The sequence below is a fragment of the Crotalus tigris genome, unplaced genomic scaffold (assembly GCF_016545835.1).
Source record: "Crotalus tigris isolate CLP2741 ecotype Arizona unplaced genomic scaffold, ASM1654583v1 scf7180000018824.943158, whole genome shotgun sequence".
In the NCBI taxonomy this organism is placed as follows: domain Eukaryota; kingdom Metazoa; phylum Chordata; class Lepidosauria; order Squamata; family Viperidae; genus Crotalus; species Crotalus tigris.
In genome coordinates this window covers 357,493-857,500 of record NW_024097214.1, presented here as the reverse complement: position 1 = coordinate 857,500, position 500,008 = coordinate 357,493, and the positions used below count along the sequence as shown (strand labels likewise).

The window sequence follows — 500,008 nt, the reverse complement described above, 5'->3', positions numbered from 1 at the left end:
CAGCTGTAGGGGTTAACTACTATCTGCATTGGGGCAGGTAGTCTGGCCTTGATCCTGAGACATGGTAAAAGGGGTTAACGATGGCAATGAGTTTGATAGCAGTATACTTTTCCCCCACTGAATAGTCTGAATAAGCCTTTTCACACTAAATGACAGTATCTATCTGCTATTAAAGTTCTCGTTTTGGAGCACAGCTTTTAAACTACGCTTACTAGAAATGCAGTCAAATTATTCTCAAACACCTAGATTGAATGTGTAAAATTGATAGTTGAGCTATACTGGAAGAGCTGGCATAATTCAGCACTGATCAAGTGCTAATCACTCCACTAGAACCTATTTCTAGATAAGATAGGGATTTTTTAAATGTAACTTTGAATATATCTTTACCAAAAGCCCACAAACCATCAGTTTCCATTCCTGATGTATTCTACACTAAAAGACTTAATTCTGCCCAGGACACAGCTTTACTTTGTAATAAAATTACTTCCTGTAAACCTATCTGCATTGTCATCTCTGTTTAACAGAAGTCAGGGGTTCAATGTTAACTCCAAATGCTAATTGTCCACTACTATATAATAAGGCAATTAAGTGAAATTGTATGCATAGAATAATAGAAAACTGGGCAACTGTGATATTACTTTGCAAAACAATGGGTAGCAGCAATACTTATGGTTATATTATTTTACTAAAAGGTTGCTGTAATTAGGCTCTGAAAACAGTAAATAACTGGGGCTAGTAAGTATTTGTTTTAGCTAAATTCCATGATAAGCTGTTGGAAGAAAGCTTTCTTTATGTGGCATGAGAATGTTTGTTTTTCTATGCCTCAGCCTAACATTGTGCACAATCTTAACATTTAGCCTAAAAAACTTGACAGTAATGAAAGAATCAAGATTGTCATTTTCTGAAACAGAAAATCATTGATCTTGCTATTCCTCACCCTTGTTACATTGCAGCATATAATAACATAGTTGAAAAACACTTATTTCACTTCTAAAGAGAAAAGGCAATGAAAGTCACATAATTTATATCATTTTTACTAGATATCTCCATTTTAGTTAAACTATCTTGGAATTCCAATACATGTCCAACACATACAAGAATACAAATAAATACTCTCATACAACATTTTAGTTTTTAAATAAAGAATAATTCCCACCTAGGGCTTTCACAATGGATTTGTTACAAATCAAACAGAATTTTCCATTTTTCAGCATCACTAAGATCCAGTTTTATGAAAATATAAACTCGGGAACATACAATGGGTAAGCACACTCCTTTCACTATCTTGCAAAATACAGTCGTCCCAACTATAGTTTTCCAGACCAAATGCCTCAACGTTAGTATACAATAAAACTTCAAAAATAAAGCTCAAAAAGCATGCTTTTTGCTTATAATCAAAGGGCGAGTCCAAATTGTATTTTGGTTTGAGTGGATCAGTTAAAATTAATGCGACAAATCAGCTACAACTACAATTGCATTACTTATAAGCAGTACTAAGTTGAATCCAAACAGGGCATTGAAACCATAGACAACCTGCAAGCTTCAAGAAAAAGCTTCTGGATAACTTCTGGATAACTCCCATCTCTGAATGCAGCTTAGCCAAGAGAGTGTTTTCAATCTTTGCCTTTAAATGGGCACAAGTCAACTGTATACTCAGATGGTGTTTTATGCACATGAAACCATAACAGTGGTCTGGCATCATAGCAACTTCTGATGAAGAATCTCCCATACCATTTTTTTTCGATAATAAGGCATATGAAACTGCAAAAAGAAACTCTGTTAACATATTTCATACTTCCATTTAGCAAATACGCTATTTTATTTTTGCTTTCCTTAATAACAAATGTTCTCTCAGTAACTGACAAAGCACACATGCACTAAAAGTCAAAATAAAATAATCATTAAAAATGAGAATCACCAGCCCAGGATATAGAATACAAAAGACATAAAATAGCTATTTGACATAAAATTAGTAAAACTCTAAGTCTATAACTTCTTGTGTCTAAATTGTTAAGTATCTAGAAGAAGACAAATTATTTGCCTAGCTGTTGAAATATGGGCACTAAGTAAGATTCCTTTGGAGATTGCATTCACAGAATACATAACCTAGCTTAGAAAGCTTCCCTAATGTTTATTCACTCTAAGAAGACACTAGGGAAGGGACAATCATTTAGATTTTGGCCTCAAGTCAATAAAAGTCAAAGCCAATATTTGCATAGGGCTGGAAAAGACCGGAAGCCAGTGCAACTATTAAGATATTGGCATTTCATGGTTGTATCAATCAATACCGTTTTAAAAGGTTCCTCTATTCTACCCTCTGAACATCCCAAACTATTTTCCGGAGGTATCCTTACATACAACACATTACAATAATCCAACTGGAAAATCAGTTTGTTCCCTCTTATCCAGATATGGGCTACAACTGGTATATTAACCAAAGCTGATAATTGGAGCTTTTAATCATTGAGACATCTTGTGCCTTCAATGATAACATAGAATCCAGAAATGATCCAAGCTGCACATTTGAATTTTGGAGGAAATTTAACTTCTACTACTGCCAGAACAGATTAACCACTACTCAACTAGTCAAATTAATCACCTTTAGATTACTGCCTCCTTACTACAGAAATTAAGTTTTAGTTTCTAGCCCTCATCTAAACTGTTGTCTTGTACAATACAGGTCACCTATTGTCCTCTCAAATTAAGTAAAACAGATAATATCAATCTACATACCAATAACATGAATAGCGGCATAGTGTTTAGTAGGTACTTCCCAATATGAACACATTACATTTGTGCTCTGGGACCGTCACTGGCTTCCAATCAATTCTTGTATGCAATTCAAAGTGCTAATTTCACCTTTAGAGCCTTTCAAATTTTGGTACTGAAGCATCTCAAAGGCATCCTCCCCTCAATTTCAACTTGCTGAATACAAAGCTCCCAAGAAAATCTATTAGTGGTTCCTCTTTTCTGAGAGGCCACTGCTTTTATGTGGTGGTGCTGATGCTGTGGAATAGCCTGCTGTCTGAAATCTGATCAGCTTCCACTTTGTTAGGCTTCAGGAAATTATTAAAACAGTACTTTTTAAGACTTACAGATGTAACTGACTATTTTTACTGCTTTTTAATTGCTTGCTTTATAATTTTATTCATGTTTTATTTACCCTTGTTATATAAAATCATTTATACTATACACATTTTATTAAGATTGTAAGTCAGCAAAAGTTTCATGGCAACAGATTTTTAAAAAAACTAATACTTGATTCAGAATACCATGTCTACCGGTATCAAAATCACAGTGAAATCCAAAAGAGCCAATTGGGTGATATTCGCCATCTCCTTCTTACATAAGGGAAGCCAAAATAGTTTCTGTCCCAAAATTAATCCAAAGATGAATCCAGACAATTAGTTTCATCTAAAAATGCTTGAAAATAATCAGTAATTCCAACCATGAGCATCTTATTTAAGGGGATAATAATAATCAGTCTACTGTTTCTATCACAGCACTAATAACAAATAAATATCTCAAGAGATAGAACAGCAAGAAAATTATTTCCTAAAGTATTTCAACTCACCTGTGTAAATGCAATGGGTTTATCCCTAGTGACAAAGTCTGCAAATTTGCAAGTAAACATTCCACAGTCACTGCCATTTAATTGCTGCGGAATTTCCTAAGATTGAGAAAAGGGAATATGCAGGAAATCTCATTAACTTTTTCTTGTTTTATTTAAATTACAGATCACTGAAACCTAAGAGCAGCAATTCTATAACAGATCATCAATTAAACAGGCATCTAAATCGATTGCTCAATTTCAAAAAATTATATAACTATCTGTACTTTAAGGCAGGGCTTTTCAACCAGTGGTACGGGTACCATCTGTGGTACATTGGCACCTGGCAGGTGGTACATGACCATCCTAGAAAAGTAGTAGCGGAGGAGGGGAATGAGCTGAACCGGTGGCAGCAACACACAAGCCTGAGCGAGAGATGGCTGGAGCTGCAGGGCTGTCAGGGCTCAGCGGAAGCGCCAGGATCAGCACCAGGCTCCAGCTGGAGCTCGGTGCTGATCCTGGCGCTTCTGCTGAGCCCTGAAGAAGCACCAATCAGCTGGAAAGCAGCACTGATCCTGGCTCTCCTGCTGAGCCCAGAAGAAGCGCCGATCAGCTGGAATATTGCAGCATCTCTAGGGTCTTGTGATTTACATTCAGATGCTTGGCAACTGATTCATATTTATGACGGTCACAGTGTCCCAGGGTCATGTGAAGTGACCAAAACCTGATGCAATCACCCAGCAGATGGGGAGAACAAAAACCAAACACCTCCCACCCCACCCCCGCTGCCAATCCTCAACAGAAATGCTCACAACGATGAAAACCTTGGACAGGGGGAAGAGCACCACCGGGTGGGGAAGCAAGTGTCTTGCTTGGCTGTGGCTTGGGGGGAATTTTTTCCAGTGCCATTGTAACTTCAAATAGTCACTAAGCGAACTGTTGTAAGTTGAGGACTACCTGTACTTTATCACATTTTCCCTTTTTTTTGGTCATCAAGTTTTTGACACCTTGCTAGGCGACTGGTGGTACTCGGATATTGCCATATCCTAAAAGTGGTACAATGGGTGAAAAGGTTGAAAAGCCCTGCTTTAAGGAACAGGAAATTCCTAAAGATGGACAATATAATATATGTTTATTCATTCAAATTTACAGGCCACCTACATCATGATAAAGTAACTTTGGGTATCATACAATAAATCTTAAAAACAATTCATCCATAAAAACGATTATTAAAAAATGAAAAACCCAAGTCTAAGAGAGAACAACAGACGTTAATAACCATGGAGCCACTTCAATATCTCATTGGTCTCCTGGGATCTCCGGGCCTGATGGCATAACCAGATTTTGCGGGACTTCTGGAAATTCAACAGTGATAGAGCCAGGTCATTTCAGGGAATTTCCATAAAGCAAATGGCATTCACCAAATGCAACTCTCATACGGACCCAGAGCATGCCTCTTCTGCTGAATCTGGTTGGATGGGCAGATACATTCAGGGAGAGATAATCCCTCAGATAACCCAAACTATGCCATGCAGGGCTTTAAAAGTCAAAACCAGCACCTTTAATTGGTCCCAGAACAAACTGATGACTAATGCAGCACATGGAGCAGAGGTGTAATTTGTATTGCTGTATAGATACACATTAATGCCCCGCACTGTTGCATTTTGCACCAACTAAGTTTCCGGATACTCTCAAGGGTAGCCCCATGAAGAGGGCATTACGGTAATCCAACTGGGAGGTGACTAGCGCCTAAGTGATCGTGAGCAGAGCCTCCGATCTTGGAACTGGTGCAAGTAGCACACAATATAAAGTTGTGCAAAGGCTTTCTGTCTGGTCTGAAAAACCACGTCTGCACCTGAAGATTCAGTTTAGCTGATTTTTTGTTAAAAGCCTACGCAAAGGATTCTTCTCAACAGTCAGAGTTAGAGTCAGATAAGAATCAAGGGTATTCAAGGGGGGTTAGTTCACTTCTGGCTATCCTCCTCCTGGATCTGCCAGTCCTTCTCCTACATTTTCCTTGCTATGACTGACACCTGCTGTTCAAGCACAATTCCTGAGTCCAGGAAGACTCCGAGATTACACATGGAATCTCTTTGGGGCAATGCAATCCCATCCAGCAGCAAAAATAGAATAAATCAGGAACTGGCAGGCCCTCAAATCCCAAACCACTCAGTCTTTCCAGGGTTCAGTTGAAGTCTGTTTTCCCCATCCAGACTCTCATAGCCTCCAGGAAATGAGATAAGATGTATACAGCAACACTTAATTTTCCAGAGGCAAAGATGAATAATTGGGAATCCTCAGCGTACTGATGACACCTCACCCCATGGTGACAAATGAGCTCATCCAGCAACTTCACGTGGATCTCTCCCCTCCCCCCACATCACCACTGACTGGAATATCACTTGATATTTTAGAAGCTTTCACCCGATACAAGACATTTTATTTTTAATAAACAAATGTAGGTTTATGCTGGAGATTCAGAAACTACACAAATGTCCATTTAAATAGAACTTCACTGCATCTATATGTTGCACTTAAATCAGGTCTGGATATAATAATCCTAGGTAAGAATCTATGATTTAGCAAATCAGACCTGAATACCCTCTCTTATCCATCACATCTTCCCTTATCTCTGAAGTGCTGTTGTTTTTTAAACCACAGACCCATTTCATGTGCAGTAAGGAAGCTGTGGTTTGAAGAAGTCACCACTGAAGTACTGAAATCAGTATTGGGGAAATTGGGGGGGGGGTTGTGAAGACTAAAACATTTATTCCTAAATTAATAATTGAATCTTGCTGAAATGACCATTTTAGAAGTTTAGAACTTCTAAACTTTTAGATGCGCAGTAGAAATGAAAAACACAACAGTTGCACATACATGAGGCTTCATACTGTAAAGTATCCAAGACGAAACATTAATATCCAGGTTTTTCTTTGCTTTACTTTCCTCTTGCAGATATTGTCTGTTCAATAAAATCATAACAAACAGTGATAACATTTTCCTAAGAATTAAGATCATCACTCTTCAGAGGTAATAAAGTTTTGCATGCTGTATTTTTAATACATAAAAAGTAAAAAAATATCCACCCAGTTTACAGCAATCAATAGAAGTAATGGTTCATTTTATCAATCTAATAGAAAAAGTAAAAAGGGACATTTTTTGTACCATTAGACATCTACTTACAACAATCTCATACAGATCCTGATGCCATTTTGTCCCATTGAATCAAAATATTTGATAGTTTTTCTTCTCAAATCTATAACCTACAACAAAGTGAAGATTTTAGTAGAATCTGGCAGGTAACCATCACATTATATCCTCATCACCCAAAGAATTTCAGAAAAGCTAAAATGTTATTTACCACTAATGCCCAATGTAGTCTGATATGAATAGGCACCAAGATTATGTCATGTTGGAATAAGTCAACTTCTTTGGTCCATCTTTTTACTGCATTATAGCCCATAGAACTTAGCTTGGAATAGAAGAAAGTGCTAAAAGCATAAAGTACTGGAAATCCTGGCATTTTATTTCTCTCAACCAGAAGATTCATATAGAAGTTAATGACCTATATCAAAGAGAAGAGACAAGATAAGAGGAAGAAATACACAAACAGATACATATACATGTGTGTATGTATGTATATATATATATATATATATATATCTTCTAATATACTAATAAAATGCAATTAATTCTCAGGGCTATCTTTATAGAGATATTCCCGCAAAGCCTTTACTGGAATATTTCTATTCCTGAAAAATAGCCCTGAGAATTAATTGCTTTTTATTAGTATACTTGAAATAGTGTATAGGCAGTTCTCATTTAATGACTGCCTTGTATGGCGATAATTTGCGATTTTACAGCGAGAAAAAGTAACCTTGTGACCAATTCTGACATTTATGACCTTCAGAGGCCTGTAAAGAAAAATTGAAGTAAGATCAGAAGCATCGCTGCGGTTCCACTTAACAACTGCTTCACTTAATAAACAAGTTGCTGATCCCAATTGTGATTGCTAAATGAGGACTTCATGTAAGACATACAAAGGGCTCAGGAAGTTACAATTCAATAACACAAAAAAGGGAACTGATCCAGTCCAGAAGCCAGTTCCAGTTCCTACCTGCCCTGTATAAGGTGTGATGAAACAAGCTTAAAAAAACAATCACACTTTTGGGACACATTTTCCTTATTTAGGAAGAAGATGCACAGTGGAGAAATTGTCATGAAGCTGATGAAGTGGCACTATGCTGCCTTTCCATCTGTCTCTTATGAGGGAAATTAAAAGCAGAAACGGACTGAGATGACCTCACTCAACATTTTGCAAGCCAGATATACTGGTCTGATGGGCAATTCAGGCCTCTAGATCAGAAGCTTTCCAACCCTGTGATAGGTCATTACAGTTATTTCTACAACAAAGGACTAATGAAACTTAAGCTACTAATGAGAAAATTTATTTTACCACATCATTGAGCCATTGCTGGTTTCTTAATGTTTGAATGTCTCTTCGTGTAATATTCAGCTTGAAGGCACTAGTCAAAATTTCATCATCTTGACCATAGCTCAGAGCATTTGCTATCTCTGTTTCCATATCCTGGAAAAACATTTTATACTATGAAGGTCATAAACAGTTAATATTAAAACTAAATTTACACATTTTGAGGAAGTAAAGTGAGGATAGAAACAAGATACTCAGATTTTGTTTTATCTTGTAAAGAAAAAAGTGAATACAATTATCTTATTTCTAGCATACTTTATACCAGTGGTTCTCAACCTTTTTAATGCCGCGACCCCCCCAACCGGTCATAAGTCGAGGACTACTCAACCGGTCGTAAGTCGAGGACTACTCAACTGGTGCAACCCCGTTTGCAGAATGGGACTTTTGGCGGGCTCAGCAGGGCAGAGACAGCCTGGACAATTCCTATTGGCTTTTGAAAGCCAATAGAATTAGACTCTATTCAAGAGAGTCTATTCTATTGGCTTTCAAAAGCCAATAGAATAAAAGGGAGTAGCACAGCTAAGGAAAAGGGGGAAAAAATGGCGGACTGCATTGTTTGGCGACCCCCGTGAAATGGTCGTTCGACCCCAAATGGGGTCCCGACCCACAGGTTGAGAGCCACTGCTTTATACTGAAAATAACAGTTTGGATATAATCTCGTTTGAATGACTATTTCTTGAAATAAGTTACATTCCTATACTGGGGACAATAAAGACAGAAAATATCTGGAGCTAATTTCAGATAAACTTAGTCCTTTAATGCCTACCTCTGTAAACTCAGGAAAGCACTCTGTAGCCTTTTCCAAACTTAGATACTTTTCTCTTATTTCAACCAGAGAACGTCTTCTGTATGACGATTCTTTCTGGACCAGGCTTAATCTAAGTGATACTTCTTCTGATAGATCATTTCCCATCAAAGGCTGCATTGAGTTCTAAAGAAAATGGAAAAAAAGAAACTGTAAAATCAAACTCTGTAATTGGATTGTTCATGGAAAGGAATCCTCCAAAAGACAAAGAATCCCATCAAAAGCTTCTTTATAAAACAACCAACTAGGAAATCCCTTATCTTTTTACGCAGTGAACTCCTGAGGCTTGTAAGAGTTTTAGCTTATAAACTAAACTTTAAAAAGGGAGGGGGAGAAGTAATGAGTTTACGGTTCCCTGAGGTTGAGACATGAGATATAAAAAAACGGCTTGATTCTTCCCCTGCACCATGAGGTTAACTCTCAAGGAAGAAAAAAAGTTTAAGGGTTTACTTTTTCCTTTTCTCACTCTTGGAATATGCCCAGCTCTCCTGACACATAATAAAATCCTCAGGTTTGGGGCTTGCAATTGCTTCTTTAGTACTGCAGGCAACGGCATGGAAGGTTTTAGCAGAGCTGAACACAGGAAACTACCTCATAACAGACTGTTCATCAAGTCCAGTATTACCTATTCCAACAGTAACATTCTAGGCGTCTAAGTCATGATCATCCACATCATATTTGAACTGATGTGAACTGGAATTCATCAGGGACTGAACTTAAATCTTATACCTGCAAATAATGAAATTCAGGTCACTGAGCTATAGTCTCCTATTTGTTTCCTTTTCTTCCCCACTCCCATCCCTCTCCACCCTTCAGCAACAAATATTTTAAACCACCCTGAACCTATAAAACCAATTTCCTAGAATGGTTCCTGACTGTACAATTCCAGCTGGTTTGGAATAGAATCCTAAAAAATACACTCAGATCTGTTACAAAAAAATCTGAACAATTTCAGTAAGTCATTAAAAGAAACACAACCATCATTCTGGTTTTTACTCTACGTTATACAATTAACAATGCAGACTATCCATGTCCAGATACAATAATATACTTCTACATCAGTGTTTCTCAACCTTGACAATTTTAAGGCGTGTGGACTTCAACTCCCAGAATTCCACAGCCAGCAATGCTGGCTGTGGAATTCTGGGAGTTGAAGTCCACACGCCTTAAAATTGTCAAGGTTGAGAAACACTGTTCTACATGAAAAGCAGGAGAACACTTTATTAGTGCCGTGTATATTACAATATTAATCTGTTGTATTGGAAATAAAACAACAACTTGTCATCTGACAATTTTACTAGTCAGAACTAAAAAAGTTGTCAGACTCCAAGATGTTCCTTAGAAGTAAACACATACCTGGCTATAACATTATGCCAAGTATTTAAATCTTAATTTATTAAGATTGACAAATGGTTCAAGAAGTTCACAAAAGTTACTCAAGGGTGGTTAAGAGATTTTAAACAACAATCCCCTCCCTCCCTCAGATTATCCCAGCCCCTCCTTGAGATAATGAGTGTGCTACAGGTCCTCTCTATTAAACAATGTGATCTTGCAGGACTAGGAAAGTATGACATTGCTATCACAAACCCTGCCCTCTGGAACAGCATCTCCCTCACAGATATGGACAGTGCCCTCTTTCCTGAGGTGTAGGAAGGACTTTAAGATGTGGGGTTAACATGTTTGTGGAGGCCTTATTGTAGTTTTTTGTTGTTGTTATGGTTGTTTTAGCCTGAGTTGCCCTTTTTATGTTTTAAACTGTTTTTAGGATTTTGTAAGTGACCCAGAATCTGTTCAAGTAGGTGGCCATAACAATTTTAAAGAAATAATAAAAAATGGAACTCTACCATTATAGAGTATAATAATAGAATCTTAAAACCTTAACAGAGATTCTCTCTCCCTTCTCTTATACCAATCAGAATCAAGCTAGGGCAATCTTGATTTTTTTTCCTTATTCCTTTCTCTCTATTTGGGCTAAGCTAATATTTAGATAACAGTAATTGAATTCCTTCTTCAAGGCCATCTCTACACAATTCTATACAACTAATTGTTTTTCTTTATATTTAAACCAGGATTGGGGGGGGGGGAATCCTCTGTAGTATTTTCTTCAAACCAGTAACATTAATTTGGAAGTTTTTTATCTTGTCCCATTATACAGCAGCCCACTGCCATCTTGGAATTTGTCTAAGGCGCTGGATTTTGAGGAAAATAGTTCCTTTTTAATTAAATTCTTAGTAGTAACATTGTGATTCGACAGCTCTGTAATTTGTCTTTCTCAAAGTTAATATTTGCATTTTAATATTTAAAATTAGGAAGGATTCTTCATGTTTTTAAGTAAGTTTGATTTTTTTTTAAAATCTCTGGTGACATTGCTCTATTTCCCAAGGAGGGAGAAAAGTGCTTGTTTTTTTGTATATTTACCACAGCACAGGGTGTGATAGCCCTCTCCTTCTGACACATCAGCAGTAAGAGCTAGGATACCAGATGATGCTACTTTAGAAGGTAATGACAACAGGATTTATCAAGCCACTACCCTAAAGCAGAAGATAGAACCAGGCTGAGAAAACCCAAAGGCATTCTGACACAGGAGATTTGAGACTGTGAGCTTTCTATTCTATGTACTCGTTATTAATATTCTTAGGAAAAGGATTGAAAAGAAAAAATTAAGGTTCTGAAATGAAAGGAAAATAATGCTTGGCTGAAATTTTTCAGAAGACTGTTCTGAATGGTATTTGAAAATTAATGATGGCATTCTAAACAGCTTCATTGTAATGCATTTCATTTCTTGTAATTATTTTAATGACATTATGTTGGCTAAAATTTTAATTGAATTCCAAAATAATTATTAATAAAATTTAAAAGAAAAAAAGACAAAAGTGTCACAATAAAGAGTGCATCTCACCTCTTTTTTCTGTATGAATACCTTTTCATGTTCTGTTGTTCTTTTTGCTATTATTATTGATCTGATAGAAACACGGAGACAAAGAGGTTACTGGGAATATTACAAAAGTAGAAAGAAACACTTTTATTATCAGGAAGAATTTTACAAGCATTTTATACGTGCTAAGCTAATGTAATCCTACAGAATAACCTTATAAATGTCAATTATAGTGGAATACAAAGAATGAAACAGAACTAAATTATACATTGTTCAGTGGCTCATCCTTTCACACAAAATGTTATTGCTGAAGAATTATAAAATCACTACAGCCATATAAAAAAGGATCTAGGATTAAAAGTTTGGTTAAATATTTAAAATCTGTAAACTTGTTAAATAGTACAGTGATGAGAGAAAGTCTGTTAACACATCCGAACCAACTATGATCCTGCAACCCTAGGATCTATAAATGAGACGAGACCTTCATGTAGACTATCTTATTACATAAAGAGATTCTGGTTAAAAACCAAACCACAATACCATGTCATGATCTACTGAACACTCTATGCCAATACTCATTTTCTTTGAGTCTGCTCTTCATGACACAGGTTTGTGAAAGTGAATGATATTTTGATCGAGAGAGACTCTCAGAACTTGAAAAATAGTTGTCAATGCTCATCAGAATGGGAAGCTCACAAAATTACCGTCAATGGTCCGATAAAAAAGTGTAAAAATGGAGAAAATGCACACTGTGATTAATTCCCAGTAATAGTTATCCAACAAAATTCACAAGAGCAAGGCATGTAATGTTCCAAAAGGCTGCAAAGAATGCCAGGTTAACAGCAAAGGATTCACAGGTCATTCCTCCATAGCCTGATGCCAGCAGTCATAAATTTACCATACGCAAAACACTGAACAAAAGTAATTTACAGGAGGATATCAAGGAGGAAATCGCTACTATCAGAAAGCACATCGCTGCCCATTTTAAGTCTAAAAAAGACTTTTGCAATGAAAACCTGATTCTGCAGTATGGTCAGACCAGTTGAAAGTAAAAGTTTTATGCATTAAAGAGAAACATGGTATTAGGAGAGAATCAAACCTTGCATTCCAACAAAAGAACTTAACTCCAGCTTTGGAGCATAGCAGTGGAAATGGTATGGTTGCAGCTGCTTTGCAGCCTCAGGATCCAGAGACTTTGCTCTCATTGAGGGAACAATGAATTCATTGAGGGAACAATATAATTTACTAGCCAATTCTACAGGAGGATGTCAGGGTATCTGTCTGTGAGTTGAATTTTAAATGAATTGGACTCACGCCACACAACAATAATCCTAAACAGAACAAGTAATAGAACGGCTAAAGTAGAAGAATTCTGTATTTTGAATTGGCTGAAACAAAGCCCTGGATTTAATCCAATGAAACATCATGGCATAATCAGAAGCAAATAGTTCATGCGAGAGAGCCCAAAGATATCAATAGATTAAAGCAATTCTGTAAGAAAGACTGAGCCAAAATAAATACTTGCCTGTTGATGTGCAGATCTGATTATCTGGGACAGAAAATGTTAGGTGGAATCAATGCAACCAAAGTGCCACTAGTTATGTATTCTAATACTTTATATACTTTCAATGTGTTCACAAAAAGTATAACGCAGAACATTGTTTTCATGCTGTTTGTTTAACCAGAATCTCTTTATCTATTAACAGAACTCAGGTAAAGCTGAGATCTCAGTGTAAGTCATAGTACTACACGATAGTTCTAGAGTTTATAAATATCTAATTAATCTGTGTTTCACTGGAAAAGTTCCAGAACAGCATCATCAAATGAAATGTTTAAAAACTATACATCCACTATGTTTTCAAAATAAAAAAAAATCAACTAGGTTTTTATTTTAATTTGTCTCTCCAAATTTTATATGTTGTAAGTATGTACTAAAACTAATATGTAACACCCAATTTCAAATTTGCTTCACTGAGCCAGAATGTCTCAGTAGAGTAGAGTAGAGTGGAGTGGAGTGGAGTGGAGTGGAGTGGAGTAGAGTAGAGTAGAGTAGAGTAGAGTAGAGTAGAGTAGAGTAGAGTAGAGTAGAGTAGAGTAGAGTAGAGTAGAGTAGAGTAGAGCAGAGCAGAGAAGAGCAGAGTAGAATATGGAAGGGACCTTGGAGGTCTTCTAGTCCAGCCCCATGCTCAAGCAGGACAAGTGACTGTCTAGCCTCTTCTTAAAAAACTCCTGTGATGGAGCGCCCACGATTTCTGGAGGCAAGCTGTTCCACTGGTTAATTGTCCTCACTGTCAAGAAGTTTCTCCTTAATTCCAGGTTGCTTCTCTCTTTGATCAGTTTCTAACCATTGTTTCTTGTCCCTGCCCTCTGGTGCTTTGGTGAATAACGTGACCCCCTCTTCTTTGTGGAAGCCCCTCAAATACTGGAATACTGCTATCATGCCTCCCCTATTTCTTTTCTTTAGACTAGCCAAAGCCAAGTCCCGCAGCCGTTCTTCGTATGTTTTAGTCTCCAGGTCTTTGATCATCTTAGTTGCTCTTCTCTGGATTTTTTCCAAACTCTCAACATCTAGAGCACAAATGCTCCTGGCTCATGGCATAGATAGAAGCCAAAAGAGGACATACAGAATAAATGCTCTCAGTAGCACATAACTATTTAGATATGAGTGTTTTGTACTTCCACTTATGACACAATGCTAATTGGCACTACTCCTGAGAAAAGGACAAAAACAAAACCTGATGCACAAATATTTTCTGGGTTCTTATCCTCTCTTAAAACCACAAATTATAAATCAATGCACTTTCACTTACCTGCTCATATCATTATTAGAGCCCAAGGGACCAAAGTTCTTGATTCCTTAAAAAAAAGGATACAATAAACATAACTCAGTTGGCCACCCTGCACATTGGTGATATTTTAAAGGAGCATTGGTTGTCTCACACATTTTACTGATGTATTCTTTCAGTTCTTAGTAATTAGCCTAGAAAAGAAAGCTTTTCAAAAAAGAATTCAGTTCTTGATGCAAACCAGTAACTCATGTCCAATAAAAAGAAGCAATTTTGTTCGATCTGCTGATAATGAAAAAAAGAACCCTGCTGGGGAAAAAAAAAATAGACAGGAGGTACAAATGATTTCAGATACTATTGTTGAAAACCTGGGATGCTTGAAGATCAGACCTTGCTAAAAAGGGCTACTGATTCAGAAACAAGACTTCTTTTTCGAGCCCATTTTCCTTTTCCTCACTTCCACCCATATACTAGCTTCTTCTCATTGACAGCTACCTCCTACCTTTTCCTCACTTCTATGGTTTTTTTTTCTTTTTCTGCTGCTTCTGCTGAATTCAGTGTGAGATCAATTTGTGCATATAAGAATGATTGTTATCTATAGATGAGAGATTAATTATGTTTGTAGAGACATAGACATTTTAGTTCTTTTTGGACAATGGCTTCTGATATATAGATACATATATGCAAAAGTGCATAAACTTGTATGACAGATATGCTTTAATATTAAAAATTGCTCAGAATTAAATTTTATATATTTAAAATAGTACCAAAGATCAAAAGGCACTGTTACTCTTTTTCAGGCTAACACATTTTATTTAAAGGCATATATCTTTGTGAACTACACAACTTTAGATGCAACAAAATTTACTGAAGCTTGTAACTTTCAACAGCGTTGTTTGAGAAGGTCCCACCGGATACCTTTTAATTTTTAGTCAACATAGACTAGCATAACTCTCTTCCTCCAAAATATTACCAAGAAATTGAAATCATATCTTTTGGGGGGGGAAGTATTTATCAAAACGGGAACAGGATTACCTAGACATCAAAACATTTTTGCCAATAAAAAATTCAAATATTTAATTCAAATATTTTATTCCAAAAATTTTATTCCAAGAATAAAATACTTGGGGGCCAGTGGACACATTTTAAATTTTGACAACCCATTAGAATGATAAATATGATCAACAGCAAAAATCCGACTTTTTTATTCACTTGATTTATAACCTGCCTTTTGTCTAAGAGACAAAGAGTAGTATTATATAATGCATTCTCCTGTAATTTTCTCTTACTATCACTACCCTATAAGATAGGTGAGACTGAGAGGGAATAACTGGCTCAAAGTCACCCAGCAAGCTTCCCCTTTCCAGGAAGGATTAGAAACTGTGTCTCCCTGATCCTAGTCCAATCCCGTCTCACGAAAAAGCAAATTAATGAGCATCCTTTCCGCTACTCTCTCTAGCCCACATATAGGTAAGTACCCTTAGGTGTGTGTGAGGTGCAGCACAGGTTGGGTACATTAGAGGTATGGCATGGGTCAAGGAGGGTGCACCAGCGGTGTGTGAGTGGCTGGCGTGAGCATAGCAGGGAAGATTGCAAATGGCGATCTTATGAACACCAGGCACTGCAAGCAATCCTAAGTGCGAACCTGTTGCCAAGTGCCCAGATCACAATCGTATGACCGCAGGTGGTGGGAAGGCCGGAATTCCGAGGACCGTTCATAACCACCATTCATTCAGCATCGCCGTAATTGAATGAATGATTGTAGGTTGAGAACTATCTGTGTTGTCATTAACTTTTCCTTTTTTTAAGTTAAAGGAATCTAAAAAAAATAATTAGATGAAGCACAAACTTGCTGACAGTCAAAAGTGATGTATACAGGCAGCAACATAAGAATCATCTTGCCTAGTTCAAATAAAAAATAATATACCTCCTTTCTTATTCTTTCGCAAATAAAAAGTAATAAACTTCATGGCTAGTCCCTACAGTACTAGCATCAGGACTGCAGGCCAGATTCAAAGTGAAAAAGAAAGCCCAAAAGAGGCAATGTCAGACCACGTGCATTTTTACTAGGAAAACTGCATGAATGTGTCTGTGAAGTTATTGGAAATTGAGGCTGACTTGAAAGAAATACTACTTTTTAATAAAGTTTATAGGATACTTGCTACTATTAAAATGCAGTAGAGTTAGACAATGCTTTGATTTGATTTGAAAAAGGTCCTGGAATACATGAAAGAATCTTCCTCTCAGCAACCATTCAACCGTGAAAAAATGCAGCTCCTTTAAGGAGTTGCAGAAAGATGCTAGATCCACATGCATCCTTCCAAACAACCTCTTCCAAACTGAATCTGCATTCCAATTAAGTTAAGAGGGATAGTTAAGATGACAGAAGTCATTTTAGATGTAGAAATAGAAAATTTAGAGATGGAATATACCAGTGTGGGGTAGTATTTAAGCTGCTGATTATGGATTTACATCCTCACTAAATGGCTGGGCAAGACACTGCCTTTCAACCTCGCATTCTTCATTTGGTAACAATTGTGTGGAAAAATTAAACAATGAATTGCAGTTCTTGAAGAAAAGATAGCATAAAAAAAACAAATAAGTTAATTTAGATAAGATGTTGAGATCATTTGGACTAGTAATTGTTATCTAGAAATAATAATAATAATGATGATGATGATGATGATGATGTTGGAAGGGACCTTGGAGGTCATCTAGTCCAACCCCCTGCTTGGGCAGGAAACCCTATACCATTTCAGACAAATGGCTGTCCAGTCTCTTCTTGAAATCTTTCAGTGTTAGAGCATTCACCGCTTCCAGAGGCAGGTTGTTCCACAGGTTAATTGTTCTAACTGCCAAGAAGTTTCTCCTTAGTTGTAGGTTGCTTCTCTCCTTGATTAGTTTCCATCCGTTGCTTCTTGTCCTGCCTTCAGGTGCTTTGGAGAATAGCTTGACTCCTTCTTCTCTGTGGCAGCCTCCAATCCCCTAATCATCTTTGTTGCTCTTCTCTGTACTCTTTCTAGAGTCTCAACATCTTTTTTACATCATGGTGACCAAAACTGGATGCAGTATTCCGAGTGTGGCCTTACCAAGGCATCGTAAAGTGGTATTAATACACATGATCTTGCTCTATCCCTGTTAATGCAGCCTACCACTGTGTTGGCTTTTTTGGCAGCTGCAGCACACTGCTGACTCATATTTAGGTGATTATCCACTAGGACTGAGATCCCTCTGACAGTCACTAACATTGAGCAAGGTACCACCTATACTATACCTGTACATTTGGTTTTTCTTGCCTAAATGTAGAACCTTACTTTTTTCACCATTGAATTTCATTTTGTTAGATAGCGCCCAGTGTTCAAGTCTTCCAGATCCTCCTGTATCTTAAGCCTATCTTCTGGAGTGTTAGCTATTCCTGCCAGCTTGGTGTCATCTGCAAATTTGACGAATTCCCCATCTATCCCCTCGTCCAAATCGTTGATGAAGATGTTGAAGAGCACTGGGCCCAAAACAGCACTGGGGCACCCCACTACACACTTCCCTCCATGTAGATGCGGTTCCATTGAGGACCACACGCTGAGTACAGATGGTCAGCCAGATACTAATCCATCCAGTGGTGATGCTGTCTAACCCACATTTTTCTATCTTAACAAGTAGTAGGTTGTAATCTACTTTATCAAATGCCTTACAGAAGTCCAAGTAAATTATATCCACAGCATTCCTCTGGTCCACTAATTTTGTCACTTGGTCAAAGAATGCAATAAGATTTGTCTGGCATAACCTGTTTTTGACAAACCCATGTTGGCTTTTAGTAATGACTTTGTTTGTCTCTAGGTGTTCGCTGATTCGTTGTTTGATTATCTTTTCCAGAATCTTCCCAGGTATTGAGGTCAGGCTGATAGCTCTGTAATTTCCTGGATCCATTTTTTGAAAATGGGAACTACATCAGTTCTTTTCCAGTCCTCTGGTAGTTCCCCAGTGCTCCAGGATCTTTGAAAAATATAGTTCAGTGGTTCTGAGATCACATCTGCCAGCTCCTTGAGAACCTTGGGGTGTAATCCATCTGGTCCTGGTGATTTGAACTCATCTAGGCTGGACAGGTGCTCACTTAACATTTTCTTGCCTATCTTAACTTGTGTTTCTAGTTTATCTTAATCCACTGGACAGATAACTTTAAGATAATAACTCATTTTAATCTACTCAAATATAGCAAAGAAAGTAAATGCATAAGAGAATTTTAAGAGGGAAAATACTGTAGAAGGGTTAAAAATACAACAACTGGAGATCATTTTTATAAACTAACAAGGGCAAGTGACAGACCCTGAATTATAACATATCAAATGTTTACCAGTATGAAATGTCAAGGCAAGGTTGTAAATAAAAAAATATTGATAACTAAAGTACAAAGATAAATATACCATTCACATTTTTAGAAAGTTTCAAATCCGTCATTTAATATTCCATTTAGATTTTAACTTATTTCACTGCGATATATATTTATTCACTACTATTACTTACCATTTCTTGGCATTTCAGATGAAGGGATGAGATCAAACTTTAAGGATCCGGTGGCATAATCCTGAATACTTTATTCAATGCATTTGAAAGAACAAAACAATTAATGTTTTGTTAAGGAAAGAAGTATTGACAGTAAAGCATGATATTGAATTTAATCTTCATTTTATATATTGTATATCAACAGATTTAATACTGGCATTTAATCATTAATAGAGTTATAGCAGGGGTGTCAAACTCGCAACGTCATGTGACGTGTCATGACTTTTGTTCCATTGCTGGCAATGGGGTGTGTACGGTTTCGCCATGATGCATCCGGGCCTTGGGCCGGCAGTTTGACACCCCTGGGTTATAGGTATGCCATAGATTTAAAAGATAAAACCCTTTATATAGATAACAATATTCCACATTTTAATTTGAGTTAATATCACATGTATTGTAATAATTGCAAACAAGTTTGAATTTATAACAGCTTTAAATTTGGCTTAAAAACACTTATCTGCAGTTCAGAGATTACTTCTTAAAGAAACAGGTTAAATATGATCCTGACTTGTTTTTCCACATGTATGGAGAAGTGAAATGGTAAAACAGGACCCCTAGTGGACATTCTAAATCATTTAAGTTATAAATTAAGCTTAGAATGGAATATGAATGCAACCAATACTACTGCATCATATAGTTTAGGATGGTATTTCTAATTCTCAATATCCAGCATGCAAAATTCCAATTGCTTTACTAGTTTATTTCATTGCCTCACTTTAAATATTATTTTTCTGCAAGAACTTACTTATGGTAATTTGCTACTGCAGCAGAAGAGTGAATTTTAAGACTCTTTTCTTTTCCTTGCTTAAGCAGTTCTTTGTATTTCTCTTGCTCCAGTCTCTGAACTCCCTAGGATAAAACAATTATTACAATTATTTATCTTTAAGAGCTTAATAAACTTGATACTTAAAATTCATATTTTAAGCATACCCTTTTGTACTGTGCTTGAGATTTCATTCTATAAAACAGGGGAAATCATTTTATCTACTTCCTACCCACCAATGTCAATGTAGGAACCAGGCAACCCGACTGCTAGACACTCCAGCCTCAAGCTGCTGTTTTTGAATGTGGGTCTCCCTGTCTAAGACATGACTGTAGACGAGAAGACAAAGTAGCATGTGTTTCTGAGACCTAGCTGGATGAATGAAAGCTCCCCCTTCCTGAGATTCCTTCAGCAAAGTTCTGCACTTGGCATCACTCCCAACTCCAAGGCAGAGGAGTTGGCATGTACCCGAAGATCTTTGGCATTGTGATAAACACTATTCTACAGGTTTAGCAGATATGATGTTAGGATTGTGAGGCAGGGCCAAAGAGGACTGAGAATTGGAACTAGCCTATACTGTAGTCAATGGGGCCACAATTACAGAGGGTTTCGGAGGAAACAGATTATCTGGATCCAGGTTATCTATCTGCAGACTTGGGCATGGGATGGAAATTGCAATGGCTGTTCGTAAAGAGACTTGGATGTATGGAACTAAACTATCCTTATCCTCTTGTTGTGGGGAAAATGGGAGTCAGGACAACAACCCTGTAGTGATACATTACCACCAAAGCCCAATGATGGATACAAAAGTCCTGTCCTAAGGTCTGGTAACTGTCAAGAGTTTGGCTGGGGAAAAAAAAAGCTGGGAATCAATTCAAACAAGATACAGTAGATATTAATGCTAAGACTGTAATGTATTTTATTCTTGAGGACTGTGCTTCCCCAGATACAACAGGCTTACAGATGGGGTTCTCCTGGACTCATCGCTCCTGCTTGAGGAATGAGGAAGTCAAAGCCAGGAAGTCTCTATTCAACTTTGGCTGGTATGCCGGTTGCACTGAGGTTACATGCCTGAAAATACTATAATTTGCTCTGTAGAAGCCCTGGCTCACTAGTCATGATACTGCTATGTCACACCACTACTTTGGGAGCTGAACTGCAATGTATTTCTGAGTACAATTTATAAAATGCTGATATGGCCCAGGGCTTAGGCATCTAAGACACCATCATTTCTGTATTGATTCTGCCTGTCCAGTCAGACAGGCAGCACCTACTAAATGTCCTCACCTATCAGAAGTTATTGTAAGAGGGGAACTAATGGTGGATGTTCAAGGCATCAATAGAAAAAGATAGTTAATATTTGTAATAACAAATGGCTAGATTGGAAAAAGGTAATCGATCATTAGTCAACGGAAAAGCACTGTCTTATGAGTCCTGAAAATAAATGCCTAAATCTGATTAAGTAATAACCGATTTACTTAAGCAAGAATAAAAAAATTATTTTCTGCAAGTTGTTCTCTTTTGGTCTAGCCTACTTTGCAAGACTGTTGGTGCAGGGAAAATAGGCGGAGTGAGCATTATGCATGCCACTTTGAATTACGCAAAATAAAGGTGGATGTAAAAAGTATATAAATGTAACAAATAAATAAAATAAAAATTATTTAACATTGATCGACAACACTGTTAAAAGTTCCTAAATATTTATTGCCGTATAAATTTGACATAGTTGGTTGCAATAAGCAATTAATATGTTAAGAAAGTATCAACCATCTAGACCAAAGGTAGTCAACCTTGGCTCTTTTATGACTCGTGGACTTCAACTCCCAGAATTCCTGGCTCAGGAATTCTGGGAGTTGAAGTCCACGAGTCATAAAAAAGCCAAGGTTGATTACCCCTGATCTAGACTAACCTTAATCAGAAAGATTTAGCAAATGTATATACATCTGAGTGTACCTGCATTAGTGTGTCTGCGCACATATGTATACAAAAAACCACACATGTAAAAGATTAAATTGGACTATTTCCTTAAATAAGCACCGCAGTATTAATACTGCCAATATAATTATGGATTCACTGCTAGGCATGAACAGAATGTCAGCAGCTTCTCACAAAGATCCAAACAATTGAGCCACTTGGAACATACTCATACACCCCTCCCCCTCCCCACACACAAAATCAGTTACAAAAATGAATGGCCCAAAATCACACTTACAAAAATGAGAGACCAAAGCCAAGAAAAACAAAGTACAAAATACTTTGTCATGGCAAGAAATATTAGTTTAGCGGTGCTTGGAAGTGTCTCAAAATTCTACACTGAATAAGTATTACATGTATTCTTCCAATTCTTACACTGAACACAGAAACTATAAATTTTAATATAATTCAATCAATTTAACATACATTCTGCCTGAAACAAACTGCTTTCGCATTACTGAATCAAGTTCCATATTCAAATATTTTGTAGTAATGTATCTGCTATGAAGGATGATTTAAAATGCAACTTTATATATCTGCAGACTTGCCTCTTCCACTGTATAATGAGGTTTCCTTAGACACCTTCCAGACTCCAAAGAAGCAGCTTCTAATGAATGTCTGCGGGTAATATGCCTCCATGGCCGCAAATCCTCTTGAAGCACATTATGACTTTTCTTGTTACTGTTTTTGGAAGTAAAGTCATCTCTGATAGAAAAAAATAATAAAAATAAATCTGCATTTCTATTTGGATAACAACATGTCGTTTTGAAAAAGGTACGTATTTGAGGATTGCTAAAGAAGCATTATTCTTATTTATATTATTTCAGTCACAATAATTCAAGCTACTGGTATTTTGCGCATAAAAAAATGTCGGAGAAAGCATAATTAATTATAGCCCACCTTCCTGAGATTTCACACATTTCCCTGATTATTCAATTAATGTTAAATAGCCAAATGTACAAAGAGTTGAAGTTGAATTCTATATAATTTAGAAGCAAATTTCCTGTAGTATTTAATCTGTATTGATAAATGAAAACTTCCTGCAAGACAAGTTTATGTCTCATATATAATGTTCAACAATGTTTGTAAGAATATGCATTAATTCTTCTTGCATCCTACATTGAGGATGAAGATAAAGCCACATTGATCTAGTGGTTAATGCACCAGGCTAGAAAGCAGGAGACTGAGTTCAAGTCCTGCCTTAGCCATGAAAGCCAGTTGGGTGTCTTTGGCCAATCACTGTCTCTCAATCCAGCCCACCTCAGAGTTGTTGTTATTGGGAAAATAGGAGGAAATGTATTGGCTATATTCATCGCTTGAGTTGTTTGTGTAGACACACACACATACACACACACATATATCCATCCATATCCAAGTAGCATGGTGGCCTAGAGGTGAAGCGGCAGAAGTTTCTCTATCAGGGCATAAAGAGAAAATATCTGCTGCAAACTCCATGTAGGCATCAGGAAGGGCATCTGGCCAGTAAATGCTCAGCTCCATTCAGTCACCCTGACTCCACCCTAAATAAGAGGGATTAAGGGTCATACAAAAGAGAATAATATATATATATATATATATAGAGAGAGAATTTTATATATATATATATATATATATATATATATATATAGAGAGAGAGAGAGAGAGAGAGAGAGAGAGAGAGAGAGAAAACACACACACACACACACACACACACACACATATTTGTTCTGTTATATATATTATTTTAGTAATTTTTATTATTTTTGCAAACAACCCAAAGTGGCAAATATATAAAATACATCTGTGTGCATGTGCGTGTGTATAAACAGAACACTGCATCTTGAAACTTAGTAAAGACTTCTGAGTCTTTTATTCCTCAAAGTTCTACTTAATAAATAAAATATTCACCTCCATAAAGGAATGTATATTAGGAAATATCTATTTTTCTTCTCATTTTTAAAACAACGATCACACTTTTAACATTAAATTAGAACAAGGTTGCAGTGCAACGAGTGCAAAATGCTTGAGATTACTATCAATCCCAATGGAAAGTAAGTATTTAGGTAGCTGGTTAGAAAATGTTTTCTAAACTGCAATACTAATTTCAGGAATGAAAGAAATGATATACTAGTATATTATTAGCAATATACCAATGGCACTGATATATTATTGGCAATATACCAATGGCACCAGTAAGTCCATACTTGAAATACTGTGTCCAGTTTTGGCCATCATAATACAAAAGAGCTTCAGACTTTAGAAAGAGTGCAGAGAAGAGCAACAAAGATGATTAGGGAATTAGAGACTAAACTGTATGGTGAACAGTTGCAGGAACTGGGAATATCTAATCTGATGAAGAGAAGGACTAGGAATGACAGGGTAGCAGTCTTCCAATATTTAATTGGCTGTCACAGAGAGGAGGGGATAAACCTATTCTCCAAAGCACTTGAGGGCAAGATAAGAAGTAATGGATGGAAGCTAATAAAGAGAGAACCAACTTAGAATTAAGGACAAATTACCTGTCAATAAAAACAATTAATCAGTGGAATGGCAGAAGTTGTGAGTGCTCCATTACTGGAGGTTTTTTAAGAAGAGATTAGACAGCCATTTGTCCGGAATGATACAGGGTCTCCTGCTTGAGCAGGGATTAGACTAGAAGCTCTCCAAGGACCCTTCCTACTCTATTATTCTGTATTTTGTAATATGCCACATTTTTGTACAATGCTAGGTTCAACACTAATTATTTATGTTACAGTAGACAGAGAAAAAACTCCAAAGGGGAGTACTGTAATGACCCCGTGTTCTAAGAATTTAATTGTCTGTTGGCCACCAGAGAAAATTAAAAGTTTTACCTCATATAAGTCACTGGAATACGAGAGTCAGATGCTACATCTGGATGAATACAGGTACCATAACTTGCTTTTTTATCTATGGAAAAGATAGATTCATCACAACTAATTCCAAAACAATAGTATTCATTTTAATCTTATATGGCTGTACTCCAAAGAATTATTCAAGTCTGCCATATCAAACACATAGCAAAACTCATCCTCACTGGCAGATGTATTGGCTAAGAATATTTATATGATGCAATCCAATGCCAACAACTGACTTATAAGGAAACTGCAGCGTTCTAGAACACTTTTCATCAATTGATTAAAAACAAAAAAATATAAGGAATACATACTATAGCATGGAAGAACTGGAAAAGCTCAATATATACAAAGCACATATGGGAAGGAAGTGGTAAAAGAAACGTCCGTAACTATTTAAGAATATTCAGTGTAGACCCAATACCTATAAGCAATGGCCTACAATGTATAAGAGTAAATTACATCTTAGTGCAAGTAAAATAATAGCACAAACTAATTTAAAGGAATTATAACATGAGCTTCTTCTTAATCAAAATCAGCATATATTTTTTTCAATTTATAATATGCCATATAAGAGTTAAGTACTTCACCAAACAAAAATAATTACAACTATTGCAAAGGAAAATGAATACACCTATTAGAATAGTAGGATCTGAAATATAGCCAGAGTATCTATTGACTTACCAAAGTTACACATCTGCATCTCACAGTTAGGTTGCATCTGCTTATCAGCCAAGGCATCAGAAGCATTTGAAAAAAACTTGAAAATATTTGCATTAGTGTTACTCTAGTTATGTCAAACGAACAAAGGCCCTCAGCCACAAAATCTTGGTGGTCTTAAACTATATAGGTGTGATTAATAGGGACATCAGAGACTTCTCCCCTTAAGATCCACTAATTCATTCTCTAGAAGAATAACATACTTGCTTTACCTAAGTAATGTAGACCAATACTCTCTGAGCTGCCACCAAAAAGCATTACATATAGAAGAATGTTGCTTTCCTGTTCAACTCTTAATGAAAGCTTTTTCCCACTCACTAACGTTCATTTCTCATGCATTCATTCAGCAGCTCTATAGTCAGTCTTAAGGATCAGCAAGAAGAGTACTTGTTTGCTTTCTCTGTTTATTCTGAAGAAGCAAGAGGAAACAGAAGAAGATACCTTTGCCCAGAGTTTGCTTTGCTGCTTGTGAAATATGGCAGAGGTAGTTAAGATAGTAACGCTAAGACTGAGGACACAGGCTGACATCAATTCCCAGATACAAAAGTTCACTTGGTGACATTGGGCCTCTATTTCTCACCCAACTATTTTGACTGGGATGTACTGGAGAAAATATGTATGTTAGCTTGAATAGCTTACAACTTCTGGAAATGATACATTCCATTCTCTCTCTAATTTAATCATGTTGCTATTCCAGAAGACAAAAGATCACAGACCCAAGGATTTAATTTGCAAACAAAATGTTTGCACTTTATTTTTATCTTTTCAAAAGGCACACAAACCTCTTTTGTGGTTTCAGCATATTGATCTCCAACTTGAAAATATTTAGCTGTTAAGTGGGATGGTAGCTTAATCAGACTGACAATTCCTTGAGTGAATATACCAAAAATATCTGGAAAAAGTTAAAAGTATTAAGCTTATAGTCAGAAATGCTGACCTTCAAAGCAAAACATCATATTTATAAACAAAATGACTCCCGCGTTCATTTGATTCAACTTTGGCAAATGTAAGAAGAATATTTGGAATAAAATTCATGCAGCATGATTTTTTTATTCTGAATATTATTCTTACATTTGCCAAAATTCATAGGTAGGTCCAGCAATGTCTGCAGCAAACTTTGAGACCCAAAAACATACATAGGGTGATGTCATTGACTTGTCTTATTGTACTGGCAGGATGCATTTGATATGATACCATTTAGCACTTTCCTGTTTATAAACATTGTATTGACTTAAGAGATATATTTATGAAAGTTCCTGTTTTATTCTAACATTCTACAATCTATTGAAAGTACTAATGTTGGGGGGGGGGATTGTTTTCTATCTTGGTTCAAATGTGATATTCATTTTATTTATTCATTCATGGTACATATATAACACCAAATTCCCAAAATGATTCAAAATACTGAATTACTATCTTTTTATTAAATCCATCTCATCTACAGTTATATAAAAAAATATCCTAACTGTGGGGATCTTCAAAAATTCATTATAAAATTAAATCATGAGCAATGGCTGCTGCTACTTATTGTTAAAAGTCCTTCAGTAAGGATTTGGACTAGCAGATACTTGCTTGTTTTAGAACAGGCTTTTTATTATATTGCTTTATAGTAATTCAACACTTTACTCCCCCTGTTCCACTTCCATATACCAGATAAGACAACCTCCCCATATGGACATTATTTTTAATAAATTTTCTTTTTGTTCTAATTAAATTATGTATCAGTTTCCTATGATTATATAGCAATGTTCCTTACCTGCAGTAAAGCAGCCTTATGGCTTTAGATGTTAATAAATTAGCTGTTTCGAGTTCAAAACTGTTCACATATTTCCAAAAGTGTTATAGCATTGTTGCAAGCACTCAGGAAATGTTCTAAGTTTGAAACAGCGTTGTTTTGAACTTGAAACATTTCTAAGATGATTAGGCAGCAATAAGTTTAATGAGTTGAACATTCTTACTTTTAGGTCAAAACAGTTTTCATAATTGTTAATTATTACAATTTAGATTAAAATCCTTTCAAATATTTATGAAGTTATATTTCAGTCATGAGAAACATCACAGAAAGTAGACATTACCAAGTTTTTGTCTTTTTGTTTGCTCCTGATCAGGCTCTTCTACATAGGACTGAGAACTAAGGAGAAAAATAAATCTCTTTAAGGAACAGTAGTGCTGACTAAAGAACTGGTTCACAAAACTATAAATTAAATGCTCATATTTTTAAAAATTCTCTACATCAATAACTGGGACATTATATGATCTATGATATTCATAAAATAATTCATTAATAGTTTGTAACAAAAAGAATTATGTGCATGTTTAAATCACATGACTTTTTCCAAAATATTTGCTCTGAGATTGGCAGTACTATCCTGGGAGTTGAAATGCTGTAATCGTTCATTCATTCATTCATTCATTCATTCATTCATTCATTCATTCAATTAATCTTTATGCTGCCATTTCCCTGTAAGTTAACTCTGGGCAGCTTACAGATTATAAAATGAATAGAAAAATAGGTACGATATATTTCTCGATGTGGGCCCCTTCCTTTGGATTATCTTCTCTGCAGAGATTAGGCTGGCCCCAACTTTGACACTCTGAAACTCTGGTTTTGCCAATAAGCCTGGGGAACCCAGAGTGGGATGGAGCCAATCAAGTAGCTCATGTGATTTCTTGTTGTCACCAGGAGGGTTGGAAATTATAGTTGTTATTTTTTTAATATTGGTTTTTTTTATTGTTTTATAAGCCTTCCAGAGTCACGGAGAGTCATATACACTCTTCTAAATAAATGAATATTATAATATTAAAACAAATGAATATATTAAAACTTGCAGATTAAAATGTAAAAAATTATATAAAATCCAAAATTAAGAGACAATGGACAGAAAAGAGGTCCTCTTATCACTGTTAACTACTTCCAGTGGTGAGCACCCCAAGCCAAGTTTTAATACCCCTCTGGGAGGCCAAAATGATGGGAGCAGTTCTCCAGTGGTGGAATATTCCACAGGGATGAGGCCATCCTGAATCCACATAAACATGTCTTTCCCTCCTCCTCTCCCCACAACCTCATCCCAATTTAAATCTTACCTCAGTTTAGTAACTCTATGCATTTGATGAAGTGAGTTGCAGCTTATAAACTTGTATACCTTTTAATAAAATTGTTAGCTGGAAAAGGTGCTACCAAGACCCTCTGTTTGGGGACCTCACCATCCCGCCAGAATTTTCCAATTCTGTGAATCCATCCACAAAGAGGGAATTTAATAAGGATCTAAGAACCAGTTTGGTCTAGTGCAGGGGTCTTCAAACTTGGCTCTTTTATGGCCTGTGGACTTCAACTCCCAGAATTCCTTAGCCATAAAAGGGCCAAGTTTGAAGACCCCTGGTCTAGTGATTATTAAGGCATCAGGCTAGAAACCAGGAGGTGTAGTCCCAGCTCAAGCATCAAAGCCAGCTGGGTGACTTGGGGGCGGGAAGAATATTAGGTATTTTCGCCACCTTATTTATACAATTAAAGAAAGCGGGGTAAAAATAAATAATAACTGCAAAACAAATATATGAAGGAAAAGTGAATGAGTCGAGAGGAAAGGAAGACCCAGTAAGTCAAGGCTAAAGGGAGCTGACGTGACGCCCACTTTAACTCTAGCTCGGGCTATCATGCAGGAGGCGTTCAGATCCTTTCCCGCTTACGTTGAGTCTCTCTCGATTCACGCCAAAGCCTATAAAATCTTCTGAGCAGCACCATGGAAGTAATTTGCCTTTACCTTGTTCCGGGAAGCTTTTCGATTGCCCGGACTAGCCTACAGCCCTGAAATGATTTCGTGCTCACCTGTGATATCGTCTCTTCCGCGGTCGAGGTAAAGAAGGCTCCACATCCCGGTGACAAGAGGAAGGTGAGAATACCCAAGAACGCAGAGTCTCACAGACCCACTTGTACATAGGCCTCAGCCTCCACGGCCAGGCCGGAACTACGTCACAGATGACGCGTACTAAATAATAGAAGCCCTTCCCTTATCACCGAGAGAGGCCCTTTTTAAACATTCCTCTCGGTCCGCGCAGTTGGAGTAGCTGGACTCAAGAATGGCCTCGTTCTAGCAATTCGGACGGAGCTTCGCTTCGGTTTACTTCGCCGACATCAGGCAAGCAATCAGGCACCCTCAGCGTGACTTCCTAAAGTCCTAGAACAAAACCAAACGCATTCTGGTTCAATATAACTCGTCTTGGCTTCCAAACTCTGATTTTCTGATTTGTGGTTTATGAGTCTATATGCATTAAGCTATTATTTGAAATGTCATGATTAAACATTGGTTTAACGTAAATCATGTCTTTAAGTGTCTGTTCTTCTGGGCGACTCTTAATGCTTAGAGCGGAATCGTAGGTTAAGCAGATCCGATCCTGCTCACCTTGACTCACTCGTTCATTTATTAATAAAGGGGTGGCCTACAACCAATAAAACAGCGAACCAACAGTAATAAAATTAAACGCTTTTCCTGAGATTAGTCCAGGTGCAGCTGTGTGTCTCTAGACAAAGAACTATCAAGTACAGGCAGAGCACGACACCTCAGGTTTTAATATCCTATAAAGTAGCGTTTCTCAACCTCACCAATTTTTAATACTCAGCGTTGAAGTCCCTACATCTTAAAAGTTGCCGATGTTGAGAAAGGGTGCTATAGAGAATAGTGGTGCACCGACCAAGCTTCTGTATGTACTCTTTGTACAGGAAGTTTCGCCATTTACTTAATCTATGGAAGGAAGGAGAAACTGTGTCACTCGCCCGAGTGTGAGTTGTCAGTTCAAAGGCCGTTGCCTTTAGTTCCTGCTCCTCTTGGTGTCCCTTATGAGCGGCGGCGATGCGGTCATTGGTGGGCTTCTTGCTGGTCCTGGCAGCAGCCACGTCGGGCCTTTATTTGCTAACTGCCTGGTTGCCTGGAGGGCCGCGCGGGGGAAGCGGGTGAGTTGGCTGTCTCTTCTTTATTTCGGGCTCGCTGTCATGCCGGGCGCTCGTGTCCCGAAGCGACCAAGCGAGTTTTGGTTTAGCGGCAGTCAGGCAGTTGAGTTCTGCAAGCTATCTTAGCTCCCGGTGGATCTCAACTTTCAAAGGCCGAAGATCTGGATTTTTGCTGAAAATGGCTAATGACGTTGAGAGCCGACTGGAAAATACATCGCCATCGAAATTTTGCAGACGCGGCAATGGTGCTGCTGAGGACTCCGAAGTTGTTATGAAACCTAATCGCAATAGCGCGTTTATCTACAGTGATTTGACGACCCTGCTTTGAACGACGCTGTTGTTTGTCGAAAGGCGATTGAGTGATTGCAGTACATTATATCCTTCTGCTTTGTATGTAGGCATTAGATTTCCTCTAAGCTGATTTTAAAATGCTTTTAGCATAGTTTATTCAATTTTAAGGTATCTTAATTTGATTTATCCAGCAAGGGTTGTCCTTTGTATTATAGTTTGAGATGTCATATATGTATGAATCTTGCTCCCTCACCTGGCCCATAACATTCTATGGGAGGAGAGTAGTTGCATAATAAGAATTAGGTTTAGAAACACACCATAAAGTATTTCTAAGGATCCTCAGTAATTATTTCAGATACCTATTCTTGCTCTACCTACTACCGGTAAGAGCAAGTTTCTCCTATAGAAGCACTGAATAAAAACAGCATATCTACTTACCAACCAACATCTTTCCTAAGTAATTTAAAAGGAATAGGTCAAGTCCAGCAAAGCAATAAATATAGAATGAAATAATCTTGGTGTTTTGTTTACTTTCTCTGAGAAAATCAAGAACATTTCCTACAGTAGTTTCTGTAGGATTTTTTTTCTTCGATTCAATTGTATCTGATTCTTGGAGATTATCTGGAATTTCTTTCTTTTCCTCTGAAGTATATGTCACTTTTTTTCTTCATAGGTCATCTTTTTCTTTCATATGTTATTTTTTTCTCTAAACTATATGACTTCTCTTAGGAAAAAACGTTCAGCATAGCACCATTTAGGCATACTGATACTCTAAGAATTTAAAAAAGAATAATGCAAACAAATTTGCTAAATTTAAATGCCATTCAATTTGCAGTGATTCTGGGGGTATAGAAAATATTGTAAAAAATCTAATATAAGAAAGAACATTAAACAAAAAGGAACGAAGATGGCAAAGATATCTAACCCACATAGGAACAAACAAGAAGGGCTTCATGCTTGCCAGAAGCCTGGACAAAGAGCCATGACTTGAGAGCCTTTCAAGTCAACATATAATAAATTCATTATCACAAAACACATGATGTCTATTAACTTTGATGTTTTTAAAAGGCTTCTAGATCAGTGGTTCTCAACCTTTCTAATGCCGCGACCCCATAATACAGTTCCCCATGTTGTGGTGATCCCCAACCACTTATACATCACCAAATGCCAGGGGTGTGGCCAAAGAAAAGGGGGAAAAATGGCGGACAGCCTTGTTTGGCGACCCCCGTGAAATGGTCGTTCGACCCCAAATGGAGTCCCGACCCACAGGTTGAGAATCACTGTTCTAGATAGACTCCTGGATAATTATTCTATCAAAAGCTGTTGGTAATAAAGATTCAGCGTTATATCTTGATTGGGTGTAGCATGTCTTCATATACCAGTACCAGGAGAACAGTAGTGTGAGAGAACTATCTCCTGCTTCCAAGAATACCAAAAATGTCTAATTGGCCACTGTAAGGAAGAAAATGCCGGACTAAGATGAAGATGGTCTCAACCAATAGAGCTGTTCTTATAAGTATTGGGGTTTATTGAAATGAAACAATATATGGCATGACTAATTATACAGCCACAGTTAAAGGAAACACATTGTTTAAAGGTACAGTATAACTTTTGTTGTATGGACATCACAAATGTACAGAGCTTTTATTTTTTACATTTAAATTATAGTAAGGGTCTCATAAATTCCTTAGATGATTTGGAGACAAACTTTTAGTTTTTTTAATGAAGGATGCAAGGAGGTGGGGGGGAAGATAGTTATGAAAGATGATTGGAAATTTTGCTCTTTATGGTAAACATTACTAGGATAATTCAACTGGAATTTTGGTCCATTTTCAAGTTTATGAAGCTTAATATCTATTGCTTGATTTTCTATTAGTTTGAGCAACTGTATTTCAGTGATTGTATACTTCCAATAGAGAGCCATTTTGGTATAATGGTTAAGTCATCAGTCTAGAACTTAGAAGAGTGAGTTTTAGTCCTATCTTAGGCATAAAGCCAGTTGGGTGACTTGGGCTGGTCATATTTGTCAATCCTAGGAAGGAGGCAATGGCAAATCACTTCTGAAAAAAATCTTGCCAAAAAAACTGCAGGAACTTGTCCAGGCAGTCTCTTGAGAATCGGACATGATTGAATGGAAGGAAAAGAAATACTTGTAATAATGTTAATAGCTGTTTGTTTCCAACACAAAACCCAGTCTCCTATCTTTTTTTTTATAGTCCTGCAGATGTTGTTATTGTTAAAGATATATTTGTCTTGTCGGAACTAAAATAGTACAAAATGTTAATATTTTGTTTTTAAGATGACTTTTGATTTGATGTTTCCTTTTAACCTCATTTTAAAAAACAACTATTATAAACATGTTAAGTAGCAAAAAAAACCAAATACCAATATTTGTAAAATTAAACTGATTTATTTTCTTGAGAGAGCTCCATGTTGCAATAAACCTGTTCATCTTCAAGGCTAATCTCATAATTATCCTCTGTTCCTTCTTTTAATCCAATCATTTTGCAACTAAACTAATTATGTTCTTTCTTTATCAGGTCATTAAAATTCCCCTCAGATCTAGAGGAACTACAAGAACTTGCAGAGTTTCTACAGTACTACAATAAAGAGCACCATGCATACGTGATTCTGCTTTTCTGTAGTGCTTACCTGTACAAACAAACCTTTGCCATACCAGGCTCTAGCTTTCTGGTATGTATATATGTCATAAAAGTCATAGATTGGTTTTGCAGCATGTTGCAAAAAAATTATTGCCATACCTATATTGTTAGATATAAAATTTATCCTTCCATAACATATACTTGCTGCTATTTTTATGGAACCTTTTCATGAACATATGTAGAAATATGAATATTATTTTGTCCATTCATAGGAAAACCCCTTCAGAATATAATATGTAGATGTGTGAGAGAATATTGTCCTGGGAGCCCTGAGTTTTTATTGTGATTTTTAGGAGGTGCTGTTTTTATTGCCTTGTGAATTGTCCAGGGTTGTGATTACAATATAGACAGCCGTATCAGTCTTATAAATAAATGTTCCATCTTGCTGAAAAGTCAGAGTATATATTTTATATTATATATTTTATAAGTGTACTTTTTAAGCAATCAGGATATACTAAACTCAATGAATCATCTGTCAGAAGGTGGTAAGGTTAAAAAGTAGATACTAGTCATAGTATTTCCAGCCAGCATGCACAAAAGAGACAAAGAAGCAAGCTTTCTTTGTAGCATCTGTTGCCACAGAGCAGAATTTCAGATGAATCATAAAAATAATTATTCCTTCTCCTCATCACCATGACTTCAATTTAAGTTATGTTTATTGGGGTTCATTAAAAATGGTTCATTATTCTTTAATTCTGAATTATTTCTACTGTTCCATTTACCATTTCAACCTGATGTGAGTTTTTTGAGTTACTGGGAGGTAGAAATGGAGGACAACCAGATCATTTTATTGAGGAACAGTAGAAAAATTCTTGGTGGACAGTTGTATAATAGCATATTGAGGCTCATAATATAGTATACTGTATTATATTAAGAGTAGCAAACATCTGTGTTTTATACCCAGTTTATGGATTTGGCAGAGACATCATTGACCACTGCTATTAATAGTATGAAGTAAATGGACCAGGCAAGGCTGTTCTTACATTCTTATGGTTCATAAAGCCCTTAATGCTTTCCCCACAGTTTTTAATAGACTGGATCATTATCTAGTTTTGCTCTAACAGAACATCCTTGCTGGGGCTCTCTTTGGACCATGGATAGGACTTCTGTTATGTTCTACTCTGACTTCTGTGGGTGCTACTTGTTGTTATGGACTATCCAGAATTTTTGGGAAAAACTTTGTTATGTACTATTTTCCTGATAAAGTCACCATGCTTCAGAGGAAGGTAAGAAAAAGCTAATTACAATTAAATTTTATTTAGTAATAGATAAGAATTGTATATAATAGAATTCAACTGTATATGGCTGCACCTAAAATATCTCAATTTCAATTTCTGGCATTGCAAAAAAAACTCTTATCTGAAAACTTGAAGACCTGCTCCTAGTCAGTATACAAAATTTGAAGCTAGATGACCCAGTAATCTAGCTTGGCAGAAGACATCTTGCCATGCTTCTGTGATCATATTCTAGCCGACAAAGTTTACTGCTAGCGATTTAACATGCACTGACTGAAGTTCTAAAATATTCCTTCATGAGCTTGTTACATAGTTTTATAAGATTTTAACCATCCATGTTATAAAGTTATTAGTAATCCAAATTAGAAGAATAAAAAAATGATTGAGAGCATAGGGCCACAAATTTGTCTTCTGTAGGCACTTCTTCAACTCAAACTTGTTTTGTGCAATTATCTACATAAGCCAGGAAAAGATGCAATTTCTTTAGAATAGAATATCTTTACTGTCTTTGTGTATCTCACAATGAAATTAAGTGCTGTCCACAGTGCACACTACAAACAGGTAAAAAGCACAAGTAAAACATACATTATATGCACACATCCTTCACATTCTATTCACCATTGCACTGGCCCTAATATTGCACTTCAAGGTTGCACTATATGTAGTATTTAATGTGGTTACAGCCCTGGATAAAAACTATGTTTCCGCCTATTTGTCTTCGTTTTATTATCCTGTACCATCTGCCAGATGGTAATAGTTCAAAAAAAGAATGTCAAGGATGAATCTTTAAGAATGTTTTGAGCTTTCCTAAGACCGCAGGAACTGTATAGTTTGTCCAGAGGGGAAGAGAGGGCAGCCAATAATCTTCTGCGCAATAATAATGACTTTAAAAAGTGTGCAGTAAAATTGCTGCATAGACCTATAGTAAATGCTTTTTGCTAGTATGGGCCTATACCTAATCAATAGAACACAAACAAGAATACCATGGTAACTATATCTTCCACCAGCAAACTGTTTCTTTACTTTGTTTATGTCAGTGGAAAATGTGTGCTAGTCTTAGCTCCTAACTAGTAGCCCACATTTGGAAGGACTCCTTCCAGTCATAAATGGGTCCAAGCTGCAGAAAAAAACTCTGCTTTTTAAAGACAGAAGGAAGTTTTCGGGCATTCTTCCTCCCTTCACTGTCTTTCCTCAGGCTCCTCAGATTTCAAAGGAGAAGGGAGAATTATCAGAAATACAGTATTCTTCCCTCGTCCCCATTCTCTTGTGGACGCATTCCTTAAAAGAACAGAAGAGATGATAAATAATAAGTTGATTAATTGAATATTATTTAGAACATGTTTGTATTACAGTACTATATAACCTTTGGGAGAAAAAAGCAGGTGTGGAAGAAAGCAGTTTGATCATGTCTGGTTTTTATCTTTTTTGGTGGGGCTTCCTTTGACAGGTAGAAGAAAATAGACATTCCTTGTTCTTCTTCTTGTTATTTCTGAGACTGCTCCCCATGACTCCAAACTGGTTTCTGAATCTTGCATCTCCAGTCTTGAACATCCATGTAACTCAGTTTTTCTTCTCTGTTCTCATAGGTAAGAACAAAAGCATATTTACATCCATATTGTTTAGTATTTTATTTGGTCTTTCTTCACTTTTGCATTATGCTTGCTTCTCATTATTTCTATTATTCAAATTCAGTGATTTTTTTTTTTGCTTGCAGTACATGTGGAATAATGGTATGGATGTTTGTAAGTAAATGGTGTGAATGGAAGAGATGGATGAATCAATGAGCCCATCTTCTCTCAAGTTTCTGGAGCTATAAACTTTTAGTGTTCTTTGAGATAAAGCATGAACTGAACTGATTCTTGAAGAAGAGGTGGGAAGCATTTCTGCCTGGCTATGGCAGCTTTTCACAAATGCAGATAGCAACCTCAGCTTCAATGAACACACATTGGATTTCTTTTATATGTGTCCATTAGGCTGCAGAAAGCAAATACATAATTTACAAATCACATAGCAAGAACATATTTTTGCTAGGATTCCCTTATATTTTGCCAGAAAGTGCTAACAGAAAAACACTGATTTTTTTTGTTGAGTATATTACTTCTTATTGTGAGAATTGAAAAGTATCTCCAATTTAATGCCATAATTTCAACAATTCTTAAAGTGATTAATAAAGAAAAACTTCATCAGTACCATTTTTATAATGGTACTGATGAATTTTATACCATTTTATACCATTTTTATAATGTGATTTAAGATGTTAAACCAGGTTGAACAAACTGTAAATCTATCTATCTATCTATCTATCTATCTATCTATCTATCTATCTATCTATCTATCTATCTATCTATCTATCTATCTCCAGGTAAGCAGAAGTTTCCACCTTGTTCATGTGTAGAGAACATCTATACATCAAACTTGCAAATTCTTTATTTTCTCCAATGGCATTTGTAAATTTATGCTTTTTCTCCTCCTTTGATGCTCATATCTAGTCCCCTCCATTTGTATAGTCAAGCCTTTTTTTCTGTTTGCAAGGTAGAATTTATAAGAGTTTGTGAAATGTATACATTTTTCTAATCTTAGAATTATCCTCTTTCACTTACAGGATTGACTCCCTATAATTTTATCTGTGTCCAGACAGGCTCAGTACTTTCACAGATATCTTCCTTGGATAACATTTTATCCTGGAGTAACTTATTCAAGATGTTGGCTATAGCCACGATGGCATTAATCCCTGGGACTCTTATTAAGAAATTCAGTCAGAAACGTCTCAGTTTAGACAAAAGTGAACAGAAAATTTACCTGCTGAATGGAAGAAAATACAACTGAATAGACTATCCCTAAATGTGGAATTCTATTTAAGGGAGAATTGGAAAATAGGTATTTTGAATCAGCAGTTCTGTTGTCATTGAACTTTGGACTTCTTATTGCTGTTTTAGGCATCTTCTTTTGCTAATGTATAAAGATGAGTCTTTTAAAATACTGTTTTTTAAAAAGAGCTGAAACTAGTGTGTCCCATTTTATAAAATTACTGGTGATCCAGTTCATCCAGAAGTCAGAATTTGAGGGACCAAATGGACCTGCATCTATTGATTTGAGGAAATCTAAATCCTAGCATCACTGAGGAAGCCTGAAATTGCTTGCCAGATGAACAGCATTTGTTTTGCACATGAAGCAGTTACAGTGTTGTATTTGGGCCAGATATTGATTTATTTAAATAATGCCAATGATGAATTGTGTTTCCTCCCAATGTGAGGAATGCAGTGAAGTTTTGTATTATTTCCTTTCACCAGTTGAAACATCACAGAGAAGAAAAATGATATAGAGGGAGCTACAGTCACGCAGGAATGGCTTGCCTCTTATCTTTCTGAGCATTAAATTTTTTAATAAGTATTTTATGATTTCTTGTATAAGGTAACATGAAATGTCTGCGGGGTATAGAAGACTTCAGATTAAGTCTGAGGAAATTTTCATTCTAGCAGTATGGAAAATTGCATTTTTCATTTTTCAAAGTAAAATTATATTAAGCAAAAAATATACTTTGAATATAATAATTGAAATTGTTATATTGTTTACTCAGTCCAGTTTTCATAGTTGTGAAAATCCTCTTATAATATGGCACTTGTTCTTAATCCAAGTGTTAGTTAATGCCATTTTCCCCTGAATTTCCTATTTGAAAATGGCCTTGGTCTTGCTTGTCTCTGCATCAAGCTGCAGCTTCTTCAGAATTCAGGAAAGAGCCTTGTTTGGTCCTTTTTATACTACAACAAAGAAATGGATAGAAGACAAGGTGTTAATGAAAGTATTAAGGGGTTGTTGTTTTTTTGCCTGATGTCTGCAGTGATGCAAGTTTGCCATTTTAGAAATCAACGCAAGCAGAAAGTTCAGTATCAATTACTGGACTTTCTGTGAATATTTCCCTAATTTATTTGAGGTGGTCTTTGCTATACTCTAAACCAGAAGTGGGGAACAATGGCCCTTTTATGACTTATGGACTTCAACTCCCACAACTTTATAACTTGTACTTCCTTGGCTGGCTCAGGAATTCTGGGAGTTGAAGTCCACAAGTTATAAAGGGGCCATTGTTCCCCACATCTGCTCCAAAAAAAGGTCACATTGTATTAAATGTATCAGTCTTAGCAAACTTCTTAGGATGGTTGCTGTTGATTCTTTGTACATGTGGTATGCCAAGAAAACAGTAATAAAAGCTGATCTGAAGAATACACTGTGGCAAGTTATAACTGATTATCTGGTTTGCATCAGCAGGAGCAGCAATTCTATCTTAAGCACTATATTTTTTTTTCAATAATACTTCTTGTCATCATGAAAATCGTAATGTTTATTTTCACAGACATTACATATTTATCAGATAAATGGTAGTGAAATGACTTTATGAAGTGCCATATGAGTCTGTATAGCTCTAACCAGGTCTTGATCAGCTCCTATCTTTCAATTGTGCACATTAAATAATGAAGAAAAAGCACTGCTTGACTTTGTTTCAAACTGCTCATCTTTTCCTTCAAGCAAGAAACAGTAGGCTGGCATGCAGGAGGCTTAATTTAGCTCCAGCTATATTATGTTGTAAGGCTGGCACTTTTATACTCAGGAGATAGCAATAATAGGCTGATGTTAGAATAAGTACTCCTTAACACAGGATATAGAGAGGAATATATTCACATTCATGTTGTCCTTTAGTAGCAAAGGACATAACTAAATTGAATTGAAAGCTGAAAATGTCAAATCCTGCAATAAAGTAGCACTTATACAGAATAAGTTATATTGTATTACATTTCCTCCACCCAAAACAATCAGCAAACCACCTCCTTATAGTTTGAAACCTATAACTACTGTTCAGAAAAAAAGGATGATTTTTGAATACACACAGATACGCCTTTGAGTCATACATTTATGTTCAATATTGAAGCTGAAAACATAATGAGGTACACTGGCTTTTTATTCCATGCATCTATTTGATAGTCATTTGTTCCCAATTGTTATACACTGTTCAATACAAAAAGAAATCACGTTTGCCTCAAAGTAGAGAGAAAAGACAGCACAGAAGATAAAATTATAATTTTATATGACATATAAACATAATAATTTTCACTAACCATTAGCCAACGTATCGATTGTACCGTAACTGGACCCAGGAAGTAAGAATAGAGTGTACGAATCATGAAAATACGCCAAAGAAGGCTTTTCAATCAAAAGCTATCTCTGGTTTGCATTGCTTATTCTTATGCTTCGCCACTGTTAACCCCTTAATCAGGTAGTTACAATATTGTAATGCCCTTGCACAGAACAATCATAACACAGCAAGAAAAGTCACACTAATTCACACATGGCAATACTGTGTCATAAACTAAATGAAATGATTTATGGCTTTTGGTTTGAAAAATTTAAGAACTAAATCTAGATTCTGCTATTCCTTTGTAGTCTAAGATTCTATCAAAGAACTAATACAATAACAGTACTATTTCCCTTTCTTATTACAAAATTGCATCATTTCTTGTGCTAGCTGGTTCTATGAATTCAATATAATATGTGAAAAAATATCTTGGCTCCCTTTTCTTCCAGCAAACAGACCTCTTGCTTCCCAGGAGAAAGGAGAGTTAATATTCTGTTTCCTACTATCTATTCCCATAGTTCTGAACATTTTTCTTAATATTTAATGCTGTGAACTAATGCTCCAGAAATCAAAATAGTACTTTTCTATTGGGGCGATAGAATACAGCAAGCTTTTTAAAATGCCCAAATTTACCTGAGAATTGTTTCCATGTTTAAAAGAAATGTTTAATTTTCACATTTGAGAGAAAGCTTTAAAAAGGTAACCAGCATATACTAGAAAATCAACTATGTATGTTGGATCAATATTTAAAGTGGAATTTGTCAACATCCAAAGTTTAGAGTTAATTATTCTATCATTCTTGAAACAAAACATGCATACATCTGTTGTAATAATAGAACAAGCAACATCTCTGCTTAGAGTCAGGTTACATCACTGTTGAATATAACTATTGCCTATGTACCTAACTTTATAACAGAAGGAGAACTTGTTGTATTGACTGTTTTCCCACAGTGATCATAATATGTAGCCCAGCTGTCAGTTTAACTATTGTCAACAATAACACTGCTTAATTTGGATCCCCTTGCAATTGTGAGACTATATTTATTAAGACATAAGACATTTTTAATTTGTGCTTTAGGGAATGCTTTGAAGTTAGAACTGATATATAGTACAATTGAACTGGGAAAAGTAGGATTGCACTTATGATTAAAATTTCAGTTTCAAAACTTTTTCTACTTGTTTACAGCTGAACAAACTATTTTAGGTATAATTTGATAAAAATGTATTTAGAAGAATCCTTTTATTGTATTTAATAACAAACCATGGATTTCTAGCCATTTGGAATGTTTGTAAATTGATCAATAACAAATATTAAGACACATCCAAAATATCTGCTAGATATTACATTCTTAGAACCCCCCAAATTCATTTTGCTTCTTAAACCAGTGTCTCCTAATAAGTAGAGCTCTTTGGGTATGAGCAAGTTAAAACACTTTTTTTTTTTCCAGTGTGATGAGATACACAGGCTACACATTAGCAGGAGAGTGTAAGACTGAAAATTTTACTGGATATGTATCCTAATTATTTCTTGAATCACAAAATAAGTCTCTTGAAGAATTGCATTGTGCAGCAGGTCAGTGCAAATACCAAAAAAGAAACAACCAGTATCTACCGGACCCAAGAAAGATAATTAAATTGGACACATTCTGCATTAATGTAGAGACTTATTCTGGGGAAAAACTACTTTATTGGTAAAAGACATGCTTTGCATGCATAAGATTCCAGGCTCAATATCTGCAATTAAAAAATTACAAGAAAATCCTTCATTTAGGATCCCAGTTAATTTTTGCCTGCCAAATTGATAGTTCTACACTACTGTATTCTTTTTCCAGGGTAGCAGGGTATTAGAATGGAACTTCTCATAGAAGAAATATTGGGGTAAAGTTAGCACTGAGATAATAATCCCAAGTGCTTTGTATTGGAAAAAAGCATGCAGCATTTTGTCAATCCTGACACTCTTATTTTGCCATTTTTTTAAAAAGGAACGTTCTTTTCCAAATTCAGAGCTATCCATGGGCTGTTAAAACTCCAACCTGAAGCCATAGGGAGAACATGTCTTTATTGCTAACACTACTTGCAAAACAGATACTTGTTTGGAGATTATCCTCATAATGCAGACACAAAGTGCTGATAAGAGTGTTTATGAAAGAGTGAACCTAAATAGAGAAAGGACAGTGTGATAGTTGTTCCTGTCAGTTTTTAAAAATGCTTAGATTAAACATCAAATAATGTTTCTGAATTAGGGATTTTCCATGGACTTGGTAGATGCTGCAATCTTCCTAGATAGTTTGGCCCATATGTAATTGGAATGGCATTAATGGGGAATGTAGTATCAACAGCATATTAAGTCTCCCTAAAAAAGTAGTTCCTCCTTGGGGAAATAGGCAGAGAATGCACAAAAACCAATTTTGTTCAGAACACACAAAACTCGGTTCAATTCTGATATAAAGCTTGAGGAATCTTATTTTAGCAGGAGATGCCAGTTCAAGTGAACAGGTCTGAATTATTTCATATTTCAATCTGACAATATCTCACAGTGTTATGGATTGCAAGAGGGAACCTAATGCATGCTGAAGCATCATATGATTTATTTCTTATATACTTACACTCATGGCAAATGCAATTTTTTTTATCAGACTATGCCATGTTTATTTTCCATAGGTTGCTGCAATTGAGTAAAATCAGTGTGGCCTATATAAGATTATTAAATTGCATTATACATAGAGCACTTTGGTTACTATTCCTCCTGGGATATAATCCACAACATAGCTGAAGTACATGCTGCAGTACAACAAGCCCTATCATTAATCTATAGAAATTATAATAAATAATAAAATAATTTATGATTCATGTAGTCCAGCTACAGAATTTTAAAGTATGGAATAATTTAACTCATACAATACTGTTCTTTAATATTAGTAAAGAATTTTCCTACATTTTGTCACTAGGCTATTAATGTTTTTTAAAAAATCATATCAAATCAAATGTAAACAAACAGCAGCACAATATCAACCCATGCTTGCCTTTCATTCTGCAGATGAAGTGAATGGTGTAATTGATACTCACTTAAATCCTGCTACTCACGCCAAAGGCCTTTCTTTCTTAATGTCATTCTTTAGCCAACATGATGGAAGGAAGCATTGAAACTTAATGATTAACACTTTGATTCGAAAACCGGACTTTAGTGTTACGAATTTTGCTCTTCTTGAACATTTTAATTATAGGAAATAGAATGAATGGTAAACCATATTTGTAAAAAAGAAAGAAGGATATCAGTCCAGAATCCACAATATAAATATGACTTAATATTCCTTCAAGCCCAACACAAAGAACATTTTCACGAATTGTCATTTTTTAAAAAAAGTTATGTAACTTTCCATCAAGCTTAATAAGTGACCAGTTCTCTCCTATTAAAACCGTATCACTGAAACAGTAGGAAGACAAATTGTGTGGCCTAGCTGGACTATCCCCCAGCTGTAGAGGGAACAGTTCTAATTTTTTCCTTCAGGATATATAAAATATATCTTCCATGGCTTGTAAGTTCTTCAGCATTAATTTGATACATGTATTTTTAATTGAAGGAACCAAATAAAAGGCAACATATAAAGAGAACAAGCTAACAGAACAAAACAGTATGTGCATCTATCCATCAATCTTTCAATCTGTCCTCACAGTAGTATGATAATATAAATGCTGGAGAGAAGCTGTAAATGTAGTTGTAAGATTTTGCAGTGAACTAATAAAATAAATTTTAAAATGAAAACAATTAGTTTCCATTTTCTTATGCTGAGGAACAGCATCTCAGATACTTTTTCCTTGGAATGTGAATACTTTATGTTGAAAAAGTTACACTGGTTGTACAAATGACTTTTTGCTCATAGATTATCTCATGCACTGTTTTAGTGAAATCAATGAAATTGCTGTGTTTTTAAACCGTCAGCCCTTCAGAGCCACATGGCCAAGTAATAACAAATTCTATTCTGTCTACATATGCTCCCTTAAAATTCAAAATGATTCTTTTTCAGATTTCTTTCTATTTTTGTAATGAATTATTTTCCCTATGGACAGTGATCATCTTATTCAGTAAAAAGTGTTAAAATGCCAAAAATATGATACAATAGTTCAATTATTCAATAAAATACATCCCTGCCATTCATGATTGAAATGCTCATTGAGAAACCAATTCATCAGAACATTTCTCCGAAGATTCAAGTTATTGCAGATCATTTAGTTGATGGGGTGGAGGAGCAACTTCTCAAAGACGGAATGAAAAAGTTTTTTCTGAGTGGAATCAAAATGCCAGTTGATCGGATTAATGAGGCTAAAGGAGATTTATCATTACAAGGTTGCAGAGCTGCAGACTTTACTGGTTCTCACAGTCGCATCAGAACAGTCTTCTTCTGAAGATTCGCCACCCGAGTCTCCAAACTCCCCAGGATTCTGTATTACAAAGTAATAGAAGCAATTCAAATTATTTATTGGCATTTCAAATATACAATATTTTTATTTGACAGGTAGAGTGGTTCCCTTCCATGCAAGCTAAAAATATACACAAGCCACTGATAGAAATCACCGTTTATTTCCCCCTTCCCCCATTATCCACTATCTATTCAACACTGCTAAAAAAAACCAACCCTCTGATCATCTGGAAAAGCTGTCTGAATGTTGCAAATGACTGCAGGGAGTGGGGAAAGCTATTTCTATGAACTTCCTAAGGTTAGTTTATTTTAGGATTTAGCCAAGACATTAATAAAATCATTTAAGAAGCAGGTAGGTGATCAAGCAAAATGATTTAATTAAACATAGGCAAACGGGGGTATTCCAGATGTTGCTGAATTCTATTTCTCATAAGCCATAGCAAGTATGCTCAAGGGTGACAGATGATATAAATTTCATAGGATCACACGTAGGTCACCCCTGCATTAATTGGTTGACAGATCTGGTTACAGAACATCTAAATATTGTGTAATATCCCTAAATAGAGGAGAGACAAGGTTTCTAACCTCATAACTATGATCCTCTGGACATAATTTGCCAAGTGACATCTGTGTTTTTACCCTGCGTACAGCACTCTCCTTATCTGAAAGTCCATCAGACTGAGTAGATATCTCAATGGGGATTTCTGGAGTTTGTGACAGCATGTCATCGAACTTCTCAGCCAAACAATCTTCCCGCCTATTAGCCAGCTCATCCAGACTGTTGGAATGGTCACTGGTATTGCCCTCTTCCCCATCAGACACAGAGAGGTTCTCGGAACTAAAGGTTGAATAGGACTGGCAACTACTGATGCAACGATGTGGCCTGCAAATCCATTAATACTTGAGTCAGTTTTGATTGAAATGCTGCACACAACTGATTTTATATACTGTATATGAAAATAAAATGACAAGTAGAAAGCCAACTTTGACAATCTTAAAAAATATTGTATATATAATTTCAAAACTATTATGCATAAAAATGTAATTAATGTTCCTCTTCATGAAGAATGCACATTCTGTTTCAGTCTTTCTTCTGCTTTTTTTAATAACTGTAAACTATTCTAAATAATTTGGAAACTATCCTACAGCAAAATGCACTCTCTTTATTGTACTCTGGTATGATAGAGAATTGACAAGATGGGGTTTAGGGTAAATGAATCTAAAGAAATTCACAAATGAAAACTGCCCATTTCCTTTTGGACCTGCAGCTTGCTGCACCACTGGAAATCATTTTCAGAGACTTTCCTAAACTATGAGGAAAATTGGGAGGTTTTGGAAAGAGAGAATATTCAAATTAAATGGCTCTATGTTCAATTCTTCCATTCACAAGTACCATTCCACATTGCTCAGATGTCAGAGGATCAGGGAGGGCAATGGGGAGAGAATAGTCAGGAAGCCTCATTAAGTTAACTCATTTTAGAAACAGCTTTATCAAATGACAGCAGCAAAAAAAATAATTGCTATTTTTTCTGTCAGCAAAATAATAAGTTTATAATTATTCCTGAACATTTAGAATAGTAAACCTGAATCTTCATTTTTTATGTTATCTCAGATATCATTTAAATTTATGGAACATGCTAAATGCCACAAAAGAGGATTTTTTCTTAATGTTGAAATGGGTCTCATTAACATACACACTTTTTACCCTATTTTCTAATATATGCAACAAATTTTCCAATCCGTATACCTTAAATGCACAAAAACAATCATGTAACAGTACATGTTTTATTTTCTTACAAATAACCTTTGCTTTTTTTATCCATTTTTTCCAAATAGTGCATTTTGATATGAACAAATCTTACTCATAATCTGCTCTAAACTTTATATCCAGAGTGATACTTAGATGACAATTTTTATCTAGTGTATTTTCCTTTTTGTTGAAAAAACCTGGATACATTATCCATAATCTCCTAATTTTTTTCTTTCTCAAAATTCATTTATCTCTTTCTCCAAATTTTGTCATATCCAGCTTTTTTCCATTAAGAAAAAAAAAAAAACATTAACAGCAGTAATTCTCAGTATCTGCTAAAGTTTTGAATATACACCCTACATCTCAACATTACAGTTAATCTTAAATAAATCAATAACTATCAAATGGATGGCTGGAGAATAACCACCAGACCTATCTTTAATTTCTCTGAGGATATCAGTTCCACTGACTAGATCCAGATTTGCATAGAATGAGCATGCTCCAGGTCCCTTCCCTGAAACACTGCCATCTAGTGAGACTTAGGAAATATGCCTTTTAAATGACTGCTCCTACCTTATGGAATATACTCCCCCCAGCAATCTGGCAAGCCCCCACATTCTTAGCCCTGTGGAAGGCCATTAAAGCTTGGCTCTTTACGTAGGCATTGGAATAGAGTAGTGGACCTACAGAAAGTTGTTGTTCCTTGGGAGGTGGAGCTGGTTATTTTAGTTTTTATATGTTTTTTATACTCTTATTGCTATGAGCTGCCCAGAGTTGGATGATCATTCAAATCTATTAAAATGATAAAAAATATGATAAATGTAAATCAAGTTATATTTTTTGGAGTGTGGCCAGATACATACAACTCAAGGACCAATGTTGGTCCTCAGCCAGAAAAAAACTGTATACAATTATGTAAAACATTTTTACTATAGTATCCAAAACATTTTGAAACCGAAATATTTTGGGCCTGAATCTCTGTATATTTCTAGTTTGAAATTGGTTGCTCCAAACATCAGGTTAAAGTACTCTCTTTCAAGGTCAAACAATATTTCTAATTTGAAATGACTGAAGTTGGAAAGAGAATATTTCAAGTATTCATTCTGAATACATTTTGAATTTGAGCCATTGTGTACAACTCTGTTTTGTACTCTTATACCTGTTAGGCTCCTTCCAAATAAACTTAAAATTATGATATGAAATTCACCAAACTTTATGAGACATTCTGCAAATACTTAACAAAATATAGTTAAAAAAACAGGAAAAACGTCTATGCAAGTTACAGAAGAAAAGCTATGAAAGAGACACAAGAAAAACAAGGAACAGCTGGGAAAGTCCTATACTTATCCATAAACATTCCTTGTTTTCCTTGTGTCTTATTATTTTTATTCTTTATTCTGAGAATGTTTGTAAACTGATAAATATATCTCGGATATACATACTAGTGTGTGTGTGTGTGTGTGTGTGTGTGTGTGTGTGTGTGTGTGTGTGCACGCAGACACACAGACCCAGATCCAGACACACACACACACACACATATACACATGAACATCTTTGCAGTTATAGGCAATAATCTTTAGGTCCCCCAAAAGGATCAAAGTAGTACTTTCCAAGCGGTATCTTTTCTTAAGAGTCACTTGTACATGTACATATTGGTAGACACAGTAGAAAGATCTTTCCTGATGATTTCATCTGAACATTTTATAATGGTAAGTTTGCACATATAATAAACTGTAATTTTTATTTTCATGTCTGTCCATATCCCAGTGCTTATCAATGACATCAGTGATGTGCAAGTTTGCTGCTGAAGGAAGCAAGTGGTGTTGTATCTGCCTCTTACTTGCTCAACATCTTATGTCTGATACAATACAAACATTTGACCATATTGTTTTATCCCATATACTTTGTTTCTAAAATAGAGATGGGGAAGCAACTCTTTGGATGAAAATCTCAGCTAACATTGTCAAACTCAAAAATTTTCTTTATGCAGAAATGAAATTAAATCATATAAAGATTCCTTAAATGAATTGCTATTAAATAATTCTTAAAATGTCAGACTGGGTTGTTCTACCTCTGTCTCCGTGGAAATTCCACTTCACTATCCACTTCTCCTTCTTCTTCTTCTGAAGAATCATCACCATTCTGGTAGGCAACAAAAAGAATTGTTATTTGCCAAATAATTATAAATATGAAGATTCCAATTTAAAAGTAAGCCTCACAAATATGCAATTTTCAGGAAGAAAAATCTTTAAATTTCATTCTATTCAGCCTAAACTATAAAACCTTGAAACAGTATAATTTTACACAGTATGTATCTTCCATAAAAATAAAATTTACAGCTCTCAAAAACAAACAAAAAAAAGAAACAGTATAATTTAAGCAAACGGCATGAATGAGAAAATAGAACACAGGTAAACAAGATTATTGTTTCAAGAATTCTGAAGGCCTCACCTTCGGAATGGATCGAGTTTTACCCAGCAGTCCTGGAGTGCTTGCAAGATGAGAGGAGCCAAGAGGAGACACTGACCTGTGGCTGCTGAATTCACCTTCTTTATTCTTTGCAGGAAACTCCGAATTTGCATACGCTGAATCATACAATGGTCCTTCAGGTTGTTCTAGCCCTTGATCAAGTGATTGTTGTTGATTTGCATCATTTGCTCCCAGTCTGCACTGAGGACAGAGACTATATGTATCTGTTTGACAACATTCCCAAAAATCAGCTTTATTCTCTCCATCTTTCTTTACCTCCAGATTTCTCCTTGAATCGGCTTCCACAGCAGCAGAGATAAGATCAGGGCTAGAGCCAGACATCCTCCGTTGCGCATGATTGCTAAGAGGGCTGCGTAGGGCAGCAGCAGGACCAAAGTATCGTAGGTTGTTAGCACAACTGGCTATATCTTGTCCGTGTATATTAAGTCGAAGATAATTATCGTGATGATGGGGATGGTGGTGATGATGGTGAATTGGCTGGCCCAAGTCATCCTGTGCAGGCTGATTTTTCAAGACTCCAGTAAACTCATTGTAACTGCCTTTGCTATTTCCTCGCCGGTGGCGTGGTTTGCTGCGGTAACGTCCCTTGCTACTAAGTGTTGTCATTTTGGGACTCCCTGAGAGAGGAGAGCCGCTAGGGGCCACTTCAGTGTTGGATATGCCATCAGATCTCAATAAGTCAGGTCTGGAAAAGAATGCAAAATCATTCAAATTATAGGTAGTCTTGCTTTCCGACCATTCACTCAAAGTCATTTGAAGTTATAATGGCGCTGAAGATAAGATAAAGAGGTAAGATAACCTTTATTGTCATTTTTTTACTGTGGGCACAACGGCACATATCAAAAATGAAATTTAGTTGCCCACTCTCAAAGTGAAACACATACATGACACACACCTAAAACATACTATGTACAACATATGTATAGACCCACATCGCTACATATACATAGCAAATAAATATTAAATACTGTCCATCTTGAATATATAACGGAAGGAGGAAGCTTGAGATTTCACAATTAAACTATGACTGAATCTGGATGTTCTGCTATGGATACCACGAAGCCTCCTCCCAGAAGGTAATAAGGAAAACAGGGCATGAAGAGGATGTATAATGTCCCAGATAATCTTATGGACCCTGCTCGAGCAACACTTCTGTGCTATGTCCTGGAAGGGAGGGAGGGAGCTGCCAATGATCTTTTCAGCATTCTCACCACTCTATGCACCGCCTTCCTGTCTGAAGCAGTGATGCTTCCAAACCAGACTGTGATGCTGTATGACAGAATTCTCTTGATTGTCCCCCTGTAGAAAGTGGTCAGGACAGGGAAAGGAAGATGTGCTTTTCTCATGCAACGCAGAAAATGCATGTGCTGTTGTGCCCGCTTCATCTGGAGAATTATCACAAATGAACAAACATATGTGTCGCAGGATAATGTTGCAGGATCCAATCCGGGTTGGTCACTGAGTCATCACTAAGCATTGTCATACTTAACAATCCACTGTGGTTTGCTTAATGGATGCAGTCAGAATTGATGTCATAAGTCAGACAGAGTTGTGTGATTTTTTTTACTTTTTAATTGCATCACTTGGCAATAGAATTACCTGCGCTAATTGCAGTTGTTAAGTGAAGACTACCTGCAATATATTCAGTTTTCTTCATAAAGATCTATGGGGGAAAGTGTTGAAATTTGCATCATGATGTAAAAACCATTAGTTACATCTTGCATCAGATATCTGACACAAGGATAAAAGGATGGAGCCTGCATCATAACATTGCCCCATGGGTGTCATCATTTTAATATAATTTTGATTGGTTAAGGAAGCCTGTGGCTTTATTATTATTGCCAATGAGTCCACTTATATGTTTAGAATAAAGAAAATTAAATTGCACATATTTAATTAAAAATAAAATTATGGATATCATATAGGAAAGTTAACAACATGAGAACTAGGAATGGAGGCATAGAACCACTTGGGATGTAACCATAGATCTTTGTCCTTTGGAATGATGTCCACCGAACACTGAATTGGTTGGTTCCATCCATGCAGCCTTTAGAAAAGCAATTAAAACCTGGCTCTTTCCCCAAGCAGTTGGTTGAGATACAGTGTATTTTAGTACTGATTGCCATTTAATTATTTTAGTTTGCTTTAGTGGTGCATGTTATTTGTCTTTTCTTTTCTTTTGTATTTTTATTTAATGATTTTATACACCATCCAGAGTCATGTGGTTTGTGTTTAGTATCCATATAAGTGTTTTAAATAGCAAATAAAATGTGTTTATTTTCTCAATTTACAACATATCTTACTGTCCAAGCTTCAAGACCCCTTAATCATTTTATCTGGTTATTTGAACATATCCATTTGTGACTATTAAGTTCTTTTCAAAGCAATTAGATAGCAAACTATACATATTCATATATTACTATCTAATTTATTGCACATGTCAGCACCGCTTCAGCGATCAGAAATTGGTATTCAAAAGAATTCAGGAAATTATGAAAAGTAACCCCCTTGAATATACTATAGTTATTTGCCTCACCGTTTAGTCTGCCCCCCAGATTTGTGGGAGAGTCCTCTTCTCTTCATTAATTTTTCCATTGCATTAGCATGGATTATTGGTCTGACAGGATGACGCTTGTAAGTTCCAGGATACTTTTTTTCCACAGCTTGTTCCCGTCTAAATGTAACATTAAAAAAACCAACCTCTTAATCTTCTCTTAATCAAAGGTTATTCAAAGATTTACAAACTGCTGTGAGCAAAGTATGTTAAAGTATATACCTGGCAGTTTGGAAAAGCCTAATTATCCTATAAGGTAGGCATGTCAAACTCGCAACGTCATTTGACGTCGCGCAACATATCGGGCCAGTTTTGCCATTGCCGGCAATGGGATGGGCACAGCTTCCGTGTGATGCATCCGGCCCATGGGCCAGCAGTTTGACACCCCTGCTATAAGGCATCAAGCAAAGTTGTCAGAAATTCCAGCTATGCCTCATATCAATATGCAGTAACCCAACAGAATTATCATTTTCTGCAAATGAATACATCATTCTTATTCACAACTTTGATCAGGAGAAAAAAGTGCTTAACAAGAAGAATAAAGATTCTCCCAATTTTGGAGTCAATTACAGAATTCTTATAAAAACTAAACGTAGATGGATATATGTACTTGAGGAGCTCTTTTTCGCGAACTTCCAACTGTAACATGATGGCACTGAGTTCCATGTACAGATTATTGGCTCTTTCAAGTTTTCTTTCATAATGTTCACGAATGTCCAAGGCATGCCTAAGAAAAGGAAAGAGCTGACAGTCTCTGCTGTACCATCCTATAACCAACAGCATATACTTATGCAGCATTATTCTTAAGCACGTTAAGGGTAACTTTTAAAACAGACAAAAGTTATGAAAACATTTGAATGCTGTCAAAACAAAAACATGGTTTATTTAGAAATAGATAATAGTATTTGGTCTCTTTGTCAAAATACAAGAATTCAGGTTCACCTAGTAAAAACAATTAGCCTACAGTTCAAACCAATAAAAACTCAGTACTGACAGAGTAAATCAACCTTTCCTAATCTGACAGTCATTGGGACTACAGCACCCAGAAATTAAGGAAGTATAATCTCAACATATCTGGAAGGAACTGAATTGAAAAGGGCGGATTAAACAGTTTAGGAAGGGCGTATTTACTAATAGACAGTTGCCATGCTAATTAAATGCATCTCCCAGGTTCAGAAATTATGTATTTGAATACCAACTGCTAGAACCAGAGTTGTTTCCTTTGTGTGCCTCTTTTAGAATTTCCAGATATGACTGACTGGCACATGTGGGAAAGGTATAATGGATTCTTAATTTAAAACCAGTAATCACCTTAACATCTTAAATAAATACAGACCTGAGTTCTTCTCTTCTACGACGAATAAGTTCTTCATCTAACCGGTGTATACAAGTTCCTTCACTTTTAATCTTTTCAAAGTGCTTCTTTACTTCTTCTCTCCATTCAGCCTATTCGAGCAATTTCACATTTAGATGGTTATACCTCATAACTCAGAGCTTTGGCAATTACATCATGAAAAGTTACATTGCACTAACATATGAGAAAGAAAGCTGAGCTACACTCAACTTGTTTTTCAGCCTTGAGTTACTTATACAAAATAATAAAGGTGGGACAAAAATCTAATAAATAAATAAAATATAATCAAGATACAAAAAGTATGCATATTACAAAGAAAACAGGTAAGGAGTCCCTGAAAACATTACAAGAAGGGATCTCCCAATGAAGCTAATTGAAAGGGGGGGGAAAGCACTATTTTGCCCAGTGTATAATTAACTTGGGGAATTTACAGATTAATATCATTAGCATTAGACATATGAGGGTTACTAACATGGACCTAGAAAATGAATCTGTTATGTACTGTTAGTCTTGAATAATCAATTATACATTCAAGATATAAGTAGCAAATCTCCAAATACCAGTTGCAAGACATCAGTAATAGGAGAGAGGTATATATCTGTCTCCTGCTTATGAGCACCTCAGAGGCACCTAGTTGGCTACAATGAGAGATAAAACGCTGAATTAAAATGGACTTTGGCCTGATCCAGCAGTCTTTTCTAAAGTTCTTATGACAAGCTGACAGACGGAATCTGTTGCTATCAATAATTATTGAATTACCTGAGACTTGAAATAAGTCTCCTGAGGGGTAGCCAAAACATCAGCAGATGCTATGTCAAGGTGCATAAGCGTCTGTCGAAAAGAAGGTCGATTCCGTGGCTTGCTTTGCCTGCCAAATTAAAGAAAACAAAAGGGATACCATCCAGTAAACTAACCTTAGCCTAGTTTTTTTTCCTTTGAAAGTAAACTTACAGAAGAATATTAATTTCTATATCTATTAGATTAACCCAAAAGGGATGAATTCTAACTAAACAATATACCGTACTAAAATAACCAAACAATATATTTGCTGCTTTTCTCACTGTGTATAGTCTTTTTATGAATGGACAACTATTCTTTCTTCTTTTAACACTCTATAGTCTGCCTCTCCTTTATTCTTTTAGCATTTTTATGTTTTCTATGCCACACTAATACCTCAATATTCACAGCATTCCTACTTCATTGCTAATTTTTACTTCAAGCTACCTAAATGTACACTTTACACCTGGACATTGCTGAATGGACAGCAACAGAATAAAACATGATACATATTGGAAAAGTCAACCAGGATATTTCCATGTGCAAATTGTGGAATGTAATGCCAAATGTTAGTTTCAAATATTTGGGTTGAACTTAAAAAAATTAAATGACCCAGGACATATAGTTGAAATGTCAGGTCAATGTAAGTTAATTGTTTCAATATATTTAATTTATACAAAAAAAATAGAAAAGCTCAAAAAGGCATAAGAATCATTGTGAAAATCAAAGCAGGAAAAATGAATCCCAAAATTTCAAAGAGGAAAAAATATGTGAAATTCAGAATACAATAGTCATGGCAAAAACAGAGAATAACAACAAAGGAGTCAAATAAAATTACAGAGTGTTGTACCAGAGGCAACAGATCAGTGCAAGATATAGATCAAATTCTCTGGAATTATTGAAAGCTTCACAAGAAGAGAATATGTTGACAACTTTATATTAACAATTTTAAAAATGTTTAACATTTGAAAATAAATAAGAATACAAAGAAAATACTAGCATGAATATTTAAATGAACTCATAAGGTAAAAATATAAAATTTCCCCTGCCAGTCATGTCCAACTCTAGGAACAATGTTGATCTCTGATTCACAGCCAAAGAGCCTGCATGTCTGAAGATGCTTCTGTGGTCATGTGGCTGGCATAACTATATACCAAAGGTGCAGAGGATGCAGTTACCTTCCTAGAGAAGTGGTAACTATTTATCTACTTGCATTTACATGCTTTTGAACTTCTATGTTGACAGGAGCTGAGCAGGTAATGGAAGCTCACTCAGTCATGCAGTACTTGTTCTGCAAGAATAAATCCGTCTTGGATAAAATGAAAACTGACCACAGTAGTTCCTTAAAACAATAATCTTCAAGCAGAAACTCACATTAGGCATGCAAATGAACAAATGATGGACTAGGAAAAAAGAACAATTATACTTGGCAAAACTGAAGGGAACAGAAGGGAAAGACTATGGATAAGATGAATAGAAAGGATCAAGGAGATCACCAAAATGTTCTTAAAAAAGCTATGAATTGTGATTAGATATAGCTTAAGATGATAGCCATTTGTCCATACAGGTATTGGGCCTGATTCAATGACATTTATCTAATTGTTGACTACAGATCAATCAAATAAATCCATAAATTGAAATAAATTATATTTACTATTGCATTTTACATGGTAATTTATATAATGCATTCATTGTCAATGCTGCTAACATCGGATGTTCTTGCTTTGACAACAGATGGAAATGTAGCCATCTTTTCTCTTTCGCTTTTAGAGTTAGATGATGCTGGGAGGGGGGGATGTGGATGGGAGTCCAGTTAGTCATAACAACAATAACTCAGCTGGTGGGAATCAAGGTTATTGCAAAGAACTGATAAAGATTTGGCCGGGCTGGAGAGCTGGGGAGAAAGCCCCGGATTCAAGCTAATTGGGGAATGTGATTTATGACTGTTAATTGGAGGAGGGACTTGTGCTTTGCTACTTTGTGGGGGGGGGAGGGAATTCAGTTTTTGGCTTTAACTATGTAGTACCGATGCTTTGTTTCTCAAATAAAAAAATTCTTTAAGGTAAACAATGCCTCAAAGTTCTTTTAAAGAGTTTCATCTGTCAGAACCATGACATTCATATTAATACTCATTCTTCTCAGTTTTATACAGCCAACAAATGATTTAAAATCATATTGTTGTAATTTATGTAAAAACAAATAAGATTATATTGTTAATAATCCATTTTACTTCCAATATCCAATTTCTATCTATATTAAGATACAGCACGAGGAAGTACAATAACAATTAAATAAATTTTTACCATGATTGCTTCATAAGGATCTTGAATCCATCTGGACAAGTGGAGGGTACAGGAAGATGCAAACTATTACTACCTACACCCCAGATGATGGCTGAAGAGTCTACATCTTTATATGGAATTTCTCCAGTGAGAAGCTCCCACAAAACCACTCCAAATGACCTAATAAAAATAGAGAAAAACAGTATCACAAGCAGGAAAATAATGAAATTTTATTTATTGTCAATAACCAGCAACGTAGTTAGGGTTTATATGTTCTAGTATTGTAACTATTTTGCCTGTTGTCTATGGAGATTCTCAGTCATTCAGGTCATGGTTGTCCGAAGGTACTTTTTCGAAAGGCAATTGGACTTTCTTTGTTTTGCCTTTTGCCTTCGAAAGTCCAGTTGCCTTTCTCAAAAGTACCTTGGGACAACCGTGACTTGAATATACAAAAGCAGACTCATATATAATAAAAGCAATAAAGCCCTAAGGATCTGCCAATTAAAATTTACAGGTATAAAAACAAATTGTTAAGATACATGTTAGATTCCTTACAGCAGAATTATTTTGCAGAAAGCACAGTACAGAAAGAAAGCTTAATAAAAAATAAAATCTGCCAGCAACCACAAAACATGGAAACATAAAGTAATGATTTTTAACAGAAGTACTGAAATAGGTGAGTAGTTATAATAGTATTACTTGCCATATATCTACTTTTTCAGAAACAGGTTCATTACGAATCACTTCTGGGGCCATCCAAGCAACTGTTCCTGCAAAGGACATTTTTGTACTCTTATCGCTGAGTTCTTTAGAAGTACCAAAATCAGAAATTTTCACCGTATCATTGTGGGTAACTAATACACTGAAAAGAATAAAATACATAGGAAATCACACGAGAGATTCATAGTAATTCCACCTTTATTTCAATTTCATTTATCTCCTTATATTTTATAAACTCTGTCTACTTACTTGGGTGACTTGAGATCTCTGTGGATAATTTTATGGAGGTGTAAATAATTCATTCCGCTAGCAATTCCAGTGGACCAGTCTACAAGCAAACGAGGTGTTATCTTTCTACCTGCTCGCAACACTTCGTACAATTGTCCATGTGCACAGTATTCCATTATTATGCAGTAGCAGGGTGCCTGTGTACAAACGCCCCTAAGATAAAAAAGAACAATAGATGTTTTAAAAATCAAAATCAAAGCAATGGGGAATTAAGAAAGAAACTAATAAAGACAAGTTTCTGATTCACATTTCTACAGAATAATCAAAAGCACTTCCTAAGAAACTACTATTGCTTATTTGCCATTTGGTCAAATTACACCTAGTATATACAGAAAATTTAACAGTAAACTAGTAAATGATTTCCCTCAAGAACAAATTACATACATCCTTGAAGTGCATGAAATTGTACTGACTGCATAATGGTAAATGCTTTTTTTATGCTCAGCAATGACATTTTGATGAGAAAGAAAAAAAATAAGTTCATTATAATGAAAATTCCAAAGATTTCCTCAAAACACAGACATTTATTATTGTTCCTGGCTAGAAGTGTGCAAAATATTTCAAAAGAACAGAACACTAAGAATTGTTTGAACAACATTAGAACATTTCCGCTAAAGTTTGAAATAGTCAAGGTTTCAAGATTGGGATATTTTCATTTCAAAAAGCTTTCTGCATTTCTATTCATGAGTAATAGTCTTGTAGTGACTATTATTTAAATAATGGGGAAGCAACTATAATAGTTCTCTAAAAGATTTCAACAATATTGTTTTTAATATTTTCAACAATATTGTTATTAATTGAAAGAACTCATGCATATGCTATTGCAAACTACTTCTTACTATAGCAGAAAATCCACTTACAACAAAAGTAGTAATTCTATTGTATTACCAGATAACACTTTTTCCATTAAGAACTAAAATTCAAAGAATAAAGGAAACTTCAGTACTGTACTCTGAATGGCTTTAATCCAAATACCCATGTTTCCCCAAAAGAGGTACCAGGTCTTACTTTCGGGGGATGTCTTACTCACCTCCGGCACCAACAGCCCCACCCAGCCGGTCCATTTCTTCTGGGGCCGAAGGAGCAGCTTCATTCTGCAGCTGCATTCCAGCCTGAATTTTGCAATCAGGCATTTTTGGAAGGCCTATGTAGCCAACTACCAAGCTATGGATTCAATCCATAGCTCGGTCCTTGCAGAATCAAGCTATGGACTGAATCTATAGCTCGGTTCTCAGCTGCACAGGCCTTTAGGAAAGGCCTCTAACTGAAAAATGCAGGCCTGGCTGCAGAAGAGGCCTCAGAAGAAGTAGGCAGGCGAGGAGAGGTTTGGCTGCAAGGTAAATGGGTGCAGGATGCATAGGGCAGATCCATACACCCACCCCTGCCCTAGCTTGATTTTTAAGTGTGTGCCTCACCCCAAAACTAGGCTTATTTTTGAGGTAGGGCTTATATTAGGCCCACCCCAAAAAATCAAGCTAGGGCTTATTTTCGGGGTAGGCCTTACTTTCGGGGAAATAGGGTATGAAGACTTACAGCATTAGTTTGAAAAGGTAGCTCTAGAATCAGAATAATTCACCTACTTGAAAGCAATGATGTTTGGATGTTTCAGCTTCCTCAGGTGTTTGATATCAGTTTCACTCTGTTCTCTCACTTTCTTGATGGCCACTTCTTCTGTTCGAAATTTGCCTAAGAAAACAGCTCCTTGTGCTCCACTGCCCAACCACTGCAGCTCAGATATCTCTTCAAAAGGAACCTCCCATGTATCTGATAATAAACAAGCACAATTATTTTAATTGCAAGTAACTGCCTAATGACAAACAACAAAACAATAGCTCATCTAGTATCTTGGTAGTTTGCAGGCTTTTGAAGAACATGCAAAATGTATCTTCAAAAGATTTTGCTTCCTACATAACAATAAATGTGTAGTGGAATTCTAAAACATGATTATTTTAATTCCATATAATGGGTTTGGGGAATTGCTTAACTGAATTGATCTTGAAGCCCTGCAAAGAAATAATATTTTTAAAAACACCTCCTATCTGCATTATGCCTCCATCAGCAGCAAGGTGCATTAGACAGAAATCAGGAAAGTCTCTTCTCTACCCAAATCACAAAGTTTGAATCAGAAGACTATCCTAACTAATAAAAGAGAAGTCACTTGTGACTGAAATCCAGTTAAATCTTCAAAATGTATTTTTTATTTTTATTTTGGGGGGGGGTAATTAGAACAATGGAGTACAATTTATATGGTCATTTCATCTATATCCAGAGGGAATTTTTTTAGTCACTCTGGTCAACTGCAAGATAGAAGGACATAGAAGACCCAGATGTTTTAATGAAGATAGACAGTGAATTACAAAGAAAACTTGCTTTCTAATTTACCTTTGATTCCCAGGGAGAGGGGATTATAAAGTCCTCAAGCAGCTGGCTCCAGGAAATAAACAGTTTCCATTCATTTGAAAGCTATGAATACTATTCCAACTGTGCATTAAGCTTTTTAAAATAAATGCAGAAAGTATAATTTCTGAGTAAAGTTTCTTTCTGTTCCACTAATCTATTTATTTTATCTTAACTACAATAACAGATGCTTTGACTTAGAGAAGCTTATATGATATGATGAATTATTACATTATAACTTATCTGAGCAATAAGAAAAATGATTTTGTCAAAGTCAGGGGAGTCCATTATTTGCATGGAGTGATTCCTAACAACTATTAGCACACTGAGAGCAAAAAAGACAAACCAATAATGAATAACTAGACCAAAACAATATGTATCAGAGATGAATATCTGCTATTCTTGGAAATGTCTAAATATAAAACGTATATGATAAAATTACATATAAATATAAAATGACACATACTTCTTTTCATAATTCTGAGTTTTAAAGTGTCTGCAAATTAATAAAACTCTAGTGAATATCTTCCTTTTGCCATGAAGCTTTTGGTAGGGGCAGGGATAGGGGAATAATAAAAGATAGTTTTATTTGCAGAGTTTACCTTGTTGTTGTAGTTTGTAGTCAGTAGAATAGGCTTTTCCTATAATATTCCATACGGGCTTTAAACAGCCAAAAAGTCCTTCAAGAAATCCACCATTTCCACTTCCTGTCCTATTAAATTGAATTTTGATATCTTCAGTTCCATGGTGGTTCTGTCCACTTATATTGTTACCATTGCCCTGATGAACAGTAGTTTCTAAATCATCTTGTTCAGTTAACTGGAGCACACTATTTTCAAATTGGTCCCTGGAATCTTCACTCACACTGGTTAATACTGTTGTGGCCACTGGACTATTTATATTGTCTGGTGCATTGTTGTGAGGTAAGCCCCTTTCTCTTCCATCTTCTACGACTTCAGATGAAGGATGGACACCAGAGGGTATACGTTCCCCATGCATCCCACTGAAACTTTCATCTTCATCGAGACTCTTATTGATAATCGTTGTAGAGGAAGACCAGCTCAGGAGCTCCTGAGAACTGGTCATTGTATTGTGGGTATGCATGTGTATGGAGCAAATAGTCAGATATACTGCTTTAGAAGAAATGAATGTCCATCCTTAGTGCAGGAAGTGGCCACAGCACCTGTAACAAAACCAAGGAACAGATTACAAGAATCATACAATCAGGGAGCACCTCTGGTGAGGACATGCCAAGCTGAACTTCCTCCAAGGAGTGGGGATGGCACTGCAGCCTCTTATAAATCTGGCTATCTTCCTTCAGTGTGGCTATCCTATAAAACAGGAACTCAGAAGCAAGGCAGCACAGTGTAAGTAACATGTAAGAAATAACTTTGTGATACAGTGAGGTACTGAGGACTATGCTTAGAACATGCATCTTTTGGATTGCCCACAGATTTAAGAATTAGATTTAAGGATTTTTTTAAATATGCAATTATTTTATTTATTTACTAACTTGCTTGGCTTTCTAATAATCTCCAACCATTCAATTATCAGCAGGTTAGAAAATGAACTAAACTATGCTAATTTTGTTAAGATTACTGCCAATATTTTAAAAGAGGCATTTGGCTAGTGTACCATTTATGTATGATAGGGCATGTTTCATATACTGTCCCCGGGAAGATAAAATTCTGCCCTTACCTCTTTTAGAAGAATGTTAAAGACTTCAGCTGACTTCATGACTTTTGCCATCTTATATTCTTATGTTTATTCTTTGCCTATTTTGTTTTTGTGATTGTTAAGGTGATTCTTGATTTATGATTTTGACTTTTTTTTTTAATGTACCATGGATTATAATTATTGATACCATAGAAACTATTGAGAGTCCTTGGATTGTGGTAGGCAATAAATAGTTTAATAGATAATAATTTATTATATTAATTTGATCCAATTTACAGGTTTAAGTTTCAAAACTAAATCAACTTTCAAAAGTATCCTCTTTATAATCAGCTGCCCTATTATTATGGCTGAAGAAGCCTAAAATTTAACATTTAACATTAAATGTGTTTTTCATCAAAACCATAAATTTAAATTAATTTTATGACAACTAACATTTGGGATAGCATTTTACATTAGTTTCTCACAGCAGAGTATGCTGAGTAGGTGCATATTAATCAACAGGAATGGAAGAAAGAAACAATAATATCAGGTGCTCAGCAGAACATGCCTCGGCTTGAAGAGAAGCTAATTTCTCCAAACACTGCAAACAATCAGTTTTTATATTGTTGCCTTCTGTTCTAGATACAGTATTGAAAAGACAATCCTACTAATATTTCCAATCAGAGCAATAAACGCAGGAAAATGCTTGGTGTGGTTTCTTAAGGACAAAGAGAAGCTAGAATTATCCCCTTTAAAGTAGTTATCTGACATAGCTTCTTCAATATCTATACAGTATTACAGTAACTCTACAGTACTTTGGAGCTTATTCTTCAAGGGGTGCAATGCACTGCCCTTCCTTTCAGGGATAATTCACAATGAATTTCTACTGACCTCAATAGCTCCTACTGCAAGCAATTCCCAGAAGGGGCACCACATTTTGACCATCAATAAATAGAAATAGATTTGGATTATATATGAAGTACAATGCTAGAACGGAAGTTTACAATTCATTTTTTTTAAAGCTAACAGTGTAATGCAAAATATCTGCTGTTAAAAAGAACTGCTTGCATATGAATGAACAAATCTACCCATTAACGAAAATAGTTAAAAATCAGTTTGTTTATAAAAATGAAACATCTTAAGAAATAAATGTGTAACTCAGAACTAAACCGGATAGCATGCTTTTTCCCTCCATCCAAAACATACTGTTAAAACTGTTAATAATGTTAGATTTTAAACTGTATTAAAGGGTTCTGAAGCCATTTCACCAGACAATCAGATTACATTCTCACAAAGGAAAAGAGGGAGAGGGGAGGAGGGTAGCTTGCTGTTCTGAAATCAGTTGCAGTTATTTCTCTTAATATTCTCATGATAACCTGCATTTCAACTAATTATTAAAATTCATTCTGTTCTGTTTTAGAAATGGATAAAGATTACTGCATAATATGCAAATTGCAAATTCAATATGTCTATAATAGCTCCACAGAGAAGTAAAATACAGACTGTTGCCCAAATACAAAAATATTCTTAGCTTTAATATGTCTTCCAACATTTTTTCTAGTGTGCTGATAGACAAATCTATCCTATCTTTTGAAATGAATGATTAAAACATAATATTGGTCCATCTGCAAACACAGACCTTGAAACAAGACAGATTTTTAACCAATATACTTACAATGACAGGAACATTATACAACTATGCTCCATGTCCTCATTTAATGGAGAGTTAGCAGAGATAAACCTGCTCAATAAAAGACAGAAAGGAAATTCCACCCACACAATCCTGCAACCCCACTGCAAACACAGAAGCTACTAACGTCACAGATTCATGAATGGATGCCTACGAGGCTGTTTTAGGTCTCCGAACAAACCCTGCGGTGGTGTGTGCCTGGGAAGGGGAGGGAAACAGAGGAGCAGCCAATCAAAGGCAGGCAACTATAGCTTGCCTTTCTTCAGAGGAACCTCATCACAGAATGGAGAGTTACCACCAATCAAACCCAGGCAACACCGTCTCAAAGGGTTATCAAATAAACCCTGCCAGCTGGAAGGGGTGCAGAGCAAATAGAAACAGATGACAACATAAACAATTCTAAGGCATAAAGGCGAGTATTAGAACATATGGAAAGCATAGAATTGTCGTTACAAAGCTGCAAAACAGAAAAGCTCTATACTTCCACTATATAGTGAGCATAAAAATAAACTTTCTTAAATAGGCTTTGTTCACCACCTAATGTATATTTTGTTCATTAATATATATATATATATATATATATATATATATATATATATATATATATATATATATATATATATATATAGGTCTTTGGTTGTTCGGGTTTTCTCCCACGTAAAATTGGAAGTGTCTTGGCGACGTTTCGACGAAGTCCCATTCGTCATCTTCAGGCTGGTGCTTTCAGCTTCGTGCTTTGAGCAGCAATGTGTGGTCTTAGCGAAGCCAAAAAATAGCAAGGCAGCCCAAAATCTTAAACCCCTCTGCAACTCAGACTAACCTGAGCACAACCAAAACATACACTCCCCCAGCCAATCAGAGCACAACCAACCCCCCAGCCAATCAGAGCACAGCCAACCCCCCAGCCAATCAGAGCACAGCCACGCCCCTAACCAATCAGAACACACCTCCACCCAATCAGAACACAGCCAAGCTCCCACCCAATCAGTTCATACCCCCACTGGCAGTTAAAAGGAAGAAACAGCTAAGACCACACATTGCTGCTCGAAGCACGAAGCTGAAAACACCAGCCTGAAGATGACGAATGGGACTTCGTCGAAACGTCGCCAAGACACTTCCAATTTTACGCGGGAGAAAACCCGAACAACCAAAGACCTACATACCAACACCCGCGAAAACCTCAGAAAACAAATATATATATATATATATATATATATATATATATATATATATATATATATATATATATATCATAATATAGTATATTTATCAAGAACACTCTCCATTTTGTTTTAAAATTGCATATACAGCCCATGAAATGTAGTAATCTTAAAATATGTATAGATTAGATGTCTATCTAAAAACACCTTTTTGTTCTAGCACTGCACAACCTTCTAATTTAATGTCTAGTGCAGATGAAGATATTCTTTAAATGCCAGTTCCTCCAAAACCACATACAGCATTTGAAAACCTCATTAAACAGGTTTTGCATCTACTGTGTATGTCTGTGCCTCTGTGTATTACATGTCATAATTTTCATATTCCTTTATGACCAAAAAAAGAACGAATGGATAAACCTATAACTGACAACCGTATTACAGATATTATAAAGAAGACCTGCTTAAAGATTATACTAGCCAGTCATAAATTCCACCCTAGCTAAAAAAAAAACAACCCTCCACGCTGCATAAAGTATACATTGCTCCCTGAAATTTATGGCCACCATACATCTTGCCTTCCAGAACTCCACCTCTTTTCCTCATCCCTGTCAGTTTCTTTAAAGAAACAATTAGATTTGGTCAAGATTGCATGCCCCAGATGCACAAAAGCAAGACGACATCTGTGGGAGAATTGTGTGGCTTTCCACTAAGTTTTGTCTGTTCCTAGTGAATGGATAAGAAAAAGATGAAATGGAATGTATTCCGGATTCTAAACATAGAGCTAAATTTATGAGTATGTCATTCACTGGAAAGGTTATTCCAAATCAAAGAAATAGAGGGAGAGGGCAATAGATATCCATACTCCACCTTTTGTATTCTAGTTCCTTATGAAATTCTTGCACAATACTTGCCTCTGTTAATTGTAGTTACTATCAACAGCTCCAGAATGGAGACACTTAGGTTCTCTGGTGCTGGGAAGGAGAGGGAGGAACTTTCCAGCTCTATCTGACTCTGCCAGATTTATACATTGACTTTGTTGAGATACCAGGCCCATTTGCAAGTAAAAGAGACAGGAGGAAGTCTGTAGCCATTGATTCTAACACCCGAAGTGATATAAAAGAGTTTATAGTTGTCCTTGAGGAAGGAATGAATGAGCTACCAAGCAGAAAAGCTGAGACTTCAACAAGAGCTATTACGCAGTCCAGAGGTCAAAGCATATCTGAGAAAGTCACTCCAAATAACCCTACCTTGATTTCGTTTACCATATGATGAGATAGAATCTGGTCAGCCTTGCAAGATTCTGTTACCTTACAACAATATAGTGTCTTTCCTAGTATCCCTGGAGTGTTTGTTTCTTGGCCTGGCCTTCTTCAAAGGGCTGAAATTAAGCTATACACATATTATGAAAAAATAGAGCAGATAAATTGATTTGTATAATTTGGCAGACGTTTTCTAAAGTTAGGGATATAGACAAAGAATTTTTAAGGTTTACAGATCCTCGTAGAAGGATAGTAAGTATATGTGGTAACACAAATAAGGTCAACAACAAATGAATGCAGAATGAAAGTAGAGTGAATATAAAAATAAATGATTAGAACAAAATAAGTATATTACAGCAACATGCTCTTTCAGAGAGAATAAATGAGGATCAAATTGCCAAACAAATTTATGAAGGAAAAGTGAAACAATCCAGATGAAGGGATAGATTGGAAAAGCTGAGGTTTGGTGAAATAAATGAGATTCCCAAGAAGACAGAGGTGAGAAGTTTGAAGGAAAAAAGACAATAGTTTAATGTTTCTGTGTTGTTGTTACAAACACGGCTTCCAGGGATAGAAGCACATTGAAATATATAGAAACCAGATTTAGTAGGATTTCATTTTCTTTTCTCTTATCTCCTGCCTTTAATTTTTTTTTTGCTTACTATTTCTTATTTTTTTCTCTGCATAGTATTTATTCTCCTGGAACAGCATGACAGATATGAATACAGAAATAATTTATTAGAAATACAACTGCTTATCAATACTATTTTATAAAGCAGCAGTTAAACATGTAAGAAAAATATGAAATATTTATCAACATAGACGTTTGGACACATTGATAAGCTACTGTTATCTGAACTGGTTAAAAAAACTGTTAATCTACGTCTATTGATACTGAAAAAGTCTTACTCAAAAGAATGAGAAAATCCACTTGTTCGTTTCTCAAGAAAAACCTTTGTTTATTTATTAATCCCTGTACTTGATTCATTTTCTAGCAAATTCAGATATCAGTATAACAGTCAAGTGAGTTAGAGACAAGGTATTCTATTTATTTAAAAAAAATATTTGTTGTCAGGCTATATATTTCTGTTCCACAGATTACCTTCAATTAATAAACTTTGTCCCATCAGGGCTCACTTGTGTGACTTTTTTTACACAATTTATCTGATTTCAAAAGCCTTGTGGATTTTATGTCCAATTCAGATTTATTTAATAACAACTGCTGGTTATTAAGCTTTATTTAAGGGTACAAAGATTGAGTTTAGCACACGGGAAATCAAAGAACATTAGGGAAGCCAAGAAATTGTGTTCTATGTGTTATTTCCTTATGTATGAGTCTCTGGCAAATCGTCACATTTTCTTACTATCAATTTTCTTTGCCTTTCTCTTTGTTTTCTAAGGATAAGTATTATAATAGATTACCAACTGCAGCAAAACAATTTTACAATCAGCACTATACAATAACCTCAGTCAAGCCACTTTGGTCAATGGAAGGTCTTCAAGATTGATTTGTAAGATTTTACAATAGAATGTCAATCCAATCCTATGTGTGATTGTTTTTTTTAAATGCTCCTAAGACAAAAAATGCAAAGGAAAAATAAAAAAACATGAAAAGGAGAAATGCACAACCCTGATTATTTTGGGCAATGGATTTATTAAAGAGTTTCTAGGTAATATCTAGAAACAGTTTGCACTTGTAATAATTGAATTCAAAGAAAACTATTTTTCAAAGCTAAGTTCACTCCAATTGGCACAGCTCAGTTTAGTTAGTTAACTCACTGTAGCTCATGCTTACCTATCATTCAATCTTGTTTCAAAGGCCCTTCTAAATCTTGTCAATACTTTTATATCCAACTTATTTTATTTTATCCTTGATTACAACTAGATCTTTCACTATATGTTATTATATTAACACTACTTAAGGAAACAGTTATAGTTCATCACAATGAATTCCCCCATATTTATTTAAAATTTTCCACACTGATATTTTTTTTGACGTAAAAGAGCCAAATATACAGTATTTAAAAGCAATTTTTAATCTGAATAAACCAAAAAGAATTCCTATCCTAATTTGGTTTGAGCTGACTAGGTAGGGGTGCCATACATTTTCAATAATTTTATAATTATTTATTGTTTTGTGGTATTTATTCAATTATACTCTCTACTTACATGTTTGTTTTTTCAGTTCTCTAACCAAAGTCCTTCATATAATATACATACTATATTAATGTCAACTTAAGTTATATTCTTACTATAAGGAAGCCTTGATTAGCAAGATATTTAATCGCATAAAATAAATTCTAATGAAATTCCTTTAATAACTTGTACAAGTAGTCCTGGACTCACAACAGTTTGTTTAGTAACCACTGGAAATTATGACGATACTGAAAAAAAGTGACTTATGCCCATTTTTCACATTTACGACCACTGCGGCATCCCTATGGTCAAGTGATCAAAATTCAGATATTTGGCAACTGACTCTCACATTTTTGACGGTTGCAGTGTCCCGGGATCATGTAATCATTTTTTGCAACCTTCTGACAAGCAAAGACAATAATGATGCCAGATACACTTAATAATTGTGTTACTATAACTTAATAACTGCAGTGTTTCCCTTAACAACTGTGGCAAGAAAGGTTGTCAAATAGGGCAACTCACTTAACAAGTGTCTTACTGAGCAACAGAAATTTTGGGTTCAATTGTGGTAAATCAAGGACTAGCTGTACATTTACTCTTCAAAAGATGGTTTATGTCTCTAGAATTTTACACAGAGTAAAAAGTAAACACTTACCATTCTCAAATTGTGAATTCCAATACAAAGGCAACAATTCATGGCTCATTTTATCGCATTCCTGCTGATTGCATTTGCCTGATTCTTCCTCCCAAAATGTAGATTTGGGCAAACTAGAAGGCAATTTCAACAAGTTAAATGTATGTAGAATCAGCCAAATATATTACCATATAACATTGTCAGAGTTTGTTTTATTTATTTATAACTTATATATATTATTTTTATGCCACATTTCTGTGTGACATTGTTATATTATACACCTCTAGATCATATAGAGTATTAAGGTACATTTTATGCAATATAAAAACATATATAAAAACAATCAAATATATTTCATTTTATTCATAGCTGGGAGTTCAGGGGCCTCTCCCAGGTCATTCTGCTGGGACATGATTTTCTTGTTGGAGCAGTGACAATGTGATCTGAGAGATCATAGTAAAGGTCAGATCACACCCTAGTCACTTTGAGATCCTCTTGCACTACCCCCCCCCCAATAGAGAGACTGCACTCATTCAATTGTCCACACTCGATGACTAATGGATCCAACTGGATTTCAAAGGAAGTTGGGGAGGCAGGACCGCACCTAGGAAGCCTCTTCTGACCCATCACTTCCATTACACCCCATGATTTGCAGAGGAGTTAAGAGAGTTGAAAAGGGTCAAGAGATGCCTAAAGCACCACTGAGGGAAAACAAAGAACGAACTTGACCAAACATGAGTTAAAGTTGTTATTAAGGTCTACCTTGTGGCAGTAAGAGTAACCTAGCATCAATATTTTTCTCTAATTGCACCCGCAGAATGCCCCCCATTGGTCCCATTTAGGGTCACCCTCACCCTAGAAAGGGGGGGCAGATGTCCATCTGAATTCCCATGCAGAGGAATTCTCCAGGCATAAAATCACTCGGATTTGTTCCAGTTGGATACCAAGTGCCCAGAGAACAGAACTATCTATTTATCTGGGAACAGTTTAATTTTGTGGACAAGGGTCAGTGGAATGCAAATGCTACCACCTATGCATTAGATACATGCTCCTCCTGCCTGATTAAGGCTGCTTGGGAGGTATCATGTGGTGGGTCCAAGCAACGGGGAATTTATTATTTTGGAGGTGTTCCCAACTCCTTTTAATGAGGCACTTGTTTTCTTCCTATTCAAGAAGCCATCGCTGAAACCTACCATTCTGGACAATTTTTGTCCAATTTCCCACCTCTCCTTTTTGGGAAAGGTGGTTGAGAAGATGGTGGCACTGCAACTCCAGAGGATCCTGGAGGAAATGGATTCTTTGGATCCCTTTTCAGTCACGTTTCAGGTCCAGATATGAGACCAAAATGGTACTGGATGATCTCTGATAAGAGTGGGACGGTGGTGGTACATATATCTTGTTCTTCTTGATCTCTCAGTGGCTTTCGATACCATTGACCATGGTATCCTTAGGAAATTGGGGGGCGGCAGAGTTTTGTGCTTGGTCACCTCCTTTCTCTCAGGCCAATCCCAATCAGTATTAATAGGAAGTGAGATGTCCAATTTACCACCCCTGCTTTGTGGGCTATCACAGGGCTTGATGTTTTCTCCACTCCTTTTTAACATCTACATAAAACCTCTAGATGAGATCATGTCACCAAGGGATGAGGTATCACCTAGACCAGCGGTTCTCAACCTGTGGGTCGCGACCCCATTTGGGGTCGAACGACCATTTCACGGGGGTCGCCAAACAACACAGTCCGCCATTTTTTTCCCTCTTTTCCTTAGCTGTGCTACTCCCTTTTATTCTATTGGCTTTTGAAAGCCAATAGAATAGACTCTCTTGAATAGAGTCTAATTCTATTGGCTTTCAAAACCATTAGGAATTGTCCAGGCTGTCTCTGTCCTGCTGAGCTCGCCAAAAGTCCCATTCTGCAAACGGTGCTGCAAGTTGTCTGCAGCGAAGGCTAGCTGTCTGGAAGTTTCCACCCCTCCCTGCTGAGCAATTACTAAAAATGTAAGTAAAAGAGGGCCAGGGGTGGGAGGTGGGAGGCTGGCGGGTGCAGGGAGGGTTGCTGGCGCGCGTGGGGCCCAGCGGGTGCCTTACCTCCCTTGGGCTGGGCCAGGTGGTGGCCCAGCCGTTGGTCGGCCTGCTCTGTCTCTGCTGCTTGCCAGCTACGCCTCGGCCGGCGCAGGGGGCGGCACCACGCATGTGCAGCGCTCCTGGGCAGGGAAAGTCCTCAATTTACGACCAGTTGGGTAGTCCTCGACTTACGACCGGTTGGGTAGTCCTCGACTTACGACCGGTTGGGGTCGCGGCAGTAAAAAGTTTGAGAACCACTGACCTAGACACACTGATAATACCCAGTGTATCTGTCCCAGATGAAATCTGTGATGTAGTCAGTGGTGGAATTCAGCCACTTCGCACCAGTTCAGCAGAACCAGTAGCTAATTTTTTGTTGCCCAGGCCAGAATGGACTTCTGGAAGCAGCATCCACACAGAGAACCGGTTGTTCACATATTTGAATCCCACCACTGGATGTAGTGGATATTTTTTTGCAGTGCCTGGAGGCTGCAGAGGCCTGGATGAGGAATGACTTCAGCTGACCCCTTGTAAGACAAAGTGGCTGACATACCCAGTGCATAACTTGGAGGTCATCTCGGACTAACAGCTCTTGCTCAAAAAGCAAGTGGCAGCCATGGCTACGAAGGCCTTTGCTCAACTCCATGTTATGTGCCAGTTCGCCCTTCCTGAATAGGGAGACTCTCCCCTCGGTCATCCATGCCCTAGAGTCATTTCCTATTTGGATTACTGCAACATGCTATCCTTGAAAAGTATCTGGAACTTTAGCTGGTACAAAATATGGAGTTATATTTGGTGCTCAAACAAGGGCACCTATAACACTTCTGCTCTGCAAACTGCACTGGGTTCCAGTTTACTTCCAGGTCCAGGTTGTTGGTTATGACCTATAAAGCCCTACATGGCATGGGGCCAGGCTTACAGAACTGGCTTCACCTCATTACATTGGTCCTTCCCACCCAGATAGATAGGAAAGGTATGTTACAGACCTTGTCAGTTAAAGAATTTTGACAGGCAGGGTCTATACTTTTTCCAGAAGTGAGGCGGGCCCCCACTCTCCTGGCTTTCCAAAATTGGGTTAAAACATGGCTCTGTGACCTTGCATGGAATGGAGCACAATGTGGGGTTAGTTTGTGCATGACAGCCCATCTTTTGCCTTTGTCAAATAATTTTAACAAGGTCTAATTATTCTTGCCTCCTTAACATTTTTTTTTTAAATTAAAATTTCTAATTCTAAAATTTTAACTCTAACATTTTAATTTTTTATATGTTTTTATATTTTGATATTTTATTGCACAGTGCCCATAGTCCCTCTTGGAAGGAAATAGGCAATTCAGAAATGTAAAAAATAATTAAATACATAAAAATAAATATTAAGTTATATTAAAACATTCAAAATATATATACTAGTAGCCATTAGTAAGAGCGCCAGTTTGATGTAGTGGTTGAGGCCAGGCTAGAAACTAGAAATTGTGAATTCTAGTCCTGCCTGGGCCAGTCACTTTCTATCAGCCATAGAAAGGAGACAGTGGCAAACCACTCCCAAAAAACCTTGACAAGAAAACTGCCAGTCAAAAACTAACTTGACCACACCAATTTTTTAAAAAGTCATTGTATTGGAAAGATGGCATTAAACATAAATTAAGGATTTTTCAGTGCAATTAATTTGAAATAAAGATGCATGTTTGTCTCTAGAAGCAGAATGTTTTCAGTATCAAAACTATAGCATACAATAGTGTCTTCCTGGTTGATACTGAATGCCAATACGATGCAGCAAGCACCGTGGTTCCTTGACTTCTTCATATAAAACAACCATGTTGCTTTGTCTCAGGCTGCTTGGAACGCCTCCCAGCTTTCTCCTGCAGAATTTGTGCTATGAAAGATGGCTAAGAAAAGCCTCATTTGGCCAATGTTGTGGAAAACATTTAATGCACCCTCACAAAGCATTACTCAAAGCATTTCTAGGTTTGGCACTTTAAGCAAATGGTGCAGGATTCCTCTAACTGTGCATTGAAGGTGCCTAACTAATGCCCCCCCCCCCCGAAGATCATCCAGACTGGATAGCTTCACCAAGTAATCTCAAACTCATTGAGCTTAAAATTACTTCAACCAGTACTTATGGAAATGGAAAATTTGACAAAGCAAATTGTGTGACCAGACTGAAGCAAATCCATTGCTTAAGATAGGCATACTATTTCCTGTATAGTGTCTTACTACCTGTCCTACGCATTATGTGATTCTGGGTTTCTTTAATTAATATTTTATCTGTATTTGTGTGTGCATGCATAAAATTTGCAAAGTATTGCAAAGAAAATTATAGATATTTTAATCCATCAAAACACAGATTCCCACGGAGTAGTAAGGTCGGAAAAAACATGATTTATTATCTGAGTCTGTGCTTCTTTTCTAATGTCCCTGATAATATTTTAAGATAATGATGATGCAAATTGTATACTATGCACATCAGTTGCATCACAGATAAAAATTGCATAATTTGTGCTTTTTACATATTTTTGTCACAAGATATGCAATGTCATACATTTTTACTGGAGCCTCACATGCTTAGGTAACTTTTTCTCTATTTCTGCTAGGAATCTACATCTATATTTTATTAAAAGGACCTATTTTGGTAAATCCATCTTAAAAACCTGCTTGTACAAAGTGGCAGCATAGATACATATATTATGTTATTTGTGGGTCAATGGATGTGCTTGTGGGATTTTTACATAGGATATATTTTTCCTGAGTGTATTTGTCAGAGCACTATTATTGTTTGTTTTCTACAATAGCTATTTTTGTTATACTTTATGGGGACAGTATTTAAGTTTGGAAGTTATGACTCAGTAAAAGTGAAGTCATGAACTACTGCCAAGAGCATAAGGAATTGGAAAAAGAAGCAAGAAACTGTAATTTAATTGAATGTTTTAACAGGTTATGCAGCATATTGCTGCAAATTAGGAAAAGGTTTAAACTAAAAATAAATCAAAATTTCAGGTTCAGCTATAAACAGTATAACCATTATATATATATATTGACAAAAATCATTTTCTTAGTCAGGTAAGCTGAGAACTTCTAGCTTAGTATTGTGTGTTGATTAGATCTTTTGAACAAAGTTATAACAGAAAATATAGAAAATAATACATTTTTGCCACGGCATAAGGAATATATTTGCTAGCATTTAAAATTGTATAAATTAATTGCAAGACAAAATTTTCCTTTAAAAGTATAATAGATGAATACAGGATCAGAACAAATTAGAAAACATTAAAAATACATTCTTATTTTATAATGTTACTTCTGTTTTGCAAGGCATACTGGAAAAAGCATTACAAAGTGTTCCAGAGATGAGGTAGAATTTGAAATTTTTCGTTACTACTTATTTGGGTAGTCAATGTATTTGCACCACTTCCAAAATACAGAGTCCGCAGAATGTACCAAATGCTTGATAGCATTTTTAATAGGAAGGCACAAAAAGTTCTATCTTTCCTTTTTTACAGTAGTACTCAATTTCAAACATAACCCCATACCTTTAATCTATTTCAGGTATTCACTAACAATATGCAGAAGAAGTAAAAACAGGCAGTGAGAAAATGCACAATACTGCAAGTAATCTCCAATTCATTTATTTTCGCCCCAGGTTTCATGTCAAACACAGATGAAATCTTGGATTTCTTTAACCCAGGTCTTGTTATCTTTGTTGCTGATTACTGCATCAAGTTTGAAGGGATCCAAAACAAGTATTTTGAATTTGAATGAATTTGAATGAAATAGTATCAGGAAGCCTTAATAAAATAGGGTATAAACTACATTAAAGATATGTCTAGTATGGTCTGCATTTCTTCTGCAACAATTGTGAGAATACAGCTAATGTGGGCCAATTTATATTCAAACTTCAAATCATGTTCTATTACAACAAAACTATTAATCAACAAAGTTTCTTACTCATACATGGCCATATTTTATCTTACTTTTGCCTTGGAGGAGTATTTGTTATAATGCTATTATTGCTAGGAAGTAGCGCTATTATTCCTTCACATCCCAAAGTTTTGTAGAATAAGGATGTTTAAGTGGAATTTATCACTAGCATGCATTTTATTCAGCAGATAAAACCTTCTGTATACTACCTAGGAATTAGCCCCACTGAACTTAGTAGAACCTATCACTGTATAGTTTGAATTACTCTCCCCCCCTCCCAAAGGGGTTTTTAAGACATTCCCTATACTACAGAATAACATATTGTGGGATGTGTACGGTTGTATAACATATTTTTATTCTCAAATATCATCACACCTCTACCTCACACCCCCCCCCCCCAATCAGTAGAATACGGGCAGACTGCTTTCCAAAAAAGATTCCTAACTATGAAAACAAAAAACAAATGTTACAAACGTGCTTTAGTTTCTGTCTGATCAATAACGGACACAGATGATGCGCGCCTAATGGTGAGAATCTGCAGAGCCGGTGCTGCAATGACTACGGCGGTCCTGCCCCTACCACGTAGCCAGGTATCCATGTCAAAGGTGGAAACACTCCTTTGGCCAACAAGACACGGCAAAGCCCCAAGGAAAAAAAAACAGCGCAGGCAGCTCTGAATATCCCAAAGTACCTCCTGATGCCCCACGATCAGAAGCTGCTATGCCTCAGCCATCACAAGAGAGACGCACATTCCCGAAGAGCTCATTTCGCGGCGCCCGTTACTTACCGCCTGATTGCCGTCTTAAATCGGCCACCGTCGGCCATTGGTCCTCCTCCCACCTGCCGGGTCGTCAACATTGCATCACTTCCGGCATCACCTGACAGAAAAGAGTACAGCTACTGCACTGCCTCCTATAACTTCGCTTTTGATAAATGTACTTCCGGCTATGCCCTCACCCCGTAACTAAGGTTGCAGGAGTGTTGTGATCCTTTGCGAGCGGTGGAATTCGGGAGTGAGGCCTGAAATGCTTGAATTGAATCACTGTTAACGTAATGCTAAGCCCGGCAGGCTGTGCTTTCTCTTCACTGTAATCCCGGTGATATATTTGCATACATAAACCCGAGATATCCTCCTAGTCTCACAAACCAGTGCAAAAGATGCTCTCTTGTCCTCCAAGTCAAAGGGTTGCTGCTATTACCGTATTGTACCCCGTTGTCTGAGTTAGTGTTTTCTGTCCGTGACTTTGAAAACGAAAATCCTTAAACCTAGAAAAGGGAAGTGTTGAATCAGGTGTTTTGATTCCTCATTGCTGATTTTCATATTATTGAAAAAAATATCAAGCCTTTACCTATGTGTGGCTTCATCTCTCCACTCGTAAGTTTTACAGTGTAGCTTCCACGGATGTCAAACTCATCACGTCACGTGACGTGTCGTGACATAGCGCGACTCTGCATTGCTGGCAATGGGGTGGGCGCGGCTTCGGTATGATGAAAGCGGCCCGCGGGCCGACAGTTTGACACCCTCTACTACTTGATAAGACAGGTGAGGTAGAATGGGCCTCAGCAACGGTTGTTAACGTTCCCCTATGTGGCTGGTTCGATTTGATCAGTTGTCAACCGGGTGATTTAAAAAAAGTCTGCACTTGTTTTGTGTGTTCTGCATCCTATAACATGTCTAGCTATTTCTTCCTCTTGAATGATTTATCTTGTGCATTTTAGGAGATGGCCTAATATGACTTTAAAATACTTTTTTAAAAAAACCCAAAGAAACATTAAAGACGGCATCAATATTACCATTTTATTTCCATTTGTTTAGATATATACAAGCCCTAAATCACTTATATCTCTAAGCTCTTCACAATTATCCGAAATCAGGAAAAAAAATCCTAGAAAATCTTTTTGAATAATATAAAAGGCATACGAAGGCATTTACAAGAGAAACCCGTATGATATATCATCCTATTTCTATTCCGTTCCACTTCGTATTTATATGTATTTTGCATTGACTTCAATGGAACAGACAAGTGATCTTGTAATTTTTCAGCCCCCATTACTGTTCTTTCTATAGATCTCTTTGCTAGAAAGCCGCCCCGGTGTAAAACCATGCTGACCGCCCTATTTTAAATCAAAATAATTTCAGCATTAAGCCGACTCTACAGAATTTGGATTGCTCTAAGCATGCACTGCCTTCTGTCAGGATTTCCTGCTCCAGTCGGAACCTCCCTCTTAATGCGCGCGCGGTTGTAAAACAGCAACGCCCACTTGTCAGGGTCTTGCTTTCTCAGGCTCGGCCACCCTTTCCCGCTTATTGCCCGAATAAGTTTCCAGCATTTGTTGTCCTTCTGTTCGGCAACGATCTATCGAAATTTATGGCTGAATACGTGCGGGGAGCTCCTGAAGTGTCAGTGATTCGAATATGTAATCCTCCGCTCAATACAATCAGGTAATTATGGGGAAAGACTGGAAAAGTTACCAGCATAGACCCATACCTGTTTAGTCGGAAGTGAATAATCGTGTCCATGAAAAGTTCTCGAAAAAGTGAAACCTTGTACACCCCTTTGGGTTAATTTGATGGGTCTTAATTAAGTATCACCCCAGTTGGATGGATTTTCAGTGTTTCCCCGAATGAACCAATAGTGCTATATGCCACTGAATTTGCTTGTATTTGATAGACGTATGCAAAGGAATGTTTTCAGATAACTAATACACTTGCATATTTGGATTCAGTTAGATTTATTCCATGAAAAATACATAGGAATCAACTTTATTGCTTGCTATTATCTTTTTCTTAAGTTTCTTTCAGTCAAGCTTGGTTCCTGGTGATTATATTAACACAGCAGTGTAATTTACTTGGCCACAGGGCAGAAATGTTTGCTTTTTCTCTAGCCTATAGCCCAGGTATTTTTGTTGTTTGTTTGTTTGTTTTGGACTAACATCCAAGTACTAATCATTCAAACTATGCTGCACACTGGATTTGAGGAGGAATAGCTACTGGAATGCAAATATTCCACCTGCCAGTAAATTCTTAAACCAAGTCTGGGTTTTTTTCTGAAGAATCTAGAACAAACAAAGAAATATAACAAAGAAACAAAGAAATATAAGACCGTGGGAGAAAGCATCGAAGTTTCACATCCTACACAGTCATCACATGGGCTCCCTATTTCCACAATAGCAAAACTGATGTTTAACTAAGTCGGAGTTGGGCAATATGGAAATTCATTTTTTGCACAGTGAGTTTGAACTTTAAATAGGGCATCAACATTGAAAACAGTATATATTATGGCCCACCTACTTAAGATTCTTCAACCCTCTGTGAGAATACAACCAATCTGAGCCAGTTTAGATGCCAAGAAAAAAATACTTTAGTTCAAGTTTATTCATTATTAATCAGCTAATGATCCAAAACTAAACTCTAACTAGACCAGGACAGCAATCATTCCATGGATTTTACCTGTGAATATGTAAAAAAGTGTTAATCTCCAACAGTTCCTACTTAGAAGTTATAATTTTTTTAATCCTGTACCTATTCAATTGCCTTTTATTTTATTTCATTTTTTTCTGAAAATTGTTTCTTAAAATTCTATTAGGATTAGAGATTAATGCTATTATTTAGTGCTCAGTCACTTCCCATGGTTAGGTAGTTATTTTGGTGCTACCACGCATAAAATTACAGATCCAGCACTCTATGCACAACCTCAGAAGTAAGAGTAAGCCCCACTGAATTTAGTGGAACCCTGTCACCAAAATGCAGACCATATAATTCAAAGTATAAAGAAGCTTTTAAAGAATACTATTAGTTCATTCTTATATAATAACATCTTGTGAGACATATCTGATTATATTATACTGTATATTTTTATTTTAAGAAAATTTTGTACATTATTTGGTTTAAATGTAAAATGTGATCCAATAGTTATGCAAAAATGAAAATTTATTTTGCCCAGTTCCAATGGACTTATCAACTGTTGATATTCTACTGCTTAAGTAGCAAAAACAATAAAGTGAGTCCATTGGTATAGCCTAAATTAAAGATAAATTTTAAAAAGAATATTATTGTACTTTCAATTTTTCTTGATACAGTAAAATGTGGAAAATAATTATATTTAAAAGTGAAGTAAATTATATAAATTCCACTTTCAGAATATACAGTAATGTTGGCACAATAATGATTATGCAGGGGGAAAATATCATGGAAAGAGTTCTGGTTAATATATAAACCTTGGTGTTTTTAGGACTTTGGATTCTATTCAGCTGACTCAGAGCAGTAATCCCATTATGAAATGCTCAGTTACTATGTATTACTAAATGAACTGTTTTTATTTTTCAACCTTAATAAAACATTTGTAGCATGTATTCCAGATTTTGCATTTTGTTTATGATATGAAGATGCCCTATTATATGCCAGACATTTTAATATGTTATATTCAACTAATTGAAATATTTGTGAATTCTTAAATATGAATTAAATAATGAATTAAAGTATAATTTAAGTATAAATTAAATATAGTAAATTAAATACTTTATAGGGCAGTGATGGCGCATCTTTTAGAGACTGAGTGCCCAAAAACTGGCCCGCCCCCCCAGCCCGCCCCCTGCTCCACCCGCCCGCAGGGCCACTCACCATAGATCACCCAGGCAGCCTTGCAGCACCATGGCGGCCACACCGTCCACCCACACCCTGCAGCATCATCTGCACATGATGGGGTGTGAGGGCAGAGTCTTGTCCCTGCTGCCTGGCTGCCATGTGCCTGGCTGCGCTGCTCCACGTGGGCTGTGCCTGGGCGGCCTCTCCTCCAGGCGGGCTGCTGGTGAGGAGGGGGCTATGGAGGGAGTCGGGGCTGGGGCAACGGCACACATGCATGCCAGAGGTTCGCCACCACTGTTATAGGGTGTGAACAATTTCAGTTAAGGCGTTCACTTTTTATTATTGCAGGAACATGTTTATACTGTATGATACAATACTCTGAGCAAAATATGGCATCAATCATACATACTATGTTAATTACCTATTAGTCTAGAGTCAGATGACATACATACCGGTAGCATATTAAAACTTGTCAAAGTTTCATAATTAGTAACTGATGTCCCAATCTTTACAGTGATTGGCATTTTTATTTTGTTTTGTTTTAAATTACAAAATAATTAAATGAAGTTGGTATCAAACTTATTGTGGACAGGATGAAAATTGGCATTGCAACATGTAATGAACAATACACATATCTTTCATGCATCAAAGATCTGGATTATGAGATTACCTTCAATTTCCATTAATCCTGGAAATGATAAAAAAAATCATTCAATTCTTTACTTAATATACGATAAATTCTTGCTAGTGTCATAGCTACCTCTAGTGGCAATTTTAATCTTCTCAATCTTTGTGTATTAACAATGTATCAGATTTATGAATTATTTTAAGAACACAATTTTTAGCAAAAGGCAAAGAGAAGTCTAAGCCACACAGAAGAAAGACGGTACAAGAATGCAGGGATAGGTTTGAAACAGGGGCAGGGAGTGATAAATAAAACAATTGTTATCATTTTTGATGTTGCAATATATATTAAAGAATACATTGCAGTATATCTTGACCTTGATAAGCGAAATAAATAGAAAATGACAAATATATAAATATTATGTAATTCTAACCATTGAAAATAAATATATTATCATATTATGACTATCAGTGTAAGAGGCCATTGTACTGAAAGTGTACATGAAGTGAGAGCTCATGAACCAAAGATGTAAACTATACTTATTAGAGCTACATTTCAAAAATCTAGATAACCACTAAATGGCAGCAAGAAATTATTGTTTGCTTTATTCCTTTGCTGAAGTCTAATTGTCCAGATTTGTTTTAACCTGGATCTGTTAAGTCATTTTTAAAGAGCTGTCAAACTACAGCATTACTTCTGAATGAATCTGTTTTATGGACACTGATTGACCTTTCAAGTAGATTATTATTGTTGAAGTAAATTGTCAAGATTTTGTCTTGTATCTCAACCTATTTGAACTATTACTTGAAGAATTCTTTCTTTTACAGTATATTGACACTTAGGCAGCTGTATCTTTTTTCTTATACTGTAAATGACTGTTTTATTTTAGTTCTGTGACATTACGGGCTTTAAAACAAGAAGTAAATCGTGCAAACGTTGACCCCACTGTGAAAGCTGTTGTGATTTGTGGAGCAAATGGGAAATTCAGTGCAGGTAAGAACCTTTGATTCAATTCAATTTTGTTATAATCACTGAGAAATATTCAATATTCATACACATCAAAGACAATACAAACAATGATACAAAAATCAAATAAAATTAAGTAACATAATGGATTACTAATTCTATTTGATACCCACCTAACCTGATAAATAGCCAAAAAATTTTTTACAATTTCTCATGTCTGCAAGTAAATAGGTTAAGGTAAATCATCCAAGCAACTATGAATTCTGCAAATTACACAATGCTACAAAGTATTGCAGAAGTTTTCAAAAGAAATAATGTAAGGGCAGGAGCCAATGTTTCTATTATATTTACTCTAGCGTCATATGTTTCTTCAAAAATTGCTAAGGGAAGGATTTTGAAAGATTCCAAGAAATTCTGTATCATATTTTGTTTCCAAATACGTTACTATCTACACCTTAAAATTCCTATTTCCAATAATTGCACTTGTAGAAATTCTGTTATAATCAACTTTATATCGCTATACATTTTTCTTTGCCTTCATGCTGTTTTTGCTTCATAATATCCTGTCCTCAGAAGCATCTGAAATATTCTCCCATCAAAACCACAACTTGCCCACTGGCTCCAATGTGGACTAGTATGATGCTCACTTTCACAGTATAAGATGTGCTGCCTTAACATAGCCTCCATCTTCTTAATGTTCATTCTGATAACCAATGGATGAACAAAAAGATCAGAATACCTTCCCACCAGCAATAAACACCCAGATGAACATAGATTAACATCAAGATTAACATGAGACCAACAATCCAGAAGTAAATAATTTCCCATTCAAGGAACTGCCCACCAAGCTAAGAGTAAACAGCCCAACTAATAAGGTCTTGGTTTATAGATTAGGTCATTTGGGATTTTTTCCCCCCAATGGATCAGAATCTCATCATTCTATAGCACTTAGCTGAATTTTTAATTCATATGTAGCGTTACCTCCTCAGAAGCCGCCAAAGCCCAGGCCCTCCCAGCCCTGCCCCCCTTCGTCAAGCTCTGTCGCTGTATTCTCTAGGGATTGGTAAGGTATCTCTTCTAACTGGAGCTCAGGCAGAGTTAGGAAGTAGCGGGCTCTTGTCATCAAGAAGGGGCTTCCAGGAACAAAGATGACCAGCCCCCCCCAGCCCCAATAGTCAATGCTGTGATGGTATCCAACCGGCCAAGGCTGTTGTAGCAGCAATAGTTAATGATTCCTCAACGACCGTTCAAGATCAAGTGGGGTGGAGGAAAACCCTGGCTCCAGGCAGTAGTAGAAACAAAAGCAGTCAGTGTGCTATAGTAATGGCTTGCCCCCCCCCACAAAGTCTAAAACTTGTACAAGCAGCAGTAGTCACAGTCCAGGTAGCCTCCAGGCTTCACAGCAACAGTAGCTACGATCAGTCTCTTCTCTTCTTCTGTTGCTTTTTCTCAGTCAGGTCTCAGCGTCAAAACCCTCCCCCCTTATCTTTATTGTTTAAAGTCCCAGGCTAACAGCCCCAGCCACTTCCTTTCCACACACTCTCACCTCCATTTGAGATATCCTCTTTATGAAGGAGAGCAATAAAACTCCACTCCCCCTCTCTCTCTTTCTCTCTCCCCCTCCTCCACACAAAGGGGTCATCTTAAAAACTCCAATCCCTCTTTACCTTCACCTGATGAACTCCAACAGCCACCCCTTCCCTTTCCTTCCTTCCCTTTTTCTATCCTTTCCCTTCATCCACCCCTGCCACACCCAAAACCAGCAGCAGCTGTCCCAATCTCTCCCTTCCCAGCCAAACTCCTGCAAACACTAAGATAGTCCCGCTACACACATATTTAGACATTTCCATTTTCTTCTCTGCTTTACCTTTACACTGGACAATAGTATCCTCTGTTGATTATGGATATACAGTATTAAATATTTCAGTTTGTTTCCCTTCAGAGTTGGGAAATGTGGTTCATTCCACCCATAATTTCATCATTCAACTGCCCCATATCTCCACCTCTACCATGATGTACTGGATCAGAGTCTATGTTTCCTCTCTTCATTATTTATTCTTGTAGAATTTATATCTCTACTCTCTCTTTTTTAAAAAAAAATCTTGTTAAACATTATTTTGAATCTTGTGAATCTCGAAAAATTAGAATATCATGCAAAAGTTCATTTATTTCAGTAATGCAACTTAAAAGGTGAAACTAATATATGAGATAGACTCATTACATGCAAAGCAAGATAGTTCAAGCCATGATGTGTCATAATTGAGATGATTATGGCTTACAGCTCATGAAAACCCCAAATCCACAATCTCAGAAAATTAGAATATTGTGAAAAAGTTCAATATTCTAGGCTCAAAGTGTCCCACTCTAATCAGCTAATTAAGCCATAACACCTGCAAAGGGTTCCTGAGCCTTTAAATGGTCTCTCAGTCAGGTTCAGTAGGAATCACAATCATGGGAAAGACTGCTGACCTGACAGTTGTGCAGAAAACCATCATTGACACCCTCCATAAGGAGGGAAAGCCGCAAAAGTTAATTGCAAGTGAAGTTGGATGTTCCCAAAGTGCTGTATCAAAGCACATTAATAGAAAGTTATGTGGAAGGGAAAAGTGTGGAAGAAAAAGGTGCACAAGCAGCAGGGATGACCGCAGCCTGGAGAGGATTGTCAGGAAAAGTCCATTCAGAAGTGTTGGGGACTTTCACAAGGAGTGGACTGAGGCTGGAGTCAGTGCATCAAGAGCCACCACACACAGACGGATCCTGGACATGGGCTTCAAATGTCGTATTGCTCTTGTCAAGCCGCTCCTGAACAACAAACAACGTCAGAAGCGTCTTACCTGGGCTAAAGAAAAACAGAACTGGTCTGTTGCTTAGTGGTCGAAAGTCCTCTTTTCTGATGGGAGCAACTTTTGTATCTCATTTGGGAACCAAGGACCCAGAGTCTGGAGGAAGAATGGAGAGGCACACACTGCCAAAAGCACCAAAACCTGGTTCAATGACCGTGGGATTACTGTGCTTGATTGGCCAGCAAACTCGCCTGACCTGAACCCCATAGAGAATCTATGGGGCATTGCCAAGAAAATGATGAGAGACATGAGACCGAACAATGCAGAAGAGCTGAAGGCCACTGTTGAAGCATCCTGGTCTTCCATAACACCTCAGCAGTGCCACAGGCTGATAGCTTCCATGCCACGCCGCATTAAGGCAGTAATTGCTGCAAAAGGGGCCCAAACCAAGTACTGAGTACAAATGCATGCTTATACTTTTCAGAGGTCCGATATTGTTCTATGTACAATCCTTGTTTTATTGATTGCATGTAATATTCTAATTTTCTGAGATTGTGGATTTGGGGTTTTCATTTGCTGGAAGCCATAATCATCACAATTATGACAAATCATGGCTTGAACTATCTTGCTTTGCATGTAATGAGTCTATCTTATATATTAGGTTCACCTTTTAAGTTGCATTACTGAAGTAAATGAACTTTTGCACGATATTCTAATTTTTTGAGATTCACCTGTATATAGTTATCTTGGATTTTCCTTGTTTAGTAGCTACATTCATAAATTTATCGGGTAAAAATGTTGATTAACTATACAAATCCGAAAAGCAAGAACTACATAGATTTCAGTAAGGTATTCTAATGTCAGTCTTTGGTAAATACAGAATCTTGGAAACTATCAGAAGAATTTCTTAGCCACATTTATCATGAATAATTTAAGGCAACATCTCTTTCAATTACTCAAAATACTTCTCAGATTTCTTCTTACCTTGGCTGAGTTGCTATCTACAAAAAGCTCACCCTTTATTTCCTCATTTTTAAGTCAATTTTCACTCCCATTCTCAGCCTTCCCACATTCTTTCTCAAAATCCCACTTTTTCACACTGCAAAAAAATGACATATATTGTACACTAATGAAGTTTTTTATTTTTATATTTGAATTGAGTTGAGTTGTACAGAAATTAACTAAGCAGAATCTTGTATCAAGATTACCTTCCCCATTTGAAGTATGTCAATCTACAGTACATTTTGGTTCTATACTAATTTGCACAAGTCTTTAATGAGGTGGTTACTTGAAGCAATCATGGATTCTCAGAATTTTGTTCAATTTTTTTAGGTGCTGATATCAGAGGATTTTCCGTTAGTAATCCAAAAGATATACGAAGTATAGAATCTGTAGTTGCTTTTATAGAGAAGAGTGAAAAACCATTTGTGGCTGCTATTGAAGACATAGCTTTCGGAGGAGGCCTGGAGTTGGCACTGGGCTGTCATTATAGGATTGCAAACATGAAGGCAAGATGTCTTTAAAGTATAATTTCCAACCTATACCCTAGCTAGGGCCCCCTGATATCTATGTATCCTTCCCAACCAAGTACCTGTGAATTATCAAATGTTCTATTAAAAATTTAAAGATATCAATCCCAGCATACTAATATATGAAGAAACAGAAGATTATGGACACTGGAGGCAGGGGAATAATACTTCATGTTGCAATTACTTTATGCGGTGTTTGCAAGGTTGTGCCATTGTGTGCATGGTATCATTGTGGTTTACTGTAGACTCTATTTCAATAAGATTAATAACTCTAATGGAATCAAAAAAGAACTTATAAAATGAATAGTATGTAATCAAGGCAGTGGGTACTTATTATAGAACAACAGAGGTAGTCCTAATTTAGCAACTGCCTCATTTAGCTACCATTTGCAGTTACAACAGTACTGAAAAAGTACTTTATGATCAATTCTTGCATTTATGTCCTTCACAGCTCTGTAAAACAAAGGAAAGCTTTAAGTAAGTAAGATCACTGTTTCACTCAGTACCTACTTTGCTTAATGACTGAGGTGTCAGTTCCAATTGTGATCACTAAACAAGGATTCTTGTAGGAAAAAGAATACAAGAGGCACTAATATTGTGAAGCACACTCTCTTTTAGGGAATTGTTCCAGTCAAAGATAAGACCTCTTAAATTCCAGTTTCATGAACAGGAGATATAAGTATGTACCATATTTTCCTGTTAAAACTATGAGGAATTTAAAATGCTCAATATAGCTGGAACAAGTCTATAAGTAGTTACATGGTGAAGCCTTTATAGGAATCTCTTAACAGCAGTTATACAATATATTATTGTTACTACTTATAAAAGTAATATTTTTGTTTTATGCTTAGTATACAACTATAGCCTATAAGACCACAATGGGGACCAAAATTTCAGTTGCTAAGCAATGCAGTAGTTAAGCAGGTCATCGCAGTAAACTCATTTTACAACCATTTTTACCACAGCCATTAAGTGTATCATGCAGTCATTAGTGAATTTGGCTTTCCCCATTGGTTTTGCTTGTTAGAAGCCAGCTGAGAATATTGCAAATTGCTATTACATGACTGAGAGATGCTGCAACTGTTGTAAATGTAAGCTGATTGCCAACCAACCAAATCACAATCACTTGATCAAGTGCAACAGTTGTAACTTCAAGGACAGATCTTAAGTCACTTTTTTCAGCACTGTCATAATTCTGACCTGTTGTTAAACAAATGGTTGTAAGTTGAAGACTACCTGTAGCACAGAGCAATGGTCCTCAACCTTTTCTTCACCATGGACCCCATTTAAATACCTTTGTGGCCATGGCCATGGCCTTGGACCCCCAAGACTTAAGATTTAAATCATAAATTAAATAAAAAGGTAATTAAATGAATTAAATACAAAAGTAATAGATTTATTCCTGAGAAAGAAAAACCAGTTTAGGTATACATAATCAAGTTATACATTGAGATACATTTAGATGTATAGCTTGAAATTGGCTATAATCTCAATCATTAGGTATGGAAAAATAATAAGGCTGTAAGGACCCACCCCACTTTGCATCTTAAGAAGACAGAACTCTTGGAATAGTTCTTCCAACAGGCATCCTTTATTAAGAGAAAATGGTTGCAGGTATTCTAGACAGGACTTGGGGTCCAAGCTCTGCCATTCAAGGTTTTAAGGGGTTCCCCAGTAGCCCCACCCAATCACCCCCTTCTTCCAGCGACAGTCTCAGGCATTACACTCCCACCCCCTTTTCCTTACTGCCGGCTGGATGGAGACTTCAGAGAGGAGTACATGAAAGGCAATAGCCCCATTGTTATGGTTAGTCCTTTTGGTGATATCCACATCCAGTCCCTTTGAAGTGTACTGAAGGAAGTGAGGGCCATAAAGCCCCTTTTTTCACCCCCTTCCCTTCATCATATGACAGAATCCAGAGAAGGCAGAAATGGGGTTTTCTATAGTTGATAACTAGAGATGAAATATAATTGAATTCTGATAAAGGCCTTGTGTTAGTTTTACTATTGGTGATTTGTGTTGTCAATATTGCAGAAAAATTATTTGCGCTTTTCAATTGTTCAGTCATTTCTGAAATTTCATGAGTCATAAACAGTGGTTCACATTTCATTACATTATAGCTTAGTTTAATGAGGAAACCCACTGATACTAGTTTAATGAGAGAACCCCATTGTAAGACTTAAATAGGAATCCTTTATCACCTTTGGTATATTTGTAAAAGAATTAAATAATATTGGATGAAAATGAGTAATGTAATTTAACAAATTTTGATCATTAATGTACAATTTAGACTGGAAATTTTGTTAGATTTTATGGATAAGCCAGTGGAAAAATCACAGTGTTTTGTTATATATGATAATATCATAGTGTGCCTTTTGTATGCTGAGTGTTAGAAAGGCCTACGATACTCGCAATAAAGGAATGGTTAATAAAGGTGACAAAGCTGGAATCATTGAAGGAATTCACCTACAGTTGAAAGTCTTTTGTGGAAATTTTGCAGGAGATGGAAAAAAACAAATTTGACACATGGATTTGATAATTATTAAAATTTAAAAATGGGAAATTATTTTTCTCCTTTTCTTTGGGGGGGGGGAAACAGACATTATAGTATACTCTTAAATGAAGAGTCAAATGTAAGCATTCTTTATATCCTTAGAGGATGAAGTCAGAAGTCATTCTTTGGATATATTTGGATTTTCCTTTCTTTATACTTTTTCACACTTCTATCTCTAGTCTCTTTTTATTCTTCATCATTTTTTGATTGTTAGTTTAAGTTATTTTTATGTTTATGCTTTGTAAAATTTAATAAAATTATTTTACAGAGAAATCCACTTAGATAAGTAAGATTGTGTTACTGATCCAGGAATCAAAGTTTGCATGATGATACACCAACCATAATGTATAATTTTAAATATAGAAAAGGATTTTGAAATACAACTTTTGTCCAGATCAGTTGATCTTTTCTTACATTATACATATATATCCACATATAGGCTTACATAGAGCAGTTTTTTAAAAAAAAAGTTAGAGGAGAAAATGCTATGTTTTATATAATGTAAATATTTACAAATATTTCATCCTCACTTCAGGCTCAAGTTGGTTTGCCAGAAGTCACAATAGGTTTACTTCCTGCAGCTGGTGGGACTCAACGGCTTCCACGATTGATTGGGGTACCAGCTGCACTTGATATGATCATCACAGGTAAATTCTTTCATTTGTGAATACACATGTGTTGTGTGCAAATAATATATGGCATATTTGCATTTGTTGCAGTTTTTATGTAATACCAAATATGCCTGCCAGAAATATAGGATAGTATCACTACAGTAAAACATGCTTTAAACTTTCTGGATTTGTTAGATTCATCATCTGAAATGTTAGCTAACAAATCTTAGGTAGCAGCTAAAAAAGATCTGATAAATTAGCAGCACTTTAGATAGACTTTTCACTAAGATGTATACCTGAAAATGAGTGTGTTGATAGAGGAATTTCAGCTTACTTTTAAGACTATCACTTTTACTTACAATCCTACAGAGAAGACTGGAAAATATATTTTTGGGAGTTCTAGGTTTGGCTTTCAACTTTATTTTGAAGAGACTGTGCTTCTCATGCAAATACATGATTTCTGAATGTTCCTAGATTTAGCACTGTTCTGTTACAACATCATTGTATTCTGTCTCATTGCTGGACTTATTATGTAGTCAACAAAACCTGGGTGAAGCAGTGAATTTCTTGGATGTTATTTTTAAAACTTTAGTACTGCTTTGGCCTTATATTGATTATCATTTTTATTTAAAAAAGGATATAAATTAAAAGTTTGTGTTTTGCTAAAATATCAGTGACAGCTTGTTTGTGCCATTCAGCTCAAGAACATCAGTTTTGTGATCTGACATTCAGCATGGTGTTAAATAGGTATGAACAATCAGAAAACTACTTAGTTAATCTTTGAATGACATTGACAACTGAGAACCTAGGCCAGAGCCAATTATTTATAGGCTTGTATTTGCCTTTACTGTCACCTGATCCCTGCTGATTTGTTAGTTATAATTCTATCACGTAGTTATCAATTTGAATGTTTCAGCACAGCAGCCCAATAATGAGCTGACAAGCATCCTTATTCTCTAGGTGGTTGCTGTGGGACAAAAGGTACCTGTAGAACAGACATGTCAAACTCGCGACATCATGTGACGTCGCAAGATGTATTGGAGCTTTTTCCCCATTGCCGGCAATGGGGTAGGTGCGGTTTCCTGGTGACACATCCAGCCCACAGGCCAGCAGTTTGACACCCCTGCTGTAGAATATCTGGCCCACTTGTGCCTTACAGTTTAGTAGATAGTATTGCCTTGCTGACCCCTTTGTGCTTATAATGTTATTGGATTTCTCTTTCTCTATTATTTTAATATGCTATTCTAACACATGACTGTGGAGTCAAAGATTTACCAATTTTGTTTAATGCTGGAGGCTCCAAACTTGTCAACTTTAAGAGTTGTGGACTTCAACTCCCAGAATTTTCCATGGCTAGCTGAGGAATTCTGGGAGTTAAAGTTCACACATCTTAAAGTTGGCAAGTTTGGAGACCCTTGGTCTAGTGTGCTTAAAGTAGTCTACTAATAACACACCTTGAAACTCCCAAGGAGCAGATGGAATTTAAGTGAACCTTAAATGAAAAAGTCATATTTCTATTTGCCAGGTAAACATGTGCCAGCCACTGAAGCACTGAAACTGGGGATCTTAGATGAGATTGTTGAAGAAAATACAGTTGAAGCAGCTATAAAGTTAGCACAAAGAGTATCAGGTAAGAACATTCAGTTGTACCGGGCAAAATATAATACAACAAATTCCCAGAAAAAAATACCAATCAGTGGAAAGAATTATTTAGCTGATGTTACCATTGGTTGGAACAAGGTTTTTTTAATTAAAAATTGTAGTGTATTGCTTTAGGAGCTGGGGATCAAGCAGGGAAAAGTTAAAAATAGCCAGATATGTTATAACTGAAAATCAGATTTATAATCTGTGTCTCTGTCTCTCTCTCTCACTATCATTTGTTGGCAATGTCTGATAGCTTTTTGATAAATTGATCTTTTATAATTCACTATATTTGTCATGGCATCCACTTTGCGAATAGGCAATTATTTTATAATAGCATTCACAAATACTAGTTCTACAAAGTAGGAAATGATCATTTTAAAATGTTTTTCTTTTCCACCGTTTTTCACACTTACGACTGCTGCAGCAATCCCATAATGATGTGATAAAAATTTGGATACTTGGTAACTGGTTCATATTTATGATGGTTACAGGATCTCAAAGTCATGTAATCACATTTTCCAGCATGATGAGTGTAGAATCCACCGGTGGGTAATCTCAGCCTTCCTGCTCAGTTGAGACTAAGTCAGAAATCTGCCACACCTCCTTCTGGGTGGACCTTGCCCAGTTTTTGACTTAGTCTTATTAACTTAACTGCAGTAATTCTCTTAATAAATATGGGCAAGAAAGGTCATAAAATGAAACAAAATTCGATTAACAGCTGTCTCACTTAGCAACAGAAATTTGGGGCTCAGTTGTGGTTGTAAGCTGAGGATTATGTGTTTTATAAATGTGGATAGTAAGGAAGATAACCTTGACATTAGTTTGCAGGATCTTTGCCAAAGTCCAAGGGGATGTAGCATTTTTTAAGTCTGGAAGAGCATATTCAGAAGTGGTCAGCCAGATGCCTCCCTAATTCATTGACCTATGAGAAAGGGGAAGAGATAAAGCTCAATCAGACTTACAAGACTCTGTTATTATAGCCAATTTTTATAAAATTAGCTTTAATGTTCTTGTGGTATTGATTCCCTGGTCTTTTGAATAACAAAGCACTGGTTTCATCAACATGTTTTTCTTAAGTATCAAGAAAATAAGCTAGATCTAGAAACTGTATTTTCCCACATACCTATAAATTGCCATATTTTTCACTATTCCTCTGAAGAAGACAGTGATTAATGACATATACTTCATACAAACAGGCTTCCTTCCACATTTAACCAGTTAGCTTGTAAACACACTGAAGTGATGATTCTATCTATATTTACTAGGTTTTAATCAGTTGGCATTTCTTCTCAAAAATACATATTGGGTTGCCCTAGGGATTCACTTAGATACATGGAGATACAGATGTCTCAAATGCAACTTGTATTTCAGGAAATATTATTTTTAATTCAATTAAATCTAGTGTGAACAAACAAAAAATGTTTGACTTGGGTGGATAATGTTTTGCATCAGTTGCTTTTCTCAGCATACTCTGCAGTTTGTCCACATGATGGCACCAAACTTTGAAAAATAATGTCGCTTTCTGTCATCATTCTCAGTGTTCATGGAAGCAATAAATGGCAGCTTATCTAAGTTCCAGGAAGGCAACTACTGTGCCATTATTAAATAAAATCTGGACAATGGCTGGCTTCATATTAATACTATAGCTATTCTAGACTTCTTGATAGAAGAGAGGAACATAACAAAAAATAATCCTGTCAGTTTATGAATTCTGTGTGTAAACTAAGCCAGGAATGCTTCAAGTCTTACCTTTATTACTGTAGCAATCTTTACATAAATCTTCATATTAATACTATTTTCATTTTATAAAAGCTGTTTGCAGATAATCAGCAATTATCTCCAAACATGCCAACCATGAAGTAGTGCATAAAAGGAATACACTGCCTCACCAAAAGCAAGTCCACTCATCCCTATTCCATATGAAAAACTAATAAAATACTGTAAATTGGTTGCCCACACACCATCTACGTTCTTATTTCATCTTGTATGCTTTTGTCTTGCATACAAAAATAAAATAAAATAAGCTCACAGAGATTTCCATAGGAGCAAGGGAAAATGTTTCAAGCTGCCTCTTTCTTTAGAAGAGAGAAATCGCAAGGACAAGGCTGCAGGGTGACACAAGTGTTCCTGTTAATGGGGAAAAACAGTTTCAAATGCCCTGCAGATGGACCAAAAATAAATCAGTTCAGTCGTTAAATACATCTGATGTCACAGGGTCACGACAAGCTGATGCATTATAGAGAAATGTTACCACGTCTAAGACAGTTTTCTAGAAAGGCACATTTTGCTGGCATTACCGTAGTTTTACTGTCTTTACCAATGGTGCTTTAGGAGTGAAGAGATAGGGAAATGTGGTTTATCTACCTAGTTGCCAAAGTCTACAAAATGGTTACCTGCCATTTGGTTTCTACAAATAGACATGGATTGTAATTTACATCCCATAAGTTTTATGATTCTTCAAATCATATAAGAAACCTTTTTTTTCTGAACATCTTATTTGAAGTCAAAAATAGGAAAACTCCAGGAAAAATATTTAAAACCTTTCCAGAAATGTATATCTTTCAGGGACTCTTGTTCTATAGAACATAAGTACAGTAATACTTTTTTCCAAACTGATCCAGGACCATAACTTATTAAATTGTTTTAATATTTATTAACTATGGTTTAAATTTCAAGATAATTTAAAATATATGAAATAGTTTTGTTTATGCTATTTTCCCTTTTATACAAAAGGCAGTCTCTATTGAAATAATGTTTTAAAGTTCTCCAGCACTGAAGATGGAGAATCCATCAATGGGTTTAGATTGTGTTCCTGCCCAATCAGATCAAGTCAGCCAAACTTGCTACGCCTGTCCTGGGCTAGGGTGTCCCAGTGTCGACTTGATCTTGCCCAGGACAGACATGCAAGTTGGCTCTTAGGCAGGTAGACTACCATTGGTGGATTTTCCATTTTATCTGAGTCTCCTGGGCAGCACTGAATTCAGCGCTGTTCCAGACTGACTTCTAACATTACAGTTTCCCTTTTCCTCTGTTTTAAAGGCAGCTCCTTTTTCCTCCCCCTCTCCCTTGGCAGCAAAGCCCCATTTCTTTTGGTATCACTAAGACTTACCTTCCTCTCTCCCCATGCAGCACTGGGATCAATGCTGCAGCTCCCCTGCGGTCCTTGGTCTCTGCTTAAACCTGTTAACTTTCTTTTTTCGTTTGGAGGAGCCTGAGGCCGCAGGTCCAACAGCCAGACGCATGCGCGCCATCAGCTGGGAGGTGGATGTTTGAAGCGGCATGCATTCGGAGGGTGCTCGGACGAGCCCCTCTTGGCCTCTAAATGCGGCGGCCGCCCTCTTGGGGGTCGCGAACCCCCATTTTTGCCGGCAACCACTCCAAGGCCTGCAAGAACCGGATTGTTAATTTCCAAGCATTTGAGACCCGACTGCCATTCTCCTCACGCGGCCGCCATTTTGCAGACCACGTGGCAGCTCAACTCCTTTCACCCAGGAAAGCAGCTGGAGGAGGGGGCTCCCTCCTCCACCCCTCTGCGCCCAATTAGTCATAGGCCTCAAAAGGGGGGACAGGGTCAGGTAGACCACAAAAGGGGAGATTGAGACAGATCCAGCACCTTCTCCCTAAATATTGGAGTGCAGGCTCCAGAGCACGGCCGCCATTTTGGGTGGCATTTTCTTCCTCGACTCTGCTGCGATACAGGCCTCAAGGCCTTAATCCTCTACAGACCACAGTTAAAAAGGCGTGATCCCGCACTCCTCAAGTCCAGAAGTGCAGTCTTTAGAGTACGGCCACCATTTTGGAAGGCATTCCTCTACTGTTATACAGGCTTCAGGGCCTTGCCCTCAATAAGACATTCTCTCTTCTACTTTTCTCTCAAGATCTTGAGCCAATGTCTCCAGTCCTGGTCACCTCATTGCGGGTAGGGACTTTGCCATCTCACAGGCCTGTCCGGCACATAAGCCCCGTGGCCATCTCTCCAAGCCGCTGGCCAAGCAACACTGCATGGCCACAAACGCGACTGGTAACTCACAGTACCAGTCTGGTGACCAGGGAAGCAGGGCGACCAGTACATCGCCTGCTCTTGGCTCTTTCCTTTCTCCTGCCTTCTTAAACAAACCTGAGGTACCCTCTTGTGCACCTGTGTCACCAAGACAATATGGTCCCTACGAACAAGGATACCTTACCTTCCTCCTCGAGCCGGAAACGACACAGGTCCTCCAACCAGGAGGCCGCTGGCAGGATCTCGGCCAAGGCCATTTCTGCCGGGAAGACCTCCAAAACGGCAGAGAAACAGGCCAGCAGAAAACATTAGGCCCTGGAAAAAGAATTCTCTAAAGCTCAGAAGCAGGCCAGGGTTGGGGCCGAACAGGCCGGGACCCCTCCTTTTGACTTATCTTTGGGTCCTTCTACTTCCTCTCAGGGGGTCTGGTCACCAGGAGAACTTCTCTCTCCTTCTGTTCTGCCTGGCCAAGATCGCGATATGTCTCAATCCTTACCGGTTCCACGAACCCAGCCCCCGGCTCCTGAAGCCATCTTCACTTCCACAGCCGCTGGACTTAGGGCAGCAGAACCAGTACCCTTCTCCCCAAGGACCACCTTCAGGCGCTGATTGCTCAGCTGGTAGAGAGGGCTCTCGAGGCCAGGTCGCAGATGCCCAGGGCGGAGTCGGTTATTTTTCTCCCAATCCCCCTATCAGCTACCGCGGCATATCAGGAGCCCTCTTCCCCGTCCCAGTCCTCATGTACCAGGCCTCATCCCCCCAGGAGTACGATCCAGAGCTAGATGCCCCATGGTCAGATGAGGAGGAACCTTCCCCAGAATCTCCATCATTTGGAGGTCTGTTTAATCCTTCTCTTTTTCTACCCCTGCTCCACAAGGCCAGCTCCACGGCCCATATCGGGCCCAATCACTCTACACCGGCAACAGCAACCACAGCAGAATCAGAGGCGGATCCAGTCTTCATCAAACCGGTAACGACCCAACACCATGTGCCCTGCCCGCCCCTCTTTCTTAATGTGGTCCAAAAACGGCCTCCCTGGGCACCTTTCCCCTTCCCAGTGAGAACGACAAAAAACTGTTCAGCGTGGCCCAGGATTTAGCTGATGTGCTAGAGGTGCCCACAATGGATGAGCCTCTGGGTCCCCTCGTGTCCCCCACTGCTACATCAGGGGGTATATTGGAGGCCCTGAAGGCAAAGGATCGCAGATGGGAACTCACGTTCCACAGAACTCATCAAGCTGCAGTATGGGCTATTAGGGCACCCATTTCAGCATCCTTCTTTACTAGGTCCTCTCTCCTTTGACTCCGACAGTACAGGCCAGGGTTCCCGCAGAGGATATCTGCACAAATTAGGACCTGAGCAAACTAGTGGCAGCCGCAGAATATGCTTCCGACGCAACCCTGCACGCCACCAGATTTTCTTCCAGGGCCTGGCATCTAACGTGACAGCATGTTGCATGCTCTGGTTAAAGCACTGGCATGCTGATGCGAAGTCTAAATGGCGCTTGTCAGCAGCCCCATATCAGGGAGGTAAGCTATTCAGGGAGGCTCTAGCGCCATACCTCACAGAAAACAAGGACAAACGTAAGGTGCTCAACCATCTCATTAAACATGCTGATAGACTGGCCAACCCTAGCCCGGAGACAGTCCTTTTGGTCAGGAGCTAGTCCTAGCTATTCCCAGTCCATCAACCATCCTTTTCCTGCCAGGGCAGGACCACCCGACAGAACGGTTTCCAGACCCAGGCAACAATTTCAGAGCAAGCGGCCCTTTTGATGGGGCGGCCGCCTGTTCCGACGGTCCAAGTGACTCTCAGGTGGATCCTCCCATAGGGGGCAGATTGTCCCTCTTTGTTCGCCAGTGGGAGGCCACCACCACGAACGCCTGGGTCCTGAACATGGTCTGCCATGGTCTGTCCCTAGAATTTGTCTCCAGCCCTCCGGGATGTTTCTTATCTTGTTCTCAGTTAAGAAATACCACAAAAGAAGGACTAATGCAAGAGACCATTTGTCACCTCTTGAGCATAAGGGCCATAGAACTGGTGCTGCTGGGTCAGAGAGGTCGGGGATTTTACTCCATCCTCTTTGTCGTCCCCAAGGCCTCGTGGGGATGGATGGCCATGCTGGACCTAAAAGGGTTAAACTTTCATCTTACATACCGAAAATTCAAGATGCAAACTCTCCAGTCCATCTTGGGAAACGTAAGAAAGGGAGTCTTCCTGACATCCATCAACCTCACGGAAGCTTATCTCCATATCCCCATCTCTCCCGACCACCGCCAGTTTCTAAGGTTCACCTACAGGGGTCACCATTACCAATACAGGGTACTCCCGTTCGGCCTGTGCTCAGCTCCAAGAGTCTTTACCAAGATCCTGTCAGTTCTGGCCACTCACCTGAGACTGGTGTCTGTCCAGGTCCAGTGTTACCTGGACGACATTCTAATCCAGTCATCATTGATCCAGGCCGCTCAGTCGGACCTCGGACTGGTGATAAGGGTGCTCCAGAATCATGGATTCTCGGTAAATTTCTCCAAGAGCCATACGGTCCCCACAGCCGGGCTATTACACCTAGGGGCCATCATAGACACAGTAGAATGCCGGGTCTATCTCTCCCAGGAGTGCCGGCACAGCATCCAGGAGTTGATCCTTCACATATGCAGGGAACGAACGGTGACGTTGGCCATTCTCTCCCAATTACTAGGGAAAATGATTTCGGCTATAGCAATCGTCCCATGGACCAGGCTTCATTCCAGGAACCTTCAGTGGTTCCTGCTCCCCTTCCAAAGACTGAACACCAGTTCCTCCAATCGAAGGGTAAGAGTCCCTCATCGCATCTTGCAATCCCTCAGGTGGTGGCTCTCGCCGGCCATGCTCAGGGGGGTCCTACTTCAAGGAAACTGATCGACTCACCCTTACAACCAATGCCAGCCTGTTCGGCTGGGGAGCGCACCTCTGGTCACAGTGGGTCCAAGGCCGCTGGTCCCACTGAGACCTTCAGCACAATATCAACTGGCTGGAGCTCAGGGCCATACACCTGGCACTCCGTCACTTCCGCAGCATGGTAGTGAAGTGTCACGTATTGATCCTCACAGATAACATAGCGGCAAAGGCCCATGTAAACCAGCAAGGGGGCACCCGATCCCGTGCACTCTTGACCGAGGCCCTTCTGCTGGGCTCCTGGGCAGAGAACAATCTTGCCTCTGTCAAGGCAGACCACATTTCAGGGGAGGCGAACAGTCAAGCAGACTTCCTGAGCAGGTCGACAGTGGACCACTCGGAGTGGTGCCTACACCTGAGCATCTTCAGGGAAATTTCTGACCGTTTTGGCTTACCGATAGTGGATCTGTTTGCCTCTCTGGCGAACACTCATCTACCAAAGTTCTTCACCCACTTCCCATCTGCTGGAGCGGAAAGGACGGATGCTCTCCGATGTCTTTGGCCGGAGGGACTGCTCTACGCCTTTCCTCCTCTCCCTCTTCTTCCGGCGGTCGTCTGCAAGCTCCTTCAGGAGAGGGCGGAGATTCTTCTAGTGGCCCCGTACTGGCTGCGGATACCATGGTTTGCCGACCTCGTGAACCTTTCCATAGCAACCCCATGGAAGATTCCTCTGGATCAGGTTTCACTCAGCCAGGGGACCCTTCTTCATCCGGATCCCCAATGGCTCTAGTTAGCCTCCTGGCACTTGAGTGCAGGATCTTATCCCAGGAGTCCTGCTCGCCAGGCGTCATTACCATGATCCAGGCCTCCCGTCGGCCCTCTACCAATCATATTTATGAGGCCACATGGAGGAACTTTTTTTCGTGGTGCACGAACCATCACTTGACCATACCAGACTTAACAATCCCAAAAATATTGGACTACCTTCTGGAGGGTCTGGAGAGGGGCTTGACCCTGAACACGTTACGCAGACAAGTCGCTGCTCTCTCCACCCTACTTACCTGTGACACCGCAGTATCCCTTGGTCAACATCTATTGATTCACTCATTCATCAAGGGTTCCACAAACACCAAGCCCCCTTCTTCCAAGGGTCAGAAGGTATCCTCCTCCGTGATTGGCAGGTGGATCAGGGCGTGCATTTCAGGGGCGTACCAGTCTGAGTCATTGCCGGTTCCACGACATGTCATGGCCCACTCAACCTGTAGTGCATCTACTTATGTGGCTTGGGCCACTCAGGCATCCATTGAGGATGTTTGTAGGGGGGGCCATGTGGTCTTCACCATCGCCCTTTATACGCCACTGTAAGATACATAGGTTCACCTTGGCGGAGGCTTCCTTCAGCAGGAGAATTCTCCAACAGGTTGTACCTGGTGTCACACCGGACCGGCCTGCTCCCCTCCCTCAGGGACAGTAGGCTTTGGTTTGTCCCATTGGTGGATTCTCCATCTCCAGTGCTGGAGAAGGGGCGTTGTCTTACCTGAACACTTTTTCTCAGCACGGAGATGGAGAATCCACTCCCGCCCTCACAGGTTATTTAGGCCTAGGGTTAGATTCATGAGCCAACACTTCTTTCTGCTAGTCAATGGCTTCACCTGCGTCGAGACTGGGACACTCTAGCCCAGGACAGGTGTAGCAAGTTTAGCTGACTTGATCTGATTGGGCAGGAACACAGTCTAAACCCATTGATGGAGTCTCCATCTCTGTGCTGAGAAAAGGTATTCAGGTAAGACAACACCCCTTCTTAGCAAACATGAAAGTTACAATTCTTTTAAATTTAAATTGCTATATTTTCTGAAATACTCTTTCTGTGGAAGAAATACCATTAAATCATTTTTTAATTAAAAATGCTCAGCAACTCTCAGGGTTCTTTGAAGAGCAACTTATTTCATTGCTCTAATTTTGGTAGAAGATAAGGAAAAGAGGTTTAGGGAGGCCAGACTGATGACTAGATTACTATACAAATTGAATTCTTTACATTAATGCTGATCTAAATTGCATTTATTTGCATTTCCAAAGAAACATAGCATTAGGCAATACAAGTAGTTTTTTAATTTACAACCATGAATGAGCCTGAAATTACAATTGTAATTCTTGCTGGTTGTTAAATGGGTCATCACATGACTCAACCAATTTTACAACATTTTTTGCTATGGCCATTAAGTGAATATATGATTGTTTAAGCGAATGCCCAGATAGTTAAAAAACCCATTGTCTGCAATGAGCATTTTTTGCCAGAAACTGGAAGCAAACACCAGTTTCCCCCCCCCAAAAATATCATAAATTGTGATCAAGTGACTGCAGGATGCTGCAAACAGCCATAAATGCAGGCCTTTGCTGAGAGTCCAAAATGCAGTCACATGACCATGAGTGGGGTGTCTATCAGAACCTTGAATATGGGTTGTAAGTACCTTTTTCGAAGTTTCGGTCGTATCTTCAAATGGTCGCTAAGCAACCAGCTATAAGTTAAGGACTACCTATAAACTGCAATCCTAACCACCCGCTTAAAGTAAATTTCACTGAATACCATTATCACAACACTGTGCATGCATACTTCACATCACAATATGTACTACTGTATCCAGTGGCATTAAATATATTTAAGAATGGGCAATAAAGCATTTACATTGTTACTGGTTTTCTTGTACAGAGAAAAAGAAACTGATTTCTAAGCTAGCTTGTTTTATGAGATGATTTGTTTGCCCTCTCTAGGTCAGCCATTGGGACCTCGCAGACTCTCTCTGAAACAGACTCCCAAACTCCCTAATATGGAAGCCTTTCTATATGATGCACGTGTGAAGGTGAAGAAACAGGCTGCAGGATGCCTCTCACCTGAAATGTGCTTTCGAGCTGTGGAAGCTTCAGTGTACTTGCCCTTTGCGGAAGGAATTTGCAAAGAACAGGAGTTTTTTCTCCTTCTTTTGACTTCAGGCCAGGCTAAAGCATTGCAATATGCTTTCTTTGCCCAAAGAATTACAGAAAAATGGATGTTGCCCAATGGGGCATCCTGGAAGACTGCATCTCCTCAACCAATCCGGAAAGCAGCTGTGATAGGTAAGATTGTGAGCATCTTTGAATTATTCAAAGTTCAACTGTTTTTGTGTTGGGGAAAGAAAATGTTTTCTATAGAAAACATGAAGAAGACTATGCAAACACTACATAGTTACTTTAAGGTACCTAGTTTGCACTTCAAGCAGTGCTTAATTTCATAGATAAATTGCAGAACTAGATTGTTAATTCCTCTTACAGTCAGTATCCTTTCTTCAGAAGCTCAAACATAACACAGGTTAGAGGAAAGACCATGATTCTATTTGCATTACTAATAATTGTAATTAACTAAAGATGGATCAACTAATCCAGTTTTCCGAGATCACATACTAAACAATACACTAAACAAACAGATTTAGTGCACACAACATTCTGGGCTATGTGTGATTGGTTAGTGTAGTGTCCATTGGATCATGCAAACCCAGAATAGGGTTGTAAACAAATCTTTTATTTTAAATCTCGCAACTGAAAAGGGACAAAAGGCAGTCTGTGACACACTAAGTCCCTTCTGCATTTTATTGCTTTTAAATAAAAAATAGCAGTTGATGAAGAATAAACTTTTTTGGTGATATGCAGCAATGAAAGAATTTGTAATTTCTATTATGCAGTTTTGTCACTGTAAGAATAGAGATTGTTCTGCTTTCCTTCATGCCACCCTGGGTAGAATCTCTGTAGGGGGAGTTAGCAAAGAGACTCTCAAAAATTGTTTTCTTCCCTTAATTCACATATTTAATCATTAATCTCAAAATGTTGTGTTGACACTTGCCTTTTAAGAAGTTTTAATTTTCATTGTAATGATCCACTGCTTCCATTTCTCCTTGCCTATCCCCAGGAAGATAATGCACTCATCAATTTTTTATAAAGGCATTAAAATTAAAAAAACCCCTCTCTTTGATGTACTGTACAGTTTCTTCAAAAGCTCTTTGTTGCTCTGCATATTGATTGTTTATACTCAGTGGGAAACTCTTCCCTAAGTAGCCCAGTCCTTGGTAGTGCCCTCTTTGATTTTAAGAGAGTGACAGTCATGTTATACTTTCACTGTTCTCCCCACTCTTTCTACCCCGCAGTCTGACTGCTATATACAAGATGTGGTTTGCTGCAGCGTGTGCACGCTGAACTCTCTGAAGCTCACCTGAGCAGGAGGCAGTCTTGAGGGAGCAATCTTCATCTGTCTCTTTCCCTCTGCAACTTTGCAGCCTTAATTATACTTCTCTGCATGATTTATATCCCTTTAGCTTAAAAAGTGGCAAATTAAATCTGTTTTCAACCTTGAACCCTTTTAAGTTGCTATGACTTATTGGAGAACTGACATTTGTGTGAAGTATTGTGGAGTCTAAAATTCAGTATTTGTGGAATATCATTATTTTGCTCCATAAATGCACACATAATATGTATGAGCCTAATTTCCCTTACCATGCAGAAGGAAGAGTCTTCTTTATGAATTTCATGGAAAGTCACTAGTGATGAATATGGAGAAATACTATCTTAAAGAAGCACAGATACAATTTCAGATTTTTCCAAGTCACTATGTGGAATGAAGCAGAGCTAGTAGATGTCATGGCCCCATTGGAGCCTGGTTCAGAGGAGGAGGAGGAGGAGGAGGAGGAGTTGGAACCAGGCCGTCTGACAGGATTGGCATTTCTCTTCTAAAATGTTTGGAGTGGCCAGGGGCTGAGGGCGATGTTGTCCTAAGCCCCTCAGGCTTTGGGGGAAGTGGTCAACCAGCCTGCCCTCACAAACACAGTACAGCAGGGATGTCAAACTGCCGGCCCGTGGGCCGGATTCGTCATCCAGAAGCCATGCCCACCCCATTGCCGGCAATGGCAAAACCGGCCTGATATGTTGCGCGACATCACGTGACGTCGCAAGTTTGACATGTCTGCAGTACAGGATTGGCTGCTGACAGACATTGGTAGTGATAGGCAGCAAATCCCCTCTGATATGGAACAGCTGCCTCCCCCATTTGATCCAAGAACATGGAGAGCAGAACATAGGCAGGTCAGAGAAGGGCTGTGAGGCTACTCAGGAGAAGGAGCACCTGGAGTGGATTGACTTAAGGAGAAGACGTGGGGAGTTAGTCTTTGTCAGGAACAATTATTTGTTTTGGCTTACACTTGCCTTGCCTTGACAACTGCCTTTTGCCTTGTACCTTGACTTTACCTTGTGCACTATAGTTTGCTTTGGGGACTCACTTAGCCGGGTGGACTGGACTTGGGATCCTGGACCATGCCCTGTAAGCATGCTCCTACTCTATGGACTTTCTTTGTTATAAACGGGCTGTTGTTTGGGGGACTGAGGGTGGGTTGCCTGCAAGATGGCATGGAGCCTTATCAGTTGTTGGAGGGCTGTTTGTTGAAACATTTACTTAGAGCAATAAAGGACTCTCTAGAGGCCTGCCTTGCCTTGATGACCTGTCGTAACAATAGAGGGTCTTATATCAAGCTAAGAGCAGGTTACTATATGGAATGAAGCAGAGCTAATAGAGGGCCTTATATCAAGCTAAGAGCACTTTAATGCAAAATGTATGCCTTGCTTAGTGGACTGATGCTTTATAGTGCATTGACTTTGAACACGGAGATAATTTAACAAAGCAGACCATGGCTGGAAGAAGCATGTGGTGACTGCTAGTTTTTTACATTGTCAACTGGTCAGCTGGAAATGCACTAACTGCCTCTTGTTCATTATGTTTTAAAGTCTGCAGCAGCAAGAATGACTATGAATCAGGTTAAAACTTGTTTCTGAGGAACAAGGAATTTAATACTAATTCTAGGGGCCATGTTGTAGAAGTATCTAGGAACTGCTCAGAGTTGTGTTTTAAGAAAGACGCCATGCAAATCTTTTAGAATAAATACACATTAATGTCTAGCCATATCTGTACTCACGTTTGGAAACCTCTTAGCATATTATCAACAGAAGATATATATAAAGAACTTAGATAAATATTAGTATTTTGACTGAACAATTATGGTTTGAGTATATTTTAGGCCTCCTGAAATGTCCACAATAAGCTTTCTGTAATTACTCAAGAGCATGGATCATTATGTGTTGATACAAGCCCGATATATTGCTTCAAGCTAATAGAATCAGAAAAGCTTCTGGGGCACTGGTAAAATACATTTTGCTAGATTGATTGCTGCATGAGCATTTCTGGTGCTTGGCTACACAACAAATTGATCTTTTCTTGTAATAAGTAAGCACGCAGTAACCTAGTACTAGTTCATAAAGCTTTGTATGTTGTGTGTACCAAATATAAATTTCATTTCTACTTCTTAACTTAACTATGTACTAATATTAATATTCATTAGTGCTTATAGGTTTTTTAAGAACTGGGACTGGGCTCTTTGATTTGAACTTCTGTATAAATACTTTTCTCAGCACTCAAGTAGGCAAGAAATTGTTTCCAGAAAATAAAATACTTTTCTGTCCCCACTAAAGATGAAATTATATTTAATGTGGAAGATCCATAAAAAGGGGCATGTGTGTGTGCATGTTTTAAAATGTGATAGTTACCATGGAAATCAATGATTCAGGCTGGGATTAAGCTCTGGGGAAACAGGACTCAACCTTTTCTCCATTTATATTTTACCAATTACAATTTCTTTCTCAGCTATTTAGGGGCTTCTGAGTTTTTGGAAGGAAGACATTCTTCTAAAAGGCCACACGGGTTTTGAAAAAATGATTTAAGAAAAAAACTTCTAACCAGCAATAAATGAATGGGCTCAAACCTCACAATAAGCCATGTTGCATGCAAATCATGGTTTGTTGAATGACCCATAAGTGCTGAGTTCATACACTATGTTAAGAAAACCTAAACAGGTACAATCTGTTTGTAACCAAATTACAGTAATGGGTGAAAATGACTGTTAACTATATTCACATTTCATATAAATTTATTATATGGTTCGTTTAGCATGTTCTGCAAATCCAGCTTTCTGGATTATAATTTATGGTATATGCTTTGGTGATGCTTTTCTTAGCCTTAGGCCCTTCCAGATACTCAGAATTCAGTTCCCGGAATTCTCTACAATGGTGATGCTGGCTAGGAATTTTGATGTTAATGCTTATAGATCTGGAACTTGGGAAAGACCAGTTTTATGTCCTCGTATGAAATAAATCATTGTGATTTATTCAACAAACAAGCAAAGTCTTTGCTAGGAGATGAAGTTTCTTACATGGAACTCCAACGTAGTTACAGAAACTTACTGCTCTTGGTGCCTGCCAGTGTTCTTGTCCCCTTGACTTTTTACATTAAAAAAAAAAACACCTGTAATGCAATGAGAAGCTACACATTGTTTCATAATATGAATTTCTAAGAATTGTTCTGGACCCTAAATTAACTTTCTTAGAAAATAAAAAAATAATGAGAGACTGCAATGCAATGCATTATTTAGAACAATGGTCCCCAACCTTTGTGGCTTACGGCCCAGCACGGGGGATAGGAGAACTGGCCATGCAAACAGTGGGCTGGTACGTATGGGATGCACACGGCCTGCCGGTCACACAAGTCGAGCTGTGCACACACATGCACCGGCTAGCCGCTCGCACATCCTGATCTGGAACTGGCTACAGCCCGGTAGTGGACCGCAGCTTGGGGGTCGAGGATGCCTGTTTCACTTACCCTGAAAATGGACAAAGATAAACAGGATTAATAGAAATGAATATCTGTACTTATGGTTTGTAATTGATCATATTCCAGTAACTTTATTTTTGAAAATCACCCAAATTGCCATTTTGGTAGTATGTTCAAATATCATCAAAATTCTGATTATATTGCCAGTCTAAAAACTTTGGAGATCTTAGAACAATCCACTTTTCTTACATGTATAATATCAATAGTCTCTGCTTTAGTATCAGATTTAACTGAGGAATGAAAAATTTGCCTGTAGTATTACAGTTTAATAAACATTGGCCAGAATATTCTAATAATTGCTTCTTTTCTCTCTCTCTTTCATCCAAAAGGTTTGGGGACAATGGGCCAAGGCATTGTGGTATCTCTGGTGAAGGCTAAAATTCCAGTTGTGGCTCTGGAGAAGGATAAGAAGCATCTTGAAATAGGAAGGAAAGCTATCAAAGCTTGTTTAGAGCGCGTAGCTTTAAGAATGCAACAGAATGGCAAAACACTGGATGTCCATGAATCTAAATTACTTCACTTCACTCTGGATTTTGGTGCACTAAAAGATGTAGATCTAGTTATTGAGGCTGTATTTGAGGATATGGTTCTGAAAAAAGAAATATTCTGTAAATTATCAGAAGTCTGCAAGCCAGAAGCCTTTTTGGGCACTAATACTTCTTGCCTAGATATAGATGAGATTGCTTCTGTTACTAATCGTCCCCAGCAAGTCATTGGTACTCATTTCTTTTCACCAGCACATGTAATGAAGCTAGTAGAGATCATTCATGGGCAGCATACATCACCTACTGCTATTGCCACAATTATGAACCTGGCCAAAATTATGGACAAATGTGGTGTTCTAGTAGAAAATTGTTTTGGCTTTGTTGGGAACCGGCTATTCAATTCTTATAATGAACAAACATATTTCCTTTTAGAAGAGGGCAGTTCTCCGGAGGAGATGGACAACATTCTGGAGGAATTTGGTTTCAAATTGGGTCCTTTCAAAATATCTGATCTTGCTGGGCTTGATGTGGGCTGGAAATCTAGAATAGGGCAGGGCTTGACAGGAGCCAACTTACCTCTTGGTACACTTCCCCGCCAACGAGATGGTAGACGATATAGTCCTCTTCCTGATATCCTATGTGAGAATGGGAGATATGGTCAGAAAACTGGAAAGGGCTGGTACCTATATGATAAACCTGGGGGAAAGATAGCAAAGTCTGATCCCTGGCTTCATGATTTCCTTCAAAATTATAGAAATGCTCATAACATTACTACTCGCACCATTACCCATAGTGAGATCTTGGAGCGTTGTTTGTATTCACTTGCCAATGAGGGTTTCCAAATATTATCTGAAGGAATGGCATCTTGCCCAGAAGCCATTGATACCATCTATATAAATGGTTATGGGTGGCCCAGACATAAGGGTGGTCCAATGTTCTATGCTTCTGAGATTGGGCTGTCTAAGATTCTAACAAAACTGCAAAAGTATGCTGAGGCTAATCCTGACATACCTAAACTACAACCCAGTCCCTTTCTGCAGAAACTCGTCACCCTTGGCAGCCCTCCATTGAAGAACTGGCCATCACTTGTGAGATCCCAGCAAAGCAACTTATAATTAATGCTTCCTGAAAATTATCTTCTGTACATGCAAGTGGAAGGATTTTCTTTTCCTATCTTATTCTAAAAAAGCTTCGGGATGCATGCAAATGTTCTCATGGGTCATTTTTAAGCTTTCTTTATTGTTAGACTGTTTGCATTGTTTTCCATCATTGTGAAGCCCATGCATCTCAGGGAAGACCTGATGAAAACAATGCCTTTCTAATATGCCTTCGCATTTAATGGAAGCCTGGATGATTTTGTAGATGATTGGGAGAAAGGATACTTGCACTCATGCCGTTGCCACTCTTCAGTAAATGGCAGAATATAACCTATGATAAGTTCAATGAAATCCTTTTCTTCTTTGAAAGAAACTTACCAAGCAAATTCTCTTTCATCAGATGAAATGAGAACTGATAGGAAAATAAAGCATAGAATATTTTTTCTACACACAAGTTATCATTCAGTATAAACAGCCTGTTTCTTATTCAGATTTTTCAACTGATTGATTTCAGGCTGTAGTCTGAAATACAGCGTACTATAGAACAATATCACTGTCTTTTCTGATTTCAAAAATGACCTTACACCTTCTATCTCCAAATGATAAATTGTTGCTCACAAAGTGCTTTTTATCATACCACTTGCTTGAAAGTACATGCTAGTAATAAGCTGCCCTGTCTCTGAATATACTTGATCAAACCATCTTACAAGAAGAAAAACAAATATCGATCTGAAAGATGTATACTATTTTGGAAGTAAATACATTCCTGGGCTGAGTATATTCTTTGCTTTTGCTCCACTGCATTCTCCCAAGCCATTGTTTTTACCAGTTGGACCTCTGAATTCTAGTAAAAAAAGTCAAACAAATCACTGTTAAATCTTTGTACCGTACACTATTAAATTAGTAAAGCAAATTTCTCAAACTTGGCACCCTCCAGTATGCTCTAGCAGGTAAGGTATTGGACTGAGAAGATCCATGTACATGCCCATCCTCAGCTAGGAATCTGCTCTGTTCCATTGAACCAGTTGCTATGTTTCAGCCAACCTAATAGGCTAATCAGAAGAATTGGAGGAGACTGTTCTTATATGTGCTGCTGTGATTCCTGGAGAAAATTGAATATTCTGACACATCTGGAAGATACCAGGTTGGGGAAAGCTGTCCTAAATTTCTAAGTAAGATTTGTGAAATTGTATAGTTTTTCAAGCTTATCAACTTGTTAGCTCTTTTTTGTTCATGGAAATAAATATGTGTCTTCCTCAAGTTAATGCTCCATGAAAAATGTTAATTCTCTTAACTCCCTGATTTCTGAATATCTGAAGAGAGTTAGCTTGGAAAAGGCTGCTGTATACCAAGTACCGGTATACAAGTATACTATTGGTTCTAGGACATGCAATACAAGGGAAGATATAAACAAGGTGATTAAAAAAAATAATTCTGTGTGACAGAAAAAAAACAAGAATACTTATTGTTTAATTAATACTGGCAAGGCCTCAACATTTATAAGGTTGTTTTGTTTTCAAAGCTGCTATTTCTAGAAATCAGGAAATTAAGATCAAGTGCTGATATCCAGAACCACCTTCTTAACTGAAACATTTTATTAACCCCCCTTGTGTTTTTCTGTAATGTCCCTTTTTTTCCCAAATGTTACAGAGAGAAAATCGCCATGGAATTAACCCTCACGTCATGTCCCATTTACCACAGCCTGAAGATGCATGGTTGTTTTTAAGGGATGTGTACTCATGATGTCTTCAGGTCTTGCCAATCCTGTGCTATGAGAGCCTGCAGTCATCTATTAAAATTCTTCCTTTCCCCCCCTCCCCTAATGTAGGCTTTTGCCTTATGAGCAATGCAATGCTTCAGTGATGAGGCTGGCAATTGCATCAGAGACGGAATACTCCCAGTTCCTATTGACTGTTTAAGCCTGCTGTACATATGCCCTTCCCCATCTGGTCACTGCCTTATTTCTTCATTTGGTCTTGGACTGCAACTAAGACTGTATAACTAGCTTGTACAGAGTTGATTTGTTGGCCTAGATTTCCCCCCTTTTTTTAACCATAGGATATCAATTTCCAAGATCAATAGTTGCAGGAGATTAATCAATAATCTGGTTAATGGTTAGTGTGGCATATGAAGGGAACAAGCAGGAAGGAGCAGTTAAGACTACTCTGTCCTGATTGACAGGTTACTTTTGTTTTGAACAAAAGATTATCTCCTAGGATACAGTCTTACAGCAAAAAAGAAAAAGGAATTGGATTACATAGTGTAGCACGGGAGACATAAAAGATGAAATTGGAGAGACCATGTGGAATACCCCAATATTCCACACTATATGTTATAACAAAAAATTGAATTAATTAGTTTTGCCTACACCAAAAGGAAATGCAGGCTGAATGGGATAAGGATGCTAGAGAATCCACTAATTATTACCTTAAACTGCATTAAATTATTTGGCTAGACTGTGAAGACGGTAAAATCTACACTGACATACTTCTTTGCTGACATAAGGATATGAAGAATATAAATTAACATGGTCATCAGGCTGGGTCCACTGGCACATGAGAAATCTAATTTGTTGAGGCAGCATGAGATTAGTGATTAGAATAGCCTTCCGCCAGATGATTGCACCATCAAATGAGACTACATTAACTAGTTACTGAACATTATTGGAGTTGTAGCTACCAGATATGAGAAGGCTGAGTTAAAACATAGCGACTAAATTTATTGAGTGAACTCTCATTCTAACTTATCTCGCAGCATCTACATGGATGAGCCCACTTCTACACTTCTGAGTATCATAGTGAAAGTGATGAAAATGTAGTATGCATTCAATAAATAGTAATAATTCATATTCCTATATCCCATGCTAAGCAACTTAGAAATGTCTAACTCTATTCATTGGTTTATTATCATATATATGCACATGTTTATGTACTAATATTAATCTGTTAAGATCTTGGAACAAAACCTTAACCTTTCACCTCCCAGTGTGCATTTTTAGTTCAAACTAATTTGTGAAAGATATTTCTTCATTACCTTTTGGCTCTCATTATCTTTCCAGGATGTTGAAATTCAACCTTTGAGAGGACCCTGTACTTTCAGACAGGAATAGAAAAGATGATTTCTTAAACTATGGCTTTTCCCATCATGGATTACAGTAATGAGAAAACATGTATCTAATAGTACATAGTGTCAGTAGCATGTTTTCTCACTGTGAATTTCTCAAAATTTTACAAGCTCTCTCCCAAGGCTGGAAATGGTAATGTTTTATCCTCCACTATTTTCTTTTCCCTCATTGTTGGACTTCTGATGTCTTTTAACTAAAGCTACTTCAAATCCATATCCCTCGTCTTCAGATCAATGGCTGAATTAATGTACAAATGTGCTAAGTCATAACATAAGCTCTGTTTGTGTCCAGGATATAAAATGTTCTACTATAGTGCTACATGTATCCTCCAACATGCTCCTTTTGTTAGGCCCTTTTAAACATATCATGCTACAGGGCATGAGTTGCAAAGTTTTATGTCAGCTGAAACCATCTCAGGCCCTGACCCTTACAAGCAGCTTGTCCCAGTGGGAATATATTGGCAATTTCTTGAAGGTGAGTACACATGACATCTATTGATTGGCATATAGGTTAAACCACCACCCCCCCACACACACACTTTTTTTTTCTTTTTTTGCTACACAGGAAGAAAATCAAAACGTTCCTAATTTTTGGTGGTGCTGTCCAGCTTAGCTACCGCCTTTGATTTACTTGTAAACTAGTGCCTCTTCTCCCACAGGCTATTCTGATGGGATGCCTGCCCCCTTCAATAACAATCAGATAAAGAGACAGAGCAAGGGCAAGAGGCTCAGAAGAAACCTCCTTGGCTTCTTTGACTGTAAAAGAATTGAGGGGGGGGGAGAACTGTACCTTCAAACTTGCAAGATTTTTGTCAATGTAGCTTTACAAAAAAGTAGAATTAGCACATCTGACATGATTCCTATCTGGTTTACCCTGCAAGGCTGACAGAAAATTGTTCACCCTGTGATGTACTATTAGCTTTATCTGACACACATATACTGAATCGGTTAACACACATATGCCTCTTCCCGGTTATTTCCAGAGAAGCTTGTCCGACCTATTATCTGCACCATAGTCTGGCAGGAGATAATGAGACCGCTTTTGCAACAAGGAATATTTCTTTGCACTCTGCTTTTGAAGTAGCTAAGGCATAAAATCACAGTTTCAATTAGACTATCTTTTATAATTTATTTTCAAAGTACATAGCCTGTTCTTTTTTTTCTTCCAAAAGTGGATAGAATATCAACTCAGTTTAATCCCTGCCACAGATGCTTCTGACACATGCTTACTGTATCAATAGACACTATCTAGATAAATAGTGTGGTGATAAATACTTGGCAATTTCTGATAGTGATTTTGCTTCAAGAATATTTTTGTTCAAGATCACTTTGTCTAGTTCCAATGGTTATGTGGGATTACAAAACAATTACTGCAAATACGTACACTCAGACCCAAATGGTGTGACAACTTTTTATCCCCCCCCCCATACCATCAGTTTCTCACAGAAATTATTATTGATGAGAAAAGTACCTATACAAAACCCAATTCCATAACTCTTTCCTACTACATCTTAACCAACCACACCTCTTATTACTAATTTTTATAGTGCAGGTCTATGAACAGGGTCAAAAGCCTCCATTTTAAGATTATCAAATCACAATCTTCTTTCTCCATGAAGAGCCAGTACAACTATGTAGATTTTTGATCAGGAAAGCATTTGCAAGGTTTCATTACATCACCAGTTCCCTTCTCATTTGGCAGGTAGGAAACAAGAGGTCTGGTTTGCCCACTGTTTGAAAGATACATTCTATACTGCAGGACTTTAGCAGTGAGTTGTCTTGAAATTGAGAGATATGATTCTCGGCCATTCTAGATTACTTTATTGAGTGAAGTTAATCCAGACCATGACTGATTCAGTTTGGAGTTAAATTTAAGCCCCTGTGAATTAATTACTTAGGTCAATTAATCCCTATTTGCTGTACTTATTACATACATATTATATTTGTAGTAAGAACAAGGCCTGAGAGTGTGACCTTACTCTGTTGCTTGGACATCTGAGAAGCCTTCTGGGTACAATTGATTTGAATAGATCAAAACAGTACAGAAATTCATTCCTTTTTGCTTCCTATCCAAGTAAAAGCTGGCAGCTTCCTGGAAAAAAAATGGCTAATACTTATTGTTTGCAGGGAATGTAACATATGGTGTAGCTATGACTGCAATTAAGAGGCTTATTCCTCCATTTTATTAAAATATTAGATAAAAGTCCTGACTGATCAAATTCATGATGAAGGTTATGGTCAGGAGCATTTGTTAATGGCCATGAGACATGGAATATTGGAGATTCAAATCTAAGGGGAGTAAACAGTGCAAAACATAAAGTGAAGTGAGGTGGTGAGGGGAAAGGGAAGGGAAGGGGAGAGAAGAAGAGAGAGGAAAGGAAAGATGTAAAAGATCTGAATTATTTGTTGATACAATGTATTTTTAGGGCCACTTGACTGTGTAATAGCTCTGGACAGCTTAAACATTTAAAAAGGAAAAAAAATCAGTATCAAAAGGGAAGAATGAAAACTCTCTTACTCACATAATGGCCAACCAAAAGGGGTCCATCAACCATCTTGGACCATGCCTTGAAGAAAAAGTCAGCTTTTCAAGATTTGTTTAAAAGCACAAAGGATAGGGGACATTTGGATCTCTTCGGGATGGTATTCCACAGGGCAGTGACAGTGATAGAGAAAGCATACCTCCTAGTCTTGCTAGATGATATTATTTAATAAAATGGGACCAAGAGCATATAAATTCATCTGTTCATACAGGATATAAGGAATACAAGATCAGAAGTTGGCCTGCTCTTGTGCAGTACAAATGAAGATGATTGTAACAACTAAAATGTGTGTCATTAAATACGAATTTTATTGTAGTGGGTGTACATGAAAGTTGGAATTCCTTTGTTGATGATAGTTGCCTATTATGATCCACCGAATGGTGATAATGGCAGATATTCTCTAGACATGATTTTGGGGAGATATTATGCAACATTCTGAATGATTAAGATTATGGGGAAATGTTATTCTGCAAAGTAAACATGAATGGATAGATAGGTCAAAGAATACAGAAAAAGCATTGGGCCATTCAGAAATTATAAAATTGGATTTTCATACATGCTCTACTCATAAATCTATTCTCGTTTACCCATGGCAAGGGAATGAATATCAATCTAATCTAAAAGTGTAATCAATTTTAGGATTTATGATGAAATACAGAGTAAATTAGTGAAATATGCAAAAGTGATATGATTCTGAATGTGAAATATCATTTCTTGGCAATGTCAAGAATGGTCTTGAAAAAAAATGAGTGTGGGGAAAAAAGAAAATGAAAATAGAACATCTACAGAAAGAAAAGGTATGCATTCTGTGTGACAAAGGATTAGATGATAGATTAATCTCCCAGTGGAATGAAGGAAGAGTTGACATAAGGAAATATGATGTGAAAATTATTTGGAAAAAACTGAAAAATCATATCACAGAAGAAGTTATATTGGTGGGAAATGGTGCATGGTGAAATAAAAGATGATGTAAATATTATTTAAAAGACTGATTGCTGAGGATGAGGGAAATTTGTATTACAAAAAAAAAAACCCAATAGTGAGGAATGTAACCAAGTAGAACAAGGAAAAGTTATATTTAAAAAAGTAGAAAAAATGCAGTGTGATTTTGGTGGAAATTGATAAAAATTGTTTTTGGAATGGGCAAAAAGGATTGTTTTTGTTGGTGGTGAAAATAACATTTTGAGGATGCTGATTGTGTGAAAGTCCATTAATGGCATACATTATTTTCCTTTTCTCCTAAGAAACAAATATTTCTCTGGAAAACTACAATGGACATGGCAAGTGAGGAAAGACCTATGTAGTAATCCTTATCTATGAAACCCCTCTATGCCCCATAATCTCAGAAGAACCTTTTTAAATTGCATCATGATCATGGAAAATATATCTTTATATGCATAGTGAGGCCACACTTGGAGTACTATTCCAATTCTGGTCACCATGATACAAAAAAGATGCTGAGGCTCTAAAACAAATGCAGAAAAGAGAATGCTTACAGGAGATCTGATAACAGTCTTCCAATATTTGAAGGGCTGTCACAGGGAAGAGAATGTTGATTTATTCTTCATAGCACTTGGGAGTAAAACAAGAAATAATGGGTATAATTTCATCAGATGGAGATTCAACCTGGAAATAAGGAGGAATTTCCTACCAATGAAAATGATTAATCAATGAAACAGTTTGCCTTCCTAATTGATAGGTGCTACTCCATTGCTGGAAGTTTTTGTTTTTTTTTTAAATTGGACAACTATTTGACTGGGATAGTACGAGGACTCCTGTCTTTGGGCAGGGGATTGGACTAGAAGACCCCCAAGGTCCCTCTCAGCCCCATGATTCTATGATTACTATAAGCATTTTCTAATACAGGGGTTCCCAACCAGGGGTGCTCGCATCCCCCTGAGGGTGCGAGCAATATTCCAGGGAGTGCAAAAACTTGGGTTTTCAAAATTATAGTGTATATGCATAATTCATTGCTGTTATTTTGAACTTTTGTAAGGGGTGCGAGAATATATCTATCAGAAACGTTCTAGAGGTGCAGGGTATAGAAAAGGTTGAGAACCACTGTTCTAATAGTAGAAATATTAACTCTTTTAATCTTTCATCTGCTGTCTTTTCTTCTTTTTAAATTGCACTAAAACATGTAAATTAAATTAAAGCATGTAAAAATCATGTTTACTTTTATTGTTTTATCCTGGCTGTTAATCATTAATGAAAACCAATTTAGCTAGAGAAAGATAGGATAAAAAGCTTCATTGTTCAGAAGTGCTTTCTGCGCAAAACATCTGGAGCAAGCGAGCATCATTTCACCAGTGAAGGCTGATGCTTAAGTGCTGGTGAATCAGGTCATAGAGAATAATGTACTAAGGGAGCAGAAGACAGCTTTATGTAATCTATTTCCATAACCTCCGGTTTTCTGCTCCAGTGAACTCCATGGCACCAGTTTAAGGAGGAAGACGTATCAACTGGCCAGAGAGAAATGGTTTCATTCATAAATACTAATGGCACATTTATGAAATCATTTGTTTTAAAAATATGCAAGTATATTATTTATCCTTATTTATTGCAAGGCTACAGGAAGATATTTACATCGGAGGCCTGTCTACTGCTGAGCAGCAGACCTGAGGTATCCTGATGGGTCCAGACACCAAGGTGGGGAGGTGGAAGCAAACTGGAAAGATTGGGGGGGGGGGTGAAGCAAACGTTGGACGGCAGCTCTGTGCCCGGCGGGTGTATTAAAAGAGAAACAATTGGTCACAATACGTTAAAATCCCAAAGGATCTAGGCCTTGGGTTGTGTGAATGGTGGGAGATGCCTACGGTTTCCAAGGGGGCTGCGCATGAACTTGGGAGCGAGAAGCCCTAGTAACCGTTCGATGGAGAGAAAAGTACCCCCGGTCTTTTGACTGGCTGCGATCTGTCCCTCCTTTCGCCTCGCCCACAGGAGCTGTCAGTGAGCACTCGCTCCAGACAGAGGGCGGGGAACGCCGACTGGTTTAATCTCCCGGGGAGGATTCCGCAGCTCTCCTAATCCTCCTCCAACCTTCCTCCTCCCGCCGCTCACGAGCACTTCAGCGGAGTCCCCACGGCTGACTTCCCCTCCCTCATTTTCCCCGCCCCGTCGCTAGCTGGAGGGGGCGGGCTGGGGCTGAGGCGGAGCTGGGCGGCTGGCCAAGGTGCCTCCAGGCGGGGCCGGGCTAGCCCGCGGCGCCGTTTCCCCTGGCAAGAAGCGCTGCTTCCCGACCCGCTGCGCTTTGTGTGCGCGCAAGCGGGAGTGACTCGGTGACAAGGCGGGAGCTCAGAGCGGGCGGCAAGTGAGGGAAGGCGGCGGCGGCGGCGGCGGCGGCGGCGGGAGCAACAACACTATGAGCGGGGTTGGGGCGGCGGCCAGCGTCGCTGCCGCTTCTATTCCGATCGGGAAAAGCGAGAAACTGGATGAGGCTCAAGCTCTGGCCCGCAGTTGCGCGGGAAGACCCGACTTTCAGCCTTGCGATGGGTTGTCGCTGTGCGCCACACACAGTCACGGCCGCTGCTTCCGTCTGCACTGGTGCTGCCATCTGGGCTGGTGCCATTGTGAGTATGAGTACAGAGGGCGAGGAGGCTGGGATGGGCGCGGCGGATGGGACGGGAGAAAGCAAACCAGAGGAGGGATTCGGGGGGGGGGGTGTCCCTGCAAGCTGCTGCCTTCCAGATGTTCCGCTCTGTTGCAAGGAACCCCTTGGCTGAAGGCTGCAGATTCGTGGCAAGGCAGCGGGCGGGCGGGCGGGCGGAGGTTTGTGGAGCCTTCGGAAAGGGAGAGAGATTGGCTAATCACACCGGGGATGGAGAAAAATCGGTAGTCCTGAGGGGAAAACCTAAACCTTTTGGTGGGTTTCGGGTTGTGGCTTTTGCTCTAGAAGGAACCGCTTCGAGGAGGAGATGGGCTCTTGCCTGATTTCTTTTTCTCTGATGCCCGGAGCGAAGATTTGACGAAGGATCAGTAGTGACAAACAGCATGGCATCCGCAGCCTAGATGGATGTCTGTGTTCTCCTGGGGAAGAGAGATCTGAGTGCTTTTGACTAGGACAAGCTAAGGAGTGGGCTGATCTGCGGTGTGTTGAGTATGAGTGGGTAGGTAGGTAAAATGTATAAGTGTAGCTGGGAGGGCTCAGCGCCGACCGCGCCAATCAGCTGAGCGGCGCAATCGGCTGAGTGGTGTGGGCATCCCGGGGCCCAGATCGCCGCGCAACACCGTAGCGGGGAGGACGCATATAAAGAATATTCCTATAAGGAATACATTCCTCCTCTTCCTAGATCTTAGTTAAGCCCTCCATAGCTATTAGAAGCAGCTTAGCTCTTTTTTTTTTCAACTATAGTATAATTGCTGAAATCATATATTCCTGTATTAGACAAGAAGTAGAGGCATCCTTCAATACTATGGACAGTGAAACCTCTTTCAATCTTTTCTTTATTTAGAGAACATGGATGGCCCTCCTGATGCAGCTCCAACCAATATCAATGTTGAGGGAGGATGGAAATTGTAATTCTACATTTGGAGGGTGCAGTTCTCTAAACCTTGAGCCAACTGTTGTAGTTTGCATAGAATAATGTAAATAGTAGTAAGTGAAGCTTGCTTTTGGATTATAATAAAAAAGCCATTCACATTTCTTCTATGGCTGCATATGTAATTTGATATACGGTTTGAAAAACTAGCCTGAGATTGTCATGGAATGGTTTTATGCATAATACTAGCTGTCTAGTTTTCAAGTTACTGTTTTCACTGATTCCCTTAGTTTGAATGGATTACTCTTAGATAAAGAATGTTGTCCGCTTATCTTTTCTTGGTGTTCAGATTAAATTTTCCAATTGACTAACAGCTCATTAATGGTTTTTTATAATCTAGAGTAAAAGATGGGACACTGGGGAAAAAGTTGTAAACTGTAAACATATATAATTTACTTCACACTTTTATCTGCAGTGGAAATGGCAATAAACAGAAGTAATACTATCCGTCTGGAACTAGTCACAAAACAAATGTCAGCAGCTTGCTATAACCACTTCATTATCCAGAGCCAAAGAACTGGAAGTCAGTGCATGGAGCTTGTTGTAGCAGATAAATAGCACTTTGTTTTCTCTGTAAGGATGCCATTGTTCTCATTCAAAGCTCCAAAGGTTTTCTCCCCATTCATAGGGACACCATAATCTGCTAGACTCAAATCCTAGGAGTCATGCAAATTATATTGTGCAAATGATTTTGTTTTCTGTTTTAAAGGTATTTTTCATTTATAAATTAGAAGTTATTTTGTCTCCTTCTGAAAGCTGCATATCTAAATAGAAAGTATAAAATTATCAGTTAATTCTACCTGTCCAAATCTGAAATTCTACTTGTTTTGGTGTTTTCATCAGTTTTTCTTTCTAGCAGTGCATCAATGTGCTAGCAAATGGCAATAAAACATACAATTCTTCTGAGAAAATGGGTAAGGGCAGGATGAAATTTGACATTTTACTTATGTCTAGATTGCAGAAGTATCCTGTTGGTTACTCTTCTTGAATTATGTTACCTTCCCTTCTAGTACCATGTTCAGCATTAAACTATGTCTGAGCAGAGCAGTTTTTTTTCTAAAGAATGAATTATGTAATCCATAGTAGTGTTCACTGATTACTCAAGACAATGTTTTTATTTTCAGGCTATTGAGCAATCAAGCCTATCTGAATTTGCTGCTTTAATGCTTCTGATCAAATGGCTGAATTTATTTTTTCCACTCTTAAACACTATAGTCACAGCAGGATTGGGTGCATCATCTAAAATCCAAATTGTATTAGACTGTGTGATAGCATTCATAACAAGTGATCCCATATATGACTGAGCTTAGAATTTCTGCACAGTCTCTTTCATGTACTCAATTAAAAACATCACAGGTTTTCTTTTATGATGTATATCCCAAGTGGAAATCGCAACAGACATTATGTCAGATTTGGCTTTTTGCTTTTGGTAATATTATACTCCATTGAGGCCAACTGATTGTGTGCCATTAAGTTAGGGCTGATTCTTATCAAGCACACAGAGAGATTTTCTCCATAATGATTTAACCTGGTCTTTTAGATCTCCCAGTGGTGTAGTCATAGCTATTGGAACTGAGTCAATTCACTTTGCTGCTGGTTATCTTCTTCTCCTTTCTTCCACTTTTCCCAGCACAAGTCTCTTTTCCATGTACTGTATCACAGGGAATACCATGGTTTACACTATTCTGATTTTTGTAGGTATAGGTAGATCATGGCATCTGATTATCTTTTCCAAGATCTTTGTGGCTGCTCTACCAAATGTTTGGGTGCGGCATATTTGACTGCTTGTTATTTTACTGATGATGGTTGATCCTACAATGCAGAAAATATTTAATATACATTCAGCATATAGATTGAATAAAAAGGGGGAGATTATATAGGCTTGTCTCACTTCTTTGGCAACCTGGAGTCAGTCTTCCTCATTATGTTCTATCTCTACTATGGCTTCCAGTTCTATGTTAGGCTCCTTATCTGGGATTCTCATTTTTCTAACTATATTCTACAACTTGACATGATCAACACAATTGAATGTATTCTTTTACGATTAAAGAAGCACATACTGATTTCTTTTTCATATTCTTTAGCTTTCTCAGTTATCTAGGCTGCATCAGCAATTATGTCTTGTGTTCTTCAGCCTTTTTAAAAATCATCTTGAATATCTGGCATCTCTTTTTCAGTGTAGGGCAGGAGTCTTCAAACCCGCCCCTTTTATGTCTCATGGAATTTAACTCCCAGAATTCCTCAGCCAGGCACACTGGCTGAGGAATTCTGGGAGTTGGTCCATGAGTCATAAAATGGCCGAGTTTGAAGACCCCTGATGTAAGGCCATCTAATCTTCATCAGATGATCCTGAGGATTATTTTGTTAGCATGTGAAATTAAGGATTTCTGATGAGACTCACTAAACTTTGCATACTGTAGGTGAACTTATTTAATTAATGTCTTTGTTGCCCTAAATGTAATGATTGAGTTGGCATAAATCGCAGAGGTAACAGTTAATATCTTCAAGGCAAGAATGGTGTCTATAGTGGTTCCAGATTAAGCTCTTCTCATTTCTTGCTAGAGCTAGAAAATAGGCCTGCCTCAAACATGAACACATTTACCAGGAATTGTAAAGACTTTGAACTAAATGAAGCAATAGTTGTATTCAAATCTGAATTAGAACATCTTCTCTTATTCCTGGGATAGACTCCATATGCCTGTATTAATTCACTTATTTTTGTAAACATAGATACTTGCCAGTGAACAGGCAAAAACAGTGTATAGAATGGTATGTCATGTTTTGCATCCCTCCCTGGGATAGCTGCAGACACAAAGTGAAAACAGCAAGGGATGTGAATGTCTTCTTACAGACATTACAAAAGCAACACTTTCTAGGAACTTCAGTTTAAAATGGTGGATGATAATTATAATTTTCAGTTAAAGACCCTGGGTTTGGTTGGTTTGGGGTTTTTTTTTCTATCTAATGTGTGAATGTTCTCTTAAGAAATGAAAATGTTCAGAAATCTAAGGAAGACTTTGAAGTATCACAAAGTCTTCCTTTGATTTCTGATTCTTTTTTACTTCTTGAGAGAAACAGATGCAAATAGTTATAAAAACTTCTTATGGATTTAGCACTTAAACAGAGTCTCCTTGGGAATATTTCATAATGAAATATATTTTAAGTCAAATTACTTGCAATTTCCAGATGTGGGTGATAAATAATCAGAATACATGTATATATTTATTCAATTACCATTAATTGTTTCTGCTTAGAGTTAATTGGACATGACTCGGTTTTGTAAAGTTTCCAAGGTACAGCAAAGGAAATATTTTTACTTTTTTTTGGCAAAGTTATGACTATTTTTGCAATTGTAATATACACTGTCTTTAGGACCCCATAAATTGTTTTCCAGTCTTTTTATAAAAAAAAAAATGCATGCTAGCTTCATACTATCCTACTATATGGCCTCAGTATGCCTACAGCCTGGCAATCCTTCTGCAACCATGGTATGCTGAGCAGAGAGATATTAGCTACCAACTAAGAGTTGATTTGGGAGCAATTTCATAACATATTATTTTAAGTGATCTCTCAATTTTAATTTTAATTTATTATAATTAGAAATGTAGCTGAGGCCAAACTAGAATTAGAACTTTTAATATTTGAATAAACCATAGAACAGAAGTTGATGGTTGGACTTAAACTGAAAGACAGATGGAAGTAAAACTTTCATCTCATTTTGCTAATTAATCTCCCAGGTATTAATAAGTATGGTTTATAAACCTGAGGTTCTTATACTGTAATCCTACTATTTATGTGCAGCATTTCTGACACAGTGATGGTTTCTGATTTTTTTGGTATGGAACATTTTTATAGGGAAATTCTATGATGTAAATGTTTATTTATTTAAAACACTTTTTTATTGCTCACCTTGTAAAACACAACTCTGAATGGCTCATGACAACAATAAAAACCAAATACAATAAAACAAACAAAACCTGAGGCACCTGAACCACAGTCTCTAGCCCATGAAACAATGCAGGTAGTTAATTTAAAAGCCCCAATTTACTATTGAGTTGTAGCAGAGTAGGGAATATGTAGCTCTCTAGATGCCAATAAAATGCATTTTGCAAGCATCCTTAATCTTGAAGGGCTGCTGTTTATGAAGATTTGGAAGACCAGTTGTTCCCATTCCTGGATTATGAGGTTTATGCTAAGAATACATTTTAGGATATTTCTGATATACTTTTGGTCCCTAGAATCTGAGATAACCATGTTATTAAAATCTGATTTAATATTTTTAGATTGATATCCCACCCTTCATCTTGAAGGACATAGCATACCCTCCTCTACTTTTTTTTCCCACAACATCCACCCTGTGAGATAGACTAAACTGAGAGAGAGTGGCTAGTTCAAACACAAAAAACCACTACACCACACTAGCTCTCACAGAAGTATATTTTTGGTTGAGACAATGGAAAATGCAATTAATTGCATCAATAAGATAACATAAATATATCAATTCGCAATACTAAATATTTTTGGCAATAGTTTGATATAATTTTTGGGAGGTAATTCATAGAAATGTTTCCCATCCAATAATTTACACACTTGATTAATAATAATATTGTAAATTCACTAAGATATGTGAAATTGATCAGCAGATTCTTGACATATGAACATATAGTAGTTATAAATTGGAAGCAAGTTGAATGAGGAAACTGTTAGGAATCAGTTAGAATTTAACTGATCGGGCAAATATCTTTTTCACAGCTCACACCTGTTTATGTTATTCTGTACTTCCATTTACATTTATAATGAAGGAAAAGGAAGCGGGGTTGTTCAATGGCAAGTATGAACAGATGTGGAACAAAAACAAGGATTAAACTCAAACCTCCATTTCATTTTTCCATAGAGAAGGATTAATTTTGCATAATACTTTAATTTTTACTTTAGAGTTTGATAATAGCTTTTTTTCTCCAAGTAAGAACCTTTTTTTCTGTAAATGCAACACAATAGAATGCAAAAAAATGATACATTTCCTCTACTAACTTTTTCAAATATTATCTTTTATCAATCCACTGCTAAAAAGCAGCCTTTTAACATATTCAACTTTATGCAACTCAAGAGATTTCATATTAGAAATTACTTTGGTTACTTGTAAAACAAATACAATTGTACAATTGTAGATACCTGTTATTTTCTTAAGACCTTTGTGTATATTTTTCTCTCTCATCTATCCACACATACATACATATACATGCATGCGCACGCACACACACACACCATACACATATACACACAGAGAGACACAAACACTTTAATATACTTCTATGTTTTGGAGATGTAATCATGATTTTATAATAATCATACCAAGTTTCCATTGTAGAACCTATCTTGCAAAGGTATTTAGTGACTCTGAATTCAGAAAGCATTTTTCACATGTATAAAATTATTTGAGTTCATGAAATCTTTTGAAAGACTATCTGGTCTGTTTCAAGAATGAATGCATTTTAAGAGTAATAGGGACCACTCTCACAACACATCAGCTCAGTATTTACTTGAAGGTATTCACTGCTGCTACTCAGATTGAAGTGCTTGTATAAAAAATGCAGTAATTCTTTATTCAATGTATAATATAATGGGTAAATGGTATTTTTCTTAAATCCTTCTACTAGTTAATGAACATTACAACATGGCATATTATTTTTTCACTCTAATATACTATTATTTGAAAGTATTTTCAATTTTTATTTTGATATTCTGAAAAAAAATAGATTTAACTATTTGCTTATTAAATTATCCTTTTGTGAATATTTTGAACAGATTGAGGTCATGGTAAACCCTGTTAACATTTAGCAGAATCAGTCCTGACATGGAACTACTAATGTGATTAGAAAAAATAAAACAACAGAAATGAGAATTAACATAATGTCTTTAATTTTTACTTCAGAATCTCACATGTGATCATCTAATATTTTAGTTTGGATTTAATTTTATGTGTGTGTTTCTGAGTAACTAAAGTTGTCCTTAAGGATTCTTAAGATTCTTCACATATCCATGATTTCTCAAATGTAGGTAAATGTGCAAGTTCTTATTTTACAAGTTATAGAAATATTAAAACTCTTTACCTTTAAAACCCCAAAGATGGCAATATCAAATGATGCAAAAGAAAATTTTTGTAATACGTATCATCCTTCTGTACTGGTAATACTAACTGACCATGGTAAAAGAACATTAAATTAGATGGAATTTTTGATTGAATAAACAAGGAAATTCTTTTCACACTTATGTTGCACTTCTGAAGCTTCCTGTCTTACTTTTTCATAAATGTTGCATTTTTGCTCTAGAAACCATAATGTGGAATTAGAAATCACACATCCTATACTACTTGACTCATATGTGTCTGAAGATTCCTCAGAGACATTGTGTATTTAATGTAAGGGGATATATGGATAGTTAAAAGGTATGATATTTGGAATATATTAATTTAGGGAATATATCTTGAATTTACTTTGATTGAGAGCTAATCTGAATATTAAAAATAATTACGTGAAAAGATGATAAGCATTTAATTTTTGTCAATTAATGCTCAAATTATTGGGTTTCAGCATACTGATAATATCTGGCCCTGTGCTGCAGTGTAACCTCATCCAGCATTCCCATGTAGACATTAAATTGATGTAGCCTGACAAAGCAGGCCTCAGTGGATTTTCTTCTCAAAAGATATGTTAAAAGATTGCACTGTAAGTTGAATAATTATGTTAATCTTCATAATTCATATAGCAATCCTGTTGTATTCAATTGGACTTCTCTCTTAATAACAACTGGTAGGGTAACAGGTTACATCTACGATAACGTCCACATAATTAAAAATATTGTTAAAGAATATGATATTGTTTTGTATATGATATATGCATATGAGAGCAGATAAGCATCATCTTATAAGAAATATTCTACACTGTGGAAGATGTTGTGCATAGGACCTTATTAATTATGTTTGGGATGAAGTCAGTTTCCTCTCCAGTTCCTTCAGTATTGCACACAAGTATTAGAGACTGTGTGAATGTATATGTTAAAGGGAATAACTATTGGTACAATTGTAAGAGTCTTGCCCTAACCATAAAATACAGGCCATGAACCTCTAATACCCAAACCAAGCCATATGCATGATGCAGAAAATTGTCCATTTTTGCTAGGATTTCTATAGGTAGTGTATGTACCTGTAATAATACAGTTTAAAGCCATGGGTAACATTTTCTAAGAAGGGCTAGAACAGTGGTAATGAACCAATGGCACGCGTGTCAGAGGTGGCACTTAGAGCCCTCTCTGTGGGCACACGTGCCATGCCCCAGAAATGGCAACCGTCCCTCTTCAACCAGCCACCCACTAACTTGCCGAGGTCCCACATGGCTGGATGCATCCCAGCATAGCTGGTTTCCTTTCCCCCGTCCCATCCCTCGTGGCCTCACATGCTCTCTTTTTCCCGGGCATGACCCACTGTATCGCCTCCTCAGCTATCGGCTGGCTGTCCAGCTCAGAGGTGGCTTCTCTGAACTGCTGGCGGAGAGCCTCCCTGGCCCCTGTCTTGCCTTGCCTTGCGACAATGGCACTCCCACCCTGCCACACCTGTATTAAAAAATAATTCTGTAAAACTGTATTAAATCAAGTTAAGTCCATCTTTTCATTTTTTTCTGCTTCAAAATGGCAAAAATGGCAAAAAAACTAGGCCATTAATTTTTAGCTGTTTTGTGTCAGGGGATTATGGTACTGTAAAAATGTCACCTGAGGCTATACAGAGCTATAGGGCCTCAAAAGTTAGTTGATAACTGCAAACATTTCAAGGACAAGTAGAATGGCCCAAAAAAGTGATTATAGAAATGACTCATTGGGCTTTTCTTCTTTGCTTTGCTGCGCAGTAGAAGTTTATTGGAAGTTCACATATTCTGAAACTGGATCTCAGCTGACTTTGCTAAATGCAGGAAATCCAATAGCATTAAAAGTTCACCATAATTTTTAATGGGAAACTGGAATTTATCAACTAATGCTGTGAAGCTTCAGTTGATTAGCTCAGCCATATAGCACATATATTTATGGCGGCTTCTTCTAAGGAAACTAGACCTCTTGTGAACACATGAATCCCTAAAGCAGGGGCCCCCACCCCCGGTCCATGGACCAGCACCTGTCCATGGCATACTAGTAACTGGGCTGCACAAACAAGTGAAGCTCCATCCACGGGATGCAGGCAGCACATGAAACCGCACCCCCCTTCAATCCGTGGAAAAGCCTCTCTCTCCAGTCCCTGCTGCCCAAAAGGTGGGGGGCCTCTGCTCTAAAACATTTCACTATTCAGAAATTGAGTCAGTGTGCAAAACAATACATTTTCTCACTTTTCACAGTCCCATAAGCTCCCCTCTTTCCCCCCTCCCATTGTCTATCTTGAATCCAAAAAGTAAAGTATCTCTTTGGAGCCATAAAATCATCCACCGTTTTCCAGCTTATGTTTACATACTTTAATGTTCAAAAATTTTATCTGCAATATTATGGAGGTTGCTCTTGACACAAACATTAATTCTTACTTTCTCTAGTAGGTTACTTTGAGCTTTCATAGAAAATAACTTTTTCCTGATGGGTTTAAAGACACAATATTGAATTGTTACCTCCACATAGAAAAACAAAACATTTTTTTATGGAAAAGGAAGCTCAGCTGTGTTTATCATGTTTGTATTGGTAAGCAATACTTTAATTTCATTGCAGTGCAGGGGTGGGAGGAGAAGACTGTTCTACAGGGAACCCATAATCTAATTGATCCTTTTAAACATCATAGAATCTCAGAGTTTTCACCTACGAAAAACATTCGGTCCTTTTTATGCCAAATTACAAAAGGCTTGTGGAAGGCAGGATATATTTCATGGAAAAGTTGTTTTATTTTTAAATATACTCTTCCAAATTGCATTTATTTTCCAATTACTTATAAATATTTGCCCATCTTTAAATAATCAAATCTTAGTAATTAACTGCTGCTTATCTGCCTAGTTATTGGAGGGGTTTATAAACAAATCCAGATTTTTCACAAGCTGCTACCATATGTCTGCTATTCTTAGAGTTACTTTTATATCAGTATGTCATTCTCCACTGTCCGATCAGAAAACGTATCCTTAGTTTCTACTTTCTACAATATCAGAATGAGCATGCATTTATATTGGATCATTATCAAAATGTATTCTACCAGGTGCCCTCAGTCATCAGAATATCTCACTGGCAACTAGAAAAGAAGGTCTTGATGATGAATCCCTGCATTTGGACTTCCTTCTATTTTCCAGTGATGCTTGCCTGGCAGCCATTTCCTTATCCTGCCACCGGACAAAGATATTTTATTCTGTTTTTCTAGTTACCTGCTCTAAGCTACATTTTTGGTTATATATATTACAGTTTTTAACTTCTGTTTTTCCATATCACGTGTTTATCACATGTACCCTAAAGCAAAGGCATTTGGCTAGCATTTGTAGTTGTAAACGAAAAGGAACTGTGTTAGTGTAGAATGCACTTTCACCAATCTGAAATAAAACGTGTAGTGCCATCAGTTGGATGGTAAAGAGATACAGTTGTCATCTTTCTCTTTTAATGAAAGAATAAATATAATTTCCATTTATGTGGACAATCGTGTTTTTCAAACTTGGCAACTTTTAAAATTTGTAGACTTCAGTGCCCAGAATTCCCCAGCCAGCATGCTACATTATTTGTGATAGGCTTGGTGATTGTACAGGTGCTTCCTCACAAGATTTTTTATTACACAAATACTCTACCTTTTTCACAGAATTAACAGCAGTTCAGGCAAAGTTGTTTTCCATTTGTAACCCTCCCAGTTTTCCTCCTGTTTCTCTCATCAGTTTTCTTTTCAGAAAAATCAATTAAAAGAATAATAAAATAAAATAAAATACCTACACAAATATTTGTATTGATACGAGCTATCCTACTGAAAACAAAAAAGTAATATTTATGTTTTCTTACCATGCAAAATGAGGGTTATTTTAAATAATTATAAAATTGGAGCCTTCTACTGAACTACTGTGAGGTAAAACAATTTCAGTGCTATTCTGAGGAAACATGCACACATGGACTGCATGTCCATTTGTGCATGTGCCTTGTCAGCAGGAAATGCTGCCTGTGTTATGGATACAACTGAATTTTAAAAGGAACGTGGAAGAAAAGAAAGTGAAAGAAATTAAACATAAAAGCAGAATGATAACAGGAAGAGAAACTATGACTCTTGTTTAAAAACATGTTAGAACAGGGGTGTCAAACTCAATTTCATTGAGGGCCGCATCAGCATTGCGGTTGCCCTCAGGGGGCCGGGTGGGTGTGGCCAGGGTGGGTGCAGCCTACTGAGTGGGCATGGATGGAGTGTGTGTGGTCTACTGGGTGGGTGTGGCCAGCTCTACATTGTTCGTGTCAATGGTGCCTGTGGGTGCCTGGGCAGGAGTGGGATAGATCTGAGGGTCTCTGGCAGAAGGGGGTGGGACCAGGGTAAGTGCCAAGGCATGGTCCATTGGAGGAGCCTCACTGTTCCTCTCAGGCCATGCAGGGGAGGGCTTATGGAGCTAAGACTGAATGTATTTCAGTATAGATGGCCACCACAAAATTGTACATTGGCTCCCAGCTGGCTTGGGCCAGGGCCAAGGCAGCGGGGGCCATTCCCTCACTGTCTCCAAGGCAGCGGGGGCCGTTCACTCACTGTTTCCACTGTTTCACGGGCCACATCCGGCCCCCGGGCCTTGTGTTTGATAGGTCTGTGTTAGAAGATTACCCAAAAGAATGAATGGAAATTGATATAAGGAAAGATTATATGGAAGCTGTTTTGAAAGAGTGAAAAAATGTTAGACGCTGGCATAGTAAGGAAATTTAAATAGTAAAAGGCAAAGAATGAATTGATGTTTGGACATGGTGGAAAAATGGGTGCTTTATAAGAATAGAAAGGTATACAATTTAGCTGAAATGAATAAATTGACTTCTTTGGGGAAAAGTCATTTACATTTATTGGTGACTGGTAGCCAATTATGGACTTTCTGCATAAAATCAGAAAAATGATTTTGGGATTTAGGTTTTTGATGATTAGGGTAGATTATAGAAGGAATACTGTTTAATGTAACCTTAAGAGAAAGAGGTCTAAGTATGTTTGTACTTATATCTGCTATGATGACCATCAGAATCTTTTTCGTTCTTTTCTAATTTTAACTGTTTTAGTTTATGGCACTTTTTGCTTTCTCTTCATTTTTTTCCTTCATACTTTATATTAGTTTGTATCAGTCTTCATCTTTTTTTATTTAAACATTTTAATAAAAAATATATTAAAAAGAGGAAGATATAGAGAAATTTAGCAATTGGTTGTTATGTATGTTATTTTTTTCCTTTTATTGTATCTCCCTTTATTATTTTATTTTAATCTGCTACTTTATACTTTATGCTTTTCTGTGCTTTGCATAATGTTGCTTCCACTGACTTTACTTTCTTCTAGGTATTGAAATTATTTTTATTAGAACATAGAATAAGAAGGGCTACATTCATAAGCAGAGCAGAAGAATGTGGTTCCTTTGAAAAAAGACAGAAGTCAGCAATATCTCTACCTACTCCTGCCTCTGCACGGCTTATCATGCTTGCTTCCAGTATCTGAAAGTGTCACTACTACTCTACATTTATTTTTCACATTTCTATCCCCACTGCAACCCAGAGATTTTCAGCTGCTTCTGCAGATTATAAAACCCAAGTAAACTTTTATGGTGTAATATCCACAGAAACAGTAAAACCATACTATCCAAATATAAAACTACGAGCAATAAAAACAGAAAGTAAAGATGGCATGATCAGTTCAGGAGAGGACCAGCTCTGTCTTTTAAAGCTTCTGAAACATCAACAAGGACCGAGCTGCTCTGAATATAACCAGGAGGCTGTTCCATAGAGTCAACATGCCATGGAAAAGTAGCAACTTTTCATTGCAATCCCCCAGACCTCCCCAAAATGCAAGAACAATAACAGTGTCCCTCTCTTTGATCTAATTGTTCAGATAGTACTGGTTGGAGAAGGTGATACTGCAAATATCCAGGCACTGAGTCTTAAAGGAATTTATAAGTTAAAACCAGCACTTTAAATTGTACCTGGAAATCAATTAGCAACTAATGCAGAGTCCGCAAAACCAATATTATATGCTCTTAACAATGCCAGAAAGCATGTGGGGCCATTTTGGACCAAGTGTAATTTCTAACCAGGATGGAGCCAAATATAACATTACAGCAGCTCAGTTAGGTAATAATAAGAGCATAAACTACCGTATGCCTACAGTAGTTTATGCTCTTATTATTACCTATCTGAGCTGCTGTAATGTTATATTTGGCTCCATCCTGATTAGAAATTACACTTGGTCCAACCCTCGGGTAGGGTTGTAACTGATGCACCACCAAAAATGGGCATGGTCCCCTCTGGCCATAGTTTCTACCTGCTGTTCTAGCAGGGGCTGGGAGACCAGAAGGAGCTCCAAGTTGTGAATCTGCTCCCTGATAGGTATTACTTGCCAGTCAAGGAACAATTCTTGGGGTAACAGAGAACCGTGAAGTATCAGCAGCAAAATAATCTTTCTCAGCTGTTCTGTGTGTGTTTTATTATGGTTCATGGCAGAGTCAGCCAGATATTTAGATTCTATTGAGCCCTTCCCAAGGACCAGGGATAGGCAGATTTTGTTTGATGGTATTAAAGGTATGTTCAGGATGTAAGTTGTTCCAAGTAAAGCTGCCTTTTGCAATTGGCTGATTGTGATTTTGTCAATGATGATGGTATTTAGTGGTATTCCTGATGTTTAACACCTGAGGTGCTTGATACTATTATTTTTGCTTTCTTTTGCCACAGTCATTCTATTTGCAGGTTTTTGTATTCTATGAGTTTCTCCAGTTCTATCTCTTTTATTCTGCTGACTCTAGATCCTCCCAGGATATAAGCTATTCCAAGTAAAGCTGCCTTTTGCAATTGATTGATGGTTCTTTTTTTATTTCAATATCCTTTTCCTTGATCCTGCTTTTATATGGTATGGTCAATGCAATCCTATTATATTCCTACTTGGCATAATTATCAGAATACAAGCGGCTTTCGAGGCTTTAAAATCTCTTCATTTCCTGTCTTAAAATGTCTTGTTAACAACTGGAGCCACAACAGTCCCTGGTGGCACAAAGAAAAAAAATAATGTTCTAACAAAAGGCTGTTATATAATACTTTGCCTAAAACAAAGCAAATAATTTCAAGATGTGGGCAGGGGGATGGGGGAAATCTACTATTTTACAGAATATTTATTTTCTGTGATTAAGAGGAAACAAATGATAAGTATATGGAAAAAGCCAAGGAGCTGCCAGCCAGATGTCTTCAGGAGGCCTATAAGCTAAGCATATTCTTGTTTTAGACTTTTGGCACCTGGCATTCAATAGTACTAGAACAGTGGTTCTCAACCTTTTTAATGCCGCGACCCCCAACTGGTCATAAGTCGAGGACTACCCAACCGGTCGTAAGTCGAGGACTTTCCCTGCCTGGGAGCGCCGCGCATGTGTGGTGCCACCCCCTGCGCCGGCCAAGGCGTAGCTGGCAAGCGGTAGAGACGGTGCAGGGTGACCACCGGCTGGGCCACCAGCTGGCCCAGCCCAAGGGAGGTAAGGCACCCGCCGGGCCCCACGCGCTCCAGCAACCCTCCCTGCGCCCGCCGGACTCCCACCTCCCAACCCTGGCCCTCTTTTACTTGCATTTTTAGTAGTTGCTCAGCAGGGAGGGGTGGAAACTTCCAGACAGCTCACCTTCGCTGCAGACAACTTGCAGCACCGTTTGCAGAATGGGACTTTTGGCGGGCTCAGCAGGGCAGAGACAGCCTGGACAATTCCTATTGGCTTTTGAAAGCCAATAGAATTAGACTCTATTCAAGAGAGTCTATTCTATTGGCTTTCAAAAGCCAACAGAATAAAAGGGAGTAGCACAACTAAGGAAAAGGGGGGAAAAATGGCGGACTGCGTTGTTTAGCGACCCCTGTGAAATGGTCGTTCGACCCCAAATGGGGTCCCGACCCACAGGTTGAGAACCACTGTACTAGAACAAGTTTTTTTTCCATGATCTAGTTAAATTCTACAAAGTAAAATTTGATTCTAATATTTTTTTTCATATATCTTTTGTAGGTAAATATGTTTATCAGCCTATGACTCCAGTAGAACAGCTTCCAAGCACTGAAATACCTGTTCGGCCTCGAGGAACCATAAATACTATTCAGATAGCTGTCTCTCTCACAGAACACTTTTTGAAGTTTGCACCTGTCTTCCAAGCACCATTACCACCAGACTCCCCACGGTTTTGCACAATTTCAGACCTATTTATTGACAATTACCGTGTGAAATGCATCAATGGGAAGATGTGTTATGTGCAGAGGCAACCTCCTGCTCTTTCCTATAAAATGAAGCCCCAGGAGGTCCCCACACGCAACGCCTTAATTTTGAGAGAGAATAATACACCAAAAATAGATCATTGCTCATCCCCTTCCAGTTCTGAGGATTCTGGGATCAATGCTGTTGGGGCTCATTACGTAGAGTCATGTGATGAAGACACAGAAGAAGGAGCAGAGCTAAGTTCAGAAGAGGATTATAGTCCAGACAGTAGCTGGGAGCCAGATGAGTGTCCCCTTCTATCACCCTCACAGTGTGAACTAGAAGTAATTGAAACCATAGAAACCACAGTGTGAAAGTCTGAGCTGGGAGCTAGCTAGGCATATTAAAATAACACTGGTTTTATAGCATTTATACTGGCATTTTTGACAGGTCCTTTTTTTCAGTGTACTTGATATCCCTCAAGGAACACAGTGACAATATTTAGCCATCTGTGAATTAATTCCTTGATACTCATTCTACCAATGAATTTCCAGGAGCTCTCCTGTATAGCTGAAAAGATACCAGAATGTACATCTTTAGTTACAGACTAACCCTCATCATGATAAAGATCAGCTAAATTGCAATGGTCAGGTTATTGTAAGCAAGTGATTTTCAGACTTTGGTCCCTAGTTACTTTAGCACAAAACTTGGATCCCAATATGATACAAACACAACACTTTTCCCCAAGAAGGACATTTGTATGTTTACCGGCATTCTGTTATTATCAATCAGTCCAATTTTATTATGGTCATAGACTGTATAACTGTTACTATATTATGTATGGCATTATGTATGGTAGTCTAGGTATCAGTGGCTTACACCATGTCCTACAATCTTTTCAGGTAACCTGTGGTATAACATACTACTGATTAAGAACCCTCTTTGAAAGTCATTATCTACTCTGAAATAAGCAATTGGCTGAGGATTTCTCATTTGGAATAAGGATTTAGCCTTTTGTGCATTTGCTGAATATCAATAGGAGGTTAGCCATACCTTTGATGAGCAGAGTTAAATCCGTAAGCAAATATTCTTTATGTGTATTATTTTATGTAGGAGACAAGAAGCCATGGCTCTCCTCACTCGCTCAGATGTTAGGTACATCTTTTTAAATGACTTGCATACACTAACCTTTTTTTGCCAGCTACAGAGTAACTCAGGAGATTGCTAGCATAAGCACAATACTCAGCCAATATAACTGAAACTGTTTCTACAATAAGAACATGTCAGAGAGGCTTGAATTAAAATCCTTCAAGGGATACATTATTACACTGCCAACTGACCATTATATATCATTCCACTGATATATAATTTGACCCTAAATATTTAAATTACTTTCTATATTAAAACAGAGAACAGCTGGATTTTGTTATAGAAACAAAGCATATACGAAAGAGCTACTCATCTGAAATAGGTATATTGTGACTGCAATTTCAGTGTATATTCTCATAATGAAAGTTAGGATTATTTTTCAGATCAGCCAAAAATATAGCCTGGCTTGGTATTTACCCATCATAAAACAACAAAACGAAATAGGAAAAGAAAAAGAAAAAAAGATTAAGCTTTTTGCTCCCAGCAAAGGGCAAGCATAAACTTGTGGTGTTTAGGAAAATCAGGAAAACTAATCAGGATATGTAACAGTATCTGTTTTAAAGAGATTAACACAGCCTTTTTTGTTATGGATATATTTAATCAATGCACTTCCAAACTGAAGAATTGTAAATGGTATATTAACTGATTTAAGAAAGTATTTCAGTATGGAACTAGGGCAATAGAATTTAATAGTTCCATTTATTAATCTGTACATTTGGTGACTCGGTATTTACATTTAGTACTGGGTCTATTCTACTTATCTATTTAAATTATCCATTTGTGCGCAGTAGGTTTGACTGTAGCTAGATGAAAAAGGTGTCATGATAGTTTTAGCCTCTAACATACAATATTTTGATTTAAAGAAACAATCTGGAAAAAAAACAGTGGATTATTTTCTTCTAGCTTTGCTTAATCATTGTTTATGTTATTCAATATAAAACAGTGAAAGTGTATAGCGGAAAGAGATCTTTATGCCCCTGATGTATTCGTGCCTCCATTTTAAGTTTACACAATATGGTTATCCTGCCAGAAGAGGCGCCCTGCTAATCAGTTTAAAGATTATGGCCCTTTGAACTGTAAATGTGCATTTTTTTCCTCTATGTTTTAAAATAAGAATTTCAAATACTTAAATAGTCATATACCAGTGAATGAAAATGTTTTACCTCCTAACCTTTTTGCGTTCACCCATATGATACATAACTAGTTTTTTTCCCTGTAACATTAGGGCATCTGTTAATAAATATAGCCCTGTTTAATAATGGTTCAGTTAATTCACTTTCCATTAAGTTTATCTAAGAATGGTAACATATAAATATGTACAGTTGTAGCTCTCAGTATTAGATTATCTTATGCTGTGTTGTTGAATGCTGCTCCTTATATACAGTCTTGACACATAACTAATAACTAATTTTTATACATACACTCAGACATAGGCACTTTTAGAAAATATTTAGACTGCAGTGTATTATGAATGACTATAAAATTAATATGTACTTTAAAATATAAAATATTACCTTAAGAAGTAAAACAAACTATTTATTATGATGATACTAAAATGTATTTCTTGCCCCCACTCCCCCAAAAAGAAAGAAAAAACAGTTTTAGCTATTATAACAGGTAAATCCTTTCTTAGTAGTTCTGAAAAATTACAGAATTCGTCTAATTTTTAAAGAGAACACTGTTTCCTTATAGAAGTGTTATCTTGGGATTCTTAAAGATTTTCTCAGGTGATGTTAAGAATTCTTATGAATTTTATAGAAGAAATTGCATAAAATACGATTACATACTCAAATTATTTGGAACTCGAGATTTAAAATACAGCTTGTCTGGTTGTGTTAGTTTGTGGCTAACTGTCTAATGTTTTTTTTTTTTTTTAAAAAAGCAAGAACTGGGAATTTTGGCAATCCCAGAGAGGACTAAAGAGGAATTGGAAATTACATTTGAGAGCAGAAATGGAGCAGGTTTTGAGGGAACACTTTAGTTATGTTTATTATACTGAAGAATTGTGATATTGCCACTGTTTTGTAGGGTAGAAGGCAAAATGATTTAAACAGGCTAAGATTAGATGAATGTATTCTGAACTGAGAAATGAAAGCTGGAGAAAATCAGTACAGACATTCTTGATCAGACTATTAATGAGCAATAGCTGCATACAATATTAATCTCCTAAAATTACTCTGTTTCAAAATCTTAAGCACAACAAAGTTGGCTTGTTTCTGGCTTCCCTGGAGATTTCCTCAGTGTAAGCCATGCAGGATTTGGTTGGCTGATTTAGCACATAAATACTGTGTTTCAAACTACTTTCAATAGCACATGATTGTTTCATGTAAACTTCTCACAAAATAATAAATGTGAAGATTGTTTTTGCACAACCATAGAGTAAAGTGGATTTCTTTTCCACAGTTTTGTGGCACTACAAATGTTCATGTCTTAATGTGAAATGGTGTGTTTGATGTTATCTTTCATCATATGTGAATGTACATGGGCATGTAGAGTAAGTTGAATTGGACATAGCAACCATCACTTGAGAAACAAGAGTCAAGGAACAGGTTACAACTCTGTTTCATTAATACCACATTATATAAAGTTATTATATAAACTTCTTGAAAGGAGAAAAATCCATTGAGCAGGGGGCTGGATTAGAAGACCCCCAAAGTCCCTTCCAGCTTCTATTCTATTCTATTCTATTCTATTCTATTCTATTCTATTCTATTCTATTCTATTCTATTCTATTCTCATCAAATCTGGGCACTTTGGAGATGTAAAGCTAAAAGAATCTCTTTTTCATGGATGCTTTTCAAGATTTTGATTTTTTAGGGATATTAAACAAGTCACTTAACTTATTTTAAAAACTATTTTAGAGAATAGCAGGACAAAATGTACAAAAAGTCTGGGCCACAAACATTAAATGGCAACACAATTTTTGAATAACATCCTTGATTTCATATAAAATCAAAATTATTATGGTGTTGCAATATGCTATAGAATATTATATACTAGTACATAGCAAAGAAGTGAAACTGCAAATGGCCTCAAAGCTTATTGCATGGAAGATCAGCGTGAATTGTATATTGGAGAGAAATCCTCATCCCATTGTGACAGGTACATATAAAATAAAAGGAACTAGTAATATATTAATATATTCACAACCATTTTCTACTCTTGGATCTCAAACTTTTGTTTAATATAAAGGTTATGTAGAAGCTTCTTGGGAAGCCTAAAGGCAGAACATAAGCATATTAATTCTCACTGTTGCTTCTCACCAACTGAAATATTAGAAATATATTGTTTCTAATTTCAGAGACAACATATGACCACCAAGTAGCACTGATAACTCTATTCTGTTAATTATTATGACTAATCATCTACTTTAATAGCCATCACCTTAACTCATGGCAACAAATTCCATAATTAAACTATGTGAGTTAAGGATTTCCTTTTGTGTCTTCTGAATATTTTATCATTCTACTCATTAAGAATTTTTAATGGGAAAAGGGAAAAAATCTGCTTCCAAAACTATACGTTATTTTTCAAAACTCCAGCATTCATTTCCTTCATCTGAAGAACTGCTCACACACCTGGTTGATCTTTTCTAGAACTTTTCTAGCTCTGACTATGCTTTGTAAAATACAGCAAGCTGAATTTTTTAAACAATATTTTGTTTTTGACATATCATACTTTTTCTTTTATTGGTTGATACTCTAGTATTATGTTCTTTTCTTTTTGGTTTCTGATTGTAAATAAAATAAAAACAATGTTCAAAACATGGATATGACAGTTTTTTTCATTACAATAGCAACTAATGAAAATTTTGACCATTTACGCACGTGAAATTTTTACTGAAAAGGTAACAAGTTTTAAGTGTATCCAGATACCTTTCCCTCTTTTATATATGCTAAATATGTAAAGCAATCACCTTTCTTTGTCATGGTTATTAAGCAAATCAGTGCAGTTAAGTGAATCATGCTATCATTAAACGAATTCAGTTTTCTCTATTGACCTTCTTGTCGGAAGCAGGCTGGGAAGATCGCAAATGGCAATCAAGGATTCCAGGACTCTGCAACCATTGTACATACATGTCAATTGCCAAGCACCCAAATTTTGATCGCTTGACCATGAGGATGCTGCAACAGTCCTAAGTACAAAGATCAGTTGCAAGTCGTTTTTTTCAGTGCCCCTGTAATTTCAAACAGTTGTTAAGTCAAGGACTTTCTGTATTCTGAATAATCTCTCTTAAACTGATTACAAAACATTGCAAAGTCTATGTAACTTTTGAATTATATAGCTTGATGAATGCTTGTGAATTATTTCATCAACACGGGGATCAAGGAATTTTTATCAGGTAATCTTTGCCTATTTCAGTAACAAAGCGAATCCAAAAGTCTTATCTGCGCAGTTACTGAAGGAGGTAACTGTGTTTATGATGAACAGTTCATACAACATTGTCCACATAAACCAAATAAAAAAGATTAAGAAATAGGAATGCATTCATTCCAATAATTCTAAAGTCATTAGTATGTATGTGTGTGTGTATTAAAAATGTATTTCCTTAGAATACTGGAAGTACAAAATAACTTTGCAATGTTTCTTAACCCACTGGTTTTTTCTTTATGTAATAAGCTATAGACCAGACAACTCTTTTAGCAGGAATATTGGCAAAGTAATTAGTACATAAATTCATAATTTTTGATAGCCTCTAATTCAGGGGTGTCAAACTCAATTTCATTGAGGGCCGCATCAGCATTGCGGTTGCCCTCGGGGGGGCTGGGTAAGTGCGGCCAGGGTGGGTGTGGCCTCCTGGGTGGGCATGGCTGGAGTGGGTGTGGCCTACTGGGTGGGCAAGGCCAGCTCTACATCGTTCGCGTCAAGGGTGCCTGTGGGGCCTGGGCAGGAGTGGGACAGATCTGAGGGTCTCTGACAGAAGGAGGTGGGACCAGGGCAAGCACCAAGGCATGGTCCATTTCTTCATTCCTCACAAAGGGTGACACCTCCCTAGCATGCACCCGGGGATGGGGCCGACGCGGCAGGGGCTGGTTCCTCGCTGTTTCTAGATGGCCTTGTGGAGCTAAGACTGAATGCATTTCAGCATAGATGGCCGCCACAAAATTGTAAATTGGCTCCTGGCTGGCCTGGGCCAGTGCCAAGGCAGCGGGAGCCATTCCCTCACTGTTTCCAGGATGGCTTCACGGGCCACATGAAACCACTTTGCGGGCCGCATCCGGCCCCCAGGCCTTGTGTTTGACATGTCTGCTATAATTGTAGAAGATAGGTAATGTGGAAGTGGACAGAAGCAGATATGAGATTTTTGGTCTCTCATTGAAAAATGTGTACAAATATGAGGTTAACAGCTTTCTGACAAAATGATAAATGAAGAAAAAATAATAAACTCAATCATGAAATAGTCTAGTATAAATGCGCAAATAATTCTGGTTTTTATATATCTTTTAATTTATACTTGCTCCTGTCTACAATATGGAAACTGGAAATCTCATGAACAAATAAAGTAAAATTATCAAATGGTAAGTAATAGAAAGACAAAAGGTTATTGAATATCATTTACAGGAACTAGAAACATTTGTTTTCAACAATCTGCACCAGATTGTTCATTTCTAGGGCGAAGATAAGGAGGAAAAAAACAACACTGTAATCTTTTAGTCAATTCATAAAGATAAATGGTTAAGGTTCAGGAAGCTGGCAATATATAATGGAAGAAGGTATCTTTTCCATGCAACTTGGCAGCAAGAGAGCAGCCATCATAAATGAGTAATGTGCTGATTTCTTTTGGTACACTGGAAACAGTAAGCTCTCTGTGGAAAAGCTGGCAATCATGAAAGCACTCAAAATATACACAAACTGGCATCAAATATCTAGTTGGCTGTGTGGTGTATTCTAATGTGCTTCGTTAACAGATTTTCTCATTTATGATGTTAGTATGTTAAATTTCCAACGAACAGCATCTGTCACAGTAACATTTCTTCAGCTGCAACTGGAGGAGCTAACAGATTTTCAGGAGTAATTGAGAACAGAGGAAATACATTAGAGAAAGCAATCTCATAAAAGTTCTGCCAGTTCTGCCTTGCTTTTCTCTGCATTTTAGCCTTTTATATGTGAAGTTCCATTCTTCATTCTGAATTTAAATGAAAAAAAAAGCATAGGCTTCATAGAGCAGTTTATAGCTTTCAGCAAAATCCACTGGACACGAGGACTAGAATGCTTGACGCTGATGTTCTGTTTTGTTAAGGGTCAAAACACGAAGATTGTATTGTTGCAGTTATTTATAAAATACATACTGCTACCTTTTAGTTTGGATCCACCAGCAAACATTAGAAGTATTTTTTCACAATACTTGATACCCAAGGATTAGTCTTCTAGAAGAGGAGGAGGACTGAGATGAAGCTGAAAGGTCTCATTTTGGAAGATACTATTCAGGGCAGAATCCCCCTGGGAGAATTGGACAAAACCATGTTTTTCACCACCATGATCTCGAGACAATTCAGTCAAAAGTGCCAACTACAAAATAAAAGAAATATGGCTATTGTAAATGATAAGGTTATATAGGCAGTGCAGAAACAAATTATTTCAAAGAGGAAAGATCAACATTAAACTTTCATTAAAATCACAAACAATAACTTTTGCATTTTTCTTACCAATTATGTTAAAATATTCTTGGCTATATCACAATAAATATGCATGTAAATTACACATACGTAGGAAAACAGTCCTAGTAGAAGTCAGATGTGAATAATAGTTTTAGCTGGAAAAGACAAAAATAGCTTTGTGACTATATCCAGGATATAGATATATACTGCATTTACATTAGTTAATTGAGTATTATGGCATTTCAGGATGATTGTTATGAAAACAAAGAGTGTTTAAAGAATAAAAATGTAAATACTGAAAGTATGAACCATTTCTGAAGGAAACCTCAGACATTCTACCAATCAGTGTCTGTCTGATGCAGAACAATTGAATGTTTTATTTAAAATATTATTGTGCATCAAAAGGCATGGACGAAGACAGTCAAAATGGGTCAAGGTGCTGGAAAAACCTCCCTTGAGAAAAGGTAGTTTATCTAGGGCTGTTTAGCTTAGAAAAAAATAGTTAAATTAATTATGGTAAAGTTGAAAAAAAATCAAGCAAGGTTTAAAGGAAATATAAACAGAGAAATGTTTCATCTGCTCTGACAGAGCTGTATGCTTTTCAAAGACAGTTGCTGTTGAAAGAAAGCAGAATAAACAATTTCACTTACTGCATTTCCTGCTTATGGGCATCAAATAAACATTTGGTTGGTCACAATAAGATGTAGAACCTGATAGGACATTGATTTCTTTCAGTGTATTTTTTTTGTCCCTGCCTTGTTTATTTTCCATCCCAGACAAACACAGCAACAACAATGACCTTTATGATATCTCAGATATATAATGTCTGAAAGAATGTCAAAGTTTGATCCAGTTTGTATTAAAAGGAAAATATAAAATTACATTACCCTTGATGTTCCACGATATAGACGACAGAGCTGGTCAAAAGCCTGAGCTTGCTGAGGATCCAACAGACACTCTGAACTAGTCTAAAAATTGAACATCATTAACTTAAATAACAGAGTGGAAAGGGACATTTGCACTTCTGAGCCCAACCTCTGCTCAGTGCAAGAATCCAAATTAAAGTATCCCACAGTATCCAAACCTTGCTTGAACCCACCCACTGTCAAACTGCTCTTGCTGTTAGGAAGCTTTATTTTCTAATATTCAATTAGAAACTATTTTTCTACAACTTTTATGTATTTTCTGTATTATACCTTTTGGAATAATGAGAAATACCAAATTCACATTCTCATATAGACTGGGAATCCATAACATTTATCAAGAAACTGGCATACTTTTATAACCAAATTCAAACAACATGACATAATTCCTTAAAGGACTGAAGGTGAATAATGCTGTAAAGACTATAGCCAAAGATTATGCTGTACTCTTTATGACAAACTTCTAAACCTTTTTATCTGTATTCTTTATAACAAATGAACATTAATTATCAATGTAATCTCTCCTATGGAATTTCAGTTACATTAGGACTTTGTCAGGTTTCAATAAGTCAATGAATTACAAAACTTAATTACCTCCTTGAAAATAGGGAGGGAGGGAGGGAGGGAGGGAGGAAGGAAGGAAGGAAGGAAGGAAGGAAGGAAGGAAGGAAGGAAGGAAGGAAGGAAGGAAGGAAGGAAAAAATCTATCAAAATCAACACCATGGGAAAACAATGTGAGTTAGATACCACCACCAGATGGGTTTGCAGTTGGCTGACCAATCACACTCAGCATGTACTCCTCAATGGAACTACACGTCCATGGAAGAAAGCACCCAGTGGGGTACCTCAAGGTTCTGTCTTGGGTCCAGTGGTCTTCAACATCTTCATAAATTATTTATATAAGGGAACTGAAGGGAAGCTCATCAAACTTGTGGATAACACAAGGCTAGAAGGAGTTGCTAACACTTTAGAGATAGATTCAAGATTCAGAATTCAACAAGATGCAGTTCAGTGGTGAGAAAAACAAGGCCCTGTACTTAGGCAAGAAAAAACTGATGCACAGGTATAGGATAAGCAGTACAACAATAGTGTCTATGAGAGGATCTAGGTATTCTGATGGACCACCATTTAAGTATGAATCAGCAGTGTGCTGCAGCTGTCAAAAAAGGCAATATAACCCAGGCTGCATCAATAGAAAGATAGCATCAAGATCATAGTAAGTGAAGTAGCACTCTCCAATGCACTAGTAAGGTACAACTGGAATACTGCATCTAGTTCTGGTCATCCCAATACAAAAAAGATACTGGGGCCCTAGAAAGAGTGCAGAGAAGAGCAACAAAGATATAAAGAATCTGGAGACTAAATTGTATGATGGATGGCTAAAAGAAATAGGTATGTTTAGGCTAATGAAGAGAAGCTTTAGGGGACACCTGATAGGAGTCTTTCAATACTTGAAGGACTGTCACAGGGAAGTCGGGGTCGATTTATTCTCCACAGCACTTGAGATCAGGACAAGAAGCAATGGGTGGAAGCTCATCAGAGGGAGATCCAACCTGGAAACAAGGAGCAATTTCCTGACAGTGAGAACAATTAACCAACAACAACTTGTTTCCCTGAGTTACAGGTGGCCCATTGCTCAAGAAAAGATTGGACAATCATTAGTCCAGATGGTATAAGGACTCCTGCCTTTGGGCAGATAGTTGGACCAGGAGACCTCAAAGGTTCCTTCCAGCCCCATGATTCTGTGAATATTAATTTTATCTACTAAGTATTAACTATTCCACCCAATATTGTGTCATCCACTATATGATAAGCTTTCCCTGAACCCCAGATGGTAAGTAATTAATGGAAATTCTGGAAAAATATATTGAAGGGTAGAGGACTCAAAAACAATCTTTTTGAGAATCCAATTTTATACTCCTTTGACAAAAAAGCATTGGTAAATGTTCCTTGTCATGATTTTTGAGGAAGTTCTGTATCCACTTGTCATGCCATCAAGCCCACAGTTAGCTATCCTGCTAACCATCATGTCAGAGATTACTGTGCCAAATGTTTTGCTAAAGTCAAGAAATATTTCAACACAATTCCCACCATCTATTGAGAAAGTTACCTAAACAGAATATGAGATAAGAGTACTCTGGCAAGATTTGTTCTTGACAAACCCATACTGACTTCTAACAAATACTGCATTGTTTTCAATGTACTTTTAAATTAATCTCTTTTAAAAGTACTCTTTAGATGAATCAAGCCTGGTATCAAGCATTGATACCAGGGAAGATTCCATTCCCTGGTATCAATGTCAGACTAAATATTTTGCAGTTTGTTGAACTCTCCTTCTCCTTTGAAGAGAGAAGACATTTGCCCTATTCCAGGTATTTGGGGATTCACCAACCTGTGGTAAAAGATTTGTCAAGGATACTTAATACTTAATAAGGGTTCATCCAGATAATAATAATAATAATAATAATGATGATGATGATGATGATGATGATGATGATGATGGAAAGGACCTTGGAGGTCATTGAATCCAATCCCCTGCTCAGGCAGGAAACCCTACACCATTTTGGACAAATGGCTGTCCAGTCTCTTCTTAAAAACTTCCAGTGTTGGAGCATTCACCACTTCTGGAGGCAGGTTGTTCCACTGGTTAATTGTTCTAACTGTCAGGAAGTTTCTCCTTAGTTCTAGGTTACTTCTCTCCTTGATCAGTTTCCATCCATTGCTTCTTGTCCTGCCTTTAGGTGCCTTGGAGAATAGCTTGATTCCCTCTTCTTTGTGACAGCCCCTGAGATATTGGAACACTGCTATCATGTCCCCCCTCGTCCTTCTCTTCCGTTAAACTAGACATACCAATTCCACCAACCGTTCCTTATATGTTTTAGCCTCCAGTCCCCTAATCCTCTTTGTTGCTCTTCTCTGTACTCTTTCTAGAGTCTCAGCATCTTTTTTACATCTTGGTGACCAAAACTGGATGTAGTATTCCAAGTGTGGCCTTACCAAGGCATTGTAAAGTGGTATTAATACTTCACTTGATCTTGATTCTATCCCTCTGTTAATGTAGCTCAGCACTGAGTTGGCTTTTTTGGCAGCTGCAGAACACTGCTGGCTCATATTTAAGTGATTGTCCACTAGGACTCCGAGATCTCTCTCACAGTTACTGCTATTGAGCAAGGTACCCCATATATTATACCTGTACATTTGGTTTTTCTTGCCTAAATGTAGAACCTTATCTTTTTTACCATTGAATTTCATTTTGTTAGATAGTGCCCAGTGTTCAAGTCTGTCCTTCTGTATCTGAAGCCTGTCTTCTGGAGTGTTGGTTATTCCTGCCAGCTTGGTGTCATCCACAAATTTGACGAGTTCCCCATCTATCCCCTCGTCCAAATCATTGATGAAGATGTTGAAGAGCACTGGGCCTAGAACAGAGCCCTGGGGCACCCCACTACACACTTCCCTCCATGTAGATGCGGTTCCATTGAGGACCACACGCTGAGTCAGCCAGCTACGAAGCCATCTGGTGGTCATGCTGTCTAGCCCATATTTTTTTATCTTATCGAGTAGTAGGTTGTGATCTACTTTATCAAATGCCTTACTGAAGTAAAAAGATATTCCTTGGCTATATTTTTAATCTATCGTTCTTTTCACAATTTCCTGATGGAACACATAATTGTTGTTCCTTTTGAACATGATGATCAAATAAAATATTGAGTGGCTCTGCCCCCCCTCCCTTTTGAGTTACACATATTTTGCTATCTTCATTGAGCAGCTGGTATATTGATTTTTTTCTTTTCCTTTTCTTTTGAACAAATCTAAAGAAGCCATTTTCATTACCATCCTTTGCTAATCTCAGCTCATTCTGAGATTTCTTTTTTCCTGATACCAGCTCTGCAATTCAAGGCTGTCTGTAATTTTTCTTTGTGATTTGGCCCTCTTTTTATTTCCTATATGTATTTGTTTGTTTTTTAGATCTTTATGAATGCCCTGAACAATCCTTAATCTTCTGGTTGCTATATTTTGAGCAATCATCTTTTAAAAAATATTTAAATAACTAATGTAACCCTCCCCATATTGTAAAGGACTTCTGAACTGACATTTCATTTAATATTTCTCCTAATTTATTCTCCAAAACTAAAAGCAATTGAATGTGTGAATTTAACAGTGCCCAAGTAAATATGAAGTTACATGACTTTATATGTTGATTCCAAATTACCATAGTTAAGTAATATCAGGCCTTTTCTTTATAGAGTTCTATACACAATAATAATATAGAATAATTGGTTCCTATCTTCAGACAAGATATGTCTTCCCCTTTGCTGTATTTTATTTGTACATATTAATCTGGTTATTAAGAATATTGAAAGTAATTTTGTTATTGCCATGGAAACAAATGCTGCAGGCATTTTCTTTTTTTAAAACTAAAGGAAAGCTCTATAGGGAATGGCTTAGAATATCTAGCATCCATGTTATTCTGCCAATATTAATGCTCACACTAAATTAGGATATACCTTTTGCTTAAGAACCATCAACTGGCCAAGCAACTAATAGTTCCATCCAAGAATATTCTTGCTCAGAATGTTTATATATCGGATTGAATTTAGATTGAATCCTATTTATAAAAAAATGATTAGTTTTACACTATATAAACTTTTCTAAAATTTACAAATATAAATACAGTAGCATGTAAAAGCTGAAACCACATTCTGAATGTAAACTATACAATACTTCTAGGAACAATTTTTTTGATCAAGTAATCTGACAGAGACATACATTCTTAATTCTATGAATGGCAATAAAAAAGGTTTGCATTATAAAGTTTCCACATCTGTTTTTTCGAACTTACAGACACGACTGCATGTTGTACCCAGTCACCCTAATAAATATCATTTTTTTTTCATGAGAATAAGAAATAGGTTTTGATGTTACACCATTCTGGTTCTGAGGATATACAAAGTTCATTATCCTGAAGCTCAGCTGATCCAATCTTGATGGTCCTTGGAATCAAACTCAGCTCAACTTTGCATCAGGAAAAGCTTTTCTAAAGAAAGATTTGAGGAATGAAAGTCTGGCTCTCCCTCTGGAGGCCTGGTTCCATTATAATTGTGTGCATTTTAGGGAACAAAATGACAGTCATCCTTCTTGCACTCAGGGAGGAAAAGTTGACTTCTGCATATCCATTTAAGAGACATGCTGTTGCTGCTACTTTCGCTCTTGGCTTGGGCCAAAATGATTTTTCTGCCGTCTGTCATTTCAGAAACTGTTCTTTGACTTTTCCTAGCTGCCTGCAGCTTTTGTTGGAAGCAACCTCTAAATTTTTTTGGTTCCATCCAACTTCCCTCTTTGCCTTTCTTGGTCTGAACTGGAGAGGAAATATTATATGAGGCATAAAAATACACTTCCTGTTGTTTAAAAGAATTCAAAAGACAGACTGAGCTGTAGACAGGCAAATCTGTAGGAAACCATTGTTGAAATGCTGCCGTATGAGAGAAAATGTGAAACTTAGAAATACTCTTAAAATAAAGTTCTTCTACTCAAAGTAACCCTTACATGACCTCCAAGGTCCCTTCCAACTTTATGATGATGATGATGATGATCATCATCATCATCATCATCATCACACAGTCAGCCAGATGTTCAGACTGGGTTTGGCATTTTGTCTACTTATCGAGTCCTTACCCAGGACCTGGGATAGGCAGATGTGGATGTTTGATGGTATTACAGATATCATCGCAGGATGGAAGCAGTTCCTAGTAAGGCCGCCTTTTGCAATTGACTAATGGCGAATTTGTCAATAATTATTATTATTATTATTATTATTAAACATTTATAGCAATCATTTTTCTACACTTTATTTTCCAGCCTGTTTGCTGAGCAGGGTGCTCACAGAAAATAAAGGAGGGGGAAGGGGAGAGATTCCTGTCACTTCCCATATAGACCTCAACACTACTTCAACATTCAAAGTGACAGTAATTTTCAGAAGAGGAAGAACCACACTGAGGAACTATACTCCAGATGCTTGGTGGCATTTTTTAGCATCAATCCATGTTTTGATCAAAATAAATAAAATAATGGAAGTCTTGAATGTATATGTTAGAAAACACACTTTAGAAGAATACACTAGCACTATAAGCAATAATAACAAAATGACCATTTTGGCTTCATTAGATGTAGAAAAAGCCTTTGATAAGGTGTAAATTAAATTTTTGGAGCAAGTTATGAAGTAATATTAATTTCCAATCCAATTTATTTCCTGGATAAAATATTACTATTTTATAACAATATAATTATTTCCCCTATAATGAAGACAAGATACAAAATGTGTCAAGGATGACCCTATCTACTGTAATATTTAATTGTGTTGGAAACTCTGGCATTCCCAATATGACCATCTGTCAATATTTGAGGTATACATGAAGCAGAAATTGAGAATAACTTGCTCTTATATGCAGATGAAACTTCAGGCTTCCTAAATCAATATTAAAAATCATCACAAAGATTTATGACAATGGTACAGAAATATGGTAACTATTCTAGCTATACAAATGAGTAAGACTAATTGCCAACTGACAAAAAAGAAATCTATGGAATTTATTGTTCTGATTCTATTAAATACTTGGGGATAATTATTCCTAGGAAGATACTTCATTTAATAGATATACATATATTTCGAGTTATAGATCAACATACTTATGACTATAACAGGAAGAATAAATGCCATGAAAATAAATGTTTCAAGAGTGATATATATTTTGAGAATGTTGCCCATCATATTTCACCTCAATATTTTAGGTCAATTAATAAGTTAATGGTTAATTTTTTTTACAAAATTGTAAAATGCAAATGTCACAGGTTTCTTATGACCATGTTGGTTTTAATTATCCTGATTTTAAAATACACCATAACAGATATTAACTTCTGTAATGGTATGTAATTCTACATTCAGAACCTATGACACATAAGATATTCCTCAACTATTACTTAAGAGAATAGCCTCTTCACCAGATTATACTGAAGCTTTGGATATATAAGTGAAAAAGTCTCTCCCTTAGCAACTTGGGAGATAGGATTTCCAATGAAGATGGCCGACTAAATACATACTCAGGGAGGGATCCCTGAAGGAGTCTTCCCTCGGCTGTAGCTCTTTAACTACTAACTGAAGGGACCAGCATTCCTTCAGTTTTTATGACCCACCCGGATCAGGGGGAGTCTAGGAATTACCCTTCAGGAACCTTGGATACAGCTGAGCTCTGCAAGCAATGTCAGGAGCTGTACTTCAAAACTGCTGCATGCCAAATGCTGGGGAAGAGGGGCTGCAATCTGTTTGTCATTAAAACCGCCATTTTGAAATTTATCTTTCAAATGGACAGTAAATTATGCCTTTCATTTCTTTAAGGACTATTAATCTTTACTAAGTTAAGTTAAAAGAGGCTACACCTTTTTGAAGACCTGCATCATTTTGGGGATTTCTTTAGTGTTAAAACAACAAGGAAGAAGGCTGCTAAGGCAAGCCAAAATAAAGAAGTGTGGAGCAAAAATAAAAAAAGAAAGAAAAGCTGATGGAGAAACATAAAGACTGAAAGCTGTGGTTTTAGTTTATTATTGTAGTAACTTATAACTTGGTCTGCTTTGCTGTGGGTGGCTAAAACTTTCTGATTTTTATGATTTTTGAACTACTAGCAATTCCTAAATAACTTACAAAAAAAAGCTATTATTTGACCGAAGAGGGAGTTAAAATGGAGGAGCAAATTATTAGAGATATATCTGAAAACTCTCTAAATAAAATCCACCAGTTCGTTGACCAGCTATGCTCCAAGGGTGATTAAAAAAAACCTTCTCAAACTATTTTAAAGATGCAAACATGAGTAGAATGTTACCAAACTACTGAGACAACTTTACAAGAAGCTGAAAATGCAGAGGAATTAACTGCAATTTTGGAATATAAACCTGACCACAACTTTTATTATGATGCTTTAAACATAAATCTCTCAACACAACTGAAAGAAAAACTTCAAGAAAATCTGCAACTCTTAAAAAGACAAGTTTGAGACTTTTTCTTTAAGGACATTAATGAGGTCGAGAAATTTTTGATAAAAAGGGAGGCTTATAACTACTTGATAAACTTTCCAGAGAAGAAAAAGATTTTACTCCATGAAGACAAGCTGGAAGGAGTGATTTAAACTTAATGAGTTAACTGGATGTAGGATGCATTTTTATTTGCTTGATATTTGTAACTGAAAGAAAGTCTTAATCCAAATACACACACACACACACACACACACACACACACACACACACACACACGTGGGATTTAGCCGGTTTGCACCAGTTCAGCCGAACCGGTAGCTATATTTTGTTGAGTTCAGAGAACCGGCTGCTTCCAGAAGTCTGTTCTAGGCCTGGGAGGCCTGGAGGAGCAAATCATTTTCAAAATCTTCAAAAACTATAGGGACTTTTCCAGGCAGTCGCCAGGAATCAAAACTGTCATGTACATGCACACACATGAAAAACTAATGACTTCGAAGAAGAATTGATTTAAAAGCTGAGGGAAAACTTTTTGCAGTGGAGGAAATATAAGTAGAAAATGGGATATTCGCTCTTAAACAGTTAATTAGTAATCTCTTTTGACACAATACAAAATAAATATAGTTTATAATAAAATCAATAAATAAGAAATACATATAGTTATAATATCCCCACTAAGGTAATCCACTACATTCTCTATTGGTACTCATTTATCAAATTCATCTAAAGAAAACTGATATATTCTAACTGAGCATTTTCTACTTTGCTCTAACAGCTAGATTACTTAAAAGCTTCCGATTTATATTAAAAAGCTTGCAATTGACACAGGAGTCAGCACTCTGATAAAACTACAAAGTATGCAAATGCCATTTTGGAAGGCATTTAGAAGAAACACTTAAGCATCCCTCTTTATGTTCAAATTTTCAATCAAAAGCATATTCTTTCTCTCTTTCATACTCGCATCTACAAATACAACCACTCATGGAAAGGATTTATCTTTGTTTATAGAAATTCAGATGTGAGTAGGCACAGAATCTGGGCAAGGCTTAGCACATTTCTGCTCACACAAAATACCTATTATTCTTTGGCATGTGATTGTATAATTTTAGTGGCATCACTAGTAATAAAATACAATTCTTCTCCTATATAAAGGTTACTTCACGGGAAGGGCACTTTCCCATATTTATTTGCATGTAACTGTTATGTACAATTTTCTTTCTAGGTGTTATATAGGTACTCAAATCAGTTACATACATTAAATAAGTCTAAATCTAGACTTATAAATATAATAATTAAATAGACTAACAACATGAAATAAATAGTTATCAGTTGGAGAAAACCAATGCTTACAGAAGGCATAAAGAAAAACCACTTTTATCAGTGATTAAAAAATACATCAAACCTTTGGTTTTCAATGAATCAGGAATGTATGCACTATCCACTCAAACATGCTAGCATTTAAACATGATAAGGACTATATCAACAATATTTTGGATGGCTGATACAACATCTGTTTGAGACTACAAGAACAGTTTCATTTTTGTAGCACTTGGCCTGAAGAAACATCTGATGGTGTTCTTTGGGAGGCTTTTGAACCTGTGGATCCCAAGGAAATCTGCTGCAATCTTAGCTCAGCTACTTGCAGTTAGAATGCCCAGTTCACCTGCCTAATTAAAGCATTTATGAAAAAGTCAGGAATTGAATCTGGGTTGCAGTTAACATCTCTTGGAGGGAAGGAGCAATGCCAGAAGTCCTCAAAAACCAACCCCCCCCCACTAGATTTACCTACTCTTGCTCATTTAAGAAGACAAAACCTGAATCCAACAAAACTGGACAACTTTCATCCTAACTCTAACTTTCTTTTAGGAAATGTTATTGGGAAAGTAATTTTAGAAGGATATTGAGGATATGGATTTTCTAACTCTTTTCTGTATAGACACAGGTCTGGGCATGGATCAGAAACCCTCTTGGCCAACTTAATTGATGATTATAGCAGGGACTGGATGAAAAGTGGTATGAAATTCTTTCCTCCAAATCTGTTAATGGCATTATTGCTGTTGACCACAATATCTTTCTGTGGATGCAGACTGTTATGTAGGCTCAGGTCCTATCTCAGTATGCATGTCCGGAATGTGTTTCTGAAGGGAAGGGGGGAGGGAGGCATTCTATAGGTACATCATTATGGAATGTCTCAGGGTTTACTCCTGTCCCGTTATGTTCAACATCCATGTGAAATTGTTGAGAGAGACCTTTCAGTGGTTCAGGGTGAAGTATTTTAATATGCAGATGACACTCATATATATATATTATATTTTTCTACCCTGGGCCCAGACTCGTTATGCAATGCTTTGGAAGATATGACTTAGTATCTGGAAGCTGTCAGGGTTTGGATGAGAAAAAAAAAACAGATTTAAATTCAACCTGAAGAAGACAGAGTGGCTCTTGATTTAGAGGCTTATTCCAGGGTTGTAAAATTGATGGAGTTATGTGCTCCCAGAAAGAGCAGGCAGGCAATCTAGAAGCTTCTGGATTCATAGCTCCTGCTCAAAGAGCAGGTGAAGACTATGGAAAGAAACTTTGTCTGGTGCATCAACTGCGGCTTTACCTGGAAAAAGATGCACTGAAGATGGTCATTTGTGCTCCATCATCTCTTGATTATTTTACTGTAATTTGTTATATTGGCCACCTAATGAGAAGGAAGGACTCACTGGAGAAGAGCCTAATTCTGGGAAAGATTGAGGCAATAGAAGAAAGGGACGACAGAGAATGAGGTGGCTGGATGGAGTCACTGAAGCAGTAGGTGTGAGCTTAAATGGACTCCAGAAGATGGTAGAGGACAGGAAGGCCTGGAGGAACATTGTCCTTGGGGTTGCGATGGATCGGACACAACTTCGCAACTAACAACAACAATGGTTGAGAACCATTTAGAAACGTCAACTGATCCAGAATGCAGTAGCATGCATGCTCAATGATCAATCACTTACTCCAATATTACATTTCTGCTGCAGAGCTGCACAGGTTACTAGTAGGTTTTGAGTATAATTCAAGATACTGGTTATTACCTATAAAGCTTATTGTGGTTTAGGGGTTGTATATTTTAGAGACCATCTTTCCCCATAGTTTCAGCCTTTCCTGCCCATACAATTAGGGAGCTCCTGCTAAGAGACAGGTATAGCATGAGGGGGACCAATGGTACATCAGCTCCCCTCCTCCGGAATAGCTTATCTCCTGAAATATAAATTGTCCCCCTACTGATGGTGTATACATGGATGTTTGGGCAATTATCTGTACCCCATAATGCTATTTTCCATAAATACATAATTTAGTCATTTACTTTTGTGGCTATTTTGATTAATAATTATTCTTATTGTAATTTTTGAAAACTATCTAAAGTCTAGCTGGTTTCAAGAGGCAGACCAATCACTCAATCAGTCAGCATATCAATCTTTTAAGAATGGGTCACTTCTTCAAATCTTACCTGAGCAAGTGATACCGGAGTTCTTTTCTTCTTCTCCACGGAAGTCAAACTTACTTTCTCTCCTTTATGACTTGCACTGCATTTAAAGCAAGTCCACCTCATCTGTCCTTTTGTTTCAGTGCCACACTCTTTACTTAGCAGACAAAGAGAATGGTACAAATGGCCACAACTGTTATAAAAATAGATTATATATATTACATTGTATGCATACATAACAAATATAAACCTGAATACCAACATCTTAAAATGTATAATCAAATCTAAATTTTTTACAATAAATATTACATTTCTAAAAAATATCTTAATATTTAAGCCATTTTTAGACATTAACAGTGTAATGTTATGGTTCCTTATTCAGAATTTCATGCAACTTCCTACCACATACATATTCAATGGAATGCACTCTTAAGAAACCTTCTTTCTACACTTATTGCCTGCTACATCAGATAGTACCAAATCTCATTTATTTTATTATTATATTATTAGTAAGGCTATAGTTTGGAAGTGATCGAAAAGGTGCACATATACATACATCAAATTATTAGTGATATAGCAATACAATACTGTGTGCTCAGTATTAAAATTCCTTATCTTATTCATTAATTAGTAAATCTGAGCTCTCCAAAGTCTTCAAGTTCTTCCTTGCAAACCCACTCATTGTTGAACCTATTCACTAATCTAGACTTACCTGAAGACTATAATTTGGTCACCTGTCTGTTGCCTTCTCTTGTACTGTTGCAAACAAATACAGCAATAATCTTGTTTGGGATTTAGCCCTCTAGTCATAGATGCTTTTAAATTACGTAAAGACCAGTGGAGATCACGGTTAAGTAAGCTTGTTGTTGTCTCCAAAAGGGTCTAGACAGGCAAAAGAATAATATAGAAATCATTTAAGTTGTAGCTACATTATATACATTTTGCATGTAGAAAAGTATCTTCTTGTGAATATTAATGCAAGATAGAAATTACATATCTTAATTCCTAACCAACCTAGCCGACAACCTTGTCACCCTAGGAACTAGACATAAAGCTATACTGGATTTAATCCTTACAAATAGAGAAGAAGTGATAGAGGGAATCAAAATTGCCAGAACCTTGGGTGAAAGTGAACACATCATACTGGAGTTTAATATAATGCAAACACTAGCAATAGAAAACAATCCAACCAATGTTTAAATTAAACTTCAAAAGAGCCAAATTTAACAAATTAGAGAGAACCTAGGAAAGATCCCATAGATGAAAGTCTTAAAGAGGAAAACAACCCAAGAAGTGTGGGAAACCCTGAAAAATGTGATCACAAAAGCCCAGACCAGCAGAATACCATTGAGAAAGAAAAACAAGAAATCCAAGAAGAAACCAGCATGGCTGCACAAAGATCTATCTAACAAACTGAAAAACAAAAAGGAAAAATACAAATAATGGAAAGAGGGGCACATAACTAAGGCTGACTATCAGCAGACAGCCAGAAGATGAAGTCAGGAAAGCAAAGGCTCAGAACGAACAAAGACTTGCAACAGAAATCAAGGATAATAAAAAAAATTCTCCCAACATATTAACAACAAGAAAAAAGTCAAGGAAACTATAGGCCCACTAAAGAGAGAAGACGGCAAGGAAATTACAGGCAACAGGGAGAAAGCAGAGCTGCTTAACTCATACTTTGCGTCAGTCTTCACACAAAATGAAACTATAGCCCAACATACCAAAAAAACCACTGCAAAAGACATACTAGAAACAAAAATTAAAATAAGCAAGAAAATGGTAAGAGAACATCTATCCAACCTTGATGACTATAAATCACTGGGACCCGACAGATTACATCCCAGAGTTCTGAAAGAGCTGGCAGATGGTATCTCAGAATCGTTGCACCACATCTTTCATAAATTCTGGAGCAATGGGAAAGAACTGAGGATTGGAAAAGGGCTGATGTGGTCCCTATCTTCAAGAAAGGAAAAAAAAATGGACCCAGAAAACTACAGACCAATCAGTTTAACATCAATACCTGGGAAGATCCTGGAAAAGATAATCAAAAAACAGATCTGTGAACAACTAGAAGCAAACAAAGCCATAATTAGTAGCCAGCACGAGTTTATTAAAAACAGATTATGCCAAACCAATCTTATCTCATTTTTCAATAAAGTGACTAAACAATAAAGTGACTAAACCAGCAAAATGCAGTGGATGTAGTATACTTAGATTTCAGTAAGGCATTTGACAAAGTAGACCACAACCTACTCCTTGGTAAGCTAGAAAAAGGTGGAACAGACAACATCACCACCAGATGGATCTGTAGCTGCCTGACAAACCGTACTCAACAAGTAGTCCTCAATGGCACTACATCCACATGGAGAGAAGTAAGCAGTGGACCACAAGGTTTTGTCTTAGGCCCAATACTCTTCAATATCTTCATAAATGACTTAGATGAGGGAATTGAAGGGAAACTCATCAAATGTGCAGATGACACCAAACTGGCAGGAGTAGCCAACACCCCAGAAGACAAACTCAGGATCCAAAAAGATCTTAACAAACTTGAACAATGGGCCCTATCCAACAAAATGAGTTTCAATGTGGGGAAAAGCAAAGTTTTACATTTAGGCAGAAGAAATCAAAGATACAAGAACAGATTGGGCAAGACCTGGCTTAAAAACAGTAACACTGAGAGGGACCTTGGAGTCCTAGTAGACGATCACTTAACCATGAACCAGCAGTATGCAGCAGCAGCAAAAAATGCTAATACAATCCTGGGTTGTATAAACATATAGTCAAGATCACGCAAGGGATTAATACCGCTTTATAAAACCCTAGTAAGACCACACCTGGAATACTGCAGCCAATTTTAGTCACCATATCACAAAAAAGATGTTGAAAGTTTGGAAAAAATTCAGAGAAGAGCAACTAAGATGATCAAAGGCCTGGAGACTAAAACATACAAAGAACGGCTGCGGGACTTGGGTTTGGCTAGTTTAAAGAAAAGAGTAAATAGGGGAGACATGACAGCAGTGTTCCAGTATCTGAGGGGCTGCCACAAGGCAGAGGGGGCCAGGTTGTTCACCAGAGCTCTAGAGGGAAGGACAAGAAACAATGTTTGGAAACTGATCAAAGAGAGAAGCAACCTGGAATTAAAGAGAAACTTCCTGATAGTGAGGACAATCTACTAGTGGAACAGCTTACCCCCAGAAATCATGGGTACTCCATCACTGGAGATTTTTAAGAGATTAAACCAGGGGTGTCAAACTACCGGCCCACGGGCCGGTTTCATCATACCGGAGCCGCACCCAGCCCATTGCCAGCAATGGCAAAAAAGCTCCGATATGTTACGTGACGTCACGTGACGTCGCGAGTTTGACATGTCTGGATTAGACAATCACCTGTCTGAGATGGTATAGATTCTCCTGCTTGAGCAGGGGACTGGACTAGAAGACCTCCAAGGTCCTTTCCAGCTCTATTTTCTAATATAAATTATATGCTAGCCTATCTTCCTAGCAAGTTCACTATTTCTTCTGTATTACAAATCTTCCATACTATCAAATGACTCATTTGATAGCATATTATCCCAATAGTTTAATTTTAAATTTTGAAGTACTGATCCAATATGACAGGGGTCCCCAACCCCTGGTCCATGGACCGGTACTGGGCCACAGCATGCCAGCAACCAGTCCGCACAAACAAGCAAAACCCAATCAGTGGGATGCAGGCAGCACACAAAACCACTCACTCTCCAGTCCGGGGAAAAACCTTTCTCCACAGAACTGATCCCTGGTGCCCAAAAAGTTGGGGACCTCTGCAATATAACACTTCTGCTTTCTGATTTAATTTTTTGCCATTTTAGTTAATTATTTCTACAGCACTTGATTTTTTCCCCCCAATTACATAGGAAACATTACATCTGCTCATCCCTCAAGATTCAGCAGAGAGAACATGCTGTGAGTCCCTTTGACTAGGGATCTATATTTGACACTGAAAGAAAAGAAGCTGAAGAACAAGAAGACCAAAGAATACCTGATCAAGAAAAATCTCCTAGAAACAAGAAAGATTAAGGAAGCACTGGAAATAATAAAGAAACAGATAACCATTACAGCCAAAAAGATCAGCAGATATGTCCCAAAGGTGCTTTTTCAAGAGGCAACTGGACTTTTTTTTCTTTGAAGTCTTCTCACTTCTCATCCACTAAGCTTCTTCAACTCTGATCAGATGGTAGGGAATGGAAGGATTTATATAGATATGAAGCTCAAACTGCATACTAAAGGCAAAACCTCCCAATTTCAGTTGAATCAGAACTGTTTTTAACATCCATCAATGGAAACACTGCAGTGAATCAGTCGACACCTGGCAAAGAAGAAACAGTCCTGGGTGCAACTATTAGACAATCCAAACAAATACAACAAAAATTCAGCTTGGGTAAAGGATGTGGGTAAAAATAAAAAAAGCTGAATGAAAGAACTTGTAATAATAGCAGAAATGGTGATAAAAGGGTAAGGAAAATCAATAATTGGCCACTATCAGATGAAGATGAATTGCATGGTTTTTGGTTGAAACATCTGACAGATCTATGCCCATTCATTGCCAAGTAATTTAACCTCAAAGAGGTAAAACTAAAAATTGGTTAACATCTGGCAAAATTTACCTGACAATGAAAGATCCAGCAAAAGGGCAGCACCAGACAACTGCAGGATAGTTAGCAGCTTACCAATGACTTTCAGACTGCTAACTGTTGTGGTAGCTCACGGATGTCAAACTCGCCATGTCACGTGATGTATCGCGACTCTTTTTGCATTGCCGGAAATGGGGTGGGCATGGCTTTGATATGATGAAACCGGCCCGCGGGCTGGCAGTTTGACACCCTTGTGGTAGCTGATACAATTCAACAGCATAAGCTCTTTCCACCTGAGCAGAAAGGAAGCAGCCTAAACAGCAGAAGGACAAAAGACCAGTTCTTAATTGACAAGATGATTTTGGAATACTGCAAGAGAAGGAAAGATCAACTTGAATGTAGCTTGGATTTATTACAAGAAGGCATTCAGCTCTCTACTACATGATTGGATAAACAAGTTCCTAGAAATAACATCAGAAACTTTCAGTGCAAAAATCAATGGCACAATGGAAGATACAATTGCTGGTCTAGGCTAGGAGAAGTTAATATCAAGAGAGGAATCTTTCAAGGAAACTCACTATCACTATTTCTACTATTACTGTTGGCATTGCACTGATTCCCTTGTCAACAATACTGAACAAGTCAGGCGATGGCTATCAAACATTAAAAATATCTGCCAAACTATTCCACCATCTTTAAATAATTTGAAGCTGTATGGAAAAACACCACTTCAAATGGAATCGCTACTCAACGCTGTTCAAATATGCAGCCAAGACATTGCAAAGGAGTTTGGATTGGATACATTCAATGGGAAAATAGTGAAAGCTGAGGGAATCAAAATGCCCTATGGAAATAACAGCATCATTACAAATACCTGGGAACCTTCAAACTCACAAGATCAAACATGCTGAAGTCAAAAATGTTAGAAGTAAATACATTGTAAAAGTGAAGAAGATCTTAAAATCCAAACCTAATGAAGGAAATACCATCAAGGCAATTAACACCTGGGCAAGTCCTGTCATTAGGTATACCTCTGGAATAGTGGTCTGGACTCAACCAGAAATAAAAGTCCTAGATGAGAAGACCAGAAAAATAATAGCAATGAATCATGCCCTTCATCCACACAATGATGTTGACAGACTCTACTTGCCAAGAAAATAGGTGGACATGGAAAGTTGCAAGTACACCAAACAGTTGAAGAAGAAAAAAGGGCAATGGAAGAATATCTGAAGGACAGTGAAGAAAATGCACTGAAGCTGGTATACCAGGAAGGCTTACTGAGTACTGAAGAGACCAAATTAGCCTACAAGAAAGACCAAATTAAGACTAGAAAAGGGACATGACAAGGGAAAGTATTACATGACCAATACATTTAAAAATAGCAGGCCAATCAGATAATAAAACCTGGCAATGGCTAAGAGAAGGAAAGCCAAAGAAAAAGATAGAAGGGCTAATTCTGGCCATACAAGGCCTTAAGAACTAATGCATACAAAACCAGAAATGAAAAGACAGCAACAGACAACAAGTGCTGCCTCTGCAAAGAAGCTGAACAAACTGTGGTCCAACTAGTTAGCTGCTGCAAGAAGAACGCAGAGTACAAACAACAGCATAGTAATTTGTGCAATTTGCCTGTACACAAGAACTGGTGGGATCATAAAATAGACAAAGTAATACAAAATGAAGAAATGTAAAGTGCTCTGGGACTTTAAAATTCAAACAGATAAGCAACTGTGATATAATACCCCAGAAAAAGAACTGGAGAAAAACATAAAATAAAAAGATCTCCAAATAAAAGTAGAACATCTGTGACTAGTACTAACAATAATAGGCACTTTTGGTGTGATCCCAAAACTCTGGAACACTACTTGAACATCATCAGCATTGAAAAAAATCGTTGGTCAAATGCAAAAGACAAATTTACTCCTAACAGCTTATATTCTGCAACTGTACCTTTAACACCATCAAAGAATAATATTCCAGGTCCTTGGGAAGGACTTGATAGGTGGATAAAAATGCCAGAAGTCTAAACATCTGGCTGACTATGCACCAAAATATAATAATATTTGTTTTATATTTATTTATTAGTTTTAGCTCTTTTGTTTTAGCTCTTTTGTATGCTGCCTAGAGTCACCTGTTTGTGAAATGGATGACCATATAAATTTGGCAAATAAACATTAAAAAAGAAAAAATATTTAATGTGTTAATTCTATTGAGTATGGATGAATTCAAATGCAACCAGTTTCCCAAACAGGCATTGTCTCCAAAGGAACTTTTATTAGGGGCTAGTGACAGCAGGGAATCAAGGCGAGGTCTGAAAGAAAAAACCCGTGAAGCAGTATATTAAAAGCAACATTCAATACTGTTAGCTGTTGTTGGCTAAAACAACAGTGGTGGAGCTCCAGTGATTCCCATAACTATACACAGTTCATTCTAATTTATTTCCTGATTTGAAGACAATGCAGTATATCAGGGGTCCCCAATCCCCGGCCGTGGACTGGCACCAGTCTGTGGCATGCCAGAAACCACTCTGTACAAACACGCAAAGCCCCATCCATGGGATGCAGGCAGCACAAGAAACCATGTCCCCTCTCATCCACACAAAAACCTCTCTCCATGGAACTGGTCCCTGGTGCCCAAAAGGTTGGGGGCCTCTGCAGTATATGATATTAAACATCTCTCTTATTTACTGTCTATAATACAGTAAAACCAGATTCAGGTAGCTTTAGAACAGTGGTTCTCAACCTGTGGATCGGGACCCCATTTGGGGTCGGACGACCATTTCATGGGGGTCGCCAAACAATGCAGTCCGCCATTTTTCCCCCTTTTCCTTAGCTGTACTACTCCCTTTTATTCTATTGGCTTTTGAAAGCCAATAGAATAGACTCTCTTGAATAGAGTCTAATTCTATTGGCTTTCAAAAGCCAATAGGAATTGTCCAGGCTGTCTCTGCCCTGCTGAGCCCGCCAAAAGTCCCATTCTGAAAACGGTGCTGCACCAGTTGAGTAGTCCTCAACTTACGACCAGTTGAGTAATCCTCAACTTACGACCGGTTGGGGGGTCGCGGCATTAAAAAGGTTGAGAACCACTGCTTTAGAAACTCTTCTCCTCAAAAACATCTACTTATGTTTTTTGAATCCTAATGTTCATGATGGCTGACACAGGATTAGCTTTCTTGTACGAGGCGACTGTGGATGTACTGTACTTCTGGGATGACTGATGATAAGGCAAAAATATAAAGAAACAAAGAGAAGACTGAAAAGATATAGTTGCCACAGTATTGGGCCAGAAATCTCTAGTTGATAATTTCTTACACACATATAGAACAGATCAGTTTCATTTACTATAATTTATATCTCTGTTAGTAGAAGAACTGACAAACATCCTCCTAAATGGTACTATTTTACAATTTCTATTTAGCATCAATGCAGTTGGTGGAATCTGAAGTCAATTCCTAAATTTCAGACCAATGTAAGAATACAACATATACAATCAAAGCTTTGGTATAAAGATAAACTAACATCTTTTTCCCATAAATGAATAGCTTCATCCTTCTTAAAGAATTGGAGAGGCTGTAGCTGATCCACAGTTCAGAGGAATCTTAACAAGGATGCATTGTACCTAAACTACTTTAAGCCTGATAAGTGAGGATAAAGACTAAGAATCAGTGAGTGTTGGAGAGGAGGAAAGAAGAGAAAGAGAGGTGATCTGGAAAGAAAAAGAGGGGCAACTGGCAGATTTTTAAAGGGGATTCATGAAAGGTTCATTCAACTCCATCCATTCCATTCAAGGGAAATAAAAATCCTCTCTCAAAAAAAATGCATAAACATGTCCCAGGCCAAATATTACTAGATGAAAAACAGTCTTTCACTGATTAAATATTTCCACTGATAATAAAACCCATACATTGTTTTTAAGTAGATAAACATAAGCAAAGATAAACATAAGCAAATATAATCTTATTTGTGTAATGGGTTACAGTGTACAATTCTAAAACTTTTTACCTTAAATTAATTTCCATCACCAAGTTTGGAAATAATAAAAAGCTGTACTTAGATAAAAAGATACTGAACCCCACTGTGAAGCAATACAAAAATTAGTCAAGATTCAGGAAGCTGCATTTAGGAACTGAATGCTTACAGACTATCTAAATCACCTATTAAAGTTTAATGAATTTCATATTTTCAAGGACAACTTTTCAAATCCCAATTCAATGGCAAGGGCAAAATATTCAGTTGAATATAACCTTGCTATAAGTGGCGAACAGCCAACTAGGATTTGAGAGAAATAATGGTGCCTTGCTTTTCTACACTTATTTTTGCTTTTAAAAATCTAATTACACAGCTCATTTACAAAAAGGGAGATACAGTGGAAGTAGAATTGAATTCTGAAAAACTAAACCTTATGAATGCAATCTAACTCTATTTGTTATTCTGTTTGTATTGATAAACAAAAGATGGTAGGTAAAGTCAGAGCTCACTTCATCAAAGATGATGCTGGCAAGTTTACCTTGAAGTTTACCTTGACGTTATTTAATGTGAACAACCAGGTAATTGCCCTTATTCATGCTCACATCAAGATCCAGGACCAGCACTGGGTACAGCAGTAGTTCTCAACGTTTTTAATGCCGCGACCCCCAACCGGTCGTAAGTCGATGACTACCCAACCGGTCGTAGGCCGAGGACTACCCACCTGGTCGTAAATCAAGGACTTTCCCTGCCCGGGAGCGCCGCGTATGCGTGGTGCTGCCCCCTGTGCCGGCCGAGGCGTAGCTGGCAAGCGGCAGAGATGGCACAGGCCGACCACCGGCTGGGCCACCAGCTGGCCCAGCCCAAGGGAGGTAAGACACCAGCCAGGCCCCATACACTCCAGCAACCTTCCCTGCGCCCGCCGGCCTCCCACCTCCCACCCCTGGCCCTTTTTTGCTCAGCAGGGAGGGGTGGAAGCTTCCAGACAGCTCGCCTTCGCTGCAGACAACTTGCAGCACCGTTTGCAGAATGGGACTTTTGGCGGGCTCAGCAGGGCAGAGACAGCCTGGACAATTCCTATTGGCTTTGAAAGCCAATAGAATTAGACTCTATTCAAGAGAGTCTATTCTATTGGCTTTCAAAAGCCAATAGAACAGTGGTTCTCAACCTGTGGGTCGGGACCCTATTCGGGGTCGAACAACCATTTCACGGGGGTCGCCAAACAACGCAGTCTGCCATTTTTTTTCTCCTTTTCCTTAGCTGTGCTACTCCCTTTTATTCTATTGGCTTTTGAAAGCCAATAGAATAGACTCTCTTGAATAGAGTCTAATTCTATTGGCTTTCAAACGCCAATAGGAATTGTCCAGGCTGTCTCTGCCCTGCTGAGCCCGCCAAAAGTCCCATTCTGTAAATGGTGCTGCACCAGTTGAGTAGTCCTCGACTTACAACTGGTTGAGTAGTCCTCGACTTACGACCGGTTGGGGGTCGTGGCATTAAAAAGGTTGAGAACCACTGCAATAGAATAAACGGGAGTAGCACAGCTAAGAAAAAGGGGAAAAATGGCGGACTGCATTGTTTGGCGACCCCCGTGAAATGGTCATTCGACCCCAAATGGGGTCCCGACCCACAGGTTGAGAACCACGGGGTACAGGCACATACTTGATGGTACAGCCATTTACTGTATGGAACTTCAAATATGTGGTGATCTGCTTAATTGGTGTCCAGGAAGAGTCAAGACAGAATTCATATAATTATGAATATGAATTGGCCTAATTTGCACTTAATGAACCAAATATATTTATCTGAACATAGTTGTGTTGCTAAATTTTTCACTGCACTTTTCCAAGTAAGGTATGTATTGGAAGGAATTGCAGCTCAAAATGTATGCAATCTTTGTGCATGAAACGGGACAAATTTGTGCAGAAAAAAACCCTGTATGTTATAGAAAGCAAACAGACAATGCAATATTAAGTGACATGTTAATACAATGGTTTTAGCTTGCCAAAGTTTTCTTGGTTAAAGCTCTTAGAAACTGATAAGGAACAAAGAAGATTTACAAACTCTTAAATTTTGGACAATGGCAATTTTAATCAACAAGAAAAAAATCTCACATTGTACTTACCTGATCATAGTTAAAGCTGTCTAGCATACCCAGCACAAGACTCTGAATTTCTCCAAGTTTTCCTCTTCCATATACTGGATCCTGTGTGAAAGTTATTAGAAGGTTATACAAATCAACATTAATTAAAACAGATTAAAAAGAAGGCTTGACTGTTAAATATTTTTCCTCTAATTACAATACAAGTGTACTCATGTCTCTTATCCAATAAAACTGACAAAATGTAAGAAATAAACAGAGCTATAATTTCTAAAGAGAGTTCAGTTTTTTTTTCAACAAACATATTTCTATGTTCATAAATCTGAGGAGACAAATTCAAAAGAGGAGGCTTTTGCGAAAGGAGATTAAATCTCCCTTCATGGATATACACGTGATTTTCTGCTAGTAAAGGTTTTCTTAGAACACGTTAACAAAAATAATACCCCATCAGAATGTTTAAGATCCTGCACAAGGTCACTTTGAATTAATGCTGCTGTAGAAGAATTGTGTCGAAACTTACTTTGGGGGGTTTCTATCACATCATATCATTATCATATCATAACTTTATTTTCACTTTGAATGTACACCAGTCGGCATACATCAAAATGAAATTTCATTGCATACAGCTTTCAAAGGGTCACCATCTCTGATATACACTCCTTGTTCGTGGCCAGCTCAAGTTTCAGATCGTCCATTTTAGTCTCTAGGGAGCGAACGATGGCAAACAGGAAGATGGAAATGGAGCTCCATGTGGATTAGCCCTCAAATTAGCTTGTATTCCTGCATGACAACCTCGCCTCCTTTCCTTTTTCTGATCCTGTCTCTTCCACATTTTCCTTAAAGAGGCCTTGCTTCTTTTCGTCCCTGGAGCACGCTGCCGCCACCACCAACTCCTCCAAAAGCCTCTCTCCCATCCTCTGGGCTGCCGACAGCCTCATCCAGTTCTAGTCTCCTATGAACTTGCTTTACCAAAGAAGGGAAATGTCATAGTGTATTTCCTTTCAGAGGTATTTCCTTATCTGATTTCTCAATGCCTTCAATAATGACAGAGCTTCTAATGTTCTGCCTTCACTAGAAGTTGGGATACATTCAGAGATGTATTGGCTCATGCTGAAAATAGCTCATGTTGAACTATACAGCACAATCAAGCATCATTACAGGAAATGTTTTATGACATTTTGTATTATGTCTGTAATGCACATGGAATCTACCCTATAAATATTCTACAACCTAAAGTATCCTATAGGCTTTCAAAATGCCTTTTCTTTTGCTGCATCTTCTCCTCTCAACGTACAACTTAGTGCTGCAATATTAAGACATAGATAATCGGTGTTATCGCTTGAACAGGTTCTAAAAAAGGGACAGATATTTTTTTCTTAAAAAATGCAATATTTTTTAAATTCCTGAACATATTCTAATGGCAATGAAGCTTTTTAAGGGGGGGGGGTCATATCTGGTTTTAAATAGATACTTTCCATTCTATTTTTTTCAGCATGCATAATTTAAAAGCAGCAACTCAGAAAGTACATCGTGCTGCAACACTATATCAATTATGGAGAACAACTGGGAAATCTGAGCTCTTAATGCAACATGTACCTGATCCATGACATACAGCAAACTATTTTTATCTGCTAGATAGCCAACTTCTTGGGGATACTTTCTTGGAAAGGATATGTCAAAGAAAAACAGACTTGCTAGAGCAGTGTTTCCCAAACTTGACAATTTTAAGGCATGAGGACTTCAACTCCCAGAATTCCATAGCCAGCAACGCTAGCTGTGGAATTCTGGGAGTTGAAGTCCACATGCCTTAAAATTGTCAAGTTTGGGAAACACTGTGCTAGAGTATTGAAGACAGAAATGTAAAGAAACAGCTGCTTAATAAATTTATGGCATACTTTTGCATTTATAGATCACTTCAAGCTTTTTTAAAATAAATACATAGTGGTAAATTGTTTGATCAAGGCTATTATAGTACACCATAGCAGGTTGCAGCATCGAGCCAAACCTTGCTGACCTTGTAAAAACTAATTAAAATCAGACCGTCCCACAAAGGGCCAACTACTAGAAAACCTCAAGACTAGACTGTAGTACACTTTTCCAAATCATCAAAAAAGATCTTGGAAAAAGATAATGGCAAACTACTTCCAAATACTTAGCAAGAAAATATTGAAAGTATTCACAAAGTAATCATTAATCAAGCTTGATTTAAAGGAAAGAGAATAAGGCTCAAAACATGTCAGATTGTATGGTGTTCAAGTATATCATATATTGAATGCATTTAATATGTTAGATAAGTACCACTATAATTATTTTCATCAGTACCCGATAGCAATAACAAAAGTGATGCTTTAGCAAGGGGACGTATGCTATTTTCTGGATATTTTCATTAAACAAGTAAACAACAAGATCAACTGTAGGAAAAGACTTCTGTAAACATAACTAGAAACTGAATTGTATTTCTATGACTTGTACACCCTTAATTAATAAGGTTATTTTTGCATGCAAGTGGTTTTTGTTATATGCACATAGGAAAAAAAGAGCTACATGACAATTTAAAATAAAACTATAACCAAACTGAATTAAAGGATAGAATAACAGATATGTCTTCTCTTCTGGAAAGATATCTTTGCAGAAAAACAATTGTAAACTGTATGATGCTGCGATTAGGCTCACAGAGTTTCATTTCTTCAAAGTATCAAATGAATAGCAACTTAACAAATATATTATCTACCCAGTTGTCATGAGACAGTATAATAAATCACACGCTGGGAAACTGAAGCACTCCACAAAGCAATTATATGGCTAATATAAACTGGAAAGCCAGTAGGCTTTTGTTGGAATAGATTTATTTAATCACAAATCTGGCAATAAAAATGCTTTTTAAAATTTCATTTCCAGCAGGAACTCTGATTTAGTAAGAAGTACAAAGTTTTCCAATAAAATAAAATACTTTTGACAAAAGTGTTTGCAATGTCTTTAAATGAAAACTCTATTGGATAAAAAACTGACAAATAACAATTCTTGTACTACATCTAAAAGGCAAAGAGAGTTTACTAAAATATGTTGTTTATTTTATGTTTCACTTCAGCATAGGAAAGAAAAATAAGGAAAATACACCTCAGGTTTTTTTTAACTCACAGGGTGGTCATTGGTGAAGTGTTAAGAAAGCAACTAACACAGTTTTGAAAAGATACTTTGACTTTCCAAAGACTGAGATGTCAGAAACAAGAAACATGTGCTCTATTATGCCAAAATGCAAACAAAACATATAAGTTTAAAAATACACTGAGTTTCAATCTCAATTAATATTTAAAATTTTAGTTACATTAAAATTCTCATTTGGACCAATTCTGAAATTAATCCCTACAAAGCCTACATAATCTCCTCAAAATTCCAATCTGGTACAAGTATGTCTGATTAAGTTTTTGTTTTCCTACTGTACAAATAATCATTTATCTAATCTCCTCTACCACATTACTCACCAAATCAGATGCAAAACAGAATACAGAATACCAGAGTTGGAAGGGATCTAGTCCAACCCCCTGCCCAAGCAGGAGACCCTATACCATTCTAGGCAATTAAGTCAACAGCCAACGATTTAATACCCAGCCATCGACACCCCCCATCAACTACTAAAAAGTTACACACAACCAGGAACCATATAAATAACCCACAGAGAATAGCTCAAAGCACACACTCTGCTAGAAATTCTCTGAGGATGGGCTCCAGCATGAGTCTAAAAGCTCGGAAGACTAAACTTCTGGTCCCAGTGACTGATCCAGATTGGATCCTGCAACATTATCCTTGGACATGTATATTCACCTTCGTTTGTGTCCAACCTCTTCTTAAAAGCCTCCAGTGATGGAGCACCCATAACTTCTGGAAGGCAATCTGTTCCACTGATGAATTGTTCTCATTGTCAGGAAATTTCTCCTTAGTTCTAGGTTGGATCTCTCCTTGATAAGTTTCTATTCGTTACTCCTTATCCTGCCCTGGTGCTTTGGAGAATAGGTTGATCCCCTCTCTTCTGTGACAGCTCTTCAAATATCGGAAGACTGTTATCATGTCTCCCCTCATCCTTCTTTTCATTGCACCAGACATACACAATTCCTGCAAATGTTCTTCATATGTTTTAGCCCCCAATCATCTTTGCTGCTCTTCTCTGCACTCTTTCTAGAATCTCAACATCTTTTTTGTATCATGGTGACCAAAACTGTATGCAGTATTCTAAATGTAATCTTACCAAAGCAGCATAAAACGGTACTAACACTTCATGTGACCTTGATACTATCTCTGTTGATGCAGCACACTGCTGGCTCATATTTAAGTGGCTGTCCACTAGGACTCCTAGATCCCTCTCACAGTTACTGCTGCGGAGCCAGGTACTATCTATTTTATCCCTTTGGTGCATTTGGTTTTCTTGCCTAAGTGTAAAACTTTACCTTTCTCACCACTGGATTGCATTTTATTCAAAAGGTACGCAGTACTGCTCTGGCCTATTTATGTTATTTCCAATATCAGTATGAATTTAAAGCAGTACCATGCTTCAATCAAGCCAAAGAGAATGCAACATAAAATGTAATTTTGCAATGCATATTAAGAATTTTTAAGGTAACAATATTATTTCCTATAACTCACCTGTAAGATTCTCTGCAAAATTAATGGCAGAGCAATGAATGTTGTCATATTGTTCAATACTTGCATTGTTAAGTTCTTCAAATCTAAAGAACAAATATAACAATAAAACTCATAGCAATGAATGCAATTTAAGTCTGTTATTTTTGTCCCAATTAATAGGAATGATATATGTGGCTAGTGGATTTTTCCTTTTGTGAATAATTGAACTAGAATCTCTTTAGTGTCTTGACTCAGGGGTAAGCAGCCTTCTTGGCAGCAAATAGTACAATTTCACAGAATCATGCAATACAAAAAATAATGGTAAATATTTAATAATAAAAAGTGACAATAAAGTTGTTGTTATTATTATATACAAGTTTTCAGTGATTTCACTACTGAGATTTGTGGAACTTGATAATGCTGAAATTTTAAGCAATCTCATTTGAGAACACTGACATTTTGCAAGATATGGTGATCCTGTGAGATGTTGGGTATTTTTAAAAATGTTTACAATTAAATTTGCATTTAATTTTAGTGTTTTATACAGTGCCTTCATATATACCTACCTCAGCTAAATGTATTTCAAATTGATGATATTTTCAAAAAGATTTCTCAGAATTCAAATTACCTTTGCAAAGGGTAGACTAACGTAAATGCCACTTAGGTAAGATGAATAATGTAGAAATTTGATAAATAAATAAATTCAATATGGTAGCTACCTTTAAATGCAAAAGAATATAGCTCCAGAAACTTTACTGATGAAAAATGTTGCAAAAATCATGCTTCATATCAAGTAATTGCAGGCTCAAATTCATGATTTTATCACAGAAAAAGGAAAAGTAAAGAAATGTTATTCAGAAATATATTCCTGATATCACACACAAGTAGCAACATTAATTCACAGTCTTTTCGTTATTTGTCATTTTGTCTTGAATATCTTTCCTTGGACAAAAAAGGAGACAAAATATGCTTACATTCAGACAAACGAGGTTGCAGTGCAGATCTTTGGGGTGACAACATTGTCTCTAGGAGCGGAAACCACAGTGCCTAAAAATAAAAGGAATCTCAGAATTGCACAAAAAATAATCTCCATCAGTTTCACACAGAGTATCTTGCTTCTGTTCCTGGATATGCCAATGCCTGTACCTGTTGCAAAGCAGCAGCAACACCACTATAAATTAAAAAGAACATAAGTAACTGGTTTATCTACGTGATCAATGCAATGTACCTCCCAATGCAGTGTCCCTGTATTGGAAGAGCTATTTTAGAGACTGCCTGCTGCCGCCATCATTCCCAGCCTCCCAGTTTGCATTTCATAACACACCCAGGACATTTTGATTGCACAATTTCTCTATCCCAGCCAACTTCACTGCTCACATTTTACAGCACACCTTTTGGAGTCAGGTCTAGGAGGGAAAGGCATGCTGATTTTAAAGTGCCCTGGGGATGATTCTGCTATAGAATATATAGTGTAGCATGGCACAGTTCAATAGTTTTTCAATATTTCCTATTAAAATACAAATTAGTTTTCTCTGGGCTTTTTATAGGATAATAGAAGAAAGGTATTTCTAGTAACGGAGAAAAACATGTTATGTGCCTGCAATTTAAAAGAAAGGCAGACCTCACATAGCTTTCTCTTCTACGGTAATTGAGTGGAATTACCTTAATTCAGATTTTTTGCTTCTTACTTTATGAGTCTAGAATGTGGACTACCAACAATAGTAGATCAGAAAGATTTGGGGTTGTACTTATCTCAACAGGAAATAATAGTAGTAGTAGTAATAATAATAATAATGATAATGATAATAATAATAATAAAGTTGGAAGGGACCTTGGAGGTCATCTAGTCCAACCCCCTGCTCAGGCAGGAAACCCTATACCATTTCAGAGAAATGGCTGTCCAGTCTCTTCTTAAAAACTTCCAGTGTTGGAGCATTCACCGCTTCTGGAGGCAGGTTGTTCCACTGGTTAATTGTTCTAACTGTCATGAAGTTTCTCCTTAGTTCTAGGTTGCTTCTCTCTTTGGTTAGTTTCCACCCATTGCTTCTTGTCCTGCCTTCAGGCGCTTTGGAGAATAGCTTGACTCCCTCTTCTTTGTGGCAGTCCCTGTGATATTGGAACACTGCTATCATGTCCCTCTTGTCCTTCTCTTCATTAAACTTCTTGACTTTAAAAAACATGGGCAGGAAAGTAGATGAAAGACATGATGATAGCTACAAGTCTACCTTAATATTACAAAAAAGTGGCTACATGGGAAACAAAAGCATCCCATTTTTAAAGCCAGAGTATAAGGGAATACTTACTTCTCGCTTCTGCTGATTAAATTTGTGTGAATTCCTCTGGCAAAGTGCAATTGTTTTTGCTAAGATATCTTCAATATCTTTTAATAAAGGAACTTCTGCTGAAACTTGAATTAAGATAGAAGCAGTGATTATTCTGTAGTTAACTTAAGGCAATTAAAATCTATATAGAAAAGTACTAATCACATAAACAATGAATGTGTGTGCATGTAATAGCTCCTTGGAAATGAGAAGTAAAAATTAATAAATGTCTATAAAGCCTAGTCTTGATTCTGACCGAATAACACAAATATTTTGATGTAACACTTGAATTTTGTTCAACATGCACTTGCTTCATGAGAAACAAAATAAATCTGTTTTGAAACTTACTTTTATCTCCAGAAGTCAGTGTTGAAAGTTTGGTTTGTAACCACTAGGAAAAATAAATTTTGTGTTATTTGAATTCACATGGCATTTTATAAACTATCCATAAGTACCTATTCTATTCATCTCTCATTCACTAACACTTTCACATTTTTTTCAATTTCTGTGGGAATTGGTCATATCTCTGTACAGGGCAATATGTGAGGTACAGCAGAACTAGATATAACTATTTTACTACCTTCAAATAGTCACCCGAAGATTTTTAAATTAGTTAATTCTTCTCTGGACTTTCTGGAACAGAAAAAGGACATACAAACTTTATTTCAGGATTTTAAAAAATTTCCTCCCTTACTGGATCAATTAACTTGATATTGCATCAATCTATTCCAAAGATATATACATGCAGTTGGTAAAAACCATGTACACATACAGTCTCCAAAGTGATTTTGGCTATACTAATATTAAACAGAGAAGTGTGTGTGTGTCTGTGTGTGTGTGTGTGTGTGTGTGTGTGTCACTAAATAAACCCTCAACTTCAGCTAAAGAGAAATTTACAAGGTATCAGAAATATGCCTGCCACAAAACACAGTTGCTCCTTACTGATTTGTCACCTTACATTCCATGATATTATATCAGATGAGTGAAGCTTATCTAATATCATTACAATGATATGACAATGCACAGCATCTTGATTTCAGGTAAGAAGTAAACTGGGCTAAGGGGAAGTTATATGCAGCTTCCACTTAGGAATAGGACCTCGTATTTCTGATAAAAGATAGTTACACAATCAGAAATTTTATTTCAAAAAGGCACCATGCCATCTCTGTGTGCCAACAGCGTATGCTTTCTGTCCTTTCTCACTGAAGTACAGGTAGTCCTTAACGTATGACTGGTCACTAAGTTATAACTGATCCCCCCAAAGCTACTTATGATCAGGTTTCAAAGTTATGGCCACTGCAGCATCCCTGCAGTCATTCACCCTTATAACCAGTTCCAGGGAAACTGCAGCATCAATCCCCGACTGCCCATCTCTCCCTCATCCTACCCCTCAGGTTCCCCACAGGTTTTGGGCCTGCTTCCCACCCCACTGTTCCATATGCTCCTTCCCACCCCCCATCACTAATCATTTACTTATCTTTTACCATAGATCTCTTTCTCCTACGAGTTTCAGAGCTTGCATTGGGGAAGGAAAGCAAGCTGTTCCATCCCCCTGGTGTCTCTAGCTATATCCCAGAAGCGAGTGCCATTTTCACAATGGCCACATGCAGTTTAGGGACAGAATAGCTTGCTCTTCTTCCCCAATATGCTTGCTGGCTGAGCTGGGCATGCTTGGGTTCATTACCCTCAAGCCCACTGCTTGCAAGTCCTCTACTCAGTTGCATTGGGCTCCATTTGCTCACCTTTGCCAGCTCCACTCATTGCCCAAAGCAGCTCAGCAGTGGATTTGCAAACAGTAGCTTGAGGGCAAATGCCAGCGGTGGAGCCAGCAAAAATGAGTTGTGTTGGGAGAACAGCAGTGCTGGCTTTGCTCACTGCCTTTCACCCAGCAGAGCTGAGCAGTGGACTTGCAAGCAGGAGGCTTGAGGGTAAAAATCAACAAATGGAGCCAGTGAAGGTGAGTGAGAAAAATCCAATGCAGCTGAGCAGTGGACGTGCAACTAATAGACAAGAGGGCTATGAAGTCATGTGGGCCACACTGGGGACAGCAGCCATTAAGTGAGGCCATCACATGGGGCATTTTATTTAAAGGCCATCACTACTTTCATCTGAAATGGGTAGGATCCATTACAGTCACTGACTGAGGATTAACTATGCTCTCAGTAAGAACTGCAGTGACCAAGTGGCAATTCATATATTTACACACATAATAAATCTCACAGGGCTTATAAGCATCTGTTTTCAATTTTAAAATTATGATCAGACGTGAATAAAAATAAGAATCATAAAGTTTCTTCTAAAGATAAAAATCAACTTGGCAGCTCATTTCAGATTTAGCATATACAGTAAATCCAGTGAATTCTAGATTTTTAATGAAGACAACATCGCCCATCCCCAGTGTTAATTTTTGGTTCAGATTAATTTTTTCCCTAAATAAAAAGAAAAAAAACCCTCCATATTTCATAGTGGAGTTCCACTCTCTTATACCTCAAGCATAATTAAGAAGGCACCAGGAATGTCATCTTTCTTTTCAAGCAAGTAAGACGAAGCCTCGTGGAGCTGATATTTTTGGGTGACCTGCATAAAATGCCAAACATTAATTTTAGCTATTTGTATGCAGAAAACATTCACTACTTGGATATTTTGGGTCATTTTTGGGGATACAGCCTCCTATCTCTTATTTTACTAGGCTAAAAATTTCCTGCACAATTAACCTTCTATATTTTTCATTACAGTAGAAGAAAGGGAAGCAAATTAAAGAGAAGGAATTTCAGAGGCAAGGTTAGTTACCTTGCACCAGCTTTATCCTTTTTCAATTGCTTTTTTCATTTTTCATGAATGAAGGCAGATACACCTATCCCAGGATGATGTTGCAGGATTCAATCTCGGTCAGTCACCAGGACCTCAGAGGTTTTAATCTTCCGAGCTTTTGGACTCTGTAGCTGGAGCCCCCGTCCATGGGGAATCTTCTCCCTCTCTGGCGGGATGGGCTCCAGCTCAGAAGACAAAACCTCTGGTCCCAACGACTGACTCAGATCATTTTTAAAAAAATATATATAAAAGGAAGTTATATAGAATTCTGTAATATGTACCAAGAGTCTCTGATGTCCTACCTCTTATAATTTCAGACACCTTATCTTTATGATTCAGTAGCTGTGGTTTCCTATACTGTAACAATTCAACATTCCATTGCCATAGAAATATAACAAAGTTTTGAAGCAAAAAAGGGATCCCATTTTGATTGGACAAAGCTCATTCTAAAATTATACCAAGCTAAACGAGGGTAATCTAACAAGTGCCTGCACAGATTTTTGACAACTTAGATCAGGGGTGTCAAACTGCCGGCCCACAGGCCGGACGCGTCACGAGGAAACCACGCCCAGCCCATTGCTGGCAATGGAGAAAAAGCTCTGATACGTCGCACAACGTCACATGACGTCACGAGTTTGACATGTCTGACTTAGATGGTCAGGTCATGTTCAAGTTACAATGGCTTGGAAATTTCCTATTTAGAAACATTTAGCTGTAAACTAGTTCAAGTTAGGCATAGTGAGGGAGTAGGCCTCATCTCAAAGGCTGCACAATTTCCTTTTGCCTTGTGCTAGACAACCACATATTAGAGATGGATATCTGAATTTTGCAAGTCTACGTATGTACATTGATACAAATAAGTTTAGTTTCCAGAAAGTCTAGAACATAGGATTACTATAGGAGCTGGAACCCTGATAATGTTCCAACTCCCATAGATGAAAGCTTAGAGAAGCCCGTGCTTAACACACTGAAAACAGAATAGGTTTGGGAAAAATGTATGATGTGGTGGAGATGGGGCCTACAATATGGCATTAACTGTGTAAAGGAATATAATTGTGTAACAATGTAAAATAATATAATTGATTTGAATAGTAGATCTTACAAAACTGAATTTAGCTTCATCCTATTCACAAACAATACCTGAATTGTCTCTTCCAGCCTATAAGTCTCCAGAAATTTCAAAGTCTCTAAGACCTGGTCAGCATCATACCGACATAGCAAATCAATAAACTGTTCAGTAATAGAGGGGGAACGTTGAAGCAATTCTTGATTGATACCTTCCCTGGAATAACAAATAGCAAACCATTTTTTAAGATTAGTTAGTAAAATATCCTAAACACTTCAGATACAGATATTAGATATTATGATAAATACATAAAACCATATTGAAATGTATTCATATACAGAGAAAATATGTATTAAAATTCATAATTATGGACATAGCGTCCATAATTTTTCAAATGAGAACTCTATGGAATATAGTGTTACAGATGTTTCTATACACAATGCCACTATTTGGTTATACCATTCAGTATATGCTGTTCCTGCCTGCATTGTACACCAAAGCACTGAGCATAGCAGCACAAGAAGCAGGGGTCTACCACACTATGTGTTGGACTGTTTCCAAGGCTTTTCTGCATAGTTTGCACTCCAGATCCTGTCTGGTGTGATAAATCCCTGCTTCTATAGATGTGGTGCTTAGTGCCTCTCTTGTGCTGTTAGGATCAGTGTTGTCTTTTAGTCCAGCCCTTTCCAGCCACTAGAAGGGTTTCCAGTGTCAGACACCTCAGTTATCTGTCAAGGATACATCCCATGCAGAATCTTGTCTTGCTAGGGCACTTCCTCTGCTTCATCCCATATCTGCTCTTGCCCTAGGCATTCTTTCAACACCCGTATTTGGGTGCTATCTTATTGATGTACTCCTGAATACTCTGAGGACAATGGCTTTGACACTCATCAGACCCTGCCTGCCCTCTTTCTGGATGGCGTATAGCCTCTGGGTATGAATGTTGGACTCAGAATGGAAACCTCCATACATTGTGAGGAACTTCCAAGTCTTCACATTGGTAGCCTCCCTGTCCTCCTTTGACCAGCTCACTATACCAGCAGATATCTGATGACTGGCAGGGCATACTAGTTGACAGCATGGATCTGTAGCATTTTTCTAACAACCTGACCTCCAATATATCCTTGCTCAGTTGCCTCTCTCAGAAACTGAGCTGAAATTAGCACTATGGGTAGCAATAACATCCATCCCAAAAGCAACAAATAGATAGCTAAATAAGGGCTTGGCCACTCTTTTAAAATGTGCAAAAGCACAGGTGCAGAAGAAGAAAGGAGAGGACTTGCTATACAGAATTGAATTTGGAGTGCTTGGTTTCTGAAAGCCTGTAGGGTTGAGAAAATCGTATGACTGGCTTTACTGATTTCTCTAAAACTGTGAGAAACCAAAGAATTTGTATTGTTAAATGATGTACGAAAAAGAAAAAAGACAGGCAAATAATAAGAAATTGAAGCAAATTGTGACTTAATTGTAACTTCATTCAGGCAAACATAATTAGCTGTATTTTAACAAAGTGAGGAAGTAATATAGATTGATTTTTAAGTTACTATAGACTTCATTAATTTGACATCTTCCAGATATGTTGTAATTACAATACCTAAAATTCCTTGAGAAAGACATACTCTTTGCTATTGTTTGAGAAAAACTTAATAATGATTAGAACAGAAGATATTCCCAAGCAAAAATTTGCCTTCACTTCAGGGTATACATTATTTTACTAAAACAGATTTCATTCTAACAGCCTGTTGTCTTTGTAGCAGAGAACTTAATGACAGCATATTCTGCCAAAAAAAATCTCTTGTGATGTAACTATATTGAAAGGAATGGAATTACAAGGAGATTAGTTTGCAAGATTTAATTTAACTGAAAATCTGTTTTAAAGTAGACATAAATTGAAATGGGCAAGGGAGAAATGTGGATCTATAGGATTGCTTTGATAAAGAAAGCCAAGAACATTTTTGCCCATGACCAAATGAGCAGTTGTACCATTTATGCCCTTCTTTCTTTCAAATACAATCTCTTACAGATATTTCTCACAGTATTTAGGATCCCTATAACAAAGATTATACAAAACTGAGAGCCAAGACCACCCCTGACACAGAAATGATTACAAATGGCTTTATGAAATGCTTACTTATCAATTTTTTATAGTGCATCTGCAATAGTGATATCTTATACAACAGCCATTTATAGTAGAATATATATGAAGAAAGTGATATATGACTAATTTTTCTTTCCCAGTGGTATGTATGATGTGATATTTATACTTGCCTTATCAAAAATAAATAAAATTGCTTCTATACTCCATTGTAGCAGTATGGAAGAATTTGTTACTATTGAGATTCAGAAGGGAAGTCAATTGATTTCACCATGAAAGGGGTCCAAGAACAATAGAAACTACAAGATTCATTGTAGATGGAACATTAATTAATGACAATCCTCATCAGATACCACAAAAGTCCAATCTACTTGATAAAATACCATTCCAAGCCACAAATTTGTTTCTTCAGATTAGGATTTATTTTTAAAAAGCAACTATATAGGTTACAGCCAAATAAATGAGATTCCAGGAGTTAAAATGTATACATACCTTGGATCAAGGAGACTCTTCAAAAATTGGAAAAGCAAATGCTCATCCTGACAAGCAAAGGTGGGAAAGCAAAGTGAACACAATGTTTAAGATTCAACTATTCTTAATATTTTAATAGATTTGGTGATTCAGTCTGGCTTATGATTTCCCTATAAATTTGGTATACAGGTAGTCCTCAACAGTTCATTTAGTGACCGTTCAATGTTACACGGGCACTGAAAAAGGTGACTTTTGACCGTTTCTCACACAACGTTTAAAGTATCCCCATAGTCATGTGATTAAAATTCAGATGCTTGGCAACTGACTTATATTTATGACGGTTGCAGTGTCCTGGGGTCATGTGATCATCCTTTGTGACCTTTGTGCAAATTCAATGGGGAAGCCAGATTCACTTAACAACCAGGGTACTAACAACTGCAGTGATTCACTTAACAACTGTAGCAAGAAAGGTCGTAAAACAGGCAAAAGTCATTTAATAAATGTTTCACTTAGCAACAGAAATTTGGGGCTCAATTGTGGTTATAAGTTGAGGACTGCCTGTACTAAATGTATTATGAATATGAATGACATTCAGGAGTTGTAGAACAGAATATTCCAAAGCATTAAATCCATTTAGTATTCATTGGCTAAATATAATAACATGTCTAGATTCAAAAGCAGCTGCTTCTACAAGCACATTTCATTATTCAACATCCTCAAGCTATTTTAAATTGGTACAAACAGCAGGTATTCAAATATATGACAGCGTAACTCAAGCTTCCTATTATAGCCACTGTCTGTCACAGAACAACTGAATACTGTTGGGAATTCTGGAATATATACAAGAATATCTTCTCAACTGATGTTCAACCTCACACTCTGTGTGTCCTCCACAATGTGTTTAATCTTCCCTAAAGATGCATTATGTATCAGAAGAAAGCAGACCATTTAATGCAACTTGTTTGCTACTGCCAATGTTCTCACTGGAGGAACACCAATAAGCTTTAATCTATCAGTCCATTAAAAAAAACATTATTTTTAATAAATCAAGGGCAGACTTCTTTTAAATATCTTCCTACAAAATTCCAAATACAAAAAACCTTGTTGCTGAGAATGAATTTTTTAAGACAGCAGCATGAGCTTAGATACTGACAATTCTGCAAAATTTGATTTGTTGTTATCCTTTGTGACAACTCTCCTCAGAAATTATGTTTATTAAAACCCCATGTAGTGCCCAGTTGACTGAGCAATCTGTATTATTTTAACTTATCCTTGAATTCTGTTATTTGACTGTGTTGTTTACATGTTCTCTCTTGCAATGATTGCTATTTTTGGTTTCACAGATGTTTGGGTTTAGTCTGTGGCATGTTTCTTGTTTGTTTGTTCTTTTATTGTTAATGACTGGCCTAAAAGGCTGAAACGATCCTCAATTTCTATATCTTCATTGTCAGTTCTAAGGCTGGTTGCTGTACTGTTGTCATTGGTTGGTATTCATATTTAAGTTACATTTTTGACTGTCAGAATAGAGTCATCAGCATAGCACAAAATAATTGAAGTTTCTTCCTCCAATTTCAAAACCACGCTCATTTTCTTCCAATCCCTTATTATATATTTACTGTATAGGTTGAATAAATAAGGCAAAGAATATACAGTCTTTTTTCATTTATTTTCCAACCTGAAGCCAATCTATTTCATTATGTTCTGTCTCTATTGAGGCTTCCTGACTTGTATATAGATTTCTTATGGGAACAAAGAAATCTGGGATTCCCATTTTTCTAATCACATTCCATACTTTGACATGCTTTTTATAATCAATGAAGAACAAAGAGACTTCTTTTTAGTATTCATTGGCTTTCTCTCTCCATTTTTTAAAAACTCTATTTTTATTTTATTCAAAAGAAAGTTAAAATACAAAACTCCCAAAAAACTGAAACCAGCCCCCCACAAAACAAACGCCATTTAAAAAAGTGCACTGAAAAGAAAAACAACAATACATATACACATATTATCCCCCCTAGCCGAATTCTGATTAATACATTACTACAATATTGGTTCCCATCGCTTGCAAAATGGAACCCCCAAATTTTTAAACTGATAAATCTATTTTCAAATGAGGTTGATTTCAATGATGTTAAGTAGAGTAATTACCATCAATGGATTATATACAGGCCTGTCATCTATATACTATATTAATGGCAAAATAATTAACAGGAAGAACAATAATAATAAAAAAGACGAGGTTAAAGTTTCAAAGCCCTCTGTTAACAAACTGTTTTTGTTGTCAATTCAGAAAATTTTACCATGGCATTTTTTTCTATCCCAAATCATCTCAAGAGTTAAGAGTAATAAGTCCTGGATTGAATATCCACGTTCATTTCTTAATGCCATTTCTTATCAATTATTGTCTAAGTAAAAATAGTAATTCAATCTCCACAATCAGTCTATCTTCCCAAAAAAGTCCAGTCATAAGTGGTTTCCAGTTAAGTATAATAAATCCATTCTCCAATCTCCCTCAGTCCTCTTAGGAAAAACCAATTTGTCACTTCTCTGTTCAGTCAGGCTTCTTGTATTGTAAAAGAATGCAGGCTTGAACTTCAAAGAGACATATGTGATCAGCTCAGTTAGTTCTCCATCTGTACAGTTCATATGTCTTTGGTCTGCAGCTTTCCTGTACTATACTATATTTCAATGCCTTTCTATTTTTCTTTGATATTCCTTGCTTTGATTACTGTGTTACTACTAGTGTCCTTTAACATACCAATTCAAGACTGAAACCTCCTTCTGAGTTCACAAATCTTTTTAAAGACTTTGTTTTTCCGTGTCTGTTTCCATCTTCAACATATATTGTTGTCATATTGTTTTTTATATCTTCTAACAGCTCTCTGAAATTCTTTGTTAAGTTCTTCCCTGAGATATTTTTCTTTCTTAGCTCTGGTATCTCTTCTTAACCATATCTATGGTTTGTTCCGGCAACGACTTTGCTCTTTTTTCTGTTTTTTTTTAAATCATTGTCAGTCTCTTTTCACACTTATCTTTACAACTTCTTTAAGTTCATTCCACAGTTTTTCTTGTTCTCAATCAAAGTAGTTTAGGACTACTGTATGTACTCTTTAAAATAGTAGAATACATGCTCAAGATCATATTGTGGACTGCCTTTCTTCTTCTTTAGCTTATCTCTGAATTTACACAAGTAATTTATGATCTGTTCTGCAGTCAGCACCTGGCTATGTGTGATGCTATAACAGAGTTTTTTCATCTCCATTTAGCAATCATATGCTTAATTTAATTTTTATGTATCCTAGCTGGCGATGTCCATATATACAGGCACTGTTTTATAACACTACATAGCTTTATTAGTTATGAAGAAATTGTTGGAATTGTAGAAATTAGTAAGTTGTTCTACTGCTTCATTTTGGTTTTCTAAGCCATACAATCCAAAGTGTAGGAGATTTGCATGCATTTCTTTAGAAAGTGGTATTGTACATTACTGGTAGAATTCATCCTGGTTTAGAGTTTGACCAGTAATGAATTTTGATTGTTGAAAAACAGTAGCATTACAGAAGCATAAAAAAGGATGAGTGAGAAAAAAAAACAAGGGATTTTAACTCCTCTGATATGTTTGCAAATAAATAATTGCAACTTCTTTAAAAGAGCTATAGAAAGATTTTGATAGGTAATCTACTTAATTTTAACAGAAATAGATGAATCTGGATTCGTTGAAACTGGCACAGTAAATCAAGATTTAAAAACCTGACCTTTGTTAAGTGATGCAGATTTTGTAGAATAGAAGCATATATAGAAATACAATCTAGGAATTAATTAGCTACATAGTCATGGCTAAATGTTTCTGCTTACACAACAAATCTAAGAGGAAATCAGAAAGATAGTTATAAAAAGAAATATAGATAAGAGTATTACTCTTAATAACTATGTATCCGATAGCTTTTGTATATAGATACATGGGTGTGTATCTTATAATGGTAGCATGGGTGAGTTCTTATTGTTTCAAAAAAAATCTACTCCTTTAAAATATAGACAATAGATTTTTGCACTGTGAAATTTCATATAAAAAGAAACCATAAGATTGGATGTGATTTGGCATATAACAATATGTGTTCTAAGTTGTTAACAACTTTTCTTTAAAATGAGAAATGTATCTTTAATGTCATTTTTAATGCATATTTTATGCTGTTAAATTTTTGAGCATTCTCCAGGCTTGTCCTGTTGTAATTTAAAAAAACACAACACAAAATGAAATGAAATGAAATATAAAGCTGACAAAAATCAGGAAGGAACATTTAACAAGTTGCAAGGGAAGTAAAAAGATCAATACACAAGACATAAATATCACTTGAAGTTAGCTTCAAACACAGTTCTTCTAAAGGCATTTCAGGATGCTATAGATTTTAGCAATATGTTTTACATCTGGGCTCATTTTATGAACTGCTCTGTAAGTGTTCTATGCAATGGAAGGAGCTGAAATTATGGTTAATACAGAAGCAGGGGAAAAAAATCTTGTCGGTTAACCAATAAAAGGACTTTCGAATGAAAAGAAAAGGAGGGAGAGGACAGAAATGTGAGACTGATTGGGATATGGAGAGCAGGTCTATTTAATCTGTTATATTTGTATCAGTTTGTTGCCTCAAAAGACCTAGTATCTGTGAGAGGAATCTTGGAGTCCTAGTGGACATTCACTTAAATATGAGCCAGCAGTGTGCTCAGTTGCCAAAAAAAGTAACCGCAACCTCAGATTTCATCAACAGAGGTATAGAATCAAGATCACTGAAGTGTTAGTACCAGTTTATAATGTCTTGATAAGACTGAACCACAGTTTTGGTTGCCATGATATAAAATAGATGTTGAGGCTCTAGAAAGAGTGCATAGAAGAACAACAAAGATGATTAGGGGACTGGAGTCTAAAACATATGAAGAACGGTTGCAGGAATTGGTTGTGTCTATTTAATAAAAAGGATTATGGATCACATAATACTGTTTCAACATCTAAGGAGTTGCCACAAAGAAGAGGGGGTCAACCTATTCTCCACAGCACCTAAAGGCAGCACAAGAATCAATGGATGGAAACTAATCAAGGAAAAAAGCAACCTAGAACTATGGAGAGATTTCCTAACAGTTAGAACAATTAATTAGTGAAACGGCTTGTCTCCAGAAGTTGTGGATGCTCCCACACTGGATGTTTTTAAGAGTTTGAACAACCATTTGCCTGAAATGGTATAGGGTTTCCTACTTGAGCAGGGGGTTGGATTAGAAGACTTTCAAGGCCCCTTCTAACTCTGTTTCTTTCCTATCTTATTTTAAGCCTCATTTTTCTAGCCTCACAGGAACTTAGGTGAGCTAACAAAATTTTAAAAACAGAATGCAATTCAAAAATAAAATAAAATAAATACTAAAATAAATTAGCCATTAAAAGTTTGGCAGAAAAGTTACATTTTCAGAGATTTTCTAAATGCTGAAAGCAACTCTTATGGGAATGTGTTTTATAACCTGGGAACAATACAAGATATGGCCATTTCATGAACTGACAGTAAGAACATCTTAAAGTACTTCTGCAAATTAAAATATCATGGTTGATGCTGCTGAAAGCTATAGAGAAAGCTGGAGAAAGAACAGAACCATGTTCCCACATTTAGCTTCCAGCATAGCAATCAACATGATCAAAATATTGCCATAATGATCCAAAACTGACATAGCATTCAAAAATCCAATTCAAATGTAACAAGATGATCAACAGCATTCAAGTACATCTGGATCTCTGAGGCAAGTACCTTTTCAATCTTCTTTCCCAGAAATGGAATAGAAGAAATAGGGGAAACAAACAAGAAATAGGGGAGAGACGATAGCAGTATTCCAGTATTTGAGGGGCTGCCTCAAAGAAGAGGGGGCCATGTTATTCACCAAAGCACCAGAGGGCAGGACAAGAAACAATGTTTGGAAACTGATCAAAGAGAGACGCAACCTAAATTAAGGAGAAACTCCAGAAATTGTGGGCGCTCCATTACTGGAGATTTTCAAGAAGAGGCTAAACAGTCACTTGTCTGAAATGGTATAGGTTCTCCTGCTTGAGCAGGGGCTGGACTAGATGACCTCCAAGGTCCCTTCCAGCTCTATTCTATTCTAATAACTGAGAGTGGCCCAGATCAAGAGAAGGTCTCTTTAACAAAGGTCTTACTAGGCAAACTTAGCCAGAGGGGAAAAGTCAAAGTAAGTATTCTGTCAAGATCTCTCTCTCTCTCTATTATCTATGTATAAAATAACTCAAAGTAACAGGTGAAGTAGTTGCTGAAGATACTTCTCTTTAGTACATTGCCACTTGTAAAGAAACAGTTTTTGAAGTATGTGAATGCAGAATAGAAGCATATAATGCAAATCTATATTATAGTTACTGTTTGTTTATATCCCTTTATTATTTTTACAAATAACTCAAGGTAACGAACATATTCAACACACTTTCCTCTTTCAGAGGCATTAGCCACTGTATAGAATAGGTATAGAATTATAGATTTGGGTCCAAATTTTGAAAATATATTCCAGTAAAAAGCACATCCAAAGACACTACACACCAAGTAACAATTTTTTCACTACAACAGAAGTGAGAAAGAAAACAGCAGCAAACTGTATTGTGATAAGGGACAGAAATATTATTTTGTAAGAAAAATTACACTTTTCCCCTAAAAATCCTGCTTCTTTCTAATGTACCAGTCTTTGATGCTAAGATAACAAAGATACATCAGTTATTGCATTTGTATGTGTGCATATGTACATGTGACAATGGAGAGGGAAACGTACTTTAAATCAGTTGATTTCTACCTTTGAATCATAGCTGCAAAATGGTTTGAAAAATGATCTGTTCAAGTTCAACAGAATTACCCATTCATACAAATATGTGGCAGTAAGCAAAGGTTACTTTTGAATACCTGGCTTTTTGTAAGCAAAGCTCATTGTGTTCTGTGGGATCTTGTATTGTTCTACCCAGATGTAGTTATGTTCGTTTAAAAAAGAAGAACAGTGAAATTAGTTCATAATATTTCTAACCCATAGGTATCAAATGTGATTAGGATCAGAGTCTAGGATGTACAATTAAGCTTTCATTTTAAAAAGCTGGTAGCAATATTTCACTTGGAGTTTCCCATGCAAAAGTATCATAATCAAAGTAGAAAGCACAGCTTAATTCTGGGTCTCTTTCTATGCCACCGGGGCTTCCATAAAACCACTTCCCTTTCAACCAGTAAATCCATTCTTGATGCTTGTAGTGATCTTTGGGAAAATGTACGTCCCTTCCTCTGCAGCAAACGTCTTTTTTCCCTTTCAACCAATAGATCGATTCTTGTTGCTTGTAGTAATCTTTGAGAAAATATAAATCTCTTCCTCTGCAGTAAACGTCTTTTTCTGTTCTCCTTGCAATGTAGTTGCTTTGTATTTTGAGGTCTTAGTCTTTGCTTCTTCTGGTTCTCTATGTTGCTGAAGAAAGGATTGTCAGATGAAATAAATTCCACTGCTATCTCTGTAAATTCCTCTTCTGGTACATTTTGATTTATACCATGATCAGTTGTAACCTGGACATCAGTTTGGGCAAATGTAGTAGAATCTCTGGATCTTAATTCCAAAGTACATTTTTTAAATGTAGCACAAATTTCTGCAGTGGCCTCATAAATCTTTTCCAATATAAGTGCACAGTTCAGTTGTATCTGAGGTGTCTCATTTTAATATTAATGCTTAAAAGGAAATCTCTTTTTCTTTTTTGTAGAGGCTTTGTTTAATGTAAAAACATCCACCCCCACAGCTTCACAGGTGTACAGCTTATCTTTAGTGTTTTGGAATTCAATAGAAGAATAAACAAAGTTGCAATATTAAATTTTCGCCACTAGATGTCCTCAGTGAGTTAAGAAAGTCTTTTCCAAAGATCAATTCTTTTTTTTCTGTCTTTTAGAGTATAATATATATATATATATTAATATATATATATATATATATATATATATATATATATATATATATATATATATATATATATATAGAAATAGAAATGGTAAAGTTCTTAAAAAGAAAGAAGAGAGAAAACCTTTTCCTTCTTTTTTTCCTTTTTAGTGTCCAAATAAAAGTAAAATATAGTCTTTCAGTATTTGTAAAATGCCTTTCTTCCCAAAGAAAGCAGAAGCCGCCTTTGCAAGCCAGGGAAATAATTTCAATAGCTCTTACAGGTACACAAACGAAAAAAGGCGGAAAAGAGAGAAAAATAAGAAAAAATTCTCACCCGAATTCACCACGGGGGCACTCAAAGCTTAGATGTTGTATGACTTACGGTCTGAAGCGGCAGGGCGATTGGCCATTTTACTGGCCAATCTTCTTCCCTGTCGGCCCTTGGAGATTCGCCCGGACAGCTGGAGGAGCCACCGCTCCTCCTCAGCTGGACAGCAGCTTCCTCGACGGAAGTTGCACCCTCCAGGGCGACTTTGGACCCGTATAAGGGTCCACTGACGGAGGGAAACCTAGCCGACGAGGAGAGAAGTCTCCCCGTGCGACTAGTGACGCCGCGAGCCGGAACCGAAAGAAAGAAACCCAGAATTAGACTGAAAACGAAATTTAAAAATGTTTAATGGAGTAAAAGGCAATGTTGATTCTATGGATTGTTTTAAGGATAATGATCTAGAACCAGAACTAAGAAAAATGCAATTATATATATGCATGTTTAAATTAGTAAGTACTTAAACTGATTAGGTGATTTTTGTGTATAATAATATGATCTGATAAGGTATGATAATTAATTGGATGGAATTTGAAGTTTGTGTAATGAATTGAAAGGAATTAAGGTTTAACATTATTATTATTTTTTCTTTTTTCTTTTCTCTTAATTAAATCAGTTATAACTATGTACATATGTGTTTAAATTAGTTAGATTTTTTTTTGTTGATGTTGTATGGAATGGTTTGGATAAAAGAACCTTGGCTCTATGGATTGTATTAAGGATAAAAAAATATATAATCATATACATATACATATACATACATACATACATACATACATACATATATATATATATATATATATATATATATATATATATATATATATATATGTTTGTGTGTGTGTGTGTGTTCTGGAGTTGAAAAAAAATGTTCTGTCATGAGAATATAATTTTGAAGTGCTTAAATTGATTAGGTGATTTTTGCCTATAATAATATGATCTGATAAGGTATGACAACTAATTGGATATCTTGAAGTTTGAGTAATGAATTGAAAGGAACTAAGGTTTAACATTGTTTTTTTTAAATTAAGTTAGTTATCACTGGAAGAAGAAATGAATGAGATAAGAAGAGGGTTGAGAGAGATTAAAAACTTTAATATACATGGTAGAGATACTTGAAGTGATAATTTGTTGATGTAAAACAATATTTGACTATGGTAATTTTAAATTGATAAAGCTTTAAAACAGGTGGAGTAGTAACAGAAACTTAAGCTAGAAATGGAATATATTAAATCTATTATGTTATTTGTGAGAAATAGAGAGATGATAGTGAATGTATTAAGTTAAGCTGTTTATGTATGTTTTTCACCTTGAATTGTTTGTTTACCCAAAAACCATGGTCTGTCTAAAGTACTCTTTGTTAAAATAAAAAAAAACCCAATAAAATATATTTTTTAAAAAAAGGTAGAAAGCGCAGCAATATATGGAATTTAAGGTCTTGTATGCCTTAATTCAGGAAAACTTTCATTATGGGGCAAATACTACCAATAACTTGGGAAAACACATCTAGACTTTTGAAAAATAGATTTTTCTAAGTTTAGGAAAGTGAAAAATTATTTTTTGTGATAAAACACAACATATCAATTTAGTTGCTTAATAAATCTTTACCTGTAGATTCTGAATTATTTGTTCAATCTCATCACTGAAATGAATAGAAATAAGATCTGCTGTTTTAAAGGGACTCACTGATGTCAACTCCTAAGCAAAAGAAAAAAAAAGTCTTTACAGATCCATGAATGGCAGGATTAAATACATAAAACTTTAATTCAGTTTGTGATATTTCAGAATTTATTGTGAATTCTATTCCAAATGTTTCTTTTTATATCAATAAGATGGGGTGATAAAGGACAGAGATAAGCATTTCTGTGATTACAGTTTTTTTTCTTCACTGAAGAATAAACATTGCCTGAGGATATCAAATCCTCTTTTCTGAATTTTCCATAAGAGTCTCATTGGCTTCTATGTATATTCAAGCAGTTTCTTCTAGCTTTATACTAAAGAAGCATTCAGTAGGAAAGTGTTTTCAGAACCCATGGATTTTACCACAATTAATTAGCTTTCATATACATTTTTATATTAAATTTCAATGAAAGACTATAGTCCAATTAAGATTAAACCACTGGATGCATAATTGGTTAGTATTGCTATTTTATACATATTTCCTTAAAAATTCTATTGGAAATATTGTGATTTAAATATATATGAAGTATATTTATATTGGAAAACTATTGTCAAGGGTGGACATTTTAATACATTACTAATTTGCAGAACCAGTTTTTAAATATGTATCTGCAATCTGCATATATAGTTTCCATCCAATTTATGTGGTTAACAACTTAAATAGTAATTCATGCTTCCATATTTACTACCTAAAATAAGAATGACTACATGCATAGTAATTAGGCAAACCAAGAAAGCTTGTGGCTGTTCTTATATTTTCAGAAGAGCCCTAGAGGCTAAAAGGGATTTGGTATTTTTCTTCCCTCCCACATTCATACATCCTATTTACTGCTAATGCTTTGCTCTAGCTGTAGTCAGCTGAGACTTTTTATTAGTTTTTTCTCCTCTTATAACCCCCAAATCAGAACAAGTCATACTAAAAATTTTAAGAACAACTGTATCTCTCCTTATTATGTTTATGTTTATACATACTAATTTGGGGTTTTATTTTTTGGGTCATTGTGCAGCATTATCCTTCAGGAACATCCATACACCAAACCTGGAGTCATATATACAGCAAGGCTGCAATGGTGTCCCAGATTGGTGAGACTTTCAGTTTGAACATTTTGAAGTCATCATCTTTCCTTATCTAGCATGATCTCTTCAATGTATGAAAGGCTTTCTTCTTTAGAAAACATACCACTAGGGAAATGAAAAACTATGCATCTTATAATCCTTGAGGACTATAGCTGGAGATGGTCCTTGAGCTATGAAAGCAACTGGGACTGGAATTTGTGTCACTAAGCATTGCGACATAAAGCACAACATCACATAACTGCATTCATTTATCAATACCAATTCCTGCAGTCCATGTTGCTGTTGCTAAGCAAAAGAATGGGAGTCATCAAGTAAGCATCTCCTCACAAATTCCTGTCATCTTCCAACAAACAAATTCAGTGGGGAAGCCAGTATAAGATTGCTGGTCTCAAAGGCTTGCAAGCAGGCCAGCAGTGATGTTGGATGGGAAAGAGAACAAAGGTATGTGGGTGGCTAGAGGGTGTCTGAGTGGTGGCATGTCATAAGTATGGCAGGTGTTGGGTGGCTGCTGCTGGGCGGAAGAAGCTGTGTGAAGGTGCAAGAATGGCAAAGGAGGTACAACACAAGTGCAGCGAGGCTTGGGGAGAATATCTGAGGGTGCATGAGTGGCAAGATAAAATTGGGTAGCAATTGCTAGGTGGGAGAGAGTATGCAAGGGTATGTGAATGGTAGAGGAGATGGAGCACTTAGCATGGTTTGGGGTGGCTATTTCTGGGTAAGTAAAGATGTGTGAGGATACTCAGTTGGGGAGGGAGGTATGACACAAACACAGCAAGGCATGTTGAGTGGCTGGTGCAGCAAGGCTCAGGGAGGGTGTCTAAGGTGTGGCAGGAGAGGCATGGTGCAAGTACAGAGAAGCTAGTGGGGCAGACATGCAATCTTCCCTGCTGGTTTTCCCATTGACTTTGTTTATTTGAAGCTGGCAGTGAAGGTCATAGATTCTCATCAAGTGACCTTGAGAGGCTGCAACTGTCATTGAGCTGGTTGCCAAGCACCCAGATAGTAATCATGTGATTGCAAGGGTGCTGGAACAGCCAGAGCTTTGCCTTCATAATAACACTAATTGTGAATATTGAGGAGACTTTCAGAGAATAAGAAACAACAGAGAAAGATGAACCATGACTTTTTAGAGTGAATCTTAAAATTCCATTAAGAATAGTCTTGTTCATCTGTGAATATTTGATTACAAATGCTTTTAAACTATTTTGTAAAATGAATGTCTTAAAGAACCAAAGTGTCTAACTTTATGTCAGTTAATGCATGAAGTTTTCTATCTCAAAAGTAATTATTCTTAATCAGATCAACTCCATTTAGACACAAAATTAATTTAAAGACACTTGGGTTCTTATTCTGTTTTTTCCACTTATATTAATTTATTAGGATATATCAGCTCTACTATTACATATTTTATGTAATAGTAGAGCTGAATTTTAAATATATAATCACCTTATTTAAAACATACCTCAATATGTTTCATAGTTTTCTGCCACACAGACTGCTTTTCTTCTGTACTATATCCAGGAATGGAAAGGATATTGTGGATATAGGAGAAAACTTCTTCCTTTAAGAAATATATGGAAAAAGTTACAAAAAAGAAAAATACATTATGGAAACATTCTCTCAAATTAAATGATTGATCCTGCTGAAACATGGCACTGAAAAATGTATCAACAAGGCATTGCAAATGTATCATTTAGGTACCATTTTAGCATATTTCTATAAAAAAATCTATTTTTAAAAAGCAAAGTCCTCCACCCTCAAACATATAGAAAAACTGCTGAAAAATGAAATAGATTTCATCTGAATTTTCTTCTATAACTTGTACCATGTCATGTTTACCTTTCTCAAGGGATCATGCAAGTAGCAATCTATTATTCTATCATAGCGATGTTCCCGTTCATACATAAATTCACAGATCTGGTAGCTGAAATAAAAGAATTATAGCTGAGTGCTTCTTAGACATATGCATTCTTAAAAAAGAGCAGCTTTATAAAACATGTCCTGTTTTTCCTAATATTTGATGTTATTAATACGCTGCTTATTAGACATAAGAGAACCAGTTTGGTGTAGTGGTTAAGGTACTAGACTATAAACTGGAGACCATGAATTCTGGTCCCACCTTAGACACAAACAACTCGGTGACCTTGGGCTAGTTACTCTCTCTCAGCCCTAGGAAGCAAGCCGCTAGAGCAGGGGTCTTCAAACATGGTTCTTTATGATTTGTGGACTTCAACTCCCAGAATTCCTCAGCCAGGCACGCTGGCTGAAGAATTCTGGGAGTTGAAGTTTACAAGTCATAAAAGAACCAAGTTTGAAGACCCCTGCGCTAGAGAAAAGCCTTTTCAAGAGAACTTGTCCAGGCAGTCACCAGGAGTCAAACATGACATGAAGGCACAAGTAATATTAGACAAACTAATAAATAGATTACCTTGAGCAATTTTTAATGTCATACTTGATAAATGTATCACCTGTCATTTTTTTAAAAAATCAAAAATTTATCTGATGAATAAGCAAAGCCTTCTAAATCAGTGACATCTAACATGACAGCAGAAAAGAAGGAGGGGACTCACATGTGTTTCCTTTACCTAATCTATGGGGTTGCTGTTCCTATCTTTCCTTAACCATTTTTTTAAAGAAGTTAACTACAATTTCTGTTCTACTTGCCTCCTTTTTTGCTGGGAATATCAGTTAATTGTAACTAAGAAGGAGCTTAGTTACTTGACACTAGAGAAAATTAAAGAGAGTTCAACTAGCACAAGAATTTTATTATATGAATTACATGCAGTATTTATATTCTTTCTTTTTTAATTTAAAATTCACAATACTCAAGTCAGGCATATTTAAAGCAATACTAGTACCAAAACTATGAAAAAAAGAAAAGGGAGGAGACAGGCCTGATAATCAGGCAAATCCAAAGAGAACAAATAACAAATGTTTTATATTAGCAGCCTACATCCCTGCTAAAGACGTGAGATAGTACAATTTTTTACATTGTTTGTTCAATCAAAATAGCAATTAATAGGACTTAAATGAAGCTCAGATCACACTGGAGGTCCAGTACTGCAGGATTAAAAATAGTTTCAAAGGGTCCAGAAACTGTCCCTCATCACTGTATGCCTCTCTACAGAATGCATTTTTACTTTATCAAATGGAACTTCTATTTCCAAACAGTGGAGGAGGATCAAGTATTTGCTCGCTTTTTTTAACAGTAAATTTTGGAAGAGCTTTTACTTTAATCTGACAATATTCTGTATTTGATAAAATGTGTACGCTTTCCTAGAGGCTGTCTAATGGTATCTGATAATGTAATCAGTATCTTCAGAACTGCCAATTTCTAGTGGATTCTGCCTCTCATTAACATTTAAAAGATGATGTCCCTGTAGAAGCTGGCTTTCACCATTGCAGCTTCCTGACTCTGATACAGCATCTTTTCCCAGCGATCGTACTGTCCTTTGGGTTTTGTTTCTGTGAAGCCATTAAAACTTGGCAATTCAACAAGCCTTCAGTATGTGAAGGATGAAATGGATCATTCTTTAAGGGGGAAGAATGTTTGGTTAAAGTGTTATGACTGGCACTAAAAATTTGATCGGGGGGAGTCTTTTTTATGGTTATTGTACAATTTTTAACCTAATTACTGAACGAGTTATACAAGCTGCTTAGTCAGGTATGAGTAGAAGTAAGCCTTGTAAAATAATACAGGACAAATAGATTTATAAACAATCATTCTTCCCCTTTTGTTTTCCAAGCTTGAATTGCCTGAAACTCCAAAGCAGAGATTTTGTAGAAGTTTGCTTGCCATAATAAAGTAATTGCTTCAGTCAGATTTGGATTTTTAATGGGGAAAAAGAGTTACAAATGCTCTTTAATTTCACTGATAATCGAAATTTATGGTCAGTTTATTGATGGAATTCCAGCACCCTAGTAAGGGCTTAAGAGCAGTTTTAGTTTACAATTTATATTTATTTTGGGGATATATAAAGGTTTAGAAAACTTAACTGTTTATATTATTTTTAACATAAACATTATCAATTAATTTCATTGATAAATTGGTTTATGCAATATAATCGAAATGCCATAAATGCAATATAAATAAAAAGCAAGTTTGGTGTAGTGAATAAGGTGCTGGCCTAGAAACCAGGAAACTGAGTTCTGGTCCTGCCTTAGGCATGAAAGTCAGCTGGTTGATCTTGGGCTAGTTTCTCTCTCAGCCAACTCACCTCACAGGGTTGTTGTTGTGGGGAAAATAGGAAGAGGAAGGAGAATTAGGTGTATTGGCCTCCTTGAGTTATTTATAAAGATATGGCAGGATAAAAATCAAATATATAAAAGGTACCATGTAAAAATATTTAAACTGATTATAAATACAATTGTTAAATGGATATAGGTAAAATAACTCTTGTTGGCGTATACCAGGGGCGTCAAACTGCCGGTCTGCGGGCTGGATGCGTCATGCCGAAAGCGTGCCCACTCCATTGCCAGCAATGGGAAAAAAGTCATGACACGTCACATGATGTTGTGAGTTTGACACCCTCGGCATATACAATGAAATCCTACGGAATGAATAATTGGAAAGACCAATTTCTTTGTGAATATAGAGCTGAACCTATGTCATTTTCCAGTTTATATTAAGCCATTTACAATTGTAAAAATGCACCTGGGCAGGGAGTTAATCAGACAAACTTGTTCAGATATTTTAATCTCTACAGCATAAATGTTGCTATGATTTCCCAGCAGCCTGATAATAGAATCAGACAGTTATAAAAACAAATCTTAAAGCTAACAGACCGAGACTGTTTCAACATCTGGAGAAGTAAGATGTAGGTCAAGTTGTAATCACCAGAAATTTAATCTCATGGCCACAATTTTATACAATATAGTGTGCTAAGTACTGAAGTGCATCTGCAGCGACAAGGCAATGAGGATGAACACAGATTTCACAGCTGAAAGCAGTTGCCAAGCAACCATCTCATGTATTTTTTTTCTTCTGGTTCTATTTATCTTCTGCAGATAAAGGATTTCTGCCTCAATTTGGATCAAGTTAAAGAAGCAAAAGATTCCATCCCAACAAAAAGAAAATGAAATTATAAGAAGAGTACTATGATATATGGTAACATCCTCACAGATAATCCTCACAGATACACCTTTTAGAAGGCCAGAGATGTAGGATTCTCTTAGTTAAGATGCTGACATAAAAATGAGATAGATTTCAAATTATATATACTGTATTCAACTGTTCATAAATATAATAATTATAAGTATTCATAAAAAAGTGGCTTCGGACGTAGTTAAAACAGGCAGACATTGATGTATTGACCAGGTCTAAAACATTCTCTCTTAGCTAACTTGAGTGTTACAGAATACCTTCAAGTGACATGATGGTATCATTTATTAGGAGATAAATATGATTAATATTTTGAGCTTTTTAAAGTGCATAAAAATTGGGAATAGGGGTAGAAGACAAAACATCCTATTTCTATCCTTAACTCCCAAATCTATGAACATGCCTCCAAGTGGCCTCTAACTTCTATTCTTATTCTTAATTCTCAGGAAAAAAAAATAACATCCTCCACCAAATCTGTCATTTTACTGCCAATGTTAGTGGCATAATCCTGGTCAATGCCATATTTGGCTTTTAATATAAAATCTAAGCAACCTATCTAAGTTTATTAACATTAATATTTTGGAGATCATAGTTGATATAAAGCTTTTTCCTTAATTTTAAAGGTTTTAGTTATCAAATTTATCAAAGTGTTAATAGTAGCCAGTCAACATAAATACCATTGTACTCAATAATGCAATGTATCATTTGTATTTTAAAATAATGCTATTTTTTATAATAATACAATGAAATATCTTTTTTTAAAAAAATCCTGGATTTATCAAGAGTGGATGTAAAGGAGTAAAACAAATTAGAAAAGGCACAGAGAAACTTACAATTCAGCTTTTTCTGCCATTTGAATGAGTCTGTTTTCTTCAAATTGCACTATACCTCCAGCCTGAAGCAATTCTAAAAGAACCTATTAGCACAATATAATTATAAATATTGTGTTAAAATCCTTCAGAGACTCCACAACATTAATCCTGTACAATAAAAGATTATGCCTCTATATGAACAAGCATCAGACATCAAGGAGTAAATTATATTCTTCCAAGCTTTGCTTGTTCATTGCAATATACATATTTACATAAGTAGAGACTTTCTTTCTGACATGAAATTTAATTTTGGAATTTCTCAGTTACCGCCTGAGGACAACATATAATTTCTTTATTCTTAGGTATATATCTTGATCAAGGATGAAATCAAGGAGAAGCTATAATTTTTGAGTAGTTGATTAAACGTGATCATGTTCCCAAGCCTGATCAGAGTATTTACCTGCTTCATATAATATGAACTGAGATAATTTTCCTCTCAACCACAATCTGCACCTAGACTGACACAATCTCATTTCCTTGCCTTAGCCCTCTAGTCTTGGACAATTGCACATCTCCCCTTTTTCTTCCTCAACTTCAATTGAATAATCAAGTCTAGAAAAAGAGTAATTGTGCCCCAAATTCGCTACCTTTCTGATATAATCCAGCACTGTTATCTCCACTACGGAGGATTTGGAAAAACCGAAGTGAAAATCACACTATGCACATAGAAATATACACCTCTAGATAATGTAACCTACTTCTCTTCAATCACTCTCTAATTATTATCTATGACAGTGGCAACCAAACTATGTAAATTATATCATAATGTAACACCAGACTGTGTCATTCTGGGCTATATTTAATCATACTGAATCTCTGTAGTTCTGATGTGAAGAATCTGAACTGCTGCAATTTATGTGATTCTGAAAACTATTAATCTACACGTTCTTAGCAGTTTTCTAGATGCTGATTGTTTCTCAGTGTGGAGTTCTAGTTTTAGCATTTCTGCTCTGTAGTATGGTCATTTTTAGTAATGATCTTCCTTCCTTAACCATGAATCATTTTCACAGCATGAATAATATTATCCTAATGATTCATACCTGCTGTCTTTCAGAATGTCGTGAATCATCATCAGGACTGCAGAGAAATTCAAGGACCTAAGCAAAAAAGAAAATTATATTATATACATATTTCTGCTCCATTTCTCAAGCACAGTATCACATTTTACAAATTTATCTACTGTAACATTTCCCACTAAGGAAAGGGACATAGAAATCATGGCAACATTTGGGAATAGGAGCCCAGCTTCTAAAATACCTTGATGCTGTGAAATGCAAATTCAACATCAAAAACCCAATACAACATGTGTTTCCTCTTTTTAAGCATCTCCCAGTTGTCCCACATATCCTTTCTAAAATCATTGCATTCATATCTTCATAATTTATCTCAGTCTTTCTGAAACAGTATATAGAGTAATTATAAACTAGATGGCATTACACTCATGCAATCATTTTATAATTCAACATAGACTTTGTCCATTTTAAAATAAAAACTCCATCCAATTATGGTTCTTCCTATTACCTGGTCAAATAGCATCCTATTCACAAACAATGTGTTATTTGGCTTAGCAAGCTGTTGAGCAAGGAAAGTAAAAAGACATCCAACTTGTGATGGGGTAAAATCAGAGTTCTCCACCATAACCTAGAAGGGAGAAAAAACAGATATATTTATTAATCACAACAATTTAGGTTAGCAATAGTGACGAATATCTGTAATTTAGGTTAGCACATATCTTCTCCTGAGATGGAAAGCACAACAAAACCCAACACTGTATTTAATAAAGTGGTACAAAAATTAATTTAAAATTTTCAGAACTTAATTACTGTAAACATGTGTTCCGAGATACACTAAGCCAAAAATTTTAAAGGGAAATTTTAATTCATGTAAGATTTCTAAGACAATGTTCCCCAAGCTTATCGCTGTAGGCAGATATAGCTGTGTCACTAAAAGGAAGCAGTGTTTTTCTATCTTCTAGGTTACAGGGACATTGTTCTGAACTTATCAGTGGAATAACACTGGGCATTGCTTGAACTATCTATAAAACAATTCAACTGCCATAAATAACTGAAGAATGGGTAGAGGCAGGGAGAGATGGAAATGAATAATATGGGAGGAAATTTTATCCATTGTGGAGCAATGAAGCATTTTATCTTATGGAACACAATATTTCTTCAATTCTTTACAACAAATCAAAATTTACACCTCATGTTTCTGATACTTATTCCTTTATTATGCAGAATATATTTTGATATTATTTACATTTTATAAACATTATTACTTATATGATGTTGTAGAATTTAATATCATATTTCATGAAAACCACAATACATCTTTTAGATATATTTTATATATTTTAATTTATAATTGATGACAGATTGGCAACATAGACATAATTATGTGGAATGGTCATATCGTTATCAACCACACTCCAAGATACAGATATTATGGTCCACTTGCATTCTACATGGTAAACAGCACATTATGGCAAAAAACAATACAGTATATAGAGATATTAAATAGCTATTTCTTGGAAAAAGTAAAAATAATATGAACATGAGATTTGGAGTAACATAATCATAAAGGTGACAAAGAAGACAGCCATGCGGCCTGACCTCCTTCTCCAACATGAGGTCCAGAGAGCTTCAAAAGGTAAGTGTGCGATAGGTGATGCTATGTAGGGAGTAGGCCAGTGATGTCGAACCTTTTAGAGACCAAGTGCCCAAAACCTGGCCCCGCCCCTGCTCCAATCCCTGCCCCGCCCCTGCTCTCCCCCCATCACCCACCCCACCTGCCCGCAGGGCCACTCACCACCTCCAGGGCCCGCTGCAGATTGCCCAGGCAGCCCAGTAGCGCTATGGCAGTTACACCCTCTGCCCACACCCTGCAGCATCAACCGTGTATGATAGGGTGTGAGGGCAGAATCTTGTCTATGCTGCCTGGCTGCCATGTCCTTGGCTGCGCTGTTCCAGGTGGGCCATGCTTAGGGGCAACTCTTCTTCGGGGGGGCTGCTGGAGAGGAAAGGGTTGCGGGGGGAGGTGAGGCTGGGGCAACAGCACGTGTGCCCACGGAGAGGGCTCCGAGTGCCGCCTCTGGCACCTGTGCCATAGGTTCGCCACCACTGGAATAGGCCCTAGGGTCCCAGAGGATGGGATGACAGGAAAGACAGGCAGGGGGCCACTGCAGCATCCCTGCGGGCAGTTGTAAGGGCAAATGACTGCAGGGGAGCTGCAGCGGCTATAACTTTAAAAGTGGGGTCGTAAGTAACTTTTGGGGGGGTCTGTCTAGGGGGCATTAACGGGTCATATCTCAAGGACTACCTATAGAGGTGTAAAATGTTTTGACCCAAACTATGCAAAGTTACATCAGATCTTGTACAGACATTCCAATTGTACTTGGTATCAGCTCCTTAAAGGGTCTCACCTTTTCCTGGGTTATGCAAATTCTGAAAAATTATATTTATTAAATTTATTTCCTTACCTATCATTCAGGAACTCAAGGTGACATATATAGCTCTTCATCTCCAATTTTTTTCTCCATAGCTTAGCCATAACTGATATCATGATATAAATTTGAAATCAAGCAGAAAAAGGCATTGCTCCTTTATGGAGATGCCAGTTGTAATAGTAAGGATCAACAGGATCTGAGACACCTGATCTAAATATTATGCATTTATATGAATAAGATATTAGTGAATGTAGTTTGTTCATGTTTCATCAATCAAAACAATAATTTATTGAAAAGAAATAATGAAGTAATAATGAATAAATAAGCTGTAGAAAAAGTTTTTCATTTTAGTACTTCAAAGTAAAGATTTTACACATATTTTCCTATATTTACCATTAAAACAAAGGAAATTTACCTTGAGTAATATGTCCACAATTCTCTGTTGGTATTCTACAGCTTGCTTGTCATTCTTAAAATCTTCAAATGTCTTTATCAGAAAACAACATTGGAAGAAAAAAAGCAAAACTTCACATGCCATTTCTTTATACCTTCCAGCATTCAAAATAAAAACTTGTCTTAAGAAATTACAATATACTGTTCATCAGTTTTGTGAAGAAGCTACAATTATGTCTGAATCAAGGTGACAATGGATCACCACCAACTAAAAAAGAACTTATAAGCAAGCTGAAATTATCTCAGAGACTATTCAACATTGGAAACTATTAACTGACTCTAGCTTTCTCAATTTTCCATTCAATCTAAAGGGTTGCATGCAATATTATGTCACAGTATGTTTGTCAAAGCTATTGCAAAGCTGTTCATGCAGAACAGTGGGACCCCTTGTATAGGTGAACCTGCCCCCAAGGTAGGTTTCAAAGACAATACTACATATTTTCAGCACCTTTACTGAGGTTGGAAAGGACAGCACATTTGGGTGGCTAATTAAGAAATAATGTAACTATGATGTTATCCTCACCCTTCTTTGGGGGGGGGGAGAGGCAAAGCAAGTAGCAGTGTAAGCAAGGGAGAGTAGGACCCTGATGCAATGCTACTCATCATAACTCTGCTTCAGACTTCCTTATCTTGTCCCAATTAAGGACCAATATACATTTTGTAAACAATAATGCTGTCTGTTGTCTTGTTAAGTTCCTTGCAGGAAGGGGAATCATGGTAAAGGACAATACTGACCATAAGAGAGGAAATCAAACAGAAAATGTGCATTCAAGAATGAATTCAGATTATTAACATGAAAAAAAACAAGAAAAATGCCATCTTTCTATTCCATCCTTTTGAGTGCTTAGACTCTAATCACTAAGCCTTAATCATATATCTCCAATTCTTCTTGAACATTAAAAAGAGTAATTAAAAGAACATGACTGTGTCTTTTCTGTTCTTGTATATAGTGATAGGATAGCCTCTAGTTTTCAGAAGCACCAACTGCATTCTATCATGTGTTAAAATCAACCTCTCCAAACTTCAATTATGATGAAGATGCAAATCCCAGAATTTTGATCCTGGTGTTTTAATGTGTCCTTCAACACATTTGGAAAATATCCAGCTTGGAGAAGGTACGGTATATTTTATTTTATTTTTTTAAAATTCAAGCAAGGAATAAAGTAATTATAACACTGGTAAAAGTGGTCACCAATATAATAGAACCAATAAAACAATGACAATTACTACTTGAAAAATATTTATACTAAAATATAAATTTACCACATGCATTCAATCCAGGCAAAATGATTAAGTTGAATAAATTTAATGTTTTTACAATGGTTGTCAATACTATAAGAAACTAATGAGACTACAATTTAGGTGCAAGCTGAAAAGCTTTTTATTCAAATCCACATCTGATGGCTTATGATGGTATTAATCTATTATTAATGTCCATTGGTCATTTTTAAGTTTATAACTTTTAATATAATTAATTTATTATATTATGAGAGTTTGGAAAACATTCAGAGAAGAGCAACTAAGATGATCAAAGGCCTGGAGACTAAAACATACAGAAAATGACTGCAGGACTTGGGTCTGGCTAGTCTAAAGAAAAGAAGTACTAGAGGTGACATGATAGCAGCTTTCCAGTACTTGAGGGGCTGTCACAAAGAAGAGGGGGGTCACGTTATTCACCAAAGCACCAGAGGGCAGGACAAGAAACAATGGTTGGAAACTAAACAAAGAGAGAAGTAACCTAGAATTAAGGAGAAACTTCCTGACAGTGAGGACAATTAACCAGTGGAACAGCTTGCCTCCAGAAATCGTGGGCGCTCCAACACTGGGGATTTTCAAGAAGAGGCTAGATCAGTGTTGGCGAACCTTTTAGAGACCAAGTGCCCAAACTGCAACCCAAAACCCACTTATGTATCGTTGGGTGCCTGGTGGATGTAGCCCATTGGATGGGCATGGCCCATTGGGTGGGCATAGCTTCAGTGGTAATGGCAGACTGGGTGGGACTAAAAAGTTCAATCAATCAATTTCAACTTTGCAAGATCTTTTTTTTCCTGCGAGAAGTTGAAATTGATTGATTGATTGAACTTTTTTTTTTTTTGCACACGGTGGCGAAGGCCTAAAGCAAAAAGATTTTATAAAACCCAGCTGAAGGCCTAGGACTGAAGTGAGGGCGTGCATGCCCACAGAGAGGGCTCTGCGTGCCACCCGTGGCATGTGTGCCATAGGTTCACCACCATGGGGCTAGACAGTCACTTGTCTGCAAAGGTATAGGTTCTCCTGCTTAAGAGGGGGGCTGGACTAGAAGACCTCCAAGGTTCCTTCCAGCGCTATTCTATTCTATTTTGAGAATCATGCATTGTCTGGAGATCCCTTCTATGATAGGTGCCAACATTTAAAATTAAATAATTTTTTATTAAATGGATTCCCAAGAGAACAAATAATTATAATTAACTTTTCCCAACTCAGTACTCTACTTGCACTTCTTTTCCTAGAATCCCCAGCCATGTGCAACCAGGCAGATAAAAATATACTATCTACTCCTTGCTTGATAGCCTTTCCAACCCACATAAAAGATTATTTCAAAAATCAGGATATCTTGCTAAGCGAGGCAGGCAATGTTGCTGGTGGGAAAGGAGATTCTCCAGAATTATCAGATCATCCTACATAGGTGTCCTTCTTAGATTTAGGACTGATTGCTTCTACTCTTCTTAAACCAAACCTATTCTATTCTACTCAGTGAAGTTCTAGTTAGGTTGTATAGCAGTTTTGGAAGACAAGGCAATTGTAAGGAATGAGAGTAGTGATGCAAAACTCCTACAAATCAACCCTATCGATCTAATCTGGATCCAACACATATGTTTAAATCAAAGGGAGGCTGTGCTACCACAAGCAACCATCCATTCTCATTTATATTTCCTCAAAAGTCCTTCAAATCATTAAAGAAGCATAATTTATCACTATTTTCAGAAGAAACAATAAAAAATAGGTACACAAGGCTTTAAAGTCTCCACTTCCCACATGAACCCACTCTAAAAATTCAGCAATTTCCATTTGGACAATGCTATGTTACCATGCCACCATAATCCTCGATGTTAAAAAGTAATAATTGCTCTCTAGTTGCCAGAACATTGTCCACCACTGTTTAAGCTCATGCAAGAGATGAAGCTTTCTATCTTTGTAATCAGTGTTTCCACTTACCAGTGCAAGAACGTTAAGGAACTCTCGTGTATCAAAGTGCAACAGTGTACGAACATAGGGATAAACTTCTTCGTCTATAGGGGCCTCAGTTGAATGTAAACGAATGAGGAATTCAAAGACCTGCAATGCAAAATGAATATAGATTTTGCTCAATCTAAATGCCAGAATTAACACTTCCAAGTATATTGATTCCAGGAATTTTTCACAGGAATTTTCCAACGTCAGTGATTTAAAACAAAAGAATAGACAAGATGTTTTATGGTTACTTGCATTAGTTTTCTCAATCACTAGCACTTAACTGCTTCACATTGGTATTTGAAAGATTATTACTACTGACTTCCTAAAAATGAATTCTGGTAAAATACATAACTGCATTTTCCTTTCAGTTTATTTCTCCAGATTAACCTTTATATACATAATCTCTACATGAATTAGTTCATGAGGATAAACAAGAACTTAAGATAAATCATTGCTAGCAGGATTTAAAACAGAAGAAAAAAAAGAATAATTTGCTGAAATACAGGTCAAACTTTGCAAAAAGAAAATGTCAAACCTGTAAGGAAATTTCAACATCATACTTACATTAATTTACCTTTGATGTTCCACTTGTATTTGATCAAACTTTCACAGCTTGAGAATCCTGCTGTGATTGATCTCCAAAAAGAATATTCCAAGACTCTACTTGATCTATTACTACTCTACTTGATCAAAACCCCAAGAATTAGAAATTTTCTTTGATGGGCACAAAAACAAAAAGTTATGTCCTCTAAACTTTATAGTGCAAGACTTTGGGTAACAAAGGACCCATCAATACACTCCCTCGTGCTAACTTACAAATGCTCTGAAATGTATGCTAAACTTTTTGAGTGAAATTGACAGCACTGGGTTTAAAATGATACTGCACTTCAAAGCGCCTTAAAACAAATGCAGTTCCCTTCCTAAGCAATGGAGGAATGCTGTAGTTTAGAAGCATGGACTGAGAAAATCCCTTTGTCTCATCTCAGGCTAGGGTATCTGGGCTATGCTAAGAACAGAAACCCACTGTGGACCATGTTTATGACAACACAGACTGAAATTTCATAGCAGTATGACTTTATGTCAAAGTTACAGGCATAGGTGTGAACATTTTTACAGTAGAGAGTTCCAACTGATTAAATACAAGGTTATATATCAGTTTGTACAGTAATGTATAAGATCGCGGTATCTTATGCGCAATGCACATAAAAATGGGCAAAGCTTCAATCACACTATTGCAGCCACATTATGATTTCTTTGACCATATCATGTGTACATTGCAAGATATAACATTCTGAAGAGGTATTCATTCATTCATCAGCCATTCATTCATACATTCGATTGCGATGCACAAATTCATCCACTTCCTGTAGTTAATATGCCATTTAAATATAACTTGCAATCTTTCATTTCATATTCACAACCACCTTAGTTTTGGATACATTCTTTGATATATACTCCCTCCTCTATCATACCTAATATTAATGACCACTCATTCAGATTCATATATTTATCTCTATATATCTCATTATCAACATTGGATGGGCATACAAAATTACATGTACAATTATTTCCAAACCAACCATTTATTTCCAAACCAACCAATTATTTCCAAACCAACATCTCTACCTTTATGAAAAGATTTTTTTATGTGTTATCCATAAATATATTTAAGCAATATATATTTAAACAATTCAATGCTGAAACATATTTAATATATTTAAACAATTCAATGCTGAAACATTTGCTAACTATTCCATTTATTTTCCCATGTGCTTTAATTGTACCATACACTGCACTAGGACAGTCATTAAACCAAATTTTTGTTCCATTCCAAAATTCAAGCTTAGTATGTTTATTGCAGACATATTGTTAATAAAGCATATCCTACATTTATATATTCTAACAAGTATAAAGAATATATTTCTAGTGTTATACTCGATTTCATTTCAAAATTCAAATAATTTTATGCTTGTAATAAAAATATTTTAAATAAATATTTTTGCTTCTTTAACTTATCAAAATGATAGATTGTCAATAATTTTAACTAATACTGTACAAATAACATTGTATCAAAACAATATGTTTTAAAATTTACAACAATATAATAAAAAGGGAAAAAAATAATAAAAATATATAAATAGAATGTTCAGGTGAAACATGAATTTTTAAAAATGTGCTATATCTGCTCTCACAATTTATACAGTAGTGCTTCACTAGTATCACGGTTTCAGAGTGTCTTGCTCATATATGAATACAATTCTAAACATGAAACCGCAGATTAGGAGGTTAACCTTAGAAGATTGTTAGTTCTATGATAATTGGGGCCAAAATGAATACCACTTAGTGATAAAGGAGATCTACCACAAAATTACACCTCTAAGAAAATGTTAATTTCTTATCAAAGATATCAACTTGCATAATTTTTTCTTTTCTTAAAGTATATTTTTTTCCTGGTGATTTTTATAGAAAAAGGCTCACTTGGTTTTTAATCAATGGTACTAGGTCTTCGGGAATATTGCCCAATGGGTAAGCTCGGCCTGCCAAACAGCAGCTGTAAAGAAATACAGATAAGAGTGGTTCAGGCACCAGGCTAGAAAGCAAGAGAATATGAGTTCAAGTCCTGCCTGAACCATGAAATCCAGCTGGGTGACCTCGGGCCAGTCATTCTCTCTCAGCCCAATTCACCTCACAGGGTTATTGCTGTGGGGGAAAACAGGAGGAGAAAGGTGTGTTGGATATGTTCGCCGCCTTGAGTTGTTTGTGAAAATAATCAAGGTGGGATATAAATGAATAAATAAATAAAAATAAATTTTATAATCTCTATTTTTGCAAAATAGTACCAGAAGTATAATCATACACAATAAAAAAGCAAAGAGGAAAAAATAAGATAGTCCTTTCTTGAAATAGTTGAAAGACGGTAGTTCTTATTCATATACAATATGTACCCACCTATTTATTTTTGTATGTAAAATAAATTTCAATGAGCAATCTAAATATTACTGGAATTACTTTTTACCATTAGAACATGGCATGCAACCAAACACAAAATCCTTCAGTACAGTAAACATTTTGCCTTTAAGCTACTACTAGATTCAGTTAAAATTTTGACATCTTAGCACAGGAAGTAGAAGGGAGCAGTAGTACTTTGCAAGAAAATCAGCTACTTCACAGATTAGCTCTCCCACATATCTTACAACTAAAAACAAAGAAATATTTTACAGTGTCAGTGAACAAACTGTAGTTCACTCAAAAGTGTTCAAATACAGAGGCAGTTGGATCATAGCAGCAATATTATCAACTTTGTATGAAAATATATTTTAATTTTAGGTATTTTCTTTAACTTTGAACCCATACAGAATCCCTTCTTTTCTCTAATCCTATGATTAGATCAATATGCAAAGACTGATTCAGCAGCTTTTACTGATTCATTAATTATATACTAATGAATCAAATAAATACTTTTAAAGACTAACAATTGTTAATATATAAGCAAGTTAATATCGCCATCTAGTGTTCTATCTAGATTGACTGAGATTTAACCTTTCAGCCAAGACATATTTGTATATAGTAAATATTCCCATATACAGGATTGCACACCCTGCAAGTCATCAGAAACACACCAGCATATTTTGTTAATGTAATTTTTTGTTTGCCCAGTTCAGCCAACAAAGGTACAGAAATAATCATCAAAAGGAGGACAAATACTTGGATTGGAATCTCAGTCAGTCTCAGACGCAACCTGCAGTTGTATGTGTACTGACAAACAGGTCAGTGAAAGATGGAGCTCCCACTCGTACTATGACTGTCACAATATACCATCTTATTAAGCAATCCATTACTTAATTAAGGCTTATAGGACAATGTTCTTGCTCCCCTTAGCTTTCTGTCATGCACATCAGAACATATAGGCTATGATTATAATGATAAGATCTACAGGAAAGGTCTCTTGGCACAAAAAATAGAACATGCTGAACAGTCTAACCTGGAATAACTATAGGAAAAAGAGATTTCTCTCTCAGAATCTTTGCAGACTCCCTTTCTGATCTCCATTCAGAAATGACTTATCAGTTATGATGTATCATTGAAAATGATATGATGTATCGTTAAAATCATCACCAGTATAACAAATTGATGATTTTCTAATGAGGTTTTCCTGTAGTCAGTGTTTATCAATGGTGTGTCATTTTTACTATACACTATTGGTTTTTTTCAGTGGTTTTTTTAATTGTAAACTCATTACTACTTAAATTAATTATATGCACCCACTCCATTAGATTCTGGATGTCTTACAGATATAAAAACAATAGAAGCCTTTAAACCATACAATACCATGGGCAGCCCAGTCTAAAACAATCATAACAATAATTCTTTTAGGAGTACACACACATACAATCCCAGTTAAACTACTGAAATATTGCATCAGCATAAACTGCAAAGCAGGATTTTTCTATTTCATATGGCGATATAACATATATAATTTATGCTGTTGAAAAAGGCATACCTTATGTAGACAAGCAGTTTGTTGCCCATAACGACTTGCTCATCTAAAAAACAGCAAAAAATATATACATAATTTTGAAAACTAAACACACTTACTAAGAGATCTAATGTATGCCGACTTATTAAAGCCATATACCAAAATCAAGATCCTATTACTTCTTTAAGTTGATAAGTTGAAAGATATCTGTGCCAAATTCAATGTATGCAAATATTAAAATATTCCCAAAAGTTCATGCTGAATACAATTTTCTAAATCTGACTGGATAATAAACTCTACTCTTACATGTAATAAATATTATAGCTATCATTGTATAAAAAGATGCAGTACTTTGGGTTTTGAGAGTACAATTCTATCCATTGTTTCAAAAACAACTATTATACAAAACAGTCTAATATATATGCCCATCTACCTTAGCATCTTTTCCAATGAATAACAGTAGCCCTCATGAAGGATTAGCAAGTTTTTTAACTTTTGTATGTCTAAGTAAGATTGGGACTCACACAAGGCTACATATTTCTCAGATAAATGTTATTCTCAGGACTCTCCAGTGAAATAGTTCTCAGACACAAGAAACCAATTACCAATAAATGAAAACTGTCAGGTTGGGAATATATTGAATAAAAAAATAGTAATGAATCCACAATATAAGAAGAAAACCTTCCACAAACAGTACTGATAAGGCACAGTATACCTGAGAGAGATTTTCCAGCACTAAGGGGATGAGCAATGGCTTTGAACAATTTCTAAAAAATATAAAAAGGAGGAGTAGGAGAAAAAGTTAGCACACCAACACTTCTTTTGTGATTTCAGTTTTTCATTCTTGAAAATTATTACATACTAAACATTGTCACACGCTGTCACATACAGACTTGATAGTAACATAGAAAACTTTGCAAAAGAAAAAGTAAAATCTACAAAGGAACTTAAACAGACACTGTATCAAGGATCCTGCAAGGATGGAAAGAGACATTTCTTGTAGTTCATCACCCCATCTCCTCCTCCATGGACATCATGTCTTACAATCATTTTACTATTTTGAGCTTTCAACACTTTCTTATAGTCAAAAACACAACAGTTTTTCCCATGATCTCAACAAGTGACCTCATATTTTTTTCCAGAAAGTTTTGAAACTGCTCATTTATCTAAAATGAACCTGCATTTAATGGGGTATTTTAATTTTGAAGATTTGTATGATATTCAGTACATTGGTTTATTTGACTATATTTATTTGATTCTCTCTCTGTCTCTCTGTTTCTCAAGATCTATAAGCTATTTTAGCTAATTGCATTAGGAAGAAAAGGAATTATTAAAAGAATAATCCTAATTCAAAACCATCAATTAGCATTCAAGATACATCTTTCTACCTCCATTGGAGTAATATAGTCATTCATTCCACTGTTATAGACATATATCATGGCATCATACAGGTGGTTTTCCCAACACATAAGGACAACCTAGAAGCAAAACAAAGTTTAAGATTTTAAAATGTGCTAAAAAAAACCACACGCAAACTGGCCTAAGGACATACTTCACTTCAAGGTATGGAATTTATTAGCAATATTTATATAGATACAAGACATAAAAGGACTTCCTTTGCCCATGAGAAGAAAATTCATAGCTTGTGAATTGTATCCATTTCTCAAAACTCGTCAAAAACCTCAGCCTTTTTTAGGAGGCCTTCAACCTATGACTTCAAAGTCTGTATCTTCTCTGAATCCCTTTTCTTATGGGTTGGATAATCTGTATTCATCAGATCTATATAAATGGAACTGAGTTATCTGTAGATACATTTCAGTATTTGGTCCAATGCATTCATCAAAGCAGGCCTCAAGAGCAGCTGGCACTATTTGGGCCTTTGTTACACAAGTTCTATACAGTTCAAAGTTCCTATGACTAAGGAATTATTATAACAAACTTCCTCTTGTTGAAACCACAATCATCCCAAAATAAGATTTGGGATTAATCAAGTGACAGATTAAAACATAGCATCTAGTTATCAAATACAGTGGTACCTAGGTACTTAAATATTTTGAAATTCATTGAACCATTTTGACATAAACATTTTGTCCCAGTATTAGTTTGTTTAGTATTTATCACATTTCCTCGAATCAATTAATGATGGATACCGAGGTACCATTGTTCTTTATAGCACTAAGGAAACATGCAACACAGAATTCTTTGAATATTCCTCATTCATCAATAATATGTTATAAACTACTAAAAATTATCACCTGTTGTATATCAAGGCTGGTAATATCCATATGTACAATGCAAGCTTCCATGTTTGCCATTAAATTCTTATCTTGGAAATGAAGTAGCAAATCCTTCATAATCTGAGCTGTGATTCCAACCAATTTATCACTTAAAATGTATGGCTCAAGACATTCTAAAAACACTCCCTTTGCTACAGAATTTTCACTCATCTTGTCATACATTTGACCGAATAAGATATCTCTGTGGAGGAAAAGACATGGCAAGTATTTGACAGAGATTATTCCGAAAATCTATAGTTTATGTGAGCTGGATAAATTTTTAGCAATATATCTGTTTTTAATAATCCGCTATTTTGTACAAAAACAATTTCTAAACATAGTACTGTTATTCAAAATTATGCAGGCAGGACATACAGAGATATGTTTACCTTAAAGAACAATTATCCATTAGGATTATGGCAGTCCATTAATAAGATGCCCTTGAAGCACACATCCTCTTGAACACTGGCCTAGCCACTCTAACACCCTCCCTAGGTTCTGTGAAAATACACAGAAGGTTCAGAGGAATACTTCAAGTACTGCATGAAGCACTTTTCCAAGTGGTATGGCACAGGTAGATTAGCTCTCACTCTTATTAAATCAACCTAGAAGACTAGTACAGACTGCAATCCAGATGCAGCCTACTGCCAGAGTTCATGAGGCATGCTCTTACTTACATTCGCTGAAGCAGAAGACAGTAATCAACAATGACAGGGACCATAGTCTGCAGAAAAAGAACATGGAAAATCTAACTATTTACATATACCAATGGCCTCTCCTTAGTACACCAAAAGATTCTTAATGGGAGAGATAGACTTTTAGATAGTCAAGGGCTATGCCTATCTTACCAAATTTAGCTAATACCCAAATCTTAAATAAGTAGCAGTTCAGTAATGTATTTTGTACTGCTTTACAATTTAGATGCTATATTTTGGATCAATAGCAACTTATGAATACTTTTCAAGAACAGATTAAATATAGGCTAATTTTTTGGTTTACTATATTGTGTGAATACCACCAACAATTGCCAAGGAACAAAATTATAGTAAACTACTTAAGGCTGATGGCCTGAATGGACTGAAAACAAGGCTTCTTATATTGATATGTTACCTAGTTATTCAACATTAAAACATCCATGTAAAATGGTATGGGTATTTCACATTTAGTCATCTGTAACGCAACTTGTAGTCATCTCTCCTTTAATCTTCATCTTTTTTCTTCAAATTACAGTCAATGTTATGTATATAATGTTTCTCTGGAAGCTCTTGGTCTTTGAAAGACCGTAGGATTCTTTGCTAAGAAGACACACATCGTGGTAGTTTTATTCTTGTCCTCTATCTCAGTGGTTCTTAACCTTTTTGAACGAATCGCCTCCTTGAGCCAATGAGGAAGTTGTCATCGCCCCCTCCCCCAACATAACCTCTCAATCACAACATAGGAAATAATTCTTCAATTTATCCAAACACTTTTTTTTGTTTTCTTTAAAATTGTCATCAGGACATATCAATGCAGTCTTTTCCCCATATTTCAGCCGTGTGAAAAATTTTTGGTGCCAGCCATCACTTTATTCCCAAACTTTGGGATACATGTATTTCATTATTATCTTATTTATTCAAGACACTTAAATGTAGTGAAAACTGAAAACAAAATTCAATTGCAAGGAAGTAAAATGCCTGAAAAGAAAAACAGTAACATTTAATGATTGCATTACAAGTGAAATTTAAGATGCAAAAAGAAATATAAAAAGGGCATAAGAACAAACCGCAATGCAGGAAATAAGAATTTCAAGACCAAAACTCTGAAACTAAATTAAGATTTAAGGAAAATATATATAGTCACGCACACTGTAAAAAGAATTAAAAAGACACAAAGAAAAATATAATATCAAACTGGAGTGCACGCTAAAAAAGTACAATACAATATGTTTTACAGAACCACTCAGCATGCGATGTTTTGAAAGAAGTGCTCCCCCCTCCATCAGATATACAGTGATTCACTGTATGAAAAATGTCTCAAAAGTGTCCCCAAAACTTCTTGCTCCATTGCCCCCATATCGCCCCCTTTTTGGTCCTTCGCCCCGTGTCGCCCCTTTTTGTTCCATCACCCCCCTGAAAAATGAAATCGCCCCCGGGGGGCAATATCGCCCAGGTTAAGAACCACTGCTTTATCTAAACAATGTATTTTCCTTCTAATTCCTCAAGCAATCAAATCTGTTCTTACTATCCCTTTATTCTTTTCTGTTTATTTTACATCTTCCTACAACTATATATGCTTATGAAGTCTCTCCAATATGAATTTTCCATTTGTATGATAAATTGGACATGAAACAAAAATATGTGATAATATTTAGTGCCTAAGACCACAATTTCTTTTTCCTCTTGAAAGTAATCAAGAGGAAAAGTTATTATTGCTCCTGCGTATTCTTTTTAATACCCCCTTTGGTAGTAAATCTAAAGTAGGATACCTGAAAATGTTGCTCCATAACTTGGATTTTACCCTGCTCAGGACATTTCTTCATGGTTCGATCAGCACAATGAATAAGAATTTCAACCATCTATAAATATAAAAGATTATAGTATATCTATAGTCCTAATATAATGAGACATTTCTGATTTTAAAAAGTACTACAAAAACATTGGTACAATACTTTTTGCCCAATAAACACACGTATATTCTATGAGGAAGTTTGCTTCAGGCATATTTTGAAATTATTTCCCAAGGGCTCATTAAAGTGGACTTGAAGGCAAGGCAAGGAAAGACAAAGTTCACCAATTTCCCAGACTATCTTCAGGCTTAGATATTGATCCCCAAGAGAAGTAGAATGCTCTCCTCCCCTTCTTTGTTTCTGATAAAGTGACAAAAGGGTTGTGGAATCAATTTTCTGAATGCAGATGGAGGATTCCATTCCTGCATTCCAGGTTTGCTACTGCAACCTCTCTTTCTACCCTAGAGGACTTAATTGAGAAATTTTGTTCTAGCAGCTCCTAAAAGACAAGGCCCAAAAAGCAGCTTAATAATAAAGTTTATTCTCCCCCCCAAAAAAAGAAGTTTCTATAGAGGTTCAAAGGAGCAAAGCAGTTCTACTGGGAATATAGCAGGAAACATGAGTACTGAGGAATCCAGTGCTGTACTTGCATGAGGGCTGGATTCCCTATAGTTTGTCCTATTTTTTTAAGGCATAAGACAACTGTATGCAATTCATACGGAGCAAGCTCAAAGAGCAAAATCCATCTGCCAAAAGCAAATTTTATATTGACTTGGAATTTTTGTTCCTGGTTTTAGAGAAAACAATTTTGAAATCATTTCATAATTTCTGTGGAGTTTGAGAGAAATGTTCCAAATCTATTTTCTAGTAATAGAAATTTGAACTGAATGTGAGCATATTCAGTCATAAAATCATAAATAAAGGAAACTGCATTATGATACTATATTCTACAGTACCATAATGCAGATGCTTCTACACTACAGGAAAACACCTTTGTTTCAGTTTTTAATTCTGCAGTAATACTGAAGTAGTAAAACTTTTACACTTAATCCAATATTAAACTTCTAAGTGACTGCATACAGGATTCTTGTAACAACTCAAAGTAAGACAATCCTGAATTTAAGATAATTTTCCCACTTATAAAAGAAAGATTAGATCAAAAACAGTAAAAAAAAATCACCCCTCACATTTCTTCTTTACAATACTGTTAGAGCAGAACAATTCTCTCATTTGAAAAGTAAATTATTTGGACATTGAAGAGTCTTCCTTTCTAGTTCAGTGAACTAGACACCAAGTTCAGAGAGGAGAAATACAGGATTAAACATTCTTGAAGCTCTATTGCCTCAGTTTTATCCTCTTCTTTGCTGTTCAAAAATGAAGAAATTTAATAACCATCTATAATGTGATTGTTTGACCTAAATTCTATTAAAATATAACATGTAAAGATGTAGCTATACAAACAAAGATCAGTTGTAGGAAATTACATGGCTAAAAATCAACTTTTCCTCAGTGAAATCCACACATACATATTTCTTAGAGGAAAAAAATATACAAAAGGAATTTAATTCTAAAGCTGAAAAGTAAAACTCACTCTGTCTGCAACAACAGCCTTCCGTTTTTGTTCATCTCCAGATAAGCCTGTTTCAAAAACAGAAGTCTTTTAATTTTCAAAGCCAAGGTACAAACAGAAGTATTTTTCTTATTATCTCCTATAAAGTTTTAAGTATAATAAAAAATGTTCAATGTTTTATAATTAATATAAACTATCCAGGTATAATTGAATTACTATAGTAGAAATGAATTTATATGCTATTTCTTATGTTTAATAAATGTTTCCAGTCTTATAACATACTGAACTCAGAAAATGGAATTTTTAATATTATGATAAATGGTCAAAGACAATATTATGTCTATTTACATAATGTATGCTAAACTCAGAAGGAGTGGCATACAACTTGAACTTCCCAGTTTTTAAAACTATCACATAAGATAGCAACCATTTTGATCATCTCTAGCTATTCACATACTATAACTTACTTTATGTCCTTTTAAAAGTGATATGCAAAAGCCTTGATTGTCCAAAGCCTTATAATGACACCATGGCATTAGATCAGACATGTCAAACTCGCCACGTCACGTGATGTCACGCAACATATCGGGACAGTTTTGCCATTGCCAGCAATGGGGTGGGCGCAGCTTCTGTGTGACACATCTGGCCCGTGGGCTGGCAGTTTGACACCCCTGCATTAGATGATTGTGATTTCGTAGGTAAGATGAGTAAAGGGTACAGTACATGAAGTAACAAATGACAGGAAGAAATGATGGCAGCCAAGAACAGAAAAAAATGGCTGTTACTAGAGGTAAATACACTTACCGACAACAGCTTTGGCTTTCCCTTCATGAAAGGACCAAGACAAGGCCAATGCTTCATTAAGACACTCTTGTTTCAGAAGGTGATCGATCCTCTAACATAAAAAGTACAAAAATTACATCAGAAATATAGATAAATAATACTCAGTGAGAACATGGATAATATAAACTTAACACAAACTTGCAGTGAACCTGTTTTTGTCTTCAGCATTCTCAAGGTTTGTTCTGAAGAAAATAGTGTTTTCTTTAAAATTAAAATTAAAACCAACTAGCTAATACTGTTTTAAAAACAGTTACTAATCTGGACAGATTTAAATGATAAAATCACATATTTGTTTTGCTGTTTGTTGATACTGATTCAAATTAATCAGTTTTAACAATCACAATTTAATTATATCCCTCATCTAAAGATGGATTATTCTAAAAAATTCCTCTCTTCTCACTCAGACTGAAATTTAAGCAATGTTTAAAAATCATTTTAAACTAAAATATAACCTAAAATCAGATGTGCAATACAGCCATTAAAATAATTATATATGTCTATTTTTCAATTTGAAATAAATGAACAAGACAAATTCCAAGTGGAATTAAATTGAAAGATTATCAGTAGCAGATAATGGCTGACTGGGGAATGCTGGGAGTTGAAGTTCATATCTTAAAGCTGCCAATTTTGAGAAACATTAAACAGTTATATTAATAAAAATTATATACTGAAGTCAGGATACTGATACCTTTTTCAACAATCTGTACATTTAATCTGAAAATGTTTTTCATAGACAGCTCTATTCATGAAGCCATGAAAAAAAAGTAACTTGTTCCTTCTCTCCTCACTTACCTCCCTCCAGGTCCTCAGTGTCAAAACATGAACAGACTGAAAGCAGACAAGGGGAAATCAGGTGATTAACAGATATTTATTTAAGAGTATATAATTATGGCATCTTAATAGTACAAGGATGGTGAATAAACTTTTCACACATATGCTAAATAGTTTTCTCCTATTTTGGACAGGGAATTATTGAAGTTGAAATCAATGTATCTCAAAGATATCCAGATCAAAGATCACTATGCTGAACCATTTTTCAGTTGTTGACAAAAACAATTTTGCTGACAATAACAATCCCCAACGTCGCATAATCAAATATTCTTCTTTCTCTTTCCTTCTCTAGAGCAGCTGCAATAAAAAGTTCAAATGCCATCATTATTGATTTTGCTTAATTCAAGCTTGCTGTGTTACCTGAACTGAACTGTAGAAATGTTCACATTGTGTTATGAAAATTAAAGGACAGGAGACTTAACTCAGCTAAAGGTCTGATAAGTAATAAGCACAATGATAAAGAAAAATTAACCTGGACAAACTTACCTTTGTACCCAAATAAAAAATCTGACCACCACAGTTGCTGATTGACTGATAGCAAGCCTTCTCACCCACCAGTGCCTAAGAAACACAGAACACTTTTATTTAATGCAGGTGTACATGGTTTATATTGTTATTGGGTAAAAGTCAGGTATAAAGAATATCCAATCATTTAAAATATACTCTAAACGAAGTAAGACAAGTAAAATATTTTAGCAGTTCATCCTCAGTGTCTTTGAATTTGTCACTTACATAGAACATAAAATGAAAAAGAGGTTTTAACTGAAAAACAAAGCTATATTCAAAAATATAATTTAATTTTATAGTTTAATTTCTTTGGTCAGACTGTACATGTCAGCATAATCATATTCCTGTAAATCCATAATTCAAGTAAATATTACCTCTAAAATTACATCTAAATATTACATTAACATCTAAAAATCATTTAGAGACTGGATGTACCTAGCTTCAAAGAGAATTTTATGCTAGTGCAAACAACAAAATTCAATAAAACTGGTTAATTTTTATGGTGACAGGATTTCAAAAGTTATGTTTGTCATAAGGGGTACAATGGCTATATATCAACAATACGTTGTAAAATATATAAATGCAGCTACCATGGAAAATGATATTAAAGCCATTTCCTATACAATGCTTTGAAAAAATAACGCCTTTTATTATTACAAGTAATAAGAGTGGCATATCACCTTACAATATAGCAGGACCCAGCTTACATAGTACTACAAAGCAGATACAGCAGCTATGATACATAGAGAGTAAAAAAATTATACCTGTAAAATTTCAAGACATCTCAAATTTCAGAATACTACAAAAACAAATAGAATTGAGCCATACCAGTGCTTGGCTAACATTGCCTCCTGTTGCCAATGATTTGAAGTGGCTGCTATTATATACTAACTGAACTTCTGATATCTCTACAGTCTCAAGTTCCTCCTGTGTGTGACGATCTATCACGTGTAACTTTTCCACACTGTCTAGAAGCACAATTGTATGGGAGTTTATCCACTAGAAGAAAGCAAAAACAAGAAATTGATATTAAAACAGTGATGCCATTGTATATTAAAAAAACTTCCAAACCATAATATTCAAATAGTGAAGCTAGCAGCACTATACAATTAGATCTGAAGGTTGTACAGTAATGTCACAGCAAAGGATTCAGAAAAGCTGCATCAAGAGAAGTACATAAGCAAGACCTTGCCTCCAACACTATGTAGAATTCTAGGCACTACATGTTAAGGGGGGGGGGGGTTCAGACAATCTGGAAGGGATGTAAAGAGCGACAATGAAAATGATCAGGGAACTAGAAATTAATTCCTATGAGAGAAACTGAGGAAGCTACACTCAGGTCCATTAAAAATATAAATAAATATAGGTGTATGACTTAAACAGCCACCTCAAGTTAAGATCAACTTATATGGCATTTAATTATTGAAAGCTTAAAAGTTTACACTCAGTTTTGTGTCTTAAGCTGTCCTACTAAAGATACTGCACTAATATAGGTTCCGACCATTCTTATCAATTGACATAGTGACCTTGCTTTATTAGGTGTATTTTTGCATATCCATATAATTTCATCCTAGACTTATACAAATATTTTTCTTTTCTATTACTATAAAGAACATAAGAAATTGTTATATTGCTGCCAAGTAGAGTTTGGAAACACAGGAAAAATGGTGTAAGTGACAAAAAAATGTATCCAAAAATTGCATTTATTATTAAATAATTATTCAGAAAACAAATAAAAGTCCTCAGTCTGATTTTTACAGACATCTCAAGTTACTTTGAGATATACGCTACAGATTTTCTTTCAAGTTAGAAAATATTAGTATTTTCTACTTAAGTATAAAATGTGAATACTTACTGTAAAGTTGATTAAATCATAATGCAAATGTAGCTGCTTCTGCTTTGTAACATGTATTGCTCCAGATTCATCTCTTTTTACCTAATGAGAAATTTATCTCATTATTCTTTGACATGTCCCTTACAAATAAAGGTTCTTTGCTATTAATTTTGTAGCTTACTAACCTTTATAAGTTATGTTATATTTAAAGATAACTACAGTTAGTACATTTACATAATGGAATAAAAAGACAAATGCAAAATATAAATTATAGTGTAAAACAATTATTCTAGGCATTTTTAGCATGAATTTCCTAATAGTCGAACCTTATGATTTGCAATAACCTTTGTTAATAGGATCATTCTAATTTTCAACGAACTAGCACACATGAATATCATTTCAAAATACAGCCATTTCCACCTCAAGAGCCATACGCAGAAATTATCTTCCTTTTTTTTTTAAGGGAAGACATCTACAAAAGCAAATTTCAAAGTTTATGGATAGTCCGAGCCTTACCAGCAGGAAATGGACCACATCTCCTCGACAGAAAGCAAGCACTGGATTCACAGACGTTTGGGCAGCAACAAAATACCAGGCAAGCAGTGGAACACTAGATGGTTCCATCTTAAAAAAAAAAAAAAAAAGGCAGGGGAAGGGAGGAGATTCAATTGTTACCACCACAGAAGAAAAACAGAATGCCACACATGTAAAATGTAAGGTCTTCCTGTCACTTTTAAATTCAGCTGAGTCCCTGGCAACTTCATCAACTGGAGTTTACCACTGCCCTCTTTTGGCATTTTCTAGGCAGGCTTAGTATTTTTTTTGGGAGATCTTCAATCCAAGTTTTCAAAAGCCACCAAAATCAACTAGATGCTGCTACCAAGGTATAGCCAAAACAATCAAATTTATATTTAAATATTTGATGTTTTCAGAAGAGTTGCTAATAATTACATAGCTTTCTTCTATTAAAAGTGATATAATTATTTAATTAGAGTAGGAGTAAAGTATGTGATATCTTAAATTTTAGCTTTTATAGTTAGCAGTTTAAAATATTATTAGGTCAAACACTTCAGAAGATGTTCTAATCCCACCAATTTCAATTAATTTATGTATACTTAGCAGCACATGATCAGGAATTAAGGCAAATATACATGTCCCAGGATGTATATTAAGCACATGATTAAGATATCTACAGGAGGACAGAACAAATACAAATGATGTTCATATAAATCCAATAATGAAGATCAGATTAAAGCAGGTATCCCCAAGCCCTGGGTCATGGTCCGCTACCGGTGCATGGCCTATTCGGAATTGGTCCACGGAAGTGGCTGGCTGGAGTGCGTGGGTGCAGCTCAACTTGTATGAATGGCGAGCCGGTGGGGATTCACACACACACGTGCTGACCCACTACTCATGCAAGTCGAGCTGCGCGCACGCACACTAGCCCACCACTCTCACAGCCCAGTTCCCCTTGCCCCCCCCCCAGTCGGGCTGCCAAATCACAAAGGTTGGGGACGCTGGCTTAGAGTACAGTATAAACCAAATACATAATAGAAAAAGAATCCTGTAGTAGAAGGATCAGTACAATTTAATATAGATTGGCTTTTGGGGAAGTTTAGAAACATTATGATCCACTCATTTCCCAAGCTAGATTTTCCTGAAATTTCACTTTCAATATTTTTTAAAAAAAGATGGGAAAGGTCTTATCTGATCTTCTAATTAATTGCTATTTTCAAATCATTTTTATGGCTGCATATTTCACTGTTGCTGAATTTTATGCTTAATATTAATGGAAGTTTCCACTCTTTAAATGTTTACAGGTAGTCCTTGACTTACAACCACAACTGAGCCCAAAATTTCTGTTGCTAAATGAGACAGTTGTTAAATAAATTTGCCTTATTTTACAACCTTTCTTGTCACAGTTGTTAAGTAAATCACTGCAGTTGTTAGTAACACAGTTGTTAAGAGAATTGGGTTTCTCCATTGACTTTGCTTGTCAGGAGATTGCAAAAGATGATCACGTGATTCCGGGACACTACAACCATCATAAATATGAATCAGTGTCTGAATTTTGATCATGCAACCAGAGGGAAGCTGCAATTGTTGTAAGTGTGAAAAACAGTCATAAGTCACTTTTTCTAGTAGTATTGTAATCTTGAACAGTCATTAAATGAACTATTGTAAGTCGTGGACTATCTGTATTTGTACCAAAATGTTTACAATTCTTGGGATAATAGGAAGAGTATAAATATTTAAAATAAATAGCCCTAAAAACATAAGCAAAAAATTAACAGAATTACTCACACGACCATATGGGAATGTCATCCACACTTTCAAAGATGGCTTCAATCCAATCACAAGAATCTGAATTTCATAATAGCAATAATAATATAAACATTATCTTTAACTTCTGCATTTTACCATCTTTTTCAAAAATTAATTTTAAAATGGGGTGTTTATGGAAGGTAGGTTACCTTTGTTAAGGAAGCCATAGCTAGCAGAGAATATTGGGTGATAGGATGGTCTCTCAGCTCAGCCTTTGCATGTAAAGGCTCAATGCAGCAAACCTCTCCCTTTGAACCGCTGAACAAACAGCGAGATTCACATGTTCTCACACCCATGACTCTCCTGAATCACAGAGAATATGACAAATTTAGGTACACGTCATACAGCAATTTATTTAAATATAGCATTTTTTTTAAAAAAATGTGTAAGCCATAGAATTTAAATGAGATGGACATTATTTATTTATTTATTTATTAAAATTTATAAACCGCCCCACTCCCGCAGGACTCCGGGCGGCTAACAATAAGAACACAATATAACTTAACAAGACAAACAATACAGTAACATTCATCCAGGGGTCAGATTTTATAAACCCCAGGCTTGCCGGAAAAGCCAGGTCTTAAGCAGCTTGCGGAAAACCAACAGGGTTGGTGGGAGCTGGTTCCAAGACGTGGGCACCATCACAGAGAAAGCGCTCCCCGCGGCCCCGCCAAATGGCACTGCTTAGCCGACGGGACCTGAAGGAGGCCCAGCCTGTGGGATCTAACTGGACGAAGGGAACTATGAGGTAGTAGGCGGTCTCGCAAATAGCCTGGCCCTGAGCCATATAGAGCTTTAAAGGTAATAACCAACACCTTGAATTGGACCCGGAGACCAATAGGCAACCAGTGCAGCTTGCGGAGGATAGGTGTAACATGGGTGTACCGAGGAACACCCGCTATCACTCGCACGGCTGCATTCTGGACCAACTGTAGTCTCCGAATACTTTTCAAGGGTAGCCCCATGTAGAGCGCGTTGCCGTAGTCCAGGCGTGAGGTGACAAGGGCATGAGTGACTGTAAGGAGAGCCTCCCGGTCCAGGTAGGGTCGCAACTGGTGCAACAGATGAACTTGTGCAAAGGTCCTCCCAGCCACAGCTGTCAAATGATGTTCCAATTTCAGCTGTGGATCAAGGAGAACACCCAAGTTGCGAACCCACTCCGAAGAGGGTATATTTTCCCCTGCTAGAGTCAATACTGGACAGTTAACATGATCCTTGGGAGGCAACATCCAAAGCCACTCGGTCTTGTCAGGATTGAGCCTAAGTCTGTTAACCCCCATCCAGACCAGGAGTGGTAGGAAAATTGTATCTGAGTCCTGCACTTAATATAATTTTTCCTTCTGATTGACATTCAGTTTGTAATTATTTACTGTTCTAAGATGTAATACTATATCAAATAACTAGAATATTACGTCAAATATGCTATTCAAAAATATCTAGTACTATGTCAAATACTTAAAGAGTATTCCCCATCCTATGTTGTGTACTTGACTTTTATTTCTTAAATTTAAAGTATAGGGAAATGTTTCTCAATTTTATTATTTTTTTGTCTGTTTTATACTGCCTTTATTTTTTTTATCAGTTCAAGGCAGTGTATACACTTTGTGCTCCTACCTTCTATTTTTCCCCACACAACAACTATGTGAGGTTATTTGGACTAAGAGTGACTCTTATTTAGAATTCACAGGCTTCTGGTTTCTAGCCTAGCATCTTTTAGCCCTATACCAAATTGGCTCTCCATGGCCAACTGGTGATAAAGCCATTTCTCTGATTGATTTCATTTTGTTATTTCCAGTAAACAGGTTAAACTTATCAAGATAAAATTGCATTTTATTTTTCTTCTAGATTACCAATTATCCTATACATCATGGGATTTGCTGTTAATATTTATTGTTGTGGTAAAAGACATATATAATGACATCTGTAAACTTTATAAGGTGGCCACCACACAGATGTCATTAATTACTGTCTCTTTTAGGATTTTTTTTTTTTACTTCCAGTCTAGCTTGCAGGTGCTAATAATCTATGTACATACTACCTTAAAGTCTTCAAAACCTTCGTTGTAAGAATTCCATATGCCTAGGCTTTGAGTGTGGCACCTGCGACAACTCCAGGGTAGTGGGGTGGCAATTGTTATCCAGGAAGCCTTAGCAACTTGCATAGGCATTACTCCGTGGATAGCCAAATAAGAGGCCCTATGGCTAAAGTTGGGCTCTAGGAAGCAGGTGTTTTTGTTGCTATTGTATCAGCCTTCCTTTTGCACCCTGACTTGCCTGCTTAAAATGCTTGGTTGTCATTGGGTTGGCAATGGAGTCTAATAATTCTGGAGACTTTGACTTGCTCTTATGTGTCATACAAGTGGGAGTGGCTCAGGAATCTGTGGCTACCATGGCATGAATCTGAATCAAGTTGTCAAGAGCCTGACTCACAAAAGCAATCACACATTAGATCTGGGGGATTTTTTGTTTGTTTGTTTCAAGGCAATTGTGAGACAATTTGAAGGCTGAAGGTCATCAGTCCCTGGTCATTATTCTCTGGTTGCTTTTCAGACTGCTTGTCATACAAATGTACAGTACCCCTCCAGAGATCTATTAGATCAGTCCATCCCAAGATCTGAAAAATTCAGAGGAAGTTTTGGGATTTTCCTGAAGGCCTGGTAGGCAGTCTGACTGAGACTTTAGTTCCTGCCTAGAATGGGTCTCAGGCAAGGCCTTGGATCAGCTTACCCCTATGTAACCTCTATGGGACCCAGGAAGCATGCCTTTTCTTTAACAGCACTACTGGAACAACCATCTCCAATTGTCTTGACCCTTAAAGTTTAAAAGCCACGCTTTTTCCTCAACGTCTGAAATAGGGTGAGGTTATGTTCACCCAAACACACCCCAATATCTTCCATTGCTATGGAATATGTTTGTTCTTCTCTGTTCTGATCGTTTCCATTTTGTTTCACTTTCAAGTACCATGGTTGTATATGCTGCCAATAGTCACTGTTGAGTTGGTGACCTTACAAATCTAATATCAAAGAACTGAATAATATAATAAAATCATATATTCTTACTTGAATGACAGTTCAAATACTGAACCACCACTATCATTGCAGATTGCGAGAGTTGGATCATCTGTAAACTAAAGAAAATATTATTTTCCTCAATTCTTTCTTTTTTTGCATTTCTCCCAATATGACTTTTCTCTTATACTAAGCATGTACCTATGATGTCAACTACAATGAAGCAATTCAACCTAGGATTAGAACTGTATCAGCTCCTGTAAATGAACACAGTTTATTTTGGTCAAAAAAGCTTAATCTCTGTAAATCTTTTTAATGCTACCCATATAGTTTACAACAGCAGCCCCCAACCTTTTGGGCACCAGGGACCGGTTCCACGGAGAGAGGTTTTTCTGCAGACTGGAGGGAGTGGGGTTTTGTGTGCTGCCTATGTCCCATGGATGGGGCTTCACTTGTTTGCATGGCCGAATTTCTGGCATGCTGCGGATCGATGCTGGTCCACAGAGCAGGGGTTGGTTTACAAGATAGAACAATTACCTTAATGTGCAAAATTGCAGTTCCTGGAGGATGTGCTTCTATTATTGATCGCAACAGTTTTCCACTGGCCAGATCCCACATTGTAATCTATAAGCAAAATATTATTAACTTTCTGTAATGCAACTCTTTACTATTAAAACATGAAAAGTATAAGACATTTTCCAAGCCATCTATGGATAAAACGTATGAAACTAAAGATTACTGAATGAAATTATCCTTTTTATTTCTTTTCAGAGAATTCTATAATAAAACATATGATAGATACAATAGAAAGAACAGTGGGAAACATTTTTCAAATGTTGATGAATAACAGTTTGTTATTGTATTGGAAATTATCCTTCTCTAATCATATTGACTCTGTAATCCTTTATATATTTATCTGGGGCTACTGTATATGTATCTGTTTAACTGTTTAATTGTATTGCATATGAATTATTACCTGTCCTTTTGCAAAGCCACACAGAAGTCTTGAACAGTCATTATTGATGCTAAGAGCAGATATAGCCCCATACTGTGCACCAACCGAGGTATTGCCCAGGCAAAGCCGAAGAGCCTGGTTAGGATCTAAGTAGAACATAATTTTAGTTAGCAAGAGGAAAAGAATTACCAAGTATGTAATCAATTGACATTTCAAACTTAGAAAAGAGTAAATCCATACAAATTGAATTGGCTCAGTTTAAAGACATGCTCAGTTATTCATACCATGGTTTATTGTTGCAGATTTGAATTCATCATGAATAATAGAATGTGCTGTTAAACAAAAGCAGGGTGCTAGAAGAATACTGAGAAATTAAGTAGCAGAGAGTTCCACTGATAACAAGCTCTCCATCCAAGGCAATTGTATTTAAAGTGCTCATAAACATAAATATCTTGATTGATAGAGGGTAGAATGGTTCCGTTTCTGTCTAAACTGTGTTTTGAAGAAAAGGAAGCAAGAGAGTCTGCCTCGTGAGCCCAGAAACTAATTTAACTAACGATAGGACAAGTGAGAAACAGACACAGGGCCACCCTCCTCTAACCTGTCTTTCATTCTTTGCTCTATTGGTCAAATAGGCAATTTCCAACATTTTGACAACATGCTTTCACATTTTTTTTTACTTTTCTGGCCTGCATAATCATAGTTTCTAGAGATGTCTAAGCTGGGCTTGAACTTTAAGATAAACAAAGCTTTTGCGGAAGGCAAAAAGTGAGAGCAAACATTACACAATGTAGAGATGAAAGCTATCCAGCTATAACTAGAATATACTATATACATCAGTGAGAGAGAAAAAAATCCCAGCCTTTTAATCAGTGTAGTAATTCAAACAATTTTGAAAAATACATCTTTTGATATTAGGTTAATTAACAGCTATAGGTTAGTAGCCAACAGTAGATGATTGTCTCTACACAGTTTTGCACAAAATTGTTTTTAAGTCCATTTCAACTGAACTTCAAGAGTAATTTTGGATGATAACTGCTCCAGTCACACTGTGAGTGACACTCAGTAGGGCGACAAGTGGGGAGGGGGGTGGAGAGTGACTTATTCTTCCTGGATCTGATGCATATTTTTTAAAAAAACAGTTAATTATAGTGTCCATCAGATATGTTGTTCTAATGTCTAATATTTTTCAATCTTAAACTTACAGTATCTTTCTAAATTTGCTATTGACCTAGAAACCATATTAGATATACCCAACTGTTATCTATGAAATTGCATGAAAGATGAAGTATCATAAAAAGATTTAGTAGTGTATTCTTTATGTGCAACACTATGTACTTTAAACTCAATAAAGATCAGGCATGCATATCAGGGCTTAATATTTAAATCCAAAATGGCACCGTCATCAGACAAAAATAGGAGGATACAAGCTGATTGAACAGAGGCACTGCAGCAGTGGTAAGATTCAGCCAGTTCGCACCAGTTTAGCAGAACCGGTAGCTACTTTTTTGTTGCCCAGGCCCAGAATGGACTTCCGGAAGCGGCATTCACACAGAGAACCGGTTGTTCACATATTTGAATCCCACTACTGCACTGCAGATACTACCCGACAGTCAGCTCCTCTGCAAGCAAATAAAGTCTCAAATGCAAAGCTAAGTTTTATTTTGCTGTAACTGCTAACATCAAAAGAAATGAGGGCAATTTACATTGTTAAAAGACAGAACACTTAAATCACCAGAAATTAAATGTACAACACACAAGTCTTACATGCTCACAACTATCACACAAGACATACATTTTAGTCTCTACCTGCTTTATAAAGTATATGCAAGAACTTTTTTAAGCTTTCCAGAAAAAAAGATATAAAAACGCCAGTATTGACATCTACATCATGGAAGGTCTGTGGGGAAGTTACAATAAAAATGCTTCAAAGAACAAATTTATTTTTATTTATAATTCCAGATTGTCTGCAAGAAGTTATTTCCTCAACTTTTAATTCCTTTTTATTTATCTTATTTTTCTTGGTTTAAATTATTGTTCTGTGGTGATAAATTACAGATACAAAGCTGAGAAGGCAGGCAAAAGCAAGATTTCTTACTCCCTCCTTTATGTCCAAGAAGTCACAGAAGCTGCTATAGAAAAAGCTAAATGCATTTCTGGTCTATAAAAGACCCACTAGGAAAGAAAGAAAATTCTGTAGAATTGTTTCTTTAAAAAGATCTTGCTTTTCTGATTTAGCCTTTTAGAACTGAATCTCAGCCGATGAAGACTGCAGTTGATCAAGTAAAACAGACTTGATAGGAAAGAAAAAAATATTTGAATCTCTGAATCAGAAAATTTTAGATTTAAACGCCTTAGACTTTAATTATTGATTCTCATGAAAAAACCAATTATTCAATTAGCAGATTCTGACCAATAATGCATTGCAGGTATTGAAATAATATCAAAAGGAAATAAAGATATTCTGGATGAAATGACTACTGTGTGCATAAATAATGGGACTCATTTGACAGCAATTAATTTTTATTTTCCTTTTTGAACAGTTTTTTTTGTCCCCGGATACCAGGCATGAAGAAAAGATTTGATTCAGAGACTGAAGAAATATGGATTAGACTGGGACTGTTTTTTTTTTCTTAAGAGAATACTTTTCATATACTTGAGAGGGAGATGGGCCACTGTGAGTTTCTGTAATATATCCCTTCCGGGATATTCATTGTGGAAGACCCTGTGCTAAAAGTTTTTTTTTTTTTCATTTATAGCCTTATACACTTTTGCTTGATATCTTTTTTAAATATGTTGCTAATTTACTAGTGGCTCTGACATAAGGTTCCGATAATATTATTTTTATTATCTTTTCTATACAGTCTGCTTTTAAAAAATGCAACAAACTTTGGATATCAGATTATTAGCCAATAATTTAGAAATACAGTTTAAAAACTGGATGAGAAGTGGTAGTTTTAGTGGATGCTGAAAATCCCTTTAACACAGGTAGTCCTTGACTTACAATAGTTCATTTAGTGACTGAAGTTACAACAGCATTGAAAATAGTGACTTATGACCATTTTTCACACTTCCCAATGATCATATGATCAAAATTCAGATGCTTGGCAACTAACTCATATTTATGATGGTTGCAGTGTCCCCGGGTCATGTAATCACGTGACTTTCTGATAAAGTCAATGGGGAAGGCAGAGTCACTTAGCAACCATGTTATTAATTTAACAACTGATTCACTTAATAACTATGGCAAGAGAGATCATAAAATGGGTCAAAATCCACTTATCAACTGTCTTGCTTAGCAACAGAAATGTTGGGCTTGGTTGTGATTGTTGTTGTTAGTTTCGAAGTCATGTCCGACCCATCGCGACCCCATGGACAACGTTCCTCCAGGCCTTCCTATCCTCTACCATCTTTTGGAGTCCATTTAAGCTCACGTCTACTGCTTCAGTGACTCCAGTCAGCCACCTCATTCTCTGTCGTCCCCTTCTTCTCTTGCCCTCCATCTTTCCCAGCATTAGGCCCTTCTCCAGTGAGTCCTTCCTTCTCATTAGGTGGCCAAAGTACTTGAGTTTCAACTTCAGGATCTGGCCTTCTAAAGAGCAGTCAGGCTGTGATTGAGAACTACTTATATAGAGCAGTGCAATGGATTTCCTTATTTACTATTATTAAATGGATTATGTGGCAGTCCAATCTCACAACCAGTTTTTTAGAAGTAAAATTATTTCTTCATCTGTCAGAAATCTTCAAAAGTCACCCTTTATTACCTTATATTCCTTTGCTTGCAAGAATAGGAATTGATCAGTCAGTTTGTCGCCTAAGCTTAATGTTGTGTGCTGGGAGAGAACAACTGGTCCAAAGTCACCAGCTGGCTTTCATGCCTAAGGAAGGACTAGAATTTAAAATCTTCTGATTTCTAGCCTGGTGCCTTAATCGCCAGACTAATCTGTCTCTCTCAGAGTGTTAAATTAATTGTATACTTCATATGAAGTTATGAATTAAAAGTATATTTCATACACTTCATATACTTTCTGAGTCCACTAATATAACTATAGAAATCAGTGAAAATTGGTGTACTTCATTCTTTAAAAAAAACCAAAACCTAAAATTAAGTTATAATTTCAACACTGAAGGCTACAAAACATATCTGAAAGATCCTCAGAGAAGTACAATTTGTTCTTTATCCTTATGAAAAAATTACACTCTGGGATGGCTCAGCTAGGAAATTCTAAGTACAGGTAATCCTCAACTTAAGAACAGTTCATTTAATGATCGTTTGAAGTTACAACAGCACTGGAAAAAAAGGACTTATGACTGTTTTTCACACTTACGACCACTGCAGCATCCCCATGGTCACGTGATCAAAATTCAGCCACTTGGCAACTGACTCATATTTATGACATCACCTTTTGTGACCTTTGACAGCAAAGACAATGGGGAAGCCAAATTTACTTAACAACCATGTGACTAACTTAACAGCTGCAGTGATTCACTTAACAATGATGGCAAGAAAGGTCATAAAATGAGGGAAAACTCACTTAACTGTCTCACTTAGCAACAGAATTTTGGGGGTTAATTATGGTCATAAATCGAGGAGTACCTGTAAATCCTTTTTTTTAGTACATGAGCTATTACAGGATATAATATTTGGGATCAGCTTATTGCCAATTAATTTTAAACCAGGTATTCTTAGAAGAATTTGAATTGTTAAAAAATGTAGAATGTTAGAATTCATGGTTAGAATAATTTCACTACCCACTGCTGGAAGAAAAAATGGAAGTATACATATCTATAACATCCCTTTATAGCCTGTTACAATATCTCTAATTTTAGAGCACTGTTGTATTGCAGCTTAACTTGTTCATGCAGATTACATGCAAAATGCATCATACTATACCTTTGCCTTCTCAGTCCATAAGGAAAAACATTGAAAGAGAAATGCCAAAAATAATTATGGAAAAAAATCAACAGTAACCATAGCCTGTTATTTCCAGTAAAATATCTCTGTTCACTAACAGAACTGTTGAAATCAGTTTCTCTTGAGGCAAAGAGATTTCAATGTATTTGTAAGAATGAAAATAATGCATCGCATACAAGATATCGTTGAAGTCACTAACAGAAGCAATGACCCAAAGCCACCTCTTATTTCAACATATGCTTATTTTTAATCCTGGAAACCAAGAAATCTTTAAATAAGATATTGCTTACATGTAGCATTTTCTATTAAACTCAAGATCCAGATAATTGACCATATTATTTTATATGCTAAGATATATTTTTGCTGACATTGTTATTCAAAAATTCCCAAAGGTTCTGTTCCCATGACACGGTTACCCATAGATAACTGTACCATACTTTACACATTTATCTCAAATGTCTGCAGTTGCATGATATATCAATCAATAAGCTAATCTTAAAGACAGTGCGTACCATACTCAAAGCTAAAACAAGGATTTGGTGCTTCAACGTGCTGTGTAAAGAAAACTAAAGTAAGCTTCTAGTATTTAAGAGATTAGCAGGCACTCATACTTACCAAATATCAAAGCTAGACCATGGGATGTTCCGACTGCTATAAGACTTGATGTTGCCTAAACCAAGCAAAGAATAATTAGATTGAGAAGCAATATATACTTGATGTTGTTCAAACAGTTCACAAATATTAAAAACCATAAATAGAAACTGATTCTAGAAGCAACAAATCTGGGGTGTGTTTGTAAAAAGATTCAACATTAGCTAAAGATACCTTATATTAGGCATACCAAAATGAGAGCCAGTTTGATGTAATGGTTAAGGTATCAGACTTAAAACTGGGAGACTTGAGTTCCAGTCCTGTCTTATGCACAAAGCCAGTTTGGTGACTTTGGGCCAATCACTTTCAGTTGTGAGGAGGAGGCAATAGCAAACCACTTCTTAAAAACCTTTCCAAGAAAACCGCAGGAACTGATCCAGGCAGTCTCCAAGAAATGACTGAAACCCCCCACCAAAAAAAAATCAAGTATAAAGAATTCTATAATTCTTTTCAAACTTACAATTGCAGTGGGTAAACCTGCATCCACTTTGGCCTACAACAATAACAAAAGAGAGAGAATGAAAATATTAGCAATTGTTTTTAAAATACAGAATACCTAAAATGATATAACTTTAGACTTGCAAGATCCACTTTGTTTTTTTTAATCTGAATTCCCAAGTCTATCAACCAGTCCAGAACAAATTATACATACCTGAAGAATCCTGAGGCTAGGAAAAAAACTGAACAAGTCTCTCACATTAAAATCATCCCTGGTACCAGCCTTTATTTTAGCAACATAAAATAAGGACAAAGTAGAATATATTTGATGCAGTTGTCTAATTAAAAATAAAAAAGCACTGAGATATTAATCAACACACCCAAATAACTTTCTGTCCGTACATGGATTAGGCGATCATGAGTAAGTAAGACTATAAAATCTCAAGACTTGCAGTAATAAAGAAATTATTTTATTCCATTTTACTGTATTATTGATGTTTATTTGCCAGAGGGGCAAAAAAGAGACAAAAGAAACTTACTGCTGCAGATACTATTTGGGTAGAAATACCCTTCAAAAGTGACAATCGTATAACTGAGCCATGGATGGAGAAAGAATCGCGGAGTTTCTTCTTCCTATATAAACAATAAAATTAAAACAGCATTTTATTTTATTTTGCAAAATGAACCAATACTATAGTTTATAACAGTTTGACAGAGTCTATGTTTTTTTTAAAAAATAATCATATAGAATCTCTGTAATATCTCTGAAATTATACCTCCATAATCACAGTGACTAACATGAGGGTGCAATATTCGGCACTTCTATAGTGTTTAAAAGAATTATGATGCAATAGTTGCTAATAATCTAATCTAGACTCTGAGTCAATATTCATAATTACAATTCTGATTCTTAAAGTATCTAACTGAATTAATCGGCCAACAGTTACCTTTTTAGGTGTGATTTATCTCCACTATCAGAGCTTGCTACTGAAGAAGTATCATATGAATGAGTGTCAATGTTATCAATGTTCAGAAGAGAAGGATCCTCAAGAACAAATGGCTCTTCTTCATCATCAGTCTAAAAGAAATAATATATAATTTTCTATAAATCTATATCTATACTCCAGTACAGTAATAGTATCATTTAAGCTAGTATTGATTATATCAGATTTGGGAATTTTTGTATTTCCCAGGAACACATAAAGCACCTTGCTGGAGATAGGGCATAAACACAGGACTTGCTTATGAAACAGTACATTTCGGGGGGAGGGGGGGGAGACAGACAAAAAAAAACCATAAATAAATACAATCCTTATTAAATTAGCATGCATCTTTTAGGGGCCCTGTTTTCATTTACTAAAATAGTTTGATCATAGCATTATGGTATATTCTAGCAAATAAAAAATCAGATGTTTGTGGCAGAAAAGGTGAAAAGGAAATGAATACCACATTTGGCAACTTACTTCATTTAAAATACTTTCTAATGTTGGAGGAGTATCAACTTGAGGAATATCAAATTCTTTGTCATCAATCTAGATGAAGAAATGAAAATAAATATCTTTAAACTTTATTTTCAGGATGTAAGCTGTCAGCTTTTCATAGCACAATTTATCATACTCATGACTATTCTCTTTCTAAAACTGACACTTTCTAAAGAAAGTTTTCAAAAGCATATAAATAAAAAATCTGAGCCAGGGAATGGTAGAGGCAGCTTCTGAACTTTTATAAGTAGACCTTGACTTATGACCACAATTGAGCCCAAAATTTCTGTTACTAAGTGAGATATTTGTTAAGTGAGTTTTGCCCCATTATACAAACTTTTTTGCCACAATTGTTAAGTTAATCATTACAGCTATTAAGTTACTAACAGCACTGTTAAGTGAATCTGGCTTCCCCATTGACTTTGCTCATCAAAAGGTTGCAAACGGTGATCACGTGACTCCAGGACACTGCAATTATCATAAATATGAGTCAGTTGCTAAGGGTCTGGATTTTGACCATGGGGATGCCTCAATGGTCGTAAGCATGAAAAACAGTTATAAGTCACTTTTTCAGTGCTGTTGTAACTTCAAATAATCACTAAATGAACAGTTATAAGTTGAGGACAACCTGTATTTATGCAGCACTCTGAAGCCCTGTTGGCTTGCCTTTTTAAATGTGGGTTCACACTTCATTAAAAATCGTTTTGCTGCTTGGTTTAGAAATATCTTGTGAGAATTCAGCACTGTGAATGAATTATGGTTCAAGATATTATCTGAGAGAGCCACCTGATGTAGTGATTAAGGTACAAGGCTAGAAACTGGGAGATCATGAATTCTATTCCTGCCTTAGGTGTGAAGTCAGCTGGGTGACTTTGGGCCAGTCACTCTTTCTCAGTCCTAGGAAGAAAGCAATGGGAAACCAGTTCCAAAATTTTGCCAAGAAAACAACAGGGAAGAATCCAGGGACCAGCCAGCAGTCAAAAATGACTGGAAGGCAGAAGAAAAGGAAAAAGGAAAAAAGGAAAACGTATTTTGAAAGGATTATACTTTAGGCAACAAACTATGCTTAAACAAACCATGGTGTAGCATGTGATATGAACAGACTAATTTTTAAAAAATAATTATCTGGTTATTAACCAAGACTATTCTTCATATGTATGGCTACTTACAGCTTCTTTATGCTCTGTTATACAAAACACATACAAGCAGTACATATATGCAATATCACATTTCAAATAGTCATGGCAAGAAAGCTCAGTTACATGCATGGCATTCTGTATGTGTATATGTGTGTGTGTGTCTATCTGTGTTTCTCTGGTTTGATCCAAATGTTTAAAGAATCAGCAACATTAAAATGTGATTAATAACAAAAATGTGAAATGAGTTATTCTAACAAATAAAATTTATTCCGGCCATTATTATGAACGCTATTATGAACATGTTACATTCTGTAATATGAAAGACAACATAATAGATATCCCTCCCCCCCCAAAAAAAGCTGTGAAAAATGCAGAATTGTTTTCAAATAAGATCTGTTCTGCAAATAGTAATATATACCTACAACTTACCAGCTCACTCTTTGATTCTAACTCTTTGCTCAATTCAGTAATAGATAATTTGGGAGAAGGGGCTTCTTGTTGACTTGATGCATCTGTCATAGAGAAACAGCCTTGATCTGAATCAAGGCTTTGAGTCCCAGTTTTGAAGGCTTCTTCCATCTTTCCTATTTCCAGCAATAATAATCAGCCAGTTGATAGAAACTTTAAAGTGTTTCTGCCCAGCACTTTAATTGACATAGCCTGCAATTAACAATATAGAAACAATTTATCATTTATGGCACCTCTAATTAATATATCAGTACTTTTACAAATGCAAATTGTAGAACAGTGATAGTAAAGTAATAGTAAAGTCCATACATATTACTATGAACCATATGTGTTCTAATATTCAGACGTCAGTTGTGACACTACACCCCCGCAGTAGTTTCAGACACTACATCCACAGGAGTGGTTTCAGATGAAATACCAATGTGCCTGGGCAAAAGTGGAGGGCTTCATTCATTCTTTCAACTTTTATATCGCCAACTCTTATAATATTTTTAGTGATTAGCAGTGTTGTAGCATATAAAACATGTACAGTAAACCATAAAATATCCCTGGTAGGCAAAATAACAATAAAATATTCACAGTAAAAACAAATAAAAAAAGTGTAAGAAATTCTTTATTCACTGAAGCTTTCAAACCCAAATGGCATCCCGCAATCAACAAATCAATGGGAAAGAACCCTGTCTTGAGCATCTTCCATAGTGAAATCAAAGTGGAACCTAGTCTGTCTACAGCAAAACAACTTCAACAACAGGTAATTAACAAAAGTAATGAGTCCAGGAGAACTAAATCACAACTTATTTCTTGAAGAATAATGCTTTCCCATCAGGAGAACAGTAAGCTGACAAGAATCTTTAAAGCAATTTAGAAATGGCTTTAAGGAAAATATGAAAGTCATTTAGAGGAAACAGAAGGAATAAACCATTAAAAAAAACCAGAATCAGAGTAAAACTAGTATGAGAAAGCATCCCGTCTTGATTTTGCTTGGTGATAGATGGGAGACAGAGAAACTTGGAGAGACTCTCAAGGTCTTATTACTATATCCTATAAAAACAGATCATATTCCTGAAATCCTTGCAATGTCTGTTTCTTCATCTAGCCCAGGGGTAGGCAACCTCAGCTCTTTTAGACTCATAGATTTCAATTCCCAGAATTCCTAAGTCAGGAATTCTGACTCAGGAATTCTGGGAGCTGAAGTCCATGAGTAATAAAAGAGCCAAGGTTGCCTACCCCTGATCTAGCCTCTCTTGAAGGACTGACACAGACTCTAAAAGACATCATGCACACCCGCACAACATCAATAGCATTGCCAGCATAGTCTGGGGTAGCTCTATAACACTGGATATCATTGATGTAGTAATATTATGCCTTGAACTAATGGATGGCCTGTATCAATGTCTTAATGTTACCCCTGAGACACAACACAAAGGAGCAACACTGGGATGAATTCTCCTTCCCTCCACAGCTGATTAAAACTGTGTTTATTCCAAAGGAATGGAACCATTACAAAATAGTGACTTTAATCTGCAAAACTCAACAAAAAATGGTTTGCACTTCAAAACCCATTCCAGTTTGATAAAGAACCATTAATGACTACTCTTTGAGCACTATTGTGGACCCACTTAAATATAATATCAGGTCTAAGTTTTAATAGCTTACAAATCAGAATGTCATGGATACTTTAAATATTTTGTTGAAATCAATATATACTATGCATACAGCATCTTCATAATCTATGTAGGAAGCTGCCATATTAAAAAAAGGAAGGTGAATCTTCCCAAGTACTGATATCATACTGACAGATCTGTAGCTCCCCAGGTCCTTCTTTTTTCCCTGTAGCTCCCCAGATCCTTCTTTTCCCCCTTTCTAAACATACAAAAATCTCTCCCTTCCATCAATTTGCCTGACACATCTCCTGTTCTTCAGGATTTCTCAAAGATACTTTATAAAGGCTCAACCAAATTATTAGCAGGTTTTTCAGTGCTTTAGGATAAATACTCATACGTCTTTAGTTTTCCATTCAATTTTGCCTGATTCTCAGACCCTACAAGTTTACTTAGCAAGATTTTTTTCTGGAAGCGGATGGCTATTGTCTCCTTCCTATTGTGGGAAGTCAGCCCCCCCCCCAGAAATATTTTTGGAAATATTTAAGAGGCAGAATATATTTCCCTAAAGGATTTTAAAAGCAGAAACCAACCCCAAATCTCTCTGTCCCAAACAGAAACCAAGTCTGCAGAATTGCAGATGTGATAATCTTGTCAGAAAGACTGGAGTCAGGAAACTAGGATTAGGAAGAAAGATCCCTAGAATCAACAATCCCTCATACCAAAAATCTAAGAGTGATCAGCCACAGCCCCAGGAAAGCAGGATATGACCTCTGGGACATAATAGGATTAAACCACCATCATCAGAATACCAGAAAGGCACACTCAGACTCAGGCCAAAGTTCATGCCATAGGAACAACTCCAAACAAAAGGCTCAGCAAGTCCTGAACACCTTGGATTTCTGTATGGTAGGAGGAAAATTTATCTAGAATGTTTGTATTGCCTGTTTTTTATAAGTAGCTGCACACACACACACACACACACACACACACACACACTTCATAATCATACTGAATCTATCTCTTTCACGCACCTTTAGTAAAGCTCCAGCCTGTGTCATTAAAACGTTGTAGGAACAACTTCCAGCAAAATTCCAGGGGTGGAAACCAGGCCCCCTCAGGTGATTTGAATTCATATACCCTGACTAGGGAAGTAACAGAAAAGAGATCTCCAAACCTAAGCCCTGAATATCTTGCACTGGTAGACTCAGATTGGGAGTCCTAGGGCTCACTATGTGCAATTTAAGGAAATTTAATAGCCTGGCTTGCATACTGGCTAACCTCAATTGGACATTACAAACCTGGATGCACTGACCTAAGAGCTAAGGCAGGAAAATATCCTTGAAAATGGGCAGCCAGTGGTTATGTACTGATGAAGACCATGGCTGTGAAGAATTTTGAGAGGCATGTGCTTCAAAACCTGACTGGAAGCTCAAAGTGACATCCAACATTTAAAAAGAATTGGCACCTAATATTGGACACTATGCCACAGGAACACCTCCAAACAAAAGGCTCAAAAAGGTATAAAAACCCACTCCCTACAAGTGCTCTCTCTCTCTTTTCTTCCAGAGCCATCTTTCTGTCTGGCTCTCCTCTTCAATAAACTGCAACCTTCTTTCTAAAGCAGTCACCATGTTGTTTATTCCCAGCTTGGACTGAACCATGATGAAGACTTTTCCTTCAACACTACTTAGAGATTTAAAAACACACACACACACATACACACACACACACATATTCCTTCACCATGTTTTAAAAACATCTGATTTTACAGAATCATTTTATTACAGAGTATAAGGCTCGGAATGGACTTTAGGGACCATTCAATCCAATCACCCGCCGAATGTAAGAATCCATTATTAAAGCATCAACTACGGGTAAACCAGGTTAAGCCATGCAAGACCATGAAGGATGAAAAGACTGCAAGGAAATAAATAATAAATGCAATACATAACAAAGAGCGATACAGAACGTGGCACTTCCAGCCGCTTTAAAAGAAGGTCCGCTGCTTTACATGAAAGGCTCGGCTTCCTGGGTGCCCCGGCTACCGACAGAGAGCTACTGCTCTCGAGTTCTCGAGAGAAAAACTCGCGGTTCCCTCCAGCCACAGCTCCCTGCCACGGCAGCGAGCCATCAGCTCCCGTCCACCAGTCAGCAGAGAAGAAAGCCGACTTACCAAACCACTTTCCCAGGAACCCCTTTTGACACTCGGTTGTTGTGGTAGCAGCAGCGGCTGCCACACCCCCAGCCCCTTTCCAGGCTTCACTTCCGCCCGAAGTCGAAGAAGCTGTTTTCCCCGGCGCGTTCTTAAAGCGCTCGCCCTGATTCATATCAACCGAGCCTAGTTTATATAGCACCCTCTTCTGGCATCAACGAAAGATGCAAGTGCTTGCGAGAAATTTACCGTTGTCAATCCAAAACAGCTATAAGAAACTGGTGTCAAACTCGATCGCGTCACGTGACGTATCGCGACGTTTTTTGCCTTTTCGGGGCCGGGGTGGGCGTGGCCTACGCGTAACACATCCGGTCCGTATCCTACATAAGGCATTTGAAAGACAGTTTTGCAATGCAGTAATATGGTACATGTTTAAATGTTGTCCGTGGGGTCGCGATGGGTCGGACACGACTTCGCAATTAACAACAACAATACGGTACCTACAAACGTATGCAATAAAAGGGGCACATCTTGGGCTACAAAGCCTGTTCTGTCTCCCTTAGTGATAACGTAAAACCATTTCAGGGTGCCAGCCTGTACTTAAAATTGCCTCAAAATATATCCCATTGCTTTCAATGGATTTCAATTTCAGTTATTTCTCTGAATGGGAATGGATTCAAACAATGCCATAATTAATATATTGGTGCATTTTAATTTTATATGCATCTACATCAACATAAATCATTTTTATGCAAGTGTTTATAACATTCAGTAAGCAATGATCAGTTTTAAATCAATATTCTTCATTTTCCTTGTATTCAATTCTTTTTTCAGTATATTTTACTGCTTTAGGAATCCTTGTTAGGACTACAAAATGGTATCTATATACTACTATATGTTTTTTATATTTCACACAGCTGTCATTTGAGGATCTCCTCAACCTATTCATTCCTGTTTCACATGTTTATTTTGTGGTTCAGATCTTCACCAACCAATCTTAATGTTTTTCTTTTGTATTAGTCATTCACTTTGGGAATTAATCCACATTCATTCAGCACCCAATCATTCTTGATCATTCTTAATCTTATTTTCTCACACATGTACTGCTTAAATACGTCAAGTTCACTACATTCCCCTTTATGTTTCTTCTGGCATACCCCATATTCATAGTTAGGATCTTCTACTGGTATATAGGCATACCGAAATTATATTTGATCAAAGTTCTTTATAAGAGCAATGTAACTTTGTAGCTTTTATACTGGGCATTCTGGATGTAGGAGACCAGTAACTCACTGTAATCTGCTACCTTTGGAATTAATAAAATGATCATTTGTGTTCTCTCTGGTTTTTGATGTAATATAGCATAACAATAAATGAAAAATGTGGAAAAGAAAAGCATATATAAATCATTTGCATTTGTTTATTGTTTACAAATAAAGTATGAGAGAAAAATATAACTTTAAAACATATACATATTTACTTATTTATTTTGGTGCCACCCAACTCCAAGTGACTTGAGGCAAATATATATCTATAAAATATAAAATCACATACAGGTAATTGTCAGCTTACAACCATTTGTTAGTGATCATTGAAGTTACAATGGCACTGAAAAAAGTGACTTGTGACTGGTATTCGCGCTTACAACCATTGCAGCATCTCCCTCACCATGTGATCAAAATTTGGGTGCTTGACAACTAGTATTTACTTATGACAATCGCACTGTCCTGTGGTCATGGGATCACCATTTGTAACCTTCCTGGCCAGCTTCTGACAAACAAAGTCAATGGGAGAAGCCAGATTCGCTTAATGACTGTATAATTCATTTAACAACTGCAGTGATTCTCTTAATAAGTGTGGCAAAAGGGTTGTAAAATGGGGCAAAACTCACTTGATAACTGCCTAGCTTAGCAACAGAAATTTTGAGCTGAATTGTGGTTGTAATTTGAGGACTACCTGTACAACAAAACCAAACTATGTTATATTTTTTAAAAAGAAGAACAAGATGGCAAATCTGACAGACACTCCAAAACTTTCTACCAGTATCTAACATCCAGTGGAGCAGGCTCTAATCACTCTACTCCAAAGCCTAGGAAAACAACAAAGTCTATGGTCTTCTGGAATGCCAACAAGGTGGAAGGCACAGAAACTGACACAGAAGGTACATTTCCTGGATGTATTGCATTGTTTCTTCAAAGAAACCTGAAGAATGCTGACCCTGTCAGGCTAATTTGACCAAATAGATACTATGGAAAATAGACAGTGGTAACCAGGCCCTATTCCATGTAAGGCTTTATGTTGTATCTAGCATCTTGAATTGCAGTGAAAGTAAACTGGCAATCAGTTTGCAGAGCAGAGGTGTCACATGAACAAACCAAGGAATACCTCCTGATTCAGAAAAAGTACAACTGGTACACAAGATGAAGCTGTGCAAAGGCCTTCCTTCTCTCACTGCCCAACTTCTCACTGAATAGGAGTTGTAAGTTGATGGAGATCCCCAGGCGGTGCATCATCTTTGAATGATCAAAGATGGAATATCCTGGAACTAGGTGGCTTCAGTACCTGCAGCCACTCAATCTGGTAGGATTGAGTTGAAAATGTTTTTACCCCGTCTAGGCCAACATGCTTCAGATACTGGGACAGGACTTTGACAGCCTCTTTTGACCAACTGTCAGAACTGTCATCTCACTTTCAGAATGCAAGTACTGGGTTGAAAAACAATACCCTAATCCAGGGCTTTTTTTTTGTCATAGAATGCTCAGAATGGAGTTCTGGCACCTTTTTTGGATGGAAACCTTGTAGGATAGGCAAGGCAGGTTGTATGACATGTGTGAGTTCCGGCACTTTTTTTTTTTTTTTTTTTTTTACAAAAAAGCACTCCCCTAATCAAGAAACCACCAAGATACCCACTACCAACATTGGCAGGGCAAGCTATTGTATATAAACAGGGAGCAAACTCTATACTTAGTAGTGCTGATGATGTTACTTAGTTGGTTAATGAAATGTCTACAAGCAAACAACTAAGTTCAGAGAATACCAAGGACCTCAGAACTATTATGATAATTAAATATTGTGAATTTATATTTTGACCAATATTTCAGACCCTATGAAAATAATGCTAGAAAATTAGTTAGAAATTTAGTTCCACTGATAAAACCAAGATGCTATGAGATTAATTATAACAATTCTGTTCTGCAAACCAAATTTGATTCATTACTGGATATCTATTAGATCTGCAAAACAACAACATCAGTTCTCTTCTGCTGAAAATCACTGATCCAGGTTGTCTGTAAGAGAGTTGCACAATATAGTCAATAAGATATCATATACAAGATATTTCCTTGGCTATGAAAATAATTTTTAGCTTTTCAATCAGAAACAATTGAATGAAAAATTAGTAAAAAAAATTCAAAGCTCAGATGAGATAACTGCTGATAACTGATACTAAGCTACTGTATTTTTTTTTTTGCAAGTATGATCTCTGAGAGGAATAATACTGTTGTGTAAAAATGACTTTTTAAATATTTTCAATGCATCTTAGACTGCTGCACTCATGATTTCCAGCCAGCATGTAACACACATCTGGAGGATACTGGGTGGGGGAAAACTTAAGTAGCAAGAACATCGATAGAACCTGAAATATCTGAAAGAATTCCTCACTAAGTAGAATTTTAATGACAGTGTTTATGTCTCTCTGTATAAATTAGAACAATGTACCTGCTTCTTCACTCTCACTGTCTTCTTCCAGCCCTTCTCCAACAGTGCCATTTTCTTCTTGTTTAGGGAGGGCTTCATCATGGATCTAGCCTCATTATGTAAGATATTGCAAATTATAGACTATATTAGAAAGCAAATATTGTTTTTTCAGCAATCAATTGCAGCTATTTTTAATTAATGACTTTTTTCTCCTATAGAATGGGAGTATTTCATATATTTACTGTAAAATGCACTAGGTTTATTGACAAGCTTAAGTAATTACCTCGCTAGGTAGGGCCACAAACTTAACTTTGAATAGCAGCAGTGACTTAGAGAATTCTGCCAATAGCACCACCCCCGACCATACTAAATGTAATTAATTTAAATTTAATTAAATTTAATTTAAATGTAAGCTCTGAGACAGGGTTCAATCCAACATTCTGAACTACTACCAGAATTCAAGAGTTCCTATCCCATGATTCCTAGGAACTATAGCTCCAATATCAGCCACTATTAAAAATACCACTATTCTTCTAGACAAGAAGAATACTTTTTCAAGAATCTCCATTCCTTTCAAGGGTCACTATCATTCTAATGGTAATTAAATGACAAGACTTGTAATTACCACCACTCTCTCTGCTCCATGATCCAAGACTCTCTTTTCTGCTTGCAGCTGCTCCAGAATGGTTTTCTGTAACAATGGTGCATTTGCACCTCTTACAACAGCTACCAATTCTCCCCCCTGAATTCAAACAGAAAGGAGTGACTTTATTTTACAAACGCAGTTCATGTCAACACGCATACACTGCTATTGTCAATAGAAGACTTCTGATCTAATTTTACCGTTTAAAATGTGTTATTATAAACATTGAAAGAATTGCATTCTTAGTATGTACAGATATCAAATGAGGAAAAAAGTAAAATTTTGCAGACGATTGAGAAAATAAGGCAAGGAAAGAAAACTGAAGAATGTAAATCTTTTTTGTATTTTTTTTAAATGGCTAATATATAAATGTCTGCAAATTTAACTGGTGATAAATTAATTGACAATCTCATGATAAATTAAGCAAATTTATTTGAACCGGTTTGGTATAATGGTTGGGTTAGAAATTGTGACACCATGGGAAATTCTAGACCTCCTTTGGGTATGGAAACCAGCTGGGTAATATTGGGCCTATCACGCTCTCTCAGTACAATCTGACTCACAAAATTGCTGTTGTAGAGCAAAAACCAGGGGGAATTATTATGTATATCATGGGGAGTTGTAGAAAAATAAAAGTGGATATAAATCAAATAAATAAATAGGGATGTAATTCTGCATAAGAAATTCTTGACAAGCCCCTTATATTTGACAAAATAGTATACAAAAGCAACAGCAATAGTCAATGTAATAACTGTAAAATGTATTAAAATAATGAAATGTTATTATAACATAACATAACATAACATAATATAAAACATAATGTACAATTAATGCAATATCCCTGCTAGTGGGAGCTCTATGATATATACAAGTAGCTTATCAGGATAATACATATATGATGCTATGCTTTCCGGCTATAATATACATCTCTACATACAAATTAATGAGAATAATCAAATGAGCATGTTAGATATTTCTGGAAGTATATGTACTGTCTTAAACAAATCTGGCAGCAAGGTTTATTAGAAAAAATAATACTGATGGGAATATTGTCTAATGAAATTGGCCTTTGATACTAACTTACTCCATAAAACAGAAACGTTGGCTCACATTTTCCACGATATTTGTCTAGAGCATCAATTGAATCTACCTCAGCCTAAATGAAAAGCAGACAAGAAAACAGAATAAAATAAATGTCTGTAATTTCACGGCATTCAAAATTTGACATCCAGTGCAAGCAAGAAAATATTCCTTAATAAGCAAAAGCATGATTGCCTAGCATATTACCAATGCATTAGTGTGTCATGAAAGCACTTTTTAATGCTCTTCTGCTAAGTATACTGTTTTACTAATATATTGACTGTGTTTGTGCAACATATTGAACCACAAATAAGGTAACCATATTTAAACTACAATATTTGCACTGCATTTTGTGCATCCAGAAAATTTGATTAATTAAATTAATAAAATATAAGCATGCCATTCAGATAGCCAAATGGCTCAATTACAAGTGGGTTTCTGAATACAATTCAAAGTGCTGATGTTCATCTATAAAACCTTCATGGCATAGGATCTTAATTTTTTTAGTAGCACCCTCTATTTCGGTCTGTTCTAGACAATCTACAATACAATACAATACAATACAAAGTAGTCCTTGACTTACAACCACAACTGAGCCCCAAATGTCTGTTATTAAGTGAGACAGACACTTAAGCATTAAGTGAATTTTGCTTACCATCTTAACTTTTTTGATCCCTTCTGGGAATGCTCATGAATGCTCGTGGGATTTATTGACTGTTTTAATAGATCTGAAACTTTTTCTTACCACAGCAAAATGCAGCAGGTCACCACCAACTTCATTTCTTATTTTCTTGAAGAGATTGACAACTGTTTTACATGGTCCACACCAGCCTTGATAAGCATCTACTACTGCAAAGAAATTAACCTGTGTCAGCAGAAAGTGGCATGTCAGAATAATTCCAGAAATCAATCACATATCTAGAAATGAAAAGAGTTAATTATTATAATTGTCTGATAGAACTAATAAATGCCTACAGACACCCTTTTCTATTTGCTACAAGTTTTAGATAGGAAGTTGTTTTGATGGTTTGGAAGATACCACACAAAATACCAACAAATTCTGTTTCAACCCAAAGAAGCATTTATTTATTGATGTTCCTGCCTACAAATGGGTGTCCCCAAAGTGCTAATAGAATTGGAGAGTTGCCATTCAGGCTTAGCTATCGCTTGCTGTTGCCAAGGAAATTCTTCCATTTGTTAGCATGTTCATTCAGAGATATTATTGTGTAGCATGACTTAGCAGAGGTATGATTCATACTACAGTACTATAATGGACTGAACATTAATATTACTGAACAAATGAGAAATGAACCCCATAAAATAACTGTAATTCAAGATCTTACCAATCAATCCTTTGGACCCCAGAAATTCTTCCCAGTGTTCTTGATTACTGACAACCATCTGTGTGAAAATTAAACCACATTACTGAGAAACCCGGCAATAAAGCAAAATTGCTTTTTAAAGCATAGCTTCCTGGAGAAAGATTTGATGGGCTAATACATGAAAAAATGCATGTTTGTGTTACTAAAAACTACTTGCAGAAGATGAAGTCATAATTTAGTAACATATTAAAAAAATTCTTTGAACAAAAATGCAAACCGGTAATGAAGAAAAAAATCATTAGAAATGTTAGGATACATAACAAGAATATTTGTGAACCATTTTCTTGCTGGGTGCCAGAGTGTTATTGGAAAGTAAATATATTTAAGCTGATAGGCTGCAGAAAGATTAGAAATAGCCATGTCTCTGTTGTAAAAGCAAGAGATTAGTGCTGAATCAATCCAAATCTAAACTAGCAAATATTACATTTGACTTTATAAAATGTTATTTGCAGGTCACGTATTTCTGTTGTATTAAGGCAGCAACACAATTAAAATATAAAATAATGTATTTTAATCTGTAAAAGAACAAAATATTTCAGAAACATCACATGGAATGTAATGGCATTCAACATAAATAATAATAAAACATTTATTGTGTTACAAAGTTTACATTGCATAGTCGGATGTGTAGCTCTGCCTATGGAACTTTTAGTAAATGCTTGTTTGTCAATGAACACTAAATTGATGAAATAATATCTATCTCTGAAGTATAAATATTGCTAAGAAAATGTTTAGTAAACTTGAATACTAGAAAAAATATCAAAATCAAAACATGCTAATGAAATTACTGAAATTTATATCATATATGTAATTATCAAAATCAAATTATACATTAACTTATATTGCTATCAGAAACACAATATGCATGATAGAGTTGTATCAAAATTCTCACTGTCTTGGAAATTAAAGGTTTTTACTTTTTCTCAGCTTTCTCTGAGTTATTGACAAGTTTAAGCTAAGCATGTCCTGAAAAGGGCGAAACAGTTCAACTAGCCAACTTTTGATAAACTATCCTCCAAGAAAAACAGGAGAGAAAGAGTGACTGAAAGCATAGAATACATTTCCCCTTCCCAGAAGCCCTGCTTTCTATCCAGCAGCTAACCACCACCTCCTGCTGCTTACCTAACTGACTGGAGAGTCTATCAGCAGGAATTATGTGATAGAAGCAGGGGAGAGATTCAAACAATTTAACAACCGGCCCTAATGACTGTTTGACGTACGAAAAAAACGATATACCAAAAGGTAGTTTATTATTTCACGCATTTAATACTTAAATAAGAACAATAAAAGAGGTACACAAAACTAAACTATAAGAAAGAGTTTTTAAATATTAATGAAAAATATTAAATAATACCTGACAAAAACAATACGACTGTTATTTAAGATATTTCCATATTGCTTCTTGACTGGCATCCTCACTTACAATTTTCTTCGCTTTCATCAGCTGTGTCATTTATCCTTAACCATCTTTTCACTGTAGGAGTAGGACCCTGGTTTCGGCTGCGATTGTACCGGTGCCGCTGCTTGCGGCCACACACCACATCATGCCGATCTCGCCAGTGCCATTGCTTGTGGCAGGAGGCCATGCAGCACATCACATTGATCACACCGTGCCACTGCTTGCGGCAGGAGGCCATGCAGCGCATTGCACTGCTCACACCAGTCCTGCCACTTGCCCCAAACGGCCTGGTGAGCCTTGCGGCCTCTTGCAGCAAGCAACGGCACCAGAGCGATCGGTGCAAAGAGCCAAGCGGAGTCCTGCCATGACCAGTGGCAGCAGCACGATTGGTATGATGCGCTGTGTGGCCTCTTGCCACGAGTAGTGGCACTGACGCAATTGGCATGAAGAGCCATGCGGCGTCCTGCCACGAGCAGCAGCAGTGGCGCAATCAGCGTGAAGAGCCACATAGCATCTTGCCACAAGCAGCAGCAGGGGCGCAATCAGCACGAAGGACGTGGTGTCTTTCTGTGAGTGGCGGCAGCGGCACGATCATTGCAAACATCACCATGTTTCTCACTGGGAAGGAACTTTTGTTCAATTAATTTTGTTCTGAATAGAAAAGTTTAGTCTCAGATATTGCATTCTGAATATGGCGGATCACTTTAAGGTCACTAAGTAGCTGGCTCAGAGTCACCACAGAAAAATTCCACTAAAACCAACAGGTCTTCTTGGATAGAAATAGTTGGCAGAGTTGAAAAATAATCAATTTCTTCTTCTGGCCACATGATGGCAGGATTTATAGAGATTATATCCCTTATGGAATCATTTATATAAATAAAGAAATCACAAATATATTCCTATAACTCCATAATTAAATATTTCCAGAAGTATAGCTCTGTTACTCTGTTGAAGCAAAGCCAACAAAGAGACATGTGCACCTTAAAAAACTAATACATTGTATCATACCTTGTATTGACCATAATTTATCAGAATAAGATAACTGTAACATAGGGATGTTTATAATATAATCAACTTTTAATTTTCAAGATTCTATGTCACAATTTAAAGATGCTGTTTAAAATCGGTTTTTAAGCAGTTGAACAGCCTGGGAAAAGCTGTGGCTGCTGCTGACTAATGCAGGCAGAGGGCCTTCCACTAATTCTAATGCATCTTTTGCTTGATGCATTGCTCAGCCTAAATGTGTATCCGGATACAAATTTACTAAATGCCATCCGGAATGTTTCAGATATATTGTGGTACAGGTGGAAACAAACATTTAGAGTTATAAACAGTTTTTGATTATTTCACAAAATTCTCTAAAAGCCCATCACACTACTAGGTTTGTTCATCGTCTTAGCCTTCTCTTATTGTTCATCTTGTCTGGAATTGTTAACATGAGATATTAGCAGGTGGCATAGCAAATACATCTGATTTCATTTTGGGGAGGATTTTGAGGACTTGGAGAAAGCCACAATATTTGTGGGGACGAGTAATGAGGCATAATCAGATCCATACTAAGGGCATCTTACTTAAAGGGTTTGCAATAACTAAAACAAACCAGCAGGATTTTCTTCTTCACATTATTTTCATGAATAGCTTAGATGAATGTCAGAATGCATCTGTATTGGACTGATCCTGAATAATTGGCACGTGGGCCGGATTCACCCATATGTGCTAAAACACAATATGGTTTTGTTTAGCAAGTTATATGAACCCAGCGCAGTATGGTTTCATCAGTGCATTATGGCTAGGCAAGCCATGGCTTAACAAACTGGGTATACCAGACAAAATTCTCTAAATAAGAGTGTAGAACTATCCACCTCAATGACAGAGGAGTTTAAAGGACAATTTCTTTTTCATGAAGATTAAACTGAGCAAAAGATTATGCCTGCATTGAAATGAGAACATTGGTTAAACTACAATGCCCTTATTAGAATAATATCTACTTTTATTCTGCAAATTAAGTAGAAGTTTGTCAGCTATTTCTGCACTGCCATGATTAACATTAGTACTTGCATTTCTTTTCTGAATCATCAAATTAGTTTAAAAATTAATAACTTCATATTTAGAAATCTATAGTGTTCTGTTTTACAGCTACTGTTTTATATGTAAATTTCACTGGAAAAATATAGAAGTACTGGGACATTTTTGTCCTCTTCATACAAGCAGAAAATACAGAACAATTGCACTGGGGGACTAATATCTCATACTAACCTGCAAGGCAAATTCCTTCTTTCTGCTGACCATTATGCTGTAAAACAACCAAACAAAGAACAGGCATGACGTTATCTAATGTCCAATCTAAAATATCATTAATGTTCACTACTAATAAATGTAAACACATATAGAAATATATACTTTATTACAGGTAGTCCTCGACTTACAGCCATTCATTTAGGGATCCTGCTTCCCTGGGTTAAGTGTTCCCTTCCATCTGGAGACCTCATCATCACTGGATTTTTGCAGAAGTCTGCGTTTAAGTATGGTACTATCAAAGAATTGTGTGAATCCTCTGATAGCTCAGATTTCTCTAATTTTTATTCTATGACAGTAATATAACTTGCTGAAAAATCATCAGCCATTATTAGAAGAAGTAAACCTGGGAAGAAAGAACTAGAACTCCAGCTAGGAGTTTAATCTTCATGCCCTAACCTCAATTTTAGTTATTCTTGTGTCCAGCCTGAAAGGGGTATTCAGTGTTCTTTGGATGCAATAAATATGGACCTCAGAAATTTGATAAATGTTATCATTGGTACAAAACATCCACAGCAGCACGTATAGTATAATGCTGTGAACACTTGCTTAGAATTATGTCTCACTCTGTTAAAGGGACTTTCTCTCTCTTAAATATACTTTGGCCTAGCAGTTTTTCTATTTAAATGCTGTAGCAATAGCCATTATACCAAGTCTGATGAGTAATAGGCCTGCCACATTTACAGTCTTACTTATTTTCTTATGTATTTTTTATGATATTTATCCCTTTCAATCTGATCAAATCTAGGCAGTTTACAAGTCAAAATACAATAAACAATAACCATAAAATAGTATAATAACAGTATCAGAATATTGCTACAAACCTCATAGCATGCTGCTTTTCACCCAGGCAACAATAATAAGCCATCTTTATCACTGAAGGCCTTTTGAAATAGTCAGAGGAGCATAATAAAAGGGGCTACATTTGCCCCTGGACAACTTGTTCTGCAGGAGGATGAGAATGCCCCTATGCTCCATCCCACCAACATTCCTAATAGGTGGGGACCTTCAATTGGATCTTTGTTTCCAGACATTGATTGGGTAGATTCTATCTTGATAATATCCAAATCAGCTATATATGACTGAAAGGAGAGTGGCACCAAATATATTAGATCTTATATACAAACATGTATGCATAATATTGCCACTTTAATTAATTAGTTTAATATTCCCATAACCAACTTAATACGTTTTCCTCTGTTAATCAATTTGTGAATTTTTCTTAAGCATTTATTTTTAATTGTATAATCTATATAATCTGCAAAATCTCTAAGAAATATTCCCATAATAGAAAACCCATTTATTCAGTCTCTTTTAAGATAGGGTGCTCCAAATATGGCTTTAATAGTGCAACTGTTCTCATCTGTTTATAAACAGACTGAGTTTTATGGGGTTATTTATTTATTTATTGTTAATACTAGTATGAAAAAAGTATCCTGAAACATCTGTTAAGACACCAAATGCTCCTGAGGTTTTGTGAGTTCCATATTATTTTTTGATGCTTATCAGTTGCTTACCAGAATTTTAGTTTATTGACTGACCTAGGATAAATTAGTGGGTGGATGATCCAGGGGGAGTTAGTAAAAAAGAAAAGGAACTATTTTTAACAGCTGCCATTGTTGCCTGCTGTCTCATTTTCTTTTATGAGATGATGTGTAGAACTGGGCTAATTACAGTCCTGAATTAAATATATTTTTAGCCCCATTCACCTTCTTAAGAGTCTATTACTGTAATTAGTCCAGATCCCCAAATTTCAAATAAAAAATAGCAAATTTCTAGCCATTATTAGAGATATGTGAGAAGCTGTATAGGCACTAAGCTACCACAGTTTTATAAAACTGCAGCAACTGTTGCTGTTCCTACTTTATGTATGTATGTATGTATGTATGTATGTATACACATACAATGACAATAAAGTTTATAATAATGTATGTTAGCATGATATATTTACTCATGATTCATTTTACTTCACAGCATACACTAAGCCATGGTTGGTTTAACAGTATATGGAAGAAACCACAATTGACTAAGTTTATACAATACGCTGAGCTGTAAATCATGATTTTCAAACTAGGAATTTAATCTCCATGTAAAATCACAAATAAACAACACATTAGCTACCAGCCCTGAGAATTGCTGTGTCTACAGATATGATGAACCATCAACTAGCTGACCATCAGTGTGTTGCACAAACTTAAAAAGTAGATGAATCAAGAAGACCATGGATAACTATCATGTGAATATACATCTTGAATGAATTATTGAGAAGCAAATTGAATGCCTAGAGAGACAGAAATGGATCTTTGCCAGATAATGATTGGAGGTATCCTCAAGAAATTTCATCTCCCTCTTCTCTATAGTTTTAAGAAAGGTGAGGATATAAACTGATATCACTCCTCTTCTATAGGTGAATAAGTATATTAGGTGAATAAGTGGACTATAAAAGTATAGGTGGAAATTAGGTTGAAATGTAAAGTGGAAGAAATTCATATAATTGCAGGAAGAACAGATTAAGCCTGGATTGATTTGACATTCTGACTAAATAGACTGTGTATCCAATTTATACCTAGTATATTATCCAAATATGTTATGGTTCAGTGTTCAGTTTTACACAAATCCAGAAAACTGGGTTGAGCAAATTGTGGCTATGTTGATCATCAGCGAATTTGAAGAATTATCAGAGAACATAAAGTAGAGGTTCATCAAGACCTTTCCTCCCTAGCAATAATATAACTCACCCATTGGTTCTTGACCTCTTACTCTAACCTGGATGCCAACAAAAATGCTTTGTCCTCACTAATTTGTGTTTGTTAGGAAGAGAATATTGTGGTGTTCTGACAGACCAACGAGTAGCTCCTGGAATATATTTCCCACCCTTTACCTTAAGATATAAGACATTTCTTGGGAAATCCACCAATAATTGACCAAGGTTAAACTGATCAAATAAATGCAGTAGAGGAAGCTCAAAAAAGTTACTTTGAAAAATAGCAATTTTAGTTCTGAAGGAACTGTCAGATTTTATCTCAGAACCATTGCACCGTATCTTTCAAAAATCCTAGAGCACCAGAAGTATCTGAGGATGGGAAAAGAGCTGATATGGTTCCCATCTTCAAGAAAGGGAAAAAAAACAGACCCAAGAAACTACAGACCAATCAGTCTAACATCAATACCTGGGAAGATCCTGGAAAAGATAATCAAAAAACAGATCTGCAAACAACTAGAAGCAAAGTCAGAACCAGTAGCCGACATAGGTTTGTTAAAAACAGTTCATGCCAAACCAACTTATTTCATTCTTTGATAAAGTGACCAAATTAGTAGACCAGCAAAACGCTATGGACATAGTATACTTAGATTTCAGTAAGGCATTCAACAAAGTAGACCACAATCTATTGCTTGGTAAGCCAGAAAAAGGTGGAATAGACAATATCACACCAGATGGATCTGTAGGTGGCTGACAAACTGTACTCAACGAATAGTCCTCAATGGTACTAGATCCACATGGAGAGAAGTAAGCAGTGGGTACCACAAGGCTCGGTATTAGGTCCAGTACTCTTTAATATCTTCATAAATAACTTAGATGACAGGATAGAAGGAGAAGTCATCAAATTTGCAAATGACACTAAACTGGCAGGAACAGCCAACACCCCAGAAGACAAGCTCAGAATTCAAAAAGATCTTGACAAACTGGAACAATGGGCCCCATCCAACAAAATAAGTTTTAATTTGGAGAAAAGCAATGCTTTACATTTAGGCAGGAAAAATCAAAGATATAAGTACAGATTAGGTGAGACCTGGCTCAAAAACTGTAACTGTGAGAGGGACCTTGGAGTCCTAGTGGATGATCACTTGACTATGAGCCAGCAATGTGCAGCAGCAGCCAAAAATGCTAATACAATCCTGTGTTGTATAAACAGAAGCATAGAATCAAGATCACGCAAAGTATTAGTACCGCTTTATAAAACCCTAGTGAGACCACACCTGGAATTCTGTAACCAATTTTGATCACCATACTACAAAGAAGATGTTGAGACCTTGGAAAACTTCAAAGAAGAGCAACTAAGATGGTCCAAGACCTGGAGACTAAAACATATGAAGAACGGCTGCAGGACTTGGGTTTAGCTAGTCTAAAGAAAAAAAAGAAATAGGGGTGACATAATAGCAGTATTCTAGTATTTGAGAGGTTGCCACAAATTATTCTCCAAAGCACCAAAGGGAAGGACAAGAAACAATGGTTGGAAACTGATCAAAGAGAGAAGCAACCTGGAATTAAGGAGAAACTTCCTAACAATGAGGACAATTAACCAGTGGAACAGCTTGCCTTCAGAAATTGTCGGTGCTCCATCACCGGGTTTTTTTTTTAAGAAGAGACTGGACAGTCACTTGTCTGAAATGATATAAGTTCTCCTACTTGAGCAGGGGGTTGGACCAGAAGACTTCTAAAATCTATTCTATTCTATTCTATTCTATTCTATTCTATTCTATTCTATTCTATTCTATTCTATCCTATCCTATCCGATCCTATCCTATCCTATTCTTAGTAGAAAAATCTGACTACAATATTTTCCAGAATGGGGCAGATTTATATAGATTGCTTAAAATGTAGGCAAGAAATGAGACAGGGCTAATTCTGTCTGATCAAGGGTGATCAGGGTCTTCTGATGGCAATATAAAATGGTTGTGTGGTTTTGCAGAATAAGTAGCTATGAAGTGTTCTTTTTTTCAGAGCTATGCAATCCTAACTGTACCAGGAGAAAAAGGCACAAAAGATTAAGAAGCAAAAGCATAAAAAAGAAAGGTAGATTTGAAATATCAATTCTTAGAATGGCAAGAATTCAGCATAATGTACCTGTTCAAGGATTTGGCAACTGCTCCCAGGCAAACAACAGCGTCTCTTGTCACCATAGCAACACGGGAGGCAGAGGGGAATCAGTTCTGACAAGCGTTCTTTCGCCTATCTGCTATTGCTGGTTGTTTCCCCCTTTTTGTGCAGTCAGATGACATGCTGTCTTCTGTTCCTCAACTGGATGGAAGAACTGAAGATCAGGAACAAATCTTACAACTGGACTACATTTTGGGGATACCAGATAACTAGTGCTTTGACATTAAATGTGTGCTTTCTAAAATGGCAGGACTGGTGAAGATAATGAAATTGATCAGTGATCCTCAGTTTTTCCAGTTTACCTGCATCAAGAAAGATAAGGTGATTGATCCCTTTGGACATTGATTACTTCTCTATTTCAGAGCATTATTCTTCAAGGATTATCCTTTGAAATTTACTAAATGTCTGAGGGTGTATATGATTTTGGAAATTAATGCTCAGAGCATTTAAAATATAGGAGTAAGAAGAGAGAAGAATCCTGTAGTCTATCATTATTTGTCAGTTTATAATTAATGTATATTTTTACCAAAGAGGAAATATATTATAATTTATTAGCCTGTATGTATATAGGATTGTGGCATAAATAGGTCATGCAGGGGAGAAGAACCTAAGCACTTTTTAATATAGTACACTATACAACTCTGTTAACAGTCCACCATTGGAAATGAATGATGAACACTCAATCTATGAATTTCAGATCAAATTATTGGCAATAGAAAATGCCACATCACCTTGAATTTTGGTTCTGTTCTTGTATCAAACATCTATAGTGTCCAATACAAATTTTACTGGATCCTTCATAAATATGTATGAATTGTGCTAGGTAGGCCAAAGGCTCACCTAGACCAGAATTCTGATTTTACAGAATAAGAGAGGCTTGTGGAAAGATCACATGCAAGGCAGGAACATAATACACTCCCTGTCATGTTCCATTCCTAGCTGATAATTGATTTTGGGAGATACAGATAGAATAATATGCTCTCTTAGCTCCTAATTTAGTCTGGCTAATGGAAATAAATTAGAGACCTAGCTCCTTCTGTTTCAACACTTATAGATGGCAATTATAATACCACTAGTGAAATATCATTATCATAATAAAAGGTAAGATTACCTTTATTGTCATTTTTTGTGTGAACACACTGGTACACATTAAAAAAATGAAATTCTGATGCCGTGTGTGTGTGTGTGTGTGTGTTATATGTAATATTATATATACACATACATGCGCACATGCACATACATATATACATATATACATGCACAAACACACACACACATATTAATCACAGTCCATTTTGAATACATAGCAGAAAAAGAGTCTTGAGAGTTAACAAGATTGATACCATATGGTATAAAGTTCTTACCGAATCTAGTTGTTCTGTTTTGGATACTGCGAAACCTCCTCCCAGAAGGTAACAAAGAAAACTGATCAGAGAATATGTAACTGGAGAGAACGTGTAATGTCCCTGACAATACTATAGACCCCCAAATCGCTTATATGCTATACCCTGGATAGAAGGAAGTGCACTTCCAATAACCTTTTCTGCTGTCTTCACCACTCTCTGCATAGCCTTCCCATCCGAAACAGTAATATATCCAAACCACACAGTAATATAATACAGCAGGATGTTTTAATCATCCATCTATTGAAAGTGGTAAGAATAAGGGAAGGAAAATGTGCTCTTCTCATACTACGCAAAAAATGCAGACACTGCTGTGCCCACTTCACCCAAAAACTTGATACTACTAACCATCTCCACAGTTGAATTGTTAATACACAGAGATGCCTGGCATTTCTGAAATTGACAATGATATTTGTATCTTTTTGTATTCATTTAATAATATTTTTGATATTTGGAATATTACCTAATCTATAAAACAGTTTAATCCTTTTGAATTGGTGATAATCCATGTCAAACTGCTTTAATTCCCTTGATGGATGTCCTATCCTGCAAAAAGAAATTTATTTAATTACTGAACTATTCCAGTTTTTATCCTGCCTTCCTGTCCTAATGAACTTCATACAGTTAACTTAAAATATTGAACATGATATTTTTAACTTAAGTTTTGACTTAAAATATAAAACATGAAAACTAAATAAAATTGTTAACATTATAATTAATGCAAATTCTTTAAAGGCCTGGTTGCTATACCTTCTGAACATATGGTTTGATTCTCCAGGTTGTTTTAGAGTACTTGTTTTTGAAACAATCATGTTGGCAACACAGAGACAGGTGTTGAGCAGTGTTACCTACTTATTCTTTACTGGAAAGTTCCGTTATTCTTGTATCCAATCTTAATTTTCCTTTATCCATTTACAATTTTTAGAATTTTGAAGCAATTTCTCATCATTAGGTATATGAGAATATATTTCTGCTTTTTCCATCTGAAGCCTGTGAGAAAGTCTTTCCAGGGTTCTTTTTAAGATTGAAAATGGATTTTATGATAGTGATACAGACTATCTATTCGTGATGGTCTGTACTAAGAAAAAAAAAGACATCGTTGGTATTTATTATAAAATCAAATGATAGGATACAAAATCTTACAATATTGTATAAATTGATTAAGCTTCATAAGTCTTATAGGCTGCTAGAAATTGCTTTTTTTAAAACCATCCTTTATTTAAAAAAGTAAAACCAGATTCATATAATTTGCTGGATATTTCATTCTGATACTTTTAGAATTGGCATTTCAGTGGAAAATGTATTTATTTCAGGCACCTCAGGTAACTTTGTCTTAGTATTAGTTCCCATACTTCTGGGCCATTGTGTATTTTTGTGAGGGAGTATGTAGCTGATATTTTTTATCTATTGAGCACCTACACACACATTCAATCAAAAACATTCAGATGGGATAAAATAGAGACTTGAAATATTGGAATTACAATAACATAGAAGTATTAGGTAACATAAAACTTTTCTTCCAGTCAAGCTCAGCTGCTAATGCTTTCTTGGCAATAGTGTGGAAATGGTTTAGTACAGCCTTTTTCAGGGATAGTTTTTGACTTCTCAGACTATAGCCCTGGTATTTGCTGGTCATCTCCATCAAAACTAATTGGGCCAAGCCCAACACAGCTTCTGAGCACAATAAGGTCATTCATGTCATGTCATTTGTGGATCATATAATCACAATCAGAATTATCAAATGTTTGAATTATTCATCCCACATAATTATGTCAAATATTTGATCATTGTAATCCTAAACACATTTTTTTACGAAATAAACCCATGTTACAAAGTTGACATGGTTTTCATTAACATCAACTGTCTTCAGACTACATTCATTTTTTTCCTTCGCAATTATAATTTTTCTGGTCTTGAATTGAGTCCTAAAATGGTAACTTGTGTTTATCTGTTCAAATACAAAATTGCTCATTATCTCTACATACTTAGAATAGCCCCCTGCTCTGGCAAGAAACCCTATACTATTTCAGAAAATGGTTGTCCAATATCTTCTTAAAAACTTCCAGTGTTGGAGCATTCACCGCTTCTGGATACAAGTTGTTCCACTGATTGTTCTGTCAGGAAATTTCTTTAGTTCTAGGTTGCTTCTCTCCTTGATTAGTTTTCATCCATTGCTTCTTATCCTTCCCTCAGGTCCTTTGGAGAATAACTTGACTAGTTCTTCTTTGTGGCAACCCGAGATATTGGAACACTGCTATCACGTCATCCCTCACCCTTCTTTTCATTAAACTAGACATACCCAATTCCAGCAACTGTTCTTTATGTTCTAGCTTCCAGTTCCGATTATCTTTGTTGCTCTTTTCTGCACTCTTTCTAGAGTCTCAACATCTTTTTTATATCCTGGTGACCAAAACTGGATGCAGTATTCCAAGTGTGGCCTTACCAAGGCATTGTAAAGTGTATTAACACTTCACGTGATCTTGATTCTATCTCTCTGTTAATGCAACTTAGAACTGTGTTGGCTTTTTTGACAGCTGCAGCACACTGCTGGCTCATATTTAAGTGATTGTCCACTAGGACTCCAAGATCCCTCTCACAATTACCGTGTTTCCCCGAAAATAAGATGGTCTTTTTTTTTTTTGCTTCAAAGAGGCACCAGGTCTTATTTTCGGGAGGAGGTCTTCCACTCACCTTGCAACGGTGGCATTAGGTATTACTTTGGGGAAAACATGGTGCTACCATTGACCGAGGTACCACCAGTATTGTACCTGTGTATTTGGGTTTTCTTGCCTAAATGTAGAACCTTACTTTTTTCACCACTGAATTCATTTTGTTAGATAGTGCCCAATGTTCAAATCTGTCAAGAACCTTCTGTATCTTAAACCTATCTTCTGGAGTGTTGGCTATTCCTGACAGCTTGGTGTTGTCTGTAAATTTGATGAGTTCCCCATCTATCCCGTCATCCAAATCGTTGATGAAAGTGTTCAAAAGTAGGACTACATTTTATTTTAAAAAAGAACTGCAGGTACACAATTCAGATGTTATATTTAACAATGAACCACATACCAAAGATCAAAGACAAATTCTATATAATTATTTCTATAATTATAAGTAAAGGAATAAGATTGTTATGATTTATTTCTATTCCACACCAAGATTACTGTGTTATTTTAAATATAGAATAAAATTATGTTTTCTAGATTCCAAGGATAAAAAAGTAAAGACTCCATTGAACTGAGATTAGTTCTTGATGATTATATAGATATACCATTTTCATAGCAAAAACTGCCTACATTAATCTTTGGCACTTTCTGTATACTAAGAATATTATTTTCATAATTTTCACATTTTTGAACATTTTTCACATATCATAAAAAGATATTTTCATATATCTCTACTGAACTGTATTAGGGATGACTTGATGTCATGTATCTCAGCAACAAATTGTGATATGCTGTTAATAGCACTATACACACAAACACAGTCATATTAATTGTATTCTGCACTACATAAAAATACAATAATTTTGTATTCATTTAACGGAAGAATCTAATATTTCCTGGTAATCTTGTTTTTTAAAATTTTTCCAAGATAGCTTATAACATGCAAGAAAAATTATGCTAATAATGATAACTGCTCCTCCAATTATATCATAAATACTGGGGAAGATGTGTAGTATAAGAAGTTGAAGAATCATGGCTATCAAAATCTCCAAATGTTGCACTGTGCTAACCAATGCTGGATGGAATTTGCTCAACGCATAATAGACCCCAAGAAAAGCCACTGTGGAACATATACAGATGCCAAAGAGATAGCTCCAGCTTTCTCCATTCAATGGAATTATTGGCTCTTGAAGGAAAAACATAGTTGAGGCTCCCCATATTGTTCCAGTCCAACCAAAACTAAATAATGCTGTCCACATGCTGACATTATCCTTAAGGGACCTATATACTATCATGGACAGAGCTGTGGTTAAGCCTGCCATAACTGTCATTGTATATCCAAAAACTTCCTTCCAGGTATTCAACAGAGAATTTTCTTCATCAACAATGTTGGGGATCATGACCAAACAAACACCAAAGATACTACTCACTACAGTAATTACATCAATATAAGCCATGCGCTCATCCACTAGTAAAAATGCTAAAATGGCACTGAAAACAGTGGTGGTAGCTCTCCACATAATAGTCCCATTGCTTGGAGGAACAATTGCAAAGGAAGTATAAGCACAGGTAATAGAAATAACATTACATACTCCATAGAAGAATAGCCTCAATCTATGGCCTTTTGGTCCAAAAGGGTCTTCATGGTAATAGCACACTACTAAAACAGAAAACACTTGTAAAACAGAACGAATGAAAATCAGTTCAAGAGATGGCACTTTGGAACGATCGGCAGCAAGTCTAGTTATCACAGCTACACAACCATGGGCCAAAGCAGATCCAAAAAGCACAGCCCAAGTTTTTCTGGACTGAAAAATGCTTCTCTCTATAAAATCTTGGCCTTGTTCATTCTTGTTGACTTCTAACTTCTGTTCCGTCTGAAATGGAATGTCAATTGTTCCAAAGAAAGATTTTCCTGTTCGTTGTCCATCACTCAACAATCTTCTTTTTGGATTATCTTCTGTAAAACTCTCATTATCTTCACTAGGTTCCTCATGCTCTTCTTCTCCAGGCTGTGGATAATAAGAACTATATTTCACTGTCACAGTGTCAGGATGAATTTTCACTCGTTTTTTCACTGGATATTGTTTGGAAGAATCCATTTCACCAGATAAGAAGGACTGATTGCAAAGAAAAACATATATTTATATACTTGATAAAATTGTCGCACATCTTGACTATTTAGAATAACCCTAATTCATTAATGTTCTATTACCATATGAGATAAATGGAAGTATTTTTAGAAGAAATGAAATGTCTCATTCTAAAACCCAATATAGTAAATCAATTGTAAGGGAAGATATCTGTCTCAGGATAATAAATGTATTTGTTAATTTGGGGGGGGGGGTCCCTTCATGTCAGTATTGACATCTGGTGACTGAAAAAGCTTCTGCAGTTTTCTTGGCAAGATTTCAGGAATGCCTTGCTATTGCCTGCTTCCTAGGGTTGAAAGAGAGTGACTGGTCCAAGGTCATCTAGAACTCACGATCTCCCAATTTCTAGCCTGGTGCCTTAACCACTTCACCAAACTGCTAATTTAGACAACTTAAAACATAGGCTTGATGTTTATCTTTCTTGCTGAATCTACATTTATTTTTATGCTTCCAAATATTTTTAGAATGATTGAATCTGATGAGCTTTTAAAATCTAATTACCATTAATTTTGCTTTGAATCTGAATATAAATCAGTTTTATACATGTATGTAACAGCTCAGATGGTGCCACTAAACGTATTTTGACATAGGATTGTTAAATATATGTAACTGGATTGGGAGCAAGTAACAAACAATATTGTATATTTACAATGGCTTCTTGAAAGAATGTAGATTATTCTTCACATTTAAAACATGAGAGTTGGATCAAACTAAAGACTTAATCAGTGCTGGATCTTGTTTCCCATCAGTGACTTATGGTAAACATAAAACAGATACTTTTCACTGTTTTCCCAAATGTTCAGAAGCATGCTGTTTTATATTCTAAGAGGGCAGCATATATCAGCTAACAGCCATTGATAAAGGGGATACATTTAAAAATGTCCGTTGTGCTCCAATATTATAGGTTATTTGAAATACTATATGATGTTCTTGCCCCTATGTTAATACAGTCATCTATTTAGCTTCTAAAAATGTGAAATATACTAGTCACTAGGTTCCATTCCTTCTCAACTTGTTTTCACACCAGGTAATAGCTTTAGCAGTGATAGCTTTTCCAATATTTGTGGTGCTGATCTGTGCTTCCAACTACTATACTTTCAGTTTGAAATGTTAATATAAATCAGATTGTGATTTAAATGAATTCCTTTTAATTGATTAATAATAATTTTAATCTATTCAAACCCAAGCATGATTGTTTATAATTGTGAAATATTTACAAGGGATGTTATTAGAGTATTATGAAATGCTAAAGAAGTAAGAATCAGGAAGAAAAAATATGCTAATCTATCAACTGAAAATGAAGGGGAAAAGATACACTGTAAGCTATGCTAATTTACGTTTCATTAATTCTTCAAATAACAGAAACATGATGTTCCTTGTAGCATATGGAACATAATTCTAGGCTGTATTAGCTGATTACTGCAATTTATTTAAATTATGATAATTTTCTGTGAAATCTTTTCAGTTTGAAAGCTATCTCTTTAAAATTGCATGCACATTAATAGAGGCAGAAAGATTTTGCTTAAATAAACATGCAGTGACATTTAGGAATTAAATTTGTAATGTAAGAAAAGAAAGCAGAATACAATCAAAATTGGAAAAATAATCTTTTACCTTTTGTTAGAGGGTGTTGTATAGCAAAATAACCAAAGGCCAAATATATTAAGGATAAGGAAGCTGCTCTGCAACGTTCAGCCGTGTGTCCATTTCTCCCTTCTAAATTCGTAGAAAATAGACCTGGGTATTTGTTGCCTTTGAACTGGAAAGTCAAAAATAGAGCAAATGATGTCAGTTCTGGGTATACATTGAAGCCGTAGTATAGATCTTTTTGCTATTCTCACATCTGCCTTCACAGAAAAAGAGAGGAGAATACAACTAAAGAATCAAATGCACTGAAGACATTAAGATGAAAGTGAGCATGCTCAGCAGAGCTCAAGGGCATTTGACAACACCTTCATTTTGGACTGCGGAATGGAATCAGTATTGCTTTTACTAGTTATTCTGGCAGTGAAACACATGTTTAGCTGAGATGCTACCTATTTATCAATAGCAAGGCTTTCCTAAACTAAACATTGTTGAGAATGATTGAAAACAAAAGTGCTTAAGAAAGTTACTGATTTGTCCCTCCTGGTCAGTTTGTTAATAAGTAAATAGGATGATTCAATAGTCTTTTCTTGCTATAGCCTTACCAAAAGCAACAGGAGTATATCAAAATACTATGAGGTAATTAATCTGGATCCCTGCAAAAAAGCATAATCTTAAAGATTGACATAACTTTCAAAATATCGTGCATGAAAAAGCTACCTACCCTTGATTTTCATTTACCTCTTCATATACAATTATTCATCATTTGTTATTAACAACCTTATACATATAAGTCTATGCAAAAGTACCACAATTCAGTGGGTTTACTCTTCCACACATATATTTTAACCTCTCAGTACAATACAAAGCTGTGATTTGGAAACTGGTAAAATCAAACATTGTTTTTAAAATTATTTATTTAAAACTTTTCTATAGTTTTTTGTTGAAATAAATATCAGAAGGATTTACTATTAAAAATTACAAATATACTAAAACAAAGCAGTAAAACATTTTATTAAATAACAATAACTAGTTACAATAGCAAAACGTAAAAATTGTAAAAAAAAAAAGTCACAATTGCATTTAGCACATTATCAGGTGGCCTTGAAGAACAAGAATTCGAGGCCTGGTATTGTAAGACAGTAAGAATGGCTCAGGACTTATTGGGGAGGGGATTCCAAAGTTGGGGTGGTACCACCCATGAAAAGGCTTGACTCTGAATAGCCACTGACTGCATGTTCTTTGAAGATGATCTTAATTTATGGGTTGGAAAATATAGCAAGAAAACAAAACACAGTTTTCCTTCAAAGACTGTGGTCCAAAGCCATTAGGGCACAATAGGACGGGAGCACAAAGTGATCATAACACAAATTCTGCAATCTAAGTAGTTAAATTCAGATATTAGAACTCAAGTACACATGGGCAAAGTACACACTGTAACATCATGTTCACATTTTCCCATCACTGTGACTTGCTGCACATGCCTATGGTCCCCGACTGCTTTAATATGCTATGCAATCCCAGAAACTGTGATCTGTTCAATAAATAAGCTTTATCTCAGGTTGAGTGAAAACAGCCCTTTTCAAGAAAACCTGAACAGCTTAATTATTCCTTCTTTCTTCTTTTAAACTGCCAGTCCTGCATCTAAACCCACTAGTTACAAGATCAGACAGCAACCCTGGACTAATAACTGCTATACTTCTACCGATACGGTGTCTCAATAGCTTTTTTTTTTACAAGTTAATACACAATATTTCTCCCAACACACACATAGTGGATTTAAAATGAATCAGGCCGTCCTTTCTGCAGACAAACGGTCCTTCTGAACGTTCTGTTTGAGCAGAAGGCTGGACTAGAAGACCTCCAAGGTCCCTTCCAGCTCTATTCTTCTTTAGAAGAACATTTCTTTTCTCTTTTCTTGGTCAGTTGCTAATTATAATCACAAAAATGGCAGCAATGCTCGCTACACAGCACAAACTCCGCTACAGCCTCAGGATAGTAGAGGGAGGGAAGCCCAATACATCTGGAAGAGGTCAGGTTGGGAAGAATATGAGAATAAGCCCACTTGTTGGAAAGCTAGGATCTTCTGAGGTGTTAATCCGTCATCTTTTATAGCTAATTTCCAAATTCAGATCCCAAAGGGCGCGAAGCAAACCAATTACAGCCCGCACCGTAAGAGAGCGAGGCAGGGTCAAGGAGGCGGCCGTCCTCTGGAGGAAAGAGCGCATGCGTCTTCCCAATCCACTCAGTCATGGCTGCTTTGCGGGCGCTTCCTTCTTTCCTTCCCTCGAGAGTTCTGTTGAGAGGTTGCCGCTCGTTTAGCAACAGCAGCAGCAGCCACCGGAGCCGGACCGTCGCCGTACCCGAGCGTATCCAAGAGAAGCGTCGCGCTGCATTGCTCGGAGGCGGTCAAGCTCGCATAGACGCGCAACACAAGCGGGTGAGCGCCTCCTTTCCTGTAGCTGCAGGCGAACGAAGCCCTTGCGTGGCCCGTGGCCGCTGGCTGCTCCCTGGCGTGCCGTTTCAGTGATTTCCGCGGAAGGTTCTGGCCTTGGCCAGTGCTAAGAGGATGCCACTTGGGGACCATTGAAAAGTCATGGCCTATAGTCCTCCCCCCACCCTGCTGCAATTCCTCCCGCTCTCCGGCTGAGTTAGAAAAGATTCCGACACCTTCGACCGCCATAGCCGCCGACTTCTCTATCGCGGTGATGATCAGGATCGTCTCTCTTGTTTTTTCTATTTAATGAAAACTACGGATACGAGGAAGCAGATCGCCCCGTCCAGTTAGCAGTTTGTAGAGTTAGTGTGGGAGGTCAAGAAGAGGTCCAAAAAGGCCACCTTCCACCTTTCTCACGCTGTATTTACAAAATCCCGATCTCTAAATCTAGCAATTATTGAGGTGTTTGTAATCTTAATTGAGTAGAGCTTCAGTTATCCATCAGACTTCGTCTTTCCTTTCTCAGAATTAATGCAACACAGGCAACAGATAGCTTGCTTGGTAAGGCTAGAGAGTAATTATGATTGAAAAGTCCATGTCCTGCAGAATCTTCCGAACACCCCTGTGTTATGCTTGCAGTTTACTTTGGAACTGGAGATGCATAATGTTGGCAATGCAATACAAATTAAATTAAGTAAATTAAATATTGTAATGACTACTAACATTATTGCCTTTTAACAGTTATTCATACAAGACACATAAGATTATTTAATCATTTTAGCCAAACAAAATCTTGTTGATTAAATAAAAAACTTCTTGACTAGCAGGTGCTGGACACAGACTGGCTATTGTGATCAGATGTGTCTGGCAGATCATTCCTTGAGATAGAATGGATGTATGTAATACTAAACTATGATTTACCCCTACCTTCATAAACACCTTTAGGCCTTCCTGTTTCCTCAATTCTTGGTGTCCTTCTCTCTTTTGAACCTGAATGAGAAGTACCTGAGTAAGGTAAAGTGTGTTTACTATTCTTAGTGCACAAGGTTAGCTTACTTAATTTGTCATCTTTTTCTCCTGTGAGGAATGCAGAAAGACAGAAGCTCTAGGATTTTCCATACTGGCCTGTGTGACTCCTTTGTGTAAACTTACTGCAAATAAAGCTGGCTAAAGAAATGCCTTTCCAAATTTTAACTTCTTCCTGTTCTTTGATCATAATAATACTGTAACTTTCTGACAGGGCTATCCTTACTTTGTCCCCAGATCAATAGATTTCCTGCCTCTTTACTTTTCTCCTTTTTGCTGGAAGAGCAAACACCAATTGCTTTTCTTTGTGCGGGTTCTTTGTATGAGCTCTTCTTATTTGCTGTTGTGGGTTCACATCTTTCTGTCTGATGCATCCACTGGTAGGTAAACAAACAAACAAACAAAACACCCAATAATTTTACTGTTGTCATTTTAGCCAGAAAGGAAAGAAGCAAAATTTATGTTAGTTTCACCTGGTTAAAAGAAAAAAAAAACTTGATTTCACTGTTCCATCAGTGAACATGTAATAAATAAATCTGCCCTTTCATTCTGACAGACTTTGATTCTTTTTCTATCAAACTAATAATTAAGCTGGTGGGACTGAAAATAACAAAATATAAGTGGGAGCAAAGATGACGGAGAGAAAGCTCACTGTTTATCCACTTCACCCTATTACATGAAGAAAAAGAAATCATGTCTCTAGTCAAGGTCTCTTCAGAAGGGCACAGCAGCCTGTGGAAAAATTGTAGTGAAAGGCACTAACCCGTGATTGGAGGGGAGGAGACATTCCTGCTATAGCATGCAGTAGCCAGTTGGAGTGGAAGTGCTTGCCTACAGTGAAATGAAATAAAAGGTATGAAATGCACAGCAATCTTGAGGTACAAACTGTGTAGCAGGAAAAGACAGGTGGAAGTGGCCTTTTTAGGCAATTGGGGATGATTAGAGAATGCCACCATGCATTTCTGCCTTTGAGAAATAATGACTAGGGCAACTCGGTTTTGCAAGTTAGCGCTCTGTCCAATGTTTCCAATGCAGAGGAGGCCAAATATTGATTTCAAAAAAATGTTCTTTCCTGAGAAAAGGAAAACAAAAAGGAAGTGACTTATCTGCAAGATATGGCAAAGGACCCTAGGATGTTGCCAATAATTGCTGTTCCTGGTACAACACCTCTACTGTGCTGGATCTTTTTTTTTAATTGTTCAGAAACATTAAGTCAACTCTTCTTATATTACTTTTAACTTTAAGAGACTACACAGACATATCAGTGTTATATCTTGGCAATAACAAACTGGTTTTATATTCCACCTTCTGGGATGCTTCTTTAAACCTTTTAATTCAGGCCTATAACTCTGGGATTTCTTGATGGATTGCCATCCCAATTCAACCCTGTTTAGATTTTCAAGATCAGTCAAACTTGGTTAGTTGCCACCATCCATTGTAACATGGAGCTTGGAAGAGGATAGGAGGGTGTGAAGGTATAATCTTTGCATTAATTTCAACTTTGATTGGACCATGTGTTTTCTTCCAGCGTATTTAAAGAAACTATATGAGTTGGCTGGATATTAAACAATATGGAGGGCAGCGAGTGGTTTGCCATGTATCTAGTATATCATGGATGGATCAGCACAAGAACAGATTAAAATACTTTGCACACATTCTTTCTCTCTGTATTTCTTATATTTAGTCTGTCACATAATGCATTATGTGATATAGCAATAGCACTTAGACTTATGTACCGCTTCATAGTGCTTTACAGCCTTAAAATGAGTGAGGTTTCTTATTGTGGCTGCCTTTTTGTACTTAATCATTTTATTGCATTGTGGGAGAAAAGGTCTATCATGTTTTTTATGGAACAAATTGGGGGCCACTATTGAGTGATATTTTTTACTATGCTTAGCTCTGAGTTTCAGTCTGGAAAACATTTATATAAATATGCTATTATGTTAACAGCAAGGCTTATTTTTCTTTTTTCTTTTAGGGAAAGTTGACAGCCAGAGAACGTATACTATTGTTATTGGACCCTGACAGTTTTGTAGAATATGACATGTTTGTGGAACACAGATGTGCAGATTTTGGGATGGAAATTGAGAAAAACAAGGTATTGAACATTTTGTTTGTTTGTTTGTTTAAATTCCATGACTCTTGCTGAGTGGGAAACAATGGCTGATTTAGTGCCCTAATTTTAATCTGTTTAAAATGGAGCTATCGCCTTTCTATGCATTTGAAATAATTCTCTAGATATTTCATAGTCTTAATGAGAGATATTTAGAAGAATAATTTTCTCCAGCCAATAAACATTCTGTTTTACTTACTTCATAATTTGCTGGATACATAATAAATGGAACTGTTAAAGCATCAAGGTGTAGTATATACATTGTGCAGTTGCTTACTTTGGTTTATATAAGTCATGACAGTTTATGAATTATACTTTAATTGTTTTGTTTTGCAGTATCCTGGGGACAGTGTGATTACTGGACAGGGTAGAATTAATGGCAGACTGACTTATGTCTTCAGTCAGGTATTGTTTTATTTCTGAATTATGAATATATTGAAGTGTTGTTTTTGTAATTTCTCCATTTTGACTAGTAAAGTATTGTTTTTGCACCAGATGTACTGCTTTTTCTCCCACATCTTATGTAGAATGCTATAAGAAGGAATAACCTTATAATTTCATACTATTTAGGGTGTGATCTAGCTCTATCTAATGGAATTAGCATGTTTCTTCTGTGTAAATGTATTTACATGATAGGCTATTTTGATATTTGTATTTTAAAACATTTTACTTTGATCTTAAATTTTTAGGACTTTACTGTGTTTGGGGGAAGTTTATCTGGAGCACATGCTCAAAAGATCTGCAAGGTAAGTTTATAGGCAGTGCAGGTGGCCTATCAGAGATCTAAATCAGTTGCTATATAGTCTATATAAGCATTGTAATATGGTTATGTAAATATTTTTGGTCATCCTTCCCAGATTACAGTAATTCAGCTGTTAAAACTTATGGGATGTTTGCTGAGCAGTTCTTTTATTGGGTGGGAGACATGAGTCAAAGACCTTTTGGTTTTTTAAAAGGTTTGAAAATATTTTAATTTATGTATGGTTGTGACCTTTTATTTTACTATACAATTTAGTGCTTATTAATAGCTTAGCAAAACATAACATTAAAATACAATGCAAAAATATTGCTATTGAATTAGTTGGGTTGATATAACCCCTTTTCTGGGTTGCATCCAAATTTAGCAGTTAGGTTTTACATGGGGAAATCATCTCTAAAGTTATTTCTGTCCCATCCTTGGTAAAATAAGTGTTTAAATTTGTTAAAATTAGTATCAAAGCACATTTTTTTGTAGTTTTTGTGGTGGTGGGGTTTGCTGCTTGCCTCATTGTTTAAGATAAGTGGAGTAAGTTGCTGAACTCAGATGTACTAGATCAGGGGTTCTCAATCTTGGCAACTTTAAGACGTGTGGACTTCAATTCCCAGAATTCCTCAGCCAGCAAAGCTGGCTAAGGAATTCTGGGAGTTGAAGTCCACATGTCTTAAGGTTGCCAAGGTTGAGAACCCCTGTACTAGATCAAATATGATGTTAAAATTATTTTTTCTTATAAACTCAGCAGAGAGTAAGATTGAAGAAAAAAATTCCTGTAATAATGAATCATAGATATGTTTATTTCTAATATTACTTAATACATATTAATTATGACAGACTTGCTTACATTATAGAACTCCAAATACTTAGTAAATGTTTAGGTATATAGAAATATATGCATTACATGTCAAAAGCTAACTGAATATGTAAAAAAATTATGAATCTCTTTTGACTCAAGCTTGAATATATCCACATAATATTCTTGGCAACATAGATGCAGTAGCACAGTTTAGTAATTTAGAAGTTGGACAAGTTCATGTTCAACCATGAAGTACACTGAATGACTTTGAGAAGGCAAGTCACTATCTCTCAGTGTAGCCTATTTTATAGGATTGTTGATGTGAGGATAATCTGAGATAGATTTCTGGGTGTATTGCCTTGCATTCCTAGAGCTGGGATATGAAGTAATAATACTACTGATGCCAGTTGCTATGAAAGATGGACAAACCAGTAGTTAATAAGAAAGAGAGACTCAACTTAGATTCTGATTATAGACAAAAAGGTTATTTTACACAAAGTTTGCCTAATTAGGTAAGCCATGTGGATGACTTATCTACATTGTCTGTAATGATATTGTACAAACTCATGTGCTTCTGTTTTCCTAGATTATGGATCAGGCTGTTATGGTTGGTGCTCCTGTTATTGGGCTGAATGATTCAGGAGGAGCCCGTATTCAAGAAGGAGTGGAATCCTTGGCTGGTTATGCTGACATATTTTTAGTGAGAAATTTTTCAGTTAAATATGTGATGGCCCAACAAATCATGATATGTATAGTACTTTCACCTTATAGTTTAGTAATCATTTTAAATATTCATAAAAAAGGCATTTAAAGGAAGCGTGATTGATTCTTTCTTTCCTTTCCTGCTGTTTTCAGGCTTTATGCAAAGAAGAGGGATTGATGTCATGATCCAGGGACAAGATGTATATCTTCTTTCCCTTCGTGATTTACTGTTAGGGTGAGGTAAGCAGCTTAATGTCTTCCAGATGTTTTGTACTACAATCCTCATAATAATTTACTGTTGCCTGTAGCACTTGGCACTCATGGTGGTTCAAAACATCTGCAGGCTTCAGGTTGCCTATCTTTATGTTACAAAGTTTCCAAGTGGCATTGTTAGAAGTGACAAAAGAGGTCTCCTGAAATAAACATGTTACTTAAGCAGTCATCTAGAGCAGGGGTCTCAAACTCGCAACATCACGTGTTGTGTTGCGACGTATCATGGCTTTTTTTCCATTGCTGGCAATGAGGTGGGCGCAGTTTCGGCATGACGCATCCGGCCCATGGGCCGGCAGTTTGACACTCCTAACCTAGAGAAAGTTATGAAGTATTCTTGGTGCTATTGTCTCATTCAGTTGTTTTTGCTAATATTGTTAAAAAAAATCCCTCCCCCTTCATCAACATTTTATTTTTACATTTATTTTTTCTTTATCATTTTTAAAAGACAAAAAGAATACAAGCAAAGGAAAAAAATAATATAGAAATGCAGTATCAAGTGGACAAAGAAATTATTGAAATTATACAGTTAGTGCTCAATATATTGTTGATGGAAAATTAACTATAATGCAGGGTACATTAAGTTGTTTTTACAATAAGAAAAAGGATTTTTGAATCTCTGGGTTGAGTGCCAATGTTTTATTATTTAACAATTCAAGAAAGTAGAAAAACTATAAACATAGGAAAATATTTAGTTTCTAACTTCCCCTTTGTTATATTCTGTCTGATGAACAATATTTATAAACATTTAATTTTTTCTAATTTTAGCTCTTGGTCAATATTTGGTGAATATGGATTGATACTTAATACATTTTCACTGTTTCCTTTTATTTGTATTCTCCTTAAATTATGTGCCCAGCAAGAAGGAAATGGCTATAGCCATCATCATTCACATGTAAGCCAGGCCAAAAGAAAAAAGAATGAATAACTAAATCAAATATCAGTGACAGATCCATTCTTCTCCTTGCTGGGAAAACTATCCGGAGGCAAAAGGGCAGAAAAACTACAAGGCTTTTCATTTGCATCTGTCTATAGCAGCTGTCAGATGTAGCAGCTGTTATGCATGAAGCAGTCAGGATATGTAGAAGCTTGTTGAGTGGCAGCTACATGAACTGACCATTAAATGTGGATTCTTAAAATAAGGGTTGAGAATTTATGATCATGCTTAGTGATTGGAACAAAAAGACCAGCTATATCTGGTTTATTTTCTTTCTATAGAATTAGTCTTCCTTTATGCTCACTCTTTTATCTCTACTTGTTTATTGTAAAAATGTTAAAAATCTAATCATGTGATTTTCTGCAATATGAATTTCAGAAAGATGGTTGGCAAATATAAAATATGGTTGGAAACTTTGTAACATGAAGATATAAAGGATGATTTCTTTTCTTTTACAGAGAAATGTTTTATGTTCTGGAGTAGTGCCCCAGATTTCTCTTATTATGGGTCCTTGTGCAGGAGGTGCTGTCTATTCTCCTGCTTTAACAGATTTCACATTTATGGTAAAGGTAAGGATGCAAGGTTTATTGCCATTAGCTGTATTCTAAAACATATTAAGCCATGAGCTTCAGCAAACATATTGAAGCTTGATTCTTAACCGATATAATCAGGATTCTGTGGTTCAAATTGGCTGATGGAGACTTCTAGGCAAATCTTGCTGAATATGAATGAATAGGAGAACTTTAAAATGAAACAAGCTTGGGTTTTTATATTTTAAAATCAAGGAAAACTAGAAACAGGAGACTATGAGTTCTGGTCCCATCTTAAACATGAAAGTCATGTGGGTGACTTGAGTCACTTACTCTGAGGCTAACCAACTTCAAGGGTTGTTAAGGGAAAATAGGAGAAGAAAGGAGTATTGTGTATGATTGTCACCTTGAGTTGCTTATAAAATAAAAACAGTGGGAGAAGAAAAATCTAAAAAAATACTTTGAGGTCCAAAATTTCCAAATTGTGTTACTGCTTGCCCTCCTATATTTTAGAAACATAGAAAACTGACGGCAGAAAAAGACATAGTGGTCCATTCACTTTGCCCTTTGCATTCTTTTTGTTTTCTTTTTAATTTATTATTTTTTAATTTTAATTTTTTATTTTGTTTTTTTTTTAATTTTTGTCGGGTTTATCCCAAGCTTGTTTAAACTTAGTTACTGATGACTGATCCACATTTTGATCTCCACATAGAATCTGAGTTTGAAAGAAGCCTTTTGTTGAAGCCAGAAATCTCTTTTTTTAAAATTCTTTCTGAATTTAGCAGATTCTGTAGCAGATTCTTTCTGGCAGAACTTCATGCATGATAAGGCTAGACTGCTTTATGGACTTTAGCTGTATAGTTCAATAGCACATTCACATCTTTAAACCCTATTTCTCTTTCCAGTATCATTTTATAAACATATTACAGTCCTATGAAACAAACTGGGGGATTCTTAGAAGAGTTCTACGGTACAATGTGTGTGTCAGTGATATTACATTTCCAACACAGTGAAGATGACACTCAACTTATATTAAACATTGTTTGGTGTTTTCCATGAACACAAAAACCTCTTGTTGCATTAATTATATCTAAAGATTATAAGCTTTAGATATAATTAATGCAACAAGAGGTTTTTGTGTTCATGGAAAACACCAAACAATGTTTAATATAAGTTGAGTGTCATCTTCACTGTGTTGGAAATGTAATGTAACAGAATTTTGTGTTGGAATTATGTAACAGAATTTTGTTTCCCTTCACTGTAGGCAAGAAATATATAGTACTGGTAGCTGTGATGTAAGTGGACACAAGGTAGATAGATAGATAGATAGATAGATAGATAGATAGATAGATAGATAGATAGATAGATAGATAGATAGATAGATGACCTTTGTTGTCATGTGGGCATAATGGCACACATTAAAAATGAAATTTAGTAGCTTGCTCTCAAAGTGTACACATACGTAACACACATTTAAACATACTGTATACAACATATGTATAGACCTACGCCCTTACGTATAAGTAACATGTAAATATTAATCATTTAACATAAATAAATAAATGAAGGATAATACTCCTGTCACAAGAGTCCTGTCTCCAGCTTTCCCCCCCCCCTTACTTAATTGTTGTTCCTAGTAAGGATGTTAGTGCAAAAGGCGGAAAGAGTTAAGTCCAGGAATTGCATAAAGTTGCTTGGGAAGAAACAGAGCCCTCTCTTTCTCTTCCTGTGTTGCACATTAATGAAGTGATTTCCCTTTAGTCTTTTGGTGATTGGGAGCCATACTTAATGATTTGTAACTGGTTGGAGTTGCAGTGTGCAGAATAATGTAGTTCAATGCTCCAGGATCTATAAATAGCTGGGGCCAGGATTCTTGCTGCAGAAATATCATCTTATTTCATTGATTTAACTGTATGAAATGTATGTTCACTTACACCAAAACTACTATTTATAAAATGAAGGGAACCAAAAGTCAGTAGCACACAGGTGGGGCACACATTACCCTATGTTGTATGGCATGAAAAGGGTGCCAGTGTGCCCTGGGTTGTTTCCTAGGGCAGCAGAACAACAAAAAAAAAGAGATGAGGCTGCAGACTGAAAGGGCCTAATTTTGTTCAAAGGCTATCAGTTCTCACTAGTGCTTGTAAAATCCCAAGCATAAACAAAATACGACATTTTAGGCTGTAACTGTAAGGTATTCAGCTTCACAGGCTGTATTAGTCTTTCTTTTAATGCTATGATTCATTTGCTTGGAGCTATAAATTGTCATTGATTAGAAATTATAGGAAGGATGTTCAGATAGGAAGCATTCAGAAGTAACATATCTTACTTAAAATTTGTTTTGTACTTTTTCATTTCAAATATGTTGAGAAATATTTGTTAAATTAGAGATAATGTAAAATGATGTATTATTTGAATACACATTATTTTTTCCAATAAATTTTCCTTTTCCTAGATACTTGGAATATTAGATTTTGCACCTCATTCTTTTATACTTGTTTTTTTCTAGGATACATCTTATCTATTTATAACTGGTCCTGATGTAGTCAAATCAGTGACCAATGAAGATGTAACTCAGGAACAACTTGGGGGTGCGAAGACGCATACTGCAGTATCAGGTTAGAACTGGCTAATTTATTTACCATTGCTAATTCTGTAATGTTATGAAACTATAAAGGCTAGAATTAAATTCTCAATGCATGAGTTCTGGAAAAATAAATTTATTCAGGATAAACTGAGACTAAATGAAGATTCTTATGAATGCTTGCTTATTTTTTTATTTGGGCCGCTGAATGAATTTTGCTTTCATTATTATTCATGAATTGCAGCCTTATATAGAGGGGAAGTCCGCTTTTTTCTATGTACAATGGCTGCATTCATAATATTTTAGCTATTTATCTCATATCTGAATGATATCTTTTACTACTTAAAAGGTAATTCTCAAATTTTCCTTTTTCCAGGAGGGAGAGGATTCCTGTTATTCAATAATGATAAATATTATTAAAGCTTCTTTTCATTTTTGTTCTTTATAAACAGAGAGTAATTAAAATTGAAGAATTCAAAGCATAGGAAAACGTTTTTTCTCTGTGTTGGAGAAACCATTTGAGGCATTTAGTATATTCCTCAGGGTATCCTTTCATTAGGCAATAATAGGATCCATTTATAATGCAGTTAATGCTACAACATCCAACCCCTGCCTTCTCTAGAATCTGGCAAAAGTCATTTGGTTGGAATTCTAGAGAACATATTCAAATTTTTTTGGAGCAGTTGAAGAACCTTTGAAGTAATTTGCTTTTAAAATTTGTCAAAAGAAATTATTTTTCATTTTTTTAGATTAATTAATTTTGGTAGCACATTGCTCTTTGGTCAGTGCAGGTATTTTAAAAACAATATTGTAAGTGACTTTTTGCAATTTAAATTTACTTTTGTTCTTTTTCTTTGTTACAGGGGTTGCACATTATGCTTTTGAAAATGACATAGATGCTTTGCTCAACCTTAGGGAATTCTTTAATTTCCTGCCACTTAGTAACAAGGATCCAGCTCCTGTCAGAGAATGCCATGACTCTAGGTAAGTAAGTACGTTTTGCATAAGCAAAAATATTCTGACGCTCAGAGAAGGCTTGTTTCTTTATTCATTTTGAGAGTAACATTCTTAGGTAGTGCCATTGTCTTGAGTGGTGAGATGGATGACTGCCAGATATTGTAGGAACTATTCCAGAGGGATGCTGGCCATAAAGCTAAAAAGTAAAAATTCAAATTCTTATTTTTACAGCAATAGAAGATACGGTCTATCACATTGTTGCTGATATGATGTGCCTAGCTACTTTCTTTTTTCCTCTTAATTCTCGGCTTTTGTTGATAAGTAGTTGGTTTTTTAGTTAATTTTGTTGGAGAGCTATTAATTGATAGATAATGGTTGTAAATATACAGTAAATGGCCAGATTCTCAGTAATATTGGGAGGATGAGTATACTAATTAATATTCCACATTCAGTTTTGTAGAGTGATAGATGAATATTTACTTCATCCTCTTGTCTGAATCAATATGATTAAATTTATTGAAATTGTCCTTGATTATACTTACGAATTACGGGAATACTTTTTTATGGTATATTGTAAATGTCTTGCTTTTCATTCCATTTTTTAAAGTAATCGCTTGGTACATGAGTTGGATACAATTGTCCCAATGGAATCAACCAAAGCTTATGACATGTTGGATATTGTACATGCGGTAAGATTTGTGCCCCATAATGTGACAGTAGTCTGGAAAAGGGATATGGGTTTTTTTTTTTGTCTTTTCAAATGATCTGGTAGTATAAATTATATCTGATAATTACTATGAGATATAAATAAGTTATGCTTCTGTCTTGATTTTACTGCATGTATAATATATAGAATGGCTATAGTAAAGTGCATATGAAGATTTAGTAAATTCCATAGTATTTAAATAACATATTAAATGAACATACCCCTTTTAAGGGGTGGAATCTGCTTGTTGATCTTTCTTTAATATTTTTAAAAAATTAAAACTTTTTACGTAAATGTAACTGAAGAGAACATGCTTGAGGCATGGTTATTGAGAAGGGGATGGGAGAACTTTTCATTTCTCTCTTAGAACACTTAGACTAGGAATCATCCTTTAATGCTGATTGGAGAGAAATCTACAACAAACAAAACACTTTCTGACACAGCATAGACTGGCTCCCAAGCTTGCCTGGCAATAAGCGGATCCTGTTGACTTACAGTCAGTCAACTGTATCTCAGAATTTGCCCTCTTTGAAGTTATTCCCCTTTGTTTAATTGTTACTTCTGGACTGCATAAACATCCAAATAATAAGCCTGTTGCTAACATCACTGCCTTCTCTCCTTAACTGTCCTTGACTGAGCCAGGTCCTTATATCAACCAACTGATATGTAGAATGGCAAGTTTGATACCAGTGAAATTTATTTATCAGTGACTTTGGATCTCTGCCCAGGTGTGAGGAACAGATTATTTTACAAAAGCTATATAGATTATGGGAACTCTGCTAGCAGTTGTTGCCACAACTGAGCCGCTTTGACCTTGTATCACCTAAAACTGTATGACATCTTTTCTCGTGAGATGAGTTGAATGGAGCAAATTGGGCTTTATCAGATTGTTAAGAGATTGAAGCTTTTTTTCCTTTGTGATGAGGCTGAAGAGATAGATCTTTTTATATTTCAATAATCCATGTTAAGGAATGTCTTCAATCTTGTTGGACCCACCCACCTTATTTTTCAATTTTGGATGTTCCTATAGAAATAAATTGGGCTATTTTCCAAATTTAAAGGGCATCAAATTCTACAATAATTGAGGCAGTTCCGTTTGTAAGCTCATGCTTCTTTCAGTTTTGCTACAAAGGAAATTCCTGATATAGCATTACCTTCCATAACTGGAGATCCCAGAGATTTAACCAGATCATATTATTAGTTTATTTCTTATATGTAATTCCGAAGCTCACAAAAAGTAGATGACATATAGCACTTAAGAAAATCAATAAATATATAAATCATTATAAAATGTTTTAAAAATCATCATTAAAAATAAAACTACTAAAAACTGAACTATACAAATTACATAGAGAGTATAAATATCTACTAAAATGGAGCCATGTAAGAATGTCTCCAATTCTCTGAGACCCCAAGGCCTGATTACCTAGTTGGAGTACTGGGTACCATCTGTATCTTCTAAGATAATGATTCAGTATCCATTCTTTCTTGCAATAATCCTGGCTGTAAAATAAAGAATTTAGTTGTGTCCATTTTGGAATATATTAGCACTATTGATATTTTATTTCTCTAAGAAATCTGGGCTATAGATGACATATTTCTAGCTGAGTAATTTCCCTATATACTTAAAGCATTATTTGGTATAAAAATGGAAGCATAATGATCGCCATAAAATTTAAATTTAACAATTGTACAATTCCCCCATTTTTTCCTCTGCTTCCTATTCAGATTTGCTAAAGCTCACTTTTGTTCCTTGAATACTCTCTCACAAAATCATGAAATTTGGTGATGGAGAAGACTCTTGAGAATATCATGGAATGGTCAAGAAAGCAAACAAATGGATCCTAGAAAAATCAGCCCAGAGTTCTCAAGGTTGCAAGTCACAAGGATCAAATTATTGCATTTTGAACAAATTATTTGAAGACTTAGCTCTCTTGAGAAGTCTATAATACTGGGGAAGGTGGAAAGAAAAGGAAAAAAGGATCACCAGCAGTAAGGTGAATGAACTCAATCATAGTGGAAGATCTAAAAGACTAGTTGAAGACAAATTAGCAGTTGCTAAGAGCTGACACTATTTTGATAACATTTAATCATCATACCTTTCAATAGAACTCTGTTAGTATGGAGGAACAAGGTAATTTAATCCACTGCTATGTTTTTCAGTGTTATAAAAGTTACAGGAATTTTAAATTGCTAGAAATATTTAAAAATAGAGATGATTAAATACATTGTGAAATAATTATCAAAGTAACATTTAAGGATTGGTTTTATAAAGGTTTGCTTGTAGTAATGTGTTGAAACACACTAAGAACTGCTGAAAAATATTTTTAAAATCTTATTTCTTATAGTCTTTTTCCTTGGTTCTGATATCTGTAAGAACACATTTCATTATTTTGCTGAATATTTGAATCTTAATTTATGCAGATTGTTGATGAGAGGGAATTCTTTGAAATCATGCCTTCCTATGCCAGAAATCTGATTGTTGGATTTGCTAGAATGAATGGAAGAACTGTTGGAATAGTTGGTAACCAGCCTAAAGTAGCTTCAGGTATGATCCTGGCAGCTCTGTATTTCTAAGAAGTGAAGTTAGAAAACTTCAATTTCTGCAAGCTGGATAGGAAATTACTCCCAAAATATCTTGGGACGTGCTCAGCACCTATTCTTTCTTCATATAGGAAAGGAGTGAAGACGGTCTTCTTTAACCAGGTCTTTTTAAAAAATTGATAATGTTAACTTCTATCAGATTTTCATAGTTGTGTTTTAGGTGTCTTGAATTTCTTCTAACACAAATTATCCTTAAAATAATCCTCCCCCAAGTTTTTTTTTTTTTTGCCATAGCTCATGGTTGGTTTTTCCATATGATTGTTTTGCATTTCATGTACAGAAATTGCTTTATATCTTCATGTAATGATCTTTTTTAAATACTCTTGACATTTGACATTTATATTAATATAATATTGAACTATAGGTAGTCTTCATTCAGTGAAATAGCAACTGTACTTATGACCTTACTCCAGCTTTCTTTTGCTTGTGAAGGTTGTAAATGCGAGTATTTAGTCCTAAAGCTACTTTTTCATTACTGTTGTAATTGTGAAAATTGCTAAAAAAGCAGATGTTAAGTGAGAACTACCAATATATTAATTAAACTGAAGCAGACAAATAGTGACACTTTGGTACAAGTGTACACTTTAGAATCTTTGAGTTTCCTAATAAATTATTTTATTCATACACTGTAAATAGTAATAGCTAGTTGTTCCTTAGGTGTGAATTTAAATGGACTCCAGAAGATGGTAGAGGACAGAAAGACCTGGAGGAACGTTGTCCATGGGGTCGCGATGGGTCGGACACGACTTCGCAATTAACAACAACAACAACAACAACAAGTTGTTTCTTCTGCCAAATATATTTAACTTTAATAGCAAAGAATGTGTGTTCAGAACCCAAACACTGATAAACCTAATTATTTGGAAATGAATCATAGGACTAGCCTCCAATTATATTAGGGTCAACATTTCAATCATTTCATCTGAATAATGGCTAAAACTGCCAACAAAATATATGAATTAAACAACTTATAACCTGTAGTAGAGCCAGAAAGCTGATATAATATCTGATAGCAGGAAATATTGATATTTAGCACTGATAATACTGAGTCCATTGAAGTTGGGCAGCTATAACAAATTTGAATAAATGCATGTATAATTAAAATTCCTGGATAAAAGATTAGTACTACTTAGTGTTTGCTACTGTAATAGAGAATATTTGGTTACATATTATACACCTAAAATTTAACAGGCTGGGTGTAGAAGTTTGTTTATTCAAATAGTTGTTGGTAAAAAATGTGTATGCTACTCATTAGGCTCCATTGCTTAAGCATTTTTGTAAACAAGCAGACAATTTTATGCCAGGATCACTGACATATGGCATTTTTAAAATACTCTGAAATTATATTTTACAATATTTCCCTTTTTAAAAAAAAATTAGGTTGCTTGGATATAAATTCTTCTGTGAAAGGAGCCCGTTTTGTTCGCTTCTGTGATGCTTTCAACATTCCTCTAATCACATTTGTAGATGTGCCTGGATTTTTACCAGGTAAGTTGTTCTGCATCTCCCTTGTTATCTAATTGATTTAATTGAAAGAGTGTTGCATTTAAGAAATAGATTTACTTTTTCTTGCAATTGCAGAGATAAGTATTTTATATTTTAAAAATTAAAAGAAGCATATTTATTCTTTGTTGGAGCAATGTGAAATTTTCTACAGTCATAATACAAAAGGATTTGCCTCTTCATTCTTCTGAACTGCCATTTGTCATTATGCCATAAGGAAAGAATTAATTTAATAATTATATGTCAGAGATTATCTGTGTACTGTATTTTACGAAGGCCTTATATGCAGAATTCTGTTCTAACTTTATAAACTAGTAAAGAATGAGCACCGGTATATAACTTTTCATTTTATTATTGGCATGTTTTCACTAAGGCAGAAGACTAGAGACTGGACTCCATGGTTCCATCTTTTTTTAAGAGGCAGTGGAAATAGGTATTTTTGTCAGGGGAGGTTAAGTGACAAGGGCATTTAATCAATTTTGGCAGAGGAAAAGGCCCCAGTGGACATGGAGGACGACCAATGTGGGTGGCACAAAGCCATGCACATAGCTAAGGTTAAATGTTGCTGACGGTAGCTGCTGGAAGTTGGATACTGGAGATGAAATGGCAAAAAAGACCAGAATAAAAACAATTAAGAAAGCTCTTAAAATAATTCTGGATACTTATGTGGGAGAGTTGTCTTCCTCATCAGTGTGCAGGGAGGAACTCTCCTTTGTAAATATTCAGAATTATTTAATAAAGACTTGCTAATTGCTTTTATTTTTGTGTCTCATCCAGTTCTTCATCAGAATCCTAATCTATATTGTAACCAGCAACACTAAGAATTTCTGGTAGGATATTTTACTATATTAACCAGTTTTAGAGTTATGTTAATTTTGCATGTTTTCCAATTCAAAGAAGTAGGAGACTGAAATAATAAAGCTGCAAAAATTAATTTAGGAGGGAAGCAGGTCGCTCACCCCAGAATTTTAATAACAATAATGTTTATTGAACAAACATGTCATTGTTGAATCCTAGATTAAAAGAACTGCACAAAAAACTTACCTGTTGAGTGTAGATCTGTTAATCTTGTGTAAAAGTGTAGAAATGCAATTATGCATTCCATTTATGTTATAGTAAGTTGAATAATAGCTGTGACTTCAACTCCTGTTGTTTCTAGGGACTGCTCAGGAATATGGGGGAATTATACGTCATGGTGCAAAGTTGCTTTTTGCTTTTGCAGAAGCAACTGTGCCAAAAATCACTGTTATCACGAGGAAGGTAGGTTATTTATGTATTTGATCGCCCAGCTCACTACAAGGTTGAGTGGTACAAATATTAAAAACATCCAATAAAATGTAATTTAAAGATGTATTTTATTTATTGCTATCTGCTGCATCTTTGTGAGAATATGTTAACATAATTAGGGCAGATTGTTCTTTGGTCATCTGTCTACTTGCATATATTATTGTTGTGCCCAATAGAGCTTTATTAGAACATTCTAGAGGTGACCTCTTAGGCAGGATCTGGAATAGTCACTCCCTCACTGCACATTCTCAAATCTGCAGGTACTTCAGTTCCTTCACCTGACACCATGGTCCATCTCCAAGACAGTATACAGTAGGCCTGTATGGGGAATAAGAACTTACGAATGAACAGATAATTTCTTGAAGTATGACAGAAAAGTTAAGATCTTACAAAAGGCTATTTAGGAACTTTTGTGGTAGGAAGAGAGAGATCAGAGATGAATAAACTGAGAAGTGCCCGATAGTTGTTGAAAACATTCATTTAAATTCTAATGTTACAGTGGTAAAAATAAGAACAAATAAAAAGCTGACTCAGGTATATAAGCTGCAAGGAACTGAAGATTGAAAAAATCTACGAAAATGTTTAACTGTAAAACCAGTATTTACTTATTCATATCTGCCATGTGGAGAAACCATTATACATATTCTGTCGTAATAAAGTATTTAATCTATCTCAAAAATATTGTATGCAGGAGCATTAGAGCAGTGGTTCTCAACCTGTGGGTCGGGACCCCATTTGGGGTCGAACAACCATTTCACGGGGGTCGCCAAACAACGCAGTCCATCATTTTTTTCCCCCTTTTCCTTAGCTGTGCTACTCCCTTTTATTCTATTGGCTTTTGAAAGCCAGTAGAATAGACTCTCTTGAATAGAGTCTAATTCTATTGGCTTTCAAAAGCCAATAGGAATTGTCCAAGCTGTCTCTGCCCTGCTGAGCCTGCCAAACGTCCCATTTTGCAAACAGTGCTGCACCAATTGAGTAGTCCTCGACTTACGACCGGTTGAGTAGTCCTCGACTTACGACCAGTTGGGGGTCGCGGCATTAAAAAGGTTGAGAACCACTGCATTAGAGCATTAGAAAAAAATGTTCCTTGTGACCTTTCTATTTTTTATTATTATTATTGATAATAATAATAAAGTTGGAAAGGACCTTGGAGGTCATCTAGCCCAACCCCCTGCTCAGACAGGAAACTCTATTCCAGGCATGTCAAACTCGCAACGTCATGTGATGTTGCATGACGTATCGCAACTTTTTCCCCATTGTTGGCAATGGCGTGGGCGTGGTTTCAATATGATGCATCTGGCCCGTGGATCGGCAGTTTGACATGCCTGCCCTATACCATTTCAGACAAATGTCCAGTCTCTTCTTAAAAACTTCCAGTGTTGGAGTATTCACAGCTTCTGGAGGCAGGTTATTCCACTAATTAATTGGCAGTTAGGTCAGGACTGTTGGTTAGTTTCCATCCGTTGCTTCGTGTCCTGCCTTCAGGTGCTTTGGAGAATAGCTTGACTCCCTCTTCTTTGTGGTAGCCCTTGAGATATTGGAACACTGCTATCATGTCACCCCTAGTCCTTCTCTTCATTAAACCAGACATACCCAATTCCAGCAAACGTTCCTTGTATGTTTTGGCCTCCTGTTCCCTAATCATCTTTGTTGCTCTTCTCTGTACTCTTTCTAAGAGTCTCAACATCTTTTTTATATTGTGGTGACCAAAACTAGATGTAGTGTTCCAAGTGTGACCTTACCAAGGCATTGTAAAGTGGTATTAATACTTCACGTGAACTTGCTTCTATCCCTCTGTTAATGCAGCCTAGTACTGTGCTGGCTTTTTTGGCAGCTGCAGCACACTGCTGGCTCATATTTAAGTGATTGTCCACTAGGACACCAAGATCCCTCTCACAGTTGCTACTATTGATCAAGGTACCACCTATACTATACCTGTGCATTTGTTTTTTCTTGCCTAAATGTAGAACCTTACTTCTTTCACCATTGCATTTCATTTTGTTAGATAATGCCCAATGTTCAAGTCTGTCAAGATCCTTCTTTATCTTAAGCTTATCTTCTGGAGTGTTAGTTATTCCTGATGTCACCTGCAAATTTGATGATTTCCCCATCTATCCCCTCATCCAAATCATTGATGAAGATGTTGAAGAGCACTGGACCCAGAACAGAGTCCTGGGGCACCCCACTACACACTTCCCTCCATGTAGATACAGTTCCATTGACAGCCACACGCTGAGTACGGCCGGTCAGCCAACTACGAATCTATATGGTGGTGATGCTGTCTAACCCATATTTTTCTTTCTTCTCAAGTAGTAGGTTGTGGTCTACTTTATCAAATGCCTTACTGAAGTCCAAATAAATTATATCCACAGCATTCCTCTGGTTCACTAATTTTGTCACCTGATCAAAAAATGCCAAAAGATTTTTCTGGCATGATCTGTTTTTGACAAACCCATGTTGGCTTTTGGTAATGACTTTGTTTGCCTCTAGGTGTTCGCTGATTTGTTGCTTGATTATCTTTTCCAAGATCTTCCCAGGGTTTGAGGTCAGGCTGATAGGTCTGTGGTTTCCTGGATCCATTTTTGGAGATGGGAACTACATCAAGTCTTTTCCAGTCCTCTGGTAGTTTTCAGTGCTCCAGGATCTTTGAAAGATATAGTTAATGGTTCTGAGATCACGTCTGCCAGTTCCTTCAGAACCTTGGGGTGTAGTCCATCTGGTCCTAGTGATTTGAACTCATCTAGGGTGGACAGGTGCTTACTTACCATTTTCTTGCCTTCTTAACTTGTATTTCTAATCTGTTTTTACGGTACTGTTTTTGATAGGTTGGACTGTTTTTTTCCCTTTGTGTAAATATGGATGCAAAAAACGAGCTGAGTAGTTCTGCTTTCTCCCTGTTCTTTATGCTGCCACACTGGTTTCTTTTAAGAGCTGTTATTTTTCTTCTTCGTTGGTATTGTGCTAGACTGGGCTTTTATGATCTCACTTTTCAAAATTTCCCAAACTTTTTGAGTTGTTTTCCCCTTGAGGATTCTCATCCAAGGAATCTTTCCCAAGCTCTGAGTTTGTTGAAATTAGCTCTCTTAAAGTCCAAGACTCTAGTTTGACTATGTTCTATTACTTGTGATTGCATAATGTTGCATTTCAGTATTGCATGATCACTCCCCCCAAGGTTCCTGTGGTTTCAACACCTTCTATTGTTTCATCTCTGTTAGTGAGAATTAAGTCCAATATGGCTGATCCCCTAGTTCTCTTCTCTACTTTTTGGGAGACAAAGTTGTCTGCTAGGTTTGTCAGGAATCTGTTTGATCTTTCACTTAGTGCAGAGTTTGTCTCCCAGTTGATGTCAGGGTAATTAAAGTCCCCCATTACTATTGTGATGTGCTTCCTACATACCTTAGTTAACTGACTAGCAAAAAGTTCATCTATTACGTCTGTTTGGTTGGGTGGCCTATTGTATAGACCTATGGCAATGTCATTCCCCCCCCCCTTTATATTGACCCAAATGCATTCAAGACAGTTTTTATCATTGTTGTGCTCTATTTCTGTAGAGATGTAGTTATTTCTTATATAAAGAGCAACTCCACCTCCTCTTTTATTTGGTCTGTTTCTTTTAAATAATTTAAATCCCTCTAGCTGTGTGTTCCATTTGTGGGTTTTATCCCACCAAGTTTCTGTAATTTCAAGGCTCTGTTATGTCAGATTGGAATACAAAACTGTGCTTCCTAATTATAATTCATGAGTTTTATGCAACAGGATTAGTTATAATTTTAAACCTACTAAATATTGACTTATTTTGTGACTAATGTAGTCATTGTTCTCAATATTGTTCTGTATAGTGCTTCCTTGCTTCATAATTACAATATGTCAAATGTATCAGTACCTTGTACATGAAATTTTTCCTTTATGAATACAGGAATGAAAGATGAATGCATTTCAGAAAATTGGTGTAAATAATGAGAGAAATTAACATAACACTAGCAATAGCAGGCTTATATATTGCTTCACAGTGCTTTACAGCCCTCTCTAAGCAGTTTACAGAATCAGCATATTGCCCCCAACAATTTTATCGACCTTAGAAGGATAAGCAATATTTGAATAGATATTAGTGGAAATAGTCCCACATTATTTATGTGTGTGTGTGTTCATAAGAATCTATTTTATATATTTGTACCAGGCATAAAACATAAGGGTTAAATCATAGCAGTTTGTGACTATTAACCTATTTCTTGTTCTAGGCTTACGGTGGGGCCTATGATGTCATGAGTTCAAAGCATCTACGAGGAGATGCAAATTATGCTTGGCCAACAGCAGAGGTAGCAGTAATGGGTGCTAAGGTAGATATGTTTTCCGGCAGTCTTATAGCAATTTCTATTGCATCAATTGTCTCTCTTCGCTTTCGCACTCAAACAACTTTTCTACTTTGCATGTGGGACTGAGGACTTCAAGAAGTTGAATTTTAGTAATTTTATATTATTGTGTGTTACCTTAGGGAGCTGTCCAGATCATTTTTAGAGGGAAGGGAGAACATGCAGAAGCAGAATATATAGAAAAGTTTGCAAATCCATTTCCCGCTGCAATCAGAGGTAAGTATTTTTAAGAATTTTACTGAAAATTTTGAAGTTGATTTTGCATTCAAAGTTATTAACCATCTTTTTCTTTAGTGAACCTGATTCTTATAATGGCTGCTTTTTAACTACCTTTTCTTAGCTTAACATTTATCATTTGACAATCCTCTATTGAAGGCTTGTGATGGCTTCTCCTTTCTTAATAATAATCCTTTGAGTATTATAGCTGGATGCAGAAATCCCAGGGAACTTAACTATCAGCAATATTTCATTCTGGGATTGACCTATATTAGAGTTATTCCATGTGTCATAGGATGTTAGGTATCTACTCCCTTTTCCATGTATATGATGCAACAGTGTTAGAAATCAGTACAACGATGACCTAGGTTTATATGATCTTTCAGATAGTGATTGGAAAGAGATATAGCACGTAGCAGATGGGTTAGAATCCTAACAAGATTGCTTTTGTTGCATGCTGAAAACAAAAATAATTGAGTTTAATTGAAATTAACCCTCGAGCAGTTGCTTTGTCCATAAAACATCTGATCAAAATAATTGAACTAGGTAGTTAAAAATACATTAATCTCACATGCCTCCAGCAGTTTTTCCTCAAGAAAGTAATGTTGGACAGTGCTTTCAAATTGAACATTAATTTTGTTGATTCCAAATATCACGACCAGGAAACCACTTTTATTATAAAAGTAAATTACTGCAAACTTTACAGTATGGTTTTGACTTGAGTAAACTATTGGTTTCATTTGTAAATTATGACTTATGAAGCAGTATGTGTAAAAGAGCAGTGCTTATTACTTGATCAAATGTTGCTAAAATCTAGGATATTTGTCTTTCTGTGTATGAAAATGTTCCTGGCTCAGATATCTGTAGAATGTTGGGACAAGGCTGGGAAAATTAATCCCTTTACTGGAGCCATTTTCTGATGTACTTCTGTGCTTTTGTTGAACTCAAGCTTATGTCTGCCTTGGCAGCCTTATAATACAAAAAACAGAAATATGTTCCAAAAACCTCTGCTTCAGAATGATACATATCTCAAATTGTTTTGCTGATTATCAAGTAACATTGTAGTTAAGTTGAATAATGCTGATATTGCAGTGTGCTTTTGAGTTCTGACTCTGAAGAATACTGGGCACCTCTAACTGTTCACTGAATTCAGACTTTTTTCTTAAATGTGCAAAATGAACTCCTGATATTGCCTAATTAATGAGAACTTTTAACTAATGCTTCTTACTTGCTTTATTAAAGACACAGACCAGAATTCAACAAGTTAACAGAAACAAGTTACAGTTTTGTTATGGTAATGGAATCAGAATGAATAGACAGACCATGCTGGTCTGATAATAGCAAGTGAATGTAGTCAGTCATTATTGCCTTGGTATTTGTCAATTAAGGAGTTGTAAGGTAGAACCTTATTCGTTCAAAAAAAAAAAAAAAAGTAATATGACCAGTCTGTATTCAACAGACCCTTCTCCCCAGAGGCATAATCTAGCCATTGGGCAATTTTTTATACCTTCCTTCAAGGGCTATGGTAGGGAGAACAGTAATTAATACTCCGGTTTATATGCTGCTTCAATATTTGGATGTATAAATTAGCCAGCATATGGAGAGCAATAAGTTTTCCTAAAACCTATATGACTAGAGGATATTCAGAAATTTGATTTAGTAAATGTGTTCATAGATCATAAGTACCATAACAATTATGCACTTATAAGGAATAATGGTTTTAGCTAGGAGTATGCATCAATTATACCTAATCCTGACTCCAGTAGTCTGCTTAAACGGATCTATTAGTAAAACAGATGATACAGCCCAAATTGAATTGGGATTCATGATGTCCTTCTTAGAGGTTTGAAAAAGGTCTACATATGTATAAAGAAAAAGCTATTTTCAGTGTTGCTCTTCCAGATTTGGAGAAAGAAGAAATTGAATAGTTTAAATGATCTCTCTTCTAATTATAGGACGTAATTATCCAATTATACTTTTAGGGAGGAAATGCATGCATGTTATTTAATTAAAATTAAATATATTAAATTTTAATATTAAAAATTAAAATTCCAGGCACATTTTCTTATTTATTCTTATGACACTGAATACCAAATAATCGAGGAATAACTTATTTTTTGTTATAAAAATATTCTTTATATTTATTAGTCTATAATTCAGGATTGATCGCTGCAGGATTATGAACAAAAGTCTGTAGACATATATAGCAAACAGCAACTGAAATAAACTATTCTGAAATGTGTTAACAGGATTTGTAGATGACATTATTCAACCTTCAACAACTCGATTTCGCATTTGCCGTGATTTGGAAGTGCTGGCAAGCAAGAGACAATCCAATCCCTGGAAAAAGCATGCCAACATGCCACTCTGAATCTGCTTCAAGTTAACCTAAAATCAGTGGAAGGAAATCGGGGCACATCTGCCATATTTATTGATTCAGATCCTGTAATAGTTTAGGATATTTCTGTGAGAAAAATGTATAGAGAATGAGGTTCTGTAAGATTTTAGTTCATTAGAAGAGCTTATATTTAAGTTGACATGATTAAGGCTGAACACACATTCACAAATTCATTAAAACACAAATATATTGTGAAATAAAACATAACACTTTAAGCAAAATATCAGGAATTATTTTAAGGGCTATTGAAAAAAATAATTATGAAAAGCATAATATGAATTATAAAGAAAAGACCAGTCTTGCATTCAACACAGGCTTTTAAAGTATATGGTGCTACTTGACATAAGCCTCCAAATATGTCTGTAATTCAGATGTCTGTTTAGAAGTCTGGAGATTCTTTGCTTCTCTAGAATATGCTGTCAGAGATGTCTCCATGAATAATCCTATCTGATACGTAACAGGTCAAGATGGTTGTCAGCTGAGACAACAGATGATATACAATTTTATCATGCTGTTATCTGGTAATAGCTTATAAATTTCTTACAGACTCAAACTGTTTATGTACCACATAGGATTCTTACCAATTTAAGCCTCCTACACTTATGGCTATCAATCTGCTTTCTTCTTGCTCTCAAAAAACCTGTTAAGGACAGTAAGCCCACCTTGCAATACTGCTTCATCAGAGACCTGCAAGATGCCCACTCTGCCATATCTGGAAGAATGGGTAGAAACCAATGGGGAGAGGTAGTCCACAAGCATGGCCTATGTTTATAGGACTTTAAAGGTGAAAATCGGCATGTTGAATTGCACCCAAAGGCTTAATGGGAGCCAGTGTGGATCATGTAACAGCAGTGTTATGCGAGTGTACTATGGAGCCACTGCATTTTGGAACACCTTAAGGGCAGTCCCATGAACTGTGTGTTGCAGTTGTACAATTGGGAGGTAACTTAAGGTATGTGTGATGGTGAGCAGTGCTTACTGATCAAGGAATGGATGCAGCTAACAAAATTATATTTGTGAAGTTTCTCATGGTCAGCTGCAACCTGTTCCTTGAACAGGAGACATGTCCTCCATGACAGCCTCCAGATTGTGTATCCAATACAAAGCCAAAGCTGGTTCTTTCCCATCCAAACCTGGATAGTCTCCATGCATTAGAAAAACACTTCAATCTCATTACTTGGATGGGCTGTCTGGACAGAGGATGGCAGAGGACAGAGATGTATAACTGATAACAATGGACAACCAAGATTGTGTTCCCTGAACACTTTGGGATGTATTTTACAGGTTTTGGATGCTAATCACAAAAATATAGAATTTTCTTGGCAACTACAGAGTACCAAAATACATTTAGCTGGTTGACAAACTTCTTACAGTATACAAAACCATGAAATGCAACATATCACTGAAGATTCATTTTCTGCATTTATACTTGGACTTCTTTCCCACAAATCTAGGTGCAGTTAGTGACAAACATGGTAAAATGTTTCACCAGGACATTGCTACAATAGAAAAATGGTATAAGGACAACTGGAATCCATTAGTGCTGGCTATTGTTGGACACTGCAGTGAGATGCATCTGAGTACAAATGAAAATTAGTAGCAAAACACTTAGCCCTGCTGAACTCATGCAGCGTGTTAATAACATTGTGATTAAATACATTATAGTCATTAAAATTAATTTCACATTTCTCAAGATTCCTACATGGCACAGTCATTCTGAAATTATATTTGTGTTCAGTTTGAAGGGGTCTATCATATACCTAACATTTATCAGAAAGCAAAACATGTTGAAAAGAAAAAAAAACCTAAAAGGAAAAAATGCTAACAGATGACCTCACCCAGTGATTATATATGTATGTTAAATGTGAGCAAGGAAGAAGCTGAACCTTGTGGCAGCCTGCAAAACAAAGGCCTAGGGCTGAATCTCTTATTACCTACTCAACAACAAAGGAAACTGGACTTTGAGGAAGAGAAATACTAAACTATGCTTTTTGTTTCCAACCTCCTCAGCTAGTGCAAAAAGATACCATGAATGATTTGGGGGGGGGGGGGCAGCCACAGAAAACTCCAAAGCTAAAAGACTTTGAGCTATGTGACAGAGACTAATGACATCTCCCAAATCCAAATCATGTATGACCTCTTTGTGAATCAGGCTGTCAACAACTTGGGGCAGGTCTATAGTTGCCATGAACTCCCGGGCTACCCTCAACTCGTCAAAGCAAAGGCAGGCCAAAGTTCCCCATAAGCCTGAAGAACACCACTAACAAACCTGCCAGAATCAAGCAGTTCAGACAGGGAAGCTGCTGCATAACAAAAAGGCTGGTACACAAGTGACAATCTCGTCAGATCCCAATGGCCCAATTTCACAAATAGTGTGTCACCCCTGGAACCCACCATCTCAGATGTTAAAATTATGTTCAGGAATGGATAGAACAGAAGATCTCTTAAGGCAACAAAATCTGTTCAAAAAAAGAATTGTTGCACATTCACACATGTAGAAATGGTCAGGAAATGAGCAAAGTGCTTTGCACACACAAAAGATAAAGACCATTATTACAGTAATCTTTTCCAAAGTTTTCTTCTTTAAGTATTAGAACTACAGTAAATGTCTATTATAAACATTTTAGAGAAGAGCTATACAAATGGGTATTCACTATGGCTATTTAAAAGATTTTTACAGTGTAAAAAAATGAATTATTAAGACAAGGCGTCTGCAGATATTTTAATGATCTTGACCATTTCCACACTAATGTGAATGTGCAACAATTTTGCTTCTTTGTGATGTAAAGCACCTTAGTATGTATATAACTATGGCATTTTTAAGGCCCCATCTTATCAATGTCTTCACTGCTATTGTAGATCAGAGAAGGAATTTAGGGACCACTTAAAACACAATCATGTAAGAAAGGAATGAGGAATTCTCACAACTAATTGAGAACACAACACAATATCCCAAAGCCAACAAGTCTATTAAAATGTATGTATTTTATGCAGATGAAAGATGTATTCCAGAATTTTAAAAAAATACTAGTATTTACCACAGATGTTTTAATGAAAACAGGATAATTAAACCACCTACCAGTATAGGTATCTCATTCAAGCTGCATTAAACTAATCTGACATGATAGCAGTGTTCCAATATCTTGGGTTGCCACAAAGAAGAGGGAGTCAAGCTATTTTCCAAAGCACCTGAAGGCAGGACAAGGAGCAATCGATAGAATTTAATCAAAGAAAGAAGCAACCTAGAACTAAAGAGAAATTACCTGACAGAACAATTCATCAGTGGAACAACCTGCCTCCAGAAGCTGTGAATGCTCTAACACTGGAAGTTTTTAAGAAGAGACTGGACAGCCATTTGTCTGAAATCGTATAGGGTTTTCTGCCCAAGCAGGGGGTTGGACTAGAAGACCTCCAAGGTCTCTTCCAACTCTATTACTATTATTATTATTAATCAGCAACTGATGCCAAAACAATATTAAAAGAACAGAATAATTCAGACTGATGCAGGTAGTGAATGTTATTACAAGTAGATCAAAATTATAGCTCCAGCACAAAAAAAAATTAGAAACTTTGTACTTGACTAAGACTTACTGAATCAACTATGATTCACTCATCAAAATGTCAAAGATTATATTCTCATGATACACTAGCTATTGCTTAGTTAAACCAGATTTCAAGGCTCACATAATATGCCAGGCTAAAGTATGCCAGGTTAATTTATGGTTCAGTATAACCTGAACACAGACAGAATAGGACAGGACTGCTACAAAATTGATATAAGAGCTCACAAGGTCTTTCTGAATTCAAATTGTTCCTCTTTTAATCAGCTGGAAGAGATTTGCATAATTGGCAGACAGTAGAAATGGCATGAAAGTCTGAATTAGTTGTCCAAATTGTATACTTAATTCAATTCATATTCCATCTTTCTGCCCTGAACCAGCACTTACGGTATTAATTGTAGAAAGTGTAATTATACCACCTTCTCAAAATAAATCTGTTATGCTTTGTTTATTCACTCTTCCCTATACTGGTGACTTCCAGATATGTTGGAGTAAAATGCCAAGAATTCCCATCCAGCAACTTCTAGTTATTCTGATTTGCATTTTTACAGAATTTGAAATTTTCATTACTTTTTGTCATTATATCAAAATTAGAATAAAATTAAAGCACACTATCTATACAATTTTAAATCTTTTGGGCGATTAGTGCAGAACCATAATCTAAAACACACCATTAAAAACAGATAAAACAAAATATATTCTTCCTTCCTCCAAACTGATCTGAGTGATTGCCCATCATTTTTCAATATATTTCTTATGGATTGAAAACAAAGAATGATTTCCGATGAAGATGGCCAACTGAATATACACTCAGAGAGGGTTTTCCTCTGGGATGTAGCTCTTCAACTACTAACTGAAGGGACTGGCATTCCTTTAGTTTTTATGACCCACCTAGATCAGGGAGAGTCTAAGAATTACTCTTCAAAACCTTCCAGTACAGCTGTACTCTGCAAGCAATCTTGAGAGCTATGCTTTGAAGCTGTGCATGCCAAATGCTGGGAGTGGGGCTGCAATCTGTCATTGAAGCCACCATTTTGAAATTTGTTTTTCAAATGGAGAGTAAATTGTGCTTTTCATTTCTTAATCACCTTTAAGGACTATTAATCTTTATTTAATCTTAGACTATTAATCTAAGTTAAAAGAGGCTCTCTTTAGTCACAGCCTGCTACGCCTTTTTGAAGACCTGCACCATTTTGGGAATTTCTTTAGTGTTAAACGAAGAAGGCTGCTAAGGCAAAATAATGAAGTGTGGAGCAAAAAAAAAAGAACAAGAAAAGCTCATGGAGAAACATAAAGAAGTTTTAGTTTATCATTGTAGTAACTTGTAGCTTGGTCTGCTTTGCTCTGGATGGCTAAAACTTTGATTTTTATGATTTCTGAACTGCTAGCAACTCCTAAATGACTTACAAAAAAAAAGCTATTCTTTGACCAAAGAGGGAGTCAAGGTGGAAGAGCAAATTATTATAGATTTGAAAATTCTCTAAATAAAATCCACCATTGTTGACCAGCTGTGTTCAAGGATAATTAAAAAAAACTTATCAAACTACTTTAGAGAAGCAAACATGTGGAAAGTTATCAAACTACTGAGGCAAATTTACAAGTAGCTGAAAATGCAGGAGTTAACTGCAATTTTGGAATATAAACCTGACACCAGCTTTATTATGATGGTTTAAACATAAATCTCTCAACACAACTGAAAGAAGAACTTCAAGAAAATCTGCAACTCTTAAAAAGACAAGTTTGGGACTTTTTCTTTAAGGACATTAACAAGGCTGAAAAATCCTTGATTAAAAGGGAGGCTTATAACTACTTGATAAACTCTCCCCCCCCCCCCCAAAAAAGATTTTGCTCCATGAAGACAATGAGTTAATTGGATTGAGGATGAATTTTTTATTTGATATTTGTAATTGAAAGTCTTAATCCAAAATTTGAAAATGTGTGTGTTTGTGTGTGTGTGTGTGTGTGTGTGTATTTTCGTAGATTTTCACGGGTATAGGTATGCAGGTCTTGGTGTATTCGGGTCTTTTCCCGTGTAAGATTGAGAGTATCTTGGCGACGTTTCGACGAGGTCCCACTCGTCATCTTCAGGCTGGGGTCTTTGGCTTCAGCCCTGGACATCACATCATAGAACTCAGGAGGCTACAACGCCAAAGCTCGGGATGTTATAACACAGCCAACCACCCAGGATGATGCAACACAGAACTCAGGATATTACTACACTAGATCTCAGGATGTCATCACACAACCCATTACCCAGGTCGTTACAACACAAAAGACTAATGGGCACACAGCCAGCACCTCAACTACTCAGGATGTTACGAAACAGCCAAACAATCCACAAAAAATAACTCCTACATAGCCAACCAATCCACCTATGGCAACTAAGCCAGCACTCCACACACCCCCACCAATATATATATATATAGAGACAGCAGTTCCAATCACACTTTGCTCGCACAAGCACGAAGCCGAAGACCCCAGCCTGAAGATGACAAGTGGGACCTCGTCGAAACGTCACCAAGATACTCTTAATCTTACATGGGAAAAGACATGAATACACCAAGACCTGCATTTGCATATATTATAAAAACAAACAAACACCAGGAAAATTTTTTTAAACTAAAAGCGTTTAATCTAGACCCAAGCTTTCGTCACCCAACTGCCATCATCAGGGCTTAAAACCGGTCGATGGGAGTCTCCTTTATAGTGCTAATCAGTTTGTGCACTCGGCTCCTGGACCTCGTCATCGGGGCAATGCAAACGTAATGAGCATCGGAGACGAGGAAGAGGGGGTAGAGACCATAGGTGATGTATGCGTAGGACATGGCCATGAGCATATGGGAAGGATAGCGGGTGGGAAAGATGAGAGGAGAATACCCAGCACACAGCCCAATGGAGCAAGTAGCAGTAACTGGGAAAATACGCAGGAAACAAACAGCCAAAAAAGGGGGGGGAGGAAGGAGTATGCCGAACTCAGGAGCCTGTAGTGAGGAGATAGATAACAACACATGCACAAAGGAGGAGAGTGGAGGAAGCACAACAGGTAACGGAGTGGTACATCAATCAACATCCAGAATATAACCAACACGCAGCTCAATCAAGTAGGGCCGATGACGAGGTCCAGGAGCCGTGTGCACAAACTGACTAGCACTATAAAGGAGACACCTATCGACCGGTTTTAAGCCCTGATGATGTCGGCAGTTGGCCAACGAAAGCTTGGCACTAAATTAAACGCTTTTAGTTTAAAACTTTTTTCTTGGTGTTTGTGTTTGTTTGTTTTTATAATAGGACTATACCCAGGATTCGTGTTTTTAATGAAATTAGTAATATGTATTTAATCCTGAAGTTCAAACCTATACTTAAGAAGTTAAAGAAAAAGTTGCATTAGAAAGTTTTGATTTTAGAAAGATGTTTAAAGAAAAGTTTAGCATTTTAAAAATGGTGAAAAAAAGAGTACCGTATATGCCGGCGTATTAGGCGACCCGGCATATAAGACGACCCCCGTCTTTATCACTGAGCAGCATTCCTAGAACTTATACGCCGGAAACTACCAGTATTTCCGGCGTATAAGAGACTCGGTGTATAAGACGACCCCCGTCTTTGGCGCCGAGTTTAGCGCTTCCGGAAGTCATTTTATACGCCGGCATATACGGTATTTTTCCCTGTAAGGCCAAAGAATCTGAAAGAATACAGTGAGCTTTGTTAATAAAAATGGTGATAGTTCACAAATAGAAATACACACTATTTCCATAGCAAGGAAGATAAAGCAGGAATGGTTAAATTGATCATTGTATTCAAGAGGAGAATATATTTTCTTTTTTCCACTTGGGTATCAATTCTGGATTTAATGCTTGTGATAAAAAAAATGAATTTTTTTTGTCGATTAGATAGATTTATTGTTATAGAAATGGCTAAGAAATGGCTATTTTTCTTTGTATTTTATATATTAAATGTTTAAAAAATAAACCTGAACAAAGAAAATAATTACAACGGCAGTCTTTTTCAACAGAAAATACAGTAACTGTTATCTACCTTTCATCATTGCTGAGAGCATCATTTTCAGCCTTTAAACTGTAAATTCTTCCTGAAGTTATATTGACTAAATACTCAGTGTTTTTATAGTCCAATTTGAACATATCATATGAAGGAGAGAATCTAGTTAAGTTTCTTATCTCTCTTGGAGACAAAAATATAATTAAACTCTTGTCATTCGTTAAGTTTCTAAATTAACAGTTGGCAGTGACAATGAATATTTACTCAACAATAACTTTTCCAACCTGGTAATCCTCCAGATATAGACAAAACTAGAATTTCCAACCAGTACGATGTACTTACCATTCAAGCATTTTTTTCTGTAAATTCATAGAATTCACAATTTTGGCAAAACCCCTATAATACGGCAGTGGAATGTCAGATCTTTAGGACACTGAGCAAGAATTAAACAGTAATTATAGAATACTGGAACCCTTTTGTAAAAATAGGTGAATGTTACATCATAAACACCAGAGGTTTGCTCCTCCAGTGAAAACAATCTCTCATTTTCTACCAGCTCTTGAACTGTGGAGTTTGGACACACTTCAGATCACAATTCCACTTGATTTCACTTTCACATAGGCATTGAAATGCTATTTATTTGAACATGTGAAGAATGGGGAATCTTATTTTTCAAAAAGGTAACCAATGAACAGAATAAGAAATTCCTTATTTGTAACTAGTTACTGAACTATATGAATTCATACTGTACTAAATGATGGCTTGTATGTATGCAAACTAATGCTGCAAAAATTTTGCCAGAATGTCAATTTCCTCAATAGCTAGATCACACTGGCATCTCAATTCTTGGACTATCACTGTGGTCCTAGGAAACCAAATGGTAGAGGTGGAAAGTTGATGGTTCATATGGATGTACTACAGGTAAGCAATTTATTATTTTCATCATGATTTATCTGCATCACAAATATGGGAGAGCAAATAGAGTGAGGATAAGAAGTTCAATTAAGATATCATGGACAATAAGACAGCATTCATACACTCTGCATTTAGTTTGAACATCTAGTTGGTTTTAGTTTGCAAAATGGCAAAAATCTTGCAGTATCAGGATAGGGCAGGGGTAGGCAACCTTGGCTCTTTTATGACTCGTGGACTTCAACTCCCAGAATTCCCGAGCCAGCCATGCTGGTTCAGAAATTCTGGGAGTTGAAGTCCACGAGTCATAAAAGAGCCAAGGTTGCCTACCCTTGGGATAGGGGGTACCCCTGATGAATGCAGTCAACATAGCTGTTGTTCTAGTGGACGAGGCATGAACACTGGGGTGATACTGGGAATATGTTGATAAGACAATGTAATAGTAATAATAGTAACAATTTAATGACAAACATGGTAATCCGAGTCCACAATAATGCCTATTATGATAGGCATAATAGTCCTATCCTGGCTAACATGAAAACTGGAAACTATGGTAGGCTATGTTAGTCCAAACTAGGATACAAAAGTAAGAATGTAGCTGTGAGATAACCTTGTCTTTATGCCAGGATATAGGGTGAACCATTTCTAAAGATACATAATTCACTATCACATCATATAAATGTACAAGTGTTAAAATTACCACTTTTGAAAATAAAACGTTGAGCAAAACATTGCCTGAAAATTTGAAAGATGTAGCATTAGCATTACAGAAAAGCTCCATGGAGCAGCAACTTTTGTTCAATTATTCACACAATTATTTATAGAAAAATACTTTTTTTAAAAAAAGATGACAATTCTAAAATCAAATCAATTGACAATATTGAAACTGGTACTTTTTTTTTAAATGGCATACAGGCCATTTGCTCTACAAAAAAGGGATTGGATAGATACAATGGTGGCTGAATCAAGGTGTAAATATGGGCTGGGAGGAATTATACCTGGCAGCAGTATGCATGAAGAATATCTACAGTTGTGGAAAATCGCCAGCTGAACATGAACCACGCTGTGATGCTACTCCTGCTATTCTTCTCCCAGTCACTCAAAAAAGGAAATACAACCCCTGGCACTATCAACAAAAATATAATGAAGAGCATGAAAATCATTCCTATATTCTGCATCAGAATGCTCCAAGAACCTTGTATCCAGTTTGGGGCACCATAAAGTCCATAAACAAGCCACAATACCTTTAGAGGAAAATAATTATTATAACCTAACTCTGCAGGTAGTCAAAAGTTAAAGACAGGATAAAAATGTAGTCAATCAGTCAAAAACTAATAAAGAAATGAACCAAATAATTTAAATATGGAATAAATATGGAAAACTCTGGAAGAACAATGGTCTACTTAACTATTACCTAAAAAAGGTTTCTTACAATGTTGCTATGTGATCTGGCTTTTAATATGGGAAGACTTCCTGTGAAATACTATGCCCAAATTCCACATCTGTGATACAGAGGGACCATAAACATTTTTTGTTTCCACTGAGAAAGAAAATATTATATTTTCCTAGAAATGTTGGGCAAGCAGTAACATAAGTAACCATGACAAGTGCAATGAATCCAGTTTTCCAAGCTTCACTATAAGATTTTTTTAAATGGAAGGCAAACGGAAGAGAAAGCACTAGTTTGAAATGCTTTTGTGGAAAGGACTCTACTGGACATATGATTTTGAGGAGTTTATTAAAGGAAAAGTGAAGCATCAGTTTTAAATTGTACAAAAGGAAAAAAACCCTCATGTTGTAAATGTACAATTTACAGAATTACTAGCAAAACCAATCAAGGAGACACATTTAAAAAACCCTACTGATTGAAAACTAAACTGGAAACCCATTGGAGGTAACTTGCTTGCAAACAGCTTTTGTTTTATAGAATTCTGTAATGATCAATGACATTTCAGTTTTTCATCTGAAGGGTGGTGGGATGCAAGACTTGCCTATGTTGGGTTCAAACCAAAACCAGTATGATTCTGCCCATCAAACTGAAGGACTACTTGCAATAATTTTTACCACTTTTTCAAGAGAACTTGCACTTTGTCCTGAAGCACCAGCCCAGTGACTTTAGCAACTTTAAAATTTCTAAACAGCTACATTAAAGGAATGGCTGAATTAATGGGTCAAATGTTTTTAGTAATCATAATTTTGAGACAAGTACAAATATTAGAGGTACAAGTCTCAAATGCTAAATGAAAGTAGCATTATTTGATCTTAAATTTTTAAGTTTCAACAGATATGCATTAAATATAATTTAAATCATTAAAGGACCTTTTAAAAAGAGAGACTACAGTTGTTTTGCTGTTGTTATATAAAAGCACTTCTACAGTGGATGTATCAGATATGAGTTAAGATCTGCTTCTGAGTTTCTTACATTCAAATTCCCCCCAAAAGAGGAAAAAAAAGATTATTAGTTTGGCCTCATTTTAACAGATGTTCTTATTAGCTGGAGCTACGCTCACAACAAGTGAAGAAAAAATCCTTTAACTACACTAGCAGCTACCAGGAAGAATTGTAATATTTAAGCAGAATAAAAGACCAGATCACTGAACACCATGGAAAATTTCTTAGAACAATGATTCAGCTTATTACTTTTTGGATTGAACTGCTTAAAGATCATGTAGTAATTACTCTTATTAATGCACAGTTAACATTGAGACTGTAGCTGTATTCCATTGTAAGCTTAAAACGTCACCATCTAAACACAATTTCTATGCAGCACATACAATAAATCTAATTGGCAAAATTAATTTACAAAAATAGCACAAAAGGATATTTACGGCATGGAAAGATAAACACTTCTCTATGATACAGTTAAAATTGCTTTGAAAATGTAAATGTCCTGTCCCACTCATGTCCCACCCACACCCCCGCCTTTTTCCCTTTGTGATTTATGCTTTATAAGAAAGTTGCTGCTTTTGCACCTCAGGTCTGATGGGGAGTGAAATAGGTAGTAGAAACAGCAAATAGATTACTGTAGAACCACTGGTTTATTTTACTGAGAATATTTTATTTGCTGGTATAAGTTGCTAAAAATGCACAGAACAAGTACCAATAGAAAATGTGCTGTTTGTGTGTTCCCCTAGTGCTATATAAAATGAATGTTACACAGCATCTGTTGGAAAAGTGGCTTCATGGACATCTCTTATTCTTATGCCCCATTATAAATAAAAATAAATCTTCTCAGAAGTATAAAATCTGTTTTTTTTTTCTTTTCAGAATCTGACTTTTTGGCAGAGATGTACACATCTGACTTTTAACATCTTTTGTAAGACTGCTCCGCTCTCAATGGTCAGAGAAGATCTAGAAGTGTACCATACTGCTAGTCATATTCAGTGTGTTTAACAACACTTCTCCAACCAGGATGGCTTGCTGATTAGCATCGCTGCTGGTCAATGGCTGACAGGCATAAATTTAATAAAAATGGCTAGCTTCTAAAACATAAAAAGGCAAATGTTAAAACATTTTGAAGTTGTACAGCAGAAAAATAAAGTTAAAAAGTTTTGTTTTCATTCAATGTTTTCTGAAAACATACGTAGAACTGTATAGTCTTAATTTAAAAGCTTCTCCCTATTCAAGAAAAAAAAACCTGTATTAGGACTGTCAAGGACAGAGAAAATAAATGATTTGCAGGTCAGCCTTTCTGAGTTGACTGATTGGCCAATATTTGTTTCATTCAGAAGCTCCTCTTCTCTGTCATTACAAAAAGGAAATGACTTTAATCATTTGGTTAAAAATCAAACCAAATCACATCAAAATGTGGTTTTAATATTAGCTATCACAGTATATAGGCCTTGAGCTCTAAAGAACAGAGTTCCAGATTTGTATAATGTCTTCATCAGATTTTAGAACATTGGCATTCCAAATCCCTAGAAAATACAATGGAAAATAAAGTTAGGCTGTAGAAAATTATTCATTAAATTATAAATAATATTGTTCAAGAACTTACTGAATCATCTTCAATGATAGCTGCAGAATCAAAAAAATCTGGCCTCAATTCAGCTCGTTCTCTTCGGTTCCTTGAAGGAGGCTGTAAAGAAAGTCTTTCTCAGTACCAATCTTTTATACAGATTATTTTAAACTAAAAAAGATGAAAGAAGTTACAAGAATTCAAACCATGATTTATTATAAACTTTAGAGATTCCAAGGCTGAAGTAACAATATGAAAAATATCTATCTATATATTGGTTGACAGGCCCATACTGAAAAATAATTATTTTAACAATTATTTCTCACCCACTTCCCTTTATAGCAGGATACCTAGGAACTACTGTTTATATTGCTTAAATGTTGTTTAGTTTTATTGGTAGCCACATTTTAACAAAAAAAATATTGTAATGATAAAATTACTGACCAAATCAATAACCATGGTATCTTCGAATTCTTCATTCATATCCTCTAGCTGATTTCGGGAAGACATCATTACATCTTCAAAGATAGGCTCAGCATCATCCTCCATGAGACCCCGCCTTGTTGGGAGACAGGAGAAGTACAAAAATATCAGTAATAAAGTTGAATAATAAAGTCTGACATACCCGTCTGTGTTCATTTACTCATGCAAAGGGAAATTCCTTTCTTTCCTTCCTTTTATGATAATTTTCAAATCTGCTATAGAAGGATTTTAATTCCTTGAAAAAGATCGAGCGTGGGAAGATGTATAGGAGAAGAATAGAAAACTCACTCATCAGCCATATTTATTTTGCTGAGAAACTCCTGAACATAATACTTCTGAATACTTTTAAATATATGAGTAGATATTGACTGAAGAAAGCAGATGATTTGTGCCTGTCACATTCTCAGCCCAATCCATTCACACAATTGTTGAATAGGTGGGAGCTTTATATACAGCCTTGAGCACAAAATAAATGCTTGTTCTTAAAAATTCTCATATGTATTCAGGGTGTTTTTTCGTTAAAAGTAGGACTATACAAAATATTCTGAATATGTACTATTCTGCAAAAAGAAGAACTGGTTTTGGATGACTCATGCTTGATCATAATACATGTTTAATAATTACTTCAAATATTTTCAGCAACTGCAAACAGAATTTTCTTTACCATTAATACAAAATATTGAGATAAATCTGATTAAAACAGGTTTTATGGACCTGATACTTTAGCGCATGGGTGTCAAACTCGATCACGTCACGTGATATATTGTGACATATTGCAATGTTTTTTGCTTTTGCAGAGCCAGGGTGGGTGGGGCCTGTGTGTGATGAATCTGGCCCATGGGCTGCCAGTTTAACACACCTGCTTTAGCAGCTTCTAAAATAACTATCATGTTATTCAATATCAGAATCCAAACCTACTTATTTCTGTTAAAAGCTAAAGGGAAATTTAAAGCATCTGTAATCAATATAGAAGAATTTTGGAATCAATAGCTGAAAATTCTGGTTCTTTTCAACCAGTGAATTTAAGTTTTTAAGAATGCTAAATTCATGTTCTGTGATTTAATACTGAAATTAATCCATCAAGACATTGTTTTTTGTATCTATTGGAAACATCTAGAATTATTTTTAAAGGATGGACTAATGATGCAGTGTTAGCACTGCAAGAAATTTGAGATCATTGTAACTCAATTTTATTGTGATCATCTTGTTCCTTACACCCTTTTTGACTAATGTTATACAATATATTGACAGAATTATTGAGAAAACTAGTTTCTAAGGACATGTATATTGTATTGAATTATATACCGAGTACTTGAACTTTAACATGTTCAGAATAAAAATTACTTTTCCATACTCTAACAATAGCAAAAAAATAATCCTTACAAGATTGGAAAATACTGTAATTCCAGATATAAAGGAATGGATTTTAGAGCTGTGTGCTTTAGAAAAGTATATATTTGGTTAATGAAAAAATGTCTCATTAATTTTCTGTTTTGGAAGAAATTCTGAACAAATTTGTCCACAGCGAAAGCTTATTTTAAAGACTTACAATATCAGATGAATTTGAGATAAAGTTGTGGTTACAGCTTTTTTTGTTCTTTATATATACTTATTGAGTAAAATTCTTTTGTTTTTGTGTATGATAAATTATCTTTTTATTTTGCATTTTTATGTATATCTGAAAATGAATTTGCTTTTTGTTTTTTTTAAAAAAACACATATTCCAGATGTTTTATTCTACACATAATCTGGAATATTGTTATTTTAGACATGTTTTGAATATTCCATTCCACTTTAGTAGCTAGGATTAGAAATTGTCTCTTGTGAATGGGATAATATTTTTAAAATTATCCTGCCAGTGTTAGTGTAGCAGAAGGAACTAATCACATAGCAACAATAGGAGTGATCTGAGGAGAGTTTTGGAACCAAGCAATAGGCTCTTTAAAGAACACATAACGGAGAGAAGGAGCCATTCTTTGCAAAAGATGTTAGAAAAGGATTTATTGGAGAAACAGTTATGGAGAAGAAATTGCTGAGAGGAACCACTGGATTTTATACTAGACTATAGTAGTAGTGACTAACTAAAAGAACTTGGCTGCGTACTGGAGGGCCTATCTGACTCTGAGGCAGCCTTGGTAGCCTCAATCCCATTTTATTTGTTCTTTATGTTCATTTCAGTTTGATAATAATTTAATTAGCGAGACAGAGACAAGGATTCTCTCATCTCTCCCATCCCCTTGTTTTTAAAATCAGTCCCCTTTTTGACCCCTAAAAAACTACAAATCCCCGTTATCAAATAAAACCTACTTGCTTAGCTAAAACTAATTATTAATTCATTCATTCAAGCAGTTTCAAAAGTGTATTATGGTGGCACTAAAGGTTACCTATAGATACAAATACATTAAACAGAACCTTTCTTTTTCTGCTTACTTTTAAGCTCCCTACTCCTGCATTGCCCAGCTAAAAGCTAGGTAAGCACATTATCAAAACTATATTCCCCACATAAATGGCAGCATTTGCTAGTCACGGGAAAGATTTTAGTACTTTGCTTTCTCCTCTTGAGGCAAAAGTGGTGCCATCAGCTGGCACTGTGAAGAATGAATTAACAAAGTGCCCAATGCTTGGCAAGTGGATGAGATACTCTATTCTCTTCCAGAATGGCCTCTTACTGTGGAGGAAATAATGGACCAAAAAAGTTGTGTGAAGAATAAAAAACCAACAAACAGCTCAACTTTCCTCACTTGCCCTTTAAATATAATATCTAAATTCCTAGAGAAATTACTTATTTAGCTTCATGATTTGAGATTTGAAATTTGAGTTACAAATTTCTAATAAAAGAATTGTTCAAATTCTTGAAGCCATAAAGGCTTATTCTTAATCCCGCTTTTCTCACATTCAAAACACTTAAGGGATGTTTTATTTTTTTTTTGGGGGGGAGGTCCTGTTCTGAACTCAGAACACATTTCCCATTATATGCACATCCTAACTTAAAAAATCTATTTTCATTGCAATTTAAGCACTTGATTTGATATTTTAAAATTTTGTTTTAAATAAATATTTTATATTATAAATACTTTGTATTTTTATATTTTAAACTATATATTTACAAATATTTAAATATTTGTAATCACACAAAATGCAGAAATTTCATAATTTTGGCTAGAGGGCTCCAGCATCACAGTATTATAGAAAATCCAAAATATATATGGTTACACACAGTAAAATTAAAGTAACTTTTATCCACTAATTGTTAAAATAATTACACACCTAAATGTATTCCTGGTTCCTATTGAATACTTACACTGTATGTCTCACACCACTTCTTCCTTTCATGTAGCTCATTCCCGTCCTATCCTTTCGACTTAAATCTTCTAATTTCTGCTGACCCAACCAAGATATTTGCATCTGAGGACTTAAGAATGAATTTAGAAGATCATAATATGAATATTTAACATTATTTTTAATGTTACTTCTCAATGAAAAACTATTCAATTGTTTTAGAGTAGGATCAGGGATCTTATACTTAAATTCTTACTCTTGTAACTCACGGAATAATGTTGACATCTGTTAAACTAAACAAATCACTATGATTGTTTTAATTATTTGAGAGAAAGCAGGGAGAAGAACCACATGTAAGTGCTCATATGAGATAACAGGGCTGGATATAGTAATGTAATGAGCTAAATGTAAATACTGACATCTGCTAATTTTTATCACCACTAAATATTAAGCAAGCCTGAATTTGTCAACTTAGAATTGGTTACTTTATAGTGTTTTGAAAGATACATCTGTGAACATACAGATATACAGAATTGCACCTGTGCAATATCTTTTTTGGGAAATTCTAGAGTTTAAGGAACTGTTTTGGCAGGATGTCTGCTGCCATGCAATATACATAAAGACATGGTTTACTCCTCATGTCTTTGACCACCAAAATGATTCCACAAATAAGAAATCACATGATTGGGGGGGAGGGGGGTTTGAAGGCGGCAGTTCATAAGTGACCATTCCAAGGTAGGAATTAGAGATGTGTAACCAATTCTTCTTCATAACAATCGCTGTGAATCATCTATACAAGTGAATAAAAAGTTTATTGCTTTGGAAGTGGATTCAGATTACGATAAAATAAAGAAAGTAAGGGATAATTGTATTATTTTTAGTGTGTATATCCCATTGATAACATTTAATAAACATCCTACTATGATCCAGGTTGCTGCTATAAAGATTTCCTGCAGATAATGTGATTAAGAATTGCAACCCAAATGGATATGTACCTCTTAATAGTACACCCCTGCATATTTTCAAATCAGAATGCACATGCTAGCTGGCAACATAAGACAATTGCATTTATTACCCAATTAGAGAATATTTGGAAGAAAACCAGTGTTTGTGAAGCCTCTCATACAATATAAATCGGTCCCTATCTTTAAAAGATATTTACGGTATGCAAGACCTGTTCCAAAATAATAAGTGAGTTAGGAAAGAGTATCAGAAGTATAAACTCATTCAAAAGAAATTATCATTGGTGAGAAGGATGGGTTAAGAGGAGTAATCTTGTCCCCTGAAATGTCAAATAGGGAAAACCAAATCTGACTGTTGCAAGTTCTCTCTCTTGGTTTCTTTTTGGAAGAAGGAATACAGTCTTCCAAATAAACAGGTGTGACTCAGTCTTTGGAATACAATCTTCCAAATAAACAGGTGTGACTCAAAATTGAGGGGCTTTTTAACTGGCACTAAGAGTACTAAAATGAGCTCTATAAAAGCACTGGATCTCCAAATGCTTAACTGTAGGATGCAGAAAAACAGAAAAGCTTTAACTGGTGCATGAAAACTAGCACTATTCTCGAGTCCTGATAATGATGAATTAAGATTTTTTTAATTCTTATGGAGATGAGGAATGAAAAATCATATGAATCCCATATGAGGAAGCACAGCAAATAAGAACTGTTTCCATGTTTAATTATAAGCGTTCTGTGTGGATGGCTTCCTGATCACAACCAACATTTGTTCTATTTTATCCCAATGCCATTAGATTTTCCTGGCAGGCAGGTTGAATGTGGTGAGAACTGGATAACAAAAATTGCCTTTGGCTCTGATAAGAGATTGTGAATAATTGGGAGATGCTGGTAATGATGTTGGGACAGACCTACTATGGAAGTAAACCAGGATAGGCATGGCCACTGTGAAGAATGAGGATATGTGCTCCAATCAGTTTTGACCACTATATAACTAGGAGAAAAAAATGAAAGCATTTTAGAATAGCTTGCCTTTCCACTTGTACAGAAATACTGTACATTTGGTAGAGAATGTATACTATAAACAACTCTACCGCAGTACTTCATGCAAAGGTGATTATGCTTAAAGTAAAACCATAAACTATGGGCTGGCACTATGAGATAACCTCTTCAACTGCAATTCATAGGATACTGAAAAAGAACAGCTGAGAACAACTGCAAGAATATTTGTTGGCAAAAGAGATGGAAGGGTACTAAGAAAATGTAGTACTGGAGGCATTATTTTCAAATCCTGAATATGTGATTTTGTCTCATTTTTAAAAATCAAATTACAGATATTTTGTTTGAAAGTAGTTGCTACTGTCCTGATCATAAACCTGTTCTTAAATATACACTGATTTAAGACTATTAGCAACTTCAAATAGATGTGATTATTTACTTTATAGGGATCCACAATGGACTCAATGAAGGCATTTGATGGAAGGGCAACACAAGGGGATGGCATTATAAAGATCATACTAGGATCACTTTAGAATATATCTAATGAATGAGGCTGTATGGAATGTCTGGCTGAATAGCAGGGAACATTTCGATGAATTTAATAATAATAATAATAATAATAATAATAATAATAATAATAATAATAATAATAATAATAATAAAATAGTAATAATAATATTTTTATTATTATTATGTTGCAAGAAGATTGCACAGACCAACTACCAGCAGCGGCATGCCAAAGTAGCAACAATGGTGCATTGGAAGATCTGCAAAAAATATCATTTGCCTCTAAGAAAAAACTGGTGGGATCATAAAATAGAGAAAGTCATAGAAAATGATAAAATTAAACTGCTCTGGGACTTCAGAATTCAAACAGACAAGCACCTGCAACTTAACACCCCAGACTTAACAACTGTCGATAAGAAAGTCAAAAAAGTCTGGATAGTGGACGTGGCAGTGCCTGGAGACAGCAGAATAGAAAAGAAAGAACTGGAGAAGATAACAAAATAGAAAGACCTACAAATAGAAAGACTGTGGCAAAAGCAAGCAAGGGTAGTACCAATAGTCATAGGCGCCTTGGGTGCAATCCCAAAACAACTGGAGCACCACTTGAACACCATTGGCATTGACAAATTTGCTATTAGTCAATTGCAAAAGGCGGCCTTACTAGGAACTGCTTCCATCCTGCGGCGATATCTGTAATACCATCAAACATCCACATCTGCCTATCCCAGGTCCTTGGTAAGGACTCGATAGGTAGACAAAATGCCAAATCCAGTCTGAACATACATAATAATAATAATAATAATAATAATAATAATAATAATAATAATAAGCAAGGGTAGTACCAATAGTAATAGGCGCCATAGCAGAATAGAAGAGAAAGAACTGGAGAAGATAACAAAATACAAAGACCTACAAATAGAAATAGAAAGACTGGCAAAAGCAAGCAAGGGTAGTACCAATAGTAATAGGCTCCTTGGGTGCAATCCCAAAACAACTGGAGCACCACTTGAACACCATTGGCATTGACAAATTCGCTATTAGTCAATTGCAAAAGGCGGCCTTATTAGGAACTGCTTCCATCCTGCGACGATACCTGTAATACCATCAAACATCCACATCTGCCTATCCCAGGTCCTGGGTAAGGACTCGATAGGTAGACAAAATGCCAAATCCAGTCTGAACATCTGGCTGACTGTGCGATGATCCACAATAATAATAATAATAATAATAATAATAATAATAATAATAATAACAACAACAACACAATCCCAAAACAACTGGAGCACCACTTGAACACCATTGGCATTGACAAATTCGCTATTAGTCAATTGCAAAAGGCGGCCTTACTAGGAACTGCTTCCATCCTGCGACGATATCTGTAATACCATCAAACATCCACATCTGCCTATCCCAGGTCCTGGGTAAGGACTCGATAGGTAGACAAAATGCCAAATCCAGTCTGAACATCTGGCTGACTGTGCGATGATCCATAATAATAATAATAAGCTGGGAGAGGTTAATATCAAGAGAGGAATATTTCAAGGAGATTCATTACCACCATTACTATTTGTCATTGCACTGTTTCCTCTGTCAACAATACTGAATAACTCAGGACATGGCTATCAAACATCAAAAACATCTGCAAGACTATCCCACCTCCTTTACATGGATGATCTGAAGCTGTATGGAAAAACATCATCTGAAATAGAATCGCTGCTCAACACTGTCCGTATATATAGCCAAGATATTGTAATGGAGTTTGGCTTGGACAAATGTGCCACACTTACTATCAAACAAGGAAAAATAGTGAAAACTGAAGGAATCAAGATGCCCCACGAAAATAACATTAAGAGTCTGGATGAGGAAGAGTACTACAAATACTTGGGTATCCTTCAAGCTGACAACATCAAGCACACTGAAGTCAAGAAAAAGATTAGAGGTGAATACATCAAGAGAGTGAAGAAGATCTTAAAGTCCAAACTCAATGGAGGAAATACCATAAAGGCAATCAACACCTGGGCAATCCCAGTCATTAGGTACACAGCTGGAATAGTGGACTGGACTCAAGCAGAACTAAAAGCAATGGATAGGCAGACCAGAAAAATAATGACAATGAATCATGCCCTTCATCCACGCAGTGACATTGATAGACTTTATCTACCAAGGCAAATAGGTGGGCGTGGAATGCTACAAGTACATCAGATGGTTGAAGAAGAAAAAATGGCTTTGGAAGAATATCTGAAGAACAATGATGAAGATGCACTGAAATTAGTATATCAGGAAGGCTTACTAACTACTGGAGAGACCAAACTGGCCTACAAGAAAGACCAAATGAAGAACAGAATAGAGGCATGGGAAGACAAAGCACTACATGGCCAATACATGAAAAAAATAGCTGGGAAAGCAGATAATAATAAAACCTGGCAATGGCTAAGAGCAGGAAAATTGAAGAAAGAGACCGAGGGACTAATTCTGGCTGCACAAGACCAAGCCTTAAGGACAAATACATACAAAGTCAAAATTGAGAAGACAGCAACAGACAGTAAGTGCCGCCTATGCAAAGAAGCTGAAGAAACAGTGGACCACTTGGTAAGCTGTTGCAAGAAGATTGCACAGACTGATTACAAGCAGCGGCATGACAAAGTAGCAACAATGGTGCATTGGAAGATCTGCAAAAAATATCATTTGCCTGTAAGCAAAAACTGGTGGGATCATAAAATAGAGAAAGTCATAGAAAATGATAAAATTAAACTGCTCTGGGACTTCAGAATTCAAACAGACAAGCACCTGCAACATAACACCCCAGACTTAACAATTGTCGATAAGAAAGACAAAAAAGTCTGGATAGTGGACGTGGCAGTGCCTGGAGACAGCAGAATAGAAGAGAAAGAACTGGAGAAGATAACAAAATACAAAGACCTACAAATAGAAATAGAAAGACTGTGTCAAAAGCAAGCAAGGGTAGTACCAATAGTAATAGGCTCCTTGGGTGCAATCCCAAAACAACTGGAGCACCACTTGAACACCATTGGCATTGACAAATTCGCTATTAGTCAATTGCAAAAGGCGTCCTTATTAGGAACTGCTTCCATCCTGCGACGATACCTGTAATACCATCAAACATCCACATCTTCCTATCCCAGGTCCTGGGTAAGGACTCGATAGGTAGACAAAATGCCAAATCCAGTCTGAACATCTGGCTGACTGTGTGATGATCAATAATAATAATAATAATGAGAAAGTCATAGAAAATGATAAAATTAAACTGCTCTGGGACTTCAGAATTCAAACAGACAAGCACCTGAAACTTAACACCCCAGACTTAATAATTGTTGATAAGAAAGACAAAAAAGTCTGGATAGTGGACGTGGCAGTGCCTGGAGACACAGAATAGACGAGAAAGAACTGGAGAAGATAACAAAATACAAAGACCTACAAATAGAAATAGAAAGACTGTGGCAAAAGCAAGCAAGGCTAGTACCAATAGTAATAGGCTCCTTGGGTGCAATCCCAAAACAACTGGAGCACCACTTGAACACCATTGGCATTGACAAATTCGCTATTAGTCAATTGCAAAAGGCGGCCTTACTAGGAACTGCTTCCATCCTGAGACGATATCTGTAATACCATCAAACATCCACATCTGCCTATCCCAGGTCCTGGGTAAGGACTCGATAGGTAGACAAAATGCCAAATCCAGTCTCAACATCTGGCTGATTGTGCGATGATCCATAATAATAATAAAGTTGGAAGGGACCGTGGAGGTCATCTGGTCCAATCCCCTGCTTGGGCAGGAAACTCTATAACATTTCAGACAAATGGCCGTCCATTGTCTTCTTAAAAACTTCCAGTGTTGGAGCATTCACCACTTCTGGTGGCAGGTTGTTCTACTGGTTAATTGTTCTAACTGTCAGGAAGTTTCTCCTTAGTTCTAGGTTGCTTCTCTCCTTGATTATCTTCCATCCATTGCTTCTTGTCCTGCCTTCAGGTGCCTTAGAAAATAGCTTCACTCCCTCTTCTTTGTGGCAGCCCCTGAGATATTGGAACACTTGTCCTTCTCTTCATTAAACTAGACATATCCAATTCCAGCAGCCATTCCTTATATGCTTTAGCCTCCAGTCCCTTAATCATCTTTGTTGCTCTTCTCTGTACTCTTTCTAGAATGTCAACATCTTTTTTACATTGTGGTGACCAAAACTAGATGCAGTATTCCAAGTGTGGCCTTACCAAGGCATTGTAAAGTGGTATTAATACTTCACGTGATTTTGATTCTATCCCTCTGTTAATGCAGCCTAGCACTGTGTTGGCCTTTTTGGCAGCTGCAGCACACTGCTGGCTCATATTTAAGTGATTGTTCACTAGGACTCCGAGGTCCCTCTCACAGTTACTACTATTGAGCAAGGTACCCCCTATACTATACCTGTATATTTGGTTTTTCTTGCCTAAATGTAGAACCTTACTTATTTAATGAGGTAGTTATGATCCAGGAATTCCTAGGGATATGGACACGTATCGGGACACAATCCCAGGACAGTCAGTTTCCAAAGCAATGTCATATTATAAGGTGATGTTGGCTATGGGTTGGATGGCTACCTGGCTGGGCCTCTGAGTGATTCTCAACTGGAAAGGTTCATTTATGGATGCATTGACTGGTAATACTATAATCCCTGAGTAAGACGCCACATTCTGGAATAAGCAGGATTCCAGAATTATGTTCACTAAATATTCTGCTTGTAAAGATACAAATCTGCCTATATAGCAGTGGTTTAAACTTTTGTACTCTATGCAGAGTACAATCAGGGTTTTCATTAAACAAATCCTCAATCTCAAACGAAAGAGCTTCAATCCATGCACTAGCCTCTTAAGTCATGGAACTACATGACTCCAAAGAGTTATGGCTACTTACATCTTCTTCACTCTGACTTTCATGTTTGTGTGTATTAATTTGTTGCTTGGCCACTGGAGGCCTAAGGCAAAAATATATAAACAATTTCTCTGCTATCATCTAACAACTAGAAAAAAAGTAATGGATCAATTTTTCCCTGGGAAAGTGCTGGTACTCAGTCAATTACAATTAGTTTTTATCTGTGCAATATGTCAATCTCATTATCCCCATTCTATTTCCTTATTTACAGACACTAACTGTGAGATTTTCTTGGGATTTTGCTAGCTCCATAATATTAGAATTTGGTACCAGATGGGGGACCAAATATTTATACTGATCCTTAACATGATAAAAAGTTTCAATGACACAGAGATAGTTCATTAAACCTTAGCCAACTTAAAAGTGCAGGCATGATAAGCATATAAAGCAAGATCCTGCAGTTCCCAATAGCCATGCATATTAGCTAGTTGAATTCCTATCTTCATTTATTAGAGAAGTTGTAAAGGAACCTTTTGAAACAAACTTTGAGATGTCAGATTCATAATCCCTCTCACTGAGGAATTTCTAGGAATTGATATCTGTAGCTAGGTGAGAAATAACCTTATGGGAGCAGGGAATGTAAGATAGCTGTGAGCATGTATGAAAAAACATGTCTTTGATTCATCTTTAGAATACATTCTAGAATACAGGTGATATATGGAAGAGGTATGATCTTATCCCTCCTCTGTTGGGTGGGAGACTAAAGTAGTGGAGAAACTATGATATTGCTTAGTTGTTGTTGTTCAGTTATTAAGTTGTGTCCAACTCTTCAGATCTCAACCTCACAGACTATAGCAAGCCAGAGTCCCCTATCCCTCACTGTCTCCTGGAGTTGATTACAATGGAAAGAAAGGTTGTTTCTTTTCTTTTAGTGATCTTAAAGGTGGCAGTAGGTAGCTAGAAGAGGATGCTTTCAAGTATGGGTGTCTCTGGAAAATGAAGTGATATCTAATTGCTTCAGAGGATCTCATTAATCTAAGTCATATGCTCTAGTTTTATATTTTAAAACAGCAGTCCCCAACCTTTGTAGTCTACAGCTCGGGAGTTGGGGACCCGTTTTAAAACATTCTGAACTTCACAGAATGAATTTGCATAATTACACTTTACTAAACATAAGATATTTTTGCTGGAATCATAATTTCAGCAGTACTTTAACATTAATTTCCTATTATTGCAAAAAATATTTCACAGGTACATACTTGTTTAAAAAATCTTGTTCAGATCCAGGTTCTGGCTCATGCTCTGGTATTTGCTCCCCAATTTGTCGAGTATTTTCTCTCAACACTGTTGATGTGAGCTGAGGTGTCTGTAGAGCACCTGGGGTCTGGATGCTGTCATTTCTATTCAGCCAAGAGCCTTCAAGATTCTCATCTGATATGTAACCATAAATTATTAAAGTAAAATATACATATCAACCTTAATTTATTATTGCTTAATTAATAAAGCAACTAATGAAATGCAATCCCAACAGGAAAAATGCTTAACAATAATCTGTTTGAAGGCTTATTAAATATAATGCAGCAAATAATACAATATACTGCACACATACATATACAATGCATTTAGAATGTATTCAGACCCACTTCACTTTTGTCAATTTTGTTATGCTGCAGCCTGATTCTACAGAGATAGGTTTGGTTACATGAGTTGAAGGGATGAAGATCAAACTGGGAAATCCAAGCATTCCAGACATATTTGGATAGAATTTATAAAATACTCAAAGAGAAAGAAGTGAAAAGTTTTAAGAACAGAATATATGAGTCTGTGTATGCATGCGGTAAAAACAAAGGTGGTTTTCAAGGCTAGAAAAGAATGAAGAATAAACGTTACTGGTTGTAAATTATTTGTACTTAGATTTCCTTTTCATTTCCAATTTTATTTTATTTTTTACTTCTTACTCCTTTTCCATATTCTGTATTACACAGTTTATGCTGAAAGGCAATATCCTAAGGTATCTTCTGCATAATTTAAGTGCAAAAGACTCATAAGATCACAAACCTGCCTATAGTCCTTAGTGACTATTACAAGCTAGAATGGCACTGAAAAAAATGAATTGTGACACATTTACAACCGTTGCAGCATTTCATGGTCATATGATGAAAATTCAAATGCTTGGTAACTGGTTCATATTTATGATGGTTGAAGTGTCTCAGGGTTAAGAGATCACCTTTTGTGACCTTCTAACAAGCAAAGTCAATGGGGAAGCCATATTCACTTTACAACCGTATTACTAGCTAACAACTGCAATGATTCACTTAACAACTGTATCAAGGAAAGTCATAAAATGGGGCAAAACTCATTTAACAACTGTCTCATTTAGCAACGGAAATCAATCGTGGCCATAAGTCAAGGATTACCTCTATTGCTTTGTTTATTTCTGTCTCAGGAAAGCATTAATTAAATAATATTTCACTCTGTTGTTAAGAAATAGTGGTTCAAAAAGAGATATTAGCTTAATTTCCAGAAACCATTTGAACCAAATAATGTCATGAGTAAGTTATATTTTTATTTAACATTCTGACTACAATACATAATTTTTAAAGCCACATTTACCTTCAACTCTTTTCTTATGAAGTGGAGGTCGACCTTTCTTATTTCGAACAGAAGAAGTTTTGCTACTGCTGCTTCCACTATTCACAGACATCCTATCGTCCTCTCCACCTGTCACTAATGAATTTCTGTAGGAAATCAATGGAAGCCATACATCTTCCCTCCTTTCCATCATCTGTTCTGTTAGGAACTTTTCCAAATATGAGTGACTGGGTTGGAGAAGAGGAAGAGAGAACAGTATAAACAAATGACGAAAATAGCTATCTATAGCTGCAATGTAACTTCTGTTTTAAATAGTTATTAGTTCCTTGCATTAGGATTATTTATAAACTATATTTCTGATTTAAGAGTTAGATCTGCCCTGATTTTCTAGAGGACTAGCAATATAACTCAATTATTTGTAGATAAAAATATATTCATCAGACACTACATATATGGCATTTATTTTCAGAGTTAATACAACAGCAGCTTAGCCAAACATAATAAAAATTATGATTGACTGAATAAAAATATTAAATAATCTAAATGATCAAGGAATATGAAATTAAATGGACATGTATGTATTAAAAGATGTATTCCAGAAGAACATTCTAAATTCTTCAGAACACGATTGCAAATGACTCTATTTCAAGACCACAGAAGTGAAAACTCAGGTTTTTTTTTTTTTAAAAAAAAAATCCTCCAGGTCTTTTTTTAAACTCATTAAATTAAAACAGGGTAAATGTATGAGAAAACAACTTCACACATATTGCACTGTATGCTCTCATAGCATAAAGTGACTTTAGATCAGTAAATAGTGGTACGATATAAAATGGAATATCACATATATTTCAATTTTTTTCTGGGAGGGGAGGGAATGAAAAATAAATTGCAGAAAATTTACATTTGTAGTCAGACTAACATGAACAATGCTCTAGAAAGTACATTTTGCCACTCAGCAGTCAGAGAATGACTTTATTCACTCTTTCTTTTCCCACATGTCTGAAGAAATTATAACAACAGGCAATGTATAACAAGCATAATTATTTCCTTCTAATAATTATTGTTTTATATGTCTCTAGATTTATTTATTTATTATATTTATATGGCTGCCCATCTCACAAAAGCATGAGTCTGGGCAGAGTACAATAGTTTTATTGAATGCTACAGGCTTGACATACCAAAGCTATATGTGAAAATCCTTTTTTTGTTTTTTTAAAAAAATACATTTTCTGTCTAAGCAGCTATAAATGATTTTGTTTTCTTCATAAGCTTTTATTTTTGTAGCAACTATTTTTAACATAAAATATATAGTACATAGACTATATTATACACAAAATTCATAATGTAAAATTTGATCTAGAAGGACAGCCTTATGGAGGGGAAAAGATGGCAAGTTTTCCTTATGCTAATAACACCATGTCTTAAGTTCTTTAGCAACAGGCTTTTTTTCTTGCCAATAGATGTTTGTTGGAAAGAGGGCTTCTCTCAATGGTGGAGTGCTATCTCTTGAATGCCCTCTATGTTAAAATATTTATTGGCTCTGATGCAATAACTTCAGCACTAGAATAAATATTTTAAAATTTCCAAGACATGTTAAAAGTGTGTAGTTAGTTCTGATGGTTTTATGCTTTGTTTTGTTTGAACATGTTGCCAATTTTAAATGGACTATTTTATGCCTCCTCCATATTACTAAGAAGACTTAGGATGGACTAAATAAAATATTATACACTTCAAGAAACAGATTGGCTTTCTCAGTCTGGTCAAAGAAATTAAGTAAAATAACATGGATTCAAAACAAAAGTTTGAAGGAAGGCTGAAGTCTAGTCATATAATACAATCTTTCCCCACTTTCCCTCAACCCAACTCTACAGAGCACGGGTGTCAAACTTGATCGTGTCACGTGACATATCATGATGTATTGCAACGGTTTTTTGCCTTTGCCGAGCTGGGGTGGGCGTGGCCTGTGTGTGAAGCATACAACCCAGGGGCCGCCAGTTTGACACCCCTGCTATAGAGCTTAAAATTCTTTTCTTCCTCTACATTGAGAATGTGATTATTGCAGTTGGAAAGAGATACTGCTGAAGGAAGCAGTCCTACCCATAAATTAACTCAATTTGATTCTACTTCTTGTTACAAATATCTATCTATGCCTATCTCAGAAATGCTAACGTTTCCTGCCTGAATGTACACAGTAGACTACAATAAAGTCTACCTCCTCTCTAGTGGCAAAAGATATATAAATGTTCAGAGAAAGAAAACTGGAGGTTAGAATATGTTTAAACAAACCGTGAGATTTTGTTCTTAGAATATCAGAATTCTCTCAACTTAAAAGACAATCCTCGATGCCAACCATTTCTTAAATAAATTTATAAAAATTGTAATTAGATGTACAGTACAGTAATTAATTGTAATTAAACCAGACTTTTTACTTCACATATTACTTATCAATAAAGTTGACTACAAGTAGCAAAATGTGTTACTTACACAGTTTTCTTGTCCTGTCGTAATAATTTAGATGAAAATTCACTAAGTACTTCCAGGAAAGCAAGGTTAGGAGGTGGATATTCCTGTCCTTTTTGATTTTGATATTTAAATGCAAATTCTATGCCATCTCTGTAATAAGATATCCAAGAACTAAATAACTGTATCAAACTCTATACAAACTTGAAATAAAATACCAAATGCAGTGAAAACGAAAGGATAATTCAATGCATCACTATCCATACTCAATGTAACATCTTTAAGTTGGTTAGGAGAGTTTTAAAATCTGAATGTTAAGATTTTATGAAAAATTATGGATTTATCAGCAAACAAACAAAATATTGTCTTCAATATTAGGAACATGGTATGACCACAGATTTACAATCCTAGATTAAGCATCTGTACTAAGTTTCGTTTGATAAACTGGTTTTCCATAGATATAAATAGACAGACTGTTTATCTTTTTTTGTAATCATGATTAAATCATGTTTAAATATCGGAGGAAAATTATTTTCATTAAAGGTAGTACATATTTTCATTGTATCCTCTTCCTGTTTTTGGTTGTTTTCTTTATTAATTTTTTTACGTTTCTTTTTATATATTAAAAAAAATTAAAGCATTTATTACTTACATTAGAGGTCATACACATAATGATAAATAATATGCAGTGATTTCTATTTATGAATAATTTCTTCAAATTGTTTAGAACAAATGTAATACAATATAGAATGCTGTTTAGAAAATGTGACTAATATTTAAACAGTCAACTTCTAAAACTATTTATTACAAAAGCCTAATTATTCTCTTAAGCACCAATGCAACTCTCCCTCCCTCTCTTTCTCTCTCTTACACACACATTCAATATAACAACATTTATTTATTTATTTACGAGACTTATATACCGCTTTAAGTACAAGCACTCTCTAAGCGGTGTACACCAGTAAGCAATGTATATATATTTACATTGCCCCCAACAATCTGGATCCTCATTTTACCTACCCCGGAAGGATGGAAGACTGAGTCAACCTTGAGCCGGTGAGATTTGAACCGCTGACCTGCTGAACACAGTCAGCTAAAGTGGCCTGCAGTACTGCACTCTAACTGCTGCGCCACCTCGGCTCTCATATAGTGCTACTGGGCATAGTTATACCCTATTTTAAAAAAGGCATTATTTGACTTCAACACATTCCTTGCAACTCACTTGTGCAACGTGGCTACAGCTTCTCTTGTCTTTATCTGGTCCAGACCAAAGGTAAGAGCAAAACGTCGGGCCAGCTCCTTAATACCACTGACATGGGCAGATGTCCTGTCCAAGTTAGGACCTTGCTCTTGAACAAGCTCATTGAACAGCTGCAGAAAGAACTGAAGGTTCAAATCTTTACAGATATAGTGGCACATTCTATATCAATATTTAGGGCCTACAGCTGTGGTTTCCAACATAACTTAGAAAAGAAACAAATGAATAATGTAAATTGTCTGATAAACTTACTATATATATATATATATATATATATATATATATATATATATATATATATATATATATATATATATATATATATACCTTTTCATATAGAGATTAATATGCAAGGCAGACCATTATAATGTTTGATTGTGTTAGCTAATCAAAGCAAAAACTGTGATTTTTAATTTCTCTTAATTTGGAGACTTTCAGGTATTCTCTCAACATCTTTTGTAAAATATGGACATACATTTCAGTAAATGTTTATTAAGAAGACTTGGATTGTCTTTGTTTTGTTAAAGGAGTTTCTCCCCCTTTTTTCTCTGATTCAATTATATACTAACAAATAAAAGTTACAGAAGTATCTCCTCCTTGTCTTTCTCCTCTATGCGAAAGCGCAGTAATAACTCTACTTGAAATATCATCTTTTTTCTCAATATTCTTTTCAACTTTAAAAAAGAAAAAAATGGGGCATCTTTATCTAAGCTTCCAATGCAACAAGTTTTTAACTCATAATGCTGACCCAAGTACTGTATAATAAATTACTGAAATTTGATACTAAATATGCATGCTGAAGATAATAGAATGGAGCACACTGTTTTTCTATTTTAACTGTATTGTATGAATTGTACAGCCTTTTTGTTCAGATATATTTTGTCAAAATATAAACTAAACTATGATTAATTAAATTAATGTATTCTGAATGAGCAGAATGAAATGGTTAAGATGCTGGGCTAGTATCAGAGATTCAGGTTATAGTTTAGTTTTAGGCAATACTGCTCCAGTCACTCTTAGTCCAGCCTACCTCATAGGATGGTTGTTATAGAGAAAAATAGGAGAATGTTGCCTTGAGCTCCAATAAGGAAGGGGGTGCTATAAATTAACAAATAAAATAATTTTGTAATGTAGTCCTGAACTGATCATAGATGACAATTTTAACTGTTCATTTATTCTAATCAGAAATTCTGTAATAGTTTGTAAATATTCCTATTAATCTCTATCCTATGGCCACATGATAGCAACAGAACATTCAAGTATATGAAGAAAGCATAAAAGACACATTTAAAGAATTAATGGGGGCTAAAAAATTTACCTGTTGTAAACTGAGAATGAGAGTTTTTGCACACTGAATTTTGTCAATTTGTCTTGTTTTACTCAATGTCTCCTTAATGATATCGCCATAGTCATTGTAGTACTAAAAGCAAGAAAAGCACACATTTTAATTAACAATGCATTTAATTTTTATTGACTATCTTTTTCTTAGTCAACCTTTGATGTGGGGTTTTAGATTGTTTTCTCTAATAAACTATCCATCCTACACTAGAATTAATTAATAAATGCTAATTTCAAATAGTGTTAAGCTGAATAGTTTTATACTGCCAACCGAATTTCTCTTTGTACATAAGGGGAAGATTTTGTGTGTAGAAAAACCACTATTTCATTATATTTCCATGCAAAGATCCAACTCAGAGATAACTCTCAAGATAACTGCCCTGCAGAAATAGTATGGTGGAATTCTAGTGTCAAAAAATAATGATCATTAACATAAAGAAATAAACCCAGTTACACCGAGTAGTAAAGGCCCAGGTTTGAAACCACCTTTGGCACAAAGCCAGCTAGGCAACTTTGGACCATTATTCTTTTTCAACCATAAGAAGAAGGCAGTGGCAAATCACTTCTGATGATCTTGCTGGAAATGGATTTGTTTAGGCAGTTGCCAGGAGTAAGGATTGACTCCAGGGCACAAAAACAAGATACATAAATTAACATTTTTCATTTGTAATGTTACAAAAATATTCAATTGTAAATATTTTGTACACAGTAAGAACATTTAATAGAAAGAACATTATTCACTGGGAAAAGGTTAAAATTATAAACTTGTATTTATTATGGGAGTTTTGCTTTGGAAACTTTCCAATGATTCCTCTATATTTAGTGCAGCCTTGAATACTTTATCTTAGTTTGTTCTAGAGCAGGGCTTTTCAACCTTTTCACCCAATGTACCACTTTCGGGATGTGGCAACATCCGAGTACCATCAGTCACCTAGCAAGGTGTCAAAAACCAGATGACCAAAAAAAAAAAAAAAAAAAAAAAAAAAAAAAAAAAAAAAAAACCAGGAAAAAAGTGATAAAGTACAGGTAGTCCTCGACTTACAACAGTTCGCTTAGTGACTGTTCGAAGTTACAATGGCACTGAAAAAAGTGCTCCCCCAAGCCACAATCGAGCAAGACGCCTGCCCACCCGGTGGTGCTCTTCCTCCTGTCCGAGGTTTGCATTGTTGTGAGCATTTCTGTTGAGGATTGGCAACGGGGGTGGGGGGGTTGTTTGGTTTTTATTCCCCCTATCTGCTGGGTGGTTGCAGCAGATTGTGGTCACATCACATGACCCTGGGACACTGTGATCATAATAAATATGAATCAGTTGCCAAGCATCTGAATGTAAATCACAAGACCCTGGAGATGCTGCAACATTCCAACTGATTGGCACTTCTTCTGGGCTCAGCAGAAGTGCCAGGATCAGTGCTGCTTTCCAACTGATTGGTGCTTCTTCAGGACTCAGCAGAAGCACCAGGATCAGCGCCGAGCTACAGCTGGAACCTGGTGCTGATCCTGGTGCTTCCACTGAGCCCTCACAGCCCCGAAGAAGCATCGATCAGCTGGAAAGCGGCACTGATCCTGGGGCTTCCGCTGAACCCTGACAGCCCTGCAGCTCCAGCCATCTCTCGCTCAGGCTTGTGAGGTGCTGCCACCGGTTCAGCTCATTCCCCTCCCCCGCTACTTTTCTAGGATGGTCGCGTACCACCTGCCAGGTACCAATGTACCACAGGTGGTACCCGTACCACTGGTTGAAAAGCCCTGTTCTAGAGCATGGGTGTCAAACTCGATCATGTCATGTGACGTATTGTGACATATCACGATGTTTTTTGCCTTTGTGGAGCTGGGGTAAGCATGGCCTGCGCACAACACATCTGGCCTGCGGGCTGCCAGTTTGACACTCCTGTTCTAGCGGATCTCTTCAACTCCAGGAGACTTAAGTAAATTGAGGGTCATTTAAATAATGTATGCCTGACTTTTCACCAAAATGAAGTTAGCCTTAGAAGTATCTCATACATCTTGGCAAATCTGATTTATTAGGAAAAAGTAACATAGCACAGAATCATACCTTCATGTAATGCTTGAAGATATCGGCTGCTGCATGCATATCTACAATATCATAAATTATAAGTTTGCTAAAGGCAGCCAAAAGATTCCTTCTCTTGTGTAAAGCTTCAATTTTATTAGCTTCATCTTCTTCATCTCCTTCTAAACAATAAATGAAATAAAATACTGTTGCTTTTTAATGTCATTATTTCTCATTTACCTAATCGATACTGCTAATATTGTATATTCTTGCTTTGACAAAATATGCAGAACTGTCTGATATTTTTAGAGTTAATTCAGATGATGGGGGGGGGGGGGAAGGAGAAAGATAGGACTGCTCGGGAAGAGAACGGAAGAGAACCTTTGCCCTTTCACCTGATAGGAGAATGTGATATATGACAGCAAATTTAGGGAGGGAACATGCTGATAAATTAATTGCTCAGGGGAAGAGAATTTAGTTCTTAACATCCCTTTGGTGTTCCGGCATGTTGTAACATAAATAAAAGACTTTTTAGGAAAACAATGCCTGGAAGTTCTTTGAAGTGTTTCATTAGTCAGAACCTGACAGATACATTCTACAGCAGGCATGTCAAACTCGCGACGTTGTGTGACGTCGCACGACGTATCGGAGCTTTTTTGCCATTGCTGGCAATGGGGTGGGCACGGCAATGGGGTGGGCCGGCAGCTTGACACCCCTATTCTACAGTTTTCTAAAATATGACAGGATAGCTATTGTGATAGTTGCTAACTAGCAACAAGAGAAACTTGCTAAAAAAATACCGTACTGCAATGTTCCTGGCCAAGATTTGATCGGCAGAAGTCTTTCTAATTTTTTTTTCTGATTTTTTTAATTATTATTTTAGACCAAGAAAACAAAACACAACAAACATTACACACATACGCACGTAATATATCTTTTGTTAACAGCAGTTTGTAACAGTACTTTTCTATTCTTTATATTTCCCCCCTCTTTCTTCTTTGAAATATTTGTCCTTATTGCCCCATTGTTTCTTATTTACATTTTCCTTCTTTCATATTGCAGAATTCTTTCTAGATATTCAATTATATTTAGTCTCCCTGCCTCTTTCCCTCCTGAAACTGCCAAATAGCCTCCCATAGTTACTAGCAATACTTAGGTTCCACAGCATGTTAGGGAGGGAGAAGAGAGATGTTACCATCTCTTCTAAACATTTCTTTCAAAAATCCTATGAATTTAACTTTAATTCTGTTACTGTTTCTCTTTTGTGCATGAGATAGTATCATTTGAAGAGATCAACTTATTATAGGTATTTGTATTATAGTTGGTCACACAGTCAGCCAGATGTTTGGCATTTTTATCTACCTATCAAGTCTTCTTCCTAAGGACCTGGGTTAGACAAATGTTGCTTAAAGGTGTTAAAGGTATAGTCAAAGGACTGTAGGCTGTTCCAAGAAAAGCTGCCTTCTGCAATTGTTGGTGATTTTGTCAAGTGGTACTCCAGCTGTTTAGGATTGCATCCAAAGTGCCTATTACTACTGGTATTATCTTTGCTTTCTTTTACCATAGTGGGTCTATTTTTATTTGCAGGTTTTTTGCATTTTGTGATTTTCTCTAGTTCTTTCTTTTATTCTGCTTGTCTGTCTGTCTGTCTGTCTATCTATCTATCTCCATAAAATGTCCAGAAGCAGATTAAAAAAAACCTTAAATATTGCTGCAAATAAATACAGAAAAATTACAGCCTACAAACTTAATAATTAGCTGAGAAATTTCAATTTATTAAAAAAGCTGGGTGGGTTTTCCTAACCATTTGGGACTATTTATAAGTACACATCAAAATAACTAATACATGCCCATGCTCTGGTTCTCATCATCCTGGTCAATGAAGACATGATCCATTACAAAGCTAAGGAGTTCAGTCTGGAGACATGAATCTGGATTAAACACCAAAGGTTGAAGACCCTCTCTGCCTCCACTCATCAGCTGATGGCTAAAAATCATCAAGAGATCACAGAGCAGCATAAAAGCCTGAAATATAGGAAAAAATTAATCAATTATCTTACAGATGTAAAAAAAGGCTCAGGTATATAAGATTCTAATATAAAGCTATATGTATTTAAGTTTTTACAACTTGAGAATTATGGATAATTTGTAATAGGTTGTGCATAGTTAAACTCTACTTTGTTAGGTGCAAACAGCTGGCTGGTGAAGCTGGGTGTCAGGAGATCCGGAATACTGTAGCACTTTCAAATGGCCTCTGGTATGTCAGAGAGGTAGAGCCATTTGTTGGTTCAGAGGAGGTGAGAGCTGGTTTGATTTATCAATTGGAAGCTGCTGCTTTTGTCTGGAGTAGCAGAAGCTTTGGTGAGGCAGCCTTGTTAAGTGGCTTTTTGGCTGTTTGATGATGACCACAAATCTGCTTCTCATCTGCTGAGGATTCTTTTGCATTACAACAGCAGGAGTAGCAGCAACAGGAACAGCAATTCTGGCCTGTTTCTCCTAGGCAGCAATTATAGTAATGATAGTGAGAAGTGGCCTGAGACTGCACTTCTGGATTGTAGCAAGATTGCATATAAGCTGGATGAGGTTTTACCTGGTTTTTGGAAAGCTGTTGTGACGATATGTGGGAAATAGCCTTGCAAGAACAAAGGAGAATTTGCAGCCTCAGAAATATTCTGATAAGAGGCAGTTTATAATCCACAGGTCAGGGGAAAACATGGGACATGTTACAGAAGAGACCTTCCCTAGTTTTCCAGAAAGTGGAAGGGAGAAATACTTTCAGTCTTGGAAGATCAATGTTAATGCTTCAAGGTAATTAGGACAAGAAGCACAACCAGAAGAGTTAGTACTATTTTTACCTTTATCATAACTCGAAAACCTTAGTGATGCCTTAATCACTAGACCAAACTGGGTTTTGCAAAACTGAATTGAATATTACAACAAAATATTTCTTCCCTCCTCTCTAAAAATCTGTGGTTGGAATGGCAGTTGAGGTCCCCAGGCTTATGGAACTAGTAGACTTCAATCTGCATGGGCACAGATTTGGAGCCGATTTGGGAGTTCATGGCTCACAAATTATCTCTAGCCTGACTCATAGGCTACCTATATTGTAATTATTATAGTTCTTAATCTCATGTTAAGATTTATACTAAAATGATTATTGCTGTCTAAATATTATTTGAATTTTAACAATGATTTGTTCAATGATCATATAATGTACTAAATTATTTAAAACTATTTAATGAAATATAGAAAAAAATAACCAAATCCTATGAGGCTTGTAAATCTATATATGCATACTGTGTTTTATTTTTAGATCTTTTTTGCTCATGTTTCTTTTTTCTCAAAAATGCTTAATAAAAACATAATTTTAAAAAATAGAGATACTGATGGTGCAATTGTTAAAGGATCATGACCTGTATGTTACAACCTGCAGTAATATTTCCAGTAATAATTCTTGAAGTAGTCTGGACCCAAGTTAAAAATAGTAAAAGATAAATTACTGAATTCAATTACATTGTAGTCAGCTTCTTGGGATTCCTCTTCCTTTCTCAGAGAGGTCACTGGGACCAAGAAATGTCTAGGAAAAGCAGCAAGTCTATTTGCTTTTTCATACTTTTTATACTGTCATCCAATGACAACAACAACAAAAAAGACATGCAGTATATTCTGGAAATGAATCTGTATCTTTTTAAATAGCTCATTTCTATCTTAGCTTGTAATTGTAATAAAGATGAAATACAAAAACAAAAGCATTTGCATCTTTTCTTCCTCATAATCTTTTCTCCATGTCTTTTCAAATAGATACCTTAGGGAATTATTCTAACCAGTGTGGCAGTACACATACAATAGTATTTCAAAACTAGTTTATTATTATCAATGAAAAACACTTTTATAAGGAAAACACTTCAGCAAATATACTTGTAAGGATAGATTTATAAAAAATATAAGCAAAGTTTTAAAAAGTATGATGAGCAAATTACTTTATCAGAAATTTTTAAAATCACAAATCTCATTCAGCAAAGTATATACACAAACATTATATTCTATACTCAAAAGAGTGCTTATGGAAATTAAGGGGAAAGGAAATATCTTTACCCTGCAATCAGAAAGACATATAGCATTAGTGGTTATTAACAAAAGTTTCAATTAAATTTTTGTTTGCATGTTTATTAGTAATAGAAACCAAAAGTAAAAGATAGGAAAACTAATACGAAAACATAATTAAAATGAACTCTGGAACTCTATTGACTTCCATTATCTAGCCAGATCTCAATTTTAATTCAGAATGAAAGCATATTAATTGTGTGGCTAATTACATATAGCCTTCATAGAAGGTTCCCAGAATAGATAAAATTAAATTAGAAGAAATATTAAAAGTTTACAAATTATTCAAGTTAATTAAGAAGGCTTAGTATTTAATTTTTGTAGGTAATAGGATATACAACAGTTTGTAATATACTGTCGTCATGTTTTATGTGTTTAAGTGATTTCTGTTACCTGCTCTTTTACTGGAGTGTTGACATTTGACAGACACTGTTGGCAGACAGCCAGAAATGATTTGACTGTTTTCCTTAATACCAATAAATCTTCCTAGAGGAAACATATAAAACAATTGTCTTATTTTTAGTATCAGTCAACATTTTCAGGAATAAAATATTCAGAATAGAGAGAAGAAAAAAGGTACTGTGTAATAATAGCTGCAGATGGCACCTCTAAATTAGCTCACAATATCACAATTTAAATAATAAAATCCAAGAATAAAATAGACCTGCAGTAAGAAGATTTGGAAAATGATGGCAGTTACTGCAGTACATAGTTTTAAAGTTATGTCTCAGTGGTTAACAAGGGAATATTTAAGAGATTTTTTCTATTATGAAATGATAATACCAAGAGAAAGATAATATCAGGAAGAAATAAAGTAGAAACATATACCTAAACAATAATATACTACTAATATAAATCACAATAAATCACATTCATATAATTGATAACTATTTATCAAAATATACATAAAATGTCTATTCTTATAGGATATAAAAGAAATACTATGCCCAGAAAGAAATGTATTATGCCCATTTTTAATTAGAAAAATAATTTCAAAACTAGAAACATTAAATATTTCTGAATCAAGACTATGATATCTGGTTAACAGTACTTTTCCAACCTCTTAATATAACTCCCTTGGCGAATCTACATACCCAATATAAACAACATTCCTCAAAAACACTCATTAACAACTTTAACTTGAAGAGTGTACCCATATATCTATCAATGTATCTTACAATATAATTCCAAAATGAAACCAAAGCCAGACATGACCATATCATATTATTCAATGTACAGGTAGCCCTTGACCAATGACTATTCATTTAGCAACTGTTCAAAGTTAAGATGGTGCTGAAAAAATGGACTTATGACTGATCCCCAAAGTTATGGTCATTGCAGTGCCAATACAGTCATGTAATCAAAACTTGGGACACTTGGCAGACCGCCTACACTGCTCTTTCTTGTGCCCTACCAGAAATATTAAACAGAAAAAAAGTAAACATACAAGGAGCCCACAAATTACAGCCATTCATTTATTGACTGGTTGAAGTTACAACAGCATTGAAAAAAAGTGATTTATAACCAGTCTTCACACTTACAGTCATTGTAATGACCCTCCAATCACAAGATCTAAGTGATTGGAAACTGGCTCTCATTTACAATAGTTACAAAGTCCTAGGGCAGGGCTTTTCAACCAGTGGTATGGGTATCACCTGTGGTACATTGGCACCTGGCAGGTGGTACGCGACCATCCTAGAAAAGTAGCGAGGGAGACGAATGAGCTGAATCGGTGGCAGCACTGCACAAGCCTGAGCGAGAGATGGCTGGAGCTGCAGGGCTGTCAGGGCTCAGCAGAAGCGCCAGGATCAGTGCCACTGTCAAGCCCTACAGGGCTGGCCAATCACTGGTGGGGGAATTCGGAGAACAACCCACCGCCGCCGTACCAGCTGCGACACTGCACGGCCCCTCGCTTCAGCTGGCAGCAGAGAAACCCATGCCTCGCCGCCCCGCCAACCAGCTGGGTGTCGGAAACTGGCAAGACAGTGCTGAGCCCGGCCAGTCGGCACCTGGAAATCTCAAGCCTTGCCGGCCCGCCGCTCAGCTAATCATCGGACGAAAGCGGGCCATTGCAAAACCTGAGCGACATGCGCAGGCCGGCGAAAAGCCGAAACCGGGCGAGGGCGGCTTTCCAATGGCACGGACGCTCTGTGCAGCAGCTGGACGGGGTGTGTGTGTGTGTGTGAGCTAGCTGGGAAGCTGAACCAGGGGTTGCCCAACACAGAACACTGCGAGGCACAAGCAAACTCACTGTTACCGGGGGAGCCTGGAAGCTGCGCGTTAACAGACGGCTCCATCTTGAACAAACAGGAAGCAGGGCAGAGGGGTGGGGTGGGGTTCAGCTGGGGGAGGGCCAGGGCCGGACAAACGGACCTTTGAAGACAGCTGGGCGGATGGTGGTTACTGGTTGGAGGGTGGGGTTTTGGGTGTGGCATTGTTATATGAAACACTGGGAGCAAACCACTCCCAGTGCTGACTTTGTTTGTTAGGGATTAAAATACCTGACTTGCACTTTGTTCCTGCGTTCCTGCCTTTATTTCATCAGGACGACGAAGGACGACGTGACAGCCACTTTCCAGCTGATCGGCACTTCTTCGGGGCTGTCAGGGCTCAGTGGAAGCACCAGGATCAGCGCCAGGCTCCAGCTGTAGCTCAGCGCTGATCCTGGTGCTTCTGCTGAGTCCTGAAGAAGCATCAATCAGCTGGAAAGCAGCACTGATCCTGGCACTTCTGCTGAGCCCAGAAGAAACACCAATCAGCTGGAATGTTACGGCATCTCCAGGGTCTTGTGATTTACATTCAGATGCTTGGCAACTGATTCATATTTATTACGATCACAGTGTCCCAGGGTCATGTGAAATGACCACAACCTGCTGCAACCACCCAGCAGATAGGGGGAATAAAAACCGAACACCCCCCACCCCATCCCCGTTGCCAATCCTCAACAGAAATGCTCACAACAATGCAAACCTCGGACAGGAGGAAGAGCGCCACCAGGTGGGCAGGCGTCTTGCTCGGCTGTGGCTTGGGGGGCATGTTTTTCAGTGCCATTGTAACTTCGAACAGTCACTAAGCAAACTGTTGTAAGTCGAGGACTACCTGTACTTTATCACTTTTTTCCTTTTTTTTTTTTTGGGTCAAGTTTTTGACACCTTGCTAGGTGACTGGTGGTAGTCGGATGTTGCCATATCCTAAAAGTGGTACAATGGGTGAAAAGGTTGAAAAGCCCTGTCCTAGGGTCACATGATTGCCATTTGCAATCTTCTCAGCTGGCTTCCAACAAGCTAAGTCAATAGGGAAGCCAGCAGGGAAGGTCACAAGTCATGATCATGTGGTGTCTCGTTTAATGACAACTGTGGCTAAAAGGTCATAAAATCAGGTATGGTTATATGATCCCTTGCCTAATGACTGCACCACTTAACAATTGGTCCCGATTGTGATCATACATTAAGGACCATCAGCATTTCAACAATATCTAGGAAAGTAATAATAGCATTTGAGTATGGATTTTGTGAGTATAAAATAATAGGGAAAAAAATAATAATGGGGAAAAAAGGTTTCCATAATTTGTGGGAGTCATTTTTCTACATATTTTCATTCACATGAAGATGTAATTTGAAAATTCATATACTGAACATGGGATTCTGCCATGGCAATTGTTTTTCATTTATAGAAAGGAAGGTCATTATAGTCAGATCATGAGGAAACTTTATGTGGTATAAGAACTTCAGCTAATGAATCATATACATAGTATTAGATTTCACAATGAAATGTTTTTCAAATGATTATTCTTCTATTCTTGATATGTTAATTATATATATGTGCAATACCTAAGAGTGGATATACATGCAAGTTGGATGCAGAAAAATAAATAACTTTTCCCATTTTATATAAGTGGGAACCATGATATCCAGATAAGAAGCTAGACATGAGGGCTGTAATCTTATAGCAGATTTAAGTGGAAATGCATTGATACTTCAGTTAAAATGCAGGAAAAATCCCAGCTCAAATTATATAGAATAGTAATTCTCAACTAGAACCATTTGACTTTTGAAAGGTCTAAGTTATTTCAAGGAGACCACAGGTGAAAAAACATGTAACAGGGGCCATGACACATGCTTAGAGGGTCATTGAAAAGCAAAATATATTACAGGTAGTCCTCGACATACCATCACATTTGAGACCAATGTTTCTGTTGCTAAGCAACATGGATGTTAAGTGAGACAGACTTTTATAACCATTTTACCATAGTTGTTAAGTGAGTCATGCAATTATTAAGTGAATTATGCAGTTGTTAAGTGAATCCATCTTCCCTCATTCACTTTGCTTATTGGAAGCTGGCTTGGAAGTCAAAAATGGCCACATGATCCCAGAATGCTGCAACTGTTGTAAAATACTTGCTGGTTGCCAAGCATCCAAAATTTGATCATGTAACCATGGAAAAGCTGTGACAGTTGTTTAAGTACAAGAACTGGTCATAAGTCACTTTTTTCGGTGCTATTGTAACTTTGAACAGTCCCTAGATGAATGATTGCAAATTGGACATTATCTGTATACAGTAAATATTGGCCTGTTGATGCCAGAAATAGGGTGTTTATGAAAGAATGTAGGACAATCAACTCAACTCTCGGTGATCCATAGTATCTTACTTTTGAAGGAGATCCTTCTGTAATTTTTACCAGCTGCCAGAGAATAGAATAATGGGAACACTGAAGAGCCTGAACCACTATCTGAAACAAAATTCACAACAGACAAAAAAGTATAAAGTTTGTACAGTTTGTAGCAATTATAAACTATTGTTTGCAAACAATGTATTTAAAGGAGTTTAAGACAATACAAGGAATCAGTTTATTAATTCTTGAGATGGAGGACAAATAATAGTTACAACCAACTGAAATTTCAATTGTATAGTTTAAAGCCAGGAAAACTCAAATGTATAGACACATATAAAGATAGCCTGAGCATCTCAATTTAAAAACGTATGGTATGGTTTAAAGTAGCTTGTTCCAAACTTGAAACTATTTATTTTGATAGCATGAACCTAGTTTGTTACAGCACATTAAAATGAAACATATGAAACTGATGTTTTGCTTAACATGACTATTTTTTTTCACTTTTATTTTTCTCCTGATTTTTCCAAATTAAAATAATCTTTAAAAATAAAAGGAGACAAGAAATCTCATCAGGTGCCAAGGGAATTGTGTGCAAGCACAAAGGTGCTAATGAAAATTACAATGTTTTCCATGGATTAAAGTAGTCACATTTCTATCTAGCAATAAAACTAATTTGAAGGACTGTGGACCACATATTATCTTTTAGCCTAATCACTCATAGAACCGTTATGAAGGTAAAATTATGGGAGAGATAAATAACTTTATACTTTTGCACCTCAAATGAAGATAGGATATAGTAAAGAACATTAATTAAAAATATCTTGCCTTTATTACTTTTATAAAAACTCAAAGCAGCAAACATACCAAATACTCTTTCTTCCTCCTATTTTCCACACAACAACCTTGTGAAGTGGTTTGGACTGAGACAGAAAGAGATTGGGTGGTCCAAAGTCAGCTGGCTTTTATTCCTAACGTGGGACTAGAACGCACAGTCTCCTGGTTTCTAGCCTGGTGCCTTAATTGCTTAAGTCCAACTCAATTTAATGGACTTTTGGTAGTCACAAAATTCATTCATTCATTCATTCGTTCGTTCACTCACTCACTCACTCATATGCCGACCCATCTTAATTGTCAAAGCAAAACAGTATTATAGTATTATTAGAATAACATTAAAAAGAGGAAACAGAGAATGAGATGGCTGGATGGAGTCACTGAAGCAGTAGGTGTGAATTTAAATGGACTCCAGAAGATGGTAGAGGACAGGAAGACCTGGAGGAACGTTGTCCATGGGGTCGCGATGGGTCGGACACGACTTCGCAATTAACAACAACAAAAAGAGGAAAAACAGTAATATAAGAAAATTACGTATAGAACTTTTACTGGGGAACAGCCAAATCCCTTTCATATTGTATTTTATGAAGACAGCAGCACATATTACTTAATATTACCTGTTCTGGCATAGCTCCATGTTCAATTCCTGTCCTCAATAACCTGTAGCAGTTACTGAACAAATCCCATTTTGTAAGGTCATGAGCGCTTTTGAGAGAAATTATAAAATGCATTTAACAAACATGTACAGTAAAAATTGAACAAATGCAGTAATAAAATCACTGTAATAAATAGGAGTTTAAGTACAACATATAAACTATGAGATTTCTTAAACTATGGAGTTTCTTTCCTACATCTTGTGTAAAGTTGCTGTTTGTATATACACACACATACTCTAAGATGTGTGTGTGTGTATGTGTGTGTAAACAATAAAAACCTTCCAATCTTGCTTAATTTTTTGCAAGAGTAAAAATGTCTGACCATCTTTAAATAACTATAAAATTTCATAAAGTCACATACTTGTGAAATGATGTTAATCTCTTTAAAGTAGAAAGAACATTGTATACATCATCATCATCAGCTTCTTCTCCCTGGAAATAAAACAAAGTGGAACATGAGCTGAGCGATTTATATATTACACTTATCTTTAAGAATATAGATTCCTATCTATGTATAGCAATGGCTGTTGAGAATTTGTATAACTTTGTATTTCAGAAACGAAACTCAGACTTTGCACTGAACTCCAAGTAAGGTTCTCCTACAGTGAGGCAAAAAAAGTATTTAGTCAGCCACCAATTGTGCAAGTTCTCCCACACTGTCTGATTTGGAAAGAATTTATTTGCAAATTATGCTGGAAAATAAATATTTGGTCACCTACAAACAAGCAAGATTTCTGGCTCTCACAGACCTGTAACTTCTTCTTTAAGAGGCTCCTCTTTCCTCCACTCATTACCTGTATTAATGGCACCTGTTTGAACTTGTTATCAGTATAAAAGACACCTGTCCACAACCTCAAACAGTCACACTCCAAACCACACTATGGTGAAGACCAAAGAGCTGTCGAAGGACACCAGAAACAAAATTGTAGATCTGCACCAGGCTGGGAAGACTGAATCTGCAATAGGCAAGCAGCTTGGTGTGAAGAAATCAACTGTGGGAGCAATAATTAGAAAATGGAAGACATACAAGACCACTGATAATCTCCCTCGATCTGGGGCTCCATGCAAGATCTCACCCCATGGGTCAACATGATCCCAAGAACGGTGAGCAAAAATCCCAGAACCACATGGGGGGACCTAGTGAATGACCTGCAGAGAGCTGGAACCAACGTAACAAAGGCAACCATCAGTAACACACTACGCCTCCAGGGACTCAGATCCTGCAGTGCCAGATGTGTCCCCCTGCTTAAGCCAGTACATGTCCAGGCCCATCTGAAGTTTGCTAAAGAGCATTTGGATGATCCAGAAGAGGATTGGGAGACTGTCCTATGGTCAGATGAAAACAAAGTAGAACTGTTTGATAGAAACACAACTCGTTGTGTTTGGAGGAGAGAGAATGCTGAGTTGCATCCAAAGAACACCATACCTACTGTGAAGCATGGAGGTGGCAACATCATGCTTTGGGGCTGTTTCTCTGCAAAGAGACCAGGACGACTGATCCGTGTACAGGAAAGAATGAATGGGGCCATATATTGCGAGATTTTGAGTGCAAACCTCCTTCCATCAGCAAGGGCATTGAAGATGAAACGTGGCTGGGTCTTTCAGCATGACAATGATCCCAAACACACCGCCTGGGCAACGAAGGAGTGGCTTCGTAAGAAGCATTTCAAGGTCCTGGAGTGGCCTAGCCAGTCTCCAGATCTCAACCCCATAGAAAACCTTTGGAGGAAGTTGAAAGTCCGTGTTGCCCAGCGACAGCCCCAAAACATCACTGCTCTAGAGGAGATTTGCATGGAGGAATGGGCCAACATACCAGCAACAGTGTGTGCCAACCTTGTGAAGACTTACAGAAAACGTTTGACCTCTGTCATTGCCAACAAAGGATATATAACAAAGTATTGAGATGAACTTTTGATATTGACCAAATACTTATTTTCCACCATAATTTACAAATAAATTCTTTCCAAATCAGACAATGTGATTGTCTGGATTTGTTTTCTCATTTTGTCTCTCATAGTTGAGGTCTACCTATGATGACAATTACAGGCCTCTCTCATCTTTTTAAGTGGGAGAACTTGCACAATTGGTGGCTGACTAAATACTTTTTTGCTCCACTGTATGTATTGTTATATGAGTGACAAATTTAAATATAGATTTGATCTGCCTAATACAGGCAAGCATGAAAAAACTGTATATGCTTGACAGGAATTAAGGTACCAGAACATATATGACAATACATGTATGACTCCTAGAAAATACATTCTCATTTTAATTCTGAGGTGCACAAGTTAACTCTTTCTGCTTTTGACAAAAAAGAAAAGAATTTCTATCATGTGTAGAGTAATCCCAGGAATTATTGAAATACTGAAAAAAATAAGAAGTTGAATATTAACATTAAAAATGAAGGACTGATTAAAATTGACTTAAAAAAAGAAATACGGGCTTGTTTGGAAGATTATGTATATTGTTGGAGATAAGTTGCAATTTTAACACAATACTTTTATATTCTTTGTCCACTTATAAAATTGAGCTGATTTGGAGCTAAATTATATAAATAATTTAGTATATGATTTAAATTAGATATAGTATTATTCCTATTTCATGAGTAGATAATTACAAAAGCTATGTATTTACAAGTTAATTGAATTCTAATTATAAAAAAAAGTTCATGTTACATGAATCTTTCTTTCTCCAAATAAAGGGGTTCTATGTACAGGTAGCCTTCATTTAATGGCCACTCATTTAGCAACTGTTCAAAGTTACAACCGCTCTGAAAAAAATGACTGGTCTTCACACTTAATGACTGTTGCACATCTCCAGTTACAAGATCAAGGTTTGGGCACTTGGCAACCATTGTACGTTTATGATACTCACAGCATCCTACAGTCATGTGACTGCCATCTGCAACCTTCCCAGCTGGCTTCTGGGAAGCAAAGTCATTAGGGAAGCCTGAAGGTTACAAGTAGTGGTCACATGATATCTCTCTTAACAACCATGAGTGATTTGCTTAATGACTGCAGCAAAAAAGGTAAAATCAGGCACAGTCACGATTTTTCCTGTCCCTCTTAAGGTCATAAGTTGAGGATAATGGAAACTATCCACATTTGAAACAATGCATCTATTGGAAATATGATCAGAGATCTTGACTATACAGATGTCTTCTCTTCCACTTTCAAACTTAATGGAATCAATAACCGTGTCAGAAACTAATTTCCTTGTATCACATCACTTTAGAATCACAATATCATTAATAGCAATAGCACTTATATACCACTTCATAGTGTTTTGCAACACTCTGTTTATAGAGTCAGATTATTCCCCCCAATAATCTGGGTCCTTGTTTTACTGACTTCAGAAGAATGGAAGGCTGAGTTAGCCTATGTTCTAATCACTGTGCCACCATGGCTAAGTGTCAGGAACTAATTTCCTTGCATCACTTCACTTTATAATCACAATATCATTAAACAGAAAAAGATTTTTCTTTTGTTCTCTGTGGTAAATATATTCATGTGGTTTTCCACCCACCTCTGTCTAGGCCTCTTATATACCACCAATACAATAGAAATTTAGTTCTCATTTGATGTTCTGGGATGCAAACAAAAAAAAATTAAACGATTAAAATAATGTTCTGGTACTAATGTGTAGGCAGATATTTTACTCTAGCGAAAACAGGATACAAGCAAACCTCATTTAATAGATCCTCCACAGAATGGTTGAATCGATCCACAAATTCATCAATGAGCTGGCTGTGAGCTATGTCAACCCTATTCTGAATGGTATATTCTTCACTGCACAGAATGCTGTATGTTTTACTGCAGGCTTCAAGAACATCTGATTCCACATGCTTCTCTACAACAAATTTAATCTGTTTCAACAAAGCATCCAAATGCTGTGGAACAAAGAAAAATTTCTGATCATTTCTTGAAGCAATTACTCTAACTTAAACATGAAAATACAGAAATGTAAAATTCCAAATAATTACCAAACCTTTAATATAAATTAGTATTACTCAGATTTATTACTCCATTTTGGTGTACTATACCTTCTCCATTCTTCCCGTACTGTAAATTTCTAAGTCAAAATATTGAGGAATTTGAAGAAGATTTGCCACCTTCTCTGCATCAACAGAATACTAGCAATAGGAAAAAATGAGAATTAATACACAAATTAGAAAAAGACTCATATAAATATTATTACAGAATCACATTCTATTGACATACCTTTGATAGGAGCATGGGAAGTGCAATGATAAAGTGTTCTGTTAGCTTGTTCCGGTCATCTATCTGAGTTTTTCTTTCTTTTGCTGTTAAAACCTGAAAAATAGGGGGACTATCACATCATAAACAATTGTAATATAAATTTTGCCAATAAAAATACAAATTGTGGCTTCTTTATGCAGCAGCCTAGTTAATCTCCAAATTAATATGCTGGTTTTTAATAGGACACTACTATTATAACTCAAATTGAAAGAAACATTTTCCCACTGAGAATGCTGCAATAGGAATGAATATAAGTAGTTCTCAGTTAATGGCAATAATTGGACTGGCAACTCCATCACCAAGTGATATCATGTGACCACACTGTGTTCTGATGGCAGTTCCGGTGGCAGTCATTAAGCAAATCCTAAGCAGCTGTTAATTGTGACATCATGTATCACCATTTGTGCCAGTTTCACTATTGTCTTTACTTGTTGGAAGCCAGCGGTGAAGTTTATAAATAGTGATCACAATACCATGGGACACTACAACTGTCATAATTGTGAGCCAGTTGCCAAGCTCCCAAATTGTGATAGCATGACTGCGGGGATTCTGCTATAGCTGCAACTCTGAGAACTAGTCATAAGCCTCTTTATTTAATACTGTTTTTACTTTGAACAGTCATTGAAGGAAATGATTATTTATGACTGTTTTATTTTATTGTTTTATCATTGTTTTAACTTTGTACGCCGCCCTGAGTCCTTTGGGATTGGGCAGCATATAAATATTTGGAAATAAATAAATAAATAAATAAATAAGTTAAGGACTACCTGTACAGTTATTTAAATACAAAGTATATAGATTTTTTAGCCATTTTGTTACAAAGATGTGTATCTCTCAAAAGTTCTTTGAGTATATCTCTAAATGTTTGAGATGTGCACCTCCACATTCTCATTATGAGTGCTCATCAAGGCAAACATTTTATGTTCTGGACAGGATTACAAAAAACATCTGAATTGTCAGTGTTCTAGAAAACAATTCTAATACTTTGCATTTTAAAGAAAAGGCCTTACAAAATAGAATAGTGAACTCAAATATCATTTGTGACAAATGTTTTCCAATAACTTTTTCCTTATTCAAATATTTAAAATCACTGAAAAAACACGCATGCAAAAAGTCCAAGAGAAAAGTAACAAGAAAAACCTTACTCTCTTGCCAGTTCCTCTGCCCACTGGAGGGTGTGCTTCTGCAGCTTGTCGAATTGTACATACCATTAACTCTATAAGTGCACTTTCCTGACGATCAGACATTGCTACAGAGATAAAGAATATAAACAGAGCACTGAAATGTTGGCAACTAATCTATGCAAATAATGCTACAATTTTTGCTCAATATCCTGAACAACAGGACATTTTATCTTCTAAAACCTGTAGCAGTAATAATAGCAATTCCAGTCATAACGCTGAAAATAAGAAACTTTTTTTTTTTTTTAAAAAAAGTGACTGTTCCAAGTTGCTAAAGCACTGAATAGAGTGACTTCACATTTATGACTGTCATGGCAACTGGATGTATTTACACTGGTTGCAGCATCCAGAGTCATGTGATCACCATTTGCAACATTCTCAACTGGCTTCAGACATGGGGGAAGTCAGATTTCACTTAACAACTCGTGATTCACTTAACCATGGTAAAAGGTTGAAGACATGGACACGGTCATGTGATTGATGACTTTACAGGATAAAGTGCTATCTATAAGATGTTCTGTTAATTAATTAATTTTATCTGAGTTACACAAAATTTACATATTGCTGATATATCTTTAACATGCCCACAATGTTTGACAGAAGTCAAAATGCTTAACTCTTATGTAAATAATTTTTTTTTTCAACGATTCTTTCCTTTATCATCCAATGGAATTTATCAGAGTTTTCAAGAAAGCTACAGATCAGATCTTAACATGCCATCTAGCCATTGAAATATTATCTATTTATTTCCACTGCTTAGCAGTGACTAATTTGGCTAAGTAATCTGAATACATTTCGTAATTAATTTATCAGTGATTTGCCACAATAGTTTTGTTTAATACTTCAAGAAGTCAGTTCCAAGCTGACTTAATTAAATTGAAATCCAAAGTGCTCTTCCAATATTTTAAAGATTTTTTAAAAAGTCTATTTATTTGGCTTCATTTAAACCTCTATATAATATGTACACAATTTTTGAGTCTTATATTTATTTTATTTATAATTAAATTTGCCGCCCATCTCGCTTTGAAGAGACTCTGAGGTTACATTAAAAGCAATAATTAAAAGATAAATATTTCCAAATACTTTAAAAATAGCATTACAATCCAAATTAAAATAGATCATATCCACTGCAACAACAACTACAACAATAATGTTGGAAGGGACCATGTAGGTCTTCTAGTCCAACCTCCTGCTTGGGCAGGAAACCCTATACCATTTCAGACAAATAGCTGCCCAGTCTTTTCTTAAAAACGTCCAGTGTTGGAGCATTCACAACTTCTGGAGGCAGTTGTTCCACTGATTAATTGTTGTCAGGAAATTTCTCCTTAGTTCGAGGTTGTTTCTCTCTTTGATCAGTTTCCATCCATTGCTTCTTGTCCTGCCTTCAGGTGCTTTGGAGAATAGCTTGACTCCCTTTGTGGCAACCCCTGAGATATTGGAACACTGCGATCTTGTCACCCCCTAGTCCTTCTCTTCATTATAGACACACCCAATTTCAACAACCATTCCTTATATGTTTTAGCCTCCAGTCCCCTAATCATATTTGTTGTTCTTCTCTGTACTCTTTCTAGAGTCTCAACATCTTTTTTACATCATGGTGACCAAAACTGGATGCAGTATTCCAAGTGTGGCCTTACCAAGGCATTGTAAAGTGGTATTAACACTTCACGTGATCTTGATTCTATCCCTCTGTTAATGCAGTCTAGCACTGTGTTGGCTTTTTTGGCAGCTGCAGCACACTGCTGGTTCATATTTAAATGATTGTCCACTAGGACTCCGAGATCCCTCTCACAGTTACTACTATTGAGCAAGGTACCCCCTATACTATACCTGTACATTTGGTTTTTCTTGCCTAAATGTAGAACTTACTTTTTTCACTACTGAATTTCATTTTGTTAGATAGCGCCCAGTGTTCAAGTCTGTCCAGATCCTCCTGTATCTTAAGCCTATCTTCTAGAGTGTTGGCTATTCCTGCCAGCTTGGTGTTGTCTGCAAATTTGATGAGTTCCCCATCTATCCCCTCATCCAAATCATTGATGAAGATGTTGAAGAGCACTGGGCCCAGAACAGAATCCTGGGGCACCCCACTACATACTTCTCTCTATGTAGATGCAGTTCCATTGAGGACCACATGCTGAGTATGGCCGGTCAGCCAGCTACGAATCCATATGGTGATGATGCTGTCTAACCCATATTTTTCTATCTCATCAAGTAGTAGGTTGTGGTCTACTTTATCAAATGCCTTACTGAAGTCCAAGTAAATTATATCCACAGCATTCCTCTGGTCCACTAATTTTGTCACCTGGTCAAAGAATGCAATAAGATTTGTCTGGCATGATCTGTTTTTGACAAACCCATGTTGGCTTTTGGTAATGACTCTGTTTTCCTCTAGGTCAGCGGTGGCGAACCTATGGCACACTGCCAGAGGTGGCACTCAGAGCTCTATTGGCAAGGGTGCCACCACCGCCAGCAAGTCCATCAGGCCGCCCCTGCCGCCCGGAGCAGGAACCCTGCCCAGCACAAAGGAGGCGAAGTGGCCGACTGGCAAGCTTGAGTAGAGGTGGTAGAGCAGAGGTCACCAACCATTCTTGATTGGTAGACTGGAAGAAAAGGGAGGGGGAAGCATTTTACATGTGTGCATGCATGCATGGGGCCGCGAGCAAGCATCTGCTGCAAATGGGGCAGGGCTAGTGTCTGTGTGATATTCACTAGCCCTGCCCTGTTCTTACATGGTGCAACACCTTGTACCTGCACCCCGTGATGTGGTGGCAGCGGCCGTTTTTGTGCCTTACAGCACGGTGGCCCATTTTTGCGACCCCATTTTTTGTGTGCCAGAGGCAGCACTCAGAGGTGCCTCCCTGCCCTCCCCCCAAGGGCACCACAATGCTAATGAGGCCCTGGCACTTTGCGATAAATAAGTGGGTTTTGGATTGCGGTTTGGGCACTCGGTGTCTAAAAGGTTCCAGAATCTTCCCAGGTATTGGGGTCAAGCTGATCGTTCTAGCTGTATATATAATACTGGAGTGGTTCCTTTGATTTTATATAATATGAATGTATATCATTCCCCAACTTCTGATAAGATAACAATATGATAAGATGTCATGCAATCCTACAAAGCAATATCTCTCTTTTTCTTTTTTCTCCTTCAATGGATCACACTTCCTTCAGATGTCAAACTCTCATTCTTGGCTCAGTTTCTGGTAAAGCTACCATAGAGGCTTCTGAGGCTCAGAGTGGGAAATTATCCACCTTCCCTTGTCAGGTATATATTTTATTGGTTGAAACTGTTAATTTAAATAGGAAATACATAACAAGTGCTTTCATCTTCTGAAATTCCATATGTCATTGTGTGAGCTATGAAAGTTTAGAGATTCTGGTGATATTACAAGTAATAAACTGCCATATTTCAGAATATACTGATGAAAAGTTTTTAAGTTAAAAGACTGCAGTTTTACTTGCACAAGATATAACAAGATTTTTAGATTTGGTGGCCTGCCAAGAAGTCCTGGTCTAAATCCATGATGAAGAAAACAAGGAAAAAAAAGTACTTTTTAAAATTTCATTTTCTATAATATAGGCATAAACAATGGCAAAATGCTTTAAAGACCTATTTAAGTTAACTGCTACATTAATTGAGGCAGTTTAATGTAAACTTTTAAGATATAAATACTTACAATATTTGAAACCTGATTTAACTGGATTTCTGCTGAAGTTTGATAATGATAAAATATAAGCAGCCAGGAATGTAAAAGCTTTGCAGTATGAGGGAAAAATGTTATACTGTTATATATTCCAGGAAAGCATAGAAATGTAAACAGTTTTATCAAGCCAGACAACTAAAGATTAAAAGACTTTCTTTTTTATACTGTGCAATTTTTGGCTTATTTCTATATAACAGTATGTAGAAATTCTGTGATCTGGAAATGGCTGGTTAATAAAGGCTGTATGTTATTTATTTATTTATTTGTTTGTTTATTTTTATCCTATTTTTATTTCATTGTATAAGTAATTCAAGGCGGTAAATATACATATATATTTAGACTGTTACAGAAGTACATGGCAGTCCATTCAGGACACAATTTATTGCTTTGGAAGGTTGATGGGTACATATCATGGCCCCATCAGAGCCCAGTTCGGAGGAGGAGGAGAAGTTGGAAACTGGGACCATCTGACAGGGATGGCATGTTTGGAGCCAGGGACTGAGGAGGTTGCTGTCCCAAGACCCTAAGGCATTGGTGGAGGTGGCTGACCAGATGGAGAGCTGCCTGCCTTCACAGACACAGGGGACGACTGGCTGCTGACAGGCAATGGTGCTGATAGGCAGCAGATCCCCTCTGATGAGGAACAGCTGCCTCCTCCAGTCAATCCTAGGGCATGGAGAGAAGAGCTTGGCAAGTTCAGAGAAAGGCTGCAAGGCTACTCGGAAGAAGGTTGCCCTGGCTTTGACTAGTGCCTTTAGTCTTTTGTCTTGCCTTGAAGACTGTCTTCTACTTTTTGCTAGTCGTGAAGACTGAATTCTGCCTTTTGTCTTGGACCTTGCCCTTGTCTTGTGGACTGCTTTTGCCCTTTGCTTTGCCAGGACTTTGCCTGTGGACTACAGTTAGCCTTGTGGACTTACTTAGCCTATTCGAGTAGACTTGGAACCCTGGACTTTGCCCTGTGAGCATGCTCCTACTCTGTGGACCTTCTTTGTAGTATAGGAGCTGTTGTTTGGGGGACTTCAGGGTAGCGTGAGGGTGGAGCCTTACCAGTTATTGAAGGGCTGGTTGCTGGAACATTTATTGAGAGCAATAAAGGACTCTCTGGAGGCCTGCCTTGCCTTGACCACCTGGATCATAACAGTACATTTGTTACACTTATATTCTACAGAGTCAGGGTAATATCTTCCCCTATTCTTTTTCCTACTTTGTCTCTTTTAAAGCGTACAGCTTGGAGAGAGAGGTTTCTATGTCCTTGGCAGGCACCTAATTTTTCAGGAAATTTGTCTAATTTGCTGCATCCCAATTTTACAGGAAATTTATGGCTCTACTGTTACGATGGCATTTGGAAAGCCCCCAGAGCCAGATGTAATAAATAAAAGAGTATAAAAAAACTCAAGACAGAGTAGCTCCTTTATGGCTAGATATATATCAAGTAATATTGTAAAAGAAAAACTCTAGTAATGTGATGTTATAATGATTATATAATTGTAACTTGAAAACTGGTAAGGATCTTATTACGGTAACTGCAGAAGCTATAAGTAATATCTTTGTAAAACGCTATTGTCAAGACTCCAATAGGAATCTTGGCAAGAAATATTATAGAAATTACTACAGGTAGTACTTGACTTACAACAGTTCATTTAGTGACTGTTCAAAGTTACAACAGCACAGTCATTTAGTGACTGTTCAAAATTACAACAGCACTGACTTAAGACCATTTTTCACATTTACAACCGTTGTAGTATCCTTATGATCATGTGATCAAAATCCAGACACTTGGCAACTGACTCATATTTATGACAGTTGCAGTGTCCTGGGGTCATGTTATCACCTTTTGCGACAAGTGAAATCAGATTAACTTAACAACTACGTTACTAAATTAAGAACTGCAGTGATTCACTTAACTATGGCACAAAAAGTTGTGAAATGGGGCAAAACTCACTTTAAAAAATGTCTTACTTAGTAATAGAAATTTTAGGCTCAATTGTGGTCCTAAGTTGAGGATTACCCGTACTGACAATAATAATCCATCTTTATGAATGGATAATAGATTCTTGATTAATATATTATTTGTGTATATTAATAAAAGTGAATAATTGGTTTTGGCATCATTGGAGGCAAAAAAAGTCTTTGATAAGGTTTGGGCACCACGGTTGTTTTTGTTATGACAAAGTAAATTAGATTTTAAAAACCATTATGACTGAAAATACTTAAGTCAGTCTTGGCTTATGAAATATTTTATAGAAAAGAGCAATAGGCAAAGAGAGGATTAACATATCTAGATTTGTTAGTACAAAAAAATGGAAAACTTAAGATAAAAGCAAGAAAACAATTGACTTCAGAAGGATTTACTTTTTGGTAGTTTTCATATATTATATTTCAAGTGTTCATAACTTCTAATTAAGACAGAGGTTCAAAATGGACAGAAAGTTACCATATATAGAACAATATGTAACAGAATTTCATTGGGAAATTTGTATAAATGTGATTTTTTTTTCCTGGTGTTTTCTCTCAAGTACAGGGTCTACAAGTACAGATCAACCGACTGTCAAACCATTGGTTTGATAGAAATTAACTGACCAAGTTGTTACCATAGTAGCCCAATGTCATGGACTCAGAGATAGTGAGTGCTAACAGTTATATATTAAGATTTGAAATGCAAGAAATACAAGTTCATGATAAAATGGGACAAGAAATTAGTCTATAATATACAGATGGATCAATGGGAAAGAATGTGGTTACAAGGCCTGACATTCACATTGCAATATAGTTTATGAGATATTATTTTATAAAATGATGTACTTTTGCTACATGTCACCAGAGAGACTAATATTACAAAGGTACTTATAATTGTTGCTGGCAATATGAAAAACATAAAGCAACATTTTACCATGCATGGTAAATTTGTGAAAAAGTGAAAAAATATTGGATATAAACATATACGATGCAGAAAAACATGAAAACATAGTTATCTGTTGAAATTAAAGCCTTTTTTTAACTAGGATTTATGAACAATCAGCAAGAAAAGATACATACATAAATGACAAGTTTTATATATAGTAAGTGCAATGAAACCATTACATGCACAAAAATGGAAAAATGCAGAAATACCCACAGTGGATTGTGAAGATGGCAGAACTTGCTGAAATGGCTAAATCAGTGGTTCTCAACCTTTTTAATGCCGCGACCCCCAACCGGTCGTAAGTCGAGGACTACTCAACTGGTGCAGCACCGTTTGCAGAATGGGACTTTTGGCGGGCTCAGCAGGGCAGAGACAGCCTGGACAATTCCTATTGGCTTTTGAAAGCCAATAGAATTAGACTCTATTCAAGAGAGTCTATTCTATTGGCTTTCAAAAGCCAATAGAATAAAAGGAAGTAGCACAGCTAAGGAAAAGGGGGGGGGGAATGGCGGACTGCATTGTTTGGTGACCCCCGTGAAATGGTCGTTCGACCCCAAATGGGGTCCTGACCCACAGGTTGAGAACCACTGGGCTAAATTGACCTATTTAATTAGGGAAGGAACAATAATTACTTTTATAAAAGACAAGAAACACTTTATGGGGTTTTTTTTGCAGAAAATAAACAAAATTAATTCTGAAAAAGAAATGGTGATCTTGATAATTACAGATTACAGTTGTTCATGGGGAGAAAAAAACTGCAATATGTAATTTGGGAAGATCGAAATGGTAACAATCATGTTTTACTGCTGCAAAAAAAGATAGCAATATCTTTAGATATTTTTCTTTTTCTTTCTACTCTTTTCTTGACTTCCATTGTTTTTCACTTTTTTCACTTATATATTTTTTAAAATTGTTTCTGTAGTTTTTAATTCTGTATTTCCTCAAGAAATAGTCTGTCTTCTGTCTGTCTGTTTGTGTCTCTCTCCCACCCTCTCTCCTTATAAGGCATAGAACTAGGTTACTTGCAAGAACACCTCTCAAGAACAACTTGCCCACCTTTAGCTCCTGAAGTCATGCTCCAGGAACCCTCACTGAAATACTGTCATCATATGGGACTTTCAAGATGTTTCTTTTTTATAGTTGCCTCTATTCTCAGTCCCCCTCATCCCAATTATACGATGGTCTCAATGCTGCTTACCTTTAGAAAACTCATTAAGATTTGGCTTTTTCTTCAGGTAATTGGTTTTAGTTGAGGGGAATTTGTTTCTGGTTGTTTTAATTAATTAATTTAGTTTACCATTTTATATATTAGAGGAGGTTATTTTAGATAATGTACGATTAGTTTTTTGCTAATGTTTATTTTTGTTGTTGTACACTGCCCAGAGTCACATTGATTGATTTGGATGGATGCCAATAAATGCAATAAATATATAATTTTGGATATGGGTATAAGTAAAAAGCTAAATTCTAACCAAGACTCTTAAGTTAATTACAACTACTTTGCATTGTTGATTTTACTGGGACCCAAACACTATAATCTGAAAGCACAGATTAAATAAACAGTCCAATGCACTTCACTGCCTTAAATGGAAGAGACTAGACAATGCTATCTTGTTTTAATCAAATAAGTAAACCTGATGAGTACCTTCTTCACCTTGGACAGGTTCTTCTAGGAGCAATTCTGTCATGCATTCCCAGTCTTTTAACAGTTCTTGAGAGCTTTCCCATAAACTATCCACCAAATAAGCAGCATGTTCATGCAACTAAAAATTAAAACAAACAAAACTCTTTATAGACATTGTCACAGACCCTACTTATAGTATTATTTTCAGCATTATGTAAGAATATGTAAAAAATTGGGAACGTATTAGAGCCTGATTCAGAAAAGGGAAAATGCTGAGCTGTTACAGAAAAGATATACGAGTCTTGGGAAGGTAGAAAGCATTAAAAACAAAGTCAAAGCAACTCTGTCTTACTTGGATTAGTTGTAAGTTAAAACAGAGACTTTGACATATTTTCAAGATTCTATTATTATACCCTAACCACATTAAAATACATGCTTACTGATGAATTCAGTTTGATCTTCATCCCTTTGTAGACTGATAGTATAATTTTAATTTCAGATTGTCTTGGTTTTCCAAAACATATACTACTCCACTTTCAGATGAAATGTTTGTCTACTTAGTTTTCAACCCTTGAAGAGTTTTTTATCTTAAAAAAAAATAGTAATTGTTTTCAATGCTCATTATAATACAGATTAAAGATTATATTTTTGAATATGTTGCTTAGCAGTTGCATTGCAATACTGAAATCCTATCCTAAGATATATTTTTAAATATTCATATCTGCTTCCTTTGCGATTTATGATTTTGTGATTTAGTACCCTGTCATATTTTGCAACTGCATAAATTTAAGTCAGATGTCTAAAAATACATTTGATGCTGCACTAAAGAATACATTTGTGGGTAATGTATAATATAATAAAAGGCAGTGAAAAGTAACAGAAAAAGATATTCAGTGTTAAAGTCACTTTTTAATTAGTAGGACATGCATTATGTTAGAAAAACACACAGATTTGTAAAAGTCTAAAGCAAGAACATTTCCTCTCTTATTTTTTATGCTGTATTTAACATGATCTTGCATAACCTGTTCACACACAAGCACAGTTTTAATTTATAATTTTTCCCCGATAGCATTATAGAAATAGCACTTAGACTTATATACTACTTCATGGTGCTTTACAGCCCTAAGTGTTTACAGAGTCAGCATATTGCCCCCAACAATCTGGGTCCTCATTTTATCGACCTCGGAAAGATGGAAGGCTGTGTCAACCTTGAGCTAGTGAGAATTGAACTGTCAAATTGCTGGCAGCCAGCAGAAGTAGCCTGCAGTACTGCACTCTAACCACTGCGCCAACACAGGTCATTATAATTAACAAGCTGACATTATATTTCAGTGGTCTATTCAAGTTTGTAATATGTTCATTATAAAAAGCTTGTTTAATTCAAGTTACAAAACAGGAAAAATCTTATTTAAGATTTAGAGCTAAGTTGCAAACAAAAAACTTTATTTAAAAATTCTCACTTGTAGTTTTGAGCATTTTCTTCAATCTTACAATATGATATTTTATAATAATTAAATCAAACTGGTTATTTCCAGTTTGTGGTAATTATAAAGATCAAAATATACTCAAATTTTACCATAAGCCTCATTCTCTGAAAACAGATATTTAGCCACAATAAATAGATTTAAATAGAAATAGAAAGGAATAGAAATAGGAATAAGAATAGGAATAGGAACAGAGTAGAGTATAGAGTATAGTAGAGTAGAGTAGAATAGAATTTTACTGGCCAAGTGTGATTGGACACACAAGTTGTTGCTAAAACTGATCAGTTTAAATAAAATTCAACATAAAATAATTTTACCTCGCTTTCAAGAAAGAAAAGGACCAGCATCCTAATAAGATTCCCATTTGGACTATTCCGTCCTCTCCTTTTGGCTAGTGCTTCCTCTGCTTGAGGATCGTGCCGACTAAATAGTCTATAAAAAGATAGTATTTTTTATTTTAACATGTTTTGTTTTGTCCATTTTTAATGGAACACTCTAGCAACAAATGTATTTCTTCATTAGAGTCAACAAAGGGAGGTATTTACTAGCACCTAAAGATTCTTCTCCAGTCAAATAAACAGAACATCCAAATACACCGAAATCACACTTTTTTTTGTTTATGGAATTTAAACTATGGAATTATTCATAGTAAAATTACAAATGATAAGAATCTTAATATTGCTCTGCTAATTCCCCATAAAAGACTCTTTATAAAAAGTAAGATAAAAGAGATGTGCAAAGGGCAGAAAGAAAGGCTTGGTGAAAAATTGGAAAATAATGTGTAAATACTCCATCTGGAATATTAAATGGTGGTCCAGTTTGAAATTGCAAATATTTTAATGATATCTTACAGAAGGAAATATAAAATAAAATGTGAAGATCAAGATAGACTTAAGACCTCTTGGTATATCAGAATATTAAGTTTATGGACTATAAAATGTAATTCATATTACTTATGGACTATAAGCAATCTCAGAGTCTTCCTTTAGGAGAAAATTCAAAGTAAAACACAAGGAAAAATAACAAAGTCTTTGGGATTTTTTTTTCTTCTCTCAACAACCTTTTGAAAAGTAGTGCTCTAATGCATCTTGTCTAATATCAGTGGGTATTCTTGGGTTCATCCTAAGACAAAGATATTAGGTGTATGTTTATTTTATCAAATGTGGGATTGTAATGATAAAAATGTGACAGGGTAAAGACTATAAATGTAAAATACTAAAACTGAACATTCTGGTTCTTCCCATTATTCTTCGGTCATTGAGGTATTTTCTGAACTTAATCCTCTGAACTGGAAGTGGTTTGTAGTAATCTAGACATTCTTTCCTGAACCACCACATCTGGAATTATATAATACCATATTCCCATTCAGAAACCCTGGATAATGAAATAATTCACAATGATAAAGAATAATTTACAGTTCACATTCCAAACTATTAGAGTCCTTTATTTAGAATGTTGTTCCTATAGATTAAAACAAGGTAAATCAGTGAATAAAATATGACAAATTTGCAGAGACATAGACATATTATATGTGCAAACATAAATGTGTATCAGTCATCAATAGGCAGAATGAAAGGAGATGTTTAGTCATTCATTGTTGGTTGAACTGAGGGGTCCTTATTCTATAAACTAACGAAGATGAATAATTTGTAGATTCATAACAGGTTGCTGAAATATACAGAAAAGCAGCATTCAATGACTCAAATCTACTGCCAATGAAAAGTATATGATCATTATAATCACTATCGCCAACACCACTACTACATCATCACAGAGTCATTACAGATAGAATTAATGAGGATTACAGGTACCGTATATGCCGGCGTATTAGGCGACCCGCATATAAGACGACCCCTGTCTTTATCACTGAGTCGCCTTCCTAGAACATTGTCTTATACGCCGGAAACTACGAATATTTCCGGCGTATAAGACAACTCGGCGTATAAGATGACCCCTGTCTTTGGCGCCGAGTTTAGCGCTTCCGGAAGTCGTCTTATACGCCGGCATATACCATAATCATTGTTTGGTAATCACAATTGGGACAAGCAACTTGGTTGTTCAGCAAATGGGTACTAATTGAAACTAACTGTGCTTTTGATCTTACCTCAGCTTTTTGGTTTTATAAACTTTTCAGTGTTGTAGATGCTAAGTATTAGTCACAAAGTTACTTTTTTAATCACATAACTGCGAATGGTTGCTAGATTACCTGTAATGTTTTTTGTACTGGGACTCATAACTAGCATTTCAAATAGCAAGCTTTCCATTTGTTATAATCTGTAGTATAAAGGTATAAAATTAAAAGTGCTATGGAACTGTTGTTAGCAGTTCATAATGCTTTTTAAACTAATAATAAAGTAATAAATTGACAAATATCTCTTCTATCAATTCTATATATTTGCTTTCTTATGTTTTGTTCATATGGGAAAAGTGTTGCAAATTGTGACTCTAATTTCCCAATTTATGAATACAAATGTTTTGTTGACTGGCTTTGTTGTCCCAGATCAAAGACTTCTTTTTTAAAAAACACTCTGAAATGCTCTTGGAAATCTGTAACCAGTTTAGAGACTGGAATATCTTTATTATTATAGTAGTGGCTTCTCTCATCAACCTCCAGGAAACCACATTCTGTATCAATTGCAATTTCCAGCCAGCCATATGTGAAGCAAATAATCTCAGCATTTATTGATATGGCTTAAATTGCTGCTAACAGTCTCATAGTCTAGATCAGGGCTTTTCAACCTTTTCACCGATTGTACCACTTTTAGAATATGGCAACATTTGAGTACCACCAGTCACCTAGCGAGGTGTCAAAAACTTGACTAAAAAAAAAAAAAGGAAAAAAGTGATAAAGTACAGGTAGTCCTTGACTTACAACAGTTTGCTTAGTGACTGTTCAAAGTTAAAACGGCACTGAAAAAAGTGACTTATTTATTTATTTATTTATTTATGAGACTTATATACCGCTTTAAGTGCAAGCACTCTCTAAGCGGTGTACACCAGTAAGCAATGTGTGTGTATATATATATATATATATATATATATATATATATATATATATATATATATATATATATATATATATATATATACACACACATACATACATACATACATACATACATACATACATACATACACATTACCCCCAACAATCTGGGTCCTCATTTTACCTATCCCGGAAGGATGGAAGGCTGAGTCAACCTTGCACCGGTGAGATTTGAACTGCTGACCTGCTGAACATGGTCAGCTAAAGTGGCCTGCAGTACTGCACTCTAACACACTTATGACTGTTGCAACATCCCCAGGGTCATGTGATTTACATTTTGATGCTTGGCAACTGATTCATATTTATGATGGTCACATTGTTCCAGGGTCATGTGATCGCCTTTTGCAACCTTCTGACAAGCAAAGTTAGTGGGGGAAACCAGATTCACTTAACAACCATGTTACTAATTTAATCTCTCTCTCCCTCTTTCTCTTTCCCTGTCACCCTCTTTCTTTCTCTCTCTCCCCTTCTATTTCTCTCTCCCTCTCCCTCTCTCTCCCCTTCTCTCTCCCTTTCTCTCTCCCCCTTTCCCTCCCTTTCTCTCTCCCTTTCTTTCTCTCTCTCCCTTTCTCTCTCCCTCTCTTGCTATCTCTCCCTCCCTCTTTCTCTCTTCCTCCCTCCCTCTCTTCCTCCCTCCCTCTCTCTTCCTCTTTCCTTCTCCCTCTTTGTCCTTCTCTCCCTCCCTCTCTCCCTCCCACTCCCTTTCTCCCTCCCTCTCTCCCTCCTTCCCTCCCTCTCTCCCCGATTAGGGATCGATTTGGAGGCGCGAAGGGGAGTGGCCGAGGGCTGCCCATAGTGACTTTGAAGTGGCCACCTTTGGAAGCACCAATGCTGTTCCAGCCAGGCTTGAGCTGGGCAGAGTGGGCAATGGGAGAGGAGCAGGTCGAAAAGGGGAAAGGGGCGCTGATCCTGGCGCTTCCCCTGAGCCCTCATGGCCTCAGAGAAGCGCTGATCAGGCGGAAAGGAGCGCTGATCTTGGTGCTTCCCCTGAGCTGTCACGGCCTTGGAGAAGTGCCGATCAGGCGGAAAGGGGCGCTGAGCCTGGTGCTTCCCGAGGTCTCACGGCCCCGGAGAAGCGCTGATCAGGTGGAAAGGGGCGCTGATCCTGGCGCTTCCCCTGAGCCCTCCCGGCCTCAGAGGATCGACGATCAGGCAGAAAGGGGTGCTGATCCTGGCGCTTCCCCTGAGCTCTCACGCCCCGGAGAAGCGCCGATCAGGCGGAAAGGGGCGCTGATCCTGGTGCTTCCCCTGAGCTCTCACAGCCACTTCACCTCATCCACTTTTCCTTTTTTTAACCTTTTCTTTTACTTATTTTTTAACTTTTTTTTTTTACATTTTTTTCAACCGGTCCTACACGTACCACCAGCCAGGTGCTCGCGTACTACCGGTGGTACGCGTACCACAGGTTGAAAAGCCCTGGTCTAGATGGCACCACAAGTGGTGCTGCATTCTAGTCAGGGTAAGCCACCTGAATTAATCCATCTTGGACTGAGTCCAGGACAAGTCTCAAGTTCTAGATTTGCTTTTCAGAAAGAGGGCAATCCTATCCAGGGCTATCCCTGGGACAGTTAATGAGTCAAGGGATTTCAACTATGCACATAAAGGGTCTCACTCAAACTAGATATTTAGTATGAGGCAACATTTCAATATATATTACATCTCTAAGGGGACACGTCAAACAAAAACTAACCTGAAAACAAACAGCTTTAAACAATGATTAGCCACTGAAACATTAACATCCAGACAGTGAATACAGGCTTACTTTTTGTGAAGGAATTCCCCTGCTGCTACAGCAACAGGTCGATGAGCCGAATATACCAAATGATAAACATTCTCACAGTCTTCATTGGACAAAGCTTCTTCACTTCCACTGAATGAAGAAATAACACATTAAGTTCAAGTATTCAATGTTACTGTCTTTGTTACCCTTAGAATAAACAGAATCTACAAAATTAAAGTAGGCCTAATGAAAAATTCATTGACTTTAGTCCAGGTTTTTATTGAAATATGCCATGCATATGATACTAAAAGCATATTCCAAGCAAACATTATTATAAATGAGACCATAATACTTTAGTTATGCCTATGTAAATCCAAATATACAATCAAAGATACTCATGAGTCTAAAATGGTCATGGAAGATGCTCTTCTCTTAATGAAAGAACATTGAAGTCTGTGCAAGTTTTCATTACTAGAAAAAAAGAGAGCTGATTTTCATCAATTTTCTACTATTTCCACAGTCCTTCAAACTATTTCCCATATTACTTAGTTTGCGAGAGATTTTTAGGGCTGTTATAAGAAGCATGTCCATCTAAAATTGTTCTTCTCTGAAGCAGGCATTAGGGCACATCATTTCCATGCACTGAGCTCTGTTCAAGCATTGTCTAGATTCAGAGTACGCCAGAGTATATTTTTATAAAATAAACTTGTGTTTGCTTTCCTAAATAAATATTGTTCTATGAAGAGAACATTCTGTATGCCATATTATATGCAAGCTAATTGGAAGTCTCCAATGAATTCAGAAAATAAATCTGTCTGATAAGAGAGTAAAATCTTAAATGATATCAAAATATATACTGTAACTAACATTTCATTTTAGTTTTAAACTAAGAGCATATAAAATATGTATCTGTGATATGTGTTACCAATATAAAACATGCCTTAAACCTGTCTAGTGATGAACATCCATGAATGAACAAAGTTCAGATGGAACCTGGGGCATATTACTCTAATGTTAGCCTTAGCAAGGGAAAAAATGTATGAAGATATAGTGAATAATTTTGAAAACTAATGAAAAACTAATTTTATTTTAACACCTTTCTCTGAAGTATGATTTTTTAAAAAGCTGATGGGAGTATAGTACAGCAGAGGTACTAAAACATTTATGTCTGGGGTAGCCTCCCAAATTTGATTTACCATAATTGTAGGGTGGTCTGTAGATAAGTACTATAAATTGATTTAGCTTTTCCAGTCAGTACTACTCAACTAAATGAGTGTAAAACCTAAATACTAGGGGCTTTCCCAACCTTGGTTTGATTATGAATGATGAAGCTAGGAAGGAATTAGTCACTACTTTAAAAAATATCAGGTCAATATCTTCAGGTATCACCTAATTTTGCCTTCTTGGTATAAGGGTTGTTTTCACATCTAAAAGCACACCTCCTCTGTCCCCTCTACCCCACCAGCCTTCCTTTCTCTTCTTTTTTTTTTTACAACAGCTTCAGTGTGGAAGGATAATTTTAGGGCATTATATTTGCAGGAAGATCTAAATAAGCTCAACCTAGAGTTTAATATGAGATTGTTTTCATAGTGGATCTTGCAACCAACTTAAAAATACATTGTTAAACAACTCAGGCATGGCAAAGCTCAAGGCAATTACTTTATCAATGTTGAAGTTATTTGGGGTAACCTAGATTGATGGACCTTTGTCCTATTTCCCTGCTTATATTTACAGACAGTAAGGCATTGATTCCAAAGGAGAGTTCCAATGTTTAAAAAAGGTAGCTAAATAGCTTCCTTGGCATAATAAGCAAATTGCCTGCTAAGCATTTTTATAATAAACTCTCAGAATGGATTGAAATCAGAAAAGAAGCAAGCAGGGTCTAGTGCTCAGTCTTAGATCACACTCTTATTTTCTAGCCTCTAGTAAATATATTTTTAGGCCAGGATCTGTACTACCTGCAGCTTTTATTGATTTCAGATTTGCTTTTGACTTTATCTTTAGATAGAAATTACAACAGATATCAGGCAAGGATACATCTTGGTGGCAATACGGTTCAATCTATATTATGGCAAAGTGAATAATCAAGCTCCTGATCTTTCAAAATTGAAGGACAGACCAGGCCTTTAAGTGAGAGAGTGAGACCCCTCTCTCAATTCCATCTGTATGTCACACTTGGCCATATTTTATCTTTTTTTCTTTACCATTTGTTTTATTCTTAATGGAACTGTAACTTCTTTGATTGCTGTGAGTCAATGAGAGTTGGTTAGCATACAAGTTTTATTATTATGGTTGGATACAATACCCAGATGTTTATGGACTGGATTTGGTATTTTTAACCATCTATCGAGTCCTCTTCAAAGAACTGGGATATGCAGATCTTGTGGTTTAATATTAAAGGTACTGTTTCAGGATGTAAGCTGTACCAAGTAAAGCTGCCTTTTACAATTGATTGATACTGACTTTGTCAGTGTCAATGGTGTTCAAGTGGTGCTCCAGTTGTTTTGGGATTGCACTGAAGATACTTATTATTATTGGTACTATATTTGCTTTCTTTTGCTATAGTCATTCTATTTCTATTTGCAGGTCTTTGCATTCTGTTGTCTTCTCCAGTTCTTTCTCTTCTATTCTGAGGTCTTCAGGTACTGCCATGTCTACTATCCAGACTTTTTGCCTTTCTTATCAATAATTGTTAAGTTTAGTGTGTTATGTATCAGATGCCTATCTATTCTGTTCTATTCAAACACTATAGTATCTTAATTTTCTATTACTCTATTTTGTAGTCCCAGTTTTTGCTTGAGGCCAGTGGTTTTTCTTAAAAGATATCCAACACACCACTGTTGCTACTTTGTCATACTGTTGTTATATTCAGTCTATGTGATCTTCTTGCAGCAGCTAAGTAAGTGGTCCACTGTTTATTTAGTTTCATTGCAGAGGAGGCATTTCCATTCTTTTCTAGTCTTCATTTGGTCTTCTTTGTCAGCTAATTTGGTCTCTAGTATTCAGTAAGCCTTCATCATATACTAGCTTCAATCCATCTTCTTTACTGTATCTTTCATATATTCTTCCAATGCCCTTTATTCTTCAACTGTCTGGTGTTCTTGAAACATTTCACGTTCATCTATTTTCCTTGGCAAGTAGAGTCTGTCAATATTGCTGCAAGGACAAAGGGCACGATTCATTGTTATTATTTTTCTGGTCTTCTTATCCAGGACTTTTAGTTCTGCTTGAGTCCAGTCCACTATTCCAGATGTATAATTATTGGAATTGCTCAGGTGTTAATCGCCTTAATGGTATTTCTATCATTGAGTTCAGACTTTGAGATGTTCTTCACTTTTCTGATGTATTCACTACTACTAACCTTCTTCTTAAGTATGCTTGATGTTGTCAGCCTGGAGGATGCCCAGGTATTTGTAATAATCATCTTCATTCAGATTATTGATGTTTATAGGCATTATAAGTATAAGCATGAAAGGTGTAAGTCAGTGAGATCTGTTTTGCCTGTTTCTAGGGCTGGGCAGCCCAGCTATGATCAGTTTGGCTCTTGGGCTAGTGAAGAATCTGTGGGTCAAGCTCAGCAAGTCACTCTGGGAAAGGGAGTGGGGAGCAAAGAGAGCTGTCTGGGTGGACTTGGTTACCCTTTGCCAGTCTCCAGTCATTGCGCCATGGGACCTTCTGCCTGAAATGCATGTGTCACTAGGCAAACTCCAGACCTCGACCCTGGGCAGCATGGCAGGGCCAGTGTTCCTTCGTCACCACTGAGGCCTCTTTTCTTGCACTGCCAGGCCAGTAGCTGTTCTCACCTTCTGCTCTAACGCTCCAGGATGGCTGCTCCTCCATCCCGCAATTAGAACGTTGCCCCCCCCAGTCCCTTTTAGCAAAAGGCTCTCCCCCTTCAGGTGGTTAAATCATACCACAGCGAGGGTAGTGGCAGTTGGGACAGGTGGCAGTTCCCCGCAGCCTCAGTGTTCCAGGCAGAAGAGGCCACTCCAGGCAGAAGAGGCCAGGTATAGGAGGGGTGGCCTCTTCCACTTGGAGCCTGGTGTGGTGAAAACGCATTCTGCCTCCCGCTCACTTGCTGCAACCTGCACGGTCTGGCCATCCGCTCGCTAACCACATCTCATATATTCTGCCCACCCACTCACTCAGCTCTCCCTCCAGCTGCCTGTGTGGTCCATCCTCTCGCTGAACCTCTGTGTGCTCTGCCCACCCATTTGTTTGGCTCTGCATCTGGCCATCCATTGTCCTGTGGCAATCCTGTGGCAAGATGTGAGTGGCAAGATGGTAGTGGCAAGTTGGCCATAGCAAGTTGTCCCATTCCGAAGTGCCATATATGTTCAGTCTAAATTCTACTGCAACATCTTGGCTACAGATTTGGACAGTGTTGAGAAGTGATTCCATTTCAAATGGTGTTTTTTCCATTCAGATTTAAATTGTTCACGTTAAAGTGGTGGGATAGTCTGGCAGATATTTTTGATATTGATAGCCATAGCCTGACTTATTCAGTATTCTTGAACAGGAATATAACAAATGAATCATGCAATGACAAATACTATAGTAGTGGTGATAAGTCAATCTACTTGAAAAATTCCTCCCTTAATTTTAACCTCCAGCAATTTTAACTTAATTTTAACCCATTCACCAGCAAATATGTCTTCCATTGAGTTCTAGGTCTGAGGATATGATATGGTGTTTTGCTTTATTTTTACCTCAGAAAAAAAAATAAGAAAAGCAGATAGGTTTTCTTCAGCATGGCACATGATGTGTACTAGAGATAAATATAGATGTGCTGCTGTAGTAGCTGAAAGGGATCTAAGGAGAAAAGTAGAAATCCCCCAATAAGCACGGATGCTTGACTGAGGATTCCTCTTCCTCATTCCCCAATCCATCTCAATGTCAGGGTTAGAAATTAGAAGTTAGGGTTAGATCCAAAATGAATACAAGTTCATTCCAATACAAGTAACATTTCATGCTACCTCTAAACAATAATCTGAACTACTATTGGGAAAGGCAGTATACAAGAGTCAATGCAATTCAAGCAGGGATGCATTTAGATCTCCTGTGGGTGCAAAGGGACTCTAACTGATGACACACTTGACCTCTCCCTCGAGCTTAGCCTGATCATCTCCCATACTCAGCTCTAGAGTATTTTGCTGATGCTTCTCTGCAGGCACATCAGACATTTATGACAGAATTACTAGATTCTGTAACAGCTTTGTTCTTACGCCATCTGTCCTGTAAATTCACAGGATTCTTTTTTTCCCATCATGTATTTGTATACATTTGAACTAGATTGTGATGTTTCTCTGTGTCATATATGTATATATATGTGGGTATATGCATAATGGTATTTTTTTGAGAGCTGAATGCAATGAAATTTCATTTTAATGTATGCCGATTAGTGTACATTTAAAGCGACAATACAGTTTCTATTCTATTCTATTCTATTCTATTCTATTCTATTCTATTCTATTCTATTCTATTCTATTCTATTCTATTCTACTCTACTCTATTTGCATAATATTTAGGTGTCAGGAAGAAGAATCAAGGTTAGCATATTAAGCTACATTCTCAATAAAGCAAATAATGTGGAATCACAGAATAGAGTAGGAAAGTGTCAGAATTTCATACACACACACACACACACACACATATACATACATATATATACATATACATACATGTGTATATATATATACATATACATACATATATTAATTAATAATAACAAATGTAATAAAAGCAAATGTGTTCGAGCACCAGGATAACATTAAACCAATACAAATACTAAGCTTTCGTTGGCCAACACTGCTGACATCATCAGAGCATAAAACAAGGTTTCTGGGAGTTCTCTTATATTACTGGTCAGCTCTGCGCCTGGCTTTTTGACCTGGTCTTCGGTCCACTCATTGTCTCCAGTCATTTTGTTCTTAAAGGGCTCGCGTTTGTTACCGCTCTGGTGGTTTGCAGGGCTGCTTTTCCCTTTTCCCCTTTCCTCCCCCCAGTCATTTTCCCCATGCGAGTCCAGCTGTCAAGTTGTTTGGGCTGCTCTTGCTCGTTCCTCCCCACCCACCTCCATCCCGAGGCATGGCGCCGTTCTCTTTCTCCAAGAGTTGGTTTATCAAGCGGGTCTGGGCGTCCGTCAGGGGCCCCCGTCATACACACACACACACACACACACACACACATTTAAACATACTTACTGAAGTATAAGTGTGACTAATCGAATGGCTTCTACAGCAACATCATATTCTTTATCAAGTGTCATTGATACAATGCGATCCTGAAATATAAGAATGTAACATGTTTCTAGAAGAAACTGAAATCATAACACGCATATTTAATAAACAACTCATCTGTTACTTCTTCCAAAACAATGCATGAAATATTCCTATATAATGTATTACATAAAGTAATGCTAAAAAACCCTTACATACGGCACAAGAAATTAAATTAGAGAAACATCATAGGTGATGTCCACATAACCAAAGGTGTATGTTACTAAGTATTCAGTATGAGATTATTTAAAAATAAATATCTTACAATATATCTTATAAATTTCCTGTGTAGATTTTACATAATAATTTTAGCAAATGGCGAAGAGCCTCTTGTCTAATAATCCCATGGAATATATTTTCTCTACAGATATGTGTTAGAAATATTGTTCAGTCCCTGCTGTTAAGTCGTCTTTTAATTTTAATAATTAAATTAATACAGATTTTTTTAAAAAATTACATTACATTAGGTTTTAATTTGCGGATGTATTGTCCCTTAGCTCGAAGTCTGAAAAAATGCTTAGGGGCTATTCTAAGTATGTATCTGGCTGACTTGTGGGCATACTTCATCATTTCCTGGATTTACATAATTGCCATTCAATCCCAGGAAAATATATAAATTGGTTCCATCAATGCACCAATGTATGCTACAAAATGCCCTTATCGCACGTTGTCAATGTCTCCTTAACTCAAAATTGTATTTTCCTAGATTTCAGATCCCTACTTTTCATTGTGTTCATTTTTAATTAATTCTTATATATATTGCTATTGTCAACTACATTCAGTGTCCCTCTCAGCTGGGGATGTAAGATACACATTGCAGTACTAATAATTTTATATTACTTTTAAAAAAACCAAAATGTCTTAAAATATAACATACACATTATAAATTTAGCATTAAAATATTTAATACAAATAAAGTGAGCAATTAAGATTGCTCCATATAAATTTAGAATATAATCTCACATTAATCAAAAGTTAATTAGAATTTCTATGTCTTTTAAGTCAATTTAAACAGATAACATTTTTTTTAGCTATTGCTCTCCCCCCTAAAATTGGATATTTCACAGATTTCCTTGCTAAATATATGAACAGGATCTCTTTGAGCTAAACAATTTTAGTTATAGTGAAACAGAAATTTAAACTAACATAGTCTTTAAAAGTTCTTTAAAAGTAATGAGCTGTGCTTTTGAACAAAGTAGCCATTTGCTTTATACCACAGTACTTTAGATATAAAAAGGTTAGGACAGAAGTGCAATCTAATTTGAAATATAACTAATGAACCAACCAAGCCCTTTTGGGAAGCAAGAAAGATATTATTTCTATAATTATGGAATTCCATAATTTGGGATAACGCAACTTCACCCAAATGTTTCTTTTATATTTCTACACAGAATCATAGGTTGTGTCACATGACGCATATCCATCTTACCTAAATCAATATTAAGCCGTTTTTATTTCAAATGAAATTACACAAACCACATTAAAGAACTCATAAACTAAATTATTCGGGGTTATAAGACATGCAATAACTATTTTCTGTTCAGAATTAATACAGAAAAGCATTATCAAGGGAGTATAAGTAGATATAGATGTATTCTGTGTATATATATTTATATTCGCATGTGCATGTGGCATATTAGCTAAAAAAGAGACCATACTTTTATTAGGGTAGCACAAGTTTATAAACTTTTCTACAGGTTTTCAAGTTGCCAAGATTTTTTTTTTAAATCAGGCAATATAGTTTAAAAAAAAAGAAGTTGGAAAAATGTAAGTGGGGTTTAAGCTTTATCTGAAACAAATTATAGTGTGTGGAATATGTCTACAGAAATGCTAATTTAGTCTTACTATGGAAATGTTAGGTTGTACCAGGACTCTTCCAAAACTTAATAAATTAACCTCTTCTCTATGGAATAATGGTTTTCACATACTCAATGCAAGTATGAGTTTATAAATTCTCATGGTCCTGAATCATTGTAGTAGACAGAAATCCACAAATCAGTGGAAAACAAATACAAATGGTTACATAGGATTAATCCATAAAATTACTTATGAAGAGGCTGTCTCCGCAAATTCAAATAAAAGAATCAGGCAGACAGCTATGGGTAAGAACATTACAGTTCAATTTTGAGAATGTGGTAATAAAAAAGTGTTGGGCTAAGATTATAGGTGAAAAGGTAAAGTGTCCTGAAGGTAGCTTCACATGCTGTAGATGGTTTCTTGTTCGAGGAAATGACAAAAACAAAGAAACAAAGGAAAGGGAAAGAAATGACTGGCCAAAAAACCAGCAGGCCAAAAACATTTAAAGAAAGTACAACCTCAACTTATCACGTGTTCTATACAACTACTGATTATTTTTTCAGACTTTTGCGGGATACTCCCAAAGCCAGACAGAGTTTAGTTTATGTCATTAGACACAGCAATTCAAATGTATACATTTCATCACTGATTATTACTTATGTAATTCATAAGCTTTAGAAATGTATCAATGTATCCAAAAAATTTTCTCAAAGAAAACATATTCCACATTTGCAGCATAGCACGTTATACCATATATTTGTCACAAAACATGCTTAAGTTTTAAAAGATTAACTGCCATAAAATGTTCTTTTCAGCCACCAGAATTATCACTTACATTTAAGTTAACTTCTTAGTGTTTTATAACTCTTCCCCTTACCTTAAATCTATTTGTAAATAGCTCCAATTTGGGGAACAATTCTCTGTTGGTATACAAACTCTGCAAAGCTTTCAGACATTTCAATCTCACTTCACCTTGCTAAATTAAAAACATATTAGAATTGACTTTGTATAATAAAATACGTAAGAAAAGTATATATCGGCATTTTAATAAATCATTTTCAGTAATATTTTGTAACACAAAATTATCTTTTATATTTATTAGTTGTCTTTTCATTAAATATTTATAATGACTTGCAACTATAGAACATATCAAGCCTTTACAGCGACAGTATGTTTCCGAAAATAACAATATCATCAATAACAATTTTGGCTAGGATTCAGAAAATATTTTGTTCCCGCTACGCTGGCTTTCAAATTTTCATATTTTAGTGTAAACAAGTAAATCTTTCAACAAAATTTTCCTTGCACACTTCTGTCAGCTGGTATCTGCTAAAGTCGTAATTTTAAAATGACAAGGATAAGTGATAGGGATAGAAAGGTAGCAATATAATTTTCCACGTAGCTGATTTGGTAACCCTCCCCCTTTAGATTTTGGATTTAAAAAGGAGACATCATCTTCAATGAGATTCCTACCCACCCCACACACACAAAATTTGTGGCAAGATTATCAATATTGGTAATTTTCATACTTTCGTACTCAGAGAAGTGAAGATCTGAATCCTATAGAAAAAGTGATTTGACACACAGAGATACTACTGTCCAAATTGTCTGCTGATCAAGATTTGGGACTTTAATTGGACTACAAATAACCCTAGCATGGAGCAATATCATTACGTTTTCAGATCAAGTACCATAATCTAAAAGAAAAATATTATTCAAATTCTTTACACCTTTTACAGAGAACAAATTATAAACAAGTAAAAATTTTAGTTGCACTGACAATTAAATATTTTTTGTTTCAATTTATCAAGGACTGTTGTAGCTCACTGCTAACTACAGAAGGGAATAATTTAGTTCCTTTTATTTATTTAATTTATTTATTTAATTTATTTATATGCCACCCAACCCCAAAGGACTCAGGGCAGCGTACAAAATTAAAACAATCATCGAGAATAAGACAATAAAATAATTCAATCATACCGCAAGTCCGATCATGTTCCGCCCCCCCCCCCCCGGGACATCAGCCCCAGGCCGGCCGGAACAGGAGAGTTTTAACGGCTTTCTTAAAGGCCGGCAGGGTGGGAGTTGTTCGAACCTCGGGGGGAAGTTGATTCCACCAGGTCGGAGCCACCACAGAAAAGGCCCTTTCCCGAGGGCCCGCCAGCCGACACTGTCTGGCCAATGGGACCTGAAGGAGGCCCAATCTATGGGACCTCACCGGTCTCTGGGAACTGTGCGGCAGTATGCGGTCCTGTAAGTAACCTGGCCCTATGCCATGAAGGGCTTTAAAGGTGATAACCAACACCTTGAATTGCGTCCGGAGACCCACAGGAAGCCAGTGCAGCTCGCGGAGGATAGGTGACACGTGGGCGTACCTTGGCGCGCCCACAATCGCTCTCGCGGCTGCATTCTGAACCAACTGCAGCCTCCGAACGCTCTTCAAGGGTAGCCCCATGTAGAGCGCATTACAGTAATCCAGTCTTGAGGTGACGAGGGCATGAGTGACTGTGAGTAAAGCCTCTCGGTCCAGATAAGGCCGCAACTGGTGCACCAGGCAAACCTGGGCAAAGGTCCCCCTGGCCACAGCCGATAGATGTTGTTCCAAATTTAGCTGTGAGTCCAGGAGGACACCCAAGTTGCGTGCCTGCACTGAGGGAGGTAAATTTGCCCCCCCCAGGACTAATGATGGACCATCCAGTTGACCTTTGGGAGGCAAGACCCAGAGCCACTCGGTCTTGTCAGGGTTGAGTCTAAGCCTGTTCACCCCCATCCAGACCCTCACATCTTCCAGGCACCGGCACATCACATCGACTGCTTCACTGAAAGGACACGGGGTGGAGATATATAATTGGGTATCATCCGCGTACTGATGATACCTCACCCCGTGTCGCCGAATGATCTCACCCAGTGGTTTCATGTAGATGTTAAAAAGGAGGGGGGACAGGACCGAGCCCTGAGGCACCCCATGATCGAGGCGCCTAGGGGTCGATCTCTGTCCGCCCGCCAACACCGACTGCAACCTGTCAGAGAGGTAGGAGGAGAACCACCGCAATACGGTGCTGCCCACCCCCACCTCTCCGAGACGACACAGAAGAATACCATGGTCGATGGTATCGAAAGCCGCTGAGAGGTCAAGAAGCACCAGGATAGAGGAGTGACCCCTATCCCGGGCTCGCCAGAGGTCATCGGTCAGTGCGACCAAAGCAGTCTCAGTGCTGTAGCCGGGCCTGAAACCAGATTGAAAAGGGTCTAGATAATTAGTTTCATCCAAGGATCGCAAGAGTTGGGATGCCACCACCTTCTCTACAACTTTCCCCACAAAGGGGAGGTTGGAGACAGGACGAAAGTTCTTCAAAACAGCTGGGTCCAGGGAAGCTTCTTGAGGAGGGGCCTCACCACCGCTTCCTTTAAAGGTTGCGGGAAAGACCCCTCCATCAAGGAGGCATTGATTATTGCCTGGAGCCAGCCTCGTATCACCTCCTTACTGGCAGAAACCAGCCAGGAGGGGCACGGGTCCAATAAACAGGTGGCGGCATTCATTGCCCTCACAGCCTTGTCCACTTCATCAGGGGTCACAGGCTCAAACTCGCTCCAGATAACATGACTAAGACCAGCCCCTGGCAACTCGGCTGGCACTGCCCAGTCGGAGTCCAGGTCTCTCTGAATCTGAGCGATTTTGTCCGAGAGAAACTGAACAAACTCCTCAGCTTTCCCCTGCAAGGGTTCCTTCGCCTCCTCCACTTTAAGAAGGGAGCGGGTCACCCTAAACAGGGCGGCCGGGCAAGATTCTGCGGACGCAATAAGTGCGGAAAAGTGAACACGCTTTGCTGTCCTTATCGCCACTAAATAAGTCCTAAGATAGGCTCTTAATAGTGATCGGTCAGATTCAGAGTTACTGGCCTTCCAACGTCGCTCTAGACGTCTCTTGTGGCGCTTCATCTCCCGGAGCTCCTCAGTAAACCAAGGCGCCCTCCGGGGACCACCACCACAGAGAGGTCGCAAAGGCGCAATTCGATCCAGGGCCCCGGACGCCGCCTCATTCCAGGCCGCAACCAGGGACCCCGACGAGTTGTGGACAAGGGAGTCAGGTATTTCCCCAAGCTCCTCCTGGAACCGATCCGGGTCCATTAGGCGCCTGGGGCGGAACCACCTAGTCGGCTCCCTCTCCCTGCGATGGGGGAGTGATGCTCTGAAGTCCAGCCTCAATAGGAAATGATCTGTCCATGACAAGGGTGAGATCTCTATTCCCCCTAATTCCAGATCATGTCTCCATTGCCCCGAGAGAAACACAAGGTCGAGTGTGTGACCACCCCTATGAGTCGGATCCTGGATTACCTGGGTCAGGTCCATGGTTGCCATGGAAGCCATGAACTCCTGCGCCACCTCTGAGCGATCGCCGAGTGATGGTAGGTTAAAGTCCCCCAGTACCATAAGTCTGGGGAACTCCACCGCCAGCAACGCAGGCAGGGCTGTTGCAACGCAGCTGGGAGGTAGGTATGTCAGCAGCAAGCCCAACTTAACCCGTGAACCCAACTTCAATAGGAGGGACTCACACCCAACAACCTCCGGGGCAGGAATCCCACGAGGACTCAAGGACTTCCGAGCGATGACTGCCACTCCCCCACCCCTGCCCTGATGTCGAGGCTGATGAAGCACCACAAACCCGTCCGGGCACATCTCCGAGAGGGAGACACCCCCCTCAGGGCCCAGCCAGGTTTCGGTTATACATGCCAGGTCCGCCCCGCTGTCCAATATTAAATCACGGACAAGGGGGGCTTTGTTGACAACGGACCTGGCATTAAGCAACAGCAGCCTACAACTAGGGCCCTGTACTCCCCTGTCACCAGTACTACAGGATGAGCCTTTTGAGGGGCCGGAACAAGGAATCGCTCTAATATAGCGAGTCCTCGTTCCCCAAAGATGGCCTGCCCCTCGGCTCCCGCCATATCTGCCCATCCCAGTCATAACCGGGATGCTCCGACCTTCTCTCCTCCCCGGAGTACCCTCACCCTCACCAGCCTTCTCCCTTCCTGATCGGACTAGCTTTCTATACAGACCAAGCCCAAGGGTAAGTCCTGCCCCCCCCTACTTTTGCTATTGCACTCAGCAGAGGGGGTACCAGGCTCTGCCCCCGACTCCACCATTCTCATACCCCAAACACTCAATACACAATCACAGTCAATTTATATACATAAAAATAAAAATATTCACATTCATATGCCCTAAATACAATAATAAAATTTATACATAACAGGGCCACCATTCATCTACATACATACCCTTTAGTGTAGCAACATTGATATTTTGTTTAAATAGGATGAATAGATATGCACAAAATGCATTATTTCAGATGTATGAAGATATGTTTTCATATATTGAATAAGGGGGGAAAAAGCAGACAGAAGAATCAGCAGCAGACATAAGCTTATCAATAACAGTTATATATATAAATGAACCAAAATGGATTTGATAAGACTATATCTTGTTAAATGTAACAAAGGTTGAAAAAGTATGAGAAAGCAATATTCTCTTTCACATCAAAAATGAAATAGCATATTTATAGCAATGCAGCACTTACTCTGTCATGAAGTGTCCAACCAACATATTTTAAATAACTATCATTCAGGAAGGCATCACTGTACATTTTCATCCACACTCCAATTTCTTCAATACAAACAGCTCTAATTTCAGCAATAGCATCACTATTAAAAAAAAACAATGGTGAAAATATATTGTTTAATTTTATGTATAAAATTACAGCAGTGTAATGTTTATTTTTTTTCTTAGTGGTTTTCCTCCTTTAAATGATATGGCATTTGTCTTTTGTTGTCTCTAATGCTAATCAGCAAGGACAGTTTGAAATCAGAGTTATTTCATGTAGATTATTTAAAGCATACAAGTATATAGAATTTATAGTTCTATGACGTATCTGCACCCTTTCCCTGAATGCACAGTAGGAAGTCCATAAGTCCCATGTCAGTCCCAAATTTTATTTTTTCAAAATCCATCTTTTCCATGAAGTTTTAAGCATAGTCTCCATATTCCGCTGTTGCAGGAGATCATGTCAGTGTACATAACATTCTCTGATCAAACGTTCTCCACAATAGCATCTCTGTAGGGGGGCGGGGGGGGGGCTGAGTTAAGTGGAAATGATTGGCCCAAAGCCATCATGATATTACCATGGCAGTGGGTAGATTTGAACATGGGCCTCCCTGATTGTAATCCAACAATTTAAAATACATAGTTTAAACCATTTTATTACACAGTGTCTCATAAAATGTCAATTCCTGGAGTTTATATTCTGTCTATTTGATAAATTTTAAGCAAGACAGGGGAAAATATTATTTTTGACTGCTATTTAAGATTCCCAATGTCTTTTTACTCACCGATATCTATGGACAAATATTCCCTTGAAAATGGAATTCATCATATTTTCAATTTCATCCTGATTTTCTTGCAACTGAAATACAATTAAATATGCTTACTTTAATTCTTTTATTTAAACACATAAATAGATTACTATCCTGGGGCATGTCAACACAGTTAATAACATTATTCATAATCAAGGCTGACTATAAACATAAAATACTTATTATTCATCACCTAAATATCACCGCTACAGTAGATTAAATTCATTTTTAAAAAATATTTTACTGAAAATTTTAATTACAATAGTCAAAGAAAATATGAGCTAACCTCGATAAGAAAAGAGAGTAAAGAAAAAGGAGAAAAGTTATGTAGAAAGAAAAATAAAAAATAAATAATTAAAAAAGTAACTTCTAATTTTCATCACAAGTACAAACTTGATAATTCATCACTCCCTATAAAGTTACATGCAAGTATCTATTTTTCTCATAACTCATGTTTTTTCCATATGAAAGTCTATAAATCAACATTATAGGCTTGCTGTCAAGCAAGAAGTCCATAAAGGAACCCCAGATTTATACATACAGTACATCTAATTTTAACCTTGATCAAACAAACTAAGTTTGTATTTTTTTCTTTTGCTTCCAACAATCTTCATCTTTATTTCATTCAGATGCTGTTGTAGGATTTTATCTCTCAATTTTTCTTTTTCTTTTTCTTATCTTGAACATTTGTCAGGTGCAGAAGATCAATACATGTGAAATTCCAATTAAACTGATTTATTACTGTAGGATCCAATCTGGGTCGGTCACCGGGACCAGAGGTTTAGTCTTCCGAACTTTCAGACTCATGCTGGAACCCATCTTCTGGGAACTTCTTTCAAGCAGAGCATGTGCTTTGGGCTATTCTTTGTGTGATATTTATATGGTGTCTGTTGCGTGTGGCTTTTTAGATCTTGATTGGGGTGTTGATGCCTGGCTATTAATCCCTTGGCTGTTGTTTTCTTGTGCTGCCCAGATCTTGCCTCCTAAGTACTTGATAAGATGGATGTAAATCAGCATTCCTGTTGACTGACCAGGGACCCATTTCCCAGGCTTCAATCACTTCCATAGCTGTTTTAGTGCCTGCTTGTCCAACAATCTTAGTAGCTGCAAAATTGAATGTATGTCCTTGTTCACTGCAGTATGAGACGACCAATGAGTTCAGGTCTCCTCATCTGACCACTCGCTTGTGTTCTTGCAATCTGGTGGTTAGCTTCCTCCCTGTCTGTCCTACATAGTCACGGGGGCAATCCATGCAAGAGATTCAGTACATTACATTGGAAGTATTTCCCACCTCCAAGCAATCTTGACTTATATAGCACTTCACAGTGCTTTACAGCCCTCTCCACAGAGTCAGCATATTGGCCCCAACAATCTGGGTCCTCATTTTACCAACCATGGAAGGATGGAAGGCTGAGTCAACCTTGAGCGGTGAGACTTGAACTGCCAAACTGCTGGCAGCCGGGAGTCGGCCAAAATAGCCTGCAGTACTGCAATCTAACCACTGCACCACCAGGGCTCCTGCATAATTTGTTCTCATATGGTAACCTCTGGGCAGTGCACTGCAAGGTCCACTTGCAGATATTGGAAGCTGCGTTCTACAGCTTTCAAAATACTCAGTGTGCCATACGTTAAAAATATTTCAGAAGCCTTACAACTGCCTTTCGGAAGACTTAGAACTGCCATACATCAAAAACATTTCGGAAGCTGTAGAACTGCATGTGCCAGATGTTCCATGGGACATTTGCCAGTCCTTTGATTTTAGCTGCAGCCATCATCTCTGCTCCTTTGTAGTTGTCTTAGCTTGCCATTCCTCACCCAAAAGTTCCCAAAAGATTATATTCTTGATTCTATATTTGGAGTTGAAATAGAATACTATATGCATGCTTGGGGCCAAAATCCAAGATGGTCTCACATATAAACAGAATCCACCTTCATTATGTTTAGATTCTCTAATCTTCAAAGATGGAGACGTATTAAAATTGTACAATAGGATTATGTTGCCAGATGTTTTTTCTATGCTTGGGACTTTTTCCAGATTATTTTGGACAGCAAACTTCCTATTGTGAAAACTGTTATTTGCAGTTTGGAAAAGAATCAGACCAGTAGCACAATCTCCAAAATATTCCCCATTTCACAGGGCCAATTCATAATATTGATAATATTAAGTATTTGGCAATGGAAAAATAAGGATGATAAACAAAATAGAAAACAACATTCAGGCAAAATTGGATTGGTTTCAAGCTACTGTTCATGTAACAGTCTACTTTAACAGTGATGACAACTAATTTCATGATTATACATTAACTTTATGTGAACTGAATAATAAATCTTACTGCAAATAATGACATAAAAGTACATAAAAGAAAGCAGAAGGACCATTTTGCAATATATCTTATGGATAAAATTATTCACTTAACCCCCGAGATAAATTCTGTAGCCATCATAGAAACAGCTCAGTATTCTTTTGGGCTCCCAGACACATACTTTTTTCTACACAATTTCCCCAAACATATTTTTATTTGCTTTTGTATTAAAGATATGCAATATCTGGAAAATATATAAACATTAATAACTTTCAGATTTGAACACTATTTATATGATGTACAAATTAAGTTGGGTGATAGCAAAATGTGAACCACATTTCTTTACCATCTTATCTCAGAAATCTGAAAAATAGGAAAAAAAGGACTAGAACTCATGGCCCTCAAGTTTTTAGTCTGATTCCCTAAATCAGAGGTCCCCAACCTTTTTGGCACCAGGGATCGGTTTTATGGAAGACAATTTTTCCACTGACCGTGGTGGTGGGGGGTAGGTTTCAGGATGATTCACTATATTTATTCTAAATTGCCTAAATAAACAAACAAATAAACAATGCACTTTATTTCTATTATTATTATATTATATTAGATTAGACCAGTGACTTTCTGCTTCTAAGAAAGTGGGAAGGAAAAGAAAAAATCCTAAACTCAGCCTTCCAGCGACACAAACCAAAGACCCAACACGTTGAGGAAGTGCTGAGAAAACCATTACAAAAGGGGGGGGGGGGAATACTGCGCAAGCCCAGCAGCCTTGGAAAAGGTGCAGATGAGTGAGGGATTCCTTTGGAGACACAGTGCTTAAGGGGAAATGTAGCTTCTCCCCTCCCCCATTGCAAGCCGGGTAGGAGACCTTGGCTTGCAAACTTGAGAACCACATGAAGAAAGGAGCGTGAACACACAAGCGCGCGCGCACATACACCCACCAAATTAAACCACGAAAAGCAGGCAGGAAATTGCCAAAACATGAGGCACCTGGAGCACCATCAATATGTAAAATCTTAAAAATCTAAATTATTAATATATTATAACTTAACAAACTACATATAATGCAGCTTTAGACCATCTAACTACAAGGATTTTTAAATTCTTATTCACTGCAAAAAGGCTGCAGTATTTATGTTAAATATTAACCAATATGGAATGACATAAGAATCATTTATTTTAATGATGCTTGAAAACTGATTGAATTTCATTTATATTAAAGGGACAGTTTATATGCAAAAATCAATTGCAGTTCCATAATTTTGGGCCTGCTGGCCTGAACTGTAAAATTTGTATCTTTTTTGAATGTATCTTTTCTGACTTGCTTTTTACAGGTGAAAAACTATGACAATCACTCTGAATAGTCATTTACCTCTTTCCGTTTCTGAAGAAGCAGCTCCAGTCTTTCATTAGCTCTTTTACCAATCATTTTGTTTCTTTCAGCTTCATACTGTCTTTGTGTATTATCCTGATGAATACTCAGGTTTAAGGCAACATTCACAAGAGCAGTCATAAGCTTCATAGCTAGGAAAAATACAAACAGAAATCAATTTTTCTTTTCCAGGCCCAAGTGCATTTTTGAAACAATTATTTGCTTAATACTAACTAGAATCCGAAGATTCTGATCTATTTGTGTTGAGGTAAAATATGGATTGCTACTTTCAAAATAACAATCAGCCAGAATCTGTAATTATGCCTCACTCATAAAAGTACATCAATTAACTTAGAATCAAGAGAAAACCTCTTGGCAAATCCTATGTATAATATTACAAGCATCGCACTTTTCCACAGACCCATTATGGAAATCAGAGATGGCTTATTATTATCTGTGAATTAGTTCAATATGTAATCAATATGTAAATATATAACCTTTATTAGTGTAGAGACGTGTCAGCACGGCATGATGGATGCCAAGATCTGAATTTCCCTTCCCCTTTGCACATAACATTCTAGGCATTTCCCCTCCCCTATTTTGGGGTCATGATTCACATCTTCCAATTAACTTGGAGGGCAAAGATTCACTTCCATTCATTTTCCCGGGCTTTCCTTACTATCTCCTCCCTTTTCTCTGTCATCTGAATTAACTCTAAAAATACCAGACAGTTCTGCATATTTTGTCAAAGCAAGAATATTCAATATTAGCAGCGTTGACATCCGGTCCCCCTTACAAAAAGGACAGATCCTGTAATGTAAACAAAAGCATATGTTAATGACTAGTTCTCAGTTTGTTGGGGTATTTCGCCTGAAACCTTTTGACGAGCTTGTCAGCTTTCACCTCACTGGATTTCACCCAGGTGGCTTCAGACAACGGGTATCCCTTCCATTGTACTAGGTACTGCAATTTCCCTTTAAAAATTCTAGAGTCAAGAATACGTTTCACTTCATAGTGGGTCTGTCCCGCAACTACGAGGGGCCCAGGTGCCTTCTTCAGGGGAGGTCTTAAAGTGGAGTCCCGATAAAGGTTTCAACAAGCTGCAATGGAAGACGGGGTGACTGCTGTCCGGGTTGCTCTGGCAGCTGCTCGGATTCAGGTGAGGGAGGCTTCTTATAGAGGGCGAGCTGAACGTCTAGCTTCACTGCTGCCTGGTACCATTCTTGCAGCTGATCAGGTACAGCTCGATAGATGCAGGCCTGAGAAAGGTGATTGTCTAATCATATGATGGATTAGGGATTGTTCTGGCCACCCCTCTATTCGACCTGCTATGTTGCAAAATTCCTGCGCGTACTTCAAGGTAGGCCTGCCAGCTTGTTTTATTTTGTGGATCTGTTCTCTTGCTTTAAGACCAATAGATGGGTCCTCAAATCTTTCCCTCAGCCCTAGGAGGAAGAGATGGGGGTCCTCCAATTCGAGGGCTTGCTCATTATATAATTTGTTCAGCCATTCGGAGACTTCTCCCTCTAAGCTGGACGCAATCACATCGACCATGGCCCCTGGGTCTGGGTAGAGCCAGGCCCAGCAATTCAAATGAGAGCGCACTTGGTTGAGGAAAAAAAACCAATTTCTCTGGGTCCCCATCGAAAGTTGCTCTGAAAAGTGGTGTAATTATAGGCTGTTGTTGCTGACCCCAGATTTATGCCCAGGGGTTGCACGTTCAGGGGCTGTGGTCAATCTCCCTGCTGTGGTCAGTCTCCCCCCAGCTGCTGATCTCCTGGTTTCTGCATCACCCCAAGCTGTTGCAAGGCCTCTATTAGTTGTGGCAAGCTCAGAAATCGCTGACCATCCATCTGCTGGGGAACCCCATCTACCCATTGCTGCAGATGCCTCAGACTGGAATTCCCTCTCTCTTTGGGGTTGGGGTCCCTGGCAGGGGAAGACAGGATCTGACAGGCTTTCTGCTGGGCCATGGGAGGGGTATAGGCTCCTCTCTCCAAGAATTGATTTCTGCTTTTCACCTCTGGGTTTTGAAATCTTTCCAGCGACTCACCCAAAACTTCGTTATCTCTGCATTCTGCTTTTGAAGTCTTTGCTCTCAGCTGGGAGATCTGCCAGAATTCTTTCTCCCTCAGCTGGCTGGCTGCCGCTCCACTTCCTGGGGAAGCTGCTGCTGCTGAAGGGCTGGCCTCAAGTCATCTTTCTCCTTCCATAATGAGATCTTCCCTGGATCTTTGTCATCTATCTCCTTTAGATTAGGAATAGTGACTGAGGTCCGGGACCTTGTAATTGGTTTAAAAGATTTGCGGATCTTGGCATGATGTCATGTGTCTGACTAATGAAACACTTCAAAGAATTTTCAGGCATGGTTTAACCTAAAAAAAACCCTTTATTATATAGAGACGTGTCAGCATGGCATGATGGATGCCAAGATCTGAATTTCCTTTCCCTTTGCACATAACATTCCAGGCATTTCCCCTCCCCTATTCTGGAGTCATGATTCACATCTTCCAATTAACTTGGAGGGCAAAGATTCACTTCCGTTCATTTTCCCGGGCTTTCCTTACTATCTCCTCCCTTTTCTCTGTCATCTGAATTAACTCTAAAAATACCAGACAGTTCTGCATATTTTGTCAAAGCAAGAATATTCAACATTAGCAGCGTTGACAGTTTATCACAATGTAACCATTATTTTGTATGTTTTGTCTTTAAAATGTACTTACCAGCAAGTGTACTGGTATGTCTGAAAGCTCGAACCTGCGAATCTGACAAACCAGTCAGCAATGAGATCACTGTATCCATCATATATTCATCATAGATGATGCTATATTGACATTGTCGTATCAGTACTCCTATGAATTCACAAAAATTTGATCGAAACTTTTTCCATTGTGGTCCAGGCATTGTAAGTGGATAATCACCACTGTCCTGTGGGAAGACCAAGCAAATACTATCTTTAAAAAAACATGCTTGAGCTTCTGCCAGCTTCTCTTCTAATTAAAATATGAAATTTTAGTGCAGCTTAAATTCTATCTGAATGACTAAAAACATGGTAATTTCAAATAAAGCTACATTGTCCTGATAATCAGGAAAATAAAAGTGATGAACATGAGGCTTATTTTTTAAAACACACAAAATGATGTACAAAATATTATATATGAAATAGCTTCCTGGTGGTCTATGTCTAGAACATAACATCCTTCTCTGGGTGTGAAATCTGTATTTGAGGTAGAAGTATTCGAATATGGGAAAAACAGGAAATGGCAATGCAATCAACAACAGCAAAGGGAACAGAGAAAGGAAGACAGTGGAAAGGTCTGGGAAGGACAAGTGACCTAACTAGATAGGTTATCTTTGACTTCAAGGGTGGAGTTGTCAAAGGGTTAAGAGAACACTGATGTTACACCATCCCCACCCTTGAATTCGAGTGTAGTATATCCAACCAGTCTATCTGCCCTTTCCTATGATGTTCCCAGTACTGCTGGAATATTCTGCTCTTGAATTGAAGGATAGTGATACCACAAATTCTTTAAAAATATATTAATTCTACAAATAACTCAATTAAGTTAAAGCAGCTAAGAGGAGGTAAAGAAATAAAGACAACGGGAAGTCTTGTGGACATACAGATACACAGGTCAAGGGAAGAAGAAAGGGAGAGACCATCAAAGTTATCCTTCATGCTCTGATTTACCTCTGCAAGGGTGTGTGTGTGTGTGTGTGTGTGTGTGTGTGTGTATGTGTGTGTGTGTTGGGGTAAGCTGGCTGGCTAAAGCTTATAGCAACCCAATTTTGGAGGTTTTGGCATGGCTAAATTGCAATCTGAATTACAATGTGTTCTCTTCAAGCACAAAACAAAAATATTCTACTTTACTGATATCTCTCATATGGAGAGACAAGATAGAAATAATATTTTCAATTCAATTTTACTGCATTACATATATTTTGATTTTTATATCTAACTTAGTTTCACTGTTTATTTTTTTATAACTTCCAAGAGCTCAGTAATTTTATCTTTTAAGTATCAGGTAAAACACTTGACATGCCTCTATAATTTAGTTGGAACATTGCCGCAATATGCTCTATATGGTGGTACCTATTCAGGTCATAGGGCTTCAATTAGCTAGAATGCATTAGCCCAGTTAGTAGCTCACATTTGTTGCTAACAGCATGTTTCACCTGTGCTCCAGACACTGCACTGGTTTCTATCAGCTTCTGAATGCAATTCAAAGCATATACTTTTAAAGCCATACATAGCTCAATAAAAGGTAATTTTACATAACTGAAATAGATCCAACCGTTTTATGTCCTGGAAAAATATGTGGGCAATCCAAATCATAAGAAAAAAATACAGTAAGATAATTGGCCACAGAAATGCTTTGAGGTTTACCAGAATCTGGCAGGGAACAATCTATGTTAGGATTTAAAGACCTGGATAAAAACAGTGAAATGGTTTGATTCATTTAGAAGAAGAATGCTGGACTGATATCAGGGCTTAAGAGTCTTCAGAGCTGAGTATTAAAGAAGTGCTTTGGAGCATGCCAAAGCAATTATGTAATAGCTGTCTGTATATCTTTAAATAAAATATGACTTCCTTTGATCATGTGTGAATTGTGGAGAGGAGCTGCATAATCCCAGGAAAAGACATGATGGTGATGATGATGTTATCCATTCAGTCGTGTCCAACTCTTGGCGATTCTATGGGCCAGGTGTCTCCATATTTTCCGATCTTGCACTACTTCTTTGAGTTGTTCTATGCTCTGGCTGGTGTCAGCTTTGATGATGGGAAAAGACATAGCTATTTTAAATATTTGGAAAGAGGTGTTATGTAAGAACCTTCATGTGCTTTGAAGCACCAATTTGTACTCAAACTGGAAGCAAAATACTGCCTAAACAAATAGGAGAAAATCATAAGAAAATTGAAAATCAGATACATTATCAGGATGGCAAAGGTAAGATTCACAATGTTTCCCAAAGAAAGAGAGAAAATATACCCTACACTTAGAAATACTGTCAAGGGAGAAAAAAGTTTGATGATTAGCTGAATATTCTGAATCATGAAGGAAAAAGAGACAAAAATTTCATGTCTGATTAAGTAGTTGACAATGACAAATGAGCAATAGTCAGTGGTGAAGGACAGTAAACAAGGAGAGTGATCTGTGATGTTTCATTTTGGACATGTAAGCTTCAGACAACTCTGAAATTTTCAAACAAATTTATTAGAGAAGCACTTGAACTTAAGAAACTGCCCGAGTGAGAGGTAGAATTGAATATATCAGCATATAATTTTTTAAAAAATTGTGGTTATGATTAGGTTACCCAGGAATAATCTGTCTGGATGTGTGTGCCCTTCAGATATTTCAGAACTTTGATAATAATGTTGAAACAATAATAATAAAATATCTTCATAAATAAAACCAATACTTCATCAACCCAAAGAAAAAAATCAACACAGATAAAGGAATAACAGCAGATGACCAGATAAAACAGGCACCAATAGACCAGGTAAAACAGGCACCAACAGACAGAAGAGAATTATCTTCAGTGGGATATTGAAAGAGGAATGATAACAGATAAACTGCATCCTAATAGTTCCAGTAAGATACCAAATTGGGATCTACTGAAGAGCCTACTATGGGTATAATGCCTACAGTGCTTAACTAGTTTTTTTGCCAAATTTCCCAAGTCCTCTGCAAGCAAGCAAGTCAATTTCCCCATAAGAAAGGGCTAGCCTTTTCCTGAAAGATTACTGCTTGAAAATGAGAGAAGTCTATGTCAAAAAAAGTAAAAAGGAGATAGCAATAAGAGAGAGAATGGATAGTTGGCCCACCATGTGCTTTTAGCCGCCTTCACCACTGGCATATGTCATCTGATAGATCAGTTTTGAAATAAAATCCTTGCTAGAACAAAACTTGTCCACTTCTATAATAGAACAACAAGGTAGTATTTGATATATTATCCTACAAAAAATACACTTTAGTCTCATAGGATATGGATAGTACCTCAATGGGTGGTTTTAAAAACAAATTTTAAAACAGCAGCAGGAGCTTAAGATAAGACAAGATAAGCAACTTTGATGAGTAGTGGCAGTGGTATAGAAATGTCACAGAGTGCCTTGATCAAAAGAAAACTATAGGGGCCCTCATGCAATCTATGTGTGTTTACTGAAAAATAAATAAGCTAACCATACAGAAATGAATGAGACTACACTAAATCTTACATCATTAAAGATATTTCCAAAATATTTGAATTAATTTGTGTTCACAACTTTCAGTTTATTATATAAGAAAATACTGCAAGTATGATACAACAAATACATATTTTATATACCAAATACGTAGCCTACAATTTTAATTACAGAACTCCTTGATATATCCTTTAATTGCTGTCAGGTCTTTATTTCTTCAAATAATGCTTGAATTTCTTTTCCCACTCCTAAATTTTGTCCCACTTTTACTATTCTACAAAAAGTATATGTATTGTGGGATGCAATACAGGATTAGGGTAGAGTGAAATTAGTTTAATTTCAAGCAATTTCAAAAAAAATTACTGAAATTTATGTTTAAATATTTGTCACTGAAATCAATCTGGCTTCAAAGTTCTGTGTCAGTCAATATATCTGGATAGCAATTGCTCACTTCTCTTTAAGAGTCCAATCTTTTTTCTTTCCTTTTTTTACCTACAAGGATGTATGATTATGTTTTCATACAGTATATCTCCTTAAATAATTAGATCACACAATAACGTTCATTACATGTCCAATTTTGCTGAAGCTTAAAACATATTTTGTATATGTCCAGTACTATACCTCATCAAATTCTTCAGTCATTTTCCTGATAATTTCTGCATTTTGCATGTTTCTAAACATTTCAATCCGCACAGTTCCTGTAATAAAGTAAGTATAAATATTTTATAATATTTAAAGATATCTTTATGTTGAACACACACAAACATGTTAAAGAACATAATGGCAAATGAATAAACATATAGGATTTCCTTTCTCTATTTACATTTAGCAGCCAATTATAAAATTTGATGTTATTGCTCTGTTTTTCTAGAATAGACTGATAGCTCCTGATCAAGGCAGCTATGGCCAGGAGGCCTTTGTAAATCTATTTTTGTTTACCAGTTGCATTCATTCCTGAACCATATCTTAATAACATCCTGATTGAACTAATGCAACTCATTCTACATTAGACTGCCCTTGAAGACTACCTGCAAACTTTATTTGATCCAGAATGTAGCAATGTGGATATGACAAGAACTGCTTGAGTTAAGTAAAAATACTTTTGTTATAGAGTGCAATAAATTGTACTGTGGAATTATTTGCTTTATTTAGCAAACAGATCATTGCCTATCTTAATTACTCTTGTGGTTAACAAAGAAAAAAATAAAAACATGATAAAAATATAAAAATAACAGTAAAATTATGTTAATGATAAATACAAAAAAGGAATTTTGGTGCAATGATGAAATGAAAGAAATTGTGGATGAGAAAAAAATGTGTAAAATGCTGATAAAAATGAATGTGATATAATATACTACATAATGGGTAGATTAGATAGTTACACAAATGTAGGAATAAAACTATCCACTGTTTATAAAGAATGTTTATTATGATGTAAGAACTTTCTTATTGAATATTGATAACCCTCGTATGCAGAGGATGCTGTGTTTTTGGCTGAGAATGAATTCTAGGGAATTTTGTGTGCCTCGTACAACAATGATATGGATTGAATATATATGCACTGCAAAAAGGAGTGGTTGTTTTCCACTTTATTTTCTCCATCAAACAGGATTGCAAAATATGGAAAATAAGAGCAAGTAAACAAATATATCTTGCTAGTACAATGTTTACCAATGATAGGAAAATGAACAAATATTAAGACGTGAAAATATTGGCAGAAAGTTGGTAAATCTGTTCTATTTATCAATAGAAGCAAAAATAACTACATATGATTCCAGCCAATCTGTCATATTGATGTGAAAGACAAGAATGTCAGGAGAAACAAAAATGCAGTGAGAATTAATTACTTAAGAAATATTTAATAACAAAATCAAAGATATAGTTGAGAATAAATGGTACTACAAGTCATCCTCAACTTACAACTATTGTTTAATGACTGTTTGAAGTTACAATGGCACTGGAATGACTTATGAATGTTTTTCACATTTATGATTACAGCATCTTCGTGGTCACATGATCCAAATTTGCCCACTTGGCACTTGTTAGGTATTTATGACAGTTGCAGTGTCCTTGAGTCATTTGAATATCTTTTGCAACCTTCTGACAAGCAAAGTCAATAAGGAAGCCAGACTCACGTAATAACCATATTACTAATTTAAGAACTGCAGTGATTCACTTAACAATGGTGGCAAGAAAGGTTGTAAAATGGGACAAAACTCACTTAACTCTCTTGCATAGCTGTGGAAATTTTGTAAATAAATGTGGAAAACAAACTGAAGCTTGGGGAAGCCAAAGGTTGGGGTAAATCTTATTATCAACAGGGGGAAAAAAGATGAAAAGTAGTATAGTTTAACTGAAGTAGGATAATCCTGGTAGGATTGAAACAGCTGATAGAAGGAAGCAGTACTAAGTGTCAAAATTCTGTAACAAATTATTAAAAAATACTTTTGTGAACAAAATTTCTAACTGATGAAAAAACAGTGATGCTAGATCAACCTGATCGTTTTTACGGATGACCAGTTTAGTTGACCATGAAAATGTAATAGATGTAACATATCCTGATTTCAGTAAAAGTGTTAGACAGTTTTCATGAGATTTTAGTAGGCTGGAACATACTACCATTAGATGGACAGAGTTGGCCGAACAATTACACCACCAAATGACTGTCCACCAATGGCTCTTCAGTATTCAATAGAAAACAGAGTATTGCATGGTTCCATTTTAGGCTGCATGCTGTTAAACATATTTTTATATGATCTCGACGAGGGGCAAGAAAATAGGATTATAAATTTGCAGATGACACAGTGGTAAGAGAGTAGCAGACACCTAAAATATCAGATGATACAGCCTCCAAGTACCAGGATAAGACGGCCATGGCATTGCTTAATTTGCCAAGGGTAAAGATATACAAATGGATATCATCAGCGTACTTCACCCCAAGGCAACAAAAGAGTTTACCCAATAGGCTCATATAAAGGAAAGGAGAAAGCACCAACTTTTTAGCACCCTACCTAGTAGTAGAGGCTGAAGGCGGGACCTCTCCTACCCAATCATCTCTGACTGGAATCAACCTTGAGGAAAGGAGGTGAACCAGCCGAACACTGTGCCACCCACCTTCAATTCTGAGTTGATCCAAAAGGATACCATGGTCAATAGTATTAAAAGTCACCAAAAGGATAAGTTTAGCTTTGTTCAATATAGTGGGGTCTAGGCGAAAGCTTTTTAAGGGGGCAAACCACAATCTCTTTAAAAGGCAAAGAAATAGCCCTATCACTCAAAAAAGAATTAACCACTACCAGAATCCACTCAAACAACATTCCTCAGGCCACTTTAACTAGCCAGAAGCATGGATCTAAAAATCAGGTGGCTGCAGTCAGTCCTAAGAATCCTGTCCATTTCTTCAGGTCCAACAGGTTCAAACCAAATAATCAGGCAAGAATTTTCCCTAAGCATCTCTTCCATATCTCAACAAAGCCAATGTCCAACTGGGAATGAATCTGAGTGACATTATCTAGCAGATGTTATGCAAATTCTTCTGCATGTCCCTGTAAGAGGATCTTCATGCCCCAATGTCAACCTCTGCCTGAAATCCCCACCAAGAAACACAACGGAGTTGAAAAGTCCTCTAATGTTGTCTTTAATGGTTTGAATTATAGCGGCAAGTTAGAAAGCGAAAGCTAGTTCTAACAAAAAGGTGGGAAGCGGTTAATTAAATGAATCATTCTCTTCCTCTCTCCTCTGACTGGACAGGTCACAATGTCCAAACAAAACACAACTGTTTGTTATGAGAAACATTCTGTTTGCCAAAACAGAACTTTCACTTCTCTGCTCTCTCAGGATGATAAGCCACCTGTGGATTCCACTGTTTCTCCATCCTCCCTCCCCAATCTATAGGCAAGCTAAAGGCATGCAGTGGTCTTAAAGGTAGCCGGGTTCTTAGCTTGACACCTTATCCAGAGGGCCTATGTCACACAATACAGGACTGTGAATACATTAAGGATGAAATACTGGTGTTTCATCGCCCTCGCTGCCACAAGGTAGGCAATAGCAGCTCTAACTTGCACTTGGTTGAGTTCATTCAGCACCAATGGCCCTCAAGGTCTCTTCTCCCATTTCATCTCCCTCCTCTGTAAGCCACAGGGGATGACAGGATAGCCAATCTAAGTCTCAGCTACCCTATTATTCCAAGCAGCAACCAAGGTCTCAGATGGGCCATACAAAATGGATAACCCCCAATTCCTTCTGGTTCTATCAGATGCTGGGGGTAGATTACAGATAGTCCTTGAGTTAGAACAGTTCACTTAGTGATCATTTGAAGTTACAACAGCACTGAAAAAAGTGACTTATGACAAATTTTCACACGACCGTTGCAGCATCCCCACGGTCTTATCAAAAGTCAGATGCTTGGCAACTGACTCACATTTATGACGGTTGCAGTGTCCTGGAGTCATTTGATCCCCTTTTACAACCTTCTGTCAAGCAAAGTCACTGGGAAAACCAAATTCACTTAACAACCATGTTACTAATTTAACAACTACAGTAATTCACTTAACAAATGTGGCAAGAAAAGTCATAAAATGGGGCAAAACTCATTTAACAAATTTTTCAGTTAGCTGTATTCTTTGCAACTTCTCATTTCCAGAGACAATATTAATTTCTAAGTAAGTTTGCAGAATTACATGTGATACTAATTTACTTCAGTGAAACAACTATTTTCGTATATTGTATTAAGTAATATTATGACAGTTATTAGACAGGAAGCAAGACAAACCAGAAATAAGGGAAAGTGAAGAAAAAGACCACGAAACTAAAAATACATTGATTTGTTTCTAACAGAAAAGACTAAGGATCAAGTTTAAATGACAAAGCAGAAATGCCAAAGACACTGTAAAGAGGTTAAGATGAATTTATGGGAAAATTTGTAAAAGAAAAATTACAGATTTTCTATATTTGGTTTTATTTTGATCTTGCCTTGTTTATAACTATTTTTTTTTAGAAAACCCTATCTCCAGAATTAAAAGAAGAACTTTTACTAATTATCATTTGAAATACTGAATATCAATTAACATTTGGATTAATCCTGGTTCATTATTTAGAGCAAGGGTGTCAAACTCGCAACGTCATGTGACGTGTCATGACATAATTTAGTTCTAACAAATGTATCCTTCATATCAGGAAAAATAATATGGCTCCAAAATAGAATGTGAAAGGATGTGTTGGATGTTATAATAGAAATTACTAGGTCATAATTTCTGCAATAGTAATAGTATGTTACTTTAAAAAAAAGTCTTTCCATTTTAGGAAATATGGATGAAATCACAGGACTGTTTCTCTTCCCTAATGTCCTTCAAATACTGTCATTTCATTTTTTATTGCACATTTATCTTTTAGACTCTTGCAGCAGTCATTTTTTAATTGTAAACAAGTTTTTATTTCAAACTGTATATGTAAGGAATACATAGAACCAGAGTAGTTTTATAATACTTTTATGCCTTTTACCTCGGCATCCTGAACAATGGATGAAGAAGTTGATTAAATCCAGTAGTGCTATATCCCTGTCTTGCTTATACAATTCAATCCAGTCATCTACCACGGACTGTCAATAAAAGAGAAAGAACAGTCAAATATTCAAGACGGAATTCAATGCTTCATCATACTATATATAAATAACACTCAATTTTCATCACATCCTGTGATTTATGAAATTAATATATCATAGACTAACAGCCAAGAGTAAAACAGGAGTCTATTACCACAATTTCTGAAAAATCCTGCCTGAATAGGAAAATAAATGCCATAAAATAATACCTTCAATGCCTTCTGTAGCAATGTGTTTCAGAAAGATGACAATTTACAGAGGTGAATGGTTCTTTTAAAAATCAGTGCACAGATAGTCCTTGATTTACAATCATTTGTTCAGTGATCGTTTGAAATTATAGCACTAAACAAAGGGACTTATAATCTATGCTTCAAGTTACAGCTGTTGCAGCGCCTCTGCAGACATATGATCAAAATGTGGATGCTTGGAAACCTGCCCACACTTATGACTGCTGCATATTCTCCCATCTGGCTATCTTCCTTGCCTATTTGTGCCCTGCCTTGCTGAATGGCAAACAAACCTAAAACTTTACTCATGTGTTGCAGGAGAAGCTGGGTCCTAAAAGGAGTCAGCAAATGGCAAAGGAGTAAAAGGGAGAAGCTGGCTTACTGGAGCTGGGAGCCGACTTACATTTTAGCTCCTTGCAACCTGAAGATGAGGAGACACTAGCACTGACTAGGGAGGAAGCTTAGTGATCCATCCATTGATGGTGTTTGCAAAAGAATGATGCCAGTTGGCAGTCGAGAGAGTGCAGGCCTCTCCTACCCGTAGTTCTTGTTAGGCTTTGGAAATGAAGGAAACCAAAAGGAAGAAAACTTTGCAAAGGCAATGAGGACTCAGCATGTGTAGACATAGCAGAAGCTGAGTTCTAAAGGGACTCAGATAGGCAGCAAAAAGTTGAGCTCTCACTGTCTTTACCAAATATTTTTTTCAGCACTCCACACAAACAATCCTCTGAAGGATTTTCTTTGCTTCCTTCATCCTCCTCCTTTTTAAGTTAAATCCCCAGGATATTCTTTTTCTCTGTTCTTCAGCCTGCCAGTCACTCATCAAGATAAGTCACTTAACAAATTTTGTCACCCTCTTTCCAGGTGTGTATAGTAAATGTAACAAGTTAAATTTACTTAAACAATCAAGGCTTCTCATGGCTTGTTTGGAAGCCTTGGAGCCTCTTCTGTATTGCATTGAAGCACTTGGTTCTAATCTAGCTGGGGTCTTCCCCCTGCTGGGCTGTTTTCTGCTTTGTAAAACCTTTTGCTGTTTGCCTGCCTCCTTTTCAGACCCAGCTGGGTGGAAGGCTTCCCAGGGTTCTCCCCCCAAGCACTTTGTATCCTGATTTAATGACCTGTGCAGTCACTTAACAACCACACCTGGGAAAGCCAGGATGCAGCTGTAGTGTCAAGTCAGGTCACGTGATAACTCGACTTACAATCATAATTTGGGATTCAACCCTGGTTGTAAGTCAAGGACTATTTGTACCTAACCTATATTAGATTTTAAGTGCCTTACAATTTAGGCAGTCCTCGACTTACAACCATTCATTCAGCAACAATTCATATTTAAGACAGTGCCTAATAATGGACTTCTGACCCATACCTTAAGCCACTGCAGCACCCCTCCCCACTCACATGATCAAAATTCAGGCCCTTGGCAGCCCATCCACACTAACAACTATGGGGGCACTACAACTCTCCCCACCCTCCTATGTCCCCTTCAATCCTCCAATCTATGCATGCCCCATTACTTCTCAATTAGTGCACCTGTTCTCTCAAGACCTTAGAAAAATCAGAAGTTTCCAGTAGGAACTTGAGAATGGGACATGTAATTTGGACAAGGAATGGGGTACGCAGCTTAGAGAATGGTGCGAGGTGGCCTGGTGTAGCTAGCAACTGCCTTGTATACAGCCAGGTGCGCCTCTTGAGCAACAGAAGAAAAACTAAGCAACTGGGTGCAGCTGAGGCTTCCATGGGCAGCTGTGGGATTGTGCTAATCTTCATGCGGCTTGCAACGGCCTCCCATAGCTTCTTTCATCTTCGTCCAGCACTTCATGCTCCTTACCTGGGGCTCCCTCTGCTTAACAACACACAAATCTCAGTTAACAATGGTAGCTGAGAGTGGAAGAATGGAGGTCACTAAGTGACACAGTGACAAGACATTTTGCTTTACAACTGCATCATTTAGAAATGAATGCCAGTTGTGGTCAAAGGTCAACAACTACCTATACTAGATTCTCCCTTGAATTAATCAAAGGCTTCAGATAGTTGGCAATATCTTGTGGCTAGGTGTCAGTCCTTCCAGGTAGACCAGTGCTGGAGAGGCAAGGTGAGGATCGAAGGATGATATGTAGACATGTGTGAGGCTATGAGGGAGGCATGCTGGGGTTTGAAAAGGTGAGGAGAAGATGTGTGAGGAAGTGTGCCAAGATATAGGGAGAGTATGTGGGAGTGCCCAAGGATGTGAGGGAGGTGTGGTAAGGCTCAGAGAGTGTGTGCAGAGGTGTGTGTGAGGGAGTCATGGCAAAGCTTATGGAGGGTGCATTGGTGGCAGGGGAGGAATGATGAAACTCAGGGAAGATACATGAGGCATGACAAGACTCAGAGAGATGATGCGCCAAAACTAAGAGCGGGTATACAAGGCTATATCAATGGGGAGGACACAAGGAAAGGCTTAGGGAGGGTAGTGGTGGTGCACAAGTGACTAGTGTGCAGAGGGGCTGGGCAGGGTGCACAGGTGAGGGAAACTTACACCAGAGATTTATAAGCTTCCTTGCCATCTTCCCCACTGAATATCTGGGGAAGCCGGCAGGGAAGTTCACAAATAGTGTTCATGTGATGGGCACTGGAACCAACTTTAAATGGAAATCAGTGGGCACTGGAACCAACTTTAAATGCAAATCAGTTGCCAAGAAACCAGGTTATAATCACATGACTGCAAGGATACTGGCACGGCCAACATTCAAAGGACCACCATTTGTTCAGTACCATCTTTATTTCAAAAATTCATGTTTTCATGTGTTTTTTATAGTTTTAATATGTCGTTTTAACGTTTGATTGGAAGCTGGCCAGAGTTCATTAGAAGATGGGGGACTATATACATGTTCTAAATAAATAAGTAAGTTGCTGAATGAGCAGTCTTACATCAAAGACTACCCTACAAAGTAGCATTCTAGTATTGCATTTTCTTTGGTCTAACTCAAAGAAGTAAACACTCTACTATTTCTATTTGGTAGGGTATCATACCTTGCCTTTAATTGTGAAAATGGCATCTACTCTATGGAGCACTCACTTTACTGAAGTATCATTACAACATCAACAGCAAATGGATTTACAACTCTCAAATAAGAAATCCATCCAATGCTATGATACAACTAACACAACATTTAGTCCAAGGCCTGTTTCAGTCAGCAACCACCCTTCAAGTATTCAAGAAGAACATGAAATTCAGAGAAGTCCAGGATCAATTTCTGACTTTCAGAAGTGGATTGACTAGCATGTGTGTTATAGATAGATTACAGTAAGGTTACTGTTGTTTTGAATCCACTGAAAAAAAGGGGGTAGACAAATGGGCACTGCAATAACTGAAGGTAATCATTTATTACTGGACAGTTTTCATTTATTTTTTTAAAAAGCTGTATTGGACAATTTAACCAAAATACCAATAGGAAATTGTCAGCAACTTTAACAACAAATCAAGATTTTTCCAACTTTAAACATGTTTAACTATAGAATTCCTTAATACATATTGGATTTTCAAGTATTTCTACTCCCACTGGTCATCATTTCCTGATCAACTCACTAAATCTCCTTGCTTACAGATAATATGCCAATTTTATTGATGTTTTGGGGGAGGAGAAGCAACCACATAGCCTCATTGGCTGTATAACTGTTAAAATCAACTTGAAGCCAGGAGTCCATGTCCACTTGAAAATTTGGTACTTTGTAGGAATTTATGATGATAATTTTGAGGAACAAATTTATTTGCCCTTCTAAATCCCCAGCTTTTAGACCCATATTGTTCATCACTAAGGGATAATTCTTTAAGGAATGTGTATGTAACCATTAAAGATCATTCCCCAATGCCTTTCTTTTCAGATATGCTGGCTGGCTTCAGGAGGCACTCATTTTCAAAATTAGAGTTGCTTACAATTAAATCAGAATGAAAGAAGGCCATGCATATTTAATTTCATTTGATACCAAGATATGGCAATTTTTAATACAAAGTAATACCTTTTTTCTTAATTGTGGGAAGATCCTTTTCAGATTCAAGTATGAAATATTTTCTGATATATGTAAATATTTGTGTACATACTGATCTTTTTCAGAAGGTCCATGTCAGCACAAGACTTGTCAAATATGTGTTACAGTGACTCTATGAACAGATTTTTTGCTAAGTTGGAAAAATGAGTTTATTTTGTCTCTTACTGGATTTCTACAGAAAGAATACAAATGGATTTCATAGAAAGCACCTATAAATCAAGGATGTCTAGCATTTCTGAGCTTCACAAATTCTTATAAAAAGCTCATCCCTAATTTCCATCTCTACTGAAGTGCCCTTGTACAGGGCACAAGGATTTTTGTCTTGAAGAAAAAACACATGTTCAAATAGTCTAACGAAGAACCAGCATTGTTTCAGGAAACGAAAGTCCTTTTCTATTCACTGTTGTTTCTTAAACATAGGACCACTGCTATCCTTTTATGATGCAAACAGATGCCTCAGATTTTGCAATGGGAACTGTTCTCCTTGCAGCAAGAGAGATCTCCTGCTGTGTGTATTGTATTCCTAATTGCTTCTCCCAGCTGAACAGAAGGAAGATAATAAAGAGTTGCTTGCAATAAAAATTGTGTTCTACCAGCGGCAGCACAGATTGCAGGAATTTGGAAATTCTGCAAAAAACAATCTTTGCAAAATACCTCATTAGATCAGGTGGGCACAATTGGTCTTCCATTTCAGTTTTTATATCATTTATATGCCTGCCTCACCAAATAAATTAATAGATGCACTATAATATAAACTATCAATTTCCATACTTATCCCTCCCTATATAATCCTGCAGCCAAGCAACTGTGTACTCCCCAGAGTTACATTCTCCAAAAGACTTAAGGGCAGGGAGACAGGTTGTAGATCTGTTGTATCAAATTAGAGTGCAAACACCAGGATTCAAATGTCAAGGCTCAGATGGATGAACTTCAGTGAGATCACGGAGTCGTCATCTTTCTGTATAAATGATGGGTGGTTGTTCCACAATGAACATTTATCTGTTCCCCTTCCTTTAAGGGGAAAGGTATTGTATCTATGTAATGAAAGATGCTTCATGTTGTCATATATGTTGCCAGGTCAAGAATGTTCAGGGAAAACTGGTGGCTTGCTTCTCCAATTGTATCACGGGATTCTATTTCACTAGATTTTATCACCCATGTTTCCCATTTTCAGGGATTTACATCCATTTTGTGGTAGTGGATTTGTTTTACTAAATGGCTCATTTCATTCCATATAGACCTTCCTTTGCCATAGGTAACTGCAACTTTTTTTAAGATCATGCTTTCAGTTAAAAGTACTTTTATAGAAAGTGAATTAATTATGGTATGCAGGTGAATTAATTAAGGAATAGATAAAACCTACAAATCAGTTGTAGTTGGCTATTGAGTGGTCCATATTTTCTTGGAGTCAGAAAATAACATACTTTTGAAAACATAAAAAGCTCAGTTGGACAACTCTGCAGATATAGTGATAAAAAATAACAATCTCTTGGCCACCATTAGCACTCCACAGTAAGATTGCAAATAGGCTCACTTGACTAATTATATTCAGTCAGACCTATGCTGTCAAATTTGTTTCATTCATAATCTCACTCATTTCATCACACAAGCTTTTGGTAAAACAGGAGTGCTGGTTTCATTCTACTAAAACAATAGTAAGAAGCATTTCTGTCAACTATCCAGCCAATTTTTCCATGTAGGAACAAAACATATTCAATGAAATTACCAATCAAGATGACAAGAAAAAAAATTCAAAAGAATGAAAGCCATTTTGATCCTTTAGCCGATCACTTTGTTCAAGGTAACACACATGTGTATGCATGCACACAGGCATACAGATGCTGAGTTTTATCATACCATTCAAATTTTCATCTGACATTTATAGCTTGTTCATTTGTTGAATTTTTTTGCATACAACTTAGCATTAAATTTGTAGGTTATAAAATACAGTTAACACAAGTTCCCACAGGCAGTAATGATTTTACCTGCATAGCACTTTTGCCCATCTTCACAACATCAAACAAAGTAATAGGATCCCCTTCTCCATTCTGCTGAGGATGGCCATTAGCTCTTCCTCGGCCTGTTCCTCTGATTCCAGTTTCAGAGCGAAACTTCTCTCCTGGAGTCTTTCGAGGCTTCTTATTGGCAGACTGGGAGACAGAAGATCAGGAGAGACAGCCTTGATACCCTTACATCATATTTAATATATTATGTTTTTATAAATGCTAGTTTTAAAGAACAGTAAAAAGTTCTGTTTCAAATCTTAACATGTAAGTCAACAGATTTCAATACAATTTTTAAACAGTAACACTAGTTTTATCTAAAGTGCAGAATTTTAGATAAAACTTGAACAAATTTTCAGTATGCTTTATTTCCTAAAAGAAAAAAGAAAAAAACCTTGAACAAAATGGTGTAATCCAAATTTAACATAGGCACTAAACTAATAATACAGAGGTATAACATTTTGTATGGGGGGAGGGAGAATAACAGTTTACAAGATTTACTTAATGTTTAAACTGCTCTAATGTTGGCGCATGCGCGTGCACACACACACACACACACAGACATACCGCAACTCCAACATTTTTGGAGGAAGAAAATCTCATAGGCATGCTTCCTCCAAGTGAGCAAGAAGATAAAATTAGTTCTAAGCACTATAAATCAGCTGCTAAGTCACATCCAGAACAGCAAATCACACTAACAAATGGATAACAAGTAGGCAACTATAACTGCATGTGGGATTCTGAAAAAAAAAATGAAATAATTTTATCTATCAACTTCTCCTTGTTCTCAAAACCAAAAATGTTGATTTAGCTTAAGATCAGTCTGATTTGGCAGGTTAAGTAGAGATGTGTAATATTCTGGTGCCAAGTGGGAAATTTCCAGGTAAAGTGACAGGGATGAAACAATGTTAGTATATGATTCACCTTGCTTACAAATAACCCAAACATGCCTAGATATATATGGATGTGATACTGTAACTGTGAATAGTTAAATGATGGTTTATGTAATAAACACACCTTTCATTGTAATGCTCTGTGGGAGCCATCTTCTTAAATCAACTTGTTTTGAAGAATTGCCCCTCAGCCAAAATCTTATAAATACTGAGAGAACATTATTGTTATCTGGATCTGAGATACAACTTTATAATATTTATTTCCATTTTAATGTATTTTTAACAGGGAATGTTACTTTACTTAGTAAATGATGACTATAATAGAAATTGAGAGGAAACAAAGCAGAAAGTACTGGGAAAATGGAGAAATTAAAGATATTGAGAGAAGTTTGAAAGAACTGACTCATCTGTGCACTCGATGTGAGCCATTGAGAACATGGTATCGCCAAACAGTGATCAATACAGAAGTGAATTACATGCAAATTGCAAGAGCAGTTATAGAAAATCAGGAAAATGGGTCATAACCACCATTACACATTCACACGGCAATGGAAAGAGCACAATAACAAAGCTAGCTGGAATTGCCGCTAAACTTCAAGACTTTGGCCATCCAGTTGTGGCTGAAATTTATGAGAAGGTAGGAATTTGTTGAATGAGACAAAGCAGAGAGTATGATATGTTGTTTGAGAAAAACCTACTATTGTCTACTTCTTGTTATACCAGAAGTCATTATTAAGAAACTGTGGAGGAACAGATGAGTCAAAGATGATTGTATTAAATTGAGAACCAGTTTGGTCTAATAGTAAAGGTGCTAGGCTAGAAAGCGGGAGACTGTGAGTTCAAGCCCTGCTTTCTACCTAGGTGACTTTCAGCCTGTTGTTCTCTTTCAGCCCACCTCATATGCTTGTTGCTGTGGGGAATAAAAGCAGCAGTTTCCAGATACTTCTCAAAGGTATCTCAAGTAGTCCAAATGGCAGATAACCAAGACATAAATGACGAGAAAAGACTCCAAAATTACGCAAGGGTACAACTTGCGTACAAAGTTCAGCAAAGGCCTTCCTAGGTATGGCTGCCACCTGCTCCTACAGCAGGAGTCATGTATATTTGCCAGTAAGGACATCAGCACAGAGTTGATTTATCCATCACATACAAATTCTTTCTTTAACTATCTTCTCTTAGGCTGCCCTGGAATGCTTTGGTAAACTTACCTCATCCTGGAATCTGACTTCAACAACCAATACAGCAGCCCCCTTTTCACCTTCTCTTTCTACAGAAGAAATCTGGATTCCTTGGCTCAGGGATCCCCAACCCCCATTCTGTGGACCAGTACCGATCTGCATAAACAAGGAAAGCCCCATCCATGGGATGAAGGCAGCACACAAAATCATGTACCCTCCGGTCCACGGAAAAACCTCTCTCCACGGAACTGGTCCCTGGTGCCCAAAAGGTTGGGGATCTCTGCCTTAGCTTCTTTTTGTAAAGACAATTTACACTCTGCACTTATCAAAATACAGTACAGGGTGTATTTCTGGGGGATCATGTCACAGGATGGCAGAAATGTTCTATTTGGAAATAGTAAGGGGGGGGCTTACTCCAACTTTGGCTGATGTAGTACTTATGATCCTCCTAAGACTAAGTCTGGCAACAGTAACTTACACCTTAGTCACTCTGTCAAAGGTCCCAACCACAGACCTAAGCCCAACAGAAAACAGGACGTTGGGCTCAGAGGAAACCAGGTTTATTCGGGTACACTCTGGCGTGCGAGCTCAAAGCAGTTGCAAAAAAAAGTCAGTGCTGGCAGCAACCGCCTCCCAGTATGCTAAATAGATGGATCCCGCCCAGACCCACCCCCACCCACCTAACCAGCATCTGGAACGATGATCATGAGCACCCAGTTCACAGCAGCCGGCCCCTGCCCCCAGTGGTCAGCCTGTCATGGGCTCTGGTTGGTGGCAGCAAGGCAGCAAAGAAAGCGAGGGCTGATTTCAAAGTCCCCGCCGTTTAGATCAGTGGTTCTCAACCTTTTTATACGGCAACCCCGGTATTAAGCAAGCGGCGCGCGTGCGCGGCGGCGCCCCCGCTCCCATGCGCCGCCCCAGAAAAACATGGCGGATTGCGTTGTTTGGCGACCCCCGTGAAATGGTCGTTCGACCCCAAATGGGGTCGCGACCCACAGGTTGAGAACTGCTGGTTTAGACGTTCAGCGGAATGCCGAACGGCTGAGCTGGCAAAACCCAGAAGTCCGCGACCGCCAGCCAGCCGGCTCATCGCTACGCTCCCCCCCATCAACAGGCAGGTACAGGGGGGAGGGCTGTCGCCACCGCTGCCTCCAGCTGTCACCACCAGCCTCCGCCGCCGCTCCGGATGCACCCGTGCCCATCCCTCTCCCAGTTAGTGGCAAGCCTGCGGGGCTTGACACACTACACAATTGGTCTACTGCAAGGCTGCTTTTGCAGATGACATGGAAGTTCTACTAGTCCAGAATGTGGCAGCCAAGTATTGGTGGGGCAACTCTTACCACCGCAGAATAAGATTTATTTTAAAGTATTTGCACTGGATGCTGCGGTGCTTTGGGCCAATTTCAATGTGCTAGCTATTGCATGAAAGCACTTTATAGAATTATGCTTTCATCTTTCATATTCTCTGTAAAAATGTAGATTTGTTTTTATGAAAAATTAAATATAACTCTAAGATGTTCTCATGGAAAAATATCATGGCAGTTGAAGTAATAGACTACTCCAAATCAAGCACTGCCTGGTCAAAATTGAATCTGAAAACCTGTGTAGCATACTAGTGTAGTTAAGGGACTAAGCCTTTTCTACAGTAGCTACCATGCTCTGGAGCACATTATCTTAAAAGTTACATTAAGCCCTCTCATTCTTTATATTTCATAAAACAGTATAAACAACATCATTTCATAATTTCTTCTGTCCTGCCTGTATTTGTTCATGTTGGATATGTATCAAAGTTATCGTTTTTATTTTTTTATTTTGTGTTTTGTTCATGCTTTGATCTCCAACCAATCTTAATTAAAGAGGTTACAAATACTGTAAATGAATGAATAAATTACTAAATCAATTAGATTCTGCATTATTCTGGCTCTCTGTTTTATTCAATAAAACCCATCTAAAGCAAGAGAAACTTTCTGCTATCCATTTTTTAAAAATCTATGCATGTATTATAAAATTTATAATATACCATAGAAAATCAATCACAAGTTCCATCAAGTTCCTTCTTGAACATTTGCCAGTTGTTCCTTTTTTTTCTTTGATTTCTTTTTGAGACTTACAATTAACAACTAAGTCTTACAATGTAGACAGCCACAAATTTAACCTTGGAAAAACTATTCAGAGATGACATCAAAACTACAAGAAAAACAAACAGCACAAATGGATTCTGGATTGCAAATGGATGGCAAATCGATTGCAAGAGAAAAACATTTTCTCTTACAATAACTGTATCTTTTAATTTGCTATCAGTTTGAAGATTTGTTAATGTTCTTGATGAGATTTCTTCAAATAAGGAGCCGAGGTGGCGCAGCAGTTAGAGTGCAGTACTGCAGGCCACTTTAGCTGACTGTGTTCAACAGGTCAGTGGTTCAAATCTCACCGGCTCAAGGTTGACTCAGCCTTCCATCCTTCCGAGGTAGGTAAAATTGTTGGGGGCAATGTAAATATATATATATATATATATATATACACACACACACACATACATACATACATACATACATACATACATACATTGCTTACTGGTGTATACCGCTTAGAGAGTGCTTGCACTTAAAGCGGTATATAAGTCTCATAAATAAATAAATAGCTTTTTTGTGCTTTTCATGTGATAATGTAAGTATCTTTATGGGCCATGAGTTTGTTTGGCCTCCCATTCTTCCCAATCTTTTTGAAAAAAAGATTGGAATTTGGCCTTTTGGTTCTGAAGAGTATTTCATTTTACTTTGTCACTATTGGGGATGGGGAAGTAAAAGAAAAAAATTCACTAATGAATGACTGTTAATCACTTTCATGAACCAATTGTTAAAATAGTAGGCTTAACTAGGCCTTCTGATTCTTGAGACTACTAGCATATCAATCTGTTTGCTGGTTGCTCCATTTCTTTGAACCAGTCAGGATGCAGCAGTTCCAACGCTTTTTCTCCCAAACTACAGCTGGGAAGAGTCACTGTTTCCTTCTTAATGATACATACACATGTTGTATACAGGTCATCTTCACTTACTGCTTAATTTAATGACAATTCAAAGTTATCACAGTGTAAAAAGAAAAGAAAAAAAGCTTTGCAACCAATTTTCAAATTTATGACCACTGAAGCATCCTGCAGTCGCATGATCCTCATCTGACACATATGTATGACGATCACATCCCACAGTCACATGTGTCAGTTTATTATAGTCTTAGATCAGTGCAAGCAATGTATTCATAAGTGCTCCGTGAGTATTTATAAATCTATTTTAAGAGATAGTAAATAAAATAACATTTGAGACAAAATTAACATACATTTATAAAACAACCTGACTAGAATCTGTGAATGAAGTTCCAAAAGAGCAAACTATGTAGACTTTAAAGTTATGTAAAATACGTTAACATCTAAAATTACAAAAATATGATAATATCTAAAACTGGCAGATGTCATCTCAGAACCACTGAACTATACTTTTCAAAGATCCTGGAGCACTGGGGAACTACCAGAGGACTGGAAAAGAGCTGATGTAGTTCCCATCTTCAAAAAAGGGGAAAAAAAAATGGATCCAGGAAATTACAGACCTATCAGTCTGACCTTAATACCTGGGAAGATTCTGGAAAAGATAATCAAACAACGAATCAGCGAATACCTAGAGGCAAACAAAGTCATTACTAAAAGCCAACACAGGTTTGTCAAAAACAGATCATGCCAGAGAAATCTTATTGCATTCTTTAACCAAGTGACAAAATTAGTAGACCAGAGGAATGCTGTGGATATAATTTACTTGGACTTCAGTAAGGCATTTGATAAAGTAGATCACAACCTACTACTTAATAAGATAGAAAAATGTGGGTTAGACAGCATCATCACCAGATGAATTCGCAGCTGGCTGACCAGCCGTACTCAGCATGTAGTCCTCAATGGAACTGCATCTACATAGAGGGAAGTGTGTAGTGGGGTGCCCCAGGACTCTGTTCTAGGCCCAGTGCTCCTCAACATCTTCATCAACAATTTGGGGATAGATGGGGAACTCATCAAATTTGTAAACAACTCCAAGCTGGCAGGAATAGCCAACACTCCAGAAGACAAGCTTAAGATACAGGAGGATATGGACAGACTTGAACACTGGGCGCTATCTAACAAAATGAAATTCAATGGTGAAAAAAGTAAGGTTCTACATTTAGACAAGAAAAAACAAATGTACAGGTATAGTATAGGTGGTACCTTGCTCAATAGTAGTAACTGTGAGAGGGACCTCGGAGTCCTAGTAGACAATCACTTAAATATGAGCCAGCAGTGTGCTGCAGCTACTAAAAAAGCCAATACAGTGCTAGGCTGCATTAACAGAGGGATAGAATCAAGATCACGTGAAGTGTTAATACCACTTTACAATGCCTTGGTAAGGCCACACTTGGAATACTGCACCCAATTTTGGTCACCACGATGTAAAAAAGATGTTGAGACTCTAGAAAGAGTACAGAGAAGAGCAACAAAGATGATTAGGGGACTGGAGGCTAAAACACATAAGGAACGGTTGCTGGAATTGGGTATGTCTAGCTTAATGAAGAGAAGGACTAGGGATGACATGATAGCAGTGTTCCAATATCTCAGGGGCTGCCACAAAGAAGAGGGAGTCAAGCTATTCTCCAAAGCGCATGAAGGCAGGACAAGAAGCAATGGATGGAAACTAATCAAGGAGAGAAGCAACCTAGAACTAAGGAGAAACTTCCTGACAGTTAGAACAATTAACCAGTGGAACAACCTGCCTCCAGAAGCGGTGAATGCTCCAACACTGGAAGTTTTTAAGAAGAGACTGGATAGCCATTTGTCTGAAATGGTATAGGGTTCCTGCCTGAGCAGGGTGTTGGACTAGATGACCTCCAAGGTCCCTTCTAACATCATCATCATCATTAAATTTAAGTAATATGTTATATGTAAAGTAACAAAAAAATCTGAAATTATATAGAAAACATTTATTTGGTGGGAAATTGGCTGGCTTACTGATGGTCACATGATCACCATTTGTGTGCTGCAGAAATGGCTTGCAATAAGCATTTAATAGAGAAGATAGAAATAAAATTATAAATTGCAGTCAAGACCAAAGAGGAAGTGAAGTTCTAAGCACATTGTGATCATGTTTTGTTTAGCGACCATGGCACTTAGCAATGGAATTGCTAGTCCCAATTGTTGCTAAGTGAGGACTACTGTTATTTCCCAAAAAATAAGCCCCTCCCCTAAACTAAGACATACCCTGATTTTTGGGGGGTAATATAAGCCCTGCCCCCAAAATAAGCCCTAGTAAGGACCCTGTCCACTCCATCCCACCTTGCTGCCACAATGGGGCAGAAGGCTGTGTGGCATATAGTGCCACTGCCGCCACAACGAAGTGAGGCAGGAGGGGGAGGGGGTGCAGCTGCGCCCCGCTTACCAGTACTTCATTCCCCCCTCTCAGCCAGGCCATTTCTTGATCGGTGACCTTTCACTTCCTTCCCGAGCTGGACTACCAGCATTGAAACATTATGAAACATATATATGGAAGGGAAAATATACATGTGAAAGAGAACATTTGTATAATCTCAAAACAATGTTTAATGGAAATTGCCAGCCAAATTAATGTATATATTGCCAGCCAAATTAACTGTCTAGTAAAATCAACGAATTTTAACATACATATATGATTGGTCCTGAGCCAGCTACTTAATTACTTGTACACATCTCACATTTCCTGCAGCTGTAGCAGCAGTAAACAACACATATAAATAACAGTTGTAATAAACACTTATACATTCAAAATTAAGAAATACATAAGACAGCTGAGAAATAAATACTTTAAGCCAAATACTAGTAATATGTTTTACTAAAAACTATTTACCTCTATATAACAGATAAAAAATGGGAATAGCTATTGAATAGCTTCCTGTTATGCATGCTCTGTATAATCAGGCATGGACTTCATTCTGAATCAGTGAAGTTTTCAATCATTCTTCGAAAACAACTTCATGTATGAAATGCAACTAAAGCATATTCACTGTTACTATACTGACATCACTGCTGACTATGACCACCTTGATTCAAGGCTGAATCAAGGAGTACTATCCTGACCTGCACAATCTTTAACTTAAAGATTATGAGCATCATAAGCATAGTTAATATACAAATATTGTAAAAAGGCTACTATATTCATGCCACCAAAGTAACCAATGAATATTAAGTTCTATCAGAAACCTACAGCCAAACCAGAGCTAGACAAGAGAGCAAAGATCAGGGTTCTGATCCTATCAAGTAATTTCCCCACCAGGTAACTCTGTTAAGCAGTCATAATTCAAGGCACATAATACTAACCAATCACATAGGTTCATAAAAACAAAGTAGTCTCAAGCAGACTAGCGAAAAGGCTGAAGTAATTACTGTATGTAAACTATTATTGTTTCATGCAACCATTCCCGTTCTGTTTGCTGGAGTGCTCTGCTTTAATGCCCCAATGTACAAAAGCAAAATACTGTCCCAATGTCTCCAATGAAAGCCTAAATGAAAATAAGCTAATTGCATAAAAGACCACCCCCACCAATGACAGGCAAGCTACCAGAATATAAACTGACAGCAAACTGCACGCCTTACTAGCACTGATGTTACCTAGTTTTGGTAATGAAACGTAAAACAAGCAAGCTGAGCAAGCACCAAGGACCCTTCATGTCAACCCTGAACTACAAATATTCTCCTTTATTAGTACTAATAGAAGCATATTACACAGGGACTATGTGAGTTTTGCCTTAATTGGTACACAATTATCTTGCAGGATCACTCTCCCATTAGAATTAGCCCTAATTAAATTAACGCAGGAAAAAATGCTGCACTTTAATGGTTTATTTAACTGCATCCCACTAAGGCAGGGGTAGGCAACCTTGGCTCTTTTATGACTCGTGGACTTCAACTCCCAGAATTCCTAAGCCAGCTGGGAGTTGAAGTCCACAGTAATAAAAGAGCCAAGGTTGCCTATCCCTGCACTAAGGAATAGCTACCAATCGTGAAGCACAGCCTACCAATAACATGCTAAACCTTCTACACATGCTATTTATTAAGGACTGCAAAACCATGGATTTTATCAATCATCTGACATAATGCACTACTGATAAACCTTTTTTATTTAGTTGGATCACAAATGATATATTGGATTATGGAAGTCTGATGTAACAGACCTCTAAATTTGGAAAGATATATAATTTATGAAAAACAAGGAAAAAAACTAAAGCATTATTTGCAAGAGACAGCAGAAGACAGATAGTCCTCACTTACCAACTGCCTCATTCAGCAACCTATTCAAAGTTGTGATGATTCTGAAATAGTAGACTTATGGCTTTACTAGCAACCATCACAGTGTCCCCACAATCATATGATCACCATTTGCAACCTTCATAGCTGGCTTCCAACAAGCAAAATCAATGGGGAAGCTGGCAGAAAATTGCAAATCACCCGATGTTGCATTTAATGACTTGCGAATTCTTTAATGATCACAGCAAAACTGATGTCATAAGTCAGGTGTGGTCATATGACATTTCATTTAATGACTACATCATTTAGCGATGGAGTTGCTGTCCCAATACTGATTGGTAAGGGAAAAGGGGCATTGTCTTACCTGAACGCCTTTTCTCAGCATGATGATGTAGAATCCACCGGTGGGTAATTTCAGCCTTCCTGCTCAGAAGAGACTAGGTTGGAACGTTGGCCACGCCGCCCTCTGGGTGTGTCTTCCCAGTTTTGACGAGGCGAAGCATCCCTGACGAAGTCCGGCGCAATGGCTCCAATCATCGTGACACTTGCCTAGACTACCCTAATGGGAGGGTCTGGATTCTACATCATCATGCTGAGAAAAGGTGTTGAAGTAAGACAACGCTCCTTCTCCAGCATGGTGAGTGTAGAATCCACCAGTGGGACATACCAAAGCCGCTCATGTCCCTACGGGGGGGGGGGAGTCTAGGCTTGTGTCCCCTGAGAAGAAACAACCTGTTGTAGGACCTGCCTGCCAAACGCGGCATCCACAGTCGCAAACCTATCTATCCTATAATGCCTGACAAATGAGGAAGGGAAGGACCACGTCGCTGCCCTACAAATCTCCTCGACCAAAACTTGTGTGGACCAAGCCGCTGACGCAGCTGTGCTGCGCGTAGAGTGAGCCGTGATATGTGCAGGAACTGGAAATGACTGAGAAAGATAAGCCCGAACAATGCATGCCCTTATCCACCTACCAATGGTCGAAGATGAAACCTTCTGACCCATGGCGGAGGGTTGAAAAGACACGAACAAGGCCTCCGACTTGCAAAAGGCCGAGGTTCACTTAACGTAATGACGCAGAGCCCTGCGCACATCCAATTTATGCCACTGTCGTTCTAAACTGTGTGAAGGATTCGGACAGAAATTTGGAAGAACTAAGTCTTGTGACCTATGAAACAAGGTACTGACCTTTGGAATGAAAGAAGAGTCCAATCTGAGGACCACCCTATCCTCGAAAAAGGTGCACAGATCACTCTGAACTGAAAGTGCGGCCAATTCCGAAATCCTTTTAGCCAATGTTATGGCAACTAGTAATGCACCTTCAAAGAAAATGAAGAGAACAAGAACTAAGAGGTTCAAACGGAGAGGAGGTCAGAGCCTGTAACACCCTATGGATAGCGATGTACCGCGAGCAGTCTAGCGTTAACTGCCCCCTTTAGGAAAGCACTAATTGCCAGATGTTGCAACAAAAGAACCAAGTTGTCACAGGTAAGGGCCGTTGACAGGGCCGCGACCTGCCTACGGATGGTACTAGGTGATAAACCCTTGTTCATACCTTCCAGCAGATAGTCCAAAATGTTGGGAATTGTAACCGAGAGCGGCCTGAGATTTTGCTTAGTACACCACGTGCAGAAGTTCCTCCACGTGGCGTCATAAATTCTATTAGTCGAGGTTGCCTTGAGGCCTGAATCATCGAGATCACACCGGACAAATATGACTGCCTAGCTAAACCTTCCTGCTCAAGTGCCAGGCAGCTAGCTGTAGCCACTGTGGATCTGGGTGCTGAAGGTTCCCTTGGCTGAGAGCCACTCATTCCGGGGAATCCTCCACGGTAGTGAGAGCGATAGATCCACAAGGTCGGCAAACCACGGACGCCTTGGCCAATGTGGAGCAATCAAGATTATATCCACCCTTTCCAGCTTACGGATGGTTGCCTGTAACAACGGAAGGGGAGGAAAGGCATAAAGCAGGCCCCCCGGCCACTGGCACTGGAGGGCGTCCATTCCCTCCGCTCCTTGTGTCGGGAACCTGGAGAAGAACCTGAGAAGTTGAGTGTTCAACGGGGAGCAAAGAGGTCCAGATGTGGACGACCAAACCTTATCGAGATGTCCCTGAACAGTGCCGGGTCCAGTAGCCACTCCGAGTGGTCCACCGTGACCCTGCTAAGGGAATCTGCTTGTTGATTTGCCTCCCCCGATATGTGCTCCGCCCTGATGGACCCCAGGGTGGACTCTGCCCAAAGACCTAGATCCAAGGCCTCCTGCATGAGCGACCAGGATCGGGTCCCTCACTGTTTGTTGACGTGAGCCTTGGCTGCTACGTTGTCTGTCAGAATCAGGACGTGTTGTCCTGTCACTAGTGAGGAAAACTGCCAGAATGCTAAGTGTATGGCTCTGAGTTCGAGCCAATTTATGTTGCGAACTAGGTCCGACCGAGACCACTGTCCCTGGGCCAGATGAAGCCCAGCACTGGAGGGATAACAGGGTGTGGTGGGGGACCCTGACCCTTCGGTTGGATGAACTGAGGTGCTGTTTCTGAAAGGGAAGGAGGAACCACTGAAGGCTTCTTGAGGAAGCCTAGCCCACAGAAGAAATACAAGAAACTATCTTTCCATACAAGAAACCATCTTTCCCAGGAGTTGAGACAGCTGTACCAGGAGCACAGTTTTTGCTCTCCGAACCTGATGTACCAGCTTTCGGATGCTGACTCGAAGTTCCTGTGAAAGACAGACCTTGCAAAGGTCTGAATCTATGATCGCCCCAAGATGTAGGAGGCGCTTCGTGGGGATCATGTGGCTCTTTTTGAAGTTCACTGAGAACCCGTGAACTTGAAGGGTATGTATCGTTATTTCCAGGTCTGACTGAGCCGACCGGAAAGAACTGGACTGAACTAGAATGTCGTCTAGATAGCACTGCACGCGCATCAGCATCATCCTTAGGTGAGCCGCCAAGACTGCCAAAATCTTTGTGAAAACCCTTGAAGCCAAAGACAGCCCAAAGGGAAGGGCTCTGTATTTGTAATGCTGGTGCGCATAGCAAAACCAAGGAACCTGCGGTGTTCTGGTAGTATCGGGATGTGAAGGTATGCCTCTGTCAGATCTATGGAGGACAGAAAGTCCCCTTTTCTGACACTGGCGAGAATGGACTTTAGGGTCTGCATCTTGAACCTTCTGTAGGTCAAGAAGTAGTTCAGACCCTTTAAGTCCAGTATCGCCCTCCATCCCCCTGAGGCTTTGGGGACCACAAACAGAATGAAGTAAAACCCCTCTCCTTCTTGTTCCTGTGGAACGGGTTCTATGGCCTTGATTTCTGTCAGATGGGAGATGGCCGTGGCTACCAGTTGTGCCTCGGTTGCGTTTCGTGACACCGGGCACTGTATGAAGCTGTCTGGGGGAAGAGAGTAGAACTCTAGGGTGAGACCGTATTTGATGGTGTCCCTGACCCAAGAGTCGGTGGTGGTAGCCTCCCAAGTGTCGCTGAACAGCGCCAGGCGACCCCCAATGGGAGAGTCCTCCTTGGCGTCACTTGGACCACCTGTAAGGACCGCCACCCAAGCCCCGGAAGGGAAGTTTGGATTGAAATTGGCCCTTGGCTCCCATGCTCTGGCGGTCCTGTGGACGATCCTGCCTGGGGGGAAAAGGATCGCGAGTCTCTTGACCAATCCCAGGACTGCCCTGCCCAAAAGGGCTGTCTCCACTCTCAGGAACCACTGGGACAGAAAGCCTGTCTACGAAACTCCTGCTGGGGCCACCTATCTGACCGTTTGGAGGGTATGCCAGAACCTTGCGTTTTTCCTTGCCCTCAATAATGTGCGGTTCAAGGATTGAGCCGAATAGCTGTGTACCGCTACATTTGGACGTGGACAGATGCCACTTTGACTTCAAGTCAGTTCTCCACTGCTTCAGCCACAGTAACCTACGAGAGGCAACCGTGGCTGCAATAGATCTAGCAGAGTATCTGGTTGAATGAAGGGAAGTGTCTGCCATGTACTCTGAAGCAGCCACCAGCTTCCCTAGTGTCTGATGTGTTCGAACCTGATCCGGGGGAACGACTGCTGCAGTTCACGGAGCCACATGATTGAAGCCCTTGCGAAGAAAGACGATGAAGTTGCAGCCTTGATCGCCCATGCCGACGCCTGGTGCGCTTGGGTGAAGGGAAAGCTCAAATTTCTTGTCTTCCGCTTTCAGGGCTTCAGCCATATCCCCTGGAATAGCAGATGTGGAAAACAAAGAAGTCAGAGGAGTGTCAACAGAGGGCACCTCCAAGAGGAAAGCAAATGAAGAAGAAACATTGAATAGTTTCTTCTCTGTACTATTGGGAGAAGGCAGAGTAGCCAGGGATGACCACTGTTTCTCCACTGTAGTACGGAAAACCTGTGGACAAGGAATCTGCTTGTCCTCCACAACCTGTCCTGCAAACAACAGGTTAGATTCCTGGCTGGTGGAGGTAGAAGGTTTCTCCTCCTGTACTGAAGTGAGGTTGGCGGTGGTACAGGCCTTCATCAGGAGAGACCTGAAAAGAGAAGGGTCAAAAAGCCCCGAAGTTGGTGCCTGTTCAGACGCTGCCTCCTCATCCTCTGACATGGGTGTGTCAGCTATCTCCAGGTCCACAGACCCCTCCTCCCCTAGCTGGGAAGAAGTCTCAGAGATGCCTGAACCGGGGGCTGTGGTACATCCCGCTTGAGAAGGAGGAATAAAAGGAGGCGATGGTGGTTGCAAGGGTCGTTGTCCCCTAGAAGACATGAATTGCATAAACGCATTGTACATGAAAGCCTGAAACTGATCTGACCACATATCTCTTTGTTCAGAACTAACCCCAGCCTCAGCTGGAATAAACGTGGCCTCAGGTCCTTGATGAGTAGAAGATGATGATGAGCGAGAGGGACCAACCTGTTCAGTTTCCCCCTGAGGAGACCAAGCCCTGGAGGCATCATGAGAAGATGCGAATGGAGGCTCAAATGGGGAGTTGTCCAATGGAACGGGGGGAACCACTTCAGCTTCACTGGACATGAGCCTTTGGGCTTTGGAGAATTCCCTCTCCAGTGCCAGATGTCTCCTCGAGGCCTCTCGCTCGGCTGCCTTGGAGGGCTCCTTGGTGGAGATGTGTTTTGTCTTAGCCTTTTTCTTTTCCCCCACGTCCAAATCAGTAGATGTGCGCTTTGTTTGTGCGGGGGGAATACCAGAGCCCTGTGGTGCCTGGGGTGACGAACTGTCTGCCATTGCAGTCTAGATAATCCAGGTAGGAGATATCCAGGAGTGGGGGGAACCCAAAATGCAGATCTAGTTGACAGAGATGGAAAACGATCCTCACTCTGCACAACAGCAATGGCAAGGACAGCCAGACAGCTCCCTAGAACTGCCTGTCTAGGCCAGTGACAAATGCCACACTCTAAGTGGAACAGATGGTCTAAAAGTAATTTCCCCTTCGCTCAACTCACACCAGAAATAATTATATGTGACAGAACCACCAATGAGTAGTTAGAACAACAATGCCAATACAGACCAGGAAATCTGTGATTCTCCCGAGAACAAGCTGATAACTTCCCCCCGGTTAAAGGCCTGACAACACAGGCCAGTGATAAATAAGGCAGGCCTCAATGCCTTGGAGAGGAACACGAGGTCCCCACAAACTGGCTTCCGTGCCTAAGGACACTCTCAAAATGGCGGCTGTGTCCTAAATCACACTCAAAATGGTGGCCGCTCCCAATAACGCTTCCAAAATGGCAACCGCGTCCTGCGCACACAGTCAAAATGGCGGCCGCGCCCATTCAGTGCTTCCAAAGAAAGGCGAAGATGCCAAAAGAGGGGAATAGAAGGGAATCAACCCCCCTGCTAGATTGAGAATTCTAAGGAACAACCAATTTAAATAAGCACTCTCCCCCTTTCATGAAAAGGCACTTGCTATTAGTTGCACAGCCTCCGCTGCGATTCGAATTCTGTGGCCGAGAGGAGCCTCATTGCGACGAAGCCAAAAGGGAAGCCTCCAAACAGCCTGAGTCTCGAAAGGACTCCAATCTCCGAAAGCCAGCTAGTCGGTTGGTCCGCGCTCCGCTGATCCGCTTGATCAGAGGTGAAAACCCCCGCTCGAAAAAACGGCCTGCAGCCTTCTTCACAGGAGCCTGTTAGGCTCGAAGCCAGAAGGCCTTTTCAAATTTCAATTTAAATTTTTGCTAATTCAAGTTCCAATTGCAAAAACAAAAAGAAACACTACAATTTAGATAACTAAAAGTATTAACTCAATCAGAATAAAATAGATGATCAATTAACCTAGCCTAGCTAAGGAGCCAAAAATTTTGCACCCTACTGAGCCGAGACTAAGCCCAGAGGGAAGTGTGGCCAAAGTTCTGACCTAGTCTCTTCTGAGCAGGAAGGCTGAAATTACCCACCGGTGGATTCTACACTCATTATGCTGGAAAACTACCTATATAAATAAGAGCTCTTTCCATACAAAGGTAAACATTAGAATCATTAAGAATAATTATTATAAGTGCATGGATTTAGATGGAATACATTTTCCGCCAAGCTGTTAAAATTAAAGAGTTCCTGGTGCTCTCTGAGTTTGGTTCTTTGCTTTCATTATCCAACTGGGTAACATCGTCAGTGCAAGTGAATGGAGCTTGCTGCCTGTTTATTTATAGTAGCTTATCCTGCCAGTTTAGTGGCAATGTGGTTTCCTCCTAATAGTTCCTTGAGCGCAATATTATTTTCTGCCTGATTGCCTCATTTTGATCTCTGTTTATTAGTGTTGGCTGCTAGAAGGAATTTATTCTAGTCTTTTTATTTCCTTCCTAAGTTTTTTATTGTCCCTTTTGGATGGTGTGCAAATGTACTTTATCTCTATGTACCTACACTTTCATTGTTTAATTTTTATTTCAATACAGGAAAACATATCATCTTTTAATATATCTAGCAATACTATTGAGTTTCTGTACATATAAAGTACAAATATTTATCTAGTAAGGTAGTTGTATGTATTTGATTTTATAGCGATAAGTACTGTGTGTTATCATAGGAAAGAAGAGCATAATAAATGATATTTTCTAAAAGAAATTTCTGCTCCATACCCGATTTAAAGATTAAAGAGCAAGATGAGAAAGCAGTGCCTTTGAAATTACTCACTGACAATTGGACGTCTGATCTTTGGACCACGTATGCACTTCATCAGACCACTATCAACTAAATGACAAGCAATATTTCTATTCAGATTACAATGCAGCAACAGTTTGATTTAAAAGACCTTCATACAGTAGACTATGAATGCAATAAATAGTTGTCCACAATTCCCCTTGGAATAAAGAAGTCCACTGTATCCAAAATAGTTCAGATGGGGCAATAACATTCTCAATTTATCACACTCATACTCTGTACAATCACACACAATTCTCGGGGGTTTACAAAAATTGCAAGTGACCCAAGCATTTAAATAAAGTATCCATGCCATGAATTACAACCATAAAAAAAAGAATAATTAAAAACAACCAACTATATTGTCCTGTTTCTCTCAAAAAGCCCATCCGGGATGATTCACTTTTGAGTGTTTCTGGGAGGCTAGGACACTAGGGGATAATTTAATTTCTGAGAGGAAACTCTTCCATAAAACAGGTGTTGTTACTGATAAGCATCTCTTTTATGGAAAGGACCTATGAGCCCCAACCCAATACCCTGAAGAGGTGACAGATTATCAACAATTTCTCCTGGAATGCACAGTCAAATTGGTCCTGCAAGTATCTCAGTGTCAAGTCATGCAGGGCTTTATAACAAAACAACCAGTACTTTATTGCAGCTGGAAGCCAAGAGATACCCAATGGAAGACTTGGACTACAGGTGTAATGTCTTCATAGTAGTGAGTGTCAGCTAATAGTTGAGTTGCTACATTCTGGGCCAAGTGAAATTTCTCAGTGGTCTTAAGACCCAGTGGTCTTTAGCAGAACACAATGCACCAGATATGGGAGAAGAAGGATTATTTTCTCTTTCATTTAGGTGTATGTGACATGCAAGCAGAGTCAGGGCAATTTCCAAATTTTTAACATGCTGAGCCCAAAAGGTTTGCCATTACTGTTCTAGCATATGGCTAATATTCAACAAAAGCTACTGAAAGACACAATGTGGCATAACTAGGGAAGAATCTTTATTATGTATTACAGTTTAGTTACTTGACGCAATTGATTGCTGTCTACCAATATAAGGATACCAACTCCTCAAACCAACTCATTATCAAAAATCGAGTGTGCGTATCTCAAATTATGCCTCTAGTGAACATGTGGATGTGAGCCTGAAACCAGTTTATTTCCAGCATAATTGAAAAAATGAAAGGGAGGGGGACCAAATACAGTAGTTGAAGGAATTCTTGGTGTTTAGACTATGGTGAATTGTACTGGTTCACTGTATTCCTGGAGCATAAGAGCTAGTATCAGTTGTTTCAAGGCAGAAAGTCTTAGCAGGTAAGGCATATCTATAAACAATACAGAACTCAATTCAGTTTCCAGTAGCATTAATGACTATACTTGGATTTTTATGCTTGCATAGGCAATGTCATTGGAATATTTAAATGCTAATGAGTAGCTCTATAGGTTTGAGCTCTGCTTGCTTCCCAATTGCCATTGGAGATGGGGCTACATTATTTACTGCCATACCTGATTGGGAAAGTGCCTCTTTATAATGATGGTAGTTTGCTGGTGCTGGGCGGATGGGGCTCACTCATCAGTACCTCAGCCAGATTCTGCATAATACAAACAAACTCTAGCATTCAGGTTTATCATCGCTTGGGCAGTAAACAGAATTCTTCCATTTTCCAGCCGCATAAATACAAGTTCTGAAGTTATCTATGTATGGGAAAAGGTGAAGGCATAAGAAAGTGAAACCAAATATTTCCCTTTCTGTCTACACTTGTTTGCAGTTCTTCAAGCTTTCCATTTATGCCAAAGAAAATAAGTACAATCATGATGTCTGGGATGTTTTGACAAAGTAGTTAATCTTTTATTTAATCAGACAAGGCCTCTCTAAACAGGTCAACCAAGCTGTTTGATTCAAGTTCACACCTTATGTCATCAGTTGAATTCTGTAATGGCGGTAGTCCTTGAATTACGACAGTTCACTACTGATTATTCAAAATTACAACACCTCCATTAAGTACTTATGATCCAGTTCCGAAGTTATGTTACAGCACTATAGCAGTCATTTGCCTTTACGACAAAGACAGTGCAACAGACCCTGTGCCTATTTTCCCCCCATTCTGACCTGCCAGGTCTCCATAGGCACTGGGCCTACTTTGCTAACTCACCGGGTTGTAGGTGCTCATTCCCACCATCACTGATTGCTCACTTACCTTTCGAAGATCTCCAGAGCTCCAGAACAGGCTGGGCCATGTGGCAGAAAAGTGGCCATCTTTTTCTTAGACACTGGTGAAGCTGTTTTTCTTAGATCTTGTGTTCTTACACGTGCTTCTTTTTGCACAGAGAACAAAATTGTCTGTAAGAACGTGAGACTGATCACGTCCCTGCAGGTCTTGTCTGGCCCTGGCCTGAGCAGTGCCTTGGGGGCATTCTGCATGCTGCTGAGTGGCTGCTTCCAATGAGCTGCTTCAGGGATTGCGGTGCAAAGGTAGCAGCAACCACCAATCAGCACAGGGCATTTTTCGTGCTGGTTTTGGTAGTAGTAGTAGTAGGAGGAGCAGGACTGCAGGGCTGTTGGGCGGCCAGCCAGGGTAGCAGTGGGAAAGCTGAGCCGGTGCTGTTGCTGGGGACACCTGAGCTCCTTGCAGCAAACCAGGTCAGGGCAAACACTGCACTTGTCCATCTTCTGCAGTGTCCTGGATGCACTTGTCCATCTTCTGCAGTGTTCTGGATGCATTGGGTGGGCACCCCCATGGCTGCCCACATCTCTAAGACAGTCCACTCCCAGGTTCATGGGCCCACAGGTGCCTCCCAGCCCACCCAATCTCCCCACGGGTATGCCGGCAAGCAAGGGGTATGAAGCAGCTGGTGCACCAAGCTCTCCCTCTGCCTTCATGATGGCCAATTGGCAAGGTACGGGTGCCAAACCTCCATCCACCTCCAGCCAAAACCAATCTCAAATGGAAGCACTTTCCCCATTTTTCCCACAGTTTAACAGATACCTTCCTTGGCATTTCTCAGGTTTGGTGCTAAATAGTTTGTTTACCTAATGTATACCTTGAGAAACTCAAGTTTCCAATCTATCTCCTACAAAAAGAATGAAATTTACATGCAGAAAGCAAAGAAAATGACATCACTTTTATTTTGTAGGTGTTGAAGTTAAGAGTATCTCAGTTTCTTTCACAGTATCTCTTTAGGCCTAATTGCCCTTTTAGATGGCCCTATCCATTATTTTCTTTGTTCTATTTCTTCTATTGAAACTTAATATTTTTCTTAAAGCATAATGTGTTTGTTATTGTGTGTTTCATAAACTCTAAAGACTATTAGAAACATACATATTTTGGTAATATAGTAGGGACTTCTTGGGGGATGGGGGACAAAGGCATTTTATTATTTTTTCCTTTCTTCTATGGAGGAAAAAAAGTGGCAGCAAAACCTACTAGTTGATATACTACTGTATCATCTCAGGCTGTCTTAGTAGACATGAAAAATCATGGTGTTTATAGACCTTTACAAATAGGTAAAACAAGAGACATCTATTGACAGCTTACATCAAAGCTCGAATTTAAAATACCTGTTCCTTTGCATTATTACTTCCACATTAGCTACAATCTTAGTTCCAATCTTATTCCCAAAGAGTAATTCATTTAATTTTACCTAAGAGGTATTTAAAATTACTTAATGTTTGCAATCTTAGCTGCAAAATAATCCCAAATAAACATGAAAGGTTGTATACATTTTTGAAAAACTGGCAATGTATAAACAGAACTTGTTCTCTAAACAAGAACTTGAAATTGATGTTAAAATAGCATAGCCTGTTATATTTTATTAATGAAATAATAGCTATATATTCCTATCTTAAGTAGTAATGTAAAAATTAAATTGCTGCCAACTTAAATAAGTCAACAAATAAAAAACTGGTACCTGAAGCAAGTAATTCATGCTGAATCCTTTGGAAGCATGATTATGGAAAATAGTAAAAATAGTAAAAGCAAAATACCAATTCTGAAGTCACTATGTATTGCTTATCTTACCGTCTTCTGAAATGCTGACAGAATTTAATGAAATACAAGCAACATACAAAGGTTGAGATTACAAATTATGGGTTATAGCATTCTTAGACTTTGAATGGAGAGAAGAAGATTGATATGCCTCAAAATTCTATTTCATTGAAAATGAATAGTACTGTTAACGTAGTATACAAAATATAATAAAACCATAATCATTGTTAAATATAATATGAATTTTAAGAATAGTATAACAAAATCCTTGAAAGAGAATCTATCCTTTATCCCAACAGCTAAGCAAGATAGGTTTTCCTCAAATCACCAATATGCATCACAGTTTCTACAGGGTGGGCACTTTTGTACAAGCAATATAAGGATCACCATGCATGTGCTCAATTTACTAATTTGATAGCAATATTTTCAATTTTCACAGAACTTCCAGGTGTATGGAATGTACATTTGAGATACATATCAATCCACTATGGTTAGAGTCTTTAAGATCACTATTTCAAAATCATTTAATGTGAGTGGGGAAAGGGGGAAATAGACCAGGCATTTTTCACTTGGGCAATCAATATATTTAGGCTCTGCCTAAATATAATTATTTTTATTATAATTTACTAGCTGCCAACTCTGATGTACTCTGGGGAAAGTACAAAACTGGGGAAAAGGTAAAAACAACCAAAACATTTAATCAGACAGCCCAGACAAAAATAAAGTAATAGACAGCAAAAACAACAAAACAGGGGCCATTGATCAAATAATCTCAACAATAGGCCTGGGACCAGAACCAGTTTTCAAAGCTTTCCGGAACCCTAAGGGAGAGGAGGGTACTATCCTTAAGTCTAAGGGACTGCTATTACAGAGGGTGAGGGCCAGAACAAAGATGTGTGCTTCTTAAGATCCCACAAGAGGCAATGTTTAATGAACAGGACTTGGAGCTTACCTTTTCTGCTGAAATGTACTGAACAGGCAGAAACAAAGTTTCTTACCACAACTCTGAAGATAATCCTGTGGTCCAACCATCCAAGTAGGAAGTGGGTCACCCTAAACAGGGCCACCATGTAACTAGTAGCAGACATAATAAGGGTGGATATTTTTCCACCCTTATAGACATGATCTAGATCTTAATATGGATTCTTACTTGTGTTCAGTCCAATTCTCACTTGGTCCTTGTCCAGTGACACTCTAGAGTCTAGGCACTGCTTCTGGTGTTTCATCTCTTGGAGCTTTTTGAAAACCCAAGGAGAACCCCAAGAGGCCACAGAAGATGAATCCAGTCGAGGGCCTCTGTCACATGCCTATATGAGGCTGTAGGTAAGACCTCAGCCAAAGTGCCTGACAGCTCCTTGGGCAAAACCTGTATGTATGTACGTACGTACGTACGTACGTACGTACGTACGTACGTACATACATACATATATGCATGCATGCATGTATCTGTATGTGGATGAAAAAGCACTAAGCAATATTAAATCAACCAAATCCATATAAGCAAGAGTCTACCACACTTGATATGACCTGAAGTGCAGACGTGTAGAGAGGCCTCAGAGACATAATAAGGCAATACATAGTGACAGGGTGTAAGACATAGGCAAGAACAGCATATACTGAATGGCACAACCAAGTAGTGGCATTGTGTCCAGGAAGATCTGTACAATGAATAGACTGACTCTTTCAAGTCCAGATGGTAAATTACACAGAAGGTTGTGAAGACTAAAATCCTGTGGGAGTTCCAGAGCCGAATGCACAGGAAAGTATTAGCCAATCAACCAGACATCATAATAGTAGACAAGGACTAGAAGACAGTGCTGGTGATAAATATAGGGGTGCCAAGTGACAGTAATATCAGGAAGAAAGAGTATGAAAATCTAGAGAAGTACCACGGCCTGAAGGACCCAAGACTGAGGAAGATACATACCACCCAAAGGAATGAGAAGGAAATTTGCTGGCTGTTGCCTTTAAAGCCCTTTGTGTTTTGGGACTGGGACCATCTTACTTATGGAACTATCTCTCCCCAGTTGTTTCTACCCATCCTATCTGATCTGACAGGAAGGGATATTATCAGGTAGGAAGTGTTGGATGGTAAAGCCCAGAAAAAGAGCCTTTTCTGCCATGGAGCCCACTGTTTGGAACATCGTTAGACTGGCCCCATTCCTCCTAACCTTTTGTAAGCCCTTGAAAAACGTGCTTTGTGCTCAAGCTGGAACCCTGTGTATAGATCAGTTTTAGTCTCTTGGCTTATGCATAATAGGTTACATCATGCCCGACTGCTTTGTATTTTTATTTATATTTTGTATTTTTATTTGTTTAATTGTTTAAGCTGCCTAGAGTCACATAAAAGTGATGGGGTAGCTATGTAAATTGAATAAACTCTGTGTGTGTGTGTGTGTGTGTTTGTGTGTGTGTGTACATCTATGTCTATATGTATATGTACATGTATATGTACATCCATACATACATACAGATTTTGTTTCTGGAGAATCTAATGTTCCTGTCAGGCAAGGGAAATTATAGAGACACATTTAAAGTGAGTTATGTGCAGGAAAAATCCACTACGTTTCATATGCCCATAAACTGTGCAGCAGTAAAACATTAATAAGCATATCGGTATTTGTTTGCCCATGAAGATGCTGGGGACACGGGGGGGGGGAATTATCATACTGGGAAACCTGCCAAAAAATGTAGAAAAAAGAAAGTGAATGATGAAAGCTAAAGAAATGGAAAAATAACTTAGGGCAAAAATTTAAAGCAGTAAAGGAAGAATAAAATTAAAGGCTTAGCTATTTTACTGGAGTGTCAGATTCTGCACACTTTACAGATTGATTACCCAGTTAGGGCCAAATACAGCTCCTCTGGGAATGCATTCCATAGCACTGGAATTAGGCAGAGGATCCTCTTGTGCATGTCAGATAAATAAACCTCTGGCAGTGAAGGTATTTTCAGAAAGGCATCTCTTAGAGATCTTGAGCCGGTTTGTAACAGAAAGAATTCCTCAGACTAGCATATCTCTTAGGATATCTTAAAGATATCATAAGGATCTTAAATTATGCTTGGTAAACAAGTCAGTTAAGTGCAGAGCTTTTAAATATCACCATCATCATAATCACTATCATTATTATAATCTGGCAAAGCATTCAGAATCTTGATGGCCCTACAAAATTATAAAATACAATAGAAAATCCATAGCAAATAAAAATAATTACAGTAAGCAATCATGATAAGAAATAAACTAAACGATCACCATAATACCACAAAAAAGCCCAACTTGTTGAATCAAGACTAAAAATAGCAGTTACAAAAAGCAAACAAAAAATTAGACACTATAACAATGACAAAAAACTACATTCCAAAAGTTCAGACTTCAGTAACTCTGAGATCACCATTATCGGCACTTTGCCAAAGAAGTATGATAGAAAAGTAAGGCTTTCCCATTTCAGCCTCCTGGGCACTACCAGTAGCTCCTCCTAGATCAGGGGTGTCAAACTGTCAGCCCGCGGGCTGGCTGAATCATGAAGAAGCCGCATCCACCCCATTGCCGGTAATGGGAGAAAAGCTCCGATACGTCACGCGACGTTATGTGACATTGTGAGTTTGACATGTCTGTCCTAGATGAGTCTTCTCAGACAGTTTGATACCTAAATCCTGACTAAAAAGAGTACAAATAATCCATTTCCTTTAGAGCGTTTTGCAACTATATGCTTAACAATTTCCCCCCAAAAAGGAGTAGGTGATAGCTGTCAATTTTGTTGACTTTTAAGAAAATGAAACAGAACTTTCAAGACTTCTGGCACTGGCAGAGAAGCAATAACCAAATTCAATAGGTCACACTAGCTCATCCAAGAGCCATGAGGAGCATGGGTCAAATACATAAGTGACAGAACCATGCCACTGAAAATCCTACCTAATTCTTCAATTTACAGGCCCAAAGGAGTTCCAGATAACAAAGTCTGACAACTGCCTAGTCACATCCGATTCTTTCTAGGAGGAGTCAAAACTCTGCAAATCCAAGTATAATCACAGAGGCTAAACAGGTGATCTTGGTCCATGTCTCCAAGTAAATATTTACTAGCCTAAACAATCATCTATCAACAAGCCATCAATATAATTGGAAGAGAAATAACAACATTTTGCCTTCCTTACTGCCACACCATAAATTCAGGTTTGGAACATATGCTTGTATACATGGTCAGTCATATTCACTTTTGGACTTCCCTCACCATTTTTTAGGTTTTTCTGACACTTCATCACCAGGAACTTTCCCTGGTTGGTAATTTAGTTATTGCATATACACAAACTGTAACTTCTAAACATTTTCCACAGGCAATTCTAAGTACAGTGTTTTGCAAAACTTGTGAATAATTTTCACAGGCCCTAAACAGTCATATATTGGCAAACTAGTCATCCATACAGTGCCAAAGCCACCACCTGTGAACCTAATAAGATTTGAAGATCAAGGATCATTTCCATATAGTGAACTTGCTATTTCAGGAGAAGTACGTATAAACCCATTCAAATAAAGAATTTTTCCAAATTTACTTTTCTACATGCCAGAATATTTCTGCTTATCTGGATTTAATTTTGGATATTTTCCCCCATCCAGCCCATTATTAAACTGATCATTAGTTACATAGTAATTAAACAGTAATCCCCCAGCACACTGTTAATATGGCCTTACAGGGTGGATCACACACAAAAGAAGCCAAATGATGCCACTTATCAATGGTATTAAAAGCTTTTTAGGGGACCAGAGACTTAGCTATATTCCTTTTGTTTCAATTTATCAACTATCCAAGCGACTGGGGGGGGGGAGAAATTCCATGTAATATTCTGTCCCACCCCCAACAGATATATGTACCTGTTCTATATATCTGTATACCATATTCCACACACAATTCCAAGAAACTATTTAAATATTTCTTTACATATTTAAAGAGAAAGCAATAATTTAAGAACTCATTAAAAGTAATTGCCTATAAACTAAGATATCTCATTTTTAAATTTAACTGATTCTAAATTTAACTGATGTTTATCTGCCTATAACACCCATTCTTTCAAACTCAAATTACTGTCACACAGCAAAACAGGCTTCTGATGGCAAATGGGCATGGTAGAAGTAAGATAAATAAATGGTTTGCAATGATATAAAAATAATGTGAATTGTAGTATTATAGATTTAGTCAGATTTCCTTTTCTTTACTCTTATCTTCTGATTTTTATTTCTTAGCTTATTACAGCTTATTATTTTAGTCTGCTTTGCAGAAATTGCTTATCCTGAAAACTAACAGTGATTTTGTTAATATCTATGTAGCAGTAAATGTCAAGGATGATTTCTTCTTTTAAATTTGGAGGAAAAAAGAAATCTTAATTCTATAAATGTATAGTCCCAAACTGTTTGAAAGTTTGAAACTATGAAGGGATGAGGCAGAGTATAAATTTCTGCTATGTGCAGGTGATGTTATGCTTTAGAGATAAAGCAGAAATTTATATTCTTAATTTTTTTTTCAAGCTTGGTGGCATGCATGATTATACTATATAATGGGATGAATTAGACTTTGTTATGAATAATAACTTTGACATGTTTAGAAATTGGTATTTTAGATTATGTTCTCTTTTATTTATAAAGTTTTTATAAATAACTAAGTTTTCTGAATTGGTGAATCTCCAATTTCAATTAAAATAAAAGAAGGCCTGGAGAGGTGTCTAGAATTTCCTGGAGCAGTTGTGTTAAAACAAAAGTTACGGAAAAAATTAACTTTGAACTTGATACGTATATTTAATGAGTTGTTCCAATTTTTATTCCTTCACATTACTTTAGTTGTACTTCTGTCAGAGGTCTTCAATCTTTCCAGGCTTGCAGCCCAGAGGGGAGCAGCTTACAAATTGGTGCACATACACACATGCAAATGGTGCCATGTGCACTGGTGAGGCACTAGCAGCCCTGTTTGCACATGCACAAATCGGCCGCAAAACACTTGCCCGGCGCTAGTGTCCCCGTTCACGTGTGCAAATGAGCTGTGCACACTCGCCCAGCACTAGCCACCCCATTCGCGCCCGTACACATATGCAAATGGGGCTGCAGGCGCTAGTGCAAGTTATTAAAATTTTAAAAGCATGCACAGCCCCACTAGTAGAGCCGAGGTGGCGCAGCAGTTAGAGTGCAGTACTGCAGGCCACTTTAGCTGACTGTGTTCAGCAGGTCAGTGGTTCAAATCTCACCGGCTCAAGGTTGACTCAGCCTTCCATCCTTCCGAGGTAGGTAAAATGAGGACCCAGATTGTTGGGGGCAATGTAAATATATATATACATTGCTTACTGGTGTACACCGTTTACAGAGTGCTTGCACTTAAAGCGGTATATAAGTCTCATAAAATAAATAAATAAATAAATTCTTTCTTCAGGAATCAGTTTCAATTCCTGCATTAATGTTATAAAATAAATATGGAAATTACTGGGTCACAGATATAATTTGACTTTTAGATTATGAATAGCTCACATCATGAAATAGTTTTTTAAAATATAGTAGTGGGAGAATCTGTTTGGGGAAAATTCTCATTCCATGTATTATTACTTTGAGCTAACTGAGTTCTGATAGAAATGTTTATAACTTATGAAGAATTAAACAGATTTTCATTTATCCAACATATATCAGTTACTTAATGATGCTATAGTTTCTAATATTGCATATTTGATAGAGATTTTTGAAAAATAAATAGAGTTCTAAACCTAGTTTGTTTTTATAAGATGCTGAAGAAATTTGGTAAAATTTATCACCTGAATGTCCTATTTCGATAAACAGTAGAAGATTGTTTTAAAAATGTAACTTATTACCTTAATACGAATAACACCTTAAAATGCTTAGTAAGAGTTAGTTACAATTTATTTGCTGTCAGAAATGCAATTCAGGAGTAGAAACATTCACTCAGATGATCTGGCCTTGCCTTTCCCTGCCATTTCCACATTTGAATTAACATCCATAAGCCTGTTACTATGAGTTTAGACTACTAAGTAACATGGACCTACTTGGCTATAATCTTCATTATTTGGCATCTACTGAGGAAAAGGATTGTGAATTTTTTACATATAGAGGATAGTTGTTATTATTATATAACACGTTACAGAACAATTACAATGTAACGCTGGCAAAACAGAAGCAACCTGATTTGGAGCACTGATAATGTGTTGCTTATTAACATATGAACTGGGGAGCTGATATATTTTGTTTGGGTTTGTTTATTTAATAAAGAGTTAAAGAAGATGGCTTTTAAGCAATTCCATCAAATTTCTTGTCTTTTTTTAATGATAAAAATGTCCAGATCTTATTTTTGTTCTCTTTTCCTCATTTTTTAAATTGCATATTATATAACATCATTACCATATATTTCAGTCTTTCACAAATCAGTTACAGGAGAGGCAGCAAGTGGCTGGAATAGAGATTGATCCTTCTCTATACTGTTTTTCTTTACAATTCCCAAGACATATGAATGAGCTATATATTGATATTTTAGCCCTGACCTACCTCATAATATATGGAGTTTATGAGGTTGTTCACTGCTGGGCAAAAACAACAACCAGTATATATATTTTTTAAATGTAATATGAAAAGTCAAATTCTTCTTACAAGTTAGTTAGCTCCTGTAATAATAAATAATGCTGGCATGCCACTTCTACAATATACAACTCAAGTCTTCAAATAGGTAGCAGCATCAACAATTGCTAATGTGAAAATTAAAAAAATGAAATGGTACAATATTAACAGGTATTTAGAGAGAAAAAATAGCATACTGGAGGTCTACCAGGACGACCACGTTTTCTTTTCCCCTTCAGTTGCGTTTCTTCCAATTCACTACCAACATCTGAATGTGCAGTAGTTTCATTTGTAGAATCCCTGAAAGAAAATGCCAATTAAAAATAAATTAGTAAGCATAAGTGCATAAACAAAATAAAAGCAGTAATATTTAGTGTTAATACAAATGGTAGATACTATAAATTGAAACTAATTCAGTAAATTGAGACTACCCACTATATCGCTGAAATTTTCTCCACACATAAAATTACTAATATGAAGAAGATATAGTCAGCAGTTCTGTTAAGTTATGTTACTGAACTATAATATCCAGTAACCATCACCACTGACCATAGTGCCTTGGCTTTAAGGGAATTGGAATCCAACATCTGGAGAGCTATACATTATCAACATCTGAATCTAAGCAAATAAAAGATCTGTATATGAATTATTTATTAATTGGTTTAATTAATTAGATTAATGATTTGACTATCACCCTTGAGGTATTTATTTAATTAAAACATTTGTGTATCCAGCCATCTTATGTCAAACTCTGGGGGTTCCCATCAACAATTAAATAACATCAATTAAAAAAGCATATCTATATCTATTAAAACCATAAACATTAAAAACCAAAGTTAAGCTTTCAACATCCTTGTTAAATCCTCTCATCCACCTCAGTACTATCCCAGTGCTAAGGACAGTGCCTACCCAATAAGATTTGATAGGATGAAGTAGATGGCCTTATTCTGGCCCCATGTCATATACAGTATATGTTGGACTTCCTGTCAGGGGTTTCATTCCTATCATATATATGAGCCTCTCAAAAATAACATATGTACCATCTTTCCCTGAAAATAAGACCTATCCCAAAAATGAGACCTAGTTTGTACACCTAATATAAGCCCTACTCCAAAAATAAGGACTAGTTAAGATCCCCCCACTCTGTCCCACCCTGATTCTACAAAGTGGGGTGAGATGCAGGCATAAAAATCAAGCTAGGGCAGGGGTGGGAGGTGAAGCTGCCCCATGTTCCCCGCACTTGCTTACCTCAAGGCCCCTTCAGCCAGGCCTCCCACTCCCTGACACCTGCCTTGCCTCGTGGCAGTGGTACCAGCAGACCTGTCCAGCAGGAGCCTGCGTGGCTGCTGTCCCACTTCTGTCTGTTGGTGGCCGCTTGCAGCAGGAGGCCACGTGGCCAATTCTGGTGCTCACGGCAGGATGCCACATGGTGCATTGCGCTGGTGGCAGCAGCGGCCTTTTCCAGACTACTGTGACCCAGATCTGAGTTCAGGGGATGCTTCTGTGCCCCCCTAGCCAGATCCAGGCTCTGGAGGCCTTTTCCAGGCCACTGTGGCACATATCTAAGGCCGGGGGAAGCTTCTATGTCTCCCGGGCTCTTGAGGCGTTTTCCAGGCTGCTGCCGTCCGGATCTAAGGCTGGGGAATGCATCCATGCCCTCCCGTGGCCTAATCTGGACTCTGGAGATGGTTTCGAGGGGGGGTGCAGAAGTGTTTACCGGCCTTAGATCTGGGTGGCAGCAGCCTGGAAAACACCTCCGGAGCCCAGATCGGGCCATGGCGGGGTATGATAGCATCTACAGCCTCAAATCCAGGTGGCAGTGGCCTGGGAAAGGCCTCTGGAACCTGGATCGGGCTGCGGGAGGGGTGTGGAAGCAGTCCCCGGCCTCAAATCCAGGTGGCAACAGCCTGGAAAAGGCCTTCAGAGCCCAGATCGGGCCGTGGGAGGGGCATGGAAGCGTCCCCCGGCCTCAGATCTGGGCGACAGCAGGAACTGTGGCAGAGAGGAGATGGATCAGCAGGAAGCGAGGGGGAAGCATGCGTATCTTAGTGGGTCGGGGAGGCCTTGGGGGCCTGTTCCATCACTAGGCCTTCCCCACCCTGAGATACTTCATGTTCACTTAACGAGCAGCATGTGTTTTAACAAGGGAGTGATGTCGTTCGAGATGAGATTCACTCTATGAGTTTTCGAGTTACGAGTGGAATGGACAGGCTCCATTCCACTCATAACTCGAGGACTATGTATTATGTTGGGATCATATTGTGAGGCTTAAAAGTTGTGTCCCTAAAGCATACATGTAAAAGAATATGAATGTGTTGGTTCTTATGACCGGTATTGTGCCCAGAATTAAAGTAATAAGCTGTTGCAATTTTAACATCATGTAACCACATTCAAAGTTACAATCTTTTTTACAGTGATCATTAATAAAATGTAACAGTGGTTAATTCATTCTCCCAAATAGGTTTTCCCAGAAACTGAAGTAAGTGTTAGAATCTGGCAAAAAGCATTGCAAATGATGGTTATGTGACTGTGGGATGGTGCAAACAGCAATTAAGTTTCCCGCCCTCAGGAACATCATGCCTTCTGCAGTAAAATCCACAGCCATGCTTTTAGCCTTCTGAAAGGTCCTGAAGATCTGTGTCAACTGGCCTAGTGCCCCAATTGTAAGCCATCTAGAATTGCCTCTAGACAAGATGTGCAGCATGTAAGTTAAATAAGGAGGTGTCACTTATGATCATGTGACTCTCTCTCTCTCTCTCTCTCTCTCTCTCTCTCTCTCTCTCTCTCTCTCTCTCTCTGTGTGTGTGTGTGTGTGTGTGTGTAAAATGAGGGCATCGTAACTCCAAAACAGATTACAAGTAGCTCTGGGAAGATTCAACATAACTTCAAATGTTCTGCATACATCCATATGCAATATCCTTCATGCCATTTTTGTTCAATGTAAGAATAGCTAAACAGTAAATAGTGATAAGAAAAAAAATAAGGCATGAAGTAAGATAAAATAAAATATAATTAAATCTTGTTTATATCAGTATGTATACCTCTCCATATTTTTCAGTTTTTGTAAATCTGTACTTGCTTTCACCATGCTCATATAACGATACATACATATTGCATTACTTCTGATTTTTGAATTTCTCTCCTCTCGCTTTTGTAGGATATCAGCTCCATCTAACTTTCTTGGCCTTTCCCTACTTCTGAACCTATTCAGTATTCTTCATATATTCACAGTGAAATTTAGCATATCCATAAAATTGAGAGATGTGGTGATACTTTTTTTTTCCTCTTGACAAACAGCTGACTTTGTTGTCAAAGCCGGTTCTTTGGCAGCATGCTCTCCAGGTCTTGAACCAGACTAACTTGGAATAACCCACAAGGACTGTCAAATGTCTGTGTACCTGCCTGGGAATCAGCGGATTCCAATTCTTGGCAAGCCCAGCCAGAGAGTTTGTTTTTCATCTTTTCCAGTCATTGTTTCTTTAGGCACACCCTGGTTTTGAAGTTTACTTTTGTCTTGACTACATTTTTAACTATTAAACATCTGGATGAATACTGATTTATCTTATAACCCCTTGTCGGATTACGGAAGTAAATATTTCATATTATTTTATTTTGGATTTAAATAACACTCTCTTTTGCTGCATGAAAATCGACAGCATGAGCACTTTCCCTTTGGTAATGAAAGTGATTAAATTTAATTTACATTTCTACGGATTTCTATTTAAGGATTTGGTATTTCATTTGTTCTTAAAATAATTTTGTTATTTTACTCTATTTTGGAATATACTGCTGGTCTTTTTTTAATTTCCTTTTAAAAGAAACAGAAACTTCCCCCTTTTTTATTTACTCTCCACTGTTTGTTTCTTCTGTGCTTACTCTATTACGGAACATTTACTCTCTTTGTCCTTGAGACAAAATTGCTTATGTTTTGTTGTGGAGGTTCGGTCATAAGAGGAATTGGGACTATATTAAAATTACAGCAGTAATAAATGAAAGACTCTGAACACTATACACTCTACATTCTTTTACAATGCCCCCCAATACAAAAAAACATGTTTTTCCATTTACAAACTCTAGATGAAAACCTAAACAAAAGATCTGATGAATTAAGAATAGCTTTACATCGCCTAAAGATGACACTCAGATACAGGTGACAGTAGTTAAATCAGACTTCTAATGCTGGGTGGACTGGAATTTACTTTGTCAAGATAGAAAAATGTGGGGTAGACAGAACCACCACCAGATGGATCCGTAGCTGGCTGACCGGCCGTACTCAGCGAGTGGTCCTCAATGGAACTGAATCTATATGGAGGGAAGTGTGTAGTGGGGTGCCCCAGGGCTCTGTTCTGGGCCCAGTACTCTTCAACATCTTCATCAACGATTTGGATGAAGGGATAGATGGGGAACTCATCAAATTTGCAGACGACACCAAGCTGGCAGGAATAGCCAACACTCCAGAAGACAGGCTTAAGATACAGAAGGATCTGGACAGACTTGAACACTGGGTACTAACTAACAAAATGAAATTCAGTGGTGAAAAAAGCAAGGTTCTACATTTAGGCAAGAAAAACCAAATGCACAAGTACAGCATAGTTGGCACCATGCTCAATAGTAGTAACTGTGAGAGGGACCTCGGAGTCCTAGTAGACAATCACTTAAATATGAGCCAGCAGTGTGCTGCAGCTGCCAAAAAGGCCAACACAGTGCTAGTCTGCATTAACAGAGGGATAGAATCAAGATCACGTGAAGTATTAATACCACTCTTCAATGCCTTGGTAAGGCCACACTTGGAATACTGCATCCAGTTTTGGTCACCACGATGTAAAAAAGATGTTGAGACTCTAGAAAGAGTACATAGAAGAGCAACAAAGATGATTAGGGGACTGGAGGCTAAAACATATAAGGAACGGTTGCGAGAATTGGGTATGTCTATTTTAACGAAGAGAAGGACAAGGGGGGACATGATAGCAGTATTCCAATATCTCAGGGGCTGCCATAAAGAAGAGGGAATTAAGCTATTTTCCAAAGCACCTGAAGGCAGGACAAGAAGCAACGGGTGGAAACTAATCAAGGAGAGAAGCAACCTAGAACTAAGGAGAAACTTCCTGACAGTGAGAACAATTAATCAGTGGAACAGCTTGCCTCCAGAAGCAGTAAATGCTCCAACACGGGAAGTTTTTAAGAAGAGACTGGACAGCCATTTGTCCGAAATAGCGTAGGGTTTCCTGCCCGAGCAGGGGGTTGGACTAGATGACCTCCAAGGTCCCTTCCAACTTTACTACTATTACATTACTATTAATAAGATTTGAAAGAGACGTTTTGTTTGAGAATTAGAGAGTTCCTAGAGGAGATTCAAAGGGGCATAAATATAAAAATTTAATCACAGTGGAGATGATGGAGCTGATGGTTGATGGACTGGATCTTCTTAGGAAGGCTGAAGGAAATTGTGAGATAGACTTATTATATGCAGCCAGAAAACAACTGTTAAGGGTTTTTTTCTTTTTCTAATTTTGTATTTTAACTTTGAAAATAAAATAATATTTTATTAACAAAAAAAGAGAAAAAAAAAGAAATTTGGTATTCACTCATTGCCTCTATACCAGGGCTTTTCAACCTTTTCACCCATTGTACCACTTTTAGGATATGGCAATATCTGAATACCACCAGTCGCCTAGCAAGGTGTCAAAAATTTGATGACCAAAAAAAGTGATAAAGTACATGTAGTCCTCGACTTACAATAGTTCATTTAGTGACTGTTCAAAGTTACAACGGCAACAAGAATGAAACAAGTGACGTATGGCCATTTTTCACATTTATAACCGTTTCAGCGTTCCCAGAGTCATGTGATTTACATTGAGATGCTTGGCAACTGATTCATATTTATGATGGCTGCAGTGTCTTAAGATCATGTGATCCCCTTCTGCAGCCTTTTGACAAGCAAAGTCAACGGGAAAACCAGATTCACTTAACAACCTTTTATATCAGGGGTGTCAAACTCAATTTCATTGAGGGCCTCAATTTCATTCATAGCATTGTGGCTACTATGGAGGGAGGGAGGTTTCCTTCCTTCCTTTTTCCCTCCCACCCTGCCTCCCTCCTTCTCATTCCCATCTCCTTCCTTCCTTCCTGCCTGCCTGCCTGCCTGCACTGATCCTGGCGCGTCTGCTGAGCCTGACAGCTGATTCACACTTCTGGGCTCCAGCTGATCGGCGCTTCTGGGCGGCTCAGCAGAAATGCGGATCAGCTGTAGCTGTGCGTGCCAATCCTGGGCTCCTGCCCAGCTCATTTGCTCGCACTTCGCTGGAAAACACGCAGCTCACCAAACAGGCTGCTCGCTAACTCACCCTTCGCCTGAAAAACAAGCCACATTCCAAACAGGCTGCTTGCTAACTCACCTTTCGCCCAAAAACACGTGCTTGCCAAACATGCCGCTCACTCACTCACCCTTCCCCCCAAAGCCTGCCACTCGCTCACTCACCCTTCCTCCAAAAACAGGCCGCTCGCTCTCACTCTCACTGCTTTGGAAAGAAAAACCTCTTCCCTTCTCGCTTTGCCCCTTTTATACTTTCTCTTCTCTCCGCCCTCCTCCTCCTTTTCTCTTCTGGGTGCGCCAGAAGCTCCAATTACCATGTCGCCATGTGCACTGATCCTGGGGATTCTGCCAAGCTCTGCAGCTCCAGCTGATCTCCTCCAGGCCTGTGTGGCACCGCTTTAGCTGGTTCCCTCTCCGCTACTTGGCAAGGGCTCGCGTACCACCAGCCAGCTGCTAAAGTACCATTTGTGGTATGCATACCACTGTTTGAAAAGCCCTGCTTTATACCAACTCACTGTACTTATTTTGTATAGGTATTCTTCACTTAACACAGTGGTTCTCAACCTTTCTAATGCCGTGACCCCATAATACAGTTCCCCATGTTGTGGTGACCCCCAAGTGGGTGTGGCCACCAATAAGAGGGAGTAGGACAGCTAGGGAAAAGGGGAAAAAATGGCAGACAGCGTGGTTTGGCGACCCCCCATGAAATGGTCGTTCGACCCCAAATGGGGTCCCGACCCACAGGTTGAGAACCACTGACTTAACAGTAGTAATTGGGAGTGGAATTTCTATCACTAAGCAATATGTGACTGCATTGCTTAGTGATAGCATTCCCAGTAGTCCTTGTTAGTATTGTTAAGTGAGGCTCACAGATTGTTACATGAGAATGTCATTCAATAAGCAAAGTCAGTGAGGAAGCCTGTAGGAAGTCACAAGTCTTGGGCATTTGCAAGCAGGCCAGCGAATGGATAAGCAGCTTCTGCTGAACAACATGAGCATGGCCAGGAAGAGGTTCACTGCTGTTCAGTGCAGGACAACTGCTATGGCCCCGCACAAACATAGCCAGGATCTGGCTACTGCTGGATTCAAGAGAGTACACCAGAAGCTGCTACAGCACTCTACAAGAACTGCTAGGAAATTGTGGGTGCTGTGACATCTTGCACTCAAAGACAGTGTTCTAGGGAGAAAAAATGGTTGAAGTGGGAACAACTTGTGAAGTTCCTTACCAGCTTTCCTATTGATTTTGTTTATGGGAAACTAGCCGGGAAGATTGCAAATTGTGATTACCAGACCATAGGACACAGCCTATCATAAGTGCAAGTTGATTACCAAGCACCTAGATCATGATCATGTGACCATGGAGATGCTAAGATAGCCAGAACTGATTATAAATATCACTAGTTCAGCACCATCATAATTCCAAATGCTTGCTGAATGAACAGTCATTAACCAAAAACTATCTGTACTAATCACTCACTGTTCTTTCAAATCTATATTAATTCATTATGTTTTTTTTGTTGACTTTATCTTTGTTATACCAGATCCATTTCTTAAATTACAAATTCTCAGTACGTTAAAATTAATTATACATTACTTCTTATATATTTAACTCTCACTTTTATATAACAATTTGGGCAGAAGCAAACTGATTATACACAGCTATTTTTTATTCTTTAAACAAATATTCAATCATAACAGACCATGAATTGCTCACTAGATTTCTATAATTATTTAAATGACATAATTTGCATTAATTTATAACAAGGCAATTTGTAAATTTATTTTCACACATGAAACAACTTCAACTCCATATTTACATAAGATATTTCATAATTTGAACCTATTCACATTTTCACACACTAACACCAAAAAGTTTACATTTGTAAATTTCTTAATGATCAGCTGAAAAACAAAATTTTGGCCTGTAGATTTCCTATCCAGATTAAAGCCAGAATACATTTTCCAAATTTACCCATCACCTATTGTATCTTTCTGTTAGAACTCTATCAAACAGCCTCCAAAACATATTTAACAAAAATCCCAAACACATTTAGCAGCAATTCTCTTGTTAGCATTATGTTTATACAACAGAACAGTAACAGTAATAGCTTTCCAGTCATGAACAAATGCAATACATTAAATAATTCATTATCACCATTCCATATAATAAAATAACTATTTTTACAACTGTACACTGACACCAGATACTCAGGCAGCTTTACCATTTTTCAACACTGTCTTTGCACTTATGAGTTTCTTTCAATCAATTTTACCTGAAAATTAACACTTATAACATTTATTTCGAATTGCATTCTTTACTATTACTATAATTCTGATAAAAGGGTCTAAAGTACTTCTTCCAGTAATCACTTTACTCTGCTACATCACCTTGTTTAGATCTTTTCATCCATTTCCCATTTTTATCAAATTCTGCATTTTCTCTAGCTCTTTTAATTGCAGCGATTTCTTACTCTACACTTCTCCCTCTATACCAGTGGTTCTCAACCTGTGGGTCGGGACTCCATTTGGGGTCGAACGACCATTTCACGGGGGTCGCCAAACAACGCAGTCCGCCATTTTTTTTCCCCTTTTCCTTAGCTGTGCTACTCCCTTTTATTCTATTGGCTTTTGAAAGCCAATAGAATAGACTCTCTTGAATAGAGTCTAATTCTATTGGCTTTCAAAAGCCAATAGGAATTGTCCAGGCTGTCTCTGCCCTGCTGAGCCCGCCAAAAGTCCCATTCTGCAAACGGTGCTGCACCAGTTGAGTAGTCCTCGACTTACGACCGGTTGAGTAGTCCTCGACTTACGACTGGTTGGGGGTCGCGGCATTAAAAAGGTTGAGAACCACTGCTCTATACCATTATTTCATCCCCATTTTTTGAAGCAATCATTTTATGTTCTTTTTTCCCCATCTATCACAACCCCTTTCAATTCATCTTTCCACCAGGTATCTTTTTAATGCTTCATATTAGCACAACTTCACAAACTTCCGTGGTATTCTGTAACCTAATTCTTTTCAGGCTTTTCCACACTGTTCCAAGAGATTGCCACATCCTTTTTCCTCATGTCTATCTCTTTATTCATCTGGCTGAAAATTTAATTTATTTTCTACTAATTTAAATGTAACATATATCTTTTCTTCTTGCTATTATTTTTTCACTTTTGCTTTATTTTGTACTTCTCCCATGCCCATTTTTTATAAGATTCACTCTTGATATTACCTGTCCTACATTTCAAATCTATTAGTATTTTTTACTAATCCTTTTCAACTTATCGTAAACAATCAATTGAATTATGTTTTTATATTACTTTGCCATGTACATACATAGATTTACATTTACAATATGTAAACAGGAAGAAACAGACATTTTTCTAAGCAGATACTCATCATACCATCAACACTCTCATTCATCTTGGAGGCTCCAGATGGCCCAATGATCTTTTCTTGTCTCTCATCTCATTTTCATCCATCAGTTCCTATTGTCTGACAGAATAACTTTTTCCTACATGTCACATATGTTCAGAATGTTGCATAATTTCCCCATAACTCATTAATGATTCTTTCACTATCATGCTTCACTGAAGCATAACATGCAATTGTCACTAACCTATGAATTTCTACTTTTATAGACAATCACAACAATGTAATTATGCCAGTTGATAATGCAACCAGAAACTTTAGTTTTCTGTTCATAATTAAAACCTACATGTTTATTTTCCCACCTGAATTCAGCATTCATTCCAATCTATTTACCTCCTTTTCCTTTCTCTTAATTTCACAAACATGGAACATTTATATTTTCATGTCAATGTATTTGTTAATTCTCATTTTTCACCATTTGCATCGTTTACTGCAATCTCCTATATTCGTCCCCCTATTTTAGCAGATCAAACAGGGTCTTCTCTTTCCAGGGTCTATGCCTACAAGACTATACGATTGCCATTTGATGAGGCTTTGGAAGGGGGAACTCCGTTCCCATCGAGATTTGGTCAACCCCATCTTTTCTGGGCTTTAGGAAAGCTGTCAAATCCATCTGTTCTGTCTAGCATAGGAGGAGGGAAGGCTCAGACTGAAAATTGGATTCATAAACACACATTTCTGGTTTTCCGTCCTGATTTATCTTTTTTATGTACAGTGGATATAAAAAGTCTACGCAACCCTGTTGAAATCAGACCAAGATAAATCACTTCAAAATTCCTCCCATCTTGTACAATTCTTTGAAAATAAACTGAAATCTTTTAGGGAGAAAATAGCAATAAAAATGTACAATAATATGGTTGCTTAAGTATACACACCATTAAACTAATACTTTGTTGAAGCGCCTTTTGATTGTATGATAGCATTCAGTCTTTTGGGGTAGAAGCCTCACAGCATGGCACATCTTGCCATGGGAATCTTTGCCCACTCTTTCTTTCACAAGTGCTCCAAATCTGTCAGACTGAGAGAGCATCTCCTGTGCACAGCCCTCTTTAAGTCATTCCACAGAATTTCAATTAGATTCAGGTCCAGGTTCTGGCTGGGCCATTCCAAAACTTTGATCTTCTTCCGATGAAACCATTCTTTTGTTGATTTAGAGCTATGGTTCGGGTTATCGCATTGACAGTGAAAATCATGTTTCGTAATTCCCCGAAAATAAGACTGAGTCTTATATTTATTTTTGGTCCAAAAGATCCATTAGGGCTTATTTTCGGGGGATATCTTATTTCCTTATTTTTCCATGTACAGCAGGGAGCAAGCGTGCAGGAATGGGGCGTGAGGATGTTCGGTACAAACAGCAGGGTGTGTCCTGCACATGGGTGGAGACGCGGCGCTTTGAAGGGCGGCAACAATTGGGCCAACCTCAGAGCATGGGGGTGGACCAACTGTGAGAGAGTTCGGGCGGGGAGCGCACTTCCCTTTCCCGTGCCAGGCCAGCCCCTTCAGCCCCAGGGAGGCCATGCTGGGCAGGGACGGGAAAGGTGATGAGGCGGGAGTGGCCAGGCCGATGCTCCTCTGCCCCAGGGATTCTGGGGTGCCACCTCCCTGGTCCAGCCTGCCTGAGAGGTGAGTGGGAAGGTGGCAGCCCAGGGTCAAAGCACGAGCAGAGCCCTAGAGAGTTGGTGAGGGTGCTGAAGCAAGCAGATGTCTTGCCTGCAGCAGCTGTTCCGGGTCCCCCTTCCCCACCAGAGCTGGAATGCCACTGCATTTCAACAGATGCCGGCCTTGCCCTCCAATGGACGTGGACAGCTGCTGAAGAGAGACGGCCCCATTTCAGTGCTTGGAGCCCTTAGGGGGTTTTGCCTTGCCACAAGGTGAGGCAGGTGGGAGGGCCTCAAGGCCCCCACAGCCAGGCCACTCCCCATGTGGAGAAAGATTCCCCCTATCCCGCTCACCACCACTTCCTACCAGTGGCCTCTAGAGCTGCCACTACTGAAACCATAAAATGCAGACAGTGCAGCAGGCAAAGGATGTGGTGGCGGAGGAACGGGGAGAAAAAAGAGGGAAAGCAGCCGAGTGAGAAGTTGGGCCAGTCAGCACTGAAGAGCTGCCTCCGCAGAGTCTGTGTGTACGCCTGCCACCCACTTGCCCAATGTTATCCATGCTCTCCATGGCGTGCTGCAATTTATCTGAGGCACACAGGCCGATGCTCTTTGGGTGTCTGCCTCCCTCTACCTCCTGTTGTACTCTGGTGGGCGGGCTCACCCCTGGCCCCCACCTCGCCACCAGCACCTCTTCTCAGTTCTCCAGCCATGGCCATGCCAGCTTCTAAGGATAAAGCAATCCGCTTTCCCTCTTTCCCTTCCCTCATGCTGGTTGCTCAGTTTCTGGTCTCTCCATTGCAGCACAGTGCCTGGGGTTTACTTTGACAGTGGCAGGTTTGGGGGATGGTCAATCCCCATTTATGGTGTGTCCGCTGACCAATCGCCCTGCCGCCTCTTGTGAGGGCAGCGCCAGCTGCCAATGCAGCAGGTGGGAATGCAGAAGTTAATCCCGCTCACCAGACCAGCTTGGTGGGGTAGGGAAATCGAGCAGCAACAAAAACAGCATTTGGAACCTCCAGGAACTGCAGGGATCCACACGTGCCCTTCGCAGTCATCTTCCTGCCCAACATTGCAACACTTTTATACGTGCATGCATCGGTGGCGGCTGTGGCGTTGAAAGTTTAACCAGCATAAAGTTGCCTATACTACAGTACCCCATTAACCAGGAGGCATGTGCAATGTGTACTGTCCTGAAACACTTGGGATATTTTTGATTTAAAATTTGTGAATGACTATAAATTAGCATAGTAATTACATACAATAGCAATCATATAATTATAAACGTAACTGTATGAAAACTTTTGAAGTGGTCAAAAGGACACTTAATCATTGTTCAATTGCTTAAATGAAATATGAAATTGTATTTAACTGTGTCTGTTGACCAAAATACTGCTTCTCCCTTCTAGAATCTGCCTTGTGGCAATTCCTACATATTTTGTGTATATCAACTCTTCTTTAAATTTATTTATAGGACTTATAGACCACTCCAATTCATTGATTCCAGGTAGCATGTAACTCCCCAAATATGTAATCCTACTATCACCAACGAGCAGAGTGCCTTATAGAGTTCTATGTATATTCAAGGTCTTACATACAGAACTCCTACTCAAATTTCAATCTGGAAATCCAGGGCTGGAGCATGCTGGAGGATATAAAATTTATGGTACTAACACCTAGCACTGTTTAAGACAAGGGGCGTTGTCTTATCTGAACGCCTTTTCTCAGCATGATAGAGAATCCACAAATGGGTTAACTGTGTCTTCCTGCCCAAATTAGACCAAGTCAGTCAGTTGCCACGCCCATCCTTGACTAGGTCATGCCTCAGTTTCGAACAGGGCGAAGCTAATGACTACACGACATGTTGGCTCCCAGATCCCTAACACTGGACCTGACTGCGGATAAGGGATGAGTATGGATTCTCCATTCATCATGCTAAGAAAAGGTGTTCAGGCAAGACAACACCCCTTCTCCAGCATAAGAATGGAGAATCCACGAATGGGACATACCAAAGCCCTCCTGTCCCTATGACGGGGGAGCAGACTGGGCCTATGTCGCGGTCGCCGGCACCATCTGCTGCAACACCCGTCGGCCAAAGGAGTCTTTCGCAGAAGCAAACTTATCAAGCTTGTAATGGAAGGCCTTGATCCACCTGCCAATGGTAGAAGAAGACACCTTCTGGCCCTTAGAGGCAGGTTGGAATGAAACAAAAAGGGCTTCCGACCTGCAAAAGGCATCCATCCACTTGATGTAATAGCGCGACGCCCTGTGGACGTCTAGAGTGTGCCATTGCCATTCCAAGTCATGAGACGGGTTAGGACAAAAGTCCGGCAACACGATCTCTTGTGCCCTGTGAAACATAGTGATAATCTTGGGAATGAACGAGGGGTCCAAATGCAGGACTACTCTGTCTTGGTGAAAGACGCATAAGTCCTCCTTGAGGGAAAGATCTGCCAACTCCGAGATGCACCTAGCCGAGGTAACTGCAACCAAAAGGCAACCTTGAAAGACAAGAACTGTAGGTTGCAGGTTCTGATGGGTTCAAAGGGCGACTCGGTGAGGGCCTGCAAGACTCGCAGTAACTCCCAAGTGGGATACCTATGAACCACAGGCGGTTTGCTGTTTGTGACCCCCTTGATAAAGAAGCGGATCCTGGGATGCTGAGCCAATGGGCCCAAGTTGTCACAGGTAAACACCGTGGATAGAGCCACCACCTGTCTGCAGATAGTGCTGGGCGCTAAGCCCTTATCAATGCCTTCCAACAAATAGTCCAAGACCCGTGGAATAGTCATATCTGAGAGAGCCAAGTGATTCCGTTCACACTATTGGCAGAAATTTCTCCACGTGGAGTTGTAAATGCAATTCGTCGCGGGCCTTCGGGAGGCTTGAATCATAAAAATTACCCTTGATGAATAGGATTCCTCTGCTAAGAACTGGCGTTCAAATGCCAGGTGGTTAATTGGAGCCACTGGGGCTCCGGGTCTTGTATGACTCCCTCACGGAAAGGCTCACGAGGTCTGCAAACCACGGATGCCTCGGCCAGTGTGGAGCAATGAATAACACCTCTGCCCATTCCTGCAGTGTTTTCCTGATGACTGCCGAGATCAGTGGAAGAGGGGGAAAAGCATACAGCAGATCCCCTGGCCATGGACTGCGAAGGGCGTCTGCTCTCTCCAACTCCGGGGAGAGGAACCGGGAGAAGAACCTTGGGAGCTGGGAATTCGCCGGAGAGGCGAACAAGTCCAGAACCGGTCGACCTAACCTCTGTGATATCTCCTTGAAGAGGTCCAAGTGCAGACGCCATTCTGAATGGTCCACTGTTGACTGGCTTAGATAGTCTGCCTATCAATTCACCTCTCCCAAGATGTGTTTGGCCTTCAGGGAGAGGAGACTGTGTTCTGCCCAGGATCCCAACAACTGGGCCTCGGCCATGAGAGACCGGCATCCAGTACCGCCTTGACGGTTCACATGGGCCTTTGCCGCCATATTGTCCGTGGTGCCTCGCAACCCTGTTGTGGAAGTGGCGAAGGGCCAGATGTATAACTCTGAGCTCCAACCGGCCCTAAGCCAACTGAGATTGGAGGTGCACTCCCCAGCCAAACAGACTGGCGTCTGTAGTTAGGGTTAGCTGGACGGGTTCCTTGAACAGCGATCCTTTGGCGACTGCTGGAGAGGTCCATCATCGAAAGGATCCTAGGGTCTGAAATGGAACTCGTACCCTTTGGTTGGAAAAGCTTATGCCCAGCCTTTGAAATGGGAGCAAGAACCATTGAAGGTGTCTGGAGTGTAGTCTGGCCCAAGGCACTATAGCACGGGTCGGCAACCTGTGGCTCCGGAGCCACATTCGGCTCTTTCAGCCATCTCCTGAAAGCTCCCAGCCACGTGCAGTGCCAAAAAAAAATAGGACTAAAAAAGTTGAACCAATTAATTCAAACTTCTCACAAAAGAAGTTTGAATTGATTGGTTCAACTTCTTTAGTTTGTGGGACACTGTTCACCGTGAGCTCAACCTAGACGGAAGGGGGGGAAGACAGCTCCGGAGGGAAACAGCCCCACAGCCAGAAGCCGGCAGTCTGAGCGGAGCGGCCCGGAAGACCTACCAGTCGGCGTGGGAAACTCCAGCGTTGCCGGTGAGCAAAGCCTGGCATCTGTGGCCTGGTTCTACACCCCGATGACCAGCTGGACCGGCTTTCACTGCTCCAGCCCGGGGATGCCAGCGGCATAGAAGGCGGTTTGGTGGTGCTGCCGTGGGCAGGGTGTCCTTGCAGCCGACAACTTGGGCCTGGATATTTCCTGCGGCTTGCGGCTCGGGACCGGAGACCTCCTGCCGCCACTTAGTTTGTGCTGCCCAGCATCTGCCTGCCTGCCTGCAGGCTTCCATGCTTCTTCCCCGAAGCGTGCAATTGCTCAGAGCCCCTGTCCCAAAAGGTGCTGCTTCCCTGGCAGGAGCCGAGTTTGCAAGCCTCATCGGCAAGCCGGGAAAACTAAAGGTCCGGAGGGTTCCCTCCTGCTGTGGAGCTGCAGCGCTTGGCCCTGGGCTGACGGGGGAGGGGTGGGGGGTATCTGGGGCCTAAAAATTCTTCCAGGACAAGTTCGGGGCCGACCCTCTTCCCCCAGCCGCAGGAGAAGGGGACGCGCAGGGTCTCCACCCAGGCGGGCAGGTGAGCAAAACCTGAAACATTTTGCGTTCGTTTGCAAAGAAGCAGTGAAAGCCGGTCCAACTGGTCGTCGGGGTGCAGAACTGGGCTGCGGATGCCAGGCCATGCTCACCGGCAACACTGGAGCCTCCCACACCAACCAGTAGGTTTTCCGTGCTGGGCCTTTGAAGGCCTGCCGCATTCCAAAATGGTGGCCGCAACTAGTTGGACAAGTGAAACGAAAGAAAGATGGATCTAACTGATTCTATCTGAAATACACTCCCCGACGATTACAGGCTGAAACGGAGCTATCTGCCTCTCTTTCCGGTAAAGGGAAAATCTAAATAAAGGAGATTCAGCCATTGGCCGTGTGATGCCCCAAAATGGCGGTTGCGGCAATCCGCTGAATGATCCTCAAGGCGAGGGCAATCTAAATAGTCAGAAACCAAGCTTTATAGCCTTCCGGTAAGAGAGAAAAGTTATGGAAGGAAATAAGCCATTCGCCGCGCAGTGCCTCAAAATGGTGGCCGCGGCGATCCACTGAGTGATCCTTAAGGCGAGGACAGTCTAAATAGCCAGAAATCAAGCCTTTTTAGCCTTCTGGTAAGAGAGAAACAGTTATTGAAGGTAAAAAGCCGTTTGCCACGCGGCGCTCTAAATGGCGATGACAATCAGCTGAGTTATCCGTGCGAAGCTGCTTAAACAACAGAAGCACTCTGTAAAAGATTTACTGATCTGGGACAGCGCTGATCCCAGCGCTGATCACATGGTAATAGAAAGGGAAGAATCCACGAATGGAATAAATTGTGTACAACCTACCTTTCTCAAATTAGCTGGGGGCCAATTTACCACATCCGTCTGGGCTGAGACCAAATCGAAACTGGGGCGTAACCTAGTCCAGGACGGGCGTGGCAACTTTGACTCACTTGATCTAATTTGGGCAGGAAGACAGTTAACCCATTCATGGATTCTTCATTCTTCATGCTGGAGAACATAACGTTCCCAGTAAGGTGTCATTGTTACTTTATGCTATTTTAAATTGCTGTTTGCTAATCAGAGTCACAACATTGAGATTAGAGGACATTTAAATTTAAATAAACAGGTAGTCTTTGCTTAGTGACCACAGCTAGGGCTGATAACTCCATCATTAAATGGAAAATTATATGACCACGATGGGCTTATGACCTCATTTCCCATTCAGTTTTTAAGCAAACAGCTGTGGTCATTAAATTAAGTATCATGCAACTTTACTTCTGCCTTCTTTACTGAACTCTGCTTGTCACAAGAAAATTGTGAAACACACAACTTTGGGGATTGCATGATGCTAAAACAATCATAAATATGCACCAGTTGCAAAGCACTCAAATGGTGATCATATGATAACTGTAAAGACAATTGGTCGCAAAGATTTTGTGGTTTTGGTTTTTTTATACTGTCATAACTTCAAATGGTTGCTAAATGAGGCAACTAATATGTGAGAAGAATTACCTGCATGATTAGAGTCAAAATAAATCAGTTATTCTAAAAATATTTGAAATACTTTACATCAGAACTCATTGATACTCAAGCAGATAACTATAAATTTCAAGATTCAAGAAAACACATTGTCCAAAAGGGAAAGGGGACACCATCCTTCTACTGTACATAAACTTTGAGCCTTGCATTCCAGAAAAATAAAGCTTTAATGTTTCACAAAGGTCTTTCGGAAAATAAGAAGTTTTCCCTGCAAGTAATTCACTTTTAAAATAGAAGTTTTCTTAGATTATTTAGTAATGTAGTAACATAATGACTTGGTTAGGATTGAGCCAGAAGATATAAGAAAGCAGGTACTTTGGGATTATCTAGAATAATGAAAGAAAGGACATGAAAGAAAGGATCGAAAAGTGGGGGAAAGGGATCATCAATTGTTTGTGTCTGGTTAAACATGATAAATTGAAGAAGATGGGTAAATGATGCACAACATGGGGAACAAATCAGTGCATTAATATGCTACTCTAACAGAAATACTATGTGTCTGAAAAGTAGAGAGAAAGTACATATGAATAATTTTTGAAATAGCATTTATTAAATAGTGCATTTTAAATTATATGGGAAGTCTAAAGATGCTTTATGAAAAAAAATGAGAAAAATAATGAAGAGCCTGAGAGGGACTTGAGGTATGATATGTAAAAACTGAAAAGCAACAGCATTTACAAATTCAAATAGAATTTAGAAAACAAGAAATGCTGATTGTGTTTGGATTAGAGATACGCCCTAAATGTTTTGAGATATCCATCTGAGAGGAGGCACCAGAATTAAGTTCAGAATTGTCTTCTTTAGAATATATACAGAATTCAGATTATTAATACTAACTCAGAACATTACTTACAAAAAAGATTTGATAGTATATAAAAATAAATATACCAACAAACTGAATTAAGCTGCTGGTGGCTATATTATGCAGTTTTCTTGGCAATGTTTTATATGCAGTTTGCCACTTTCTTCTTTTGAGATATTTATACATATGTAGCTATTTGAGGCTCCATTTTAGTAAAAATTTCCATTAAAAAAGTGAAAGCATTTACAATTATTTTTAATCTAGCCAATAGTTTTGGAATTTGAAGTTGCCTCACATCCATATATTAACCAGCCTTAACCTTGACTTTAGCATCTGTGATTAGTCAAGGTCAGCCAGGTACTGCTACTAGCTTTGTTTATTTACATATAGTCTTAGGTTATTCACTAAAATCACTTGGTTGTCCAATGTTTGATGGTGCAGAAATATTTTCACTAATTTTATTTCTCTTCCTAGTCAAATATTCATTGATCAATTAAGATTAAAAAATAAAAAACATGCATATGAAATACATGCAACAGTGTGCTTCACCAAAACAAAGAATCAAAATTAGATAGTCATAAAATTTGATGTTTTAAAAACAACATTAGCAAATGAGCTGCCAAGACAGAGAAAAAACATTTCAAACTTTAGTGTTGCTATTTATCTAACATGCCTCATTCACTCTGCACCATAGCTTTGTTCAGCTGAACTCTTGTCTTCCTTTCCATCCCGATATAATGATACAGCAGATTAGCCATATATTTATTGCACACCTCTATAATAAAATATTTTTTTATCTTTGTCTTAGGAAGAAAGGCAACAGCAATACTCCTTTCTTTACATTCATCTTACAAAGCTTCTTGGTCATTTTGTCACATGGAGCATTCAATCCTTACTGACTGTTGCTCTGGAATTGCAAAGCTCATTTTGGCCTCATCCACAGCAATTCTGATCTCATCCAGTGATCAAAGGAAGAAGCATAAATGGCTATTCAAATAGCAGTTCCAGGAAGAGAAGAGCCCTGCTTAAAATGTATATAAATGCCAGCATACTTCTCATTACTTCTTCCTAGTCTTGAAGAAATGACCTTCTGTCCTTTCCTTCTCCCTTGTATATTTTCTCTTTTTAGACTACAAGTCTAAGGGAGGGGGGAGAAAACACTATATTTTACAATTATTGTGAGCCGTTTGAGGAAATTCAGTACTAGCACACACATGTGCATACACACACACACACACACACAAAGCCTAGTATACAGATTTCTAATGAAATATGAAGGAACTGCAAGAAAGGCATAGAGTTCTTGACTCAAGCACTGTATGCTTACATACTTCATATTCTGCATGTATAGTCTACGTTGAAAGAATAAGAACATTCTGACCAGCAATGCACATTATTTTATTTATATTTATTTTAATTTTCTTTCTGCAGACTAAAATTAATATAAACAATTACTGAAATAATCAAACAATTCAAAATAATAGCAATTTCAACAATGTTCACAGAATTGATTATGGGCTTTTTGATGCAATAATGACATTTTTTTCTTATGGTAACAGGAAATATTTTCTTATTAAGCCTCCAGTGTTTCTCAACCTTGACAATTTTAAGGCGTGTGGACTCCAACTCCCAGAATTCCACAGCCAACAATGCTGGCTGTGGAATTCTGGGAGTTGAAGTCCACACACCTTAAAATTGTCAAGGTTCAGAAACACTGCTCCAGAGCAACTGTTACTTGTAGAATGTAGCATCTTAAATTCTCTCACAAAGAGCACAATATATCATCTCAAATTATAACCAAACACTGGCACAATACTGACAATGGGAGATGACTGGGTCATCTGAAGGAAATTTTTCTCTGCCAAGAATCATAGATCCAAAAAGTTCTTACCCTGGCTTTGAGAAAATTTCATTGTCAGAATACAGGAGAAAGAACAATGAGGTTTGCTATCCTATCCTTTAACCTAGGGTTAAAGAAGCAACTGAAAGTGACATCCTTGAGTTTGAGATATTCAGAATATTACTTATGAAAAGTAAAAAGTAAAAGGAGAAAAGAAATAGAGAAGTATCTGGCGTATACTAGATTTCATAAAAGCATATTTTAATGAAAGGTAGGTCAGAGCCAATGCCTTGAAATCTGAAAGTGGTAATTATATAGGAAAGATGGAAAATCCTGGGGGGGGAAAACAACTAAAGGTTCAATTGCAAACAATTTCTAATAGAACAAAAAATGGAAGACATATAAATGTAGACAACTGTTGAAAAAAGAAAAGACAGAGAGGCAATTACACAAACAAAAAAGGGGTGGTGGTAATCAGAAGGAAACTGTAGGGAGTGCTAAAATTCAGAACGAACTGAATCTTGTAATAATGCTCAACAAAACAAAAAGATTTTTTGCGGGTGTATTAGAAACAAAAGATAAGGCAAAAAGACTTTCTTTTGCGAGGAAGAAAATGTTAACTATAATGGGGAGAAGGATGAACATCTTAACTTGTATTTTATGTCTGTCTCTTCTCAGAAAGAAAACAAAAACCTAGCTAGTCATCACTGTGCCACTAGCGGAAAGAGGGAGCTGTAGCTCAGGATAAACAATGAAAGGGTGAAAGAACAGAGTTTAATTTCAGCGAGTTCAAGTCTTGGGGTCAGATGAATGACATCCAGCACACTGAAGGAAATAATGAAAATTAATGCAGTACCGTAATCTTTCAGAATTTCTGGAGAAGTGGTAAGATTCCTGAAAATTGTGAGGATTCAAGAAACTACAGATTTGTTACTTTGACATCTATACTGGGCAAATAATCATCCTCAAGAAGATTACTGAACATCATGTTTTTTAGCACTTGGATAACAATGTAGCAATTGACAAGAACTAGCACACATCATTTGAGACTAATCTTATCTCCTTTTTGTTACAAGAGTGAAAAGCTTAATAGACTGGGGTAATGCTGTGAACATATTGTATCTTGCCTTCAGCAAACCATCTGACAAAGTTTCATAATATCCTCACTCACAAAATGATAAAATGCTATCTGGATGATATGACTGCCAAATAGACTTAACATTAGCTGAATTATCACCTCAAAATGTATTCATAAATGGCTTCATATCAGCTTGGAGAAAAAAACTGAGTGGAATACCACAGGACTCTGTCCTGAGCAATGTATTGTTCAACATTTTAATGAATTACCTGGATGAAGGGGTTGAGGAGATGATTATCAGTTTTTCAGATGATAGAAATATAAACCCCAGTGGCTAATGTTCAGAGACTAAAAGATTAAAAAGATTACAAATATGATTTAACAATGGGCTAAAATGAACAGGGTGAAATTTAATGAGTAAAGTCTTATATCGTAGGAGGAAAAAAATGAGAGAAAAAAGGCATGTTTTGTGATCATAGATAGTTTGGCTTTGCAAAAGTAAAAATGAAAAATATCATAATGTTCTTTCAGTAACAAGTTCCTGCCATCGGCTCTTGGCAAAATAGAGATCTTCCAATTTTAGCAGCAAATCAACTCCTTTTTCACCTTTACTTATTTTATAATGTTGATAGAAAACAGCAGTTTGATTTTCCAGTTGTGGGACATGACTTCCCTGAGTCATGTCCCACAACTGAAATTTAGACTACCAGAAATTTGAAATATACTGTATATACAATACAATAAAATTCTGCTTGCCTAGAACAAAAGACACTGAAGATGAAAGAGATCTTCAAAGAAAATAATGCCAGGGCTGGATTGGAATATGCATTATATGTTCTAACAGCAAGGTAATTGACAATCACATTAAACAGAATACCAATACAGATTAGATTCATCAGCTTTTCTCACCAACTAGTTCTTAGCAGTTGCTTTTTTTCCCTTAGCCATTACTTTACTAATCTTATTCCAGGTTTTTTTTATTAAATTTTACGGAAATCTGTACATCAGATACAAGATGGAAAAATATGTATCTGTCTAGCACTGAATTTCATTAAAATTCAATAAATGAATATGAACCTAATTATGAAAATGTCAACTTGCCAGAATTCAAATTTAGTATAATATAACTAACCATTATCCAACTAATGTATATTTAAACTTGTGAGTTCTAGTCCTTCCTTAGGATGATTCTGAGATGATCGCTCAGGAAAGAGGGCAATGGCAAACAATTTCTGAAAATGCTTCCAAGAAAAATGGGGGACTTGCCCAGGTAGTCACCAAGAATCCACACTGAGTTAAAAAGACAAAAACAAACAACCCCCCCCAAAAAAAACCTAGGCTCTGGTGATTTATTTCTTCTCTTGTCACCTTTTATTTATTTGTAAAATTTGTCAGCTGCCCATCTTATTACATGGCAACTCTGAACGGCTGAAATATGGCTCAGTTCATCCAATTCCCTTCCTGGAACAGGATCTACTTGAAATATATAGTGGCAATAGGAAGATGTGGCGTCCAGTGTCCTGTTTGACTTTTACTTTGTTTGACTGTTTTATTTGATTGTTTGTTTTACTTCGTAAAACTCCTAGAGACATTTTGGGAAATGTCGTTGAAAGGGATCAAGACATAGAAGGAATGGCAGAACCAGGGGACAGAGTTAAAAGAGGGGTCAGCCTACAATCCCTATGTGGCTACACATGGACTGAGTCCATCTCCCCCCTCCCGAATTCCACTGACCCTTACCTAACTCCAAGCAAGTGCTTACACTTAGTTGAGAAGATTCCTGAGCACAGGCTTTTAACAATAAATCAATTTAATTAGATCTTCATGTGTGAACTTTGTATTTCATTCCTGATGGAAAATGTAAATGCCACATAATTATCTTTATGGTGTAAACAGATACTGTTTGGTCTAATTATGTCTGGATGTATTTCTTTAAATTGTCCCTGTTGGGGTTAATCTGTTCCTTTATATTGTTGCATAGTCTTATGTAGAAATATACTTTCTACTAATAAAATATTTACTTATTTATCAACTGATATAGAGATGTTTCATAAGTAAGTTTGCCCTGCAGGTCTTTCAGTCCTCGAACAGATGGCTGGTTCTGTAGTCTGAATCCACTAGAGATTATACATGTGCAATGACTGTATGATTAGAGAACTGCTATATGGATTATGAGACAAAAATGCTAATATTGCTTCTCTTTTTGCTTTTTTATTACTTCTGCTGCTATTAGTTTCATCAACATTCTACATTTAGGATCCAACCCCTATCTCCTATTTTCCATCTTAGCAATTTTTCTGTTACTCCATTTGGGGAGGATAGTTTTGTTTGTTTGTTTTTTGCTTGTCAAGTTTTTATTTATTCCTCAATTACAAAATACTTATTTTTCTCAACACAATAGACTCCTTTACTATAAGATACTATCAATTTTACATGTGTATTTTATCTTAATATGGCACTGACTATGTGATGTGCTAGTGACATTTATTCTTACCTACACATTTATCTGTCAACAATGGACGTGATTGTAGATCCTCTCTCTTATTTTTGAGCATTTCAGATTCCTATTTCCAGGGATCCTTGCAGTATCCATATAGAGAATATGCATTGAGTATACTACTGTGGCTCATGCTGCTGAAACTGAAAGCAAATTACTTTCAGATCAATGTTATGTAAAGTTCTAAAATTGTAATGCCAAATCAGGATTTCTTTCAATACTTTTTTTATACAAGCCAGGAACAAAGTCTATTCAATAATGTAGAAGGGAAAAGTAATTGTGATATGTTTTAATATTAGTTTTCTCCAAGTGCTCAGATGAAATGGGAAAGCAGACAAGCAAGAAAGGAATAAACTAGGATAATTTAAAATTAAAAGAGTTAAAATAAGTCACAATTCATTACTCACTTAAATATAGTTTTGCTGTAAAAAAATTTTTTTGTGCAATACAATCTCAATCATATAAAGGCAGAAAAAAGCTATTGAATTCAGCTTTAGTAGATCATTTAACTGGAAGCATAATATTTCTGAAAGTTTTTATAGATATTTTCTATAAATTTGGGAAATCTGGACCTGGGATAAGCAGATGTGGATGTTTGATGACATTACAAATATCATTGCAGGATGTGAGCTGTTTCAAGTAAAGTTGCCATTTGCAATTGACTGATGAATTTGTTAATGCCAATGGTGTTCAAGTAGTGCTCCAGTTTTGGGGGGATTTCATCCAAGGAGCCTATTAATATTGGTATTACACCTTTGCTTTCTTTTATGAAAATTGTTCTATTTCTATTTGCAGGTCTTTGTATTTTGTTACTTTCTCCAGTTCCTTCTTTCACTTCTATTCTGCTGTTTCCAGATAGTGCCGTGTCTAGAATTTTTTTATCTTTTTATTGACAATTGTTAAACCCAGGTATTATGTGGCAGATTTGAATTCTATCTGTTTGAATTCTAAAGTCCCAGAATACTTTAGCTTCTTCATTTTCTATGACTTTTTCTATTTTAATGGTCCCACCAGTTCTTGCTTGCCAGCAAATGGTATTTCTTGAAGATTTTCCAATGCACCATTGTTGCTACTTTATCATGCCATTGTTTGTTGTCAGTCTATGCAATAACTAACCAGGTGGTCTACCATTTCTTCACTGAGGTGGCATTTGCTATCTGTTGCTGTCTTCTCAATTCTGGCTTTGTATGCATTTGTTCTTAAGGTTTGATCTTGAGCAGCCAGAATTGGCCCCTCTGTCTCCTTCTTCAACTTTCCTGCTCTTAACCATTGCCAGATCTTGTTATTACCTGTCTTCCCTATTTTTTAATGTACTGGCCATGTAATGCTTGTCTTCCCATGCCTCTTTTCTGTTCTTCATTTGGTTGTTCTTATAAGGCCCATTTGATTTCTCCAGTATCCAATAGTCCTTCCTGGTATACTAGCTTTACTGCATCTTCTTCACTCTCCTTCAGATATTCTTCCAATGCCCTTTTTTCTTCTTTAACCATCTGATGTATTTGCAATATTCCATACCCACCTATTTTCTTTGGTAAGTGGACTCTGTCAACATTGCTGCATGGATAAAGGGCATGATTCATTGTCCTTATTTTTCTGGTCTTCTTATTCAGGACTTTTAGTTCTGCTTGAGACCAGTCTGCTATTCCAGCTGTATATCTAATGTTTGGAGTTGCTCAGGTATTAATTGCCTTGATCATATTTCCTTGGATTTGGATTTTTAAGAACTTCTTCACTCTCTTGATGTATTCATTTCTAACCTTTTTCTTAACTTCAGCTGTCTTGATGTTGTCAGCTTGAAGGATGCCTAGGTATTTGTAATAATCACCTTCATCCCAATACTTGATGTAATTTCCATCTTGATTCTTGATTTTTCCATTTCTAATTATTTTTCCTCTTTTGATGGTGAGCACGGCACATTTGGCCAGTCCAAACTCCATCACAATATCTTGGCTGCATATATGGACAACATTGAGCAGCAATTCTATTTCAGATGGTGTTTTTCTATACAGCTTCAAATCGTCTATGTAAAGGAAGTGGGATAGTCTGGCAGATGTTTTTGATGTTTGATAGCCATGGTCTGATTTATTCAGTATTGCTGACAGAGGAATCAGGGCAATGGCAAACAATAGTAGAGACAGTGTGTCTCGTTGGAAAATTCCTCTCTTGAGATTAACCTCTCTCAATCTATCACCATTGACCAGCAACCTTGTCTTCCATTGTGCCATCAATCTTTACATACACCTTCTTATATTTCTATTGACTCCTGTTATTTCTAGGTACTTGATATCCAATCATGTGGCAGGCATTGAATGTCTTCCTGTAATCAATTCATGCTTTATTCAAGTTGGTCTTCTTTCTCTTGCACTTTTCCAGAATTATCTTGTCAATTAGTTCATTTTTTGTTCCTTTGCTGTTTGAGCAATTTCCTTTCTGCTCAGGTGGAAAGAGCTTGTTTTCAAGTAGCTGCTGTTGGACTGCAACAGCTACCACACCTATTAGCAATTTGAAAGTTGTTGGTAAGCAGGTAATTGGACTGTAATTGCCTGTTGTTACCTCTTTTGCTGGAACTTTCCTTATCAGGTAGGTTTTGCTAAATGTTAGCCACTCTTCAATTTCACCTCCTTGCAGTATGTTGTTAAGCTGCTTAGCAACAAGTGAGTGTAGACAAGTCAGAAATTTTAACCAAAATCCATGCAATTCATCTTCATCTGGTGTTGACCAATTCTTGATCTTCCTTTCCCTTTTCTGCAATTATTATAAATTCTTTCATCTTATCTTTTTTTTTAATTTTTATCCATCTCCTTTATTCAAATTGCATTCTTGTTAAATTTCTTTGGGTTACCCCATATCTGTGCCCCAAACTGCAGTTTCTTCCTTGTCAGGTGCTGACTTAATTCACTAGTCTCTCCAATGATGGATTGGTAGAAATGGTTTTGATTGGATTGAAATTGGAGATTCTGCCTATAATTTGCAATTTTTGTATCTGCTGATATTCTTGGCTATAGCTGTTATTTGCTGCTTTTTTATTTCCAATGCTTGCTTGAACTTTCTTGTTTCTAAGTGGTATTCTTTGGTCTTCTTATTCTTCAGCTTCTTTTCTTTCATCTATTCTAGCTTACTGGTATCTGATCTCAGCTTGTTAATCTTATTTTCCAGCCTGATCTTCCATTTTGGTGATACACTGGCTTTTTTTTTCTTTGTTAATTTTGCATCCTAGGAATTCAGTAATAACTGCAGTTGTGCTGTATATTAGTTGGTTTGTTTCTTGCAGCGAGCTATTGCTTATATTTGATATTACAGTATTGGAATCTTTTAATGCTTGTACTGTTTCTTTGGAACAACCTTCAACACAGGCAACCTTATTCTGTTGTTTTTGTGCTGTTCTAAATGCTCTGTTATTCTTTGTTTCATTTATTCAACTTCTTTAGTTATAGGGATTTTTTTTTTCTCAGCCAGAGAAGAGGTTGCCTGGTTTCCAAATTCTATAGCTGTGCTGGCCTTCTCTATTGCCAACTCCCTTGGTTTGCCTCTAGAGTCTAAGGTGCTTCTAGCAAGCCTTAATTCCTTTGCCCTGGGTAGATCTTTGCAGTTCTTCCAATTCCACTTCTGTGAATACTTTATTTTGTATTATGAATTGATGTTGACCTGCTAACTTCTGTTATTTCAGATTCGGGATGTTATTTTCAAAACTGGTGCGTTCTTTTCCAATATCCTCTTCTTGTTGGACTTGATTTGTAATAATAATTATTATTTCTTTGTTTTTAATCACAGTATACTTGCAATGGGTAAACACCTTTCTTTCCGGTAGTTCTGCAACTGCCTGCCCTGGTTTCTCAGCCAACAGTCTTAATTCCTATAGCTCACTTTTCACCAGATGCCTAGGAACCCGAACACATACTGCTGTCCTTGATGACCCTGGTTACAATTGAGCCAGTATGGGTTTCTGTAATTTCCATCTCACCATACTTTTTATGGAAGAAACATTCTTTGTCTGACTCCTCTGATGAGACCTGTCCAATACTATTGAACCTGTAGCTCTCATCATCCTGTGTCATAGCTCTCATCATCCTCACACACAAATCTCACAACTATGGCAAGGTAAGATTGGTTTTTAAATACTATTTTAGTCCAGGGTATCTAATTTTATATTTTAATTTTATTAAGATTTTTTTGTTTTGCCCAGAGTCCATTGGAAATGGACAGTTCAGCAAATCATCATCATATCATCATCATAATCTTAGGCATTTCCATGAAAAATGTATTTTACCATCTCAATAAGAATGCCTCTTGAATGAAATGATAAGCAAGTTAAAGATGCTACTATTTATTACTATTTGTCCAAATTCTTCCCAGTAGGTTACACCTATACAGATTAAGGTTCAATGTGCATATAATATTAAATATCAGGCTTATGTTACTTATCACAGCATCCTACAGATGCTAATTTGAAGTTGAATTAACTCTTAATAACATTTGCTTTATCACAATTTAAATATACTCATTTTTACTTTTGTTTAAAAATCTTCACAGAAAGCAGTAACAATATTTTACTAATAGCTACATTTTAATAAAGCTTTATAAAATCGACTCAAGTGTCTTGTGTGATTCATAATCCTTCCAACAGTTTTGATATTTGAACTTTGTCACTCTATAATGATTTATTTAAATTAAGAGTATCTAACTAAGATACTTTTAATTTATTTTGAATTATTTCATACTTCACAGTAAACGAGTCAATATAAACAATAAGAATATGAATATTAGATATTTTAATGTAGCATAATAAATATGGAGCAACTCAAAAACATATTTGGTTTACTTCCAAGTGTACAGCTAGTAAATGTCTACTATAATTGACAACCAGTTCCATCCATTTAACAAACCTAAATCTATTTACAAAATAATCACAATGTATTTATTAGGAATAATTCCAGAAAACATCAATAAAGAAAATCACAGTTCACCAAGCTATATGTTGACAGCTATAAGAACAAATCAGGTACAACACTGGAAAAATTAAACTTTAGCAATGATACAAAATTGGGAGACCAAATCTAGAGCATATGCAGCAATGGCAAACCTGACAATATTCATTCAAATAGAAGCCTAAGCAGGAATGACTCCACATTATACAAGGCAAATTCAGACAACTGGAGTACGGTTTTTAGGAAAACAATAATCAAATTAATCAAAAACAATAATGAAATTAAACAGATAGAATTAATAACCTCCAATGTTTAGTATGATCAGCAGTTGGAAAAATAAATGAAGGGAATGGGAATTATTAAAAGTTTTCCTTTCATAATATTTTACTTATATTTCACTAGCAATTGTTTATATTCTACATTGCTTATCTATCTTTATTATCTTCAGTATTGTGCAATTTCTATTTAAATAATATATATGAAATAACAAAGTTTAAAAAGCTAATTTCAGACTAGAAAAAACTCATAATATATTTATAAAAATTCAGATCTATTTTTGGTGATATATTAAGCATTTATTAACTTTTTCTCCCAAATGATAGCATGTTTCATGTTGATACATGACCATATAATCTTTTTACTTTTATTGAATGACCTCGAAAGATAATTGTCTTAAATCAATAAAATACTGCCAGTTCACATAACTTTGTTCTAAAATTGTACTTAAGAGATTCCCTAAAAACAGTTGTTGAGGTTATATTTTGTTATAGTATATACTCCTGCCTGTATCTATATGAGGGGATACAATTACCAAAAACATTCATTTCAAAAATTAGCATGCAGATCATGCTCAGATTAAAATAGTTAAAAAAAGATTCCATTACTGGAACAAGAAAAAGGACATTTAAAGGGAGATTTAAATATCATTTGTACATTACATCTCCCGAGATTAATTTCAACCACACAGTGCTTATAAAACTGCAATCAAATATATAAATATGTTGTTGCAAATCCTTTATTTTTTCCACAAAGATATCCTTGATCACCAATAATTTCCCATATGGATTGCTGCGATTTATTTATAAAATTAATACTCACTGTAAAACTGGTAACTCTGAAGTAATCATTTTGTTGCCAGCTATGACCTGCTAATGTAACCAAAGAGATATCTTGTAGAGGTATCTATCTGTCAATATCTTCGTAATTATTTTCAAATCCAACCTATAAATAAAACAAAAATTAATTAAACACGGTTCTGAAGTTAAATGTAAGATCCAAAACAACCAAAATCTAAAAAATCTGGGGAAGAAAGGTTTCTCAATCAGAAGGACTTAGTGTTTGAAATATTCAAAATCAAAAAGAAGCATTTAAGCCAATTTAAATTACATTCCAGTCAAACAATATATACTGTAATTTACAGTCATGTGAAAAAGAAAGTACACCATTTTTAAGTTCTATGGTTTTACATATCAGGACACAGTAAAAAATCATCTGGTTCTTAGCAGTTCTTAAAAGTAGATACTTACAACCTCAGATGAACAATACATGACATATTACATGATGTCATCATTTATTTTACAAAAAGAAAACCAAAATGGAGAAGCTATGTGTGAAAAACTAAGTACACCCTTACTGTTTCCATTGGTATGAAGTGGTTAAGTAGCAGCAAGTGTGACTACCTCTATAAAAGGGGCGTTGGTCTTACTTGAACGCCTTTTCTCAGCATGATGATGAAGAATCCACCAATGGGTTTTCCTCGTCTTCTGCCCATAGACTAATCGGCCAATTTTGCCCCGCCTCTCGTCCTGAGACCTCCCTTCCCCAGTCTCAACGAGACAAAAGCTGTTTGGCTATGTTTCCTGTATTGACTCCATCCTCTCCCCTCATAGGACCTGACTGGCCTCAAGGATGGGAATGGATTCTCCATCGTCATGCTGAGAAAAGGCGTTCAGGTAAGACCAACACCCCTTCTCCAGCATGACGAGTGGAGAATCCACCAATGGGACATACCAAAGCCTCACTGTCCTTCTGGGTGGGAGGCCGTCTGCGCCTGTGTCCCAATCTCTGATATTACACACTGTAGTACCCTCCTGCCAAAGGAGGCCTCCTCAGATGCGAATCTGTCTAATTTGTAGTGTCTTATAAAAGAGGAAGGCGACGCCCATGTCGCCGTTCTACATATTTCTTCGATCGAAGCCTGAGTTGCCCATGCTGCTGAGGTTGCAGCGCTGCACGTGGAATGTGCGGTGATTCATCTGGGAAACGTCAAGGACTGTCCCCTGTATGCCTCCGCTATATACTTTCTAATCCATCTGCCGATTGTGGATGCAGTGACCCTCCGGCCTCTTGTGTGAGAGTGGAAGGAGACAAATAGTGCTTCCGATCTACGGAAGGGTGCCGTTTGCTTGATGTATTGTTTTAAAACTCTGCGAACGTCTATGTGTGCCACTTGTGCTCCTGTTCATGGGACAGTTCAGGGCAAAATTTTGGTAGCACCACCTCCTGCGCTCTGTGGAACAGGGAATTGACCTTTGAAACGAAGGAGGGGTCCAAACGCAACAACACCCTGTCCGTGTGGAAGGTACAAAGGTCCTCCCTCACTGACAGGGCTGCTAATTCTGAGATGCACCTTGCTGAGGTAACAGCGACTAGGAAGGCGACCTTAAGGGTCAGGTACTGTAGGTTGCAGGTCTGGATAGGCTCAAATGGAGGTAAGGTGATGGCCTGTAGGACCTTAGGTAGATCCCAGGAGGGGTATCTGTGGACCACTGGTGGCCTACTGATAGATGCATCCCTTACAAAGGATCGCACCACTGGGTGTCTGGCTAGAGATTCGGAGTTGCTGTAGGTAAGGATGGTAGATAGGGCGGCCACCTGTCTACAAATTGTGTTGGGTGCTAACCCCCTATCCAGACCTTCCACTAGGTAGTCTAGGTTATCTGGGATAGAGATGCTTCAAGGGTCTAGTTGTTGTTTGCTGCATCAACTGCAGTAATTTTTCCAAGTGGAATCATAAATCCTGTTGGTTGTAGGCCTTCTAGAGGCCTGGAGAGTCTTAATGACTCTTTGTGAAAAGTTGTCTCTCTCTCTAGGAGACTCTGCTCAAGCGCCAGGCGGTCAATTGGAGCCACTGTGGGTCTGGACGTAGCAAGGACACCTGGCTGAAGGAGATTTGGTCATGTGGAATCCTCCACGGTGGGGACATAGATAGGTTTATGAGGTCGGCAAACCACGGCTGTCTTGGCCAGTGCGATGCGATGAGTATCACCTCCGCTTGTTCCTGCAATATCTTTCTGATGGTTGCTTGTATCAAAGGAAGTGGTGGAAATGCATACAGCAGTCCGTTTGGCCAATGACCTCGGAGTGCATCCGCTCCCTCTGCTCCTGGTGTCAAAAAACGGGAGAAGAACCTCGGAAGCTGAGTATTCTTTGGACTGGCAAACAGGTCCAGCACTGGGTGGCCGAATCTCTCTGATGCCTCCCTGAAGAAAGCAGGGTGCAGACTCCACTCTGAGTGGTCTATTGTTGCCCTGCTCAGGAAGTCTGCCTGGTGATTTGCTTCTCCTGAGATGTGCTCGACCTTGATGGAGGCTAGGTTGTTTTCTGCCCAGGTTCCCAGCGATTGTGCTTCGGTCATGAGGGCCCTGGATCATGTGCCCCCGTCGACTGACGTGCACCTTGGCTACTAAGTTGTCCGTGAGTATCAGAACACGTTGATAAGCCACTGCGCTGCGGAAGTGACGAAGGGCCAGGTATATGGTTCTGAGTTCTAACCAATTTATGTTTTGTTTCAGGTCTTTCATTGACCATTGACCCTGTGCTAGCTGTGATTGTAGGTGCGCTCCCCAGCCAAATAGGCTGGCATCCATTGTCAGAGTGACTTGTTGGCTTCCCTGAACAAGTGTCCCTTTCCCATCGCTGGGGAAGACCACCACTGGAGCGACCTCAGGACCTTTGGCGGCACATTTACCCTTTGGTTTGAGGAGCCTAACCCCTCCCTCTGAAACGGGAGTAGGAACCACTGCAGCTCTCTCGAGTGTAGCTGTGCCCAAGGCACGATTGCGAGGCATGACACCATCTTCCCTAGTAACTGCGAGAGTGTGGCCAGTGTCGAGGTTCGCTTCCTTCGGATGAGTCTGATCAGGGTTCGAATGCTGCGTTGACAGTCCTGAGAGAGATGGACCGTGCATTTTTGTGTGTCTATGACCGCTCCCAGATGAAGGAGACGGGTAGAAGGAACGGTCTGACTCTTTTGGAAATTTACTGAGAATCCGTGCTCTTGAAGGGTTTTAGAGTCAGTGCCAGGTCTGACTGTGCTGTCTGGACTGACGAGGATTGGATGAGAATGTCGTCTAGATAGCATTGGATATGCACTGGAATTGTTCTCAGGTGCATGGTGAGTGTTGCCAGTACCTTTGCTGAAGAAAGTCCAAAAGGTAGGGCCCTGTATTGGAAGTGTTGACCCATGTGGTAGAACCTGAGGAACCTCCGGTAGTCCGGAAGTATGGAAATGTGAAGGTAGGCCTCCATCAGATCTATGGACATCAGAAGCTCCCCCTTCCTGATGCTTGCTAATATCGAGTGAAGGGTTTGCATTTTGAATTTTCTGTACCCCAAGTGCCTGTTCAGATTCTTTAGGTCTAGTATTGCTCTCCACTCCCCCAAACTCTTTGGGACTATGAATAGGAATGGAATAGAATCCTTGTCCTCACTGATCTCTTCCTACTGGTTCTATAGCCTGAATGTCTAGGAGGTGTTGGATGGCCTCCTTGATGAGGTTCCTCTTGATCGGATCCTTTGGAGATGGGCAAGGGATGAACTGGTTCGGGGGTGTTGAGAGGAATTCCAGAGATAGGCCGAATCTGATGGTGTTTAGGACCCAAAGGTCCATGGTGGTGGCTTGCCATTTATGAGCAAAAAGAGCTAGCCGGCTACCAATGGGGGAGCCCCCCGTCACTTGAATCTGCGGTAGGGGTGCCCCCAGCTCCTCGAAAGGGCCGCTTTGTTTGGACCTGTTGTCTGAACCTGTCCCTGTTACTGTTTCTCTCACTCTGGCGGTCCAATCTGGGCTGATAGGGACAGGAAAAGGCCCCCTGATCCGTACCTGCATCAGATCGAAAGGATGGTCTCTGGGGATAGGAGACAGCTCTCTTCTCTGTTCTTTTTGTCAGGTGGGCCAGAATCTTACGTTTGTCTTTGTTTTAATAGGTAAGGGTCAAGTGCCTCGCCAAAAAGCCGGCCACCCTTATAGGGTGCTGCCGCTAAACGCCACTTAGCCTTCAATGTCCGCTCTCCAATGCTTGAGCCACAGCAGTCTGCGTGCCCCAATGTTGTACGGTATTGCTCTGGCAGAGAAATTGGTTGCATGTAAGGAGGAATCCGATGTGAGCTCCGCTGCCGCCACTAACCTTCTCAAATTCTGGTGAGTTTTCTCCTCCTCTGGGGAAATACTCATCTGGAGTTGGCACAGCCAAAGAAGTGACATCCTGGCGAAAAAGGATGTAGTGAGGCCTGCCTTGATTGCCCATGCCGAGGCCTGGTGTACCCTGTGGAAGGTGAGGTCCATTCTCTTGTCTTCTGATTTCAAGGCTTCCGCTGCATCCCCGGCTATCGGGGGTGGAGAAAAAAGGGTTGCAATGGGTTCATCTACTGTTGGCACTTCTATTATCTTGCTAGTGCCGGGTCTATGCTGAACATTTTATTGTGTGTCCCCATTGGAAGGATCCCGGTGCCCCCATGTTGCTCTGAACAGAGTCAAAGAGAAGTGGGCAGGGAACAAAGTGTTGGGTATAAGTGGGCTGTGAAAACACTTCGTTGTTTGTGACCTTACTAGTTGAGGGACTGGTGGATGGTCCCTTCTGCAGGATCGGGGGCCTCTCGACCTTTCTGTGCTGCTGGCCTCGTGTAGCAGTGTCTTGAATAAAGACGGGTTAAACAGGCCCACGAACGGAGGAGGGACTGGGGACACATCCTCTTCATCGGACAGGTGTCTGGCCCCTCAGCTCATGGTCCTCTACAGGAGACCTCCTGCCTTTGGAGAACCTAGAGGAGGAAATAGAGTCTTGGTACACAAAGGCCTCCCCTTGGGAAAGGTGGGAGCCGCCCATTCAAGCCACAGACCTCGTTCTGGAACAATGGTGTCTTGAGGAGGCCATGGCCTGGGCGACAGCCTGAGATATCAGGGAGTGAAGGTGTTCTGAAGACATTGCTCCATAATTGTCTGAGCAATGGGTGCCTGATTCTGAACTCAGATCTCCAGGCCCCTCGCTTAGGGGAGAGCCGTTCCCCTGCTCCGTATCGGGCTCTGCCTCCAGAGATTCCTGGCTAGGTTTCGTTGGGCCAAAGATTTCCTCCTCCCTATAATTGGGTGGCTCTAATTCGTCCTCCGTGGAGTTTTGCCTCCATTTAGCTCGGGAAAATTGTTTCTCTAGAGCAGTGGTTCTCAACCTTTTTAATGCTGCGACCCCCAACCGGTCGTAAGTTGAGGACTACTCAACCGATCGTAAGTCGAGGACTACTCAACTGGTACAGCACTGTTTGCAGAATGGGACTTTTGGCGGGCTCAGCAGGGCAGAGACAGCCTGGACAATTACTATTGGCTTTTGAAAGCCAATAGAATAAAAGGGAGTAGCACAGCTAAGGAAAAGGGGGGAAAAATGGCAGACTGCGCTGTTTGGCGACCCCCGTGAAATGGTTGTTCGACCCCAAATGGGGTCCTGACCCACAGGTTGAGAACCACTGCTCTAGAGCCTGGTGACATCGTTTAGTCTCTCTATCTGCTGCTTTGGAAGGCCTCTTTGCAGATATTGCCTTGGCCTTGATCTTGCCAACCATCTCCTGTTTGGAGGATCTTTGCCTCTTACGAGTAGGAGGGCTGCTGATGGAAGGTTCCTGCACTGTTTGGGCTGTGTTTGTATCTGCCATTTGAAAACTGAAGCAATTTCCAATTCAGGACTAATTCAGGTGAATTGAGCTGATTTATCTATTTTAAATCTTTTATTTTTATTATTATATTATATTATTATTATTATTTAAACAGCCGTGGCTAGGAAGAAGGAAGGGATAAGGTATGACTCCGATTCCCCCTCAATCTGTCCTGCCGCTCAGCTGATTCCCTGGAGTCTGCTGAACTCCGTTTGGCTTCACAATCAGGTACCTTTGGAATTTAACACTCTACTGGCCGGAGGAGCTGTAAGGGGGCCGCGGAGCTGCAGGGAAGCCTCGGGAAGCTGGCTTTCTTTGGACCAGCTGATCCTCAGGAGGGAGCCGCGGACTTTAAAAGTCCTTCACAGATCAGCCGATCCTCAGGCAATTCAGCTAGTTCTCCGCGGCCCTTTAAAACACCCACGGATCAGCTTGCCAGGAGGTTCCCTAACTCACACGTGCTCCATTGTTCCTCCGCGGCTCACAATTCTTCTGTATGAGCCGCGGGAGGCTTAAATGCCTGCAGATCAGCTGGGCTAGTGATTTTTAGATTTAGCTTCGGTTGCCTGTCTCTGTTACTCTTTGTGCCTAGCCTTGTGGGAGAGGGTGAATTGGAAGGAGAAGGAAAAAGCTTCCCCTTTTCACTCAAGTTACGCTAAGTGACCGGAAATGGCGTCTGGCTCTTTGTTTGTCCGGCGGTTGGCTGGACTCAGGCCAGCCCTGTGGCTATGCTGTGATCGGCCCATCAGGCAGCAGAAAAAACAAACAACAAACGAACGGCTATTCATTCCTTTACGCTTCCCCCCCCCCTTGGATTAACCAGAAATAAGGAAAATATACGACCTTAAGCAAGAATCGATTCAGGAGTCAAGGAAATTCAGTCTAATTGGGCTCAAGACTAGTCGAGACTGGGGAAGGGAGGTCTCAGGAGGAGAGGCGGAGCAAAATTGGCTGACTAGTCTATGGGCAGAAGACGAGGAAAACCCATTGGTGGATTCTCCACTCGTCATGCTGGAGAAGCCAAAGTTTCAGAGTTTGCTGGTCTTCAGCATAGTAAAAAAATCATCTGGTTCTTAGCAGTTCTTAAAAGTAGATATTTACAACCTCAGATGAACAACACATGACATATTACACAATGTCATCATTTATTTTACAAAAAGAAAACCAAAATGGAGAAGCCATATGTGAAAAACTAAGTACACCTTTACTGTTTCCATTGGTATGAAGTGGTTAAGTAGCAGCCGGTGCTGCCAATCAAGCGCCCTTGTTCAATTGATTATCAGCAAGTGTGACTACCTCTATAAAAGCCAAAGTTTCAGAGTTTGCTGGTCTCCAACACTGAGGTATGTGTTAACACAATGCCAAAGAGTAAAGACATCAGCAATGATGTTGGAGAAGCAACTGTTGCTGCCCATCAATCTGGAAAGGCTTATAGGCCATTTCCAAACAATTTAAAGTCCATTATTCTATAGTGAGGAAGAATATTCATAAGTGGAAAACATTAAAGACAGTTGCCAATCTTCCCAGAAGCGTGCATCTCAGCAAATTCACCTCAAGCTCAAACCATGCAATGCTCAAAGAAATTGCAAAACATCCAAGAGTTACTTCTCAGAGTCTACAGGCCTTAGTTACAATGTGTTAAAGTTCATGACAGTACAATTAGAAAAACACAAAATGAGTATGTTTTGTTTGGAAGAGTTGCCATGCCAGGAGAAATCCTTGTCTCTCTAAAAAAAACACAGCAGCATGACTTGATTTGCAAGGTTGCATCTGAACAAATCACAAGACTTCTAGATCACTGTCCTTTGGATAGATGAGACCAAAGTGGAGAAGTTTGGCCATAATACATAGTGCCATGTTTGACGAAAACCAAGCACAGCATATCAGCACAAACATCTTATACCATCAAGCACGGTGGTGGAGGGGTGATGTTTTGGGCTTGTTTGCAGCCATAGGAGTTGGGCACCTTGCAGTTACTGAGTCAACCATGAACTTTTCTGTATATCAAAGAATTCTAGAGTCAAATGGGAGGCCATCGCTCTAACAGCTAAAGTTTGGCTGACATTGGGTCATGCAACAGGACAATGATCCCAAGCACACAACCAAATTTACAACACAATGGCTAAAAATGAAAAGAATCAAGGAGTTGCAATGGCCAATTAATGTCCAGACGTCAACTGACTGAAATGCTGTGGCTGGACCTTAAGAGAGCTGTGCAAATGCCTACAAATCGAAGCAATGTTGTAAAGAAGAATGGGCCAAAATTCCTCCACAATGATGTGAGAAACTGATAGAAGTCATATAAAAAAACTATTACTTTAAGTTATTGCTGCTAAAGGTGGTTCTACAAGCTATTTAATCATAAGGTGTACTTAATTTTTCATACATGGCTTCTCCACTGGTTAATTGTCCTCACTGTTAGGAAGTTTCTCCTTAATTCTAGGTTGCTTCTCTCTTTGATCAGTTTCCAACCATTGTTTCTTGTCCTTCCCTCTGGTGCTCTGATGAATAACATGACCCCCTCTTCTTTGTGGAAGCCCCTCAAATACTGGAATACTGCTATCATGTCTCTCCTATTTCTTCTTTCCTTTAGACTAGCCCAGTGGTTCTCAACCTTTTTAATGCCGCGACACCCAACCGGTCGTAAGTCGAGGACTACTCAACCGGTCGTAAGTCGAGGACTACTCAACTGGTACAGCACTGTTTGCAGAATGGGACTTTTGGCGGGCTCAACAGGGCAGAGACAGCCTGGACAATTCCTATTGGCTTTTGAAAGCCAATAGAATTAGACTCTATTCAAGAGAGTCTGTTCTATTGGCTTTCAAAAGCCAATAGAATAAAAGGGAGTAGCACAGCTAAGGAAAAGGGGGGGGGGGAAATGGCGGACTGTGTTGTTTGGTGACCCCCGTGAAATGGTCGTTTGACCCCAAATGGGGTCCCGACCCACAGGATGAGAACCACTGGTCTACTAGGACTGCAAGGTGCCTTTCAGTGTTACTGTTTTTAAGCCAGGTCTTGCCCAATCTGTACTTGTACCTTTGATTTTTCCTGCCTAAATGTAAAACTTTGCTTTTCTCCACACTGAAACTCATTTTGTTGGATAGGGCCTATTGTTCAAATTTTCCAAGATCTTTTTGGATCCTGAGTTTGTCTTCTGGAATGTTGGCTACTCCTGCCAGTTTGGTGTCATCTGCAAATTTGATGAGTTCCCCTTCAATTCCCTCATCTAAGTCATTGATGAAGATATTAAAGAGTACTAGGCCTAAGATGGAACTTTCTGGTACCCCACTGCTTACTTCTCTCCATGTGGATGTAGTGCTGTTGAGGACTACTCATTGAGTACGGTTTGCCAGCCAGGTACAGATCCATCTGGTGGTGATGTTGTCTATTTCACATTTTTCTAGCTTACCAAACAGTAGGTTTATCAAATGCCTTACTGAAGTCTAATTACTACATCCACAGTATTTCACTGGTCTGTTAGTTTAATCACTTTGTCAAAGAATGAAATAAGATTGGTTTGGCATGATCTGTTTATAACAGTGGTTCTCAACCTGTGGGTCGGGACCCCATTTGGGGTCAAATGACCATTTCACGGGGATCACCAAACCATGCTGTCCGCCATTTTTTCCCTTTTCCCTAGCTGTCCTACTCCCTCTTATTGGTGGCCACACCCACTTGGGGGTCACCACAACATGGGGAACTGTATTATGGGGTCACGGCATTAGAAAGGTTGAGAATCACTGGTTTATAACAAACCCATGCTGGCTACTGGTTATAATTTTGTTTGCTTCTAGTTGTTCGCAGATCTGTGTTTTTTGTTTTTTGTTTGTAAAAAATTTATTAATTTTTTTCATACAATTCAATAGTACTTATTCAACATGTTGTCTGAGTTTATCATTCACTAATACAAACTTAATTCCTAATCCTTTATTATTTTCTCCAGCCATTGATAAAACAAGTCCCAAGTCTGATAGTATTCTGTTTTTTTTCTTTCAACCTCATAATAAATCTGTCCATTTCCGCACATTCTAGTATTTTTTTAATTATTTCTTCCTCTGATGGTATTTCTTCCTTTTTCCAATATTGTGCAAATATGATTCTCGCTGCTGTTATCACATGTAAAATCAAATATATACTTTACTTATCAATCTTTTCTGGCATAATACCTAATAAAAAAAGTTCAGGTTTAAAATCTACATGTTCTCCCAACATCTACATTTCCAACATCTATCTGACATATTTTTAAATATTTTTGCCAATCTTGCTGGTGGCAAGTGCCATCTATAAAACATTTTATATAATTTTTTTATAAGAAGCTGCCATTGTCAGTTTGTAATTTCTTTCCCACAAGTTTTGCCATTTTTCTAATTCCATGTTATATCCGAAGTTCTTTGCCCATGTTATCATTGTTTCTTTAACTTGTTCATCTTCCATTTTCAAATTCAATAAAAATTTAACTAATTTCTTAATTAATTTCTCATCAGAGGTTAATAATGTCTGATCAAACAAGTTCTGCTCCTTATAAAATCCAGTTTTATAAAATCCATACATCTTTATCATATTTAACTTGCATAAATAAATAGCTCCACCATGATAGCTCTACACCCTGATTTTCCATCTCTTGCTTAGATTTTAAATTCCCTTCAGAAGTTAGAGTATCTCTCTATGTCCATATTTTCTCGTACAAATGCTTCCATTGTTGAAAGCCATCCTGGAGTTTTCAAATATATTTTACATTTTATTTTTTCCCATGTTAATGAGTTTCTTATATAGTGATTTTGAAAGTACTTATGCATTTTATTTTTCCCATACCATAAATAAGCGTGCCAACCAAGTTGTAAATCATATCCCTCCAAATATAAAAACATTTTATTTCTGAGAGTTATCCATTATTTTATCCATGTTAATACAGATACTTGATAATATAAAACCCACTCTGGTAAGCCAAAACCTTCATTTTCCAACAAACCCGTGCTGGCTACTGGTTATAACTTTGTTTCCTTCTAGTTGTTTGTAGATCTGTTTTTTGATTATCTTTTCTAGGATCTTCCCAGGTATTGATGTTAAACTGATTGGTCTGTAGTTTTCTGGGTCCGTTTTTTCCCCTTTCTTGAAGATGGGAACCACAGCAGCCCTTTTCCAATCCTCAGGTACTTCCCCAGTGCTCCAGGATTTTTGAAACATGTGGTGCAATGGTTCTGAGATAACATCTGCCAGCTCTTTCAGAACTCTGGGATGTAATCTGTCAGGCCCCGGTTACTTATATTCATCAAGGTCGGATAGGTGTTCTCTTACCATTCTCTTATTTTAATTTTTGTTGCTAATTTGTCTTTTGCAGTGTTGTTGTTGTTTTTTTTTTTTTTTTGTATGTTGGGCTATAGTTTCTTTTTCTATTGACCCATATACATTTTGGAGAGATTTTATCTTGGATCATGTGTATTTCTGTAGATATGTAGTGTTCTCTTACATATAGTGCAACTTCCCTTCCTCTTTTTGTAGACCTGTTTCTTTTGAACAGTTTGTATCCATCCATCAGTCTATTCCATTCATGGGTTTCGTCCCACCAGGTTTCTGTAATGCCAACTCTGTCATACCCTCCCTTGTGTACTATTGCTTCTAGTTCGCCCTGCTTGTTCCCCAAGCTTTGAGTATCTGTATATAAGCATTTAAGACTTTTATGCCTGTTTGTGGGTATGTTTCCTGCATCTCCTCATTGTTTGGGTTCTTCTTTCTCGTCTCTGCCTACCTCATTCTTTTCTTGGGATTTATGACTGGTGTTGGGTTCTAGAGATTCTAGAACCCTTCCCCCTCAATTTTAGTTTAAAGCCCTCCTGATGAGTTGGGCCAGTCTTTTTCCGAGTACATTTTCCCCAGTTTTTGTGAGGTACAGCCCATCCCTTGCCAAGAGTCCTTCGTGTACGAAATGCAGTCCATGATCCAGGAAACCAAAGTTTTCTTGGTAACACCAACCCTTTAGCCAATGATTTATTTCTAGAATTCTTTTTTCCCTCAATGGGTGTTGGCATTTCATTGGATATATGGATGAGCACATTACTTGTGCTCCTAGCTTCTTAATTTTATTGCCTAGTTGTTTGTAATATCTCACTATTGTACTCAGGTTCAGAAGCAATGCCCACCAGACCCTTGGGGAAGGGAGATTGTTCCTGGAAGGAAGTACTGTTTTTCGAGATCTAAAGAAGTGACAGCATGGTATAACCAAGTAAGCCCTGTTGAGTTAGGCCAAATTATACACATTCTAGCCTAACTGTGGCCTAGCAACCTCATTTCCTACAAAATATTTTCAGTGGGCTGCAGAAATTGCTTTGAAGGTACAGGCAGCCCACTGGCTGTAAATCTGAGATCTCTGTTACATCTAGCTGCAGGTGTCATAACTAATTTCTGCCTTATTGGAAATGAACAAGAAATTGTCAGTCCCCTCATCTTCCAAACACAGAACTTTTAAAATTGTGGATAATCTAATTCAAAAGAGATCTTTAAAGGGACTTTTTAAAGAAAAAAGCATCAACAGAATATGCAAGCTGAATAAACATAAATGAAAATTTAATCATCAATGAAATATTTAAAGACTAGGTATATGTGTAATTGCTATTATTGACCTTTCCAATTACAACCAATATATAGAGACATAAATCTATGTTTAAATGAACAATTCTGCTAACATACAATTTATCAGAAACCAGCGCTATCACACTGAAATTATAGTAATTTCTTTTGTTTGCAGTATGAATTCTACTTGGAAGTAACCATCTCTTTTATAGCTTCTATATTTCTCTTTTCTTAATCAGGCATATTAGTGTGCATTAACAGCCAGATCATATATATACAACATTGCTTGTGACCTACTAGAAAGTTGCTATAGCAACCACTGCTTTCAGCAATACATGTTATGCATTTTAAGTACCATCAGAGTGAGTATAACATGCCTGTCATTAACAAGCATAGCTTATAATAGCTCAAAATGAAATATTCACTAAGAGGAAGTGTAGTTTGAAAATAGAAAATCATTTAGTTTTATATCTCACTTAAATTATCCTAAGAATATCTAACCTAGAATCAAAAATAAAACAATTTATAGGATATAAAAGACGTGTGACTGAATATTAACTGTAGTGAAATTAGAAACTGCAGGTAAACAGCTTGAATTTGAACTCTGAAAGGAAAACAACTACAATGGTAGTATACTGCAAATAACAGTAAACTGCAATTTAATACTTATTGACAAATATGAATGAGTTTACGTAAAGTCATTCATATACAACAGTAAATACACACAAGGAAAAATTAGCCTCTACAAATTGTTAGGCTTACATGCCCCCTCTTCCCATGTGACCAGCAAACAGAATAACACTAGGCATTCTAGCAGATTCCAGGCTTTCTTAATAAAACTCTAGTTTATTAAACTCCAAAAACAATCCAATGTTTGTGGTTGTAGTAACATTTTTTTGCTAACTATGAGAAAGAAGAGGGAAGAAGCTGTGTGCTCAAGCTTAACATCTCACATAGAACCATTTATATTTATAATTGTAAATTATAATTTAAAAATATAAACAAATTAATTAGTATTATAATAGGAGTTGGGGTGGCATTTTACTGCCACAATTACATTTAGAAACTGTCAAATTGTTGCCAGTTGACAATGTGTGCATAATGAATCCTAAGCCCCCTCTCTACCTCTAGGGTAACTGATGTATCTAATCTATCAATACTTTTCATGTTTGGGAAGGTCCCAAATGAGGGTCCTTAATACTCTGAGTTTGGTTGTTTTTTACAGACGTTTTAATACCCAAACTAGGTAACATAATCTGTGCTAAGTAAGGAGGTGGGGTTTGCTTTCAATTTATATCATAGTGAGTTTGCCCTGTCAGTGTCACTAGGAGTAGTCTTTGGGCCATTTATTGTTAGCTTGTTTGGCATTCCTTGATTGTAGTATTGTTTACTTCTTGACTGTTGATCTGGTATTAATCTTGGTGTTAATCTACACTCATAAAGATGGATGATGATTGATGGTAGGGAAGTGTTTTGGTCTTTTTGTTCTCTTTTTGGTTTGATGATTGTCTATTTTGCCAGTATGTAGATGTTATTTATGTCTATGTGTCTACTGACAGCCAATTTGTTAAAATGTCAGACTTCTGGGAATTCTCTACTGTTTTTGGATTTGATTTGGTCTAGAATGGGTACAGCTTCCCAACTGAAACTATGGTTGTGAAAATAAAGAGTTTTCATCATATTTTCTTACAACTAGTCAGTGCTCGTGGATTCTGCTAATCGACTCAACGCAGGCAAGATTGAATGGCTTTGGGCATTTGGGCCTTCCAGTGACAAGATTCTTCAACCTTCAGCACTGCCCCAGATGGACTTGGTGCACAACTGGGGGGGTCTTTATCAGGCCCAAGAAACAAGAACAGTACATGGAATTGCATCTGAGTAGTTTTTTGTTGTTTGCCTGCAAAAGAATCTTGCAAAACTAAAGCAATTATTTGCATGACTATAGTTATTTCTTGCAAACTGCTGGGGGGAGGGGGTTCTATCTTACCTTTTTCCTGCCTATCAGACATTCCAAGCTCTGCTGTCTCTTAGCCCCCTAGGAAAGAGCTCTTTCCTCCCGCTACTCCATCAATTTCTCTTGGTTTCAACAACTCTTGCTAGAAGAGTAGATAGCCTTGATTAGGAGGGCCTTTGCACAGTTTCAGGTGGTGTACCAGTTGTATCCATTCCTGGATTTTGCTCACAGTCATCATGCCCTTATTTGGATTATCGTAATGCTGTAGTGGAATGTAGTCTAGAGCAGAGGTCTCCAACTTTTTGGCCACCAGGGACCGGTTCCATGGAGAAAGGTTTTTTTGTGAACTGGAGAGTGTGTGGTTTTGTGTGCTATCTGCATCCCACAGATGGGGCTTTGCTTGTTTGTGCGGACTGGTTGCTGGCATGCCATGGCCCGGTACCGGTCCATGGACCAGGGTTTGGGGAACTCTGGACTACAGGCTTCCCAGAGGGCAAAGAGGCAGAGGAGTTTGTAAAGTTTGGTTGGCAGGATGAGGGTTAAGATGGCCTCTCCCTAGCAGTTGATAAGATTATATCTATAGTTATACAGATACTGGCTTTAGTTTGGCAAGGTTATGTCTGTAGGAGAAGAATAATAAAGAAATTATACAAGAGTAACTCCATGTGTTATTCCTTGGAGTCTGACATCAGACTCATTCCAGACTCATTACTTCCAGTAAGGAGGAAAAGTTTAAGAATGGCAACGGATCTTCAGGAAGCAGCCCCCCCCCAGTTTCAAACTACATTCCACAACAAACATGGGGCTGCCCTTGAAAAGCACTTGGAAGCTTCAACTTGTGCAGAATGCCTGGGGCCTCAAGTGTACAAAGGGCCCCATTTTCTAGTTATATAGACACCTATGATGACTTTACAATGAATAATGGAGTGAAACAAGGTTACATCTTGGCCCCTATATTATTTAACATCTATCTTAGTGATCTGGAGATGAGACTAATTCAAGTTGAGGGCCATTATCCAACACTGAGTAAAAGGAATGTTTGTGCTTTGTCATATGCAGATGATGATGTTATTCTTTCATTTATTAGATTGGGCTTGAAATATCTCCTTGAGGCACTAGCTAAGTATTGCTGAGAAAATAAATTATCAAGAGTTCCAAGCTATGTTCCAAATTCTCTTGGAAACTGGGCAATCCCTTTGATAACAAAAGTTTGGTTAAGCATTATAAAGTTTTGGTTACAGATGTTTTTTAAAACACGGAAGGAAATCACAAATGAACCCATTATCGATATCTGATTCAAACAAGTAACTCAAAAGTTTAATCAAATTTGCATTAATCAAGATTATTTATTCTCTAGGAATATGACATTAACAATTCATTGTATCAAAGATAAGTCACTACAGGAATAGCTAAAGTCAAAGTATAATGTACATCTGAACATTTGGAATTCATTATACATATATTTTTCATCTCCCTAAATATTTCAATAGCTTATATTTTAGTAAATACAGAATAGTCTTTTCAAAAGTCAGATTAAATGTGTTTCAATTGAATATGCTATATAGTAGAGTTTTAAAAATTCCAATCTCTCAAAGATTTGTCTCTGTAATGGTACTAATCCTGAAACGGTGGATCATATTTTATTGCACTGTGAATTTTATAAGAGCCTTCAGCAGGACGTTATCTGACTATTTTAAAATCTAAACCAGGGGGAGATATTTCTGAGCATGTAAAAATTTTACTTGCACATGAAAATCCTAAGATTACAGTGGCAAAAGCCAGTTTTTTAACTATGGCTATAAAAACAAGGCTTTAATAACAAATCAATGAGCTGGGGCTTTAAGTCAATTATGCAATATTTATCAAATATTTACTTGTTAAACTGTTTTATCCAATGTCAAGTGAGATTATGTTTGTAATTTGCTCTTAGGCCTTTTGGATATAAATGAAATTGACAGGATAATTTTTCTCAGCTGCCATATATATTTATTTTTGTACTATATTATAATCTGTTTTGTTTTTATAAGTGTCATGAGTGACTACAGAAATTAAACAAATTTAAAATATTTATTTCTTATATATAGTACTATAATTAGTCAGAATAACTAAAGATGGTAAATTAACATAACTAAAACCAGAAAATATTACTGTAAAATCACAATGAAACAAAGTGAATTAAAATAAAATAATTTCTATTCATTTTTCTCAATGAAATGAATATTCAAGGATTTCTAGTGGGCTAACAAAATGAATCTGTTCAACACTGTGGACATAGTATACTTATATTTCAGTAAGGCATTCAACAAAGTAAACCACAATCTACTGCTTGGTAAGCTAGAAAAATAGACAACATCACCACCAGATGGATTTGTAACTGGATGACAAACCATACTCAACGAGTAGTCCTCAATGGTACTACATCCACATGGAGAGAAGTAAGCAGTGGGGTACCACAAGGCTCCTTCTTAGGCACAGTACTCTTCAATATCTTCATTAATGAATTAGATGAGGGAATACAAGGGGAACTCATCAAATTTGCAGATGACACTAAACTGGCAGAAATAGCCAACACCTCAGAAGCTCAGGATCCAAAAAGATCTTGACAAACTTGGAACAATGGGTCTTATCCAACAAAATGAGTTTTAATGTGAAGAAAAGCAAAGTTTTACATTTACGCAGGAAAAAATCAAAGATATAAGAACAGATTAGGTGAGACCTGGCTCAAAAACAGTAACTGTGAGAGGGACCTTGGAGTCCTATTAGACGATCATTTGACTATGAGCCAGCAGTAGGCAGCAGCAGCCAAAAAAGCTAATATAATCCTGGCTTGTATAAACAGAGGCATAGAATCAAAATCATGTGAGGGATTAGTACCGCTTTATAAAACTCTAATAAGACTACACCTGGAATACTGCAACCAATTTTGGTCATCATACTACAAAAAAGATGTTGAGACCTTGGAAAAAGTTCAGAGAAGAGCAATTAAGATGATCAGAGGCCTGGAGACTAAAACATATGAAGAACGGCTGCAGGACTTGGGTTTGGCTAGTCCAGGGGTTGGCAAGCTGAAACACTGAAAGAGCCACTTGGCAAGCTGAAACATTGAAAGAGCCACTTGAACCCGTTTTCCTCACAAAAGAAAAAACTGGGAGCCGCATATTTCATGTGTGCATGCACATGTACACAGAACAGGAGGCTTGATTTAAAGAGTGGAGCCTAAGGCGAGACTTGCACTTGCTCTGCCCCCCCCTCAGAAAAGATTGCTCTCCCCCCACCCCATGCTCTTCCTCTCTGGGACTTTCTTCTTTCCGCCTTTTGGCGTGAAAGTTCTCGGAGCGGAGGAGGCTGACGGGGAGAAGGAGCTGTGGGCTTGGCTAGCTCAGCTTGCTGCGGGAGGCTGGAGTTGAGGCTTCTGGCTTGCTCTGGGAGGGGTGCTCAGAAAAGAGGATGGGAAGCGGAAAGTGGGAGAAAGGACATCTTCCACCTCTCTGGGGTTCTTTTGCTGGGAGGGCGAGGAAGCAGCAGTTCTGCTCCGCAGAAGTGGGAGCAGGCAGCCTCTCCTTCAAACTCATCTCCAGCAGTGGCAGTGGAGCCATCTGGTACTGTTTACATGGCCATTCGTCCATGTGACTGAGATAGGCAGCAGCCCCAACTCTGGTCTGGGGAAACGAGAGCAGGGCGGGACGTGGACAAATGGCTGTGTAAACAGCACCAGATGGTGCCGGCACCGCCGGAGATGAGCAGACTCAGGGAGATGCGTGGTCAGATCGGCATAACAGGGAGCAATGCTGGCACCGGCCACCGCCCCAGCCAGGACTGCCGCCCAGGGGGCAGCAGGAGAAAGAAGGGGAGGAAGACATCACCCTAGCCGGGACTCTGTGCTGCCTGGGCTCACCCTCCATCCATCCAATGTAGCCGCTGCCAGCCCCTCCACTGGCCCGGCTGCTCCCCCCAGGCACCCCTCTTGCCCCGGCAGCCACCTGAGCCACCCGTTGGCAGCAGGAGGAAGAAGGGGAGGAGGGCAAGGAAGCCGCCACCTCAGCTGGGACTCCACGCTGCACGGCCTCACCCTCTGCCCATCTGATGTAGCCGTGGTGGGGGTTGGTGCCCTGGGGGCCGCTGGCCCTGGCCGCAATGCTGTGGCTGCTCTGCCTGACCGGCCCCTGCCAGCCCCTCTGCCGCCCCGGCTGCTCCCCCCGGGCACCCCTCTTGCCCTGGTACCCGCCCAAGCCACCCGTTGGCAGCAGGAGGAAGAAGGGGAGGAGGAGGTCGAGGAAGCCACATTCTCAGCCGAACAGGTGGGGAGGAGGAGCATGACAGGAGGCGGCAGCTCCAGTGGTGCAGTGCAGCCACCGTGTCCTCAGCCGAATGGGTGGGGAGGGGGAGCAGGATGGGAAGCAGCAGCTCCGGTGGTGGTGGCGGCGGCCACTGCAGCATCGCCAGGGTCCCTGCTGCCCCCGCCCGGCCCCTGCCGTGTCCTCAGCCACTTCGCTGTTGCAAGAGAAGAGCGCCAAGGCCGGGTGTACCATGGGCGGCCGCAACGGCAATGGGGAATGGTTCCGCGGGGACGAGGGGGGTCCCGACCTGCCGCCGGCCCCACCGCCCTCGCAGTCCAAGGTCTCCTCCTGCAGCACCGGAGTGGGGGGAGAGCAAAACCATTGTTGTCTATATATAGTAATATAATATATTATATAGTAATCTCTCATAAAACAGTCACTGTAACAAAAGCCCTCTTCATAATTTCTGTTTAACATATAGCCTAAATTAGGAAGCACAGGCTATCTTTATGTAATTAGCATTTTCCTACTCATTTTCCATTAACCAGAAAATTTTACTGCAGTATTGTTATCATAAATACTAGTATAACATCACAAAAATCACATGACAATGATCAGCTAATATTCCTCTGACAAATGTGTAAGAATCATCTTTTTAAACTTTCTTGCTTAAGAGACAGCCAGAGAAAATGATGTACAAGAAAGACATATGTTACAATTAATTTAGTTCTCACTTGCTGTGGATTATCGCCTTAACCATGAAAAGTGGAAAACCAACTCTCCCTATACAGCTGTTCAGTTGCAGAATGTAACTGCTAAAGCAACACCCTTCTTCCTTGCTAAGACATCTCTGAAAACATGAACTACTTATCCCGGTTCAGAATGTTATCCTTAATGAAGCAAGGTTTTGATCCACATAGTACAATAGAAAAGACTGTCACTTGATTAGAAAGTATTACTTTCTTAAAAATCTACCTTTAAGTTACAAGGGGCTTGGGGCAGCATTTCTTGGTGACACCTGCACAGTGGTGGCATTCAAATATGTGAACCACTGGTTTTCTGTGTGGATGCCATTTCCGGAAGTCCATTCTGGGCCTGGGCAACAAAAAATTAGCTATCGGTTCTGCCAAAGTGGTACGAACCGGCTGAATCCCACCACTGCACCTGCAGCACTGAGGATAAAATAAAGGCCTCGGAGTCACGGAAAGTGCTAAGACTGCTTTGCCCTGGGGCCAAAATGGGGGGAAAGCGGTTGTTAAGAGAATCACATCCAATCATTAAGTGAACCACTCTAGTCATTAAGAAAGTTAAGTGAATCTAGCTTTCCCTACTGACTTTACTTGTTGGAAGCCTCTGGGAACCATTATAAATACATGTCAGTTGCAAGCACCCAAATTTTGATCATGTGACCATGAGGATACTGTAACAGTCGTAAGTGGGAGGACAAGTTGCAGCTAACTTTGTTTTAGTGCCATCATAACTTCAAACAGTTATTAAACAAGTAGTTGTAAGTCAAGAGAACCTGAGCAGAGATCTGCTTGATTAATTCAGCTTAGTTTTATAGGATTATACTTTCAAAAGTATGCAAGATGCTGTAACAGAAGGGTCTGCTGACAAAAGTAGTTCTGTCAATTGAAGTATTTAACACATTTTCATCCAAATTATATCTAGGATGAATTTCTAAGTAACAATTTGTGATGTTTTAATACATATTTACCTTAACTCAAATAAAGGATGAGCTTTGCATTATATTGAAACATACAGTATATACCAATGATGGCAAACCTTTTAGAGACTGAGTGCCCAAAACCTGCCCCCCACATGCTCCGTCTCCCGCCCTGCCTGCCCCACCCCTGCCCGCCCCCTGCCCCGCCTGCAAGACCACCCACTGCCTCCATGGCCTGCAGCGCCATGGCAACCACAACCTCTGCCCGCACCCCACAACATCATCTGCATGTGATGGGGCACGAAGGTGGAGTCTTGTCCCTGCTGCCCGGCCTGCCACGAGGGAGGCAGGGCTGGGGCGACAGCGCACATGCCCACAGAGAGGGCTCCGAGTGCCGCCTCTGGCACGAGTGCCATAAGTTCATCACCACTGGTATATACAAATATACAGTACCTGACTGATAATGAAATTAGTTTTAACAAATTAACAATCTGTTACTATGGATGGCATGACATTTTTTTAAAATTACTATAGTATACTATAAGATAATGCTAACTTAACTCATTGTTTAAATGGGTACATAACTGCTTTAAAATGAAGAAGCTGTGTTTTACCTGCTGGCCATTGCAAAATCTTTTCAATTTAATTCTGAACTTCAGCTTCATAAAGATTTCTATTTAGATAACAGCTTGATTTCTCAGAGATCTGATTATTCTACCAAATGCTGATGAAATAATAATTGCATTCAATTGTACGATATTTACATTTCTTCTCCTCCACTCATTTTTACACTCCTAGTTGCATTTTAAATACCTACTGTATTCTCTCAATCTCTACAGAGTTCAAATAAGGAAGCCGAAGAGAGAATCCTTTGTACTAATGCTATTCACTAGTAGAATATTATCTGATACACATACAATATGCACACATATACCCCTTCATAGTATCTAGCACAGGAAAATGTTTTTCAGAAAAATCACTGGTTGGCAAAACTGATATTTGAAGTGTTCCAATTCTTGCCTAATTCCAAAGAGGAGATTTTTTACTAGTTCATAACAATTAATTCCAAATCATCAGCTGAAAGAGTTAGGTATTTTTGATATCAAGCAAGAGACAGGATATCCATTTATTCAGTAGTTTCTCGGTAACAGAAGTAGAAACTGAATGCCTAGTTAATTATTGTGTTAAACTCAATTAAAAGGGGCATTGTCTTACTTGAACGCCTTTTCTCAGCATGATGGAGAATCCACGAATGGGTTTACTTCATCTTCCTGCCCAATAGACTAAGTCTGACAAAATTGCCACGCCTCCTGCTGGGCTAGTATCACCCAGTTACAACGAAGACGAAGCAACAGACGTGTTGGCTCCTCCTACCAAACACAGGACCTGATGGACACTGAAGGGGTGGGTATGGATTCTCCATCATCATGCTGAGAAAAGGCGTTCAGGTAAGACAATGCCCCTTCTCCAGCATGAGGATGGAGAATCCACAAATGGGACATACCAAAGCTGCCCTGTCCCTATGGGAGGGAAATAGTCAGGGCCTGTGTCCCACTTGATGACAGTACTTGTTGTAGTACTCTCCGGCCAAATGAGGCATCCGCGGAGGCAAACTTGTCTATCTTGTAGTGTCTCACGAATGGGGAAGGCGAGGATCAAGTTGCTGCCCTACAGATCTCTTCAATAGATGCCTGTGTTGCCTAAGCTGCCGATGTAGCAGCGCTGCGGGTGGAATGAGCAGTGATACGGCTTGGGACGGACAAGGAGTGCGATTGGTATGTCCTTGCAATGCAAGCTTTGATTCACCTGCCTACAGTTGATGACGAAACCCTGTCCCATGGAAGAGGGTTGAAAGGAGATAAATAGCTCCTCTGACTTGCAAAAGGCTGAAGTCCGCTTGATGTACTGGCGTAATGCCCTGCGTACGTCCAGAGTGTGCCACTGACGTTCTAAGCCGTGAGGTGGACGAGGGCAAAAGTTTGGTAGTATCACTTCCTGCGACCTGTGGAACAAGGTACTTTGGGAACGAATGATGGATGCAATCGAAGGACCACCCTGTTATTGTGGAAACCAATAGGTCCTCTCTGACAGAGATAGCTGCCAGTTCTGATATTCGTCTGGCTGACGTGATGGCTATTAGGAAGGCTACTTTCCTGGTTAAGAGCCGCAGTGTACAGGTTTTAATGGGTTCAAACAGTGGAGAGGTAAGGGCCTATAAGACCCGCGACAGGCCCCAAGAGGGATATCAATGGACAGCAGGCGGTTTGGTGTTAGTCATTCCCTTGATGAAGGAGCGCACCATGGGGTGCTGAGCCAACGGAGTTGCATTGTCGCATGCAAGCACCATCGACAGAGCTGCCACCTGCCTGCGGATGGTATTGGGTGCTAAACCCTTGTTGAGCCCCTCTAACAAATATTCCAGGATTCTCGGGATGGTGATGGAGGCGAGATTGAAATAGTTTTTAGTGCACCAGAGGCAAAAGTTCTTCCATGTGGAATCATAGATCCTGTTCGCTGAGGGACGTCTAGATGCCCGGATCATGATGATCACTCCCGTCAAATAGGACTCCCGGGCCAGGAGTCACCGCTCAAGTGCCAGGCGGTTAACTGAAGCCATTGGAGTTCTGGGTGTTGCAGGGCTCCCTAGCTGAGGGCAATGCGACCTGGAGGGATTCTCCATGGGGGAGAGATGGAAAGGCCCACAAGGTCGGCAAACCATGGTTGTCTCGGCCAGTGTGGAGCAACTAGTATGACCTCTGCCCGTTCCTGCAAAATCTTGCGGATGACGGCCGGGACCAGAGGAAGAGGGCGAAAGGGATATAGCAGTTCCCTGGGCCATGGGCTGTGAAGGGTGTCTGCCCTTTCCGCCCCTGGAGAAGGGAACCGGGAGAAGAATCTCGGGAGGTGGGAATTCGCTGGAGAGGTGAACAAGTCCAGTATCGGGTGACCAAACCTCTCCGCTATCTCCGTGAACAGGTCGGGATGCAGGTGTCACTTGGAGTGATCTGTTGTCGACCTGCTTAAAAAGTCCGCCTGTCGATTTGTCTCTCCCGAAATGTGCTCCACTTTGAGGGAGGAGAGGTTGGCCTCTGCCTAGGAGCCCAACAACTTGGCCTCGGTCATAAGGGACTTGGACCGGGTACCCCCTGCCTGCTCACATAGGCTTTGGCCACCACGCTGTCCGTGAGGTCTAGAATGTGTTGTCTCGCTATCTTGTTTTTGAATTGACGGAGGGCGAGATGTATGGCTCTGAGTTCTAACCAGTTTATGTTGTGCTGCAAGTCCGGCCGGGACCACCGGCCCTGAGCCAACTGTGATTGCGCCCCCCAGCCAAACAGGCTGGCATCGGTAGTCAGAGTGAGCCAGGCTGGCTCCTTGAACACTGGTGGACCTCCTCTGGCTACCACTGGGGAGGTCCACCAGTGAAGGGATTTCAGGGTCTGAAATGGAACCTTGACCTTCTGGTTGGAGGAACTGGTGCCCAGTCTCTGAAATGAGAACAAGAACCATTGCAGGTTTCTGAAGTGCAGTCTGGCCCATGGTACTATGGACATGCAAGAGACCATCTTCCCTAACAATTGGGAAAGGATGGCCAGAGAAACGACACGCTCCCTTTGGACCTGAAGTACTAGGGTTCGGATGCTGTCCTGGCACTCCTGCGACAAATAGACCATGCAATGCGTTGTATCTACAATCGCGCCCAGGTGGAGGAGACGAGTGGAGGGAGCTATCTGGCTCTTTAGAAAGTTCACTGAGAACCCGTGGTCCTGGAGGACCCCAATTGACAGGGTTAGGTCTGATTGAGCTACCTGAACGGAGGTGGACTGGATGAGGATGTCGTCCAGGTAGCACTGGATCCGTATCAGGACTAATCTCAGGTGGGCGGCTAGTGCTGCCAAGATCTTTATGAATACTCTTGGAGAGGATGAAAGGCCAAACGGTAGGGTCCTTTACTGATAATGATGGTTTGTGTAGCAGAACCTGAGGAACCTCCGATGGTCGGGAAGGATGGGGACATGCAAGTATGCTTCCGTGAGATCGATGGATGTCAGGAAGTCATCCCTCCTGATAATGGCCAAAACAGATTGAAGCGTTTGCATCTTGAATTTTTTATAGATTTAAGTGGATTAATTTAGCCCCTTCAGATTGAGTATGGCTCTCCATCCTCCTGAGGCCTTTGGCACCATGAAGAGGATGAAGCCTTTTTTTAAATGTCCAGCCGGCAACAGTTCTATGGCCCTTATCTCTTAAGAGATGACGTATGGCCTCGTTCATGAGGCTCTTCTTGGCCGGATTCCGCGGAGCTGGGCAAGAAATAAAACGGTCTGGACAAGAATTCTAGGGACAAGCCGCACCTTATGGTGCTGAGTACCAAGTGTCTGTGGTGGTGGCCTCCCATTTGTGGATGAAGAGGGAAAGCCTGCCACCTCTGCCATCTATGGAGGGGCCCTCCCTGAAGTCACTTATTTCCACTCTGATCCTGATCCTGAACGAAATGGCTGCCTGAGGAGGTACGGGTTAGACCTTCTGTCAGCCTGTTTGGTAAGGTGGGATATCAGTTTGCACTTGTCTCGATTCTCCACCAGGTAAGGGTTGAGGGCCTCTCTGAACAATTGTCCGCCAGTGTAAGGGGTAGTCGCTAAGCACCATCTTGATTTTAAGTCCGTTCACCATTGCTTGAGCCATAGGAGCCTGCAAACTGTCACATTTGAGACTATGGCTCGGGATGAGAACCTGGCAGCATGTAGTGACGCATCCGCCATGTACTCCAATGTTGCCACTAACTTACCCAGGTTCTGGTGATGTGTACCTGCTCCGAGGGAATCATGGCCTGGAGCTCTCAAAGCCATATAATGGAGGTTCTGGCAAAGAGGTGGAAGTGGATGCCTTCACCGACCACGCCGAAGCTTGGTGGGACCTACGTAGGGAAAGGGGCGTTGGTCTTACCTGAACGCCTTTTCTCAGTATGGAGATGGATAATCCATGGATGGGTTTTCTCTGTCTGCCTGCTCTTGAGACCAAGTAGCCAAAGCTTGACACGCCCCCACTTCCTGTGGAGTCCATTCTTAACGAGGGCGAATTGGCTGATGATTGACGAGGTATTGGCTCTCAGCTCCCTACTAGCGGCCTGCTGGCCTTGGGGTGGGTGTGGATTATCCATCTCCGTACTGAGAAAAGGCGTTCAGGTAAGACCAACGCCCCTTCTCCAGTACAGGAGATGGATAATCCACGGATGGGACGTACCAAAGCCTCACTGTCCCAAGGGGTGGGAAACAGATAAGGCCGGTAGATTGATCTCTGAGACAACTTGCTGGAGGACCCTCCTACCAAAGGAGGCGTCCGCCGATGCAAAGCGGTCTATCTTGTAGTGTCGTATAAACGGGGAAGGCGAGGACCATGTCGCGGCCCTGCAAACTTCCTCGATTGACGCCTGGGTAGCCCATGCCGCCGAAGTTGCAGCGCTTTGGGTGGAATGGGCTGTGAGATGACTTGGGGGCGGCAGGGATGATACATTGTAAGCTTCTGCGATACAGCTTCGGATCCACCTTCCAATGGTGCCCGCGGAAACTTTCCGCCCCAAGGTGCCCGCTTGGAAGGACACAAATAGGGCCTCCGATTTGCGGAAGGGTTCTGTACGCTTTATATAACGCCGCAAGGCTCTGCGGACGTCCAATGTATGCCACTGCCGCTCCCGGTCATGTGTTGGATTTGGACAGAAGTTTGGGAGAATTACTTCCTGTGTCCTGTGAAAGAGTGAATTCACCTTCGGTATGAAGGCAGGATCTAACCTAAGGACCACCCTGTCCTTGTGGAAAATGCATAGGTCGTTTCTGACTGACAGTGCGGCCAGTTCCGAAATTCGTCTGGCCGATGTGATGGCAATCAGGAACGCCACCTTTAGCGACAGGTGTCGCAAGGAAACGGTCGCCAATGGTTCAAATGGTGACCGAGTGAGTGCGTGAAGGACTCGCGGTAGTTCCCAGGACGGGTACCTGTGAATTACTGGAGGTCTGGTGTTATAGGCGCCCTTGATAAAGGCGCGGATCCTGGGGTGGTGAGCTAAGGGAACCGAATCCGTGCAGGTGAGGAGGGTGGACAAGGCCGCCACTTGCCTGCGGATGGTCGCGGGGGCGAGGCCTCTGTCTAGTCCCTCCAAGAGGTAATCTACTATCTGAGGGATGTAGAGTTTGTGTAAGTCAAACTGCCGTTCCCTGCACCAAAGGCAAAAATTTTTCCAAGTGGAGTCATAAATGCGGTTTGTTGCCGGACGGCGTGAAGCTTGAATTATGGTAATGGCCCCGGGAGAGAATAGTTCCTGTGCCATTATCTGGCGCTCAAGTGCCAGGCGGTCAGTTGTAACCATTGGGGTTCCGGGTGACTGATGGTTCCCTGGTGTAGGGACACTTGATGAGGGGGAATGTTCCATGGGGGCGACTGAGACAGGTTCATCAGGTCGGCGAACCACGGTCTCTGTGGCCAATATGGTGCTACTAGGATCACTTCTGCCCGCTCCTGAATCAGCTTTCGGATGACCGCCGGTATGAGTGGTAGTGGGGGAAAGGCATAAAGCAGACCCTGAGGCCACTGAGTTCTCAGAGCGTCCGTCCCCTCTGCTCGCGGGTTGAAGTAACGAGAGTAAAATCTGGGGAGCTGGGCATTGTCTGATGATGCGAACAGATCGAGGATCGGGTACCCGAACTTGCGGGAGATGTCTAGGAACAAGTTCGGGTGTAGCCCCCACTCCGAAGGGTCCACTGTGGTGCGGCTTAGGAAGTCCGCTTGCTGGTTGTTGACCCCCGATATGTGTTCCGCTTTTAGTGACTTCAGATTGGGCTCTACCCAGCTGAATAGGAGTCGTGACTCTGTCATCAGGGTTTTTGATCTGGTCCCCCCCTGCCGATTGATGTGCGCCTTGGCTGCTACGTTGTCTGTTAGGACTAGAACGTGGTGGCCTCTGATTCTGTCTTTGAATTGTTGCAAGGCTAGGTGGATAGCCCTGAGTTCTAGCCAGTTGATGTTGTTTCTCAGATCCGTGGCGGACCAACGTCCCTGTACAAACTGGGAGTCCAGATGGGCTCCCCAACCATACAGACTGGCGTCTGTAGTGATGGTAACTCTGACTGGTTCCTTGAAGGGTGACCCCTTGGTCACGGCCCGAGAGCACCACCAGCGTAGCGCCCTGCGGATTTGTGCCGTGACCCTGACTAGGTGGTTGGATGCGCTGGTGTTCTGCCGTTGGTACGGGAGCAGAAACCACTGTAGTTCCCGTAGGTGGAGCCTGGCCCAGGGTACAATGGCTATGGCCGATACCATCTTGCCCAATAATTGGGAAAGTGTTAGTATCGGAACTGAACGTTGCCTGTGAACCCAGCGAGCCAGTTCCCTGATGCCGGCCACCCGGTCTTGGGAGAGATAGACCATACAGTTGGTTGTGTCTATCATGGCCCCCAGATGCAGCAGCCTGGACGAGGGAACTGTCTGGCTCTTCTGAAAGTTTACTGAGAATCCGTGTAATTGGAGGATGCGAATGACGGTCCTTACGTCCGCCTGAGCTGTCTGTAGGGATGTTGCTTGGATTAGTATGTCGTCTAGGTAACATTGGACGCGTATTGGGATTTTTCTCAGTTTGGCGGCTACCGCTGCTAGTATCTTGGTAAATACCCTGGGTGCCGAAGATAGACCGAAGGGGAGAGCTCTGTATTGGAAGTGTTTTCCCCCGTAACAGAAACGTAGGAACCGGCGGTGGTTTGGGTGGATGGGGATGTGAAGGTAGGCTTCCGTGAGGTCTATCGATGCCAGGAAGTCTCCTTCTCTGATGCTTCCCAGGATGGACTGAAGGGATTGCATCTTGAATTTTTTGTATGTGATGTAGCGGTTGAGGTTTTTTAGGTCCAGGATTGCCCTCCATCCTCCTGAAGTCTTTGGAACCACAAAGAGGATGGAGTAAAATCCTCTGCCTCTGTATTCCGCTGGGACCGGTTCTATTGCTTGAATGTCCAACAGGTGTTGGATGGCCTCCTGCATGAGTTTGCGTTTGGTGGGGTTCCTGGAGACCGAGCAGTTGATGAGTCGGTCTGGGGGTGTGACCAGGAACTCCAGGGACAGCCCGGACTGGATGGTTTGTAGTACCCAGTTGTCCGTGGAGGTCTGCTCCCACTGGTGGAAGAAGTGAGCTAGTCTTCCTCCAATGGGTAGGTCTATGTAGGAGTCATTTTGTCTTCCGGTACGGACGACCCGTTCCACGAAAGGGTCGTCTCGACTGGTTTTGTTGTCTGGGCTGGAACCCCGGTCTGTCGTAGGGGCGGCCGTACGGTTTGTTCTGCCTGGGAGTGAATGGCTTGGGTGCCTGACTGATAGGCGTGGTTGTCGGTTGGCGAAAGGACTGCCTACGAAAGTAAGGTGTGGTACGTTTGTCTGACCTTTTGTTCAAGTGTGCCATGACCTTCTGCTTGTCTTTGTTCTCTACAAGATAGGGGTCCAAGGCCTCCCCAAACAGACCGTTGCTTGAGTAAGGGGCGGTCGCTAGCCGCCACTTAGCCTTGGTGTCAGCTTGCCAGTGTTTTAGCCATAGCATTCTCCTGGCAATTATGTTGGATGCTATGGATCTGGATGAAAAAATGGCCGATTGGAACGTTGCGTCTGCAGCGTATTCCGTGGCTGCTACCATCTTAGCCAGGTCCTGGTGTGTTCGTATGTCCTCCATAGGAACTATGGTTTGTAGTTGTTGCAACCAGATGAGGGTGGCCCGGACAAAAAAGGAGGCCGAGGTGGCTGCTTTGATGGCCCATGCCGCTGTCTGGTGGGTTTTGCGAAAGGCTTGTTCCCACTTTTTGTCATCTGCCTTAAGGGCCTCCACTAGGTCCCCAGCCATGGCTGTCTGGGAGACCAAGGGGGTCCAGGCTTCATCTACTTTAGGAATTTCTAAGGCCTCATTGAGGTCTGTGGCAGTGCTGTATAATTTTTTGTCCGTACCACTCACTGATGGGAAGAAAGCGGGAGAGTCCCATGGCTTCTTGATCCCTTTCAGGAAAATGGCGGGGCAAGGTATATGGTGTTGCGTTGTCACCTTTTCTACGAATACGGGTCTGGATGTGGTGGCCAGTGTCGCTTGCGGCTGAGAAAACTGATCCGTCCCCATGTCCGCAATGGCTGTGGCCTTGCGTAGTATCGTGAGGAAGCGGTTGGGATTAAATAATCCCCCTGAGGGGGGCTCAGGGGGAAGTTCCTCATCCTCTGACATAGAGATCCCAGGTTGATCCTCCTCTTGTGGTGAAGAATAACCACTCATGGAGGACTGGGCCGGGGAGACGGGTTCCTGAATGCCTGAGGACTCTGAGGGGAGTTCCGAGTGTGGCATGGCTGAGATGGAGGGCCCCTGGTCGTGGTGGGCGGAGCGCTGTGTTAGGGCTCGGTCCACCACTTTGGTTAATAGGGCCTCTAGCCGTCCATCTGCCCAGATGTCCCCTATGTCATTACCTTTGGGTGTGGTGACCGCAGGTGGAGTGGCAATTTTTTTGGAAGGGGAAGCCAATTATCAAGGGATAATCAATCAATGGATTTCTTGTCTAACCTGATAAGCTGAGAGCCACGCCAAAACGAGTCTTCTCCGAGCAGAGATCAAGTTAAGAATGGACTCCACAGGAAGTGGGGGCGTGTCAAGCTTTGGCTACTTGGTCTCAAGAGCAGGCAGACAGAGAAAACCCATCCGTGGATTATCCATCTCCTGTACTGGAGAAACTCGGGATTTTCTATCCTCCGCTCTCAAGGTCTCAGCCATGTCTCCTGACACGGTGGAGGAGGAAAAGAGCAGTGTTATATAGTCATCAACAACCGGAACCTCCAGGAGCTCCGACAAGTGGGGGCAACATTGAAGAGCTTTTTGTCTGCTCCCCCTGGTGCCGGGGAAGGGGGGGGGCAAGTGTTCCCATTGTTTTTTAATAGTGTTTAGAAAGGAGGACAAGGTATATGCCTCTGGGTAAAAGTAGGCTCGGAGAAGAGTGGATTTGGGTCTTGGCTGGTGGAAGGAACCAGTTGAGGCTTCTGATCAGGGCTAATCTTGGCAGAGGTACTTGCCTTTAGCAATAGTGATTTAAACAATGTTGGGTCAAATAAGCCCACAAAGGGGGAAAGGGTCCGGAGATGACTCCTCATCTTCCAATAATTGTATGTCCTTTGACTAATATTCTTCAGAATATGACTCTGTCCTGAGAGGATCGGTCAGAGGCAATAGAGCACGAATATTCTGGGGGCTCTGATTGGTAGTGAGATGGTGTCATTGGTGCGGTAGGTTCAGGCCTGGGCCTCTGGTTGAATGAGGAGGCCATGCCCTGGGCAAATGCTTGAGCGATTAGGGCCTGAAACTGCTCTGGCCACACCCCTTGAGGGACAATGGGACGAAGTCCAGCTGCCATGGGTGTGAACTTGGCCTCTGGCCCCAGCTGAGTCTTGGGCGAAGGAGTCACCCATTGAGGGCCTGATCCCTGGTTAAGAGGTATCGTCTTCCTCTGTCCGGTCTCACCATTCGGGGACCATGTCCGTTGGACTAGGGAACTAGAGGGGGCAAGTTGTGGATTAAAGAGTGAACCCTCAGCTGGGACTGGGGAAACATGGACTGTTCCACTTGGATTTTGCTTTTGAGCCTTGGAGAACTGTCTTTCCAAGGCGAGGTGTCTCCTGCTGGCCTCCTTCTCAGCCGCCTTAGAGGGTGTTTTGCCCGAGATAGCTTTGGCTTTGGCCTTAAGCTTCTCTGTAGCCTCCAGTTTGGAGGACTTTCGCTTCTTCTTGGCAGAAGTGCCAGGAGCATCGCACACAATCTAACACGCTGCATTGTCTGCCATCACAGTAGAGATTCCTCAGTGATGTTCTGAGAAGGATCTCAAGGTATGGGAGCAGAGCACTGGGTGTGGTTGTGATCCCAGATGCTGGAAGGATCCAGCAATTGCTCTAGACAATGGTGGCCGCTGGACCAAATTAGTGGACTCTCATGCACCAAAATGCTGCTTATGGCTATCAAATGCCTGAGAGCGCACTGATGGTGCAGTGGTCAGGCGGACGGTGGCAGCAAACCACAATTGGCGAGTGCCAGCACACACATTGCTCTCTTAGTGGCGGCCAATCACCTGAGTGATAAGTGCCTGCGCACTAGACCTAGGTGATGGCGGCAGTGCCGCAGGCAGGCCAGCCACTTTATGTGGTGAAATTTTAAGGGGGAAGGAGCCGGTTGAGGGCTGTTGTGACTGTGAACAGTTAGGCTAACTCTCTTCCAAGTATTGGCCAGGCTTAATTTTGTTAGACTCTGAGCTCAAGTAGTACCATAACGCTGTTCTGAGGGACTGTACAGGCGAGGTGCATCAGTCACAAAGGGGGATGCCTCAAATTTCACTGCCCTCTCTAGGAGCAAGAATTGCAAAAGGAAAGGACCCTCGCCATGGATCTTGTTTGACAAGCTCAGTTCGGCATTAACTGCTCCCAAATGGCGGCTGTCAAATGAAGACAGTTCGGGAGCGCTCTGAGACTATTGGGCAGCGAGCGCCTGACCAGAGAGCAGAGACGCCAAGGCTGCGTGAATTGACTGACCCCTTGGAGCAATTGTGCCTGCCAGTCGAATCAGAGTCAATTAAGGCGCATTAGCTCGCATTAGCTTGAAAAAACCGGCTGCCGTGCAGTCTCCAAAATGGCGGCCGCGACGAGCGCACCAAGGAGAGGACGGCAGCAGAGGCTGTGAGGCTGACACTCAGCTGGCTTGCTGATAGCTGTCTGCGTTGCACTGAGCCTAGCGACGAATTTAGACAGGCAGGTAACGGTGAGAGGCTTTCATGAGGCTGGAAGTCCTGTTTACTTTGAAGGCTGATTAAGGTGAAATTAGATGGGAAGCGAGGAAAGGGAGGGAAACTGCAGGGCGGTTGATCGCAGCGCTGAGCCCAGTGCTGCGCTAAAAAGGGAAGGGGAATCCACAAATGGCAATTATACAACCTGTCCGAATAAGTTTGACAACTGGAGCCAACAACTATGCATCCAGCTGGGCATGAGACTAAGTCGTAACTGGGTGATACTAGCCCAGCAGAAGGCGTGGCAACTATGTCAGACTTAGTCTATTGGGCAGGGAGATGAAGTAAACCCATTCGTGGATTCTCCATCCTCATGCTGGAGAAAACATATTTATCAATACAACATTATTTCCAGGGGAAAATGATACCAGAGGAGAGGAAGGACGTATATTGATCAGTGATGAAAATAATTATTAAACTTGAGTCAACTGATTACGGGTAGTCCTCAACATACTACAATTAAGCCCAAAATTTCTGTTGCTGAGCAAGAAAGTTCTTAATGAATTATGCTCCATTTTACGATCTTGCCGTTGTTAAGTGAATCACTGCAGTTGTTAAGTTAGTAACATGGTTGTTAAGTGAATCTGGTTTCCCCATTGATTTTGCTTATCAGACCACAAAAGGTGATCACAGGACCCTGGGACACTGCAACCATCATAAATACATGCCAGCTGCCAAGCATCTGAATTTTGATCATGTGAACATACAGATGCTGCAGTCATAAATGTAAAAAATAGTCGTAAGTTGCTTTTTTCAGTGCCATTATAACTTCGGTTACTAAATGAATGGTTGTAAGTCAAGGACTACCTGTACCATAACATCTATTACAGGAAGCTATACAATATATAGAATCAAAAATTATTTAACATTCTATGCAATGCCAGAAAATAATAATAATGATAATAATGATGATAATGATCATATAATGTGGTTAACAGAAGTTTATGCATTAAACTTCCAGTGTGGAAACTGGCAGTTTAGATGCCTCTAATAATCTCAGAGATGACATCCCAGTTACTTTTCCTCCCTGCAGGGGAATGTCTTTCTTCCTTCAGATTGAAGGAGGAATTCGGGAATTGACCCATCTGATTCCCAGCTCCTTACGAGTAGATTGTGGAAACTGAGATTTCCTCAATCAGCCTATGAGCTGCAATGTAACCACAACTATGGGTGCTAGAATTGGCATTCCTCATTTCTAAATCACCTTTTGGATTTATTTTTCTGTACAGTAAATGAAAGACTTTCTTTGGATCAGATAAGTATCTCTCACCTCCATAGGTGCCAAACATTTTTTAAATCTCAACGAAGATCTGGCAGAAAGCTCCATTTCTCAAGCGCCCCATTCCAGGCATATAGAGGCATATGGGGCGCTTGACAAATGGAGCCTTCTGCCAGATCTCCGCTGGGATAAAAAAACTGTTTCGGCACCTATGGAGCGGTCCAAACACAGGGACTGGCTATGTTTGGAAGCGCTCTATAGGAGCTAAAAGACTTTATCCCAATGGACTTTATCCCAATGGCAGAGACTGCAAGCTCTATATGCCTGGAATGGGGCGCTTGAGAAACGGAGCGCTTGAGAAACAGAGCGCTCCTTTCTGTGTAGTCACACAGGGTGCTTCAAAATGCTTGTTTTTGCCAGGAAAAAGCCATTTCCCAAGCCCCTTCCAGGCGAAAACAGAGCCAAAGCGCGCCTCGCTCTTATTGAGAGCAATCCTGCGAAAACAAGGATGACAAAGGACAGCACAGTTAGTTCTTAAAATGAAATCCTTAAAGCGTGGAATTCTCTGCCAAATAATTTTAAGTCAATGAAAGCACTTGGCATTGCTTTCCTTACTTTGTTTGGATCATCTTATGCTTGTGAGCAGCTGTTTTCAGCTTTGAATTATATCAAATCTGACATCAGAAAGAGACTAACAGATGACCTGAGTGCTGCATGTGTTGCTCTCAAATTTACAAAGCATGAGCCAAAGTTAGACAAATTATCAGCATGCATACAACAGCAAAAATCACATCAATTGTTCAAAAGCATGCCAAGTGCAAACTTTTGCCTTTCAATAAAAAGTTGTTTGTATCACTGAAAGCTCTGTTATTATGTTTTTATTTTAAGACAAACAATGTTAATGTATGAGTTGTTTTTTTCTAAACTAAAACCTCAGCATTCAGGTTAAATTGCAGTGTTGACACTTTGTGATAAATAAGTGGGTTTTGGGTTGCAGTTTGGGCACTCAGTCTCTAAAACAGTGATTCTCAACCTTTCTAATGCCGTGACCCCATAATACAGTTCCCCATGTTGTGGTGACCCCCAAGTGGGTGTGGCCACCAATAAGAGGGAGTAGGACAGCTAGGGAAAAGGGAAAAAATGGCGGACAGCATGGTTTGGTGACCCCCGTGAAATGGTCATTCGACCCCAAATGGGGTCCCGACCCACAGGTTGAGAACCACTGCTCTAAAAGGTTCACCATCACTAACCTATACCATCTCAGACAAGTGACTATCTAGTATCTTTTTAAAAGTCTCTAGTGATGGAGTGCCCACGATTTCTGGGGGCAAGGTATTCCACTAGTTAATTATCCTCACAGTCAGGAAGTTGTTAAGCCAGGTCTTGCCCGATCTGTACTTGTACCTTTGATTTTTCCTGCCTAAATGTAAAACTTTGCTTTTCTCCACACAGAAACTCATTTTGTTGGATAGGGCCCATTGTTCAAATTTTCCAAGATCTTTTTGAATCCTGAATTTGTCTTCTGGGGTGTTGGCTACTCCTGTCAGTTTGGTGTCATCTGCAAATTTGATGAGTTCCCCTTCAATTCTCTCATCTAAGTCATTGATGAAGATATTGAAGAGTATTGGGCCTAAGATGGAACCTTGTGGTACCCCACTGCTTACTTCCCTCCATGTGGATGTAGTGCCATTGAGGACTACTCATTGAGTACAGTTTGCCAGCCAGGTACAGATCCATCTGGTGGTGATGTTGTCTATTTCATCTTTTTCTAGTTTACCAAGGAGTAGGTTGTGGTCTACTTTATCAAATGCCTTACTGAAATCTAAGTATACTACATCCATAGTATTTCACTGGTCTATTAGTTTAGTCACTTTGCGAAGAATGAAATAAGATTGGTTCGGCATAATCTGTTTTTAACAAACCCGTGCTAGCTACTGGTTATAACTTTGTTTGCTTCTAGTTGTTTGTAGATCTATTTTTTGATTATCTTTTCTAGAATCTTCCCAGGTATTGATGTTAAACTGATTGGTCTGGGATGTAATTTGTCAGGTCCCGGTGATTTATATTTGTCAAGGTCAGATAAGTGTTCTCTTACCATTTTCTTGCTTATTTTAATTTTTATTGCTAATTTGTCTTTTGCAGTGGTTTTTCTTTGTATGTTGGGCTATAGTTTCTTTTTATGTGAAGACTGATGCAAAGTATGAGTTAAGCAGCTCTGCTTTCTCCCTGTTGCCTGTTATTTCCTTGCCATCTTCTCTCTTTAGTGGACCTATTTCTTGTTGTTAATATGTTGAAAAAAGTCTTTTATTATCCATGATTTCTGTTGCAAGTCTTTGTTCGTTCTAATCCTTTGCTTTCCTGACGTCATCTTTGCATGTTCTGGCTGTCTGCTGATAATCAGCCTTAGTTATGTGCCCCTCTTTCCATTTTTTGTATTTTTCCTTTTTGTCTTTCAGTTTGTCAGAGAGATCTTTATGCAGCCATGCTGGTTTCTTGAATTTCTTGTTTTTCTTTCTCAATGGTATTGTGCTGGTCTGAGCTTTTATGATTGCATTTTTCAGAGTTTCCCATGCTTCTTGGGTTGTTTTCCCCTTTAGGATTTTCATCCATGGGATCTTTCCTAGGTTCTCTCTTGTTAAAGTCAGCTCTTTTGAAGTTCAAGACACTGTTGGATTGTTTTCTATTGCTAGTGTTTGCGTTATATTAAATTCTAGTATGACATGGTCACTTTCGCCCAAAGTTCCGGCAACTTCAACTCCATCTATCACTTCTTCTCTATTAGTTAGAATTAAGTCCAGTGTGACGTTACGTCTAGTTCCCTCATCCACCTTTTAGATGACAAAGTTGTCAGCTAGGTTGGTCAGGAATCTATTTGATCGCCCACTCGTTGAAGAGTTCGTCTCCCAGTTGATATCTGGATAGTTGAAGTCTCCCATTACTACTGTGATATGCTTCCTACATACATTTGTTAACCGGTTGGTTTTGGGTTCTAGAGAGTCTAAAGATTGGTCACCCTCCCCCCTCAATTTTAGTTTAAAGCCCTCCTGATGAGTTGGGCCAGTCTTTTTCCGAGTACATTTTCCCATTTTCGTGAGGTGCAGCCCATCCCTTGCCAAGAGTTCTTCACGTAGGAAATGCAGTCCATGACCCAAGAAACCAAAGTTTTCTTGGCGACATGTTTCCTTTAAGGATTCTTCCTATGGTAAAAATGGGTATTTTGATGGGTTATATTTGTGTAAACTTAAAAGGCAGGTCGATGGAATAAATATAGGATGCTGATAAAATCAAGAGATAATGTGCATTACTGGGCTTCAGTTTATATACAAAATTGCAATGTTGAATGAAAGTGCAAAGAGTACAGTTTTATGATTGGCTTTCTAATCTTGGGGGCATTCTGTGCATGTTCTTTTGTCTCTCTGAAGCTATTCAGGATGCCTTTAGAGATCGATCTTAATATTCAAAGACAATTTTAATAAATAGGAAAAAATGGCATATGGTGTATATGTGCATGCAAGCAAATTCAGTAAATTAACTACATTATGTATCTCTTCCCCCCCCCCAAAAAAAAGTTGTTTATGCTGCAAATGGCCCTTGCTTAGCAACACCAACTGGGACTGGCAACTCTAACCAAGACTAGTTAAGTAGAAAATCATGTCACCATGATGGGCTTACAATCTTACTTCCCTTCAGTTAAGCAAAGTGATATAGTTTCTAAGCTAAAAAATGTGACCTGAACATATTTTACTTCTGCTTCTGTATCAACTCTGCTTATTATAAGCCAGCTGCAAAGCACATAAATAGCAACCATATGACTATGAGATATTGCAATAGTTGTAAAAGCGAGGATTGCAAAATTATTTTTTTTGACATCATTGTAACTTAAAATGGCTGTTGCACGAGGCAGTTGATAAATGACAATTGCTAGTATGTCTTATGGATCTTTTGACAGAATGGGGTTTTTTTTAACAAAGCAAAGGCTAGGTTATTTAGTTAACCTTTCATGTTAACTGCATTTCCTTCTATCCAATTATTTCTGATGGTTTCAAAGCACAATTTCAAATTCAAAGGGTTCTCGCCAATTCAATTATGATGTGTTGTACAATCTGATGTATTGTATGAACTCTCCATGTTCTTCTACATTCCTGGTGAGCTCCCTGAGACATGTTTGAACTTGTCACTTTGGCCTTTTTCCTGCAAATTTTCTGTTCTTTGGGGGCTTCAAGAGTTAAAAGAAGGATATGGATGGATATGTATTTGAAATATAATTTTTGTTGTTGTTGTTGACTGCTTCTGCATGTTTCAGAATGCACGTTACCAGCCAGGGAAATTTTTTTGTGTTTCTCTAGCAAGGCCTTTCTCTTGGACAGCAGGGCTTAATTCTTTGTTGTTGTTGTTGTTAATGTTCTCATTCTGTCAGTGCCAGTTTGCGGAAAAACAAGGAAGCTATGCAAAATCTGTTTGTTGAACAAAAAGGAAGTACTGGGGGAAAATATTCAATGTTGCTGACTGCTGGGCAACTTACATTAAGAGACTAGCCTCAAATCATTTTTTTCCTGAAATCCCATTTGTGTCAACAATGTAAGATTCATTTTCTGCCTGTGGGACTTTCAAATAGCTTGTCCTAGGAGATCAGCATTTGCATCTTAAAAGAATCTATAGCCCAATATCTCATATTTTCAGCTAACATTTCTTCACAAGGAAAAGGATACTAGACTTCCAGCACAGGAAACAAATTGTTGTTTCAATATAGTTTCACTAATAGCAAGAAACAATTTGGCTTGTGAGAGAGTGAGCCTACCACTGGCCTTCAGAGTTGCCGCCATTGAAACCATGCAATACAGGTGATGAACAGGGAGCAAGCAGCACGATGCAGCACAACGCACAACCCAAGTGGCAGGTGGAGGAGGCTGCCGGCGCTGGCAGGTAATCTATGGGGTGGGTCCGCTGGAAGCTGGATGGAAAGCCCCTCCAGCAGAGGCCATAGCTCATGCACATGGGCAGCGCTCTTTCACCATCACTCCCCCTGGTACCGAAACAGCAGAGTGAGTCCGGGTAAGGCAACTGAGCCTCCCCCGCCCATCATCTGTAGCATGGCAGTCCGGCTTGGGAGTAGAGTGAAAGAGAAGAGGCAGGTGGGCCATTGAACAGGTGGGGGGAGGTTGCCGAATGGGGAGTGGCCTGGCTGCAGGGGCCCTGAAGTGGGTGCAAGGTGCGTGGGGCAGCTTCACCCCCACCTACCTTGCGGCAGTGGTGCGACGCGCACTCTCCTGCTCCATTGCGATCGCAAGCAACCAGACGGTAGAACGGAGTATCAGAAATCCCCCAAAAATAAGCCCTATGTGTCTTTTGATAAAAAAATAATAATCAGATCTTATTTTGGGGGAAATACAGTAGTAGCATATAATTAAAAGATTTTGTTTGGTCTGGAAGTGTTTTTTTTTTAATTCAGATACCAAAAAATAATTTCACTATTTACTTATTTACTAACATAGTAATTTAACGTGTATAATCTTCCTATCAAAAGATAATACCATAAAACAATTCCACCATTTAATTATTTCTCCACCATTCATATATACACAGTATCTTTTTAATAATTTTTTCTCTTTTAGTAGCATTCTACGCCAAAATTTAAGACATTTGATTTCTGTTCCACAAGTAGATTGTCATTATTTTTGCACTTCTAAATCTACATTTCTAATGCATTTTTGAAGTACATAAGAGGTACAATTGTATCACTTGTATTCAAATCATTATTTTATATTTTGCACATTTCTTTCATGTTTGACTAAATTTGAAAGATGGATTCCCATCCAAACAAAAGCCTTCCCTTCTTCACATATCCACATCAAACTTTTTTTTCCAAATAAGACACAATATCTGGACATATAAACTGAGTTCACATAGTTAAAATTATGGTTCATAAATCCCACAATACTTGAAACTAAAATCAAATAAATCATACATATTGAGGATTAGCTTAATATTCATTAAAGTTCTGATTATCATACTTAAATCCCTATATAGTACAGCGTCAGGTTACTTACAGGGCCCTGAGGGTTAGATAGGGTGGTAATTGTGTTGAGTGACCTAGAATCATGATATAAAATAAGTGGTCATATAAGTTCTATAAATAATAAGAAATATATGAATGCAATACGACAATGCAAACCAACTACCTAAAGCTTAATTAGTTTCACTTTTGCTTCAAGTTACTTGTTCAATAACACTTACAGTAATAAACACAGGCTACCAAAATGGTGTTTCAAATATAACACACCTTGATCTCACTCATCATGTTCTCATTGCGGCACATGCTTCCACACTGCTCAAAATGATTTGCTGTAACTTCTATTCTACCCGATTTTAATCTATAAAAGAAAATAACACCTTCAATAAACAAATATTAACCTTTCTTAAAAGTGGACCCCAGATCTGATTAAAGATTTGGTTCAATATTTTGAATTGTAACAGGACCCATTTGGCTAAAATGTAATAGTCCACAGACAAAACTAAGACCTTCTTGGTCCTATAGGGATTCTCCAGTTTAAGGAAGGAGCGTTGGCTTACCTGAACGCCTGTTCTCAGCATGATGATGAAGAATCCACCAATGGGTTATTTCAGTCCTCCTGCCCAATCAGACCAAGTTGTCAAATTGTCACGCCTCATTATCTGGGACCTCCCAGTTTTCATCGATGGCGTAGGCAATGACAACAATTCGACATGATGACTCAAAAGCAGGTATTAAAAGAAATTAACATAACAAGTATCTTACCCGGACCTGACTGACACCTAATAGGGGAGGGCGTGGATTCTTCATCATCATGCTGAGAACAGGTGTTCAGGTAAGCCAACGCTCCTTCTCCAGCATGATGACTGAAGAATCCACCAATGGGACATACCAAAGCATCCGGAGTCCCTAAGGATGGGAGTCAGTTGGGGCCGGACCCCCAGATGGTGTGACTACTTGTTGTAAAATACGCCTACCAAAAGCAGCCTCAGCCGACGCAAATTTGTCTAAACGGTAATGTCTAATGAAAGGTGATGGCGAAGACCGTGTTGCCGCCCTGCAAATGTCCTCAATGGACGCCTGGGTTGCCCACACCGCAGTTGTGGCAGCACTGCGGGTGGAGTGAGCCATCACACGAGGAGGAACAGGCAAGGCAAGTGAGACGTAGGCGCTTGTAATACAGGTCCTGATCCACCTATCTATGGTGGAAGCTGACACCTTTTGACCTATCGAAGAAGGCTGAAAGGACACAAACAGGGCTTCAGACTTACGGAAAGGCGCCGTGCACTTGATATAACGTCGTAAGGCTCTCCTTACATCCAGAGTGTGCCAACGCCGTTCCAATTCATGTGATGGGTGAGGGCAGAAATTTGGAAGGATGACCTCCTGTGCTCTATGGAAAACCGTATTAACCTTTGGGATGAATGGTCTAGCCTGCGAACCACCCTGTCCCCATGAAATGTGCACAGATCCTCCCTAACCGACAAGACAGCTAATTCTGAAACGCACCTAGCCGAGGTAATAGCAATCAGGAAGGAGACCTTGAGTGACAAGTGTCGCAAAGAGCACGTTTTGAGTGGTTCAAAGGAAGATGAGGTTAGTGCCTGAAGAACTCGAAGTAAGTCCCAGGAGCGATACCTATGAATCACAGGCGGTCTACTATTAGTGACTCCTTTGAGGAAGGCCCGGATAGCAGGATGCCTTGATAAAGACCCTGAGGAATCCCATGAGATTACCGAGGAAAGTGCGGCTAACTGTCTGCGTAAAGTGTTGAGTGCCAGTCCTTTATTGACGCCCTCCATTAAATATTTCAGTACCCTGGGAATAGTCACCTGTGATAGACTTACGTAATTCTTGTCGCACCATCGACAGAAAGTCTTCCATGTATGGTCATAAATGCGGTTCGTTGCCGGTCTCCTGGCCGTCTAGATCATAGCGATCACCTCCGCCAAATAAGTCTCCCTAGTCAGGGTGCGGCGTTCAAGTGCCAGGCGGTCAATTGAAGCCACTGGGAATCTGGATGTTGGAGATCCCCCTGTGTCAGCCATATTTGGTTGTCGGGAATCCTCCACGGAGCTGAGAATGAAAGACTCACCAGGTCCGCGAACGAAGGTCTCCTGGGCCAGTAAGGAGTGATGAAGACCACTTCCGCCTGCTCCTCCAGGATCTTCCTGATTACTGCTGGAAGCAGAGGCAATGGGGGAAAGGCATACAACAAACCTTGTGGACACTTGCTGCGCAGCGCATCCGTCCCCTCTGCTCCCCGGGAGGGGAACCGAGAAAAGAATCTGGGCAGCTGAGCATTCCCCGGGGAGGCAAACAGGTCCACGATCGGACGACCAAATCTATCCGATATCTCCCTGAAGATATCTGGATGTAACATCCACTCCGAATGATCCACTATCGACCTGCTGAGAAAGTCTGCCTATTGATTTGCCTCTCCCGAGATATGCTCAGCCCTGATGGAGAGCAGATGTTTCTCTGCCCATGAGCTCAATGCTCGAGCCTCCATCATAAGAGATTTGGACCGGGTGCCCCCTTGCCAATTCACGTGAGCTTTTGCAGCCACGTTGTCTGTTCGGACCAGTACATGCTGGCCCGACTACAGCGTGGAATTTTTGGAGAGCTAGATGTATCGCCCTGAGCTCTAACCAGTTTATACTGTGTTTGAGGTCTGTTTGTGACCAGTGACCTTGAGCTATCTGGGATTGGAGATGAGGCCCCCAACCAAAGAGACTCACGTCCGTGGTCACCTGAACTCGACTGGGCTCCTTGAACAGGGTCCCCTTGTGAATAGCTGATGAAGTCCACCAGCCGAGTGAGAGACGTACCTGATGAGGAATCCTGACCAACTGATTGGATGTACTGGTATGCTGTTTCTGATACGGAAGCAGGAACCACTGCAGGTCCCTGGCATGTAGCCGGGCCCACAGCACTATTGCTATGCATATTAGCTTGCCCAGGAGTTGAGAAAGCATAGCCAATGACACAGCCCTGTCTCTGCTCACCCTGCGTGCCAGGTCTCTGATGCTCTTGCGCCTCTCCTCTGACAAGTACACGAGGCACGAGTCCATGTCTATCACCGCTCCCAGATGAAGCAGGCGGGTAGAGGGAGTCATCTGGCTCTTTTTGAAATTTATCAGGAAGCCGTGGTTCTGCAGGGTCTTTATGGTGAGGGCCAAATCCGACTGGGCGGCTGAGACTGACAAGGATTGGATCAGAATGTCGTCCAGATAACACTGGACCCGTACTGGAACCAGCCTTAAGTGAGCTGCCAATACTGCCAGGATTTTGGTAAAGACCCTGGGGGCCGAGGAGAGGCCAAACGGAAGGGCTCTGTATTGAAAGTGTCGGTTGAGGTAACAGAATCGCAGGTACCTGCGATGATCCGGGAGGATAGGAATGTGTAGGTATGCCTCCTTTAGATCTACTGAGGTCAATAGATCTCCCCGCCTGATGCTAGTTAAAATGGAATGTAACATTTGCATTTTGAACCTCTTGTATTGAAGGTGAAGGTTCAGTCCCTTGAGATCGAGAATTGCCCTCTATCCCCCAGAGGATTTTGGGACTACAAACAGGATGGAGTAATACCTCAGCCCCGCCTGGGTCGGGGGAACCTCCTCTATTGCCTTGATGGTGAGAAAGCGTTGGATAGCATCTTCCATGAGCCTTCTCTTTACAGGGTTTCTCATGGCTGGGCAAGACACGAAGTGATCTAATGGCATGGATTTGAACTCCAGGGACAGGCCTTCTCTGATAGTGCGCAGAATCCAGATGTCCGTGGTCATGTTTTCCCATTGGCATATGAAGAGAGTGAGTCTGCCGCCAATGGGAGGGGTTGCTTCTGAGTCATTTTCTGCGACGGAAGGGGAGACCTCCTCTGCCACGAAAGGAACGTTTAGTTTGTGGCTAGTACTTGGTTCTGTCCCTGTAACCGGCCCTATCAAATGTGCGCTCAGGCTTAGGAGCTGGTGGCCGGTATGGTTGCGCAGACTCTGTTGCGGCCCCAGTCCGAAAGAACTGTCGGCGATTGTAAGGGAGGAATTGTCTGGTAGTTCTCCTTGCTACATGAGAAATTACCTTTTGTTTCTGTTTGTTCTCAATTAGATATGGCGTTAGGGGCTCCCCAAATAATCTACCACCCGTGAGGGGGGCTGTGGCTGCGCGCCACTTATGTTTGCTTTCGGCTCTCCAGTTTTTTGGCCACAGCAGCCTCCTAGTGACTACGCTGGAAGCCATTGCTCGGGCTGAATGTTTGGCCGAATACAGGGAGACATCCTCATATATTCGGATGTGGCTAATAATTTGGTCAAATCCTGATGGATCCTGGTTTCTTCCAGCAGAATTCTGTCCTGTAACTGACAAAGCCAGGTAATAGAGATACTTGCAAAGAAGGAAGTGGCTGTTGCTGCCTTAGTTGCCCAGGCAGATACCAAATGTGCCTTGCGCAAGGCCATTTCGGATTTTTTACCTTCTGCCTTAAGGGCGTCCGATACATCTGGTGGGAGACTGGTCGAAATAGTGGGGCCAGAGATTCATCTACCTTTGGAACCTCTAAGAGGTCTGCTAAAGTCTTTGTCATGTCTACTATCTTGCGCTCAGTTGCACCTTAGTAGGCTAAGCTGTCCCTGAATATTTTTGAGGAATAATGGGGGACAGGGAATTTTGAGGTATTTGACTACTGGTTCTGCAAACAGTGGATTAGTTTCCTAATCAGAGGAAGGTTGAGGGGTTGGGACTTGGTGGGAGAAAAGCTTACTCGCTTCACAGACTCTGCGCGGCAAGGCAGGAAAAAGTGAAGCATTGAACAGCTCTGACATAGGCTGAGATTCATAAGTGGGTTCCTCGAAATCCGACCAACCGTCCTTACCTCCCTCATAATTTGAAACATTACAGTCGGAATCAGGAGAATGGGATGGGGAGACCATACCTGACCGATCCAGTGAAGAACGTGTGGTGATTGTTGTTGGTGCAGAAGAAGGCCCCGGAATGGGAGACGCCTGCAGGTGACCCGCTGACGCCATGGCTTGGAATACAGTATGTGATATCCACTCTCGGAGCTGGCCAGAGAAAGACTGCTCGAGTGGAGGCCTTAACCTTGCAGCAGGTGGTGCGATAGCAGCGGTGGGTGCTGCTGACGGGCCGGGCAAATTAAGGTCCTCCCCAAACAGAGGTGGTCCTACCTGACCAAAGCTTTGTGTCGGGACCTGCTGATTCACATTCTCAGGCGACCAAGCTCTCGAAGTGGACGGTTGAGGCGCTCCCGTGTCAGGTGGTGTGGGGCTCGAAAGTTCAAGACCTCTTTCAGCAGACAAGCGCTGGGCCCGGGAGAATTGCTTCTCCAGGGCTCTGTGTGTACGGTCAGCTTGCCTGTCGCTTGCCGTGCCAGCCCTCCTGCCATGCGTAGATTTGGATTTGGCCTTACCTGAAGTTGCCTCTGGTGCCAGCTCAGCTTGGATGGGGGTGATGTCCGTGTCCAAAGGATGTGGCTCAGTGTTTTCTGCCATTTCCATCAAGATGCAACCCAAAGGTGACTTTGGGTGACTCGGTCTGCAAGGGACGTCAGAGACCCCCGTGAAGGGGGACGGACTTCACGTGGATTGTCGTGAGTCGGCCCACTGGCTAACCTGAACTCACGCTTGGCGCAGAAGTGCCCATCACTCCGCAATGGTTGGTGGTGAAATCACACGTGTCCCACAATAGTGGCAATAGTCAGGATCGTGAAGCAACCACAAGATGCAGAGGAGCAGACAGGCAATATGGCGAACAGGCCTGAAGGACCGGCGCTGCTACTGAATCCACACTCTTGTGGTAACAGCTGTCTCCAATAGGGAGGTAGTTTCTGAAATACTAAGACTCAAAATGAAATTAATACAAATGATGTCAACGTATGAAAGTTCTGTGAACTATGCTAAACAAGCCTTTTTTTTTACTCACACAAAATGGTGTCCTAGCCCAAGTGTGAAAAGCGCGTTGCCCAGAGGAAATATGTCCCCAAAATGGCGGATGTTCTAGGTTCCGTGAGGAAGAAGGGGGGGGGAGGAACGGGAAGAGTCGACTAAGTTTAGTCTCCAATACAGTCCAAATAGCTAAAATCCAATGGGGCTAAATTCGAGGCTTTCTACCTATTCAGGGAATTGAGTGGAAACTGAGCCTAACAATTGTTAGGCATGAAAACGCTCACCGCCGCACCGCGAGGCTCCCACCTCTTCAGTGGCAGTCACAAGCAATCAGAAGTAATCAAAAAGAGATTTTCCCCGTCGCTGGCTCTAGCAAGCCCCTCAAAGATGTTTCAGTAAATCAAACTTTCGTCAAAAGGATGTTCCGCGGATCCAAAATGGCGGCCACTATAAGGATCCCTGACTGAGCCCGGTCATAGGAGAAGCCACGAGGCTTCAAAATGGCGACCACCAGACGAAAGACAACACTAGGAAGGTGAACAAGTGATCCCCCTATAACCTGCATGAAGGGCAACTCTCCCCACTTCTTTCAGAAAGAAATCTTGGAATGATTCAGCAAACTGCTGGATTGGGAAAAGGGAAAGAAACCCCCCCCCCAGTCCTGGAGAGGAGTCCTACCCTATCCCTGAAGGTAGAGAAAATTAAACCAGAAGTTCCAGAAGGAAAATAATTTCTACTAATTCTCCTAATCTTAAGAATCCACCAATGAATCTGTAAAATCTAGTCTGACCTGCTCCAAACGACAGTCAAGATATCACATCTTCATGGATGAAAGACCAAGATGAAAACTGGGAGGTCCCAGATGAGGAGGCGTGACAATTTGACAATTTGATCTGATTGGGCAGGAGGACTGAAATAACCCATTGGTGGATTCTTCAGTCATCATGCTGGAGAAAGTGAGACTTAATAATAATCAGAATAGAGCTGGAAGGGACCTTGGAGGTCTTCTAGTTCAGCTCAAGCAGGAGTCCCTATATCATTTCAGACAAGTGGCTGTCCAGTCTCTTTTTAAAAACCTTGAGTGATGAAGCACCCACAATCTCTGAAGGCAAGCTGTTCCACTGGTTAATTGGCCTCACTATTAGGAAGTTTCTTCCTAATTCCAGGTTGCTTCTCTTCTTGATTAGTTTCCATTCATTGTTTCTCATCTTGCCTTCTGGTGCTTTGGAAAATAAATTAACCCCCTCCTTGTGGCAGCTTCTCAAATACTAGAATACTGTTATCATATTACCTCCATTTCTTCTTTTCTTTAGACTAACCCAGTGGTTCTCCACCTTCCTAATGCCGCGACCCCCAACCATGTGGTTATAAGTCGAGGACTATCGGTATTTCCCTGCAGGCAGGGCAGGAGGAGGCACGAATGCTCTGCCTCCTCTCCTGCAGCTGGAGCACACGCTGGGCAGGCCAAGGGTGCACGCAGGCTGTCAACCAGCAACCGCCTTGGCCCGGGGGTGCTGCGCATGCGTGGTGCCACCCCCTGCGCCGGCCAAGGCATAGCTGGCAAGTGGCAGTGACGGCGCAGGCCGACCACCGTGAAGAGGGAGTAGCACAGCTAAGGAAAAGGGGGGAAAAGGCGGACTGTGTTTGGTGACCCCCATGAAATGGTCGTTCGACCCCAATGGGGTCGTGACCCACAGGTTGAGAACCGCTGGACTAGCCAAACCCAAGTCCTGCAGTTGTTCTTCATATGTTTTAGTTTCCAGGCCTTTAATTATCTTAGTTGCTCTTTGCACTTTTTCCAAAGTCTGAACATCTTTTTTATAATGTGATGACCAAAACTGGATGTAGTATTCTAAATGTGGCCTTACTAAGGCTTTATAAAGCAGTAATAATACTTCACGTGATTTTGATTCTATGTCTGTTTATATAACCAAGGATTGTATTAGCTTTTTAATGATACAGGCAAAAAAGAAAAAAGTAGGATTATTTACATAAATTGTGGTATCTATATAGTGAGGGTTAAAGAACAACATGTGGATCTTTCTCAGCCACAAATGTAGAAACCAGAAAGGTCTCCCCTGCTGTTTCATTGTATAAGAATGTTTCCTTATTATAAAAAAGCTCCTCTAAAAAATATCCTTTCTCTGTGTTCTAAGGCTGGGGCCTTTTGAGTCTAACTAGTGAATAGCTATTCAGTCATGGCTAAAAATGTCAGTTTTTTCTCATTAGCCCCTTCTCTGCAGGAACCAAGCTATCTAAAAAGCTGACTAGTTAGAAGTATACCATTGTATACAGATGGTTTTTTACCAGATGCCATCTTCTTTTTACGTTTCACTTAGATGTCAAATATTTCAAAGTCCCATCCATTTTAAGTCTTTAAAAACTGTTATTCAGTCTCATTTATTTGAATTTGCTGTAGCTTCTGTTACAAATAGAGATCCTATAAACCTTACAGCTCTGCCAAGCAGCGCTTATGATTTATCTTCTGAAAATTCAATATACTTATCTGACAAAATTAACTATGTTGGACAACCATAAATGACAGTCAGCTTGATGTACTGGTTAAGGTGCTGGTCTGGAAACCAAGAAACTGTCAACTATAATTTCTAGGTCTCCTTTAGGCATGAGAGCCAGATGGATAACATTGGATCACTATCTCTCAGCCCATCCCAACTCATAGGATGTTTGTTGTAGGGAAAATAGGAGGCAGAACTATTAGGTATGTTCACCACCTTGAATTAAATATAAAAAGGGGGATAAAATTATTATTAGTGGTAGTATTTAATATCTTTATTAAAATAGGAAGTGTTTAGAAATCAGTCTTACATCAACCAGACTATTAGCCTATATATTGTTTAAACCAGGCATGTCTAATGAGGCCCTAGACAGCTAGTAAAATGACCCCACAAGATAATAAAAAAGGAAGTTTGTTATTTATGTACTGTACATTAATTATGTTATATATTTTATATGTGGCCTGAGGCTGTGGGTTTGCAACAGGCTGCCTGGCTGCATCTTCTTGCTGAGCTACAGCTCAGGGGTTTCGTGCAGTTCCAGAGCCAAGATATGCCAAGAAGCACCTGAACCACTTTGAGGCAAGCAATCCCAGAGCTGCGCAAGCTTGGGGCTTAGAGGTACCAATCCCAGAATGGCTCCGGGTGGGGGCCCAAAGCTAACAACCAGTGGAATTTGGTTAACTCCAAAGGGGAGTGCTAGTGCAGTCACATGACACTGTGCTTTACAGCAACACTGTTTAGTGACAGATATCCTAGTCTCAATTATGGTGGTAAGGAAGAACTACTTGCATAATCCAAATAATGAACATTTACTTTCTATAGCCTGCAATGAATATGAGGTCCCTAGGATTTCAAACGTGGAACTTTTCAATACAGGTAATCCTCGACTTACAATCACATTTGGGACCAGAATTTTTCCTCAGCAAGGGAAAATTTCTCTAAGCAAGGCAGTTGAGTCACACCTGATTTTAGGACCTTTTTTGCCATGAATGTTAAGCAAATCAGATGCTTAGTGAAATCATGCTGTCATTAACCCAGCTTTCACCACTGAATTTAATTGTTGCAACTCAATTAAGTAGGTAGCAAATGGCAATTATATGACTTTAGGACACTGTAACCATTATAAATATTTGCTGGTTGCCAAGCACTCAAATGTTTATGTGACCATGGCAATGCTAAGACAATTTAAGTGCAAGGACTACTCTTAAAATACGTTTTTCCAGTGCGATTGTAACTTCTAACAATCAGTAATGGCTACAAAACTGGAGATTATTTCAGACTGCTTATTCACTGTCACTTAATTGCTCAATTAACCAACCATTAATTAAATGTTATTTTCCAAAAGTATATTTTTCATAGCTTTCACTTTAGAAAGAAAATGGTTGCTCTTCGAAATAGGATTTTTCAACTTCTCAGTAGTTAAAAAATAGTATAGCAAAGTGTTAAATCTAATATGAACTTATATGGATTTCTGAGCCACTACAGCTTAACCTTAACCACTTTCTCCAAATCAGGATTCATTTTCAGCATAGCATAGCACATACACCCACATCTCTCCCCTCCAATCCCTTCTTTTTAATTTGTTTTAATTTTTGTAATTCTAATCTGTTTTTATATTTACAATTGTTGGTTGTTTGGAAGTTTTATCTTGCTGTAAACCGCCCAGTCACTTTAAACTATGAGATGGGTGACAAATTTGATATAAATATCCAGCATTACCAGCGTTCAGATCACTTGTGGAAAATAAAGCAAGCATTTTTAAAGTTATAATGAATGGACATAAATTTAACTGAAGAAAGGGACAATTTTATATGTTAAATGACAAAATGTGAGCTATGAGTTATATAGAGGTGGGAGAACAGGGGGAATCAAATTCAAACTGTACTCAGATATCAAACTCTCTAGATGACTTTAACATACCTCTGGAAAATTGTTTTGTACTATTCTGCTTTTAGAACTGATGAAGCCCCATAAACCGAATCCTGAATTCTCTGAACAACATGAAATATAATTTTACTAAGTATTTTTATAAGTTAACTTGTAATTCATTACACTGTATGTGTATGACCAAACCTTCATTGGCTCCTGCAATACATATGCTTCAAGCAACTAAGAATTACAGTACATCAGGGCAAAGGTAAAGAACTTATGAACTTCCACTCCTATCTATTTCTATCAATCAGTGTTGCAGCAAAGCAAAGCTATACCAACATATCTGGGAAAAGGAAAGGGAGCTTGCATTAGGATTATTTGTCCTAAAAATAGTAGTATTCCATGCAACGTATTTATGACACATTTGTCAGAAAGACAAATTGATCTTTACTCTGTTCTACAACAGAAGTCCCCAACCTTTCTGGGTTGATGGCCTGAAGGGAAAGGGAGGGGCAGGCACCTTTATGTGTGCATGCATATACGGGGCCACAAGTGCACGAGTGCCGTAAACAGGGCCGCAAGCATGCGTGCACCACAAATAGAGCTGATAGTACCCATGCAACACTCAGGATGGGGCTAGCGCCCGCATGATACAAACAAGGCCACTAGTGCCCGTGCGAAACTCATGCGGTCCGGTGTCTAACATGCCATGGCCCAGTAGTGGGCTTGGCCTACAGGTTGGGAACCCCTGTTCTACAATATAGAAAAAATACAAAAAATTACTAGAACAATTGTCATGGATGATCAGCATATACTAATCACAAAGATTCCATAGAAATTCACAGAAATAAAAAGCAGTGAAGGAAAAATGATTGAGAATAGAATGACAATAAAAAAATACAGTTGTCCTTTTGAAAAATGCCTTTGAGACAACCATGACCTGGTTGACTGAAAATCTCCATAGACATTTAGCCATACACTTTGGGATGAATACCCTTAGAATGGTGAGTATGAATGGATTTCCGGAAAACTTGCACTGCAAAGAAATATAATCCTTCTGCCCCCTGCTTCTGTCAGAACTAATCCTTCCATTCTCTCTCACACACACACACACACACACACACACACACACACACCGTATCCAGTCAAAACTGATGAAGCTTCTTGAATGAGAAGCAAAATGTCTTCTTCAAGGGGGGAAAAACATAAACCAGTTGCCTTTTGAAAATGCACTTTTGAGGCAATCATGATCTGGATGGCTGAGACTTTCCATAGACATTTGCAGTTGTTAAGCAAATCCAATTTCCGATTTGAGTCAATTACTGGGACCACAGGTTTAATCTCCCAAGCTTTTGGGCTCATGCTGGAGCCCATTCTCAGGAAATTTCTTTCTACCAGAATATAGACATTCTGACACATTCTCATAGAGAGGTTCCCTGAGGATGGGCTCAAGCATAAGTCCAAAAGCTTGGAAGACCAAACCTTTGGTCTGGTGACCGACCCAGATTGGATCCTGCAACATTACCTGGGACATGTATATTTGCTTTCATTCGTAAAATCCAACTTCCCCCACTGAATTTGCTTATCAGAAGCCAGCTGGGAAGATTGCAAATGGCCATCACATAACCCAGATTCTACAACCGTCATAAATACGTGGTAGTTGCCAAACACCCAAATTTTGATCATGTGACCATGTGGATACTGCAACAAGCACAACTTTGAGAACCAGCCTCCTTGTTCAATGCCATTATAACTTTCAATGATTCCTGAATGAATTGTCACTAAGGATTACCTATAATCCATAAGCAGTATCTTCAGAGCAGAATAACAGATATTAACTGCTAATCCCCATCATTGGGAATTTCTATTTATGCATATTTTTAATATAAATGCAGCAGCCCAATTAATGTAACATTAAACAATTCAATTTATAAATTTCAATAAATGAATTCATAATAGCATACCCAAGAGAAAATCATACAAATTATGTTATGTCTTTGTGCAACACATGAATTCATGCTGCACTAATTTTAGTGTGTGTGTGTGTGTGTGATCTAGAAATTGCCTCCGCTTCTTTCTTATGCAAAAACCTTGAATTATATTCTCCCATAAATACTATGTTTATCATGACTGTGTATGCTGAGCTTGGGTATCATTTTGGACCTTGTACACAAACCTACTTTTCATAAAATCACCATTATTTTGTATATAGAAATTTTATATCCCAAGCCAGAGTACACTGAAACAGAGAGTTCAATGTGAAATCAAAGCATATTTATGGAACTTAATTTTCAACAACTTAACATCTGAGGCTAAAGACAACTTAAGGTCCCCCAAATATGTTAGATAAGCTGAAAACCACAGAACCCTGACCACTGGTAATGCAGGGTGAAGCATACAAGGCATCACAGTCCAAAACATCTGGAAGGAATGTGGTTGTTTTTCTTAACTTTTGGCCCAAAATTTACGTTTTTGTTAATCTTCCCTTAGAGAAATCATTTACATATAGAAATCTGAAGACCTGAAGGAAAAAAAATACTAAATCAGAAAGTATTTTTTTAAACCTATTTCCAAATGTGACAGTTTGGAAAATGTTACACTTTTCCCTCCTTACAAAGGTAGACTTCACATATTGACTGCCTTTTGCAGCAACTGTTCAAAGTTATGAAAAAAATAACTTTGAAATCAAGGCATGTATTTACAATCTTCACAATTTCCCTCAGCCACTTTATTGCCATTATAGTCTTTTTTCGTATTGTTAATATAAGTAATTTGTGTTTTTACACACACACAAATGATCTCAAAAATTATGTGATAAGATATAGAAATTTTACATTTCCATACTGTGCTACTGCCTTATATTTCCATTCAGAGGAATTTTGAAAATACTTTTAAAGTACTATAAAGAGTAAAAACAATTTTCTATATTATTAAAGTCAGAACTTGTCCTTAACTGAACCAATACAATTGTTCACACAACAGATTAAATTTTTAACTACAACACTAACACTAATCAACTGCTTTTTTATAACATATTAGCTCATGTTTTATGAATTCAGTAGAAATCTAAGACTTGTGTACAAAAGTTTAAAGGTTAATATTACATGCAGACTTGTCTATACACATATTTCATTTAACTTTCAATTTCATGCTATTGTTTTGCTATATGGTCAAACCTCTGTTTTCTCTTTACCCCTCCCACTTTCTCTTGATTATGTTCTCAGCCTGAATTGCTTCTCCTTTCAGAATTTCCTGGGTACTAAGGTCACTGCAGAGAATTTTGGGAATTAAAAACTGCATACTTGGATAAGGCTGAAAAAAGTGAAATGGCTAACAAAATGGGTGACTGGGTTATTGATACATATAAAAGAATTGTAAGAATTGCAAATCTAAATAACATATTATAAAGTGGTAATATTGGAATAATTACAAAAGGAGTATACTTTATAATCCCTGACTTTCGTTGCTATTTCTCTAGTTGAGAAAGTGAGGAGAAAAAAATGTGCAATCCACTATTAGTGAAAGAGTAATACATTCAACAAAACCAAAGTGCAACTTTTTGGCACAACTCAAGAAAAAGTTAAAATCATTCTAATTCATATGTAAAATTTCTTTTTTAAATGAATATATTTCAATTGGCATTGTAATGATTTTTTGTATCTTCAAGACAAATAATTAGTAACCACCATAAATTTTTCTTAGCCACCTCATTGATATCAAAAGAATACTGACACTAAGCCTAGACTAATTATTGAGTTATATTCCTGATGACCTATGGAATCCATTCAGTTTTCTTGGCAATAATATGGAAGTGGTTTGGCAACTCTTTCTTAAATGTGTACTGACTGACTATCCAGTAAGAAGCCCTAGAATTCAGGAGAGCACTATATTACAAACAATTCAGAAATTTCAGCTCAATATTACCACTCCTAGGAAGATGTAAAGCCAGTAATACATACCCTTGGATTTTGCTGTATGTCACTTCTCATCATCCATGGCTATAAACCACTATATTTTTGTAGTTTAAAAATACAGATAGTTCATGACTTACAACATTTTGTTCAGTGACCATTCAGTTATAATGGCACTGAAAAAAGTGACTTATGACCATTTTTCACACTTACAACCATTGCAGCATTCTCCATGGCCATGTGATCAAAATTCAGATGTTTGGTAACTGCCGTGTATTTATGACAGTTGCAGTTTCTCAGGGTCATGTGATCACCTTTTGTGACTTTCTGACAAGCAAAGTTAATGGGAAAACTAGATTCACTTAACAATCATGTTACTAACAACTGCAGACTCACTTAACAACTGTGGCAAGAAAGGTTGTAAAGTGGGGCAAATGCCACAACTGTCTTGCTTAGCAACAGAAATTAGGGGCTCAATTGTAGTCGTAAGTTGAGGACTACCTATATCAATGGTGGTGAACCTATGGCACACATGCCAGAGGCGGCACTCAGAGCCGCCTCCCCCTACCGCCCCCTCCTCCCCCCATCGCCCCCTCACCAGCAGTCCCACCACAGGAGAGTTGCCCCTGGGCGTGGCCCATGTGGAACAGCGCAGCCAAGGACATGGCAGCCGGGCAGCAGGGACAAGATTCCACACACACTCTGTCGCACGCAGATGATGCTGCGGAGCGTGGGCAGAGGGTATGACCTCCATGGCGCTGCAGGGCTGCATGGCCAATCTGCTGCAGTGGGCTGTGGAGGTGGTGGGTGGCCCTGTGGGCGGGCAGGATGGGGTCGGAGCAGGGGGCGGGCGGGTGCAGAGCAAGGACAGGCTGGGAGCGGGGTGATTTTTGGCCACTCTAAAAGTTGAAATCACTGACCTATATCTACAAATGTACTGCTGAAAACTAGACTTAGTTTATTTTTTCACATTATAACAATTTTACAAAACTAAGCTTCTCAATTTATTTTTCTTGTTTACAACAATTTTCTCTCTCTCTCTCTCTGTGTGTGTGTGTGTGTGTGTGTGTGTATGTGTGTGTGTAATGCTTAAAGCACTTTGCAATTAAATAACTTGAAGAATTACCTGCATTTAAGGCAGGGGTAGGGAACCTTGGCTCTTTTATGCCTTGTGGACTTCAACTCCTAGAATTCCCGAGTTAGCATGGCTGGTTCAGGTATTCTGGGTATTGAAGTTCACAAGTCATAAAAGAGCCAAGGTTCCCTATCCCTGATCTAAGGGATTCTGCCTAGACCAGTGGTTCTCAACCTTTCTAATGCCGCGACCCCATAATACAGTTCTCCATGTTGTGGTGACCCCCAACCACTTATACATCATCAGGTGCCAGGGGCATGGCCAAAGAAAAGGGGAAAAAATGGCGGACAGCCTTGTTTGGCGACCCCCGTGAAATGGTCATTCGACCCCAAATGGGGTCCCGACCCACAGGTTGAGAACCATTGGCCTAGACCTTAAAATCAATTTCAAAGAACCGTCTCTCTTTTAATAGTGGTTTCTTTATTCCTAGAATATTTTCCCCAAGCATAGAATTATTTTCCCAAGGATCTATTATAAACTCATTCTTTATGGGATGTTTTAAAATTGAGCACCAATGCTTGTTTGCTTTATTTAGAATTTTGCTAAAAGGTTTTATACTAACAGCTAATAATCCTATCAGCTTTTCAAATTTTTATAGCTATCTTAATGTTTTTAAAATTACCAGACGTAAGCCACCTTATGAGGACTTTATTGCCACAAATAGGATATTTTAACAACACATAATTTTAACAACACATCCTATGCTTACCTACTTGCAAATTAGTCTTATTAATCAGAATCTCCAATGCTACTGAGATAACATTTAAATAACTTATATTTAAATAACTGCTATATTTTAAATTATCAACAACTAAGAAAATAACTAAAAGTCAATCATGTTTAGTTCAATAACTTACTTTCCTAAAACAGGCAAGCAACACTGTTTTGCAGATTAAATTTATTATTCATCCTGTATCCTTGAAGTCATCACACCATAACATGAGAAGTTAAAATTTATTATTCCAAAGTGAAAAGCTAGTCTTCCAAGAAAATTAAGTCAAGATGGAACAAAATTATTCCAATTATTATGTAAACAATTTGCATGTTACTACTATTTAGGTATATAGTATTTGTTTTAGTTATATGACTCTAATGGAAGCGTATTAATTCTTACGCTTTTCAGTGTAATCTCACTAATTGCTACTCACAATAATACTGTCACAAGCAATGTGTTTTTGAAAAATACTGAGCTATTATTAATAGTATTCAACCATTTAGTTTTTGGAAAAAATATCACTTACATCTGCTCTTTTATTTTTGTCAAAACTTTGGAAAACTTAGCCATATGATGTGAATAACTTGAGGGAAATAACTTCACTATCTCCTAGGCTCATAAATTAAAACTACAATAAAGGTTATCCAAAAATTGCTTATCAAAATAATTTCAGACAATATCTACCAGTTATGTATCTGATTAAAACATGATTAAGAAATCTCTGGAACAAATTTCTTGAATCATAATTCCCATTTAATCTCACCCAGGGCTATGGTGTTCATGTAAAAGGTTGTCTTGTGTACATAAACAACCAAAGGGACATATGCTCCTCACACCTGCATTTAAAAAAAATATTTAGAATATATATTAAAGATCTTGAAAACAAAGTTTCTTCAATCAGCTTCTTGTCTGATCAGCTTTTCTCAGTCTTGTGCAATATTAAAAATGGTATCCTGTAGTTATCACTTAAGGGATAGAATTGTTTTTCTTCCTACAACTTGTACTACTGTTGTTGATAGGATTCATTTATTGCTAGCTATCTCTGTTAATTATCATACATTTTACTATGGTGCCTGTACGAGAATTTAAGAACAGTCTTAAATAGTCAAAAAGAGTCACAGTATATAGTACGAAAGCCCCAAGCACAAAACTTCAGACACTTTTTGTCATAGCCACTGAGCAAGCACTCATTTCTCAAAACATTCAGGAACTCTCACTTTGCTAGGATCAACTCACTGCCTGTTATAACGATTTGTCCCTAAAGCATTAAAAAACTAATGCCTCCAACCTTTTCCCCTGGCCACAATCCCATCTGAGAGCTATTACTTCCAAACTCAAAATCTCAGTCTTAACAGTTAAGGTAACTCAAACTCCGTCAGCCAGCCAAGGGTCACCGCCACCCCGAATGGTCTCCCGCTTTCCGCCTTTCCTCGGCACGGTGATGCTTTCATGTTTATGGCAAAAAACAAATGGAGCCGCCGATTTATTTGGTCGCCCCCGAGTACCCCACTATTTGGTAACCCCTCCTTCCCACCACCGCCAACACTACATAAGGCGGGGAGGGAGCGAAGATGGCACAGTCGTCCCTTTCGCTCAGCGCCGCCGCCCGGCCAAGACTAAGCAAGAAATGAACACTCGGGCGAAGGCAGGCCCTGCATGGGGGCGGGCACACAGCAGCGGGCTCCCGGCCCAGAAGAGGTGCCGCCGGGGCCAGCGAGGCGAGGCAGCTCGTGGGGCCGCCGCCCTTCCATTGTCGCCCGGGTCCACGGGGAAGTAAAAGGGCAGGGCCAGGGAGGGAACGGAGCTGCCGAGGAGCGGTCTCCTCAGGCGAGAGCCGCCCGGCCGACGGTTCCCTCCCTCCTCCACCTGACTCCCGCCCGCTGGCCCGGCTCGAATGTGTGAACAAGGGAGCGAGAGAGAGAGGGCCCGCTGCCCCCGCCCCTCACGCCTCCATCTTGGATCTCAGCCTCGGAGCCCTCCCCCTCCCTCCGCCCGTGTTAACTCTTTTACCTCAGCTGAGGCAGCGCCCCCGGGAATCCTACGGTGCCACGGGAGATGGGTCCAGGCGGGCCGGGGCCAAGCCGGGCCGGAACGAACAGGCGGTGGTGCTGGGGGCCGCACCTCAGTAGAGCTGCAATCCTAAACCGCCATCTGGCGGCATTTCCTACCCGCCAATGGCGCAGCCGCCGCCACCGCCAACCAAACCCAGCGCGCCTCCTGCCGACCGCGTCCAAATACTACATACTGGAGCCCCGCCCGTCACAAAAGGCGCCCAAAACAGCTTTCGCGCGAAAATAGACGCGCAAGCGCAATTCTTTTCTGTCCCCAAGCACTCACCGTACACCTTTTATCTGCGCGCGCAACAACTCGACCTTTGGACGGAAGTGGTTTACGTGACACTTCTGTTCTTCCAGGGGCAGCTTTTTGTTTCGCCATTTTTTTTGTTGATTTTTGGTTAATTGACGCGCGAGCGAAAGCTTTCCCTTGTAATTTTTATGCTTTGTTGTCATTCACTAGGTCAACCGCAGAGGGAGCTATAAGCTTAATGACCTCAAAACCAGAAGATAACTTTAAATGTTGTAATGTAACTTTCAGTTCAGGAATATAAAGTGCTCATTTAAAAAGTAGTTTGCTTTTAACAAAAATAATAAAAATTTGCTTTTAACAAAAATAATAAAAATTATTAAGGAACCGCTATTAAGCTAGGAATACATTTTGGGTAAAGGTAAAATTTAGTGATGAAAAACATTTTTTTATGCTTGTAATGTACACCTTAGCTGCCTTCTGAAGGCAGCTTAGAATAAAATACCTGAAAGCCTTTTCAGCATAGCCTCTCCATGAAAAACATGTAAATAACACCTGGAAAATACTTCAATTACAATATGTAAAATCAACCAAAGAAGCGAGCTATGTAATACTGTTCCAAATATCAAAGCCCATTTCAATTAAAATAAGAAAACTATACATAGTTGGAAAAGTTTCATTTGAAAGAGATCAAATATATAATTATTCAAATAAAGCCTGTCAACAGACTTCTGAAACATTCCTTTTTCATTTTGAATATTGTCAAAAGGCTGAATAACTTTAAAAATGGAACAGACTACAGAGCTATATAATGCATCAGACACAATATTTTTAAAGTGCCCTAAGAAATGTAATAATCCAAGCCAAGATATTGTATATCATGCCCCCAGAGCATATTATATCCTGAATCTAGAAAACAATAGACTAATATTTTGACATTGATTCTGTATTTGTAGAAATGTCTGGTAATAACTGTAATTTAAAAGTTTTCAGAGAACAAGCTCAGTAAAGCATTTTAAATTATAACAGAATATTGTTAAATTTAGTGTAGACATAAACAACAAAGTGCCTGGAAATATTTAAGAAATGGGAATTTTAGGGATGAAACGTTAGAAAAGGTAGTGAATCCCATCACTATCCACAATAATCAGATGGTACATTTATTGATGATTGGAAGTCTCTTAAGACCATTTTGCAAAAATGAAAAAATGGACTTGTATGGTGTTAATGGTTAGATAGATTAGAGAAAGAAGAGTAATATAATTTTAGAAAGAGAAGTTGAAATATAAATTTCATATAGATTTGATAAATATGTACATATAACTGGTGTGAAGAATATCAAAAGCCATTTCTTTATATCTTTTTTTCTATTTTTCTTCAACCTTTTTTTCTTTTCTTGCATTTTTTGTCTTTTCTTTCTTTTTCTTTTTTACTTTTAGTTTGTGTTAGTTTTTATATTTTCCAAAAATTTTAATAAAAATTATATACACATGTGATAACATTAGGGGCAGATCACTGATATTAACAATCAACTTCAGAGCTACCTTTATCATTAGGCAAAGTGAAACAGTTTATTACACTTAAGTGTTTTTTCTTGAGAGAAAGATAGAGAGGTATTTGTGAGGATTTTTGCTTTAGAGTCAAAATTGTATGGCAAACACTTGGAAAGCAAAACATTAGTAGCAAAATGACTTAGACTAGTGATGGCAAACCTTTTAGAGACTGAGTGCTCAAACTGCAACCCAAAACCCACTTATGCATCATCGAGTGCCGGGTGGGTGTGGCCCATTGGGTGGGTGTGGTCAATTGGGTGGGCGTGGCTGCAGTGGTAACGGCAGACTGGGTGAGACTAAAAAGTTCAATCAATCAATTCCAACTTTGCAAGATCTTTTTTTTTCTGCAAGAAGTTGAAATTGGCTGATTGATTGAACTTTTTTTTTTTTTGCCCATGGCGGCAGAGGCCTAAAGCGAAAAGGTTTTATAAAACCCAGCTGAAGGCCTAGGACTGGGGCGACTGCGCATGTGCTCAGAGAGGGCTCTTGAGTACCGCCTCTGGCACCCGTGCTATAGGTTCGCCACCATTGACTTAGACTACGACTCTGGCTATCTGGATTCATTGCTTTATTCATGTCTGGTTCTTACTGAGCACATAGATTTTTTTCATGATGATCTGTTCTTAACCCACTCCTTCAGGTCTAACCCACACTCATCACCACTGTAATTCAGCCTATCCACCTTTGCTGGTCATCTTCTTTCTTTCCACCTTTCCCAGCATTAAAACCTTCTCTAGGAGCTAAGTGTTTGCATAATGTGTCTGAAGTAGGATAATTTGAGCCTGCGAATTTGAGCCTTAAATGAGAAGTCTAGGTTGATTTGTTTGATTATCCATTTGTTAGTTTTCTTGGCTGCTCACAGTATTCTCAGACATCTTCTCCAACACCAAAGCTTAAAAGCATCAATACTCTTCCTATCTTGCTTTGCCTACCCAACTATAATTGTCCATAGAATGTCATAGGGAGGACCACTGCGTGCAAAATCTTTGATCTTTGTAAGTATAGAAACATCGTGGCATGTAAGTATCTTTTTCAAGGCCTTCAAGGCTATTCTACCTAGTACTAGTCTATGAAATATTTCGTGCTTATTCCTTTATATCAGGGGTGTCATACTCCCAGCATCACGTGACGTGTCATGACATATTGTGATTTTTTTCCCCTTGCCGGAGCTGGGGTGGGCGCGTCTTCCGCTGACTAGCAGTTTGACACCCCTACTTTAGATGATTGAGCATCACCTACTTTTCTCAGAAAGTAATGGGAAACAAATGGCTGTTTTTCTGCTGCTAATGGGTATCTTCTGGATATCAGTGAACTTGCTGGATTTTCTAACAATGGCACTGATAATTGTAGTAACCTGTTACTAGATTGCTAGAAAAGACGGAATGGTATTTCCTTTCCTTCTATTGATTGTTGTTGTATATTCTGATTATGTAGATTATATATTTGTGGTTTGTAACCTGGAAATCAGATGTATTTTGAACGTGAAAGCCTCCCTGCAATTGTTTTAATGTAAACAGTAAGAAACTCATAAATCTTTAAACTCTGACCTCACTGAATCCTAGCAGGCCATCTGCAGCACTCTGAAAAAGATTTGGACCAAAATTAATTCCTGAGCACAAATGTTCAGTAATGTCTTTAAAAAGAATTAAAGCACATCTATTTACTGTATGTACAAAAAGCCACTATTTCAAAGCTTCTCTGAAAAAAAGTAGCCTCTTTTTTTGGCTGAAGGTTGAGGTGACGCTAATTCTTCCTTTATTGTAGTCTCCTGAGTAAAAATAGAAAAATGGGTGGTTGTATAGCACCATGAACTGCAACATGGAGATATTCTATTATGAGATTAAGAAATCTTCAAACAGTAGTGGCTTCAGATAGCCTTAACAACTAGTAATTTATCTGCCTTTATGCATATAAGCATCTTTATTACATTGCCTTGATGGCCTCAGTTTCTATCGAAGAAAATTATGTTGCTGACCGAGGATAATGAATTTTTAAAAAATAATTTTAAGATGTCCTTTTCAATGGGTACAACAGAATAGCATAGTGTTTAATAACAAAAGTTGGAAGAGAAATTTAACTGTTCTAAAATGTTTTAAAAATATGAAAAAATAGTCTTAAAGTATACATTTTCAAAGGTAGACATTATAAAAACCATACAAAATGAAGACCAAAATAGTAGGTTTTATTAACTAGGACAACAATAGTGATGTATGTCAAGAGGTCATATAGCAAAATGATGCTAAGGCATAAAAAAGGACTTTGCAGAATCACTACAAGTGAACACATATCACTAAACAGAAAATATTATTAACTTTTTTTATTTTTTATATTAGTGGATTTATAAGACACCCCCCCCAACTCAATATGACTGGACAGTGTACAAGAAAGAAGCTTTAACCAGAAAACAACCACGTAATCTTAAAACAGGCACAAATAAATATGAATATGAAATTCAGAATATAAATAGCGACCATAATAAAAACAGCTAAAAGGAGACTCCACTAAAGTGGTCCCAAATACTTGGTTGAAAAGCAAAGTGTTAATGGCTATCCTAAAGATGAGCAGAGTTGGAGAAAATTGTAAAGAATGCTCTAACACCGGAAGTTTTTAAGAAGAGACTGGACAGCCA

General features: G+C 38.0%; 10 protein-coding genes across 33 annotated transcripts in view; 4 read left to right on the top strand and 6 right to left on the bottom strand.

Moving 5' to 3' along the window:
• The window catches only part of SENP2 (SUMO specific peptidase 2), a 32,167-nt gene extending 2,175 nt beyond the window's left edge, over window positions 1-29,992 (bottom strand). Inside the window, exons 1-18 of one of the 3 annotated variants that reach the window (XM_039356361.1) lie at window positions 29,972-29,992; window positions 29,198-29,546; window positions 27,450-27,505; window positions 26,157-26,266; window positions 25,339-25,414; window positions 24,634-24,709; window positions 22,351-22,507; window positions 19,811-19,914; window positions 19,027-19,094; window positions 14,533-14,578; window positions 11,747-11,807; window positions 8,809-8,973; window positions 8,007-8,138; window positions 6,912-7,115; window positions 6,734-6,813; window positions 6,428-6,512; window positions 3,575-3,670; window positions 1-1,761 (exon numbers count right to left, since the gene is read on the bottom strand). The exon at window positions 1-1,761 is cut by the window's left edge and continues 2,175 nt beyond it. In XM_039356361.1, the coding sequence (XP_039212295.1) occupies window positions 1,699-1,761; window positions 3,575-3,670; window positions 6,428-6,512; window positions 6,734-6,813; window positions 6,912-7,115; window positions 8,007-8,138; window positions 8,809-8,973; window positions 11,747-11,807; window positions 14,533-14,578; window positions 19,027-19,094; window positions 19,811-19,914; window positions 22,351-22,507; window positions 24,634-24,709; window positions 25,339-25,414; window positions 26,157-26,266; window positions 27,450-27,505; window positions 29,198-29,307 (1,689 nt within the window). In that variant the 5' untranslated portion in view covers window positions 29,308-29,546; window positions 29,972-29,992 and the 3' untranslated portion in view covers window positions 1-1,698. Of the gene's footprint in view, window positions 1,762-3,574; window positions 3,671-6,427; window positions 6,513-6,733; window positions 6,814-6,911; window positions 7,116-8,006; window positions 8,139-8,808; window positions 8,974-11,746; window positions 11,808-14,532; window positions 14,579-19,026; window positions 19,095-19,810; window positions 19,915-22,350; window positions 22,508-24,633; window positions 24,710-25,338; window positions 25,415-26,156; window positions 26,267-27,449; window positions 27,506-29,197; window positions 29,700-29,971 lie in introns of those variants that run through there. The other 2 variants (XM_039356360.1, XR_005558290.1) reach the window with 2 other exon arrangements.
• Window positions 29,993-30,142: 150 nt separating this feature from the next.
• On the top strand, window positions 30,143-38,725 carry TMEM41A (transmembrane protein 41A). Its single transcript, XM_039356362.1, has 5 exons — window positions 30,143-30,319; window positions 33,148-33,301; window positions 34,335-34,496; window positions 35,953-36,091; window positions 37,108-38,725. Exons 1-5 carry the CDS (start codon window positions 30,219-30,221, stop codon window positions 37,329-37,331), a joined length of 780 nt encoding a protein of 259 aa, XP_039212296.1. The 5' UTR covers window positions 30,143-30,218; the 3' UTR covers window positions 37,332-38,725.
• Window positions 38,726-38,823: 98 nt separating this feature from the next.
• Window positions 38,824-74,434, bottom strand: MAP3K13 (mitogen-activated protein kinase kinase kinase 13). Of its 8 annotated transcripts, XM_039356355.1 has the most exons (16): window positions 73,956-74,426; window positions 67,217-67,329; window positions 59,263-59,843; window positions 57,844-58,027; window positions 56,225-56,416; window positions 55,959-56,117; window positions 55,277-55,435; window positions 52,956-53,064; window positions 52,179-52,288; window positions 51,453-51,569; window positions 50,825-50,962; window positions 48,544-48,973; window positions 48,250-48,468; window positions 47,870-47,940; window positions 44,634-44,931; window positions 38,824-44,070 (listed from the first exon to the last, which is right to left on the bottom strand). In XM_039356355.1, exons 3-16 carry the CDS (start codon window positions 59,762-59,764, stop codon window positions 43,969-43,971), a joined length of 2,790 nt encoding a protein of 929 aa, XP_039212289.1. In that variant the 5' UTR covers window positions 59,765-59,843; window positions 67,217-67,329; window positions 73,956-74,426; the 3' UTR covers window positions 38,824-43,968. The 8 variants fall into 8 exon arrangements, 6 of the variants coding, with proteins under 6 accessions (XP_039212289.1, XP_039212291.1, XP_039212288.1 ...); XR_005558288.1 differs by having other exon boundaries at window positions 48,326-48,973; window positions 73,956-74,427; XM_039356357.1 differs by having other exon boundaries at window positions 44,688-44,931; window positions 48,326-48,973; window positions 73,956-74,434.
• Window positions 74,435-75,410: 976 nt separating this feature from the next.
• EHHADH (enoyl-CoA hydratase and 3-hydroxyacyl CoA dehydrogenase) lies at window positions 75,411-105,916 on the top strand. 2 transcript variants are annotated; one of them, XM_039356350.1, is made up of 7 exons: window positions 75,411-75,611; window positions 79,268-79,371; window positions 83,460-83,635; window positions 86,746-86,857; window positions 88,347-88,451; window positions 98,109-98,450; window positions 103,404-105,916. In XM_039356350.1, the coding sequence occupies exons 1-7, from the start codon at window positions 75,538-75,540 to the stop codon at window positions 104,672-104,674; spliced, it is 2,184 nt and encodes a 727-aa protein (XP_039212284.1). In that variant the 5' UTR covers window positions 75,411-75,537; the 3' UTR covers window positions 104,675-105,916. The 2 variants fall into 2 exon arrangements, with proteins under 2 accessions (XP_039212284.1, XP_039212285.1); XM_039356351.1 differs by lacking the exon at window positions 83,460-83,635 and having other exon boundaries at window positions 75,471-75,611.
• Window positions 105,917-113,460: 7,544 nt separating this feature from the next.
• Window positions 113,461-132,243, top strand: CUNH3orf70 (chromosome unknown C3orf70 homolog). Of its 2 annotated transcripts, none has more exons than XM_039356352.1 (2): window positions 113,461-113,891; window positions 129,038-132,243. In XM_039356352.1, exons 1-2 carry the CDS (start codon window positions 113,684-113,686, stop codon window positions 129,592-129,594), a joined length of 765 nt encoding a protein of 254 aa, XP_039212286.1. In that variant the 5' UTR covers window positions 113,461-113,683; the 3' UTR covers window positions 129,595-132,243. The 2 variants fall into 2 exon arrangements, 1 of the variants encoding a protein (XP_039212286.1); XR_005558287.1 differs by lacking the exon at window positions 129,038-132,243 and adding an exon at window positions 114,774-117,073 and having other exon boundaries at window positions 113,755-113,891.
• Window positions 132,244-135,796: 3,553 nt separating this feature from the next.
• Window positions 135,797-231,680, bottom strand: VPS8 (VPS8 subunit of CORVET complex). Of its 6 annotated transcripts, XR_005558286.1 has the most exons (48): window positions 231,501-231,680; window positions 227,685-227,915; window positions 226,099-226,167; window positions 225,583-225,713; window positions 225,175-225,268; window positions 224,658-224,690; window positions 224,162-224,216; window positions 223,526-223,531; window positions 218,653-218,777; window positions 218,214-218,300; window positions 217,728-217,795; window positions 214,819-214,972; window positions 214,649-214,708; window positions 212,861-212,968; window positions 212,366-212,446; window positions 211,339-211,509; window positions 210,490-210,564; window positions 209,965-210,000; window positions 209,134-209,224; window positions 208,351-208,397; window positions 206,739-206,828; window positions 204,952-204,998; window positions 204,254-204,476; window positions 203,387-203,476; window positions 202,714-202,765; window positions 202,023-202,065; window positions 200,000-200,072; window positions 197,504-197,623; window positions 194,271-194,342; window positions 191,932-192,051; window positions 191,451-191,507; window positions 190,372-190,454; window positions 186,277-186,361; window positions 185,900-185,998; window positions 183,289-183,378; window positions 173,442-173,488; window positions 170,929-171,070; window positions 169,465-169,554; window positions 167,326-167,368; window positions 166,960-167,063; window positions 165,631-165,703; window positions 164,678-164,760; window positions 160,064-160,144; window positions 150,077-150,246; window positions 149,389-149,557; window positions 137,856-137,936; window positions 136,666-136,879; window positions 135,797-136,496 (listed from the first exon to the last, which is right to left on the bottom strand). XR_005558286.1 is itself a non-coding variant. In XM_039356336.1 (47 exons), exons 2-47 carry the CDS (start codon window positions 227,832-227,834, stop codon window positions 136,730-136,732), a joined length of 4,218 nt encoding a protein of 1,405 aa, XP_039212270.1. In that variant the 5' UTR covers window positions 227,835-227,915; window positions 231,501-231,680; the 3' UTR covers window positions 135,797-136,729. The 6 variants fall into 6 exon arrangements, 5 of the variants coding, with proteins under 5 accessions (XP_039212270.1, XP_039212272.1, XP_039212271.1 ...); XM_039356336.1 differs by having other exon boundaries at window positions 135,797-136,879; XM_039356338.1 differs by lacking the exon at window positions 231,501-231,680 and adding an exon at window positions 231,339-231,477 and having other exon boundaries at window positions 135,797-136,879.
• A 2,625-nt stretch (window positions 231,681-234,305) lies between these two features.
• NME9 (NME/NM23 family member 9) lies at window positions 234,306-246,862 on the bottom strand. The gene is made up of 8 exons (XM_039356370.1): window positions 246,821-246,862; window positions 241,936-241,972; window positions 238,242-238,299; window positions 237,644-237,747; window positions 236,903-236,974; window positions 235,801-235,917; window positions 235,197-235,281; window positions 234,306-234,766 (listed from the first exon to the last, which is right to left on the bottom strand). The coding sequence occupies exons 2-8, from the start codon at window positions 241,966-241,968 to the stop codon at window positions 234,750-234,752; spliced, it is 486 nt and encodes a 161-aa protein (XP_039212304.1). The 5' UTR covers window positions 241,969-241,972; window positions 246,821-246,862; the 3' UTR covers window positions 234,306-234,749.
• Window positions 246,863-251,250: 4,388 nt separating this feature from the next.
• On the bottom strand, window positions 251,251-256,965 carry SLC35G2 (solute carrier family 35 member G2). 4 transcript variants are annotated; one of them, XM_039356345.1, is made up of 3 exons: window positions 256,828-256,965; window positions 254,687-254,831; window positions 251,251-253,039 (listed from the first exon to the last, which is right to left on the bottom strand). In XM_039356345.1, the coding sequence occupies exon 3, from the start codon at window positions 253,019-253,021 to the stop codon at window positions 251,789-251,791; it is 1,233 nt and encodes a 410-aa protein (XP_039212279.1). In that variant the 5' UTR covers window positions 253,022-253,039; window positions 254,687-254,831; window positions 256,828-256,965; the 3' UTR covers window positions 251,251-251,788. The 4 variants fall into 4 exon arrangements, with proteins under 4 accessions (XP_039212279.1, XP_039212277.1, XP_039212278.1 ...); XM_039356343.1 differs by having other exon boundaries at window positions 256,722-256,859; XM_039356344.1 differs by lacking the exon at window positions 256,828-256,965 and adding an exon at window positions 256,427-256,817.
• Window positions 256,876-281,070, top strand: PCCB (propionyl-CoA carboxylase subunit beta). The gene is made up of 15 exons (XM_039356341.1): window positions 256,876-257,096; window positions 260,098-260,217; window positions 260,569-260,637; window positions 260,922-260,978; window positions 262,369-262,482; window positions 264,150-264,260; window positions 266,731-266,839; window positions 267,669-267,789; window positions 268,370-268,451; window positions 270,893-271,016; window positions 272,453-272,560; window positions 273,735-273,835; window positions 278,104-278,202; window positions 278,358-278,451; window positions 280,701-281,070. The coding sequence occupies exons 1-15, from the start codon at window positions 256,908-256,910 to the stop codon at window positions 280,820-280,822; spliced, it is 1,620 nt and encodes a 539-aa protein (XP_039212275.1). The 5' UTR covers window positions 256,876-256,907; the 3' UTR covers window positions 280,823-281,070.
• A 9,963-nt stretch (window positions 281,071-291,033) lies between these two features.
• On the bottom strand, window positions 291,034-495,772 carry STAG1 (stromal antigen 1). Of its 5 annotated transcripts, XM_039356365.1 has the most exons (36): window positions 495,533-495,771; window positions 477,744-477,834; window positions 477,511-477,553; window positions 438,127-438,249; window positions 408,598-408,700; window positions 380,319-380,483; window positions 373,978-374,074; window positions 369,100-369,176; window positions 365,018-365,222; window positions 362,295-362,446; window positions 358,599-358,672; window positions 357,791-357,914; window positions 353,090-353,188; window positions 350,341-350,420; window positions 344,180-344,287; window positions 339,689-339,803; window positions 337,909-338,026; window positions 329,625-329,728; window positions 328,441-328,533; window positions 328,263-328,352; window positions 327,906-328,109; window positions 324,582-324,652; window positions 324,182-324,269; window positions 322,770-322,850; window positions 318,514-318,606; window positions 315,867-316,041; window positions 314,059-314,198; window positions 311,989-312,090; window positions 310,635-310,783; window positions 309,437-309,565; window positions 306,974-307,179; window positions 305,620-305,791; window positions 297,057-297,167; window positions 293,717-293,831; window positions 293,312-293,392; window positions 291,034-293,231 (listed from the first exon to the last, which is right to left on the bottom strand). In XM_039356365.1, the coding sequence occupies exons 4-36, from the start codon at window positions 438,153-438,155 to the stop codon at window positions 293,208-293,210; spliced, it is 3,774 nt and encodes a 1,257-aa protein (XP_039212299.1). In that variant the 5' UTR covers window positions 438,156-438,249; window positions 477,511-477,553; window positions 477,744-477,834; window positions 495,533-495,771; the 3' UTR covers window positions 291,034-293,207. The 5 variants fall into 5 exon arrangements, with proteins under 5 accessions (XP_039212299.1, XP_039212300.1, XP_039212301.1 ...); XM_039356366.1 differs by lacking the exon at window positions 477,511-477,553; XM_039356367.1 differs by lacking the exons at window positions 477,511-477,553; window positions 477,744-477,834 and having other exon boundaries at window positions 337,918-338,026; window positions 495,533-495,772.
• Window positions 495,773-500,008: the final 4,236 nt, after the last annotated feature.

Coding starts and splice junctions, on each gene's coding strand:
- STAG1 (XM_039356365.1), bottom strand. CDS start 438,155: ATGATTACTTCAGAGTTACCAGTTTTACA. Junction 365,223..369,099: donor TGACTGAAGAATTTGATGAG/GTATAGTACTGG, acceptor GTCTTCCCACAG/GACAGTGGTGATTATCCACT. Junction 324,653..327,905: donor TGGAGGATCTATTAAATGAG/GTTTGCTTGTAT, acceptor TTTTATTTCCAG/GGAGAAGAAGCTGATGATGA.
- TMEM41A (XM_039356362.1), top strand. CDS start 30,219: ATGCGGTCATTGGTGGGCTTCTTGCTGGTCCTGGCAGCAGCCACGTCG. Junction 34,497..35,952: donor TCACCATGCTTCAGAGGAAG/GTAAGAAAAAGC, acceptor TTCCTTTGACAG/GTAGAAGAAAATAGACATTC. Junction 36,092..37,107: donor TTTCTTCTCTGTTCTCATAG/GTAAGAACAAAA, acceptor TTTCACTTACAG/GATTGACTCCCTATAATTTT.
- CUNH3orf70 (XM_039356352.1), top strand. CDS start 113,684: ATGAGCGGGGTTGGGGCGGCGGCCAGCGTCGCTGCCGCTTCTATTCCG. Junction 113,892..129,037: donor CCATCTGGGCTGGTGCCATT/GTGAGTATGAGT, acceptor TATCTTTTGTAG/GTAAATATGTTTATCAGCCT.
- EHHADH (XM_039356350.1), top strand. CDS start 75,538: ATGGCTGAATACGTGCGGGGAGCTCCTGAAGTGTCAGTGATTCGAATA. Junction 75,612..79,267: donor CCTCCGCTCAATACAATCAG/GTAATTATGGGG, acceptor GTTTTATTTTAG/TTCTGTGACATTACGGGCTT. Junction 98,451..103,403: donor CCGGAAAGCAGCTGTGATAG/GTAAGATTGTGA, acceptor TTCATCCAAAAG/GTTTGGGGACAATGGGCCAA.
- NME9 (XM_039356370.1), bottom strand. CDS start 241,968: ATGGTCAGCAGAAAGAAGGAATTTGCCTTGCAG. Junction 238,300..241,935: donor AGAAGGAATTTGCCTTGCAG/GTTAGTATGAGA, acceptor ATTTTCACACAG/ATGGTTGTCAGTAATCAAGA. Junction 235,282..235,800: donor ATGGAGCAGAGAGAGTGGTG/GTAATTACAAGT, acceptor TAATGAGGCTAG/ATCCATGATGAAGCCCTCCC.
- MAP3K13 (XM_039356353.1), bottom strand. CDS start 59,764: ATGCATACCCACAATACAATGACCAGTTCTCAGGAGCTCCTGAGCTGG. Junction 58,028..59,262: donor CTACAAACTACAACAACAAG/GTAAACTCTGCA, acceptor GTTTATTATCAG/ATACATGGGAGGTTCCTTTT. Junction 56,118..56,224: donor AGAGATCTCAAGTCACCCAA/GTAAGTAGACAG, acceptor TATTCTTTTCAG/TGTATTAGTTACCCACAATG.
- SLC35G2 (XM_039356345.1), bottom strand. CDS start 253,021: ATGGATTCTTCCAAACAATATCCAGTGAAAAAACGAGTGAAAATTCAT.
- VPS8 (XM_039356336.1), bottom strand. CDS start 227,834: ATGGAAGAAGCCTTCAAAACTGGGACTCAAAGCCTTGATTCAGATCAA. Junction 214,709..214,818: donor CTATGGCTTCCTTAACAAAG/GTAACCTACCTT, acceptor TATGAAATTCAG/ATTCTTGTGATTGGATTGAA. Junction 173,489..183,288: donor AAATAATTCAGAATCTACAG/GTAAAGATTTAT, acceptor TTTGCTTGTCAG/GATGAGCATTTGCTTTTCCA.
- PCCB (XM_039356341.1), top strand. CDS start 256,908: ATGGCTGCTTTGCGGGCGCTTCCTTCTTTCCTTCCCTCGAGAGTTCTG. Junction 268,452..270,892: donor TGTTGGATATTGTACATGCG/GTAAGATTTGTG, acceptor TAATTTATGCAG/ATTGTTGATGAGAGGGAATT. Junction 273,836..278,103: donor TCACTGTTATCACGAGGAAG/GTAGGTTATTTA, acceptor TTCTTGTTCTAG/GCTTACGGTGGGGCCTATGA.